The sequence below is a fragment of the Pelecanus crispus genome, chromosome Z (assembly GCF_030463565.1).
Source record: "Pelecanus crispus isolate bPelCri1 chromosome Z, bPelCri1.pri, whole genome shotgun sequence".
Lineage (NCBI taxonomy): Eukaryota > Metazoa > Chordata > Aves > Pelecaniformes > Pelecanidae > Pelecanus > Pelecanus crispus.
Genome location: NC_134676.1, coordinates 69,401,571 through 69,978,286, shown reverse-complemented (window position 1 = coordinate 69,978,286; position 576,716 = coordinate 69,401,571). Strand labels below are relative to the sequence as shown.

At 40.9% G+C, this 576,716-nt stretch overlaps 15 protein-coding genes across 48 annotated transcripts; 5 read left to right on the top strand and 10 right to left on the bottom strand.

Annotated features, from left to right (window-relative positions):
- Positions 1–9,813: 9,813 nt before the first annotated feature.
- MTAP (methylthioadenosine phosphorylase) lies at positions 9,814–46,630 on the bottom strand. Of its 3 annotated transcripts, XM_075726333.1 has the most exons (9): positions 46,595–46,626; positions 45,073–45,163; positions 41,689–41,775; positions 34,680–34,738; positions 32,111–32,278; positions 18,212–18,314; positions 13,712–13,951; positions 12,448–12,570; positions 9,814–10,720 (listed from the first exon to the last, which is right to left on the bottom strand). In XM_075726333.1, exons 2-9 carry the CDS (start codon positions 45,160–45,162, stop codon positions 10,682–10,684), a joined length of 909 nt encoding a protein of 302 aa, XP_075582448.1. In that variant the 5' UTR covers position 45,163; positions 46,595–46,626; the 3' UTR covers positions 9,814–10,681. The 3 variants fall into 3 exon arrangements, with proteins under 3 accessions (XP_075582448.1, XP_075582449.1, XP_075582450.1); XM_075726334.1 differs by lacking the exon at positions 45,073–45,163 and having other exon boundaries at positions 46,595–46,630; XM_075726335.1 differs by lacking the exons at positions 34,680–34,738; positions 45,073–45,163; positions 46,595–46,626 and having other exon boundaries at positions 9,815–10,720; positions 41,689–41,721.
- Positions 46,631–186,034: 139,404 nt separating this feature from the next.
- Positions 186,035–186,555, bottom strand: CARTPT (CART prepropeptide). Its single transcript, XM_075727011.1, has 3 exons — positions 186,391–186,555; positions 186,225–186,308; positions 186,035–186,142 (listed from the first exon to the last, which is right to left on the bottom strand). The coding sequence occupies exons 1-3, from the start codon at positions 186,553–186,555 to the stop codon at positions 186,035–186,037; spliced, it is 357 nt and encodes a 118-aa protein (XP_075583126.1).
- Positions 186,556–195,167: 8,612 nt separating this feature from the next.
- Positions 195,168–239,382, bottom strand: MCCC2 (methylcrotonyl-CoA carboxylase subunit 2). Its single transcript, XM_075725973.1, has 17 exons — positions 239,242–239,382; positions 234,604–234,670; positions 231,478–231,562; positions 231,124–231,225; positions 230,401–230,528; positions 226,432–226,544; positions 221,589–221,702; positions 211,075–211,139; positions 209,946–210,045; positions 208,908–209,003; positions 207,577–207,649; positions 207,292–207,368; positions 205,167–205,233; positions 204,738–204,894; positions 203,857–203,971; positions 202,518–202,603; positions 195,168–195,580 (listed from the first exon to the last, which is right to left on the bottom strand). The coding sequence occupies exons 1-17, from the start codon at positions 239,380–239,382 to the stop codon at positions 195,463–195,465; spliced, it is 1,704 nt and encodes a 567-aa protein (XP_075582088.1). The 3' UTR covers positions 195,168–195,462.
- A 2,295-nt stretch (positions 239,383–241,677) lies between these two features.
- BDP1 (BDP1 general transcription factor IIIB subunit) lies at positions 241,678–295,058 on the bottom strand. 6 transcript variants are annotated; one of them, XM_075725957.1, is made up of 42 exons: positions 294,886–295,058; positions 290,201–290,753; positions 289,442–289,545; positions 288,353–288,412; positions 287,829–287,972; positions 286,818–286,951; positions 285,711–285,805; positions 285,052–285,106; positions 284,224–284,367; positions 282,373–282,651; positions 281,863–282,040; positions 280,682–280,838; positions 278,176–278,252; positions 276,605–276,749; positions 276,361–276,437; positions 275,467–275,623; positions 274,947–275,029; positions 273,488–273,719; positions 272,813–273,000; positions 271,883–272,096; positions 271,208–271,395; positions 270,437–270,647; positions 268,791–268,906; positions 267,871–268,090; positions 267,150–267,331; positions 264,344–264,560; positions 263,091–263,308; positions 261,713–262,115; positions 258,581–258,679; positions 258,217–258,253; positions 256,305–256,388; positions 255,414–255,645; positions 254,260–254,417; positions 253,456–253,597; positions 252,690–252,870; positions 251,396–251,456; positions 249,637–249,823; positions 247,979–248,195; positions 247,044–247,086; positions 245,967–246,261; positions 244,404–244,644; positions 241,678–244,054 (listed from the first exon to the last, which is right to left on the bottom strand). In XM_075725957.1, exons 1-42 carry the CDS (start codon positions 295,056–295,058, stop codon positions 243,926–243,928), a joined length of 7,110 nt encoding a protein of 2,369 aa, XP_075582072.1. In that variant the 3' UTR covers positions 241,678–243,925. The 6 variants fall into 6 exon arrangements, with proteins under 6 accessions (XP_075582072.1, XP_075582074.1, XP_075582075.1 ...); XM_075725959.1 differs by lacking the exon at positions 294,886–295,058 and having other exon boundaries at positions 275,455–275,623; positions 290,201–290,729; XM_075725960.1 differs by lacking the exon at positions 294,886–295,058 and having other exon boundaries at positions 275,455–275,623; positions 281,863–282,037; positions 290,201–290,729.
- A 2,365-nt stretch (positions 295,059–297,423) lies between these two features.
- On the top strand, positions 297,424–302,623 carry SERF1B (small EDRK-rich factor 1B). Its single transcript, XM_009483256.2, is given in 4 exon segments — positions 297,424–299,044; positions 299,047–299,062; positions 301,499–301,607; positions 302,123–302,623. Coding segments are annotated over 4 exon segments (255 nt in total). The 5' UTR covers positions 297,424–298,987; the 3' UTR covers positions 302,196–302,623.
- Positions 302,624–303,592: 969 nt separating this feature from the next.
- On the top strand, positions 303,593–313,321 carry LOC104025688 (survival motor neuron protein). Of its 4 annotated transcripts, none has more exons than XM_075726075.1 (9): positions 303,593–303,639; positions 303,726–303,797; positions 303,886–304,011; positions 304,308–304,508; positions 304,906–305,049; positions 306,074–306,145; positions 306,678–306,788; positions 307,698–307,783; positions 313,189–313,321. In XM_075726075.1, the coding sequence occupies exons 1-8, from the start codon at positions 303,601–303,603 to the stop codon at positions 307,752–307,754; spliced, it is 822 nt and encodes a 273-aa protein (XP_075582190.1). In that variant the 5' UTR covers positions 303,593–303,600; the 3' UTR covers positions 307,755–307,783; positions 313,189–313,321. The 4 variants fall into 4 exon arrangements, with proteins under 4 accessions (XP_075582190.1, XP_075582189.1, XP_075582191.1 ...); XM_075726074.1 differs by lacking the exon at positions 313,189–313,321 and adding an exon at positions 308,507–308,742; XM_075726076.1 differs by lacking the exon at positions 313,189–313,321 and having other exon boundaries at positions 304,308–304,481; positions 307,698–308,742.
- On the bottom strand, positions 308,784–327,968 carry NAIP (NLR family apoptosis inhibitory protein). 2 transcript variants are annotated; one of them, XM_075726071.1, is made up of 15 exons: positions 327,715–327,968; positions 325,507–326,089; positions 323,244–323,343; positions 322,685–322,766; positions 321,748–321,799; positions 321,131–321,250; positions 319,920–320,019; positions 319,544–319,619; positions 318,227–318,284; positions 314,271–316,391; positions 313,470–313,637; positions 312,525–312,686; positions 312,327–312,413; positions 311,458–311,622; positions 308,784–310,444 (listed from the first exon to the last, which is right to left on the bottom strand). In XM_075726071.1, exons 2-15 carry the CDS (start codon positions 326,084–326,086, stop codon positions 310,080–310,082), a joined length of 4,236 nt encoding a protein of 1,411 aa, XP_075582186.1. In that variant the 5' UTR covers positions 326,087–326,089; positions 327,715–327,968; the 3' UTR covers positions 308,784–310,079. The 2 variants fall into 2 exon arrangements, with proteins under 2 accessions (XP_075582186.1, XP_075582187.1); XM_075726072.1 differs by lacking the exons at positions 312,327–312,413; positions 312,525–312,686.
- Positions 327,969–330,254: 2,286 nt separating this feature from the next.
- On the bottom strand, positions 330,255–341,815 carry GTF2H2 (general transcription factor IIH subunit 2). Of its 7 annotated transcripts, none has more exons than XM_009479783.2 (15): positions 341,647–341,815; positions 341,484–341,561; positions 340,723–340,759; positions 340,025–340,111; positions 339,126–339,176; positions 338,583–338,637; positions 337,658–337,763; positions 336,537–336,627; positions 336,284–336,371; positions 335,626–335,733; positions 334,355–334,418; positions 333,366–333,469; positions 331,389–331,491; positions 331,081–331,120; positions 330,502–330,655 (listed from the first exon to the last, which is right to left on the bottom strand). In XM_009479783.2, the coding sequence occupies exons 1-15, from the start codon at positions 341,700–341,702 to the stop codon at positions 330,536–330,538; spliced, it is 1,188 nt and encodes a 395-aa protein (XP_009478058.1). In that variant the 5' UTR covers positions 341,703–341,815; the 3' UTR covers positions 330,502–330,535. The 7 variants fall into 7 exon arrangements, with proteins under 7 accessions (XP_075582126.1, XP_009478058.1, XP_075582127.1 ...); XM_075726012.1 differs by having other exon boundaries at positions 336,287–336,371; XM_075726011.1 differs by lacking the exon at positions 331,081–331,120 and having other exon boundaries at positions 330,255–330,655.
- A 7,055-nt stretch (positions 341,816–348,870) lies between these two features.
- On the bottom strand, positions 348,871–355,421 carry MARVELD2 (MARVEL domain containing 2). Its single transcript, XM_009485218.2, has 6 exons — positions 354,297–355,421; positions 352,711–352,743; positions 351,424–351,560; positions 350,379–350,550; positions 349,913–349,963; positions 348,871–348,987 (listed from the first exon to the last, which is right to left on the bottom strand). The coding sequence occupies exons 1-6, from the start codon at positions 355,419–355,421 to the stop codon at positions 348,871–348,873; spliced, it is 1,635 nt and encodes a 544-aa protein (XP_009483493.2).
- Positions 355,422–370,794: 15,373 nt separating this feature from the next.
- Positions 370,795–379,402, bottom strand: TMED7 (transmembrane p24 trafficking protein 7). The gene is made up of 3 exons (XM_075725967.1): positions 379,223–379,402; positions 376,149–376,394; positions 370,795–373,740 (listed from the first exon to the last, which is right to left on the bottom strand). Exons 1-3 carry the CDS (start codon positions 379,400–379,402, stop codon positions 373,504–373,506), a joined length of 663 nt encoding a protein of 220 aa, XP_075582082.1. The 3' UTR covers positions 370,795–373,503.
- Positions 379,403–417,902: 38,500 nt separating this feature from the next.
- On the bottom strand, positions 417,903–428,204 carry CDO1 (cysteine dioxygenase type 1). Its single transcript, XM_075727109.1, has 6 exons — positions 428,008–428,204; positions 425,611–425,688; positions 422,895–423,052; positions 420,228–420,397; positions 418,646–418,658; positions 417,903–418,042 (listed from the first exon to the last, which is right to left on the bottom strand). The coding sequence occupies exons 1-6, from the start codon at positions 428,202–428,204 to the stop codon at positions 417,903–417,905; spliced, it is 756 nt and encodes a 251-aa protein (XP_075583224.1).
- Positions 428,205–438,561: 10,357 nt separating this feature from the next.
- ATG12 (autophagy related 12) lies at positions 438,562–442,161 on the bottom strand. The gene is made up of 4 exons (XM_075726309.1): positions 441,987–442,161; positions 441,693–441,829; positions 440,031–440,093; positions 438,562–439,661 (listed from the first exon to the last, which is right to left on the bottom strand). The coding sequence occupies exons 1-4, from the start codon at positions 442,159–442,161 to the stop codon at positions 439,602–439,604; spliced, it is 435 nt and encodes a 144-aa protein (XP_075582424.1). The 3' UTR covers positions 438,562–439,601.
- A 262-nt stretch (positions 442,162–442,423) lies between these two features.
- AP3S1 (adaptor related protein complex 3 subunit sigma 1) lies at positions 442,424–491,026 on the top strand. Of its 17 annotated transcripts, none has more exons than XM_075726088.1 (7): positions 442,424–442,531; positions 446,075–446,166; positions 449,120–449,231; positions 457,243–457,314; positions 468,889–468,996; positions 482,686–482,731; positions 490,836–491,026. In XM_075726088.1, the coding sequence occupies exons 1-7, from the start codon at positions 442,463–442,465 to the stop codon at positions 490,865–490,867; spliced, it is 531 nt and encodes a 176-aa protein (XP_075582203.1). In that variant the 5' UTR covers positions 442,424–442,462; the 3' UTR covers positions 490,868–491,026. The 17 variants fall into 17 exon arrangements, with proteins under 17 accessions (XP_075582203.1, XP_075582201.1, XP_075582194.1 ...); XM_075726086.1 differs by lacking the exon at positions 482,686–482,731 and adding an exon at positions 478,276–478,418 and having other exon boundaries at positions 490,836–490,862; XM_075726079.1 differs by lacking the exon at positions 490,836–491,026 and adding an exon at positions 487,768–488,967.
- A 24,463-nt stretch (positions 491,027–515,489) lies between these two features.
- On the top strand, positions 515,490–556,423 carry LVRN (laeverin). Its single transcript, XM_075726757.1, has 20 exons — positions 515,490–516,085; positions 523,000–523,142; positions 524,340–524,479; positions 527,225–527,351; positions 529,543–529,697; positions 531,044–531,157; positions 534,110–534,253; positions 534,584–534,649; positions 534,778–534,843; positions 535,917–536,086; positions 537,584–537,660; positions 540,934–541,073; positions 542,576–542,631; positions 543,934–544,087; positions 544,949–545,043; positions 545,666–545,773; positions 551,085–551,255; positions 553,339–553,479; positions 554,724–554,799; positions 556,277–556,423. Exons 1-20 carry the CDS (start codon positions 515,490–515,492, stop codon positions 556,421–556,423), a joined length of 2,886 nt encoding a protein of 961 aa, XP_075582872.1.
- Positions 556,424–568,570: 12,147 nt separating this feature from the next.
- On the top strand, positions 568,571–570,856 carry ARL14EPL (ARF like GTPase 14 effector protein like). The gene is made up of 3 exons (XM_009487308.1): positions 568,571–568,681; positions 570,125–570,264; positions 570,634–570,856. The coding sequence occupies exons 1-3, from the start codon at positions 568,571–568,573 to the stop codon at positions 570,854–570,856; spliced, it is 474 nt and encodes a 157-aa protein (XP_009485583.1).
- Positions 570,857–576,716: the final 5,860 nt, after the last annotated feature.

Below are 576,716 nucleotides of genomic sequence, written 5' to 3'. Positions count from 1 at the left end.
ACATTTTTTGTGTCTGGGCGTAAATAGACAGAGATAAAACACATTCACAAAGATCGAATACGCAGGGCTTATACGCAGATGTGTGTTATTCATGGACACACGTACTCCAGTCAAAAACCTCCATGAAATTCGTTAATTTCCTTATTTAAAACTATGCTTACAGAACAACAGGAGAGCTCAACTACACTTTGTACCTTTGCATGACTTTACGATCTTTTTGAAAGCGGAAGATTTTTTTTTTTTTTTCTTTTCCTACTGAAAAAACGATGGCAAGCACACATTGCAGAATAAGGCACCACAGACGCGTGCTATGCCTGAAGGCTGTTTTTTTTTCCGATTCCCGCAGACGCGCTGTTATTTTTGTTGCCCTTACTGAGGAGCCTGCGCTTTGCTCAGGGCACAGGCAAGGAGGACAGGAGCAGCACTCCAGCGGCCCCTCTTTTCGCCTCTAGTTTACCAAGGAACGGCTTTCTGCCGCTCATTTCTTTCAATTGAAGGGCGGGGGGGGGGGAATCACTCTCCCCAAATCACTCTCCCCTCAAAGAAAAAGGTTATTTCCTACCTCTTTGGGGGCCAAATCGAGAGCGACCCCCGCCCCCGAGGGCGTTTGGCGGCCGGCAGGAGAAGGGTCAGCAAGTCGGTCTGGGGCGGGGCAGGGCGGCTGGGACGAATGTCTTTTTTTTTTTTTTTCTTCCCTTTTTTTTTTTTTTTTTTTCTTTCTTTCTCTGCCCCGACCGGCCCGGCTCGCACGCCGGCAGCATCCCGGCTCCGCCTGGCCATGCCTGGGCCTGAGGGCAGGTGGCGGTCCCACCCGCCCACCCGCGACGGGGCGTCCCTGCCTCCCCGCCTGGGTCCCCGCTGCGCCCCGGCCCCGCCGCCCGCAGCCTGCCCTCGAAGGGGCCCCCCCTTCCCCGCGGGAAGGAGAGCCAGAGCCCCGGCGAGCCCCTTCAGGAACGGGGCAGGCGAGCGGCATCCTCAGCGGGATGCCCACGGGGTTTCCAGGCAGCCTCTCCCCCCCCCCCCGCCCCCGGGACAGCCGTGCCGAAAGAGCGTGACTTCCCCACGGGCCGTGGCCTGGGAGCTGTCGAAGCCCCAAACTCCCTTGGGAAGTCTCCTGAAGAGAAGAGGGCGTCGCGTTTTGGGGACGGGGTTGCGCGCGGTGGCTGGGGAGGCGGCGCTCCTCCCCTCGGCTGGGGGGAAGCGAGGAAGAGTTCGCACTGCTTGGGGGAGCACGGAAGAAGGCTTCCCCTCCGCGTGCCCAGCCCAACCTCTGCGCAAACACATTCGCAACATTTTTGTCTCTAGAAGAAGGCTTTAAAAAGATAGGTTCAGCACATGAAAGTAGCATCTTTTATGCTGCTTTCCTCTGTTGTAAATGTTCACTCTTCAGACAAGGAACCAGCAGCACTATGTGTTACAAAGCACGCTTCAATCATGTGTGATCCCAGCATCTGAATAATTTGACTAGATCTTTTCCATTGTGGTGTTCTCGGTCAAAAATTTTTTTTTTTTTTTAAATAAAAATACCTTCAGGTGTAATGGCACTTAGAAAAACAAAGTGTTTTCTATTACACCTTCTGGAAATTTACTGTTTGAGAACATGACTCCCAAGCTTTACAACAGGCATCATCCCCTTTAAATTCACCTACGTTTACCAAAGTTTATTGTGTCTAAGGGTCCATAGGCTTTGCATACTGTGTCCACAATCTTTCAAAGTGTCGCAGAAGTGAAAAACAAAAAAGCATTTTAGGAAAGAAAGTCATCACCTGACCTAGCCTGGGCCAAAGGTGTGGAAATATATTAACCTCACTGCCTACTTACATAGAAAATAAGCCTCAAGCACTGTGAGTTTCAGGAGGAAAATGGAAATGCTCACAGCCCTCATAGAAGAAAGGGAGGAATTTGAAGACGGGACAGGTAAGCCGTAGGACCTAGTGCTGGAGAGAGGACCTCTGAAGATGTTCGTATCTTGGAAGAGCTCTGGTGGGGCAATCACTTCCAGCAGTTGAGATGAAGGATGACCTACCTACTGGTTCTAGATTTTTTTTTTTAATCGCATCTCAGTCAATCTTAATCTGACACTCACCGAAGTAATTCACCATTTCTTTCTTTTATTTTTTTTTTTTCTTTCCCAAACTTGCAGGAAAAAGAAGTAGGAATACATTAATACACTGTATGAACAGAAGTTAAGACAGAACACTTTTTCTCTATGGAAAACAGACCAGAGGACAAATTTGTCCACATTTGTCTCTCTTTGTTACCATGTACTCATAAGTACCTGCATGCTTTTGGTATAAAACACTTGCTAACAAAATGTTTCTGTGCTGGAGAAAGCCCAAGAAAGGGAAGTGAAATAAGAGGTGGTCCTTAGGAGTTGAAAACCAAGAACCTTGCAACTAGAGGCTTCAGGTTGCCTCACAGAAAGGTGCACAGATGATTGCCCCCAGACCCAGCATCGCTCTTGGTAGTGAGTGTAAGCTCAGGACTGAGGGTGGGTTGTGAGAAGCCCTGTTTGCACCTACTGCTCCAGCCAGGGGCTGTGCAACCAGGGAGTGGGTTTCCACAAAGGACCAAGGGGACAAGATGGAGGTCAGCTCACACCGTCAGCAGTGGTCATGGTATCAGAAATACCCTACTTCCTACCGCCGAACTAGGTAGCTCACGCTGCCATTGATGTTGTCACTCTTCTCAGGAAGCAGCCTCCTACATGTGATTTCTGAACAGAGACATTGCTGCTTGAGGAGGTGAGAGCGGTAATCTAGAACATAAGAGTCTGATCTCCCAGATGGGGAAAGTCCCAAAGATAAGCATCTTTTTCTCTACATGGTGCTGGTGTTTGACAGCGTGGACTGGGTAAAACAGTGAGAAAACAGGCACGTTGAAAGCTGGGAGGATGGGGCAGAAGCACCGGGTGTCCCAAAGAGGGGGAAAAGAGGCAGGTCCGGCTCAGGGGAGGGGTGCCTGGAGAATAGGGAGACAAACATGGCAGAGTCTGCCTAAGCCTGAAAGGATGCACAATGGACATTTACCTCCACCCCACACCATCCCAACCCGGGTCAATAGTTTTGTGTGGTTTCTAAAATAAAGCTCATCCCTGCAGACATCCAGTGCACATGGCTGATGAGCAGTAGCACCTACAATTAGACAGGGGACCCTGTTTGGTGGAAATCATGGGACAGAGGGCATTCCTTGCCTCCAGAGATCAAGCGATTGAACACTGCTAGCTTTACTTTTTTTTTACACCTGTTTTCACCTTAGGCCCTGAGCAGCCTAAGGGCCAGAGAAGGAAACGAGAGTCAAGCTGAGGTACTAATAACACCACAGAGTGGAATATTTGTATCAAATATGGATCAGGTTCAAGGACAGAGCTGATTCCACTGTCCTCCTCACATGCACTTTAAAAGGAAAGCAACTCTTACCATCACCTTCCTCCTACTGGCTTATCTTGCTGGCTTATCTTCAGGCAGATGTGAAAGAATGATTTTAAATGTTTGACCATGGTATGAAAACAAGTAAAATGTATTTCAGAATCTTCCTACGCAGTGGATAAAAGCCCATACAAAAGATCCTTCCTATAAAGCACTAATTAATAAAACACAGATTCTAAGGCCAAATTAAAAGATTTCCATGAGATCAAATGTCTTCCTCCTTGTGCTAGAGGAACCATGTTGTAGGAAATCAAACAACTGGACAGACTTCATCTGTCCTGTAAGATACGTTTCACTTGCTACAGGAATTATCCTTGGTTCCATATATTGCTAAATCTGGGGAACAAACATTGTGCCCAAACTTCATTTTTTTCTCTTTTTGAGGTGTACATAGAAACCACTGCTTTTTTAACCCATGTTATTCCCTTAAGCAATGCTATTCAACACTCTGGACATCAAGATATTCTACAGATTTGCATCATCCATTTCTTTTCTACAGCTGTATAGAAGCACACAAGCTATTACGATATATGGATGTGCTTAATTTGCATATATGCTCCTTCTGTGGTTGTTTTCAGTAAATGTTCATACAGTTCTGTTCACTGGTAGCAAGGCAAGCTGTTTCACCACATGTCAAGCTAAATAATGTGCAGAAGAAACCTGATTCCATGAGGAATGCCTGCCCTAAGTCAGGACATTTGAAAATGCTGAGAGGTGTATGCATCCAAAAAGAACATCCTGCAAACAGACTAGTCCAGTAAGCTGGCTCACAAAAATTATATGCAGAAGTTACTGTCACATTTCATGTCAGTCAACAACAATTTCTAGAAAAATCCCAGAGTACCTCATCATGGAAGAAATAGATGATGTTAATTAAAAAATGGAGACACTGAGATTTATTCCACATGAATTTAAAACATTCTGCTTTCTGATATTGCTGGTGAGACCATAAGGCATTTGTCTCGCTCTGCCCTGAGTAGAAGACTGAGTCAGAAGATTCATAGTGTCATTCATACCTGCCTAATGTTTCTGGAAGCAGGTTATGTATTCTATGGTAATCATGAGACCAATCATGTTACTCCTTACTGCTTGGTTTCATGAGAATAAAATTGAAAGGCAATTGAAAATACAGATACATAGTTAAGTGTGGGCTTTCTTACCTACACAATCTTTTTACCGTCTTTCAGCAAAACCAGCAAACTAGTGTTATCTTCTCCCATACAGTTTAACAAAGATCAAGAGATCCAGATGGCCAGTTGTATGTTAGGAATTAGGCTATTGAACAATGACTTTATTGTTCATTTACAAGAATTAGCAGAAAACAGACAATCCAAAGTTTGATTTTTTCAGCCTGAAGTTTTCCCCATAGAAATAGGGTCAATTCCATAATCAGTTCAAGACTGCTGAAAACTAAATTGCTTTTCTTTTGGAGTACAGTTCCGGGGCAGCTGGCAGACTTCATTTTTCACAGGTGCTGTAAGGAAAAGCCCTTTCCTCCTGCCACTTGGCCATGCAGCCCCATTGTGCTGATGCTGCATTGTGCCCTTTCATGACCTGCTTTAACTCACTAATATGGTGGAAGCTGTTCCATTTGTAGAGGGGTCTGCATCTTTTTTTTTTTTTTTTTTTTTCTGGTTCTGTGACACTGATGAAACCTAAAGAGGAGTCTGATATACACAGGAGCCGGAATAAAAATAAGCAGCAGGGAGGGGTAGAAGAGGTGGGGAACAGCAGATGCACTGTAGGGAACTGAAAACCCCACCGATACCTGTGAATAATTCTAGACAGGAATCTTTGTGATCTCCTAAATTCATGCAGCTGGGCCTCCTCTATGACACCCTGATGTTCAGACAGAAAATGTATTTCCAAGTATGCCTAGTCATGCATGGCTTTGCACCACAGGTTGCCTGAGCCAATTCATAGCAAAGGTTGCGGAGAATTTGACAATTATCTAAATATACAATTGCAAACTTTTGCAAAAGAGTGATTAAAAGTTAATTTCAATTCTCTTGGACTGTCCTGCTTCAGTCAGTAATGCAATGACAGTGGGGAGAGGAAGCAGTCGTTAAAACAGTTAAGCCAGAGTTTCGGTCTTAGATGGCTGATCCCGCCCAGTGCTGAGCACCTCCTGAATTAATTTCTCCCCTTATTGACGCTCAGCTGGTTTCGATAAACAAAATACTCTCTTAACTGGTTACAGTTCTGGGAACCTCAACTGCTCTTGGGTCTGTTTTGAATACTAATATCAAAACTAAATTCTGATGTCACATGCCACCTGTGCTGATGCTGAGAGATGCTTTGGATGCTGTTAGTATGAAACAGAGTGAAGTGTTAGCTAAGTGACAATGAGATGTGAGTGGGCAATCTTACGTTAGCAAGATAGATCAATGTTAGGCTGCACAGAATGATTTAGAAGAAACAGAAAAGGGAGAAACGGGCAAATCTAATGCCCTGCCGCATGGTCTAGTTTGTACCATATTTGAACCTGCAATATTGCATTAGCATCAGTACCTTACACTGTTAACACACACACACATACACTGGAGAATGCTCTGAGCAAAATAAATGGAGATCTGCTCCAAGAGAAAAGGACTTTAAAAGCCTTGGATAGCTGGGGCAAGCAAAATATCCAAACAATCAGTGAAAAGCAGGGTAGGACACAACAGCAGCTCCACAGTCAGAGTGAGGAAATGCTCATGCTACAAGTAAGCGTGGGGTCCTAGCTTCGAATATAGACAAGGGCTGTTTGGGTCCAAACGCTACTGAGTCCAGATCCAGAACTCTCTTCAGTCAAAGTGGAAGGAGATCTGCCGTCTGTGACACGTGTGCCAAGACGAAGCAGAAGTATTAATGAATGCCACTGGGGGGACAGCTGGACAAAAGCTCCTGCGAGTGGGTGTATGTCTTCCTCTTGCGTTTGTTATTTGCATGTTCAACTTACACTGCAGTGACACTTCTGCTTGTGGTCTGCATGGATCTAGACATTTCATGTAGTTCCATGCTCTGGCATTTCCTTCGGAGACCATTGGAAAATTTTACAAGGAACCAGTTGGCTACCGATTCTGTATTTCCCTGTGCTTGGCTAATACTGGCATGCCTCCTGCTTTGTGCACCTGTGCTACTTACAATCACTCATTTCCATTCAGTCTCCCCTCCATATATGTGGGAAAGAAAATAAGGCTTTCAGCATTTATTTCTAATATACCCCGTTTCCCAGCTGCATTTGTCTATTCCCCCAAGGCAAATGCCACACAGGAGAGACTGGCCTGTTCTTCAGCAGCAACACTCCTGCTGGCTCTAGGGGTGATCTCTTTCCCCCAAAAGCCTTGAAAGCATTCAGGCCTTACAAATCAATCAGTTAGTTTAGGAAAATTCCACTGGAGAATGAGAAGTAGGCTTGAAAAATGTGAAGTTAAATTTCATTAGCTAGTACTTTAGGCTTTCCATGGTTCTAATCTGTCTTGCATGAGACATGCAATTTACTCACAGAGAAGCTGCTTCATTTGCTTCAGCACTCACTATTTAAGAACCTGTGTTGAAGTGGTTACTGTTTAAATGAGGCTTTAAAACGTGACAGTTCAGGAACACACACAAAGAAACCAGTCAAGTCCTGAAACATCCTGCTGAAAGCTTGTTAATTTTTGTAAGAGACAGTATTTGGTATAAGAGATACCAGTGTAAAACTGTAGTGGTAAGTGTGTAACAGGTTATGTTTAACAAACAGAAGACACCAGGTTTCTGTAAGAGGAGCAATGACAGCAGTCAACCTTGAGAGGCATTCATTTTGGAGTCTGAGATATTTGAAAACTAGGCAACAGCAACGATTTAGCATCCTATATCCTGGTAAGCCATTTGCCAAGCCAAGATGTGATTTTCCAAAAACCTCAAGTTAGTATTTGTTAACACTGATTCTGATGTTATGATATAGAAGCAGGGTAAATACTATGCACCAGAAGAAGGGACTCCAAATCCATCACAGCAAATGGGCTGAAAAACGGTTGTAAAAAATAAAATTGTCGTGGAGAGACAGTTAAACAGAAGAGAGGTAATTTCCATCAAGGAAGTCCTCTGCGCGTCATTGTCTCACTCTTGTCAAACCAGAGAATTTTGAGTCTAAGAATGGCCACTGTTGTCTGCTAGATTGTTTACTTGCTTTTAGTAATGCAGTACATTAAATTTGTATCTTCTTGTTCTCTATCATACCTCCAGTACTTCCTACAATAAATTTGATACCTTTTTTAGGACTGTTTAGAAAGACAATTAAAACCAGTTATTTTGGCTATCTTTATATAATTAAACATTACCTATGCTTTTCTTGCCAGTTACCATCTTCGTTGTGTAGTCTGCTGGATAAATATCTCCCAATATATTTCAAAGAGAATAAAAGGTATGCTAAACTTTGCAAAAACACACTACACACTATCACCGTGATACTGACTTTATATTAATTTTGCATTAGATGCCTTCAGATACCAAGCCTATGCTGACAGAGCAAATAGGTATCACAGAATTATAGAATGGTTTGGGTTGGAAGGGCCCTTTGAAGCTCATCTAGCCCAATCCCCCTGCCATGGACACTGACATCTTTCACTAGATCAGGTTGCTCAAAGCCTCATCCAACCTGACTTCAAACACTTCCAACGATGGGGCTTCCACAACCTCTCAGGGCAACCTGTTCCAGTGTCTCACCACCCTCATTGTAAAAAAATTTCTTATGTCCAATCTAGATCTTTCAGTTTAAAACTGTTGCCCCTTGTCCTGACACTACAGACCCTGGTGAAAAGTCTCCCTCCACCTTTCTTATTGACAATGGCTTTAAGAATTGAACGGCTGCTGTAAGGTCTCCCTGAAGCCTTCTCTTCTCCAGGCTGAACAACCCCAACTCTCTCATCTTTTCTTCACAGGAGAGGTGTTCCATCCCACTGATCATTTTTGTGGCTCTCCTCTGGACCTGCTCCAACATGTCCATGTCTTTCCTGTGCTGAGGATGCCAGAGCTGGATGCAGTGCTCCAGCAAGGGTCTCACCAGAGCAGAGTAGAGGGGCAGAATCACCTCCCTTGACCTGCTGGCCACACTTCTTTTGATGCAGCCCAGGATACGGTTGGCTTTCTGGGCTGCGAGCACATGTTGCTGGCTCATGTCCAGCTTTTTGTCCACCAGTCCCCCAAGTCCTTCTCCACAGGGCTGCTCTCAATCCCTTCATCCCCCAGCCTGTACTGATATCGGGGGTTGCCCAACCCAGGTGCAGAACCTTGCACTTGGCCTTGTTGAACCTTGTGAGGTTCACATGGGCCCACCTCTCCAGCTTGTCCAGGTCCCTCTAGATGGCATCCCATCCCTCAGGCATGTCAACCGCACCACTCAGCTTGGTGTTATCCACAAACTCAACCCCACTATCTTACATCACTGAGGAAGATATTACATAGTATTGATCCCAGTACAGATCCTTGAAGGACACCATTCCTTACTGCTGCCCACTTGGACATTGGGCTATTGACTCTGACTCTTTGGACATGGCCGTCCAGCTAATTCCTTATCCTTACCTAGCATTACTTCCTAGCCCTGCACATGAAGATGAAGAATTTATAACAGAAATGTCTAACAAAAACCACTAACTATGGGCCTGCTCTGTGCCATACTGTCCTGTGACACTGTTTATATACTGACTCAGTATATAAAACAAGAAAATTAACCTAACAATTATGTTCATACGTCACTACAGAATGTAAAAAAAACCCAAATGGAAACCCAGAAACAACCTTCCCTTAGAACATCCAAATATGAACTTTATAGCTCCAGTCCATTTCACTAAAACTGTCTAGGGGGCAAAGATAACAGCAACAAAAAACATTTTTAAGGCCAGCCATCTGATTTGGTAGTAAAGGTAGTAAAACACGTTATATCTATAGCTTTCTTCCGGTCAAGCTTCAAGTTCTGGTTCCTGCAATCTAAGTTCTTTAAAAAAACACCAGGAAATACAGAAAGTTGTTGAAGCTATTTTCCCCAGTATCTGAAAAGCACCTGTACTGTTTTTGCTAGGGAGAATATGTCCAAACCTAAAGGCTTTCACAGCAGGAGACTGGGTGTTTAACAGAGCAAGACTAGCAAGCTAAAAAGCTTATGTACCTGCCTTTATTTTCCTCTGGATTAATTTCTTCTTTTTTTTTACATTACTGTGAGAATCTGTACCTTTCATGTTTCTGATCTTCCCCTTGCCTGGCTTGGATTACATTCTGATCCACTTCTGACTCAGCAATGCCTGTTGTTTCAGGGACTTAGAACCTTAAGTTCTAAGCAGCACAGTATTTTCTAAAAGTGGTCTTTCTAAAAGTGATGTTTACAAGGTATTACCACCAACCTTTTGCATGAATGGCAAAAGTCACTGTCAGACAAAACTCTCTAATGACTAGAAGGAAATAAAAAAATCAATTTCCACACAGTTTGGAGAAGCATGGGTTTCATTTGTTTTATTTACTAGACTAGAAGCAGAGGATTATTTTATTGAAGTCAAATTCAAAGCACTTGAGCACATTCATCACTTAGAAACTAAAATCAGAGTTGTTCAGATCAATGAAGCAGCAAAAGGCCAGCAGAGAGTTCAGGACCCTAGCAGCAAAGCACTTCTCTGTACTGTTCTGTAAGTCACAGCAGTACATCTTCAGGCACAAATTTGGCTTAGGCATTACCTAAATTTATTGTTATGAAGACATTAACTTGCCTCTATGCAGACCTTAACTTGCCTCACCACAATGTTTGAGACATTAACTCTTTCAGTCTCTCACACATGGGAAGCTAAAAAGTCCCTGACTTCAATTTTACTAGGGTAAGCACTAGTTAGCAACCACTAAAACACCGGTGTTAGCATTTTTCTCATCCTAAATCTGAAACACAGCCCTATGCCAGCTGCTAGGAAGGAAATTATCCCAGCTGAAACCAGGACACCTTTCTTCCATCAACTAAAAGATATCACTGAACAGAGGACGACAACTCACTACTGACTTTTTTCTTCAGCCACTGTCTGATCCAGCTTGAGAGTAAAGCTATTCTAAGTTTAAAACATACTCAAAATCTAACTGTAGCTATGTTATACGTTATAGAGCATGATACAGATTATAAAAGCTGTCTTACACTTTCTTATTGGTCAACATTTACTCCATTCTTGTATGCTTGTAACAATCTTTGAAGATATGGAAGTTCGAAAGTGATACACTCTTCCTTGTGAGGACCCAAACTTCAACATCCATGCAGGTTGTTACTGCTTTGGCAGGACGACCGAACACTGCACTGTTGCCTGAAATACAAAGTCAAAGTAGATGAATGCTTCCTCTGCCAACGCAGAGCAGAATTACTTTTCAGTGTAAAGGCAGACTACGTAGCTTCCACTTGGATTACAAACATGTGTAACTCTTTCAAAACCTATTTAAAGGTTTAAAGGACAACTTTTTAAACCTATGTAACAGGCTTACTGGTATTTAGAACAACAATCATATTGCAGAAACACTAAATTAAGGACTTTAGGCTTAGAGGCTACAAACGAAAAATTGCGCAGCTTGCTTTTCGTCCATGACACAACTTCCCAAAGACTGCAAAGGTGAAAAGTCAGTTACCTCTCACAAATGTACAGAGGGGACATGAAAGTAGTTGTTTCAGATAACCGGGTGAGAAAGAGTCATAAACATAATCCAAGATGTCCTAATAACAAGTAGGTTTTCTAGTGAGGAATCAGCAAAAGACTAATTTCAAGGATTTGGGTTGGACCCCCATGAACCTGACCTGGTAAAGTATGCTTAGAAGTCTCTGGGGCGATTTTTGCTTAATATGTCTTTCCTTTAACACACTGACTAAACTGGAGATGACAGTCACTGACAACAGAACCATATCGGAAACAAAACTGAAAATCTGATCCCAATCAGAAGATGTGGAAGATTTTTACAGCACATACAGTTCTGTTGATAGTTGAATTTCAGGGACGCACTTTCAGGTATATGAAGACATGACTTATGTCCTTACTCATCTTTCTTACCCATTCAAATTTCAGTCAACATAGTAATTTTCAGAAGAGAAAAAAAGAACCTAAGACAGGAGAGAGTCATCAGAGACTGGACTCTCTCAAGTTCCCTCAACAAGCTTCCTCCTTTTTAGACTGCTGCTGCTTCCACTAACAGAGATCCTTGTGGCCCACTTCTGTCTGCTCTCTGTCTTTCACATTCCAGTTCTCTTTCCCTGTCTCCCACACCATCTCAGTGTAATCCTCAGTTGCTCTTGTGCTTGACGCTCTTGTACTCTTGGAAGTGGCTAGTTGTCACAAAAAGCTTGTCAAGAAGATGGATAGACATCCAAACTATTTTAACATTGTTCTTTCCCTCTATGCTATAACCAGAATCTCAAGCATGCCTATGAAATAGAGGGGATGTAAAACATGTAAGTAAACTCTTGTCTAAGAAAAATTCTGCCTAAAAATTCCCTCACCAATGTATTTTGAAATGTTTTTCTTTTCCATTTTTTTTTCATGCACTGTGGATCTGAAACCTGTGGGAGTACACAGTTCTAATAATTTCAAACTGGTTATTACCCATATCTTCTAACAGACTCCTCTCCTTCTATGTATTAAAGAGAGCACAATGTTTTTGGTTTGGTTCAGTCTTCTCTGCTTGGCTCTTGGTTGTTCTAAGATCCAAGCTACAGCTGAGTAGAGGTACAGGTTTTTCATTTGGATACTCACACAGATTTGTATCTTACCTGTGCTATGAAGGGTACCACTTAATCAACCATATAACATGTCCTTTATTTTTTCACCTTTTGTAACACTTCCTGTAAAACTGAAGCTAGATGTTTGCAATAAAGCTTGTGAGAGTCTTAACAAATTTGTTTGCCTATCTGGAATGGATTTGGTTTGTTGAAGCATCTACTCTTAGGAAGTTATAATTTAAGCAGAAACATCTTGGAATGCATAAGTGTATTATGTGTACATATGCATACACTGTCCCCAGTACTCATCAGCGTCATGGATGTACTTACCTTCAGGGTGTGCAGGGTGTCGGTCCATTCCATGGAACCTATCTGAGGTATAGCAGTAAGGAGTATGCTAGTAGCCTTATTTGCATTCCCCTTCAGCGTCTTTAAAACTTTATCCACTGAAACCTAGAAATACAATAAAACTGAGTGGTGTCTCTCAATTTTGATGGCACAGGCCTTAAATACCCAAATAAATGTATTTAACTCGTACATCTCTAAGTGAAAAGATGAAGCCTTAAAATGCCACAATCTTTTTAGCCAGTAAAAACTTCTTTCCTCTGTGGGTGTATGTCTAATTGTATTTTACACAAATAGGAGAAATAAAGCAGATACATCGTTTTGCGCAGAGCTGCAAAAGAAAAAACACCAGACCAATTATGGGAAGACAAGCTCTTACACAGAGTTGATGAGCTTCATACACACCGACCCCCTGATTCAGACAAGAGGAGACAAAAGGTTTGGTAGTAGTGAGGCAAGTTTACGAAAATGAAAGGTATCAAAAATTTATTCTGTTCTTACTTTCACAATCATTCATCCAGAATAACTCCATGATACAGATGTAAGTAAGAACAGATTTAGTTCAGTGTTGTGGTTTAACCCCAGCCAGCAACTAAGCACTGCACAGCTGCTCGCTCACTCCCCTGCTGGTGAGAAGGGGGAGAGAATCAGAAGAGTAAAAGTGAGAAAACTCCTGGGTCGAGATAAAGACAGTTTAAATAGGGAAAGCAAAAGCCATGCATGCAAGCAAAGCAAAACAAGGAATCAATTCACTACTTCCCATTGGCAGGCAGGTGTTCAGCCACCCCCAAGAAAGCAGGGGTCCATCACGTGTAATGGTTACTTGGGAAGGCAAATGCCATCACTCTGAACATCCCCCCTTCCTCCTTCTTCCCTCAGCTTTCTATGCTGAGCATGATATCATATGGTATGGAACTTCCCTTTGGTCAGTTGGGGTCAGCTGTCCCAGCTGTGTCCCCTCCCAGCTTCTTGTGCACCCCCAGCCTGCTCACTGGTGGGGTGGGGTGAGGAGCAGAAAAGGCCTTGACTGTGTGTAAGCACTGCTCAGCAGGAACTAAAACATCCCTGTGTTACCAAGGCTTGTTTCCAGCACAAATCCAAAACATAGCCCCATGCTAGCTTCTATGAAGAAAATTGACTCTACCCGAGCCAAAACCAGCACATTCTCTATGTGATCTCTTATCAAAACCTACAGGTTCTCATCCAGATCCCTCAGGACAAGACCCAGAGGAAAAAAAGTTTCACTCACTGCTTCTTCATGTTCCTTCCAGCAGTCGTAATCTGTTGCCATGGCAATACTAGCATAACTCATTCCAGCTTCTTTCGCAAGAATCACTTCAGGCACTGTGGTCATGTTGATAACATCAGCTCCCCAGCTGCGAAACATCAAGCTTTCTGCTCGAGAACTGAAACGCGGGCCTTCGATTGTGATCATTGTCCCCTTGGAATGACACTGGAGCCCAAGCTTCTTGGCAGTCTCAATAAGAACCTGCAAAACATGCCAATATCAGGAAAAGGAAATAATTCCCCTGGTGCACTGCTTTTGCATGTCATCAAAAAACTCACATACAAAAGAAATTATGTTTATACAAAGCAGTCAAGCTTCATATGGCTACAGCTGTCAAAAACCAAGGATCAGTTTCAGTTTCCTCATCCAGCAAGAGAAATTAATAGCCCTACTAACAGGAATGATCTTGAACTCATCTGATTTTGCTAGTATCACTTGGATTACTGTTTTCAATGCAGACCAAGAAGATTAGAAAACAGAAATTTTTTTCATGATATTTAGGCTGTGCTTACACTGAGAACAGAATGGTGAAAATGCTCCACTGAGCACTACATTACCACATGGTGGAGTTGAGCTGGTGAGAACAGTAACAGAAAATTTACTTTTTGAAAGTAAAACTTTACAAGCATATACTTCAAACACTATCCTGCAAATCTGTAGAGAAATTATTACCACATTTTTCCATGCCAGTGACTGAGTTGTACACTTCACTTATACCATGTACTTCACATTAGTTGTAACTGTTCCAACTAGGACCTTGCATATGGCAGAATCATTATGACTTTCCCTCTTGATAAATGGCCTGGGTAACACCAGTTGATACAGTAGGAATAAGAGCGTACCAGCATGTGTAAATGGGACTAGGACACCCATAACAGTCCTGAGTAGGAAGGGGAAAGTAACTATGATGGCATCTGTTTAAAATGACCATCAACAGAGAAGTTTGAAAAGAAGTGTAAAAGCATCATGAAAAATTGTGACAGGACAGGAGACCTTCATAACACAGCAGCAGTGAAAACCTAGTCTGACACCACTAGAAGCTGCCTTGTCAGCATTCATGACCTTCACACAGGCCAGGTGCAGCAGCCTTCCTGCAAAACGCTGTGAGAAAACTGCACTCCAGCTGGTTGGCCAACCTGCTGTACATGGGTGCCACAAGCAGCGATACTTTGAGCGTGCTATGTGACCTCGTGGGGTGCCTCATCACCGGTGTGTGGATCAGTGGATTGTGTGGAGCAGCACAAGTACACGTAAAGCTGGAGTACCCAACATCTCCCACTGCAGACGCATGTAAACAGGTAAACCTGCACTCCCAGAAAAGGGTGGGTATGCATGTAACCCACATGTACTGGGGAAGGGTATTTGTGCAGGCAACTGTGTGAATATGGATGTAGGGGTAAAGCAGAGCTTCTGGGCACTAGCCACAGAAGGACACTTAGAAATTTGTAGGTGTTTATTAACATGCTGTAAGTTAATCTAATATTAATCACACGTAATATTGTGGTTTATTGCTGATATTCATTCTGAATGTATGATGCGCTGATTGCCAGTTAATTACACGTTGTTAATAAATCAATAGACAACTTCAATTGTGATTTGACTTGAATCACAGTTGAGCAGTATTTCCCTGAAACTCTTTACAAAGTTCCAACTTTTCTCCCTGTAAGATGATGCAGTAAGCCCCAGTTTCTGAAAGCAGTAATAACCAAGGCACCCTACGGTATTCAAAAGTTTGCAGTCGGAGAAAATATAAACTCCTTTCATTTAATTTACAGTGCATAAACCAAATAAAACAGAGTATTTTCACGTATTTGCAAAAATGCAATTTAATATAAAGTTTTCAGATGTTTTAATGCAAAATTCCTTAATTAGTTTATTACATGAATAGTTTTGGCTTTATTATTATTACATTTATCTATGAAATTCCTCTGAATTAGGATAAACTGGGCTGGAATGATCCCAACAATTCTCAATAGTTCCACGAAACAAGTTTGAGTCACTTTTATCTGGTATTTTCAAATTAAGTGAAAGTATCCCTTTTCAGCCTCGCTAAGAGCTCAAACCACATGTTCTTTAAAACATCTGTTACGCTGATTAGAATGCATAGGCTAATGAGATAATGATCACATGTGAGACTGGGAAGTACCTAAATGTTTTTTCTCTGTTTGAAAAAGAGCATTTCTCTGTTGGCTTTTCAAAAAATACAATATCCAAAGAAAACTGTCTCTAGCTACTTAACAATCGAATAAAAACTAGCCTTGGCATATGCTTCCTGCAACCTCAGGAAATGGCTTATGCATATCTACTTACCTTTTTTAAAAAATGAGAAAGAGACACAGTGTGAAGTACTGCCAATCACTTCAGTAATACCACTTTTTTGATCCATTTCAGAAAGCATAGTTAGCTTTCAATAAACTCCTTGTATCTGTTGTGACATGACATCATGCTCAAACTCAGTAAGCAACTATATGCCAACTAATCTTTGGTACGAGAATGTGGCTAGGCTCTTGTTGCATGAAAAATGAAAAGTATTTTGCATAATTTGCTGCTCAATGGAAGAAGGGCAAAAGCATGCGCATGTGTAATATATAGTGGTTTGTTTCCTCATGAGATTTAAAATGTCTTTACTTCATTGCAAAACACCTTGATACCCAGGGCACTGAAGCATTGTCTGCTATAAGTGCTGTGGACCTGCTGGGGGATCTCTCAAGACCACAGTGTGTCTGGCCAATTAACAAAAATAGCCTCTAATGACACTGAAGTGAATTGGTGACAAAAGCAGAATAGTTCAGTAGTACAATAATTTGTACATGCTCTGGGTACAGATTGGGCCACCTGCTTCACAAGTCAGCTTTGTCCTGCTCAGTGTAGTAACTGACTGCACAGAGAGCAAGTCTCTTAGATGGATATGACTGATTCTGTAAGCATTCCTGTGCCCCTAGAGAATGTACCTCCTTACAGCTTCTGATCAGAACATTCCACAACAGCACCAAAAGCATAGTTTAATCGTGAACTTCCCTTTTCCTCATGTCTAAGAATATGCTAAGGTGGCATATTTAATCACAGATACATTCCTCCCAGAAGCTTATAAAAGTGTTGAAAAACAGAGCAGTGTTTTACACTGCTTAGTCTAAGTAGTTTTGAAGCCTGGAAATCTTGAAGTGACAAAACTAAGAGCAACAAAACTAAGAGCAACAGTTAAGAATAAAAGGCTACTATAATTTGTCTTGTTTCATTTAAACTAACCCTTGACTCTCCACCACAATCCACTGCTGCAACACACACAGCCCAAATGCAATATTGTAATTTCTGTGAATGTTAAAGTACTATTTATTTAATTCTTTGTATTAAGTATGTAGAGTGCCTCTACCATAAGTACAGTTTTAGTCAGAACAAAAAGGAACTAATTCCTAATTCTATCTTCCTGCTTTGTCCACTTTGTTGCTCTCTTGGCTTGTTACCTGATGTCCTGGTTTCAGCTGGGATAGAGTTAATTTTCTTCCTAGTAGCTGCCATAGTGCTGTGGTTTGGATTTAGTAGGAGAAGAATGTTGATAACACGCTGATGTTTTAGTTGTTGCTAAGTAGTGCTAATGCTAGTCAAGGACTTTTCAGCTTCCCATGCTCTGCCAGGTGCACAAGAAACTGGGAGGGGGCACAGCCAGAAGAGTTGATCCAAACTGACCAAAGCAGTATTCCATACCATATGACGTCATGCTCAGTATAGAAACTGGGGGGGGTTGGCCGGGGAGCAGCGATCGCTGCTCAGGAACTGTCTGGGTATCGGTCGGCAGGTGGTGAGCAATTGCATTGTGCATCACTTGCTTTGTATATTATTATTATCATTATTATATTGTTATTATTATCATTACTATTTTACTGTATTTCAATTATTAAACTGTTCTTATTCCAACCCAGGAGTGTTTCTCACTCTTACTCCTCCAATTCTCTCCCCCATCCCATCGGGGTAGGGGCAGTGAGCGAGCGGCTGCGTGGTGCTTAGTTGCTGGCTGGGGCTAAACCATGACACCTGATAAATAAAGATCTTTTCTCCTGTTATTAAGACCCTGGGGAAATTCAAGTTGCCAGCTGATGTCTTCTGCATACCTCCCTTAGCACGACAGCTCCTATAGACACAAAATCTTTTACTTCCCATGTCTTCCAAATGTTAAATTTTTCCTTAATACCATGACATATCTGAAAAACAGGAATAAAAAAGATGCAGATTGCCTCTGTATTCTAAGAATCCATAATTCATAGAATCATAGAATACCAGGTTGGAAGGGACCTCAAGGATCGTCTGGTCCAACCTTTCTTGGCAAAAGCATGGTCTAGACAAGATGGCCCAGCACCCTGTCCAGCTGACTCTTAAAAGTGTCCAACGCTGGGGAATTACACCACTATATCACGAATAAGTGCCATAAAAATAACATTTCTAAATACCATTACAGAATTCACTGACCTCTCTGGTTTTGGTGCAGAATGGTTCTGCCATTGGAATATGACATACTCCTGGAAGAGTGGAATGCTGCCCATCGTATAAAGTACAATGTCTTTTAGTTGTCCTAGAAAAGGAGAAAACATACTTGGTGAGAAGAACAGGGAGAAAACAGAAGAGAAAGCAAGAAATTTACACAAACCCAAATCCAACATTCCTGAGAGGGAACAAAAGTATCAGTATGATATTAATGACCAAACTGCAATCCTGTTTTGCCTCTGTACAAACCTTTCAGAATTGAGCTCAAGAGTATAAAACTGTTACTCCAGTAGTACACTGTCAATCAATCAGAGAAAATGTATTGTTAACAAGACGCTGAAATGCTGATTTGTTCCTAAACAACACAAACAGCCACATTATGCTGCGATTCTACCCAAAAGAAATCAGTTAAATTTAATGGTCAGGCAAGTAATGTCTGAAAAAAAGAGCACAGTAAGCTTACAGGAAGGGAAGGAATCAAGTCTGAATTACCACAAAGCTAGTCAAAATAGAGCTTGTTCATATCATTGCTCTCCTACGCTGAAAGGATGGGAATTTATAAGAACAGCATCCTGAACAAAAGAGGTGTGAACTGAAATAGAAAAACCCTGGAACAGGATGTCTTCATGTTCTTAGAAAGATTACACACATGCACTGGCAGCTTGCAAGTAGAAGAATCCTTTTTCTCCATTCTTTCAATTGAGAAACTGTCTCCTTATATGGAAATAGTCAAACATGCTGCAGAAACTACCATCCAGCATACCATTTTGACAACTACTGGAGCTGTTACCTGCTATCACTTTACCTTCCAATGCACTGCTTCAAGCTAATTCAGCCAACTGGATGGCAAAAACCCTCTGGAACAAAATTCTTTAAGACATTCCCTTCTTTCCCACAGTGCGTCACATATTGTACTTTACAGGAGAAAAGGCAACAACCAAATTCAATCCATAATTAAAATAAAAAATTTCTGCTGGTAATACTGCTTGTAACAGTTCCCCACCCAACTGACTGGCAAATATTTAAAAGAAGGTTTTAAATACAAGTTACATGTTACATTTGAAACAGAAGAACCGACAGGGTAGCTTTAAGGACTTCAAGGATGAGATTATAAAATAGGAAAAGAGATCAGCAAATTAAAAACGTATGCAAAATGCGATACAGCTGTTAAAATCAGCTGAAACACTAATATTAATCTTTCCTTTATGGGACACTGAAGAGCTGCAAACAGCATGTATCTGATTTTACACACTTTTTTTCAGTGTATGCTAACAAATTATTTAGAATTGGAGGAAATGGGAAAAATCATAATCTATTTCCTGCATTACAGTATTTCAGATGTTCTTAAGTCAGGTCCTTTCACTCAGAAAAGCCCTGAGGAAAGCTCACATATGCACAAATATTAATCTCTGACTTTCAGATACCCTATGTTCTTTGGAGAGAACAGCCACATCACTACTTGGTCTAATAAAGAAATCCCACTACGTTTAGCACCATACGTACAAACCGCATGGAAGTAAGTAACAATGCTAAGACCCATGACTGCTCTGAGCAATGGACCATGTGTGTTTGCACTCAGAGTGCACCAATTTCTCTTCTGCATAGGTGGCTGCAACTCTGCAAAGGCCACGGCCATTCGCTATGGGGCCAGTTGATGTGTCTGTACATTGCTAGGCTTAGGGTGCAAATAAAGGCAGATTTGAACCAATCTCTGATTCTTGCTATCTAGGAAGTAATGGCTGGCACAGAGGAATGCCTTTTAGCCTCTCCTCCTTTCCGTAGCCCTGCTACTCAAGTGAGGAGTTGGCCATCCTGATCTGTTCCACTCACCTGTCTGCACGGTACAGGGCAGCAGCATGTAATTTTCACTGCCGCAATACCGTTCCTCTGTATCCCCTGCAGAGAGAATGAAGGTTACAGAATCACAGATGCCTTCCTGCCTTACTCCCCCAGAGACCAAAGAGCCAGAGAGCAAACGACAGTATCGGCCTAAGGCTCCTCTCATTACAGGGGTTTCAAGACCTTCCCCGTGTACCCTGAGTGGCTCCTTATGGAACCATCAGGAAACAAGAAATAAAGAACTCAACAGCCACTCTTCAAAGACAATCTGCTCCTTAGATCTCACAGTTTTAAATGTGGAGCAGTCCTCACGCCCTCCAGCAGAAGGAGAGCCTGCTTAACAACAGAGCACAACTGAATGTTATACAATTGCCTGATTGTTTACATAAAACCAGGAAGAACTCATCAAGTGCCTACCTAGAAACTAGCCACACTATTTGTAGTAGAAGCGCACAATCCAGACGGAACAAGGATAGCATGAAGGGAAAGCACAGAGATGCCCCCAGTGGGGGAGATCAGAAGCAGCACCTGAAAGCATTGGACTGGCAACTACAAGCAAGCGGCTAAGAGCCAGGGCTGCCTAGCTCCTGCTAGCCATCTGACCTCTGTAGGGTTCTGTGGAGAACCCCCACCAGACCCTCATGCTGCCTCTGTGCATAACAGTGGATGGTGGTACAGGAGAAAAGAGAATTCTTTCCCTGGGAAAAGGGCATGTATGTTTTTATGCATAACTGCTTGTGTATCAAGCTCAAGGATACAGTGGTACTCGTAGTGCAAGCAAACCCTTGCACTGTTGCATAGTTTTGCTGTGCCTGCCTTGCCCTTACCGCTTTTTCAAATTCAAAGCTGTTACATACTGCAATTTTGAAGGTGTGCCCAGAGTTTGTATTCCCCACCCTGCAGCAATAGCCACACTTTTAATCAGACAGTAAGGTGGCTTTCGCTCCTTTGTTTTGATTTTATCACAGTAACACAGTATTTTCTCGCAATGCTGACTATGACTGATGCTAGGAAGCAAAATACAACTCAAGTAAGTGAACAAACCAATCATTTCCATCTGTGATGAACAGTCCTCTACCACTTGCATCATCACCTTCTCCCTACTTTCAGTAGTGTTGAATTATCAACAGGCAATTAGTAAAGAGCAAAATGAAAATTCACACTGGCATCTGCTGTATAAAAAGCAGTCTCACCATGCTCTGCCTCTTCAGGGACACTGAAAGAAAATTCTCCCATGAAAAATTTTACAGAGTGTAACAATACTGTAATAATTGCAGCGGTGTACGTGACACAAAGAATTCAAACAATAAAGTTGGCAGCTGTTACAGGATTTCTTTTATGAAGCTATTTTCTGCATCTTCCCGACTGAGCTGAGTCATCTAAGTAAGCAGTTACCTTCTTACTCTTCTTTTCCTAGCAAACCAAACAGAAAGTATTAAAAAGCTAATCAGTCTGATCCAGCCAGGTGACTAACAGCACTGTAATAAACTAACAGTAGCCAAAGGCATAAAAAAAATTCTTCCAGGTTTTTTTTTTTAGTCACTTGTTTCAAAGAAGAGAACAACTGTTGTAGCCCACAATAGTACCTGTGGTTACTTCTGGATTTAGAAGTAGGGAGAACACCATGCAAATATTTTGGTACTTATTCAACAAAATATCTTTTATTGTTTAAACACACACACTAATAGATAAGCATAAAGAAAGCAGAGACCCTATATACAAAATAAAACACTTACTAGGAGTGCTAGTGATCTGCAGAATTAAGGTCTCAAAAGCTTGGAAATGCTATATAGTTCTAATTGCACCTATTCAGTGTTCCCCACTATAAGTCAAACCTATGCGCTAAACTAGGCAGAAGTCCTACACAACTCAATATATTGAGATCCTGTCATTAATGTCACAGTATGAATGCCCAAAGGGAACAAATTACAATTGTTGCCTACAGCTTTCTGCTCAGTTCTAGCTCTTCTCTCATTCCCATTCACTATTCCTTCTTCTTGCTTGTCATGGTTTTGGCTGGGATAGAGTTAATTTTCTTCCAGTAGCTGCCATAGTGCTGTGGTTTGGATTTAGTAGGAGAAGAATGCTGATAGCACACTGATGTTTTAATTGTTGCTAAGTAGTGCTAATGCTAGTCAAGGACTTTTCAGCTTCCCATGCTCTGCCAGGTGCACAAGAAACTGGGAGGGGGCACAGCCAGAAGAGTTGATCCAAACTGACCAAAGGGCTATTCCATACCATATGACGTCATGCTCAGTATAGAAACTGGGGGGGGTTGGCCGGGGAGCAGCGATCGCTGCTCGGGAACTGTCTGGGTATCGGTCGGCGGGTGGTGAGCAATTGCATTGTGCATCACTTGCTTTGTATATTATTATTATCATTATTGTATTGTTATTATTATCATTACTATTTTACTGTATTTCAATTATTAAACTGTTTTTATCTCAACCCAGGAGTGTTTTCTCAGTCTTACTCCTCTGATTCTCTCCCCCATCCCATTGGGGTAGGGGGAGTGAGCAAGCGGCTGCATGGTGCTTAGTTGCTGGCTGGGGCTAAACCATGACAGTCATTTTTGGCACCCAACGTCAGGCACAAAGGGTTTGAGATAATAACAGATTAACCAGAGTGTATTAAGGAATCTGTTAACAGTTGCCAGTCATGATATTAGTTCATCTGATCTGTACCACGTTCTTTTCTTTGCTGTACATGTTAAAGCTTGGTGTTGTTTTGTGCGGTGTGCTATGCTCTGCAGTGATTAATGATGTTTTGCTTGGGAGGTTCCTTATCAAAACCCTGACCTTGAGCATTGTTTGGTATCTGGGTTTCATACACAAGTCATTACTGTACTTCATGTACTACCTCATGGAGAGAGTTAGCAATTATACCTTTTCCTCGGAGGTTTGTTGTGGAGGAAGTACAGAATGGCACCTTCACTACCGTCTTCTATAATGCTTCCTCCCTCATTACAAAAACTTTTCAGTATTTTGAACATCCCTGGGCAGTTAAGATACTTCTATTGATACTTCTTGGGAATATTGTTTCAGTTTTGACAAAGGTTAGTAAGCAATTTAAGAATATCATCCAGAGATCTGCCCCAAGGCTGGAGAGTTATGAGTGGCAGGGTGTGTGGGATTGTATGGGCAAGTACCTAGGACAGTGGGCACCTCCAGTGTTTTGGAACTTCACCCCTGAACAAGTGCAGAATCCTGAAGAATTAGTAAAGTATTTGAAAAAAGTATGTTGTCACCCTGGCAACTCCAAAGAGACACAAATCATTGCAACACGCTGGGGGCTGGACCATGCCTATTGAGCCCTGTTCATCGCTATTCAGAACCCTCAAGGGAAAGAGAAGGTCTCTGGATCTGATGACAAAACAACAGGCACTGCAGCTACTCCAACCACAGCCACAGGTACTGCAGCTACTCCAACCCCTGTGACAGACACCGTGGCTAAAACAGAGAACCAACCCGTGCCAGTATCAGTTGCCCCTATACAGAAGACAAAATACACAAGAAAACCAGCTTGTTTAGTAAGGGATGAAGATGAACCAGGGCCTTCATGAGAACCAGAGGAGGAAGAACCCATAAATGAGATGGTAACCACCTAATCCCTATCCCTCAGTGAGCTGCAAGATATGCGAAAAGACTTCAGTTGTCATCCAGGTGAGCACATCATCACCTGGCTGCTCCGATGCTGGGATAATAGGGCCAGTAGCCCGGATTTAGAGTGTAAGGAAGCCAAGCAGCTGGGATCCCTTTCTAGGGAAGGGGGCATTGACAAAGCAATTGGAAAAGGGGCAAAAACGCTCAGCCTCTGGAGGCGACTTCTGTCAAGCGTGAAGGAAAGGTATCCCTTCAAGGAGGATGTTATATATCACCCAGGCAAATGGACCACCACAGAGAAGGGTATTCAGTAGCTGAGGGAATTAGGTGTGTTGGAGGTGATTTATAGTGACCTGAATGGCGAGCAGTTACCTAAAGATCCAGATGAAGTCAGGTGCACACGAAACCATGTGGCGGAAGGTGGTACAGAACGCACCAACATCATATGCCAACTCGTTGGCAATGCTGGCCTGGAAAGATGACAAGACACCAACGGTGGATGAAGTGGCTGGCCGACTCCGGGAATACGAAGAAACTATCTCTTCCTCCCTACGGGCCTGTGTCTCGGCTGTGGAAAAACTGTCTGAAAAAATGTGCCAAGCGTTCCAACAACTCAGAGAGGATCTGTCCTACTCCCCACCTGTACAGACCAGTGTCTCAGCCATTAGGAGTCAACATCCTCATGCTCAAGAGAGAAGGTACAGAGGATACACAGCACGGGGCACCCTGTGGTTTTACCTGCGTGATCACGGAGAGGACACGAGGAAGTGGGATGGAAAATCCACCTCGACCCTAGAGGCACAGGTGCATGAGTTGCAAGGAAAAAATATTACAAAAGGCTGTTCTCCCAAGAAAATCGCAGCTCCAGTTTCCAGTGAGCAGTTCCCCAGACAGAGTAAGAGGGCTAATTTTACTTCTGATCTTAATCAAGGGACTTTCGATTCACATTTACAAGGAGTGAACAACGAATACTGTGACCAGTGTTAGAGGGGCCCTGCCTCCTGCCAGGTGGAGGAAAGGGACAATTGGGTTTACTGGACTGTGTGGATTCGATGGCCTGGAACATCAGACCCACAGGAGTATAAGGCTCTAGTGGACACTGGTGCACAGTGCACCCTAATGCCATCGAGCTATAAAGGGGCAGAACCCATCTGTATTTCTGGAGTGACAGGGGGATCCCAACAGCTCACTGTACTGGAAGCTGAAGTGAGCCTAACTGGGAATGAGTGGCAAAAGCACCCCATTGTGACTGGCCCAGATGCTCCGTGTATCCTTGGCATAAACTACCTCAGGAGAGGGTATTTCAAGGACCCAAAAGGGTACCGGTGGGCTTTTGGTGTAGCTGCCTTGGGGATGGAGGAAATTAAACAGCTGTCCACCTTGCCCGGTCTCTCGGAGGACCCTTCTATTGTGGGGTTGCTGAAGGCTGAAGAACAACGGGTGCCAATCGCTACCACAACAGTGCACCAGAGGCAATATCGCACCAACCGAGACTCCCTGATTCCCATCCATAACCTGATTCGTCAACTGGAGAGCCAAGGAGTGATCAGCAAGACTCGCTCACCCTTTAACAGTCCCATATGGCCAGTGTGAAAGTCTAATGGGGAGTGGAGACTAACAGTGGACTATCGTGGCCTGAATGAAGTTACACACTGAGTGCTGCTGTGCCGGACATGCTAGAACTTCAGTACGAACTGGAGTCAAAGGCAGCCAAGTGGTATGCCACAATTGACATCGCTAATGCATTTTTCTCTATTCCTTTGGCAGCACAGTGCAGGCCACAGTTTGCTTTTACCTGGAGGGGTGTCCAGTAGACCTGGAACTGACTGCCCCAGGGGTGGAAGCACAGCCCCACCATTTGCCATGGACTGATCCAGACTGCACTGGAACAGGGTGAAGCTCCAGAACATCTGCAGTATACTGATGATATCATTGTGTGGGGCAATACAGCAGAAGAAGTTTTTAACAAGGGAAAGAAAATAGTCCAAATCCTTCGGAAGGCTGGTTTTGCCATCAAACAAAGTAAGGTCAAGGGACCTGCACAGGAGATCCACTTTTTAGGAATAAAATGGCAAGATGGACATTGTCAGATCCCAATGGATGTGATCGACAAAATAACAGCTATGTCCCCACCAACTAGCAAAAAGGAAACACAAGCTTTCTTAGGCGTTGTGGGTTTTTGGAGAATGCATATTCCAAATTACAGTCTGATCGTAAGCCCTCTCTATCAAGTGACCCGGAAGAAGAACCATTTTAAATGGGGCCCTGAGCAACAACAAGCCTTGGAACAAATTAAACGGGAGATAGTTCATGCAGTAGCCCTTGGGCCAGTCTGGGCAGGGCAGGATGTTAAAAATGTGCTCTACACCACAGCCGGGGAGAATGGCCCTACCTGGAGCCTCTGGCAGAAAGCACCAGGGGAGACTCGAGGTCGACCCCTAGGGTTTTGGAGTCGGGGATACAGAGGATCCGAAGCCTGCTATACTCCAACTGAGAAAGAGATATTGGCAGCGTATGAAGAAGTTCGAGCTGCTTCAGAAGTGGTTGGTACTGAAGCACAGCTCCTGCTTGGCACCCCGACTGCTGGTGCTGGGCTGGATGTTCAAAGGCAGGGTCCCCTCTACACATCATGCAACTGATGCTATGTGGAGTAAGTGGGTGGCACTAATCACACAACGGGCTCAAATAGGAAACCCCAGTCACCCAGGAATCTTCGAAGTGATCATGGACTGGCCAGAAGGCAAAAACTTTAGACTATCACAAGAGGAAGAGGTGACACATGCTGAAGAGGCCCCACTCTACAATAAATTGCCAGAAAATGAAAAGCAATATGCCCTGTTCACTGATGGGTCCTGTCGTCTTGTGGGAAAGCATCAAAGGTGGAAAGCTGCTGTATGGAGTCCTATATGACAAGTTGCAGAAACTGCTGAAGGAGAAGGGGAGTCGAGTCAGTTCGCAGAGGTGAAAGCCATCCAGCTGGCTTCAGATACTGCTGAATGAGAAAAGTGTCCACTACTTTATCTCTATACTGACTCATGGATGGTGTCAAGTGCCCTGTGGGTGTGGTTGCAGCAATGGAAGCAGAGCAGCTGGCAGCACAGAGGCAAACCCATCTGGGCTGCCGCATTGTGGCAAGATATTGCTGCCTGGGTAGAGAACCTGGCTGTAAAAGTACGTCACATAGATGCTCATGTACCCAAGAGTCGGGCCACTGAGGAACATCAAAACAACCAGCAGGTGGATCAGGCTGCTAAGATTGAAGTGGCTCAGGTGGATCTGGACTGGCAAAATAAGGGTGAATTATTTACAGCTTGGTGGGCCCATGACACCTCAGGCCATCAAGGAAGAGATGCAACATATAGATGGGCTCGTGATCGAGGGGTGGACTTAACTATGGACAGTATTGCACAGGTTATTCATGAGTGTGAAACATGCGCTGCAATCAAGCAAGCCAAATGGTTCGAGCCCCGCTGGTATAGTGAACGATGGCTAAAATATAAATATGGGGAGGCCTGGCAGATTGATTGTATCACACTCCCACAAGCCCGCCAAGGCAAGCGCTATGTGCTCACCATGGTGCAAGCAACAACTGGATGGCTGGAAACATATCCCGTGCCCCATGCCACCACCCAGAACACCATCCTGGACCTTGAAAAGCAACTCCTGTGGCGACACAGCACCCCAGAAAGAATCGAGTCAGACAACGGGACTCATTTCTGAAACAACCTCATAGATACCTGGGCCAAAGAGCACAGCATTGAGTGGGTATATCACATCCCTTACCATGCACCAGCCTCCGGGAAAATCGAACGATACAATGAACTGTTAAAGACTACCCTGAGAGCAATAGGTGGCGGGACATTCAAACACTGGGATACACATTTGGCAAAAGCCACCTGGTTAGTCAACACCAGGGGATCTGCCAATCGAGCTGGCCCTGCCCAATCAAAACTTTTACGTACTGTAGAAGGAGATAAAGTCCCTGTAGTGCGTACAAAAAATATGCTGGGGAAGACAGTCTGGGTTACTTCCCCCTCTGGCAAAGGCAGACCCATTCGTGGGATTGCTTTTGCTCAAGGACCTGGGTGCGCTTGGAGGGTGATGCGAAAGGATGAGGAATTCCAATGTGCACCTCAAGGGAATTTGATTTTGGGTGAAAATAGTCAATGAACTGAACTGTATGATGTTAATTGCTATATAATACTGTATGTTATCTCTTTACTGTATGTTATCTCTCAACTGTATGTTAATATAATAATACAGTATAATGTTAATATAATAATATAGTATGTTAACGTTAAGTATATAATACTGTATGTTATGGTTGCTGTATGCTACATCAATGGTATTACAGTAAGAATTGCCCAGCTTAACGAAAATGAACTTTGATGAAACTGTGTTGGAATGAGAACTGGCTTCAGCATGCAACAATCCAACACCACACACCACCTCTCCTGCTCTGAAAGACTGTGATGACAGATGGAACCCAAAGTCATGGACTAAATAAACTCAGTGGACATTTTAGAGGGATGGCCCATAGACGAAGGGAATGATATCTGTGTGTATATATCAAGGTAGGGAAACTGGTGGTGATTAATTAGCATGCATTGGAAAGGAGTAGGACCTGTGCATGACATAGATGGTACAGAATAAAGGGTGGTTTCGGCTGGCATAGAATAAATTTTCTTCATAGTAGCTGGCATAGTGCTGTGTTTTGGATTTAGTAGGAGAAGAATGCTGATAACACACTGATGTTTTAGTTGTTGCTAAGTAGTGCTAATGCTAGTCAAGGACTTTGCAGCTTCCCATGCTCTGCCAGGTGCACAAGAAACTGGGAGGGGGCACAGCCAGAAGAGTTGATCCAAACTGACCAAAGCAGTATTCCATACCATATGACATCATGCTCAGTATATAAACTGGGGGGGTTGGCCGGGGAGCAGCGATCGCTGCTCGGGAACTGTCTGGGTATCAGTCAGCAGGTGGTGAGCAATTGCATTGTGCATCACTTACTTTGTATATTATTATTATTATTATTATTACTACTATCATTATTGTATTGTTATTATTATCATTACTATTTTACTGTATTTCAATTATTAAACTGTTTTTATCTCAACCCAGGAGTGTTTTCTCAGTCTTACTCCTCCGATTCACTTCCCCATCCCATCAGGGCAGGGGGACTGAGTGAGCCTGGTGCTTAGTTGCTGGCTGGGGCTAAACCACGACATTGTTTCATACCTGAAAGGAGAATCATGATGTGCTCCCTAAAGCCCAGGTAACAAAAAGTACCTGGACACCTACAAGGCACTGATTTTAATAGCAGCTTGAGTAAATCCTTCCCATCTAGACCCAAGCCTCTTTCCTATGTAGTGCTTGGCATGAGTCAATCACTATACAGAAGCCAGGGTACCTTTCAACAAAAATAACCAACTGTTTTTGCAGCTTTAACCAGTGCCGCCTTCTTTCCAAGACTGCTGACATAGTTTGTTTGCAGGACCCTGATCTTTCATTAGAAGGTATTTCAGAAAAATTGCATCTTTTCAGACTTTGGTGGACAATTAATCTATTTTGTCCCATGAAGGTTATCTTCCTGTCAGCAGCATTGTTTTCATAATGATTTATGATATATAATGGAATCACTCTTACAGATGATACAACCCTGTGAAAGGCAAAAATGCAGACCCTACCTCCAAAGAACCAGCAGTCTAACACCCACTGGCAAACACCATCAGCGAAAAAGACTTATCACAGAAATCAAATTGTCAAATGAATCAGAAAACTGACAAGTCATAATAGTCTGTATTAAAGGGCAAGCTAGTCATGAATTTAAAATTCATATTAGATATTGTTTTCCACACTGAAATATTGTCATGTGCTTTTCTGAGAAGCATCTTGGTTTCCTGAAGCCATGAAACAAGTCCCTACAAGTTCCCATTCTTCTACACCAAAATGAAAACTTACGTGCCCAAATGAAACACTGCTCATATATGGGCTATGCCATTATTACTGGTGACCATCGGAATAAACTCTAAAGGAAGACACAGATCACACAATCACAGAATGGTTGAGGTTAGAAGGGACCTCTGGAGGTCATCTGGTACAACCCCCTGCTCAAGCAGGCCACTGAGAACTGGCTGCCCAGGACCATGTCCAGGTGGCTTTTGAATATCTCCAAGCAGGGAGACTCCACCACCTCTCTAGGCAACCTGTGCCAGTGCTTGGTCACTCACACAGTGAAAAAGTGTTCCTAATATTCAGAGGGAACCTCCTGTGTTTCAGTTTGTGCCCACTGCCTCTGGCCCTGGCCCTGGGCACTAATAGAAAGAGCCTGGCTCTGTCTCTTTGCAACCTCCCTTCCAGTCTTTGTATACATTGATGAGATCCCTCTTGAATCTTCTCCAGGCTGAACAGTCCCGGCTCTCTCAGCCTTTCCTCATAGGAGAGATGCTCCAGCCCCTTCGGTATCTTCGTGGCCCTTTGCTGGACTCTCTCCAGTATGTACGTGTCTCTCTTGTATTGGGGAGCCCCAAACCAGAGACAGCACTCCAGGGGTGGCCTCACCAGTGCTGAGTGGAGAGGAAGAAGGATCACCTCCCTTGACCTGCTGGCAACACCCCTACTAATGCAGCCCAAGATACTACTTGCCTTCTTTGCTGCAATGTAAATGACCCCTGTCCTTTCACTCATCTTCGCATCACATAAATACACTGATTTGTTCTACAACCGTTTTTTTTCCCTTCTTTTCGAAAGGGATATGTTCTTAAAACCCAAACTTAACCGAGCTGATTATTTCCTTTCCAGTTCAGAAGTTATGATGCATACTGGCAAGTGCTGGGACATTTCAAGCTGTGGGAGGATATTAGCTAGCTTCAAAATGAATTGTTCATTTTGATAATGACATTTTGGATGAAGGATGGTCTCGGATTTCATATCTGGGTTCATTTCCTGTCTCTGTTAATGTCTTTCTGCCTGACCTCTGCAAGAGTTACGTTTCTCCGTACTTCCACTCCTCATCCATAGCAGACAATAACGCTACAATCATTCCAACTGTTTCTTGTTTAAAACTGCAGGCGCTCTGACCCAGAGGCTATTTCCTACCATGCACGCAATTCACAGCTTAGCACAGTTAGTCTCGCCTCACCTACCTAGGAGTCTGACAGATGATAATGCTGTACAAATAACTGGTGCTTTACTCACAGCCATCCAAACCACATATCCAAGTATGTTTAATATCTTTGCTACATAAGTCAATATTGATACTAAAATTACTCATTTCTAAGTACTACTGGCAGAATAAGGATGATTGTGATTTAATCTGTATAAATGATCAGCCTAAATACTTTTAGACTTGAAAAAAAGATGAAAAAAAAAGACCATAGTCAGCAATACAGCTGCTCTCCACCCATAAATCAACTCTAGTATAACAGGAAGCAGTTTATATGGGGCTTGCTCCTGCAGGGGACTTAGTCATTTAGATATACTGGACTTAAAATGTACTCTCTTACAAGAAAAAGCATTTCAGTTACACACACAAAACAATGTCAGTAAGTTAAAACTTGAATAGCACTGCAGAGAACAAACCCAGGTATACATGTTCAGCTGACAATGAAATATTGCCAGCAGCCTCACAAAAGCGCAAAGAGGCTACATCAACTATTCCAAACACTTAAAATTGGGTGGAATACCAATAAGACTTTCAGATATAGTACACCTATACAGATAGTACTATTAATAAATTTATCTCTTAAAAATGTGCAACTGTATTTTTTAAATACTTGGGTGTAGTTGGTGATCTTTAAATGTAGCTTTTTCCCCGCTGCCATTTGCCTGAATTTTTCTAAACGTCAGATAGTCAAGGAGGGGAGGACTGACTGGTGTACACACACTTTGGAAAAATTTTACTTCCTTTTGGTTCTTAGCAAATAAAAAATGTCAGCATCTCTCCCTGTCTTAAAACAACCTCCTCTCTCTTCCCACTGTGTTGCATTTGATCTTTCTTCTGTAGAGCCTCATTATTACTGCATGTATTTTCCTACCTGACTCCTACTATGCCTTCTTGCACCCCTTCATCTCATTTCAGATTCTTCTCAAAACTTCAAACAGCCTGTGCTCTTATCCATGTTCCTCCCCCACACCTGAGAACAGGAGATCTCTTCTCTTCAGAAGACTTCCCAAGAAGCTATACTTTAGTTCATTCGAGGCCATTCTTCAAAGCCTGGTATTTCTTCTATGTCTGTTAGAGCTGAACTTCTTGTAATCTCATTCCTGTTTCCTGTCATGACTTCTTGTATGAATCTCACTTTTTGCCATAAGAACTGAGGTTATCACCTCATTCCACAAAAACCTAATTTAACATTAACATGTTATTATATGGTTTAACCCCACTTGTCCCCTTTTGTCTCTGCGCAAACTACGAACACAATTAAAAACAAATGTTACTCACCTGTCAATGAACTGGTCAATTATGACAAGATCACCAGGTTGTACTTCCTCTCGTAATGAACCACAGGCAGTAGTCACTAATACATGCGAACAATTTTCTTCTTTTAATGCCCAGATATTGGCACGGTAATTGACATTTGATGGCATAATTGTATGATGCCTTCCATGTCTGCAAAGATACATGTTGCAAGAGAGTAAAATAAATCAGACTGAAATTGCCTTCCTTCTCCCAGATAAAGAGAATTCCAGGAAATGTAATTTCCCTAACAACCCTGGGAATGGAACTGATCATTTCAGCTACTGCCAGTGTAGCTTGTCTTCCTAACTGTATTACTGTTCCCTCAGTTTTTGATTTAAGAAGTTGTGGTGTAGTTTTCTTCTTAAATGCAAAATTTTTAAGTTCAAGACTGCAATGAAAAGAATCTTGAAAACACAATTCAAATATACTTCAGCAGCTTCAAAAGTACAAAAAGCATCTTTCTCTGAATTTTGTCAGTTCCATAGATTCTGAAAACCCAGGTGTAGCAAATGAAATCTTCCATACACTACGACAAATTTGTAAGATTTACATACACCTCTACAAATTTTCTGCCCAGAAGTGCCATTTGTATTCTCCCACCCAGAAAAGAGCAGCACATCACAGGAATTAAAACTAGAAAGAACACAGTTTTAATCTGTTGTCTTCCCAAAGAAAACAGTAGAATCATCACATTTTTCTCTTTGCTCTTAAAATTATCTGACAGCTTTCATAAATTAGAAGAATGACTTCACACTGCTGCAGCATGTTTTTTCACTAAGACAGGAAATACTTAGTCTTACAAGCACAAGCTTTCATGTTATCTCTGTCATCGCTACAGAGGTACATCACTCACATAGTGACTAAACACATTTGAAAATTATTTTCAAATACGTAAGAGGCAAGGAGGAACTTAATTTCACAACTGATTCTTTCACAGTGACCAAGAGGTCTTGAGAACTTGATCAGTTGTGAACTGGGAGTTGCACACAACATGACCAAGCACTGTCAGGCAGGATTCCCATGTTGTCATTAGCATTTCTGATAAGCTACTAGGCATGTAGTTTTATTGTTTAATGTTGCAGTTGTTGCCATAACCCTCTTCTAGAATATACATGCCTTTTTTTTTTTTTTTTTTTTTAATCTGGCAATCATAAACAACTCTGTTATTTTTCTGAAAACACGAAGTGAAGCTGCAGGTACCTCAGCCCCAAAAGTAAACTCATGGGGGTGATACGTAAATGGTCATAAATCCCAGTGAGGATGTAAACCACAGCCAAGCTGCTCAGTCATCTGTAGCCCAAGGCCTACTTTGATACAGCACGTCTATAGGACCTTGGCTTAGCATTTCATTTGAGAAAATGAGAAAAATGTTGTCCACGTGTAATCAAATACATGAGCAAAGCCCATGCAAGGTAAGAAAAGTAAAACCACAGAAAGAAGTGTAGCTGCAGAGATGGTAACAGTCAGCAGCTTAAGGGAAAAATACTGGGCATGAAAAGAATTTTGGGGCCCTGAGTGCACCACTGGGTCATAATTGCTCTGGCCAGCCTCACCCTGGGCCTCCACCCAAACACCCGGTGCCCATGAGTCCAGGTGCTCCCGCCTCCAAGCTCAGGCCCCAGCCCTCACTCCTGGCCTGAGCAAAGTCACAGGTGTGCCTGTCCCCAGCTGCGTCTCCCGGATGGCCTTCAGACCTCTGCTGTCGTTTGTCTCCAGACACGTTTTCTGGATGAACTTTGGACACACACCGCAGCCTTGTCTCCAACCCTGTCTCTGGCCCCATCTCCTACTGCTCCTGCCTGGACTCCCTGGATGATTACCGGACTTGATTCATCACCTCGACTTGTCTGGGACTGCTGATGGACCCTGTTATCAGCACCTGGCTCCACCCGTGCTGTTCAGATGCTGAGAAGTGTCAGTATTCCTATGTCTAATCTAGTAGCACATTGGTCCTAGATATCCACTGTTACGTTAGTGTGAAATTTCCATGTGCTCATCTGTAGATCCTGTTTCGAGATTCTCTTCTGAGTATGGTAAGAGATGTTTCAATAAAAACGACCCAGGGAGGAAGAACGACATGGGATGCAGCCTCCTAAGCAATAAAGGTAACAGCCAGAGGACTCAATAATCAAAGGGAATGATTTGGAAGAGTCTGCAGTGGTACCAGAGATACAGTTCATCTGGAAACAGGCAATTTCCCAGTTTCACAAAGGAAATTTGCAAACACAGGGAGCAGACAGATTACTGAGGTTATCAGGCACAACCTACCTACCACCAGAGCAGGCAACCTTGCAGGTTGCTGTTATTCCTAGGGCAACAGCCCCCACTGGATTTCTCTTTCCTAACCTAGATGGTATTTTTAATACTCTTAGTCCCTGCAGCATCAAATTTGTTCAGCAAAAAAAAACCAGACTGCTGCTGGACTTTGCTAGCAACCACACAGAGCAAGATGAAGTCAGAGTAAAAATTCAGTTCATCTAATGTAAAAAGAAAAAACTTTTCAGAAAACTTCAAGACACATAATATAAAACCCCTTAAAACGTTCATTTACCTTGCCAACAGCACACAGTCCACATTTTTTATCTTTCCCAATATCAAAGCATCCGAAGGCTGCAAAGCAAGCAAATAAGAATGAGCTACAGCCTGACAATCACATTAGAAACCTTAACTGCTATTTAAAGATAAGCATGATAGTTATGAAAGGAAATACTGGTTACCACTGTTGTCTCACATTTTCTTCAGCTCAGAGTAAGCCTGTAATTTGATACGGCAGATTAGTAAAACAGTCTGGAACAGGAAGATCAAACTTGACACTGGAAGGATTATCACAGTTTTTCTGTGCTCATACCAACATAAAATATTGCAACTCCTTACTTTAGGGTTTGAAACAGTAACACTTTCAAATACTTTGAAACACTGTTTGTGTAGCACTGTTTGAAACATGAAAAAACAAACATGTACATTTTGCCTTTAAATTGGTTAGCACATCTCACTCTCTCCTGTAAACTTTAGTTGCTTTTTGCTAAACAGGTGCCATTCCCTATTAAAAGCCCTCTCCCAGCAGAAATCACATTTAATCTGTTCCTTTCCATAACACTCCCCACTCTCTTCTCTATCCTCTTTTTACCATGGCCCCCTAGCTCACACGCATGTTCTAGACTCCTCCAACCCACCCTTCATTCCCGCTCCAGCTTCCTGATAAACTCCCTCTTCCCTGCTGCTGGGTGTCCTGCTTTTGGGGAGTGAATTGTGATATGACAGACAACTTCTGGTACACTAGCGGCAGAAGTAGTGTCGGATTTGTTCAGCCCAGGGACCAGGAGACAGCATGCACTCTCCTCTCACAGCTACAGGAGAACAGGCATTCCTCCCGACTGACCAACCAGCCAGGAAGCTACAGTATTTTGTTTTTCGCTGCCCAGCTGGGACACGTGCCCTGCCTTGGAGATGGTCATACTGTCCCCGTGGGGCAGCCCCCAAGACATCCATCACCACTACAACAAATTAACTGCTCTGTGGGCTGTTCCTGGACTATATGCAACAGGGATCTGAAATACACAATGCTTCCAGCTTCCCTTTTTGTTAAAAAAATGCAAGGCCTCTGTTTAATTAGATGCTAAACTGTATTTGTGCTGAGCAGTGGTGCAGTTGGATGTGCTGCTTCTCATACCCAAAACTGTGTGCATTTCACTCTTTTTATTGCAGTGCAGAAGAAACTGTAAATAAGCTGGAAGCCACTCTGGAAATCTCTCCTTCCATGCCCTGGGATTTAAAGCAGAAATAGCTATTAACAAAAACTGCGATTTTTTTACTAATCACAAGTTTCTAAGTGTCTAGAAGGACTCACACATTTGCATTTAGAAACGTTCTGTTGCCTGCTACTTGATATTATTTTATTTGTATTTTAATGCTAGCTGCACGATTTCAATTACCATTTAGTTTTACAGCTGTTAATTCTATTACACACATGAAAATTTGCAGAGATCTAGAATAAAGTAGTAAGTTGAGTCCCACATAGCTGCATTTTGGAGATACTAATTTCTAATAAAAACACCACTTTCTATTCCCTATTGCACAGCTCTTTTTGGTCATTTTTAATGTGAAATCTCTTCAAAGCACCATGATTTACTCAATCACCTAGGTTTAAATTCTGCCAGACACAGGTTTACCACTTTTTTTTTAATAAAGGGAATATTCCAGAATATTTATTTTTAGAACTGTATTGTATTCTGCCTTCTTTTTAAAAGTCTCCATTTAACAGTAACCTATTGACATTCAAATGTTTAATCTATTTACCTTACTTTACACATACTCTTCTGAACCAGACACGGTTTTAAAAGTGAAATTTCACACAGGGCGAAAACCTTGCTGTCTTGTTGCCAAGGCATTTTGATGTTTCAACATTCCACAACAATGACAGTTCACAATAATTAGCACTTGGGGGTTTGTTTTTTGGGTTTGTTTTGGTTTGTTTAGAGATTGCACATTTGTTGCGTGAAGTAACGAACATGCAACTTAGCTCACAGCGGGATACAAAAATACTCTTAAAAACTAAAGAGGACTTCAGCTGAAATTCCTTGCCTCCTATCAAAATGAATCGTGAAGATCAGTAAGATGAAGACTGGATCCTTTGCTTTACAAGTGAGAGATTCAAGTTTATTGCAAGCGATGGATTCAAGTTTATATCAATTTCCAAAATATTTGGGGTAGAAGGGTACAATTTAACTGCTATTTGATACTCATCCCCACCGCATAACTGCACTGAATTCTGGCATATACCGCTGATGCAGCAAGAATTCAACTCCTTTGAAATCCAACAGGCTTCAAAATCTAGTTGCAGCAGCCAGGGTTTCCTTCCCTGTCTGCTGTCATCCTAGTCACTTCAAAAGGGTTCAGGGTGGCTGTGTAACAGGACCAGTTGTCATCTCTATACAGATTTCCACAGAACACATTCAGGGCATCTTCCAGGTGACTGCCTGAATACCCTTCTTGCCTGATTGCTAGAAACATGGCAGAGAGAAAGATTTGGAACAAAGAATGCGCTGCTAAATGATGAACTGACAGTTTAAGAAAAGAATTTGCAGATACTGCATCATGGGTCATTAAAAGAGAGGAAATAAGGATAAATCAGCATGTGTAAAGTTACAAGGAAGCGCAAAATACAGACATTTCAAACTATGCATTAACCACATAACAGAGCTAGTGGGAGAAAAAGAGCAGAACGGAATCACACACAAGTTCTTTCCAGTGCCGTACCTCTCTACTATTATCTCAGTTGTAGTGAGGAGCTTTGAAATGCTGGTAAAATAATAAAAACTTCCAATGGAACAATCTGAATTTAAAGTTGTAATACAGTATTTTTAAAGCAGGATTTTATAAAAGGCCCAATAAAAAGTTCTTGAACATTAGTAATTCATATAGGTATTTAACTACTTCCCCTTCCACAAAATCCCAGTCAGATATATATTACTCAGTGTTGCAAAACAGAAAAGGAAGCAAAGAACCCTGGGCAGTTAACCCTAAATTATGACAGTAACAAACAACTGAAATAAATCCCCTTTGTCTGCAACATAAATATGCATAAAGTACTATTCATGTGCTGCTTACAGAATTAATTTTTTCCTTGGTCTCACCTCAGAAGCAAGCTGGAACAGAAGAAAAGAAAATGAACAAGCCAAATAAAAGTCTCAGGAAAACTTGAGATGGAAAAGTATCTCATAGGTTCCCCAAGTCTTTATTTAACCTGTGATCTAGTTTAGGAACCAAACGACGTACATCGTTTTGGGGAGGCGGAAGAGGAGCTTTAGTGTTATGTCACAAGGTCTGATTTTCCTGATGCAAGCATACAAAGCTCATTTGCAAGGTGGATCCCTTCCCCTCCTCCCCTGCTTCGTTTCCCACATACACCCTATGATGAAAAAAAGAGGGGGGTACCTAAATTAACTTTCTAGAACAGGAAAATATTTTGCCGATTTTGGGAAAGGTGATTCAGAACCAACTTCTGTCACCCAGAAAACAAAACAATCTAACTGAAAGTTTATTCTGAACAAAATTTTGTTAGTAGCTTCAAAATTCAATGATGAAGGTAAATGCTGCTGCAAGCAATTTTCTTATTCTATAAGAAAACAATATTTTCCATATCTGGAGATGGAATGCCATAAGTTTTTAAGGTATTTGCCACAGAATACCGAATTTTTGATGCAATGAAAATGGTGCAAGTGGACAAGGGAGAGAACAAGGCTAGCTTATTAACAGCTGTAAGGATATTTATTTTTTAAAAAAATAACGTACTGCATCTTCCCTAGTATTACTAATGCAACTTGAAAGATCATGGGAGGACCAATGCCAATAGAGAATTTCAAAAATTCTCATACTAGTTTCCTTTAAAGTTTTCTGCATTTCACCTGAAAAAAATAGCCCCACATTCCCTGATGATGTAAGTTTTGTTATTAAGTAATTCTTGTGATTCAAGAAGGCCAAAGCAGAAGACAAATCAAGGACTCTATATGAACAAAATGTAAGCTATTATTCTGCTTCTAAAGGTAAAGAAACAGCATTAAAGAAACGTCTATTTTGCTGTTGTCAAATGTCACAGGTGCTAAGCAACATCACCACCAGAAAGGTGGTCAGTTAAAAGTCTTTTGGCTATGTCCTTGCCAAGAAACTTCAGAATTAAGACCCAGAACATAAGGAAAGTAGAATCATACACTTTGCATTTTTACAGGATAGAATGAAATGGACATATATTTTTTAACTATGCCTTGCATTTTTCTTTTGGCATTCAGACATTCATTTTCATTCTTCCTAATTTTGCTTGAACTAAATAGGGTTGATGTTGCATCTGTAATTTTCCCAGCAATGAAACAACCACAAAGTTCTGAACACTTATTTAGATTAAGCCCTTTACCTCTTAAAATTTCAGGCAGAGTCTCTCTCCACTGATGTCACAGCTCTATGAAAAAGCATCTTTATGGCAGAAAAACCCCAGTCTGGTTTTATTTCAGTAACAATCAAGAACAAGACACACCTTTAGAAAAAAATACTAACATAAACCACAAACTCCTGAACTTTTCCAAGCACACTTAAAAAAACAGTTCTCTTTGCCCTTTAGCATTCGCCAATAGCTGCTTCTCTCATCTCTGTTGTTCTAAAATGAGAGAGGCAGACTCTGTAACACCTCCTTCCTGAATGCTAGAAAGTCTCAGCAGCAAAATAAGCAAACACTGATCCACCTGATGATACCAGTTAAATTTATGAGGTTTGCTTCTGCTTCAGATTGAAGTCCATCAACCTGATCCACTCAATGCACTTTATGCCACTGTAACTTGTGGTCTAAGCCCTGCACGTCTTACACTAAGGCTGATCCACCAGTTGCTTCATGAGGGCGAAAACTGCGTTCAAACACTGAAGTTAATGCGATTCCATGCAGGACTGAATCTACATGAAACAACCATCAGACCAAGGGCCTGTGTTCTTAGGAGCTCAGGTCTGCAGGCAGAGAGAAGAGATACAGTCTAGCAGGGGTTAAGGACAAAAGTTCACTGTTTGGCTGTGCTCCCCTTCACAGATACAGAAGCCCTACAAATCATAGAATCATAGAATTGTTTAGGTTGGAAAAGACCTTTAAGATCATCCAGTCCTGCAGTCTTCCAACCAGGTAAGCTTAACAGTCCCAGTTCAGCTCACCACAGTATCTAGAATCCACGCTTAGTTCCTACCATGGCATCTCAGTTATACCTCTCCCCCCTTACACAGAGATAGAATATTCACAAGCTTTTTCTTTAAGTTCAGCCTATGTTAAATGCATAACACACAAGCTCAGACAGAGCCAGTCCATTGATCAAGGCTTCTCACAAACCACAACAGGCAATGAAGATTTATTTTCCCCTATTCATGTTGCATTCTGTGAAGAACACAGAAAAAAACCCAGCAGCTAAGCTGCTTCCTAAACAAAATTAAAAAAGCCTTCCATACTGACCAAAGGTGCAAGATCAAGGAAGCTTTTTCCACTCCCTTGCAGAGAACACATCCTGCAGGTACTCCTACTCTCCTCAGTAATACTAAACCCTGCTGTAGGCCACCTTACTGCACTGCAGTATTTGGGCCACCCAAATCCTGTTGCATCCCAGTGCTGTGACAGAACAGCCCTCCAAATGCTGTGCTGCCGCTGTGCCCTTAACTCTGACAACTGAGCAGGCCCCTGTGAGGGAGGAGAAGAGTGTCTCATCCTTCCTGGATACAAAGGCTTCAGTGAATATGTGCTACCAGCATAGTGCTATTTTTGCTTTGTGAGCAGTCTGCATACACAGCCATGCTGTGACCATCCATGACTCTCAAAAAATAGGGAATGCAATGGCAAGTGGTTGGGTTTAGCCAGTCCATTCTACTTCAGACCAATGCTGGCTACCAGTTGGAAAGCAGGGTATGGAAAATGGAGGAGGCAAGTTCCCTTTATTCTCTTGTGGTTGTTAGCAGATTTTGAAGGATGGTGGAAAAGTCAAATGTATTTTTCTGATTATGTTTTCTCCTCCCTTAATCTTTACCTCCTTCCCCTTCTTGAATGGCGCACACACCAAACTCTGCTTGCTCTTTACACTCTTACTTCTCCTTTAAACCATTTTGAATGGAGGCACGGATTCAGATTTTCAATCACACACCACAGCACTGAGCTTTCTGGCAAGCTTCTACCCATAAAATGGCTCTTGCTACCACATGCCAGATGTTTTATTGTATGTATACTAGCTTACACTGGTAGATTTCATAAGATCTAATTCTGACTGCAATTATAAAGCGTCCAGACTCCTCTGGTCTTAGGACATTACAGAATATCTGAGATCCAGTTCTTCTATGAACTTCCTGTGTCAACTAGAACTTCTCTCCCACTTGATTTCCTGCCTATAAAACCCTGTCTCAACCTTTGTCTTGCCTGTTCCGACTATAAATGCTTTGGGGCAGGAATTGTCCTTCACAACACGCTCGGCACTGTGTGTAGAGCAACACCCCCAACCTCCACTCCCTTTTGCTGAGGAAAAGGGCTGAAGCAATGTGAAGGAGAGTTGGTCAAGAATACATGTGCCACAAAAACAGTTTCAGAGCTTCATTTTCAAATCAGTTTAAAATTATGTGATTATAAGCACGACTGTAAGGAGACCATTGGTATGTAAACCATAATTCAGGGAAAATGGTGGCCCATATACCTCAAAGGACAGTTTTCTGCAGTTCAGAAAGGTTCCTGGGGCGATCTGACATATACTACAGGTCACACAACAGCACCAATTTGAAAGAGATGGTTTATTTCTCTTGACTGTAAATTCAGGACTGAGTTTGTAAATTCATCCAATGGACAAATGAGAAGAGGTATAGTCTCCTTTGCACGTCATCTTTCTAACACCTTGCTTCTACAAACTAAGAATCACACAATACATAGCAACTAAAAGGAAATAGTCTTGTGACAGTACCTCCTTTATGAATTCATTTAACAGTCTGAAAATTCTTAAAGCATACAAATGTCTTTAAAACCAGCAAAAAGTCTCAGTAATAAAAAAAAAGGTTATACAGACCTTGCCATAAGGAGTATCAACATATTTTTCTGTTCTTCCTTCTAAGATATCTGGATCATCCAGGCCAGTTCCACCAATAATTCCGATCTTACACAGAAAAAGTACATATTAGTCCTCTTGAGATTACGCTCCATTTAACAGCATGTCTGAAAAACTAACTAGGCAGCTACAAAACCTATCTTCTGCTTGAGATGGGTCTAGATTACAGATCAACAGAACATAATATGCCTAGCACATATTCCCAGAAAGGAAATTTTAAATGACTGATTTTAAACAACTGTATTTAACTTGCCAGTTTCATACACTATGATTCTCCTCTGTAAAGATACCCAATTTAAAAAGCTATGGGAAATGTGCAAAGATGTCCCAATTCATCATTTATTCCCAGTACAAAAATGAAGGGTGCTATTTGGGAATGACTCTAATGAGTAAGAAATACCTATATAATGCATATTATAACAAAGACTTCTTGTTTCCATGGGGAAAACCAGTCCTATACATAATGGCCATACTGAATACCAGGCATTACTATATAGTATTACACATACAAAATAATGACAACTTTTTTCAAAAATTAGAAGGTTTTTGTGTTGGCTTGCCAGGATCTAAGAACTTCCCTGTTTCTCTAAGTTGTCTCTCTACAGCTTCTGAAAAGGGGGACAGCTCAACAGCATCTTCACAAGTGAAATAAAAAGAATCTGCTGACAATTTCACCTGCTGTGAGCACTGCTGCGTTTCTTCACATATTTACAGTTAGCTTGTCTGGTACCTAAGAAGGTGCAGACTTCGCCTGCAGCTGGGTCGCTAACGGTCTCCTCTGTAGATGCACTGGTGTCAGGTTTTATTCAACTCACAACCTTTCCCTAAGTAGAAACTTAACAGACTCTTGTTCCTCCTACTTTTTTTAATGAGGTCTTTTCAAGTACTTTTTTCCCAAATTTTTATGAAATTGACTAACAGTTTCAAAGCATAATGGGAAGGGAAAAAAAAGGGGAAAAGGGCCACGTAAATAATATGTATTTTATTTCCTTAGGAAATCAGGCTAAAAGTCCTGTGTTGTGTTTTGACACAACTTTTAGTGAAGAAGCATGAAGTGACTCACAATTACCACCTATCTGTCATGCTTCACTAATCACCGATTTCTTGTTCTTGCTCATCTGTCCTAATTCTTTTGTAAAAAAGGGGAAAGAAGGAAAAATGGTAATTTGAAACATACATGCTCACTGAGACTAGACTCACCCGTGATTTTGCACTGCAATTAAAGAAAAACGCATCTGAATTTTCTTGTTTCTAGTTCATCATTGGAAAGTACCTTGTTTTGGTCATTCCAGGGATAATCCCATTTTCAATCACGTAAAGTTTTCTCTTGAGCTCAGAACACTTCTAGCTCTTTGGATGGAATGGGTACTGTCAGACCCTTCACAACCTCAAGTTTAGTAATGGTATTTAAAAATAATGTCACCATTTATCACACACAGAGAAAATGCTACTGGTTTTTTTTTTTTTTTTTCAAATGCAACCAGTTGTTGAAAAGTTTGTCTCACTTCTAAGTTGAAGAATTCTAATCATGGCTGAGTGCTTCTCATGGGAAAAAAAAAAATTTGGAACCATTCTGGTATGACTTATTACCGCAGGGTTCCACCATTTTTTTATTATTTTTAAAGACAGCAAATTTCTCAAGTAAAACCTCCAGACTTCAATGTGCAACACCCCCCTCCACAACACACACCCAGCTGTCTCTTACTCTAGTTTTTTCTTAACTCTTACATTCATAGAGACCTCATTTGTTCAACTACTATATTAGTCAGCTCATCAAGTATTTCATTTCAACAAGCAGAGGCTCTGTGGTCTTAGTTACACACCAAATAATTCTCGGAGAAAGCTTTCCACACCAGATGGTGTAAATGCTGATACGCTGAAGTAGTTTTGACAGATCTCCTATTTCCTTTTGCTACCCCCCTGTGGAGCACGAGGAGTAGTGCAAAGTAAAAACCCACAAACTCCAACCCTGAATATACTCAAGCATTAGGGAAGACCTAGATAATTGTTTGCAGTGGTATTGATGGGTCTGTTCCCATGTTAATCATGTTGTTTATTTATCACAAACATTCAGATTGTTAGATTGAAAAATGAAAATCCTGAAAACTATATAAATTTTAGGATGAACAATTTTTTGCCTTAAGAATCATGTAAGAAGTGTGCAACAGGAACAATCATAAAACTCAAAATCAACAAAAGACCACCTTTAACATTGTTCATACATGCATTCAGTAAACAGGGACGATTACTACATTAACAGAAGCCAGGACCAAAATGGTGACTTTTTTTTTTAACCTGGGGAAAAAAAAAAGAAAAATCCTTCAGTAACTTAACTAGTTTTAGTTTGGTATAATGCTCATTTTATTAGTTCCCTATGACCTAACATTGAGAATATTCAAAAGGGAATGCTTACCTGCCTGAATTTTTATGTCTGGCAAAGTGAAAGTTGTTGGGACTGAAAAAAACCAGTGCAATGCTGGAGATACCAGCTACAGCTACAAGACATAAAAGTTATTTTGGAACCGCAATGCTTTAAGGTCCTTACGAACACGCAGAACCAGCACTGTTAACAGGCTGTTCTTGTACCAGACAGCAGCACACCTGATCTGTAGCAGCACAGAGCTCAGTCTGTTCACGGCAGCACAGGCCTGCTTTCAGATTGCTCTTGGGCTCCCTACTCCTGCCGCTGCAGTGGCATCAATACGTGCTTGTGCTGCACCGCTCAGTTCCAGAGCAGGCTTTTACACCAACAGGCATGCTGTCAGAAATGGCAGTAGTGCAACAAGCTGGCAAAATATTCACAGCTCCCAGGGTGGAGAACCCACAGCATGGAAGAAGAGCTAAGACTACCTTGAAATTGCTCTTGCCTTCTTCCTCCCTGCAAAACACCTCAGCAGCAGTTTGGTCAACCTTAAAAGCCACCTTAGGCAACACTGGCTAGGGAAATGCTGGGCTCACTATAATTCACGGGGGAGCTACTGCAGTGGAAGGAAAGTTAAGCCAGCAGAGATTTGTTGAAGCAGCCACTTCTCCAACCACGTAATGCCAACTTGGAGATAACAGCTCCAACCCTAAAATTAATTTTATTTTAGAATTATTTTAGAGTTATTTTTCCTCTAGTTTATGTAATCAGCTACGTCTAGGGGCTAGAGATCCAAATATTCTGATTCTATATTAAATTCTGCCTTACAGACCTTCTAGCGAATTCTCAAAAGGAATGCAGCTCCTCTAGGCTCAGTGGGGAGATATCCTGCCAAGGGAGCTAAGGTCTATTTCCACCTAGCAGCCCAGGCATTGAAGACAAGGAACAGCAGAGAGGAGTCAACTCAGGGAGAAAAGTCTCACCTTTCCCCAAGAGGCAGAGACTGTCACATCTAGGAGTGGCCTCAAGAATGGAAAGATGCAAGACTGTATGCTCCATTCCAGACTTTGCATCCTACAAAGGGACATGAAGGACATGACCCGTAAAAATTAATGGAGACTGTAAGCTAAGGCTATCTGGAATTAAATTTAAAGTAAAACGACATTGCAGTGGAATGAATCATTAAGTATTTTACTACGGTATAGCCCATCTCAAACATTGGGATGAAGACCAACAAAAGTGAAACAAATTGCAAAATCAAAAGCATTTCTCTATGGGAGTCCAAATAATGATCACGCTTAAGTGCGTGCCTTTCTTCACCTGCTGTTTGGTGAAATTCCTCTAATAGGTTCAAGCACAAGACACAGAAGTACCAGTGCAGTAACAGTCTACACTTGTCCACCTGAGGATCTTAAACACCGGTACATGTTAAGCGTTGTCACAATCAGCTATCAGTCTTCGGGACAACTAACAACCGATGACTACATCTGTATTCCTCTCTTCTATTTTGGGGATAATGAGAAGGGAAGATGGCACTAAAAAGACTGTCACTTAAAAGGAGATAAACAGCAAGCCGCATACAATTTGCAGTTGAAAGAATAAACTTGCTGTCTCTGTAAAATAAAGACAGATTATACCGGACTTCTACACACCGAAACAACGGGGAGAGTTACTTCACCTCAGAAAACTAATTCAAATTTCGGTCAAAACACAAACCCAGAGTTTCAGCCCAGCTGGCCTGTCGCAGGCCGTCACCTTTTGGAGCCATTTTTTTTTAAGCACAGGGGACGGACACGCCTTAGGCGAGACTTGCTGCGCCGGCTCACTTCTGCTGCAGCTTCGGGACCTGTGCACCCTGCGGCAGCTGCAAACCCTCCCCGCTGCCTCTCCCTGAGAAAATCCGACGCACGGCAGCCGCGTCGTAAACCCTGAGCAGCAGAGGACTCCGGATTTCGTTTAAAAAAAAATAAATAAATAAAAAAAAATGGTCTCTTCCGGCACAGCCGCGGGAGAGGCACCGGGGAGGGCCCGGGCCGCGGCGCACGGCCGGGGAGGATGGCAGGGCGGCCCGCGGCAGCGCCGCGGCGCCCGAGGCGCGGGGGACCGGCGGGGGCTGCCCGCCCCGCGGCGGAGAGGCCCCGCGGCGGAGAGGCAGGCGGCCGCCCGGGCACGCCGCCCGCCATGGCGGCCCCTCTCCCGCCTGGCACTGCGGAGGGCCGCCGCGCTGCCAGGCCCGCTCCCGGCGGGCGGGGCGGAGGGGAGGGGAGGCGGGAAAGGAGCAGGGAGGGAGCGGGGAGCGGGGAGGGAGCGGGGAGGGCGCGGCGGGCGGCAGCGCCATAGCGCAGCGGCGTGGCCCGCGGCGCGGCCCGCGCCCTTCCCCGCCCGCGCCGCAGGGCCCGCAGGCGGCCCCGGCAGGGAAGGCGGCGGCAGGCGGGGACAACGGCGGGGCGCGGCGCCTCGCCGCCACCTCCTCTGCAACCCACAGCGGCGCGGACCCGCGCTTACCTTCACGGCCGCCGCGGCGGCGGCCATTCTGGCCGGAAAAGGGGGGGGGGGGGGGGGGCCGGGGCGGGGCGCTTGGCAGCCGGCCAGCCCGCAGGGCCGCTCGCCAGGCGCTCGGCCCCGCCCCCCCCCCCCCCCCCCCCTTTCCGCGCTCCCCGGGGCGGCGGAGCGGGGCCGGGGAGCGGGGGCGCCGGGCGCTCCTCGCTAGGTGGCAGCGGCCGCCCGCGCTGGGGGGCCCGGGGAGGGGCGGGGGGAGGCCCGGCAGCCCCGCGGCGCGGCAGGCCCGTGCCTGCGGCCCGAGGGGGAGAGGCCGGGAGCGCCCGAGGAGTCGGCGCCCCGGGCCTGAGGGAGCGGTCGGCGGGCGTGAGGCCGCCGCCAGCCGTTGTGCCGAATGCCGGTCACGCAGCCGGAATTCCTCTGGAAACGATTACGTTCCGTACGATGCAGGAGAGCCCGTGGAGTAAAATCCGGTTTATCGTGACTTTGTGCCACAGGATGCCACATAACTGCGTTGTTTTTTTTTTTTTTTTCCTCTCTTCCCCAGAATATCTCCTGTCCAGAAGTGGATATTGCTATTCCTTTATTCCTGGGTATTTCTGTTAATTCCTACACTTCAGCGGTGGCCTCATCAGAACGCCGCCAGCGTGCTTTGGAAACATCGCTATCGTCTGGTCGGTAAGCCCTGAAATGTTACTGCATCCTTGAAATGTATCCTTAGTGGCGTTTTTAATACTTTTTTAAAGAGCTTTCATCCTGAGAGTCCTTTCATTAAGTCGAGGAGAATGCTGCTATGTTTAACTACCTCTTGAAAATGCAGCCAGGGTAACCATCCTGCTTTCTTTTTAATACTTCTGATTTCTGTGTTTATATGCGACTCTTCGGGAGTCTTCAGTGACTGCATGTAAACGGAGCAATGCTGCAGCTGGTGGTATGTAAATATTTTTCTACTTTATGCTGCAGTTCCAGAAAACAGTATTCCACGAAAGTCATGGTATAATCAAAATACTTTATCTACTTAAATGTGCAAGGATGTGCTGAAAATGCTAAGCACTGGCTCAGTCTCTCCGAAAACTAACTTTCAGGTGGTCCATATTTCAGCTGGACCACCTACCATATTGCCAGAGACACTGTGGCTTATTTGACTTCCCCAAAAAATTTCTCAATTTATCAACAGAGGGTGGAACTAAACAGCACCACAAAATGCCTGGAGCACCCTATAAAACAGTGACACGAAGCAAAAAGTGCTGATTAGTACTGGATTGCAAAGAAATGGCAAAACAAAACCAAAATTCCAGCTCTAACCTGTGTGAAAATTCCTAATTTATAGTATTTGTAACTAAGTGGAAAAGGTTTATTTTCAGTTAAAAACCCGTTCATTTAGAGGTTTAATATGGTGTAAATCAAGGGTGGTCTTTTCAACATGTCTTGGGAAAAAAAAAAGGCATTTTATTTTCTTTCTGAAGTATGCATATATAGGAAGTAGAAAGTATATTTAGCTTGGAGAGCTAAATACAGCTTCAAGTGATATAAAAAGGTAAATGTTGTATCATTATATATTAATAATTACAATTTTCCTATTTGTGGTATTTTTCTTGTTGCCACAAGTCCATATATTCAAGCAGAATATTCATTTTACCATAACATGATACTACGTTTTGAGAAGCTTTAATAGTTTTGATATGTTTATGTATTTTATTACTGTAGATAGATAAAAATATCAAATGTAGAGCTTTCAAAAATAGCCAATATCTTGTTAATTGGAAGTACTTGTTTTTAAAAATTTTTGTTGTAGATTCTTTAGAGCAACTTTATCTGTCAGAGAGACCTCAGCCATCAGACATGCCATTCTCATGTGCCACTCAGTGCTACCTGTCTGTTAAAAAATGTCACATACCTGCTAGTAAATGCAGACTCAGATTCATCACTGAACATACGTCCTGGATTTTATCGCAGCTGAGAAATCTGCTGAGATCTGTGAGGCAGTTTGTTATATACCAGAAAAAGGGTATTCCTGATAACTTAAGGCAGTAGCAGCTAGTGCTGAACTTGCGTTTCAGCTGGAATTTGCTCTCTGTGCAGCGTTAAACACTATCCTCTTGTCTTTAGTGTATGTTAGAGATCTTTGTACACAGCTGGGATGTTTGTCACAGGGTCTGAAGACTTCTTACTGCAGTTCAAAATGTGAGACTATACTGATGAGAAATGGGCTTTGGAAAATCATAGTTTAATAAAGGGAGAGGGAAGGACGTGGATAAAGTTACGTGTTAACTTTTTCAGTGCTCTGTAGTATAGGCATAATACCATATTAAGACTGGAATTTACTATTTTTCTCATTCTAGGTTGGCCTTTCTATTGAAGGTATACGTTCTACTTTCAGTGCACAGAATCTTTTAGTGAATAATTTTTGGCAATTCCTTCTGTGTAATTCTACTACAGTTTTTCTCTGTTGAATTGCTTACAAAAAGCTGTGTCAATTGTATTGCAGTATTCATCTTTTACCACAACTATGTGCAATCTGTTTGCTTTTCTGGTTCTATTTTTTGCTTCTTTTTGAATATGAGAGCTCTCTTTGTTTAAATAGTATGAAAATACTCACTATTGGAACTCTCAGGGACTGTAAGCTAGAAGAGTCCTTTCTTACTCCCAATTAAAGCTTGTGCTAGCTGTTCCTGCGCAGGCGGTTCCCATGGTAGTTTGAAACTGTAGCTGTCCAGAGAGGTACCAGCTTTCCAACTTCATACTTACGGACTCTCTGTACTGTATGTATTTTGTAGGAGTGTTACTCTGTATAAAGCTCCATTATATCCAGGGTAAATCTGAACACAGAACAGTAAGCAGAAAAGCCTGCTCATGGTGAATTGTTAATGACATAGATACTTCAAGAAACGTTGAGCTGGAAGCTCAAAAGAAGCTTCATTAGATGGGCTTTCCAAAGATGTCTAGTCCTAGGCACTGTTCTGGCACATTCCAGACAGTAGGTGGACAGCTTATCCTCAGAATCAGAAAAAGGAGCTGAAAAACTGTGTTCTTGCATACAAACTAAGTACCTTTTCAAATTTAATACCATGCTAATTTCAATTTATCAGTTAACTAGTAAGGAAAATCTGTATCAATGTGCAATTTTGCACTTCTTCAAGTGAGCTCACTGTATATCAACAGCTAGTGAATTCCCATTACTTACACCAGCTTATAACCTAGGTCGAGCCATACATGCATTTAAGCCTTCACAATGATTTAACTATTCAATAACAGGTAAGAAACAGTGCTTTGTGAGATAAACATTTTTAAATGCTTTCATTTCTGCAGATAATATGCTTTTGGTAACTCGGTTTCAAATAGCTTAAAATTAAAATCGTCTTAGAGGACTGAGGGATGAAATCCAGTTCAGTGACTGTTCATCAGTAAACTGTAATCTAGAAATTCTTAACGCAGCATTTATCATTGTGAGAGTCAGCTTTCTGCAGTAGCCATTTGAAATTGGAAGCAGGTAATCAAACACCAGCGTAATAGTCAGGAAACGTCGTGAACATGGATGTTCAGGATGAACATACACTATTAAAAAGACACTGGTTACAGGATTACTAGAGAGGTTGCAATTTCAGTTCACAATTCCATTTATGACATTACAGAAAACCTTGAAATAAAATTATAGCTTTGTATTTTCCTAGAGGGTGCACTTTGTACTTTATATTCTAAATGGTGGCATGTAAATCCATTTATCTGAATAAAAATGAGTCATTCAGTGGAGTTTCACTTTTTCAAAAATAAAATCAATGCACAATGACTTGGAGTCTCTCGGCTTTGATTTCTCAGTATTTCAGGTGGCTGTGTCTCATGGGCAATGTTTCCTTGGCTTAAGTTAAAATAGTGTGTAAAAACTAAGTCTCACTTAAACCACTCAAAAAATACAAAAGACCTTTAGATGAAAATAAGTAATTTATACACCAGATTAAGGCCCTTCAAATGTAAATGTTTGAGAGAATGGTGGTGAAAGTCCACATGTAGTCCATACCTGAAGACCCTGTCCTTCTTAGAAGTGCTGGTGGGAAGGTCTGGCAATTTAAGGTCCCCACAAATATCTAACAGTTTGGGCTGTATGCCTGACAGAGTTGTGAAATCTGGGCCAAATGAACCAAAACACTCTTTGTTTGTGTAAGAAGCCCTTTAATTACGCAAATAGTATACTATTTAGTTAAATATAGAAAACAGTCTCTGTATAAGAAGATAATTCTTGACAGTGCAAACTAAGGTTGGGAGAAGAGGGTCTAATGTTGTGGGCACATAATTAGGACATAGTGACCCTTGAGTTTTAATCCCTCTTCTGACAAATACTTCTGTGCATTTAAGTAATTTAAACTCTGTCCCTCCTGTAAAGTCATAATCATGATGATAATCAACCTTAACTACATTAAAGGGGTGTTCAGATTAGCTGCAGTGTATTTGTAAAAATGCTTTGAAGATGAAAAGGACTGTAACAAGGTAAAAGGTCTTAGTATTTTTTTATTACAGCAAAAGTTGCTGTAAAGAAATAACAGTGCTGTGTACACATAACTGAGCTTTGAATTGCTTTTGGTAATGTTACTTCAAAGAAAAAAACATTTGCATTGAAGAGAGGGGAAAATAAAGGCTCAGCCAAGTTTCACCTTCTACATTCACACAGATCTCAGCGTCAGGAGTTCCCATTGTGCTGTACTGCTTGTAGACACTGTTGTTTCTGTCCTACAAATTCACAAAATTTGTTTCAATAGTGATGGAATATTGCACACATGTTAAAAGAAGACCATCCTCTGTGTTCTTCTGTATCAGCCAACACTTGATCCAAAGAGGAAGCCCACATTTACTGTATGCTTGCTCTTACTGTGAAACTACCTTTCTCTTGCGCATTCCGTGTGTATTTTATGTTTTCTCCTGCACACTGGAAAGAATTTGTTGGACCCTGGCCCCAAAATAATAATTTAAGATTTCAACCGACTTCAAAGAAAAATGAATGTCTGTGTTTGGTGTTAGGACAAATAATTTTTAAGCATAAATAATCTTCAAGGCTACTGTATGGAAGCATCCAAGCATTATGTTCAGGAATATTTGAAAACCTGAGTTTCCAGCTGTTTATTACCATCCACTATCTAGTGTTTATTGTTTCTGCAACTCTCTTGTGGAGCAGGAAGGTCTGTAAACTCTCAAAAGCATGCCAGCAAAAGGCGACCAAGGAAGTTCAAGCAACCTTTATCAAAAGCTGAAGTGAAGATGGCTGTCTTTACATTGACTCTGCTCTGGGACTTAACACTTTACATTGGTCCATCCATCTGCAAAATGAACAGCTGGCTTTTCCCTAATTTGCAACAAGTGGAAGTATCTTCAAGGGACCATTTTAGCAACGCAGAGGCACCAGAAAATCCCTTCCCTAGCATGACTTTTTCTCAAGGAGGAACCATCAATAAGCTGACCTCATCAGCTTCAAAGCTGTGATATGCTCCCTGAGCACTAAGTAACCTTAATGAGGTGAAGATTGCACAGTCTGCAGACAGAACAACTCTGCCAATTGCAGGTGAAAGGAGGAGAATTTTTCACCTTACAGGTAATTTACTGATGTAGTGTTTCAGAAAGCTTCCATGCAAAGAAACAGACACAGTATAAGATCAGGTATATAAAATCTACTACACGATAAGATGGTCCAGAACCTTGACATTTGATGTTACTGACACAAGTTACTTCAGAAAATAAAATCCATACTGCAATTAAGCAGTCATACTTTTCTTCCTGATTGTAGTGTATGGCCCATTATCTTCAATGATGCCACAGAGAAAAGGGAACCCCAGATCATAGAGGAAATGATTACAGAAGATGAAGATTATTTCAATTGATAGCTGCAGTGGTCTGCTAAAATTAGAGGTGTGTGCTTCTCCCTAATACTGCCCCTGTACCAGTTAGTTAGTTTTTGTGCATGAAGTACATGAGAACATCTATATCACCTGTGCATAGAAGTGCTTATAAAATTAATCCAGGTAGCTATAGTATGAGCTGCCTCCTCATGTGGCTCTGCTGGAACTTGCTACCACACGCTTCTACTTCCAGCATTTTTTTTAAACATACGCATCAGCTTAGCTCTACATCCATCACACAAATATTAAAAGGGGAAGAATGAAAAAGACTGGCATAAATTTTCCATTGGTTTATGCTGAGGTGTAGTTATTTGAACCCCAGCTGGACTTTGTTTACCCGTAACTCCACTTTGACTGTGCTTTGACTTCAAGTGCCTTCCTTGGCTCTGCTCAGGCATCGCTTCTGTATGACTTTGATGACTAAAAGTTCGGTCCGGGTGATTGTAAACTGCACCCCAGGGGACAGGCTCAGAGGCACGGTGACTCAGAGGCGTCTGACGCAGACTGCCTCCCCGCTTCCTCCCGGCCACGGGCATGCAGGTACTCACTGCTGGCCTAATGCATCCTTCAGTTATTACATGCCCATCCCCACACAGCCTTGCTGTGGATGGTGAGTAACGGGAGTGGGGCCAGATCTGCACCTTGTTCATGCCTCTGCCTGCTCCTATTAAGTGGGCTCTCAGTCCCATTTCTCTATGGTTAGACCCCTGGTCAGTCAGGTGTTCTGTGGAGGTGAATAGGTACATGGGCATTTAACGCTTCATTCTGAGGTTTGCTGGTGCTTCTAGCCAACATCTGTCCATGCTATGCCAAATAAAACCCACATCACTCTTTCATGTGAGTCCATTGCAGGTACAGCAGTGTCCTTCAGCAATGCAATTTAACTCTAGTGGTGGAATAGCTCCTTTTCCTTGTAATGAGCGGCTGCTTTGTAGGCTGTGTGGCAACACCAGTTAAGCCTTGATGTATATGTCATCTTCTGGCTCATCATCCAGCTTTAAATAGCAATTAAAAATTAGGTCCATGCATGTTACCTGAAAAAAAGGAGTTTTATATGTCTTCTTTATGTTGCCATTTTCCAAAATAACTAAAGAGGCTTGAGCTAAGGTGACAACTTAAAAAAGAGTTTAATTCAGTAACAATTGTAAAATATTTGGATTGAAGCTAAAGAGGTATTTAAAAGTTTATACCTAATATTTTAGTTCATCCCATTATAGGGTGACTAACACAATGTAGTAAGAAGAGTAGAACAAAACCCCCAAATCAAAGGACATATTACTTTCCAGCTTAATAAAGGGACAATGCTTTGAATAAAGAGTTCATGTCTGCTGGTATCCATTATGTGTATGGCATTCATCTCAATTGTAGTTGAGAAACATGCAATATTTTAAAAGTATTTCTCCTAACAACACCCAAATGAGATGGGAAAACTACTTATAGATGACAGGCTAAAGGCTTGATAAAGAAAGAGGTCAAGGTATTGAAATACTGAAGACCTCAGCTGGTGCTCAGGTCTCTATGTATGTGATCAGTTAATGGGGAGAGCTGCACACCTTGTAATGAGATCCAAGTATCCCAAATGCCAAGAGAGACATCACCCAGAGCTTGCAGAGTAAATTCTGTGTTGTCCCTGCTACAGGTTGAGTCTTTTGGCAAACCTGAGCCAGAGGGCAGTGCAGTCACAGTGAGTAGTTCGGCCATGGTCATGTCTGCAAAGAGAAGAGAAAGAATTTCCCAAAAAGCCTTTTCCAGGAAAATTATCTGGGTCTGAAGTGAACACAGAGGTGCATCCTGAGACATCACTGCCCAGGCACCTGACTCTCACTTGAGCACAAGGAAAACAAATCGTTGATTGTAACAGGGAATCTCCATAAGACACTCAGGAGTTTTCAGAAACTGAAATTTTGTCTATGAAGCAAGGTCTATCTAATTTCCACTATTTGCCTTTGAGCAACATTTGAGAGATAGCTAGAAGGTAAAAATCACAGTTCTTGGGATCAACATCCTTTGCAACTGTTTTTTAGTTGCTGTAACAGGAGAACATGATTAACGAGTATTATTGTGTAGGGTGTCTCTTCTGAAACTATGCCTTGCTGTAGCCACCAGTGTACCTTTGCAAGGAAAAATCTTCAGTGTAGGCAAGCAAAACTGCTATTAATTGTGAGGGCAGTGCTTTGCAACTGCACAGTGCGTATTGAGATGGTCTCTGCTTCAAAGAGCTTACTATTTACACAGATCCAAACAGGCAGAGAGGACATGAGACATAAACAGAAAGAACTGAAGCTACTTGAGCAACAAAAATACAGAAACAGAATCCAGGTCTCCTGATTCCCAATCCCATATTTCTTCCAGTGAGCCAGACTAAGTTACAGCCACTGAGCTTCCACAAGCAATGACAAGTTGTAGGATTTGGAAATCCCAGTTCTGAGCTCATTTATATTAAGTATTCATCCTGATGCTGCTGTGTGCTCATTGTCCCTCCACCATCCTAAATAGCTCAACCATCTGCACCCCTCCCTGCTTAAGAAAGGGACTTTGCCAAAGCTTTCCCAGTTTTTCTCGGGAAAGCATAAGAACAGATTTAAATTTTAATGACCAGAGAATTCCCAAACAACTGTGGAAAGCAGAAGGAAAGCAGCAGAATGTCTCAAGAGTTAATGAGCCTGAATTAAATGAAATGGGAACAGTTTTAGGAGCCTAAACAAACACATGGATAGAATGAACTGTTTAACAGGTTTGTGAGCCCTGTGGAATCACCACTGTGCTTCTAAAAATATCTTTTTTCCTGTTTTCTGATTTAATAAGAGTAGTTTTATTTAACAAGATCATATTTTTCTAGGCAATTAGTATAAACCTTTGGATGAAGAAAGGGGAAGAGTTATGCTGGGGTAACTAATTTGTCTTGTAACTACAATGCATTATCAAAATAATTTTAGTTTAACAAGCTTCAGCACACTGTCAAAAGCTGTTAGCAGTGTAAAACCATGCAGCCATAAAGAAGCTTCTTGTGTTGATAGTCCTGCCATGAAGAAAAAGCAGAGGGCTAGAGAAAACAATGCACTGCTTAGACATACTGCAGGCCCCTGTAGGGATGTTCGCAGAGGGCCTGTGATTTGGATCTGTGCAAAATTAAGAGCTGTACAGTCTGAGATACCACATGGTTGAAGAGCATTTCTTGGCAGTCTTGAAACAGGATATACCACATTTTATAGATTTAGGTAGGAGCTAAAAGACAAAAATATTGCGGGACAATGCATTACGGAGGTGGATTACTTCAGCTGCTAAATGAAGAGGCATCTAAAGAAATAATTCTCAACGCTCTATTTAGAAAGTGCTTAAAGTCACTGCCTTCGGTGGGCTCTAAGGAAACAATTTTCAACAAGTATGTAGCAAAACTGCTTACGCCACAACAGATTGCGTGATCCCATGACTCATTTGAATTGTGGAAAGGAAGGTTGACTGGGAGAATAAAGAAAGATTGGCAGAATAACAAATTAAATATAAATTGATGTGTGAGCGGGCAAGACACAGTGCTATCCTGTGTGGGCGTACATACTGATGGTCTGAATGTGCTGCTTGCTATTGTTGTGAAAAAGTGCTGGTTTAAAAAATGGCAGGAGAGAAGTGGAAGATTTCAAAAGCTCTTGGCAAAGAGCTACTGACTCAGTAGGAACAGCACAACTTCAAGCCCATCTGAAAGCCAGCAGTAAGTGCTCCTTTACCTTCGGTATTATTAACAGCTGTGTCATAGACTTTAGAGTGAAGTTAGCCTCATGATAATACCTTTTTTTATAAGATGCAGAAAATAATGGCTATGGAAGAAAAAAACCCCAAGCAACAAACTAGTATACAGAGCTAATATGTCTAGCTACTTTGGCCTGATTATCTAATCTATTTTTCAGCTGATATTCTTGTTAGGGGAAATTTCTATTTAGTTGTCTCTCTAAGCCAATAAGGAGCCGAAAAGAAAACTAAGTATTCTTGCCATGAGTTAATGCTCTGCATTGTATATTCTCTGATGTCCTGGACCACAGCAGAAGATGACAAGTCCTATGGAAGCAGAGCTCGTGCTGGTGTCCTGTGAAAGGATCTTTGCACCATGCACAGAGGGAGAAAAGAAATCCGTCTTAGTGGATGAGGGAAAGGCTGTGGATGTTGTCTACCTAGACATTAGTAAAGTCTTTGTCACTGTTTCCCACAGTGTTCTCCTGAAGAAACTGGCTGCTCATGGCTTGGACGGGCGCACCCTTCACTGAGTAAAAAACTGGCTGGGTGGCCAGGCCCAAAGAGTTGTGGTGAATGGAGTTAAATCCAGTTGGCAGCTGGTCACAAGTGGTGTTCCCCAGGGCTCTGTTTTGGGGCCAGCCTTGTTTAATATCTTTATCGATGATCTGAATGTTGGGATTGAGTGCACCCTCAGTAAGTTTGCAGACGACACCAAACTGGGTGGGAGTGTCAATCTACTTGAGGGCCTAGAAAGGCCCTGCAGAGGGATCTGGACAGGCTGGACTGATGGGCCAAGGCCAGCTGTATGAGGTTTAACAAGGCCAAGTGCCGGGTCCTGCACTTGGGTCACAACAACCCCATGCAACGCTACAGGCTTGGGGAAGAGTGGCTGGAAAGCTGCCTGGCAGAAAAGGACCTGGGGGTGTTGGTCAACAGCCGGCTGAACATGAGCCAGCAGTGTGCCCAGGTGGCCAAGAAGGCCAACAGCATCCTGGCTTGTGTCAGGAATAGTGTGGCCAGCAGGAGCAGGGAGGTGATTGTCCCCCTGTACTCGGCACTGGTGAGGCTGCACTTGGAATACTGTGTCCAGTTTTGGGCCCCTCACTACAAGAAGGACATTGAGGTGCTGGAGCATGTTCAGAGAAGGGCAACGAAGCTGGTGAAGGGTCTGGAGCACAGGCCTTCTGAGGAGCAGCTGAGGGAACTGGGATTGTTTAGCCTAGAGAAGAGGAGGCTGAGGGGTGACCTTATTGCTCCCTAGAACTACCTGAAAGGAGGTTCTCCCCTTTCCCTCTTCTCTCAGGTAACAAGTGATAAGACAAGAGGAGACAGCCTCAAGTTGTGCCAGGGGAGGTTTAGATTAGATATTAGGAAAAATGTCTTCACCGAAACGGTAGTCAAGCATTGGAACAGGCTGCCCAGGGAAGTGGTTGAGTCCTCATCCCTGGAGGCACTGAAAAGACATGTAGATGTGGTGCTTAGGGACATGGGTTAGTGGTGGACTTGGCAGTGCTAGGTTAATGGTTGGACTTGATGATCTTAAAGGTCTTTTTCAACCTAAACAATTCTATGATTCTACAATTCTAAGCTTGTGATCCCTATAGACAAATACAGCCATTTAATAGCTTTCGGCCTTTACATTCCTCTCCAAAGAAAAGCAAAGACGGACAGGGGGATAGAAAAATTTTAAGTATGCTTAAGTGTGACATAGTTATTTCAGAGGATTTTCCTAGGGACATTGGCCATATTCAACCATTCTGCATCTGTGTGATTCTGCAACCTCTTTTCTCACCCCCTGCCATTAACTTTTGACATTACTGTCCAATGCCAATCCAATCCAAGAGGGAGAGAAGTCTGAAAGATACTGGTTCCTCTAAATATGTGAAAACATGTGGCTGGGCAGAAGAGGGAGAGCCAGTTACCAATCCCCTCTTTCCCCCCTCTTCTTCCAAAGGAAAAGGCTAAAAACCTGTCCTTTTATACTGTCAAAAAGAAAATCCTTCTGAAATACTGGAAACCAGGCTTCAGTGTTTCTGCTACTCAGGTGGCTACTTTTCATTTAGTTAGTTATATTCTGGCCAAAGAAGCAACTGGCTACCAAGACATATTTTTAAAATTCACCTATAAGTATGCAACTGAGTTAAAACACATTAAGCGGAAGACAGCAGCAGTACATGCATGCTTGTCATTAAGAATAGGGATAACTGCTTTGAGAGGGTGGGCCTGTTGGGTCAGGTTCAGTTTTAGAGAGATGCTTCCAGTCTGAATTCTCTTTACCCTTTCTCAACTGTGGTAATCTTTTTCATCTCTGCAGGATGTAATGACTGGACAACATAAAAAGAAATGGAAAGTCTGGAAATCTCATTTCTTATTGATTTAAACCACAAGCTAAGAGGCACTTGGAGAAAAAATGTAAACTTGGGCACAAGGAGTGCAGATTTACCACATTACTCTTTTTTTTTTTTTTTAATAGCACGTTTTATTCCTTTTTGTACTTTACCCCTTCTTTTTCATTGTAAAGCTTAGATCATACATTCCTATATTCTTCTCAATCTCCTTTGTTTCTAGGCTTCTGTTTTGCCCATCTCATTCTGTCTTCCCAATTTACTTGATGAATTCTTTTACCTTTATATTGAGGTTTCTGGAAAAAAAGAAAAAAAGAAGCAAGTAAAAGCCCAAGAAAATCAGAAAAAAACAAATAATCTTGTAACTGTTTGATGTCACCGTGCCTTACTCCCAGTACAGTGGCAAATACATATGTGCAGCAAGCTTTCTCCAAGAAATTACATACTGGAATAAGTTTTAGTTTGGATTGTTCACTGGAACAATTTCCTGTAACTTCGTCTTTCTGTGTTTATACAGTGCTGATATTTGGTCATATCGAGTCTGACTAAACAACTTGCTGCCTGACAAGCTTCCAGCAAACTTACCTGGCGTCATTTGACTGTCCCTTCCAGCCTGGGAAATGCTTCTTGTTATTACACAATGCCTTTTCTGACTAGGCTGAAGAAATGGAATTGACATCCCATTTAAATATACAGTCTGTCTCTCCAATCAGCTGTCAGCTGCATCACAATATCACAATATCATGTTAAACAGAATGTGTAGCTGCCATTTTGCTGATTAATTAGTATTTGCTGATAAAAGTTTGTAGAATGTAAGAAATTATTATTATTCATAAATGTGCATAACAGCATGTTACTTCGTGCGTGAGCCAAAAAACTCTTCTTAAGCAAAACTTTTTAAGGAAAACTTTTTTAAGGAAAACTGTTCCTTAAAAGGAAATTGACTCATATATTACATTTTATTATTTCAGTGGTTTTTTTTTTTTTCCTTTCACTAAGACCCAGGAAAACACTTGTTGTACTTTAAAAAAAAATCCAAAGGATAAGGTCTTTGCTTAACAGTTAAAAATGAGGCTTTCTCTAGTCAAGAGATTTGTTACAGCGGTGGTTAAAAAAAGTGTCAAATGCCTCTATGACCAATAAACTCAATCATTTTTATTTTGCTATACTAGAACAACTCTTTTAGAGAAGGGCTTATGTTAAACATGGAAGATGACAAAATTCCAGGCAAATTTGAAGGCATTTGTTGGGCAAAATGGCTGGTTATATCATAGAACAATATTAACCTAAGCAGTTAATTGGTTCATAACTTACATGTTGGCTAAATCTAAGATTTTTAAAGGCTAGTGGGTGCCAAACACTCATATCTAGCTGGTGGATAGTTGTAGGGAAGTTAGACATGTTTGGGGTTTTGTAAAATAAAACATGCAACCATCCAATATTAGCAGACCTTAAATGAATTTCACATTTAACTTAAATACTGCTTAGTAATGCCAACGTGACTGTATTCATTATGCTAGAATGATGGTTTATCAAACAGACACAAAGCCAAATCCTCCCAATAAATATAAATAATTTCTTATCTATTCAAACAAATATGGCACATAACTGCCATTCATTTATGAAGCATGGTTCAACTATTAACATCTGCAGCTCAATTCACATATGCAAAGAATCAAATGATGCATTAAGGGAAATCGGTGGTGTAAAGAACTTAAAGCAGGCTTCTGTCCCCGTAAATACAGTATAAATGCCATGGTAAAGACTTGTGGTAAAGAGGCTTCAGGCTATTTCTTTAGTACATAACTTGGTCTCATGCATATATAGCAGAGATAGAGAGTCCATTCTTAGTAATAGACTAGATTTGTGTGGGCAAAGAACAACAATATTACATGAAGCTTTATGAACACAGTCTATCAACTGCTTGTAGAAGGGAAAGCTGGTGTAAAGAAGAACCATGCTCTTTCACCTTTGAACTGAAGATATCTTACACTCAAGAAAAACTTATTACAAGAGAAATTATTAGCAAAATCATTCAGGACCTGCTTCTCCAAATCTTAATAATTTCTGTAAGGTGGAAGTACTTTGGTCCAAAGGGTCTGCCATGTTCAAAGTAGAAAACAAAGACAGAGTTGCCTTAAATTTTATTCCACAAAAAAAGAAAAATCCCAAAATATTTCACCTTCCTGATCTTTTGGCACTGAGCTCAACCCACTACATTTGCTAAGCATCCATTGGTAGTATTAATTTTGTAATGCTGTATTACTGAAAACAATCAGCATTATTTGCGAGTTCCTTTGATTTGATATCACAAGCAGTGGATGAGAATGTCATTCCTTCAAATTAGAAGCTGAATAATTCCTTCATTGACCTCTTGTGCAGCTTAAATTGCACACATATGCCTTACATTACTTTTCTTCAAGCTTAGTCACTGTAAAAATAATTCTTTTTATGAAATCTCTGAAATCATAAACACCTACAAGATTCAGATTAGATGTGTTAGCTTTTTTTCTGAAATATTTGGCACTTGTCAAGGATTTTGAAATCAAACTGGTAACAAGCATGGGAATCAAATTATTTTTTGCTTGCTTGTTCAGATGATTGTTTTATATGACTGAGTCAGCCCAAGTATTAAATCCACATCGATCTTTAAGCATGGAAGTAGTCATGTTAGCTTCAGCACTCAAAGTTATGTGCTGAATCAAACAGCCCCCATTCAAGCAATACATATTAATGCAAAATTGGAGAAAACCACCTATATAACTGCCACGCCGCCCCACTCCCAAACAGTATAAAATGCTTAAACTTAAAATAAACCCTGGTGGTTTTGGTGAATACCACTCACAGCTATTTGAGGACCAAGCATTTAATGCCCAGTTGTCAAGTAGATTAAGGATTTGGTGTGCACACTGAAGTCTGCTAGTCAGCAAACAAAATGAATGGTGCGGGAAGCACCACGGGTGGCCACCCATGGCCAAACTTTAACTAACTATGTTTGCCTCAGGAAATGGAGAGGTTCGTACTTATGTTCATTTAGCTGCTTTGCCATGGAATCAGTTTTTTTTTTATATTGGCTGATTGATCCCCATGGCAGCAGAAGTGGACCAAGGATGAAGGCATTTGAAAAATCATGTCTCACTTTACAAAAGTAGTAGCGTTCCTTACTGAAATACTGAGAAAGTGGCAGAAAGAGCCTTTCATCTCTTTATGTTGGTGGTTTGAGGTCCCGCTGGGTTAGTGGAAAAATATGGTGATGCACATGTAAAATGGTTTGGCAACAGCAGTTCGCTGCCAAGCAGACAGGGACCCCACTAAAAAGTCACCTCTCCTTTGTTAATGGCTACTTCTAGCAATGAAGCAAGTAATTTCTCATCCCAGTATAAGCTCTCCTGAAACAGCATCATGATATACTGCCATAGCAGTCAGCTGCTGACTCTGGTAAGCTTAGTGTGTGTATTAATAGGACTTTAAAGGTCTTAGGCCCATTGATATACTGCCATTCACAGGGGGAAAAAATCTCTAAAATAAAACCTGTTAAATGAATGAGTTATAACTGTGCTTGTGCTTTGAAATGTTTAAATTAACTTCCTAAATAGCTTGAAAACACTGTTCTGAATAGGGAGTGATAGAGCTTGGTAGTACTCGTGTATTACATGATGCTTTATTGGTCTGAGCATTTGCTTTGATTACCAAAGCACATGGTGAAAAACACCAACTGCTCAGGTCTAACAGTATGTGCTTGTTTTCTCTCCTTTCAGGCTGATTACAAAAAATTACTGTTGATTGCATAATTTCACAGGTTCTTTCTTTGGATTTCACTGGCAAACTCCTGATGTTTGGCTGATGCAGAGAAGGAACCTTTATACACTGCTGGGGAATCGATAACTGGCAGTACGCTTTATAATTGAAAAATATGTCTTTGAGAAACTAGTACAATGGTGTTTGTATTGTGTGGCCTCACTTGCTGCCCTATCCTGTCTTTTCCTTAAAGTAGTCTGACCCATACCTTTTTGATTTTTTACAGAATATAGTTACATTCTTTTAACAGCCCTAAAAAAATGGTATTGTATTGTATAACTGCAACCTGCAGAAAAAAGCAGCAGTATATTATGCAGGATCACCTGTTGAAATCCTGCTTACATACAGGAAGAACATAATTGTTTTACAGGCATAAAAGTCATGTCATACTACTTTTAAATATGAATAATTACCCACAGATAAACTATTCACCATGAGAAAGAACTATTATTTAACACTTCACATCAGTTAATGTTTGATCTTATGTATGTGAAAAACATTACTTAAAACATTCACCTAATAATTATCAATTGGTACACTGATCACTTTTCTGTTCAAATCTGGAAGGGCTTTTCCAGGCAGCAAATATTTCATAGCATTGTGGGAGCTTGACATCTGTGAAGGAAAATAAGAATGTCATCATAATTGAACTGCAAAACTAATACAAGAAAAATGTGCAATAAATATAAGTTACCTCTGTATTAATGCATAAAGCTCAAGAAAATGTGGAGGATTTGGAAGGCTTCATACAAGACCCAGCTATATGGTTGTTACTACTGCGATTTTTTAGCAGGAGTTACATGATGGAAGTGTTGAAATTATTGGTGGAGACCTATTTACAAATTGGTGAAAGGGGGACAGTGGTGGTATAGTGTTGATTTTATCCAATTTATTCACAGCTTGGAGGTCAGGTTATCGAGTCTGGTAAATGACTGGATAAAGCACTGGTAGAAAACTATTTAAAAAACCCCAGTCAATTCAGATTTAAAGCCAGCGCATTAAAGTGCTCATCTCTTCTCTAAGGCACCAAAAGAAAAAGGGTTGTTATCCAGGAAAAATGCAGTTATGAAGATGCATGCTAGAGAATTTGAGCTGCCACCACCACTAATATGGCTTTGGATTTTCTATAGTTCCCGGAAGGTCCACTCCCTCTACCACCAAAGTAATGCAAAAAAGTAACCAATGCTGTGTGACAGCTCATTCTGGTAATGCTGGCATAAACATAATCACTAAATTAGCAGTAAGTGCCTGCAAATGATTAATGGCCTGCTAATGTCTTCTGTGCAAATTGGACACAGACCCATCTATTAATTTATGTACTTAAGGCTATGAAATTGCCAGTGTTCCCAGGAAGAAATTATTATCGCAGGGAGACATTTCTACAAAAGTGTACATAAAACATAGTTATGTTATGATACTCTATAGCTGAAAAGAAAAGAAAAAAAGCAGCTCAAATTTCTTACTTTTGAAAAAAATTGGCTACTTCCATCAAATGCATCTTATTAAACAAATGTTTGAAGCATGTGTGCAATTCAAAATCTAATAAAGAAAATATTTCTATTTCAGGATAAGCTTAACTTTCTACTCTTCTGTATGTTAAGAGGGCTTACCTTTTTCTACTGATTTTATTTTTCATTTGATGGTTCTTTTTAACCAATTTTTTTAAAGAGTCCACTTCCCAGGGAGAAAAAAAGTTTTTATGATAAGGGGTAGAAGAGAGAATCTTACTCCAAAACCAGCTAGGCAACAGAGGGAGGCAGTCACGCAAGCTGCAGTGGCCCCAGGCAACTCAGAGGTGATGGGAGCTATAGGGCAGCTAAATTACAGGTTCTGCATGGACCAAACATACAATTTCTGGAGAAATAGGGGTAAAAAAAGTAGTTAGTTTTGGGGAAAACTTACAGTTCTTTATCTTACAGTTTCATTAGAAATACTACTGGGAAAAAAAAACCCCAAACATCTTTATATGCATACATTGAGGAAATTATGTATTAGATACCATATATGCCATATATTTTATTAGGTAACAAATATTCAGCTAGTATCCTAGAAACTGTATTTAGTTTCACACAGGGATCATTACTAACTACAACCTGGAAAAATATTAATTTCCAGAGCCTGGGAAGAACAAGAAAAATAATATGGGAATGCTGGAAGATCATGTACAGGAAACTAATTTCTCAAATGTTGTCTCCGAGTAACACCATCTGGGAGACAATTTCCATTCAGATTAGTTTATTTTTTTGTTAGAGAATGTCAATAAATGCATGCAAAACACCACCTAGAAGTAGGTGAAATCAGGCTTGAAGTCCCATGGGCCTTGCTGGGTTCAGGTAGGGTGAGGGAGAAGATACACACCAGCGAGTTCTATCAGCTGTGTCCTGAAGGGGTGATGGGGATGGGGGTCCTGCATCCTGAGCCCTCCTTCCCGCAGCCTTCAATAATAACCATCTCCTGGAATAACAAAACCAAGCTGATGAGTCATGACTCTGTTGCAGACGTTTGGCCCTGCTTAGCCACAACTCAGCAAATCCCCACTGATGGCAATTTATAGCAAATATGCTGTTAGCCTGCATAAGAACAACAGGAACAAATGAGTGGCTTGGACATGTGCCCAACTGTATAGTGCATGCATTAGGGCAGAGGCAACCTACTTAGTCATCTGTTCATGCTTCCAACCCTGGCTGGTGAATTTGCACATGCAAATATTATGGCTGATTTGAAAATCTCCCAAAGCTTTGAGTGTTTTAGAAATCAGATCACTGGGGTAACACTTTGTAACAAAATACAAACAGAATACAGCAGAAAAGTCATAAGAAAAGTTCTCTTCTTCCTTCACACCTTAAAAATAATTCTCAGCATTTGATAGGAGATGTAATGGGACAAAACCACATTGTGATGAAGAAACTAGTACAGACTACAAAATTCTGTGGCTACCACTTAGGAGGATCAGATCTGTGTCTGATTCATTATCAGTATTTACTCAGGGAAGAAGAAACTCAGCCCACTTTAAATGGTCCATGGTATGCCACATAGCACATAAAGTGATACATACCTTGCAAATTGCAAATGAAGAACCAAAGCAAAGGAACAATCCTTGTGTGAATTTGTAAGAGGAAACCCAATGGCTGTAGGGGTCTCAGACCAAAGCAGGGGAGAGGGGACAACTGAGCCATGATAAGGCCTTAATGTAACTTTGTTTATATTACGTAACAAACATAACAAATAAGCTTAGCATTGTGTGTGGTGAAAGACTAGTATACTAATGTACCATTGGCCCAGACTAACTATAAAGCCTTAGCATATTTATAAGACCACAGTAAAATTGTTGACGTGCATTGTCATGAAGAGATTTAGTGTCCTGCTCATTTAACATGATTTGTAGAACTTAGGACAAAAAGTGCAATAATGGCATGGTTAGGATGCCTAGGGCAATGATGAAAGGAGTGGTCACCTCTGAGCCAGTTTCAGGGAATGGTCTCCCTTAGGGAAGAGATGCAAGATGAAGACATGGTAATAGGAGGATGGTGTGACTGGTCACTTTTGGATCAGCTCAGCAAGTGACTCAGTCATGATGAATCTGTCCAGAAAATGGAGCAAATGAAGCCCAGAGGGCCATAGGTCATAGTGTCCTAAGCAGCTAAATGGACAGCCCAAGGATGACAAGGGTGGGGTCAGCAGAAGAGGGCCAGCATTGATGACACCAGGTCATGAGCACCTGCTGCTATGCTGGCTGACCTCTTTTCCAGATCACCCTGACCGCATACAACACCCTGAGGCCCCATGCCATCAATGTGGATGCTCAGGGACAAAAGCGAGATCTTGCAGACCTTGTAGCACCTGGAGAATCCAGGGATTTGGGAGCAGCCATCATAACCATAGCAGTGTACTGCTAACTCTTTTATGACTGCATGCTGCTAAGCTTGTTGTAGCTATCCACTGCCATCATCATAGTTACCTCATAGTTATCTTCCAGTTCAATACTGCTAAAACCATAACTGTAACCACTATTGTCGTTCTTGCATTATTATATTTATATATTATAGAAGTATAAACTATCACACTGCACATGCTACTAAACATCATTATACAGACCTGATACAGTCACAGTCTCTTTTCTTGCTGGGTAATACCTCTGCAGGCTCCTGCCTCCCTGCCACCAGAGCTCCTCTTGCTACTCCTACAACATAGTTAATTTCCAGGGCAAGGGGTGTAAAAATTTCTGCCTGTGGCTCCTCCACCCACCCCTACCTGTAAATTATATCTCCTTTACTATGTCAGCATGTGCAGTGACATTTCAACATGCCAGAGTGGGCAGATGGTTTGTAAAGAAGGCGTGCCTTTCCAAAATGCCCCAGGTGGTCTAAAAAGGAAAATATAAACCCATCAAACTTAAAGAAAAAAAAAATATTATGAAGCAAAAAGACTAATAGAAGAAGGTGTGCCGTGAATACCAGGGATGGACTTACTGTTTTGTTTCACGGCATGTTAAATTTACCAATTAATTCTAAGTAACTAGAGAAACTTGTTCTGATAGAGGAGTTGCAAATACTGACATGAACATGATGCTCAAATGCCTCTTCTCTGGACAGATGTGTTATTTGCTCTAATTTATGAAGAGAGTCTCTTGATGCATGAAGATAACTTAAAAATTTGCAATAATATGGAAAATTTTCTCTGTGCCAGGTAGAAATTTTAACAGTCCAGGTGGCTTTAAATTACTCTTTTCTGGGATAGCTATCTGGGGACTTGTAGCATAGCTCACCGAGTAGCAGACTGAGACTTTTTTACACCAATGTACAGTTCTGACTCCAGCAACAAAATTACCTTTGCTGAGTTTTCCACTTGCCTGAGAGACATTAAAACCCAAAGACATCTAGATGAAACCATTTCCATTCCAGTACTGACACAGATCAGAAGGGAAGGAATGAGTAAAGCTAACCACAGACTGTTTCATAGAGTAATGCCAACATCTGAATTGTTCCACAACCAAATCTCTGACACTTGGCATGTAATTTTGGCTCCATCTTCAACATGATAATGGAGTAGTGAGGTACTGATAATACCAGTAAACACTCATTCTCTGCCTTTCATAGAGAAGAGACAGTTTGACATTTGGGGATGCTCTCCTCTCCTCCTAATGATGAAAGAAGGGAGCAAAATTTCCTGACAGTTTGAGTGCTTGAGAAAAGTCTATCTCATGGCAAACATGGAAAACTGTTCACTGAGCAAGTGTTCCTTTGCACTTCTCCTGGATACATAAGATGTCCTACTGACAGCTAAGTAGTCTCTCCAGTTCCTCAGAGAACACTGAAGGACTCAGTTAAGCTTCATTTAGGATTCTCTGCATACTTGTGGCTTTTACTGTTCTTGTAAACTATACAAAAATTAAGGCAAAATTCATCATGCACCAGATGTTGCAATTGTAGAAATTCCTGCCTGAAGAATTCTCACCCAGAGATAAAGGAAGCCAAAAACAAATACAAAGGAGTCTAGGAAAACATAAAACAGAAAAGCACTTTGCCTACAGAAGAAAAAAAAAAGGGGGGGGGGGAGCGGGGAGGGAAGAGAGAGAGAGAAAGATTCTGAGCCATCTGGAGCTGGATATTATGTCTGTTCCTGCCAGACAGATTTAAAAAGTGAATCAAACCACAAACATTTAGGTATAATTACTGTTTCATCTTGTAAATATGTTTGCATTCTCAGAACTCATTTAGTCTTTATCATGAACCCCAGCACCCTTAAGAAAGGGCCTGGCTCCTCACCTGTATCCAGGCTGTGTCTTTCTACAGGGAGGGAAAGGAGGCTTGCCATTACTATCAGCAGCTGCAAAACAGAGGGTGGCTTCACCTCTCTGTGTCCATCCTTCCCAGGGACATCCCAGTTGCCCAGCCAAGCACTGCCACCGGGCACAGCAATACCATGGCTGTATCTGCTTCCTCCCAGCAAACCATCAACTTCAGGGGTGCTTGGCACTGCCAGAGTAGCAAAAATGGTTAGGGTATACTGTAAGGAGAAGTTAAGCCAAAGTATTTAAAGGCAGCAGTAAGGACCTTTTGATTTGTAAAAAGGTTGTTTTCAAATTGAAATGGCTGAGGGTCTATGAATTGGTGATACTGAGTTTCTCTCTTGAATATTGAAAGTATTAGACAGCCTCCTCTTACTTTACAAAACATGTCACATAAAACCCAACAATGACTGCACATTTACCAATTGTCTTGTTCCATGTGTGTTTAAATTTCTGTGATCTTTATTTATGCAGCAGTTCACTACCACTGCATATCATAAATGAAACATGTCAGCAATTGTATTTATCAGCTGGATTAGCTTTAGTAACGGGAATCGATTTAAATTCTATATCCTGCTTATCCTGGAGACATGTATTTCCAGCTCAGAGGAGGTGTTAGGGCTACTTTGGAGTGAATGATACCAATAGTATGATGACTGCAGATAAGTAGAGCAGGTGACAGGAGCAGAGCCCAAAATATACACCTTCACTTCTTTAGGAAGTTTGCTCCATAGTTCTCCTGATGGCCACATGTACACACATCAACATGTATGTGTGTCTGTGTCAATGCATACAGAATAAAACAATCATCTGTAAGTGGGGGGTCATCTTTGTATGCATGGGTTAAAAAATAATTTCATGATCAGTTGGTTTGCATATCCTACATGGCATATCAACAGCTGTTTTCTTCCTCTAAACCACCCATTCCCCAGTAACCATGTCTCTCAGCCACTGGCATAGCCTAGGGCATGAGCCAGGAACTGAAGATTATTTCTTTCCTTTTCTTGTTCTCCAGTACTGGACCTTCGTGGCATTAGCCTAACAGAGAAGGGGCTAGAAACATTTCTGTGAGCCATACATGCTACAGGGGTGCGGTTTGTTTGTGCTGTGGTTTGCTGTCTACTGGTGTCCACAGCCACAGATGTCCTCTGGCTTCTTCAGCCTGTTATATGTTCCCTCTCCGCCTTGCTGCCTGCCAGTATTTGCTGGCTCTCTTTGGAAGAAAGTCCTCCAGGGAGAAGGAAGATGAGTATTAGATTATCTGTTCTGAAGAACAATTACAGCACTTCACCTTCACAAGTTCATGCACGTGCTTAGGTTGCTTCTGCCTCTGTTTGCTTACCTGGCTCTCTCATCCACCAGGTGTATATCCATAGTGTATAACACTCCTGTGTGGCTGCTGGAAAACAGGTACAAAATGCAGTTCCATGAGTGTGCAAAGGGGCATGGCTTTGAGGATGGAGACTGGAGGTAGTCCTGACCTCTCAAATCTGTGCCAATTTGATCCATAATGATGTTTAGAATAAAAAAATGCTATTTGTTTTGCCACGGCTTTATGTGTGAGGAAGGGTGGTGAATTCTCCCTCCCCATGGAGGGTGGAGGGGTGAGCAGGAGCCAGAGGCAAACACCACCTCCTGAACCAGGTGAGTGGCAGGCAGCATGGAGCATGGCCCAGCCCTCTGAGGCAGTCACTCATGCGTTTCTGATGTCAATAATCTAGCTACATCAGATCTTCCAAAGCCACAAACATCTGTGATGTCAGCGCAGCTGCTGTGTACAGCAAAAATGTGAAGCACTACTGGGCTGAAAATTTCCTCTTTTCAAGGCTGTGTTCATAAGCCATGTGTATACGTGAAATTTATTTTGAACAGAACTTTGTACATTTTACTAGGTGCCTCTGAAAGTATTATTTCAATAGCATGATGATTGCAGATAAATGAAACTCATGACAGGAATTAAGTCTGGGACAGAGATATGGATCTGTTTAAAAAAGGAATACCTGGCAGTACATGAAGGGGTGGAAAGGGAGAGGGCAAAAGGTGGGGAGACTCATGACTGTAAGAACTGTTCCTCTTCTTTCGGAAGCCCTTGGACACCATACTGGACTATTTATAATAATGGGCTATTTATTTCTCCTGATGGCTAATCGAAGACCCCACACATGGTCACCCCACCATTCATATCAGCCCTGAAGCAGAGCCCAAGCCCCCTGGGGATCCTCACCCTTGTTGTAAAACTGCTGCTTGGGAGTAGTTGCCCTGTGAGCAGCACAGTTAATCAAGGCCAGTTTTGCATGGTACAGGGTGCTGTGTCCCCTTTGGTCCCTCCCCTCACACCCCATCCTCTCACAGGAGGGGACACCCCTCGTCCTGATGGGAGCCCCGCTCCCTCCCTGGGCAGAGGACAGTGCGTGGCCAGGAGGGCCCTAGTGTGTTACTTGCACAGCAGTGAGTGATGGCAGGCGTCTGCAATCCCCTCTCTGCAGCGTCACTGTCAGCCTCCCTCCTCTGCCTGTGTGAAAAAACTCTCTCAATCTTGCTGCATCAGCTCAGATTTGGTCAATGGGTTATTAAGGAGTGAGCAAAGAGAGGAATTAATAGAGTTATTATTAAGCAGAGTGGCTTCAGCTCTGTTTCCTGAGGGAAACCAGGCTATATATACAGAAGCAGTGCCTGCATAGCTAAAGCAAGTGAGTCTGGGGAGGGAAGGAGGTCAGAGAGCCTCTCCAGTGCAGTGCATTCATGGCCTCCTGTGAACAAGGACATGGTGCAATTCTCTGTCCCCGCTACACCTGCTTTGACCACGTCTTGTGTTAAGCAGTTTTGCTTCCAGTAGCATACAGGTTAATCTTTCCCTGGTTAAAACATCACTGAGCACCTTCCACTTGTCATCACTGGGTTCCTGTATGGGGTTACTTCACACATATGTCCTCAAATGAGTAAAAAGATGCTATGTCTGATTAGGACCACTTAGGCTGATAGTAGTCTGTAGAATTTTTTTTTTTTTAATGTTGTAAGACATATTCCTATTTAACCATCAAGGTTACACAAAGACAAGGCTACATGAGAGAGACAAGAGAGAAACCACAGACTACTCCAGGCCCATTTCACTCTCAAAAAATGAAGTCTTGTCCTGCCTCTCTCACATCTCTTTCTGTATGGCTGGCTGTTGCCTGAAGCTCAACAAGGTTTTGAGCCATCCCTCTGTCTTTGGTGGCTTTCTCCACTTTCCTTTCTTTATGCTTACCTGCCACACAGACTCTCTCTCAGTCTGTAATCTTGAATTGACAATCTCAGTGTCTGCTCTTATAAATCTTGGGCGCTTGTGCTGTGCAATGTTTTTTCTTTCTCAAGGATACGGCCATTCCAAACAACACATTTCATTTCTTCCACTCTCCAAATCCCATACCTTCATCACAACATTATCATCCCTGACTTTGGCAAGCAGGGGCTTAGATCAACCCTCTCCATTCCTTTTTGCTGCTGCAAAAGATCACTTTCTTAGATAGCAGCTTAGATATCCTCACTCTTTGTAGCATGATGCTGCTTCCCTCTTCTTCTTTCTCACCAAATACAGGTGACTTCTTGTCATTGTTAAGGTTCTTCATGTTCCAGTCTCTAGCTTTCTCTCTTTTTTTGTAGTGATAAGGTGATTGATACTGCAGAGTAGTTCACAGTGCCAGACTTTGCTCCATTTCATTTTCAGGTGAACATCTTCAGACTTTTTCTCTTATTGCTCTTTACACTCAGAGGAGGTGAGCAAACCACACCAGTGAGAAGTATTATCACCTGTCTCACACTAGTAGGATGATAGCTGCTTCTGTGTAATTGCCTTGCTTGCTTTATCAGCTCTTAAAAAGGCTGTTGTTTCATTCCATGTTTGCACAGAGTACAACGCAACTAAGCTCTCTTAGGCTCCCTGACAATAAAAATATAACTCAGAACAGAAGGAACTCAGATCTCCTGAAGTTTTAGCCACTGGTGCTCACAGCCACTGGTGCTCCTGTGTTTACCGTGGGAAGAACAAAACAGGGCATTTTCATTTCTGGGTATGAATTACTATCTTATGAATTCAGGTCTGTGCCGAGATGACATATTACTCACATTATTAACCTTAAGTCCTAAGGCACTTTTCACGAGCTTAAAGCTGAGCGTGTTTTTAAAAGGTTTCAGGAATGTGCCTGTAATCTTTAAAATTGCCACTGTACTTTAGTTTTCATGAAACTTGTCCACATGGAACAAATTCACATTTCTAGACTTAATTCCAAGAACAGATGATTTCTTTTAAAACATCACTACAAAGGTTTTATTTAAAGAGGACTTTGGGTCCAGTACAAATTGAACGAAGAGGATACATAAAAAGGAAGCAAGTTACTTTTACCAACAAGAGCAAAAAGAAGGCTTTTTTTCTTCTGGCTCAGTTTTTACATAGATTTGTTTTAATAAAAGCCTTTATGTGCACATGTTGTCTCTTCATTGTGGAAAAAAAGGTATAGGAGCTCCTATGTGTGATAGAAGGCAGGAGGGAGCTGTGAATAAAAACACTGGATCTGTCCTACATGAATTTGGGCAAGTCATTTTACTTCTCTAGGTCTCAGCCTTTCCCACCAGAAAATGTCAATGCTTGCAAGGCACTATGGTCTAGAGAGGATGAACTGCTGCAGGAGCACTAGTTAGTATTACTGTTAGTAAGTTTCTGACAAGTCAGAACTTCTAAGGCGGCAGAGAAACATGGTGAATATACCGTTACATCCACAAAAAGGCTATGACTTCATCGCACAGTCATGTGGGAGGAAAGAGAGACTATCAGATAACTGGCAAAGGGGTAAAGAAAATAAGCAAAACCAAGGCATGTGAACTTTTGCACGTGCTGCTGTTGAAACACTCAGGAACAAACTCCAACCAACCTTTCAGGTGTTTCAAAAACATTATGTCAACCTTTCCATCTGCCCCCACACAATGCGTCACGCTCCTATGTGGTCTCTGTCCTCCTCCATAGTGCATCAGAAATATCTAATCACCATTGTTATCATCTTTTGTCAACTACAACATTAGATCAGTTCAATCAGACACAGACAGTGAGGTCAGCATAAAGCATTCAAATGATGACAGAAGCAGTTTGCTATGCGTCAAGGAGTTGGTTCTTATAGCACATGTTTAAATTTATAGGTTCTGTTCATCTTTAGCTAAATATCTAGTTATTTAACAGCTGTTATGAGTCAGCTAGAGAGAGGATTAGTTTAAAAAAAAGGTGGTAAGAAATGCTTTAATCTTGAGCTACAATAGAAGAGCAAGTCTGGTCAGGTCGTGTCGAATAAAGGTGGTTCTCCACTAGTACTTAGGAGGTTATCACTGTTCATACTAAACAGGAGATGGCTTGGTAGAGTTAATCCTGCCATCTTCATATTAACCCTAGCAATTTCAGAGATAGTTGGGAGACTTTTTTTTTCAGGGCATGATACCATGCTTAAACATTTTCAGATAAGATAATTTTGCACATGGGTACTAAAGTGGTTTGTCTTATGCAGAGCCTTGTATACTCATCATTCTGTCATGACTCAAGGTTCTTGGGATTTTCCATGATGGAAATATCTTAATGACTTCTTGCTAGTGTCTTCACGTCACCTGTCTTGTAAAGGTAATGGAGCCATTGAGACCTGAAGTCGGTGTTCCAGTTTTTGCCCATGTCCTTTACTTCTAGCTAAGAAGCATAAAAAGAATGCAAAGCTGTAAAGTGGTCAGAATGGCTATTGGAAGATACCCTGGTTTTGTGGGTTTCCAGTCTCATGTCTCCACACGATGGTTAATTCAGCTTGGCAACCACAGATTTAGACTGCTAGGAGAACAGGCATGGAGGAAAGGCATATCCAGGTACTGCTAACCCATTATTCCCAAGTTTCAGGTGGTTACCAATGCCACCAAGACATGTTAGAACAGCCAGAGAAGAGGACCTAATACACCACAGAAACACAGGTATGAAAATGCTGACTTTAACTTCTCTCCAGACTAGAGAAATAGGGTTAATAACCCTGGCCTGACATAGCTGTGATGGGTAGGTGCTAAATGTCTCTGAGCTGTAAGGTGTGAAAATAAACACAGCACCCAAACAGCTGCAAGGCTCTGGATCTGTCAGCCTTGAACCCCTGCAGCCCATAGCAGTATTGCTTCTGAAACCTGGAAAATCTGCAGAAACCTCCTCACACAGAACTGAAATTTCACTGCTGGGAAAAGGTTAACTCACTCAAGTCTGCATGGAAAAGGTGGGCTCTTCAAGCATTTCAAGCACTTACTCTAGACCCTGTTTGTTTGTTTGGGTTTTTTTTTTCATTTTTTAATTCAGATTACATAATACCCCCCCAAAAAGAAGCCAACATGTCTTCACAAGTATTTGTAAAAATAAAGACTGCTTAGCCAATGTTCAGGGACTTACTGAGGCACGTGCTACCTACTGGAAGTTAAATAAATAGAACTGAATTGCTAGTCACATTTCTAAGGATGTGTTAAACTCAAACTGTGGCTGTCCTAGGCAATTTCTGAAAACCCAGAGTGAACAAGGAGTCAATCACAAATCACACACAGGAACTATGAAGACAAAGCACTAAAACAAAGAGAAAGTTTTTGGGAAAGTACTGAAACTGTATAGTCTCTGTGCCACTTGTTCTTAGCTTTTCCATTTGCTAACTGGGAAGCAGGGTGGTAGGAGCCAGCAGAGAGCAAACTCATTTGCATTTGGACGTGTAAAAAAATTTCTGTAATAAGAATTCAACTTTAGTTCAAATGTGAGCTCCATTGATTTTTTTCTCTTCTCATTAATACCCCAGTGGTGTCATAAAAGAGATGTCACATAAGATCTGTCAGAAACATTTTTTTTCTGTAAGGATAATAATGCTAGAAACCTGAAAAAAAATGCAACAGACAAACAGAAAAACAGTGAATTAAACCCAGGAAACTTACACTGTTTAAGCAAGAAATCCAGATCTGTTCTTAAGTAAACTAGAAAGCCTGAGGGAAACCCCTTAAAAACTGTTCTAAAAATAGGATTACTTTTTTTTTTTACAAGAATGTATGCATGTTTCCTGTTTATAATTTTCTTTATTATTAAGAATTATGTGCTGCATTCAGCCTGATTTGCAGCCTTGAACAGTTTAGAAGGAGTTTTGGTATTGTTTCTTATCATCCAGTCACCCCCCACATGGAAATCAGTATACTACCTGGAAATTCAGGACAGTGCTGGAAGCTGATTTAAAAGCTAACATATTCCAAAGACAAGTTCTGTATTTGTGACTGAAAAGATGTTTAATATATTCAGCATTTTTTAACCTACCAAGTTATCATCTAATCTTTTGATGATGGACCTTCTCAAAGATAGTAGCCACCTCCATTCACACCAGCACCCAATATAAAATCATCTTTCACTCTTGACAGAGTTGCAGAAGTTATCTACATCAAGAAGGAGCAAGGAAAAAGTCTACACTGAGTTTTTGCTAATTTTTAAGGCATTAATTTTGCACCTAGAAACAAGGAGGAGAGGAGAGGAAAATAAAGAAGAAATTACTTGTGCAAAATTACAGGAACACATCCTTCAAGTAGAATGTGTACTTCTGTCCTTTTATGAACAGGGACAGAAATAAGGGTGCACTTAAGTGCTTTGCCATACTTTACCTAAAGACCAACTTGCTCCTGAGAGATGCTCGCAAATGCACAACTTCAAGCACACCCAATTTCAGTATGTTCCAAATTCAAAGCCTTTCCTAGTTTTAGTCCATTTATTTTTAAGACTGTAAAGAAAAAGATGTTATCAACATCTTAACTGAAAAGACAGTTAAAAGTAATAAAAAGAAGGTACATCCTCAATTCTCATGGAAATTTCCATGATTTCTTAGAGAAGAGCACAACACTAAGCAATTAAGTGCCTGAAACATTGATTCAGATCTCATGATTTAATTAGCAAATTACACCTTTGTAGAGCTTTTCACAGAATGATAGAGGAAAAGAAAGTAGGTCTTTAATTAGTCATTCTAAATTATCTCCGTATCGGAATTGTTATTTAATGAACACCTCTGATTAAGTTTGTTTCATTAAATTATGAGATCTGAATCATACTATGAGACCTGTATAGACTTATGAATCTTAAGAGGGAAGGAAGTTAGTCCAATATGTGTCAGCTTGACATCTAAATTATTCATCTTTTTGCTAATGTGCTTATGAGCTGTTGATTTTTTATTTTAAAAATAACCATACCATTGTATGGCTGCACTCCTGTTGTCTTTGTCTTTAGCCTGGCTTTATGAAATAACAGTTAATACATAGGACCTTAATTTTTAATCCCTTAGATGTACTAACAACCCTTAAGACCAAGTGATTTTCACAAAAAAGTGTTTGTTTTTGTCCACATGTTTTTTTTCTGATTGTATCTGTTTTGATTAAGGCTGCAAGTTATAGAAAAACACAAAAATAAAATAGTTACACAGTAAGAACCTTTGCTGTGGTGACAATCATAATGAGATAAAGATGGGTTTTGCTTTTCATTAGCAGAGTAGCTGTGGCAATCTAAGCACCTTTATGTCAGTGGAATTCTGATCACAGTCATATTGCTTTATCTTTTACACTAAGTGTTTAGACACCTTAAGTGTTCTTTAAAGATCAACATTAGGCAATTTATGTCCCAGGAATTAAATAGGAAATGTTACCACACAGAAAATTCAGGAACTATTGCATAGCACTGTAAGGGTAAAGATTAGAGTCATAAAGCTGCGGTATTCACAATAAATATGTGTCTTGAAAAGCAATAAAAAAAAAAGGCCCTTGATTCATTATCATCCTGATAGTTTTTCCTTTATTCATGCTGAGTAATAGTTTATCAAACTGCTTTCAATTCAGGTACTTCCATAGTAATGCAACGTACAAAATAAGTAAGGGTAAAAGAAGGAATTCTTACTGATGAAGTTATTCAGAGAAATAAATAGGTTTTGCTTTTTCTTTCTTGGAGAGATTTAAAATTTATCTTCCATATTGTTCTTTTACTGCAATAAACATTTCTTAGAATTACTGGAATTTACACCATTGTGTCATTAGAGCTACTAGAATAACTAACATTTACTAGAATTCCTAGAATTTATAACATTGTCACTAGAATATGCTCCAATGAGAGGACAAAGAACCTCTTCATTTGCAAAATAAAATATCTACAGTATTCCAAGTTCATTTCAAGAAGTGCAAGCTCAAAAACCCTATGAATATTAGAAAAATCTTTGTGAATATTGCTTCTTTAATTTAAAAATTATTTTCCTACCCAAACAAAAATATATCCCTAAACACAAGCAAATCAGATGATTCTCCATTCATAACAACACACTGAATGGGTTTGTTCATAAGGTGAGTTTATTGTCAGTGTCGTCACTGTCAGCTACTGCGAGAACAATATCCCAAATTTTCTGTCAAGTTTGGTCCTGTATGGGTAATTAGAGTTGTGTTCTTCTAAATGCCTTTGAGTCACTCTCATGCAACATTTGATAGGGCCAGCTTTAAATGTAGACAAAGAAATTACAGTGACAAAGAAGCAATTTCTTAAACTGAAGTTACCAGAGAAAACTGCTTCCTGTTGAAATTATTAGCTTAATTCATATAGTATTTTATAGAGAAATTTTAATGGGTGGAAAGGTGAAGCGTCTCCTATCCCCCCTGAAAATAATGTCTTTCTGGTCTAAATTATATTCACAAAAGGTTTCCTGACATACTGTGTATTATATAATCCACTTGGATTTGCTAGTCACCATTCACAGCGGTTGCATTTTTTTTGCTTCTTCCTGAACATTTTGGTTTAGAAGAAAAAAAAGGAGTTTACATCTAGTTCTAGACAGAATTCATAACAAAACCAATAGGCAATGATTCAAGTTTAATATCTATTCTATTAAAGATTAATCCATAAGAAGGTTATAAATTTATAACAGAAAAAGTGAAACTAAAAATTTCTTCAGGATTATATTGCCCCACACAAATGGTTTACTAGAGTTCACTGTATCCCCCGATACCCAAACTCTGTAGTTTGCAGCAGTAACCTGCTACACCAAACACTCAGCACTGGTTTTATCCCTCGATTAAGCAGCAAAGTAAGAGGAGTTAGCTGCAGTGCTGCAGCACCTCAACACTTCAGTAGCAATCAAACTCCCCACTTCCAGGCCCAGTCCCGGTACGCTGGAGAGGGCACCATGCCGGCCTCTGCAGATCAGGCTCACAAAACCCACTGCAATCTGGAGCGGCAAAAAAGCAGTTCCATTATCCTGGTTTACATATAAGAAACCAAAAATCCAGGCAAAGAAGGAAAATTATATGACGGGTCTTTGGCAAAGAGGATCTGAACTGGGATCACCCAAATTTGGCTAGCATTCGGATACACCTGTCCACACCTCCCTTTTATTACTGAACAAAAGCAAATACCTTTTTGTGACACTGAATGAGTGTCATCTGTACTGGACTGTCGGGCAGCCCCAGGTCCAAACGTGAGTTGCCACAATCCAACATGCAGACAAAGTTTTCCTTCCGCTAATCGGAAATTTAAAACTTCTGGGTAATGCCTCCCAAACTACTCAGCACAGGATTATAATGGAAATTTCCTCCAGTTTTCACTATGGAGTTATTACTGTAGCTCCACAACGTGGAGCTGAATGACCCAAAAGCATGTTAACGCTGCTGTAGGACACATTAAAGTCATACAACAGCATTTTCCCTGAGTGGGTGTATTGAGCTCATTTAATAAAGATCGTGAGTGACTGCACCCCTTTTTTGGCTACGACACAACTCAAGGATAGAGAAGTTTAATAGCATATTAGTCATCTGCCCAGAGGTGAAGTATTTCATAATGAACTGAAAAGCCAGAAAATTGTATATATATGTGTGTGTTTTAATATTACTCTGTTCCTACTAATGAAATTTATGCAAAACATCACAAAAACTGATGAGAATACATCCCTAATGTGACTGAAAGACACTGCAGGTTGCATTAGGGTGAGGTGCTAAATTTTTTATTACATGTCAAGTTTTGGTTTTTTCTTTTAATTGCTTTCCTGGTATTTTGAAATTATTCCTGCCAGTTAGGATGAAGCTATAGCATAAAGGTCAAGAAAAGGGTCACACGTTTTTTGTTTCTGCTGTACCGTGTGCCTTGCCCAATGAAGAAGGCAAGGTTATTCAAGGAATATCCCAAAACATCGGTAGGCAGCAAACTTTGATTTTTTTTCTTCTTTTAAAAAACATCATGCAAGCTAGGTGTGTGTACAAGTGAGGGGGAAGCAGGGAAGGACATGGTGATTCAGAGGACTGGCAGTGGAATAAAGGATACATGGAAAATTAGTTTTGCTTGCAGGCATAAGGATGAGTGATGGCATGGCTGAACTGCCTGCTCACCTTTTGAGCCCTGCTTGGTACACTCATGGCCCTGCGGTTTGCCCCACGTACCTCTCAGGTGTTGGACTTGGGTGGGGTGATGTGGGGGCTCCATGACCACTGCTGACCTTGCCCTTGGCTGTCCAACTTGCCCACGGATGACCGAGGTGACATTGCTGGCAAACACCAGAAAACTGGTTTTCCCACCATCTTGGACTTAGCGTAGCTGTCTACACTGCTGTGCCGTCGACCTGAAGCTGAGGAGAAATGGGAATGTGTCTTTTAGCCCTAGCTGGGACTTGAAATCAGCTCAGGGTCCAGCAAGCCAAGGGGGGCCAGCAGACCCACAGTCCTGGTTCCTTCACCGAAGAGGAATTTCTCCCATCCTGCCTAAGCATATGTGGTACTACTGCTCCTCAAAAACCTCCAGAAGAACTGGTCTCGAGAATCCCACATGCCTGGGGAGCCCCTAATTCTTCCCATGGAAACAGCTGCCCATTTGGGGTTTTGCTTAGGGCCCCAGGGACAAGAGACAGCTCCCTTCAGCTGGAATGCGTCCCCCGCCGAAGGATTACTCACAGCGCCCGGGTGCCAGCCAGGAGCCGGATGGTAGGGTGCTGCCTCACAGGTCTAGTGCTCCTCCTGCAAGTACAGATCTGCAAAAGCTGGCATGTTCCCTGCTGTTGCAAATAGCAGTCTCCAAGTTGGGTTGCCATTTTTGCTGGAGACCAAAAATGTCCACCGCTTCACCTGGCCTTCAGCTGAAGGTGTCTGATGCACAACCAGGGACAGGCTCACAGGATGTTTCTTGTGGCCATCAGTTCCCCATGACCAGGGAGAGAGAAAAATGGGGAAAAGATAAAAAGAGTCTTCTAATTTTGACTAAAAGTTTTTTAAAACTCTTTGTGAGCACCTTGGGCACTAAACTGACCTCTTTAGATTTAATTTGTCTGGATTTGTATTGAATGGTTTTTAATAGGATTTTTACCAGTAGGTGTATTGTTGCCTGAGAACCTAGTGACTATCAAGCATTTCAAAACCTACGGTGATTATCAAGTTTTCCTCCAACCATCTTCATGGCAAACTTTGTTCTTGTTGGCAGTGTGCAACTAAGAAGAGGGTAAGACTTAGCCTGGAATAGCCTTGTGTCTGTATTAGCACACAATGCTTTGTGATGAGCAGCTGCGAATTGTTTTAAGGAAAGAACAGTAAAAGCTACAGATCCAAACGAATGTGCAAGTATGTACTGCATTTAGCTCTGCACAATGCTAAGAGCAAGAATATCCTTAAATGCATTACTGGACTGAGATATGATGGCACAAATGATCTCCCTGCTACTGAATTTGAGATTCTTAAATCAGCTCAAGTCAGATGTTTGATGTCTTAAGCACAACAGTATCTTAATTTATTCTTAAGCACAATACTATCTTAATTTATTAAAATGGATCATATACAGACAAAAAAACACCATCACTCTCAATGATCTCCACAGTATACCTATCTATTTTTTAATTGTTCAGAATGCACATTTTGGCAGAACCAGGCTTGGTAAACACAGAAAACTTTTTTTTTTAGTTGATTCTGAATTTTTTTCTAAACCAGCTCTCCTCATCTCATGCTTTTGAGTCATGCTTAACACTAATGATCTTGTAAGGTTGAATGCAAACTTCTTGCTTTTTTTCAGGTTTTGAGGTTTACATAAAACCTCTTTGCAAAGATGATAGTCTTGGTCCTGGAAATGTCTCATGCACGAAATTTCAGAGTACTCCAAGTTTTGCTGTCCCTAGTGAGGGCAAAGCAAATTCACTCATGAAGGAGAAGAGGGAATTCTTTGGCTTGTTGAAAAATCACCCTTCTGAATGCATGCCTGGGCAGAGGTATGATATAAATTGCTCTTTCCAGAAACCAGTGGAAAAATCTGTAGCAGTATAAGAAGAAATTATTTCCTTTTCATGTTAGCGTGATATTTATGGAATTCTAACCCACCTGTTGTTGTTTTAGAACAAGTATATACAGTACATCTTATCTAACTGGAGGGAAGTTTGCTGTTCTGATTTTTAATTATTGTTATGTAGAAACAGTCTCAAAGACAAATCTGTGCAGCATCAAAGCATCGTGCTACAAAGGGCCTGATCCTGTTATGTATTGACTAATATCAGAGATAAATCTTACTGACTTCAAGTAGGATTGATACTAGCCTGTGCTTCTCTAACTACTGCTTACTAATAAAGCATTGTTTATAAATTATGCACTCCTATTACATAAACCACTTTCACTTCATGTTATTGATTCTTTTGCAAATCTCTCAGTTGAAGCTAACAGGGAAGTTGGCTGGCAAGATACTAGTAGGAAGCTCAGAGACAAAGTACAAGCCTCTAAATGTTTTTCTTCAGAAGTTAAAGAGTTATTTTCCTTACATTCACTAAACCAAAATTGTGGTTCCTGGGGCTTACACTTTGCATGTCAAAACTCAGTTTTCTATAATATTCCTCCTGATTTATGGTTTTAGGACTGATTCAAATAAATCCTATTTTTTTCCAAGCAGACATACAAGTGTGTGGTTCACAATTGTTTCAATCTTGTATTTTTTAATTTGTATCGTGTTGGTTTTGTTCTGTCCCAAAGTAGGTCATAATCACAAGACAGTCAAAATACCCTCCCTCCTTTTTTAAAAAATTATTTCAATGCCTAAGAAAAAATGTAATCATTGAGAAAGAAGAATTAATCCATTGGCATAGAAGTCTTCAAAAGCCACATGAGATAACAATCATACCTGATAAAAATAATTTATTAAAGAAAGCACATTTCCATTTCAAGCTTCCATAGAATTTCACTGAAAAATGAAATAAAATGGTGATGTCACATTGGGCTATGTAAACACCATTATCTGTATAGGTCATGTTATATTCATGCACACAGAGTAATGAGAAAGTGTGAACAAACTCCCCAAGAAAGGCCAAAGATTTTGCAGAAATTTTTGCATCTTACCCCACCAACAATTTATAAACAGGAGGGAAGAAAAAGACCGAAGCAAGTTGTGTAATCCAGATCTAAGACAGCCCCAGACATTACATACCATGACTTCTTTTATAAAGGAACCTATAGCAACATAAGCTACTTCTGAAATTTCCGTTAATATTGCTTAAAATGTAGGTTAAATTTAATGTCAGGTTTTTTAAGCATTAGTAAACTCTCATGAGTCATTCTTATTCATCCAAGCAACCTGTTTTTAGTGTAAAGTGGTGGTAGACTCATGCACTGCAATTGTACCTCTTTTGATTTTTTTTTTAAATAAAATTACTAGCTCATTTACCATGTACCTACTTGTTATAGGAGAGAGAATATGCTTTAAAATGTTATAAATTAGAGCAGGAATGTGAAGTTTAATCACAGTATTGCATAGCCTTATGGACAATTATGGAAGATCTGTCAAACCAGACAATATCCAGTGATTGCTCAGCAGACCACCTTTACTCCTACAGAGGAACGCTCTCTTTCATTACAACAAAGGATGTAAAATAATAAATGCTGTACTTCCTATGATATCAGAAAATGGGGAAATAAGGGAGACCAAGTATGCAAATGAAAAAATATGCTAAGTATGTCAGGAAAGGAGAGGATGCAATTATTTTTGCAAAGCCTTTGACCGCCCCTATAAGTGCTTTTACATATCTGCATTGCTGTGTGTAAGTCTGAATAATCTACACAGACAAAGAAAGCAATAAAGAAAACAAAATCCAACAAAATACCATCTAAACAAAGTTCTTCCAGGATCCAATGTCCTGAATTTGGGATAAGAAAGGGGAAGAACAAAATCATCTGCTTCAAATATATCAGATTTATAGGACACTGACATACATGGAAGAAGCAAGAGGTTTGGCTGTGGCATTTAGGAGAAAACACAGCCAACAAATTCACAACACAACCTATTATTGGGCAAACAACACAGGCTCCATCCTACAGCTATTTGGGACACAAAATGTGGACAGAATCAGGGAAGCATCTGGGAGCAGAACTAGACTTCCAAAGACTGGCAGGAACAATTTAGTCTTGGATACCACTCCTCCAAACCCAACAGCCTGTGGTGGCTCTGAGGCATGCTGAGTTGTAACTTCACACACATGGCTGCAGGCAATGTGTAGAAGCTGGGCACAGTCATTTCTGTACCAGACACTGGTGAGGAGGGTCTGATGGAGCCACAGCCTGCCCCTGAAGAGCAACCTACACCACTCTCCTCACACTGCAGTTCCCTTTGCCACTCCAAATGATATCCATCTGTTTGAAGCTTTATATGCTGCATTTTTCTTTGCAAAGTGCCTCTGAGCACTGCATAAGACCAGAGAAGCAATGGGAAGGAAAATAAGTTAAATTAATCTTTCAGAGCTTCAGACACTACTACAGGGGAGGACTCCAAAATGGCAAAAAGTGGTTTTGCAGCGCACAAAGTCCGTAAGTCTGTCTCACTTCAAGGAAAAGACAGACTTGTTTTTCGTAGTCATCAAAATGTTATTGAGCTTTATAGGCCAGCCTTAACTTTTGCTATTTTATGTATACTTATATATAAATATATATGTTTGCATGTGACTATTTCTGTTTGGTACACACACAGAAGCACAGAAACCTATAGGCTCCCCCTCTTTCCTTTCCCTATTCACACAAATAGTGATATAATAGCTTATAAAGAAACCTCTTACCATAAATCAATTTTTAGTGCTTTATTTAAATTGTTATCTAGAAATAAGGTGGTCAGCCAGTACCATATATGCATCCTGAGAAACCTCTGCAGGGACCTCTGGCCTTAAATCAATTCTGTTCCCTCTAAAAATGGCCAGAGACTGCAGTAACAAATACACTGAAAGCAAGGTAATTGGTATGAAATTTTAATCAGTGTGAAACAGGCTCTCAGCATTACTTCAGCATTGAATTAGCATGCTAGTTTCTTAGGTTTTAAATGCTCATTGAGCATGCCCAGGGAATGTGTGAGACTTTTCACGTTAGGGAAATCTTCAAGCCTGGTTTTTCTACATTTATACTTGAGGGGCTGTATTCATCAGGTAAAACCCTATGTAATGTTAAGTAGGCGATTCTAGCATTCAAAGTATGGCTGCACAAGTGTTTCTGTCCCAGCTTTATGGTGTCTCCCTGCCTTGTCTGAATTTTGCATAACATCAATATATAATTTATACATACATATATACATACACATTCATGCATGCATGCTCGTGCTTATATAAAAGAGAGGGAACATTCTTATATTCTCATCCTTGTGATTCCCTGCTCAAGAGGAAGTTTGACCTAGGACCAATGGTCAGCACACCCATGATACTTATTTCCAGAACATTAATGTCTGTGTTATTGACTTACATGAGTCTTAGATGATCACATATTTTTACTGCACTTCTGTCCACCATAACCAACAAGCAAAGTGAAAATCTTGTGAATTATTGTGACACTGCACATGTGCAAGATACAGTTTTCAGCACTGGGTACCTCTGTCAGTTCACATCCTCCCAATTTCCTTTTCAATGTAGACAAGATGTTCAATGACACCCGGTTTCAAAGTGAGCTTTTCAGACCAATGCCTGTTCTTTTAAAAGCAACAGGAGTTTTGCCTTTGACAATGTAACTTGCTTCAAATTTATCTCTGACATTAAAAAGAACATGAAAAGTGCAGCTATTTTTCCACCACACTGAGCAATTAATATAATCAAGTGGACTGTTTCAAGTCATACCAAAAAATAATGATTCTATTGCTCTTCAACTGATTTCTTGCCTGCCAGTATTTAGGGAAAAGCTTTAATTTTCTACAGCATAGCTCATCAAAAAACAAATAAACATTCTGTTACAATTCCAAAATTAAGCTGTGAATAGAACAACTGTGCACCTTTTGTCTACTCCTGCATATTTTATAAGCACTGTAAATGCAAATATTGCAGCTGTATACAGCTAATATTTACAGTTGGAAGTTGTCATATTTGTCTTACTATAGTTTCTCCGAATAATGAGTACAGCATCAGATTGGTAAGAATGGAAAAGGAAGAAGAGTACAGGCAACAAGAATCAGCAGTTAATTTATACCAAGCCTAAACAACGAAACTGTGGTATTATCGCAATAGTTGACTTTTGTCTAATTCATAGTAATTTTTGCTGTTAACCCTTGAATTATCCCTACTCTTTCGGAAGTATCAAGTTCTGCAGGGTGAAGTTCTGTGTCCAAACAACATGTCCCTCCCAGGAAACAGAATAAAACTCTTTTCACCAGCATGCCAACTGCACAGGTAACCTTGGAGTTAAAGGGGATCATTGTAACAGTAGTGAGAATATCGCCAGTGTCTCTCTCCCTGCTCAGTTTGTTCCACTCCTCAGGGCAACACGAGTCTCAGCAGACTGGCCTAATCTATTCATATTACGGAAGAGGTTTCATACAGTAAACATAGCTTTTGGGGTGAGTAAGGAATGGTGTAAGTTAAATGTTTTGGTACAAATTTTGTAAAAGCACGGTCAAAGTAAATTCAGGCTGCTGAAAGGATGTCTGGATGTCCTCCAGGAATAAGTACAGTGAAATGAGGATACAGGAAGAATTTTTTTTGCAATTTTTTTCTTTTCTGTCCTACAGTGTACAGTAACTAACACTTCCCAGCAAGTACATCTAAATGTTGCATTTCAGTAACTCATGTAATCCCCCCCAACCTTTTTTTTTTTTTTTTTTTTGAGAGTATGTTCTGTGAAATGCAAATTGCACTTAGGAAGAGGACATAAAACTCCAGTCAGTCCAGTAGTATAATTGAAGGAAATCATATAGGGATTACAGTGGACGACAATCTGAAAATTAGCCAGCAGGTCAAAGCTTTTGTCAACAAAGAAACAAACAAACCAACCCACAAGCAAAACAAATCAAAACAAACAAAAATCCCCTTCAAATTGCTGTCAGTGGTGGAACTAATGAAATGTGAAATTGCATTTATTCTCTTCCAAACGAACAGCTGCAGCTACTGCCTCTCAAGTTTCATCTTCCTCAAAAAATACTTGCCGTACACTCTCAGGTTTTTCAAATCCCCCTCTTTATGCTCCCTTTTCTGCCTTGTATGCCTAGGCAAGAGGAAGACAGATGTGAATTGTAATGACAGAGTGGACAGGACATACATGCCAACTCCCCAACCAGTCAGGTATCTCTAGGAGAGTAGCTGAGCTCTCTGTTGTCTGCCAAACCATTGATTTTCACAAAACTCATAAGAACTATGGATCCTCATGCATTCTTCTGTCAAATTTTGTTGACAGAAGCATTAATATTAATGTTTAATTAATATATACATATTAAGCATTTGTTCAGGGAAACTGGCAGATACAGAATGAGATAGGGCACAGCATAAGCTCCTTAGAAAGAATCAGGAAAAGGAACTTATCCTACAATGTTCTTCAGAGGAGTGGTATATAGCAGACTTGGGATCTAATTACTCTAACGTTCATTAAAGTGCTGTATCCTTGCTTGGACCTGGCTTTTTAAGACAGATGAATTGCAAAGCACTCAGAAAACAAGAATGATAACAGACTGGGGAAACACGATCTATAGAGTAAAAAGTGAGATGAGTGGATATGTTTGATTTTGATATAAAAAGGCAGAGATGGAAGGTTATATAAAAAAGATTTTAATGAAGTAATCAATTGCTCTCCATGCCCAGGAAAGAAGAGATTGACCTAATTAGCAAGAAAAAAGTCTGGATGAAACATTGGGAAAAAAAATGTTCTGGTGGAAACAAACAGGCTTTCCAAGGCAGTGCACGATCACCTGCCATAGAGGTTTTTAACAGCGGTTTACACGAGCACAATCTCTTGTAGGGACTTTCAGCTTTATGTTTCTGTCACTGTATCTTACACCTTTTCTTTTGTGGAGATCATGGGGATGTACTGAGGACCACTACAGTTACAGCAGCACAACAAAAATTTACTAGATTTCTTAAATGCAAATCTGTGGTCCAGTGATAAATCTGAGGAAAATCCAGTCAAGAAAATGTGAATCTTGCCATAGGTTTCAGTTAATTTAGGGTCAGGATCTGAATGCATGAAGACAGTATACTTGTGTATTTTAGCATCTAACAGGGAGATATGCTCTTTGTTCATGCTCTTTGTTTTACCAAACCAGTGAAAAACAAAATAAATTCAAATAAACTAAAAAGGAAATATTTCTAAAGCTTTCCCCTTCTGAGGATTCCAGTCTAAGGATTAAAGCAATGAAAATTAAGCTGTGTGTCCAAAGTCATGTAATCATTTCCCAATAAAGATTAATAATAAGCTTTGTTTTGTGGTTATTTCCCTCTTCACCCTCTTCCAAAATACTTTTTTTAAAACTAGTTAATGACTGTAGAGACACCTCTTCATTTATGGAGAAGTGATTTTAGCCAGTCCTTCCATATAGGGCAAACTAGTCTCAGTTTTGTTTTGTTTTTCAGCTGGGACACACTAAAGTTTCAGTCCTACAAATCTGTACATCTGTGGACTATCCTCAGTCACCTGAGGGCTTACTAATTTCAGGTGGGACTTTTGCATGAGTAAAAACCCATGAGCAAACATTTTCAAAGATCAGGACCTAGAACCACATTCTGAATATACGAATTGAAAGCAGACTCTTTCTTGCTTGTTATACTACAAAGAGTACTTCACTACAAAGTACTTTATAAGAGTTAAAAAATGCAGAATCTGGAATACAGTTGACATTATTTAAAAAAAAATGGATTGCAATAAAAGTAATGTATAATTAGCTTATAAATACTGTATTTCATTCATGCTAATTCATCCATTCATTTTAATACATAAATGTGTATAAAACTTGGATTTTTAGGTTTTTGAAAAAAGAAAATACCAGAATTATCCCTCCTTTTACATATACACTTTGTATCTAAATAACACATAATTTTCTTGTCCTTAATATATTAGGTCTGACAATAAGTAATTTGTGACTACAGTCCTGCAAACTGAGCTACTAAACGAGCAATCATTCCAAACTTTGACATAGGAGGAACTGAAATTGCTGGATATATGGGAGAAAGACATACGCACTTGCTGAAACAGCAAAGGAATAGATAGGAGATCTTATATGTTTGTACTCAGCATAGATTTTATTTAACATGGCAATTGAAAGGTGGATCAAAGGATCAACCAGAATGCATAATATCCCAATTGTCTAGTGACATCTGCCCACATTATTCTCTTAATACTCTGTTTAATTTTCAGGGAAGAAATCTATCTAAATCCAGTGCTTTGAAAAACACAACTAATGGTGCATCAGTCACATTGCTTGGCAACTTTCAAGTTGTTCTGATTGGTAATATAATGTAGCTATCTTAGTATGAGGATTTCAGGTCTTGTGGACTCAAAGTTCTTACCACATGGATTTCTCTAAGCATGTGAGTAGTCCAACGGGACCAAATATGATAACTCCCATGCGAAATGTGTGGCTGGATCTTAGGCCAAGGATTACATGTATAAGGGAGCAAAGAGAGGAAATTCCACAATAATGACTGGAGCACAGTCAGAAGAAGGATAGAGGTGCCAAAGCAGCAGCCGGAGAGATCCACCATTTAAAGTCATTATATTTGGTCCCCAATCCATTACACATAGGATCAAGGGCTAAAGGAAAACATCCCTAAGAAGACAGTGCCCAATTTGCACCGTCACAGGAAGACAAGGCTATGTTTGTGCCCCCCAAAATTACTGCATTGCTTCCATGTTCAGAAGATTTCAAAATCAGCAAATGTCTCTCTCTGCTAAAAATTCTGGTGCCAGAAGCCATACAATTGACTCAAAGCAAAAAGCATTTCAAGTGACTCATACATCCAGGCAAGCCCAGACAGGACACTGTTAAGTATCAATTGGGCATCATAATGGTTATCTCTCTTTAGGAACTTGAGTGTCAACAAAACCCCTGGCAAACGCAGACCGATCTCACATGCCGGGCCCGGACCTGTACTCTTTCCCGTGGTAAAATTCCCACAGGTAGCAGGGGAAATGTTACCTTAAGGTCTGTGCAGCTCTGCTGTTCATGTGAAGTTCAGAGCTGAGTCTTCTGTAGGGAACAAATAGCCACACACATCATACTGCTCTGCGTGGTGTCCTAGCTAGAGAGCCTCCAACAGAGTATCTGGGGAACAGGGGGTGAAGGAAGAAGAAAAATGTGGTCTCCCTCACCTGATGCAGTTTATGCACCAGCTTATCAACCCCTGCTTCCTAACCACCCCTCTACACCCATGGCCAAGTCACTCAACAGAAGTTTTCTCCAATGTTCAACATGTACTTTCTGCCATTTTTAAATGCCAAGAGGGTAATTTACAAAAATGCATCAGGAAAAATGCACCGCTCAGCTCTTACAGTTGGAGGCAATGGTTCCATGGCCAATACGGTGGGGATGAGCTCTCTGATTTACAATAACCCAAAACTGACAGACAGCTTGGGCCAGCACTCCTAGCTTATGGGAATATATCAGATGTCCACCCCTCTCCAGTCATTAACTAAAACTCTGTCCAATTCTCCAGTGAGTCAGGCTCTTCCACTAAATTCAGCCATAGGCTCCCTTGAAATGGAAGTCAGCTGATGGGTCATTCATTGCAGAAGCTGCTGTCCAAAATCAACAGAAGGAACTCGGACTGTTAATGAAAGCAGTCCAATGTAATCAGCACATAAACTCTATTTTAATATTTATTAACATTTAAATTCAGTCATAAAATAAAAATAAAATGCATGCTAGCATTTTAAATTAATGAATAATCAATAACTAAAAGAAAAAGTCTTCCATGGCAAGAAAGTAGAGATTTAGGATGAAAAAGCCATTGCACCATAAGTGTAAACAAAGCCAAGCCCAGTCATGGCGGGTCACCAAACTATCAGAAGAACTCTCTTGCTATGATCAAGTAATGATTATGTTTCATCTTGGGTTTCAGTGATTAGCCAATATGCTGGCTTTTGTAGAGTTACTTCAGTTAGGAAGATGAGCTGATAATAGGAATAATTTTCAGTTTTCTGGATATATATTTAACAAAAATATAGATATATACAAAGTTGTTTTTCCTGGAATCTAACAGAAATGAACAACAGCAGTAAATTCCAGTCAACAGTGGGTTCAGAGAGCTCTACATTTGAGAAGACTGTAGTCACAACCACTTCCTTTGCTGGCTTAGTTGACAAACAATTCCCTCTTCCCTGTGTTTTGCAACTAGTACCAGTTAAATACCTAAAACTACACAACTTATCTCTGCTGTAACTTTATAGCCACTACTACTCAAGGCTGCCTTTAATTACTCCTTCCACTCAGCCTGGCACAAAGGAAGCCAAACATAGCTATTGGCCCAAACCAAGTTTCCAGCTGTCTCTAGTTCACCTTCTGATGGCTGGCAGGCTTTGACTCTCTACAGAGTAACAATTCCATCCCCACCACTGCCTTTTCTTCCACTGAACCTGGCAAAACATCACTAGGTCTAACACTAGAAGTGTAGACATTCAAAACAGGTTCAGGCAGCTACATTTTACAGCCTGGGATGAAAAGAAAAACAATCAGGAAGTATGGTACATTTACAGGGTAATAAAACTATAAACGTTGTTAATACATTAATTTAATATTTGGCTTTCTCATCTGGGTGTACATATCCAATTTTTTCCATTTCAGGTTGGAAAACAGTAATTTTTTTGACTGATGCCCATCAGTAGATACATAATTTTTTCATCAGTGACACAGAATAAAAGATATCAGAAATATTACCAAGTGAAGCTCATCTCTTCACGGAGTAAGCAAAAAGTATAAAATAAAACCTCCTTCCATTGTACTGTAAAGATTTAATTTGTCTGGGTGTGAAAAAACCTCTACTGGAGGAAAAATATTTATAAAAAAGTAGGGAGGGCAAAATGTTACTGCTACCATAAAAACTGTCACCAACATCCAACTTTCTGTCTTCTTTCTGAACATCTGTGCTGAAATTCTGAAACCTTTGGAAAACACATTATTTCAGATGAAGCCCATAAAAGCACGATTGTCACAATTGTGCTGGCTCAAAACTTCTTATGCTGAAAGCAAGGTCTCCATAGACAACAGAGGGAAGATCATTCTAGCCTTACTTTCCAGAGGGGTAAGAAAGTCAGCTAATGACAGTGTGGCTAGTGAGCAGAGATTTGCTTTTGTCCCTTCTGAAGAAACAATGCTTGCAGGAAGGGACAGCGTGACACAGAAGATCTGTAACTCGTGGCAGGAAAGGTTGGGTGAGAGGGAACAGAGTTGAAGGGAGAGAGTGGGTGGGATGCAGGATTTGTTCCAGGGAAGGACTGAAGATGAGGACAAGAGGGAGACTGCAGGAAGCAGGAATGGTTACGTAGTTTGGAGAGGCATCAGACGATCATTCGCCAACTTCAGAGCTGGACCAAACCCTACTGCCAATAGAAAACTTGCAGGGGTTTGCCCGTTGGTGGTTTGAATAAAGTGAACAAACATAAACCTCTGAGAATACCAGCCATTTTTATATCCAGAATGAACCTGTGAACCTTGTTTGATTTGCTTAATTTAAGCTACCTCTCCAAAGAAGCAGCTGTGAGACTACTTGGGAACTGGACGCACTATTGCTCTTCATCTACTTTTTTTTTTTTTTTACTTGAAAAAGTACAAGAAAAAAATGCTTTGGGTGAAGAAACAAACACCAATAGCATTTAAACGGCTGATCTTGTGTGTCAAAGAGAGAGCTTGTGTGTCTTTTTCTTGTTACGACAAATGCAAAGCTGCCACAAAGCACTCCACCCCTTATATAAAGTGAGAGTTTCTGAGTATGAAAATCACCCGACCAAAAGCTGTTTATGCCGCCTACAGAAGACTGAGATGTTCCAAGTATGCTCCATATCACTTATCAACAATAATATGCCTGCAATTAACTCATGGTTCTGCTGAAGTCTGAAAAGTCTGGTGCAGTTTTTCAGAAAAAAAAAAAAAAAAAACCACCAACAACAAACCTCCTGCAAAATTATATTAAAACAATTGCATACATACACAGTACTGCAGGGGATTCTGCATATGCCTATTACAAATAATTTTGAATCACTGATAGGTAGGGCAGAAGCCTCTAAATGACAGCAAGTAAGATAAGATAAAAACAAGTAAGATTAAAAAAGCTAGCCATTACAGCAATGATGTTTAGTGATTACCCTGTGAGGTTTAGAGAGTTAATCCCATTTGTCCATGTGGGATGGAATGCATGTGCCCTACTGTGGATTTCACTGTGTCCTCCGAAGTCTTCATGTTACTTTTCTGCATAATTGCTGGTGTTGTAAAAGTTGATAACAAAGCACTATATTTTTCAGATGATCAAATGCCCTTCTGCAGATTATCACTTTGAAAACTCATTATTTAAGAATGGGCCTGATCAGAGGAAACGTCCTAAATCCCTTCAACACAGGCAGTAATCTTCTCACCAGCCATTTTACCCCAGATTTCCTTTGAAGAGGACACAGTGCTTGCCTAATTTTCTAACAACAGTATAATGTCAGCTTTGGGCAATATTTGAAAAGACTAAAAAATTGGAAAAAAAATGAAACAGTTCAAAAATTGCAATTTCCTAGGTAATGGCTATAAAATTTTTTCTTGTCAGGTATACACTTCCAAGTGTAACTACGAACAGGGTCACAGTGCCCTTTGCTAAAATGAATTATCTGAAAAAAGATTGTCACAGTTACTTGTAAGGATCACAATACTTTTCTACCATCCCACCTTAAAAGAAAAAGTAAACTAATTTTAAAAAATTCTACAGAGAATTCAAGTCAACAACATATTTTTATAGAAATTTCTCTCTGTATATATATATAAAATATATATACCCATAGATATATAAATTTATGTATATAAAAATTAAACCCCAGCCTTACCTACAGTGAAAATCTGCAGTCATATAAGAATGAAGTGAGTTGAAGCCCTTACTCATAATGAGAATCAGATCGTAAGAGGAAAGAAGGTGAAATCTGGAAGCTAGTTCCTACTCGAAAAACCACAACTGTGAGGAAGGCTGTAAGTTTCTCTATGAATCAGCCAACATCTGATCTCTGGGGATAATTAACTGCTGAAAATAAATGCATATGGAATCTTTTTGTGGAATAGGAGGTAGAAAAAAAATAGAAGCAACATAAAAAACAAAGCTCAGGAGCTTTTGGTAGATAACTGCTGTAAAAGATTTCACAATTCCTTGGTAAAAATCAGTGACTATTGAACACAAAGCAAAGAAAAGAAAAATTTTAGCAGCAGCCAGTACCTTTTGATCTACACAAGTAAAGTAAAAAGAAATTGTAGAATTACTGAAATAGTAGTATCACATTTTTTTACAAACAGAAGTGCTGCAAATTAACATGTTTGTATGCTTTTTTAGCAGACATAATGACCAGCTGGAGTGCAGGTTCCTGCAATACACAAATAGCACAGATGTTTCTTCACAAACTGACAACAGGAAATACAAATCAAAGCTGAGACACTATTTCTAACTTGCACAAATGCAGCAAAAATAAAAGCCTAGTCAAATTCCCCTAGGCAAATTTGGTGGTCTTGCTCTCCATGTGCTCTGTAAATACAGTCTAAATGATGATGACTGTGACACTTATATGTAAAAACAATAGGAAATATGGTGTGATGAGATGTTTACTTTCCCCACTATGTACATTGTAATATGTGTTTATGTATTACAGCTTTATCTTCTTATAGAATATTTAAAATTGCTTTAATTAACTCAAAATATGAGAAATAGTTAGAGATGTTTAGGTATTTTAACATCTTTCTGATAAACTTGCAGGCAGAGGTTGAAAATACTCATAGAAGGAAATACCCCTTTTATTGCAAGTTATTTAATTACTTCAAACTAAATTTAAGGGCCAGAGCTGCACCATCCCAGTGATGCACTTTCATCTAAAACCAAAAGCTTAAAGAACTGGGCTGTTTTATTGGCCCACTACCACCCTACAATGTGAATATTCAAATGCTACTCTCAGACTGGACGGACATTTGCATCCTTTAGAAAAATCAGATTCCTGGCAGTGAAGTAGCTATTCTTTGACTTCAGAACTTTCAATGCTGTCTTAAGGTACCAAAACCAACTAATAGCTGCAATGGCCATATTATTATTTTTCCTTTAATCAGCAAGTCACTTTAAAAAGTGTTGAAGACATACAAAAAAGGATTAGAAGGTACTGAATTGTAAACAGTACTTTACACGGTCCTATAAAAAGAAAATGAAAATCAGTTCTGACCTGCTGAGAATGTGAATGCTATGTTCTGGGGTTTGCTTGTGCTGCTAATAGATTTTAAGGGAAAGGCAGTGCCAAACACCGAGTAGCTACATGTCCTTATCCTAGAAACATATTACAGCAGGCAACAATCACACAGAAACAGAGTATGAACTAAGTTGTCACAGTTTCCAAAAAACATTACAACAGAAAAATCTAAGAAGAAAGAATGCAAAAAGTACTATGCAGAGGGTAAAAGTACACACGAAGAAAATCAGACTCTTCCAAGAGGAGATCATGAACCTTTGTCTGGGTGGTAATATAACATTTGTTTCTCATGTCCTCTACCTTTGCATCTCCCACCAGTTTCAGCCTTGATGAATGCATGGATGGAAGTAAAGCTCTAGTTTTGTGCACAGCATTACACAAAGACTTTCCTTGGGGTGCAAGTGAACTTTAAACAATTTTCAACTCCCAGCCATAGGACATTCATAGAAGCAGTTCTGCAGGGGGACGTTTTGGTACGGCACCCCTGCAGCCTGGAGGTGTCTCTGAAATACACCGAGCGCAGAGTAGCTATGGGATGCCACAACAGGTTGCTACAACACAGGGGTGCCTGCACCATGACCAGGACAGACGTTTGAGGTTAGCATGTCCTGTGGGACAAGGAGTGTTAAGTTTCACAACCTAGCACCTCCACAACAGCGTGGAAGGAGGACAGGGCAGCACAGAGCTCTGCAGTGGGAAAAATTATTTCAACAGCAACAGGATAATAGCTAGTGCCAAGGTTTTAGTGCACAAAAAAAGTGTTTAAATTTAACCCAAGAAATCAAACTTGAGGGAAACAGACTGAGCTTGCAGACGGGCTAAAATATATTTCTTTGGCACTTTTCCCTTGGGTAGCATAGCTGGAGACTGGTCCGTCTTCAAAAGCAGCTGGCATTGGGCAGCAGTGTGGCGTGGTAAGGGCATTATGGGTTATTGCTTGTGTGGAAACAGGGCAGTCACAGCTCCTTTCCTGGCCTCCTTATGAGCAATGCCACCTCTTGAATGTGGTCCTGCCCTTGAGGCATAATCCACTCCACCTTTCATTGATGAAAAGGTGATTTTCTTTCAGCTCTTATTTAGAAACTTCTTAGATCAAGTAGTTGCTTGTTCTCTTCTTGTACTTCAATCTACAGCTAAGGTCCATTGATGTCTTTAACACGTTGATTACTAGCCTATTAGCTAGATTATAGGCCCAGTAGAGTTGTCTGTTAAGATATGAAATAAAACCTTCCAATCAACATCTCTGACTGCAGGACTTCAGTCTGAACGTGCAGAGACCCAGACTCAACTGAATGCAAATGAACTCAGAGTATAACACATTCACCTTCGCACACAGAGTCCCCAGGTAGAGCTGTCAGTTGGAGGAGGCAATCCTTAAAAGATGGGAGTGGGGAATAAGGCTTCCCTGCTACAAATGATTAAAATTAAGGCAGTCCACCAGAGCAGGGCTGCCAACCATAGACCTTTCCATTCAAATATACAGAGCAGAATTGCTGGCTATTGGGGAACGTCTTTCTGTGTTTCAGTCCCTCAGCAGCACACAACTTGAGAAAAGCCTCCCTTGACCCCTCTACCGCATACTCTGAGCAACCCACCCCTCATGTGTCACTGCCAACTCAGTGCTCTGCTGTCACAGGTCCCACAACAGTGAGGAGGTTTGCTCTAACCACACCCTATTTCAATTACGGCTAGGCTGTGTTTTTGTGTTTTTATTCCTCATCAAAATGACTGTATGTAGGTGGATTTTGAAAGGTCCTGGGTTCCTCTCTGCTTTTAACAAACTCTACTGCTGTACACCAGTGCTCAGAGGTGCTCCTGGAGCTGATCGTGAAGCCAAAGCCAGTGCACGGCAATGGGGCTCTTTACAGATGCCCCTGGCAGAAGAGCTGCCTTTATTTGTGCTTTATCAATAACTCCTTGCACGTCTTCTCACCTCTCCCTTTTTGACTGTTTATATCTTATGTGGGCTGGGATTCCTTTCTACAATGGCTGCATAGACCCTGGGACAACAAAATGGGGCTTCCACGTATTTCTACAAAAGAGAGTAACACACATTTTTCTGCTGGATTTTTTAGAGCTAACTTACCACTTTTGTACTTACTGTCTCCTAATTTACATACCATTGTATCTATTTGCTTATACAGATGCAAATATGACTGGCAGCCGGAGGCCTCCATGTAGATCAAAATTTCATCTAATTTATGAATTTTTCTCTCTTACGCTCCCTTCAGTCCTTAGTACCATGATGATTTCCTTTTCTCCCTTTAAAAAGTTTTCATTGATGTGGAGAAAAAAATGTTGTCATTCCAGTGGCAGAGACAACCAGACATCTGTTCCATTGGGCCTCCTCTTTTAATTTCCCTTAAAATTGCACAGTCTTTGCTGCCTCATATTACCTCTGCATTTTTTTTTTTTTTTTCCATAAGGGCCAGCTATTACTAAATGATGGCCAAGAGCCAAGTCTGAATATGCTTTATATTAATTTTTATTCCTCTCATCTGATAAGCAGCCGTTCTGGGAAGAAAGCAAGGAGGAAATTTTGCACATGCTGGAATTTTCAGAAGTGTATTTACTGTGTGTAATGACTTTTGGAGATTTCTGACTTAACTGAAGAGATAATTATCTCCCTACATCTGGGGCACTGGAAATACTGCCTCTCTGATCACCTGCTGTTTAAAAAGAAGTACATGTTATATATATACATATGTATGTACGTACACAAAACCACAGATGGGATAGATTCGACTCCAAAAGACTCATGGTTCAACCCAAAGAACACCATGGCACATATCCATCACTCTGGAGGTGCTCCCATGTACTCAAAGCCACATCTCATGTAAAGAGACAAGCCAGGGCACAGAAGTGACCTTAGGTGTTTCAAAGGGTCATAGTCTCAGGGATCCCTTATGTCACCAAGATTCACCAGCCTATTCTTTCTGAATCATAAGTACCAAAATCAGCCATGTGTAGCTCCCCAGCTGTGAAGGAGCAGCACAAATCTTGATTTGGACCTGGTGAATACATATGGGCTGTCTCCTCAGGAGTGCTCCAAGGCCACTCTGAGGCCCAGATCGGCTACCTATGCAGACAGCAAACCTATCAGTGCAGCCCCAAATCCAGCCAAGAACTGCTTTCCTTGAGTCTGTCTGGTATGTGACAGATGGTCTTGTGCTGTCTGGAGGCCATCAGGTTCACTTAGATTGGCTGTCCACAAATTGCCTTCAAAACTGGTATGTGGAGAGAAAGATCTGAAAGACTTGCTTGTCCCCAGGCCTCTCTCAATCACCTGAAAGTACCATAATGACAAAAACTCATCTTGGGCAGCTGAATCTTTCTGGTAGCATATATTCCGGATACTCCTTGCTCTCAGCCAGGACAGTCAGGCAATTCTATTTGTAAAAAGCCTAGCAAACCACAAATAGGCCCTGACATCCCTTAAATAGCTCTGTCAATATCCATTAGCAAACAACATTCAGTAGATTCTGGGGATTTCTATAAGATTATTTCTGTTATTCTGGGCTTTCTCTTTAACACTTTCTGGCTGCCACTTTCTGCTCTTCCTACTTCATCCCAGTACAACTCCACTGATAACTAAATTCTAGCTAGAGACAGAAATGTTTTTGACATGATTCACTTTTCAGTGGTACAGAGTTAACAAACCCATTACCTTTCCACCACTGATATGCAACTGATGGGGCAGTTATTGACTGGCAACATGTAACATATCAACTGCTCCAATGCAATCGTCTGTGTCTTCTGACAGTCTCAGAAGAGAGAAATAACATAAAAAGAAGAAACACCCCTCTCACAATGGCGATTACTAGGAATACATTAATGAGTTTGTCCACGGTGAGAGAACCAGCATGATTACCAGTCTGAAAACTAAATCTAAAGAGCTGGATGTGCTTCAAGCCGCCTTCTTCTGTCCCAGGCCATGTACTCACTGCTGACAAGTCACAGACCCAGTAACTGCAAGGTTTTCTGGTGACTCATTTCCATGAAAATTCCTGACATGTAACATCTAATCAGTAAATCCTCAAATGAGCTTGGTCATGGTGTTGCCAAGGGGGAGAGCTGAGAGTTCTGAAGTGTGTGTAAGAGACATGGTCATGGACAGCAGCATATGGACATGGGAAAGTTGGTGAGATTTTACTTGATTCCTTCCATAGGGCATAGGAAAATGACTTTTCTTGATTTTGTTAGCTAGACCAGCTGTGCAAGGAAAAACAGTCTAGTTGGAAGCCAGAATCCTGTTGGAGGGTGGGTAGGAAAACCAGCACCTTTACAAAAAAGGGGGAGGCCCATAGAAATGGTCCAGGTATGATAAGCAACAGACTTATAAGGTGTTATGGGATGGGATGAAACCATGTTATGTCCAAGGGAGAGGTATCACAATATGGATGTGATAGGTAGATGGCTATTGACTGGAGGAAGGGGAATCTGGAGTTCCAGGTGATTAAAGGATGGCTTCAAAAACATACATCTTACACATATTTGTAAGGCAGCTTGATCAGGAAGGGACCAAGCTGAGAATTTTTCAAGATTCTGCTTTTTTCATCAGAAAATGACAGTTCATTGAAAACAAATATTTGCCAGGAAAAGGGCAAGTTTGTGGACTGTCTGTTCACACAATTTTCACCCAGCTTTTCAAAACATGTGGTTTAAAAGTTTGTAACTAAAAATACTTTATTTAACTTGGGAGAAAACCTGTATTGTAAGTAAAACTAAACTAAATTGCTTTAATTTCTTTAAATTTAAAAATCTTTTATGTGTAAGTGGTCAAAACCTGTATGAAGAGTTTCAGTGCTATTAAAACATCTTGAGTGACACAAACCATTATTGGTTTTCAATGTTTATTAATAAAATAAATCTATAAGCTTCATTTTTGGGAGGAATTAATTGCTATTTAGCTCGTTTGCCAGCTCATGCTCTTGTTAGAAAATGTTAGGGGGGGGAGGTAGCTCTGTCTGTTGAAGGACAAAGACACAAATATAACCTTTGTATCATTGCAAGTGACGCTATCAGGTTGAAGATCTTCTGAAAGAGAAGTCAGGCCCAAGTAATTTAATTTAATCACAACATGTCTACCCCATCTCACAGCCAATATGCCTTTAAACACCTGCCCAGCAAAAAAGAAAGAAAAATGAAAGAAAAATGAAAGAAAAATATAAATGCGATTAAGTGGCCCTTGAAATGGCCTAATGCAGGCAATTGGGGCTTGATAAATAAATAAAAATATCGAGCATATTTTTTTTCAAGGGGATGGAGGGGCAAGGAGGAGAAAAAGCCTAACGTTAAGAAGCATTATCTGAGTCATCATGCAATTAAATTCTGTGGGCTGAGCTTGGGTCTGTTCCACCTGCTTTGCACCAGTTCCAGTGGTATTACACAGTTCAAAACCTACCTCAGCTGCTCATCAAATGATGCCTTTGGCATAAGGAAATCCCCAGGAGTCAATCTTTAAACATTCCCTCCCGGGCTTTTGTGTAAGGGGCAGGGCCAGTGAAAGGGAATGTAGTTTGGGACATCCACAGGGTCCAGCTAGTCTTTCACTTCTGGGGTGGTCCCTTGGGGCTATAGGCAGTGGGCGTTAAATTCACTAGCCCATGCTACTTTAATTTACACTGGCGGCTGTTATCAGGTAGCACCAAAATATGGCACATAAATATTATGAGCCAGAGACCAATCCCAGGAAGAAAGCAAGCTGCACTTTGTGCCTGCAGGTAAGATAAGTTCACTGTGCATGAATGCAAAACTAATAGACTGATTCTTTTAAAGCAAGTCTCTTCCTTAGATTGCAAGGAGATATACAAAAGGAGCTGAGTTTCGACTGAATCCACTTAACTCATGCCGAGTTATGCAAGTGCAACACTCAGGGAAGGGATGTGAAAGACCGGAGGAGACAGAAAACAAAACCAATGAGGTTGATTGAACAGAATCTTTCTTAAAAATAAAGTGATGGTATGTAAAGGCTGGGATGGATCTTGTTCCTGTAAAAAGTTCACAACAGCATGAGTGAACAATGGAAAGAAAGGAAACAAGGAGGGCAGTTCTGCCTGGCCACCTTGAGGACTTTCTTGCAAACCCAGATTAGCATCCTATCAAAAGCCTTGAAAGATGTGTCAGAAGCTGCACAATAGCCTGTGGTATTGTGAAGGTACCGCAAAACCCTAAAGCCCATAGGGCATCTTAGAAAGATTGCCAGTAAGCCAGAACACTCCCTTACGCCCAAATTTTGAGTAGAGAAAGACCTTGCATTGCCCTCCCCCACCCCACCAACAGGTACAGCACAAAACAGAGTGCAAAAATTCCCTAAGTGCCATGCTCCACTGACAGCAAATACTGAACCATGCCTCTAGAAGGGAAACAAAGGACCTTGCTCCTCGTATTGAAGGTTTTATCCAAATAATAACTGAGAAAGATTACCTGAAAAAAAAAAAGGAGCTCTGTAATGAAAGCTGTATTCCAGTTTGCAGCTTTTGCTGGCAGTATAACACATAGGAGCCTGCAACTTAATGATCATGACTGCAATTGGTCAGTTTTGCCCATCTCTCACCACATATCCTGATTAATTGTTAATTCCTCATTCTAAAATGTTAGTCACCACATAAACTGACATATATCAGTAATCACTCTGAAACTGCATGTATTTTTCAAGTGCTCAGTTTACCCTGTCAGTGGCATGAATATCTGCACCAGTTAGCTTAGGCAAGGAAATACTAAAAAACTTAACATATCGGAAGGATAAATGTGTGTGCATGTGTATATATAATATTTTTATGTATATATTCATACATGCACAGACACATACCTGAAAATACTTCACTGAAGTGTAGTGAGTTTTGAAGAGAACTTGGCACTACTGAGAGATTCATATAAACGAACCTGAAAAATGGTTGTCAAATAATGCAAACCAAGGCAAAGAAACCATATACTATATTAAATACTTTGAGCTTACAGAGTTGCTTGCTTGGACTTGCAGGAGAAACCTGAAAACTGAGATATATAGTCAGTATGAAACAGCACTTAGGAGTACGTGCTTTGCCTCCTACTCCTGCATATTTTATCATTTATGTTAATTATGACTTTTAATGACAGGTAATCTTCAAAGAAGTATAGGAAGATCTCCAAGAGAGAGGTTGAATACAAGGAATAGAATGGGCACAGTCACAGATCAAGGGGTGGAGTGAGGAAACAACCTTGGACCTGTGGGACAAACACTCAACAGCATGAGGGGGCTAAATGTGGCAGTGAGTCAGAAACAAGGCAGATTTTCTCCTAGGGGAAAAGGGAGGGGAAGATCAAGGACTCCGGTACAGGGAGGCAATCTGGAGAGAAGAGTTTGTCTGACATGGAGAAGAAAGATTTAGGACATCTGTGGGTGGCAGAGCAGGGACACAAAGCCATTGCTGAAATGACTGGAAATTCAGATTTTGAACCTGCAAGTCATCCTCTGGAGGCTTGTATCCCTCATTGTTGACCATACGTAGCATCTTAGACAACATCTACTTCAAAGTTTCAGTTAGAAGCCCAAAGATAACTTGGAAAAAACGAGTTTGCAGCAAATCAACAGAAAAAACATATTCAGAAAAAATGGAAGAATCATCCTGGACTTCGTTGGCACAATGTATCCTAGGCTGGACCACTACTGTTCTAAAAGGAAGAGAGAAATGCCATCATAAGTCATTACACAAAGACAAAGCCCTGACATTTTATAAACTTATACTCTCTGTAAGTAGTATAAGCACTGTCCTCTCCTAGTTTCCAGCTGACAGATGAGAACGAACTGGAGAAGTAATGGTGATCTTGTTAGCAAAAGGAAAAGCCACTGGCTGTTTACATCCATCTATAGTTTGGTTAAAGAGCAGAACAACACTGGACCCTATTAAAGAACAGATTGCAACTGGCTGTATGTCAAAATACAGGAGACAGCAAAGCAAATTCCTTGTCTGAACACGTATCAGTGTTCAGAAATTATCACGGTGTGTGATGACTATGGCACAGCCCTGCTGCATTGGCTGGTGAAGTTGCACTGCAACAGAAGGAGGGCAGAGAAAGAAATTGGAGCCCCTGCATCTCCTGTGCTCTTAGAAATGCTGCTTATAGCCTGAGCCTGTGGGAGTTCTTGTTAGGTATCGCCTCCTGCTTCTCTTGCTGAATGTATGAATACTAAGGCAGATGGATGTGAACCAGAAACACTAGGCAATTCCCTTCTCACACTTTGGAATGACAATCTGAGATAACCCCATCTCACTTTAAGGAACCTAACTCAGAGCTGAATTTTACTGAATGCTTGTGTGTGAATATTCTTCATCTGTTAAAATGAAGTATATCACTGTTTTTAATTTATGTATTCGACACTATTAGATGACTCTTTTGATAAATAATAGCATCAAATAGTTCACTTGATATTTAGTTCTTCCTGACTTTCGATGCTCTTGCTGTTTTACATCAATATCAGAAAACCTTCTATCATATGGAGAAAATGTTATCTTTCTATATCCAGGAAATTTGGGGTTCAGAGTGAGAGACACCATAAACCATCACTGCTTTGATTCACCTTTTTTAGTATAATCAAGAACCCACTCCTGCAAGTTCCTAAGTAAAGGAGTCCTTGGGGTTTTCCATGGGAAGGACAACACACCCATGAGGGTTCCCTGTGAAGGACACTGGACAACGATGATGTCCCTGCTCTGAACTGACACCACCCCTCAGTTGATTTCTGATTAATTACTGATGATTTGGAGTAGTTAGAACAATCTCTGAAATCAAGTCCTTTGAACTGATACATTCCAAAGTGCTGAAAATAATATAGTTGTGCAACAGTATGGATTATCAAATGAATACAATGCATTTAGAGGTAGCCACTTTCTGTTACATACAACCCTGCAAAAAAGAAGAATCTCTGCTTGGCTTCTTGAAGAACAAGCACACACAAAAAAATTGCACATTCACAGCCCTAGGAAGCTCCTTCATACTCAAATTTACCTCATGGAAATGTGTTAATCGTGTTATGGCTAAAAAAAATGGCTGAAGAGGACTAAGGAATTGAAGTAAAATGCATAGATGCATAGCTTTCCTTGAGCAGATTAGGCAGCATTTGGGAACAGGGATCTCTATTATGATAAGGAATGCTACTAGTACATTTACTTGGCAAGAACATGCAGCAAAATAGCATCGAAAAATTTTCTGTCTAGTCACAAAAAATTGGTTTTGTACAAAAGAAGAAATAATTCTGCTGAAGAAATAGAATAATTGAGATAGGTCTCAGTGAAAGTGACCATTTCAACCCATTTGAATTTAAGAAATCTTTTAATTGTACATTCACTTCTGAGCTGTTGTGTTTTCTTGGCACAAATATTCAATTAAAGCAAATATTAAACTCCAGTGCTGGAATAGTAACTATGAGTAAAATACAAGCCTGAGCAGGGTCCAGCATTTCATTTATGCAATATTTGCACTTCCACATACGCCTTCAACAAGTGGGGTAACATATTAAGTAGGCCTGCTCTGCACAAGGGCAAACTTCAAAGAAAACACTGAATTCTGTAGTCCATATGAATATTGTTACCTCAAGGTCTGACTCTCTCCCTCCTTTTACAATTGGCACAACAGCAGTTTACCACATAAGTCTTTGAGTCAGCAAGGAGAAATAACATCACAGCAAGACAGTGCCCGTTCTGCTTGCAGGCTGCTTGTATGGAAAAAAAAAAATTTGCCTATATTTTAGTAAAGAACACAAATGTTCTGCATAGCACAAGCAGCTTGCTTTAGGTGTTGCACTGACTAGCTAAAAAGCTAAGACTTTTTTAAGTCTTAGCTTAGCATGGGATGAATACAAACTGCTCTCAAGCAATGGATATCTGACTTGGCACTAGGTGCTTGGTACCTATTTTTATGGGAAGAGAACAGTCACAAGATGGCTTTATTGTCATCAAGTTATTAACACTATTAGGCATGGATAAGTAGCACTAAACAACAAAATCACAAGTAAACCCAATCTTATTTGTATTTTTTGGAAAGCATACTGCACAACACACAGATTAAAGCTTCATATGTGGGCCTAAGTTTAAACATAAAGGAGATACTGTTAAGGTTGTTTTATAACATTGGTTTCACTGAGATTCATCATATGCTTAAACTGAAGGGGATACATAAAATCTGTGGGCTCTCTGTTACAACCTAGTAATTTTTCCCCTCCAGAGACTAATTCCTAGGTAATGGCTCCCTATGTCGGTGAAGCCTTGAGTCCAGTTAAGCCAGTTTTGTCCTTGACTTTGGTGAGGTCATAGTTTCTTACATATGCTCTAGATTTAGAGCATGAATATAAAAGTATACACCGGCTTTCACCGTAAAAGTATATTTGTACCTCACAAGAATTATGTTCACAAATTCTACCAATTTATCCTTTTTGTATGTATTTCATATGCATTCCAGTAGAAATGTCTCCCTTCTAATCTGTTAAAAAATATTTTTTCTTCCATTCCTTTGAGACAGAAGAATAAAAAACAAACCCACAATGCTCTGTTTCTGTAATGCCTGAACTCGGACAATTGGTTAAGACTTTGTATACAACTGACAGCTTATATACACAAATGTCACAATGCCTTAGGCAAGTAAAAATCTGTTTATGGTTTAAAGCAGAATCTGATTTAAAAGCACATATTCTCTCAGAGCATTTACAATTCAAATATTGCCACAAATGCATAAAAGAATCAGGTCAATAGCCTAGAAACTGTAGATAAAAATTTAGACTGTGTGTCTAGGTAAATATCCAAGCTGAGAGAAGCAAAAAGTAAAGAATTAACTAGAAGCAGTTTTATTATTTTTAATAGTTAGAAAGGAATATTTCTAACAAAAGGTATGGGGGTGTGGGTGGGTGGGGGAAGGAATCCAAACCCAGGAACACCAATGCTCATAAAAAAGGATTAATAAAAAAAGGAAGAGAAATTACTCAGATAGGTCTAAGGCTCCTACAACATACTTGTGTATTCAGGGATGAGGAAGAGATTTCTATATTCATGCTAAGAAATAACATTTTATTTCTACTCTGAGTGGAAAAGAGAACATGTGTAAGAAGTAAGACAACATATAGACTGCCATCTAGAAAAGACTACTGCCTACTCCAAAAAATTCATGCCTGTGGTGTGGCTTATTTAACATAATCATAGTAGAGCTATTTTTCATACATTGCGTTATCAACATTAGTAGGCTGAGAGCTGAAAGAACTGAAAACGATTCTAAAATTAGGCCCTGGTCCAGCAAAGCACTTAAATGTCTGCATAAATCTGGGGACAATAGCAGTCCAATTCACCACAGCAGCAATATGCAGAGTTATAGACATGCTTAAGGGCTTTGCTGGACACATTTCAGTCACACACTGAAAAACTTACACCTGCAAAGAAAATTACTATGCCATTTATTTCTTTATGCAGTCCTCCTATGCAGAGACCCTTTGTTAAGGAAAAGTGTAACAGTCACAAATAGAAACCAAATCAACCCCTATTTAAAAAGTCAGTAGGGACCCTTTTTAAAACCCAGAGCACCGTGACTTGTCAGAGGAAACAGGGTACTACTACCTTTCTGTTTTCTCCCAACCAAGCACTACCTTTACACCCTGTCCTGAAAAAAATCTGCTCATTTTTGAGGTGGCCAGTCCTCAGTGAGGTTCTGCTGCTGCACTGCCAAGGCTGCTGGCAGCAGGACCTGCTTCGAAGAAATACTTGCCAGGAAGCCCTAAAGCCTCAGATTATTACAGAAATCCCTGTTAGTGCATAATATGGCTCTTCATTTGACCAGGAGGATCTGAGAAGGGTTAATGTGATTTCCTCTAGAGCAGGGTTAGCTACCAGATTCTTCTATAGTTATTGCCAGCTTGGGTCCCATGTCAACTAGTGATCCAGCATGGACATTCTTTCAGTCCAGTGAATGCTCCCAGACCTTCCTCACCTGCCTCTTCCCAGCATGTTAAGATAGGTCACAAACACAATTCAAAGTACAGTGATGGGATTTTGCTTTAAAAAAAAAAAAATCACTAAGTGGAGCATGTTATTTCTTTTGATCTCAACAAAGAAGTATAAAGAAAACATAAAGGTAAGCCATGTGGGTAAAAATGTGTTTTAGAGCACACACACCTATTGCTCTTGGCACTAAGCATAATATATAAAACTAAGACAAACATTTACAACTTAAATAGGAGTTAAATTTATGCTGTGTTTTCTTTTGGATGTCATCTTCAACAGCAAAATTGTATCAGTCACATAAATTCTCATCATTTTAATGATAATATGTATTTAATTTTCACTTGCTAACAATGAACAGGAGTTCTAAAGTATTTGCACTTCATTGGTATGAAAACCTATATTTGTATTATAGTAATAAATAAGAACCTACACGGCTATTTCACAGACATTCCTTTTCTCTCTTTTTTCCGCAACAGAGCACCCCAGTTCTGCTAGATATAGTCAGATGAGAAATTTTGGTTACAAAAACAATGCCAAAGATATCCATTAATAAATACAGTTTACGTTTAAAAGCACAACTACAACTCAAATGAAGACAGCCAATCAGAAAAAGCAACAATTCTACAAAACTTTGGCTTTGTATCTCTTTGGCATTGTACCTCTCAAAGGTTTGAGCTTTGGTAAATTACTTGTATTGTATATAAAATGAAAATAAACCATAAGGATGCAGAACAAACTATAAGTATAATGAAGTCTAATTTTAAAGCTTTACTGCCTTGATCTTGCAAACTTTAATTTACCAATGCAGTTCTGCAAGTTTTTTTAAACTCCTAACACATACAGACCTTTCATAGAAGCCAATGAAATTGCTGCCAGGAGGGCAACTCAGGATAATCACAGACTGCAGAACTTGCTTATATGTTAGGATTTACAAAACAGCATACATATCACCATATACACATGATCCTATATATATACTGCATTGAGCTTCTGTTCTCTTCATTATAGTTTTATAACTAACACAACCTGTTACTAAATCTCCAAACTCTGCATTTTAAGGAGACATAGAATTTCTGTTTTGTAGAGAAGTAAAGAAGAAAAAAGGAGAAGTAGGCAGTTTTTCTTAACAGGTATCCTGATCTCCTTTATCATGATGGCCCCGTGCCAGCATCTAACAGATCATAGACCAGGACAAAGAGAAGTTAATTACTGTGTGTAAACCTAGTTCTTTTTATGACTCATTTGTTCTCAATGAGGTCTTCTTTATGCCAACTTAAAACAGTACAGTCATTGCATTTTTTACAATTAATACAAATTCTGGAGCTCTGCTGCCATCAAAAATGACAACACCCATCCAATGTTAAAACTTGAATACTTTTTTCCAGTTGTCAGAAGATACAGTGACATTACATTCGATGCTCGATCCTGCATTCTCTATTCACATAAGTGTTTTATCTCATTAATTATTTTGACACAGATGCCCTTGAGTCAAAACTGTTGCAATGTAATTGCTTTCTTCAGGGTGACAGAGAGCAGGGGTTCCCAAGCATGGTCTGCACAAGTTTGGCAAGCAGCTCAGAAAGGTACTTTATAAATCTTCGCCATCCCAAGTCACATGGCAGATACATTTTGCTGCCTACTCCCTAGTGTGATGTCCCATTCCCTATCTGGCCCTCCCTGAATACAGTTTCGAAACTCTGCTTTAGGCTTGTCCCTGAAATATGAGGAAGACATTCTGAACATTGTAAACTCTTCATACAAAAGCTATGCAGTGAAATGAGTCAACACGTGAAGGACAGAAAGGAACCATTGTGCTTTCACTATAACCAGTGTCGACCTCCCAACCCCCCCCCCCCCAAACAAACCCAAAGACAACAGCACCTACAGAAAACCTGTGTACCTAGGATGGTTGGACTCATTTTAAAAAGAAACAGATCTGTGGTTTTCCAGCAGGGAGTGTTCCTGATTTCATTTTGCCATGGCATTATCTGCTGTGGGTCTCTTGGAGGAGATACCACACAGGTATCATTTGTCAGAGACTCTCTGGCACTTCTGATAGAGGAGATGTGGCATCCATTGCCAAATTTGTTTTTTCTTCATGAGACTAATGTTCTATTTACCTCTCTTTTTTTTTCCTGCTTTCATGCCATTTGCACTGAAAATATTTTAGGGAAAACAGTTTGAAGACATGGAGGAAGAATCATGAAAGTACCTGGAAATCGTTTGTTTCTCACAACTATTTATTTAGTACAAGATGACCAGCTTGCATACCTTTGCATATCCCATTACCTTACTCCTGTCCTTAAGTTATTATTAAGTTCTTCAAAGACTATAATTTACATAATTTCCATGTTGCATTCTGTCTAGCACTGATGAAAGACCACAAGGAAGGCAGCAAAAACAATGAGTTTATGAGAGCCCCTATTTGTAAGATTCTATGCTATTACTGTACAATTGTAAGATTTGTAAGATTTTCTACTACTTTTGACAGTCTAGACAGCAGCCTGTAAAGCATCTAAAGATGTAACTTGTTATTTTATATATTACTTATATATGGAGAATAAGCAATCATCAAAACAATATACAAATAATTAAAGTATTTTTCCAGAGAAGGTCAGGACACTGCAACTGTCACAGAAATTAAAGGGACTAAAAAATTCATACACAACAAGCCTTGAATCAGAGCAAGATGAAAACAAACAAAAAAAATGGTAATGGAGTTATCTTACAGCTTAGAAAACACACTCTACCACCAAGGAATCCCTTTGTGATGCGGGGCAAGTCATTCATCAAGAACGCATTACAGACTCAGTTCCAAGGTTGCCGTTCCACCTTTTAGAAGGCTATTTAACCTGGTTTATTTCATTCACTGGCATAGAGCACGCTCCCCACAGGTTACTGAAGGTGATAATCTGATGAAAATCTTTAAACCAGATTTATCAGCAAGAAACCATACTGTGGAATCTCACCCTAACGTGTGGTGCTAATGCAGCCTTTTAAGAAATGCTGCTGGACAAAAATTGACAAACATTCCCTTTGATTTTAATTTACAAAGATCTCAAACAGGGTTCATGAACTTGGATGATGATCTCATGATCCTTCATGATGAAGGAAAACCATTCCTCTTATCTTCCAAACAGGAAGGATGGATGCAAAGAGAGATCAAAAGCATTGCTCCTGTTTTCAGTGCGACCTGTGGTAAAACTAGAACATTGAAACCATGAGGAAGTTGAATATTGGAAGAGGGCCAAAGGGCTGAACAGGTCTGACTCCCCTGACAAACTACATTTGAATCAGTGGACCAAATTAAACCAAATGGGACAGAAGAACAGAGGCCTCAGAAATACTACATTCCCACAGTTTTCATAGTAAGCAGCCAAGGACAGGAGAAAAAAAGATCTATTTGTGCCTTTCAGGACTAGACCTTAATCCTTAAAAGACTCAGTTTTGAGGTACAAACTCACAGGAAAACAGGATTCCTGATTTCTGCTGTTCACACAACTGTCTGATTTTTCTGTGGCCACCATACATTTTGGTAGTGGACTCCCAAAAATCTTTATGCTTTGAAAGGACATGATCTACAGCAAAACTTGTCAGATCCAGTTCTTCCCACATCATGAGTAGCAATGGTGATGTCAAGCTCTGAGGATCACTGTATTTAGTGTTGAGCACTCATCTTGCTGAGGATGTATTATCTCTCTGCTGGTCCTGACTCCCCACATCTCACATGTCCCGTTGAAAATAACCTTTCAGGACCGTGATTTTGCTAGGACCAGAACATTGTTGCAGAAACAACAGTGTCCCAAATAGTCTTTTTATTGATGAGGCCAAAGAGAACATGACTGAAATGTAAAATCAGTGCTATAATACCTGTAATAATAAATATGGGTTCCTTCAAAATGAGAAAAAAAATATTGTAGAATGAAAAAAAGCAAAAATACCCCAATACAATGTGGAAGCTGACTGAATGTATTAATGTTTCTTCAAAACTTAGTAATGCAATTGGCCCACTAATCCATAGTGAATGGGCACAGACAGCCTCTTCCAGAGGGCAATTCAGATACCTTACAACGAGTTTCTTACAAGGAGTCAGTCACCCTCACTGTCTACATACAAATATTCTTCACACAGCAGTCCATGAATGAAAAGTCACCTGCAAGTCACAGCCATTTAACGCACTGTCTGAGCGTAGAAATAAAGAGAGTCACAAAGACATCACACCCAAAAGGGAAGCACTTCTTCCATGGAAGAAGACAGACCCCAATTATATGTCAGCCCTTGTATGGATAACGCAACTCTATTTCCACCCTAGCTGCTGAGAGACATCATCCCTTGCTGAATAACTAATTCCCTAATTCCAATTCTACATTAACCCAAAGAGTCTTTAATCCAGGCAGTGTTCAGTTTTAAGCCTTGTCTTTAACTGTTCTGTTCAGATCTAGCACTGGCACAACCAGCACACACTTACGAAGCAACACCTCCTTCGCTGAGGGCGATACCTCCTGAACACAGCTCACCTGCACCCACAGCAGCACGTCTGACTAAGGGATGATTAACACCCTTAAAAAGCAATAGGCTTCCACTTGAATGTAACAGGGGTTTAAGGCAAACACTTAAGGGCTGTGACAATATCAGAGTAACCACCTGTACTAATGCATGTTAACTAGTATATTTCACAACCCTAAATCACAGGAGATAACACTTTGCCCAGGAACAGCTGACTAAATGAGGTGTAAAGGGGTGGAAAATTAATTTCAATTCATTACCTCGAGGGGAGAAGACAAACGTTCAGTATGCAAAGTGAATCCATGCCTTTCTGGCTTTGCACCACTTCCTTTGGCAGCATTCTTGCTCCTTTCATACACTTTGATATGGAGTAACTCTGATTCAGATTAATTCCAACCCAAATTTCCTAGGAAATTCAGTGCCTTTCTACTTGTTGCATGTCTCAGTCGGTTGCCAGGCCTCTCTTTCCAGAGCCAATTTGAACCATAATCACCAAATAAGAAAAAGTGTCAAGATTGTCAGAAACAGAGCCTTGCAAATTATCTCACAGTAAAAAGGGCAAGTAAATTGGACGACTCTTTCATGATATGGTTATCGTTTTGGTTGGCTCTGGAGAGAACGACGTGCCATAGGCATAAAGACTGTGACTGAGGAAGCAAAGTCTAATTTCTCTGTTATTTCCCTACTGTTGGATATACAATTTAGAACCTTGATTTTTGCCTAAAAATATCTGGTATCTCAGATTTTGCTTGATCACTTTCTCATCTACTCTGAAGCAGTTAAAATGTCATAATTTCACCATAATTTACGATGCTTGAAGGTATTTACTTCTCAGGTGATGTTGGATGGTCGCACCCAGAGGGTAGTGGTCAACAGCTCGATGTCCAAATGGAGACCAGTGACACGTGGTGTCCCTCAGGGGTCCATACTGGGACCAGTGTTGTTTAATATCTTCATCAATGACATAGTGGGGTTGAGTGCACCCTCAGCAAGTTTGCAGATGACACCAAGCTGAGTGGTGCAGTTGACATGCCAGGAGGACGAGATGTCATCCAGAGGGACCTGGACAAGCTGGAGAGGTGGGCCTCTGTGAACCTCATGAGGTTCAACAAGGCCAAGTGCAAGGTCCTGCACCTGGGTCGGACAACCCCCAATATCAATACAAGCTGGGGGATGAAGGGATTGAGAGCAGTCCTGCGGAGAAGGACTTGGGGGACTGGTGGATGAAAAGCTGGACATGAGCCAACAATGTGCACTTGCAGCCCAGAAAGCCAGCCATATCCTGGGCTGCATCAAAAGAAGCGTGGCCAGCAGGTTGAGGGAGGTGATTCTGCTCCTCTACTCTGCTCTGGTGAGACCTCACCTGGAGCACTGCGTCCAGCTCTGGGGCCCTCAGCACAAGAAGGACATGGAGCTGTTGGAGCGGGTCCAGAGGAGGGCCACAAAAATGATCCGAGGGCTGGAGCACCTCTGCTATGAGGACAGGCTGAGGGAGTTGGGGTTGTTCAGCCTGGAGAAGAGAAGGCTGCGAGGAGATCTTAGTGCGGCCTGCCAGTACTTAAAGGGGGCCTATAGGAAGGATGAGGACAATCTTTTTAGCAAGGCCTGTTGTGACAGGACAAGGAATAATGGATTTAAACTAAAGAAGAATAGATTTAGACTGGATATAAGGAAGAAATTTTTTACAGTGAGGGTGGTGAAGCACTGGAACAGGTTGCCCAGAGAGGTAGTGGAGGCCCCATCCCTAGAAACATTGAAGATCAGGTTGGACGGGGCTCTGAGCAACCTGATCTGGTTAAAGCTGTCCCTGCTCACTGCAGGGGGTTGGGCTAGATGACCTCTAAAGGTCTCTTCCAACCCAAAGCATTCTGTGATGCTATGAAATACATTCTTTTACCTTTGCTTGCAAGGTTAGATGTATAGCTTTCTTTGTAAAGGTGTAACTAGTAAAGATATAACTAATAAAGCAGCAGAAATATTTGTCAGAAGTCTCATTGTGTCCCTTACATGACATGATAGTTTTATATTTCTGCATACAGCTATATTTAACAACATTTATATTAATTTATAAAATCAGTTCAGAGGGATGAACAACTCAGCCTCCTCTTAGACAGAAAAAGCTGTAGAGAGGCTGTCAGTACAGCTTAAAGGATAAGGTTTTGACCATCTACCAAAAAAAAAGCTCAAAATGGAAGGGCTCGGAATGATGTCTTGTTTAGTCCTGGCATCACGTTTCCCTGTTTCCCTCCTCCTGCCTCCTAGACTGATGTTCAACAACCTCATCCCAGCCATGTCATTCAACTCCCTTCCTTCATTCACTCCTGATCTGGTGACGATGCCCACACATACACCACCACATTACCTACTGGGTTTGGGAACGCTAGGTTCAAAGCCACACTCAATAATCAGTGTTTTTAGACAGAATCTTCAACCTACCTCTTGCTGAAGGGATTCTTGGTGGCACAAACAAGTTGAATGTCATACTGTTGAAGCACTGCCTGCACTTTTCTCCCGATGCAAAGGCAAAAATGATAGCAAATTTAACTTTAAGAAAATCTGTTCTTGCTCTGTTGGTTTTGGGAAGACAGAACAGCTCTGGGAGACACCTTGCTCATATTACTTTGCATTTGGAATCTACAAAATAGCATACAATCACATGAGGCACACCAGCAGATCTCAGAGTCCTTCAAAGAGCTGAAAAGCAGAAAAGGCTTTTCTTAAGTAGAAAATGCTCTTCAGCTTTAAGGAGAGTAGGTCTACTTATCTGAGATACTGGAACCCATAAAAAGTTATTTTTCAATAGAAACTAAATATTAAAAAATGTCTTCTTCTCCTTGCCCAGTTAGGACATTACCTTTAAAAACTACAGCTTTTGCTAATTTATTTCCAAAAATATTCCATTTATAGGTTGCAAAATGAGGAATTTCATAACGGAGTTATAAATACAGGAAATTACATAAAACCTTCACAGGATGCAAAAGAGCTTTTGTAACCACTATAGTAAGTCTGTAAAGTGTTCGACGACTGTGGAGGTGAACTCACTGTAAGAACTGTGATAAACTACATATCTGGTAAGCTGAAGCTTCTCTCTTTGAAAAAAACATACGCAACAGTTTCATTTAAGACTGTGGTTTTGTAAAGAAATAAATTTGCCTTTAGGGTTTCTTCTACCACATGAAAAACACTGTAGCCACATGTGGCAAAGTGCTGATCTAGTATAAAGTCATTTTGCTGGTTCAAATTAGTTCAGAAAATTTTGAAGCTTTAATTTTGTTTGAAAGGCTGCAGTCAAGATCAAGTATGGTCAATCTGCACAATTCTAGTTTTATATCGGTATCTCCCATCATGCATAAAGGTGATGTACTCACTGTATTGAGTAGCAATCCCACAGAAATGCAGTTGTGTGCCCAAGAATATTTGGATCAGCTCCAAATAATAATAATAGGATTACATCCAAAGACCTTGGAACAGGTCTCATGAGTACTTACAAAGGCATCGGGCTTGGGGTTTTTTTGATTGTATCTCAACTGGACCTAATGACACATTGACATGAAAACATCTCTGGTTCCTTAGACAGTAGGTTCAGATTTTGTCATTCTAAAGATTGCATTTAGATGTAGGTGTAAAAAAAATGCAACAGTGAGGTGTGCCTGGCAAACCCAGGATATGAGTCATTTTAGCTGATATTTGCAATATTTTCTTCCTACGTAGTAATTACATGAAAGAGAGGAAAAAAAGAAAGGGTAACGGAAAAGGGTGGAAATATATTCCCTTAAGGTTGGGTTTTCCCTTTGTCCGTAAACACTCAGACTAATCTCCCTCATCAATTAACTAGAAGAATCACAAAAAGGATTAGTGAGAAGGATCACAGTAAATCAATCAAAAATGAGAGGACAATTTGTTGACTAAGAATTACGTGTCTCCAAAGACCACAGCTCAAAAGTTCTCCCTGTGGATGGCAGGACTCATTCTGCTCAATTACAAACCTACCTGATCTATCTGTGGTTCATATTTGTCTGGTCAGCCAAAATGCGAGCACGAAAGAGAAACAAAGCTGAGGAATATGTGTATTGCATGTTTTAGGAACTACCAGCATTAATAATGACATCACCTTGAAAGACACTCAGATGCCAGGCACTAGAAGGTAAGGGCATCATTTCAGTCATGTTTTTAATTTCTTTTTTCAACTGGAGCACTGATGGGCATTTTGTGCAACTCTGAAATGTTGATATCATATGTATTTGCATGTGGGCATTACTGTTGTCTTTATGTGAGTATGCCTGGTGATGGAAAGATTCTGGGCAGTGCTAGTAAACATTCAGAGATTACAGCCATGTTAGGACAAACTGGTTTGTACTTGAGCAAAATTTAATATACATCATAGTGTCGCTTTCAAATCTTTTATGACATGGGAAAACACATATACTTTGAATTAATCTCTAATTATCCATTCATTTATCCACCCTTCCAAGCCTTCTGTGGTGGGTTTTTCTAAAACACAGTACTATAGGCCAGTCCACTCACTTTATCCTCATGTAACATCCTAGGTTACTGGCCAATGGGTCCTTATAGACTTCAAACAGGTCAACTAAACAGCAGATATTTAAAAAAATAGCAACAGCTTAATGGGAAAATTTGTATCACCTGAGGAGACAGCAAATATTCTTGGTCCTGAATATTTTTTTAAAGGATGATAGCAATTTCCTCCTCTTCCCCATCCATGCCAACTACAGGATGTAAGGTTTATCTCCTTTACCTCTTAAACTAGGTTTACATCCAGAGGCCAGGATGCCATCCAGAAAACTTCAGATGTGTAAACACATTCAGAATGATTAAATATATTTTTTCACCCATCATTTCAACCCCTCCCTTTAGTTTAAAACACACAATAGAAATATTTCCTTTTTGCGTAGGATATTAGCTTGTGTGATATGGTCTAATTATACAGTTAGCTTGTAATCTCACACAAGGCTCCTCAGATTTAGAAAACTTTCTTCAGGGATATTCTGTGGTTTGGATATAATGTGATTCTGGTTACAAATTAAGATAGGTGCTTCTAAGGTACTGTTTACTGCTGTTGGCCGCCTAGTTTAAATCCTACTGAATTTAACAATACAAATGACTTGCTTGTGCAAATAAATGCCTGTGTGTGTTGTGACGTGTACTTCATGCTCGTTCAGCTCCAGCTCCATTTGCCTTCATATCACTGATGGTGTCTTTGTATATGCACCAGCAGAGACTTTTACAATTTTACTGCTGGCTTTGGAAATTACTCTGGCATTTATCTTTGAAATAACACCAATTTGTACATTTAAACCCACTATGGATCCTTTGAATCCTTTTTCTAAAAAGAATTAAATGCCTTACATTAAGCATGAACGTTATTCCATGTCAGTTGGAGTATTCACGTGGGTGAAGTTAACACTTGCAGAAGTCCTTCCATGGTCAAAGCCTGCTTAATAAAAGGGGAAAACCCACCTTGTTTTTAAATGAAGCTTGAAAATAAACCAACATTAAGAATCCAGGAAAAACTACCTGCAACACCTGAAGAATTAAAAATTTATCTGAAAAAAAAGCCACTCTTTTTTCTGTATTGAGCAACACATGCGGTACCGAAGTTTCCAATCCAGCAGTTGATTCTTTTTCTGGAGAAAAAAGAATATGAAAAGAAAACCTGCACAACTCTTCATGTGTTGCATTTTTACAATTTTTTACCTTTAAGTTTGGAACAGACTCTTTGGTACACATAAAGGAAATAAATGTTGCAGTATGCCACATTCTGAAAAGCATAACTTCACAGCAGTCTTTAGAAAAGCTACCACCACTCTAAATATATGAAAGATTGCATTTTTTTCTACAAAAATAACACAAAGGTAATAATACAAAAGAATGCAAATATTTTTAGAAGTTGCAAAGCTGTTTTAAAAGTTCAATAAGTAAAATAGCAAAATTTCTTTCTCTGCTAATGCAGTGCTTTTACTTGAGCTAAGTTACACCCTGATTTATCAGTTTAGCAATTGGTATTTTTCAAAATACTGCAGGCAACTTGAAAAATATTTTTATTCAACGTTTGAGATGTAAGTAACCTAATTACAGTAAGTGGTACAACTGTAGACCTCTGCTTTACTGTAAACCTCTGCTTTACCTTGAATTTCAGGACTCTCACCTTCTTCTATTAAGCGTGAGTTTGTACAATTGCTCGTCCAGTGTCTGCACAATAGATCTAGGAGTATAGGCAAGTTGTGATGGATCTCTGGTAAATGGTAAAGCCAGTATGGTAAATGGTAAAACCATTGGTAAATGCCAAATGGTAAAGCCATTAGGCTTTACCAGTGGAACGGCAGACACGTTGGGTCACCGTCATTATGTTCCAGATACCAATAATCAGGAAACCAGTAGAGATGTAATAAAAGATACATTGGCCTATAGTCACCTCCAGTCTTAAGAGGACTTTTCTTATGACAGTCATGTACAGAATAACAGCAAGTCAATGCATTAAGTCTTAAGTCAGTTGGAACAGGGACACCTCATTACTCTTCATGTCTTTAAAAACACCCTGCAGATGCCTTGCTTAGACCTTAATAAATTTAGTCTTACAGAATGGGCAGATATTGGAAGTAGGTGACAGCCTACTGAATTGATTGTAATCAATTTTGCAAAAGATGTAGAGATCACAGCAGATATCTGCAATGGAAAGCCACAATGAGTAGCTGTTCAAAGCAGGCTTAAAACTGGAACTGAGCAATATATGTTAACTATGGCTTTCAGATTTTAAAAATAGGTAAATAGACCAATCTAGCCTGCATCTATCGGCAGAATATTTTTAGGACATTTTTTTTTTAGCAGTCCAGGTGCTCAACCCTAGGCTAACTCAGTGTGGTAATTGCTATTCCAGCATGTGTGTCAATCATTCTGCAGCTGAAGCTGGGACAAACCCCCCCCTTGTCTCCTACAGCCCCACCAAGAACGTGGTACTTTCCAGATTTCCTCCAAAGGCAGAATCTTAAAATACTAATAGTAAAAAAAAATCTACCTTGAGGACACCACTGCCTCTAAAGTGCCTTTCTCCTGCTGCAGGGTGAAAGCAGAAGCATCCATACCATAAAGATTATTGCCTATCTAGCACGGAGGCACTTAATCAAAGGGAAAAGAATAAAATACAAAAGAAAGAAAAGCAGGAGGAGTTGACATCTGCCTTACAGCAATAGACTTAAAGCCAGATGGGACTTTCATCAGAAGTGTCTTGAGAAAGTGTACTGGTAAATGCAGAGAGCAGACTACACCAGGAACCTTGCTTGCTCCACTGCTAAAGCAAGAAAATGTAAGTCAGATTACTTGCAGACAATAGATAGCTTAAGCCAGGACTTGCTGCTAAGAATAAGAACAAACAAAGCAGAGCCTCATATAACAGTACAAACAGCTAAAAATTTTTAAAATATTCAAGTCAGTATCACATTTGCACAACCGGCACTACAAACTGCAGTTTATTAATTGATTTTAACTCGGCTCCACCAAGCAAATTCAGGCATAGCCTGCGATCAGACTGGAAGCATTAGGAGGAACCAGAGGCAATTCAGCACCCATTTAGGATGAGGAGTCTCACTGGTCAGCAGTGTCTTCACTGATGTGATTTAACAGAAGTGTATCACTCACTGATCAGTCTCAGCAGCTCCACAGCTGTCCAAATGTTTTTGATCAGATTGCTGACAGGAGAAGTAATGTTTTTAAAGTATTTGACCACTCAAGTCACTTTCTGAAATACTTTTATATGGTAAAATACTACTTTTGTTCTCTCAGCCATTGAGAACCAACACCACTCTGATTTTGGAGGGCGGAGGAATGACAAATGTTAGTAATCTAGTATCCTAAATCGTATGACTTTGTCTCTTAAACATGCTTTCAGTCACAGGTTCATAAAAGCAAGCCATTAGAATGCCCCTTTTGTACAAAAAGGTGCTCTTCTGATAGCACAGAAATACTTGCAAAGTCAGCCAGGGTTCCCACATGATAGACGACTTTCCACACTTTTATTCCAAGTGGACAAGACCCATTTAGGAGATTGATTTTGAGAAAACCACTGGACTTTTTCCTCAAATAAAAAGTGAGCATTTCTTAGAGGAAGCCTCTCTTCAGAAGCCTAGGCTTTCTGAGGGAAAAAAAAAAAAAAATTGCCAACTACTACTCCGTGCTCAAAATAGTAAAAAATTTCCTGAGTACGGATTAATCATTAGTTAATGTCTTGGAGCAAATATTTCTCTTCAGAAGGACTGTACAAGCACTGACAGCCCTTTATTCCCTCTGTTGTTTCCTCTAAAGCTTTAAGTCTTCCATTTGACCACAAAGTTTTCTCAGAGATCTCAGAGTTCACTTATCTATGACCACATTTTCCCTAGGTTTTCTAAGCAGTGAATTTCTTAATTTGTATCTCCCAAGTCACAAGCAGCACTGTGTAGAAGTCTAACAAGTTGAGGCACTTAAATTAAATTACAAGATTAATATCAGTATTAAAATATCAGATTTGACCAACCATTTATTTGACAGCAAAACACAAAACATGTGCAAAAGACTTGGGAAAAGGTCTTTGTACAAAAGAATGCTCAGGTATAATCACAAAGACCTCTATAAATCAAATTCTGCTTTATGCATTATGCTTAGCAGTTGAAGGGAGTTTTCACAACATTAATTTGCTGTTACTTTAAGGTCCTTTTCTGTGTTTGGAGAGGTGAAAACGATTTTTGTTGTAAACAGAACAAAACCCACTTCTAACTCAAACTAAGAATGAAATAAAAAAAAAATTATGCCAAACAATTCATCAAATTTAATATGATTTTCAGGGCAATCTAGGTGGTTTAGACACAGTATCCTTAATTAAGAAACACACTGAATGACTTCATTATTTCCAGTGCAAAAGTGTGCCTAGACAGCTTTGAAAATCTCTCTGCCTAGAGTAATCTGAAAATCACTATTAAACCATTTTGTTAGGTGCTGCATAAAGGAATTTACTGTTGAGAATTATAATAGAGAGTAAAAGCTAAACCAAACAGCAAAGACAGCCTTACTATTGATCCATTAACTTCTGTTTCCAATGTAGGGGTTGTGTTGTTTCTACCGGACACACAAATGATATGGCACTGATATATCAGTTTTTGAGTTTGTGTATAACTCAAAACATTTGTTGACATGCAGCATAAATTCTAGCCACAAGTAAAAGAAACGAGTAACAGAGGAACCACTGATCTCAATTCATAGTGGCATAAAGCTGTCTTGTTTGTCATCCTTGGGTTTGTTAAAGAGAGACCAAATTGTGTCCAAGAGATATGGCTTGTATAGGTGGGTTTACGTAAGGTATTTCTTTTCTTTTAAATTAATTCAGTCTGACCTTGAAAAACATTAAGCATCTCCTGTTGTCCCTAACCCTTCTTTTGTCCTGCAAAAACTTTTAAGGATTGAAGGTGATGGTGAACATCCAGCCAAAAACCAGCTATTATCTTTCAGCATTGGACACCATTTCATGGATTGTGTGATGAAAGCATTTGCCAGGTGTACGTAATATGCTGTTAATAACCAAGAGACAGTGATGAGGACTGCATCTCTGCAGAGTATATTTTCATTTCAACTGGTGGTTAACCTTTATGCCTTTCCACAAAAACCCACAAATACCAGCTCATAACAAAAATATTTGGAAATATTTAAATTGTGGGCCTGATCCTAATTTTGAAATCTGTTGGATTTCATTATACTTGACAGCAAAGTAGCTGCAAATAAAAGCTGCTGTATCAAAGTGTCCCAAGGCAAAGCCTTTGGTTGGATAACATGCACACACAGCTGAATCAAGCACTCCATAGCAAGCCATCCAAGCTGAGCCAGGTCTTTCAGAGAAAGGAACAATTCTAGGGATTAAAATAGCATCAAGAATAAGTCCTTTCTTGTACAATTTGTGTTAGTAAGAAAATGCATTACTGTTGCACACAGGGGAACAAAATCATCCACTTTCTTCAAGCAATTTAAATCACTTAGAAGTGGTATCTACAACACTTAAAATATGTAGATGCTAATTCTGTAGTCTTGATGACAATATTCTTTATCGTGTATCAACAGCTCTAGAAACTCTATGAATAAGTCGTTACAGGGGAAAGATATGCAAGACTTGATCTGCTTCTCCAATGCAGAAATCTTTCAGACACTACCAATAACATCTTTAAGAATATTTCCTATGGGACATGATATAAACAATAACCTTAAATCTCAGAAAACCTTGACTCTAGAGAAAGCAGGAAGGAAACAGAAAACCCCAAACTAAAAGTCCCTCTAATGACAAGTTATCAAATATATGATGTTTATTATTATGAAGGGTAAACACACCAACAGATGTGCAGATAAATCTTTTCCAGAAGATTATAAGCATAAACTAGATATGTTAAAATAATCATGTCTAAACAAGCCTTTTCTCATAGCTATCATAAATGAAACAGTGATTATGTCCTTCAACAGTATTTAAACAACTTGGAACCCTATTTGTTGCCCTAAAAAGCAACAAAATTTAGTTTATAAAGGAAAAATGGCAGCAAGTTAGGGTAAGGCAAGAACTACACCACGCTTTCTATAATAAGAAAATGTGTGCTGTAACCCATATAAAATACAAATCTGAGAAGATAAATATATGTATCGCTCACTTTATATAATACAGAAGTGAGGACTTAAATACGGTAGAAGAGAGAATCTGGTCTTCCTACTAATTGCCATGTGTTATAGAAGATGAGAATTGAACTGAGAGTGGGGACAACTGATACTTGAATAAGTTGTAAATGTGTATGTAAAATATTCCACAGGAAAACCTATTCCCCTGGAAGCACAGAAGACTCTGTTCATTACCTCTAATTGTGTCTGATAGTTCAGTACCACCAGCATAAAAAGACAGTGACCTTTTTTATTAGTTACCGTCAGGAAGGGTTAACCAATAAGAGCAAAAAATTGTAAATGAGACAACCCCATTCCCCCATACAGAGGAGTACGAGAGCAGAGCCACACTGTTAAAAACATGAACCGTGCACACTGCCACCAACTGAAGTCACCCTAGAGGGCTTGGCTGTGTGTGCTGTTTGGAAGTGCAAGTAATAGCTTGCCTACATGGGGAACTTACTACAAAATAAAGTAGGGTGCATTCTGCACATATTTTTTTTCCCTACCAATTTACTCTGGAATGGGTCTCAGTAAGGTTTAGCTCTGGGCTTACAATAGGAAATTGATGGCTACCTCTGTGGGCAACTAGCAGGGCAAAGCTATTCCATAGAAGAAGGTCGAAACTAGACCACCGACCCCATTTACTCTAATTTGCAATCTCCAAGGAAAAGATTGAAGAAACTGGCTGCCTTTCTCCTACACAATATATCTGCTGTTAAATGCAAGAGTCCTCTTCAGCTCCAGACTGCCCCACTTCACTCCCTTCTCTTGCTTCTTGGCTTTGCACTCCAGAACTTGTTCAAACTTCTTTATACACCTTTACAATTGCGTAAGGAGAAAAGCTTTAAGGGTTTTCCTCCCTGGTTTTGAAGGAAATAGTTTCTGATCTTTGTCCATCTGCTCACAGAGGTTTGTAAGCAGACAACAGGCATGGTGCAAAAAAGCCAGAATGAGAGGAACCACAGGAATGCCCACTGTGGTCTTTCAGGATCACTTTTAATGAGGACGATTACAGACAATCAATCAATTTCACCACTTCTTCCCCGCTTCCATCACCGACTGTCTTCATATTGCAGAAATGCCTAGAAAACACAGGGAGAGGGCCCAGAGTAACATTGTTCAGGTCTGTAAATTGCCAAAACTACAAAAATCTAATTTTCTTGTTATATTCTGCTTTTTATAGGAAGCTGCAAGCCTAGAAATACATTAAGAAATAAATAATCAAAATTCAATAGCAGGTATCAGCAATTTATTGCAACCCCTGATCTCTCTCTCAAATGCATCCAGCAACTTCTTATCATAGCAAGTTGTTAATACATTACAATAAATTGTTAATTAATTCATTCTTTTAATTTATTTTCTCTAACCTGCAACTCCTTAGCACCTTAAGTGCTATTGATACTACAAAACTGTGTTTACTTTTCATTTTGATCTCTAATAATAGGAGATCATGGGACACTTTGAAAATAAAACTGTGAACAAAACAACATGCGGGTAGAAATTTCCAGTGGGGTTTTAAAATAATAAGCAGCAGCCAGGCAGGAGGATGCATACCTGGGTATTTAGTCATTCCAACCAAAACGAAATCATAGGGATCATGGATGAAGAAGAAAAAGTTATTTATAATTAGTGTCAGAGCTAGTGGTTGGTTAAAAAGGCAAGAAAATTAGGTAAGACAGAAAAATCAGGCTATTTGGAAACAGAGAACATGTCACATGAACCATGAGAAATTACTAGGATAACGTTAAGTGCATGTTTGTATATTAATACTGGCTTTCATGCTTTCAGATAATACTTCTGTCTCCTTTTCTTTGAAATAATTTCATCTACATTGTACAGGCTTTCTTATTAAACAATTAATGTGCTATTTCACACAGGCTTTTCTCTATTTATTAATACAAAAGAAACCCTGAGTTTGATTTGTCGTCAGAACTATGTTGCAGTTAAACAGTGCTCATGATGGATCAGTATACCTCTAATTGTCTCTGAACACCTACTGAAGCAAGAACAGCAAATAAAGCTACAATAATTCTCCAGATAAAAACCTTGCTACTTTAGTTCTGCTTATCTAAGAGAAATCTGAGACTTGGCATGGCTTCCTTTCATCTGTATTTAAATTAAAGCAGGTCAGTTGCAACAAATATATAGGATGCAGTCAGACTCCAGTGTTTTCTAGAAGGTTCACACAGATTTACTTCAACTAGAATAAACCACGAGCACCTTAACCGAGGGTCCTTTGGTTCCTAAAGGTATGACACATTGTGGAAGGATCAAGCCACCAGATGCCCCCATCTTCCAAGATTTACAAACAAAAATAATTCATAAAGGAAAAGGGTATGTTCAAGGCAATTATCTTGCATTTATATATAGCTTGTTCCAATGATCTCTGCAAATGATCTGTGAAGTCCAGCTACTCCGTTCTCATAGCTATTATGAAACAAAGGTAAACCAAAATATTTTCGAGCTTACAAAATGTGCCTATCTAAGTGTCTACAACTTACTCATATTTGAGATACATCTTCAGTACTATTGAATTAGTTTCTTTGCTGTATTCTTAGAATCTCACCCACTTTTGTGTCAGACCTGGGCCACCATTTGAAACAGGTCCTGCAAGCAAGCTGGCTGATGTTTATGCACCAGACCTTCATCCAGCATTTACCTTTGTAAATGGACTCCACAGTAAACATGTTTTTTTCATTTCTTCCATACTGCAGTTGAGAATCCAAAGGTGTATAATGACAACACAGAATACAGACAAAAGGATGTCCAAGAAGGGTATTTCAGAATAAAGTGATACCTCAATCAGGTGAAACAGATTTCAGATTTCATAAGGACTATTGATTCAGGAAGTGGATAGACTTTCCCTAAGTACCAGTGATGCAGCGGCAATCCCACTATGACAAGTGGTTCTGCTCTCCTTAAACATCTACAATGCTTTAAAAACAAACCCAAAAACATTCAAAGAATAAGAGGTGCATATGTGGCACACTAATAATTATTTCTACCACCAAACTTGGGAGTGGTTACAATCCTACCGATGTAATCTCTCCATTCAGTGATACAAGTTTTATGAATGTTTATTTTGGCACCCACCTGTGGAAGCCACACTGATAACGAAAAATCGAATTACTTGCTCCCACAATGGGTGTGGACATCATGAGATCAGCAGATGCATGTGAAAAGAGATTGCAAAATACTTTTGTCCATCTTTTAGAGTCATGTTGAAGACTATGAAAATGTGGTAGAAACTTTGATCAATTTCACTGTAAAATTTAAATCTGGTAAGTTTCATTATGATTGAAATTCTGCTTGACAAATGTTACCACTACAGAAGAGGAGCCACTTTCAAAAAGTTATAAGGGCAGCACTTTCAGGAGCACCTAGGTAGTTTGTGGCTATCCTACATAAAATTATACAGCAGCCTGTCACAGGAAGCAAGCCAGCCGGTCAGCTCAACAGTATAATTAGTCCTTGAGATTAGGCACTAACTCAGGTCTCAGAAGCCATATTATTACATTATCATTGTTATGCCCAGCTAACTGATCCCATCTCTCAGAGTAATTGTCAAAAGTACTGTGCCCCACGGAGGTAGCTGTATGCCTGACGGGTTCTGCAACGTGCTCATTCAGTGCCACGTGGAGGATCTTTGCGAGCCATTTCAAGGCACTCTTTCAACATCTCCACAGTCTCCAAAGGAGACCAAAACCAGTTGCGTTGGACAGGATTTGTGCATCCACATCTCTTAAAACATTTGCATCCCGGTGGCAGTAGTAGCATGAAACTCAGCAGACTGCAAATCCTGCTCTCCAACAGCTGTGTAAATATTCATGCAGTGGCCTGCACCGCACTCCGTGCTGCAACAGTGGCTTTGCCAGCAGCATCCAGTTAGGAAGCTTAACACAGGTGTGTCCATAGGAGCTGCAGTGACCACAGTGTAAACACACGCACCAGCCCTTCTAAAAATGCCGCTTTCACTGAACTAATTGACAAGCTCAATCTGAAGCAAACCAAACTGCATGCTGAAGCACACAACAACTGTGTTTATTATAAGCTAGGCAGCTCTCTTAAGGATGCTGGTTGCAGCTGCTTTCTGCATGTATATGCACAAAGTGTTCAGGCCCTGCCTTTTTCTTCTAGTCTTTTAAAAACAGAGACACAGTTTATTAAGGCAATATCCTTGAAACTGCTATTGACAGTTTTCCAAACATCTGCTTCCTTTAAGACTTTACAGAATAATCTAAGCAGATACAGCACCCATATTGCCTTATAAATGGAGCCCTCCTTTTCCAACAGAGTTATAGCATTGAAATAAAAAACCTTCCTTTACATATAATGGTGAAGGTTCCCCTACTAAAATAATAATAAAATATATATTCTCGTCATTCTTATTACCTTATTCTAAAGTTTTCTTAAACGCTCTAATCTGGAAAATACATATGCCTATGGCTAGCTGTATGTGTGTGTAGTCAAATTAAATGTGTGCTTAGACAATGCAATTTTGAAACACAGGATCCATAAAAAGAACTCTAGAATAGTGTGAATAGACACTACAGTACTAGTTCTGTTCTTGACCATCCAGACACTGGACATTATTAAGGCATCAAATTTTAAAAAATCAGTTTATATGAACAAGATCCTTTCCTGTCTACCTCTATCATTAGCAATTTAGTATAGTCATACTGTCTAATCTCACACCATCCTATAATTAAAAAACCTTTCTGTACCAGACAACTCTGTCCCTTACAGTGCAAAGTTATGAAGAGACTCTGGGCTGATATTATGTGCCTTTTTGCATTAAAGTCTCTCATTTAAAGTCCCATATCAGAATTTAAATGTATAATTGAACCACTGTAGAGTAATAAACTCCACAGTCTTTGGAAAAATCCTAACTCTCTGAGGAGACAGAGTAAATGCATAGAAATAAATGTATCAGAGCTAGTAAAGGTCTGCTGCCCCAGATATCATACAAGATTTTAGGACAAGAACCACAAGCACATGTAGAGGGAAAATGAAGACGAGGGAAATAATCTGTTTTCTATTTCATGAAATGAAATTTTAAAAGCTGAACATGCTTTCTAATTTCTTGCCTTTTTAAGCATCATACTTTTTATACTGTACTCTTATTGAAGTAACTAAAGATTAGAGAGTGAAAACCAAGAAGATTAAACAACCCTTCTGACTCAGTGCCTTTGTAGGGCTTTCAGAAAGTACCTCCTCATTTGGATGCCAGTTCTCCAACTCTCCGAGCAGTAAGCACAAGCAACTAACAAAGCTGATCCAACATCACCACGGCTTAGGTCTGTGAGGTTACTGCAGGGGTAAATATGGTTGTAGGGCTGATTCTGGTAGCTCAGACTGCCATGTCTGCACAACAAACTGCTACGTGAGCTTCCTCGGTCTCTGCAAGAAGTCTCAGGTTTGCCTGCACGGACCTTAAGCTGTCTCCAGCCACAGCCTTCTCCCCTTTCTGTACAAGCACAGAATACTTTGAGTTGGCAGGGATGCTTGGAGACATCTGTTACGACACCCTGCTCAAAGCAGGGCCACCTGAGAGCAGGTCATTCATGGCCAGGAAGCATGAACAAATCCGAGGAACTCCCCAGCACCAATAATAACATTCGAAACCCCCAATGCCAATCATCCAAATTAAAACCAAATCTATGACACCCAAAAATCTCATTTCAGTCAGCAGCACTCCCAAGTTTTTATTCAGCTCTGACTTAATTCAGTACCCTTATTAAAAATGTATGAGATAAGGTAGGAACCAATCACTTATAAATTCACAGCTACAAAAAGAAAACTTTAAAAGGAGTAAAGAAAAGAAAGGGAGATTCTAGCTCAAACATGCAATCCTAACTGCCCTGTCTTGTCTTTGCTTTTAATACTGGTTGGCTACAATAGTAATACAACAGGCCAAGAGTACTCTAAATGAGATGAGACAATCTGAGCTCTCAAACACCACCAACACCCTGGAGAGAAAGTAAAAGAATAATTCTAAAGCAGTGCAAATGAGGTAAAGTGATCTGACACAACACTACCTGCCCAAAGAAAGAGATTCTGCCACATTTTAAAGTGTGAGCATTTTATTCCTTGTAGCAAGAGCTTTGCCTCCATCATCCTTTGCAATACTGCTAAATCAAACAAAAAATATATATATACTTCATACATATTTTATATATACTTTACATATGGCCTTATATAATTTACAGATATATGGAGACACTATTGAGAATAATCCTGTTCATTCATGGACACCAAATTTTGGCAGTGACAAAAAGGATCTGTTTTTGGATATCACAGTGCAGGGCACTCAGACTATTTTTCTTTTGTTCATTCTTACAGACAACCCTGTCAATAGTTTGGAATGAGTATAATTTTCTCCACCAAACAAGTTCTTTATCCTTTTCATATTTCTTTGTTCAGTGCTCAGAATATGCAAGACAATAAATTGTTTCAAAATAAAAAGTATCACTTCTGTTTTAAACAACTATCCAGGAAAATCTAGTACAAACATATAGAAAGTTTTCTCCCTTTCACTTCTGTCTGATAGAGTCTGCGCAAGAAATGATGTCTAGGGACTGAACAGTTCATTATTGACAATAGGCCTGGGACCTCACAGAGCTGCTGTGTTTTCTTCATCTAGGGCCAAGACAAGATGACTCAGCTATTTGGAAATCAATCATTCCTATTAACAGCAATAAAAAAATCTTGGGGGAAAAGGGGAGCTTAACATTAATTGAAATGACAAACCGACTAGTCATTAACTGCTTTAACTCTCTGCTTCCATAAAGTCCATATTCAATTAAATTCAAATGGTGCTTTTGTACTGGCTTTACATGAAGAAAATAGAGTACAGTAAAATACCCCTCTCCTACTCTTCTCCCCAGCGCCTAGAAGTATTGTGTACTGAAGAGTCTTTCTAACTATTTTTAACTGATTTACCTCTTACAGGGTGCTGTTCTCTAACAAGTGCATTTTAACTATTCCTCAGATGCATCTGATTAGAAACTTTATGTATCTCACCATGTTTTCTCAGATGCAATACCTATATTAAGCAGACAGATACAGTTTAGACTGGCTTTTCAAAAACAGATTTATAAAGTGAATGTGCAAAGGTATAATACATTTATAAGATAGAAAACAAATTTAGCACATTCCAACTGCATACAAAATGAGGGTTTTGTTATTATAGTAGCTGGTCTTCAGACATACCTCTCTCAGACATACCTCTCTCTACGAATTTAGTTCAGTCATAGAAAGTAAATAGCAATTTCTAAACGCATTTTCATTGAATGTTTTCAGTTTGTACAACCTTTCCATGCCACAGTTAAACACTTCTGCTTCACTAGGAATGGCTAATACCGGACTAGATAGAGAAAATCCTCATCAAAAGATGAGAGTTAACTTGATGTCTTAAAGCAAGGGTTCCAAGGAAACAGACCTAAGCATAAAAACCAGTTAGGTAGAAATATACAAGACACTCATGCTGAAAGTTTTGGAGTAGTAATTTTTTCATCCCTATCTACCAGAGACAGGTAGAGAAGGAAAATTAACTTATCCTTAATTAGCTTTCATGCTCTTAATTTAAATCACACATCCTTTGCACCTCGTTCTGAAAAAAAGGAGAGCTCTAGAACACACAGCATTTACTCAAACATGGCAGAAAGGCAACAAAAATTCCCCTCCAATGCTGCAAACTATCTCACCTGCTTCTGTGCAACCCACAAAACACAGAGGCAAATGCCACTCTGCATCTTACTTCTCATGAATGTCCCCTCTCATTGCTGCTTTGAGGACAGAGTTGAGAAGGAAGGGATAAACAGTGCCAGCTTTACAAACCCTAGGGATCCCCAGAAGGAAGTACCCCTGCACCCACAGGCAACCATTTGCCAGATCCAATAGCCGTGCCATCATTCTGCTCCCTTCTTTCTACAACATGTGGATCCCATACATGACAAGCTGCCATTGCATAGCTCCACCATTCCAGCAGATCAGTAGCAGCTGTGGTGTAAAGCCTGGCTCTCTTTACTCCCTTCTGACCTTGCTGCTTCCTGTAACACCATCTGCATAAAGCCCCTAAGGAGAGTCAGCCATGAGTTGTAAAGAAAGATGAACAGCTTTTAGCCTGTCAGACATTCAGTGCAGAGGTCTGGAGGGAAAAGGGAGACCAATAAAGCACAGATACTATGCTCTGACCTTTAAAAGCAGACAAAGCCTAACATAAGCAGAGATGGTAATTTTGCTCTGTAACTGATTTGGTTGAATTTGAAGAACCAGGAGAATCTTGCACAATATATCCTTCTAGGAAGTCTTTTCCTGATTAAACAGGAACAAGACTTCCCAAATCAGTAGTGCTGACAGGCTGATGAAGCCCATGCAGTTAAACCAAGTGATTTGGCTCAAAATCTATCATTGCCTTTTTTGCTCAAATCAGAGGAATTCCTTAGACACCTCCTGTGTTACAGTTTGCCTGACACCAGCAGGGGCCTCCTAAAACTGCCTCTGTGTGCGTAACCCACACAACAAAGTCACTTAAAAGGGACATCAGCGGTCATCGAGTGCACATGCAAGTTCACAGCAGCTGTGAAAATCACATTATTCACAGCAGGGTCAAACATGACTCTCCCCATCCCAAAACTTCTGTCCCTTAAAAGAGAAAGACTGGGATTTCTGGTTTAATGCAGAAAGTAGAAAAGATCTTTTTATGACACTGTATGTCCTCACCTGCATTAACTGTGTTCTCTGACCCTAAGCTTCCTCGTTGGTAAAATGAGGCCATAATACCTACCTACTTAATGACACTTATCAAGCACTTTGTGAGTGCGAAGTACTAAGGCCAGTCAGTAATACAGGTGAAAGAGAAGCACTTTTGCTTCTCATTCCTACCTTAACACTCTGGGCATTGGAACTTACAGTAACCTAATTTTCCAAAATTGCCGAAAACTGGTATCGGAATTTTACAAAGACCTGGATAATGAAAACTTATATAGATGGAGCTGTTTGATTATCGACCCAGTACTTCACTACAATAACTATTCATGTCAAGCCCGTATGAACAGATATTTACAAACTTATACGTGTACATATACATGTATCTTTCTTTCAAGATATACTGTGCTGTAGTGTATATATCTATTCTACATGCAACGTACCAAGAATTTATCAAACTATGGGCTGAAAAAACAGAGCAAGCACAGAGCTGGGGCTCTTATAATGAAGTAAGCCTGTGGAAATGGTAACCCGTAAGTTCCTCATTGAACTGTGTGAGGAAGCTAATATATATTCTAGTCTTGCTTTGTGGGAGAATTTCCGTTTTTAGTGGTCAGCCTTATACACACTGTTATTACATCTGACACGTCTGCAGTGCCTTGCAATGCTTCTGCATGGGTACAACGAAATATGTATTTATGAGGGTTTTAAACTCTTAATGAAGAACTAGCTGGTAGCTGTGAAGGAAAAACACCTGCCACTATTAATATGAATAATAGCACAGCTTGTTTTGACCTCCCTGAAGTCCTTCACCTTTTAGTGTAAGGCAGGGTAAAACCAATGAATGCTAAACACTGCAGCCCTTAGAAGAGGCAAAGCACCTAATGGAGGGCATTAATCAATATGCATATTACCAGAGTAATACCTATAGGATTTCATCTTGACCTGAAATGACACAGGGTCTCCAGCTCCCCTCTGAACACAGAAGCAGGGGTGAAAAGAGCAGACAAACAGTCAGCCTGCCTGCTGGACTTGTATCCTGCTCCCCAGGATGACCAATACTGCCATTCCTCCCGCAAAGCCCAGCTGGAAAATGGTTATTTTTTGATGTCACAGGGCTCAAAAGTGCCAAACCAGGTGCTCCTCTCCTCCTTTGTGCCAGCCAGCAGTGCCTGCTAGCTACACTAGAGACAGAATTGCTAATCACTAAGAAAGTGCATGTCCCTCTTTGGCCATTTCTACAGAGGAGGAGCTGGCAGCTGTTCCATCCAGTGGTCTGCTCGCACCGGGGAAAACGCTGACACCTGTTCAGGGCAGCTTAGTGACCCACTTGAGGGACTAGACAGGTCCATATGAGCCATAGCCTGGGCTGAAGCCTGTCCTCTGTTTCAAGCAAGAACTCATTCAAAGCAAACATAGCATTCATTCTGCGAACACCCTAAATTCCAGAATCTGCAGGTTGCTAATTAAGTTTGGAGAGAGCTTTTTTGAGGGAATTATTTCCTATACAAAGGAAGTATTTTCATTTTAGTAACTTCTGTACTTTTATTCGCATGGCTTTCTAGGTCTTGTGATATTGTGGAGCACTAGAAATTGTCTCTATTTCAGGTATCCACTAAAAAAGAAAGGAAAAGCTTCACTGCTTTTCTTCTGCCATGCAAAATTTAGTAGTCTGAATGTTAACGGTGCTTAACTGTTGACAACTGCCTTACACACATTTAAAGAGGGGGGGGGAGAAGCAGTAGCAAACTGATCTGTGTTTATTAAGTTCGATGTGAAGCTGTTCAGTTGTGTTTTGTGTTTGAAAGAAGTAAACAGAATTTACTTTGAGCTTAGAGAAAACAGTGGAAGTGTTCTTCCACTCTAAACCTATGTGAAAAGGTATGTGCAACGTAATGAATTGCTTGCATATTAAAGAGACACTGTGGAAAATTGGTTCAATTAGGTGCTCCTCAGGTAAGAGGCTCTTTGGTTTTATTGAAAAGCAAACTTTAAGAAAGCACCTGCCACTCTGCAGGCTGGCAGCACATTCATTTCAAGTTTTTATTGTTTTCATATTGCTACTGTGATAATTAACCAACTGGAACATTGGCCATTGAGACGTAGCTGGTATGTGCTATTTGTGCCTTTATCTTACAGGTAAATTAATTAATTTCACAAAGAGTATCTCTTTTACCCAGAAACAAAGGACAAGGATTATCAAAGAGACACAGCCAAACAAATATTTTACCAATACAGATCATACAGGGTTGAGTAGCTCTTTCATGCTCTCTGTATCTCTGTGTGCATCTTCTAGATTTCCTGATGAAGCTCGGGAGTTTGAAAGTTACTCACTTTCTCTTAAATTTTATTCTCCTTTTTGGCATGTCTGCAGCCTCAGTGGTCTGTCTGAAGGTAGTGATGAAGGGAGGTGGTTTGGGGCAAAGGAATAGGGCAGGTAAGCTGGCAGACAGAATGCTTCACGCTGTTTCTTATCACTCAGAAAGACCTACTATTGCCTCAAACTGGACTAGCATTTCCACAGAACTCAGGGTTTCTGGTATAGATGTGAGCCTCTCTGCATCTTATTAATGTCCTGTCTATACTATGCTTTTTATCACTTACTACTCTTCCCAATAAACAGAAAAAAAACCCCTGAAATCTAAGAAAAAAGTTAATTTCCATAAACCAGGAACTCTAAACATACAATCTCCTACACATTTTTGCTGACCCAAGGCTTTCAAAAATCCTAAGGCAGTTTTCCTTCCCTCTCCAAATCATGGGGTTAGGTGAAAAGAGCTCATACTAGATGAAAGAAACACTGTCTTTTCATTCTGAAGAAAAGCTCTCAGTAATTTTTAGTTCCCATATATTAGTGCTCTGAAAGTCCTTTAATATAGGAGCACAGTTGGCTAGAAAAACGGTAGAATTTTCAGGTCAAAAGAAGAAGAAAGATGCTCTTAAAAGAACTGAATTAAAACTCTAAACTAATAAGAATTTTTGATTCTCTAATAAAACTAATCAAAAGTTCCAGACAAACAGATAATTTTAATGAAAAATATCATTTAATCACATACTGAATTTTCTATCAAATTTTAAGGGGAAGTCAGCCCTGACCAGAAAGGATAAAACTGGGAGAGATGGTAGTGTCTTGGAGCTGCTACACTTTTTAGAAGCTTTCTGTACCATTCTGGGCTGCCTTCTTTCTTTCAAGGGACTGCATAAAATAAAGTCAGAGTAAAAGTTCACTTTGTGTAATATGTTGGTAAAATAACTATTTACAGACTGCCAGAAAAGCGACTGGAGAAAGTTTCCCACCTCCTATATGTTTGCCTTGTGCATGGGACAACAACTAGAATTTATGAATTCTGAGTGAGATCCTTACCCGTACTCTCACATTGTAATGCTGATGGGAAGGTGCCAGAATCGCGTAAAACTCCCAGTATTGCCTGAGAAAGGAAGATAGGTATGTCTGACCGTGTGAGTGGCTTTCCCCAGACCATCTCAGATCTTGATGCAGAGGAGATGGCATGCTGCAGAGAATCCAGGGAACCAAGGGAGAGAGCTGTAATTTAAGATACCATCCCCTCTGCTGACCTCACTGCCCAGAATTTCCAGATTCTACCAGGGAATTTTTTGTCTTTGAAGGAGGTCAGCATACAGGGCATGCAGTTGTCTGAGCTGAGGTGTCCTGTCACACCCTCCCAGGCTGCTCTGCTTTGTTTCTGATGAGTGAGGACAGAATCTTCTTTTTGGAGTTCCTTGCCCAGCTGCACCCCTGACTTGTTACACGACTTCAGCCAGCAAACTGAGCCCTGTTTCCTACCTGCAAAACACAGGTAACAGGTGGCATTTCAAAGAACTGTTTTCTTCAATGCTTATGTCCTTGAGTAAAAACAGTTATATGGGTGCAAAAAAGTTGCATTAATACATACTCACCAAACCTGGAGACTGGAATTTTAGAGCTCTAATATTCAACAGAAACGGGCAGAAGGAACTATGTGCAGTACTTCAAGCCACGCTATGTATATCAAGATAAAAGTTTCTGTCAGTGGATTTGTAGGTGCTTCTAAAAATGAAGTGCTTTGGATAATTACAGTTTTAAACATTAGGTGGACATACATGGCATTCAGTTTATTGACATATGTTGAAATCAAATGCAGGTTTCCAGCATAAAAATAGTTATCTTTTTAGTATATTCCTTTTGTTCTTTCTCATTTCTTCTTCAATTTTAAGTAGTCTGAAAGCTTTCAGGTTTTGCCAGATGGAAAGACATACAGAACCTAGCGTAGTTTTAGTTTGGGGTTTCATTTAAGATACATCTTTAAAACATTTAAAAGGTGAGAAAGCTGTGCTGTCATGAGCTTCTGAAAAAAAATCCAGAACAAAAAAAAGCGCTCCTGCTCAAGAGGAATGTCAGAATAACTATTAAAAAAAAAAAAAAAAAAATTTAGCTTATATCCGCAAAGCACTTTATAGTCCCTAACACGTCATCATACCCTGTGAATCAACAAGCACGTATCACCCCAATTTTACTACAAGGTAAGGAATAAGTTTGACTGGACTAGACATTAGTATCACAGTATGCAAGGACAATATAAAGTGTTTTAACAAACAGCAGCAAAATTAATGCACACACTACTTTGTAAACTCACAGAATCTGCAGTCAGTTCCTATTGTATCCCAACTCACTAAGCATAAACAAAACCATGGAAAATTATAAGATCAACTTGATACACCCCATTTTTCAGCCTTGTATTACTCTCATTGCTTTTCTCTTCTGAAGAATCCTATTGATATCTAAAATGTATGACTACAGTTTAATCATTAAAATAATTACAGTGCCACTCCTGCTAGGGGCCTGACTCTGCAATAAGCTGAGTATACTCAACCATCTTTGCAGAAACTAACTACCCTTAAGGTTAGAAGACTGGCATCAGTAAGCACTGCAGAACAGTGCTTGGTAGTCAGCAGAGAGCTGGCAAGAAATTGGTCTGGTTTGGTGGTCCCTTTCTCCAGCTGTTTGTCTTCAGTTGTTCCTACCCTTAAAAAAAAAAAAAAAAAAAGAGATTTTGCCAAAGGACCCCACAGTTGTAGCCCTACATCCATGACCAGGATATTTCTAGAAGACTCCTGTAATGTTACTTTTAAAGCAAGCAATTGCTGTGTTTCTTACAAAGTTACACTGCACATCAGCAGTAGTCTCAAACCAGACTGAACTGAGTTCTAATGCACTGACACAGGTAAAAAGGGATTTTGCATGTGGTGGGCAGTCTATCCAAGCCTTGCTTGGTCACGGAGTAAATTGGTGAGGGACTGCTTGTTTGGCATGTATTGCTTCCCTCCCTCACTGAGCAGAAGGTGATTAAAACCGGCATAACTTTACAGTTGGTAAAAAATCTATGTCCACTTGTTTTGCAAGGCAAAAAGCAGGGAACTAATGGCTATCCTGAGTCAGTAAGCTTTCTTCTGGAAGACCATTGGGCCATCTCTTACAGAGGGCATTAAGGAAAAGCAGTCCACATGTGGCATAACTGAAAATCCTCTTACCAAGGCACCTGAAGATTTCATCTCATTAGCTGCTCTGTCAGTTTTGTGGGTTTACAATTGCCTTCTTTTAATTTCAAAAGAATGTTTCAAATTGCTGTGAGAACACTGTATAAAAGAGCATGGCAGTATGCAATTAACTGAGCATAGAAGGAAATACTGAAAATTACTATATACAAAGATTTGATAAAAGTACAAAACAGAGCTGGAATAAAGAAAAATATATTTGCCTAATCACTGCTTTATAATGGCATGTATTGGAAGTAAATGTAGTTAAATTTAGAAATTAGCATGATTTTTAATTAGCAGCACGCTCCTCTGGTGTATGCCTGTGTACTTCTTGGAAGGAAAGCTCAGAGTTGACTATCTCATATGGAAGCGTTACTTTGAAGGTCACACTTTAAATTTTTTTTTAGCTTTTCTGTTTGCAGCTACTAGCTCAAACTTTCCAACTCAGACTGTGAGTAAAACACCAACAGAGAGAAATCATCAGGGTCCCCTTTTCATGAGTAACAGGATACAAAACCCAACTGTCTCCCTGCTGTGCTCCACAGGTATTCACTACCTTTACTCTCAAACAGTGCAAAGGAATATTTACAATTGTATCTAACCTTTATTTTTAATCTTGCATTTTGCTGCTTTTTTTCAGACATGACAAGGAAACAGGTCCAAAAATTTGTCTACGTTTCCCAGCTGTACTGGCAGGTTGTGCTGGTTTTGGTTGGGATAGAGTTAATTTTCTTCATAGAAGCTAGCATGGGGCTATGTTTTGGATTTGCGCTGGAAACAAGCCTTGGTAACACAGGGATGTTTTAGTTCCTGCTGAGCAGTGCTTACACACAGTCAAGGCCTTTTCTGCTCCTCACCCCACCCCACCAGTGAGCAGGCTGGGGGTGCACAAGAAGCTGGGAGGGGACACAGCTGGGACAGCTGACCCCAACTGACCAAAGGGATGTTCCACACCATATGACGTCATGCTCAGCATATAAAGCTGGGTGAAGAAGGGGGGACGTTCAGAGTGATAGCATTTATCTTCCCAAGTAATTGTTATGCACGATGGAGCCCTGCTTTCCTGGGGATGGATGAACACCTGCCTGCCGATGCGAAGTAGTGAATGAATTCCTTGTTTTACTTTCTTTGTGTGCGTGGCTTTTGCTTTCCTTGTTAAACTGTCTTTATCTCAACCCATGAGTTTTCTCGCTTTTACCCTTCCGATTCTCTCCCCTTTCCCACTGGGGTGGAGTGAGAGACTGGCTGTGTGGCGCCTGGTTGCTGGCTGGGGTTAAACCACGACACAGGTCTGATGAGCAACGTTTTTTCTACACATACAAAAACTAAGACATTTGAGTTAAAAAAAAAAAAAAATTAAGGTGTCTTTGTCTTTACTACCATAAGAACTGTAGAAAGGAGCAGCAGTGTTGATGTTCTGCATAGGCTGCCCCATCTTGCTGGTTGCCCTAAATTAAACTGAAAGTAGCAAATGTAAGATGAAACACTCAACGTTGGAAAGATTGAGTTTGAGGTGCATCTATTTGAAATCGTACATATAGTTGACAGTATACATATTCTTGTGCTTGTGTATACCGCCGGATCCGAACAGTCCGTAAGCCCACACCAGGAAATCTGCTCTCCCTGTTGTCAGCTGCTGTCGCGACAGAGTGCAAGAGCCGGCCGCACCGCTGCTCCTGAAGCCCGAGCGCCTGTGGCGGTGGCGTTCGCCCACGCCCGCGGTCCCGAGTGCCCCGCAGGCAGGGCCGCTCCTTGCTGGCCGCCGCCGGGGGACCTGCCGAAGGGTTTGGGAGCGAGGGACGGGGCTGCGGCCGGGGTCTGCGGGAGGAGACACGCTCCCGGTGGGGAGCCGGGTGCCAGGCGGCCGCGGGCTCCCGGAGAAGGCGCTTTGGGGGCGAGGCTGCTCCGCGGGCCCCCTTTGAGCTCCGCGGGCCCCCCTTTGAGCTCCGCGGGCCCCCTTTGAGCTCCGCGGGCCCCCCTTTGAGCTCCGCGGGCCCCCTTTGAGCTCCGCGGGCCCCCCTTTGAGCTCCGCGGGAGGCTGGGCACGGCGCACGAGTGGTAAGAGCCGGGACGCAGCGCGGCTGAAGAGGAGGAAGCAGGCAAACCGGCAAGGGGGACGGAGCGGGGGGGGGGGGGGGGGGCAGGACGGGGGGCAGAAAGGGAGGCGAGCGAGGGGGAGGAGGGCGGCAAGAAGGCGCTCGGCGGCCCCTCGCCGTCGGGGCAGAGCCCCGTCCCGGCCGCGCCCCCGCCCCTTCCCGCCTGACGGCAGGGCGAGGCGTGTCCCCCCGCGGGCGCGGGCAGCGAGCGGGGCCGGTGGCGGCCGCAGGTGTGCGGCGTGCGGCGGCGGAGAGGGCCGCCTGCCGCGGCGGCAGCGGGCCCGGCTCTCCCGCCCGCCGCTGCAGGTAAGGACGCGGCCGCGCTGCGGGGCCGGGGGCGGCCCGGGGGTCCCCCGCGGGGGCCGGGGGCGGCGCGGAGCGGAGCCCGCAGCCGACGCGGGCGAGGCCGGCCCCCGCTTCCCGCGGCCGGGGGCGAGCCGCGACGGCGAGCCCCGCCGTCGGGGCGGGGGGGGCCCTGCCGGGGGCCGCTTTGGTTTGGAGGGCGAGGGGCGCGGTGTCCCCCGGAGGAGGACAGGCTGCCCGCGGGCCGGTGGCGAGCGAGGCCCGAGCGGCCCTTGCCGACGCCCGTGGCCGGGGGCGAGGCGAGTCGAAGACTCCCTGTCGCGCAGCCGGTGTGGTGGGCGCGGGAGCCGGCGGGAGGGCGGCGGCTCGACCCCCGGCGCCGCCGGCGGGGTGGAGGTGCGTGGGGAGGGGTGCGGGCCCCCCCGGGCGCTGGGCTCCCTCCCGCCGGGGTCCCCGCAGGGGCCGCGGGGGGGTCGAGCCAAAGTGCCAAAAGTCACTTTCCTGATAAAGAGTAATTGCGCTAGCGTGAAACGGGCGTCGGGTTAGCTGGAATGTGCTTAAGGAGGGAACGGTAAGGAATAAAGAATAAATTCCTCTTACCCGCGGAATGGGGAAGGGGGCAAAGCCATAGCCAGACCCTGCCGTGGTTCTCAGGCGTGGTTTAAGATAAATACTTTCATACGCCAACTACGGCGTTTTACGGCTAGCGACTTGTAAGACATACTGTTTCAGCTCACGCGTACTTATGTTTAGCTCCGTGTAGATCTCTGAAGTATCTCTTCCTATAGGTACTGTCAAACGTACTGCTTTTTACTCACGTGAGGGCTCCTCCATCATGTTTAGCCGGATCCTTTCATTCTTATGACTGGCGTTGAGGCCGTAATACCATCAATTTCTGAAGGCTATTCTCTTACTTAGCAAAAACTTATAAACGCTACAAAATTTTGTACTGCCCTGCTGTTCTTTCTCTTGTATATACACTTCTTTTTTGTCTATGAGCTACTTTATAAATGTTTTTTAATGTGCTTTTTTTTTTTTGCAAGCCGGTATTTATTCTGTGCTAGGGTGTTTGAGACATTTCTGATACAGACTGCTGCAGACATCCTCATCAGACGAGATCTCTAATTCAGCAAATGGTGGCGGAGACTATGGACCTGCAACCCATGGTTTGCTGAAATCTCTGATTTTCATTTTTTGTATTAAGAAGGAACCCCTGAAGGCTGTTGCAGCATAACCTCATCGTCCGGCTTCCCTTTGGCAGTATATCACTTTAAGTCCACTAAGCTTAGTTTTTCAGAAAACTTCGTAAAATAAAACAGTAGCATTAAGATGGAGTTAAGCGTTTGCCCTGCACGTGTACTCAAGGACGCATAGTTTTAAAAGGGGATTTATTTACAGATTATTTCAAGACAGAACTTGTACTAGCAATGAATAAAATACTTTTTCAATACATTTCTAAAAAGAAAAGATTTCCGTGACTTTTAAGACTGAGGAGCATCTGAGACTATGTGCACTAGGATTAGGTATAAACAGGGGAAAAAAATTGTACTTTTACACCACCTGACTAGCCAAAATCTGTTCTGAACAGACATAATGTTTAATTCTTCGGTATTTGACATCTTGACTCTGAACTGGATCATGGTTGTGTGTAGCCATGGATTTTTTTTAATGCTTCCTGCATCTGGTCTGGGGAGGAGTAAAGTTAGACAGGCAATTATAATTAGCCCAGTTTATGATAGAATCCTTGATTTAAATAAAACTTTGCTTCATAGGGAATGAGTTTTACACCTTTAAAAGTCAAGGGTGGATTTTCGTGATCGAGTGAAACAAGGTAGGTGGTGTTTTCAAGGCAGTAGTCCACTCCTTGTAGGCAATAGCGTAACAGTATGTAAAAACAGAGAAATCTTTAAGTATCTTTGTAGCTGTAAAGGTTGGATACAACCTTGAAGTTAAAAGGAAGTGTGTTAGTACAACTGTTAAGCTCAGATTTTGGACTTTGTGCAAGTAGTTGCAGCAGGGGACTTGTCCTTTTTTTTTTTTTTTTACATTGAAAAAGCAGACAGGCTGCTTTAAATATTTGCAGCACACTCTGCAGTTGCAGAATAACTTCTACCATGGCAATAGAATCAGGATTTTTGCTTTAAGGTGGTGTGTGTCAGTGTATTGGGATGCAAAGAACGAGCCAGTGTTGTCTTGAGCTACAGGAAGGAGCCCTGTCTGTGCTTAGTTTTAAGCAGTCCGTTGTCTTGAAGTTTCTCCTTCTGTTTGACCAAAATTATTCCAGAAACGAAGTAAGCTGTCCCTTTTGTGGAGGCTTCTTACAACTCCAAAATCTCATATACAGGAATGATGTTTGTTCTAGTATGTGCAATTTTATTTTTTTATTTCTTGGTGCAAGAGTATTGCATAAAGGAGCTATGAGCAGCAGGAGAAATTGTATTTATGAGTGAAAAAGAAATCCTTGTGTAAATCCTAATTGTTGTCTTTGTTCGGGGTTCCTTTTCTTGTGTTATTTCCATTTATCTTGGCAATCCGTGGGGCTATTGTTGTGCCTCCTCAGGAAACCACTAGTTAAGCAGTACTACTTCTTAAAAATCAATAAGGAGGACAGTCACGTTCTGGCCAGAACAACAAGGCACAGCATCCCCTCCCATGATGTAAGAAGTAACATGTCTGGAGGGTGGAAGAGTTACCGGATGGGCAGAATTAAAGAATCTAAGCAAAGTTTTATTCTTGGCATCTCGAAACCCACAATAAAAGTACAGTTCAGTGAAGAATAAGACTGTGGGTTTGGTTGTTCTTTGTGGGGTTGAGGGAAGAAGACAAAGGAATTTGCCTTTACAGTATAGGTGAATTTAATGTCAGGCTCAGCTCAGAATAGCTGTGGCTGTCTCTTCTGCGTCTTGGTCTTCCCTCACTTGTTAGTGATGCTGCACAGTTGGCAGATGAACAGATGCTGTGAGAACTTTCCATCAGGGGAAAGGTTAGTGGCAGGAGGAATGTCTTTATGGGAAGGAACTATGAAAAGTTTGAGTATAGGGCAGATGAATGAGTTCTTAAAGTTTGCCATTTGCTTTTAAGAGAGACATGATGCTAAAAGATAGGATAGTGCTGTCCGACTGTACAGTCAGTAAATCTTCTTTCTCTGCATTTTGTCTTTTGCTGCCTGTTTTCAGCGTTAGTAGATGTGTTGATACAAGTTTTAAAATACTCTAAGTCAGATGCCATTCTCTTTTAGAAGGAATTACGTTTCTCTGTTGTGACAAAAAAAAAAAAAAGAAATTTATGACTTGCAAAGGCAAGAACCCCTGTTAAGAAATACCAGCACTGGTGTCACAGGCAGACTCATTTTATTCCTGCCCTGGATCTGTGTACATGCATTATAAACCTGTATATGTGTTGGCAAGCTTGACATTGCTACAAATTGACTTTTTTTTCTCCTATTAGAGTCCCACATTCATTTGGTGAAATAATTATTCTCTACTTTTTTAGTATCTCTCACCTGACTTATTTAATCAGGATTTATTATATATATATTATAAACTGGATTTATTTAATTTTATCCATTGTGCACCTAAGACCATTTTTTAAATTTCTTTGTGAATGTGCATTTAGTACAAGCATTATGTGTGATTCCTGAGTGTCTCATAACAAACTAATTAAATTTCACAAGACCTGCAAATCTTGGGTAGATACTAGGGCAAATACAGTCAGACGCCTGCTAGTTCTGGGTATCCTAGCTGGGTTTGAAAGAATTTCAGTGACTGTTTCTGCAGCAAAGCCGAGAACTTCTCACATCTGTTGGTCAGTCTCTGTGTATTTCATCCTGGCTATTCAGCAAACAAAGTGCTAACAATTAGTAGGCATTTGCGAAAACTTTGAAAGAAGTCCCAGCTTTGCATAGGAAACCTAGACTTGAGAAGGAATTCGGTTTGCCAAGAGGGCTTTCAATGTCTGTACAAGAAGATCGCTCTTTTCCTTTCTTGCACCCTTATACTTAATTCACATATACCCTGCAACTTCTGCAACTAGCAGAGCAAAGTCTGTCCTTTCACGTACCACGCTTACTGATTTTGCAGAACACAGTCTTTTGAACAGACTGTACGAGATAATATCTTTTCAAAAGTTTTCTATCTGAGCATATAGCTAGGAACTATTGTTAATACAAATGCAAATTTCTTTCTGAAAGTCAGTGGATTAAAAAACTAAGTTCATATTTGGCAGTAAATAATCATCTGTTGAGATCTGATCTGGTGAAGTACTATACACCAGTCATTTCCACAGACTTGGTTATCAAAATGAGCCCTGACGTTCAGAGAAATTGAGGCAATACTTCATGTAAAATACAAGAAGCAGTTGTTCTTGCAAATAATATTCACAAATTTGCAAGATAACCGGGAGATGAAAATTACCGAGGGTAAAATATGTAAGGTCAGATTTGTAAAATGGAGCAAATGAGCAGCGAACTATTACTCTCTGGATGCATTTTAAATCTTATTTGCACAAGCCAACAAACATACATTGGCACTTAAAATTCGTAAAAAAGAAAAAAAAGCAAACCCGTAAGATCAGAGTCTCATGTCAATATTTATTCTACTGTAAATAGATACAGCATTGATAGTTACTACTAGTAAGATGCCTTGTTTCTTGAATGCATCAGTACAACACAAAAGGGGTGTTTAGAAATCTGTTAGTGGAGATCTTAGGACCACCAAATCCTGGTTTAATTAACTAGTATGATTTAGGAAAAAAGGGCTATTTCTTCCTGTGACTGTGTACATGTATATAACCCACTTCAATACCTGATAAAATTAATAAGAAAATGTCAGTCCATTGTAGGCTTTTTTGAAAATATAAAATATATGCCTAAAATGACTCTTTTGTAGGTTTCATTCTTTTATCGTAGAATTTAAAACATCAGATAATGGTAACTCCCTTAATTTCTGAAGAACCAAACAAGGACTAAGTCAATATGCTTTCTGTAGATTTACTGAGGTAGACCGAAAAAGAGAAGGTAGTTCCATATAAGCAATAGAACGCCATGGGATTATTTTCAAAAACCACTTAGAGGTTAACATTCCCTGGCAGTAGCTATGTAGACTTTTCTCCAATGGGATACTTTAGGCAAGTATTTAGTTTTATTTGCCTACGTTTTAGGCGAATCTTTCTGTTACTGGGTGCAACAAATAAAGCAATTAATTAACTGCACAGACTTTGTGCTAAAACATTATTCTGGCAAAATTAGTCATGCTAAGCTATCTGGAAAACACTTATTGAGCATAAAAATCTTGTCATGTTTCTGACAGGTCAGGAAAAAAAATCAGTTTTCTTCCGTTACTGTGTTGGTCTTGACATCACTTGCCTCTCAGAGACCAGTTCAGTGGGTCTTCTCGAGCAATGACTGCCCAAGGAATCCTCCAGCAGAAACAATTGTTCCCTCTGGAAATTCTTCTGTAGTGATGCCTATAGTAGTAGTGATCCATCATAGATAGGATTCAGTATATACATCCACCAGCCATACTACTTGTGTTCCCCAGAAACATATTCTTTAGAGGCTGATGGGTTTAGCCAGCTGTACAGACGGATTGGTTCTTTAATCTATTCTGCATTAAGAAGAGTAATTCCTATGTGCTATCCTAACAATTTTTATTGACTAACCATGGTAAACCTTTCCTTTTCCCTACAGTTCTGCTTCAGAGTTGCCAAGTTATTAAACTATATCTATTTCCTTTAAAAACTCCACATTACAGAAACAGAAAACACAAGAAAATGCACAATTCCTGCAACAATTTCTATGTCCCTGTAATATCATCAGTGATTCACCTAAACTTCCAATAACCAGTCGTGTCTTTACTGGTGGTGTCTGAAATTTAGGTTGTGGGATGAGTGGGGAGAAAGGCAGTGGTGCAGTAGACATTGGACAGCTTTCTATGCGGTGAACTGAAAAGGTCTGAGCCCAAAACTGAAAAGCAAAACTTCCATGGGTTGGCCTGGAGCAGGATTAAACCATACTTAAAAATCAGAAATCCAGACCAACCCCAGTTAATTTGCAAATTTCTTTCCAATAAAGATGTTCTTGAGACAGTAGGGAGCTTTACTTAATCAGTGTTTCTTAGACCTACTTAGGAACATGCTGCCCACAGCAAGCTATTTTAAGAACATTTTAAATTGCAAGAACACATTTGTAAGACACCTGCCCCTGTAAGAAGTTACCCAGGAATAGTAATTAACAACTTTCTTTAAAATGCAACAGAGAATTTCAGATAGATAGGGTCAGGAACAGTAAAACTAAACAGCAAAGAACGTAGAATAATTGATTTCATAACTAGACTAATTAAAAAAAAAAAAAGTTGGTTGCAAAATCACTAATGAATAATGATGTGTTTTGAAATCTCCAGCTCCTTGTGAGACAGATAGATGTCTGCACCATCTTTCCATTCATTTGTAACAGGGTGCAGTTCTGGAAGTCCCAGTCTGTGAACTAGAAAAGGTGACAACAATCATTTGTATGTTGGGTAATACAAACGTATTTCACGAATGTTATGGCTAATATGAACCAATCATAATGCAAAGATAACTTGATGCATATTGTATACCTGCCTGAGGACCACACTGCAGTAACGTTCCTGACAACTTCAGTGCTTTCCTATGTTCAGGAATCAGTTTCTGGTTTCTACACTGAGTGGAAAAAAGGGGCTGAATAATTTGGACAACTGACAGACTGTGAGCTGCAGAACAATTTATACCTCATGTTGATGTTCCTGATTTATATTTCCAGACTTAGTAGTTCATTTGGTAAACTGGGGAGGAGCAGAAGGTCAATAACTAATGTTACTATATGCATGCAAGTTTTTTATAAATGCCTTACGGTACAGTCCAATTGAAACCCACAAGGTAGAAATAACAAAAGGCTTAGACATTCTTAACAAATCATTGTGTTCTGCTTCTTGGCTCTATACATCTTTTGTTAGTTATCATAACTTATTGATGAGAGGGTGGTTTTGTTATAAGTTTGATTTATTGTTCAGACCCAGCTGAGCCCTTAGTTCAGCAGTGATACATCACGGTGCAGTTAAATATAATTTTACATACCAAAGCCATTGTCAAGTATCTTACCATATTCCATGGCCATTCAGCATGTGCATCCTACACCATCACATATGAAGTGGGGATTTCCTTTTTAGGACGGCAGTAGTATCAAAGTTGTTTGGATGGACAGGACAATGTGGGTAACACTTCCATGTTGCTACAGCACATCTGAAATTTTCCATTGTGCCTTGAGGACTACTTCATCTTAGTCTATTTGAACAAATAAAGGAAGTAGCCAAGGCTGTTTCTTTGCCAATAGAGAATATACAAGTGTGTAGTTGGCTGACATTTTCACAAAACAGCATTTACCCTTGTCATTCCACTTAAGAGTGCTATCTGTCATTTATATCAAACTTTGTTCCGAGCTGAAAGGAAAGATGATTATCTTGCCAAGCAATGGGCAGGGAAGCTATCCATTAGATCCTCTTCACTGTGGAAGTATATAATAGCAGTATACAAGATACTCCTGGAAAAAAAAATCACACCCATTATTTTAATTATTAAAATACTATTAAAATGAGTCTTCCAGGGACAAAGCTAAATTTAATATGAGCTTATAGAATGCCCTGTTCCTGTTTAAATATTGTAGAATTTCCCATCATCACTGACCTCAATTCTAGCAATTTATTTAAGATATGTTTTATTGCATCTGGCTACACATTAGCTAACTGACTTAATCAGTTCTCATTGGAGAAACAGAAATATTCAGAGAATCTGAGCTACTTCCTGGTTTGTGTGGGGTTTGTTTGGGGTTTGGGTTTTTTTTTTTTGTGGCAACCTGTTATTTCCCATGATATACTAATGCCTCACAGAGTGTGCTGGAAAGACAGAATTTGTACAGGGGAGTGGAATACTGTTGCCTGATTCTGGTTTCATTCACATTCTGACTTCCAAACATAAGCATTAGTGTGTCCCTGCTTCTGCCCAGTCAGTGGCAAAATACCATTTACCCAGAAGGCTGATCTGTCAGCTGCTAAATAATTTGGATGTTTGCAGTTTTCACATGCAGTAAGGAGGAGAGATGTTCATGTAACACCGATTCGGAATTCAAATATAGGGTTGAGAAATTGAAGGACCCTGTATGCCAAAATTCTTCCTACTGTATCAATTTTTTAATCAGTTAATTTTTTAAACAGGTAAGAAGTTTAACATAACTGTGATAAACATCTTTACTGGATTTACTGATGACAGTCATTACTGTGTTTGATCTTAAAAAATTAGTGATTTAATTTTTTAGAAAAATAGTTTTATGCCTACTTTCCTGCTTGGTCATGTGACTTACTTTACTGGTATCTCCTATAATTTTGTAGTTCAGTTTTGGATAACAGGTATGATGACTTTCTAGCTAAACAAAATGAAATATCTGAACATGTAGTATCACTTTTAACTTTTAAAAGTTGACATAATAAATGGACTTTATAGATAAGCTAAAAAGTTATTTGAGGAGCTCCATCCATCACCTGCAGTGAAGTTTAAAACCCATGGCTTTGGTCCAAGTATTTTTTAATGCAAGGGCTGACATTAAAATCTCAGGGATTTCTTTTATAAATGAGGACTACAGCAGTATTGGTGTGTCTAGTCATATGTGACTATCAGTTCTAGCTGATTCCATTGAAATTGTATTTCTTCCCATCTAACTCATAAGCAATGTGGTTCAAAGTTGTTCTTCATGTTGCAGACTTTACCATTGGAACATGCCAAGTGTATTGCTTAATTCAAATATGGATAAAATGTGTATTTTATTTATATCTGCATAAATATGATTGTAAGTGAATGAAGTTAAACTGGAGTTACCCTGTCTTTAAACAAACTCACAGGTCAGTATTTTTTGAAAGTGAATATTTAGACACCTCAGTGAGGGCCAGCCTACTCATTATCAGGTGAAGTCAGAGGTACTAGCCTGTCAAAATTCAGTGCTGTGTAGTTAAATGCTCAGACAAACCCATCCAACTCACACACCTCAGTTCCACCTTTAAGATTGCCAATTCTCTCAGAGGCTTAGAATTCAGCAAAATCTGAGAAACCAGGCCTCCATGGGATGCTTCAGTCTGGGATCTTCCAGATAATCTCTCATTTTGAAACTATGCATTTTTTGGTATCCAGAGAAAGACAGAAAGCACAACATTTCTCAAAAGACATAGTCTAAAATATGTATTGTTATTCCCACAGCCACCTGCAAAAAGTTAAGACATTTTTAAGGACAAAAATTGCAATTTAAAAGAGATTAGTTCAGCTCTTGAAATAATGTCCACTGCAAAGATCAAAGGAACTCACAATTTTTTTAAAAGCTATTTTAAATTTTTTTTAGCTTGAGCTAAAAAATTATCAGAGGGATGAATATATTCAGTTGTGGGGGAAGATGAGAATCAGTCAACCTTTAGCCAACAAAAATTTGCACAACCAAATTATTTTTTTTATTTCATAGACACAAAATCAAGACATACCTTAAAAAAAAAAAAAAAAAAGCACATGTAGACCTAATAGGCTCAACTTAAAACCTACAGAAATTAACTGGAATCTTTTCAGCAGGCTTTGTAATCTGGTGCATCTTTTGAGACTGTGCAGGAAAATGATGTGGATTAGGCTCTGGAGTAATCTCATATATGTTGGGAACAGAGGAGAGAAAACAGGATTTTTAAAATTTAGCCTGAATAATACCCATGGAAAACTTAGTATGAAAGAACCCTGCAATTGCAGGACGAGGACAGTTCTATTCAGTCAAATCCAATTAGAACTAACAACGTTTTATACTGCAAGAAGTGAATAAATATTTCTGGATGAATAATTTATAAAATTCTCTATGTCCAAGTAATTTGGTGTGAGGGAGGAATGTGCATGAATCTTTTTTAAAGAAATATGACAACACTCAAGTTTTTCCTCAGTGTTTTGATCAGCTGTATGTGTTTCGGTTACTAGCTGCTGCTTTTTTATTGTTGATGCATTCCTAGCTGAAGCTTTCATGTGAACTGTGATTGCAGGATCTGCCAGAATCTGCTCATTCCTTTCATCATCTTCCTGGTGCAGAATGTTTTCAGATTTTCAGAAATCTACCAAAATTCTTTGGGAACCCAGTCCACAGGAGAGCTGCCACGTCTTTGGCCTCGGTCTCCCTACAATTTGGAGCACCTCCTGATTGTTCACCAGTCCTGTAGGATTAAGAATGTGATTCTTCAGCAGTGTTGTGTGTGCATATGTTGGGTTGGTCTCCTTCAAGTAAAGTATTTCTTTCCTTCAAAAACGTGCTTATTCTGCATTTAATGGAAAAAAATACTTCAGCCAGTGCAATAAATGAAAATTAATTAAAATGCAATTAAGTCAATTTATGACAGACTCTTATCTTCAGAAATTTCAGCCTATTATTCTGAGGAAATTAGGCATAGTCTCTCTATAATTAGTGAGAAAATATACTGAAATGGATAATGCATGTCAGAGGCTGCCAAAATACTTGTTTTTAAAACAAAGATGCTTCAGGGAATGTCCCAAACTCCCAGTTTTATGAAGCTTCAGAATTTGTTTGCAGACCTTTACATTACCAGGCCTGCATAATTATAGGGATTAAACTGTACCCGTAAGGCTGCCTGCTTTCTCTTTATGCTTTCCCTCACACACACACTGCTATTGCCAGTGCAGCTACTGGTACTGATAGTGGGAGCCCTATCATGGAAGAAGCTCCAGGCAGCTGCCAGCACTTTAAATATTGGTTGTCTAAACCTGCTCAGAGCAGGTCTATACACAATAAGCAGGTGATGCTGGGGGTTGGAAGGCACCTTTACGTTCTCTACTGCAAGGTTCCCAGTGAATCAGTATCAACAATGCTTATTTCTCTCTTTCTTTCTTCCCTCCCAAAAGCTTAGCCTGCAATGTTCATGTGGAGTTTTTCCTTTGTTTCAAGATCCTTTTGTACCTATGGCTTTGCTTCTGTGAGGTGCTGATTATTCATCTGATTCAACCACTTTTGCTGTCTCTCTTCCCTGCTCCCCTGTTGCAGCATGTTTGAAAACCGTGAAGAGCAGTCAGAGAGTGGGAGAGGCTTTAATGCATCAATGAAGTCAGCTTGTAGCCTGTTTGCTTTCCCCTCTCATATTCTTATCTGGCCATATTGAAGAGAAGTTGCGTACTGCTACTGAACTTTTTAACAGAGAGAACGCATGAAGTTGACAAGTTGTTACGAAAAACACACTGTCTGCATTCCCCCATCCCACCTCTGTCTATATCAGTTACAATTAAATTTTCTACTTAATCAGAAAATGTTTCTTTCAACAAGCTGGTTTGCTTTGTGCATGTGATAGCATTTGATGGTACCAGGTGCCAGGTAGTTAACCTGTTTGTCTTGTTAGCTAGTAGGGTCTCTGGAGAGATCTACAAAATCTAAAAAAAACATTAATTATATTAGTTTATTTACAGCTTCCTTTATTCTTTCACAATAAACTTTTTCTAAAATGAGCTGTGGCAGCAACGGTACTTTATCAGCAGATTGTCAGCATTGCCCTGTCCTGCAGTCTGCTCATGGTAGGTAGTTCTGCAAGCTTTTACACAGTTCTGCTTTCAGTTTCAGCGATGGATTTTTCAAATGGGATATTAAATTCCAGAGGCAGCCCGTTACTGCTGCAGAGCATGGCCTTGCTGGTAGTTTGAACTGATTAGGTTTTGGGTTGTCAACAGCATGCCGAACCCAGACTCTTAGTGCCACAGCTAGGGTATGCAGCTGTGAAATAATGCTTCCCTTGGCCTAAGTCCAGACTAAGCTGCAGTTCATACACTGCCCTCCAAAACAACAGGCTTTGTTAGGACAGAAGTGATTGTATGAGACATCAGATTGGCAGGTCAGAGAACATCAATGTTAACACACCCTGATCTTGTCTGCTGACACTGCTGTTTAGTTTAATTCTTGTTTATTATATGTCATGTCAGAGTATAAAACCCCTCTATTGATGTGAGTACACTTAACACACATACATTCTGCAGAATCAGATCCCAAACATAGGCAGTTTTCAATTCAAAAAAGTCTTGGAAAAATTGTTAGCATAAGCAAATGCAGATATATTGCAGAAGTTTTAACATAACCATACTCATTTATAAGAGATCTATAAGGTAATGGTAAAGAAAAGTTGTATATGAACATACCTGCTTTAAATATATTTATAACCTAAATTCTAAAGGCAGAAAGGCTTAGCAAACACAAAATAGGCAAGTAAACATGTTTTTTCTGTATATCCATGTCCTGTTTTCAGCTGGGATAGAGTTAATTTTCTTCCTAGCAGGTGGCATAGTGCTGTGTTTTGGATTTAGTATGAGAATAATGCTGATAACACACTGATGTTTTAGTTGTTGATAAGTACTGTTTATGCTAGTCAAGAACTTCTCAGCTTCCCATGCTCTGCCAGGTGCACAAGAAACTGGGAGGGGGCACAGCCAAGGCAGCTGACCCAAACTGGCCAAAGGGCTATTCCATACCATATGACATCATGCTCAGTATATAAACTGGGGGGGGTTGGCCAGGGAGCAGCGATTGCTGCTCGGGAGCTGCCTGGGCATCGGTCGGCGGGTGGTGAGCAATTGCATTGTGCATCACTTGCTTTGTATATTATTATTATTATATTGTTACTATTATCATTACTATTTTACTTTATTTCAATTATTAAACTGTTCTTATCTCAAGCCAGGAGTGTTTCTCACTCTTAGTCCTCCAATTCTCTCCCCCATCCCACCGGGGCAGGGGGAGTGAGTGAGTGGCTGCGTGGTGTTTAGTTGCTGGCTGGGGCTAAACCACGACAATCCACAATTTTTATGAAACAAGCATTTTGAACTTACAAATTGCTTCCCATTTTGAAGAATTAGAACTTTTTCCCATCCTAAGATACAATAACCTGAATGTAAAATTCTAATGGAATTCACTGATAATATTTCCAAATGGTAGATTTAAGAGCTTTTCCTTAAACTGGACTTTGAAATAATTCCAAAGGGACTTTTTAAAATGTAGTGTCATTCACATGTGTGTCGTGTCAACTCTGCACTGTTTTCTTACAAGAGAATAATTGGTGGAAAAAGAGACTTTCAATTGTGTAAGACGACAGCTTGCATGCTAATTGTAATGTTAATTACAGACACAAGTGTGAACAAGGACAACAAAAGGTGCTCTCTTGTGGTATTTTGAAATGTGATAATATGCTTAGTTCTATAATGGTTTCTATTCTATTTATGTAATATGGAAAAGTGTGCCTTCCTGTCCTCACTCCTCTTTTTGGACAGTTCTGGGTTGTATATTGTTAAGTGATTTGATCACTGATAGCACAGTAACACCTGAAGGAGGCTACATTGTGCAACAACCACAGCTTTGAAAGGCTTTACTGGAACACAGCTTCTTCAAAGATTACTTACAAAATGTTGTGCTACCAGGGTGTCTGGTGACCATGAATGCATTTGTCTTTTGTTAAAGATGTTGTAGCCAGTGTGCATAAATAACATTTCCTTTGCTTTTCTCCTCATCCCCAAAAATCCAGTAGTAATCTGGGAAAAAAAAAAAAAAAAAAAGCCCCAATACTGATATAACATTAAGGTGTCAGGTTTGAATACAGAGTTTGGAAATGAAAATTAAAGGTATAGTTGACAATTCCCACAGCTGACATCATCTGTTCAGTAACACGTATGTTTGGTGTTGCGAATGACTGACCTAGTCAATGTGTTCTAGATACAGTAATCAAATGTCCTTAAGCTTATTAGACTCTTACATTTCAGTCTTGCCATTTTGGCTACTGTACGGTACCAGGCACACAGTAACAGAAATATATTCAAATACCTCCCCGCCCGGCCCCTCTTTTGTTTAAAATAAAAAACTAAACCAACCACCAAACAGCAGAATTGTGGCACTGTGGGCAAAGTAAATTGCATGAGACTGTCTCCAGTTTTGTAATGACTACCACTTCCCTCCTGAAAATCTGTCTCCTTGGCAAATATGCTGCCCAAAAAAACCCCTCTGCAAGTATTTGTGCAAATGGAAATAGATTACAAGAAGGCGGCAGTGTGATTTCTAAGTAAGCTACTGATGTATTTTTAAAACAGCAAATGTTTGTATTTTAAATCTCTTCCTTTGGCATCACTCTTTTGTTTAGGTGAATCTAGGACAAAGAGACTGATCAAATCCAGAAAATGAGTATTTAAAATGAAGTCACTTGAGAATATGCTTCTACTACGGTATATAGGATACAGCTCTAGATCGACCATCCTCCCTCTTGGATTTTGTTGATGCGTTGGTAAGGAAAGTACTGAATACATTATTACTTTATGAAAAATAGTTAAGCAAACACTGTCCCTGCTCTGCAACTGTTATAGGCACAGAATTAAAAACTGGGCACTTTGTCAGGGCTTTTTTTTCAGATCTCATAGCCTAAGGGGTAAAAAACAACACACATTAGAGTTACTGTACACCATACTGTGAGATTGATATTCAGATGTTCTACATACTTGTGAATCTTCTACCTACATTTTGGGTTTCTGTTTCAGATCAAACAAATCACAGTAAAAGATTATACAATTCCCACAGGTGCCTTTCCAAGAAGTTCCTTTATGCAGAGCTGGAGGGGAGGCAAGATGTTGGCATAGCTGTTGACCTAAAAACCTGCTATGCCAACATATTGTCATCTTTCCTGTCTGTTTGCGGCAGAGGGAAATTCTGCATTGTAATGGGCATTTGAAACAGCTTTATAGATAACTTGAAATGCCATTTCTCTGGCCCTGCTTTTGAGCCCATGTGGCAAGTGTTTATTAATTGTATAGCTACCGAAGGAGGGACAGAACTGGAAAGATTTTTTTGTTACTCGAACAACAAACAGCTTAACTTGCTCTGAATAAGTTCGTGTAGAGATGCAGTAAGAAAGGGGCTGGGGAAGCTTGGGGAGGCCGTCAGGGCACGGGATAAGGACTGAATGCTTCATTGCCTGACCTGTACATGTTTGCAGAGAGATTCTGAGTTGTCAGTTAGCAGCCTGCACAGCAGTAATTCCGTTTACGTATTTTTTCCCTAATTCTGATTATGTATTCCTTCCCTATCTACTTTTAATGTTTGTGCTTTCTGTTAAGAGCCATTTAGTAAGGGGTTTTGAGCAATGAGAGTACAGTGGTAGGCAAAAAATGAACGAGCACCCACTAAAGAAACATTGTAGCTGCATTTCACTGATCTGTTTCCAAAACTTAAATCAAAATTAAAAAAACAGTAAAACTTGAAGAAGGTCTTATGGTTGCTATACAGGGAACCTGAAGAAAAACATAAATTACATGAATGATGAAATTGCTACACATACTTATTCTACATAAGATGTTACTTCACAAAATTAGAGTTTTGCTTAGAGAATCTAAAATTAGAGTCTTGATCAGGAGTGGTAGTGCTACTTAAAAAAAAAAGTAATGAAGCAGAAATTAATTCTAGGTTGTGTACATTTGCAGTAGTCCATTTACACTCACAACTCTTCGGGTCACTTAAATACTGAGTTTGACCTGTATATGAAAAAAAAAAAAAAGATAAATCTGTTATGACTAGATTGTGTCCTTGCCAAACCTAACTTCGGGTTAGTATCTGCACCCACCATAACAAAAGGATTACAAGTTAAATGTTCCTATCACTTTCAGCTATCTAGTATTCAATTTTATATAATCTCTATACTTAAGCCATGTATCTGCAGTGGGAGGTCACACAGCTGATCTATGAACTTCTCATTTTAGTATTCTGAGGCACTCATGATCACAAACATAGAGCAGTGCACTAAATACAGTTGTAGAAAATGCTATCATTCTTGCAAACATACAGAATTCTCCTCTCCTGACCCACGCTGAAATTAATCTGGTATATAAAGAACAAGGTCTGAAGGCCAAAACACATTACATTACTTTTGTTCTTAAAGCAGGGTGCAGACGCAACTAAAAATTCAGCTCCCCTCCTGCCCCAAGCCTACTGTGGATCCACAGAGCAGCTGTCATCTTTCTTGTGGCAAGATGACTTCTTTCTTGCTGTCGTGGTTTAGCCCCAGCCAGCACTAAGCACCACGCAGCCGCTTGCTCACTCCCCCTACCCCGGTGGGATGGGGGAGAGAATCAGAGGAGTAAGAGTGAAAAAAACCACTCCTGGGTTCAGATAAGAACAGTTTAATAATTGAAATAAGGTTAATAATAATAATAATATAATGATAATAATAATAATAATATACAAAGCAAGTGATGCACAATGCAATTGCTCACCACCCGCCGACCGATACCCAGACAGTTCCCGAGCAGCGATCACTGCTCCCCGGCCAACCCCCCACAGTTTCTATACTGAGCATGACACCGTATGGTATGGAATAGGCCTTTGGGCAGTTTAGATCAGCTCTTCTGGCTGTGCCCCCTCCCAGTTTCTTGTGCACCTGGCAGAGCATGGGAAGCTGAAAAGTCCTTGACTAGCATTAGCACTACTTAGCAACAACTAAAAACATCAGCGTGTTATCAACATTCTTCTCCTACTAAATCCAAAATACAGCACTATGCCAGCTCCTAGGAGGAAAATTAACTTTATTCCAGCTGAAACCAGGACACTTGCTCTCTAACAACAAGTAGCATCCCATTATTTGAGTGCCTAGCCTGTTGTTACTGCACCTTTTATCAGTGCTACTGTTCTAATAATAAAATAATCCTACTTGGTTTTCTGAAAGGAAAAAATGGTGGGAGGCCATCTAACCTGTTAGAATGAATTAAAGAGAAATGGAGAGGTGTTTGGTATAGGAAAACAATGACAATGATCTGGTCTTCATTTTAGTGACAATCAAGTCTTAAGTAACTACTGTAGAACCAGTGTTCTCTCTAGCACCTCACAAGCAGAGATGACAAAATGCCTGTTTCAGCAAAGTAACAACTCTTCTGTCTCAAACTTAAAAGAGAACTCACGCTTTTATATTAGTGACTTTTAAATCCTGTGTTTTGGCCGGAGCTTAGTGAAATCTGCTACAGTACCATTGTCCATTACTTTCAAGGGAACAAGTTTAAAGCATGAGTACACAATATTCCAGTCCTAAGCAAATTATACCACTAGTGTGATATCCGAATGCTAGCATTGGAAGTTGTTCCGTGTTTCTCTTTCATTGCCTCAGGATCATCGTAACTCTGAAAATAACAGAACGGATCATACTTTGTACTTACTGATGCAAGTTTTACTTGCTTATCCAATATCAAAGACCTGTTGTCTGCATGTTGTCTTACTTTTTACAGAAATTCTTTCAAATTCAGCTAAAGTATACCCATTTGAAGATTGCATTATCCTAAATGTAAAAGAGGTTATTAAACAGATAGTGTACACTTTGAACTTAATAAAATGGTACTGTCTTCAATAGATTCAGTAGAATTTAGGCTTGGTTTTTATCATCAAAACCAAAAATTCTGATCTTCTCGGTAGTTTTGCTAATGTTTAAAAGCTTAAGCTTTTTAAATTTAAAACATAAATTCATTTTTCCCAGCATTCATCAAAAACAAACACTTCTCCATTTAGAAAACACTTTTTCTGTGCTTTCCACAACAGCTATGGCTTAGAAGAGTAGCATACTATTCCAGCACAGTGGTGTTGACTCCTGTCTTAAGCCAGGGTAGGACTATCTGTATGTTGATTGCATACAACATACCTACAACTGCAGATCTGCAGGAAATTTACTTCCTTTCTGGTAAGTTTCTAGGCAATACCTTTTAAGTTTTTGTTCCTAATAAGCAGTGGATATAGCACGCAATACAAGTACTAGAAAAGCCCAGTTTTTGAGTAGCCATCTAAATAACAGGCCTAGGTCTTGCAAAATAAAAGTTTGTATTTAAAGGATAGTTTGCAAGTCCTAAGACAGGTTTGGTCACAATTCTTAAGTGTGGCATATACTAACAATATTTTTCCTTTCCCTCCTCTCCTCTAAACTCCCAAGATTTTCAAAAGCTATTTGTATTTTTTTTTCAACTTATGTTCACTAAACTTGTGACATTGGAATGGTTTCTGTATTTTTTTTGTATCAATTTAGGCCCAGATAATTCTTTAAAACTCATAGCACCGTTTAAGAAAGTAGTTGGTTTTTTTCCCTTCCTTTATGTTTATTAAGAAGTTATTTTATATTTGCATACTAATATAGGTGTTCCACAGCAGCTCTTTCATTTTGAACTCTGTTTATAATTAAGTTGCTGAATTGTATAGTCTGTATTATGATAGAGTGGTGACGCTCAGAATAGTCTTGCAGTTGTGGGCAGGCAGCCTTCTTTCTTCCCAAAACTGCTTCAGAGCCTTAAGTGTGTTGTGTGTCACCTCATGAACCAAATAAATTAGAATAGGTGTCAAAAAAACCCAACCAAACCCAAAAAGCCAGAAAATCACAACTACAAATTTAAAAGGAAAAAATTAACATAATTCCACCTGAGACTCCTCAAGTGTTTAGTAACAGGCCAAAGAAAGACAGGTGAGCTTTTTCTTTTCAAATTTGGAGTTGTTTTTTTTAAAGAAACACTCCATGAATCAAATACTCTTTGTCTGACCCTCCTCCCAAATAAATGTCACTGTCATAATGCAAACATGTTACTTCTACCTCATAACTTCAAGATGTTAAAAAAGATGATTCCAGGTAAAACAACCCAGGCAAGACATATTTGGATCTGTACTGACATGCAGACTATAGTTTTCTTATGCCCTTCACTCTGAAAAATAAGGCATTTCAACAACAGATCATGAAGATGTTTTGGTGTGGGTATTGACCAAACTCACTAAAGCCTTAACCAGTTAACTAGATGGAATGTAGGAGCATTCATTACAAAAGACAGCATGTTATAGGATGCTTTTGATGATAATCTGACATTATATAATGTTATAAATTTCCAGAGTTTATCAGAAGATACAACTGTTTAGGTATATTTTAGTATGTTAGGCATTTCCTTTTGTCTGCTGTTTTAAACTGGATTTCATTCAGGTAAGAATGGATTAGAAACCAAAAGTTGCATCTTGTGAGGTATTCAGAATTTTTTGAGGTTTGCTGGACTGGGCCAAAAGGTTAAATTTTTTTAAATATTCTGAAAAGTTTTGACTCAGCATTTCTGAAAAGGTGCATTTTGGATGCACTGAAACTTTTTGTTTCAGCTCCAACTTTACACAATGCAATGTTTTAGTAATACACCTGTAGAGCCTAAACAATACTGAGCCTTATCCTTAACCAACTACAGAGAAATCAGCATATTCTGTGAAGAGAGATGAATTACAGCAAAATCATATTATTTCTGTAGGAAACAACTGCGCTGTAGAAACAGTGTGTCTACTATACTCTAGATACCGTAAATCATATCTACTATATCATAAGAAACATTCTCAATAAGTGCACTTCAAGTAAAGGATAACTGGTTTACTTGTTTTGTGTGTGTATAGATTTAAAATTTATGTTAAAGGTGGTCTGATATGTTCAGAAGAATGATAAACAGTGCAGAAAAGAGCTGAACAAGAACAAAGAAAATGATCTGTATCTTTCTTGCCAAATACAAGACTGGGCAGAATTATAAGGAAGGGGAAGGCAAGGGCCTGGGGTGAGATTCTGACCTTGCTGGTGTCAGCATAACTACTGTTCCATCCTTGTTTAGGATGAAGATACAGCCATGGAATTAAGTCTGCTGTTAATGAGGTCTGTTTTATAATTTCTCTTTTATGAACTACAATCCTTAAAAATGCTCAGCTATTGTGCTTCACTTACCATCCTAACAGATATTCCTTGTTACTAGTGCTTATATACTCTGCTGCCTCTTTGAAACAGCAGTAGAGGGAACTTGGAGGCCTCTCTGTGTTACCAGAGAAGGAGAGAATTCGTCCAGGAAGGAGCTGGAGAATGCAACACATAAGCACTCCACCAGGCAGACCAGTGTGTGACCTTCATTAGTCAGCAAGATTCAACAGCAGTTGGCAAGCTCGGCTCCTGTGATCATGGAAATATACTGTAAATATAGCACAAAGGTTGTCCAAAATAGGAAAATAGCAGTGGAGGGAAAAAAAAAAAAAAAGGAAAAGGTAATTGACAACTAGTAACACAAAGTATCTTCATAAATAAGGGGAAGAGGAAGCAAGAAAACTTTGTATCTCCAGTTATCCCATTATCCTCTGGACTGCATTTGGCACTTAGAATCTCCATCTGATTTCACGTGACTACATGTTGTATACAGCATTTTACTCTCCCCTGCTACTTGATAATTGCTGCCACAATTGAGACATGCAGTGAGGCAAGAAAAGGCACAGAGCAAAGGTTTCTGTTCTTTCATACTTTTGTGATCACAGCACAAATAAAACCAAACTGCTTGTTTCAGTCTGCTGACTTGTCTGAAGAGTAACTGTCAGAATTGTTCTGGAAGACAAAGGCCTATCCTCACCCAGATCAACTGCAAAAGGGAGATGATAACTGTTCTGTCATAGCACAAGCAGACCTACCATGTAAGTCAAAACAAGAAATGCTCCTCAAACGAAGCACTGTATTGAAAGCCGTTTGTCAACCATTGTTTGCTTCTTACCTTGCAAATTGTTTCAGTAAATGACAAAGATTTTGCTGGCCTGCCATAATGATTGCAATTGGAAGTATAGAAGATGACAAGGTCAGGTTACACCTCAATTAGATAAATCAATTTGAATCTATGTTGGCTGTTGGTAAAAGTTTCTTAAAATACTATTCTTTCATAACCAAGTCATATCTTAGATTGTTTCCAAGAGTATACACATGCTAGTATTTGAAGAATACTCGGTTTTCAATAGCTCTGTTGACAAATGTTCCCTAGTATTAGGGGAACATATGTGCTTAGAAGGAGTTTCATTCATGGCTTCTGCCAACTCTGTAGAGCATGTCTGATCTTTAATCATTCAGGGATAAATTGCATTATTTCTGATAGACGGTTTCTACACTATTAACTGATTATTAAGATTAGTTACCTATTTAAGTTGTGGGAGATCACTTTTTATATTCATTGCTGCATTTGTGTTCTTTTAGAGCTGAAAAGTTTTCCAGTGCTGAAATACATGCCTAACTGGAGAGTATGGAAAAGGAAAATTGACATAATTGAGTAGGAAATGGAATGAAGCTGTCTACTTATTGCCCTTCAAGGAGAAAAAAGTAGGCTTACTTGGGAAAGACAAGACAACGTTAATAATGGTACTAAAGAAAGTAGTTCTGTCTGCTCAAGAACAAGAAGGAACTGGAGGAAAGCTGGCATGTACAGAAGGAAAACTATTTCAAAGCTCTTCCCTCCTTTTCCATCACCTGATGAAACTTGCTTACATCTGCTGCTGACCTGTGTGCATGTGTGTATACAGAAAGGTTTACTGAATGATTCATAGGTAGGTAAGTATGTGTGTGTGTGCACAGTAGCAATTCTGAAATGTCTTGGTAAAGGTCTATTTAATGTATTTTAACACAGCCCCAAGTCATTCTTTAGTTAACTTTCCCACCTCAAAATCAGTCTTTCTTGAACCATAATAAACACAAAAAAGCACAAAGACAAATAAACATCTCTTTCATTGCCTTACACAGACAAAAAGGAGTAGCTACAATTTCTGTGAACAAAGTCAACATTTCTGTTGTGGTTTAACCCCAGTCAGCAACCAAGCACCACCCAGCTGCTTGCTCACTCACCCCTGGTGGGGAGGGGGAGAGAATTGGAAGGGTAAAAGTGAGAAAACTCATGGGTTGAGATAAAGACAGTTTAATAGGGAAAGTAAAAGCTGTGCCCACAAGGAAAGCAAAACAAGGAATTCATTCATTACTTCCCATCGGCAGGCAGGTGTTCAGCCATCCCCAGGAAAGCAGGGCTCCATCATGCGTAACGGTTACTTGGGAAGACAAACGCCATCACTCCAAACGTCCCCCCCTTCCTTCTTCCCTCAGCTTTCTATGCTGAGCATGATGTCATATGGTGTGGAACATCCCTTTGGTCAGTTGGGGTCAGCTGTCCCAGCTGTGTCCCCTCCCAGCTTCTTGTGCACCTCCAGCCTGCTCACTGGTGGGGTGGGGTGAGGAGCAGAAAAGGCCTTGACTGTGTGTAAGCACTGCTCAGCAGGAACTAAAACATCCCTGTGTTACCAAGGCTTGTTTCCAGCTCAAATCCAAAACATAGCCCCATGCTAGCTTCTATGAAGAAGATTAACTCTATCCCAACCAAAACCAGCACAATTTCTTGCATCCCTGTTTTACAGTCAGAAAGCTAGTAAAATAAATTCATGATTCATAGGAAATTATTAAGAGCACAAGAAATTGTTTATGCCTATCTCTAAATGCCTATTCTTCTCGAAGTGTGCATCTGGACTAATTTTAATTAAGGCGGTACCTCTTCAGGCAATGTACTGGGTTTACTGAAGTAACCATCAGCTGGATCGTTGCTAATCTGGGCTCCTGGCTAGTCACTTATGCAGATAGCCCATTTTCAGGCATAATATACATAATGCAAAAAATTTATGTGATCATTACTCTACCAGTTACTAAACTATAGTCCAGCAGTATCCCAACAAACACTACACACACTCCACTGCTTCCATCTTTTGCTGAGTTTAAAAATAGGATGCAAGAATTTGTCCGTATATATATATTTAACAGTGCTTGGATGAGCGTATTCTCATAATGAGGTCATAAAGCAAGTCAGAAGGAAGTAGAAAAGCTCATCCAGAATTTGGATGGCATGAAAGGTCTCCAGTGCAGTGTTACTTCTGAGCAGGGATGACTTTGCAAAAGCCTCATCTGGGAGGGTTCTGCAGCTGCTTTATCCAAAAGTCCAGATCTGCTGTAATGATGCTACAAGATTGCATCCTTTTTTAATACTATCTTTCACTTTAGAGAGGGTAAAGAAAGGATGAAGAAGGATGCAAACAGCAAAGACTTAATACCCACACTTCAGTACTGTTAAGGAAGCTTATTTGAGTAACTGTGATTTCATGCATACTGCTTACCTTGATCATGTCCCTTCAGTTCCCAGCATATAGCTCTTCAGGGCAGCACTATTTCCCTTCAGCTCTTCCATTCCAAAACGGGGACAAAGTTATTTCCCACAGCAGAACTCTCCACATAGTAACCTGCACCCTCTTGTGTTTATGGTGCGCAGAGGCCAAACCCTGCCCTGGTAACTCTGGATAACTCCAGAACCTCATTCACTGCACAGTGCACCTTCTGCTGCCCTAAACCTGATGTGACAGCAGGAACCTGAAGGCTCACGCATGTTCCTCCAATAGCTGGCTGTTGCCCAGACAGGAAAGCAGTAATTAGCACAGCTATATGTACCTCACATGTTAATTTGCACAAACAACTTCAGAAATCTTAGATCGCAACAACTTTTGCCTCAGTATCTCTTTGGAGCTACCACTATCTTTTCAGGAAGCATGGAAGTTTCTCAAAAAAGCGTTTTCACCATGTCTTCAAGAGACAGAAAGTCCTCAAAGGGCTCTTCAAATCTCCAACACTTTGTAAATTGCACAAGAAATACTGCAATAGCAATGAAATTACATAAGTAGATCCAAGGTAGAACAAATACACAGTTTGGCTAGGGCACAGCACTAGTATCTGAATAAAAGCACAACTGATGCAACTACCAGTGGATCAGTTCTGTTATTTAAAAAATGAAAAGGACTGCCAGCCCCTAAACTGTCCATAAATTAAAGACTTTTTTCTGTTCAGATTACTTACACAGAAAATCAGAACTGCATATAGTTTGTAAACAGTTCTCTGTAGAAACTACTCATCAGCTGTACAGTGTAATAGAGAACTGCATGTTTTTGCAGCTTTTCAAAATCCTCCTACATAATTATGTAGCATATACTGTTCTTACTGCACAGCAGTGATTCTCCAAGAATCCTCCAGTATGATCACCATTTTCTGTTTAATTCTGTGGGTTTCTCAATGAACAAAGAAGTCAGTCCAAGTATGTTGCACATGAATATAACCATATTTTATCAGGTTTGTATTAATGCTTAGCAACGTGGATTTTTGTCACCTTTGCTAGCTGAGTCTTGACTAACTTTTCCATATAAGGATATTAGTAAAACTAGGTAAATTTGAATCAAATTTAAATTCACAAGGTGCCAGGTATAAAAAGATGTATAAGAGTTTGTAGTAGGTGAATTGAATAACTACAAAATATATTCTGAAGAATATGAGAAGCAACAGTAGTGCTGAATGCACTCATGAAGACACATTTAAAGAAAAAACTACCTCTGGCTACAATAATTAATTCAGCACCAGGGAGAAGCTTTCAATGAAATTTCTGGGCCTGGCACTGTCTCACGATTACCATCAAAAGTCATTAAAGCATCTCAAAAAAACAGCTTTGTGTCCTGAACCACAGTGTTTCTTATGTATGTAATGAGGGTGAACTATTACATACAAAAAACTGCTAGATCAGCTTAAATGAGGGCATGACATATTTCAAATTTCTGTCATCTAACGTGCTTCAGGAATACAGCGATGTATGGGTAAGAAGGGATGAGCAGCTGGCAGACTGCTCTTGCAGCTGAGGTGGGCCACAGTGTGCGCAACTTAGGTGGTGTGCCTTCACATGCACTAGCCTCCACTGGTGCATTGTGGAGCACTACCTGTATCGCTACTGTTTACAGCATACTGTCAGGAGAAACAAAGTCCCACTTTTTTTTGGTGTCACACGTATTGCTACAAGTAAATGAGCTAATCCGTCTTTGATTCTGTGCTTTAAGAAGACTTAGAAACACCATCTTTTGCCTACAAAAAGTAGCTTGAGTAACATAACACCCAGACTGTAGTGGTCTGTTCTTCAGGTGAGTTTAGTAATACAGTTTAAAAAAAAAAAAAAAAAAAAATCTGTGCTCAACTGCAGAAAAATATCCCCCCCTGCTGGACTTTGTAAAGATGAGTGTTAATTTCATGAACACAAATGAGAAGTGAATTTATAATGAGACTACAGCTTGTACAGCATCCTGCATGGATATGGCACACACGAAGTTATAATCTCTCATTTGCCTTTATGCTTTTCATTATACTCTTAATTTTAGTTGCATTTGGTTTAATACATCAGCCCATTGTGATCATTAGTCTCATTTCAGTGATCTCTATTTGGCAAGGATGTGCACGTTCATCTGAAGTGTTACCTGTTTTATAGATAAATGCAAGCAGACAACAACTGCCAATGTTGTCTCCCACATTCACAACCACAATTCAATTATACTTTAAACAACTCTGTAGATTAAATAAGGCTTTATCTTGGCCTGGATGATACTGAAGCAGACCTTTTAATGCTTAGTTATTGCATTTCTTAATTGACTCTGTGGGGTCGTTTCTTTAATTCCTTATAGATGTCATGAAAAGGCAATAAAAAGGAAAAAAAGTGGCAAACCTGTAAAGGAGAGTTCTAAAATCTTGTTGCAATTATTCCTAAACCCACTGACTATTCTGAAGGTAAAAAAAAAAAAAGAGGTGAACAAATGCATAATTGCTCTACAGATCTTTTTGGAAAAAGCAGATACAATTTCTAGCTGATACAATGCAGAAGAGTGTACCTGAAAATTGTGTGCCATTAATTAATTCTAAATCTCCGGAAATGGGAAATGGACTTTGACCAGATCAGTGCAAACAGTCATGCCAGAATTCCAGCTCCAGAGGGGGGGAAAATCAGTCCATATAGTGTGGCCTCCGGCATGACTAAGACTGTGGTGAAGAATGGTAGGGCATAATGTATTTTCATAGAATCATAGAATCAATTGTTTGGGTTGTAAGGGACCTTTAAAGGTCATCTAGTCCAAGGGACCTTTAAAGGTCATCTAGTCCAACACCCTTGCAACGAGCAGGGACATCTTCAACTAGATCAGGTTGCTCAGAGCCACATCCAACCTGACCTCAAATGTTTCCAGGAATGGGGTATCTACCACCTCTCTCCACAACCTGTTTCAGTGTTTCACCACACTCATAAAACATTTCTTCCTTACAGCTAATCTAAATCTACCCTCCTTTAGTTTAAAACCATTGCTCCTTGCCCAATCACAACAGGCCCTACTAAAAAGATTGTCCCTATCTTTCTTATAAGCCCCCTTTAAGTATTGAAAGGCTGCTTATTGCGGTCTCCTTACAGCCTTCTCTTCTCCAGGCTGAACAACCCCAACTCCCTCAGCCTGACCTCATAGGAGAGGTGCTCCAGCCCTCGGATCATTTTTGTGGCCCTCCTCTGGACCTGCTCCAACAGGTCCATGTCCTTTTTGTGCTGAGGGCTCCAGAGCTGGATGTAGTACTCCAGGTGAGGTCTGATCAGAGAGGAGTAGAGGAGCAGAATCACCTCCCTCGACCTGCTGGCCACGCTTCTTTTGATGCAGCCCAGGATATGGCTGGCTTTCTGGGCTGCAAGTACATGTTGCCAGCTTGCGTCCAACTTTTCATTCACCAGTACCCTCAAGCCCTTCTCTGCAGGGCTGCTCTCAATCCCTTATTCCCCCACCCTGTATTGATATTGGGGGTTGCCCCGACCCAGGTGCACGATCTTGCACTTGGCCTTGTAGAACCTCATGAGGTTTACACGGGCCCACTTCTTGAGCTTGTCCAGGTCCTTCTGGATGGCATCTCATCCTTCAGGCATGTCAACCGCACCACTCAGATTTGTGTCATCTGCAAATTGCTGAGGGTGCACTTGATCCCACTGTCTGTGTCACTGATGAAGATACTAAATAGTGCTGGTCCTAATACTGAACCCTGAGGGACACCACTCATCACTGATCTCCACCTGAACATCGAGCCATTGACCACTACTCTTTAGATGCAACCATCCAGCCAATTCCTTATCCATTGAACAGTCCACCCATCAAATCCATATCTCCAATTTAGAGAGAAGGATGTTGTGGGGGACCGTGTCAAAGGCCTTACAGAAGTCCAGACAGATGATATCCATAGCTCTTCCCTTGTCCATTGATGTAGTTGCTCTGTCATGGAAGGCCGTTAGGTTGGTCAGGCAAGACTTGCCCCTGGTGAATCCGTGCTGGCTGTCTGGAATCACCTCTCTGTGCTCCATGTGCTTTAGCATAGCTTCTAGGAGGATCTGTTCCATGATCTTCCCAGGCACAGAGGTGAGGCTGACAGGTCAGTAGTTCCCAGGGTGCTCCTTTCTACCCTTTTTAAAAATGGGTGCAATGTTTCCCTTTTTCCAGTCACTGGGAACTTCACCTGACTGCCACAACCTTTGTTGTTGATATTTGTATCATGGGGAGTGGCTTGGCAACAACGTCAGCCTCAGGACTCTGGGATGCATCTCATCAGGTCCCATTGTGCTAGACCACAGGTTTGTTTGTCCACTTCAGACATTCTTGAAGTGTGGTTTACCTTAATTTGAAGATCAAGAGAGCTGATGACAGTTCAAGAAAAAGATATTCCTGAAATCTGCTAAAATACCATTTTTTGCCATTAAACCAAGCCATGGCCAAAAAACAAACCAAAGAACCTTTATGGAATCTAAGCTAACATAAACTTAGAGGAACTAAGTGGATCTCTAACAAATTTGCAACATCTAGGATTTTTTGCACAGAAGTTCTTAGCTCTGATTTATATAGCTAAAAGCAAGTTTTGTGTGTCATATCTAAGTGCCACAGTCTCTTGGTTAAAGACAGTGTTTGGTTTTTTTTTTTTTTAACTGACATGGAAAATATATGCTTGGCTATTTTAAATATACCTGAAAAAAACACCTTTGAGTTAATCTGCAATTAGGAGATGACTCCCAAAGTACCTACTTCGTGCCCCAGTCCTCTGTTATTTAGCACAACAAATTTTGCTTTCATATGACTAAAAGCAGTACAGAAAGAAAACCACAACTGGTATGTATGTTAATCTAAACTGAGTAATCAAAGGATACATTCATAATGCTGTATCTTTAGAAAGGTAGTCTAAAGAACCAAAGGAAAGAAAACAGCTTTTGAGGGCAAGAGGTGGGATCTAACAAGAAGAAGGACTCTTTGCCAGGAAGCTTGCAGAGGGATGGCTGTCAACAGCTGGCTCTGCCCAGACTCAGGAGGCCAGGATTCACAGAAACCAGCATGAGAAGAAACTGCTCCTCTGCCTTGGCCCTTCCCCAGGACTCAGGTTTGGGGCCAGCCTTGTTTAATATCTTTATCAATGATCTGGATGAGGGGATTGAGTGTGCCCTCAGTAAGTTTGCAGACGACACCAAACTGGGTGGGAGTGTCGATCTGCTGGAGGGTAGGATGGCCCTGCAGAGGGACCTGGACGGGCTGGATCGATGGGCCGAGGCCAACTGTATGAGGTTCAACAAGGCCAAGTGCCGGGTCCTGCACTTGGGTCACAACAACCCCATGCAACGCTACAGGCTTGGGGAAGAGTGGCTGGAAAGCTGCCTGGCCGAAAAGGACCTGGGGGTGCTGGTTGACAGCCGGCTGAACATGAGCCAGCAGTGTGCCCAGGTGGCCAAGAAGGCCAACAGCATCCTGGCTTGTGTCAGGAATAGTGTGGCCAGCAGGAGCAGGGAGGTGATTGTCCCCCTGTACTCGGTGCTGGTGAGGCCGCACCTGGAATACTGTGTCCAGTTTTGGGCCCCTCACTACAAGAAGGACATTGAGGTGCTGGACTGTGTCCAGAGAAGGGCAACAAAGCTGGTGAAGGGTCTGGAGCACAGGTCTAATGAGGAGCAGCTGAGGGAACTGGGGTTGTTTAGCCTGGAGAAGAGGAGGCTGAGGGGAGACCTTATCGCTCTCTACAACTACCTGAAAGGAGGGTGTAGCGAGGTGGGTGTTGGTCTCTTCTCCCAAGTAAGATAACGATAGGACAAGAGGAACTGGGCTCAAGCTGCATCAGGGGAGGTTTAGATTGGATATTAGGAAAAACTTCTTCACAGAAAGAGCAGTGAAACATTGGAAGAGGCTGCCCAGAGAGGTGGTGGAGTCCCCATCCCTGGAACTGTTAAAAAAATGGGTAGATGTGGCACTTTGGGACATGGTTTAGTGGGCATGGTGGTGTTGGGTTGATGGTTGGACTGATGATCTTAGAGGTCCTTTCCAATCTTAATGATTCCTAGTTTTACTTTCATTAAAAATAATGCAGCCACCAAGCCAGGAAACATGAATTTATTTCTCTACCCTTAATTGGTTTACTGGTGGACTTGGTAGTGTTAGGTTAATGGTTGGACTGGATGATCTTAAAGGTCTTTTCCAACCTAAACAATTCTATGATTCTATGATATCCCTCACCCAGAGGGAAACACTCCTTGTACATACATACAGGAGGCCCTATTGTGCTCTGAAATACAGTGGCAGAAATGTAGAGCCCACCGGGCTTTTAGAGCATTTAGGGCAAACATGCAGTTGGTGTCTGAGAGCAGGCTGGACCATAGTGCTGGTATGGTTGTGCGGGCAGTGTTTTTCCTGGCTGAAGCTGAGATGCTGCTTCTCAGAAGAGGAAGCCCCACTTCTACTTCTCCTGCCCAGCTCAGATGGGTGGGAGATGGTGCTGGCCTTCCAGCCATTAGTACTTAGCTCAGGCTGTCCCTGAAACACCCCCCCCCAGCAGGGTATTTACAAGCCCCCAGCTGGCACAGTGGTGATGTGCTGCACCTTTGTTCGTACCCCAGCAGACCACACGGTTTGACATGCACCTGGCCTAAGTGTCCCTTTGCATGTTCTTAGCACCTTTGTAGGTGCGCAGAGTGTGAAGTCCCTGTCCCTGAAGTAACTGGGCAGTTACAAGCAAATGCTGGTGCAAGGTGGCTGCTGATATGATGAGTGCTGTGGTCTGGATGCATGTTTTGCAGCAAGGGGTACAGACCTTCCACCCACCCTGGCAGCAGCAGGGGCGTGTAGGCACCTGGCAAAAAAGACACTGGGTTTCACACTCCTGCTGCAGAGGAGCCTTAGTTTCTGGAAACACCGGATGCTGCTGCAGGTGGGAATGCAAAGCAGATAGGGGTGAGGGAAGAGCAGGATGTCTCTGGTCCTATTCATTCTCTTTCCTTTGATCTCAGAAGCACATTTTGACTTGCCCACCTGTAAGTCCTGGCTATTGCTTTTGCAGTGGTATTTTCCTAACAATGTAGGCAGGGGTTAGGAGGTAAACCATGTAATAACATAGCAAAACTGTAATAGCAATATGTGTCCATATGTCAATCAGCGCAACATAAAGTATAAAAACTGGATAACCAATAAAAGGAACTTTTAAGAGCACAATGGACTTCTGCTGGCTTCAGCCCATATATTTTCCTACCTAGTGACTGGGGATGCTCATCTCTGGCCTTGATGGCCTTCCATGAAATCCCTCCAGTTTGTCAATGTCTTTCCTGTATGGAGGGCCCAAAGTGGACACGGTACCCAAGTCAGGTCTGGCACACACTGAGGAGAGGGGTGTCGTGGTTTAGCCCCAGCCAGCAACTAAGCACCACACAGCCGCTCGCTCACTCCCCCTGCCCCGGTGGGATGGGGGAGAGAATCGGAGGAGTAAGAGTGAGAAACACTCCTGGGTTGAGATATGAACAGTTTAATAATTGAAATAAAATAAAATAGTAATGATAATAGTAACAATTTAATAATAATAATAATAATAATATACAAAGCAAGTGATGCACAATGCAATTGCTCATCACCCGCTGACCGATACCCAGACAGTTCCCGAGCAGCGATCGCTGCTCCCTGGCCAACCCCCCCCCCCAGTTTATACACTGAGCATGATGTCACATGGTGTGGAATAGCCCTTTGGTCAGTTTGGATCAACTCTTCTGGCTGTGCCCCCTCCCAGTTTCTTGTACACCTGGCAGAGCATGGGAAGCTGAAAAGTCCTTGACTAGCATTAGCACTACTTATCAACAACTAAAAACATCAGTGTGTTATCAGCATTATTCTCCTACTAAATCCAAAACACAGCACTATGCCTGCTACTAGGAAGAAAATTAACTCTATCCCAGCCGAAACCAGGACAAGGGGGATAATCCCTCCTCTTGCTCTCTGGACTGAGCCCTATTCACACCGCCCTGAGTGTTACTGGCCCTTGTTGCTGCCTGGGCACAAGGCTGCTCCCTGCTCAGCTCACTGCCCACCAAGGTCCATGGCCCCATCCATGGCATAGTCCCATCACAGCCATGCTGGGGCCTGCCAGGGAGAGGCAGAACAATTACCCACACCCTGGGTAACTGCTCGCATCCATGCTCCCCACCTCTCTCAGGCTGCAACAGTGGAGAGTTATTTCTCAACGTCAAAATTACTAGCTGAAAGAAGGAGAATCACAGCTTACAGAGAAGCAAGCACCTACCTTCATTTCACAGTTGACCTCACAGTAAAGACTGGAGATTCATTCTCTCCTTCTTGTGAGAAGATGACCTTACACATTTTTGCCTCAGTTTTGCATCAGGACACCCCTTCACACATGACACACTTCAATGCAGTGTTTGTGGACCTCACATACCTGTCCTTTTTCCATTTCCATGACCATATCTGCCCCTGAGTCTGGGACGAGTAGGTGGTCTATCCAGAAATGCATCTGTTGTACACTCTGTATCTGCCTCTATTTTGCGGTCACTACACTCTTCTGAATGGAGCTCTAGAAAGCAAAAGCATGTGCAGTGAAGTCCACCTTAAAACCTATACGAGTTTTCTTCTAGGCCCCATTCTGATGTCCTGTTCTCTGTAATGTCTGCTGCACTGATTGGAAATACTTTGGAAAATAACATCTCAGTCAGCATATTTCAGAAGTCAGAGTCTAGACCATCAAGTTTCAGCTCACCTTGAAGAGTAAACAGTTCTGGATAGAGCTAACTGTGACAACTCAAGTGCAAAATGGGACACTGACAGCATTACCACTATCAGGTGTTACCAAAAAGCATTTTTCTTCATTGCATGTTTGTCCTGAGAGGCCATAGCAAAACACAAACTGCAGGATGAGCTGGGCTGAGCAAGCAATGTTCTGTTCCCACTAGAAATGCCCTTGAGCTAAGAGCGTTGTTCTCAGAGCCTGTGCTTAATGTGCATGTGGAGGGCAGATGGTTAACATCTGCTGTGAATTTTATTTTGTGAATTTTGTCACCAAACTTTTGAGAAGTCTTCCAGCAGGAAAACACTGCCATAGTATCTTGAGCACTCACGAACTCTTTGGCTTTTCACAGATGCAGTAACGCAGTAAGAAAAACAGATCAGTAGCCCCAGCCTGTGGTGATCCTCTGTCCAGCTCCATACCTGTACAGCTGTCTATGAGCACTGGCAACTCCTCAACTGAGGGACTTAGAAGGCAAGCGATCTCCTTTCCAAATACTCCCATGCAGCTGTTAATAAGGAACTCAGCCACTTTCACCTACACACATAAACCCACTGATTTCAGTCCAAGGGGCAGAAAACACATTGAACAGCCTTTCTGACTCCTGAGCCTTTCTTATGTGCAGAAAGCTGCAGCCATGTTGCTGCTCTTACGAAAAGCTCCTCCACAAGCATTCGAGAGGAGACAGCAAGGTACCACTCAACAGGAATGCTCTGATTGGCCCAGATTGCTGTAGCTGGTTGGTAAATTCAGTGTATCTTGTCTTTTACCTCCATCAGCACCTCCAGCGGGAGCAGGTTCTCCTTGCTCAACATATTTGGTCCAATGCAGATAGCAAGATTGCTGGAGTCCATCCTGCTTGTTGATGAGTTTTGCCTGATGTGGTGCTGCAGAGACAGCAACTGCTTGAGGATGAGGAGATTGGCTCTAGGCAATTTGTCAGCCACTCTAAGGGAACATAAACATAATGTAACACCACTTCAGTGGCTGGTACTTCTTTAAAAGTGTGTATTTCATTAAACTTGTAGAAATATTGACTTCTAAAGAGAGGAAAGCATGTGCTTTTTCCATGACTTAGCAGCACTACCATTCAAAAATCACCACCAGCAGCTCAGTAGTGAGTTCACTGTAAGATCTGCACTGATGTGCTAGCATTACTGAAGGCCATGTCTTTGAGAAGATCAACAACATTAATAAATTGTATGCTGCAAGACAAATCACTGCAGGCATTCCTAAGGCAGATGAAAGTCCATAGTTTTGTTATGTAGCTTTCAAGGTACGCTAAGCCAGCTTTCAAATCTACTTTTCAGGAAGGAAGCATGGTGGTGGTTGCCAGTTTCTGGTTTCACACAAGCCCCCTCAAAGGAAGACTTGTCTCTGCCTGGTTCACAGCAGAGGGACTACCTTCACTAAGACACTGCAACTGCTGGCCACTTCTTATGAGAGTCATTTTGTAGAGCAATCTCAAGTGCCTTAAGTAAGCGTTCTGACTAAAGAAATGCTTTTCTGTGCCACTTTCCCCCTAAATCCCACTCCACAGCAGCAATGAACAGCTGTCAGAAAGAACAGGATTTTACAGGAAACTGTCAAATTGCAGGGAAGTCCCAGGCCACTATCAGTCCCTCCATACCAGTGGCACTACTTGCAAAACTTACTCCTTCAGTTCTGGTCTCTCCTTCTTGCTCAGCTTGGCCAAGGGTCACATCCAGTCCTTGATAAAGGTCAGCCAGCAAGAGTTTCAAGGGGCTGTTTCAGAATAAGTTCTGCAATGCCAAGAGCTTCAGACAAGGCTTTGAATGATCCCTCTGATATCACAGGGAACATCCCAGTGACCCTGGCTTGGAGGAGTCAGGTTGGTTTCAGTGACGTTCTCTCAGAGCTACTCATGAACACTGACAGAGCAGGGAGCTGCCTGGGTATGGGCCAAGCAAACTCACACTAGCCTGCTAACAGGACTCCCTGCTCTTCTCTGCCCTCTACTCTCCCCTAAATCTCAGTGTGCCTCACAGAGAACACTCAGGAAGAGCAGGAAGTGAGTTTCCCATGGGTGAGCCAGAAACCAGGGGCAGAATAAGAGGAACAGAAAAGGAGACAGAGGGACACTCTCAGAAACAGAGTTTGGCTATGCTGTGGCTTTAGGATGGGCTCCCGGCTAGGTCAAAGCCAGTCACTGAAGTGGGACCTGCAGTGTAGCAGGGAGCTCTTGCAGCCCAAAATCAAAAGAATTCACCTTTGCAATCACTGCCAGCAGGTGCACAGTTTGGCTTTCCCAGTCAACATGCCCTCCTGTGTCTAGGGTCTCCTACAGCTCCTGGTATGCTTTCTTGCTGGCAGCTGGTCTGAATATCCCCTCAGCTGATGGCCTTTTCACATACAATATACCCAGGAGTTCCTGTGGGAATCATGGGCCAGGGTGGGAGAATGGGGACTTTGATGAAGATAGGCCCTGTGGCATGTAAACCTCTCTTAGAGACAGAGCAAGTTTGGATGGGGAGGCACGCTGCTTTCACTGGCTGGGATCTAGGTGTCGCTCCAGGGAGATCACACTGGGAGAAGCCTCATCTTCTGCCAGCACAGAAGTCATTTCGTGCTGGTGAACTCCCCTCACAGCCATGAAGACAGTCCTGCTTCCTTCCTAGAGGGAAACAGGGCACAGGGCAAGCCTTAATGCCCGAATCTCTCCCTGTCCCTTCCCAACCCAACCAAGCCAGGATGTGTCCCCCACAGAGTGTTAAAAGGTGAAAAAAGCCTGTCTTTTGGAAAAACTCCCCACAGGGAAACTGTACAAAAACCTTGTTAGCCCAAAGACAGTGTTCAGATACAGTTAGAGCTAGCCCATTGCTGAGCACTTTTTTTCTGGAAACACTGAACTCCCTGGAGGTTTCTGAGGCTGAGAAGAGTTCTTTGAAGGATTTCCATGAGACCACAAAGATTCATGCAGATGACCAGATCTACTTCTTATTCACAGCTCTGGGTTTTCTCCCCTGGAACTTTCTTCCAACAGAAGTGGTCTGGGCCAGACCAAGCCCAAGATGTGGCTCCTGCCATGTTTAGGCTGCAGCCTAACCTGCAGGCCGTGGCTGTCAGAAGTGTGTGTTGAGAGAAAAACACCCAAATCACCTGTCTCCTGAGGTCCATGGTATCTTTCCTCGGAATGCTGCCTCTCAGGAGAAGCCTGAGGGATGGATACTCCCTCACCAGGTTTGCTTGCCTGGATCAGCTTGGACAACGTGCCATCTTCTCCACGGCCACCAGAGGCTGGACAAAGGATGCCCTTTTGCAGCCAAATCCCAACCACCCTGGCACATCTGTAGTAGTAGAGGTCTGTCACAGAGCAAAGGAAGAAGGTAGCACCTTCCTTCTCTTTGTGGTTTCATCTGCCGCAAATGAAACCAAAAATCAGTTCAAAAAAACCAGGTGAGTGCTATCCTACCCTCCTACCCTAAGCAGTGCAGCACAAAAAGCAGGGAGCAACCAGTTCAAACTGCAGCTCAGACTCAACAGTGTTGGTGGCTCCTGAAAGGGAGCGTGCCATGACAGACTGTCCCAGATGTTGCCCTGTCCTGCTGACACTCTTCTCCAGGGTGTTGACAGCAGCAGAAGCTGCGTGTGCTCAGAGAAACAAGTTCAGCCACTGCTGCCAAGAAGGTTTCCTTGCTCTTGCAGGAAACGTCCTCACTTGGGGTGCCAGACCTCTCTTGCAACACTCCTGCGAGAAGTAAACACAGCTCCTCCTGCTGAGGAACATGGACCCACCTGGCTCTGATGACCAGAGCTGAGGGAGACACCACCTATAGCTCCCGGCACTGGTCTCCCTGCCACAGAGCGCAAGGGAGAGAGATTGGTCGGGTGGCAGGGACCCTCCAAGAGCTCAGCTCTCTCACCCTGCCGCATGCTGAGGGCTGTGACTTGCTCTGTGTGAAGGGCAGCAGGCAGCACAACTTCAGCTGAAGGGGAGGAAAGATGGCCGCTCCTCAGGTTCTTTTTTAACCCCTCCTGGCAGAAACCACCTTCACTGCCAGAGCATAGCAGCAGACGACACTGCATGGTGTCAGCCTGCAAGAAGCACGTGAGGGTTACAGAGCAGGAAGGGCCACCAGCCAGCTGCCTCGGCCAGGCAGAGGCCAGAGCCAGGCAGGGAGCGCAGAGACTTCCGGCGGCCAGCCAGAAGCCCCTCCCCTTCATAACGTCTTCTGTTGTGATTGGCTGCCAGGACCAGCCACGCCCTTCCTCTTCACCCAGTGGTACATCAGAACAGGAAGTCCCACCCCCCATGCACAGGGAGCCGCCATTTTGTTGCCACCACCATTTTATGGCAGGGAGCTGCCATTGTCTTGCCCTGCGATTGGCTGGTTGCGGTTCTACCCACGTGTGCTCTGATCTCTCTCTGATCGGCTCCTTGCTTCCTTTGGACTGGGAAATGCTCAGAAATGGAAATATATGCATTCATTTACAGTACTTGCAATATGGAAGTAGATATATGAAGAAGTGGACAAACATGCAGAAGTATATCTTATTTATTTATACACAGATACCCTAGTTTATATATATACATGCCTTCATTTATATACTTGTGTATTGGTGTATGTATATACGTATATGCCTTTATGAAGATGATACAGAAATTAAATATATATCTGTAAAAGCATAGGTATGAAGTAGGTAAAACATCTACTAACAGCTAATGGGACAAATATTAAAGTTTTAATATGAATAAAAAGTAAATAAAAGGCAGGTTTGTGTGTGTGTGTCCCCACACACACTGTGTGGCTGCAGAAGAAGCACCAACACATCAGGGGACACCAGAGGAGGGGGCATGACCCCTCCAAGGAGCCGACCAAGTGGGCCCTGTGGATCTGTAGCACCAGTGCGGTGTTGCAGAACGTTTCAGCTCAGACCATGATTATTTTGGGGCATGGAGGAGCAGCAAGCAGGATGGTGGTGATAATGGAACTGGTGTGGCTTTTACTTCTGGGGCCTTGGCTTACAAGCCAGCAAAACAGGAAAAACTGTTACAATAAAGTGCTCATTAGGAAAGCTAAATGAATTTTACATCGCTTCAAGTGTCTTGTTTTACATGGCTTCAAGCATCTTGTTGGCAAGGTGTTACGGGGACAAAAGGGCCCTTAACTGCAGACTGGCCCACGTGGTGGGCAGTGAATGTCCCACACTGGGGCAGAAGGTGACCTCAGGACTTAATACGTGCATCACTCTCAGGAGTTAATACATTCATCACCCTCTTATCCAAGGGGTAAAAGGGTTGGGGGATCTTAAAGCCAAACAACAGTCTTAGATATGCCAAGAGCAGTTTCCTCCTTTTACACAATGAACATTATTATGGTGTTAAGGATGTCAGGAAGGTATTTGGGGTAAGAAACCTTTGTGGGCTTTGTGATACACCATATTAGTATGGCCATAGCTGTAAATATTATTTACAGCTCTGTTATCGCACAACTGTGCAGTTAACCTGGGGACAAAGTAAGGTGCTCAGGCTGCAGGCTTCTGTGCAGGTCTGGGGAGTTTTTACAGAGACCCAAACGCCTGACTATTAAAAACCAACATGATTGTTTGGCTATGATTTTCTGTGAGATGTGTAAGGTCTGTAAAAAAACAAAGGGTAGTCAAGCATTAGAACAGGCTGCCCAGAGAGGTGGTGGAGTCCCCATCCCTGGAAGTGTTCAAAAAATGGGTAGATGTGGCACTTTGGGACATGGTTTAGTCTAGTCTACCCTTAATTGTTTTAGTGTGGACTTGGTAATGTTAGGTTAATGGTTGGACTGGATGATCTTAAAGGTCTTTTCTAACCTAAACAATTCTATGATTCTATGATTCTATGATCATGAATGTAAAGGCTGCAAGTGTGCAATAAGCTAGGAACAGGTCTATAACGTAAACAAGCACCAGTGATCAAAAATCATACCCATGACTGAAAATCCAGGAGCAGGGCAGGGTTATATTCATTGAATCATAGAATCATTTAGGTTGGAAAAGACCTTTGTCTATGACATGGAACATATGCAGGAAACTGGGACACATTTCCCAAACTGCGTTTTTAGATGGAGACAGCCCTGGATGACCCTTCAGCTGAAGAAGGGGCAGGAAAAAAACTGAAAGAAAATGGGAGTTTAAAGGGGACACATCTCAAGCACTTTATTCAGTTGTTTATTGACACACAGTTTGTGGCAATGCTTTTCTGTGCACAATGCCAAAGCCTTTGATGGCTACTTTATTGTTAGTCAGTTTCTGAAGGGAAAAATGGATGTACAATTAATCACCCAAGGTGCTAAACTCATGTATATACATGTACCCAGCCTGCATATATGTTTCATAGAGTCTTTAAATTTTTTACCCAAGCAGTCTCCCCCACGCTTTGGGTATTGAGAGCTGCAAAGGTTATTTACCCCATTTTTTCAAAACTGCTAAAAAGGACCACCTAAAGGGAACATGTTTTAACACATTTATGGGCACATGAGTGGGTCACTTATGACAAAATGAGCTGGGGAGCTTGCAGACTGCTTAGCCAGGACCTAACTGCCTACGCTGTTGATCCCCAGAGATGTGCTTTTTGGCAGCAGCATAAATGCCAATTGTTTGTATTTCAAAGCAGCCCCCAACGGAAAGCTATATTCCTGTCATTTTACTAGCCTCTATCCCTTCATCAACAAAGCAAAACCAATTCCCTCTTGGGCACCCAAAAGTTATTTTTGAGAATTTTGACACAAGCTACAGAGTATAGAATCCTAGCATCACAGAATGCTTTGGGTTGGAAGGGATCTTTAGAGGTCATCTAGCCCAACCCCCCTGCAGTGAGCAGGGACAGCTTTAACCAGATCAGGTTGCTCAGAGCCCCGTCCAACCTGACCTTGAATGTTTCTAGGGATGGGGCCTCCATCGAGAGGTTGCCTCTCTTGGCAACCTGTTCCAGTGCTTGACCACCCTCACTGTAAAAAATTTCTTCCTTATATCCAGTCTCAATCTATCCTCCTTTAGTTTAAAACCATTACTCCTTGTCCTGTCACAACAGGCCTTGCTAAAAAGATTCTCCCCATCTTTCCCATAGGCCCCCTTTAAGTACTGAAAGGCCACAAGAAGGTCTCCTCGCAGCCTTCTCTTCTCAAGGCTGAACAACCCCAACTCCCTCAGCCTGGCCTCGTAGGAGGGGTGCTCCAGCCCTCGGATCATTTTTGTGGCCCTTCTCTGGACCTGCTCCAACAGGTCCATGTCCTTCTTGTGCTGAGGGCTCCGGAGCTGGACACAGTGCTCCAGGTGAGGTCTCACCAGAGCAGAGCAGAGGGGCAGAATCACCTCCCTTGACCTGCTGGCCATGCTTCTTTTGATGCAGCCCAGGATACGGCTGGCTTTCTGGGCTGCAAGTGGACATTGTTGGCTCATGTCCAGCTTTTCATCTGCCAACATATACCTCCTACACCCACACCATAAGCACAAGGGATGCATTGAACACCAGGGAGACCATTGCCAGCCTGGGCTCTATAATAATCCATGTACATGGATGGGTCAAAACCTTTCTCAGATCTTGGTTTTGCTCTAGACACCCTGATGTGGTCTCGCTTTTCAAGTAGAGGCACAGATTCTTTCATTTTAAACACACCCCCCATATAGGGTTTTCCAAACCCTCACAGGGTTTGAAGGATTCACAACCACCTGTTGGGGTCTGGTAACTCTGCAGAACTTAGGACTATCCTTTATAAATGCAGACAACACATCAATGCAGCAAAAAGTGTTGCATGCTGTAAAATATCTCCATCTCTTGGTTTTGAGCACTCTGTTAAAATGCTTTGTGGCAGAGGTTTTTTACTTCATTATTTGCCAGAAAAAATGGTGAACATTACACTGCTTTAACAGCTTATTTAAAGGTTAGTTTAAAAATTCTTTTCTTGGGTCAGTCTGTAATTTCTGAGGCTAGCGCTCCCTGATAAAAATTGTTGTAAAAGCCCTGGCTATTTCAGAACCTCTTTTGCCTTGTAGACCAATGGCCAAGGCATGCTTGGATAATATGTCTGCCACCATTAATTTGCAACGCTGTTGTGTTTGGAAGATTGTTGTATGTCCACCAAGTCTGCCTGCTGCTGTGCATCCACCTCTGCCACAATCACCTTAATTCTATTAAAGTGTTTTCTTGCTGCCTTGTATAAGCTGTAAGAGTCCTGGTTTGCAAGCCAGGCTTCTCTTCAAATTGGCAATTCACCTTTTAGCAGCTTCAAAAAGAGCATTTATACCCTCACAGCTTCTCACCTCCTCAGGACCATCATAAATGCCTTTTAACAGAAGTGGTAGTGTAAACTTGTCTTCTGACATGCCACTGCTAGACGTGTGTACAAAATGTAACACTGGACTGTAACTTTAGTGCAAATACAGAGAAAATTTATTAACAGGGTGTGTGTGGAATTGATTGCCAGTCAGGATTCTCCAGGCTTTTTCCTTTTTTGCCATTGAACACCACTGTCAGCTCCATACCCATTCTTTTTCTTTGGCTGCTGCTGGCTTGGACAGGAACACCAGCAGCTCACAGCATGCTTCTGACTTCGTGCTCAGAGTGCCAGCCAGAGTTTTTTAAAATATTCAGTAGGGTCATCAGCCTTATAGGAAGCACATACAGCACCAGCCTGCACCCTCTCATGGTCTTACAGATTGCTGTAAGATCCACCAGAACCACCAGCAAGGGGAGATCCCTGCCACCATCTGCCCTCTCTGCACCACACCTTGAAATGTAATTTGTGGTTCACAGACCCACCAGCTGGTTCTCTGGGTTGGCTTTTTTGGGAATCCCGTAGGGTCCTACCAGCCAATCATGGTGGACCAGAAGAGGGGAGGGACTTCTGGGACAAAGTCTGGCTGCTGTGTGGTCCTTCTGTTGCTCCCAGTAGTGCCTGCAGGGAAGAAGGCATTCCCCCCCGCCCCTGCAAAAGGGGGATGGCAGGATCTCCAACCTCCCTTGCAGTCAATTACCACATACAAAACAGTATTTGTCATTTACTGGGGAGGAATTAAAAGGGCAATACTTGAACACTTAAACAGTATTTATGTTTTCATTTCTGATCTGGTTACAGCTGCCACTGTGGACAGACCACATGGAAGGGCTCCAGGCAGCTCCCACACCCCTTCTGCACAATCTTGCCAGAATCATGGATACAGCCACGGGCTGCAAGAGGAAGGGCATGAATGAGCAGATCCTCCAACTGGCTGTCCAGGGCTGCCAGGCTATTTCCCAGGTAAAGATACTGTGTGGGGAGCACCAAGTTCCCCTGGGCATGCATGGCTTCATCTTTTGGCTCCTCAACAAATGACCACCCCCACAGCTGTGGCAGAGCAGGGTCCCCAAGCCCCCACTTGCCACAGCATGGGGCAGCTTGTTGCTTACTCAAGAGCAAACAGGAGTGAGACTTAAGGCTGAGCAGCCTTAAGTCTTCCATGACTGCAGGACCACTTATTCATTTGCGCATAAGTGCTGTGCCCAAACATCGTTGCATCAAGGGCACCAAGGGAGGGTGAGCTGGGAGCCAAGGTGGACCCCCACACAGGCAATGCCCTCACCAACTGGGCACAGCTGGGTTCTGGTAACACGGTCCATCACCAGTCCCAGAGAAGGCAAGTGATGAGCCAGGACCAGAGCCCATCTAGGGAGTGCTGTCAGAGGAGATGGGGCTGGAAATGGGACTGGAGACAAACTAGAACACCCAGATGAGGGGTCCGTGCAGGAGGCAAGATGCCTACAGCATAGGTCTGAGCTGCCTCCAGGAGACAGGTTGGGGGACTGAAGGCCCATATGTGACCTGAAATGAGGCTCACACAGGGATTGGCAGGGGTGGGGTGGTGTGTGTGTGAAGGTCCAAGGCAAGGCTGCTCAGGTCCTTGAGTCCCTTTTTGTGCAGCCTCCCCTCCCATCAAGGGGTGTTGTGACACCTTGCAGAGACCTAGGTTTAAAGGTGACTTGCTGGGGGTTGTAGGGGGTCACAGATCCTCTAGACAGGCAAAGTATAGCTGTGTGCTCCTATTTACTTCATTAAAAAAAAACAAAACAAAACAAAACAAAAGCAAACCAACCCAACTCAGTCCCCAAAATCGAATAATCCAGCCTCCCATTCATCACAGTTAAACCACACTCATTTAGACGAGAGACAGCTGCTTGCGGAGAATTTTATTCCGTTACAACACTGCCACCTCTTGTTCATCTGCAGATTTTATTTTGCCCAGCTCCAGCCTGTGGTGGATCCACCACCAGTACAAAGGCATAAAGTCTCCACTACTTTTGTTAAAATGAAATCTTACAAGGAATAGCAACCGAGTGGATGCAACATCGTGTACTTCCATACAAGTTACAAGCAGGTAGAAAGCCTGAAAACATCCACAGACATGTTATATCAGTGTTGACTGGTACATTAACTGTTTTCTCTGGTAACTCAAAGAATGAGGTACCGAAAGAAAGGGGTGGGGAGTTGGGGGGTGGGAACAACAAAAAAAACCAGAATCCAAGCAGCCCACCCCAGCAGAAAATGTCATGGGATTTTTCCAGGGAGTGTGAAATGTACTGTGTCCACGCAATGTTACCTCCAAACTCTGAGACTTCTGCTGAGGTGAATCTGAATTGTCCTTTCAATACTTGCCACATCTGCTACCCCAGAGGCTGCCACCCAAAGGCTTACATTTTCCTGATGCTGGTTAATGAAGAGCAGCACCTATTTTGCCTCCACCAGGGACACCAAGTCTGTGAATTGTATGGAAACCTCCTGGAGAAGACTTGGCTGCAGATGAGCAATGTAAGTTGATCATCTTTGTCTTTAAGTTTCTGACTAGGTGGTTTCTGGGAAGAGGTTCAGCATGCCCTAGAAGAAGGTGGACCAGAAGATAGAGGATCACACTCTGTTCTAGCAGGTACAACATGGGGAAAGCCCACAGAAAGCAGGAAGAAGAGACAAACAGCACAATCCAGCTGGGCTGCTTTGTCCCGCTGCTTGCCATTCAACTAGCTCATTTGGTTGGGGTTATATTAGTGACAGAGATGGGTTTTCTGCATGGTTTCCTTGATTTCTAGCACTATAGTTCATTTTTATTTCCTTCAGGTGGATTTAGAGATCAGTAATAAATAGCACCACCTTGAATTAACACTTTTTTTGCTGTGTGTTTTCATGATGTCTCTTTGTGTTTCAGTCCTGGTGTGTACAGTAGTTGAGAAGGGGTGTAATGCATTTAACCAGATCCAGGTGCCTGGGAGCTGCCAGAAGCCCCAGAAGCTGATGAGGAGCCCAGGTCCACAGCAGTGATCCCCTGGGCAGTGAGGCCAGCAGAAGCTACTGGTCATCCCACCACGCAGAAAGGAAGGACCTGCCAGCCAGTCTGTCAGAAGTAGTTTTTTCTTCACAGCTCTTTCCAGCTGGAAGTTCCAATCAAAACCAAAATTATGATCTTGAAATGGAGTTGCCAGCAGGCAAGCATATTTACCATAGTTGAATCCTAATGGGCTGACACTTGAGGCATTGGGCTTTTTTTACTTCATACTCAATAAATACATTATTTCTGAACCATGGTGTTGAGTCCACACTCTTACAGCGCTCTCTGCTGCCTAAACCCTAGATGAACCCTCAAAGGCTGCGGTGCTTGTCTTGGGTGCTCAGCTAAGTGATGTGTAGGGCCCACCTTGGAAGTGTTAGCATGTTCCCTGGCCCCCTCACTGATGTCGACTAAGACAGCCTCGCTTTCTGTTCTCATAGGTGCCCCAATCCAGCCACAGGGCTCCATTAGCTTTTCTCCAGACTCTAGAGTCAGCAGAGTCACAGGATAGTCCAAGACAGGTTTATTCCTGAATAGTCTTTCCATGACAGGTCAGAACAATGGCAATAGGCATTTGGTCTCTCCACAAGCTCTCTGGGAGGCTGTCCCCCTTTCTGCTGTCTGCAAAACTGTCCTCCTGTTTCATCCAGCAGTCTGTTGAGGAATGTGTCCTTGATGTTGATCTCATCACTGACCTTGTACTCTGGATCAATGCCCACAGACAACTGGGTAGGAGCTGCTCTGCCCCCTCTCTCTTTCTTTTTGGTGGGTAAAAAAGTGATACCTGCAGAACCCAGACCCTTTGCAAAGAAGATGTGAAGCTGAGATGGCTATGAGGGCATTTTAAGTTCCTGTTGAGCTGCATGGTCCTCAGTGGTGTGGTAGGACCCAACTCTCCCACTTGGGCCAAGAGAGCCTGTCCTGGTGTGGGGGGTTATTCCTCCCCAGGGCATTTCTCTGTGTTGAACTGCATGGTTCACTTTGGACCATCATCCAGGTCATTAATGAAGACGTTAAATGGTATTGACACTGGTGTTGCCCCTGGGGTACACCACTGGCAACTGGCCTCCAGCTGCCCATCTCCCACAGCACCTCTGGGTGCACCCTGTCAGACGCTGGGGTGCGTCCTGCAGGGGCTGGTGCCGTTAGGGGCTGCCCCGAGGCTGGCAGGGCAGAGGTTCACAGCCAGACCCATCCCACCCCCCAGAGAGGGAGCAGGGCAGGCCAGGGGGCATCAGGCACCTCCCCAGGGATGGGGATGGGCCAGGCTGGCACATCAGCCCACAGGGACCATGGCTGAGCAGGACAGGGCTGTGGGCAGCTGGAGACCGGCACCCTATGGCATCAGTGGGGCGTGAGCTGAGGGGCCAGGCAGGGCTGAAATGGGGTCCTCGGTGATGGGCAGGGTGGGGAGAAGCCCTGGGGGGGCAGGAATGGCCCTGGAAGCCCATGGTTGCCCTTCAGCACATTACAGCCTCCTGTTTGAAGGACACTGGAGACTCCCAGAGGTATAGGCATTCCCCTGTTTCTAAAACACCACAACACAGCGTGCCCAAATGCCTCAGAAGGAAGGGTGAAATCAAGAGATCGTTTAAATGAAAAATGGTGTTATCTCACATCATTGATTTTTGGAGTGAAAAATAAGCAAACACCAACTCTGTCCTGACTGTTAGAGCACAGGCTTCCCTCCTCACTTGCTTTTTTCAATCTGTACAATAGAAATAACTGTAATGTAAGTGGTCATGAGCATAATCAAAGTGATAAGAGCGCTCAGGCTGGTGCACACACTCTTGCAGACAGTATTCTCATAATGACAGCATCATGCAAGTGAACCATAAATCCTGGTTTTCTCAAGTTAGGTTTTAGATTTATAATTTTGATCTTTATTTGAACCACATTTATAATTTTGAGCAGTAAGATCAGGGAAAACAAGAACTATAAAATTAACACATGAGCTGGATCATTCTTGAAATATTTTAGTCCAGTATTTCATGTTTCAGTCCAATTTTGTGTAAATAAACCTTCAGTAAAAATGTTACATGTTGAGATGATCTTCACTGGAGCTGGTTCATTGAGATGGCTGTGGTACCTGGGGCTGGACTCAGTGCTGAGGGGACCACTGAAAGCATCGAGCACCTGAATAGAAGTCCTTTTTGTTGTAGCGGTGGGAAGGGAATCAAACCCAGATGCTACAAAAATTTTCATTATTCCACAAGAAATCAACAGTAAATGCCTCTACACTGTCTCTGGGAAAGACCATAAAGACATCCAGAAGCACAGTTACCAATTTACAAAACCTAACACACGCCTCCAGCCCTGCGAATGCACTATCACACCTCTCCCCCACAGGCCAGCACCCACCCACGGGCATAAAAATTGCAGTCACAGCTGGTTGCCACCTCTGCCTGGAAAATCCCACTGCTCCATCCCTGCTCACTTCATATCCCTTTCTCTTTGTAAAGTCCTCACTGAACAGTGTTCCCACCATTTGCACCATGGCTCCTGCCCTACTTTAACACACCCCTCCTGCCCCTGCCAACATACACAGCCCCCCAGATTGCTACCCCAGCCCTGTGGCCCCATCCGCTCCACCAGCCTTCACACTCTCTCTGGATATTTCCAGCTGCCGTTTATTTTCTCTTTCTCTGGGCTAAGAAGAGCTCATCCCTGTCCTGGAAAATAACAACAACAACAACAACAAAGCCAACAATAACAATCACAGTGATAATAATAATGATAATAAAACAAACAGTGGCATATCTCTTTTTGCAGTCAGTTTTTCTGTACCTGTTTCATCCAGGCTTGCTCACATCCTCTTACTCTTCAGGGAGCAAAGCAAGTGCCTTACAGAAATCTCTTTTTTCTCACAAGTCTCTGGGTTTCTCACCTAAATTTGTGCTCTCTTCAGCACCAAATATGAAGCCTGTTTGGAGGAGTGCTTTTCCCCCACATCTGCCTCAGCCCATGTAGCCCCTCATCTCCCTGCTGGTAGAAATAAGAGCTGATTCAGGCACAGACACCCACAGATGAATTGTGACCCTGGGAGAGGCAGGAAGTTCCTTCAGTGGTCCTTCTTTTATGGGAATAAAACGCAAAACAGCAAAGATGATCCAGCCCACGGTGGTTGCCCCCCCTGCATTGTCTCCCCAGCCCAGTCCCGGCAGCTGGGATGAACCCTGCCCTCTCCCAAGGGAAAACCGGAGGTCCGAAGTGTCTTTGCTCATCACAGTCCCCCTGGGTGCCCATGGGGCAGGGAGCAGCCATCAACTGAGCCAGCGCCAGAAGACATGAACCTCATTTTCCAGCCCTGTCCTGACCCGGCTGACAGCCTGGCTTAAAGCATGCAGTAATGCAGGTGGCTGCAGTAATTTTGGAGTAACCATCAGCCTCTCTCTCTGAGTCCTAGGGATTCTCGTGTGCGAAATTAAAACTCCTTTCCAAAACACTGTCATCAGAACAGTGACTTTATTAACAGAGACAAAGGATTAAAACACGTTATGAGTTTGCTGAAACACACAGTGTACCTGTGGAGGACAGACATACTTATATACATCAGTTCATTGTAGAAATGTGAGCAATTTGGTCTAGATGACTAGGATATCCCCTGGTAGTTTGCAACGGATCCAGACAGCTTTCTCTCCGTGGTGGCTCTGGTAAAGCAACCGATTTCCCCCCAGCCCCACCCCGGCCAGGCTAGTGCCGGACCCCTGAACGCCGCCGGTACCTCACGCCGGACCCTCTCCAGCGCAGGGTGAGCCCGGCTGGACTCGGCCCGAAACTGGGGGTGTGGGTGCAACCCCGCCGCCGGCTGCGTGCCGCTCCCTCTGGGCTGTGCCGAGTTGGGCCCTCTCAGCTGCGGGGCAAGAAGAAGGGGGTCAGGGTGCTTTGAAGATGCCCCCCACCCCCAACCACCCAGGGGATCCCCTTGCCCCGGCCCCTCCGGCCAGCAGCGGGGGGACGTTCCCCGCCTGAGGGGCCGGGCACCCCGGGGCACGGCACGGGGCCAGCCCCGCTCCCGGGCACGGCTCGGCTCGGCGCTGGTACGACACTGCAGCTCCCGGTACCGGCACCGCTACTCGGCAAGGCACGGGCCGGGTTTTTCCTGGACGGACAAAATAAAACGGGGAAGGAGGGGAGGGCGGGGGGGCGGGAGGAGAGAAATAAACAGCTCCACGGATGTCGGATGTCACGGACGGCGTTACACGGGCGACGCGGGGGCTTCTCGCTGCGTTTCTCGGGCGGACGAGCCGCGGGAAGTCGCCGCCGCCGCCGCCGCCCCGGGCCGCCACGTCGGGGCGGGGGGACGTCGGTGCCTGCGCTGCCGGCGGCGCGTCCCGGGGCGCCCCGCTTACAGGCACTTGAGGAGGAAGGAATTGCACGAAGTGCCCCGGGGGCAGTCGCAGAGCTTCCCGATGCGGGCCCCCTTCCTCACGGCGCACTGCTCCCCGGCGTCGCACTGCGGGCAGCGGCAGGCGGTGAGGGGGCCGCCGCCGCCGGCCGCCCCGTCCCGTCCCGCCCCGTCCCGCCGCGGCACTCACCATGGGCACCTGCCCGAACTTCTTCTCGTAGTGCGGGACCCGCTTGCTCTTCAGCTTCTCCAGCACCTCCTGCAGCGCCTCGATCTGCCGAGAGACCCCACAGCCCCCGTCAGGCCGAGCCCGGCCGGGCGGCGCCCCCCGCCCCGGCCCCGGCCCCCCGCCCCACCAGCTCCTTCTCTCGGGAGGCGCCGCCGCCGCCGCCGCCGCCGCCGCCGCCGCCGGGGGGGCCCAGGTCGCGGGCGCGGCGCGGCGGGGTCGGCCCCTGCCCGCGGGCGCCCAGCAGCAGCGCGGCCGCCACGGCGCAGAGCGCCAGCGCCCGGCAGCTCTCCATGGTGCTGCCGCCCCGCCGCCGCCGCCCCGCCGCCGCCGCCGCCGCCTTTATAGCGCCGCGCCCGCCCCGCCGTGCGTCAGCGCCCCCCGCCGCCGCGCAGCCCCCGGCTCGGCACGGCTCGGCACGGCTGGGCTGGGCACGGCTGGGCACGGCCGGGCACTGCTGGGCACGGCTGGGCTGGGCACGGCTGGGCACGGCTGGGCACGGCTGGGCACGGCTCGGCACGGGTCGGCACGGCTGGGCTGGGCACGGCTGGGCACGGCTCGACCCGGCTCGGCACGGCTGGGCACGGCTGGGCTGGGCACGGCTGGTCACGGCTCGGCACGGCTCGGCTGGGCTCGACACGGCTGGGCACAGCTCAGCACGGCTAGGCTGGGCACGGCTCGGCACGGCTCGGCACGGCTGGGCTGGGCACGGCTGGGCACGGCCGGGCACTGCTGGGCACGGCTGGGCTGGGCACGGCTGGGCACGGCTGGGCACGGCTGGGCACGGCTCGGCACGGCTCGGCACGGGTCGGCACGGCTGGGCTGGGCACGGCTGGGCACGGCTCGACCCGGCTCGGCACGGCTGGGCACGGCTGGGCTGGGCACGGCTGGTCACGGCTCGGCACGGCTCGGCTGGGCTCGACACGGCTGGGCACAGCTCAGCACGGCTAGGCTGGGCACGGCTCGGCACGGCTCGGCACGGCTGGGCTGGGCACGGCTGGGCACGGCCGGGCACTGCTGGGCACGGCTGGGCTGGGCACGGCTGGGCACGGCTGGGCACGGCTGGGCACGGCTGGGCACGGCTCGGCACGGGTCGGCACGGCTGGGCTGGGCACGGCTGGGCACGGCTCGACCCGGCTCGGCACGGCTGGGCACGGCTGGGCTGGGCACGGCTGGTCACGGCTCGGCACGGCTCGGCTGGGCTCGACACGGCTGGGCACAGCTCAGCACGGCTAGGCTGGGCACGGCTCGGCACGGGTCGGCACGGCTGGGCTGGGCACGGCTGGGCACGGCTCGGCATGGCTCGGCAGGGCTGGGCTGGGCACAGCTGGGCACGGCTCGACCCGGCTGGGCACGGCTGGGCACGGCTGGGCACGGCTGGGCACGGCTGGGCTGGGCACGGCTGGGCACGGCTGGGCACGGCTCGGCACGGCTGGGCACGGCTGGGCAGGGCACGGCTGGGCACGGCTCAGCACGGCTGGGCTGGGCACGGCTGGGCACGGCTCAGCACGGCTCAGCACGGCTGGGCACAGCTGGGCTTGGTACAGCTGGGCACGGCTCGGCCCAGCTGGGCATGGTTCAGCCTGGCTGGGCACGGCTCGGCTCGGCATGGCTGGGCATGGCTCAGCTGGGCTCAACACGGCTGGGCACGGCTCAGCACGGCTGGGCATGGCTCGGCTGGGCTTGGCCCGGCTGGGCACGGCTGGGCACGGCTTGGCTGGGCTCGACACAGCTGGGCATGGCTCTACACAGCTGGGCACGGCTTGGCCTGGCTGGGCACGGCTCGGCTGGGCTCGGCCCGGCTGGGCATGGCTCGACACAGTTCGACACGGCTCGGCACAGCTCGACACGGCTCGGCACAGCGGGCACGGCTCGGCACGGCTCGGCTGGGCTCGACACAGCTTGGCACGGCTCGGCACGACACGGCTCGGCTGGGCTGGGCATGGCTCGGCACGGCTCGGCTGGGCTCGACACAGCTCGGCACGGCTCAGCATGACACAGCTCGGCATGACATGGCTCGGCTGGGCTTGACACGGCTCGGCATGGCACGACACGGCTCGCCTTGGCTTGACACGGCTCAGCACAGCTCGGCACGGCTCGGCTCGGCTCGGCACGGCTCGACTCGGCTTGGCGCCCCGCACCGCCCGGCTGCCAAAGTTTCTGCCCCAAAGGCAGCTGCTGCAGCAGAAGTTGCCCCCCGGCACGGCTCGCCCTCTGTCCGGCCAGGCACAGCGCAAGCAGCGGGGCCGCCTCTGAGGGCGAACGGGGGGACAGCGGCCTGCCCGCCCGCCTGCCCGCACAGCCCACGTCCACGGCGAAGGGCCGGGGGGGTCGCCCCGTGTTGTGCGAGAAGGGTGGGAGGCTCTTCCCTCGCCCGTGGGGGTCGGGAAGGAGGCGGGAGAGGGAGGCCGGAGGACGCCCGGAGAAGTGAGTGGAGGTTGGGCCATCCGGGAAAATGGAAATCAATGGGCTTGGAAATCAAGGCATCGGTCTGAGAGGAGGGGGAGTTAGCAGCCCGAGGGCTAAGGAAAAGCACGGTGTGATGGGAGGAAGAGCTGGGATGGGAGTCAGGATGGGAACCTGAAGGAGTCGGGGAGAGGGGGAACATACAGATGGCAAGCAACCAGCTGATGAGGGTGGGATGCTTGAATGAGGACAGGTGGGACTGCCAGCAGGGTGGGAAGGCTCAGGGCCACGGAGAACAAGGTAAGAAGCAGCATCGAAAGGCCCAGGATAACAGTAATTGCTGGTACTTGGAGCAGAACTGTGGAAGGACACTTGAGGCCAAATATCATATTCCTGAGCAGGTGCTCAGTGAGCATCCCCCATCCTGTGTGTGAAATGAGGCCTCCTCCTTTTGGGGAGAGAAAAAGCACAGTTGCCAAAAGGAGACCTAGCATCAGTGCACTCCTCTCCATTCAGACCTTCCCACTGATGTTTGGCTCTGCAAGCTCGGTGGCCTCATGTTCATTGACACTGTGGCCAAAAAGCTCCCTGGCAGGCCCAAATCTGCCCAAGCTTCATGGTCACACTGGGGGCAGGAGGAAGACGGAAGCAGCTTCCCGCACTAAGAAAAGCAGTGGAATGCTCAAGGGGAGTACGCAGGATGATGGGCAGTGCTCAGACCTCTCCAGGCTCACATCTCTGGTCCAAGAGTGGGGCAAAACAGGGGGGCTGAGCAGCAGCTCTGCTGGCAGGAGACATGCGGCCCTCTGGCATGATGGCTGCGGGGACAAGGAGGCAGCAAGCAGGGTCTGCCTCTGAGGAGGCTCCGCTCCCAGCTCCCGGCTCCGTGGTGGTGTGGGGATGTTCTACCCTCCAGCCATCGGGAGCAGGAGCTGGGCTGGGTCTCCCGAGGTGGAGGGAGGATCATCTGCAGAAGAAGGAATTTGGATAGCCTTGTTAACAAAACTCTCCTAGCTCGTTGTTTGTAGAGGAGGCAGGAACAGCCTGAAAAGGCAAAGCCATGTGAGCAAAAAAAAAAAAAAAAGTTGTTTAAAGAAAATTAAATAGGCCCAGGGACATACTTTTCCAAACAGGAAGGCAGTGTTGAAAAGGACCAAGAGGAGTGTGGCTTAACAAGTAATTTTCAACAGCACCATTTGGTTTTTTTGTTTGAGGCGATAAAAAGCCTCTGATCTCTCCGACTATCATGTTGCTTGCCTCCAGAGCTGCGTGTTCACCTCTTGCTGTTACCTCCTCCCACACGCTCCTATTGATCATCACATCCAGCAAAGGTCTCATTTGTAATTGCTGTTCAGAGTAGAGATCCTCTGTGTGTTTGCACGAATCCTCCAGTCTCCTTTTGCCAAAGGGAAGGCTAAGATGTCAGACATCAGGCTGGTGGTGAACCACTCATAACAAATCCCACGTCCCTGGCTGGAGCAAAAACACAGCTACGCGAAGTACTGGAAATAATGGGCTTGCTGAAGAAAAGTTTCTTAAAGCGGAGAAACAGGCTAAGAAAAATGCAACACTTCATATGGAGAGGCAGATATATGGCCTATTCAACTTTGAAAGCAGTGCCTGTGAAGCCTGACCAAAAATTCAAGCCATATTTTATGGTATGAGGATTACTCATGCAGTGTTGAAACCACCACAGAGATGCTCAGAAAACATCCCTGTTTTCTTTCCCCCTTGTACTTCCAGTAAAAAGCTGGATTTATTAGTTCCCCCAGTAAAAATATTGTTGAATGTGGAGGCAATTACAAATACCTATTCCCAAAAGTCGTTGTATCTGTCTGGCTACAGACACCCACAGAACTATGTGTTTCTGTGCCTGTTACTGTCTGTATCACACTGCCTCTGCAAATGTCACTGTACCCTGCTCCCTATTCAGCTGTTCTTGTAGTCTTTGTCTCCAGCACCAGGGGGTAAAAAAAGTCATAGGATGCAGGAGAGCTGACTATTAAATAAGAGTGTCAGAAGCTACCATGTCAAAGAGCCAAAAAGGGTCAGGGTATAAAAACATAAAATCACCGTTTACTGTTACAAAAAGGCAGGTACTTTTTGACAGCATCAGTAGCCAGTCATAAGACAACTGGCTATGAAATTAGGGGAGTCTGTGGCACTACAGAGCCCAGCTCCAGCTAATCTACATGAAATGCCATCAGACCTCAGAGACGGACAGCTCTGTTGTAGCTATGCATTAATTCAAGCTTCTTAAAGTTAACTTACTTTCTCCGTATTAATGTTATTGCAGATGAGGTACAAACAGGACACAGCCAATGTGCATTAATATCTCTATATCAAATTGATAATTTTTGAAGTTGTACATAGTATATGCTTTTCTTAATCACACTCTTCCATCATGATCAATTAATTGAATGTACTTCTAAAAGCGGGAAAATAATGGAGGTTTCTGTTGACGCTGGTGTCAAAATAAAGGAGTATCCATTGAGCAGTTCCAATGAGTTTATGTGTTCTAGTTTTGGCTTGACGTAGACACAGAGTTGGATGGATTTTATGACTACTAGATCGTAGAGATTAGTGTGAAGCATTTGTTCAAGTGCTGTACTGAATCAGAGCCATGAAAGTGGACATCTGGCTTTAAGTGGATGCTTTAAGGCTTTGCTGAAAAGCAGCAGGCTTTTCTAAGTGCTTTGTTGAATTGCCCTAATTTATAAACCTCAGTTTTTAAAAAAAAGTTAATAAAATACACCATCTTTGGTTTTCTGAATCAAGACATTTCTTTGGCTGAAATCTCAAACAGTGTGGAAAATGTAAGATAAATTAGGGTTCTGCCACATTTGAAGCAATAATAGAGTCCAGAGGCATACTTGAAAGATAACATCTGTTCCACCAGGAGATACCAATTCTTCTTGATGAGTAACAGATTGGAAAAATGCCATCTAAATAAAAGATGGGTTCTCACAAGAACAGCACATACACAAATGCCAGCACAAACACTGAGGCTACAATCTCCCCATTAAACTAACCGCAAAATGGGTGAAAGAGGGGTGGGAACAGGCACCCAGTGGCTTCTCAGAAATTACTTTTATAGCCTCTCCACTTCTGCAGGCAGGGATGTTGCAGAGGCTGTGCACTAGCCACATCTCATTTCAGCCTTGGAAGCAGGCACGCAAGCCTCACAATGATTGTGTACCAGTGGCTCTGCCCTTAACGTTTGTTATACGAACTGCTACTGATTTTGGTTGGTGACCACATTGTAGCTCCCAGTGGTTCCCAGCACCTTTGTAGTTGCCATAAGAATAAAAAAGAAAATGGCAGTGGGTAGGTTTTTATGATCCATCCTGAATTCACCACCCTGGTTAATTTGAGAAGCAACCTTGGTTACCGCAACAGTCCCTAGGGACATGAAGAGCAGCTTACCCACCTCATTCACAGCTTTCCACTTCTACAGAGGCGTTGGAAAACACGCTCAAGGTCACATTACTGGCCCTTTTGAACTCCTTGTACTCAAAGGTTGACGTCTTTTAAACAGGCCATGTCCAGCTATCAAAGAGAGCTGGGACTAGGCAACCTCTTGGCCCTGCCACTGCTCTGAGGCCAGAGGGAGGCACACGACTGATGAGAGCAATCCCCAAGGAGAGACCAGATGGGAGCAGAAAGGTCGCCTGGAAGTCTAGAGCACCGAGTTCAAGGTCCTAGTCCACCACAGCTTGTGCTCTTGATATGGCAAAGCCATTTCCCTTGCTCCTCAACTTCCATCTGAAAAATCAGTGTCATCCTAAGTATCATTCTTTCCGGTAAGTAAAGAGATTAATAATGGTTGTGAGCTGCTCAAATGCTACAGCGAATAGGTGACACATACCAGAGATGGGTAGCGCAAGTCTCAAAATAGGCACCCACAGCTCTTACGTTGCCTCTGCCATCAGGGATCTTACACCCTTGCAGTGGCAGCTACCTTTTATTTAGGTTTATTTAACATGGACTCCATTACATAGTCATTCTCACTTCCCATTGCCATTGCTCTGCCAGTGGGATCTCTTTTGGATGTTTAATGAAAGGAAATGTTAAACCTAAATAAAAGGTAGCTGCCACTGCAAGGGCGTAAGATCCCTGACGGCAGAGGCAACGTAAGAGCTGTGGGTGACTTTTGAGACAAGCACAACGGTATCTAGTAACATCACCAACTGCGGTACGAGCACGTGGTCCAACGCCTCACTCCTGGTAGGTCCACAGAGAACAAGGCTTTTCAGCAAACCAGCGGGCGCAAGAGGCCATGTCTGCCATCAGAGCGCCATCACAACGCAACGCGCATTGCCTACAGTCAGTGCCTACATACGAAGCACAGTACGTTAACCTGCAAAAAGCTTTTCCCAAATAGTCTGCTATGCAGCAGGAGAGTGATAATTGCTAGTGATTCCTTGAATCATTCGTCTGCAGTGAAGGTCCTGCTCTGTAACCTCCCCTAAACAGAACATGCTGATAGGATGCTAAGCCCGTGCTGATGAATTTCATTTAACAAGTTTCCAAAAATAAGTATTATTAAGGCAGAACGTTCTTATTCAGAGACTTGTTTTGACTTGGATTGCATTCATATTTAGAGGAAGAAATTTTGATAACCATAAACAACTGTCCTTTCAGATGTAGCAAGTGATAGGGAGTTACCATTCTCAGAAGCATGAATTGTCCCAAACCTACCTACTTCCATTATCCGTATCCGAGGATTATCTGTTGTTGTCTCCAACTCAGAATGACTGAATTACCAGTCTCATTCAAAGAATATATTCCATGCAAAAATACTATTCTGAAGTGATCAATTTTCTTAGCAGAAAAAGGCTGTACTCCTTATGGCTTTAGGAATAAAAGACTGGGGAAAGTGACCCCCATAATTTAGAGCAGAAAGACAGTGATTACTGAACTGTAGTAGGACAAAACACGGAATGTTTCTTTTTATTGGAAGCTGTTAATAGGAATCATTTCAGGGTCTGAAACCTTTGTTTTCTCTGGCTATATTCTATATATACACATTTAAAAGTAGGGTTTTTTTAAGGCATTTCAGAAGTCCAGCAACCATAAATTATGTCACTGTACTTTCAAGATAAAGAAATCCTGGGGCCACGAACATGTTTACAAATTCACATAGTGAGACAAGAACAACAATCAGTGCCACAAAAGCACAGCTCTGTGCCTAGTTGCCATTTAATGTGGTATTTTAAACTATTACTCTCTGCGAAATATGTACTTAGTATACTAAGAACATGCATGTGAGCACTACAGTGAGATTACATGTGTGCAGACCTGCAAAAATAAATCTTTCTAGTGGTGCAGAACACACCAGGTTTTGGATAGATTTCTTCTCGGTAAAATGAGAGAGAAAATTGGTCTTTTAGTACAATGTAGAGGTGTACCAAAGACCCCACAGCTCAACATACGCTGGGCTGCCTGTATTCTACATTGAAAATCTCATTCCAAAGAATTACTTTATTTTCACTTTTGCATCTGCCTGAGACACAACTGAGAGGGCTAGCAGCTAGCAGACCGTCCTTTCTCTGCCTGGGTCCAAGGGGAACTCCTCTGCCACTCAAGCCTAGGAGGACTACAGCTAGCATGTTATCCAGGATGACTACTCCTATTAGCAATCTTTCTTCTCCCCACAGGCCAGCACAGGGTAAGACCTCCATTCACGTACATTAACTCTTCCTGGATTTGATTCTCAGTCAAGAATATTTCTGCCAGTGGCTACCTGGGCACCTGTAGGGCAAAGCTAGAAAAATCACCTTCCTAGTCCCAGCTAGCACAGTATTTGCCTCCTTGTTCCAGGCACACCACATGCCAAGCACTTAGTTTCTACAAGGTGCAATATTTCTGAAGAGAACGAATGAAATGACACTGAATTCTTGAAAAACATTACATTGCAACACACTACAATAAATAAGTAAGATTAACCAAAGCACTACAGCATCTCAATAGCCCTGAAGTCGGTGGGATGGAGGCATGTGCTCTGGGTGAAGCATTGATCCATGTGGGGAGAATGCTCTGTCTTTGTGAAACTAAAATTGCCAGAAGGATCACACAGCAAGATGTTGAAACACCTTTTGCAGCCAACCCCCGTCCTCAGAAGTGCTCTCAGCAACTTGCAGCTCCCACAGGTATCAGCATACGCTCCCCAGCTCTTCTAGAAAACACTATGCATCCATCAGGTTCTCTTGTTGTTTTGACTTCAGGGAACTGTACAGAAGAGCAATGTTTTTTGGATGAAAGCCAGAGAAAGGCCAAAATGCCAACAACAGAGTGAAATCTGTTATTTCATGCTGTGTTGAACTCCCTTGCTGCCCTTACAGCACTTCTCTTTTGCAAAAATTATTTACTAGCAAATGTGGATTGTTTTTTTGTTGGACTGCAAAAATAGTTTGCATTTGTAGGAGATATACAAAGAAGAATTAAAAGAAATAAAGGAGCTGATATGCACCAAATATGTAGCTTATTTTGCAGATTTATTTACGTAAGAGAATCAGTGGGTTCTTGTCAAACATTAAACAAAACATGCAAAGTTGCAGTTTATTCATGCAATGCAGTGTTATAGAAGCACTACAAGTGACTGATCTCAAATCAATATCAAAACACTAAAGCACTGTGTGATGATTATTCAGTGAAAATAAATGATTACGACATTTCCATTAAAAGTAGCATTGTACAAATCTTTATTTTTTAACCACTTTAACATTGTAGTTAGTTTGCTCTCCAGCGCCAATTTAAATACACAGGGGTAATTCTGATGAGCGTACATTTAAGTTCACATCCTGAAAACCCCAAATTCTGTCTTCTTTGTAGGTGCATTTAACGCTGCACTGAGACTGAGGCCCAGAACAAGTCTTGTGTCAGCTGGATCAATAATTCCGTCATCCCATAATCTAGGGGGGAACCAAACAATAATAATTAAAGGAAATTAACACATACACCAAGTAGATTTTCAAGCACATGAAACTGGAAACACTTATAGTAAAGAGAGCAGACTAAAAAGCTAAATTATACTTGAAGCCATGGAGTTAATTCACCTTAACCATCGATCCAACAGACTGGTGTGTATCACTCTGTGAAGTTGTTTTCTAGAACAAAGTATAAATTTTGGATAAATAAAGAGCATAAGGTCTACAGATTTTAAATGAGATTCTGGATTTTTTTTTTTTTTTTTTACAGCTGCCAGGTGGGGATGATACAAGGCTTTATTCTTTCATCATTAAAAGAGCCAGGGGAAATGTCAAGTATTTCCAGTATTTGTTGTATTTATTTTTTCTGAAGTCTATTTCTAAACTGTAAGATAATACCCTCCTTAACCCAGCCCTGAAGGCAATTAAATTATGAATGAGCAATTACCAAATTCCCAAGTCCCCAAAATCACAAACACTTGTAAATAGTCTCTTTGATATTATCTAAAAATTGAAGTACTTGTGGCATCAGTTCTCAATCACAGCTCCATCCTACCCAGAATAAGAACTATGTCAAAATCTTTGGCAGGCCACAAAACTGTAAATATTGTATAACTGCTACCTCCCCAGCAAGATATTTAAACAAGATACCACACTGCTCATTGCAATCCAGTCTCGCTTAAATAAGCAGGCATTTTAATACGGGTCTGCAAAACCTATGCACATTATCTTTGGTTAAGTCAGTGATGCTCCTCCTCCATCCCGTCTTGCCCTAGAGACACTTATTTTGCATTCTTTTTTGAACTTACTTCAGTGTTAGCTAATTCTTTGTTTGTGGAAAATTTAAAAATACAAGAAAGGGTCATGAATAGGGAGCTAAGACTGACTCTGACACAAGAAAGCATAGCCATTCCTTTCTAACTGAAGTTTCCAGCTGCGAATTTCCTATTGTTTGAAGATTAATTGAAAAAAAAATCTATTAGACAGGAAACGATGTATTTTGTATTCTTCTCTCAATACTAAATGTGCCAACCTCACCCCCAAAAGAAAGAGGACTGCAAACTGTACATAAATACATGCTGGTAAGCTCAAGGCAGCAGCAGACACTTCTGACTGTTTTCCATCTTTGCTTTATTTCACCATTTGCTGTGAGAGCAATATTCATCAAATCAGATAACAAATATTAAGAGACTGACAACATATGCTTTTTATTTTACAACAAATACATGCATGTATCCTAGGGTGCACACAGTGGAATTGTAATAAAGGACACCTGTAACAAGATGAGGCATGAGGGTTCAGACTCAGCTTAGGAGCCTGTTCTCCAACTATCAGAGAGAGAAGAAAAAAAATACCCAACTCAGAAAGAATGTTCCGCTATAAATACATCTCATCATGGTGCAGCTCCCCATGTAGAGGAGACTTACCCTAAATGGGGCAAAAGAGCAAAGTTGACATACAAAGGGAGAAAGGGGTTTGGAGAAGGAAGACTTTGCTGTTAATTGGGCAAAACTACACTGTTTCTTTTTTGGAACTGAAAACAAAAGCTTGAGTAAAGAAATTTTACACCACAGTAGCTGTGGCACTCACTGACCTGGCTGACAGGTCCCAACCAGCATAGAAAGAAGTCTGGAAAAAAAAAGAACTTCTTTCAAGGGGAAAAAAGCCTGCTATAAACCCAAATAACAAATACAAGGAATCTGTAGCTCTGTCTAATCTGTTCTCAATTTACGATTCTCAGTGACCACCTCCTTTCTAGTGGGCTAGTAAGCTGTGCACTGGAATATTCTAACAGCCATGCTTGCGTCTTCACAGAAGTGGTTCTAACAGCAAATTCTGTTGCAAAAGACACCAAGAATTGTCTATATCATATTCCAGATAAAGTGCATGGTATAAGCTTTTGCAGCACTGGTTCCTGTGAATAACTCCTTTCCTAACTGTAGCTTTAAATTGTAAGTAATAACTCATTAAAATATTTTGGTATATTTTAACAATACTCCACTGAAAAGAGACTCAGAGTAAGTGCTTCTTACCTTACAGTAAAAACAATTATAAGCTTTTTTGTTCAAAATAACCAAAGGACTGAAACTTACTTAAAAGTGTTTGAATTCTCTTTCCCCAAGATAGTGGTTATACCTGTTCATATAATCTAGCATGACAGAATGGCCAAGATAGAGTATTTCCTATACTTTCAGCCTCGTGAAGTATGCATTACCAAAGTTTAATGCATATGTTGTTCTTATCTTCTTCTTATATCTTACATCTTGATTTAGTTTTGATGAATATAGTCAAATTAATCTGCTGAGCAGATTAATAAGATCCCTATTAACAGTGAAAAGCAAAGTAGTTTTGTGAGGTCAGATCAACGACAATACCTTTGTTTTCTTAGGACTGTGAAAAAAACAACTGTAAGAACAATCTCAAATATAGTCATTTCAATTTTTAAGCAAATTTGGGGGTTTTTGGACCGTTACAGGTTTGTTTGGTCTGGATATCAACTTTTTTTAATGAACACTTGCAATTAACTTTTTTATTTATGAAACATTTTGAAACTGAATGAAGGAATTCATACTCCTTAAAAGTGTTTAATAAATCTGCTGAGGGACTGGGGAGGGTAGGGATGAACTGCATCAAAAAAAATCACCAACTTAATGCGGTACCTTCCAAGCTGCAACTTCATAGTGACTACCACTGTAATAAACACTTCCAAACACGAAACACATTTTAATGGCAGATTTGGGGTTTTTTGTAACAACACAATTAACTTATATTGACAACCACAACGATTTTATGTTGCATGGAAGTCAAGCTGCTTTCATATGGTCACCCCTGGCTTCTGCTTCTCTTTGCTTAAAGAAAACTCTATTCTCTGCTGGGATGTAACATTAATAATTAAACTATCTATTAAAACCCCATTGCTAGTACATGAGTCACAGCTACGCTCATAAAATATTTGTAACCAAGACACTGTGAGTAAAAGAAATGAAGTCCCCAAAAGTAAAATGCTCATGTAATTTGTTAAGATGCAAACTGCTGAAATCCTTTCAGAAACCTGTAAGCAAATTAATATAACTCATTAAAAAGGGTGCTGCCTAATGACTCCTGTTAATTAAGACTGCTCACTGTGAAAGGTTCTAATCAAATAATTGATTCAAGTTTGATTAGAAAATACAACTGCAGGGAACAGTATTGACATCCTGTACATATAACAAGTTATAATTTATAAGCAAAATTATATAAGCAAAGTAAATAGGGAAATTTGCTTATATTTTAAGATCATTAGGGCATCTTCCTTCTCTCTCATTATTAGTGCTAAAAGCTTGATTCAAAGCCTAATGAAGTCAAGTGGAAGGGTCACATAAATTTCAATGGGCGTTAGGGGTGAGGCAGACTGGTCCCTGTATCTTAGCAAGAGGACAGCATGAGGGAGCCTCCAAATTGGCTGCACCCGAGCAACAATACACAGAGCCATTTTTCTGTCCATCTATCATTCTTTCCTCTCAGTAATGCAAAGCTGTTTGTTGGAGTTTTGTTGTTGGTCTTTTTGGTGGAGGAATCTAGCTGGCATCCGACAAAACCAAAGCCGGCCAGATTCAGTTTCAATACAGTACCCTGACATGTGGTTGACGGTCAACTGGTTTTCTTCCCATGCTTGGGACCAGACAGGAAGCATCCTTTAGAACAAAGGGAACAGGTTACTTCTCCCTGACCTACTGTGAATGCTTGCCAATAAGCAGCTGCTGACATTGGCTGACAAATGGGTTGGCTCCAAGGTACAGGGTGGCTCAATTCCACCCCCCCCACCCCACCCCCCCCCACCCCCCAGGTACATTGCTTTCTACAAAAACTGTAATCCTACTTCATCTCATTGTTTCTGCGTGGGCAGCCTACTCCACAGTACTGAAAACTTTCGAGCTATCAGTCTGAGATCTTGCTTAGGAATCAGCAATAAATGAAGGAACAAAGCACACAAATGGTAATACTGGCAGAAGGCATGAAATCAGGGCAGAAAACATACGAATATCTCTTATATACCCAATTATCTCTACAAGACAGCAGAGAGCAATTAAGAGCTCCTAGACAATGCAGACTGTACCTACATGGATTGAAGAGAGAGAGAAACCAGCCTGGACTGTCTTGACCTGAGCCAGTCACACACTGTTCTCACAAGCACTCCTCTGAAAACGGGCATTTCACCTTCATTGCTTTTAGCCAGATGAACCTCAGCAGGATTTCAGCTCTGACATTTCACTTCATGTCTCAGCCGGGCTTATTAGCTTGAGTGCAGCATCACATGAAGCCAACCACATGCAACCCCGACCTACGCTAGTTCCCAGTCAGCTCACATCTATGCACGTCAAAGTTTCCCTTCCAAGCTACAAGCACAAGAAAAGTATGTAACTACCCTGTTCTTTTAAATGAAGGACAGGACATCTAGCATTAAGAGCACTTCCTAACCCCTAGGCTAAGCAAACTTAGACTATTTACTGAGGTGCCTTCTGGATTTGCAACCTAACTGCACAAAATGGCCAGATATTCTGGAAACATAAACTGGTAGAAGTTGCTCAGCAGAGAGCACAAAGCTAGTGTTAAATACTCAAGTTTCATGTCTAAAAAGCACTGGACATTATTAAAAATTTAGAATCTGAGTTTTTAAAATTTTAACCTTAATCTTAGATGTAAAACTACTTTCTTGCAGATTAGTAACTTACTGTTGTAAATACTGACAATGGTCTGTTGGTTTTTGGGAGAGGACAAATTTTTATGTCACTAATAAACTGAATACATTGAATGTTAAATAAATCCAATTCTTTTCAGTCATGAGTACAAAGAGACTATGACTGTGTTTCCAATGAGCATATCAAAACAAGTAAATGTAAAAAGAAAAAAATCAAACCATTATTCTCCTCCTCCATGGTAGGGATTAATTTTAAATACAGACAGTTTGACTCTTTTTTTTAATGTTATTGTATCAGTGGAAAATTCTTCTCCTTAAAATCCAGTTATAAAAGATGTCAATATGTGTTTTCATTTTTCCTTCTTGCCCCAGGACACATGGTTTTGTGACACAGGTACGAGGCTTGCTCTTTAATGGGTACTAAAAGAGATAGCACAAAAGTTTTTAACAGTTGACACCTCTCTCAATTTGGGGAAAACTCTGTGAAATTTAGATCAATTAAAAAGATTGAAAAAAAAAAATCAAGCCCAGCGTGCCACCAGAAAGTCCATGTCAATAACAATTCAGGATTTCACAAAAGCATCCTCATTGATTACATGTAAAAACCCCAATAAACTGTAGCTTACTAGCAGTGGGGGTTGTACACATGCATAAAACCTCAAGAAGCCGAGAATATCTATGACTCTCTGCAACACAATCACATAGGCCTCTGCCAGAAGCAGAGACCAAAGACTGGCAAGACTAAAACCGTCCCTAAATCCACCACCCACAGCCTTTACGACTGCAACACTGAAATCTGCCTAGATGACACCAAAAACCCTGTGCTACATACCCTACCAAGAATACTTATCCCATCACAGCACCAGCCAGGGCAAAATGGCAAGAGCTTCCATTTGATGAAGGCACACACTTGATTAAACATTAAAATGAGTATGGATCCCCTAGGTACAATTATTTCAGTTAAGTTCATTCTGTTATCCCAACAGAAAACAGAGTAAAAGCTACCATTAATTTTATATCTTCCTTCAGATCATGATAAACAATTGATCAAGGAGCTCACTGATGCTATGCTGCTGCTGTTGCTGCTGTATCAAATTTGTCATACATGAGATTAAGCAGGTATCAAGTTAGACAAGAAGGCCCCCAAACTCCTTCTCTTATTGGCATCTCTATGACATTGACAGAGTATCTTGCACCCACCGGTTCACATTATTTCTGCCCATGATGCCCACATCAAAATTTATCATATCTAACCACTCTGTACTCAGTCTGTTTCCAGACTTCCCAGCTTGCAGGTAAGAAAACCATCAGAAATTCTAATTCAGCTACATAAAAACATACATACAGCAGGCTCCACAGTTGTATGAGACTAGTATTCTTTCTGCAAAATGAGATGCCATAGAGGCACAGTAAAGCCCCATTATTATATGCTACCCTCTACCATCATTAGCAACTGAGAGCCTGTGGAGAATTAGCTTTTGGATACCACAAGCAGAAAAATGTGCAGGAAGATTAGTACAGACAGGATGAAACTAATGTAGAGTAACAATTAGAGGCCAAGAAAGTCTCCAAGCTAGTTTCCAGTGGTAACACTCCAGGATGCCACCTTGCTTCATTAGCCTAACTAGTTCCTGGGCATTTACTAATATTCCATTAACCTGAGTACAAAATGCTGCAAAGGACTTCTCAACAAACAGGAATATGCTGCACCCATCAGCTAATGCCCTATCCAAATTGCTATCATCCAATACAGTCACCTGCCAAGATCATGACCTGGGATTTGCAAATGGCTTCAGGTCTTCCTGAAACTTCTCCTTTACCACTGGCCTCTTCTACTTGCAGCATCACACTAAAATGATTTTTTCCTAACACATATGCAGCCACTCATTACACTGTTCAATAGGCTTTAGAAAGGTGACCAGATACCACGCCGGGGAGAATGATGTAAAACTTACCCAGAATAAAATACATAGAATATAAACTCCATGCTACCATATCATTACTTACAGAACCAGCAGAATAATTCCTGCAAGTGCTTGCCTTCTTCTGAAACAGTACATACTACAAAGTCTCAGAGACAAGACAGACAAAACATTGATTTGAACCTTGTTGTGTTGTATTCCTGCCCAGCAAATACAATCTTTGTTCCAGATTGGTTCTGCTGTTCTTCAACACCAAGATTTAGATGTTATTGTTACGTCCTGTGATTGCCATTAAGTTTTGGAAAAGTCATTTATATGTTACCTTGCACTGGAATAATAAGGGTTTCCTTCCTCCTCGAACCTCCTAATGATTGGCTCCTTCAAAGCTGCTTCATCTGCCTCAGATAACTAAAAAACCAGGCAAATAAACAAACACAGATAAGATATTCTTCAATATTTTCCTCCACAATGAAAGCAGAGCTTTATATGCAGCATCAAACTTGAAGAAACTGCCTAAATGATCTCCCCGAAGTTTTTCCCCCTTTTTACACACAACTATCAATTTAACATATTTGACAATGAAATTAAAATACTACTTTTCAAAACAGGTAGGTGGGAAAAGGAGAGTAAAAATATACTTCAGTGAGTATAATAATAATTGGGGATTAGCATCTGAAAAATTACTGAAGCTACTGTACCGCATAAACCCCATTCTGAGTTGCCTTTGGCAAGATTCTTTAATAAAACAAGTCTGTGCTATTGTAACACTAGGTTTCCCTATGACCCAGAGTGGTCACCACTATAATTCGCAAAATTTTCAAGTTTCTAACACGTTTTAAAACTTCTTTCTGGGTATCACTCCGTCCATCTTAGGGATTTGGGAAATTAAGAGAGAGAGAGATGAGGGTGAATATATTCTACCCACAGAAAGCCCAAGTAAAGTGCATTAAAAAGAACTGTTGAGATAACATGTACATACCACTTCATTATTCTGAATAACTATTCATGATAAATACAAGCAATTTTAAGACATCACAATAAAATTACTTCTTATGGGACCAAGGCATCAGTATAAACATAAACCATGTAATTTAGAAAACACAGCAAAAAAGAATGTACAGAGAAATGAGAAAATATTATTAGACAAAATACCACTGATTTTCAATTAAAATGTTGAAATGTGTCAAAACCTTTTCTAAACCTCTACAGACTTCTGCTGTTACAAGTTTCATAATTCTCAGTCACTGAAAAATTTGAAGATCAACTTTCTATAAAACTGCTTACTTCAAACATAACTGGAAAGACATTTTGTTCTCACATATTCTTCCTCATAGTCCCAAACCAGGGGGGATCCCTGGCTACTCATCTGAGGCAGAACTAATAATCTGGTGCATAAAACACAAAAAGATGATGACATGAGAAATACTCCTCCTTTTAAGCAAAGACTAGAAATGTCATGAATGATCTTCACATTTAGAAGATGTAAACAATAACATTTCACAAATGCTTCATGTTTGTCAATGCACTAGGTGGCATTGGGAGAATAATACTTCATTGGTGTCTCACTCTGTAGCATCCTTTCCTAGCTCATAAAGTGAATAACTCCAGTGAAAGACTGATATGACAATGACATTACTGCAAATGAAAGAAGAAAGATGTACCTGTTTTCCCTCCCTTGCTTTTTGGTCCTTAGCTATTGTAGCTAGAACAGTTGCAGCTTGTTCCCCTCCCATCACTGATATGCGAGCATTTGGCCACACATAAAGAAATCTTGGACTGAAAAAATACATATTAAGTATTAAAATAAATTATTTCCTAGTAAAGAACTAATTCTCACTCAGCTAAGAATTCATTTTTATGCATTACCATCTTACAATGTATTGGTTTCTGAAGAATGCAACTTAATGTACTTCAATGCTTGCAGCATTATGTTTGAAAATGTGAAAATTCTGTTCATTTCTATATTCAAGCACCTTAAAAATTTATTTCTCTCTTTCTTGAGTATCTTCATCTCACACCTCTCCCCAGGAATTTTTCTTTTTAAAAAATATCACTAACAACTTCAATAGTATCAGGGACCTTGAAAAATTAAAAAAAACATTTACAGGAGTCATGTCCAAAAAGTAAATCCTTAGGGGTTCTACAAACAGTATTCATAATAACAAGCTCATTAAAGTGAGTAAGGATTTTTTTACACAAGCTGGTACTCTTCATATGAATGCAGAATAAAGGACCAGCCCATACTGCCTAGTGATTGTTTAGGATGGCACAATTTTTCCTCCAAGAGCTAAAATGGGAGAAAAGCATGTCAGCACATTTACCTGTTAGAAGATCTCCATCACCTAATTCAAAGTTAATCATGAGTCTATCAATCTCTACAGGTTTGTCAGGTTGTTATTTACTTATGACAGTATTTTCTGAAAACTTTTTTTTCCAAATAGCACAACTTCTGCAACAGCTCAGACAGTTTTTCAGAATGGTACTTCACAGTTATGTTGTCTTAACAGTCTTATCTCCTGTCATAATTGGAAGTAATGCTTACCTATATGCTCTTCCACACATCCCATAGTTTCCAGCTCCATAAGAACCACCAATAATCACTGTTATTTTAGGTACACTGGCACAAGCTACAGCAGTTACCATCTTGGCACCATCTTTTGCTATCCCTCCAGCTTCATATTCTCTACCAACCATGAAACCTGAAGAATTAGAACACGAAAAAAAGGCTCACTAACTTTATATTTTTACACTGTGCTATATGTCATACTATGTGCTTTATAGCACATGCAGAAAAAACTGAAGAACAAATCATAAGGCAAGGCCTCCACCAGCTGCTGACAGGCTGATTTTGGAACAGGCTGGAGATGCCAGTACAGCAAAGCACGCAAGATGCTGTCTAAAAGTCATAGCTTCAACAGTTAAGAGCAAAGCCTACAACATAATGAAACTTCAAAATATTGATCTTATTCACCTGTAATATTCTGCAAAAACACAATGGGAATATTTCTCTGGCAACACAACTGGATAAAATGCGTACCCTGTGGAGAGGGAAGAAAAAAAAAAAAGCAAGCCATTAAAAGCTGGATCAGTGAAGCTATCACTACCAGCACTCTGAAGTCTGTGACAAGTCTCCTTCCACTGAAGTCCATGGGAGTGTTTGCATCATGAAGTGCTGTATTACTTCTGCTTCATCCAAAGTCAACTGTAAAATATGCATTCGCTCTAGCAGAAGTAAGAAAATGCCAAAAACGTGTGAGTCAGGGTAAAGCAGAAATAATATCCTTAAAAAGCATTACTGCTGACACTGAAAAGCTCAACTGTTTTGACTCAGCCAATATGTAGCAAACCACAGACAACTTCACAGCATGGCAACTGACATCAAGTTTTGTAAGATTCTGTCATGGAAATTAAGACAGCCAGTCAAAAAAAAGTATCTCCCCATTTCCTGTACAAAAGAAAATTATTCTACGAAACTGGGAAAGGCCTACATACACTATTTGCTCATGGCGCTGCCAATTGCTGTAACACTCTTCCCTTTTTCTCAGGGCAGATGCCCTCTCTCCATTTTCTAGGAAAAGACCATTTTCCTAGCAAAGATACAAACAGTAGATTCCAAGCTTCTGTTTCAACTAGAAATGATCTAAATCAGTAAAATTTCTCAGGTTATTTACACACGGCTGGTAAAAAGGTATGTAGCATAACAACTAAAAAACCTCTAACCTCTTCACAACACAAAACCAGCAAAATTTACGAAAAGAAAACAAAAAACAGAGAAAAATCATAAAGCATAATCTTTAACTGTTTCAGAGAAGCACTCTGAAAAGCATAGATAATCATGGGAAAAAGATGTCACAACTCATTACAAAAATGGAAAAGAAAAAAAAAAAGGAATATTGTTACATTATGATGCTTACAGAAGCAACATCATTGACAAAGGTGATGTGAAGTGAAGCGAAGCAAGTGAAACTAGACCATCTCCTTTTACAGGACTCATATGCCAGCAAAAAGCTGGCAGAGGAAGATTCCTTACATTTTTTTCATTGGTAGGAAAAAAGTTGCAGCACTACATGATCAGAAAAATACTGAAAGTATTAGAAATACTGAAAGAGTTATTTTCAACTTGGAAATAAACTGTGTTAAAACAAATGCTAGCCGAAAACAATGTCACTTACTGCAGTGCTCCAAGTTGAAAGTATTGCTTCAGTACATGAAACTCAATTTTGTGTATTATGTTAGTACAGCAATAAATCAAGTTAAATTACTTCCTTTCTCCAAATCTCTTATCAAGGCTTCCTTTTTCCTATAGATCTTCAATACTGATTTCCTCACCATTAGTTTGAGGAGTCTGCTAGAACAGAACTACCATATATAATTGCTACTACCAAAAATTCAACTGACAGTAGTTTCTTGAAAAAACAAAGAACTAAACTGAACAACATAGAACAAGGTAAGTAACCACTCTGCCATACCCAGAAACTCTTTATCATCACCAATCCCCCAAGCCTAATCTGTAAAGCACTATTAACTGTAATGTAATCACAATATTCCATCAAAGATGCCCTTTACTTCACAAAACAGGTATTTTAGTTCACAGATTTTATGAGACTGCACATGTTTTTACTCATTAATCTAAGCCAAGAACTGCTGCAGCAATGAAAATTACATCTCTGGTAAACCAATGAACTGAGTCCTGGAATCCAGGTTTGAGATTTTCCAGTTATTACAAAGACAATGATGTGATTTATTGTAGTAATTCACAGTACAGGCATTTTATGCAGTCAGCATGGACTTTTCTTGTAATAGCTGTAAGTTTGAGGATATCCTATTTCAACTGTGTTGTAGTCACACAAATGCAAATGCTGTTTTTCTAACTATATTTTCCTATTGGCCTATCTACTTCATATCAGAAAAATCTACACAACTCTGCTTCTAAAATACGGTAATTATTTTTACTTCTTATTAAGCTACTTCATGTTTACATGAAAAATGTGGAGCCAGTCCACTTTCATTATTTAAAATTCCTCATTTCAAGGGCAAGTTGTCCACCAGAAGTTTTGATTCTCAATGGCAAAGCAGCTAATAATCTATTTATTTACCTTTTTTGCTGACTCTGAGAAAAGAACTCCATTGTTTCCAATAATTCCTACTGGATAACCAAATATTCTTGCAAATCCTGAAGGAGAAAGATAAATTTGTAAATTTTCACATATATTTATTGTACCGTATCATATGAAGGTAACACTTTTTCTTGGTAACAGAAACTGCTATTCTTTTGAAGAAAAATGTTATTAAAAATATCAATGGCTGAGCCAAACGGAATGAATCCAACTATAAAACCAGTGGGAACATACACAGAATAATTATAATGTATTTCTAAATACCTGTAATTAAAGTATCCCCATACAAGGCTTTGAATTCATCAAATTTACTTCCGTCTACAATTCTAGCAATGACCTTAAGAAAAACATAGAAAAATAAAATGAAATTCCTAATCCTTCATAGTTTTCAATTTGTTTAGAAAGAAAGACTATGCTGACATATAACTTAAAAATAAATGCTTTCCATTTAGAGAACATAAGAAGCCCACCATATAAATAGTCTGGATGGCAGGCAAAGCCCACTTACTTTTAAAGTGTGATTTATCTATGTTTATAAAAAAAGGAATTTCAAGTTTAAGAATATTCTAACTGAACAGTTTAAATTATACAGGAACAAAGTTTTGCTGATTAGTTACATTTCAAAGACAAACCGGTACCTCTGGTTATATTAAACATTAATCAATAGACTCACATTTAAAAAGAGAAAAACATATACAGCCATGAGTCACTTTCTTTAAGTTTATTTTCAGCTTTGCTTAAGTTTGTGATGTACAAAAATAATTAAGACCTGTTCTGAAGTTTCTCTGAGATGCAAAGGAGCCATTTCATATAAGTAAGATCCATTGCTAGCAAGACATTTGCCAGAAGATATTTATTTTGATGTTAGAAGAACATATATCCAAGCTATTCCAACTTTAGAGAGTGTAGTGTGCGACTCAATGAAAGTGTTCACTTTTTTTTTCCCTTAATGCAAAGCAAATCCTAGTAATTTCTGACAAAGTATTTTAAGGTAGGTACATACTAAGAGTCTTCCTAAAATAAATACTTGGTTGGTAGTGAAAAAGACTCTGAATATGGGATCTACGCAAAATATGAGAAACTATGTAGTGTCGGATGAAGGTAGCAAGGCAAATAATTACACTAGACCTGCAGCAGAGTACAATAGTTTCCATAAGCAATTGGGAGAGCACTGAATTGTTTGGGGTGCTTATACTCCATAAATGTTTAAATATTTGATCTTTACTTTCACAGGATTAACAGAAAAAGCAAGCTATCACATCACTCAGCAAGTGTAAAGAATGCTTTGCCAACACAAAGTTCCCTATTTTCTGGCAGCTTTTTCAGAATGTTATCCATCTCTCATCCTTGCTCAACCTTCTTAAAAATATAACCAAAAAGCATTATATTTTCAGTATGTCATTGCCATTGCAATGGATCCACTGGACAAAAATACAGAAAAATAATGTTAAAAGATTTTATGAAATTTAAATATTCACTATACACCCCAAATCACGTTTCTTTAGACAAACTATGATGATATAAAGAATGATTTCCTGCAAGAAAACTGAGTGCATGCATGTATGGGCATGCGGATCTTGCATTTATATTCATACCTCTTTGACATCAAAGTTTCTTTTTAGCTGGTCGCCAACTATTCCATATATTTCATCAGCAGGAAATAAAGGCTCTTCTGATGGTTCTATGGTCATCTGTAGCAATTTAACAAATCAATTTACACAACAAAGGCATTATTAGTCCACATTATGACTTCAAAAAAACCAAACAACAATTAATTTGCCAACTGCTTTGAGCACAGTCTTTTCTTCATCAACCACATCAAAATGCCTGTACTGTCTTGTCCTCATTTTGCATAAAGATCAAGTTTCTTAAACTGAAGGTTGGTAACACTTTCTCACTTACTGTTATCTTTGTTTCTACTCCTGCGCATACCTCCATACATGCTCCACTTCTTCCATGTTATCAAAAATTAAGCACGTCCTCCCATTTGCTTACTTTCCCCCTGTGCCCTGCTAGGCAGGTATTATTCTGAAAAAACGATGAAGATTTTTGCCATGCAGCTGAATACAGTATTTTGCCTTCCTTCAGCTGCTGAGCTTTTATCTTCAGTTCACCCTCTTGCATCTCCTCCCAAAATAAATTAAGGCAATTCTTCCCCCATATGCTAACCATCCTGTTTTCTACAAGGAATTTTTAAATCAATACAATACCATTACATGATTTAGGTCTATCCCCTCAGTTTTATACCGTTCATTAATAATCACAGAAAATGTGTATTCAAAAAGATGCTTTAGCAGTTATCTAATTTTAAGTCCATGGGAATGATCATGTGGGCTTAAAATTAAATAAAGCACCTTGCAAGACTGGGTAAATCTTAAAGCACAATTCTGCAGTTCTGAAGCACTGTTCTAGTTGCTTCACTCTTGCATGTAGTCCCAGTGATTTTACTGGGAATATTGCAGCAGGAATGTAATTGTAGAACTGAAACATTAGAGAAATCTTTAAGGACAAGAACTATAACTTCCATTTCCAAAGTGTCTACAGTCAGAGACAAAAAATGTGTTGTATAAATCAGGCGAAGAAAAGCACTCCTAATTTAAACAATGCAGTGTTTTCAGATTCTATAGACTTACATCTACTTTCTTTTGGCGATTTAAACTTCTTACAGCTTTCCTTGCTAGATGAAGTGCATGACTGTCATCCAAAGCATAATGATCTGTTACACCAGATTTTCTGTATATAAATAACAATAGCAATATGAAGACTTTAAAAAAAATCTGACAATGAAAATTTGAGGTTTTAAAAACTTTTAAGACTTTAAAAGTTTTATATTTATCTTTAAAATATAGATGCTACAATACAGCTCTCCATGTTTTGTTATGAAATTACTTTCACAATAAAACCCATGCCTGAACTTTTCTTTGAAACAGTACATTCAAGTTATCAGACATGAGATAAAATAGCAACTCTAGGAAGTAAAAAGCTAAATGACAATACAAAAGATGACAAACATTGTTCAAATGGAAATTAAAATTAACTAGAAATTATAAAGAAAACATGTTTCCAGAAAAGTTAAGAATTACCCTTAAAAATAATTCTTCACTTCAGTAAATCAAAGTAAAAATTAAGCATTTATTGTACAGTTTTAACTTTAAATTATTTTTCTATTTATATTAATCTATGTAATATATAACACAAATAATACATTTTTATAAATTTAATTATTAACAATTAACTTACTGTACAGTAATACCTAACTTCGTTTACTATTCTTTTCATTTTAGAAATAGAAAGTGCATAGAATTCCTTGTTTTGATAACAAGTATTCTCTTACAAAAACCACAAGCTATTTTCATCTTGTTTGTATTAAGTTCTAACTGACAATAAGAAAGACACAATCTGGAAAATGTATTATCTTTCTCAATGTGTATTATTCTATTAACACTCAGTATTAAACAGTATAGAAAAGTCTCCATATTGTGTGTGATGCTGCAGTACATTAGACCGTTACATATTTTAAAGTAGTAAATCAAGGAAACAAGATCCTAAACTACAGTAACATAAGGTAACTATGCTACTCTAACAATAAAATGATTCATCAGCACCAGATAATTATACAGAAAATCTTAATTTTCAAAATCTAAATACAGTTTTAAAAAGATCTAAATATCAATTTAAAGATAAAATATAATAAAATAAAATAAACCCTACTAAAGTCTAAAGGATGGAAGAAATTAACTCTGGAAAAATACTCCTTTAGACCTGCAGTGAAGATCTGCCCCTCCAAGATCCTCTGCTGATACCTCTTCACCTGTTGCTGCTTTAACCTATCACAAGAAAAGGCAAATGAGCTTTAGAGTTGATACTTGTCTTGCATGAATATTCATACTGGCTTAGTTACAGCAATAAAAGAGATCTTTGCAAAATTCTTCTTAATTAATAATATTTTCTCATTTAATCTCCCTCAGAGCATTTAAAATGTGACAACACAGAATCTGGTCAAAATGACTTAATTTCTCTGACTTTGTATCCTTATTCTAGCATTAATATGTAGTTTTTACCGAGAAAGATTCTCCACTTACTGTAGTATTTATTGCTGTCGATTATTAGTGTGAGTATACTTAAACACCCTTCAGATTTATAAACATGCATTTTCACAGAAGTTTTTTTAGCACTTTACAATTTCAAATGTGATACTTTCCTGCATTGTTTCAAACAAACAATACCTCAGTTGAAACTTCACATTCTTCGATTTTGCTTTCTCTACAAAAACTCTTCTGTGAATTTTAACTTACTTATTTTAATAGTTACCATAAAACAATCATTAGCAGTTTTTATTTCCTAAATCTTCCATCAAACACACAATAATTCAGTTAGAATAATTTTCTTAATTATTCTTAATATACTTTGTAAAAGCCTATTAATGGCATAAAACTGCTTGGATCAAGTATGATGTCTCCATAAAGATACCTGGAATGCACAATCTAAATCCTAGATCTGTCAAATCTTAAACCTGACAGGGTAATTCGAGAGTGAGTGCACTCCTCAAAACAAACCGCTATAATTTATTGCATGGTGAAAAAACAGTTCTTGATGCATTTCCACTCTACTGTAACTGCTTTGACAAGAATTCCTTGCAAGCTGGTGAAACCATTATTCATCAGACACAGAGAGTACAGAGGTAGCATAAGAGACAAGGGAAGAGAAAACTATCATCACTTCCAAAATAGATTTCAGTTTCCAAGTTTCGTGCCTAAAACTGAAGCACACTAAATATATACATATTTAATTTTAATTAATATTTAATATTTAATTTCATTAATATTAATAATAAAAATACACACACTTCCAAACTGTCAAGTTTATAAAATAAAGTGTACCTATTTCTTCACTAGTAGGATTTTTGCTTTTAAATTTGAATGGCTACCCATGTAATATGAAGGCGTGGCATTCTGATACTAATTAATGAAAAGTTTCTGTCAGAGACATAATTAACTTGAGTCTTCACTAAACAACAAACAGAAGAACATACTTTTAAGAGAAATTAGGACAAATTTATTCACCAAAAGCACTACCAAGCACTGGAACAGGCTGCCCAGGGAAGCGGTACAGTCACCATCCCTGGAGGTATTTAAGAGACATGTAGTCATGGTGCTTAGGGACATGGTTTAGTGGTGGACTTGGTAGTGTTAGGTTAATGATTGGACTCAATGATCTTAAGGGGCTATTCCAACCTAAATGATTCTATAATTCTATTCCATGATTCTATGAAATAGTTCTATACATCTCTCTTTACGCATCTGACACAGTATGCAGTCATAACATACTGTGATTCTGTGACTACTGCAGAACTTTGAACAAATCTGAATAGAGCACTGATTTCTGTTAGCACAGAAATCTAGACACTGATTTTAATCAACGTTACAAAAATGGCTTTTTTTGTCTTCCACAGAGGTGACGTTTTCCTTCTCCAAATCAGGGTTGTGGAGTCTGTCAGCCACCCTGGGAGACTGTCTAGTTTAACTCCCCTGCTCAAAGCAGGGTCAACCAGAGGAGGTTGCTCATGACCATGTACAGTTGAGTTTTGAGTATCTCCAAGGATGGAGACCGCAACCTCTCTAGATGTGGTGGGTTGACCCTGGCTGGATGCCAGGTGCCTAGCAAAGCCGTTCTACCACTCCTCAACTGGACAGGGGAGATAAAATATGATGAAAAGGTCATGGGTTGAGGTAAGGACAGGGAGAGATCACTCAGCAATTACTGTCACAGGCAAAACAGACTCGACTTGGGGAAAATCAGTTTAATTTATTACTAGTCAAATCAGAGTAGGATAACGAGAAATAAAAATGAAATCTTAAAACACCTTCCCCTCACCCCTCCCTATTTCTCAGGCTCGACTTCACTCCTGATATTCTCTACCTCTTCCCCCTGAGCAGTGCAGGGGGACGGGGAATAGGCGTTGCAGTCAGTTCATCACGTGTTGTCTCTGCTGCTCCTTCCTTCTCGGGGAGGACTCCTCACACTCTTTCCCTGCTCCAGCGTGGGGTCTCTCCCATGTGAGACAGTCCTCCATGAACTTCTCCAACGTGGGTCCTTCCCATGGGCTACAGTTCTTTATGAACTGCTCCAGTGTGGGTCCCTTCCACGGGGTGCAGTCCTTCAGGAGCAGACTGCTCCAGCATGGATCCCCCACGGGGTCACAAGTCCTGCCAGCAAACCTGCTCCAGCGTGGGCTCCTCTCTCCACAGGTCCACAGGTCCTGCCAGGAGCCTGCTCCAGCATGGGCTTCCTACGGGCTCACAGCCTCCTTCGGGCATCCACCTGCTCCAGCGTGGGGTCCTCCCCGGGCTGCAGGTGGATATCTGCTCCACCATGGACCTTCATGGGCTGTGGGGGCACAGCTGCCTCACCATGGTCTTCACTGCAGGCTGCAGGGGAATCTCTGCTCTGGTGCCTGAAGCACCTCCTGCCCTCCTTCTTCACTGACCCTGGTGTCTGCAGAGTCTGTTCCTCTCACATTTGCACTCCTTACTCCGGATGCAGTTGTGCCTTCTCTCACGTCCTTAAATATGTTATCTCAGAGGCGCTACCTCTGTTGCTCATTGGCTCGTCCTTGACCAGTGGTGGGTCTCTCTTGGAGCTGACTGGTATTGGCTCTGTTGGACATAGGGGAAGCTTCTAGCAGCTTCTCACAGAAGCCACCCCTGTAGCCCCTGACTCCCACAACCTTGCCACACAAACCCAATACACTAGACAACTTCGTTCAGCATGACCACCCTTCCAGTAAAAAAAGTGTTTTCCTACTTCTAGATAGAACTTTCTATATTTCAGTTTGTGCCCTGTAGCCTCCTGACTTGTCACTGGGCACCAGCGAGAAGTCTGGCTCTACTACCTTTACTCTCCCCTGCAAGGTATTCATACACATGGATAGATTCCCCCTGAGCTATCTCTTCACCACACTGAAAAGTCCCAGCTCTCTCAGCTTCTCCTCATATCACAGATGCACCAGTCCCTTCACCATCTTCATGGACCTTCACTGACTCACTTGAGTATGTCCATGTCTTTCTTGGTCTGGAGAGCCCAGAGCTGGACCTACCACCCCAAACGTGTCTTACGAGGGCTGAGTAGGTGGGAAGGATCATGATGCTTGACTTGCTGGAAACACTCTCCATAATGCATGCCCAGGATGTTGCTGGCTGCCTTTGCTGCAAAGCCACGTTGCTGGCTCACATTCAACTTGGTGTCCTCCAGGACCTACAGTGCCTTTTCTGCTAAGCATCTTCCGAACTGGTTGGTCCCCAGCCTGTTCTGATGCCCAGGATTATTCCTTCCAAGGAGCATTTGCCTCCTGGGTTTAACTTCAAAAGGTTCCATTCAGCCCCTTTCTCCAGCCTGCTGAGGACCCTCTGAAAGGCAGCATGATCATCTGCTCTATTAACCACTCCTCAAAGGTTTTAATCATCTGCAAATTTGCTGATGGTGAACTTTGGACCATTGTCCAGTCATCAATGAAGATGTTAAACAGTACTGGTCCCAGTACTGACCTCCGGGGTACACCACTAGTGAGTGACCTCCAGCTTGAGCCCAGCAGTTCAGCCAGTTCTCAGACCACCTCACTGCTCATTCACCTAGTCCGTACTTCATCAGTTTGTTGAGGATATTACAGAAGACAGTGTCAAAAGCCTTGTCAAAGTCAACATAAACAACATCCACTGCTGTCTCTGCTTCCACTGAGCCAGTCATCTCAGCATAGAGGGCCATCAGTTTGGTCAGGCTTGATTTCCCCATTGTAAATCCATGCTGACTACTCACAGTCACCTTCTTTTCCATAGTGTTTTTGGAAACAGCTTCCACGATTATTTGCTCCATCACCTTCCCAGGTACTGCAGTGCAATAGAGCACTCTACAAACTGATGTTCAAACAGTACTAACTTTCTTAAAGTTCATTAAAGTCTAACAGACTGCAAATAGAGCCTTGACAAGATATGTGGGGATTTTCAGTGGAATCCCTGTTCAAGCTACTTCGGCTAGCTATCATCAGGAGAAATGAACACAAACTTCAAATAAAATTTGCATTTCCCACAGCAGATCAGGCTGGCATATAGAAGAGTCAGCAGCACATAAATACACCAGACTTCTACCAGACTTTCCTTCACTGCTGAGCACAGAAAGTAGCAAATTTTCCCTGGGGAAGGAAGAATCAGAAGTTTCTGGAATAGGATGGAGAAGCATACAGGTCAACATGGCATCCTGAGCTACCAAGCAGTATTGCCAAGGGTGAGGATATAGATTCTTCAGCTTGGGCAAGTGCAGGAGAATGGCCCTAGTTATTACTACTACTGTGACACTTCTCCTCTTACTACTGACATCTATCTGTTCATGAAGTCATTACTCCTCACATTTCTAAAAAGAAGGCCAAGGAAACTTGCACTTTAGACTTTGGACTGTACCTGCAATTCACTTTTTTTAGCATACACATCCCAAGACTAATTATAACTAACATGAGAGATTTTCTTTTGCTTCCTTGGGATGTTTTGTTTTAGGCAGGTGAACGACAAAATCAAATCCAATTTTTTTCATATAGGGAAGACATTTGGGGGAACAGAGCATACACAATAATGGCTACAGTATCTGCTACAACATGGAATGGAAGTTTCTATAGAAGTCGGAAGCAATCTTGATGCTTAGAGAAAGGCAAGTGAAGTATTTTCAGTGAGAATAGAAAAGCTCTACCAAACAGAAAAGCTGACAGGTAGTGATATTAAAGTTTGATCTATATGCACAAAGATAAGGATTGTTACATCTGCAGGTTGCTAAGGAACAAATTAAATTGGGGGATAGTTGTGAAATCATCCTCTGAAAGCAGTGAAAAGTTTTCACCCTTTCTAGCTTCACAACATCCTTGCAGTCACTGACTTGCCTAACCAAGTCTTCCCTTTCAGACCTGACTCAGGCCACCCTTTTCCAGCTGCCTATCCTGGCAAAAGTCTCCTGTGCTACATCTCAGTGATACATGTGTGACGTAAATTCCCTTCCAATGTTAAACGATTACCATCCTCTTAGAACAAGACACTCCGGTTCCCTTTCTTCCAGCTTCCTAGCCAGCTTCCTGGGTAGTACTGGGTATTAGCTGTCTTATTTTGTGCCTGCTTAATGCTGGAGCTTGAAAGAAACTGGCTTTGAGTAAGCTCTCCAGGACACATTACTCAGTGCATCCAAGGGGTCTCCCAGGGTCTGATGAACTTTCCAGCTCTAACATAGCTCTAAGCAGAATCACTCAAGGTGCACAGCACTCCCCAGCACTCTTGCCAATGGAAATGCCATGTCAGAAGAGCTGAGTTTGCTCAGGTTTTTCAGATTTACTACCTGAGCTTCTGCAACAAATTACTGTGAACCTGAGCAAGCTCCAGCGGCAGTACTACCACTTTATATGCCACTGGCTCTAAGCTAATGAACTGTGCTGGACCTAGAAACGGTTTGTACTTAGACAGCTCAGGTGTTGCTGCAACCTGGGCACTTACTTGCAACACAATAACCAAGCTAGTAACAGTCTGATGTAAAAGTTCATTTCTTTCATCATACTAATTTCCTTATGTCAATAAAAAGATGTATGAATCACCCAATGTTACTCACTCAAGTATTATTATTCTCATCTAACCTTCATTCATATTTATACCACTTTTCACCACGAAACTCCTAATATCTAAATTACAGTGATAAATTGACATAAAATTGCGTCATTTTGAGGGAGGATTTGTCTTTGTTTACCTATAAACAACAAGCTGAAAGAGACTACAAGATAAAAAGGAACAGAGACCTAGGTAAGACATTTGAAACAATTACTGCCGAAGAAATTCCAACAGACAAAAATTTCCAGAATTCTAAATTCTAATGAGCAATAAATAAATGAGCGTTACATGACATAGTTGCTATTAATGACTTCCTCTGCTTTTGCTGATTACTTTGCTCTTGACGTCAACTTGGAAAGCCTCCACTGAAATAATAAAATACTCCAAGCTAAATATGTTATTTTATTATGGTAGGCAAAAAGTATTCTTGTACTTATAGGGGTGTGTGTGTGCCCCCACTGCTTTTGATATGCCTGTTACATTCTGAATTTATTTAAGATGTTCTGGAACAGTAATTAGCATTTACCAGCCATAGAAAAGTATGTCTGCATAGATTATAAGACTTTTTTTTTTTTTGAGCTACAGAAGAATTTAAAATCCATCTATACATTGAACTTTGGAAGAAAAAAGGGTATAAAATGCTAAATCCACTTTTAGCATCAAGATGACACAGTAGGGAAAAAACACCCTGAAGTAAAGGAAAAGAAATGCAAAAACATACTGTGGAAATGAGAGCAGTGCTATACAAATAAACACTAAATGACATCAAAGGTAAGTTCTTCATGCTTTTAAGGAAATTAACACAACCATGCCTTAGGAACTAGTCAACCAAAAAAAAAAAAATTCTGTCAGTGGTTGTCTTCCCATAGTTTATGGGACCTGCTACATTTTCCCAGTATTTTAAGTGGTGGAAAGAAGTGACTTCCAGCAGGCTCCCCCTCCTCCATTACTACAGGAATTGAGTGGAGCAGTATCTTCATTAACAATGCTGTTACAAAATGACTTCTCCATTTAGGCCCGTTCAGGTTGGAAGGACTTTTGAGAGACATTTGATTTGCACTTGACTGTCACAGGAAGCACACCTAGAAGTTCCCAAAAGACTATAACCAAAACAGAGCCAATGTGCTGCCTCAGACCAGTTTGTTTAATGAGACAAATATTTGACTAGTTCAAAAAAGCAAGTTTATCCTGAAGAATAGCCACGAGCAGGTCGAAAGCTTATGGGTAAGAGTCAGAGACAGAGGCAACAAAGGGAACCTTGTGGTTGGTGTCTACTACAGGCCGCCTGATCAAGGAGAGCCTGCTGACGAAGCCTTCTTCCTCCAGCTCCAGGAGGCTTCACGCTTGCAGACTCTTGTCCTGCTGGGGGACTTCAACCACCCCGACATTTGCTGGAAAAGCAACACAGCGAGCTGTAGGCAATCCAGGAGATTCCTGGAATGCATAGACAACAACTTCCTAAGCCAGGTAAGAGATACCCCTACCTGAGGGGATGCAATACTGGATCCGATGGTCACCAATGCAACTGAGCTCATCGGTGATGTCAAGACTGGAGGCAGCTTGGGCTGCCAGTGATCACGTGTTGGTGGAGTTCCCGCTCCTGAGGGACATGGGAAAAGCGAGGAGTACAGTCAGGACCCTAAATTTTAGGAAAGCAAACTTCCAGCTCTTCAAGGAGTTAGTCAGAAGGACCCCCTGGGAGACAGTCCTCAGGGACAGGGGAACGGAACAGAGTTGGCAGATCTTTAAGGACACCTTCCATAGAGCACAAGAGCTCTCAGTCCCCAAGTGTAAAAAATCAGGCAAGGAAGGGAAGAGACCAGCATGGCTGAGTCGAGACCTCCTGGTCAAACTAAAGAGTAAGAGGGAACTGCACAGGCAGTGGAAGCAGGGACAGGTGGCCTGGGGGGAATACAGGGAAACGGCCTGGTTTTGTAGGGAGGAGGTCAGGAAGGCCAAGGCGAGGATGGAGCTGAATTTGGCAAGGGTTGTAAAGAATAACAAGAAGGGCTTCTACAGGTATATCAACCAGAAAAGGAAGGTTAAAGAAAGTGTACCCCCCCGATGAACAAGAAAGGCGAACTTGTATCAATGGATGGGGAGAAGGCTGAGGTACTCAACAACTTCTTTGCCTCGGTCTTCACTGGCAACCTCTCTCCTCATCCCTCCCAAATCGATGGACCAAAAGATGGGGAGCAGGGGGGTAAAGCCCCTCCCACTGTAAGGGAAGATCAGGTTCGAGACCACCTGAAGAACCTCAATGTACACAAGTCTATGGGACCTGATGAGATGCATCCCAGAGTCTTGAGGAAATTGGCTGATGTAGTTGCCAAGCCACTCTCCATGATATTTGAAAAGTCATGGCAGTCAGGTGAAGTCCCTGCTGACTGGAAAAAGGGGAATGTTGTGCCCATTTTTAAAAAGGGAAGAAAAGAGGACCGTAGGAACTATCGACCTGTCAGCCTCACCTCTGTGCCTGGGAAGATCATGGAACAGATCCTCCTAGAAGATATGCTCAAGCACATGGAGGACAGGGAGGTGATTCGAGACAGCCAGCACGGATTCACCAAGGGCAAGTCCTGCCTGACCAACCTAGTGGCTTTCTATGAAGGAGTAACTGCATCAGTGGACAAGGGAAAAACAATGGATGTCACCTATCTAGACTTCTGTAAAGCGTTTGACACAGTCCCCCACAACATCCTTCTCTCTAAATTGGAGAGATATGGGTTTGATGGGTGAACTGTTCAGTGGATAAGGAATTGGTTGGATGGTCGCATCCAGAGGGTAGTGGTCAATGGCTCAATGTCCACATGGAGACCGGTGACAAGTGGAGTCCCTCAGGGGTCCGTACTGGGAGCAGTGCTATTTAACATCTTCATCAATGACATAGACAGTGGGATCGAGTGCACCCTCAGCAAGTTTGCAGATGACACCAAGCTGAGTGGTGCGGTTGACACACCAGGAGGATGAGATGTTATCCAGAGGGACCTGGACAAGCTGGAGAGGTGGGCCTGTGCGAACCTCATGAGGGTCAAAAAGGCCAAATGCAAGGTCCTGCACCTGGGACGGGGCAACCCCCGATATCAGTACAGGTTGGGGGATGAAGAGATTGAGAGCAGCCCTGCAGAGAAGGACTTGGGGGTACTGGTAGATGAAAAGCTGGACATGAGCCAACAATGTCCACTTGCAGCCCAGAAAGCCAGCCATTCCCTGGGCTGCATCAAAAGAAGCGTGGCCAGCAGGTCGAGGGAGGTGATTCTGCCTCTCTGCTCTGCTCTGGTCAGACCTCACCTGGAGCACTGCATCCAGCTCTGGGGCCCTCAGCACAAGAAGGACATGGACCTGTTGGAGCGGGTCCAGAAGAGGGCCACCAAAATGATCCAAGGGCTGGAGCACCTCTCCTACGAGGACAGGCTGAGGGAGTTGGGGTTTTCAGCCTGGAGAAGAGAAGGCTGCAAGGAGACCTTCTTGCGACCTTCCAGTACTTAAAGGGGGCCTACGGGAAAGATGGGGAGAACCTTTTTGCAAGGCCTGTTGTGACAGGACAAGGAATAATGGATTTAAACTAAAGAAGAATAGATTTAGACTAGACATAAGAAAGAAATTTTTTTACAATGAGGGTGGTGAAGCACTGGAACAGGTTGCCCAGAGAGCTGGTAGAAGCCCCATCCCTAGCAACATTCAAGGTCAGGTTGGACGGGGCTCTGAGCAACCTGATCTGGTTAAAGCTGTCCCTGCTCACTGCAGGGGGTTGGGCTGGATGACCCCTAAAGGTCCCTTCCAACCCAAAGCATTCTATCATTCTATGATTCTATCCAGTCAGACTTCATTGAGAATAGAATAGTTGTACTGGGTGCTGCCCTACCTGTTAGCTCTAGTACTAACATAACATTTGCTACTGGAAATTCCTTTCTTCTCATAAAGCTTGAGCTAAGTAAAATAATCTTTATTAGCAAAGATTATTGGTATTGGTATAAAACTGAACCTACACTAGAACATACACTGGTACAGCTGTTTTTAAAAAAATAAATCCCACTGAAGCACTCCTTTTCCTGTTGGAGCCAAGCTACTATAAATTTAAAGCTGTCTTATGCTGCAATATTTTGCACAGTCACAAATTCCACTGTGAGTTCCACAATAAAGCAAGTTTTAATTCACAGGAGTTCTTCAGGTCACTTGCCTTAGAAACAATCTCCTTACTAAGAAGGTAAGGAAATGATGACAAACTCCATCGTAAGTGCATCTCCTTTGTAAACTGACATAAAATATAGCAGATCAGTCCTACTTCTGAAGTTCTCTGATCTTGACTCTGAGATATAACATACATGCCTGTAATTTTTTTTATTTCAAGTCAAACCTAGAGACTGCATAATTGAATATAGAAAACATTTTTATCATTTAAAATGTGCACAGCAATCTAAAAGCAGTACTATAAAAACAACCTTAACAAAGTCTGATTTATATATACACCTCTAATGGATAGGAAAGATTCAATTTAGGATATAAATCCTCAGATATACTTAAAAAATGCAAACTAATCTACAGAATACCTGGAAATATCTTGCCAAGAAAGGTCTCAATATTTTAAGCTGTACAATTGTCAGCAGACCAGATTTTTTGGGGACTATGTTACTAGAAAATTCTTACCAGTGGTGGCCCTCCCAAGAATATTGTTCCCTGTTTGCCAACAATAATACTTTCATCAGCCATCGCAGGTACGTATGCCCCTCCTGCTGTACAGGATCCCATTACTACTGCTATCTATTGGGAAAAGAAAAAACACAAGTTAATGAATTGTCCAACCCTTAAAAACAGCAAATGCACATGCTACTATTATATATTGTACTGATTTTGATATAGGTTCTGGGACAGCACTGCATGATTATTTTTGCCTGACAGAGCAAACTTTTCATTTATGTTTTAGCTTTTCTTCAAAAAAAATAGGGATTCACTCTAGTTTTCAACAGTCTCTCAAACTATGATCTTCAGGCCACCCTGCAGGAAAATTCATATATGAAGTACCATGAGCTATGGATGTGAAATGTTTGAAGAGGCGCATGTTTTACCGTGAAATTTGTTTTTACCAATGAATGGTAAAAGGTTGAAACCTAGAGGTTGCTCCTGGTATTTCCCCTTAAGTCAGAGCTTCAGTTGTTGCTTATTGGCACAATTTCACTCATGTTAACATCCTTTGAAGAAAATTCCTCACATCTACCAGTGTATAACTTCAGTTCTTGAACGGATCAACTTATTAACTCTGCCCCTTCGAGGCGTGTTGAGTATCTCATTATAGGCTTTAGCACGAATAATCTCTGCTTCATCCTTAAGCCTAATTTTGAGATTAACATCTACCCAGTGAACGTCTTCTACCAGTAATATTTTGGTGATACTTTTGCAAAACTGACTTGACCCCAGACGTGATGAGTACTGTAGCAGTACATGATCATGAAAGTGAAGTTTCTTAGTTAACTTCTCCTTCATGGGAGCTCCTCCAAAGACCCTTTCAAAACAGCTTGTAAAGCAGAAGAAATGGAATACTCATATAGAAAAGGCAGACAATAAGAAAGTAATTGTCTAATCTAATGCTTTCTTTCACAACCACAAAATAAAAATAGAACACAAAATAATGTTATTTTGTGTTAACTTTGGAAATATCTCTAAAGCAACATCAAGTAGCATTCTGTGTTAAACGATAATTTAATATTTGCTCTTAAAAGAAAACAACACACAGAAATAAAACTTCCAAATCTCATTACCTCTATCTAAAGCAAGAGTAGATGAACTATGTCAACCTTTTCAGAAAATGGTTGTCAGTATCTTAAACTATATTCAGAGTCACATGATTAATCTGCAGTATTTCTGTTGTGCATTTAATAAACACCTCCAGGTAAATACAAAGATAACATAAGCCTCTAGAAATGGGAGAAACTTGGGGGAAAAATTAATTTGATTTTTTTTTTCCAGGATTTGTGGTTTTTTCCTACTTTCAATTTTAGCATGCTCATGCTGAAAAACATGCCTGCATTTAAACTTTAACTCAGGTGTTACTCTTTCCAATACACAAATTGGAATATGTACATATTGGAAAAACCAAAATTTACTTGTCAAATAGCACAACCTCAAATTCCCAACTAATGTGCTAGTTCCTGACTTCATTCGTTGAATTAGTGCATAGGAAATTACTTGGCACAATAAAAATCAACAGTTCTGAATGCACATACAGTATTTCATACCCACTGATCAGCTCCGCACTGCATCCATGCAGCATGAGTGTGAGAGAGCTTAGGAAGCGGCTAATGAGAAGCTAATCACAGCTTTCTGATTCACAGCCATACAGACATCAACGCAATTTACAGCTGCAGTAGGAGTATAATAAATTAGTCACAGGTAAAAGTAGAGGGGGAAATTAAAAACACCATAGGCAACTGGGAAAAAAAAAAAAAAAAGAAAAAAAGCAAGCACTTTAAGGGCAAAATTAAGCAGGGCTGATCAACTGATGAAACAGACCTTCAGGCAGGCCACAACAAAGAACACCAGGTAGAAAACTAACAACATCCAGACTCCCATGTCCCAAGAATTAACCAGCATGGAAATCAGATAGAGGATAATTTCCTAACACCATTTCCTAATGAAACATCTCTCAGACAGGGAAGATGATTCTAGCTACCACAGTTTGTTAGCACAGAATCAATAGCAGATTTACAAATGTTAATAGTGCCTTTCTGAAATGAAACAAAGCATAGAAACATCTCACAGTCAAAATACACCTGTATTACATGCTTTAAATGAAGGAAGCACTTCAGTAAAACATTTTTCCCAGTCTTCTATAAAAATTTTAAGAAATTTTCTTAACTTTCATCACTGTCATACCAACTTAACTTTCATCACTGTCATACCAACCAGAAATGTGATTTATTAAAAGGCAAATCTTTCCTACACTTAGTGTTTATTGTATAGGAGTACAATGCTACTCTTGATGCAATACTATATGCTAATCAAAATAAAAACAAATTCAACTTTATAAGGAACTTTACAAATACCTTAAAGTTGTTCCAAGACATTCAGGAACAGGCCAGCACGACTTTAGGGCCAGGCATTTCCAGAAAGGTCCTGCCTAACGTCAGTAATTTCAGCCTTGCAAAATGGGTTTACATATTCATCTTTGACATAACATCTAAAAACCATTATTCCCATACCAGACGATTGGAGTCCCTAGCAAAAATAAGGTTTACCAGAACTTCTCCTAGAAAGATAATTCAGCAAAACACCTCTGTGACCATCTCCTTTGACACCCGCTGTTCCACAAAAATGCTGGGACCAATTTTATTCACATGTATAAATCTTAAGTACAACCTAGACTTATCAGTGACTCTGCAGGATGGCCAGCTTGTAAACTGTCTTTTTTCTTAAATATCTTTGTTCTAACTAAATAGCGCTTTTCTTCTGGAAACCTAGCTAATCACTACAATTGCTCCACTTTTATTGTTGGATAGAACTGCAGAAGTTAAATTATGTCAGACTTTCTAAAAAGATTTAGTGTATTGTTGGCATCTTCAGCCTTGGATTTCTCTGGAGACAATGGATTTCAGGATTCTTTGGTAGAGGAAAAGATGGTTGAAGATTTGAAGCCTGACTTGCTTCCAAAGTGTGCCAAAAAGGTATCCAGGTAACAAATGCAGTTTCCTCAGAAATCATGTAAAGCCAATGTCTGCCATGTAAGGAGAAGTCATATGGAATACTGTATCCTTGACCAGTGCATCTGCTTCACACTGAAAGAAGTATTAGCTTCTACTTCCTCCTTTCACACTAGGAGAGTCAAACAAGCACAGCTTCTCACAGAGAATAAATAAAAATTGCTCCAGCCCAACCATGTCTCTCAATGACAGATGTTGGTAAGAACGAGGAAAATCAAGTCCTATTTCCACTTCACATTAATGACAAGTTCAATAGTCAAGCATGTCAAAACAATATGGTGGTGAAATACTTCCATGACAGTACTCAGATGAAACAGCAAGTTAGCTAAACACTTACTCTGCTTGAGGATCCAACACCTATTTGTAAGCCTAATGTTCTAAACCAATTTTTCTTCTCAGGTGGAATATCCTGAAAATTCCTTCACCTTCTTTCATCCAGACAATATAAAGTGATAGGCATTGAATTGACAACTACACCTAGGAGCAGGCTCTTGAAATTAAGATAATTCAGCGAAAACACCAGCTCACTGCTCAGCAGTCAAAAAAATCAAAGATCTTAGAAACTACTGGCAAAGGAATAGAAAAGAGAACAGTGTATATCATTATGCTATTTTATATATATATTTATATCTCCATCATTACTTGACATATTGAGTAGTGCAGTCTGGCTTCTTCATCTCTAAGAAGATATAATGAGACCTGGGAAAAGGTTTACAGAAGATAAACTAGGACCATCAAAGGTCTGGAACACTTTCTGTGGAAAGAACAGCTAAGTAAGCTTGAATTCTTTGGCCTGCAAAGGGGAGTAAGAGGCTGGTATATGAGAGGGCTACCCAACCATATGAAGAGCCTGGGAGCTGACTGACTAGACAGCAACTCTGTAGGAATGATCTGGTTGTCTGCTTTCCTGGAGCGTTCCTGTATTTGAAGGAGGTTATCTTCAAAGACCACAGGCTCCTCCACCCTCCCTGGCAGTCTCTCACAGGTCCCTGCTGACAATTCCTTAACAAGCCTGAGACTACTCTCCTGAAGTCCAAGGTCTTTATCCTGCTACCTGCCTTCCTCACCTCCATTGGGACCTTACACTCTGCCCTCCGCTTTCACTGCAGCCAAGGCTGCCATCAGCAATCACATCCTGAAACAGTTCTACATTCTTCATGAGTAATAGGTCCAGAAGAACACTTTCCCTAGCAGGCCACCTGTGTCAAAAAACTGACCCCAAGGTACTCCTGACATACCCATGACACAAAACCACTTCTAAATCCAGGAACTGTGACTAACAGTAATTCTATGCATTATTAATATATTAGAAAATAACCTCATTGTTTAGGGCAGTTTTATCATACAGCACATCAGTGTATACAATGGATATATAAATATACGCATACCCTTGTCAGTAGAAAGTATGTCTCATTTACTAGCCATCATCAAAGGGGTCCTCACCTTTATAGCACTGATGGAGAATAATCAACTGTTCCACGAGATTTCCTAGTGCTTCCTCACATGGCCCTACATACCATGTTGTCAAGTCCCTCTTTCTCCCACTCCAAGCCAGGAGCAGGTAGGTCATGTCATTAACACTAAGGCCAAGAAAGAATACAGTCTCTTCAAAACTATAATGACTTTTTGTGGACAGTTACTGTGTTTACAGTGCCTCTAATCCCCAGACTGGGCCATCAGGTCAGCACAACACAGTGCCGTCAAAACCAAAGCGTGGGTACAAGCATTGAAAACAGATAAAGGCAGCAAGCATAAAAACTAATTACTACACTTCATTCTTAAGTAAAGAAAATTACCTGTGGAATTCCTTGTGAGGACATGACTGCTTGATTATAGAAAATACGGCCGAAATGATCTCGATCTGGAAATACTTCTGCTTGCCGAGGTAGATTTGCTCCTCCTGAATCAACTAGGACGAATAAAAATATATTAACATGTCTTTGAACAGTTACATACTTAAATTGTTCGTAAATTATCTGGACATTACTTAAAACTATACAATTTATATCCAATATACAAAATATAAAATAGCAATTACTATCACTAACACTGTATGTATTTCCATGAATCTAGGTATATTAGGATACTCTTCTTGAAAAAAAAGAGGAACACCACCCCCCCCCCCCCAAATAACATCCATCCCAATTATTCTAATGGAAGATAAATTCAGATGTGCTTAGAGATGCAATCGTACCTCCCTATACAAACTTCTAAACTCATCTTACTGCAAAACATTTAAATGACGAACACTTTCAGTGTACAATTTTAACTCAATTATTCTATTGCAATTCTGTCACAGGTTCTAGAAAAGGGCGAGACTAACCACCACTGAGTTCAAGAGGTACAGCATGTGTACTTTCATACCCTGTGATTATACAGATATACCAAAGACCTCATACTCTTTAGGAACCTTCAATTATTATATGTCCTTGCCTCATGATGTGCCCTCCAGCTTACAGGTCTCCAACCACAGCCACCTCTCCATTCCCAAATAATGAAAATACATCATGTTGTAAGACTCCGAAGAAGGATAGAAGACTAGAAGGAAATGCACAGGGAGGCCAAGCATCTTTGAGAACTCTGGCTCCTGGTAATTAATTTTTACCTATGAGCAACAGTCCACATGCACACTCTCATGCTGCATGACTGCAGCCAGTAATGCCCTACATTCAGCTTTACTGTGCAACAGTTTTGATTCTTTCCCCCGCCCTTGCAGAACCACTCTTCCAAACCAGCATCAACTCTGGCAACTAGACAAACGCCAACCTGGTCAACAAACCAGTGTAGTGAAATAGGCCATCCCTGAACACAAGAGAAAATGCCCACACCAGTGACTGACTCAGTGACAAATTGTATCAGGTGTCCGCATCAGAGAATTAACACCTAAGCAGCTACCACTGAGGGAAATGGCATTTCAATGTTAGGTTAGGTTAATGGTTGGACTGGATGATCTTAAATGTCTTTTCCAACCTAAATGATTCTATGATTCTATGATTCAAATGGCATGAACGCGACATGGTCAGCAAAGTGCTGACTGACTACAAAGCACTCTCTCTTGATCACACAATTGAAATGGACTGAAACAAGCCCAAGTACAGAAACTGCAAAGGTAAAATAATTCACCAGGTTTGAGTTACAAGCAGCATATATACAGGGGCTATATATCTCAAAGATGGAATAAAAGAATTAAACTTCTGTTTCAAAGGCATATCTATGTCCCACAGTTGCTCATTCCATAAGATCTTAAAACAGTAGAATCACACCTAATTCCTCACGGATGACTCACTAAAAAAGTAAGAGTTGTCTGAACAGATAGAATTTGCTGATATTCCAGACTAAAAATTCATACAGTTGTTTTGCAAACAGCAAAGGTAGGTTTCTTCTGGTTTTTACGACTAAGAGAAAATGTAGCCCTCCCCTTGCCTCCAAGACACTTTCCCTTGCAGTATGACAATCCCACAAAGTCCCTACCCACACTGTCCCTGTATCCACCCCACCAATACTTTCAAGTTCACATTTCTCCTAATCCTCCCCTCAGTATTCTTTGCATGTTTGGCCTACCAGCAGGGTGAGAAATTACAAACACTTATGCTGGCCAGGACCTACATTTATCTTCACTATTTAACTAGTACAAGCATCCTGACTGGCAAATCAATTAACGCCTCTCAGCTGCTATGTAAGCTGCTAAGCCAGGCAGAACAGACAAGGACTAACCCACCCTATTTTTTAAATAGAGACAGTAGAAGGGTCTTTCTCCTTTGATGCTGACTTACACAAAATCCACAGGAATACACACTCTCTTAAATCTGTCAAATTTTGCTGAAATTGGCTAATGGGTTCTAAAGTTCTAACATTGGGAATTGAGACTCAAAGACAGACAATGGCAGAAAGCTCTTGTACGAAATCAGGCTAAGAAAATACTGCCTGTAATATACTGAAGACATTTGGCACTCTGATCTTAATCTTTAATAAAGGTACACATAATTAAAACTTACATAAGGTTTGGCTAAATACTGATTTAACAGACTAAACTCAAAATGCAAAATAATATACAATGAAATTTCTGCTTCAGTAAAATTCATCCCAAATGGTAAAAATCTGCTGATCCAAACTATTATTGACACTTTTGGCACTAAGACTTTTTTTATTTCTTTGGTATGTTCTCTCACACAGCTACATGCTCCATCAAAAAGCAAGGTATCTTTTTTAAAACTGTAATTTGAATTCAGGCTGGATGAGACTACAGGATTGTGGAGTAATTGCTGGAAGTGATTTAGAGATTAAACTTAGATTCACAATTTTAGGAAAGGCACAGCATTGAAGAAGCTTCCAACGTGGAGTGCGGCTGGCATGCAAGGAATCCGTTTCACGGAAGTTCCCTAGGCCTGCAATCTTAGATGTTGGCAACACCAGGGGAACTTGGTGTGTTGGCTCTAAGAGGAACTGCCCGGAGGGTGGAGCAGTGTGGAGACACCGCGGCCAGGCTCTGTGTGGCACCCCAGATGGGACTGCTGTGAAGCATTCTGCCCAGCCGGGGCAGCTCCTGTGCCCTTGGTTTCCCCAGTACACTCCAACTCCTTCAAGCCTGGAGACTCGGTCTATCTACAGACATGGAAAGACAAAGCATTCATTGCCTTATTGCTGCTGCTTTTGGTCCCTGTATAGCCCTGACCGTCCCAGAACATGGCAAATGATCTATTGTAGATGTACTTACCAAAGGAACAGAGCGCAGTACAATGGAATGCTGTGAGAACTTGGGCAAACGATGGATGAATGAAGAAGGACAATAGGAAAGGTATAATATGAGACCCTGGGCCAACAAGCTGTCATGTTTTTGACAAAATGCTGTCCTTTGGTAAACCTTCTCATTATAATATCATTATAATACCAAAACACACCTCCACCCTAAAACCTACCTGCCTCTAAGATGCGACCGCTCCTCACTGAGCTTGCGCTTTGAATTTTTCCTAGTCTATACCTCTAAAGCGAAGTGAGAAAGTTTTATACCAATCATAACAAAAGTATGTATGACTAGAGTCACTCAAGCTCCACCTGACAGGTAGAAATAGTATAAATTAGCCTAAGAGAGAGGGGATGTTAGGGAAGATACCATCGTGTACCACTCTGACTTCTGGGATCAGTCGACAGGATGAGCCTCTCTTCCCCCCCATCGGGACGCCTTTGGGTAAGATTCGAACACTTGGTTATACCAAGTGCCTCCCCAGGAAACTCAGAAACCTCTACAGTCACTTTATATCTTTTGATGCATCTGTGTTATTCATGCTTTTTGTATTTGCATGTGCCTTGCAGTCAGTGAATTTATCACCAGTAATCCAAAGAACCTGTTTGTCTGTTGCTTTAATAAACTGCTTTGATTCATTGGTCTAGCCATGATAGTTCTCACTGAACGCGACCAGACTAGCTGTGGCAGTTCATGCAACGCAACTAGATGAAAGGTGCCTACGTTATTTGTGCATCTGTAATTGTGATAGTTCAGTACACCGAATGTGACCGGACTTGTAACGATAAATTGGGTACCTTCCAAACCCCCCGTGCGCAACAAGGATGGATTGCTCAAGCATCTGTAGAGGTAACAGTACGGATGAAAACGTATTTGAATATGCACGTCTAAAATACATAACTTGTTTAGTCAAATCTGGGGACACATCAGCCTCAACAACATTTATTTAAAGACGTAGTGTCTTATCTAGAGATCCTGAGCTGCCTTAAGAAAAGTCATTTGCTATTTCTGCAATGTGACTTACCCAAATATAGGCAAGGGAGATGATTTTGCATTGCAATTTCTTGAGCACGTAAATGTTTCTTAACAGTGATGGGATAATAGGTACCACCTTTGACAGTTGCATCATTAGCAACAATCAAGCATTCCACCCTAAAAATAAAAGAAGTTTATGAGAGAGAAAAATATTTCTAATGAGTAAGTATGTTTGTTGGTTAAGAACTGCAACATGCCAAGGACCCCTGAAAGCCCGATGCTCAAAAAGAGCCCTCCTCACCTGCATTCCCTCAAAGGCACACTGTAACAGCAGTCTCAGCACTACAATGTCCTGTTTCACAGTCCCTTAACTCCCTAAAATAATGCTGTACAGCATCATATTTATTTTCAACAATAGTCTTGGAAGTACTTTTAGTGAGGAAAAGGAATTCGTAGCCTAGAATACTGCCCTATTTTTTGAGAATTGCCTTACTGATGCACTAACCTCTTTCCTTCATCAGACACCAGAAACTCTGTGTGTGTTCTACTTTAATATGGGATACGCTAACCAAAAAAAAAAACAAACCCCAGCTGACCAAAAACTATTCCCTTTTAGCTAAGACTGAATAAATTAAGATACCAACTTTGTTGATTTTTTGGGTGTCAGAAACAAAACACTAAAAATACTACTAGCTTAGTACTGGAAACTAAACAAAATTATACCTTCTTCCTTTTCATATCATCAATAATGTAGATCACTGGTATCTCTCACCCAGATACTCGTCCAATGCCTGTGATAATGCCTCCTGCTGGTACCTCTTCATTACCATACAACTGATAACCGGCAAACTGGGAGAACTCCAAGAAAGGAGACCTGAATAATGACAAATAAAACACTATTTTTAAAAGGAATTGGCCATATTTGCCATTGAATCTCACTTAAAAGGTTAAATTTTTAAAAATGAGAAAATTTTTCCTAAAAAAAAGAGATGAGTATTTCAAAGAACGCTTCTGTAAGATTTCAACTGTTACTTGCCAGTGTTTATGGAAACTAAAGAGAAAACAAGCCTGTTGCAGTACTTACCTGCAAAAGAGAACCTGAAGTGTTTTTAAAAAAAGTACCTACCCAGGATCAATAAGCCTGTCAATTCTCTCTCTGGGTAACAGCTTTCCTCTTGATGTGTGAAGCTTACGAGCTTTTTCTCCACCTCCTGTGATACAATAATAAATTGTTAGATTTACTATGGACAGAGATAGATAAATCACCACTTATATTAAAACTCAGAATGGAAGCACTAATGAGTTCCCAGTTTTTGAAGTACGGACCTTAATAATGAATTTAATAAATAACGGTTTTCACTTCAAACAGATTTAAGGTATTGATAAAAATGCTTGCTTTTCAGAATCTACTCTATTTTCCCTCTCATTTTTTATAGTTAGTCTTGAGGTAAAGACTTTAATAAACACAGTCTGAAACTTTTTCCCACTGCCTGGGAATGAACAGAAGGGTTGAAAACACAAACACACAGACAAAAGCACAGCACTAAGAACTACAAAAAATACTATTCCCCAAAATTGGTTCAAAATAGTTATACTGAATCCAATCTTGAAAGACCCAACAACAATCTGGATTCATTTCCTTAGATCACTCCAAAACCGTAAGCAGAGTTCAGACACACAGCGTTTAATATCAAGTTTACCTTTGTTTCATTTCGACCCTTTACTCAAGCTCATCCTAAATCATAACTTTTGCTCTCTAGAGCTTTATGTCATTCAACACTTAAGACATGCTGACACACCTCAGCCTCTTTATAATAACAGCTTATAGAAACATTGTCTATGTGGACGGACCACTGATCCACCTCATCACTCTAAAATTGTCTCCCCCACCCAAAATAAAGAAGGTGCTATTTTGCTAACATTTCTCCTGAGACTTCAAGATTTCTTTGTCAGCTAAGCATCACTGAAACAGATCTTTTAAGCCTATCTTTCAAGCCCTTTCTCTTACCTCCTTCTTTGATCACTATGCACACCATTTCCTACCTGGTAGGCATGCCAGAAAGCCCACAATTTATTTCTGAGTCAGCCTGTTCAGGTCTGTGAGGTCTGTATATCCACCCTAAATCTTGTAAACTCTTTCTGTACAAGTTTCTTAAGATACAAGCTCTCTTATCCACCCACAGAGCTAAAACTCTCATTGAAGATCTCAACATCCCACACCGTGATAACTACAACATTTTCTCTGACCTCCATCTTGCCTTTCTCATTTACACCCAGAGTGATGCTGCAAAAGTAATTTTCCATCCTGTGATTTTTGTCATCTCTGTGCGCTCCCCTCTTCACATGCTAATCGTAAATGCTTCTTCTCCAGGCCCTGTGGCCATTCTATTGAGCTTTTCTCTTCCAAGACCAAGACATTCGCTCTACCCTATGCTAGCCTCCATTCTGTAGACCGCAAGAAGCAGCATCCCTGACAATGAAACAAACTTGGAGGCATTTAATTTTAAATCCCTTCTTTAATTTCTCCTTTACAGTAATATCTATAAAGACGTCACTGTGACTGCTGATGTGCTCTGACTGCTGCCAGTCATGGACACTAGAAGTATCTCAGTTGCTTCTTGTTCTTGTCATCAGAAATGTACCTGTGGTAACTTATCATAGCCTGTAAATTCTTTGGGGCAGGGACCATCTTCCTGTTGCACAGCTGGGGATTACTCAGCAGAATGGGATATGGATTCACAAAAGCCCTACCCACTTAAGTAACAGATAAAGAATGAAGCATTCATTACAAAGACATCAAGCAAGAGTTCATCCTCTGAAAGACAGCTCTTACAAAGAAAAAGACATTGCACTTATCCTTCAAGCGTATTCAACGTAAATATCGAATTCTTCTCAGACACCTAAATGACAGACAAAGCAATCTCAATCGATGTCTCTCAAAATGGTGTGTTAACATCCTGGTAGAGCTCCCTGAGATGGAGAAAAGATGAGGGCCATGTTCGTGTCCTGTTACCATGTAACAGGCAGGAACAGGAAAATGTGCAGCAGTGAAGAAGGCTATGATCATTAGCTCATGAGCCACATAGGGAATTGCTGAACAGTCTCTACACCCATAAAAGACAGGGGTAGTCCATGGGTTTCAGCACCTCCTCAAGAAATCCTGGAGCTTTGTTTCACAGCAAGCAAGAAAAAACACTAAGCACAAAATCTTAACTGTGCTCTTTCCAAAGCTGTAAAAGAAATTGACTAACATAAGAAACAGTATATGAAGAGACAAACAGTATCGTGACAGACACAAGAAGGGGACAATTAAAGCTGCATGCTTAACCTCTGGCATCACAGTTAAGCATTTATAAACCATTTTCATTTTATTGTCCCCGTTAATTATAGTCAACTGCAATTAATTCAGGTAGTCTTAGAAGTCAGGAAGATGAAACACAGATTTCAATCCTTTTGACTGAAACTATTACAGACTTGCTTTTGTTTGCCAGCACAACTACAGCTAGCATCTTTGAAAATCCTCTTTGCACGTGAAGAGGTTAACATGCAACCCAGAGGCACATTTGCCAAACCAATTTGTTATAAAAGCAGGCAGTAGTGGATACAGCGAAGAAGCAGGTGAAGTGGAAAGTGTATCAGTAAAAGCCTCTTATTAATAATCCTATCTATTTTAAAAAATACTGCCATTAGAAACATACATTCCATTGACTACTAAGATCTTAACAGATTAAAAATTAACCGACTCTGACTATCTAGTTTTCACTATCTACTTGCTTACTTTTTGCCCCTCTGTCAATGAAATTTATATTGTTTGACTAAATCAGCCTTGCTTTCGTTTATGTCTGCTTCCAGTCATTTATGGATTTCCTTGCATTAGCATATTACTCTGATATTTAACTGGCAAACAAAAAAATGTGTTAACACACTATATACTGTGCTAAACAAAGAAGTGCTAATGGTATGGACATTTTTCTTAGCTAGCTTGAGTTACTCAAAAAAAACCCTGAATTTTGAACTAAGTAGTTAGCTTGGATGTAAACCTTTTAAAATTTTAAACTGACGGAAGACGGTAAATCTAGATTTAAACAGATGAGCTAAAATTTCAGCATGACTACTAAAATCCAGCAAATATGTTGTATCTGAATGAACTGATTAATGAATGTACAGCCATAGGGGAAAAAAATCCAAAGAAGAAAACTGGGTTTTGGACCAAATTAAACAACTGTTCTAAAATCTAGACTATCATTCTTACCTAGTCTGATTTTTTCTGCTTGCTCTTGGAGTTCAGTTACCAGGGCTTTCATTCGTTCATAGTTTTCCTAAGTGGGGAACAAAACAGCATTTTAACAAAGAGTGACAGTATTATTTTTAATAAACAAACACAGAAAGCACAAGATTTCTCTTCCAAACTTCATTTAACCTTATTAAATACTGGCTATGTACTGTCTTTAAAGTAGTAACATTTCTACCTTTTATTGGCTTTCCTCAAGCATCCCAAACCATTTAATAAACATGCTTCACAAAAACCCTCAAGTGCATTAGGATAGTAAAAGACTAGTTCCAAATTTAATAAACAAAAATAGAATTAGTCACTACAGAGCTGAAGTACTATTTTTCAGGTTTTGTTAATTTTTTGTTACAGGTTTGTTTGCTTTTTTAATCTAACTTTGTAAAAAACATCAGGAGGATTCAAATTAAGTGCTGCTATGTCTCTTGTATCAAAAGATGAATGATCTAGACCAAGGAGAATTTAGTAAATACTTTTTACATTCCTGTTGTTTAGGTAGAATGTAAAGATAAAACAAAGCTTTAAAAAACCAAGAAGTCTGGTCTTCTTGCCAATATCCCTCTTAAAAAAACAAGGACTCTTAATTTTGAATATGAGTGATCCAGTACTGAGCTTACCACTTCTATCAGAATTATCCAAAACTCAGTGTGCTCATTACAGCAGTTTTTTACCATTTCTTAGGAATTAAAAGGTATTGGTCAAGCTCTAATTTGTTTTTTTCCAGACATATTCAGAGCTATGTTACCTCTCTGAAAAGTGTAACTGCAATAAAGGAACATAACAACTGCTGCATCAAAAAACCCAAATCATACTGTCTTGTCTAATTCTCATTTAGAAGATACTAGAGTCTACTTTGACAGAAAAAAAACAATCTGGTGACTCTGTATTCGGACTTGAACACTCAGAATTAAGGTTTCCCCTAGAAGCAACAAGTGTTGCAGTTAAGTTTGTTCAGCTCTGTCTTAGTCACTGAAAGGGCACCAAGATGCAAAGCAGGAAGAAAATAAAAACACATATACAGGCACCTCACATCCAAACTGTTTTAGCTGCATAGTAAGACTTTCAGAAGAACACGTTTCTCCCCCTTTGTAATTGCTACAATTAGATTAAAAATACTCTTTATTGAAAGGTAAAAACATATCAGGTGACAACAGGTCTTAGCAATTTTATCAGCTCATATACACAGTTAAGGTCAGCATTTAGAAGTCGTCCAGCAAGATCACGGGGACAAACTGAAACATTAAGTCCATCTCCTGTGCCTCTGTTGGCATTTGGGAAGGATTCCCCACATTCAAATGAAGTGCCATCTACAATACAGCCCACAGCCTGCACTTGCACGAATTCTGTACCACCCAATTGCTAGCCAACACCTAACGCATCTCAAGATACCAACCTCAGGTTAACGAAATCTCTCTGATGTGTGGTACCACCCTGCAGCCCCCTGACTACTGAGGACACGGGAGGTCATCAGACTTTGGCATCTCCTCCCTCCTTTGTAAGGCTGTATCAGCGTGTCCACCACATTATTCCCCTTTCAGTCTATTCCTTTTGATACTTTAATTCTCCCTCGCCCTGCCCCACCCACAGCACAGCTCCAACATCTACCTCTACAACTGTTTCTCTTCCCCCTAACCTGTGAAATTGCTCTGCAGTGACCTACTGGCAGTTTTAGCACTGCCACAGCACCCCAAGCCCCAAGAACAAAACAAGCCACGTCTTGTTAATTTGAGTCTACCGCTCCCAGGAGAGAATATAGACAGTAACTGCAGCCACACAACCACATGCAGCACTGAAGAAAACAAAACCTGCTTTCAATCCTTTCCAAAAGACTCTGTTTACAAGTTAACTTTTTTCCCCTGTGAAAACTCTGTAAAATAGCCATTTTAATTCCATACTTTGAAAAATCTGCAGTTGTCACAATACCCAACTTTCCCGTATGCATGAGTATTCACCTTGTCCATCTGGCTCATTTCGCAGCATTACATGTAAAGTATTTTCCCCATTTCTCCTGTTTTCTCTAAATACACTCACCTTTTGCACACAGTACTGAGCTTAAAAACTCACCTTTAACATCGGGGAAAAAAGCAGCTACAAATGGCAGAGGAAATTAAAAGAGGCACAGCAATCACGATCATAGGCTTGTTTATTAGATTCTGAATGAACAACTCACTCTAGCTACTCTAGCTATTCTACAAGAAAAATTGCGTAAAGGACTTTTTAGATCACCTATAAAAACTATGGTACTCAAATATTTGATTTGCTTAAATTCACTTAGCTCCTATCCTTATCTTTCATGCCTTCAACCAGAACACATCATCATTATACCTGACAAAGGGAAAGTAAAGATGCCTTGAAATCTTACTGTAGGTTTTGAATACACACAGAAAAGGCTCCTCTCAGAACCAAATGGGCTAGTTCTGCCCCATATTTGTCGGCTCTTCATTAATTGATGACAAAAAGGCCAGTGAAGTGACGCAAGTTCTTTCTGGAAACTGGCCCTTGCACCAGCAAGTTCTATAAAACCCTGCTGTTAATATGAGGGCTTCTACAAACTTTAAAGCAAAATCAAGACGCAAACCCTACAGACTAATCCTACAGTTATTGCACGAGCTAACTGAATTACTGCTGCACAAGCAAAGCGGCTGCAAGAGCTAATCCTTGGAATCTTTACATAGATTTTCCTTTATTTTCCAGAATTTAGACTTACTCATTTTTAAATTACATTCTTACCTGTCTGGTTTGAAAGACAGTTTACATTATGAAGGCCAGCCTGTCTAGCTGAATTCACAGCCAGAAAGGCAAACATTAGCTAAAGAAGGCAAGACCTTCATTACATATTGTTATGCCTTCTTGTGTTTGCACTGTTATTCCCTGTATTACTTTTATTTCAGGCGGTTAAGTGCCTCACAGCAGGGACCTCAGCACTTCGTGTCTGTAAAGCACTACATGCATTTACAGTGCTCTATAAATTATTTCTACCAAATACTAACACTATTAGCTATTTATTGCTTGAATGGCATACCACATGGATCCACATGGGTTTGTCTAGCACAGCTAGGCACTTTTCCTGTCGTGACATCCCATTGGGAACTGCTGCCAAAAATACATGAACATTAAAAAAAAAAAGTAAAAAATGAGTTCTGTAAAAGTTACTAAGCCTTGCTTTTCAAGATCAAAACGTACACACACACAAATGCAAATCCAGTGACAGCTTAGCTAACTAAGCACATTTATTAAAATATTACTTTTTGGTATACAAACTATGAATGTACACACATATAAATATATACACACTTCATATTCACAAGCTTTGTATGTGTGTATATATATACACATACTGAAATTCCACAGAAATTTCAGTCACCTAACTTCTATCCAAAATTTAGTTTCTGCAAAACGGAACACAGAACCGACGGAAATATTTCAAAAAGAATACATGTTGGTGCTTCACCTGCTGTTTGATATTTTACTTGAGACAAATCTGAAAACAAACGCATGCCCTCCTAGCAGTTTTGATCCACACCCAAAACTATGTTTTTCTCAGCCTAAATGTAAACACGATCTTGAGTTATGATGACGTTAATAATGCCCCATTAAAAATAAAACTGTTTACACCAGATGCAAGTACTGTTCTCTTTATAAAGACAACTGGAATTCCACCTATCCCTCCTCCTCAAAAGGGGGTTCTTTTTGCTGGTATCCTGTTTTCTGGAGACACGCCTAGGCCTGTGTGAAACTATTCCACCCGTCAACTCAGGAAGCAATTTGCAAACACAAGAAAATTTCCGACTTTGAAATCATCAGACACCGCTTTCAACCGCCTACAAACTCTCTGCCTCCACTTCATTAGTACGGTATCGACCAGCTCTTCAACACCGAAAATGCTGGCACTGATTAAAAAGCGTCAAAAAACCCATCACGAGGCAGGCGGCGGTACAAACCCACGTTGTTTTTACACGGTACCTTCACACACAGCTTGAAGGAAATAAAGAGCGCCTGGCATTTAAGAGATATGCAAGGGGGAGCGGCCCTGTGGAGGCCGGCCTGCGCGCAGGGTGACCTCGGGGCGATTCAGCGGAGCGCCTTTACCGCCTCCCGGTGTGCGGGCCGGCCGCCGTAAGCGGCCACCGCTCAGGGGCCACCGCTGTGCTTTCACCCACAGCCCGCGTCCCCCCGCCTTGGTTCTGTTCTCCCGCGGGCGGCCCCGGGCGGAGCAGGCCCGGCCCACGGCCCACGGCCCCGGCCCACGGCGACCCCAGGCGCCCGCGGCCCCGGGCGGCGCTCGCAGGCCGCGCCTCACGGGCAGGTTTGTCACGGCCGAGGCGTGGGAGCAGCGGGCGGCCGAGCCGCGGGCGGGGGCAGGCCGGGAGGGTCGGCACCGGCCGCGCCCCGGCCCGCTCCCAGCCCGGCCGCCAGCGGGCAGGCGCAGGGAGGGCCCCGCCGCGGCCTGGTGCCGAACCAGCCCCTGACTCCCGCGGGGGCTCGGCACCGCTGCCCGCCCCCAGCCCGCGCCGCACGGGGAGGCGGCGGCCCCCGCCCGCCGGAGCCTTCCCTCCGCGGCCCACCGGGCGGAGGGAGCCGGGCCCGCCCGGCCCGGCCTACCTGGTAGAGCGCGGAGCCCGCGTCGGGGCGGGAGCCCACCGCCGCCACCGCCTCGCCGCGGTAGGCGCGGGCGGGCGGGGCGGCGGCCGTGCGGCGCAGCAGGCGCCAGCGGCCCAGCAGCCGCGGCGGGCCCAGCAGCATGGCGGCCGAGCCGAGCCCCGCCGAGCCGCCGTCCCGGGCCCGCCGCCGCCGCCGCCACTCCCCCCGCCGTAGCCAATGGGCAGAGCGGGGCCCCGGGGCGGCCCCGGGCGGCGGGGCAGGGCAGGGCCGGGCCGGGCCGCCGCGTCCTTGCCGGCGCTTCGCGGTGCCCGTCAGGGGGTAGGTGCGGCGCCCACGGCCCCGCCAGCCCCGCAGCCGAGCCCCGGCCACGGCCGCTCCGTCCTGCCGCTCCTGCGGTGGCTGTTGCTCTGAGAATTAAACGACAAAGGGCGAACGCCGTTCCCGTCACAGAACGGTGTCAGTACACCACAACCGCGTGCTCCGTTCCGACCCCCTGGCCCTAGGTGCAAGGTAACGCTAAAGAACTCCCTTTGAAAGAATTGTGTTTGCACGCTTCACTTTTCTGACAGGATTACGTACTTGTGCAACCCAGAAAAGCCCTTGCCCTTGGGTTCCTGAAAGGCAGGTCCTGCTTGACCAACCTGATCACCTTCTATGACCTGGTGACCCGCCTGGTGGATGAAGGAAAGGCTGTGGATGTCATCTACCTGGACTTCAGCAAAGCCTTTGACACCATCTGCCAAAGCATTCTCCTTAGGAAGCTGGCAGCTCATGGCTGGGACGGGCACAGTCTTCGCTGGGTAAAAAACTGGATGGGTGGCAGAGCCCAGAGAGTAGTGGTGAATGGAGTCAAGTCCAGTTGGCGGCTGGTCACGAGCAGTGTTCCCCAGGACTGTTTTGGGGCCAGCCTTGTTTAATATCTTTATCAACGATCTGGATGAAGGGATTGAGTACACCCTCAGTAAGTTTGCAGATGACACCAAATTGGGTGGGAGTGTCAATCTGCTGGAGGGTAGGATGGCCCTGCAGAGGGACCTGGACAGGCTGGACCAATGGGCCGAGGCCAACTGTATGAGGTTCAACAAGGCCAAGTGCCGGGTCCTGCACTTGGGTCACAACAACCCCATGCAACACTACAGGCTTGGGGAAGAGTGGCTGGAAAGCTGCCTGGACGAAAAGGACCTGGGGGTGTTGGCTGACAGCCGGCTGAACACGAGCCAGCAGTGTGCCCAGGTGGCCAAGAAGGCCAACAGCATCCTGGCTTGTATGAGGAATAGTGTGGCCAGCAGGAGCAGGGAGGTGATTGTCCCCCTGTACTCGGCGCTGGTGAGGCCGCACCTGGAATACTGTGTCCAGTTTTGGGCCCCTCACTACAAGAAAGACATTGAGGTGCTGGAGCATGTCCAGAGAAGGGCAACGAAGCTGGTGAAGGGTCTGGAGCACAGGCCTTCTGAGGAGTGGCTGGGGGAACTGGGTTGTTTAGTCTGTAGAAGAGGAGGCTGAGGGGAGACCTTATAGCTCTCTACAACTACCTGAAAGGAGGTTGTAGTGAGGTGGCTGTTGGTCTCTTCTCCCAAGTAGTTAGCGATAGGACAAGAGGAAATGGGCTCAAGCTGTGCCAGGGGAGGTTTAGTGTGGATATTAGGAAAAATTTCTTCATGGAAAGGGTGGTCAAGCATTGGAAGAGGCTGCCCAGAGAGGTGGTGGAGTCACCATCCCTGGAAGTGTTCAAAAAATGGGTAGATGTGGCACTCTGGGACATGGTTTTGTGGGCATGGTGGTGTTGGGTTGATGGTTGGACTGATGATCTTAGAGGTCCTTTCCAACCTTAATGATTCCTAGTTTTTACTTTCATTATAAATAATACAGCCACCAAGTCAGGAAACATGGAATTGCTACTCTACCCTTAATTGGTTTACTGGTGGACTTGGTAGTGTTAGGTTAATGGTTAGACTGGATGATATTAAAGGTCTTTTCCAACCTAAACGATTCTATGATTCTTAAGGTTTTGCCTTCAACTGCAGAACTGCTGAGATGTGACAGTAATAGTGGCAGGTGTGGGTTTTTTTTTTTTTTAAATTCTAAGCTCTCTGCTTGAGTTGCTTCCCCATTTGAAAGCTTTGCTGTTTTCCAGCATTCTAGTTTTATTTTGTTTTTTAAACAAGGCTGTAGTATTTACAGAGAGAGAAGATTGGGAAGTCAGACACCAAGTAAATTAAGCTCTGTTCTAAAACAAAACCAAACAAGTGTATTCAAGTCTGTTACCTACCATACAAGCAGGCCTCTGTACTTCCCAGCATTCCAGCCAGAACTTCAGCCATTCATTCAGCCCACACTTTTGTTAACTTGCTATACCTACGAGCATTTAAAAACTGCAACTCATATTCTAAGAAATGGAAACACAGGTAATATAAAATAATTTATTCACATAATTTACATACAGAATATGACTACTTTCTTTGAAACAGAAAGCTTATATGCGATTATACAGGGTGTCAGACAACTCTACGCAAGCAGTGTTATGTCACATCTTTGTAAAAATGCTAAATAGGCATTGAGATTACACCAACCTTTTCTTACATCCTTCACTATTATAAAACTTTCATACACAAAACAGAACACAAAATTGTCCTATCTCTATTCAAATTAAATTTGTTCTTTAAAAAAAAAATCCTCTAACAAAGTGCATATGATTTCCTGCAGGGGAAAAAATGTGTTGCCCCAATTAACAAGGTAGATAAGGCACCTTAAATCTTGGTAATGAAATAGTTGTGGGTTTTTTTTCCTTGTAATATGAATGCAAGCTAAAATGTACACAACTAAATGTAGAATGGTTATCGCCTCAGAAAGTACTTAGGGCAATTATTTCATAGCCAATCCCCACAAATTTATTTTTAGGCTCTATCAGTGCAAGTGATTTAAACATGCCACATGTATCAGGAGCTAAACACTTGCATACATAAAATATCTACAAGATATACAGTACATGGAGCTTTATCTATAGATTAATCTATTTCATAATGTTTACAGTAAGACAATATTTGGATAAATATTTCAAGTTAAATGGATTAGGCAGAGCACAAGATACTGTCTGAACAGAAAATGGTGGTGGTGGTGGGTTTTTTGTTTTTTGGGAGGGGCGCAGAGAGGGGTTGACAGTATGCTTTCAAGTAAGTTACTTTACATTGGGACTGTTAGTCCCTTTTCCATCACCTCAAGAAGATACTGCTGCTAGCAACATCTGATTGACGGAGGCCCAATAATGTAGCAATTTGCAGTAACAGTAGCTTTTCTGTGTTTTTCCTTATTGACAAAATTTTAAAAGCTCCTTCAGAAGCCTCCCAGTAACCCCTGAAAAGGCAAACATTCTCAAACTTCATCAAGTATTTCAAAATTAACTAGATGCTTACATGAAAATATTTGCCAGTAAATGATTATCCAGTCCAAAGCTGAAGGCAGATTTCTTGAAAGCATAACAATACCATTTAAACATCAGTTTCACTTTCATAACAAATCATTTGTTTTGCAAAAGTACCTGCTGGTATTAAATTACAGGAGAAAAATTTAGACTACTTAAATCTACACACTCATTTTTGTGTAATAAGGAATTTCAGAATAAATATTGACTCTTTGAGTGACCACCTGACTTTGAGACTGTGTGAGCCTTGTTACCTCATCAAGACAACCTTTCTGATGAGGGACGTAAAAAGTTAGACTAAAATCTAAAGCTACACCAGCATTTTATAGCAAGTTACAGTACACGTAGACATGCAACATGAGGAAAACAATTCAAATTCAGCTGCTTCAAAGTAGCAAATCCTCAAAGAAACCACATTATATAATGATGGTTTAAATCCAATGTCTTTGTGCTACTTTGCGCAAGGGAAATGAAGTCAGCAGAGATACAAACACCAAGGAAAAGAAATGGTATCTATCCCCTTGTTTTCAATTTTAGAAGGAAATTAGCATTTATACTAGTAAACATTAACCTCTTCCTCCCACTCCAATAGGACAGTTGCAAAGATTAACATTGTGTAGCATCTTTTAGTAAATTGTGTTTTTCCCGTTGTTCTTGATACATTTTGAAGGAACTAAACTCATTTGGCTTTTCAGGTTAGGATCTTTTAGTTTATGTAATTAAAAACTCTTACAAAAATACATCATTTGGAGATGGTAATAAAAATACCTGCAGTGCTGAACGTATCTATATATTTACTACACTTCCAGTATTTGCACCCTGATCTACAGAGATTACACATAAAACTTTCATTCCTCCTTCTAACACACTAACATAACATACTTCACAAAAAGAAGTAGAGAACTTGTATAACCAGTACCACAAGCTTTAGCATTAAAATTCAAAGGGATATTTGTCACAAGATTAAGCATTTTTTCATTGCACTTTTCTGGAAGATAGTCATGCACCCATTATCAGCGCCTAAACAAGTGAAACTATAAGCCAGCAGCCGCTGGTCTGGTCCAATGACATCGACGTAGTGGTTCAGATGTCAAGATTTAAAAAGTATCCAGGTTACTTCAGAAGGAATCCGTTTCATCTCAATGGAATTTATTAACAACAGCTTGGCTGACAGTAAGTGTGGCATAATGAACATCACAACAAATCAGATACTCTTTTCCTGTTGCATTAAACCCTCAGATCCCAGGTTTTTATAAAGCCAATTTGCTATTCTGAATCATCCACTTCCATAAAGATATCACTGAAAAAATACTCAGAGATTCTGGTTGGTTCTTCTTCCTTCTCTTGATGTTTAGCACAAAGGGGTGGCTTTTCAGATGGCTCATTACTTGGAACCTAACAGAAAAAGAAAAGGCTGCTTTTAACAGTCTTAATCTCTGTGTGTGTGTATATATATATAAAAAAATATATATATATGCACTTGAGCTTCCAATTTAGATAAGAAGTTTAGACAAAAAATTCAGAGTTTACTGAAAAGGGGAAACAAGAATATACATGTGCAGAGAAAACACAACTTAGCTCCCTTAGAAGTTTCCTACGCATGCACAAGTCAGGATTTATTCACTGGAGTAAATATCTCTCTCAAAACATGAACACTGCATACCCACCTGCCCACTCCTGAAACAACCAATTCACTGTTCTTCATATCTCAGAAATGCAACGGCATTCAAAAGTAAACACATACCGTAACTGCAGCATCAGCAGCTACATTCTCATGCTCCACAGATGACGATGTGCTTGTAGAGAGAACGGAACAAGATTCCCTATCATCCTTAGTGGATGGAATGGGTTTTTTTAGACTTCGCTTTGGAGTCACAATCCGAGGCTTTTGGATCTTCCCTCTGTTCCCTTTGGTATCTTCTGCAGATTCAGAACTACTTTTTTTACAAATTAAAGATAAAAATCCCAATGGTTTTCGTCCACCCCTGTTCAAGACAAATACAGTCAGGATGTCATAGGATTGCTCCATAAAAGGAAGATAAACAGTATTACAGGAGTCCAATTCATTACAAAGGAAACAAATACGCACCTCTGAGATCTATGAAAATTCCAAGAAAAACACCCAGAAAGTCATTCTGAGACAGGTTTTTGTATTACTGAATATTCTGGCACAAGAGTTTTTCTAAGAGTTACAGAGACTCTTGACAATCTCCAACCCTGAGAACAGGAACCTACTATTTGCTACTAAACCGGAGCCTGTAACAAGCTACCAGATCTTCAGAAAGAGATTCCAAGAGGAATGGAGACATACTCCTAAAGAACAAACTGAAGAGAGCATCCTTCATGTAATCAACAGAAACAGAAACCTGATTCCCAAGGACAGGGCCACAGCAGACTCTCTTGAACACCAGAAAGAAGACTATTTGCTGCAGGGTTTCAGCCTATTAACAGCATCATACCTAGTACCAGTGAACTTACAGAAGTCACAGTGATGAGGGAGGTACAGAGAGTATATACTTTTCATGTTGTTAAGAATTTGCAATTTAGAAAGTAAACTTTAAGGCAAGGATTCTGATGTTAATGCATTACTACCCAATTGCTGTGGATGTCCCAGGTACAAATAACCAGTTTTAGTACTCACACAAGCATAATGAAAGAATAAACAACAGGATCAGAAGAGACCAGTGGAGCACCACAATCAAAATCAGTGAGTGCAAAAGCAATAGAAAGCAGGAACTCAAACACTTAGAACATTATAGAAAGGTATATTAAAAAAAAACCCCACAGTTAGATGGATAGATAAGAGGAATATCCTCTGACCTTTCAAGATTGAAACTCCTTTGGGGAAGTGACACATCTTAAGTTAGTCCTAAAAATGCAGGGTGCTGAGTACTACACCAGTAACAAATCTTACTGGCAGAAGGATAAAAATCAAAACAAGTGGATGGGTGTAAATATCACAGACTGAGCTGAGGAAAACAATAATTATCGTAAATCCGTACCATAGCCAACGGATGTTTGCCTCACAAGAGGCATCTGTCAGTGTCTAAATAGACACACCATAGGTCACTAGTGTCCCTTAGTCAATCTGCTCATTTAATGAATAAAGTAATTCAAATTTCAAAGCAGACAGTTTGATCCTTTCTAATTTGCTGAAGAGGATAGATACTGTAACTCTTAGCCATGTAGGTCAAACAATGGTACTGCCCTTCTTGTAATACTAAGTGGGAAAAGGATATAAAACCGTCAATACAGAAACAAGGTCTTTTTTACAGAAAAGGCTGACAAAATGTTATTGTATAAATACCTGAGTAATGGAGTTTTTGAAGATGATGCTAGGCTTCCAGTATGTTCCAACTGTCCAGATTCATGCACATCCCCCTGCTTTCCTTGTCCACTTATTTCTGCTTTTCTGTTAGAGGTTAATCTGGACATCACCTCCTCTTCCCGTTTGGATGCTGAATTCTCAAGTGGTGCTTTCCCTAAGTTCTCCAAAGTCTCAAGCTGGCTTCTCTCAGCTGGTGGTGACATAGACTCAGACACTAACACAGAGGTAAGTACTTTTTCCTTTGCTGAAGCCTCTGTTCTTTGAAAAGGATTCCCTGTAGAAAGAGTTGACAGTCATTCAAGGACTTCAGTGATAACACAACAGCCCAAAAGACATGTGTGATGTTAAGATGGCTTGCACCATTACAAGAGTAATTTTTTTTCTTTTTTTTTGTCATTTTCTTTTTTTAAGTCACCACTAAGAATTAAAAGTTCACAGTCTACTGTTGAAGTCTGTAAGATCTTACAGGTGTTATGGGGGAAAGCTCGAAAAGCTAGTAGAAGCGTGGTTTTACAGCATAACCCCTCCCCCCTCCTTTACAGCACACCACAGAACTTAGCCAAGTCATCTAGCTGTTTAAGCTTCCACAATTTCCCTTTAATGTCTTTTTCAGGGCCAAAAAATAGTTCTCCAAACCCTTCACAGGCTCAGATCACTGAAGACTGCATTGTCAGCAATTCTGCTTTCCCTCTAATTCTTCAAAGGCAGATTAAGCTTTCAAACAATTACATTGTGCATATATTTTTTTAAAAGACAAATACAACATAAAATAAAAATAAATTATTTTGGCATAGCATGGTTAAAATACCAGCTAATATGTTTGGTTATTAGCGCTCTCCAACAGGTAGAAATATTTGCTTAAGAGAAGATTCAAAGGTCCAAAAAATCCTCTGAAGTTTAGACTAGCTACAGAAATGTTTTTAGAACCATTATTAAATTAACAGCCAGTTATGTAATCCAACACACCTAGTTTATAGCAGGAAACACGGAATGGTGGTAGTAGGGTATTACTGGGAAAATTTTATTATACTTTGTTTTGAGTTTAAGTTTACCTACCAGAAACTATCATTGGAGCATTTGTGGATTTAATTGAATAACCCTGTATTTAAAAAAGAAAAAAAAAAAGAAGTTATTTCTCTACTTCTTTCAATATAGAAGAGAGAATAAAAGTTGATGAAGTCCTATCACACATGTACAGTTCTAAGAACAGGAGTGATACAGAAGACGACATCTTCAGTACAGTATCATTCATCACTTAACTCATTTCCTGAGCTGGCTTTTCAAGGTGTTCTTATGACAAATGACTCAAGACAAGTATGTCAAGATGAGAAGTCAAAGAAGGAAGAGGACTGTCATCCAGTCCTTCCTAGAAAAGCTCTCTGAATCATGTGGGGAATTATCACCCATTCCCTCACCCAGACACACTACACAATCTTAGCCTACTCACAAAAGTCAGCAGTAGTCACTGCCACAAGCTTTGGCATATTCTAAAAGCACAGAGCTGAAAACATGCTGGCCAGTTTTTATTTGCAGCTTGTTCGCTATGTTGAAAAACGGTAGGAATGTATCTACCACCTTCTTCATGTAACAGACACCATAAGGAATCATAACATTGTTCAGTGAACCTAGCCAGTCTGCCAGTCATCCAATATACATCCAGAGTTTCCCCTCCTACAATGTCATTGTAGGAAAAGCTGCGGTGAATGAACCAAGTACAACATATTGCCAGTCTGCCTACTAGGAAGCCTAATAAAAAAAATGGAGAGCCTACAGATTCTCCAAAAAATTAAAACTAAATCAACAGCCCAAAAACTGTTGTAAAGTTCAAAATAAAAAGCAATCTATGGGTGTTGATCTTCCTTTTCAGTTGTACAGGCAGTACATTTTTATTGTTTAACGATGTCACCTGCTTAAACATAATTAAAATGATCTACTGTGTGTTATGCATCTACACTATGCATAAAGACTCACTTACCAAATTACCACCTTACCTTATAAGCAGTTTCCAAGTTACCTTCCACTGCAACAGTAGACAGAGTTTTCTTGGCAGGAGGAAAATCATTCGCTTCAAGCTCAGCAGCTGACCTTTTTTGAGTTGTCCATAAATTTGGAATGGGCCCTGCTGATGCACTCTCTAGTTGTTTCGTTTCCATACTGCTGTTTGAAGGTGCAGCAAATTCATCAGCTGTAGTTGTCATGGATCCAATGCTGTTTATACATAAAGTCATTATTGTGACTGTACAAGAAGCCAAAGTTTACCTTGTATAACATTTCTGTATGGAAATTACACATGGATCTACAGTGATACTCTTTCTTGCTTAATGTCAATATTAACTTCAAATGTGCTACATATTACCAAGAAACATTTTGCTGCGCTATCTTGAGTTAGAAGATTGAGGTTTTCTAGTCATAATTGGATCTAGTTACTTTAGAAGCTGTTCTATTTGAACTCCATTTGATATTTTCATAAAATGTGAAAATTTGACAACTGATTAACTGCCCTAGAAAATCCTAAAATACAATATTATTTATATGCACAGTTGAATCTTCATCCCCATGCCCCCACAGCCTTCCACCACCCCCCACCAGGCATGACCTCAAAAGACAGCAAGACATCTAGGGAAGCAGCAGACACGAGGGAAATAGGGTAAAGAAGTAAGGGACAGTGAGACAGAAGATGTACCCTAACTCTGCCCGTCAGCAATTCTGTCTATCATCAGTAGTTCCACAGGAATTAGAATTCTTACATCGTGTAGCCAAAATTCACTCAAAGACCTATCCTTTCAATAACTAGGGAATGACATTAACATCTGATGTCACAGGGCAAGGTCCTCCATAATGATGTGGAATTGCATCACACCTCTAGTTATGATCTGAGGACTTACGTTAATATGGTAATACTTTTTTAACAACTTTGCAACACTTCCTATTCTTCAGAATGGTCTTTTTCCTTTGATGTTGGGTTTTTTCCTCCCAAACTGACCACGAGAATTAGTTCAACTGTAATGTTGAAACAACAATTTTGTTACATTGTATTGAGGAGTACTCCTTGTAAAAGAAACTCAAACCCTTTGTACTGCAGTACTGCAAGCCAATTATTATTCTGTTGAGTAATTAATTTGCTTGCTTTTTCAGCTCTTCTGCCTTTTGAACATGGCACAAACTCAAGAGAATGATATCTGAATTTATGTTGACTGTTTATCATGTTCTCCAGAAGACCATCTACACTAAAAATTTGGAAGAGCAATTAATAAACAGCTACTTTACAAAACTGTTAAATTACTGTAAAAATGCAAACATGCTTAGATTTTTCATTTCAATTACTTTTCATTCTAAGTATCCATGGCAGAATAGACTCAGGCTGGACAAATGACTTCTACTAAAAAGGAAGACTTGCTCTAAAGGATAAATCAGAATTAAGGTTCACACGAAAATCCCAGCTAACTAACAGTAACTTTAAACCACCGATGAGATCTTTCTCAAATCTGATTAGAGCCCTTTTCCCTTTCTTAATTCTCTGACCAGTCTGCCAAAATTATTTCCTCTTGCATTTCTTCTTTTGAGAAGTTCTAATCTGTAATGCACAAGGTTCCTAAAAAGGGTTTCACTTTGCTAAAAAAAAAAAATAAAATAAAAAAAAAAAAATTACCTCTTCACTTCAGTCACACTTGTTTCACTTGCATGTATTGGGCTGATAAGTATTGGGGCTGGTAGTAATGGTTCTGAAGTTTGTTCCAGCAAAGCAGATGCATCAAACTCTTTTGAGTCAGCTGGGATTTCCACCAATGTTAAAATGAATGTCTGTTCCTCCTCTGGACATCTATGATCATCATTCACTATGATAATTTTTTCAGGGAAATAAAGAAATAACAAAAATCTATTATTCAAGTTTGAAATTACACTGTTCTCTTCATGCCCTCCCTACCTTGAGTAATTCAATTTTTTAGGCACTCATTTCTCCATGGAAAAAAACACTGGGGATATTCTTGAGACAGTATGCTTCCTTTCTTCCTAGATAAGATATGCATCTTCACCCCCTGGAGCCTATTCATTGCAGTGGAGTCCTGATTACCATTCAGAATGAAGAATATTAAAAATGCCTGGTAGGGATGGAACTTTTAAAATGGGTGTTCTAGCATTAAAGAACAATTCACAGTTTAATTAAACTTGTGTAACGGTGGTCAAATGGCCCTCTCTCTTTAATTGCAACTGTCAGGTATTAAGAGTTACTTCTTTAAATGGCAGGAGTCTGCTGTTTTGCTGGTAAACACAAGGATTTTTTTCCCCTCACTGCGGACATGCAGAAGAGGACCCAAGAAGTATAGTCTTGAATTTAATAAATGAAAAATATAAATAATTTAATCAACAGATGGACATTAACAGATAACTGCCAACTGCCATCCATTAGAATGAATTTAAGGAGAGAACATTTGTAAAGTTTTCAAAAGATGGAAAACAGCAGTGCTGCTCCATTACTTAAGACAGCTCTCATTCCTGATGATATAAAGCTGCTGTTATTCCAACCTCAATTCACTTTGGTTCTTTATCCAATTAAAAATGATTTAAGATGCGCCATCCCAAGATCCTTGCAATAACACAGGCGTAACAACAGATGTCCAAGAAAAAGTATTAGCCCTATCTTTTTCACATGCTCAGGAGTTACAACTTTGGACCACAGCTTTCATGTAAAGTAAGTATTCTGGGCTTCTGACACAGTGATTTTTGCATACCTTAGACAAGTATTTGTTCCAAACCAGCTCCATTCCAATTAGGTTTAGGGAAAAGCAGCCATCACCTTCATACCTTTCATCACATCTAATCACTTAGGAGTTAATCTGCTGACTCACTACAGCTACAGAGGGAAGTCTGGTTGTTTTCTTCTTTTTTCTTCCCCTCTTCTCCTTTCTCCTCTGCTCCACACTTGCACAGTCCAGCCCTCCTACTCACACAACTCTTGACACTGGTATTCACTCGACAACTTCATGAGCCACTATAGTTCACTAAGCAGTGGAAAACTACACAGGTTCTCTCCCTCTGTCACATTCAATTTTTGATGGATAAGTGAGTCAGAGACTCATAAAAGGCTCTAACAACTGCTAAACCTAGCACAAGGTAAGCAGCAAGAGCTCACAGCAGGGTGGAGAGAGCAAGAAGCTTCCCTTCCACTGATATTTAAACTTAATGAAGTGCCATTCAAAAAGCTCCCAAGTCTAGTTTGTGTTAATGAAATGATGATAAGAGGCTAGGGAGGGGAATGGCACAGTGCTGTGGGTCATTATTTTTATTAATGAAATAGACTGATAATTCATGTCAATGAAAACATTTTAAATTTTTTTTATTCATCTTTGTGTAACTGCAAGATACACAAGTGTGGGCTTTTACTAACTTAGAATATTAGCACGTTATACCTGAAGTCTCTTCTGTGCTGCTTACACATTGTTGTCGAGCATCCTGAGCACAAGCTTCCTTCTAGAAATAACACATTTGAAAGTTAATAAACAAGTTAATAACAAGTTAATAAATCTGAGAAATAACTCTAGCAAACAGGAAAGAAACAAAGCATGTCAAACGCTGAAGAGCCAAAAAAAAAAAAAATCTAATGACATCATTATAATTGCATTTTGTCAGCTTTTACTTCTAGCTCTTCTAGGTTGAAGGATATTAGCCTGACAAGGACCAGAAACACTTGGGCAATATAAAATTCATATGCAGCTCATTGTCTGTATTGATTGTTTGTCAAAATAAATTTATATTTCCTACAGCACACCTCTGTCAGAGATGACTCACATAATAAATTGCTCAGTGACACTAAGAACACAAATTCCCCCAACCATTACAAAACCACTGAGTGCCAAAGAAAAACACCAAGCTCTGCAACTGATCTATCCTTTCCCTTTTATGGCATGTACCTTTGCTAAAACCAGGAATACTCCACTGCAGGTTGCCTCTTCTCACACTCTCTGCCAATCCTGTAAGACCCAAATCATTCTTGTACCTTGTTCTAACAAGAGATCAGCCTTGACACATCAACAGGTTGTACTGGGAAAACAAGCTACTACCCATCAGCTGTTCCACTGTAACTATATGTACAGTGATCTCAGGCAACACTAGAAAACCTGAGGGTACTGAGAATGAACCTTTCTCTCATGAAGAAATAAGATACTTCTTGTTTATACTGGAACAGGGATACACAAACCACTGCATAGAAATGGATGTAAAAGACATACTGTTTGTCCATGATAATACGCATGTAAAACTCTTCATTGAGTTTTGAAATAAATGGGAAAGAGTATAGCAAAGGATGAACTTTGTTCTAAGCAAAGCAAATGAAGGTGAAAATGAAAATGCTGCGTCCAACAGTGACATTTTAACTTAATTTTAATTTAAACAAATGTAACAGTAAGAGGTCAGACTGAATGAAATCGTAGGTAACTTCTATCAAAACTCTTCAAAGAAATTGCTCAAAGTTTTGCTAATATATTGATCACTTATTGCTGAAATGCTATAAACTGAGGCTTGCAAAGATTAAGTTTGTCTGAAAGATTAAGATTGGTTATGCCTTTGCAAAAAAAGAAAGTTTCATTCACCAGCTGAAGTACCAGGTCTTTAAAATGGGTGAGTACATTTGCACTGAAAACCTCCTCCTTTACAGAATTTCAGAAACTGGGCAATTCTAGACTGTAATTAAATTAAGTTCTTTACCTGAGTAAAGTTGATTGTGCATATATTGTGTTCAGGGGGACAAGGATTTTGCTCAGGAAGTCCATCCACAGAACTTTGATTTGGATGATCCTCTAGTACAAGGTGACATTTTTCAGGTTTTGGTGATGCAGTTACAGGTCTTAAATCTCCTGAATTTCCACAAGCATCTCTCATCTCTGTTCTGCAAAGTATATAGTTAATCTAGTTAATTTGAAACCAACTGAAGATATCGTGCACATGGGGTAAATTCTGTATAATTTTTTAATCTGAAGCTTATGTAGTTACAGGAAACAGGTCACCTGTTTAAAAACTACATCTTTCTACTAAGCAAAATGCATAATCTTTGAATAAGTCTACATTAAGTATTTCAAGAAAAAGCCTCCCTAACACCACTAATTGAGACTTTACTACTAAAAGCATGACAAAGCAAGAAGCCATACAAGCTCATTAACATTTCCAAACTGATCAACTTCTTAGCACTTCCTTTCAGACACAGTTTCATAGGAGACAATTAAGCAGCAAAGTGAGTACTAAGTTCCGAAACAGCAAACATAGGTTAATATTTTACCTCCAAAAGCTGTAGGACAACATGCAAGAGAGAAAAGCCTTAAAAATAAGTCTAAACTGTACACTTAACATGCATAAGCATGCACAATATTGGTAACCACACTGTTTCTATCACAGACGCATGCTACACGTGCATTTCAGCTGCATATTTTAAGAGACTTTAGGAATAAAGTTAATATTAACTGATGATTCTTCCTACCTCTCAGTTTTGTCTACTTGCTTGGTAAGTTCCACACTTCTAGTTGCAAAATCATGAAGAACTGAGGAATCATCTGCAGTTGGTCTGACCTGTTCTAGTTCTACCTTCTGCATTTCTGCAGTACCTCTCAGGGTTGTAGACTCTAGGGTATGTAAGAGTAAAAATTAAAACAGTTTTTTGTGTGTGTGCATGTGTGTATATATATGCACATTATTTTTTACACATAAGCTTTTGTATATTGAAATGTGTATATATGTAGATGTGTACATATAAACACACTACAAAATTATTAACAATTTTGCTGTATATGTACACGTGTCTTATATAAATGAGACATATACACATATCTCACCTTGCCTTTGGCGTGTTGTGCATTTTGCCAGTGATAGGAAGATAATTAAGAGTCTGAAGACCACCTTTTTTTGTAATTACTTTAAGAATACCAAAACAGTATATCTCGCCTTCTGGATTTAATAGAAGGGAAAAACAGTAATACTAGAAAAAAGTACACTGTATTGTACTGCATTTCTGTAATCGGCAGTCCAGTAATTTAAAGGCTTTCCAGGTAATTTAAGACCTGCACAGAAAAACTGCTATTCAGATTTCATTTAATTTTATATTGAAAGGTATACTCATGTGTAAGACTATACCATAAATGGATGCCCTACATTACAGTGGTGATGCACCACCTGTGAACATGAACAGAAAGTGAAGACTATGTTCAGATTAGTTTCATTTCATAAAGAGATGTGAATCCATCAGAAGAAACCATTTTCAGAAACCTAGGATAAGAAACATGCTTACCACTTTGCACTTGCTCTAGTTCTTCCACAAATACATTTGTATTAAGTGACTTCTGAGTTACGTTTTCATTGGACCTCAATACTCCAAAGTCTGGTTCAGGCTTCAGGAGTCCACCTCTTGTCAATCTCACACTATTCACCGCAGGTAAAGAGCTATCACTGCAAGTAAATAGGAAAAAATGCCATCAATATAGTACTTGATTTTTGACAGTTAGTTGTGAGATGAAATTAGTATTTCCAGCAAAGATCACTGTGCAGAGATAATAGAGATGGAATAGATGAGACAATGAAGATCTGAAATACAGGCTGGAGCTGGGAGAGGAGACAGAAGACTATTTGGCAGAACAAAAACCAAAAATCATCTGGGAATCAGAACAGGCAGGTATACTGCAAACTAGGATGTTCCCTACCTACAGAAAAAAATGAAAAATTGAAATATTTAAAAAACATGAGAAGATCAGAAATCTAACACTGATCACATGGTAGTAAGTTCTGGTTAACAATGTAATAAAAGAACTGCTGGACTTAAAGTATCTTTGATTATAATTTTTCTGGAGTACAATCTGATAGTTTGTTCAAGCAATCAACAAGTTAAAATAGTCCTTCAAATAATACAACATGATCACCAGCAGATTTTTTCTGAAAAGGTGTTCCATCAAGCTGTTTCAACATTCACAAATGCTTGAACAAAATTAAAAACCATGAAGCATTAAAAACCATAATGATAGAAGATCAACTGGTTCCTTGCCATCCGTTTGCTCTAAGTCTTTGATCTACATCCCACAGCAGCAATGACACTTAAGCAATTTCCTTGGCCTGACTAGCTGTAAAGTACTTTGGAAAAATGAGCTTGGTAATTAACAGTGATCCAAACTAAGTTTGAATATTCTTTTCTCCCTCACCAGAGTAAACTTAACTTCAGGAGTGAAGAACAAGTTTTACATCCCCCAAATTATACACCAACATCTCATAAAAGTCATAAGAAAGAGACAAGAGGGGGTTTCCAGATTACGTACCAAATTACATAAACTGAGAAACCTGTGCTAAAGCAAGACTGCTTGCAATTCAATAAAAATGGCAGAAAGAACCTAGCAAAAGTAACCAGTGTCAGAGGATCTCTCTCCCTAAAGAAAATGAAGTAGTAATTAATTTAACCTGGTATCTGTAGCATTTTTCTCAAAATATTCTTCGACACCTATTCTTGTGCCAGTCCTTTGATCCTCTACATCAATGTTGTTTCCATCCTCAGAAGGGACCAGCTCCTTGGTAGCAGTGTCTGAAGAAAGTAAATACTGACTAGGACTTCTGTTTTGTTTGGAGTAGGTGTGGGTTACAAGGCTATTGGCCATTTCCAACTCATCTTGAGCAGGTAACATATGTGTCCATTCTGATTAAAAGAACAGAGTAGAAAAGCATAATTTAAGACTCATGTTTGGCATGTACATAAAGCTGTTTTACAGGTGTTCAACTTCAAACCTCATTTAACAAAGGCTGCACTCTCCAAAGATGCAAATTCAAATCCCAGGTGAATGCAGTCCTAAGATAACACTTTTGATAGTAAGAATGCAGAAACTAACATTCAACCAATGAAAGCAGATAATAAATTCCAAATAAAAGTATATAAAAAACTCCACTAGAGCTAGGTAATCTCAGGCTGTAGCTAGTTAGGTGGAAAAAGCTATGCTTCAGGCTAAAGGCCTGAAAAGACCTCTAATAGTTACGGTCATTTAAGCCCGATTCCTTTCTTTTGTCCAATTCATGGGACCAGATAATTCAAACATATCCTTCCCCAAACAGGTCTAAGAAACATCTTTCTAGCACAGTGACACAGCTAGCAGTATCCAGTAAGGTGCCTTACTTTTTCCAGCCAAACTGCATTGCCTAGTCTCCCTATGCATTACAATTCATCAGGACTAAAAGCATAAAAGACTCTTGACCTCCTGCTATGCAGCAGTGTGTGGAAGAGCTTTGCTGCCACTGCTCCATCCCTCCTTTGGTGGACCCAGAAAGTACAAGCAAGGCTTTGTCCCATGAATCAGATCATACCTTCATTGCTTGTTTTTAACTGGAACATTGGATCACCCATTGCAAGTAAAGTCATGGCAGCTTCAGCACTTCCATCATTAATTCCTGCAAAGTCGTTAAAAGTGATGTTAAGTCACAAGCACATTACCCAGAAATCCAATTATCCTTATTCAAAAAGCATTTGACGCTATCATCAATATAGTGAAGGACGTATTTTTTTAAATTGTTGCCATTCGTGGATCACGATGGTTGCAGACAGACAGTGATTCTCATCCGCTAAATTCAAACTATTGTAAAAACACTGAGCAGCAACATTATTCCATTTAATGGTGTACTGGGTACAGGCAGCAAGGTGTTGGCAGCAGAGAGGGCTGCCCTGGACACAGCTGGTTCCAACTGACCCCCGCAGGACACAGGTGAGCCTGTCAGCCAAGATGGTGGCACCTTTGGGAAACATATTTACGAAAGAGGAAAATGTTGCACAGCAGTGAAGAGTGAGGGGAAAACTATCAGAAACAACCCTGAAAACACCAAGGTTGGTAAGGAACGAGCAGGAGGAGGTACTCCATGTGTGGGAGCAGAGATTCCCCTGTAACCTATGGAGGAAAAGTAGATATTCCCTGAAGAAATTGCACCCTGTAGAGGACCCGCAGTGGAGCAGACTTATCCTGAAGGACTGTACCACACAGGAAAGACCCCACGCTGGAGCAGTTTGTGAAGGACTGTATCCCATGGGAAGGACTCCCCACTGGAGCAGGGGAAGAGCATGATGAGGAAGAAGCAGCAGAGATGAAGTATTAGGAACTGACTGCAACCCCCATTCCCTGTCCCCCTGAGCTGCTTAGGGAGAGGAGGCAGAGGAGTGGGAAATGAAGGTGTGAAGTTGAGCCTAAGAAGGTGGGGAGGGGAAGGTGGTTTAGTTTTTGTCTTTGTTTCTCACCATCCTACTCTATTTTATTTGGCAATAGATTAAATTAGTTTTCCCCAAGTTGAGTCTGTTTTGGTAGGTGATCTCCTTATCTCTATCTCAACCCAGGACCTTTTCCTTTTTATTTTCTCCCCTCAGCCTGTTGGGGAGGAGTGGGTGAGCAGCTGGGTGGGCATCTCTCAGCTGGCCAAGGTCAACCCACCACAAATGGAAAAGAAAGAGGTAACAGTTTAATCACAGAAATCCACAACCTATAGTGTTGATCCATATCCCAGTTTAGACTCCCAATTCCTAATCTCTACCCAGAATACATCCCTTTGCCTGTCACTAGCTGGTCATATCAGACAAAACATTTCCATCCTTCAAAGCTATTGTAATGAAATAAATTGAAAGAACAAAGTAGGCTTCCCCTCCTTCAACTAAGACAGTAGCCCACTCGTTTCCAGTGCTTCCTAGGAATATGTATTGAGAATGTATTTAAAAGTGAAAGCTACTCTAAACATTAATAGATCCATAACAGTTGGTAAGATATCTCACATGGAAAGAATATCTGCTTCTGGAAGACTGGGATCACAGTCTGTCACACATGCTATTTTGCCAGTTTAGAATGTTAAAGTTGGAGACCGTAGAGATGACCAAGCTATGAATCTGCCCTATGAATCTTTGCATCACTCAGCCACACATCAAGCAAGCTGCCAAGTAAGCACTTGCAAAGCTTCCTCTTCTCCCAGTACAACTAACCACAACATAGGAAAGTGATAGACAGGACACACAAAGGGCACATTCTGACCCTGGGAAACAGAATCTTGCAATGCTTGTTCCCCCTACCTGATAGAGAACAGTAAGAAAGAAAATGGTTTAAATCTTCTCCAAAACATAAACGTCCAGTACCTCATTAGCAGGCTTTTTTATAAGATACATAAACCTCCAAACTTCCAGCAAGAATAACTACATATTAGTAGCAAGTTAACGGGAAAGATATGAACAAGATTGTTTCGTATCTACCTTTGTCCACCTCTGGGTTTTCATGTATGGTTGTTTCCTTAAATAAAAAGAAAAACAATATCAAAGTTCTATATAAAACGAGTCCACAATTTTAATTTAATGCTTACGGGTAAAGTCTCTGCCCAAAGGTTACCCTGCCTTTGAAAGGGTATTTTAAAGGCTGACAATATTTACTTACATAGTTTTGCCACAGCTGTGTCCCTCATATATATGTGGGACGGGTAAGAATCTATTAAGCTATACTGTTACAAGCAGAAATGGCAAACAGACACTGCCCACATAGTTTTGTATGTACTATGAAACGAACAAACAAAAACCCCAAACAAACAAAAAAGGACATTCTTACAGTTGTTGAGGTGCTTACCTTTTCCTCCTTCTGCACCACTGGCTGGACAGATGCATGAGAAAGACTTTCAACATCAGCAGCCACCTGCACATCCGGTATATTCACAGATATTTCCAGCTGTAAAAATAAAATTTTAAAAGTATTTCAGTTCATCAGCCCCAAAAGAAAATCTGTCAAATGCAAATTTTTATAAACCACATACTTAACCGCATCTTGAACATTTAGTGGGATCCTTCCCAAAAATCATGTCTTATACTACATACCTTCTGATTTCATCCTGTATGAAGAGGAGGCAGAACTAGTGGTGCTCCTTGTAACTAACTTGAAGCATCCAACAACCCAAGACCTTGTTTCTAATTGCTTATTACTCCAAACTAAGTTATGCAGCTAAGATCTTTCATGGTGGCTGTTTAACTAACAAAACCTATTTCAGGTTTCACACTTTTCCTGCTTTTTAAGTCTTCAGAAAAGAAAAAGAGTTCAGCCTTTTTCCAAAATAAGACTAGGGAATACACACAGACCCCCACACACAGACAGACACCCACCCACCATTCTACCTATAATTTTTTTTTTCTTCTTCCTTAACACTGTCTTTTCACAGAGAACTTCAAATTTTTAACATTTTCAGAAATGAGGACTTGAAATTTGGCAGAAAAGGTTACAATATTTCCACTGAAGTTCTTATGAAAAACACTGCTCAATCTGGGTAGCTTTCAAAGGCTTGCATTTTTACAGATACTTTCCACTGATCTATTTAAATTTGACAACAGCTGAGTCCTCAGGTATCTAACCACATCCCTTACTAGTACTTATGGCTCCTGTGTGTTAAACCAGGAAACATGGTCTTCATCCCCACACGTAATATGTTCCACATCTTTGAAATGAAGGAATTCAGCAAAAATTTCCATGCAACAACTTTCCTGTCCATTATTGTTCTAGAGAGTCTCCCTTGGTGTTTTGACTGAGCTTTAAGTTCTCTTGCTGTTTCACTCAGAGAAAGAAAGCGTGATTAATTCAGGAGACAAAAAAAGCAGGATTTCAATGGGAGAAGAGAGGAAGATGACTAGTAGTAGTAGTAAGCAAAAAGAACTGAAGTGAATGGAAAGAAGTAGTGATGAAGATCTGAGGCATGAATGGAACAGGTTGGATAAACAGATTTGGAACAAAGTGAAAAGAAAGAAAGAAAAAAAAAAGACTGTGAAGACACATCACTAAGATAAGACAGGCTAGAAAGGACGAAAAAAAAGCAGAGAAGTCATGTTGAATGATAGGGCAAAAAAAATAGCAAAATGTCTAAACCTTTGAGGACAATCTCCTTCAAGACTTTAAACAGAGTCCACTGTTCCCAAACGTCAGTTTTGTGAAGTTCCCCCATGACAAAAAAGTATGCCATTTCCTCTCTAGTGACTGGTCTTAGTAGATATGATACCAAGTCTTGCTACAGTCTTACAGTCTCAAGTTTTATTCTGGTCTAAGAATACAATTAAAACATAGGCCTGCACTCTAGGCTTAAAGTTTCCACTCTACAGATGGTCCATGGAAGAATTAAAACTTACAGCTTTTGAAAAAAAAATTGACAAAGATGCAGATGGTCTCTCATTGACAGTAGCAGGGACTGAGGCCCATGGATCTGCCCATGCCAGACAGAGCAGGAACATCCCTGAATGGACTGCAGCCCATGGAGGACCCATGCTGGAGCACAGGCAAGGAGCAGAGTCCATTGCAACATCAAACTCTACAGCCTGAACCAAAGGGACAAGGGCTGGAGATTTTAATGGATATATGATTAAACTTTTTTTAGCCCATTACTTGAGTTGCATGCTATAGTAAGTACTATAGCAAGAACAACATGAAACAAGGGAAGACAAGCCTCACAAGAAACCAGGCAAGTGCAGTAGTGACCAACCTGAGCTGGCTTTGGCACCCACAACACGCTGCCTCTCCTGAGCAACATGTAATACATGGAGCCCAAGGCATGGACCAAATAACTCACAGGACATTTGATGGACATTTTAAGGGGGTGACCCACAGACCAAGGAATGTATCTTATGTATATATCAAAGGACAGGAAGAGAAGTTGTGGGTAATAAGGATGTACTGGATAGTGTAGGCCCTAAGCATGATACAGATGGTATGGAATAAAGGGTGAAGATTGTACTGGGTGTAGCTGGGATTAAGTTAATTTTCTTCATAGCAGCCCACATAGTGCTGTGTTTTGGATTTATGACTACAGTGTTGATAACACACCAGCATTTTTGCTATTGCTGAACAGTTCTTGCACAATGTGAAAGCTTTTGTTTTCCCACTCTTTGCCCCAGCAAGTAGGCTGGGGGTGGGTAAGAGGTCAGGAGAGCACACAACTGTGATAGCTGACCCAAACTGAACAAAGGGATGTTCCATACCATATGATGTCGTGCTCAGCAATGAAAGCTCAGGGAAAGGAGGAGAAAGAGGAAGGCGTTTGTGGTTATGGCATTTGCCTTCCAGAGTAACTCTTATGCAGGCTGAGGACCTGCTTTCCAGGAAGTGCCCTGACAATGGAAAGTAGTAAATAAATTCCTTATTTTGCTTTGCTTTCACATGCAGCTTTTGCTTCACCCATTGAACTGTCTTTATATCAATCCATAAGTCTTCTTACCTTCTTTCTATTTTCTCCTTGACCCACAGGAATGGGGAGTGAGAAATCAGCCCTGTGTGTGCCTGGCTGCTGGTCAGGGTCAGCCCACCTCAGAGTTAAAAGTTTCTTGGTGAGGGGGCCACCTCATACAGAAACATCTCCCTCATTTCCTAACATTGTATGTAATGTAATACAGTAATGTAAAATTGAAAGGCTCCATTTGTTCCATCTTGGGCCTCAAAATACGTAGTAAGTGTGGTACTCTGCACCTACATTCAATCCCAATAAATAAACTGGTGAGCACCCTCCAGACCTATATACAGTTTGTAAACACAGCTGGACCTTAGACCGATGTAGTATTTTGTTCAAAATCAAGTACATGTGCCAAGTAACATTCCGGCTACTCTCAACACTGTTCTTAATGAATTAAACTGAACTGCAGTAAAATCCAAGTACTCAGAGATGCAGTTAGAGTAAAAGCTGTTTAAACAATCAAAACAAAAGTACATATGCAGAACCCAGCTACATGATACCTCCTCCATGGTTTCCTCTATCTGAACAGGAATAGGTTTTGGAGATCGAAGACCTATAGGAACAAACACTGGAGCTTTGTTTACTTCTTCTGGTGCAAAGCTTTCATCTTCATCATCAGGCTCAAAGTCATCTGCCTCCTCCTCCTCCTCCTCCTCCTCCTCCTCTTGAGAAGCCCGAAGGGTCACCAAGGTTGTCTTTGAACTTCTGTACTCCTTCCCAGATTTCTTTCTATGTGTAGTTTTCAAACTTTTGCCTCTAGCAACACTCAGTTTAACTTCTTGCCTTTGATTGCCCTTCTCGCTGCAATCAGCCCCACATTCAGAGGTAGAAGCAGCCGCAGTTCTTAGCTCCAAGACACGTTTTGTCAGCGCTATCCGTTTTGATGACCTTCTGGACTGCCTTCTAAAATACAGAACAAAAGCATGTTTAAAAAAAATGAAGTCCAAGGCATTCCAAAAAAAAAGGGATATCAAATCAAAACAAACTCAATGAATAAAAAAGGATCATTGTGACCAACAATACAATCTACTTACTTCCTAACATATAGTGACAAAAAAGCATCTGCACACCATTTAATCAGAAATTCTAATTTCTTCATGTATGCACAAAGTACTGATTGTAAATGTCTATTAAGCAATTTCAGTGTTGGAAAGCTGCACAATTAAATTTACAAGATACAGAATTCTTTGATTAGAAAAGGATGAATTAATTTTAATTCTGAGGGACATGGAAGTCACATGCTTTTTACGTCATGGGATATTTCCAGTTCTCTTTTGCTAAAGCTGTACTAGGAGCCTCAAACTATGACACTTTAGTAAGACTAATGTCTAGAAACTAGAACTGTTAGATGATAACTAATTATCTGCTCCAGTTTCTCAGACAGCAATCTCTTCAATAATCAGCTGCTTACTGTTTCCCTCCTCAAAGTGATGGGCACTACTACTTTGGGTACCAAAAGTAATTCCAAACATCCTCCAAGAAACATCCTCCTTGGTAAACTGGTGGGGAGGGGAAACAAAGAGCAGCACAGCACACTTCCAGCATGGAGTTTCTGTTTAGGTTAATCCCACAATCCCTGTAGCCCCAATATGGGTACTTAGTCGTCCACCCCCCTTTAAAATCAGGAATTCCTGTTGAAACCAAACGTGGGATGGGTTGGTGGGAGTGCTGGCTGTGTTCATTTTACGAGAGTGCAGGCACGGTAAGAGACATAGGGGTATCTGCATGCATCTGGTGGAGTTCAGATGGAAGACAGAAGGACTGACACCCTGCATGTGCTCACATAACACACTGCAGAACTACGGCTAATAATTAAATTTTAAAAACAAAAGCCAAAACCAATCAGTTGAGCTTACAAGCCAGAATTAGTTGTTTTACCTTGTGAGATTATCTGATTTTTTTTCCTGACAGGTAGAAAGCTGAGAATCATCATCTTGTTCTACTTGACTCTCACTCTCTGATGATATCTCTGGAGACTGAAGTCTAGTATCCTGCCTGATTCTTTTACAAGATGGTTCTTCAGCAGAGTCTGTAAAATTGTGTTTTCTTCTAGCCTCTGAGAAGGATGCAGCTTCCACTGTATTACTGGAGTTTTGCTGAACAGAGGAGACAATTACTACCATATTAACTGGTTTTGGTGACAAAAAGATTTAAAGAGCTAAGTTTGAGGTTCTTGAAAACATGTCCAGCTGTCATCTCTATTAGCTTAGGACATTTTTGCCCATTTTCTTTAATTTTGGGCTCTATAGCAGAACGGTCATTAGACGGTATTATCTACGATGCCTGAGTTCCCAGAGCTGCGGCTAGTTAATAGACCAAGGCCATGCTCAACTTATTAAGAGCAGCAACTCTTCAGAAGCTGGAAAGATGAATAATTTTCTAAAACTACCTATTAATTTGAAGAACAATTTGAAGGAAGGAAAAAAATTTTTTTTTCTGCCCTGGAAACAAACTAGGAAGAAAAAACTGCCACAGTTTACAAAACAGCATTTAAATATTATTCAAAACACACACACAGAGAAACATATTCCAGAACATAAAAAACATCAGTAAGCACAGTTCTGTCAACTATGAATGCTTGGCTAAAACAATATGTTAACTGAAAGACTGCAGTGATCCATCTAGAAAATAAGGAACACCAGATAAACTTGATTCAGGTATCACAACTTCAGACAGAGAAGGAACTAGTCTGGGCTAGGCCAGGCCCGTTCAGCAAATTTAAGTAGAGGAAGGTCTGAACTTTGTTCACATACATTTCAACTTATAAGTATACTTACATGGATTTTAGGTAGTATCTGATGTTAGACCACTGCTTTAATTTCCACTGTTCAATGAGCAACAGACACTAAATTAATTGGTAACAGTGTCAGCATGTTTTTATGATAATGCAGACTTCTGACCATATAAACTGTAAAACTTAAGACAACAGTGTACATTAAATATTTCCAGTTTTTAGATTCTAAATCCATCTATTCAGCATGATTTCCAGTAGTGAATTAAAAAAAAAAGAAAGAAAGAATCACATTAACCTTTCACAGCCATATACTGGATTCTGTGTCATCTATGGTTCTAAGAATTTAAACACAAGAATTGAGGTATAAATTGGCTCAAAACATATGATCAGCACCTACCATCGATACACTTGTTTTTTCTAACACCAAACACACTTCTGCATTTCTACTTTCAGTGTTGTCCTCTTCTCTGTTTTCACCTTCTTCAGGATAATCTCTTTTTCTAGTAACTCTCATCAGGTTTGGCCTTTGGTTCCAGAGGGGTTCCCTCGCTTGATGCAAAGGTTTTGTATCACTCCTTGTACTTTCTTCTCCAGAACTTAATTTATCATTGGACCTATAAAAATATTTTTCAACTTTTACTTCTCGGGAAAATTCACTCTACAAGCTTGGTTTACTATCAAATATTTAGTACTTCCAGCTAGAAATGAACTGCATTTTTATTTAGTTAGTTGGTGAAGTTTAAAAAAAAAAATAAAGGAAGTAAAAAACAATGCAAAAAGGAGGTAATTGGCTTTTCTGCTGTAGTGGACCTTTCCAATTACTTTTGGAAAAATCTTTTGGAAGGAGAACAACATTAAAAAGTCAGGTAGAGCAGAAAGTTTCAGCTATACCACCATAGGTCCCAAAAATTAAGCAACCACAGGAACATTATATTCATTAATTCCAGTGCTCAAGGTACTACTGCTTTTAAACAGGATGAAGTTATTACATCTGTTCACACACATTCAGATCAGTAAGACAGAAATCTTGGGCTTTTAAAGGCACGTCTTGGGAAAGGGCAAGAAAGAGGATCCAGGGAACTACAGGCCAGTCAGCTTCACCTCAGTACCTGGCAAAGTGATGAAACAACTAATCCTGGAAACCACTTCTAGACACATGAAAAACAAGAAGGTGACTTGGAGTAGTCAGCATGGATTCACAATGGGGAAGCCACGCTTAACCAACTTGATAACCTTTTACAATGAAATGACTGGCTTGATAGACAAAGGGAGAGCAGTAGATAGTGTCTACCTTGACTTCAGGAAGGCTTCTAACGTTATCTCTCTTAACATCCTCATAGAGGAGCTGATGAAATATGGGCTGGATGAGCAGACAAGGAAGTGCACTAAAAACTCACTGAATGACCAGGCTCAGAGCTTGGTGATTAGTGGCACAAAGTCTAGTTGGAGGCCAGGAACTAGGAGTGTACCCTGTGGGTCAATACTGTGTCCAATCCTGTTGACATCATCATTAATGATCCAGATGATGGGGCAGGGTGTACCCTCAGCAAGTTTACAGATGACTGAGAGGAGTGGCTGATACACCAGAGGGTCATGTGGCCAACCAGAGGGACCTGAACAGGCTGGATAAATGGGCTGACGGGAACCTCTTGAAGTTCAACAGTGGGAAGTGCAAAGTCCTGCACCTAGGGAGGAACCACCCCAGGCACCAGTATATGCTGGGGGCCACCCAGATGGAAAGCAGCTTGGCAGAAAAGGACCCGGGCACCCTGGTGGACAGAAAGATGAACATGAGCCAGAAATGTGGCCTGTCAGCAAAGAAAGCTAATGGTACCCTGAGCTGCATTAGAAGAAGCGTTGCCAGCAGGTTGAGGGAGGTGATCCTTCCCCCTCTTATTCAGCACTGGTGAGGCCACACCCAGACTACTCTACTGGAGTGCCCAGAACTGGTCACAAGAGACACATGGACATAGTGGATAGAGTCCAGCAAAGGGCTATCAAAGGTGAGCAGACAGAAGCATCTCTCCTACGATGAACAGCTGAAAAGACCAGGGACAGTTCAGCCTGGAGAAAGAGAAGGCTTGCTGGGAGAGAATAGGGAAATATCATCAATGTGTATAAACACCTGAAGGGAACGTGTAAAGATAGACAGAGCAGTGCCCAGTGACAAGACAAGAGGCAATGGGCACAAAATGAAACACAAGAGGTTCCTTCTGAACATCAGGAAACACTTTTCCACCGTGAGGGTGATGGAGCACCAGCACAGGTTACCCAGAGAGACTGTGGAGTCTCCATCCTTGGCAATATTCAAAAACTGTCTGGACATGGCATTGGGCAACCAGCTCTAGGTGTGCCTGCTTGAGTAGAGGGGTTGGACCAGACAACCTCCAGAGGACCCTTCCAACCTCAACAATTCTGTGATTCTGCAAAATTCCACCATCACAGAAGCCATGATGACTGTAAGGTAAGGCCCTTGTCTTGTTAGCACAAAGACCGGGGATATGATTTCAACATCAGTTATGGAAGAGATTTTAAGCAGAGGCTCAGAGACAGACAGGAACCACAAGCTGATTTTAGAAAACAGCAAAAGTAAATTGATTTGAGGCTGCTCTGTATCAGTTAAGATTGAGCAAAAGGTAGCTTATAACATAACCCAGAACCGTTACATGTAAATGCACTATCTGCCTCATATTGCATATACATAAAAAGTATCCCCTCCACCAAAGAACCTGGACACTGCACATTGTTCCATGAACTTCTCCTGCTGGAAAGAAGTGAAGAGACTCAGAATAGAACTTAGACACCAAGCTCATTTTATGTTACTCTACCTACCACTTCTCAATTATAAGTGAGTGCAAATGGCACTGCTCAGTCTTCCTTTCAACAGTCCACATTCATAGTGCACTGTACCCTAAGAATGTATTACTGAGAAATTCAGACAGCTACACTCTGATTACTTGCTTCTACTCTCACCTGCAAAATGCCTTCTAAAAAGGAAAACAGCCTGGAAAAAAATTCCGTTAAAAACTCTTACATTACCTAAGGATGCCACCTAGTGACCCTTACAGCGTGTAGCATATAACAACTAGTACAGTTCAGAGCCTACACTTCAAAAAGCAAGTGCTGTATGAAAACAACCGGACAAATACACAAAGTTTTCAGAGCTTTTTTTTTTTTTTTACTTTGTCAACAGGGAACTCTACCTTTCTATGGTATCCTGAATGCTTCCTATAGCATCTGTAGATAGACGTTCTTCTCCCTTGCTGTGGCAGCTAGGTGATTTTTTAGAGGAACAGAGTGTTTCTGACTTGATACTTTCTGGATTTATGTCTAGATTGTCATTCTTGGCCAAATTCCCCACAAACAACACCACTTCCATGTCATCCTTAGATTTGAGGAAAAAAAAAAAAAAAACAACAGTATTAGCACAAAATACATCACCTGTAAAGCACTGCAAGTTATGATCAAGATGTTAACCTGAGACAAAACTTTCCTTAAAAACTTTCAAGTACTTTATGGCACCCATCACTATTCCTTGTTCCTTTAGAGAAGATATTTATCTAATAAAAATAGATACCATAACAAATGCAGTCTTTCATGAGCAACAACCAAGGAGTTCAGAAGAAACCCAGCAACAGAAATGGCATGCAGGTAACTAATCATGTATCATGAACATGACCAAAATTTCAAAGTTTAAATTAAGTCTTTAGATTTATTAACAGAATTCTATATATTAACAATGTGTCAATAACAGAATTTTAGAAGACCTCATATTAGGGTGCAAATATTACATAAGAATGTAATTCTCACTAGTCCAAAATTAATTTATGCATTTAAAACAGCTTATTTAGATGTCTTAAAAACAGCTGGTGTGGAACCAAGGATCAGAAAGGAGAGTCAGAAATATCTGAACAGAATTCTCACTTTTGAGGAAAGAGGTTCCTCAGATTCTTCTGCCACAGGAAGATTCTCTCCTTTATTTGCTTCTTCCTCAACTGGAGCAGCAAGTTTTTGTGTCACTGGAGATTCTTTTTCGCTACATGCTCTTTCTAGGTTTGGTCTACTTCTCTGAGATCCATTCCTTATGAATTGTCCTGGTTTCAGAGCAACCACCATGCCTTCTTGGGAAGTGGATTTGTCAGCACTAGTGAATTTAAAGCAAACAAACAAAACCCAAAATTATGTCACTTGACTTTGGTTGAGAGGGAAAAAAGCAATTCTGCATTTATGAAGTTTTGAATCAACAGTTATACAAGAGGGTTAGAGACTGATACACTGTTTTGTTTAAAATCAAGAAAATTACCTTTTCAAATATGTATTTCTCATTTTGGGCATTTATGGTTAACACGTGAGAAGGAATAACAAGACTTCTTTATCAAGGCATTTTTAACATCAAGAAAAAAGTCGTGTTGCTAACCATACCAACATCAAAGTAGCTGCAGTCTAATACATACTTAAGATCTTATTTTAACAAGAGCAGCAGTAAAATAGAAGAGCACACTGGGATCAATGAAAGACAGATCTCTGACATTTTGCAAAGTTTGTATCTGTTACATGTATGATCACTGTATATGCAAACACAAACCCAATAAAAGAAAAGCTTGGTCAAAAAGAGCTATGAGCTCATACAGATCAAGTATGTACGACATAAACAGTGACAAGTAATTCATCTCAACTAAAAATGTGCTCTGAAAACGTGGGAAGAACCTGCCTGTAGGCATTCAAAATGAAACACTGGGGAAACACAGGTAACAAGGAACAAAAGAATGGACACTTGCAAAGGTATCTCATTATGCACCAGATGAAAGCTTTTCATATGCAATTTTGCTAAACTCTAACCTCACCTGCTTTGTTCACACAATATGTTTTCAGAAATACAGGGCACCTGAGGTGCCTCTTGCTGTTCCTGTTCCTCATTGCTCAATACATCTGCTTGACACAATACAGCTTCATTTTCATCCTTTAATTTGCGATTAAAAAAAAAAAAAACATGAAGAAAAAGAGAATCAAGCAAGTTTTTAAAACAGAAGTGTATTTTATAGCAAAAATATCAACTACAGATCTCTCTGCTATTTTCCCAATCTGAATCAAGAAAAGAATCATGTTATACTTATTAAGAGTAATCTGCCTGAGCACGTAATTCAATTTATAGGCAAGCAGGAACAGTCCTGGGCTACCTGGCGTTAGGCTCTTAAATACTATATGCACACAAGCATTACGGGTTAACACTTTAGCATTCCATCAACACTCTATTATATGGAGCACTACGGAAACAAAGTATTTTGGCAAATGGAAAAAACCTTTGAAAACTGGACTCTGCAGAGCACAGCAGACACAGGGAAGCCACTATAACATAACCTCAGCTTCAGAAGGGCTTATTAGTTTTACTTCTGTATTTGCCACACTGGTTCCACAGAAAAATGGTTCCACAAAGAAGCCACTCAAACACATCCCTCAGCGCTCCAGGTCTGTGACAGCTTTATTAGTACAGAGGAGCATCAGATCTGCTGTGGTTCTACAGATTTGCACAGCACAGGGCAGATGTACGTACACGGTCCACAGGCCACAGGTCTAGAGCAGGGAAAGCTGAACCGCAAGCAGCTATCTCAGTTAGGGGTGAGCTGACACTGTGGCGCTGAGAGGGAGACTACAGATGCAGTGCACTCATGCTCCTCTCTGGGAACACAGCACACAGGCACTCAGACCTAGCTCTACACAGGTTCAAGAACAAAACCAGCTATAACCACTCCAAAAAATGAGTCACTCTTACAAAGCTTAACTATGTTTGAGATCTAAGGCAAGTCTAGGCAGAGACAATTCATGCCCACATCCATGACATGATTCATCAGCATCCCACAAAATGGTTAACAGAGCATTCATAATACTGTAATGGCTTTTGAGGATTTCAATACCTTTTACAGTGCCTAGTAAAGTCTCTGTGGGGATACACAATGTAGGTGAATGACTAAGTTTTCCTATGTACAGTAGAGGAGTGTCAGGCACTGTAGTGGTCAAGCCAGTCAAAGCTATGCAAATTAGTAAGACTTTTTTTTTTTTCTTTCCCCAGAAAAATAGCTATCCCTCTGCCTTCTTTTGATACTCTATACTAGATTCCTCAACACAGATTTGATTCATCCAAACAGGAAAGATAAAATGAGCACAAAAGCTAGTTTTTATGTATTGCCATATAAAACACATTTTTATTCTAGAGTTTACCTTAAATGTGCATAATCCTTTTTTCTATCACGCAATCCAATCAAAATCAGATCCTCATTTTGCAGAAGACATTAATAGTACAAGTTGTAGACCTCACTGATTTCATACCCACAAGACCTCAACATGCCCGGGCTTTGGGGATTTTTTTCATCTAGTATGGTGTCTCAGCTTCAGGGAATGCAATTTCAATGTTCTAATTTAACTTCATAAAAATAGAACTTACAACTTGGAACCATACTTTTGAAGCCAAAGCGCTTATTCTTATTGGGCTTACCATGACGGTATTGGCAGACTCATCCTTTTGCAATAACAACTGTTCTGCTTCCAGCTTTTTCTCCCTCTCATTTTCTGATATTTGTAATTCCTTCTTTCCAACAGCTCTTCCCAAGTTCGGCTTGTACCTCTGGAATCTGCTACGCGCTAACTGGACAGGTTGAAGTGGTGCTTGTTTACTTACTTCTTCAGTGGTAGTTTTGCTATCAATGCTAAGTCAGACAGAAAAAAAAAAAATCCAAAACATAATACAAAAGCATGTCATTAACAAACACAGGTTCATTATATCTACTTATAAAAGCCAGCTGAATTTTTAAAAGAAACCATGTAAAGTTCTGCCAAGTTTAAGTTACAAACACAAAACTTTGTTTCAGCAAAAATTTCAAAGCACTGGTCTCCTAACTACTTCCACAACAGAATTAATTAACTCACTGGAGGCATTAACTTATTGTCTGCTTATTACTATAAAACCAAAGCAATTTTCACATGGTTTCTCTGCTAAGCACACTAGTATTCCTCTGCTTACATGAAAGGAATCTAGTGTTTCAGATGATGAAACTGTTGTAAAATGAATGCTCATTAATTTAATGCTTAGCATAGAAGTAACAGGATTTTTAGTATAAACTAGTGTCAAAACTATAAGAACTGAGATTTCGTTCAATATTTTTATTAGATTTTTTTTTTTGCCAGTTAGCAATCCATGAGCACAATGACTTCCTTTTAAAATACCTTCATTGTTGCAGCCAAGAAACAAAAGCAGCTAAGCCCTTACCCTGCATTAGTCATTGAGGCATCATCCTGGTTAATTTCAGGTAGACAAAACTTGAGTTCACCATCCTCTGATCTTGAAAGTGTCTGTGGAGACTTACAACTTGGCCTCTCGGAAACCTCCTGAGAGCCAAATGACTTCTCCTTTCCCAAGGATTCCAATGGTTGCAGGACTTGATCTTTTCCCACTTTCTGAAAAATGTAAACACCAGAAAAAGTCACGATACTAAACCAAAAGGAGACATTATGATGTCCACGAAGTTCAGTACTAGTCACTCTCTGAAGTGTTTCCTGCAAAAACCCATCTGTAGCTGCTTGCTAATAATTTCCCAGTCTTTCCAGAACAAACACACATTTGTTTCTTTTAAACAAAATAGCTTGAAATCTAGATTTCTTCTTTGCCATCTTTGCTATTAATACTTTTATTTTTTCACTGTCAACCCTACAAGGCCACCTCAGGTCAGAAGGACATCTGGACACATATCAAGAGATATAGAATGGATGTAATCTTTTTCTCCTGACATACAACCAAGTGGAAAGTACAGGAGTTTTCACATAGAAGATTTTAGCTTTTGAAAAAACTGTTTCAAAAAAGCTTAGCTTATATTTTTTTAAGTCATCAGTAGTTCATTTCACAAATCCAAAATCTCAAATATAACTAAAGAAAAAAAAGCCTTACATCTGTATCAGGAAGGACGCTACATTCACTGTCACACTGTGTCAAGCTTTCTTCCTGATTGGTATCTTTCTGTGATACACCTTTACTATTTACATCCAGCACCTCTTTTCTACTAGTTGTTCTTAAATTTGGCTTTGGTCTCTGGAATCGACTCCTCAGTAGCCGAGCTGATGATACAACAGTTTTCTCCTCTTTCTTCCGAGGACCATATTCCCTACAAAACCAAATGAACAGTTGAAGGCATGGGACAACAGTGGTTATTGAAGTCATGCATGACACACTTGTATGTAGCTCTCTTCAGTAGAGTAGCCAAGTATAAAAATCCCTAGATTTTTTAAAGCAGTAACAAAGTTACTGACATTGTGAAAAAAGATCCAATAAAAGCACAATGAACATCACCAAAACCCTGTGTACATTACAAATAGGTGAGCAAAGATCAGTTAAAAAAATACACCATTTCAGAACAACTGCAACTTCCAGTCACACGCTGAGAGGAATATAAACATTTTACAAATGTCTTTCCTTGTCTAATCGTGCTTAAAACTACCCAGTAGATTTACAGCAGTTTTTTTCTTTTTAAAGGACACTTTAATAGGAAACCAAACCCTGTACTCAAGGATTTACATAAGCATATAGGGATATACTGTTAAAACCAACATGGAGAAGATAACCACAGAAACTGAAAAAAACCTATTTATTTGAAAACCAGGCTCATAGTCTAAAGATCAAATTAACATCCAACAGAATACAAACTTAGTGCTTTTGAGCTCTTAGGGTTTTGTTTGTTTAAGTCTAGTATTGTCTTGATTAAACATCTCACTATAGAAATCAAACTTTTTAATGCTGGAGTTGAATGTACAAGCATAGAATACCTAGAGAGATCAATGGTTTTGAACCATCCCTTCTTTCCATTTAAAAAAATAACCTTACCCTGTATTGACATCTGAAACCTGTTTCGAGACATCTGATAATCCCTTTTCACTTTCACAGCTTTCTGCTTCTGAGGACTTTTCGTGCAAACACTGCCTTGTATGTACCAAGTTCACCTCGGAATCTGTAGAAACATCCCCTTCTAACATCACATTGCATGGCTGAGTGTCTTCATAAACCATCACATCCTAAAAGGAATAAAAGTTTCCCTCTATTAAGATGAAATATTTGTTCAACCTCTCTTCTAGAAGAGCAGGGGGAAAAGAAAAAGTTTACTTTAGTATCTCTTAGAAAAATACTCAAAAAGATCTTTCTTGCATCCTATACGTTCAACTAATATCAGTAGATACTTTAAAAGTAAAAATGTGTTATTTTTCTATATACTTTCTATCTGAAGTGGTCTCTCTTCCAAGAGAGACTGCACTTCTCTCTTCAGATTTGATATCACAAATAACACAACAAAGTGAGATATAATCCACCTGTCCATGGAAAACAGAACCCAAGTGCAAGCACGAGGAAATTCTATGACAAATTCAGTTTATTCTGAAGAATAAACAAAGCATGCAAAGGCTATCCTTACAAATTATGTGGTATGTACCTTGATCTTGTTTACTAAAGGTTTCTACTTAGGCCCCAGCAAAACAGTGTGCCTAAGTAACTGTGCAAGAAACTTACATTTTTGAGGCATAGATCATTGTTTTCATCCCTATGGTGTATCACACATTCTTCTACTTCTCCACCTCCAGTTTTCTCCTCTTCAGGATCTTTTTCATCTGTCAGGTCCTTTTGCCTTGCAATAGTTCTTCCTAGATTTGGTTTTGGTCTCTGCACTCTGCCTCTCTTTAGTGGTGTTTGTTTTAGCACACTCTGTTTGCTGTCTTCTTGTAAACCAGCTGTTTCATTAGGTCTGGAAAAATACATAAGATCCATAAGTACTTACCACATCTGAAAATGGGAGGAGTCTTGGAGAAGTGATATTTTTTCCTTATCCTTCTTTTAAACAGTTCTTAACATATACTTATCTAAAATGGAGCTATGCATTACTAACTTTATGAAACAATAATAGCCTGCTAGAGACTGAAAAAGTACCTGACAAATTTAAACTTATGTTTGCCCTGTTCTTTTTCTTTCCCACTGGAGACAGGATATCACACTAGACAGACCTTTTTCTGACCTGTAATGGCTCTTCTTGTATTCCTATCTGGTCTAGAGGCAGATGGACCTAATTTAATGAAGGGTTAAAAATCATAAACATTCAGAAAACACACAAATACTTCATAGTCTTACTAATGTAAAAATATCAGATGCATGTTATTACAACTATCAGATACTTCTAAGCCTTTTTACACTGAGCACCAAGTTACATAGCATGTTAATGAAATAAATAACCGCTAAAGCATTTTTCTGCCAGATTGTCAAACCCAGTTTACCTCTCCCCATCCTCTTCAACTATCCCCATTTAAAAACAAAATGTTGGGGTTTTTTTTCTGTTGTTGCTGTTGCTTTGGGTTTGGGGTTTTTTTTTTTTGGGGGGGGGGGGGGGGGGGGGGGCAGCTTTTTTGTTGTTTTGTGGTGGTTTTTTCTTTTCTTCTTTTTTTTTTTTTAAATAATCTCTCCTGTAAAATATATTCTTCCTCATACACTACAGCTGCCATTTCTCCGCTGAAGAGAAATACAAGACACTTAATTAATACATGCATTAAATTGCCCACACATTAGAATTTTTCCCCCTAACACCAGACACCTAACACTTAACTACACCTGAAGAACAAACACTTACTCCTATTGTTTAAATACTTAACACTTTCCACCACTGAAACAGACGCATTTCAGTATTAAAGCCAGTGGAGAAGGCTTGTTTGAATTTTCAAGGGACGAACTTTTCAGGTTTTTTGGGGTTTTTTTTGTATTTATCATGCCTGACATCTCATGTAAAAGCACTGCTTTAAAACCAAAAATGTTTAATGTGTTTCATGCATTAGAAAGATTCTTATTCTTCCCTCAATTTCTGCCTCATTGCAGAAGTTTCTGAAAAAACTTCTAGAATTACCACACTAGGTAGTACTACCAGAAGTGAGAAGAATGGCAAATTGCTGGAGAGCAGCACATGTCTTCTCATTTTTCACATACTTACTGAGACACTGGCTCCAGGACTTTATCATCTTTTTCTGCAGCTTCTTCACTGGTAGCATCAGACCTATTACTTTGGTCAGTATTCTGAATAGAAATAGAACATTGTAAATGTAAGAGACTTAACATCTTAAAGTACAGCATTACCTAACAGACCAGGTAACTGTCCATAACCGCATACAAAATGGATTGCTTATGAGAGACACAGGCAATTACAGGGTACATTTCATATAGTCAGAAAGGTGCAGTAAAATCTAGATCAAACAACTAAAGCTATATTCACTGCAGGACATGAAAGATTATTAGCATCTACTGTTTATGTGACAAGCTTCCAGCTTAGCTGAGGCCTCTAAGCAGTATCACACTGTCGCTGCAGGTTAAGTAAGTGGCTGAGCCCTGGTCATACTCAGGGGAAAAAAAGAAAAGGAAAAAAAAAAAAAGGAAAAAGAAAAAGAACATTGCTGTTGCATCCAGCAGCTTTTTAGCTAACACATTATCTCCAGTTACCTTACCCTATTAAATACCTTTTCGGTTTCTCCTTTAGGCTGTGGATGGGACATTTTATCATTTCCTGCATCTTTTCCAGGCTCCTTCCTTCCAGATGCTTTTGTAACATTAGGCTTAAATCTCTGTCGACATCCTCTAACGATTGCCTTTGCAATTCCAGTTTTTTCAGGTTCTCTGCACAAAGTATCCACAACAGTGACATGTACTCCATAATATTCAAACCTATGTAATATTCAATGACTTGCACAGCTTTCTTTACTGGAACTGGGTTGTCTTTGGAATGATTTGCATAAACTTATGCAAGTTTCTTCACATGAGAACCAAACTTTGTTTAGTCTTACAAAGTGTGAAAACTCTATTTACCTACCTATTAAAAAGATATGAAGTTATCACACAGGGAAGGAACCTAACTAGACTACATACCATAGCTGCTTCTGCAAGTGTCAGAAGCAGAGCCATCATTGGCTGGCAACTGAGGGTGGGAAGAAGGCGAAGCCATAGTTATCACTTCCCTCCTTTCCCCCTCCCAAATTCCAAGCACAGAATCACAGAATCATAGAATCATTTAGGTTGGAAAAGACCTTTAAGATCATCCAGTCCAACCATTAACCTAACATTACCAAGTCCACACTAAACCAATTAAGGGTGGACTACACTTAACCATGTCCCAAAGTGCCACGTCTAGATGGTACTTCATAAAGTAATGCCTTCCTCAACTTCCCCGAAAGGAAGTACGTACCTCCTACCATAGTACCACTTGGTATCATCCAAGAAAATGCCAAAGTCAAATTTAAGATTTATGTTAAAACTTCACAATTACTGTTGTCTTTTTATAACAGCACAATATAGAATAAATTCACAATTATAATCAGTTAATTCCAGGAGACTGGAAAAGCCATCTCAATACTTACTCTGATTTAGTATCCAAATCCATGTTCTCTACTTCTGTGGCTTCATTTCTGTTTCTTCTACTGTCTTCCTCAGAACACTGGAATTGAGGCAATAAATATTACTCTTGGACAAGTGTACAGATACCTCAGGGGCAGTCCTCAGAATACTACTTGTTAGACCATAGCTGGTCCACAGTATCAGCATTGTTCAGAATGGATACAGCATCAAGAGCATAGCATATTAAGCAACATTCCTCCTTCTGACCTTTTCATCTGCATTCACAAGGTTTGGAGAAGAAGTCTCAGCCTCCATTTTTTCTTGGGTTGCTGCTCCTCTCCTTCCAGATGATCTCACTAAATTGGGTTTCGGTCTTTGCAAGCACCCTCTGTCCGCTGGCTTTTCAGTGTTCCTTAAGATATAAAAAAAGGTGGTATATATTACTAACAAAGAGAAACTTAAAGTCTTATATGGTCCAAGATGTACTTCAAGAGCACCACAGACTGCATGGGTAACGCAGCAAAACAATAAACTGAAAAAAATTATATTACATCTTTTTGATATGAGAAGGTATGCTACTACTTAATGCAAAGAATGTCAAATAAACCTTAACAACTTTGCTGGCTTTCAGTGGAGTCTACTTAAAAATAACTGAAGGAAGTGTTTCTTGCTGTTAAATAAATAGGAATACCTCTTCTCCTAGAGATTCACAACTGATGTCAGTTCACAATCAGTGAACAGGCCTACTGACTTCATCAGAAACAGCACCAATCTGCTCCAAAGTAGAGCAGATTTACTTTATATACAAAATTTTGCATCCACCTCTCCTGTCCCTCCATCCCCTTTCAAAGCTATCCCACTCACAGAACTATGAACTGCTGTTTTCAAACACCTTGTCCTACTGCCAACATCCATACATTATTGAAGAATGGGGTACATACATCAATCTGTGTCCTTAACCACTGCAATGCAGTGTCCTGGGATTCACACACTGTTTGACAGAGCCCTATAGCTTATCAATAATATTCAGATTAGGAACTACTGCCTTTTCTTGTATTCTTCCTAGGACAAGACAAATAAAGCTTTGACAGTCTTTACTGTAAGAGTGAGCTGCTCTTCAGTAAGGGAAAGACAAAAGCACGAAAAACAATTTAGCATTAACTAGTAGCCCATCCCTAAATCACCTTTAAAAAATTGTATCATGGAATAGAAAGTTGCTAATCACACAAAAATGAAAACTTTAGGCACAAACTTGTTTAAACACCACAGCTCAGTTACAGCAATAAGTGTAAGAAACAGTCACAAAGATTAACTTCATAAAGGAGCACAGGTAAGACACGACAGCTTGGAGTATCTTCTAGAGATGTGTGTCTCAACTTAGACTCTTGCACTGAGTTCCAAAGCACAAGTTTCCAATTAGGAAGATATGAATACACCATACACATGATGCGTGCAGCTAATAAGCTCTGATGGGCAACTGCAAATTTCAAAGAATACAGTGAGGCCCTTTTAAAAAAAAAAATTAACAAAAAAAAAATCAACTTTCACAACCAAGGTTCACCCACAGAATGGCAGAGCTTCTTCAGAGAAATCTCTTGTTCTTGCTGACTATACCTTTCTCCTAAGCTTCCTCCTCGTTCCCATGTAACATTTTAAATCTGAGTCAATGCGTTGCTCCTCAGTGATCAAAATTTCTACCAAAAAACGTCCTTGATGAAAAAAAGTTATCATGATCTACCATCTAGTCCAACCTACTGTGGTCAATCACAATTATATCCAAATTAAGTAAATGCAAGTTTAGCTCAAATACCACTGCAAAGTAAAATAATTCTACTTACATGATTTCAGACTGAGAATCACTTTCTGATGAACTCTGCTTTTCACCTGGTCTATGTAAGTCATGTACATCTTTGTTCTGAGTAAGGAAAAAAAAAGTTGTAGAAATGAAATGATAAATGTAGAACTCTTTGCTGTAATATAAAGAAAAGCAGAAACAAGAACAAGATTCACAGAATGGCTGAGGTTGAAAGGGACCTTCAGAAGTCATCTGGTCCAACCCCCCTGCTCAAGCAGGGCCACCTAGAGCTGGTTGCCCAATACCATGTCCAGGCAGCTTTTGAATATTGCCAAGGATAGAGACACCATGGTGTCTTTGGGTAACCTGTGCCAGTGCTCCGTTGCTGTCACAGTGAAAAAGTATTTCCTGATATTCAGTAAGTCCATGTCTCTCATACCAGGGAGCCCAGAACTGATCACAGTACTCCAGGTGCAACCTCACTAGTGCTGAATAAGGGGGGGAAAGATCACCTCCCTCAACTTGGTGGCAACACTTTTCCTAATGCGGCCCAAGACACCATTAGCCTGTTTTTTTACAGCAAGGGCACATTGCTGGCTCATGTTCAACACGGTGTCCACCAGAAGACCCAGGTTCTTTTCTGCAAAGATGCTCTCCACCTGGGTGGCCCCCAGCATATACTGGTGCCTGAGGTGGTTCTTCCCCAGGTGCAGGACTTTACACTTCCCATTGCTGAACTTCAAGAGGTTCCTGTCATCCCATTTCTTTGTCTTTCAATTGGATTAAGTTGATAACAGACTCAGGCAGTACCAGCTATCACTACTTTCCAGTTCTAGTATTTAAATCGTATTCCTAGAGAGCACTGACTATCACTCTGAAAATGCAAAAAAAATTTTGACAACATAGCAAACTAATCACAATCACAGCAAAGATTTTATGGAATCTATTCAGTGAATTAAGGTAAAAGCCTACTGCATAAAAACATTATTTCTCTACTTTATTTACCTCTTCAATAATATTAATAGAACCATGTTTCACATCACTGGTGGCCCGAGTATTTCTAGTTTTAGGTCAGTGATTATGTTCACATACTTTTAAAGTAAACTAACCACAGCAGGCCAAGAGAATTAGAACTGACATAAAAGGTCTTTTGAAATTGTCAGTTTTAGAGATTATGATGCCTTTTTCTCATGTCAAACAGCCATAATTAATCAGCCAGAGAGCTTAGCTACTCAGACTACTGACACCATTGTAACAGGCTGGTGTATATAGCACATAGCCCTGTTCAGTTCATTGATTTTTTTTATAAATACTATTCCAACTAATATCAGGAGATTGTATTGTTATAACATTTCCAACTATAGGCATTTAGTATTTGCGAAGGTCCTAAGTAGCTGATTTTCTATTAAGATGAAGATGTTATTTTAGTTAATGGAATCTAAAATAAAAAGGCCAAAGGACAAATAATTTGCCCATCACATTCGGGAAACACTAACACTTAGAATTTCCTAATCTCTCACCACAAAATTTACATCATTCTTCATCTTAGAAAGCACAAGAGAAAGTAATTCATTCCGCCTTAGCGTAAGTCTTTAAACAGTATGTTATTAAGTTCCAAAAATAAAAAATTATGTAAGAATAAAAGGATGATCTCTATATGAGGAGAAATGTAAGATTCGGACTCTTCAACTTGAAAACAATATTGCTGGAGAGAGGATAAAGTGGCATTATAAACAAGAATAGCTTGGAGAAGATGAACAGGCACATCATAAAGGTGAACAGGAACATAACAATGGAAGTACAGTGCATGTTAAACTACCAGGCAACAGGCTTAAAACAATCCAAAGAATACACTTTTTTTATTAAGTGAATAATTAAAGGAATGAACTCTCAGCTGCAGTATGCAATTCATGACAAAGGTACAGATGGATGCAAAAAAGCAGTTACACAAACAAACTCATGAGTAAGAGGTGCATCAAAGGCTTCAAAAGAAGCAGACACAATCTCAGGAAGTTTCTAAACTGCTGGACCTGATTAGAACATACCTGAAGAAAGACCATTCAATCTTGGTCCAGATTCTTATACCTTTCCTGAAACACCACATGGCAGCCAGTACCAGCAGACAAGAGTTTACACAGGTTTCCACTCTGAGGCAGCACAAACAACCCAATGCTCATCCTGCTCAAATCAGTTTCTAACATCGCACTAGTAATAGTATGCCAGCAAAATCTTGCTCCAAGGTTTTACTCTTGATATTGTACTGCTTCACCTTTGAATAATTAAACTCTTCAGCTGTTTGAATTGTCTATGAGGTAAGCCACGCATGCACAATATACTCTCTGAATAAATTTAGTATAACAAGCCATTAAGGCCAGCCAAATTGATAGTATTTAAATTTTGGTGATGTTCTCAGGCTTGTTGCCTTTTTTCAACCTAGTGGTAAAAACATCACAAAAAAACCCCAAAAGTGGCTTTGATTTACAAAAATACTTCTAGTGGTGAAGAGGAAGATCTTAAAGTAGTAAGAATTACATAAAAAATAAAAATACCTTTGCTTCCCTAGTTTCTTCAGATTGTCCTTCTTTGCTTCTAATCTTTGAAACAGGTAACTCTGAAATCCGGCTTTCCTGTGATGTATCATCTCTAATATCTAGGGTTCTCAGTTTAGCTGATGCCGTTTCTAGTATATCATTGCTATCTTCAAAGCTGAAATCAATAAAAGCACACAAAAACATTTTTATTAGTGTATTTTAATAAAAAAAGCTAGTATCGTTTACAGGTAGATCAAGTTGCACAGAAAAATTAAGCAATTTTGATATTAAATAACTACATGTGTTTCAGAGAATCTGACAAGTTTTAGTATATTTGCAGGATATGAGCTTTAAAACAACTTTTGTACTTTTGCAATGCTTTTACAAGAAGATGTTAAAAACCCATCTGAATATTCTAGACTAGATACATTGTTACAGAAGATCAGGGGAAAAAAGCTTCTGTATACAGTGTTTATATTAGTAAAGTCTGTTTTAAAAAACTATGTTGAGTTCAAAGACAAGTACTGTTCCTTCATATGCTTCCAATGAGCTATTAAAGCACACAAAAGTTCTGGGAATCTGTATGAAATAACAATTACAGTACAGCAAATTCAACAATGAACATGCAAAATTCGTAAGTAGCACTAACAGCTTCATAATTACTTTTTAGATTTACCACTTTCTTGTAAAGAAGTTTAATAAAACAAACATTCACTTTGTAGTAAAAGAATGCCCAAAATTGAAACTAAAAGCTTGCCTCCCACCTAGGTTCTGCACAAATAAAGTCCAAGCAACTTTCCTTTCCCACAAGAACCATCTTATTAAAAACAGATATAAATTCCAAGTCTATAGCAACACTACTTAGCAACATTACCAAGCAGTGCTTTGAGAGAAATATTAGGAGTTAGGATAAGCCAATAGCCTTCATTAACACCCTAAAAAAAAAAAAAAGTGAAACAGTTTTGGATGGGATTTTAGTATTAACATATATTAACTTTGCAAGGGCAGCCCATCTGGGCAGAGAATATATTGAGAGTTTAAACTAAAACCAGCTTACTAAAACCCAGGACAGTCCTCAGAAACAAAAAATCTGCCCGTTCTGTGCCAGTAAACATGATGGTAAGTAGCAATAAATAAAACCAATATTAAAACTTCAAACTATTTTCTATTTTGCCTAAGCCGTCCATTGTAAACATTACCGGCATAAATTGATGTCACTTTCTCTCTCCATTCGGTCATCCACTGATAAACAGGACTCTGATCTCTCTTCTGCTGTAACAGCACTCTCATCTTGTTTTCCTTCAATCCCACTATCCAGTTCTTCTCTACAGGTAGTATGACCATCATTGTTTGCATCACATACCATTTTTTTTCCTGCTAATGAATAAGAATTAAATTAATTTGGACATTCAGGGCAACATCTTAGAATTCCAATACTCACATCCTAGCAACACTGAAGCAAGAGTTAATTTAAAACAAAAAAATCCCAGTAGAAAATGCCTAAGTATTAAGATTTAAGAGAACTGTTCTCAGCAAAAATAAAATGTTTAGATTTAGTATGAAAGCTGATTTTGAAAGGCATTGTTCCACAACCTCGCAAGGCAGATCAGTGATATAAATCAAAGCGCAAGTTGCCATTTTTAAGTTTGCAATGTCTCTATATAAACTTTATATTTGAACATTTGAAAGTGAGTATATTTGCCTCTTACTTTTCTCAGAGGATTTCCCTTCTTCAGCAATTTCTGAAGAGACAGCCATTTCTTCTGGAAGATTCTCCACTTCCTGTTCAAGATCATCTTTTCTCTTCTTCTTTCTCTTCTTTTTTGCTAACACTGGCTCTAACGCAACCTGTTCTTCTGCCTGTTCAGAAATGCCCAAAGATTCCTCATTTTCTTTCTCAGCCATCACAGCATCTGCTTCTGCATCAGAAATTCTGGCTTCCTGAAGATCATCTTGATCGTTAGCAGCTTCTGTGCTGGCAGCTTTTGCTATTAAGACAACATGGTTCCTGGTTAATAGACTGGTGGGGTATTGGGAACCCTAAATTGCAAAGGTATTTCCACTAGCAACATCTTGTTAATTGATACATCGCTGCAAATATACTGCCAGGAATATGAGCAGACCATGAGAAGTCAGTCACTGACTTAACAGAAAAGCTTTAGCATAGATTAACTTCAACACTAAATGCAAACCACATTCTGTACATGGGACAACACTTCACCAGGGTAAAGTCAATATAGGATGTAAAGCCAATTGAGTAAATTTTCTTATTTCTATACCTTTTATCAGGTTACAGAGTCACAAAAACAGGCATTGTTATTCCTGAAAAGAATTATCATACCTCTGCAGAAAGAGGTAACGATGGCTACAAAAAGCATGCCATGAAAAAGTATTGTAATTAATCATTCTTATTTACTTCAGAAGGCTGAATTATTACCTAGCGAATAATTCACAAGTTCTTTTCTGGGTTTAACAAATTTCTAAAAACCTCTTCCCTCCCCTTTTAGGACATTTTGTCTTAATCTTGTATTTATGCAGAACATCAACTACCAAGAACCTTTCCCTGTCCTTTTTATTATTCTTAAAAAAACTTGTTCCCCTGTAATTAAGAAATCCAATATGCAAGAGAAGTAGAAAAGCATACCGATGTTGCTTTACACATAAAGTACCTTTAATCTACCATTAAAGTCCATGAAAAGAATTTCTATGTGTAGCTGTAAGCCCTAATAGGTGGGACATTTTACTTAATCAAATCTGAAATCAAGGCTATAGAAAAGCAGCAACTATGTCAATTTTAAGTATTAAACAGCAATGTTGCTTCCCATATAGCATCCCCTTTAAAAAGGTTGTTCACTTGTGGAACAAACAAGTCAACAACCCAACAGAATTAATGGGGAATTTATGACATGGTATCAGTATAACTGTTTTTAATTTAAGCACATCTATGAAAGGTCCTTTCACAGGTACTGAGGTAGTAAGACACTATACGGTGATCAATAATAATTAAACTTAATCTTTATCCTTTATTTTGAACAGACCAGAAACTAAACCAACTTACAAGACTCTCTGAAAAGAATCACACCCTTCAGACTTAGCGAGTCAGACTACAATTAAAGGAGAAACAGAACCCTTAAAAGAAAAGGGTTTAAAATGTAAGAAAAATTTAAATTAGAAGTCACAGAAGAGCTTGCCAAAAATATGGGTTTGGCCCAAGGCTTCTAAAATGAATTTGTTAGCAACTTATGGAGATACTTACCAACTGCTAAATTAGAATATCCCATTTAGAATATCAGTGCTTCTGACTGTGGAAGCGCACTAATGTCAGTGCGGTCTCACATTCCTGCCCAGAGAAAACGAACCTCAGGAAACTGGCTGCTACCACTTATTACCACGCTGCACATCAGTAAACTACATCTGAAAAAGTTACGCTATGAAGCCAGGATCCTCTTGTGCTGTCTGGAACAGGGAAGGAAAAGATTCCCTATATGATCTTTCCTCCACTAGCAACACATTACTGACCGCTGCTCTGTAATGATCTCTGAAGCTTTCTTTTGAAGTACCTTTTGGCTTCTTCCGAGGCCTTGATGGCTTCTTTTCCTTTGGCTTCTGGCTTTTAACAGTCTTTTGCTTCCTCTTTTCCTCATCTGCTAAGACCTTCTCAAGCAGCTGGGCAAAGAATTCAAAATCAAAGGGCCGCTTTTCTTCTATCAGATTACAGCAAAGAAATAGAAAAGGTTTCCAAGTTGATAATTTTCCCAAGTTTCTGCTTTGTTAAATAATATGGTACATGTTATGATATTAAAAAGCAAAAGTTATATAAATTTAAACATAGAATTGTTTTTGAAAATATTTTCAGTATCACTTGAGCAGGGACTAGAGTTGACACATACATGGATTATGGTAGTTCGGGTTTAAAAAACAAGTAGTAAAAAGGATACAGTACTCAGTCATTTAGAAAATTTAGGAAGTGACAAATACACAAATTGTACCATAGTATCAAATAATGTATTAACATGTTGCTCTAGGACTTACGTAGCTCATTCAAATAACAAACAAAGCCTTTAAGGATTCTCAAAGTGGTTTATAACAAGTATCTATGCTAGAAATTCCCATGAATCAACATGAATCTTCAACTGAATATATACAAGAAAGTTTATATTAATCTCATTTATCAGACATACAGAAAAGCCAGAAATTAAACCTAAGATCTTTACTGTGAACCATGCTTGCTATAAAACCCAAAGATTACTCACCTTCTGAACTCACCTATGAGCAAAAACTTTTTCTTATAATTAATTCAAGCACGGCAAAGTGCAAAAATTACCATGGAAAAAGATGACTACCATTTAATGACTCATTGTAGGGTGGGGTACCTTTACTTTACTTACTGAAAGCTTTGTCTATCCTCCATCCATTAGCTTTTTCCTCACGTTTGAACTTGTTCTATAAGCAAAGGTACATTTGTCTTTTTCAGTAAGCAAGAAATGCAACAGTATATTGTACAAAATGGCAGATCAAGATAAGCCTTCTTCAATACAACGAAACTTTCTACCAACTAAAGCCGTTAAAACTTACAAGCACACCCACAGAACACAAGTTTGTAATTTTTTAAATATAAAAATCGACTGTCACCAACAGATACCACCAGTCACAATTTTTTATTATTTTCAGTGTCTTTGTCCTTACTTCCAATCTAAGCAGGGTTTGAAATATTGAAGATTTTCACAGCTGGACACCACGAAAGAGGCAACACAGAAGACCCTCACCAAACATCCACTTACATTTAGCAGCATTCTTCAATTAAAATAAAATCAAGACAAATTGTGTCTAGATATTCTAGATTTACTAGATATGTTGATCAGAATTTAACCCAGCATATTAATGTTTCAGATACTACCTCTTGGAAACACGTATTAAAAGAGCATTGCTACAAAGCCAGTTAGCATCAAAATTATCAATACTAATAGAGGAAGCATAGGAATAACAAATGAGAACAGAAAAGTGAAAACAGACATTTAATTGCTTTATTGAGGGCTTTAATTTTTACCTTAATTTCTGCTCTGGCTCTATGAGGAAACAGCCGTCCAATCAAGGAGAAGTCTGTTCCTACCATACTGATAGCTAAAAAGAACATGTCTGTTTCTAGAGGAGGTATCGGGGAAGGAAAAAAAAAGAAGACACACACACTTAAGTATTTAGTTAACCATCCTTCTTGCTATCTAAAATAAAAACACCTTTCAAACTTAATGCAACAAGATAGATAACTAAGGTTATCTACTGCAGCTGCAAGTTTAGCTGGGCTGGAATATGTGTGTTATTTTACCTAAGTACCTCTAATAACATTTGCTGAATGAACTACTAACAGAAAGAACCGTCTAATTTATTATAAAGCTGCAGAATGCGAAGTACATTTTGTAAAGCTAGTAAATCAAAGCTAACCAACTCCTAATTGCCAATGTTCATGTTTATTATGAACACAACCACAAACAGAAATCAGAAGAAAATGTGTAAAAATACCACCTCCATTAGTATCCGTTAAGAGGAAAAGAGTGCATTCCAAAAGCAGCATAGTAAATTCTGAAGTTCATTTTTCCATCTACAGTTGTACAAAAACATTTCCAATTGTAAAAAGTCTTGCACAGTGTTGTCAGCCTAGAGACAACAATCAGTTCACAACAGGCCTAATAAAAAAACCAACCCACCCACTCATAAAAACACAGCCATCCATGTGCACTGAAGTCAGCCCACATAGAGATGGCTTATAGAATTTATTGCTGCCTATGCTGAAAGAAGCAAGTAAAGAAGCTGTTAAAAAGTGCTAGCTGTTCCACATAGAGCTCAAATATCTGGACACCAGAATCCAAATTTATGCTTTTGATAAGGCAGACTAGCATTTCCACAGCATCTAAACGTCCATGACAGAAAAAATTCACAGGTAGCCTACATATCATAAGGCACTGGATTTTTTCAACATGCTGATTTTAAAAATAAATATCAGAGCTCTACTTGTTGTAAGAGTTTGGAGACTTGAGACTATGTCACACATAAGTAGATCCATTTACTCCACTGGAAATAAAATTTGTGGGTACAAAGCATAGATGGAAAACTAAGATTTTTCTGCAGACTCAGAACTTGAAACAAAAAATACGCTCACCTTTATTTGACCACGGTTTCGTGTAAAAACTTTTCCTGAAGCTGGAATATGTAGTTGTAGAGCCACGCTCAAAGATGGGATCATTTTCTTCTACAACACATGGACCTTTTGTTCTTAGAACTTCTACAGTTAAACTGGAAAAGCATACACACAGAGAGACTCACCTGAAAATATTGCTAACAAGACACACAGTAGGTGTTTATAAGCCAGCTATTCAGATTTTTCCTGCCATAAGTCAGAATTTGTACTGTAATCAGGTGTAATAATTACACTAATGGGAGAATGCAGCAAGAATTCATTAACTTACTCAGCCTATGCAAATAAATTTGCTTTTCCCTTTTTATAAGATATAGTACTGACAGACATAATTAAATATCTGGAAAAAAAAAAAGATTGTCTTTTTAACATTCAAGAAAATTATTTTGCAAAACCACAAGAGCCACTTCACATCCTTTTAGAATACTTTCAAATTCCTTTACCCAGACTGCTCTAGCCTTACACCTTGGCCTAAATCTCATGCTAAGAATACATTTGGGGAACTCAATAATTTGGTATTCTAATACTTCTAAAAAGTCATATTCTAAGCAAAGTTACTGAAAACACTGACAGCTGAATAAAGCAGCAACATGCAAAACTGGAGCAAATCATACTGACAACTGAATAACAGTAAGCAGACACATGCAACTGTGAGAAACGAAGTTCACTAAACAGAAGACATTCAGAAGCCTGACAAACATTCAGCATTCATTCACTGTAATAAAATATGACATCTTCCTCTCTATCTCCTTCTCCAAAAAACATTTCTCATAGCGAAAGTTTGCCACTGCTGAGATGCAGATAACTGCTGTGCATATTTTGCCACATATTCGCGCTGTTTCCTGAGGTAGGATAGCTCAATTCTCAATACAAATACACTCATGTTTCTCCCTGCCCAAAGTAACTGTTCTTTATTCACAAACTAAGCAGCAGTGCAGTATATATTGTCCTTGAGCCAGGCACAGAATTTGCTACCTTTCTTCATCCAGAATAATTGAGCCATCTTCTGCTACTTTCACACGAGGAACAAGAAGCGGACCGTCCTGACTCTCCTCCCCATTCTCTGCTTCTTCCTCCTCATCTTCTTCTTCATGATCAGGAGTACTTTTCTCTTCCTGTCTACAATTTTAAGAGACCAAGCAAAAAATATTAATTTTGTTAGTGTTTCGAATTGCTGGTCTGTATGCCAGGTGTTCAACAATTTAATGAACCACCCAGTAATGCAACCCACCAGCAAGTTAGTCAATACATAAACTCTGGAATCTGCTTTTCATTCTGTTGTAAAATGGACAAATCCAAAACCGTAATATTGAAAACAAAATGCTCTTTAACCACCCTCACCTCCCAAATTACAATTTGTTATAAATAAGGGCTGTGACATTGAAACAGTAAAAAAAAAAAACCAAAACCATACACCGTTAGTATTACCACAGAAACATGTTTTTTTTCCAACATGAGAAAACTTTTTGACGATAAGTACTTCTATCATGACAACTTACTCTTTCATCTGACCCAGTGTGGAATTTTTTTCTGCCCTCTTTTCTTCTGCCAGTGAAGACCTAGAATTTTATAAAAAGCTACAGATGAACGTTTGTACAGACACATTTCTGCTTCCTTCCACAAAACCTGCTTGTAGTGGATAATGAACAAAGAAATACAAAGCTTTTTTCCAATTCTTTGTACCACATCTAGACTTGAGTCTAACTGAACAACCATCACTGCTTAATGAGTTTTACACTTTTTTTGTATAAGCAAGGACAAAAAAAGATATTTCAAGCTGTAACCCATTGCAAGCATACAGGGAATACGAGAACATCTGGTTCATTACCTGTTTAAGGACTACTCAGTGTGAAAGAAAAAAATAACAAGGAAAGTGATAAATAAAACACACAAGCACACAATCATTAACAAGCACGTGATAACAGGCCGTAACCCAAAACTCATGTGCTACTGAGAGGAAGAACAGACTTGCACAGCTGTACTTATGGTCATGTAATTGGTTTTGGTAGTTGCAGGAAAAAGGCCCTGCTTTGCCTGTGGTAGCCTGTGCAGCCAGCTGCATTAGTGTTCCCTGTGTATGCGCACCTCTGGGATGCTCACTCAGCCCTGCTACTGGTGAAATCTGCAAAAGGAACAGTAGCAGCTACACCCATCCAGCTGCAAGGGAGAGACCTCCTGGGTCTTGCAGTGCATTTTGCACTTCAGCACCCAGGAAGGAGAAATGCTTAGCTTCCTGTAGTCCACCAAAGTTGGCAGGCAGTCATAACATCCCTAGCAGCCACCACTAAAAATTTAAGAGCAGCAAGTTTAAAAAAAAAAAAAAAAAAAATCTATTATTCTGTATTTGTACAGAGATAAATCAATACTAGAGACAGGTTCATGTTTTTATATTTCAACAAGTACACTAATCTCCATTCTCATTTCTGTATGAAGATTGAGTAGATGTGAAAATGTCTAGAAGCTTTTATTACCATTACAACAACACTACAACTGTGCTATACTGCAGATGTAAGAATTTTCCTTTTCACAATTATTAAATTGGTAGAAAATCATTGAACCTAAGGATAGAGAAAAAGAGTCATACTTACTTCATAGGATTGTTTTCTGGCAGATAGTATATCAAGTCTCTCATAGTCATTTTAGAACGATCTGGTGGAGAACGTCCTTCAATTACTGGAGGCCTGTGTTTCAACTGTTTCCATACCAAAAAAAAACAAACAAACAAAAAAAACCCCTTAAATTCACCTTGAAAGTACTTTATATTTCACAAAGAAGTATTTTTCTCTTTTAAAAAGTACCCCATGCGGAGACTTCTGTTGTTCCCCTGCCCCCAACAACAGAAATAAGTTTATCTTAAAAGTGCCCCTTTGTCAGAGAGGACACCACAGACCCTTAAGTGACTTACCCTCTCAGAGAAATTCAATACTTGGCACAAGTAAAAGTGAGAAGTTATTCAAAATTACAGAACTCGGGCAACAATCAAGTTGAAAAGATAGGAGAAACTCCAAATCCCAAGCTTCTTACAGCACACTTTCCTATTGTATTACCAACTGTGAAACTTTTAAAATTGGAATGTTGACTATAATAGAAGGTGTCATATTAAAAAGGCTTGTGGGTCTAATAAAATGAAAAGATACACAATTTCTCATGAAATCTGCATTTTGAGGGAAGACAGTGCTACTACTGCTTATAAACAGACTAAACCCATACTGAATTATAAGATATCACAGACTATTAGCAGTAAGCAGCTGATGATCATCAGAAATCACTACTGCAAAGAGATAACATGTCAGGTGAATCACGTCTTTGTCCTTCACAGATCAGTACTGCTCAACACAGAGGCCTACCATCCGCTCTTTCTTCAGCTCTTCTTTAAGCATTTCTCTTAACTTCCGAGCTTTGAGGATCCTTTCACGGTCAGAACATATTCGTTTCTCTTTTACAGGAACAGGTTTTGTAGGTAGCTTTTCCTCTTGTGTTCCTGATCTTTCCTGTGTTGGTCTCTCCTTGAGTGGGGAGGGTACATTCTTCTGCAAGGTATCATCATTTTTTTGAGCACTTACACATCCCGTTTGCTCCTTGTTCACCGATTTTTTTAGTGGGGAAAACTGTGGCACTTGTGGCACAGGTGTTTTCTTTTCAGGCAGCATGGGAGACTTTAAGGAGCTTTCAACATTACTCTTTTCTGATGGAGAGGAATCTTTCTGAAGTGAAGCACTGCCATCAGGAGCCTGTGATGCTCGCCTCTGCGGTTTTAATGCAGAACGCTGAGCAGATGAAGGTCCAGCTCTGGGTTTGACAAGATTGGGCATGGTGGAGATCCGCTTTCTTCTCTGCGTAGGCATCTCTGCAGGTTTACTAGCTTCTCCAGCATCATTTGAGCTATCAGCCTTGTCATCACTGGAAAATTTAAAAGAGTATTCTGAAATACTTTACAGCGACAGATTTGTAACTCTTACTTTCAAGGTACGTCTACGTGCCAATCAGTATAAATGTAGTGCTACAGAAAAATACAGTTATATACAAGCCACACTAGAACCAACCTGTAGCTGGTACTTCCTCATAAACAAATCCACTATAAGAACTGATATATTATTTTCTAGTATTAATTACTATTAATTAACATTACTGTTGTAAGCTAGCTGACCAATAATGTTCCTTTCCCCAGCCCCCGTCCCTTTTTTGGAAGGCTCTCTACTTCCAGCTGAGAATACCAAACATCATAATACAATAAAGCTTTATTAAAAAAAATCACCCACATAACATAGGTGACATATTAAAAACATTTTAATAAAGCTATATGCAACAAGTAGTTCAACGATTTTTATTACAATCGATCTGGACATTCCTCTTCCACATTTACAAGTAGATGATATGTAAACTGTGAATTGCAGAAAAACCTCAGCAGCAAAACTGGCTGTGGTTATTCTACTGCTCACACTTAACACGTCAAAAGTCACCTTTTAGAGGCTACAACTTTTAGCTTCCCTAGAAAGCTATTTAGGTATTTTTTCCAACCCTTACGCAGAAATAATTTTCAAAGTGCAAGCAAAATTGCCAACCATTACAAACTTCCTAAATCTGCAGACTCCTCCAGTTATTGGCTCCTTGGCTGTTGTTCACAGTAGGACTGCAGCAGAATTACAACTGAGTCATAGTTTTTTAAATTTTGCATTGGAACTATGCCTTGTTTCTGTACATAAGGACAACTGCACCCATGGTTCACTGAGCCATCTTCAAAAACAGTCAGAAGCAAATGCCTTTGAAGGAATATAAGAAAAGCATAAGCACACAGCAAAACTTTTCCAAATCCTAGTCAGCTACTACCTGTGACTCAGGCAAATGCTGCAGATGATGTTTTTGTATTTAACAGCCACAGCAGACTTTTCTGAATCCATTTGTCCCACACTATGAGTTCACATACATTTTTAGTACACAGAACATCCCTCAGCAAGGAGTTCAGCAGCCTTACTACATGGTGCCCATCTGTGTGTTTTGAATGAGATCCCTGCAAGTTCCATTCAACACCCTCTGTTTTGGTCCAGCAAGAGACAGTGGAAAGTAACTCTTTGTTCATCAACTCCATACCACCTGTGTTTTGTGGAGTTTTTAATCAGAATGCCACACCAGATTTCCGAACAGTTAAATACAATTTAGCATAAACTGTATTAAAAAAAAAAAAAATCTTATGCTCAGAGAATTTTCACTTCTCTGATAATCAACAAAACCCATTCAGCATTTAGAAAACAAAACAAAGGAAAGTAACTAACACTACAGATACAGGTTTGAGCAGCTGTGAAGGAACACTTTAGGTTGGAAGGATAAATATGCAGGGTATTTTCACATTTGCATTTACTTTTCTCCCAGACCACAAAACAAACACATTATACAATTGCTGTATGTCAGCAATTACCACACTCAGGAAATCAAATTGTGTGACTTCCCTCAAATCTGCTCTTCCTGAATCTTCAGAGACACCCAGGTGGCAAATCTTTAAAAACGCATCACCTAGAGAGACAGCTCTCCAGGAAGCTAATACTTCCTACACTGCAGTAAATCCCTAGGCCTGCTCTCTCCTATTGCATTGCTATATGCTTTTCAAAAACAACCAGAAACTTTAAGAACCAGCTGTTCAGTGGAATTTAGGGTGACCAAACGGGGGCAAGAAGGGAGCAGCTCTCACCTGCGCCTTTTCTACTTCCTCCCAGGACTAAAAGTCCCCCCGAAAGCTTCCCAACAGTTTCACATTGGATACTACCTTCTCCCTCCAGCTGAGCTGTGAAAACCACCACAGCACTCCAGTGGTCCACAGGTCTCTTCCAATCAGTGCATCATCTTCCAAAGCTCTACTTCTCCAAAGAAGCTCTGGCCTAGCCACACCCCACACATTTCACTGCATTGGCAAACTGAAGAGGTTTGTATGCTACATTCAACATGAACAACTTGCATCACAAACAGTCTTAAATTTCTTACAACTGCTCTACTTTTTCTTTAAAACAGCAGGATGTAGGTTTGTGGATTTGTTCACTTGCATATTTTCCACATTTACTCAGGAAAATATTTGATGAGCCTATTACTTAGATGGCAAAGGTCTATTTTTCAAGCCACATGAATAGATTCCTTGGAATATTCTCCCTTTCAGAACAGCATTGGTGTCTAGTTTTGAAACTTGCGATTAGATTACACTGACACACCCATTAAATTACAAACACAAAATCCTTAATAAATCTGCTAAATCAGCAACAGTATCACATAATTGAAAAACAGCAACTACATCTTCATTTAAGAAAAAAGTTCTGGATAACAAAAGATCCAGTAACCTGATCTCTGTAACACATAAATTTTATAAATAAAATTTGCAAGAAAAATATCCTTACAGCACATTGTAAAACAAGTTCAAGTATAAAAGATGGAAGATACAAGTTGAATAAAAGGCAGCATGGGTTTACCAAAGACATTTCATGCCAACTAGTCCGATACCTGTATTTCTAGTCACAGGAAACAGAAGACTGTAAGAAGACCTTGTATTATGTCATAAAGGACAAGTTTCAACTAAAAGAACAGAGGTATTCATACAAGATGTAAAATCAACTAGTTAAAAGAAGTGAGAAGGCTGTTCTGAAGAGCAATTATCAGACCAGGGAAATGTTGTGAAGAACTGGTCTGTACTGCTTTTGGCAGGGACAGAGTTAATTTTCTTCACAGTAGCTCACGTGGTGCTATGTTTCACATTTGTGACCAAAAGAGGGTAGACAGCACACATGTTTTAACTACTGCTGAGCAGTGCTTACGAAGCGTCAGGGCCTTTTCTCATACTGCCCTGTCAGTGAGCAGGCTGGGGGTGCATAAGACATTGGGAGGGGACACAGCTGGAGCAGCCGACCCCATCTAACCAAAGGGATATTCCATACCATATGATGTCATGCTCAGCAGTAAAGGCTGGGGGAAAAAGGAAGAAAGGAGGACATTCAGAGTGGTGGCATTTGCCTTCCCAAGTAACCACTACATGCATGAAGCCCTGCTTTCCTGGGGGTGGCTGAACACCTGCCTTCCGATGGGAAGTAGTGAATGAATTCTTGGTTTTGCTTAGTTTGCATGTGTGGCTTTTGCTTTACCTGTTACATCATCTTTATCTCAACCCATGAATTTTTGCACCTTTGCCCTTCCAATTCTCTGCCCATCCCACCAGGCGGGGTGGGAGGCGCTGTAGGGGGAGGGGGGGAGCGAGCAAGCAGCTGTGTGGGGCTTAGCGGCCAGCCAGGGTTAACCCACAACAGGGAGGTCCTGAAGGACTGGTCCTAGGACCAACCTTACCACGTATTTCCATTGCAATTAAAAGCACTTAAAGAAATAAACAATCAAAAAGGAAAAAGCCAGAAAGTTCTCCCTCGCTAATGCATGAAGTGAATACAAAACAGGAAGCGCTGTAAGAATGCAAAATCAAAGTCATTCAGTTATGGAGTGCAAAGAATTTTTGCTGTACACAGCAAACTGGAGCTCCCTGCCGCTGCAGTGCCAGAAAAACCGAGTATTGGACCACACTAGGCCTCTCAGTTTGCAGTCTTAACTTATATATTATTTCAGGGATCTGTACTTCAACTGCAGTAACGAAACGCGGGTTTTGCTTAGGTTGCAAATGCATCAAACACCCAGAAATCGTTGTCCAGTTACCGCAGACACAGCTGCCACTAGGCACCAACTGGAGGGCAGTGCAGCACCCCTATTTCAAGAGGTCTTCAAGACGAGACAACTCCAAACCAAAGCAGGGACACCCAGGAGGTGACAGGCTGTGAGAAGAAGCATTACTGGCGTGCCTGACAGCGCCACATCCCCAGCGGCTTCTGAAGGGCGGGGTGGGGGGGGAGGGGGCGGGTCCCCGCACCTCCCCAGGCCCGTCGCCCTCCCGGGGATCCACGGCCGGGCGGTGGCAGCGGCCCAGGCGAGACCCCCCCCCCCCCCCGGGGAAGCCCCGCGGCACGGCCCGCACCCCTCCCCGCGCCCTGGGCTCCCGCGGGGCCTCGGCGGGACTCACCTCTGGGCCCGCGGCGCGGCCGGCGGGGGCTCGGCCGCCGGTCCCGCCTCAGCCTCTGCTCTGGCAGCCGCCGGGGATCCCGAGCCCTGAGGCTCCGGGTCCGCCGCGCCGCCGGCGCCCCTGCCCGCGGGCCGCACGTTGGGCCGCACGTTGAGGCGGGCGCGGCGGAACATGGCGCCGGCGGGTGGCTCCGGGCGCTCGGCGCAGGCAGGCAGGCAGGCAGGCACGCGCCCGCCAGCCCGCGAGCTCGGCGTCAGCGGCGCGCGTCCCGGCAACGCCGCGAGCTCGCCTGCCTCACGGCATGTCACCCTCCTCCGCGCCCGGCGCGCCCCGCAGCGTCATCAGCGCGCGCCGGCAGGAAGGGGTGGGGCCAGAGGGGGCCGAGCCTGCGCGGGAAAAACTAACAGCGAGGACGAGTGCGGCGTCAAATCTGCTTTTAATGCCCCAGCAGCTCAAAAGCACGGGGTTTTTTGTTTTTTTTTTCCTTAATTCAGGCGCCCCGCAGACGGCTCCCCAGGCCTTAGTTGTGCCCACGGTGGTCAGTGATAACCAAACAAGGGAGGTTCCGGCGGCTGGGAAAGCGCCTTCCCGTGGGAGGGCTCGGGCAGCGTCAAAAATAAAGCACGCTCGGGCGGGAGGAGCGCGCTGTCGCCCTCTGTGCGCAGCCGGAGAAGGCAAGCAGCGCCCAGAGAAAGCGGCAGGCTGGGCCTGCTGCGCTCCTCCGCACTCCCCTTGGCGGCGGCAGCCGGCAGCGGCCCGCAGGCGGCTTCTTTTCCCACTCGTTCGTCGGCCCGCCGCCACGCACCCCCGCGCAAGCGCGCTTCGAAAACTACTGTCGTGCTTCCATGGCGTAAAGAGAGCCTCCTCCGCAGCCCGCTGCTCCCGGCCGCAGCCCAGCCCGCCGGCCGCCGCCTCCCGCCGCCGCCGCCGCCGGGCGCGGGGCTCCCCCACGGCCGCGCCCGCAGCGCCGCGCGGCGGCAGCGCGCAGCCCGCTGATTGGGCGAGGCCCGCGCGCCGCAGTGACGTTTGAGGCCGGTGAGGCTTTATAAGCGGCGCCAGCGGGGGGCGCTGAGGGAGAAGGTTCCGGCAGGCGGAGGGCGGAGGTAGCGGCAGCGGCGCTGTGCGGCCGGAGGCTCTCGCCATGACCCGTGAGTGCCGGCGGGTCTCACGGGGGCTGCGCTGGGGCCCCGCCGAGGAGCGGAGCGGGCGGCGGGCCTTCGGCCGCTCCCCCGGCAGGGCGGCGGGCCGCCCGGCTCCAGGCCAGCGGAGGAGCGCGGCCTGGGCGCCGCGGCGAGGGCAGCCCGACGGTCGGTGCGGGGGCGGGGGTCGGCCGCGGTGCGAGTGCCGCTGTCGGGTCTTGGTCCTTGCGGACTTGGCGTCCCCGTGGCGAAATCCCGCGGCGAGTGCGTGGGCCGCTGAGGCTGCCCACCTCCTGCCGCTGTCCGAGGCTGGAAGCAAAACCATCCTCGCCCCGTCCCCCGGCGTAGCTGTCTTTTGGGGCGGGGGGCAGGAGGAGGGGTGGTGATCTGCTAGAACAACGGCAACGCTCGGTTGCGGTCCTGGCCACCGCCCACTCTGTAAGCAGAGGGCTTTTATATCGCTGCCCAATACTTAATATTGCGTTGCTTAAATGGTGGTTGTTAAGGCTGTTGTTGAAAGGGCAACAGGACTTCCTAATCATCACCTTACTCAAAAGCAATGTTGGTATATTTGCTCTAACATGGCAGAGAACTGTGAACCAAACCTAGAATATTCTGGCTCACCTAACTGGTGGGGTTGCTGGGTTTTTTGGCTTCTGTGTATTATACTTTGCAATACAGCAACTGCCTGTGTTTAGCTGAGGAGGTGCTTTTACATTCACGCTTAAAATATGTACCGTCCAAGGCACTGTACTGCTGGAAGTGCAGATGAAGACCTGGATCATAAACAATTTGTGCACAGATCAGATGTCGAACGTGAGAAAGAGGTAGTTTTATGCCTTTTGTAGATATTTTTTCCCCATTCTGCATGATGCTACAATAAACATAGCTTAAGCTTAAAAAGAGGTACAGCATCCCATATCTGAGCGTGCCAGAATCACAACACTTCTTTTTAGGAGGACCTAGTTTAATACAGTGTTGTGGTTTAACCCCAGCCAGCAACTAACACCATGCAGCCGCTCGCTCACTCCCGTTGCCCCAGTGGGATGGGGGAGAGAATCGGAAGAGTGGGAAACACTCCTGGGTTGAGGTAAGAACAGTTTAATAATTGAAATAAAATAAAGTAAAATAGTAGTAGTAATAATAACAACATCATAATAACAGTAATAATAATATACAAAGGAAGTGGTGCACAATACAATTGCTTACCACCTGCCAAACGATACCCAGACGGTCCCCAAGCAGCGATTGCTGCCCCCCAGCCAACTCCCTGCAGCTTATATACTGAATGTGATGTCATATGGTATGGAATAGCCCTTTGGTCAGTTTGGATCAACTGTCCTGGCTGTGCCCCCTCCCAGTTTCTTGTGCACCTGGCAGAGCATGGGAAGCTGAAAAGTCCTTGACTAGCATAAGCAGTACTTAGTAACAACTAAAACATCAATGTGTTATTGGCATTCTTCTCATCCTAAATCCAAACCATGGCACTGTGGCAGCTACTAGGAAGTAAATGTAACTCTATGCCAGCTGAAACCAGGACATAAACTATCTGAAATACTAGAGGTGTGGAAGTTGTGGTGTGCTACCATATGGTCTAGTCTTAACTTGAGTACATGTTTTGGGAGTTCAGCGCTTCGTTATCAGACCCGGACTAGACATAGATTTCAAATGGACGTACAGTAAAATAGAATAAGAATGGACTGCTTATCAACAACTACTTACTGTGCTTCTGAGTTCATAAATTCATGGTACTTGTTGCACTGCTAAATTTCAGGGTACCTGAAAACTGAATGAATTTGTGAAGATGGTGATGGCTAGATGACTTGGAAGGGTATTTTGTCATCTGTCTTCCATTATTGTTTTATGCTTGCATCAGACTGCTCTGTTTACTTTTGCATTCTATTTTTGGGACATGGTGGCAGGCACTTTTCTTCTGCTTTAAGTTCTGATGTGTAATTAGATCCTTTGCTGCTCAGAAAGAACTCCAGGGATGATGACCTCAGTAGCCAATCCTTACTGCCATTCTCTTTCACCCCCTTACAGTAGAGATGATTACTGCTTGTTCCAGTGCTCTTCAGAGGTCTTTTGCTTATCTTTCCCTTCAAGAATACCTGGAACTTGGAGTTGGAAGAGCAGGGACAGGTTGAACTAAGGCATATGCCTTGCAGAGGCAGGCAAGGATGGGGATGCTCAAGCACAGGTATAAGCAGGAAGGGCGTATGGGCCTTTATGTGGCAGGTCATGCTTCAGTTTCACAATACAGGAAGGCGAATTGTCTTCTGTCAGGACTGGACCACATTTCATGGAAGATTTAGGTTGGTGTTCCAGAATGTAGAAAACAGCACCATCTCCCTTGGAGTGAGGGATACTTATTCAGCATCCCAGGTGAAGTACTGAGGCCAGACAGTCCTTGGCAATGTTTACTTGGAAGCAGGGTTGGTCCAAGTAAGTTACTTTTCAAATAGCTGTTTGGCTCTGTATGCTGTGTGTGCATGCTGTACGGCTCTACTTTTCTACCTGCTCTGCTTTGCTGTGTGGAGGTGGCAGCCAAGCTCTTCAGTGATACCATTCAGTTTGGTTCTTAAGCTTACAATCTTACTGTGTGTATGGAATGACTCTGCAGACACTGCACAATGTTTGCTTGGAAAGGAAGGAAGTGCATAAAGTTAAGGGTGGAGGATAACTGCTATATGAATTTGACTGGAGCAGTGTGTTTTGACTTTCTGCCTCTTTTTCTTCTTGGTAAAAGAAGATACTTCGTTTCTTTAAGCACCACAGAAGAGCTGTTTCATTGTTGCTGACTTGTTCATACAACATTCATGCCTCCTGAGCACCACAAAACTCAAGAACCATTTATAGCCTGGAATGTATCATCTGCTCATGAGTCATCGAGTTCTAATCAACACCAGAGATAGACAGCTGTTTTACTTCTGTTTCTGAACAAATAGCGGCCCTTCTTCTACATGGACTTTGGGGACAGGATCTTGCTGAATGCCAGTGAGGAGGATGGAGCAGGGGTTCTCTTAGCTTTGCAAAAGGTAGTACTTGATGTCCTGTCACAGATGAAGTGTATCTTCCAAGGCAGCGGGAGCCCTCAGGAAGGAGCACTCATAATATGCTGTTTTCATTTGGGCCTCTGGCATCTCTTGCCAGGCAGTACGTGTACTGGTGTGAAGAATGCACAGAACCCCTGCTTCTGCAGGGTTGCTCTTGCCTACTTGTTGACATGGCAACTCAGAAATGGGTGAGTACAAAGCTGTGGATTGTACCAACAGGTTGCTGTCTAAAATCAACCTAGTCCTAAACTGCTTCCATATACCTGAAATTACAGGCGCTTGCAGATTGGAGAGATCTTTGTCTTTGAGATTGAAAGACAGCTTAGGTAGTCTTAAGACTGGAGGAGGCACAACAGAAATTTTGGGGAAGTGGAGCTTTCATTTTTGAGCATAGAAAAATGTGATCATGTTTGTTCAACAGCACAAGTGATTATTCCTGGTGTATCTGGAACACTTGGAGTCCAAAAGAAGCAGGGCAAGAAGTAATACCAAGCAAGTGAACCAGCTCTGGCAGGTTAGAGCAGACTAGGAGTGCTGTAAGGAGGTGGATACTAAGGCAAGATTGTCAGCTAATGCAGAAGAGTTTGTAATTTGTGATGGCTGTGGCCATTGCCTGGAAGACCCTGAGTATTTAGGTGGAGAGTTGCATCTGCTCTGAGCAGCAGTTCTGTCGTGCTGGTTTTGATGTCATGCCTTCAGGAATGTTGTGTGATCAAAAAGATTGCATGCCTAACTTGACAGCAGTTCAGGAGGTGGTAGTCCAGGGGGAAAGCTGGCTGTCCCCTGAAGAGGTGTCCTCTCTACTGGCAACAGTGAAGTGGTTTTGTGTCTTTTATAGATGTATATAATGTTACTCTTCTTCTGTTGAAAGTGAGGCTAAGCACTTGCTAAGGCCATGCTTAAGGGCTGCGCTTGATTTCAAATAACAAATCTTTAGAGTTCACCTCTTTAATAGTATTTGAGTGTAATTAATTGAATGGACTAAAAGTCCATCACAAGCAAAGTATGTAGAACAACTATAACTGTGCCCTTGCTGCCATGTGAAGGGAACACCTATGTAGAGAAACTAATAAAATGAGGAAGACTGAAAAATACAGATGTTGGTTTACAATGAAATCTAAAAAGCATGCATGGGAAAGAAAGCTATGAACACAAGTCCATAATAGTGCGTGGAAGGAACCTTCCTGAATTCTTGTTTGCTAATTCCTTCAATAGCATGAAAATACTCTCGCATGTGAACAGCATTAGCGTTGTCCACCCTGTGCAGGGACATATGCATGCATGCACCTGTTTTGGGAAATGTAAGTTGTTTTATTCTGAACAAGGTGTCTTGATGAGGAACTAGAGTTTTGGTTGTGTGTTGACTTCAGCTTTGTTGGCCCCACTTCTTTTGCAGGGGGCTCTGTGGTATATGGTAGGTAAACAAAATCTTGGGCTGAAGCTCCATAGCTGCTGTAGCCTCATACTGCATACATGTCCGCTGCCTTGGAGGAAAAAATTAATTAAACCTACATATAGCTGCATGTGTTCTAGTGGTGTTCTCTGCTTTCATGGTTCCCAGAGTAAGGCAATTTTAGCATTTGATAGTGCTAGCTGAGTTTCTGGGGTATGAGTGCCCAATAATACATTATGAATCCTATGTTAAGTAGTTTTGGGGACTTTATCCAGTAAAAAGTAAAGCCAGAGTTCCTGTATGTATTAACTATACTGGTCATCTTCTAAGTGGCATCTGCAGAAGTGTATTCTTTCTGCAAATAAATGTGAGGGCCCTAACTGCTATTACTAAGTATGAGCAACACTTAGAAAGTTCATGATGCTTGACCATGGGATGTGATGAAATCTGTCAGTGATTTTGTATGACAGCACTACAGACTGAAAGCAGGTGGATGTTTCTGGATTCCAAATACTTACAGCCATTTGCTTTTTGATTTCTTAAAGGGCCTTGGGAAGATTTTGAGGAAGTCTATAAAATCCCTCAGGCTGCCCTCATTTTAGTGATGTTCTTTTGGTCTAAAATTAATTTCTAAGCTATATTGGATGCTGGAATCTGAGATAGAGAGGATGGCTCCTCTCTGCATGAGTTACTGTCATCATTTTGCCTGGGATATTGGTGGAATGGTCTGCCTTCAGTCTCTTACAGGAAAATGCATTGTGTTTCTGGAAGGAATGTTGGAATGGATTTTGGTGATCTCTTGGATGCGACTTGCAGAAATGTAAATGTGAGAACTAACAGGCTTTCATGCCTCCCATTGTGCACTGGAGGGGAGACTGTGATGGAAGACACTGCCAGCTACAGAAGACACTGCCATACCAACTCTACAGATCGAGCCAAACCTTATCACCTTTATAATAGACTTCTACACAGACAAACTGTGTAAAAAGTGGTAGTACCTGTATAAACTGTATATTATCTTACAGGTGGGAACCAGCGGGAACTTGCCCGCCAAAAGAACCTGAAGAAGACTCAGGAGATCCACAAAGGGAAAAGGAAAGAGGATAGCTTGTCTGCTTCTCAGAGGAAACAGAGGTAAGATCTAGTACAGTCAAGTGAAATGGTTGGGCAAAACAGGAGAGGAAAATGGGTTAGAAAGAATCCAGTGTCTCAGCTGAAATGGCATTTAAGTACTTCGCCTTGATTCACGTGCCAGAGCATAAACTGTGGATGTAGGTTTACTGTATCTGCTGTTAAACAGTGAGACCTGTAAAACTTTTTATTTCTTTTGAAATGTTTTTTGCCTGGTACAAACAGGAAAAGATAGTGTAATACTTTCTTGAAGATTCTTGATCCATTTTGTCCTTTACTTCTAAAACTAAAAGAATTATGTAAGGTCTACTAATCAAGTAACTTGTCTACCTCATGGGGTACTGTACTGAAAAAAACAGGGTAATAAAAACAGTGTGCTCGTGGCTGACTGAAGTTTTATACAAATCTTTTTTTCCTTCTTAAAATGGGGGTTGCTAAAGGGCAAAAACAATCTGGAGGAGACTCTATTTAGAAAAACAGTGAGCCAGTATCTGAAATCCAACTTTTTTTCTTCACAGAGACTCTGAAATTATGCAGCAAAAGCAAAAAGCAGCTAATGAAAGGAAGTCTCTGCAGGCAGGCGCAAAATGAGCTGCCTGTGTGGAGAAGATGAGCGCACCGATGAAGAGAAGGGCCTAGAAGATCATTCATAACAACGTCCATCTGTTAAATGATTAAACATCTGTCTTGCAGAGTTGTTCAACCAGCATTAGTTTAGAGTATCTTCCAGTTAGCATAGGCTTAGTTGTCTGGAGTGCGATTTCAAAACTGACTACACTCTTCTGCATGCATATGAATAGAAGTACCAAGCAATAGCTTTACTCCAGCTTTTGCTGCATTTGTTGGTTTCACTTAACGGTTCCAGTAACAGTGGATTTTTGAATCTACCACATTTTGTCTTAATTCTTGAAGTACAGCTTCATTCAGAATGGAACACGTGTAAAGTGTGCTTAACTTTGCAGAGGTCTGAACTGTAAATCTCATCTTAAATGTATTTTTACAACAAAATGTTGCATGAATACTGTTGAATCTGAAATGGTTATGCTTGATAATCAGTTGATTTCTAAGAAGTTACCAAGAACACAAAGAATAGATAGAATTGTGGAGAAATGCAATGTAAGTATGCAAGTGTAATAACACAAGTATAAATAAAATTTGTAACAAATGCATATTATAAGCAATAGAATATGTAGTGCTATGTCTGTGCTATAGAAAAAGATGCCTGTTGAGTTGCAGGCTTCATTGGTGTACGTAACGGACTGTGAATCTGCTACTGATACTAACTTCAGAGAAGCTGCACTTGAAGTTGATGGGTTGCAGATGTGAGCAGATCTTGAAATTGCTGCATCACCAAAATGCTGCTTAAACTAACCTCAAGAATAAAACTTAGTGTGAGAAAACACAGCGCTGGCTTTATGGACACGCTTGAGCGTGTTGAGTACTGACCGAGGTGACACTGGTTTTAACCTCTGGAAGGAGAGAACTTTGAAGCCTTCACTTGCATAAGCTCCAAAGGATCTAAGTGCATTTGCTGTTAATGGGCCCGGCACAGCTTGAGGAGAGCCTGAAGGACAAGGTGGCTGTCTTTGGCAATGTAATGCCTGTGGCTGGTGAGAAATAAGGCAGGGGGGTTTTTTTTGTTTTTTTTTTTTGCTTGCCCTGGTTCCTGCTCTCACGTTTGCCAGGCTTTCCAGGGCGGGTTTCAGGGGTGTGAGTCCGGGGCACCTACGCGGCGACGACGTTCGGCCGAACGCCTGCAGGAAGGGGCAGCGCCTCCCCGTCGACGCCCACTGTTAAAGCTGAAGTCAGGCGCGTTCTGCGCGGCGCCTCGGGACCGGCGGGGCAGGGAAGCCCCGGCCCACAGGCCGGAGCGCGGGGCCCAGCGGCGACCGGCCCTTCCCGGCGACGGGGCGGGGCCGCGGCGCGCCGGAAGTGACGATTGTGCGCCTGCGCAGCAGGCGGCCGCGCGGGGCCGGGGCCGGGGCCGGGGCCGGCCATGTCGGAGCGGGTGCTGTTCCGGCGTGGGACCGGGCAGGTGGGCGCCGGCCGGGGTCGGGGCTGGGGGGCGGGAGCGGGAGCGGGGCTGTGGAGCGGCGGTAAAGGGGTCTGTGGCCTCCGCAGAGCGACGATTCGGACGTGTGGGACGACACGGCCCTCATCAAGGCGTACGACAAGGCGGTGGCCTCCTTCAAGGTAAGGGGGGCGGCCCGGGCGTAGCTGGACCCTGGGCTGAGGCCGCTGGATTGCCTTTTATTGTTTTTCCTCCTTTCTTTTCCCGCAGAACGCTTTAAAGAATGGAGAGTGTTCGGAGCCTTCGGACAAACAGGAGCAGCGCCTGGGGATGAAGAGAAAAAACAATAAAAAAAACAGAAATAGAAAGAAAACCAACACGGTGCCTTTGAAACAGGTCGCCTGGCCTGTAAATGCTAGCGAGGCTCGTAGGGCATGTTGCACTTTTCTGTGGTACTCAAAAGTAGCTTTTTCATCACCTTCAGAGTAGCATTCTGGGGGTGGGGGGATGATGACGACGTTATAAACCTTATTTATAGGTTGCACTGAACAATTTCACTAAATACAAAAGAAAAATGTTCTGGGCGGGAGTCATCTTTCTCGTGGTCGGGACAAAAAGTAGCTTAGGAAAAGGCATCTTTCTCTCTGGTCATTGGTGTAGGTATTTACTAGCCTCTCTTGCTTCTGTTGCAGTGGAAAGTTGGTGACAGCTGTAATGCTGTTTGGTCTGAGGATGGTAATGTGTACCTAGCAACTATTGCCTCCATCAATCAGAAGAGAGGCACATGTGTTGTTACTTACACGGGATATGGAAATCAGGAGGAGCAGAACCTGTCTGATCTACTTCCTCCAGCCAGCGATGAAACAGTAAATGTGATGGGGGATTCTGGGGAGGTGAGGGACACTTTTTCATCCTGCTGAAAAGGAAAGAGGAAGTGGGAGAATCAACTCTTTCAGTATTTCTGGTACCACTGTGGTGGTCAGAGTGAGAATCGATACCTGATTCCATTGTGAACGGACACAAGCTGGTGGAGGGAATGGAAGTGTCCCCTTACTTATTGAACTCAGCATGGAAGAAAGGGAGGGGACAAAAGAAATTCACGAGTGAAAGATAAGGTAGCTAAAATGGTGAGCAGATAAGATGATGAGGTTATAAGATCTTTCCTGAGTGGCAGTGGGAGGGCTGTGAGAGGGTAGGATGTGGATGGGGCTTTCCAGGCTTTTTTTCACTAAATTTGCTTGCTGTGAACTCCTGTTTAGTGCATCTCATAAAAATGTCATGGTCTTCTAGAATGAAAATGAGACTCCATATTCAACAGATGAAAGTGAAAAATCTTCCCAGTCACCTCGAAACAAAAACAACTGCACGAAAGCAAGATTCTCCCCTCAAAACCTACGTTTTCCTGCACCATCAGCAGCCCCAGGCCTGGGAAGGGTAAGCTCAGCCTTATCCAAAATAATTCATATATCACTGTTAAGCCTGGTATTATAAATTCTGAGACAATAAGATGATATTTATCATTGTCTAGAAACCAAATAACAGCATTTTGAGAATGGATATACAGATACACGTTAGAACCTGTTGGTATGTCATTTTACAACAATCGGGCCACAATGTAGCCCTTTCGCAGTGCTGCTGCCTGGTGAGGAAAGCCTTCTCCCTAGCTAACACTTGCTTTGCAATTCCCTGTAACTTAAAAGAGGGATGTTGTTCCCTGGACTGTGATAGTGCTGTTAATGATAGCACTGCTGATGTTTTAATATTGCGCTTTTTCTAGCCAATTGATATGTTTCACTACACAGGACAGTGAAGGCAGCAAAAGTCGTGTCTAGATGTCATAGAAGCTCTCAGCTGTAGCTTCTCTATTGAATTATAAGGGCTGGGGTATTGATATACTCTTCAGTTTTCCTGTTGTGAAGGAGTCTAAATAATAGCTCAGGTGAATGCAGCATTATGTTTTCTAAATATTACTGTTCGGGCAAGATTTCTTTGTAACGTTTTCTTTTATCTTTTTTTCCTTCATATCAATAGACTCGTATCTAAACTTACTTTAAAGACATTCACAAGCGTAATGGAATTTAGTCAGCATGTGCCCCCAGCCACACAGGAGCAGAGAAATTATCTGTTTGCCTGTGGGTAATATTAGATGTGTTTCTTCATGTGAGGGCGCAACCACTGATTTCTATTTAGAAAAAACTTTTTTAAATGCTTGTTTTAACTAGAACCCTGTTTCAGCACTGTTCACCTCAGTGGCATGTGTAATACAAGCTTTACTTTTCCAGTCATGGAGTGCTCCACAGAAATAGCTACTGTGTGTTGTTTTTGCAGTTTGGTTAAATTGCTGGGATGTGTTGTCTTTAGTGTAAGGTTTGTGAATTGCTTCAAATAATTCTCTTAAATAAAATCCTAATGCCTGAAAGTTCTTTTTAATTTGTACTATTCCATGTTTTCACTGTAGCCTGGATCAAAATTCAGGGCACCTCCATCATTTTTATCTTGCTGGCCCCCACCCTTCCCGGCAGGACCACCGGTAAGTGATAGGAAAATGAGAAAGAGAGTGTCAGAGATGAGTATTGCTGATCTCAAGTTTTCTAACTCAATGTGCTCGCCGCCTGCGTTTTTAGAACATGTTTCTGTGTTAGAGTCTGTGTTTTCCAGGTATTTGATAATGCTTTCAGTTACAGATGTTACAAGAATCTAATGCACAAGGTCTGATCTGCACTCATTTTTATGACAGTGAAGCTGTTGGAAAGCATATCAAGAGAAAAATTATTTGAAGAAACTGCACCGTGCATTTGATTAACAGCATTTTACTGTTGTGGATAAATGTTTTCCCTTAATAAAACTCTTTGTGTACAGTCAAGCTACAGGAATCCTATTTCTCCTAGGCTTTGGAAATTACATGTTTTCAGAAATGCCATCTTTTTTGACTCCTTTTCAGAGAATGCGTTGAGAATATTTTTGGATTTTTCAGTTTTATATTTTGATCTTTTAGAATTGGTTGCTATGTAACCTGGGATATGCCCTATTGAAACACAGACATTTCCTTTGTGATTTCGTAGTTGATTCCTCCTCCACCACCTATGAGGCCAGACTCTGCTGAGGACGATGAAGCGTTGGGGAGCATGTTAATAGCCTGGTACATGAGTGGTTATCACACTGGGTATTACCTGGTACGTGCCATTTTTGTCTGAAAATGTCTTTGTAATTTTGCTTTTGTGTTGCTGCTGCTGTTTTCAGCAAGACGTTAGACAGGAAGGACTGCCTTTTAGATCTGTCATTCTAATTTACGATAGCTAAATTCAAGGCTATTTTGTATTGTATAAATATTCTTGTCCTTGAGTAGGAGTCACGTGAGCCAGTATAGTCCATGTTGTTTTAGTTCTTTGTTCCACCGGAGGGGTCCCATTAGGTACTTTTATAGCCGGTGTTTTATAGCCAGTGTGAAACAACCAGTTCTGTCTTTGAGGACAGGTGGGGTAAATCTGAATATTTTTATTATTTAGTAGTCTTCTGTGTATTTTCTTTGAGCATGAGTGGTAGTATCACACTTAGGATCAGATCTGGCATTTCTACAGAGACTATTCATCAGTAATTGTTTCAGGTGATTGTGAAGGTCCAGCAGGAGCTGTCGTCATAGTTGTGAAAAATCTGTGACATGGAATATTGATTTCTGTTTTCCTTTGTACGCTTAGGAAGAAAGAAAATTACAGGAGGGATTAAACTCTTGCATTGGGGAAGCTGGAAAGGGGGGATTTGGTGCCATAGGGTATCTTCAGAAGACTAGTTTTGGAAATTCTCTCTTCACATTACATATAATTGTGGATTGCTTTCATTTACTTTTAATTGAACAAGAAATATATATTTAAGATTATTCTGTAAAGCCACTGATTATAAAGAAGACATGTAGTTTGGCTTTTGTCCTGTTTAAACCGCCCATTCTGATTTCCCCAAAGAGTTAAAAGCTATTGCTGATTTGTGAAGGACTGAAAAAAAATTGTCCAAAAATGTTTTTGTTCTGCAACTAAAGCTTTTATTTCCATGTTAGTAAAAACAAGATTTTACTAAATTGTATCCTGTAGGGTTTAAAACAAAGTCGAATGGAAGCAGCACTGGAGAGAGAAACACATGCAAAATAACTGAATATCCATCATTGTTTTGAAGGATTGTAAGTATCATAATTTTGTGCTAAATGAAGATACAGTGTCGCTTGACGAATTTGTTTGAAACGACAGTTCATTTTACAAGCTCTCAACAAGTTTTGAATTCTGTGCAAAAACTGAGCTTCGGGACTTCGATCCACTCTTATAGCTTTCTACAAAGACCACTTCTGCCAGTATTAATCCCTTCATTGCTTAGCAGCTGTGGAATATAGTATTTTCTTGACTAGAATGAAGAAAAGTATTCTGTTGCTCTGATGAGAGGTTTAACTACAGCATCGCTCTACATCAGGATTAACAGCGCAGCTTACTTGAATTATTAAGAGTTTTCTTATTTGTTTAGGGGCTGTTTCGAAAATGAAAGGTTGTTATGTGAAATGCAGTTTTTGCATGTATGTACACGTCTTCAGAAGTAACTGCTTCTTTAGACAGACTGGATATCAGGATGTATAGCTAAACTTTGTTTTCAGGACAGGATCAACATTTCAGTTTGATATTGTTGAGCAATTCTGTTCTCATTGCTTCAGTGCCTGTGCTTTTATTTTAAATCCTTTGTTTAGAATTCTGCAGTGTATTGTTCAGTTCCTTATAGGACAAAACTATATTCTCTTGGGGACTTGTTTTTCTGATTTTCTGTGATGATATGTAATTTCTGTGCAGCTGAGTAATTCTTGTTTGTTTGTTTAAAACCAAAAAGCTCTTGTATACTAATTTTTGCTTCTTTTTTAAAGCCAGGTACAAATCTTTCCCACTGAGAGGTGTATATCGCTATGCACTGATGGTTGATGGTGAAGATCAGTATTTTATCAAGACAGTTAATATTAACATTTTCTTAACATTGAACTGCCCCTGATAACAAGTAACTTGAGACTAGTAATTATATGTACATTGAAGTGAGTGATTTTTTAAAGACCTCTAGTCCAATGTATTTAGAAAGCACTGCAGCAATAAAATATTTTTTACTTCACTGAAACAATTTGAAGTCTTTTTACCACATGATAGATTTAAGTCTTTCAACCCCACATGATAGATTTCATTTATTTCTCATTTTAACACCTCTTGTATTCCTCAGTCGTCTTATCTGAGTGACAACACAAGGACTAGCAATTACAGTATATTCTTTTAAGAGACAGTTATGGCAGCAGTGTATGTTACAGTGGCCACTGGTGGCAATGGCCTGGAAAAGGGTATACCGTGATATTAAAAGAGGTATCTTATGGGTCTGATTAGAATCCTCAATCTGACAGCTGCATTTTTGTTTCAGATGCTTGTTAATAAACTTCTACTTCTCAACCTTCCAATTTAGGGGTGTGGTTTGTTTTGGGGTGTTTTTTATTTTTAGCTTCTGTAGGCATCTGTCTCTTGGATGAATGGCTAAAATACACCAGAAAGTTTTGCTGTGTGGCCTTTTTCTGAGTACCATTACTAAAAGCAAATGAGAAGCAGCAGACTGTGGAAAGGTTATGGTCAGAATGGACTTAGATTTCGGCCCTTACAGTCTTAACTCTTGTACAATAGAGGCTGCAGCCGTAAAACTCAACTGATTTAGTTAATGCCAGTGGCTTGCTTTTCGGGGAAACTAGCCAAATACAGACCTGAACTTTGCTGCGTTCAGTTCCTTTATCTGTGAGCGAGCATCAGAAAATCAGTTTTCCCACAAATAATTGAGCAAAAAGAGAAAGACAGAATCTCAACTTCCCTAAACGACTTTGAAGGCTTTTTCTTAATTGTCTAGCTGAAGTAAATTAAGATTGCTTGCAGTGATGCAAAGCTTCTAAATCAGCTGTTCAGCAACTGTTCATTGCTAAAGAGGCACAACTGCTGTCAGGTAGTCCTGTGTTAGTATCTGGTATTACATTACAAAAGTGGCCTTTATCAGGTTTTAACACTAGTAAAATCTAGCATCCCATATTACTTTTAGTGCAGTCCTGACCATAAAGGGGTCTATTGTTTTTATTTCATAAGTGATTAATGTAATTGATTTCATTGCAAGCAAAAGAACTGAATTGAAATAATTTATTTTAAATAGGCTTTAAGCAAAATTTTACGTTTTTCTTTGGAGGATATCACTTAGGTACAATCTTTAACCATGTTTGCAAAGCAAGTCAGGTTTTCGGAGTTACATTAATCCTGTCTTCTGTTCCTTGATCCTTTTACATTAACCTAACCTTGCTGTAGAAGAGTGCCTTGTTTCATCCTGGTAAAAATTTTACAATATATGTTTGTTTGCAATGCAGGTGTGTAATGCATAATACAAGAAGGAAGAAAAAAAAAAAACCCAAGCCCTAACACTTTCAAACTTTTCTAGTCTTGAAGAATTGGTGAAAATGGCAAGAGCCATTGCCAAAATAATTTTAAACTCCTAGACTGGGGATGTTGCTCCTTCATGATATCAAACATTTTAAGGTCCTCTGCATCAAGGAGCCAGCCCAGCATTGCTATTGTCACAAGACCAGGCAGTCGAGAAACACACTGGACAAATGCTGTCACTGTTGATGCACTGGCTTTGATCTGATGTGTGAACATACGGTTAATGTTCAGCTCTTTTAAAGCAGGCATGTTATCAAGTGTTCTAAAGAAGTTTCTCCAAGCAGTTTCTGTAATGTTATGATTTCCTGACAGTGAGAGCATTTCAAGCTTCTGGAAAGCTCCACAGTTTGCAACCTTAGCTGCAAAAATAAACAGACATCAGTAAGGATTTAAAGATGCTCTAAACCCACATGAAACATGCAGTGACACTGAGGTATTGTACATTGAAAATAAAACAAAGTTGTTGCTATTAGGTTGAAAAAAGTAGAACTTTGAACTCAACTCATTGAAGCATATCACTTGACTGATAAAATAGAGGATACTTCAGCAGGCACATTAATACCTAGTAGAATAAGATACCAGTGTGTTTACAAGTGTTCAGATACCACTCTTGCAGAGCAAAGTAAATATACAGCACTGGCTTATGCAACCACTTGAGGTCAGACACCGTATCAGCTTTGCACAGATGCGAGATACTGAGTTTAACAATCTCTTCCATGCCTGTGTACCATCACATATGTTCTTCAGTCTTGCCTTACAGTCAGCCTACTTACAAGATGGGACTCATCATCAAGTCACTATATATACTAAAATGTGTGTCAAAAATAAAGGAAGTTGATATGACAGACTTAGCATTTGCTTACAAAAGAAGATATTTTCCCTAGCCTATATACGAGATGGTGGTTTTAAGATTATACTAAATAAGTATTAAATTCAAGACATATTTTGGGTTTTTTTTTTAATATACATACTATATATATATATAAACACCACAGTTTTAACAGCTAGGGCATGTCAGCTAATATAACTAGGAATTAAGTTATGAATTTCTATTTTAAGTCAGTCTTTTTTCCCACTGATTATTTTTCTTGTAATTTACATTGCTTTGTAGAAGACAAGGGGGACAAAGGAGGCATTTCAAAAGCGGTTTCAGCAAAGTCTAGTGTGTAAGCAGTCTGGATACACTTTGACGAGCAAGAAATGCTTTGGACTGTGTATAGAACAAACAGGAAGAAATTATACCCATTAAAAATGACAAGTAATTTGAAATTGTTGTAATGTATTCAAAGAGAAGATTAATTTATCCTGAAGCAGTATCTTCTCTACTCAGAAATGTTATTTCATGTTTGAAGTTCCTCCTTTAAAAACTTACCTATCTCTAATAGGCTGTCATCATCCAGACATAGGCTAAATGAGAAGTATCTGAGGTGCAGCAGGTGTAGGCACTGCTGAACAATCAGTTTGGCTGCAGACTTTATTCCCTTCCCTGCAGGAAGGATGAGCTCCTCCAGGTTAAGAACACCACCTAAACTGTATGCTGCAGAGAGAAGATGACATTTCCTGTTAAGATTAAATAAGTATGCATTACCTAATTCTTGTAATGTCAATGAGTGACAGCAGCAGAGCCAGGTTAAAAAAAAAAAATTAAATTTAGATTCTGGGAAATAGGTTACTATCAGCTTTCTTTCCTCAGGTTCGCCGCTGCCATTGTTGCAAAGGTCACTTCACTCTGTAGCTCAATAGTTTGAAAAGGACATCAGCAGAAAAGGCAGAACTACTTCTCCAGAAAGGGTCTAAGAGGTCTCATGAGTCCTCTAGAGGTAAAAGGAATCTTCAATGTTGCCAAATGCAAGGGACCCACAGGAATGAAAAAGAAATGAGGGTAATCCTCCCTTCCCAAAATGCAAGCCATTTCAACCTTTCTCTGTTCCCTATAGACGTGATTTTTGCAGGAGGACCATCTTGGCTTTCAGAGGTGATGAACACCTCTGATTCCACAGTTTAGGACAACCATCCATCTCACTTGGCTCATCCCTCTCAGAAGGACATGAACACATGCCCTTCATCACAAACTGCTTTGTGAGACCTGATTTAACATTCTAGTTCTAGATACTCTCCAGTATCTCAAATGGCATTTAAGCTGTTCAAGTTATTTCTTAAGATCTCCAGAAGAACCTGAAGCAAGATAACTCTGTGAAATGCAACAAGTGAGATCAGCTGAAATGAAAGATATGTACAAACCAAAGATTTCACAAGCTTCCTTGTCATCAAAAGCCTGGTTTTCAAGATTCAACACTTTGAGAGAGACAAAATTGGGCAGAGCAGCAGCTAGGAGGAAAGAAAAAAAAAGTATACATTGTCATTCTTGCAACTGAAAATTAGCAGTTTCAACTATTAAGTTTTAAAAAGTGAGTTTTCTGTATTGAAAAAAGTTCCTACCTAGCAAAAGCAAATGTTGATCTCTCAAAAACAACCCAGTTAACTTGATTTCTGTTAATTTCTTGCATGAAGAAATTGCTTCCAGAAGGGATGCAGAATTGAAGCAGCTGGAGCAGTGCAGGTGAAAAACAGAGAGGTCTTGGAAGCTTTTAATAAATTCAACTACAAAACAAAGTGTTACAACACTGAAGATGCATTGTATAGTGAGCAAAGGTCAAAAATCCAGAAGGTTCTCCTAGCTCCACCTGCGAACTTTACTGCAAGCAAGTTTTGCTGTAGATTCATTTCTGGTTTCTTTCATGTGAAAAATAGTCTAGTTTTTCAACATTTAGTGGGACTGGAACTCTTTAGATGCCTTCCCCCTAGAGTTACTAGTTTTAGGTATGTTGTAAAACCCTATCCCATGGCCAGATATTGAGGGTACAGTTCACTGAATGTTGTTTGTACTGCATGTTTATATTGAAGTACAGCTGGGTAATTGTTATCATAGTGTACAAAAAAAAAAAAAATGGTTAATCTAGGGTTGCTGGACTGAAAAGTAAGCTTCTTCCTGGAATAAGGCAGCTGAAACAGAAGTCATGATCCACTCATCAGCCTGTCAGAACAGCTGTGCACATGATCTGGACTCAGTTGCCAACTGTGCTCCCTCTCTTCTTCCTCCCAGGGGACTGTGAGCAGTGAGAAGGGAAAACACTCACTCCAGGAAAACAGAGCACAGTCCTGATCATTCCTCTGTACTAACTTACGGAGGTCAACAAAGTTACAGCACTGAAAGGTTGAGCTACTCTTTTTTGTTGCAGTCATAAACTCAAGAGTAGAAGCTGTGGGGCAGAAGCAATGGGAAGAGAGATGCTACATGCCTGTTAAAGAAGAAATTAAAATTGCTACTCAGTATTAACAAATCATAGTGGAATACAGTACCTAAAGTTTTAAAGTGCACCTTACCCAGTCTAGAGCTGTTTTCAAGCTTGTTTCTGCTCACCAACAATTTCTTCATCTTACAGAGATTTTTGAAGCCATCAGGTATTGTATCAAATACATCGCAGTTCTCACATTGCCTCACTGACAATTCCTCCAGGCAGATGAATTTGTCCAAATTTGAAAAAAGTAGTTCTGTGATGAAGCCAGACAAATGTACAATGAAACTGGGTTGATCTGTTTAATCCCTCCCCTCTTTTCTTCTGAAAATTTGCCAAGGTTTTTGTAGCTGAACTTCGTTATCTCACATCCTTACATCTTTGGCTCCCCCCTTCTCTTGACTGCTGCTTCCTGTCCTCCTTGTACCACTGCCCTTCCCTGCCAACCCATCCTCTGCTGAGGCTTCTGCTGCTTGCAGCCTGAACATATGCCTGGCAGGATCCCATGAATTCACCTGCACTGGCCCATATGCTTCTATTTTGAAAGCCCGGTGCAGACCCACTCAGATTGCCCCAAGCAGAAAACGCACATCTGTTGGTGCCTGCTAGTGTGTCCTCCGTACTGCACTATCCTCTCCCGAAGTGCACTTCTGCCTCTGTAGTGACATACACCTCTTAGATCAAAAATCAGTATCGAGGTTGTGGTCTGAAATCAGGGGCCAGGATGGAAATCTGTTAATGTAGAATGGCTGCCTATCCCCTGAAATGCATATGGTAGAAAGGCAGCTTTATTATTTACGGATATGGAGCTGTTCAGTTGTCAGGCACCAAGGGGAGGGGAAGAAAATGAGAGAAAAATTACATCCTGCCAAAATTCAGTATGCTGTACCTGGCACTTCTTTTTCTTCTATCTCAAGACATTCCACAAAAGACATCGAGAGAAGTAATTCTTGCTCTGTTTTGCTCAAGTTAAGATGATGTAGACTACATTTTTTAAAATGTTCCTTGTACTCTTCAATAGCGGGTCGGATAACTTCTATGAATCCAGGACTGTTATTCAGCTGAAGTTCAATATAATCCGAAATGGAAAACAGTGTTGTCAAATTTCTGAGGTCAGCTTCCTGAAAAGAACTGATGTTGCTGAATGTACATTTTAAAAGCCGCATCTTCCCTGTTGTAAATAGGAAAGGACGCACAATGGAGTCTGGTAGATGTCTTTGTATCAGCGAACGAAATGTGTTAATTTGTTTTAATTCTTCTTCCATTTTTTGTGCCCTGTCATTACAATGTGTAAATGCAGGAGCATAATCTCGGTCGATTGTTGGAATCTCCAGTGAAGAATAGCAAGCACCTATTTCACGTATATCAGGATCTTGTTTGTGTTCACTTCCTTGTACTGAAACCTGAAAACTACTAGGTAGAGACAGCGATTCTGGGTAATCCTGAAAAAAACGCAACTTAGATTTTTGTGGTGAGAAAAATGAACTTAACGAAATATCTTTGCCTCTTAGGAAATTAAAAATGATTGGGGCACACGCAGAGACAGTATTAGTCTCATAAACTACAGAAGTTGCAAAGTTCAGTAAATACTGCATGAAAACTGGAAGAAGCAGTTTTGGATCAAAAAAACTTAAGTGATCAATTAATGACATTCTCATTGGAAGGTCTGAATGGTGCTCCAGGTGTTCATCATTTTCTGACTGGCTTTCCAATGACCCCTTGCAGTCAGTCAGTTTAAATAAATAGGATATAATTTGGGGGACTGCTTTGGAAGACAAGCTGCAAGTGTAATGCAATAAAAAATTATAGCGCCCAGCAACTTTTCTAAATGTGTTGATTTGCTGCAAGTACTGCAGCCCTCGCTCCAATTTTTCTTTTTCATCAGAAACCAGGAGCTCACTCAGTCTTCTCCCTGCAAGAAACTCCTGGAACAAGGGGTGAAAGAATTTGTAAATTGGATGAAGCCTTTGAGCAGTAAATTTGCTCAGTAAACCCAGCCTAACAGCTTCATCTCCATCAACTCCCGCTTCAGCTAGATCACGCTCAGTGAAATCAAAGGATGGCTTGAAAACACCGGTTAAGGCAAGCTCACCACATGAGGAAAACATAGCCAGTACATGTTCTCTGTTTTCACTGTATTTTAGTAAGTGATAGAGCAGATAGGCTTTAAAAATAGCCTTATCACTGATTATGTTACCCTTTGGGTGCTGTACCCAATACGCAGCGAGAGACACCATAAGAAGTGGTGTCTTTAGAATGGTCTCCATAGACTTTTCAAATGCCACCTGACGCAGAAGTTGCTCCACAAGGACAATATTGTAGGAGAACAATTTCTTTAGTACATACAGAGTGCTGGACAGAGGGAACTCTGCAATGCTTAAAGTGGTGGTTGCATACTTGCGAATTTCTCTCGTCCTGTTAGTACGGACAGCAACAACCAAACAGTGCTGGTAGAGATGGTTCCTTTGTATAAGTTCTTCTACAGTTTGGGGCACTGAATCCATCTCACTATAGTCATCCAAAAGAAATAAGACCTGGTTTTTCAGTGGCTGAATTACATCTCTTAGAGTTGTTTCTGTTAATGGTCCCACAAATCCTACTGGTTGATTGCATATAATATCAGCCATGCTCTGATCTGATTGTGCATTAGTCAGGGAGAGATAAAATACAAACTTAAACCTTCTCAGGATGGGGCAGCAGCCTGAGGCCCAAAGAAGAGCTATTTTCCTGAGCAATGCTGTTTTTCCACTTCCTGCTTCACCTTCCAGCACAATAGTGGAGTCAAGGTTCGCAAGGATTTCATGAAGAAAGAGATGCTGTATTGGCTGATCATTAATATCCTTTGAGACAACTGACAGGTCCCCATAGAGTAATTTCAAGTCAATAGCCAAGTGGTTTGAGTTCCCAAAGGAAAACAATTTGCTGAAGCTCTTATTGTTGTAAGCTTTTGCAAGTTGTTCAGTCAAGTTCTTTGCTTCTTCAAGACACTGACTTTCAACAAGTGTTGTGTCTGCAAAAAGGATGACATTAAATCCTAAAACGTAGTGAACAGTTGATTCTGTACACAAAAGTCAAATATAGTCAGCTGTCCATTAAACTGGAGTAATAAGAACCTGAGATTTTCTAAATAATGGAAAAAACTGGTATTGCTTCTGGATAAACCAAGTTCCCACAGTTTCTCCTTGTCCTACTCAGCTGGCGTTGCATCCATCTGGTTTAATGTGGGGTTACTTTGTGTGTAGCGAGTAATCAAGTGATAAACTTGAGCTAAAAAACTTTGCTGGACCTGACCTAGCTCTGTGCAGAGATACGCTGGTATCTCGGTGCAATGATCCCAAGCCTTCCGTGGTCTGGAAAGAATAATGAGCTTAGATGCAGCACTGTGTCGGTAAACAACTCACTTGCCAGCCTCGCAAGCACGCTCAGAGAGTGGTAAAGACACATTCAGTCGGCACCATCCAGACAAAGTAGTGTTAAGCTTGACTTAAACATCCTTTCTGGACCCACATTAGCTTCCTACAGAACCGCTGAGTCTCTGCACCATGCTCTCTAAAGCTGTTGATTTGCTAGGGTTTCTAAGTTCTGGTACAGAGCATCGATTCTGGATAGAGCCAGCTATGTTGTCTGTGCCCATAGTACAGTTTATCCACAAAATAGATAAACTGCCTCTAAATAGGTGTGTGGAGGCTGTACTTTGGTATTTCCAAACAGCTGAAATAAGGTAAATGTACTTTTACATTGATGTAATTATACAGATATGCAGTGTATGTATTGCCAAAAAAGCCCACAGTCATCTGTTATATCAAATGAAGCAGTACCATTTTATTCTTTGCATATTCAGCAAAAGTACAATGAACCCCAGAAATGCTCACTGGCTCTTCCTGCACTTCACTAGGAGATGACACCAGAGAGCTCCTTTTCTGAAGAATTTGAGACAAGGTAGGGTATATTTATGCCATAGCCTGGGGAACTAGGACTTCATACCAGAAGCATCCCCAGTCACTTTCAGTAAAATGGAGATGTACATGTTGGTGAATACAAAGAATGAACAAACATCTTCATTAATAAACCAGCAACTATGTCTTTTATTGCTCCCTCCACCATTTCAGTATCATGACACTTTCAGGGCTGTAAAATGTGCTTTCAGTGCCTTCAAAAATTACAAAACAGCTCATCTGATACATATATCCCAAATAATTTTGGCATTTCTGGGAGGCAGTAATAGCCATTTTTGGATTAACAGAGGGCTGCTAAAGAAAGCATCTGGGCAGTACCACTATAGCAAATTTACTTTTGAGTTATCAACTCTGTGCTGGCACATCGGTACTTTTCTGCAGCAACTCAGTGCAAACTCATTGTGTATGAACTCTTCCCTCAGAAATCCACACACATGTATCAACAAAACCACTCCCTTGAAATGGCCATAGTGTTTGGAAAAAGGAAGCATGAGAAGCAGAAGATAGTGGAAGGTTATCCCAACTTAGTTTCTTTTGTATCTAAAAGCGTGTACATGTAATATGTAGTAGACAGCTGACACATGTGTGCAATTTTCCAAAACATGAATGAAAAATATCATACCATATTGTGACAGAATAATTTAGCTTGCTTATATGCCTCATCTGCACAGAAGTGACTCTCGCCTGCTAAGGGATTGGTTTATATTCATAATTACAAAAGCAAGCAGTAGCTGATAGATTCTCTACTGTTTGTTTGTTTTGTCCCTATATATGGACAATCCATAAACCTTAACTCAGTCCTTACTTCAATGCCCCCTAAGTAAGGGGCAAATCCAGAAAACCATTAACAATCCTCTCAAACTAAAATATGGGGCAGCACAGTACTTACCAGCTCCTACAGGATGTAGCGTTGCTTTCTCTTCAAGATCTGCTTTACAGGGAGTTTGCTAGAAAAACAATAAATCCAGTTATACTCCCTTAAATATTTATTATTTAGTTCAAACTGAGTTGCTTAGGTACCAGCAAGCACCAGCAGCTACAAGGGCAATTTACAACAGATGCAGTACCAGCTCTGTATTTTTCAACACTAGCAAAATTCTTTCACTCCTCCCAGAAGCAGGACATCGGATGTAATGCCCCTCTATCGTTATCTCCCTCTCTCTCCCCTGTAAGCTTCTTCCATCCCAGGGTTTTGCTGCCTGCCTACCAAGGATACGAGGCCCAGCTCTGATACGACGCATGCATAACCTTGACACAGACCGCCGAGAGAAAGCGGTGAGACAGGCTGCAGAGATGCAGGGGAGGTACCGCCACAGGCAGAGGGAGCAGGGTGAGGCAGGGTGGCTGACGGCCGGAGCGTGGCTGATGGCCGGAGGACTCCACCGAGTGCCTGCCCAGCAGAGACCCTTTGCCTGGGCGCGGTGGTGAGCACGCTAATGCTCAGCCTCAGAGCTGGTGACACCCCAGCTCTCTCTAGCACGAGTTAGCGAATAAATAATCGCTTTGTACTTCTCAGTTGTGTACATCCTCAAGGTGCCTGAACAAACCGACCCAAGAGAGGAGCTGTGAGATCTCCCACAATAACACATCCTGCACAAGACCTCTCCACTAGCTTCCCCCAGTGCCAAACTGGGACTCAGCTTTACCCCTCCCACCAGCCTCTCTGCGCTGGCCCCTCGACAGCCCTGCGGCTCCCGTGGCTGTGCCTGGCACCCCGGGCTGGGGTACTTTGCTGCCAACAGAGCAGCCCAGGGGCCCGGGCGCTGTTGCAATTGCACACGTTACAATTTGCCAGCAAAGGATGATTGCTGTTAATTACCAAAAAGCTGATTGCTAGTAGCTGCCCTGTAGAGAGTTGGGTCGATGCCTGCAGGCAGACAGCTGCTGTTTAAGAGTGCGTGTTTGAACACCGCAGGTACCTGAGGCACAGGGCTCACACCTTTAAAGGTGTTTATAGGGCTCTGTAAACACCCCTACAGAGGCAGAGGGGAGCTGGTGCTGCCTGCACCACACCGGTGCAGGTCTCATACCCCCTATTCATTCAGCACCCTCCGAAATACGTTGCATTCAAAAGGTTGTCCAGGATGAAGAACTGCAACAAGCTGCCGATGCTGCTCATTCTGCGCACACACATGTGCAGAGACTCCCCGTAACTGGAACTATAATTTAAAATGGCAAAGCATAAAAACTGCAGACTGGTGCAAACCTGTGCAGACTGTAATGTTGATGGGCTCTCTGGTTGTTCTTCCAGTGACTTTCCAAGTACTTCCAAGCAGTTGGAACTAGAATGAAGTTTTCAAAAGACACAACAGTTAGTGCAATGCATTGCTTCAATTGCTTGCATTTGGCAGAAAGATGGAACTTTTTCACAAACATTCCTTCTGTTTGGAAACTTTTACTGTATTTCTACATTTAAACATTAATTTTAAAAAGGGTTTTCACAGAGGCACAACATCCTATACGCTCAAGAAACATATAGTTATTTATATACATTTAAAGTAGTATTAAAAAAAGAACAGCAAAAGTATATGGCAACGTTCATCACACAGCAGGAAATTGTCTTAAGATACTCTGTCACTCACTCAGGGAACCATTTTGCATGCTCTTCCATTGGATCATCACCTTCGTCCCATTCACGTAAGCAACCTGCACAGTTGAAGCACTGTACGCTATCACCTTCTCCTGCAAGCAAGAAATTATGCACCTTAAAAATGGTCACGTACATGATTTTTTTCCTTACTAACATGCCAGCAGCATAAAAATGGCAACAAATCAGTGGTTTCATGAGGTTACTTTGGTGATCTCTATCTGTTACTGGAATTACACGCTTTTATAAATCACAAATAATAAAGATTAAATCAAGGACAAGAAAATGCCACAGAATTGAGAGATGTGCCATTATTGCTCTTTTAGTGACACCAGACAAATGAATACACGAGTGCCCAGATAAATGTTTTCTCCTTTCTAAAAACATATCTTCCTCGCAACTCTTTGCTCTGGCTTTCACCTCAGACAGGGTCACTCCATTTCGATTCCCTTGCTCCAGCTTTTGTAAAAGGCATTCTGATTTTGCAGCTGCATTTCTCTCCTTAATGAGAGTGTCGTGGTTTAGCCCAGCCAGCAACTCAGCACCACGCAGCTGCTCGCTCACTCCCCCTACCCCGATGGGATGTGGGAGAGAATCGGAGGAGTAAGAGTGAGAAACACTCCTGGGGTGAGATAAGAACAGTTTAATAATTGAAATAAAGTAAAGTAGTGATGATTATAATAACAACAACAACAATAATAACAATAATAATAGTAATATACAAAGCAAGTGATGCACAATGCAATTGCTCACCACCCGCCGACCGATACCCAGACAGTTCCCGAGCAGCGATCGCTGCTCCCCAGCCAACCCCCCCCAGTTTCTATACCAAGCATGATGCCATATGGTATGGAATAGCCCTTTGGGCAGTTTGGATCAACTGTCCTGGCTGTGCCCCCTCCCAGTTTCTTGTGCACCTGGCAGAGCACGGGAAGCTGAAAAGTCCTTGACTAGCATAAGCAGTACTCAGCAACAACTAAACCATCAGCGTGTTATCAACATTCTTCTCCTACTAAATCCAAAACACAGCACTGTGCCTGCTACTAGGAAGAAAATTAACTCTATCCCAGCCGAAACCAGGACAGAAAGCTAAAGCAAGATTTCAATTACATACCAGGACTATCTTGAACCCCTCTCCTACCTGCATTGGAAAGTGTATCTTTTTACTTGTCTTGTGTTTATATAGCTAATAAACTTGGTTCAAACCTCTATAGAAAAACCCAGCTTTAGCAAGGGCGGTGGCTTCAACACGGGCTTCTGCTGGCCAAGTTTTAAAAGAGTCCAGTCGAACTCCTTCATCCTCAAAGATGTTCAAGACGAGATCACCTTTGCAACCAAAGATATTTGATTAGTTAGGAAAGCTTTAGCCTGCTATCAGATTCTCTGAAGCAGGAACAGAACTAGATTGCAAATATCTCAGGCTTACAGCAAAGCAAAAGCATAACTACAGAATCAGATCTTTCAGACAATTGTAAGTGTATATTCTTGATTTGTATAGATGAAAATCTCTGTTTTTCCTTTCAAAGCCTTCAGGTTTCATTTATTTTTCACCTCTCTCTTACACAGGCAAATGCAAGTGAGATTGATCTACTTAAGCAGCATGTTCTATATTTAGCTTCTATAGTGAACGAATTTTTATTTGCGGCAAAAATTTGAGAAATACAGGACCAATACTTTTTCACACATGTAATCTTCCTTAAAAAAAAAAAAAAGGCAACAAAAAAGCAACAGTCTGGAGCAGCTTTCGTTGTTAATGATGATGTACAATAAAAATATGAAGGCATTATTTTCTAATGAAACAGTCAATATATCTTATTTTTTACCTGTTGAAGTAGATAAATTCTCCTTGATAAAGGAAGCTGTGAAATGCCTCCCCTAAGTGGAAAATTAAAAATTAATACTTATTTCTATTATGCATTCTATTTTCATTTAACTTTTCAGCTAAATAAAAGAAATAACTATAATATATAAACAGGGTTAGTACGAAGTATCAACATTTAAAATGTTTTCAGTTTGAGAGAATTTTCTGAAGAAGAACTGATTAATGACAGGTTACTATCAGTGAGAAGAAATGTGTCTCCTCAAACAGTAGCAGCAATAAAGAAAGAAAAATAGCACTGCTGTTTTTAAGGTATCCAAGATGGTGTTTTCCAAGTGATACTTGCAGTCCTCTCATCTTACATCAGCTAATGGGTTTAGCTTCCAAATTTTTTTGAGATTTTTGTGGCATAGGCGTTTTAATCATGAAAGATCTTACACATATTATATTTTTTCTGATGAAAGCAAGCCCCCCAAAGAAAGATGAAGTCTTACAAGAAGAGCTAGCAGGGTAGAGTTCACCTAACCTGACTTCAGCCATGCAGAAGTGCTTAGTTTAGCATACTCACCTACAATCTTCCTAATAATCAATATATATGTATAGGTGCCATGAGGAGTTAATTAAACTGTCTGTCTTTGAGTAGGATAAATGCCAATTAGAGGTATGTTGCTTTTAATCAATGGACTTCCTAGGTACTGCCTAGGCAAGGAGCTTGGATGCACACATCAAAATAAACTTAGATGAAACAAATTCCACCTAGAGTGCATAGTGTTAATTTCATATGCAATTATATCTAGCTTTTGGGTTGTTGGGCTTTCTTTTAGGAGGAAGAAGGTGGAAATCAGGATCAAGGCCTAATTTGCCTATCTTCAAGTCCCAGATAGTGCCTCCTTGGGGTGTATTCCACAACAAAGGAAGATCGAAATAGATTACAAGATTACCACCACTCCAACAAATCCACTGTAGGTTTCAATGTAATTTTTAATTTCCTTGCTTGATTTCTTACTTTTAAGGAATTCACACCTATAAAAAAAAAACCAAAACATTATTCTTAAGCATTAATTCCAGTTAAAATTCTGGAAGCAGTGTTTCAGTCATTAAGAGGTGCATACTCAGGATTTTTCACAACAGAAAGACAACGAAACAAAGGCAAACTTTTTGGTGCCATCAGCATTGTTCACATGACATAGTGACTATCTGAGAGAACAATCAGCTGGCTTTTGCTCAATGAAAAGCCCATGGGAGATCTCTAGAAAGTACAGAAAACAATATATATAGAATAATTATAAGGTTAGGGATAGCAGACTTATACTGTTCAGTTCTCAGAAATAAAGATCTGCTGAAATCAATTGTCTGAATATAACAACCCTGAAGACAAAAGTTGGGGGGGAGGGGGTGGTGTTACTTTCCAGCATCATTGCTGAGGAAAAAAAGAGATATCTACACAAATCAACCTTTTTGTACATATAGAAATATTTCTAGAACAGTCAGTCAACTTACTCAGGAAACCATTTAGCATGTTCTCTCCAAGGATCATCACCATCTTCCCAATTTCCCAGACATCCACCACAAGCAAAACACTGCACTGTATCTTTCTTGCCTGCATGTAGAGAGTTACAGATCTCAGAGATAATTACACATTTGTGTGTTTTACTTGTTCACACTCTAGCCACGTGACCACAAGTAAACTGGTATATATCATTGGTCCAAAATTTGTAGCTAACGGAAGCCTTTTTCTTAGATTATAGCAAATGAAACTAAAAAGGTTGACAAAACTGCTTAGATTTCCATTTAATTTCAGTTGGGTCAGTCTGGGTCTAAACTTAGTGCAGATCCAAAGGTGAAAATATAAGGTAGATCTTTCCATCAAAACAAAACTTCAGAAATATCTGAGAAATTGTACAAGCTTGATACAATCGAGTTGTCTTTTTTGTTGGCTACTTTTTAAAATTTTGCATTCTAGCTAGTCAGTTTATTTGTAAAAGCTAAGTAAATTAATAATTCTAGAAACCAAGGGAATAGGGTGGGAGAACTAGAATTTACGTCCCGAAGTTAACATATTGATAAGTCAGCATAAACGTGATGGAAGAAAGACAGGTCAGTCAAATGGTGAAATGCCAGTATATAAAATATTCAAGGATAATTGAGTAAACAGTGCTAGAAAGAAAAGGAATATCAGATCTTAATGATATCTTAGAACAAAATCGAACTAACCAACAAAGAGCAAAGATTTTCTACAGTCTGGAATCTCAGGCCTCTATTGGAATAGTACAGTTCTTGGTCCATATTACCAGCCAACCAACCAGGATGACAAAACTGAGTATGTAATGCTCAAAGAAATGAGAGAGGCACTGTGGGCAAGAAATAGAATTGTACCCAGTGACTCCAGTTATACCCCAAGCAGACTGCACAAATACTGCCTTGAGATGCAAATTAGAGATGACTTTTTTTTAGAGGCTATCAGGCATAATCTCATGGGGCAGCTGGTTAGCAAGCCTAAAAGATGATGTGACTTGGTATTGAGAAATGCACCGGGAGGAGCTCGAAGTCTCATAGTGGACGTGTCACTGTGTAACCATGATTGCAATTTACTTATATGCAACATCCTCCACAGAAACAGGGAACCTACCAAGGCTGTGTTAAACTTCAAAACCAGGAACCATGTAAAAGTAAGGAAGCAGAAATAGCTGACTAAAAAACCACCAACAAAAAAAACCCCAAACCAAAACCCAAAACAAAACCCCCCAACAACTCTCTTACAGGCATTTGAGAGTTTCCTGAAAGATGATTTGCTGGAAGTGCAACACCAGCATTTTTTAAATTTATTTATTTATTAGAAAAGACTTATGAAAAGTTACGGGAAAGGAGTGACTGATAGGAAAATAAATCAGATTACAAGAATTAAGAAGGGATCATTCAAAAAGCTGAAGCTTTTGAGCACAGAAAACAGAAGGCTCAAAAGCTCTGAAGGATGAAGTGTGAAAATAAAATCAGACAGGCTGGGGGGGAGGGGGGCAGAGAGGGAAGTTCAAGAGTAACAAGCTAAAGGAATCTAAACCTTCTTCCAGATTGCAAGAACAAAAAGCCAGTGAAGAGAGGTGGTTAGCCAACTGCTAACCAGGCTGTAAAAGAACCATTCAAAAGGGACAATGCAATTGCAGAGGACTTGAAGTGACATTCTCTGCAACATTTGCATTAATGTTCACTGCAGAAGAAATCAGGCAGATACCCATTGTCTAAACCAGGGTGGGCCATGCAGCAGAAGGTGGATCCAAAATCAAAGCAATTATGCAGTATTTTATGGCTGAGTGCGGAAATCATAATGCCAATATTTAAAAAGCAGTCTGCACTTTTGGGGGAGAGGAAGAGACATCAGGTCTGTAAGCGTGGCATCTGTTACAGACAACTAAGCAGAAAAAAGTATAATTATCCCACTGTACAAACCCGTGATTAATCCACATCTTAAACAGCGCATGTGATTGAGGTCCCCTCAACTCAAAAAATACTGTATTAGAACTGGAAAAGGTGCAGGGAACAGCAGCAAGGATGATAAAAAAATGTGGAACACTTTCTGCATGAGGAATGGTTGATTTGCCTATGTTCTTCAGCCTGGGAAAGAAAACATTTATGGGGGACACAATACATCACAAAATGATGAGTGGCACGATAAAAAAAAAACGTTATACCCGTTCTAGTATTGTAAGAAGACTTGTACTGTTTTATAATCAAAACAGAAATCCCTCCAGGCATCGCTTCCAATTACCTGTAAAGAAAAACCCAGCTCTGGCAAGGGAATCAGGCTTTGTTCCTCTGGCATAGAATGGCCATCCGTCGAAGGACTGCAGCCTCGTGTCCTCTGCGCTGTACCTGCAGGCATGGCCTGCTGCGTTCTTTTCCAACTTCTGAACACGTACGTCATACTTTGAAATATTACCCACCTCTTTGCCCAGGACAAATTCACAAGTGGGACTAAATTTCTTGTGCTGTTCGTATGGGGTGTATCTAACCTTCATGGTAAATAAAACTAACCCACAGCAAAAACACTGCACACTGGATTTAACAAGCGTGTGATAAAATCCAGCAGCTGCCATTTCTGTGAAAGCCCATGATGAGTAAGACTTATAGGACAAGAAAGACTTTAATCTATTGTGTTCATTTCTCATGGCAGGGTTGTAACTCTTCTGCATCTGTTTGCGGACTTCTTGGAATTCTGCCTCTCTCTCTTCAACAAACTTGTGAATATCAAAGGGTGTATCCAGGAAATACGCTTGCAATGCAGAAGGATTCAGCTCACGTATTTCATTGTCATTCGTCTCCACTGTAAGCTCCTCTTTGGCAGACATTTTCTGAAAAAACCAGGAAGACTACCAAATTATATTACCTGCATCTTTTAGAAAACATTCAGTCATCTCCTCTGTTACCTTAGTAACGTATTTTCTACAGGTTATAAACATTTGATTTCACCTTACTAAGAAGAGATAAGGTAACTGCAGAGTTGATATAAACAGGTGTATTATTAAATCTGACTAGCCAAATTGAGACTTCTGCAAACTCTGACCACTGCCCTTATAATGACAGTAACAATTATCCTGAAGCCTTTACAACCAAAATGGAGGGAAAGAAGAGACATAAACAGGTGACATTTGAGCAAGATGACACAGGTGATTGGCAGATCCTAAGAGCTTCATCCTGCAGCTTAAAAACCTAGAATGGCCTCAGTAAACCAATATGCCTCTATCATCTCAATTCTTCCATCTCAAAGGCATGACTGAATGTCGCTAGCACATTTTAAATTTCTCCTTAAATTAGGAAAAAAAACAGGTGGCAAAACATACAATGCCAAATGGAAGGTGGAAGCAGAAATGAAAAATAGGGGAAAAAAATCAGAGAAAGCAATTGTTTTATTGCAGTATTTTTAAATTTTAGCTGTTTTCAATATAAGTAGTGACTAGCAGGAATTGCATAATCCTTCACAAACAGGAACTGTGATTTCATCATCACAAAATTAAATTAATTTGGCAATGAAATTTATTGCCAAACTCATAATGTCAATACTTTCCTCCAATGGAGTGGTTTTATTAAATGTTTGGTATTTACACTAGTCTTCTCAAATATAGCTTATCTTGTAGAAGTAATAACTTTTTGTTGTTATTAGTACTATGGTAAGACAACCGTAGGAAACATTTTGCTATGTGATGGTTCAGAACGCAGCAAACATGTCTACAGTTCAGCTCTATATAGTCAAATTCTGCTCCCCCCACCTCCAAAGAGCTTTGCTTTGTATTCTCAAATAATTGAGGGATCTTAAGAGATTTACAAAACATATCAAAACAAATTAATCCTTAAGAAAATGATTCTAAATCCAGAATCTCCAACCTGTTGTTTTTACTCTTCTTCACTGGTTATAAAAATCACATTCTCCTCTCATAGGAAAATTTGTGCTAAATAATTTAAGTGCTTTGAAATCCCAAGGCAAAAGGTGCTGAAAAAGTTGCAAGACTTTTTCTTCTTCAAGTTCTATTCTTTTTCAAGTTCTATTATATTTTGAAAAATTACTTTCGTGAATTGCACTATAGGCACCACATTTATTTTTCCTAAGTGTGGAAACATGATTCGTATTCAAATTTGATGACTTTTAAAATAAAATTAATTTACTCTCATTCCTTCAGCCAGGAGTCTGCACAATCCAGTAATGCTTCAGTTAGTACTTCATGGCATTTTTCATCCATAAACTACATCACAATCTAGAATTAAAACTGTTCCTCATATTGCATGAGACAGATCAGGATGCCATGCAAATTCTTCAGGAGTTGCAGTTGTTATGCAAAACTAAAACCAGACATTTCTTTTACTCATGCTTTCTATTTTCAGCAATTCCAGTCTTGTAAATTAGTTACAACCGTGAATAGATGGTAACTTTTATTCCTGCAAAGAAAGTACATAAAAGGGAGAGTACAGCAAGGGCACTCACCTTTCCAAAATTGCCTTCACTCCACAGGGTAGTGTGCTCTCTACTCTCGCTGTGCCTTCCAGCCTCAACCTTCTTGCCACAGTTGCATCCTCAGCCCCACCACAGCATGTTTTTGTCTTTTTGTCTCTTCCCTCAACACTTTCAGTCCGAAGCGTATTATGCAACATCTTCAGGAAGCATAAGAATTTCTCACAGGCCTGCTAATAACCTCACTGATTGCCTAATCTTGTGGCAGATCCGGTAAGTGAGAAAATACAAGAACAAGAATGAAACAGGTTGTATCTTCCCACAAGCAAAGGAGACTTGAGATCCAGTGAATCCCAATCAGAGTACAGATGAAGGAAGCATTTCCTCCATGCTGCTTTAAATATAAAGGCCACAGCTCAAATTACAGCAGAGAAATGTTGCCCCAACAGCGATTTTTCAGGACTTAGTTTGAACTGTTCTTTCTATCCAATGAGAAGGGTGGAAAAGTACGAGCCAGATTATTTCTCAGACCACAAGCACATAATGGAGTATATGGGCACAACTTCTACTTCCGAGTATGTTATTTTGGTATCTAGCAAGAGACAAAGCTATAACAGATTTAAAGTGTTTTGACAAAACCTTTTTTTGCATTAGTAAATGCTGATGGTGAAGGTGAAAGTATTATCAGGAAACATTGTATAAAGATGCTGTCACCAGTATCAGAATTCCCAAGAGCCAGATGCTTAGGGCATTCCTTTGGCTTGGAATGGCCTACTAGACTACACCAAAACCCATGAATATGTAATTTTTCTGCTAGCTTTTAGGACACCCTTACAGTAACAGGCACTGCAATCACCTGATTGCACAAAGGATTTATAGGGATTGACTCAGCACAAAATAAAACACAGATGCCAAAACAGTCATTTTTCTGCCACCACAGTAGAATTACTGCATTCCAGCCAGGCTGCAGGCATAAATAGTAGAAAAAGCACAGAAGGAGCTATGTTAACAATTGAGAATTTGCATATTTAAAGGACTTGAAACGAAAACTGCCTGTGAAAACTGAGAAGTAGCATGTATTATCTGTATGTGGTGAGCATGAAAAACAGGGAGCTAACTTAAGATGGGGGTTTGCTTTTTTTTTTTTGTTTGCACTTTTAAGATTCAGTGGTTAGGTTAGATTATTGCTGTTCCTAACCTGACAACAAAGCTCACAATTTTAAAAACTAAGTTGGATACATCAGTGACTGAGTTACTCTGTCATAAGGTGACTTCAGAAAACCAGATGTGACATACAGCCTTAGGCAGTGCACCATCACAACCTCCTCTTACTGAGGTGTAGCATGTTATATTCTCACAAGTTCAAACTGCAATCGCACTTTGAACAGACACTGTAAAAACATAGATCATAGAATCGTTTAGGTTGGAAAAGACCTTTAAGATCATCCAGTCCAACCATTAACCTAACACTACCAAGTCAATCGCTAAACCAATTAAGGGTAGAGTAATAATTAATTTCATGTTTCCTGGCTTGGTGGCTGGATTATTTATAATGGAAGTAAAAACTAGGCATCATTAAGATTGGAAAGGACCTCTAAGATCATCAGTCCAACCATCAACCCAACACCACCATGCCCACTAAACCATGTCCCCAAGTGCCACGTCTACACGTTTTCTGAACACCTCCAGGGACAGTGACTCCACCACCTCTCTGGGCAGCCTGTTCCAATGCTTGACTACCCTTTCCGTGAAGAAATTTTTCCTAATATCCAACCTAAACCTCCCCTGGCACAGCTTGAGCCCATTTTCTCTGGTCTTATCACTTGTTACTTGGGAGAAGAGACTGACATCCACCTCACTACACCCTCCTTTCAGGTAAGGTCTCCCCTCAGCCTCCTCTTCTCCAGACTAAACAACCCCAGTTCCCTCAGCCGCTCCTCATAAGGCCTGTGCTCCAGACCCTTCACCAGCTTCATTGCCCTTCCCTGGAGCTTCCCTTTCTCACCCCATGATACTGTCTGTTGCTCTGGGTGTTCAGCCAAGGAGAGAAGATGCCTTGCAGTTCTGGCAAGTCATTCTAGCCTCAGAATCAAAATAGCATCACTGTCTTCAATACCGTGACCATCAAACAATAGTTTGTAAAAACTCAGGTCTTACACCTTTGCAAATTCATTGCCTTTCAGTAACCTTAGACTCCTGCAAGAAAGTGAAACTTAAACCACACAACTACAGACACAGCAGTAATAAAATTCAGTTAGTTTTGAGCTGTACCATTAAAATGCGAAACAGGTTTTCAGCACATTTATAAACAGCTGTATTTGAGTTGCCTTACTGAAGGCCAAGGCGAACAGCCACAATACTTGAAATTATTTGAAATGTCCCCCAACTAATTGCTCAAAACCACCTTTGTTGAATTCTTACAAAGAATATTTTGATCTGTAGAACCCCACCATCCACCAAAAACAAGAGCTTATAACAATCGATATATAAAATATATTTTCAGGACTTCTTTTTTGAACAACTAATGAAACAAAGATGAATCGCCACATTATCATACAAACCAGTTTTATCACTTTCACATTTACAAATGTACATGTTACAATAAAATTCAGAAAAAGCCAGAGCTTTACAGATAAAAGCAAATAAAATAAAAGATACAGATAATTCAAGAATATATTAACAGTAATGAAGTCATTAATACATTAGATAAAAATTAAAGTTTGCTCCCAAGCCAGTGTTCATCCTTCTGTAATTATGTAGGTCCTCTTGTTTTGAGTGAAAGCTGTGGCTGAATAAGCAAAATAGATTTATGAAAGAATGACATAGATATGACAATTTCCAAAAAGAGATGACATCATACAGATATGGGAGCAGGATGCTCGTGAATACAGCCAGGACAGCAGTGCAGAGAATCATGAACAAACAAATCGCATTCCACACAAAATGCATTCTGACACACTTTACATACGTAAACCTGTGTGGAAAAGACAGAAAAACAGGTCAAATTAGGAAAAAATTATCACCATCATAGCACTACAGTAGGGCAACTGTTGTGTCAGCAAGACAGTGTAAACAGACTATATTACTAACATCACAGAAACCCAACTGAATTAAAGTTTCTAACAGCAAGTACATCCAAAGGGCTGAGCTCGAGTCACTGCAGATGCTTCCAGATGCCTAAGAGTGGAAGCTTATTTACGTAATTCTCTAGGAAACCCCTTCCCACACTTTTATAGACTTTGCAGTCTAAAAGGAGTGACTCTATAACAGCGAACTCTAGTTAACCATGAAATAAAAATTCCACAAATATTTTTCCAGTATTTAGAAGACTATGCTAAAGGATCATCTCTCTTTCTGACACCCTTCAATGCAAATTCCAATGCAGTTCAACATACTTACATTTTGATCTTTCATTTCTCCCTGGCAGCCTTGACAATACCTGAAAGCAAAATTGTGTATTTTAACTGAAAAAAAGTCAAGATTGTGTAACAATTTATGGCAATTATTTCAGTTATTCAGCTGAACACACAGGATAACTGTTAACGGAAACTGCAAATATTTCTTATTGTCAGAGGTGCCCCAAAATGCCCAAACATTCAACAGTGCCTCCAGCAGCAGAGAAGCTGCTGCCAGCTATTCTTACTTCTGTGACAAAAAAAATACAGGGTCGACAAGTACACTCATCATCACAAATATGATTTGCATACCGTTCCCCCTGGTATTCTTCCAGGGCAACTTCCTGAAAGGCATCCAATGGAAACAAATGATGGTAAGACCGAGCCAGATGAGGTGCAGACACTAACGTAAGACCTGCAAATAGAGAGACATCAAGATTATTACAAGAGAGAACTTACTGCAAAGCTTTTCTGTATTAAACAAAGCAAAAAGGAAAAAAGACTTTTCCATTAGTGTTTCAGAGCTTTTAAAAATTAAAAAGCATAAAATTATTTGTTAGCTCCCATAATCCAAACCTGTAATCCTTTCCAGAATTAAATCTAAGTATAAATTAAAGAACAAGCAATGCCTGAATTTCTAATTAAAAGGCTTAAGTCAGTCTTTAGAAGTACATTTGCAATGCAGAATTGTAAAGTTAGAAGTTTTTTATCCTCATGCCATAAGCAAAAAGCAACCATAGAAGAGTCATCCGATTAAATCTAAATGCACAACTTGTCTTTATCTCAACCCACAAGTTTTCTCACTTTTACGCTTCCAATTCTCTCTCCCATCCCACCAGGGGGGAGGGAGTGAACTGTGACAACAGGCTAGTGTTAGCTGGTGCATGGGCTAGCACAAACTCATCACTCACTCACATGCAGTGTAAACTTCCAAGCTCTTTTTCTGGTGACAGCTGCAGCTGTGGAGAATCTATTGCTGATACATAGGATTCTTCCAGCTACACTATTACTTTGCTGAAACGAAACTGATGCTGATATGAAAACCTTCCCGTGCAACTAGGACAAGGTGACCCAAAACTAGAATTATCTGATCCTCTTGCCAAATACATGCATCTTGGTAATACTTACCATGTTTCAGTCTGCAGAAGCTAACAGGAGGACAGCTGTTGCTCACACAATAGTAATACTATAAAAAAACGTTAATCCTCCCTCCCGCCCTCATTCAGGGCAGAGGGGGGACAGGCATCATTGGTTCCACAGTCCATTAACATTTGCAAAAGCGAAGGACTTTGTTTACAACTCTAAAGCAACATGTGTCGCTGCAGCCTGCCCTTGGGTTCAACCTTGAAACCTTTCATCCACATACTCCTGGAGGTGAGGGTGTACTTCTGTCCTTTTACTCCAAAGCACTATTTATCTTCATGACCTTGCACTGAGGAGTCTGAAACATTGGTGTGTCTGTTAAATCAGGGTTCTTGAGGAAATTATTACCATTCATATGTGTTGTGGTTTAACCTGGCACGCAGCTAAACACCACACAGCCATTTGCTCACTCTCCCCCTCCCAAGTGAGATGGGTGAGAGAATTGGAAAAAAAAAGTAAAATTCATGGGTTGAGATAGAGACAGTTTAATAGGTCAGAAAAGGAAGGGGAAATAATAATAATAATATACAAAGTAAGTGATGCCCAATGCAATTGCTCACCACCCGCTGACCGATGCCCAGACAGTTCCCGAGCAGCAATTGCTGCCCCCTGGCCAACCCCCCCCAGTTTCTATACTGAGCGTGACGTCATATGGTATGGAATAGCCCTTTGGCCAGTTTGGATCAACCATCCTGGCTGTGCCCTCTCCCAGTTTCTTGCTGGCAGGGCAGGAGAAACTGAAAAGTCCTTGACTAGCATAAACACTACCTAGCAACAATGAAAACATCAGTGTGTTATCAGCATTATTCTCATGCTAAATCCAAAACACAGCACTATGCCAGCTACTAGGAAGAAAATCAACTCTATCCGAGCTGAAACCAGGACAATATGTGATTCATCCTTCTTCCCCACTTTGATTTAGGGCTTTCAGTTTGTAACATTATACTGGTGAATATAATACAGCTTCACTGTTACAGGTATAGTCCTGAAAGTACCTTGTATGAAGCTGACACCCCAGGACACAGGAATGCAGGCTTCTTAAAGCAGAGCTGGCTTTCAATTCCTAAGTATAGTTGAATTTTTCTACCCCTTAACTCTCCTACCACTACCTCATAACTCATCTGCTCACCTTTTCTTGCTACTCACCACAGATTTTGCATTCCACAGGAAGTTCACAGTATTTGGCTCTGCACTGGGGACAGAAATAGCCACCCAGTGTAAGACCCGGCTCACTGTTGTTTTCCAGTTGCCTAGAGTAGAGAGAGATAATTTGATACCTAAGAGATAACACCATAATACTACATAACTACAAATATTACATAGCTCCCACACCAAATAGTTTAAAAAGATTCAGCAGCTTCCATGCAACAGTTCCATGTGTATGGAAGTATCAGAAAGCAATTGATAGGGTGAGGTATCAGTAACCACATTTCCCCACAGAAACAGAAGAAAGACCAAATTTTCCCACATAAAGGAGCCAATATATCTTTAAAAAATAAAGTTATGAAAGATAACAACATTAGTATTTCTACTTACACACACACAAATACGCTGTATTGACTTTAAGATGCATGTTAGTACTATTTCAAACAGCAGACACTGTTTCCTTCTGCAAATACAGACTCCCATATCACCCCTGAAAACTATGATTCCTTTCACTGAGAAGAGCACCAGTACACTAATCAAATGAAGCCTCTATTTTAAACTTCCCTTTAAAGTCACCTTAGTAAATAAGATACAAAATACTTTATTCCAGGTAATACCTTTCATCCTCATCATCTTTATAGCGATAAAAATACTTGAATCAAGAAATGCAAGTAAAATTGGTAGTAATTACTTTAATACCTTGTAGCACCCCTGAGTTCTAATCACTGTGCAACACAACTAAAAGCCATTTACTACCTTCAAAAAAAATTTAAATGTATTTTTTAAAAGGTATATTTAACAGAGGTAACTATGGCCACATACTGGATGTACAAATGGAAATAAAATTTCTACTGAGAATTTGCAAGTCATTACTCACTATTTTTTTTATGTTATTTTGCAATATTTTCACTGGCAAGCAGATTTTCTAAATATGACTAATTATTACTGAATTCTAATCAGCTCATCGAATTTTAATCAACTCTACTCACGCCATGCTAAAGGACGGCTTCGCATCTTGATCAGATAAAGAAGCAATAGTATGCTGAGGAAAACCTGAAGAGATAAACATCCCATATTACCAATTTCAAACATGCAATTAATCTTTCCATTTCTTACTTCAATGGAGAAGTTCAAAGATCATTCTAAACATTAAGGCCCATCTCTTTGTTTGTTTGTCTATTACAGGAGAAGTAATACACTCTTACTGGGTATCAAGTTCTTCCTAAAGGTCTCTACCTACATCCATCAACAAATCCCTCACTGTAGTTCCCCCAACTGAAAAAAAAACTTTTCACAGACTTCGTATTAACTGAAGCTCACTTGAAACCCCATTTTTTGAAGAACAGCTAAAAAGAAAAAGATGTGCAATGGCAGGAAAGCACAAAGAGCACTACGTGAATGCTCACTTGAACAACAGTTCCTAATTAAGGGGAAAATACTTTTATATGCAGACACCAAGCGTACAGTCACCTTCCAAGTGCAGTATATGACAGATGAAACTACAGCACTTTACGGAGGCTGTAACAAATACCATTCTTTCTACCACTTATTTTTAACAGCTCATGTCAAGTGGGCAGTTAATTTTTCTGACTGCTGCTCAGGCTTTACCTATAACAAGTAAATCTCCTCACTATTTAAATCTACACATAAAAATACATACATTCTTATCTGTGAGAACAGGTGGATGAAAGTGAGAAGTCAACGCTCTAATTTGTGGCCTTGGAGTTCCTATTCTGGTTTAACTCCAGGCTTAAATTTATTGAGAAATACATCAGGAGAAGAAAAGGTACCCAATCCATTTGTTGAAAGAACACCACAACAGTGCTCCTAATAAACATGCACTACACGGACAAACAGATGGCTCTTACAGTCAATTAAGCTTATCATAGTTGCCTTCTGCAGGAAAAAAAAAAAACAGAGGGAGAAACAAAATAGTTTTTCATCCTTCATTTCTAAGTATTGCATTTATACCAGTTACTGTACAAGCAAAATCATTCCACTTCATTGATTCCAACTGCAGTTGAGTAATTTGTCTTACTTGTTTTAATTCTTAAATTTGTTTAAAAGCTGACAACTTTGCAGGAACAATGTCAAGAAAACTGGTATTTAGCAAAATAAAAGTTAAAATAAAAAACCCAATTGTGCAATGTCTTTATTATGCTTCGAACTACTTGTATGGCTTTAACACAGAAGATGCAAAGAAAGATAAAGACAAGATTCACAAATCTTGTGCTAGGACTTTAACAAAACCATATCCTACCCATTCGAATAAGGGAGCACTCAGAACTTGAACTGGCAGGTGGAGGACTAACATGATGCATCAGCAGTTCCTTATAATGACTTTCATCTAAAATAACGTGGTATGTGCCTGTCATAAAGAAAGAAATGCTTTACTCTCAGATTATGAGCAGATAAGAATACAAACATTCTCCAAATGACAGAAAACAACTTGAGTAAAAAGAGTAATTTAGCCAACCCTGTTCCTAAAAAAGTCCTGTTAATGCTACTGAAAATGACAAGTTTTAAAATTAGTAACACCAGAATGTTTAATTAGATATGAAGGCCTACCTTTTTCTCCAACATTACACTGTAGTAATGATATTGTAAGAGTTACCACTGTAGTAACTGATATTAACATGTTACATTAAGTTCCACATCACATAGCTTTATATGTGGAACACTAGGTTTTAAAATGTACATATATATTGCTCCTCTCTAGATATGCAGCTACCAGCTGATAATAATTTCACTAAATACTGTGTATTTTGGAGATTTGGGAAACCCTTAAATTTTCTGCCAGCACAACAGTATATTCATCCTTAAATATCAAAATGCATTGATAAATATGACATATTTGTTGCTTAATTTAAATTTTAAACTTTAATTAGTAGTATAACTACTGAACTTCAGATACATACCACCAGTTTCTCGGGCAAGCACTGTACAAACTCGAACTTCAGCACTTAGGCCGATGACAGATACTCTGATCTTAACTGCTTTTAAACACTTCAAATGGAAAAAGAAAGCATACTCAAATTCATACGCAGAACAGCAAACAGCAAAAAGGTTCAAAGTTTTAAATGAAAATTAATTGACGATGTCACTGCAACTGTCTGGTTTTAGTCTAATAGCTTGGATGTTCAATGTAATAGTCAAACTTGACTTCTGTACCTTAATTAGATCATAGATGTTGGCTGGATCACATGTCGTCAGACTGCTGAAGACTACCAAAACCTCTCTGCTTGTATGTCCTGGCATGTGCCTAAAGAAAGTATATAGTTAATTTACTTCTGTACACTACACTACTTGTACGCTCAAGTTTCCAAGGACTTTAATGTACTAAAGTCAGAAGACAACATGATAGGAAGTCCCCTACAAATTATAAAAGACTGGTAAGATCCTTCTCTGAGCACCAGAATTTCACCTTACAAAAGCCAAACCTTTCCAGTGTCTAAAATACAGTATTTGATCATGTAGTTGTAATCTGATTGTTTGCTCTAATGCTTAAGTAATCCCTGTACCTCATCTGTACTCTCACAGGTAAAATTCACCTTCAAACTAGCAACACTGCAGTAAGTTTTCCTGACTTCTTAAAATAAAACTCTCTAATCAGTTTGTAGGTGTAAATCCATTAACTACCATGTTTTAGTTCTTAATGGAAAACTCTCTTCCAAATAGTCATTCAAGTAATTTTTTACGACATTGACTACTAGCTTTGTTCTGTCAGTGTCTCTAGCTATAATTGTTAAAACAGTCCTCCATAAACATTTATCCATTTATCCCATCTCAATACCTCACATAGCAAAAAAGGCTTTTTAATCTATCCTACCTGAAAATATATCTTTCTAAAGTATGCCAAAACTCCCACCAGATTGTTGCGATTCAATGCTACTTCTTTTCCTGTTCTCTTACCATTACCAAACCCTAACTCTGCCCTCTCTCATGCCTTAGTCCTCTAGTAAAAAATAATTGAAGGGTCTTTCATCACCATATTCATACACAACACAAAATCATCTACTTCATTTTAAAATATTGTTGCTTTTTATCAGCAGCACACCTCTGAATAGAAGCATCTTGTGTTAGAAAATTAACTTCTGCACTACTAGCATATTTAAATTCTTAACAGCTTGTATGCTAAGACGCCATAAAGCTGCCTTTTAGAGACTCAGGTCAGCACGATGCAAGATGCTACTTGTAAAAAATACTGTCTCTGCCCCTCCAAAAATTCACAATCAGCACTGTACTCATTATGGAAAACAAGAAAAACAAAAAACCGCCATGTATATACTAACTTTAAAGTCTGCATGGCCAAATTTAGGGAATTATATAGAGACGGCTCTCCACTGCAGTTCATATCCACTGCTTTCTTCAGAGCAGTTACATGCTTTTTTGAGTTACCTGTAAATGGAAAAAACAGTTCATCTGAAAAAACAAGTTAAAGGAATTGAAATATCTAAATTATATAATGAAGTGTACTTGTACAACAACAGTTTTCAGACTATGACTTGTAACTCTCTGTTTCTCCTTAGAAACTGACCTCTTGATCAGAACGTAGAAAACAATAAAACAACATATTAACAGAAGGACATCTACTCTACAGGCACTCAACTGTTAGAAACTTTAAGAAGTAAAAAAGAGTAAAATCACTGTTGTGTATTATTAAGCGCTTAACATGAGTGTGAAGTGTCTCACAAAGTGTTTGAGCAGAAACAAGAGTTTAGCTTCCTCTGTTATCCTCAAAGTACTGTTCAAGGATTGACTGATCCTCAAATTCCTCAACAAAGTTACCCCAGTTTTACAGGTAATAAAGAGAAAAAATTAAGACTTTATCTCCGAAGCCACACAGATTCCTAGTGACAGAAGGCAGGAACCAAAGAAACCTTGCTGCTTAACATCTGATCAGATTTCACAGAACACACAGGTGTCATAAAATACAAAATTAACAAACAGGATGAGAAATTAACTATAAGGGAAACAAAATATATTTTAGTTGCAATGTGGATAAGACTTGATCACCAACAAGCACACGATGCCAATTCTAGATCAAAACAGATCAAAATAAAGACTCTGGTTTCAGAAAACTTGCAGTGACTTCTCTTTTAAATTAAAAATATTATGTTAATGCTACTTCACTTTCAGTGGTGTCATCAAGTAGAACTTCATCAATGCAAGAGGTGAAAACATCTCCAATTTAAAAAAAATATACTACCTCCCTACCTGAAAGTTCTGTCATTTTTTCAGCTCTTTTACTCTTGGTTACAATTAAGCCAATCTGGAGAAGGAAAAAAAAAAAAAAAAAAAAAAACACAGACAAAACTTTTCTTAGTAAGTTTAAAAGTATTTGATTTACATTTTTGCTATATTTTGCCTCATACTTCTTTATGGATCAGAATTACTTAACTATACAATTTTTCTTATAAGTGTAACAACAGCAGCAGAACACTATGCATCAGTTAACATACATTCCTCTATTTCCTGTACTTCTGCCACAAGGTACAAAAAGTAATCTTCTATAATTCTAAATGACTGAAAAAAAAAAAAATCATCAGGTCTTCTGTGTTAGAATCTATATTTAGGAAAAAGGGAATAGATGGGTTCTTATTTTCATTAGTTCAGGCAGAAACAAGAATTTCACCAGACTGATGAGGAAGGGATGGGAAGGAACACAACAACTGAAAACAGTTTACTAGATATTGTTAAAACTAAAACTAACTTTTAAAATAGTTTTTGGTTACTTGTTTCTTGCATGGTTGTACATACCTGGCTAATAGGATTTTGGTCAAAGTACTCTTCAACAAAATATTCCAGTAACTATAAAGAGAAGTTAAGACAGTTAAAAACTAGAGACAGTTTTATTCCACATGCATTAAGTGGGTGGTACTTGCAAAACATCCAGTATCACTTAAAAAAAAAAAAAAAGTTGGGGAAAAAGAAGGGGGAAATGAGCCCTTCCTTTCCATTCTTTCACCCTAGCCCTTCCATCCCTCTTCTTCCTTCCATGTTACCAATGCAATGTAAATTTCAGAAACCACCCACCCCTTATTTTATTCACTTCATATGTTAACGTTCTAGATTACTGTTGGTTCAAATGGAGGTTTACAATACACCAAAAAGCACTAATCTGTACAAAAGCATCAAAACCCAGGATTTAAATTCTTAGTGTTGTTAGAGAAGACCATATAGTGTAAGATTTACAGTTCAAGTCCTCCACAGTCTGAACCAGCAATCCAGTTCAACTCCTGTCTAGCATCCATTCAAACCAGAATTCATGAAAACACAACTGTAAGAAAAGAAAAATTCTAAGTATGTAATAAAAGCATATTTGTTCCTTCATCCCTTATTACAGGCAACACTTTAGTGTAATTTCCACATACTTTTCATAATGTGTCTTTCCATAATATGTCCTCACAAAGTGTTTTTACTGTATAGAAGTACTCATGCCAAGGCAAACTAACGTCACACAGATTTTACTATTCAAAAACCGGGAAAGTTACAGACTAGCAACAGAAACAAGGGGAAAAGAAGTAGGGATGAGAGGAGAGATGACGCTATGCATGTAATCTAGTCAGAGGAGACTGCTATTCTTTTAAATGCAAAATGGAACTGGTTTACAGAGAAACAGTGGATTAATAAGAGAAAACTTTTGACTACAGAAATACCTTCAAAGTGCAAGTAAGTCTGTTCGGTTTTAAATCTTGGTCTTCCATAGTTCTTGATCCATCAACAACCACATAAAGGTGACGCATCTGCATTTTCACCATAAGCGATAATCACTCACAGAACATAGATATTTAAATGAATTGCTCATTACTCCACTTACTTAAAAAAAGCAACTACTTCCTCCCTCAAACAGGGAAAATTCAGTGTACTGACCTATGCAATCAACAGCAACTGAAAAAGTAATGCATTTTTTCCACTCTTCCTTCAAAATGAAAAAAAGACTATTGTGAAAAATGCAGTTCTTTTCCTTCCACAATAAGCTACAAAACATGCATAGTACGCACCTTCACCTCTTCACCTGAAGAGCTCAGCATTGCATAGTTATTACTTACAACTCATTTAAATGATGCCCATTTTTCACATGAAGAAAAGTCAACAGTGCAAGCGTGTGATCTGACTGCTCTTGCAAAACACACCCTGATGCAGCAAACATGCCAAACCTTCCCCTCTGAATGCTCATGTTTCATACCCCATATTGCCGATGAACAAAGAATATTTTAAAAAAAAGTCTGGTGGAAAACACAAGCTTTGGTCTCAAGCACATTAAGTCAGCACAAGTATATTTCCGATTAGGCATAGTACCTCTATACAAGTAGTTTTGGACTCAGGACAGACAAGGGTTAAGACATTAACATACCATTCCAAGTCGAACTTGTCCATGGTGTTCATAGAGTCTAACAAAACACAAAAGGATTTAAATAAGATGCAAATGAATAAGTGGTTCCTAGAACAAAAGTCCAGAACAAATCCAGTACTAGAATTCTGGCAAACATAAAGCAATAACAAACCACAGACACTTATTTACACTGAAAAAAAGGCAATTCAATTACAAACAGATTTCATGCCTCGCAGAAGACAAACAAACAAAACCTATTTCTTACTAGGTTTAACAGAACTTTGAAATTTTATCCAAATTTTAATATTTTAACATAATTTGAAATAAAACAAATCTAGATTTTATCTAGCAATTTTTCTGACAATTTGAAACACAAATCCGGTGCCATGATACCAAAACCCAGCTTGAGGCATGATCTGTGTATTAAAAAAAGGTTGAAGGATTTTGTCTAAGCAGTGCAAAGTGCAACTGCAGTGCTTTGCACTGTGTTTCACCAGATCAAGACCTCACCTCTTTAGCTAGCACACATCTGGGGTATCTAGCCTGTACATGGTCAGCGTTAAGACTAAAGATAAAAATAAATTTTAGTATTTTTTCTGGCACAACTAATAAGTAGCAGGCAAGAAGCATGCATCTGGAGCTCTGAAGGGGTGAGCACACAAAAGTATATTGCAGGTGTGCCAATACGCTTACTCAACCTAGAGGACCCAGCTTCAGAACGATTAAGTCCTTACAGCCGACCAAACCAGTATTATTAGCAGACTCGTGGCAACACATAATACCTTTTCCTCTTTGCCTTGAAAAGAATGTCCTCGATGGTGGCTTTCAGTGATCCGGATTCATCTTCCTTAAGAATTTCCCTACGCAAAACAGATTATTGAGCAGAAGAGAGATTTTTCTCCTCGTTCACCAACAAGGAGGTGAGCAGGGAAAAGGAAAGTCTACCATGTTCTTTCGTAGCCTCCTTCCCAGCGCTTGGTCCGCTCGGGTTCGTCATCCATCTCCGCGGCTTCGCTCTGCCGCTGCGGAGGGCAACGAGGGCCCCGCTGCGGCCTGCACCCAAAGCACCTGCCCCGGCCGGGGAGGCGCAACTCCCGCCTGAAGGGAAGCCCCGTTACGGTGCGGCACGGCGGGTGAGGGGGCTCAGAGGAGGCACCGGCCCCAGGTGGGCCGCCGGCGACCGGGAAGGGCGAAGGGAACGAGAATGGAAACGGGAAGGGAAAGCGGACCAGCGCCCTGCCAGCTCCTGCCGTCAGGCCCAGCCGTCCCTCTGCGCCGAGCCGGAAACAGCAGCGCCCCCCCACCTTCCGCCTCGGTGCGCCGCCAGCCCCTCCCGGCTGCCGCCCGGGCCGCGGAGCGATCGTTCCGGGGAGGAGGGGCGGCACTCACCGGCAGCCCGGGGCCTGGCAGCCCCTCGCCGGAGGGAGCGAGGCGAGGCCCGGTGGCTGGCACCGGTAATGCCGGTTTAGCTTGCCCCGAGCTTCGAATGCTCTGAGGCCTCCCCCTCCCAGCCCGGTCTCACCGCCGGGCGGGAAGCGGAGCCTCGAGGGAGGCGGGGGCCAAGCTCCCCGGCCTTCAGCGGCTCCTGCCAACGGGCGACCCTCGGCACCTCAAACCGAGGGAAATATTGCTGCTGCTACAATTAAATACAGGATATTTTTCACAACAGCATCAAAATAGTCAAATTATTAAAAGGATGGTGGCGTAGTGAAGACGCGTCGCGGGTGCACCACTAGTGTGGGCATGGAGCCCGCGGCAATTTCTGTCAGCTCAAACCGGGCCTCGCTCATCATCGCTCAGGGATGGGTTCACGGGATCTAGGCACTGCCTGGGTTTACGTGGTATTTCTGTAATTAACTGCAATAATTTCAATAATTAACCGAAGAATCCAGGAGCCTGGAAAAAACATTGTTTACATATACTGTAGCACTGAATTTTAATGCACAATTACGCTTATCACTTACTTTACTGAAAGTAACTGCCTGTTATCCTGGCAGCAAAAGCACTGCTTTAACTCTGTTCTAAAATACAGAACTTGGAATTCATTCATTGCTGCAAAGTTTAAGGTATATCGTCTGTGATTTTAATGTGCTCACGAGAGCAAACTGAGTAGCGGAGGAATGCAAGTTTTTGCAAACGCACAGAATAATCTCACCGTATTCAGAATCACCCCTTTCAGGCTGGATTCTTGTTTCGCTGCGATAGCTTTCTTTAGGGATTTCTTTTAATAAACTGTCACTACAAAGCTGTGAAGAGTTAACTGGCAATTGCATTTAAAAAGCGGGTCCGGTGCTTTGTATTCCATTGAGTGTGTTAATTGCTCTGTCTGAAAGAAATGTTTTTTTTCATGAAATGTTGTGTACCTTCCATTTTTCGGATATCTTTAACTTTACTGTTTTGTCTCCTTTGCAAGCATACAATTTATTTTTAAAGGTGGCCAGAAAGATATAAGAAGGACTGTAGTTCATATCCAGCAGCTCTTGGTATTACAGATTACAGCAGAGAGATTTTGAAACAGTAATGCAGTAGAGCAGTGCCTGGTCAAGATACTGGCCTGGATGAGTTCTAACCATACATGCCAATGCAACTTTGAAAAAGTTTATTTTTAGTCTATAAAATAGCACAAGTCTAGACTAGAAGATGTTGTTGCTGTAATGTAGGGATTTCTTAGAGATAAAAACTTCCTGAAGCTACAGCTTTTCCTTTTCACTTGCTTTGCAAAATAGGGCAACAGGCTATTTCGTTTGCACACACAAAACTCTTTGACTAGACACTAAAAGAAAGCATCAAGAAGAAAATCAGTCACAGTTTTAACACCCAGTAGCAAAACTGGGTTTTCGGCTGATACGTAAGTCTGGGAGGGGCTTTTATTGTTCTCTCCAAAGAAGAAATCCAAAGCACTTGTGATAGTGATTATCTTCATATGCAGGAAGAAAACAGGTTGTGCATCTCACACTGAAAATGCAATGTTATATTTATAGATGTTAATTAAACACCTTTCACAACTGCTGTAGTAAAGATTATAAAACTACGTTTAACTATGTAACAGTAACTTTCTTCTATTACCCATATTTTGCTATGCCCAGAAACTGACAAACAGTTCTGCAGTAATACCATACCAGTACATGCCAAATGAAGAACATGGTCCCTACATCCAGGAGTTTACAACAGCAGCTAGCTCACATTGTTAAACCTAGAGAATGATTTGTTTAAACAGAAGAAAAGCATCTTCAGTTGTACGAATTAATGTTAGGGTACTTGACAAGGAGACATGGTGACAAAATGTTGCCATAGGATGGATTGGCCTTTGTCAGAATGAGGCAGTAGGGAAAAAAGACAAGAGTACAAGGGAACAGAGGGACAGATTTGTTAGCGGAACAAACTCACTGATAGAAAAACAGGATCAGAACTGTGAAACATTCAAAACTACCAAGATCTGAAATCTGCTGTGAAAAAGAAAAAGATGATTTACATATCATTTACACAAGCCTATATATAATTTTTATGCATCTCCAGAACAGACTACTACACACAGTGTAGAAAAGGAAAATTACTGTAACTGCTCAATTATAGGTAGACAGGAATAAACCCAATGACATCTACAGAGTGCACATATTTTAGGAACAGTAGGGAATAAGCAGTCTTTCAGGATGAAAGAATACATCATAGCTGTTTTACATGTTCTGGTAATTCCACAAGGGCTTTAGCTATATTTAAACAGAATTACAGTGCAGATTCTAGAACTGTAAGAATGTATCAAATTACTTATTTTGTTAGAGTGAAAACTACATGGTGTTTTAAAAGCTTGCAAATGTTTGCTTTCCCACAACACAAGCAAGAAGAAAATGCAGTTACGCAGAAGTGTACTCTCTCATGCGCAGAAAGCGTTTGAGATCTTTTCAGATTAACATCAAAATACAAAAAGAGGTAACAGATTAGTTTCAGGTACTTTGATGTTATGTGATTACGTTCTGCCTAAAATAATTCCAAGCAGCACTGATCCATCTCATGTCACCAAAGTTTCTATTTCCTAAGCATCACAGTGAGGATTAGCTCAATAAAGCTAGCAATAGTTGTAGCCAATTTCTCTGCACAGCAATCATACCGTAACTTTACTGGACATAGTGGAAGTGTGCCAAGGCTGGGTTTGACCCCTTGAATTACAGGAAAGTTGCCGAGCATCCGTTTCTAAGGGGTGTCACTCTGCATCCAAGTAAGACAATAAATGAGGAAGAAAACATTTAAATAGTAGTAACATTTCCTTAAATAGGAGCAGGGGAAAGCTCATTGCTTCTGTATCCTTCAGCCTGTTGCATTTACCAAGAGCAATTTATAAATATAGGGGAAACAGAGGAGAAATTAATTAGCTTTCAGTTAAACCATACCTGGGAAAAATCCAAGATGTTTTGAAGGAAAGCAATGAAAACTACTGAAGATGGAAAAAGGGGAATTCTTTAGTTTAAGAAGTCAAGTTTTGCTTCTAGGAACCAAAATAAAGTTGTAGTTTGATCACCTCCATTAGATCACATGCCATCCTTTCTTAAGAAGGAAAAAGTCCAATTTATAAAACATTATAAAACAATTTTAATAGAAGAAGAGAGAAATGAGACCTCTCAGAAAAAGGATATTTTTTATTGTCAAGGCCAAGAATTTCAATACTGGACAGGAACGCAGGTTATACAATCATTTTGTAGATTAGATTGTCCAAATGCTTCAAATCCCACCACAATTTTGAGCTTAATAAACTAAATACTGGATAGCTTTTTGTACAATTTCAAATCAATTAGGTTTTTCATTGCCAGGAGTATTTTTAGTTGATAAGCTGTGATGAAAGCTAGTCCACCCCGCTATGCGATACAAACTTTTGGTTACATTGGTTTTATGCTGCTTTACCTGTAAAAATGTACACATTAATAAAGAGTATGCAGATACTGCCACAGTTATCTTGATCAAGGATATCCAGCTGTTTATCAAGACAAAAAAAAAAAGCCCTTTTATTGATTTATTCAAGTCCAGTTTGAAAACTATTACATTCCTGGAAACTGTAAGTCTCTTGGACATTTCCCTTTGTAGATCTGTGGAGCCAGGCAGGCATTTTCCAAGAGGAAGACTGAAGGGTAAAAGTTCTTGTTACAGGCTGTAACTGAAAGTGGACCCTGTATGCCCATTGATGTAGGGCAATATGACTTGGTAACATCCAAATGTTAACTACCTTCTGCAAAAACCCAGTCACACAAGTAAGACCACATAGCAGACTGTTTACACGTATGTGCAAAAATGTAGATTCACAGAGTTGAGACCAGAGAGACTGCATAGAGAGACTGAGGTTATAATCATCTAATCGCTAGTTCTACCTGAAGCATACCTTCTATTCTTTAAGGATAAGAGACCACTTTCCCTGATACTGCTGGGCGTAACTAGCTCTCACTCAATTTTCTCCTAACTTCTGTCTTGCATTTGACTGGCTTCAACTCCTAGCCATTAATTCTTATTTCATTAATTTCAGTTTCTCTGAAAAATGAAAATGCTTCGTAAACTAGCATTTTTTCTTTGGCATGCTCAGAGCACTGTTGACAAGACCCTTTTCAGCTGTCCATTAAAAAGCTAGAGCAAAACCAGCTCATCAATTGCATGCGCCAAAAGTGCCTGCTTAGCAGAGTTGAGGTCCGTAACAGATCCGGGACTGAGCAAGTAATGTACTGTAATGGTCGCAGTGCGTTGCCCTGCTGGACTTCCCAAGCTGTGAAAGTAAATGCCTTCTCCTGGGGCTCCATGCTCTGTGCGCCCCACTGCCATGCACTGCACTAATCCCATCTGAAAGCCAAAAGGCTGGCAGAAGGGAGTATTCCTACATATCTTCTACACACACTGTCTCTGCTTGATTTATTTCCTCATTCCAACCACAGGCATGGTGTCCCCTTTTCCCAACCCATTTGTTGGAAACTTTGCAGGAAAGGAGAAGCACAATGGTTCTGCAGAGGCTATGCAGGCACTGTCTGAGGGGCCAGGAGCCAGCTCCTCAGGCTGAAACCCAGACCACTGTCAAAGGGAGCCTGGAGCTGGGTCTCAGTGTCCTACGGGAAGATGACCTATTAAGGGTGCAGACTGTGAATCTTCCAAAGAAAACGTCAGAGTCAGCTTCTTTTTAGCACTTTATAAACATCAGTTGATCCTTAAACTTGGATTAATCTTCTTCTCCTGGTACTGATGCAATGCCCAGAACTCCCACTGGGAACAAATGAGAAACAGCTGTACAGTGAGAGGTCATTTAGATTGCAGGGATTTGGACAAGGACCTCTTCTACAAAGAAAAGTTTAACAAGTAGACAGCACAATAGATATAAAACACTTGGCCCAGCTGCTTTATAAGGTAGAGCAGTTTCCTCTTTGAAAAGAATAGACACCTGAACCAGAGAGCAAGGCACCTGAAAAGAGAGGGAAAACAAGGGGTAGCACTGACTGTTGTCTGATTTCAGACTGATTAAAATACTCAGACACCTTCCAGGTAGATGAGACTGAAGGCTTTCAAATGAAGAGGTACCAAGTTTTCAAATTCTCTTCAGCATTCCTATAGTGTCTTGTGTTATTTACTTCATCCACTAACACTCTTGGAATTAAGTGGCTGATAAAACTGGAATGTCAACTTTGTAAGTATGAAAGTGGGTTTGTAGCCATCAGGATTGCAGCGTGAATGATAAGGGCTCAGAAATCAGAAGGGGTATAACTGCTAGAGCAAGGTATATTAATGCATTTCCAGTACTGAAGAACAGAGGTGGTACTAACATCAGTGTTCTGAACTGGAAATGGATTTCCTGATGTCTTGCCTTTACATTAAGGCAAAAGTTAAAAACTTTCTTTTAAAGAAAAAATGATTGCTAACAAAAATTTGAAATAACCTTAATCAGAGCACCTTCTTCTAGCAAAGTGCCTTTGTAAGCAACAGAACAACATGGCTACGCTGGTGGGTTTCTTTTTTCAAATTAAAATATATTTCAGAACAGACAAATTGCAGCTGTAGAAAACTGTACAAAGAAACTATCAATGCTTCTAACACTTAGGAAGTAAAAAAAGTAAACAAAGATGTGAAAAAGGAAACAAAGAGAAAATTTACTGGCTTATGAAAACATTTGCATATACAAAGTTATCCCCAAGATAAAATATAAAAATGCATATTGAATTTATGCAGATGTGCTCTGGAAAGCATGTCTATTAAAATATTTTACCTGGCCTTATAAAGGATACTAATAATTTATACTTTGAATGAGAATTAATTTTGCTGTACTTACTCTCTGAATGGTAAGTTCACAAACAGCTGCTGCCTAGACAAAAAGTCCTGTTACTTGCTGATGAAGAGTAAAGTGTTTTGCCTTTAAACCCATGGATTCCTACTAAGATGACCCAGAAAAGGTATGCAGAGCATACTGGCCTATAGCAACACTAATGGAACACTAACATGAGTCTGATCCCATACCTCTATTCCTTTAAGGCCATGTATAAATCTGTTGCATCACCTCTGAAGAAAGGAATACCCCCCCCCCCCCCCAAACCAAAACTCCACAACCACCCCCCCACACCACAGTTGCTTAAATAGGAAGTTATTTTGCACCTATTGTTGGGTGAAATTCCGGATTATTTCTCACATACAGCAAACCATTTGGAAATACAATACAGGAAGTCTTATTGAACTAATTTTTGACTTGCCAAAATTATTCAATATGATTAAGCACTCCACCAAAACCCAGCCAGAAAGAACAGCTCAATGCTTTCTAATATCATTAAATGTCACCTATAAATAAAATCTGAAATTGTTAATGTCATTTCTGTGCAAACTTTTGACATGGTATTTAGAACTGCTTTCTCTGGTGGGCTTTGCAAGTTTGCAAATACAGAATTTTCAAATAAAGTGTTCATATTTAAGAGGCCAGGTTGTGTATTGTCTAATAAAAGCAGAACGTTAGCACATGTTTTCTAAACTTATCCAGTAACTTCACTACATTGATTTAAAATTGGATCTGCATACAAAACCTAACGGTAATGTACAACATCTAAATAAGTGACAAAGTGATTAAGCAATCCCCATAGGTGTATTGTTCTGAGAGTAAATAAATAGTTTAAAATAAGCATATTGATTTAAAAAATAGAAAATAATATCCACAAAGTGAAGGCATAGCTAAGTTTCTACATTCCAATTCATAACTTTATCATAGTCCTGAATTCGCTGTTTTATATGAGAAAGCTTATTCTTTAGGTATTCACAACGCTCCTTTTTCTCCAGAAATGCAGGATCCTGCCAAAAATACAAAAACCTTTACATTAATATATTACACTTTCAGACTCTTCCAAGAGTAGTCTATGATCAGTTATGTTCTTGATTAAGGACAGTAGATAAATATTCTCCAAAATCACGTTCTTTTTCCCTGGCCACAATTTCTTATTTCCTGCTTCCCCTTCCTTCATGGAAAGCTGGAAAAAGAGGTTCTGCTTTTATGTCCTGTAGTTACTTAGTAAACAGAGTGGTTTTTCAACAGAAATCTGCAAATACGAATTACATTGTACTACATGATTTACATTTTATCCGTGTGCTGTGGTATGTCTAATAAATCCCTCCCTGCAAAAAAGCAATGAAGTTTAACATGGACACAAAATTTGAATCCCATGGTGGGGGGGAGGTATTTGTAATGTATTATGTTTTTAATGGAACACATGTACATATTTACTGCCCGCATTTAAAAATGACAAAGTGAAACCTCTTGGGTTACACGGAAAATTACTTTTTGAGAGTCTACGTTCCATGCAAAGAAAATACAAAACTTCTTTTCAGGGGTAAGACTATGTTTTCTGTTGTTAATTTATCTGTTGGCTGTGTCAGTCAGTGAATATAAATGAACTGGACCCCAGAAAGAACCAGTCGTCTGAATGCAGAATGCTAAGAGATGAGACATACTCTCAGAAGATTAAAATGCTTAACTGTTGGGGTTTCCCCCCCTATCTGGCTAATGGAATTATTATTCTCAAAAGAGGCTATTGACATGAGTGGAGTGGGTTGTGCCCTAACTTTGCCAAAGTTTTAAAAGACAAAATATACAAAGCCCTGTAGCAGCTACGGATACCCTGAGCTAGGAGCATTGCACCTAGTGTCAGACATGTTGGCTATTTACACTCTTTTTGCTATTCATTAGATTCACTAGCAATGTAAAGCTGAAAACACTCACATTTTTCTTCTTCTTATATTCTTGCAGAACTTTTGATATCCTTTCCTGTTCCTAATGAGAGAGACCACACATTTTAAAACATTTTGAGCGTGCTCCACATCTGCTGTAAATTCTACAAAATACTTGTCAGAAGTAAAATTCTCATTTGATCAATCCATTCTAGCTGTAACATTTCAGTTGTAAATCTCGTACTTGAGAAATAGTGAAAGTACCTGAATTGTGACTTACTCAAACTTCAAAGCTACTTGCATGAAAAAAGAAAACCCAATCCAGAAAAACAGGTATACAACTTAATTGCAACTTGGTATCCCTGACTGATGACCAAACAAGAAATAACATATTGGGGAAACCTTCTCTCCCACCAAGTCACCACCAGCATTACAAGACATTGTGCTCTAACTAAAGACAGTCAGAAATCACCTAATACCACACCTGTCTTCCATGAACCCATTTCACAGGTACTTACATATATGCTTTCAGGATGGTGAGGAAGCTGTCTCATCAATGCATCCAGCTCATCAAACTTTTTTAATACAGCATGAACTTCCACAGACAGTTCCTTATACTCAGCAAACTGATCATTGAATACTGCTTTGTACCGGTCTCGCATTTCATTTGTTTGAATTGCTGGGTATTTCCTTTAAAAAAAAAAAAGTTTTCAAGGACTAGTTTTAGAGATCGGACTTCAACAAACACATGGACCCTTCACCTTGATAGTGTATTTCTCTATAGTTTGCTAATCTCATAACCTGCTGAAATTTGCATGTATGTAAAGCATTGAAATCACAGAATGACAGAACGGTTGAGGTTGGAAGGGACATCTGGAGGTCACCTAGTCCAACCCCCCTGCTCAAGCAGGGCCACCTATAGCTGGCTGCCCAGGACTGTGTCCAGACAGCTTTTGAATATCTCCAAGGATGGAGACTCCATAATCTCTCTGGGCAACCTGTGCTAACCCTCACAGTGGAAAAGATTTTCCTAATATTCATCTGGAACCTCCTGTGTTTCAGTTTGTGCCCCAGGCCATGGCAAATAGTATAAAAATTAATTTATGATCTTATACTTCACCATGGAAAGGACTAGCCTTTAAAAGGGAACATGTTCTAGATTTAGCACTTAGAAAATACAAGAGCAGTCAAATCTCAGGGGCTAAAAAGACAAGTAATTTCCCACGTATTTTATTTTTTTCTAAATTGTCTGAGTGGTGGTCTTCTGTTCCTTTGGCAGTTGCAAGTAATCTAGTTGCTAGATTAAAACATTCTGCTTTAACATTTGAGGTTTGGGTGGTTTTTTTTTTTAAATTTAAGATTCTTTATTTATATTACTGTTTCTATGCCATTGATACCAGCCCCCGTTCTCTCTATTTTTAACATTAACTTCATAAAGAATTATGAGTTCCCATAGCACATGCATGGCAGAGAAACCATGAGTGTATATATGAGAAATGCTGAGCACAAAACATCATTCAAGTATTCTCCATGAAGTTTGTTCATCAAAGTCAAATCACTTACGCTAAATAGTCTGGCATCACTATAGGTTTAGGAATGTGGCCTGCAGGTATATGACCATTAAGTAGTTCTGGTTTTCTTTCCACTGATTTAAGCTGCCTGTAAGTGACCTCTTCTCTTGGTCTGTCATCACTTTCATACTGTTTTAAAAGAAAAAAAAAAAGTAGTTCTTAATGAAGTGAGTTTTACTTCAAATGCAATATACATAAACCACAAAATACCCAACTCATTTGAAGACCGATACACAAGTATTGAGCAGCAGTAGAAGCAAATCATACATATTTTACAGCCCTTATTATAAATTGGAAAATTAATAAAAAGTTACAGTAATGTTTCTCACACAGTATCCATCTTCAGTTTGTCCTAACAGTGGTACAATGACAGATAAATACTTCCAGGGGCTTAGAAAGATTTGTCTTGTATGTCTTAAAAAAATAATTTAAGGAAGTTTTCCTTGGATATCCATCTAATTTGTGAAAGAACAGGAATCACTCAGTTCTCTGGAGTTCCCTTTTCCCCTGGTGTTCTACTGCACAATTTATCCCATGATCCAGAAATAAGAGCACATGGAGTCTTGTTGGAACACATAAAAAAGGATCCCGATCCTGTACTGAAGCAACAGAGAAAAACAGTGGCAGGAAATTCACAGTATGTTAACAGGAGACATTTAAGACTGAAATAAATACACCATAAATTCTCTGGGAATCATCAATGTCTGCTGTTAAGATCCTATACAATCTTTGTAGCATATGCAACCGCATCTTTGAGCGGCAAAAGCACTAAAATTGCTGATACTTCAAAACTGGCAAGGAGGTCTTTGGAGCAGTCTGAGACACACCGGAATAAGCTCAACTCACAGGGCACCTACCACTGCACTTCTGCTGGCTCTCCTGCAGATGAAGCAGACAGCCAGGAGGAAAGAGTCTCCGAAACCTACAGCACATCAGATGTCCTACTGCTCTAGCCATGTCTGCCAAACTCTGTGGTAACTGCTACAGAACTTGTCACTTCATAAAAGAGGGTAAGAGCACATACGGAGGCAGTCATCGCATTTGCTATTTACAGTAAATTTTGTAACCTAACCTAACCTAACTAGTAGTAACTTTTTTACAAGCTTCTTCTGCGTCTTGTAGGTAGGAGAATGCTGTCCGGACTACATTAAAGAATTAAACCTAATCTCTTCCAAGCCAAATAAGTAAATAAATAGACAGGTCAATCAAAACAGTCACAAGAAAAAGGACAACCATTTGGAAATACCAGTAAACAGAAAAATAAATTCCTATTTCCTACCTTCTTTTCTGGAAAAGAGGACTGTGTTTTCATCTATCAAAAAATGAAAATAATTGTAAGTTTTATTTTCAGTAAAAACAGTATGCAAAAGCACAGACTCTTAAAATCCAAACTTTTTCAAAATCTTGCTGTACAGATAATTACATTTATATTTAGATATGAAGAAATTTAGCATGAGGAATGTTTTCAGATCAATTGATTTAAAGACTGTTTAAGAACAGTGGAACGAAAACAAACACCCAAATTTATGACAGGATCTCCCAGAGCATAGCTGTAAGGAACAGCTTGCAGGAAATACTCTGTCCACTTCCCAGTCTCCTTTATTATTTCACATTCCAGCCCATATTAACTCACTGACGCTCTGCAGCTGAATTCATTGCCTGGAAAACACAACAGTGCACTAACCGGTAGCTCAACCAGCAGCCTTTTTGCACAGCACTCTCCAGAGCCTAGCCTATATTACAAAAGTATTCCCTTTAGAAATATTAAGTAACTGGAATAAATGAACATGGATAGTAACAGGGAAGAGTGATTGAACACTTTCCGTATAATTCCAGCAATCACCTCATTCTTGCAGGACATGTTAAGAGTTAGTTAAAAACCTTTTATTAAAGGAGCTGCAATGTACTTTTCAAAAGGGGAGCCTCAAGTTTCATGGAAGATGGTGGAATGGAAACCAATGCTAAATGAAAATGCTGCAAATCAGACTGCAGTCACAGAGCAGAAGAAATATAAACTCACTCTCTCCTACTAAATCACTTAAATGGTGGCCCCTCCTTAAGTTAGGCTTATGTAGGCTTCACATGTTACATTTTTAATTTTTTTTTTTTTAATTCACATAGTAATTTTTAAAGGGTTTTTTTGGTGGTGCTTTCATGTGAAAGAGGTGTTCTACAAACGATTTTGATTTCTCTAGTTGATAGTGTTGTCTACTATGACAGTTTATCATTAATCAGGCAAGCATTGAATGCTTCTAGTAAGGACAAGGTCAGCAGCAATCTGAAATACTTGATGTGAAAAAGATGAAGTTGATTAAAATGTCACCAACTCTGTTATTTTCCGATACCTAATGTAAGGAAAACTGAAAAGACATAAAGAAGTAGCTTAGCGTTTTGCTTGCAAAGGAAAAATAAGTATTTCACATTTGTATGGTCATTTGCACTAGCACTTAATGTGCTGAAAGCAGAGTCTTCAAATACATGCTAGGTGGCTTTAAGCCTAACCCTACTGAACAGCTGAACAAGCACACTATTCATTTCTTCCTTTGTTTGGAAAATACACACTAGGAAGTAGTTCATCAGCTGACGCAGGAAGAGCTGAGTATTACAAAGAGAACTGAGCCAGCTCCTTACCAAAGTGAATTAAAATAAAAAAAAAGTCCAAGAATTTGGATCAGACATCTTAAAAGCGCCTTTCATTTGGTGATCTCAAATACTGTTAAGACTTGTGAACGTTCACCCTCAAAGGCTACGGAGCTGCTGCAGAGAAGACACCTGACACGACTCCGTCTACGGCATGGGAAGATCTTACAGCTGCTCCCCATCACTCCATAGTCAGTAGGTGCAAAATGGTAACTAATGACTTACCTCTCGCTCCATTAATTCCCGGTGCCTCCTAGCTCCTTCATGCCTCCATAACTTCAGAGCAACCACTGCGCTAATTAGATACATGACCACCGTGACAAACAGGAAGATGATTGCCGCCGTCTGACCTCCCTCTACACGGCAGAAAGATGCATTTATCGGCGTCTTAAACAACTGGTAATAGCAGAGCCCACCTCGGTTGGTATCATTGACGTACACTATGGCAGCCGACATGTACAGAAAGAAGAGGGCCACGTTAATTCCAAACTCGGTCAGAGGCCACCAGTTGGAGTCGAGGAGGATAGTCCGGTAGTACATCGACATGCCTAGCACCAGCAGCACTATCGTGACTATCCACGCCATTCCCGCCACCACCAGGATGAAGGGCGTTTTGGGTCCGCTGTAGGAGTAGCCTCCGTAGGCGCTGCCGGCCCCGTAGCCGTAGGGCTGCGAGTACCCGAACATGTTGTACCACTCGTTATCCTTGTGCACGTAAGCCGTGACGCAGGCAAAGACGGCGGCACCCAGCAGCAGCTCCGCCACGCAGAGGATCCTGAGCAGGCCGGCCCAGGACTTCATGTAGGCGTAGCGCTGGGTGTAGGCCTCCAGCCGCTCGCTGTACGCCTGGCCGGGGGCAGCGCGGCGCTCCAGCGACCCGAAGGGGTCCCCGGGCAGCATGGCTTCCGCCTCCTTCCGCGAGTTGTAGCTCCCGCCCGAGCCTCCGTAAGGATCCCTGTAGGAGCCGGGCACCGATCTGGGCTCCGGCTGCCGAGGGGCCGGCGAGGACGGCGGCGAGCATTCGACCCCGTCCGCGACGTACCTGATGTCGGAGGCCGTGCTGGCCCAGCTGGAGCCGCCGGCGCGTCTCCCTTTGAAGAAGTTCTTCCACGAGTCCGGGATGAACCGCCGGACCGGCTTCAGCTCGGCCGGCCCGCTCGGGCCGGGGCTGCGCTCCCCGGGCTGGGCGTCGGGCCCGAAGGGGGGCTGCAGGGGGAGCGGGGGCGGCGGGAAGGGGGCGGCGGCGGCCCCCAGCTCCGCGTCGCTGGGGAGCGGGGAGCTCTGGCCGGCCCCGCGAGGCAGCAGGGACCTGCCGGGCCGCCCGCCCTGCGAGCCGGCGCTCCTCGACATGGCTGGCGCTCGGCCCGGCGGCAGGCGCTCGCCAGCCCCGCTCGGCCCCTCAGCGTTCACCCGACGGGAGGAAGCTGCCGCGGGCTCCGAAGGGCGGCTGGCGCCGGGCGGGGCAAAGGGGGCGATCCCTCTGGAGAGTGCGTGAGGGGCCCGGCCCGGGAGCCCCCGGCGCTGCGGCTCGGCTCGGCTCCGCTCCGCTCCGCTCCCCGCCCGGCCGCCCTCGGCACCTGCGCCGCCCCGCCCAGGCGGCCGCACCTGCGGCGGCCGAGCGGCCTGCGCCCGGGAGGCGGCAGCTTCCGGCCGGCGGGGCGGTGGCGAGCGGGGAGGGGGCGGTGGCGAGCGGGGAGGGGGCGGTGGCGCCCCGCGGTATCGGTGAGCGGGGAGGGGGCGGCGGCGATGGGGCCCCGCGGTATCGCTGAGCGCGGTGGCTCACGAGAGGGACCGGCCTGGAGCCGTCGCGGTTACAGGGAAACTCCGAAATATTGAGCAGCCCCGCTGGGATAAATGACGGCCGCTTTTCGCCTGTCAGTCAGCAAACTGGGGATTACTCGTTCCCCCGGCACAGCTGAGGAAGAAAAGCGGCGTGCTGCGCTGTTAGCTTCCGCAGAACGCGAAGGGCGCGAGCACCGCTGCTTAATTGTCGCATTTCCCCCCCATAAATTAGGGAAGCGTTTTCAAAAACGGAGCCCATAATAATCTGTCATGCAACATGTATCCAGTTTGCGTTTTTTTAGTACATACTAGTACATACATTTATGTATCTTACTTATTTACTTTTATATTTCGTGTTCACATAAAGTATTCGCGGCAGAGTACAGAACAGCATTTATATGGCAGGAGTTTTATTTGCATCGTCAGTACGGGATATCAAACTTTTTACATATATGCGACAGTCTCTTCTTTCAGAAGGTTCAAACTTGCAAAGAGCAATTTTTTTTTAAGGTATAAATTTTAGTGAAACCTTCAAATGCTGACAGCTTACCAAATGCAGACTCCAGAAACTTGCTGTAGAAATGCAGATAAAAATGTGTGAAATAGAAAAATCATGGCAGAAGATCTCGAGTTAGAAGGGACCCGTAATGATCATCGAGTCCAACTCCCCGCTCTTTGCAGGACTGCCTAACACTGAACCAAATGTCAGCATGCTCCTTGCCATCCTCAGGCTCAGGGGCTTTGGGCTACAGTTGCCATGTACTGGGATGGGGCCAGGGGGATCATCCAGTTTGTACAAGTGGCACTACCTACCCACAGTCTAACTCTGTTAGTCTTAATTTATTGGTACCTCTTTTCATAAATATAGATAACTTTCATGGCTCAGAACAGGCAGGGAATGGCTTGTATTCAGCTCAGGTCTGATCCTGCAAAGCTAAGGGGAAGCTGAGGAAACTTGTCTTGATGCTGACTTGGCCTGCTAGCCTGCCTACATAGCTAAAGGAGTACTTTTGTGCAGACGATGCCCTCTTTAGCAAAGGTCTTTGCAGGGTATTAATTTGTTCTGCTGAGTTAGTGGTGGATATTCTGTTACATGCAGTCACTATCCTATTCCACTATTTTTAATTCATCTTCCTCCATGTTTGCCTGAGTTGCAGCAGGCAGGGGCTGACTGCAAGGCAGTTCATTTCCACTGCATTGTCTGGAAGTAAGAAGGAATCCATCCCATTTGTTCTCATTCATTCTGTTTTTCTGCATCTGTACAGCCATCTCCACGGCATTCATATCAGCAGGGTCCCCCTTGTAACTAATGAATAATTCTGGCATGCCATGGTCTTTATCAGTAAGTGTTTCAGACTTTAACCTGTAAAATTATCATACCAATGGTAAGTTACTGTGGAAAAAAAACTTCCCTGCTCTCTCAGCACAGAAACGGCAGTATAAAGGACTGCCCACACACTACGCAAGTCTCTGCCCTTCACTGATGCTGAACTTTTCTAGCGGTAATATCGTCTTTCAAATTTTCTGGCCATAATAACCTCTATTCAGCACCACTAATTCAAGCCTTACGCATTCTTGTCTTACATCACTACCGTCAGTGTTACATTTTATGGCTCTCTGCACATCTTCCAATTCAGGTATTTGTGCCCAGAACTCAATGGTATGTAACTTAGATGAGAACCCACAGAACATGTTGAAGTTCCTCTCGGATAAAGCTTGAAATGGTACACACCCAACTTATTAATGCAGATACAAAAGGTTTACCAGTATTTACATGTATGCTGCAGACAAAATTAAGGGCATAAGGAAGTCTACGATTAATTTGTGAAGTTATAAACATTTTGGCTTAGACTAGGGAGATTGCAAAGAAACACCACACTTTGGCATACCTTCCTTTCTTCCTGACTAGCAACCAAACCGGCATTTACTACACCTACTGGGGAACAGGGTGGTTCTTGGGTAATACAGCCTTAATCTTACAGGCCAGTATTTCATAGCTAAACTCAGACGGCAGTAGTACAGTGATAAATAGGAAACACTTTGTCAGATGCCCTGACAAACTCTCTCTTGTCTAAGAAAAATTAGTCTCATTTCAGTTAACTGTGATCACAATCCTTTATTAGAAAAGACCATCACAATTAAGTCACTTTTTTGATTTCAGAGATAGCAAGGTTATAGAAATGTAGCTGAGGCTCTACTTGTAGAAATGATCCCTACAGTTCAGAAGGCTCGCAAGAGTGACAATATAGCATGTCGTGCTGTGTCACCCCATTAGCACTATACAGTCTACAAGTAGAGCACTACAGTCTCAAAACTGAACAAAATTAGTATTTTTTCAGCATTCTAACATCTAAAACAGAGGCATTTCAGTAGCTGTAGTTTTATAAAAAACTTCATTCTAAACAAAGTTGTACTCTAAGTAGTCTGACAAGCAAAAATTACACAAAATAAAAATCAGTGCTGCTCTCTGATTTCCCAAGAAGCGCTCGTTAAAATATTTTTGTAGTTCCATAGGTGTACAACTGCTTCAAAGGAAAGAAGAACAATTTCCCACTATACCTTCTTTATTACACCTCTCACTGACACCACATGTAAATAGAGAACGTTCTATCACAGTTCCAGATGAATGTTTTGTGTCATGATAAACAATGGGCAAAGCACACCACACCATTTGTATCAGTTCAATTTTATTCTCACTTAAATATTTTTCTTTGCAGAATCAAACATTTTATCCAGATTGTGCACTGGACAAACGGACCTATGCCTAGGTCGGAGAACTAATATTTGATACAATGGAAGAGAAAGTTAAACGAGGATTAAAACCAAGATTATAGTTAAAATGTTGCTACTAACATTGTAATTCTAAGTAGATTTGAACTGAAAAAAGTTTTAAGAGCCAAAATATTAAATTATAAGGCTGCGAGTGAGGGAAAGTCTCACATTACAGATGTACACTAAAGATGTTTTTGTATGAAGGGATTCTTTTCCTTAATTTGTTAAGAAAGAAGGTGTTCTTAAAGAAAGTACATGTCAGGTTTACTTCCCAAAATATCTTTTCAGTGGTAGCTTCCCAGCATCTTGGATAAAAGCAATCTGAGCTGAGAAAAATAATCACCAGTATCATATTGGGTAGATCACAATCCACGTAGAATTAAAGACACTGGAAAATAAATAATTCATACATTTAGTTAAGTGGTCCTGCATATATTTGCATTATTTTGGATACCAAAACAGTTTATATATATTTGAAATGTTTATCACGTTACCATAACATATTTACAGATCGCCTCCACAGAAAAATAAATCCCTGCTGTCAACTGTGTATTTATTATGTAGCGTTATTATTACATAGCCTGCAAAATTAATTAATCCAGATCATAAAGCCTTAGGTAAGTCATAAAGCCTTTTACTAGAAGTAATTAACACAGCGTGGGTGACCAAGCTGTCTGAACAGTGATTTTTATATTACATACCATACACAGTAACCACCTGCTACTGGATTGCCTCGTGTTACACAAACCTTTTAAATGCACTAAAAAAAAAAAAAAAAGCATTGGTTTTGTTTACTTTATCTGTGAAAGGCTTTTTGAAGCCTTTTGAGTCTGTTGATGTTACTTTAAAGGGATCAGTAAGCAATGAAGATCTAGTTAATATATTCTATGGAATTTCCTAAAGGCTTCTCACCAAGTCCTCTAAAGGCTTTTAAAAGAAACCTTAAGCCTTAAAAGAAGCCTTAAGCCTAAAAGAACAACTTAATAGTAAAGTCTGATAAATAATTAACAGATAGGAAATGGGGGAGGGGAGTATGAGTTAATAACTAACTCCTGCAATGGAGGAAAGTTGCCCATACAGTTCTGCAGAGATCAGTGCTAGGACCTGGGCTATCCAGTACATTCCTAAATGTAACCTGTGAAAATAGGGGGTGAAGAGTGAGACTAGCAGCTTTGCTGATGACGCAATGTAGACAGCCTAGTAATGATGTGGGCTGTTGGAAGAACTGTGCCAGGACTTTATGAGACTGAATGACAGGGCAATAACATGATGAAATTCAACATGCACAGATACCTGAAATCCATGCAGTAAAAAAAAGGGAAGAAGGATTTAAAATACTGCAACATGAGGACCCTGACTTACGTATTTGTAGAGCATCACATATGCCTCACTTCTGGCAAGACAGATACTTGTTTAATTCTTTCACTTAAATAAGCTTTAAAGATGTTCTTGGTGGTGTTTCAAACCTACAGGAGAGCTTGAATCTTGGCTATGTGACTAGAAACATATTTATGTACCAGCTATATGCGTATACCATGTGTGTTTTTCTTTAGTTAGGCAAAGGGGTAGATAATATTGACATTTTGGGTTACAAAAATGTATCATTATGCTTACTGATTAAAAAAAAATCTAAGTGCAAGACTTACACTGATGTTACCTTGGTTTCTCTTTGGGTTCGCTAACAGCAACATAAGGCAATAGCTCCCTCTGAAGACACTGTGGTGGTAAACAGAAGTTGAAAAGAGATTTTGCAGCAAGACAGTTTTCTTGACATTGTAAGAGTTGGGGGGGGGAATAAATACATGAGTAAAAAAACATGCTAAACCATAATTAATGTATATATTCTATAACATAAAAAGCAGCATGATGAGTGTAATGATGACTGCGAACAAGCTGCTGAAGAATGAGTCCAGAAAAGAGATAAGCAGTTGGAATTAACACATACAGATCATAAAATGGTGAATTCCTTCATTTTTGCCTTCACTGGATATTAAAGTTTCCTGACAATTTTTATCCTTTGATTATAGATTTCACCACCAATGCAGGCCAACTTTTTTTTTTTTTTTTTTTTTTTGTTAGACTCTGCAAGAGTATTGATTCAAATGTAAAAAATTGCCAAGAGCTTTGGTATCTCATGAATGAGCTATTTCTGACAAACACATAAAACACAACAGCAGTAATTTGTTAAACTCGCACAACAGTTAAACTGCACAAACTTAAACTTACTTTTAGGAATATTTTGTATCCATGAATGTGGGATTAAGACTCTCCCAGAAGTATGGAGAGAGACTATCTTGGACATAGACAGCAGACTTCGTCAGAGGCTCGCAATTTCTTTTTCCAGTAAAGAAACAATAAAAATATATCTCTTCAAGCAAGCATTTTTTTAGAAGTAGCTTATAGTAAAATAAGATATTTTACAAGTTTAGCACTGCATGCAAATCTCATCTGTACCACTCACTTAGAATCACAGAAGCATGGAATCATAGAATGCTTTGGGTTGGAAGGGACCTTTAGAGGTCATCTAGCCCAAGCCCCCTGCAGTGAGCAGGGACAGCTTTAACCAGATCAGGTTGCTCAGAGCCCCGTCCAACCTGACCTCGAATGTTTCTAGGGATGGGGCCTCCACTACCTCTCTGGGCAACCCCTTCCAGTGCTTCACCACCCTCATCGTACAAAATTTCTTCTTTATATCCAGTCTAAATCTATTCTTCTTTAGTTTAAATCCATTACTCCTTGTCCTGTCACAACAGGCCTTGCTAAAAAGATTGTCCCCATCTTTCCTGTAGGCCCCCTTTAAGTAATGGAAGGTCGCAATAAGGTCTCCCTGCAGCCTTCTCTTCTCAAGGCTGAACAACCCCAACTCCCTCAGCCTGCCCTCATAGGAGAGGTGCTCCAGCCCTCGGATCATTTTTGCGGCCCTCCTCTGGACCTGCTCCAACAGCTCCATGTCCTTCTTGTGCTGAGGGCCCCAGAGCTGGACACAGTGCTCCAGGTGAGGTCTGACCAGAGCAGAGCAGAGGGGCAGAATCACCTCCCTCGACCTGCTGGCCACCCTTCTTTGGATGCAGCCCAGGATTCAGTTGGCTTTCTGGGCTGCAAGCGCACATTGCCGGCTCATGTCCAGCTTTTCATGCACCAGTATCCCCAAGTCCTTCTCCGCAGGGCTGCTCTCAATCCCTTCATCCCCCAGCCTGTATTGATATTGGGGGTTGCCCCGTCCTAGGTGCAGGACCTTGCACTTGGCCTTGTTGAACCTCATGAGGTTCACACAGGCCCACCTCTCCAGCTTGTCCAGGTCCCTTTGGATGACATCTCATCCTTCTGGCATGTCAGCCACACCACGCAGCTTGGTGTTATCTGGAAACTTGCTGAGGGTGCACTTGATCCCTCTATGTCATTGATGAAGATATTAAACAGTGCTGGTCCCAATACAGACCCCTGAGGGGCTCCACCCAGCACTGATCTCCGTCCAGACATTGAGCTGCTGACCACAACCCTCTGGATCCAACCACTTCCTTATCCACCGAACAGTCCACCCATCAAATCTGTATCTCCCCAGTTTAGAGAGGAGGATGTTGTGGGGTACCGTGTCAAAGGCCTTACAGAAGTCCAGACAGATGATATCCATAGCTCTTCCCTTGTCCATTGATGTAGTTGCTCCATCATGGAAGGACATTAGGTTGGTCAGGCAGGACTTGCCCTTGGTGAAGCCGTGCTGGCTGTCTTGAATCACCTCCCTGTCCTCCATGTGCCTTAGCATAGCTTCTAGGAGGATCTGTTCCATGATCTTCCCAGGCACAGAGGTGAGGCTGACAGGTCAGTAGTTCCCAGGGTGCTCCTTTTTACCCTTTTTAAAAATGGGTGCAATGTTTCCCTTTTTCCAGTCACTGGGGACTTAACCTGACTGCCACAACCTTTCAAATATCATGGAGAGTGGCTTGGCAACTACGTCAGCCAATTCCCTCAGGACTCTGGGGTGCATTTCGTTGGGTCCCATATTAAATGTACGTAAATTAAATATACATAAATTAAATATATGTAAAACTCATACTACATTCTGATGGCACTTAGGAAATCAACATCAAGGTGAGGTCTCTCCACAGTTTACAAAACATCACTGACTACCCATCTGTTATCTAACTGAAACACCTGAACCGCTGAACAATTTCTATTAGACATGGTCACCTCTTCTCATTAATATTTCTTAAATAAAATGTGAGATGGGAGTGTTCGGTGCAGTAGGATTTGAGTATCTGATTCTGAGATGTCATGTGTAGAAGCTGTCAGACTGTTGCCTTTGTTTTCTCCCAGGTTCTCTTTGTAACTCTCACGTTTTTATAGTTCAAGGTAGTTTATTTAAAATTTATGTTCTTTTAAGACTATTTAGAATTTCTACAGTATGAACAAGCTCTTTACCATCTACTAGTGAGCTACAGTGAACTTTTCTTGGGTATTCTGAACTGTTTACCCACTTAATGGATTAACATCATGCTTTTACTGAGAGAAACTTTGTATTCTTCTTCTGATGCACACAAAACAACACAAACTTATTATGCTAGAAGACACGACCAGAAGAATGTCATTTCCATGTTTACAAGTTAAACCTAGAAACATGACTCTCTCCCCTATGAAATACAGCAAACACAGCTAATAGATCCCAAGTATAATCCCAGCTCTTCAATTTATCAGCAGCTGTGGCCACTCCAAAGCAAAATCAGTAATTTCAGAAGTGCCATACACAAAGTCAATGGGCTATTTCAGAAATGATGGAAGTTTAGAGATAAGGATACAGAGAAGTATACAGAACTGAGCAAAGAAAATATCTCCTCCAAATTAAGGTTACATCATAAAAGCTTTGATCAGTAAAGACATACTGATAAGAAAGCTATCAAGAATAGAGGGCATCACATTACATTACATCAACACTTACATAACATATCTAATATTGGATTGGTATTAGCTAATTTTGAGGTTATATATAACAGACATAACCCCTCTACATATTCACCTTCAAAAAATATTATTCCTGCTCCAGAGCAATATATTAAAAATGTTTTTGAACAGCTCACTTCACTGAGCTTTGACAGTGAACAGAATACCTTTACAGCAGAACTGGTCAAAATGTCATTTAACTTTCACCAAAACCATAGGCATTTACCTTCCATAGAAGAAAATCGCAGACTGTTTATTGCACTTTGTATATTACCTGAAAAACCTCACAAATCACCTCCAGAGAGGTTTCTTCAGGAGTATAATTCTTATCTTCATTGTACAAGGAAAAGCAATACTTTACAACATCCAAAGTAATAAGAAAAATTAGGAAAAGGAGAATTTGGAAATTATTCTGCACTTTAATCACAGAATGACAGAATGGCTGAGAGACCTTTGGAAGTTGTCTGGTCCAACCCCCCTGCTCAAGCAGGCCACCTAGAGCTGGTTGCCCAGGACCATGTCCAGGTGGCTTTTGAACATCTCCAAGCAGGGAAACTCCACCACCTCTCTGGGCAACCTGTGCCAGTGCTTGGTCACCCTCATAGTAAAAAAGTGTTTCCTGATGTTCAGAGGAAACCTCCTGTGTTTCAGTTTGTGCCCACTGCCTCTGGTTCTGTCATTGGGCACCGCTGGAAAGACCCTGGCTCTGTCTTCTCTACAGCCTCCCTTCAAGTGTAGGGAAGATTGCCCCAAGCCATCTCTTCTCCAGGGCTGAACAGCCCCAGCTCTCTCAGCCTTTCCTCATGTGTGAGATGCTTCAGCCCTTTCAGCATCTTCACGGCCCTTTTTTGGACTCTCTCCAGTATATCCGTGTCTCTCTTGTACTGGGGAGCCCAGAACTGGACCAATACTCCAGATGTGGCCTCACCAGTGCTGAGTAGAGGGTAATCTTTCGCCCATCTTCTTCAATCTGCTCGCAACACCCCTTCTAATACATTCCAGGATACCCATCAGTAAGTTGTTCACCCAGTGTATTATGGACTTGTCTAGCTGTGTGCTGGACAGGTTATCCAGAAGGATACTGTGAGAGACAGGATCAAAAGCTTTGCTAAAATCCAAACCCACCACATCCACTGGGTTCCCTTGGTTGACTAGATGGGCGACCTTGTCATAAAAGGAAATTAATTTGGTTAAGCAAGACTTTCCCCTCAAGAACCTGTGCTGGCTACGACCAATGACCATGTTGTTTCTCAAGTGTTTTTCAGTAACTCCCAGAATAACCTTCTCCATAATTTTACCAGGCACTGCAGTGAGACTGACAGGCCTGTAATTACCAGGGTCTTCCTTTGTGCCCTTCTTGAGAAGTAGGATAACACTTGCCAGCTTCCAGTCAACTGTGACCTCTCCAGACTCCCAAGACTGTTGCAGAATAACGGAGAGAAGTCCCGCAATGACATTGGCCAGCTCTTTCAGTGCCCTGGGATGAATGCCATTGGGCCCCATAGATTTATGTGCATCCAAGTGGAGCAGCAGGTCTCAAACGAGTTCAGGGTCAGCTGGGAGTTGATCATCCTTCCAGTCACGGTCCTCCAACACGGGTCTGCAGGGATCCCAGGGCCCATCATAGGTATTGAAGACAGACGCAAAGAAGGCATTAAACGTCTCTGCGTTGTCTGCATCCCTATCTGTAAGGTGACCAACCTTGTCAAGCAACAGACCGTTATCTCGGATTCTGCTTTTGCTATTAACATATTTTAAAAAGCCCTTTTTTTTGTCCTTTACAGTACTGACCAACTTGAACTCTAATCAAGCTTTGGCCACACAAATTTTCTCCCTGCAGTGGCAAACGGTATCTCTGTAGTCCTCCTGTGGCACCTGTCCTTGCTTCCAATGTCCATACACTTTCTTTTTGCACTGAAGTTCTAGAAGAAGATCCCTGCTCAGCCAAGCCAGCCTTCTGCCCCATACTTCAGAAGTACTTTTAGCCTGAGCTTATTGGGAATTTGGGCGATATCAGTATGCGCCGTGGGTACCACAAGGATGGAGGGGTTTATCATTATCGCTATCTGAATATGGCAAAAGCTCTTCTGGGCTTCCTCTACCTAAACATCCTGAGTCAGTGAGGGCGTCCAGTGACAGTTTGTATTCACCAAGCATGGATCTCCTTACTGCAATTCAGTGTTTGGTTTGTCGGTAAATGGAAATGACAGGAAGAAACACAGTTCCTGCCGTGATTTCAGGCTGTTGAAATCCTCACGTTACAGCAAGGCATCCTGATTTCAGCATTTCCGAATAGCTTCCAACACAGAACCTGGCTCCTGCCACCCGTGGGCATTGGTTTTCATTTACCCATTAGTAAACAAGGTGTGTTACCAATGCATTCATTAGCACTCCTTGTTCTGAATGTGCCATCCTCACCTGTGTTTTGAAATGCAAGTGGATTTCTTTCTAAGGTGGAAGTGGTGAGAGGGTGGAAGTTCCCCTTGGTGCACAGCTCCACTTAATGAGGTGTAGCCCACTAAGAGCTTGACCCAGGGATTTGTACAAGTCATGAAACACAGCCTCCTTTTCTGCCCTGTGAATCTTCAGGGTTTGGGGGCTTTTGTCCTACAGAAGAGCAAGTGGGGTGTGGTACTGAGTGAGGCCTTTAATGTCTTATGCATCTTTGACTGTGAGTGAAAGGCATGTGCAGAATTGGTGGGCACCTGACCATCTTAGAATCATAGAATTGTTTAGGTTGGAAAAGACCTTTAAGATCATCCAGTCCAACCATTAACCTAACACTACCAAGTCCACCACTGAAGTGTAGTGTTAAAATTCTCTACAAGAATGCTGTGGGAGACAGTGTCAAAGGCTTTGCTGAATTCCAGGTAGATGACATCCACAGCCTTTCCCTCATCCACCAGGCGGGTCACCAGGTCATAGAAGGAGATCAGGTTGGTCAAGCAGGACCTGCCTTTCATGAACCCATGCTGGCTGGGCCCGATCCCCTGGTTGACCTGCACTTGCCTGTTGAGCGTACTCAAGATGAACTGCTCCATAATCTTCCCTGGTACCGAGGTCAGGCTGACAGGTCTGTAGTTCCCTGGATCCTCCTTCCAGCCCTTCTTGTAGATGGGCATCACACTGGCAAGCCTCCAGACGTCTGGGATCTCCCCTGTTAAGCAGGACTGCTGACAGATGATGAAGAGTGGCATGGCAAGCTCCTCTGCCAGCTCCCTCAGTACTCTCAGGTGGATCCCATCTGGCCCCATAGACTTGTGAGCATCCACATTGCGTAGCAGGTCATTAACTGCTTCCTCCTGGACTATGAGGGCTCCATTCTGCTCCCCATCCCTGTCTTCCAGCTCAGGGGGCTGAATACCCTGGGGATAACTGGTCTGGCTATAAAAGACTGAGGCAAAGAAGGCATTAAGTACCTCAGCCTTCTCATCCTTGGTGACAAATGTTCCCCCCCACATCCAACAAAGGATGAAGATTCTCCTTGGCTCTTTTTTTATTGTTAATGTATCGGTAAAAACATTTTTTATTATCTCTTAAAAGTGGCCAGATTTGAGTTCTAGCTGGGCTTTTGCCTTTCTAATTTCCTCTCTGCATGACCTAACGAGATCCCTGTAGTCTTCCTGAGTTGCCTGCCCCTTCTTCCAAAGGTGGTAGACTCTCCTTCCCCCCTCCCCCTGCCCCGAGTCGCAGCAAAAGCTCCCTATTCAGCCAGTCCGGTCACCTTTCCTGCTGGCTCGTCTTACAGCACATGGGGACAGCCTGCTCCTGTGCCCTTAAGACTTCCTTCTCGAAGAAGGCCCAGCCTTCCTGGACCCCTTTGCCCTTCAGGACTGCCTCCCAAGGGACTTTCCCAACCAGTGTCCTAAGAGGCCAGTCTGCCCCCCAGAAGTCCAGTGTAGTGGTTTTGCTGACCCTCCTCCTTACTTCACCAAGAATCAAAAACTCCATCATATCATGGTTGCTAAGCCCAAGATGGCCTCCAACCATGACATCTCCCATGAGTCCTTCTCTGTCAGTAAACAGCAGGTCAAGTGAGGTACCTCCCCTGGTAGGTCACTTACCAGCAGCATCAGGAAGTTATCCTCCACACACTCCAGGAACCTCCAAGACTGTTTCCTCTCTGCTGTGTTGTATTTCCAGCAGATGTCTGGCAAGTTGAAGTCCCCCATGAGAACAAGGGCTAGCGATTGTGAGACTTCTGCCAGCCACTTACAGAATGCTTCATCTATCTCTACATCCTGGCTGGGTGGTCTGTAGCAGACTCCCAGCAGGACATCTGCCTTGTTGGCCTTCCCCATAAGCACTCGACCTTATCACCACCACTGTTGAGCTCTATACAATCGAAATACTTTGCTTTTTGGCAATTTATTAAGAATAGTCATTTGCAGTAAGGAATAAATCTCCTGTCCCTGGCATCAGAAAAATCTGCATAAATAAATTCAGGAAAGAATACCCAAGACACGGATAGGAACTGACCACATCTCTAACAAGAAGGTTCTTGCTTAAACCAGGAATACTTGCCCAACCGGAGACCTCTCAGATACACAGCTGATCACTGACCATGCCTCATCACACATGGCCGGCAGGAGGTCATGACAACCTTCCTGTGGAAGCACACCAACATAATGCATTCAGCTACAAAACATGTACCTGAACAATGCAGGCTGTAGAAGGGATGGCATCCTGCTGTACCACGTCTCATTTGCTGCACTCTGAGCTGGCCAGTGTCTCACAATGAGAGATACAGGCTATGAAAATATTTAGAAAGTCATGTTCAATGGCCTCTATTGATAACCAGACACAAAATTAACACTGGTGAAATTGAGGAACGTGGTGTTCCTATCAAGACTAGTTTCTGCGCTCTGGTAAAATCATAGCTAAGGTGACTCATCAGCAGAGGACTCTGCATCTTGAAAACAAGAGGATGGCAACAAGGCTACAGCATAACCCGTGTCACTCCTTTTCCTGTTAGCCCAGCAGCAAAAACAGCCTGTAATGCTAAGAAACGCAAGACACAGATGCAGAAGGCAGTTGAATAGCTTAAAATCACTGTGTTGCACACCAGCGATGCTGACCAGAACACTTGCACATGTCTCCGGATTCATGTCAGCAGGTGGGGGAGAAGGCATCAGGGGGTCAAATCAATCTGCTTAGAAGAATCACAAAGTAAAACTACATTATGTTTACGTAAGACCTTGTCCTGAGGTTTGTAACATGGACTTTTTAATACAAATAATGAACCTTTTGAGAGCTGCTACTGTTTGGTAACCAGAGTATTTCCTAAGCCGAGATGAGTTGCTGCTTCCCCTCGTGTCTCACAACACTTACTCAGACAGAATCAGTAGCATCCTCCATATGCACACACCATAACCTCGCTTTTCTGGAACTTTACAACTGTAGAAGTCAAGGGGAGGAACGTGAGAGAAAGACTTTGCATCTGCCTCATTTAGTTTAGGGCCCATGTTAAACTCTTGGCTTAACCATGTCACCCTGGCGGACAGCTCCTCCACTGAGCTATACAGGAAAAGGAGTTTAATCTGGTTTTAACAAGAAGAAATCAGGCGATGTTGGAAGATTTCCATCACTTCAAGGAACACGTCCGTTGTCTTACTGACAAGTAGAATTAGCACTCATCAGCTGTAAATGCATAGAGACTCAGCGGCTGAGGGGAATAGCTCAGTAACGGTAATGAGGATTGCTAAGACTTAGTTTTAAATAACCATTGACATTAGATGATACCCTTACTGGTGGGTTCCTCCATGAGTATGAGTACGGCTTCTTCCTGTGAAGAGCCCAATTAGGCAGAAAGTAAAGGCATGGGACACTTGCACATCAAGAATAATGATTAGGAGACACACTTTCACGTGACCTGAAGGTAAATCTACACTGTAAATCTGAGTTCCTGATAATACGCAATAAGCTTGCTTTCCTTTAGACACGTAGAATATAACTGTAAGCTGTAAAAACCCACACTACTTAGGAAACTGGATCCTTATCACACAATGAACTTCACTCACACACCAAACACAGAACCTGTCCTAGAGTAACCTGGTGCGGGACACCAGCTTTCTGCACGCTGATGTGTTACACTGCAACTCCCCATTGAACTGCAGGGTCAGGCTTTAAAAAATGTCTTTCAGTAATTGTTGCCATGGCGTGTAAGTCATACAAAATCCAGGTTGCAGTGCCGCTGCTGCAGTTGTGCCCTCAGGCAGTCTGACAAACTGTTTAAAATGGGTTGCAGTGGTCCAGAGCACATTTCTACTTCCTCCTTGATAACATCATCATACAAATTAGCTGTTCTGCTGACTCATCTTTTGTCTAATTTTTTTTAAAGTTTTTTTTTTGTAAGATCATCAACTTTCAGTGGAAAAAAGTGCTTCAGACCACAACTTAACCTAAGCTACCTTCAAATCCTGGGTGCCAGGCACCTAAAAAATTAACTTCAGATGACTACTAGACCGTAACAATAACACATCACTGAAAGATTAGAACTTACCCATACTTCTAGACAAAAGCTTTTTTTAATCCAAGTACTGTAAATATTCTTGAAAATTTTTGAATGTACAGCAACCAACATAGGATAAAACACAAATAGGAAGAAAAAGCCATCTTGGAGGGTGCCCACACAAAGCAATGATGCCTACTCTATCTGTTTTTTAAAACTTAACTGGTACGTGCTAAGATTCAGAAAGAAGCTACACTATATAAAATATTTCCAATCACACATTTAGTTACTACATAACATTTGAAGTTTTTATCCCATCATTAGACACCATTAATTGGATGCACTTGTCTACCTCATCCCGTATTAACCTTGTATCTACAGAATTAATGTGAAAACATGCAGTAGGTCCCAAATAATTCCTGGCATCTGTAGTCAAATACTTTGAATTCCATTCCAATGGGAACAGATTTATGACTATTACTGCCTGCGCTGCTAACATGCTGAGCAAAGAGCCAGTAACCACACTATTTTGCTGAAACCTGAGTTTTTCCAATGACCTGAAAGCACAGCTAATTATGAACAGCAGTGAACCGGTACACTTCTTGATGTACAGAAATAGAAGTAATGTTCAAGTGTTAGGTGGTAGATTAACTGTGATGTGTTAAAATACAAGTTCACTACTCAAATTGTTATTCAAAGCTTTTTTGAAGAATAATGCTCCCCACTCCCACATGCAAACAAAACAAATCAGACCACATTCATATATTAATTTTTATTTTCCCATACAATATTCACAGGGTCTGCTTTTTGTCTTACTCAAACTAAAACTCCCTGCCCCCCTCCCCACCCCCCCAAACTAAAACAAGAACTGACATTTCAGGACATGAAAAGAAGTTCTGTAAACATAAAACATCCAAGTAATAGCTGAAACCCAAGGCCTTTAGCAATTAAAAACAGTTATATCCCCTTTAATGCAGGGTGTTTACTTGTGTATCACACCATTAATCAACTTATTCTCTTCATATATTAAAAAGATGCATCTTTAACCAAAAGTCACAACGCATTTCTTCACCCACTGCATGTTAGCATGTTTTTTATTATATCCTATTCAGTCACATATTTTAAAAACTATATACAGCTGTGTTTACACATGTGTATTTGTGCCATGTTTTTAATAACACAAAAATAAAGGCATTTTTAAGCTATGGCTGCATATTATGCAGCAGGACACCAGAGGATTGGTTCAGATACCTAACTTCAATGCAAAAGTCAAGTCCACTAAACCCCTGCAGTGGGAGTAATATTGAGCTGAACAGTCCCACTTCACACATTAAACTTTATGAAAGAATAAAGAGACATGTATGTGATGGCCAACCATTATCTGTTTTATCCCATTGTCTACCAATTTTGACAGCACACAGAACAACTCAGTGGAAAAAAAACCCAACATGTTTCAATCTTTAAAACAAATGCTTTTGTTATGATTAAAGGTACACAAGTGATATTCAAACTCTAGAAGATAATAGTGGACATTATCAAAACTAAATCATATTTTCATCCAACACTTGCACCCAAAATGTACCACTTGCTTCATTATTGTGTGCAATGCAGCACAAGCACTGAACATCAGTTGCTAAAACACAAGAATAAAGCATATAGGTACAATCAAGAACATTGTGTGCAGGCACAGATTTGTATCTTAAGAAGAAAGCACTCATTTTTTTGTTTTCTGATCTTTGTGAGTCTAACTATTTCTGGGAAGCTTGCATCCCAAAACGGAACTGCAGTATTTAAAATTCAGTACAGGGCAGAAAAACATTAGATATAATCCTGCATTTTACAGACATTAAGCTTTTTAATACACCCGACCTTTTAAATAATTGAGATGTTTGAGGTTTTTCTTCAGTTTCCAAAAGAGCAGTCATTCAGTTCACAACAGTAGGTGCACTTCTGTTTACCTTTTTCAGCCATCACCAAGATTTTAAAATCAAGTCATTTTAGATCAATTATTCAGACTGCTCAAGTGTCACCTGTACATGTAATTTCAAATTGTTGCTAGAAATAATACAGGCAATTAATAAGGGCTTAGCATTCTTTCTCGCTTGCTGAGAACTTGTTTAAGAAGCATCTTTTGAATTAGCATGTAACATATGACAAATTTTTTCACTTTAGTTTATTTTGTGTGCACTTAAGAATTGGTCAGTCTACTTACTCCTCCAGAGTTATTTGAAGTTTAGCCTTATTATCACCAGCTCAATTCAAGCTATTTGTAGGTACATATATTTACTACCTTCCACATCCAAATAAAACAAGACTTTACAGTACATAAGCTACTAAAGACATGAGCAGTGGAAACAATGTAACTATAACTCTACCAAAAAGATAACCTGAAATATTTAAAACATTTCCTGACCACTAGCAAAAAAGAGTGGCAATTAGATGCACAAGGCCATCAAGTATCAGTGCACCACACACAGGAAAGTAAAATTTACAGCACTCGTGCAATGCAGTATCAGTATCGAATTGGCCTCTTAACAGGAAAACGATTTAGTAAAAAGCTTTGTATGTGCCCAACACATAATATAACCTTGTCCAGTGCTGGTGCTGTGCTGCTTAACAAACCAAGCTACTTCTGGTCTTAAATCCAAAAAGCAGCAGCAGCATATATGTGTACAGAAACTGTACAGTTTCAGTGACAAAGTTACAAGTTTCCCTATTTTATTGCATGTTTTTTTAACTAAAGTTGGAGATTTGGATTTTTGAATAAAGAAAGTGGATTTCCTGAGTAGTCTCAGCTCACCATTTGTTCAGTAAAACAAACATTGTAAAAGAGGAAATGCATTTATTTTATTTATAGAAGAATGTATATTTAGGCAAACATACTGAAGTACAAAATTTAGCAAGTTTTGAAAGCGGAGACTTACCAGGCTGATGGAGAATTTGCACCACTGATGTAGTGTCAAGCTTGCAGCTATTTAACAAATAAGCAAGGGGCATCACTGGATTATTTTTTTAACAGCAAATCAAGACACACTACAGTGCGCTACAGTTAATCACATTTGCCTTTTTATAATCCAATACATTCAGCCTGCAAATTAAAATAAAATAAAATTTTCATATATATTGGCTCTCACATCAGACACTAGACTGGTGGGTCATTTTAAAGTGTTATATTGTAGATAGCTAATCTTACTGGTGAAAATCAAACTCAGTTTGGATTAAAATCAGTAGAAATGAAAAGAGGCTGGTCACTGCCAGATATTTAAAACAGGAATCAGAAAAACCTTAGAAGTTCCAAAGTATTTTTAAAATACTTCAAATCATATGTCCCTTTCATAACATTTTGGGTCTGTTTTGTGATTTTTAAGGGAAGAGGGGTAGACACATTTGAATGTTGCATATATTCAGATCCTTTGTACCTGCAATTAATTGGAGAACAGTAATTTTTACAGATGAGTAGCACACAATGACCTGAAGCATTACCACTACCAGTTATGATCCAACACGGGTTGTTGTGGTTCTTTTATCCGAGAAGAAGCTTTTGAGGAGAAATACCTGCCCGACACTAACGACAAGAAGAATGATTGCTTCCCCTATGGACCAGTAGGCGACCCTTGTGTTTAAATCCTCTGCTCTGCTGCGGCCCTGCGCTTCCCTTAAGCGGAAGTGAGTCTGATAATCGATGACAGACTTCAAAGCTTCATGAATTGAAACACACGCAGACTCCATCTAGAGAAGCAAACAAATAGATACCACTGAATTAAGAACCCTTCAGGTGCTTCTTCTGCAAAGTCTTCTGGTTTGATTTCTAAAATTAGGATTCATATAACTTTGCAAGCTAAGGATTAACTCAGTCAGACCGAATCGTCAGACCGAAATACTGTAAATGCAGTAAAATTTAATTTATGTTTATCAAACTCTATACACAGGAATGTGGCAGACTATTAAATACAGAAGCATGTAAAAGTACAGATCTAATAAAAGGCAATGGGCTCTGCGAACGACTATACAAATATTAAATTCATGTATATTTTGGTTCAAAGTGAACATTAGAAACACTTTTAAATGTCAGTGATCTCCCAGTTGTTAATTCCACACATACCGGGAAAAAAACCTAGTTGCTTATAACATTAAGACGCACACAGTATATATTAAATGCTTCCATGTTTCACAAGTATGACATTCTTCATTGCATAATTCTCACTCATGTAGTACAACATCCTAAAACTCTACGTTACTGAACTCAACATGTTCTTTTGGCAAGAGACCCTTATCTCTTATCTATCTTTATCAACGATCTGGATGAAGGGATTGAGTGCACCCTCAGTTAAGTTTGCAGATGACACCAAACTGGGTGGGAGTGTTGATCTGCTGGAGGGTAGGATGGCCCTGCAGAGGGACCTGGACGGGCTGGACCGATGGGCCGAGGCCAGCTGTATGAGGTTTAACAAGACCAAGTGCCGGGTCCTGCACTTGGGTCACAACAACCCCATGCAACGCTACAGGCTTGGGGAGGAGTGGCTGGAAAGCTGCCTGGCAGAAAAGGACCTGGGGGTGTTGGTCGACAGCCCGCTGAACATGAGCCAGCAGTGTGCCCAGGTGGCCAAGAAGGCCAACAGCATCCTGGCTTGTATCAGGAATAGTGTGGCCAGCAGGAGCAGGGAAGTGATCGTCCCCCTGTACTCGGCACTGGTGAGGCTGCACCTGGAATACTGTGTCCAGTTTTGGGCCCCTCACTACAAGAAGGACATGGAGTTGCTGGAGCACGTCCAGAGAAGGGCAACAAAGCTGGTGAAGGGTCTAGAGAGTGAGCCTTATGAGGAGTGGCTGAGGGAACTGTGGTTGTCTAGCCTGCAGAAGAGGAGGCTGAGGGGAGACCTCAGCACTCTCTGCAACTACCTGAAAGGAGGGTGTAGTGAGGTGGGTGTTGGACTCTTCTCCTAAGTAAGAAGTGGTGAGACCAGAGGAAATGGGCTCAAGCTGCGCCAGGGGAGGTTTAGATTGGATATTAGGAAAAATTTCTTCATGGAAAGGGTAGTCAAGCATTGGAACAGACTGCCCAGAGGAGGTGGTGGAGTCCCCAACTCTGGAAGTGTTCAGAAAACGTGTAGACGTGGCACTCTGGGTCATGGTTTAGTGGGCATGGTGGTGTTGGGTTGATGACTGGACTGATGACCTTAGAGGTCCTTTCCAACCTTAATGATTCATAGTTTTTACTTTCATTATAAATAATCCAGCCACCAAGCCAGGAAACATGAAATTGCTACTCTACCCTTAATTGGTTTAGCGATGGACTTGGTAGTGTTAAGTTAATGGTTGGACTGGATGATCTTAAAGGTCTTTTCCAACCTAAACAATTCTATGATTCTATGATTCTCAGTCATGTACACAAAAAAGTGGTTAGAGAAAGGACAATTCTGTCACATTTTGGTATTCCTGAATGGTCCATAACATAATCATACAATAAATACTTAACAAATTGTGCAACTTCATTGTAATTTTTCATTAAAAAAAGTATTACCGGTTTTCCAACTCCTAGATCATTTTTCACATAAACTTGTTCCACTTTCAGCTTCTCTTCCTTAAGTAAAAGTCAGTACCCCTTCACTGTGCTTTGATCACCAAGAGAGTAATCAACAGACCTTCAAAATACTTGATTTCTACTCACAGTTTGTTTTTCTGTTTTATGGCTTAAAATTAGTATTTCCAAGATCAAACAGCACAACCTATTACAAAAGCAAACATTTAACATCCTGATAGGACCACTCTCAGTTACTTATATCTGCGTCTAACCACCTTTTCAAGTTGATGGCTTTCAAGACAAGTGCCTGAACAAGTCTAAAATATTCTTCTCAACAAAATTCAGGAAGAGGTTTTCCAAACTAAGTTCTGCCACTAGTCTCGCTGATAAATTATAGAGGTCTCCTACTCTGCACAAGGGATTTAAACACAAAGTCACTCTGGTTTTACGGATTTACCTTCTACTGTCCCTGTGAAAGGCTGCACATTACTATTCAGAATATTGTAAAACCTCAAATCCACTGATTTTCAAAAGTGATGTAGTTATCTAATGTAGCTGAACTTGGAAAAACATTGCCTCCACCTAACAGCTGCTGTCAAACACAACAGCATTTTACCTGGGTAAGTGCAGTTACTCTGTTCTCACTAGGAAACAGTGGTGGATCTTCTCCAACCTGGAAATCAAAGTACACAGTTTTGTGTGTGAAAGTAGAGAATTCGTTGCTGAAGCAGAATTTGTATGTTCCATTTCTGGATGCAGTAAATGTGAAGCTATCGTATTGTTTCTTCATCTCTTTGTACAATACAGTGCCATCAGGATCTTCCAATCGACAGTCAACATCATAATGACCTCCAGTGATCACCTGAAAACAAAACACAAGAAATTGTCTTTTTAACAAAACAGACATTTATACATTTCTTCTGGGAAGTATGACTTGTCAAGTGGCACTGCAAATTTTTTTGCTTTAATAAATGTTTTAAAATATAATGCATTAATTTGAAAAACTTTGAAAGCAAGTCTGCAAAACTCTCTTCTTACAGAAGACATTCAAAATACTTTAGGTTCAGGATATATGTCAACTAATTTTTCAAACAGTTTACGAGAGCAATTTTAGTTACTTTGTTATAAATAATTGTACAACAGAACAGGCTACAGAAGATGAAATTCGATGGGGCAGCAAAGAGATTACTGCAACAAATCAACCATTTGCTGTATTCACAAGTCCTCTGTGGAATTGATACAGTCAGAGGATATTGCTAACATGCAGTAAGATGGCTCCTTCCTGTACGGCCAAGAGTGTAACTACCCTATTCGCTCAAGCTGCTTTAGGCTGCAGGAATGGCATTCGACCAGTAGAACAGGTATTTCAACCTGGCTGTCTTCACGTGTGCTTTTGAACAGAGCAATGTTCTGGGGAGGTCTACTGCCTCCCTCCTGCACAGTTAGGCACAGCATTTCTTCCCGAAACCAGCATATCCAGAGAATGCCTACAAGTGACTCAGAACTTCCTGATCGTCTCAAGGGGTTTTTTCACGCTGTGATTTTTGTTGGTCTACAGCACATTGTTCTGTAGACTAGCTGTCCCATCTCTACAGAACGACCAATCGGTAGCTTAGGTATTCATAACTTGGGTGTTCTGATGACTCTTAGGCCAGTAGTTTTACGCTTAATCCTTGCTCCAAGCTTTTTGCTTTTAAGATAAAGCATGCTGAAGGAGGAAGAGATTTTTATCTAAAGGCATGTCCCTTTTATATGTGTGCAGAAATCACTGAAGTATTTTAGTATCTGAGTATCTGCACTTCACATAGTACTATTTAAACTTACATTGGTTTATTTAGGTATCAAGTTATTAAAACGATAACCTTAATGGTACAACTGAAATAACAAGAGATCTGAGGAGCTGCTGCTCTGTAAACAGGAATTTTTAAAAGTACTCAGTTGGCAAACAGATCTTCACAGTTTTTCCAAAAATGACATGACAGGATACAAAGAACACAAATATTTTTGGGTGTCTGGATCTCTGGATATCTCTCCCTAGATGTCTGCATCTACTTGGGATTTTCATATACAAATGCTTACCTGGTTGGAAGGGAAAAAAAAAAAATTCTATAATGAAACGATGGCTCATTTTTGAAGTATGATCTCAAATTCGACAGGTGCGTGCTTTTTACCAGTTACATGAAAGCCACTCTGAGTTATATCACACACCCTGAAAGGGCCAGTTTACATATACATGATAAAGATTTGCCAGAGCTTTAAAGTTCCCCTAGGATTCCTTCCCACAGAGCTTGCTTGAGTCTCCTCTCAGCTCTTGAGACATACAGCCAAAAGACTTGCACACAGCATTCAGTCTACCAGAGGATGGTCAAATCCAGACTTTACTTTTAGCAGTACTACTCCTGTCCTGATCACCAACAAAAGTGACAACAGCAGACTTCTTTGTCCAGCAACATCCAGTGACACCCACTTCAAAACAGGGGGAAAAGTACTGCACAGAAAAGCCTTTATGAAACTAACAGGCAGGGACAAGAAACATTTGGGTTGGGAAAAAGATGTATCTAAGAAAGAACTAGAATATGTAGGACAGAGTAACAAGGACCAATATGTGGCAGCAACACTCCCCAAAATACAAAAGGCATGCCAGCAGCGGGGAAAGAAAAAACCACAGGACTTCAACAAGAAAAGTTGGACCATAAAAGCACACAGTCCCTTCAAAAGCCCCCAAAGGTAACTGTGACTCCCATCATCAAGGACAATTTCCCTCTCATGCTGCTGCTGTACTGTCAGTGACTTCACCAGCTGAAGTGACAGACTGAAAGGTTCAAACTCTGCTGATACAGTCAAAGGCATCAAAACTGTCAGGGCTGTTTGCTCGCTACATCTCAAAGCTGCACAGCGTACTCTACTCGTATCATGACAACTGCATGTTCAAACTGTTAGAAACTAGAAGAAATAAGAAAACTGTGCAGCCTCACTTAATATGTGCAATGTTAACCACAGTCTTCAATAAAATGTCAGTTGCCTACATTTTTTTTTTTTTGTAAGACTTCTGTCTGGCTATAGGAGAGGACACAAAGCCCAGGACGCTTTGCTAGTACTGCATACCTATTCCATCACTTTCTTACTGTTTGCTGTGTGACCCCCCATTTGAACCACACTCTGAAATAACCAGCGTTAGCTCCTTAAGTTGTATTGTGCTCATCGTGCAAACACTTCACAAACCGCAAGGAAACTACTTTCACGGCATCCTGTTGGGCGAGGGCGCTTTAGGTATTCTCCGCGCTGTTCAGATGGGACGCTGCATGACGGTGATGAGGGCAAGAGACACGGCCAATTTTCCGGGCCGGCTTTCTACGTCTTACTTAGCTCTGCAGGGGACTCAGGCCTGCCCGCCGCTCCCGCAGAGCGCTCGGCAGCGCCCAGCACTTCCGCAGCGGGGCTGCAAACGCCGCGTCGGCCTGCGCTGCTGCTCCCGCGCCGGGCGCTTCCCCTGCCCACTCAGAGCAGCCGAGCAGCGCAGCAGCAAGGGAGCGAAGCTGAGAGGCTGCGCCGCCAGCACAGGCCCCTCGGCCGCCGCTCCCCGGCGGCGCGCCGGCCTCCGGGATGGGGCCCAGCTCCGCCAGCGCGGCGCGGCGCGCCCAGGCCCAGGGCGGCGCTTCCCCGTCAGCCCGCCCCCGGCCGCCCGGCTACCTGGAACTCCAGGGTGCACTTGGTGCCCTGGGCGATCTCTTCGTAGAAGCACTGCTTGGCGTTGTCGGGCAGCTCGAAGGTGATCTCGGAGGCCCGCGCGGCGCAGGCCGCCAGCGCCACCAGAAGCAACGGCGGCAGCCGCCCCCAGGGCCCCGCGGCCCGGGAGGCCCGCAGCGGCATCGCCCGGCGCAGGGAGAGGCGAGGGGGGACGCAGAGCCAGCCGGGGGCGGGGGCGGCGGGCGGGCGGGCGGCGGCGTGGCGGAGGGGCCGAACGGGGCAGCGCGCGGCCGGCCGGAAGCACCCGCGCTGGGCGGTGCCGCCCTCCGGGAGCACTTCCGGGTGAGCGCCCCCTCCCGCCGGCGGCGGTGCCGACGTGGAGAGGGGCGGGCCCGAGGGGCGGGGCCTGCGCCCCCTCAGTGCCCCCGGCCCGGGTGTGGGGCGGGGCCGTAGGTGCCCGCTCTGGAGCGGAAATGGCGGGCGCTGGCCGCTGGGCGCCAGTGAAAAGCCAGCGCGGTACTCTTCGCCTTCCAGAAACCGAACGCACAGGAGCGAGCCTGGAGAGTTCTGCCTCACAGGCCGTTAAACATGCGTTGCTCCAGGGAGGTAAAATACCCCTCAAAGCGCTCGCGCTGACTGCAGGAACGTCGGCTTTGCGTTCTACTCCAGTAAACAGTTATTTTTACAAAGTAAGACATATTCCAGAGAAGAAATAAAAGATAACCTCAGTCCTTATATTCGTTTTATTGTGTTAGGCATAGTAGGAAAAAGAAAGCTCGGCTCCAGTCTCCCAGGCAGGAGAGTGAAGTTGCGGCGGGGTGGGTCTGACCTCCCGCTTTGCCCCTCTGAAGAAGGGGCTAGCCTGCACGAAGCGCCTAATGCCAGAAGGGGCACCGCACCGGGGTGCTGCTTCACCATCCTCCGGCCTCGGCCAGGCGACTGCAGTTAGCTTGTGGAGCCGGTGGACTTCGTGCTCGGCACTGTATGAGAAGCCTGGGCGTCTCTTTGAGGGCTGTGGATTTCACAGGACAGAGGTACCCACAATTCCTATGTTGAAGGCTCTGACAGATTTGCAGGTATAGATTAAAGGGAAATGGCAGATGCTTTACCAAATATCCACCCCACCAATGAGGCAGACATTATCCACCTCAAACATTAACCCTCAGATCTCCGCTGTTTTCATTTAAACACACTGGTTTTATTTCGGATAGCGTTTAAGTGTTGGCTGATAGTTGAGATAGCCTAAAAGCATACTATATATCTGTGCCATAGGAGGCAGCTTCAGCCATTTTGCTTAAGTTGGTGACTACAGGCTTGTAGGACGTGTATGCCTGTGCAAAGTGTTCCCAATTACTTTCTCCTTCATATGGCAAGAAATACATTTCAGGAAGACTCATTTTGTGATTTTTCACAGCAACTGAAGTGACCCTGTACAGCTTACAGTTTCCAAGTTCACTCTTCCAGCAATTTTCTTAAAGCCTCACTAAATAGGCAAAATCAAGCTTACCTAAGAAATGACAATTGGAAACTTGTCACCAAATAACCGAACAACAAAGGAGAAGGGGAAAGATGCCTGGTAAAACCAAGATAATCCTGCAGAGCAGGCAAGACAGGTCTCTGGTGGCACCTGCAGAATAAGCAAAACCCAGAACGTGTCCCGGTCCCCAAAGTCAGTCATCAAAAGCAGATGAGATCACTTCCTTTTTTTTTTTTGAATCGCCTTGGCTCTGGTAATTAAGGACCACCAAGGAACATAGCCATCAGCACTAACGACATAGCATCAGCTCCAGTGTTGTGTGCTCACAGCTCACCTGGGATAGATTTGTTAAGGACTAATTGTTTTGTGTATGTAGTAGTAACGATTGATAGTAATTAAGAACTATTGGCAAAATGAACTGCTTGTGAGCATCAGTACTTCTTTGGAAGCTTGAAACTGGCTTGTTTTGCCCATTTCCTGAACACCCCACTCACCGTAATATTCAATTCCTTAAATGATATATGGAACTGTATATTAATTTGTAACAGCAAGGATCTGAGCTTTCCACTTTTAGAAGAACATTACATATGCCTTTGTACTTGTCCATTTCATTACAATTTTCCTTGAGTTAGCCAGTTAAGAACTGGTAATCCTTACAAGGAATAAAAAAATTAATCAGGTTGCTGTTTTTCCAGGTTGCTGGTGCTGCTGTTACTGTTAGCAGATTCTTCCCAGTTTCTGTTGTTCTATCTCCATGTGTAACCATTCTGTTGGTGAAATACTAACATTTTGCATGTTGTCTTTATTATCTTACTGTACAAACAATATTTGAATGTTAAACCTAAAATAAGTTCAATAAATATATTTTGGAGGAAGTCATAACAAGAGTTTTCCTTTCCTACTAGAAAGCTTGTGATTTAGCCCCTGTTGGCAACCAAGCACCACAGAGCTGCTTGCTCACACTCCTCCCCAGTGGGATGGGGGGAAGAATTGGAAGGGCAAAAGTAAGAAAACTCATGGGTTGAGATAAGAACAATTTAATAATTGAAATACAATAATAATAAAAATTGTAATGAAAAGGAGGACAAGAGAGAGAAACAAAGCTCAGGAAAAAACAAGTCATGCAACTGCTTACCACCCACCAACCAATACCCAGCCAGTCCCCAAGCAGTGATTGCTGCCCCCCAGCCAACTCCCCCCAGTTTATACCCTGAGCATGATGCCATATGGTATGGAATAGCCCTTTGGGCAGTTTGGGCCAGCTGCCCTGGCTGTGCCCCCTCCCAGCTTCTTGTGCACCTGGCAGAGCATGGGAAGCTGAAAAGTCCTTGACTAGTATCAGCACTACTTCGCAACAACTAAGACATCAGTGTGTTATCAGCATTCTTCTCATCCTAAATACAAAACACAGCACTGTATCAGCTACTAGGAAGAAGATTAACTCTATCCCAGTCAAAACCAGGACAATTTATTTAGGGTGAGACTCAGTTTCAGATACTCTTCTGCATAGTTCTTGCTTGAGAAAAATCTTTATCATTTTTTCTCTCACGACACAATATTTGCAAGCAGACTTCTGAAGTACAGCCTTCCCCAAACATACATGCATAGCTAGATAACTTTATCAATGTGCTTTTTTACCTTATGTGTAAAATTAGAACATAGTTCTCAGTCAAAGACTAGGAAAAACAAGGATCCATTTTACTGTTAGTTTGACTTTGAGTTTGGAAAAGTATGGTGTCACTTTCTGTATGTGGGAAATTAAAATTGTCGAAGAGCAAGTGTTTCTTGTGCAGGCATTAATTAAAACATGGTCTCCTGAAGAATGCTAATGAACCATAGTGGTACAGGCAGTTAATTTCCTCAAAAACACACATGGAAGCAGCTGCAAAAAGACTGAAGAAACCTTCAAAGCAGAGGAATTTCAGGCATCTGTATTTCTTCTTCTCTGCTTAGTAGCAGAGGCAAGTTTCAAGTCTTTTCTCCTAAGGTAGTTAAAGACCTTTTGCCCGTGTTAGGGGCTGTACATATGGATGTAATTTCAGGCAGATAAAATGAGATCTTATGACTGAAATAACATTTCCTGTTATTTGAGTAGTAAAACAGAAAAACCTGTTCTTCACCTTTACAGTCCTTCAATATGCAATCCTTCCCACTGGAGGTTTTGAAAGGTGTTTTCATGAAATTCTTTAGTCTGCATGGCCATCGTGCCTTTCTAGAAATCTAGTTATGTGTAACAGTTAAAAAAATTCACTTCATTGTTGTCATTTAATTTTCAAAGTACATTCCACGGTATGCTTTATCTGGCTGTTCAAAGTCACCTAACATGGTAAAGCTTCACCATTTCAAGTCCCTCAGCTTTAAAAAAATCCCTCCTTTGGGCTTACTTTGACAGATTTTACATAAATAGTAGACACTATATTATCACTATAAATAGTGATATCCAGATATTAATTCCTGCTTACTTGCCAGTAAAGTGCTCAATTTTTGATAGATTAAAATGACTCAAATAAGCTGGTCAGGCTATAATACAAATTAGTGTTCATTTTTACTGACCTTCATACTTGAAGAACAAGCCCTGAACAACTTTGGCACCTGCAGAACACTGGAAAGGCAGTCAAGTATGCTAACTAATAACACAGTTTCAGCCCACAGTTTCAGTGTGATTTGTGCAAAGTCATGCTGTGGAGGAAAAAATCACTAGACCTTAAAACTGCTTGAATTTATCCTTTCTTTTAAGGTTCAGTGCATCTTCTAACATCTGTTCTCATGTTTTCAAAACTGCAGTGACCAAGAAATCAGTTTGTGTCTAGTAAGTCAGTGCACTACTGTCTATGCTTGTGATAGTTGATTATGTAAAAGCCAAAACACATCCAGACAGGGCACCCCAAGAAAACACCACTTTTAAATAAATGTTTTGGATGAAAAACAAATTCATCTGCACCCAAAATTAAGCATTTACTGTATTTCCACATGTACAGTTTCACAGAGGAAGAGGTTGAGAGCTGCTGCAGTACAAGGAATTGGCCATCATGGAATCAGAAGAAGGGAGATTACTGGGAAAGTTGTGACCCTTGTTACCTTCTGAAATACCCCACGTGCACTCTTGCACAGTCTCAAGTCTTATTGACGGGAAGAATTTGTGAACCTGTTTCACGAAAATACAGTACTTTGATTTTCAACATTGTTTTTTAAGACATATTTTTAAGTAAGAAGTTGAAATGGCTAAGAATTTGTTTCAAAATGTCAGGTCCGTTGTTGGTTTTTGGTGGTTGGTTTTTTTTTTTTTGACAAAATAATGAAATAAACAGGATTGCAAATGTTGCAAAAAGTTTTTTACATTACAGAAATGTACTTCCACGCTGCCACGGCAAAGCTCGGGGCATCCCCGGCACGGAGCTAAGCCGTGAGCTGGGGAAGCGTCTGCCGGGGGATCCTGGTCCCTCGTCCCGGTTCGGGGGCTCCCCCGGTTCGGGGGCCCCCGCGGCCTCACAGGTCCTGCCCGTGGGGCACGGCCCCGAGCGGACACGGCGGCGGGCATGGCCCTCTGCTCTGTCGGTAGCACACGAGAGGGAGCTCTTGTTCACAGCAGCTTCCTTCCCTCGTCTCCACTGCTGTCGAAAGCATATTCCGTGCCTAAGCTTTTCTTACTTTCAGCTGGGCTCTTTCAATTCGGTGATAAATCACAGAATCATAGAATGCTTTGGGTTGGAAGGGACCTTTGAGGCATCATCGAGCCCAACCCCCTGCAGTGAGCAGGGATTGAACCTGTGACCTTGGCTATATAGACTAAAAAAACAACAGAAAAATAGTGACAATCTCGGCCATACATTTTGTAGGCATAGCTCTAAGGAATGGGTTAGCGCACCCGAGGCTCACACATCAGTCAGGCTTCCAGTTCAGCAGTGAAAGCCACGTGTCGCTTTAGGTACCAGGACTCCCTATATGTAAGATACACAGATCTCCAGCAGCGAGGCTTACCAGCACCCACCCCCTGAGCAGGGAGCTGCAAAAGCTGCTCCGTAGGAGATGAAGAAATGTTGTCCCATGGGAAATGTCACTGTGTTCTGACATCCATGGCAAACATGGCCTGCTCTCAGCCATAGGCAGGAATTCACCTGTGATTAACATTCACAGCTCCCAGTCCTCTCCAGGGACAGGTGCCTGCACCAGCCCTGTTACGCAGCACGTAGCGCTGGGGTGAGGCAGTAGGGACCATCCCAATTAATTCAATTTCTTTAGCACTTGGAGTGCTCAGGATGTGCAAAAGGCCGGTTCCCACCTGTTCTCTTGCTGAACCCGGACTTCAGTGGACTGTGTGAAGGGGAGAGAGCTGAGGAAAGGCTGAAAAACCTCAGAAAGAAACAGTCAATGAAAGGTTGGCTGCACTGAAGTAGATGGGAACCCCAGACAATGCCCTGGCCACATTTTAAGTGAAGATTCTGAAGAATTCAGGCATCCTTCCCACAGCACTCCTCTCAGTGTCTCACTTTGTGTTTTGTTTTGTTTTTTCTACCAGTCATGGCTGAATTTTGATAATGCTGTTACACTTACCTAGTGAAAGAAAGACCTGTTCTTTCATATGTGCACTTTTATCCACTCAGATTTAAGGTATTTACAATATGCTGCAAAACACTTAATAAAAATAGTCCACTCTATACCTATAGGTAATCAGCTGAAAAAAAGATACCATTCTCTCTACAGAAATTTTTTTAATGAAAGCATTTTAAGCAATATGGTGGCTTCACAAGTAATGGACAGGTTTTAAAAGACCAAGAATACCTTTATGCAAAAATAATTCTATATATTTTTCTTTTCTGTTATATACCTAAATGGTTCTTCCCCATTTGTAGTAATCCCAGCTATTCATGCTCATGCTGTAGTTATGCACTGAAAAATGAATATGTTGGTCTGTTAACCTTCTGTCATGTTGTAATTATTGCTTATAAGCAGCAGTCAATTGAACAAATAGAGACTTTAGCGTGACTGGCTCTCTAATAAGTATGCTACTCTTAATATTTCCCAAGGGAAGTAATACAGAATTTCATGTAAGTAAATAAGAATGCCCATCTGGTACACTATCTGGCTACCCAAGTGTAGTCTGTTGACTCAAAAAACACCTGTCTTAATCTTGGGTAAAAGAACACAAGATATTGAATATTTAAAACATACCAGATAAGCATTAGTATCTCAAGTGTCATTAGTCTAAGCAAAAGGGAGTTTCCACATTTCATCTTAGACATAGCCAACACAACAACAGCATTGTTAACATCTTGGAAAGAAAAATTATCAGGTACGCTGTGAATCAGCTGGTGTTTTGTTTTGTGGCTTTTCTCATTTGTTCTGTGTGCTTTGTTGCTTTTAAGATATGGGATGTATTGGTACATTCAGATATTCTTTCAGAAAACAGCACCATCTGGAAAAACAGTATGTTTTCAAGGTGTTTAAAAATAGGAGTCCGAGCCTGGATGTGGGAACTTGTAACAGATTAAGTCTAGGCAGAGATCATCCATTAAATAAATCCAAGGACAAAAACATGTAACAGTGTTATGTGTAGATAACAGAGAAGAAAGAATCAAATGTGTTGCTTGAGGTGGAATAAGAATGGGGAAAAGCAAGCATCTTAGGTGGGATTGAAAATAAGAACAACAAAGCTGCCGCCCAGGAGATCATAGCTGTTGTAAAATTGCCTTGCCATTCTGCAGAACAGGATACAGACACATGGATGTGCATTTGGGGACTTACAGTTAAATGAAGAAACATGGGAACTCTTTATAGTCCTCATTCTTCTCTTTTTAGCTGCAAAAGAAGAGAAGGGTCTGTAAAGCGTGTATTGCAGCAGAAGTCATGCTTATACAATTTTTATACGATTCTCCAAAGCATTCAATAAAAATAGCTGGCAGGTGAAGGCTGGCTAGGAATGCTCAGAACTTGGGTGACAGGTGAAGACAACTTCTAACTGATAGACAGGAGGGGTTATCTACCACTAAGAAAATGATAGAGGAATGCTCCTTGAACATTACATAAAATGCTTCACAAACGTTACACTGATAGGAGTGTGTCCAAAGAATTTTGGTTATACAAAGTGGCCCCAGTCTGTAGACTTGTGCAAAGACATTACAGTAACCATCTTCTGGAACTGGTAACAAGAGAAGTGGAAAAGGAGCAGGAAAACCCACAAAATCATTTGTCCTCCTGCATGTCCGCAAAAAGAAGAGTAACATGCTGACTATTTTAGAGCACAGAGCAACCTTGGATTTCATGTGATGAAATCATGGTTGTGACAGAAAATAAGCTGTTGAATCATGCATTTGTTTTTCAGAAAGAAAAATCTATGTGCACACCATTTCTTTCACCCATTTATGTAGAAATAGCAAAGGATTAATTAATTAATAGAAAAGAGGTACAAGAATACAGTGTGCCTCTGTGATTTGTTCTGTAACTAGTCTGCATAAAGAAATACATAGAAACCTAAGAATGATCTTATCTGCATCTAAATCCAAAGCCTAATTTGATGGAAATCTCAGAGAATATGCTAGTACAAGACTGATACTGAAGACCTTCTGCCCAGAGCACAGTCTTTCAGAAAATGGTTCTCTTTACTACAAATTGGCTCAGACTAGAAGCCTCTAAAAAAGAGCCTTACCACAGACACACAGAGTTTTCTCAGTGCAGATTGCTCAAGACTTTGGGCTGGGAGCCTGAAGTCAAAACTGAACAAAAGCCTGTCTGCCTAAGAAGAATTTATTTCCAGTAACCTCTGTTCCACAATGGCAAAGCTCTGCCAGCCACATGAGGCACAGCAAGAGGAAGAAGAGAATGTAAGAGGGAACTTGGCTTTATACCTATTGCAGCCTTAGTCATCCTTTTTGAACAGAATTCAGCTGTCAGCCATGTGGAAGACAAACACCTGCAAGGAATTACGGAAACAGCTGGTATTAGAGGTGATACTGCAATGAGCATCTGCTGCACTCTTTACCAAGTCCTGCTGTTCTGCTAGATGACAACAGTAGTGCAAGTCCTGTTATAAAAACTAATGCATTGGGATGAATGAGGACATCCAACAGGCAACTGGAGGAAAATTTTGTTTGAAAGAAAGAAAGAATGAAAGAACAAGGATGCCATATTTTTATGGATTGATTATTGTTGTTGCAGTTCTTTACTGTTTCTTGGGCACAGGGAAACAGTAACATTGATGGATAATAAAACTTGCTCACTTTCTTCCTCTTAAGGAAGTTTCAGACTCGTCGTTTCTGTTTCAACATCTTGTAATTTCTCTGGTAATCATCTCATCTAGCCCTTGAAAAAATATTTTCAAAGTATTTGCTTAGATAATCAGCCTAAACTCAAATTGTTTATTGTTTGTCTTTATAAGGGATACTATAAAGTCCATGGGACCTATCACAATGATGTAAAACAGGTAGCTATCACTAGGTTAATAGATAACCAGGGTTTATACCAGTAGCAACTATGAAACCAGAGAGATCTCCCTGCTTCTGTTTTGAATTACATGTCGAAAGCTTTGATGGTGGCTGGTACTTAATCACAGACTTGCAAAGATCATATGCTTGTGCCAATCTGCAAAATTAAATGCACACGCATGGCTGCCTTCAAAAGATCCTTCCAGTGATTTCTGTTGGCAGTTTTGTGACATACTTTGTGTCCCAGGAGCTCACAGTTTTTTTCAGTGCAAAGAGTTAATCTGTTTTGTCAGAGAAAGTGACAAATAGAGAATCTGACAAACCTGGTCTGGTGTGATACAGGTGTTTTAAAGCAGATAGGAGAGAATTTTAAAGTGGCTGTGGGAGGGAAGCAAGACTGAGAATGTAAGGGTTTGCCTCAACAGTTAGGTTTGCTTATGGGTAGAAGAAGAAGAAAGGTTAAGACACTGCTGAAGGTGAGTGAGAGGCTGTAGCAAAAGTCAGTCTGCTAGGACAGGTATTTATTCTACATTCTTAAGTGCCTGTAGATAGTCTTGCTGCCAGGAACTGCAGCTGTTAATTTCTCAACTTCTTTTTACAACTTACGATACTGTTACACATTTTCAGTACAGAAAGATAGACTGAAAGCTGCTGACGGTGTAGAAGTATGTAATAATTAAAGTTGTATATAGAAATTAAAAAAACAAGATTCTAGCTTAATGTTATAATATGTTTTTAATTTGCTTAACAATTTACCAAGGTACAGACAGGATTTTGACAAGGGCTTTTTCTACATTAGGTGAAACAGAAAGCTGACATGAAGAAACATTGCAGAGAAAATAAACTATTTCAAGGGATTCAGGGGCTTAATTTAGAATATGGATTCCACTTTTGAAAGCCACATGAGCCTGCATTTTAATTCCAGAGAACTTTAAAAATTGTACCTGTTATTACATTGCAAAATATTGATGTTGATATTGACAAACTTTGTAGAATGAGTCTGTATGGAGGTTGCAATGAGTTCATGATTTTTTCTGGAATTTAAATGCTCAAGAGTATACATTCTGCTCATTTGTCTAAGTTAGAACTTATGTCTCTGGGTTGACATTATTACTAACTAGTGAGGACTTTAAATTGTAGGGCTGCATCTGCAAAAAATACAGTAATCATCACTACTGCAGAAAGTCTGGACACAAATACATGTGGTTCTGGTGACAAAGAGAGTAGGTAGTTTCTTCCATTCACAGATACCTTTTGTGTTTGTGTACTTTTATTATACTAGAGGTTGCAAAAAGTGGGAGAACATGAGAAAATAAAAACACTCTGTTTCCTTCCTGGAATAGTAGGCATGTCATGTGTTTGCGTTCTTGAAGCAACTTTGGGCTTGGATAAGTGATAAAAATAAAACTGAGACTATGAGGAATACTTTTCATAGCACTAAGTTTACAAATTGGAGAGGGAACCTTTATAAAATTACTGTATTTTTTTTCCCCCAATATTTACGTCCTTTTCCTTTTTAAATATATCGCTATATCTCTGCAGATTATCACTAGTTGTTGATCATTCTTAACTTTCTGTGTGGGTCAAAGGATGTGTATGCATTTCTTCCTTGTGTTCGTCTATTCAGAATATTAGCTGTAACTTCAGGAGAAGAGGAATCCGGCATAGCTGTCTTCAACAAGACTTTTCTATTTTATCAGTGTTACATACAGAGTAGAGGAAACTCTTTAGTCCTGAACTCATCTATCTAAGAAAATAAAGGAATATAAGGAGGGAAGATAAACATACTCTTTTTTTCTTTCTCTAGAAATAGCTAATTTTTTCATTATGAGATCAGTTCTCCCCAGTCTGAAAGGATCATCTACTTGAGTGCGGCGATATCCAAAGTTTACCATGGGTCAATACATAGTACCTCTAATGGAGCTGCCTGATCATCTGTGCACCTACACCTACAGGTCACCCAGCTGAGGGCATCACATTCTGTCCTCTGTTACTTCTACAGTAGCACACAAATGTTACAACTCAGCACATTTCTTGGAGAGTAAAAAGCTGAACCAGCTAATTGGGCAGAGTGTCATTACAGACAAGAGCTATAGCACTGAGCACGATATATTCAGCTGCAGGGCACTGGTGTCTCAGAAATAAAGGTCTCTATCTTGTTTTCACATTAGTAGGTTTTTAAGTTGCACGTTCATGTGTATATTTGCCACAGTGATTAATATAGGAAGTATATGCAGTTATGTAATGGGATGTATGTGGTTGCAATTGCCAAATCATTTGCACCTGTGCAAAATGGACCAGGTTTATATAATAAATAAAAGACTGGGAAATGGATGTAATCAGAAATGGTGAGTTTGGGCAAAGGAGGATCCTGTAATGCTCATTTCCTGTAAAACTAAGTGGCTGGGAGCTGCCATTTTATAGACTGATGTGCCTAAAGAAGGTGTCTCTCTTAATTTGTGTTACAATATACTAATATGTAGGCTTCTAATGTTAAGAAAGTATTCCCTCCCATCTTCCCCCCCCCCCCCCCCCCCAAAAAAAAAAGAGAGAAAGAACTACTGCCTTTTTGGACAACAGAAATCATTAGTACAGCTAGAAAAGGGGATAATTATTTACTTTAATGGAAAACCACAGAAGATCGCTTCTTCCAAGGCTCACTTAAGCAAAACAGTTTCCTCTGTAAAGAGATGCATTTCAAAGGAAGATATATTTGAATATGTAAAATACATTCATCCCTTACATTCATATATATACACATACCTGTTCATATATAATATTTCCTCTACAGCTTAGCTATATCATTCATCTAGTCTTCCAGTGTATCAGGTGTCAGGCCTCTGAGTGTTAGTGGCTTATTTTCTGAAATGATGCTCTTCCATCCTGTTGATATATTTTTTGCAATTGTTGCTCCATACTAGAAAAGAAGTACAAAGCTTTCTTTCAAAACTCTAAAAACCTTGTTCTCCCCTCCACACATTTTTAGGCCTGTTTAGGCAGATCAACAGAGATGTTTGATTCAAAAAAAGCAATAGTGCTGAAAATAGAGTATGAAGGCTGTCTGGTACCATACAGTTTGGAAAGCTCAGTAAAAAAGACCCCAGTGATTCAAGAAGCTATGGGTGAGATCCAGGCTGTAGATTAAATCAGTGGCAAAATTTCCACTGACACCCTTAGGCCAGATTTTCTCCCTAAATACTCAGTAGGTAACCTGAGACATAATGCCTTCAGGTATTCATTGCTGTAACAGAGCAGTAGTTACAGCATTGCAGGGACAGATCGGAGCACAGCACTGAGACTCAGGTTGGTTAAGAGCCTTAACTCAAACTTTGATTTTAACTGCTTGTCAAACAAAAGATCACCTGTACTATAGCTGCACCTGTGCCAGCCAATTAAGGTCAAAGAAAAGGGTTTTGTAGTGGTTTAGATTAGATTGCTTACCTTCTATTTAAGGAAATACACAAATAATATGTATGTAAAATTAAAGAGAGTTTTTCCTTTCTTCTCATTCCTGCTTCTTGATCCTGTAAGTGAAGAAGAACACTAGGTTCTTGCATTCTGCAGCACCAGGCTCGAGGGAAGCCACAAAGTTTGTTTGTAAATTAGCCTATCATCTGCATTATTTCACTTCAGAAATTAAGATCCTCTTTACTGTGTGAGTTCTGAGCATGAAGAATAAAGGAAATAATGACTCCACAACGGAGAAGGGCAAAAACTGATTTAGTAAGACAAACATAACCTTTGTTAGGTTATTCCAAATGTTGGGGGTGGGGAGATGTTAGTCGTGGTTTAGTTGTTTTTTTTTTTTTTTACTAATTGCCATTTGTCTTCAATAATAAATTATTTTAATGAAAATTTTAGGGGGGGACTTATCAACATTGTGTCTGTACTTTGAAACTCGTGGTGATACCCTTTTTTCTTCTAAGTAATTGTTGAGCAAGCTCCCAAGTCCAGTGTTTGTATCTTACGCTTTTCAGGGTGGAATAACAAACATCCTTTCATTCCCATTTAAAACCTCTATAACAGTTAATTTTCTGAGCCTCTCTGCAGCCATATGGATGCAATATGATCCAACAGTCATTGCCTTCTAGTGCTCCATTGTACCTAATGCATCCACAGAATAACAACCTTCCAAATTGTTGGTGATCTGGACAACAGTCATTTTGCTCCAGTCTGTTTCCAATGAAACACTGTGCTCTTGCACACAAAGCATGCGTTTATGCTGATTAAGCACCGGTTTTTATCAGCAGGGTGTGCACAATCAGGCATATTTGACTCAAATACAGAAGCATAGATTGGTTTACTCAGTTAAAAGCTTGATCTGGCAGCTGCAAATATTAGGTAGAGCTAAAGGAATCCATAGTGCTTGTAGATCCCAGTTTGCTTTTGGCCTCTAAAGCAGTATGCTAAGGCTAGACAGGAATTTCTTCACTGACACTAACAGAGCACTTAGTTCCTGAGAGTGAGAGATGTGTTCTTCCTCCTAATAACTTTGCTTCGTCATACTACCTTCCCTTGCTAGTCTGACACAAATATGCTTTGGAATTATGATTATGCGACATGTAACTACAAAATTGACAAGCGTCCCTGTCTGCCTCACCTCAAGATTAAATACTAGCTGCAAGCTGCAGGATCTTTAGTGAGTCAGAAAAGGAATCCTACCCTTATTCAAGGGCATAAAATTTACTTTCAGATTTCATTCATTTCTTTGGGTGAGTGAAGCCAAAGAGGTAGTCATCAAAAAGGGTACATGTATTTTTAAAATATTCCTTTAGGATGTGCCTGCCATCCTGAGAATTGGAAATAGTCAAAATATTGTATTCTGTCCAAAGAACTGCTACAAAGGTAATATGAATTTTTTATGATCATTAACTTGAAAACAGTGCCATGATTTAGCTATAATCCTCAAAATTACTGATCAACCTTTTTCACCTAGTCAGCTATTTGCTGTGATGTGAAATGAGGAAACAGTTGCCTGGATGAGATAAACAAGCAACTTCTTATCACTGCAAAATTGAAGTGTGCAACTGCACAGGCAAAATAGCTTTTTACATTCTGTTTTTAGCAGTTACCACTTGTCTTATTGTTAAATTCCATCTTACCATTTCTGTATTTCTGCTGTGTGTTACCTTAAAAAAACAAACCAATTATCATCCCCCCCCCTTTTCTTTTTTTGAAGCATTTGCCACATTCCCAGCTGTTACAAGAAATTTAAGCATACAGATTGGTTTACTCAGGTGTTTTGGCTAACAAAGGTCAAGAGGATTGGGTTATAAATATGTAAATCATTAATTGTAGTGTGTGTTCCTTTTACTGTGTTGCTGAGAATTGCACAGGAGAACAGAGATTAAATACTTTCCTATAAGTTGTGGTTGTTTTCCCTCCATGCCAGAGTTAATTGTGCCCTGGTGCAAGGTTGAGTCTGCTCAATTGTACTGGTTCCTTCTGCCAGCCACTTGATCATTCACAAAGGAATAACATTATATAGGGTTTTATGTGATTGGAGTCCTTGCTTTTCCAGGGCAACAGAGCCTTTGTTTGAAGTTCTATAATATCAAATATTATAAGGGTGTCAATCTGCCATTTTGTCAGATGCTTTGATACACACAGGTTTATAACAGCCAGGTACTTTAAGCAGATCTGGGAGCTCACAGCCTCAGGTGACTGATCGCAGAGCGTTTAACATGTGACTACTCCCACTGAGTTCAGTGGGAAGATTTCTGAGCTTAAAGTGAAGTTTGTGATTCATTAGTTGCATATTGGTATCTATCTGAGTACGTGGTAAATAAAAGCCTATGTCCCAAAAATATGCTTGCAAATTATGGGTCAAACCTACTGCTGTTCCAGTGTGGTACTCTCTGAGGGTAGACATCAGCTGTGGGGTAAAGACCAGCAATCTAGGGCAGATCCCACCTGGCGCAGCCTGTGACTTTTCAAATTGCGGTGGTTAGTCACCGAGTGCATTCATACAGTGTGAACAAGGGTCAGGCTTTGGATAGCACAGACAGGGCAGTGTTACACTCAAACTTAACGTGCTCCATTTCTGAGTGGAAGTTCGGACATATTTTGGGGCTCTAAAAAAGGGCAGGCTGGGCCACCTGTCCCACTCCAAACATGCCTGTGGAGCATGGGCTGAGGCAGCCTCTCAGTGGGGCTTTGCAGGTTGCTGTGTGGCTGACTGGCAAATCCGGACCAAAGAGCAGGCTGGAACTGCGGATGTAGCCAGGGCATGCAACACTTGATGCATGTGCTTCCCGTTGCAGAAGAGGGACCTCCATCAACAGCTGCTACTGAAGAGGAAACTTTTAGTATGCAAGATGCTTTCTTACCAGCAGCAAGATTAGTGCTCAAGGAAAACTTGGAAAAGCAAGCAATGAAAGCTTACAGAAAAGGCAAAAATTGCAGAGTATCTAGCTTTGAAAAAAGATGTGTAAGAGCCAGTGGTGAGAGCTGTGCTAATGTTTTGGTATCCAAATGCAACTAACAACCTTTGACTTTATGCCAGTTCAGCACTGGGTGTGAAATTCTTGGCAGTTTGCCTCGACTTCACAGCATTTTTAGGTATGGAGACATAGAGAGAGAGCAGAGACCTGAATATTCAGAAGATTTTACAAGTCCTGTTTCTGTTTTTGTTTTCTACTTACAAGAAAGTATTCATGCCTTTTGTGACTGTGGAGGATCTAGCTTGCAAGCATCAGGTTAGGGAAAGAAAATACATGCCCCATTTCTTTAAAAGTGATATTTAGAAGTATTAAACTGTATTTTGTGCCCCCTTTACACAATAAATATTTCTTGTTAGGGAAAGATGTTATCAGATGTGATTTTCAGGAAGCAAGCTATCTTTCTAGCTTGAAACACCAAACTTGCTTGTTAAGAGACAGGAATTTTAACACCTTCCCCTCTCCCAGAAATATCAGAACTGCTTACAGGAAACAAATGGTCACAGCTCCTAAACATTAGAAAAAGCAAAAATATAAGGAAGTTTGTTCAATTATTTAACTTGTGTTTGCACAACAAATACACTACATCATGATGCTTAATCTGATGCTTCAACCAAAGTAATTTTAGATTCAAAGGGTGCTTTTCCAATTCAGTGGAATAATTTTCCTTGTGCTTGCAGGTGTGAGTTTACCCAAGTCAGATGAAAATATTATATATATATATAATGTGTGGTATAAAATCAGAAGTCTTTTCACTAAGCAAATAATGCTGTTTCTAGAAGTTAGTTATCAGGAGCAAAAGTGATAATTACGCATTTTGCTCAGAGGTCTTTTGCCTGTCTGCTGTTGAAGGCAGCAGTCCTCCTCTAACTCAGAACTGTGCATGGAAGGAGAGAGAGCGCAGCTGTGCTTCCCAGCATCACTGCCACAGACCTTTGCTGCAGAAAGCCTTGTCAGGCAGAGAGGGTGACCTAGAAGCAGCAGGGTTAGCAGAGGCAAAGCCTGCTAACCTCAGGTCACCGGCACGTGAAAGGATTCCACTGGCCCTTTCCTTCTTTGCCTGTATTACCATACAGTCATATACATTCATTTTGGTGCCTGTAGTACCAGCTTTATTGTCATCATCTTCTCCTATGGGCACAGCACAGCTCATGAATTTGTTACTTTGGTTATTCCAGCATCACTTTGAGAACTTCAATGCCAAGCATGACCATACTACTTCAAAGCTGTGATCCTGCAGGAAGATATTGTGGCAACTTTTACAGGCATTACGGAGAGCAGTAGTGTATCCCACAGTCTGCGAATACACATGCCTGTTTTTTCCCACGCTGCCTTGGAGAAGGAGGCAGAGCAGCAGGGACGTTCATTTCTCCACATTGGCAAATCCTATATACCCTGCTTTGTACTATTCATACTGTTTTGTTCCCCTGCATGTCTTGAATAGGATTAACAAATAGAGTTTTTCCTTTAAGCTCCGGTGAACTTTACTAAGATACTCAGAAACTGCGTCAGAAGTTTTAAAAGAGTCTTTCTCACTGGTGGTTCTCTTGGCACCATAATTTCTTGTCTTAATAGAGGCACTGACACTTTGTCAGTGACAGTTCTTGTTCTATATCACCGTCGGAGTGTGTGACATATTAACTTTCAAGCAACCTAGAGGTTTTATTTGCTGTCACAGATCTCTTTAAATATTGACCTCTTTAAATATTAAACATTACAGACAAACACCCCAGAATTGATGATGCAGAGATTGCAAAATAAATTACTGTTTAAACTGTGGAATGTGCAACATGACAATTCAGAGCAGCTGTCAGGGCCACGTCTGGCTACCCTCTGGAAAGAGCTCTCACCAGCTGCAATATTGGTGCTAATAGTGGTTTCAGACTTCTTTCAGGAAGCATTGTCATCAAATACACATACTGATTAATTGCTTTAATGACTTCAAATCAATGTCTTATTGTCTGTCCTCTGATCTGTGGAGTTGTTACTTTGTGAAAGATAAAGTGTCGTTGGTTGTTTGGGCACACCAAAAAAGAAAGTATATGACTCAAGAGGTTTAAAACTTCAGTAGTGAGGCTTATATCCCAGTAATTTCCTCTCCAGGTAAAAAATTATTGATCAGATCTTTGGTTGTTGAAATCACTTTGGCATTTGTGTCTGTATTGCCTCAGGGAGCTTGCCCAGGTCCAGTTTCAAGTTCTGTGAGTCAAACACCTCGCCTGAAAAAAGGAGCGCAAATTCTAAGCCATTACATGCTAAGCCTGTCTGAGTTTCCTGCCGGACTTGTCCCCTTTTCACTATACTTGAAAAATAAGAAACAGCTGTTCTCTGGCAAGCCTCAGAAGAGTGTAAACAATGCAGTGGTTATATGCTATACACCAGATATGTTTTACTTCAGCTCAGAAATAATCCTTTTGCAAGCTTACCTCTAATCCAGTAGGAAGACTTTTAACAAGGGAAGCACTCACAAGACTATACCCAGACTGTGCATTTATTGCAGGATGTACAACTGATGACCTGTCTTCAGGACAAAGTGAAAAACCATGCTTCTACATTGCATTTTAGGTGAGACCAAAGGCACAACTTTGAAGCAAACCTCCTGATTTTTCCCACGTACCACCCTGCAGAGAGGTCTTGAAGCATATTATCTGGAATACCTGTAGATAACATGAACACAGAAGATGTGCCCCTGGAGTGCTCCAACCACTAATGAGTTTTCTGTTCACAGGTCAGACCAGAACCAGTCTGAAATAAAACCTACTGAAATTAATAAATTGTGGAATATCCAGTCCTCAGCAGCAACTGTTTTGCTCTACAGATTCACTCCTACTGTGTTATCCTACTTGCCAATATATGCATAGCGCAAGTGATCTTCTGATACTCAGTTACCATCCATTAGGTTTTCCACTGGAGTATCACCTTTGGTAGGTGTTCACTAATTCATAAATAAACTAACAAATTAAAAAATAAACCAAAGCAAAACAAAAGAAATGGCCTCTGGTTCAAAACAGAAATGTCACTTCCCTCTAATGCTTTTTCTTCTGCTACTGCACAGCATGCAAGGGAAACACCAAGAGCCAGGGCTTCCAGCCACAGGCAGGATTAAGGCTCAGATTGTTTATGTCGGTGTTACTTCATTGACTTCAGTGGACAAAATAACTACACACCCCACATGAAGATCTAGACAAAACATATTTTGTGATAAGCACTGACTGCAAAGTCAAAATTCAAGGATAGATTTTAATGACTACAATAAGGATACTATGCCAGAACAAATAACAAGATCCACCCAGCTATTTTCTGCTCTTCATTCCAAGCCTCCCATTTTACTCTGTTACTGAGGACCAGGTGCCAAGGTCAGAGCCGTGGGAAACAACAGCTCCATCCCACACAGCTCCACAGAACATGAGCCAAAACCCTACACTGTACGCTTCCCTTTGGGTGCATGATGTTTCCGTATGTATCCCTCCATCTATCCACATACATATATTCTCAGCTCAGGCAGTATTTAGAAATTATTTCTGCCTCAGAAGTTTACGTTTGTTTCCTCCTGTTTGCGGAATCTTGTGTTGATCTGCTTTAAATTAAGAACAGGGGTTATGCCATTAGGTTTTCAACTGGAGTATCACCTTTGGTAGGTGTTGACTAATTCATAAATAAACTAACAAATGAAAAAATAAACCAAAGCAAAACAAAAGAAATGGCCTCTGGTTCAAAACAGAAATGTCACTTCCCCCTAATGCTTTTTCTTCTGCTGCTGCACAGCATGCAAGTGAAACACCAAGAGCCAGGGCTTCCAGCCACAGGCAGGATTAAGGCTCAGATGGTTTATGTCAGTGTTACTTCATTGACTTCAGTGGACAAAATAACTACGCATCCCAGATGAAGATCTAGACAAAAAGTACTTTGCTATAAGCACTGACTTATAACAATGACTTCCCCATTCACCATTTTTCCAAGATATTGGGGTTCCATTCATCTCCTGCATTTCCAGTGCTGCTAGGCCTTGGCATTTCCGATAATTTCTTTCTTTTCCCAGTGACCAAAGAATTGCAGACCTTCCTACCAAGTGCACCTGGAGGTAGGCAACATGACTGCTGTAAAGGGAATGTTGTTGAGTATACATAAACTGGAATTTTACTGGGGTTAGTTGAATTTTGAAATCTAAGTGGAAGGTTACAGTCAGCCAAACTGACCTTAGAGGACCTACAGATAAAAGACACAGGTGAATTCAGCTGTAAATCTGTGCAGAATGCCATAGCAATGGGATGACTGTCCAAAGGGGAACTGTTGATGTAACTTCAGGTAACTGCTGAGAATTATTTTCATGAAAACAGAACAATTCTAGAATAGACTTATACCCTTCCCAAGGAGGTTCACTGGTATGCAAAAGATGCCAGATGACCAAAAAAAACCCAACCAACACCAAACCAAATTTTTGTGTATGAGCACGAAGCAGTTTATCCTGTAAAAAAACCCCAACTTTCCCATAAACACAGGGCCTAGGACACAAAGCCTTGGGTTTAATTTTCTTGAGAGAATTTGGACTCCCAGACACCTCTGAACAGACTGACAGCAGTGGTGCTACTCTTGACTCTGCTAGATATTGGATGAGGTACTAACAATTCTCCTGACATCTCTGGCAGAAGTTAAAATCCAAGACAAGTTACAATAAAACCAGCAGATAAATTGGCAGCTTTAGCCAATGTGCCCTTTAATCCAAACAAGTCTGAATATTCAATTTTGCAAGTGTGATTGTGCAACTCAAGATAATCATTCCACTTCTGTCCCACTGCTTTTTAGTTAGCCACCACCTGCAACGTTTTCTGCAATACACGTCATTGGGACTATCGTATACAGATGATTATAAACTTATATGTATGAAAAATACATTCTTTGTGTAAATGAGGCTCTTCTTTTCCTACTGCCTCTTAAAAAAACCTGCTTCTCTTTCTTTGCCTCCATCACTGCTATCTGCACTTCATGTTCAGAAAGACTTTACTGCAGGAGTAACAGCCTCAGTGAAGCCGCTTATGGAGGACAAGCAAAACATCTCAGAAGCTGGCCATCAGTTCAGCAATTTGTCTTTCTCTCTTTAAACCTATGAATAGTTCCAGTCATCCCTGTATTTAAAGTTGGAGAAATGCTTACATTACTTAACTGAACTGGGACATTACACAGAAAAAGACTTTAAGCCTGGCTTACCTACTGCTTTCTGCTGGTAGTACCAAAGAGTCAGGCTGAGCCTGTGACACCAAGTGCAATCAGCATTTAAAAAAGAAAACAACACAAACTCAAATTCTGATTCTTCCAGGTAAGGATATCACTCATCTTGGGGATTTATTTGGCAGAACTTATAGAATCATAGAATCACTTAGGTTGGAAAAGACCTTTAAGATCATCCAGTCCAACCATTAACCTAACACTATTAAGTCCACCACTAAACCAGTTAAGAGTAGAGTAATAATTAATTTCATGTTTCCTGTTTTGGTGGTTGGATTATTTTTTAATATTTTTTAATATTGTTTAAATTTTTTAACTTACAATATATCAGATCTGACCGAAGATCTGGAAACTGCTCAGTGTCTTGCTAATGCCTTTGAAAGGGAAACTCACTCAAGATGAATACAATGACGACTGCAAATGCTTCATGAATGTGAATAAAAACGCAACCAACCAACTCACACTGCTAAGAAACGCTTTTCTAAGGCACACAGCTGCACTGTTGGGCTGCCTGATGGTCAAATCTCAGAACACAAGCTTTCCTCTGCCTGACAAAGAGCATTCAATTTTAAAGAGTTTATATGGCCAGCTTTCTAGCTGCGAAAGGCTGTTGAAGCATTTCAGTTTTGTTTTTCACACACTGTCAAAAGATTTTTTGTTTTGGCTTGTGTGCTTTGAAAGGCACAACAGAAATATCTACAAAGGCACTATTCATGTCAGTATTTAACTGTTGATTGACAACTCTCCTGCACGCTGGTGAAGGCTTGGTGAATTGTAGCTTTGGCTGGAAGGAGCTGACAGTGAAATTGAACACCTCTTCCTCAATCCCAAATATGTGCAAATCTAAAGGGCCTTTTGTTGAAAGAGTCCTGAGTTTCAGAAAGCCAGGCAAGAAAGGAAAATAATTCTTTTTTCAGTTCTTTCCTTGTGCTTATTGCTTCAGAGTCCAACTCTGACCCCTGAACTCAGGGTAGATATTTCTACTGTCCTCATCAGCACGCCATCTGACAAGAAGTTGTTAGCTTCTGTCAGGTGTTTTGTTTCCTGCCACATCAGTTCAATGAAAAAAGGACAAATTTAAAAATGTTGGCTGTTCTTATGTTTGAAATACCTATGGTAGAAAAAAAGTTGAAGAAACAGACCTTGTTAAGTAATGAGACCTTGTTTTCTGTATGTGTCACTGGAAACTTTGCCTTTTCAAGGCATGAGTTAAAAACTGAAGAAGCAGACGTGTATTTTTGGTTTCACATCTTTTAACACAAAAGTGATTTCAATGTTTTTAAGCAGTATTTACGCACAATTGTCTACTAAAAGAAATTCAGCAAAGTTTCCATAAATCAGCTGCCACTTTTAATTTTTTCTAATATTTTGAGCTTTCATTTTTAAATCCCCCCCTTTAAAATACTCAGTTGAGTGTTGCAGGACAAACATGTTGGACTTTGTCTTTCAAATACATGGAAAGAGCTTGGCATTTGAATGGGCCAAGATACTTATAAGAGTTTCCATTTCAGGAGTGGACTTTTTGAATGCTCATACAGCAAGTGAGAAAGAATCAGCCCTAATATTCTGCTGTATAAGAATATACCAGGAATAAGTGGTCTACATATACATTTGCATTTGAATTGTCTCTCTGGGATGACAAAGATTTATGAAATTTAATGTTTCAGAATATTCTGACATGTCAAACAGATGTGAAATAACTGAATCAACAGAAATATCAAGATGATTATTTTTAAAAAGAGATAAAGACAGTAAAAAGAGGAGAATAGCAGCAAAAAGATAATAGCAAGCTATTCATAAATGCATCTTTCCTTATCCAGCATTTTGACAAAATTTTGGGTGAGATTTTGTTCTTTCTGTGCCCAATACTTTTTCCACACTCGTAAGTGTGTAAACACTGAAAGAGAGTCACCTTTGTCTCAAGAATTTTCACCTATTCAGGTATTCCTCCGTTACTTGACACAGAACAGACTTTCTTGCTCTGCACATTCTTTTAAACTTCAAAACACATTATAGAGAAGATGACTGTGGCAGTCAGGCAGAGGAACTTTATGACAGCTTTTCACACAATCTATCCTAATATAAGAAGGTGTTTTCTCCCATTACTTTAGAAAAACTGCTTGTGTCATCAGCCTCTCAACACTCAGCATGTTTATGGATCTGTTTGCAACCTTACCATCAAGCTTGCATTTGCAAGTGCTATTTTATATTGTTCTATCAGCCTTTTATCATGACCTTAAAGACTACATTTCTCCAATTATTGATTTAAATCTTGAAAAAAAATCGATGACCATTTGCAGACATCTTACAGACAAGATTTTGGGAGCACAATGGTAGAAGAGAACTTTGAGTAGAAGGAATAGATTTAAATACCAATGATGTCTTCCACTTTTAAACTTTTTCTTACATAAACTTAAACCAGCAAATCTTATAAAGGAGAATTATTTTAAATGCTTTCAGAGGAAAGTCAGGAAAATGATCCTGCCAAATAAAATAAGAACTTTGCCTGAAGCTATCAAGCCATCACTTTGGTAGGGCCTGTGTACATGAAGGACCCCAAGACTAAAAAAAAAAAAAAAAAAGCAACCCAACAAAACTTCTTAAGAATTCAGAAAGGAAATTCTTTTCCTGTATATAAAAGGAAGCCTCTTCCAGCCCTGCCTCGTTAGATGGATATTGCGTTACAATCCTTTCTTTCTACTTTATATGCATCTAAGTCTTGTGCATACATTTCTAAATACTTAGGTGTGTGTATAGGCATCAACATTCTTTAAAATTCAATTTTCTCTAAGTTTTTTTGAAATTCAGCCTATTCCAAAGTTGACTCCCATGTTGCTGCAGGAAAGGACTACTCTAACGTCAGAAGCACACTTCCAAATTCAGTACAAGAGCCTTAAAAATTTATAATAAACTGCACAAAATGGCTTCTGAAATGCATACCTGTTTTATCAGCATAACGTGGGCTCTGTCACAAGCATTAGAGTATTTTAAATAGGCCTGTTCTGTGGTGCTTTCACTCCAGCATAGCTGTGGTCAGGTGAGCAAGGCTGTCTTAGAACTTCATCTAAACCCTCATAGTCTCTTTTTGCCAGCAAAATTGATTCCCCTCTTCCCCATGTCTGTACCAGTTCTGCTTCTGGAATTACCTAAAAGTTTGATCCAGGTTGTCCTTTTGGACAGCTTTTTTCACCTGCATTATTTGAGACATAGACACGCTATGTGTAGACATAAACCATCAGCTGATCTAAACTACTTCAATTTGTTATTATGTGTATTTATACTCTGCCATGCATCATGTTAAATATTAGCCCAAAGAGCAAAACACAGTGGAAAAATACTCCGGTGCCTTGTCCAGGAGCAGTGAGTGCAGTTCCTCAGAACGCCACAACCTCTGGTATCTTTGAGCAATTGTTCTTCTTTCTTTGCCTAAGGTTTTTGTCTCAGGAACTGTGTAGTAATACTTCCTTTCTCCCAAAACTTTTCCTATTTTTATCTTCAGACACTGTAAGCTCCTGGTGCAGGAAAACCCTTGCTGTGTGTTTGACTGGAACCAGAATGAGAAAACTCTGTCTCACCTTCAACTTTTTGTGCACTCTGTTGGAATGACACTAACATAAGTGCTAAAAATACTTGGACAGTTCTGTTGAGGCCATTCAAACTAACATTACTTTTGGCTGTTTTCAGCTTTTTCTCATTGTGCAAGACAGTGGTTTTAAATATGTTATTGCTAAATTAGTGTAACAGTTCCTGTATAAACATAACTAGTTACCATCTAAACAGCTAAAACACCTTTTTTCACGAGGTGCCTGGCTGGGGGGAATTTCCAGTAAGAACTGACATAATACTTCTGCTTGTGAAACAGACTGGCAGGGTCACCTGTGTCATCCCCAGGCTGCACTGCAAAGGCATATCTTTGTGTCAACAGGTCGGTATGACCTGTCCTCATCATTGATGCAAAAGTACTGGCAAGTTTGGAGAACTATAGCTGGCAAACTTAGAAGTTAGCTTTGTGACTTTCACTTGGTGTCGAATGACGGCAACAGACACCTCACTTTAGACAAGCAAAAGAAAAGAAAAACAAGTTTAAAATGGGCAATGTTTTTGACATAGCCTCTACATTTAGAGAAAAGCAAAAACTTATACATATCCTGACCGAAGGCCAAATGCTGAGCCTTGGCTGCATATGCTTGGCTCTCATTGTAATCAGCAGGAACTCTATGTGAGTATATCGAAGGTCAGAACTGAATCTTGATTTGAGCTCAAATCAATATAACCACATGATTTCACCAGCTCCACCTAAGTGTAATAAAGTAGAAATTAAGCCATCATATCACTGATTAATGCATTTCATGTTTAAGTAAAGATACAGAACTTCATTTAAATAAATGGCAGTCCAAGGAAATGAAAGTCGGTGTAAACCAAATTAATACCTTGCTGTACAAAATGTAAAAAACCTAGCCATTTATCAGAATGTAGTTTAATTATTCTGAATGCAAGACAGTAAATCTGTAGGAATAAGAGATGTGCTAAGAAACCAGACATTAAAACTGCAGAAGGAGAAGCAACTGATGGGTGCATTTAAATCAAACATGTCACCTCAACTACAGTGCACAAGTTTAAAGTATAACAAGCAATCTTTAACTGCTGGTGAGAACTGGACAATTCCAGATGCATCCAAAGGAAAGTGCACAGACTGTTCTCCAGTCCTTCTGCAACTGAAGAGAGCAGTATTTTCCCTTCTGAGACTCTTACTGCCTTGAATTAGCTTTGCATCGCCTGTTTCATCTCTGCCCACCATGGCGTCAGACTACAATGAATCTTCTTCTTCCAGAATATCATAGTTTTCATTCCACCTTCTGTCTTGGCTGTCCCTTAGGAAGACAACTGCATGAAGTGTAGGCTCTGACATACAGCATGAGTTAAATTGCCAGGCTGTCTGTTCTTAGCAAGGCAGGGTCTGACGTACAGGGCAGTTTCTAACTCCATTCCAGCAGAAGGCATGTGGGACACCTGCTCTAGCTCTGGTCACTCTTCCGTGCATCCTATGAAGGCAGCCAGGCAGGAATTGCTATTTAAATTTAGTTCATGAATAAATAATTCCTATTTCCTTGTTTATAAACAGGCATATATACAAGTCATGCGTACAGATATAGATACAGTTGTTTAGAGTTGTTTGGTTATATACACATAGATACAGTTGGTTGCGTATAACAACCTGTCCTAAACTGGCACATCTCTCATTGTAATTATTTTTATTAAAAAAGAAAAAACTTTTGGCAAAGAATCTTCCTCATCCATTTGGGATGCACTATTCAATTTACATTCTTAGAACAGGAAAAATTACCCCCCAGAACCTTCCCTTTTCTTTTTTGTGAATATTCAGTTTAGCTGAGTTTATATATTTAGAAAGCAGATTATATTTAGAAAGTAGAAAACTAGTACAGCCAAGGAAAGTATAAAATATTAAATAAATCTGAAGCATTTGCATATTATGAAACAGTTTTTAAATTTCGGTGATCCCAAGTGAGAATGCAGGTTGTGTATTATGGTGTGACACAATACGTGCTCTATTTTAAACTGTATTATGATTTTAAATATTTTACTACTAAAGGAGAAGCACTCAGATCTTAAACAAGCCAGGCTTAGAGTAAGAGCCAGAAGCAATAAAACTGCCTTCCAGCTGCTACTGTGCAACATACCAGCAGAGCCTTTCCTGTTAGCTGCTAGGGTTTATGTTACATTTAACCTTGAGCTGTTCTTGTAATGTGGGGCGTGGCTCCACTTCCCGACTCCATCATGGTCACACTAGTGTGATGATACTTCATCAACATGGCACAGCAATGAAGATGTCTATCGGGGCTCCCCCCAAGAAGGTACTGAGCATTTTGTTTGCACAGACAGCAGACCTGGCTCTTGAATTCTCTCTTCTTGTTTCCCTTAGCCATATACAACCTTTGAGAGTTTGGTCTCAAGCATTAAAAGTACTCCCAAGAACAGGTCTTGCACGTTATGGTGACTCTTCACTCTGAAGCGACAGTTGCTTTGTTATTTCAATAACCTCCTCCTTCAATGTCCCAATTGTGACCACAGCATCCTATCTGTTTGACTTAAAGCAGGAAGTCTTAATGCTAGCAAATATGAAGTCCCTAAGGAAACAGATACCTCTAATGTGCAGAGGCCTGTTAGCTTTGATATAACCACCACAGGCTAGAAGGGAGAGAGGCAAGACAGAGAATTGTGTCAATTTGGTATGTTTTTTTAGCAGGTTCAAGCCCTGAGGTAACATATAGTTTGAAGATGTTTGAAAAGAATATGGTCAAAGAGTGGAAGAAAAATCTAAACATATTCCACACTAGATGTGTCGCTTTGCCTGTCCATTTAAACAGTCCACTCTGCTTTGTCAGAGTTTCTCCATATAATCAAATTCCCCATCCTGGCTGTAGCCCATGATGTGTACAAAATAAGATGGGAGCGATGGAGGAATAAACAAGGATAGAAAGTCAGGAGGAAAAAGGAGAGAAAACAAGATGGAAAGAGGAAAAAATGAGGAAATAAAACCAGATTGTGAGCTAATACTACATTCCCACAGACCCAAACTAGTGAAAAATGAGGTACAAACCACATCAAGACTGTGCTTCAAAATGCCTGGCTTATTCTCACTGCTTTTACTCCAGTGAGATATTACTGGTCAGCATCCAGCAAAGACAACACCCTCTTAACTTGAGAAAACCTTCATCCATACTGAAAAATACAGCTGCAGACCAACAAATGTTCTCCAGTGAGTATGATGCTGCTTACTTAAGGCAAAAAGTGGAAAAAAGAAAGTATCTAATTGGAACTGTAGAGGGAAAAAAAGTGTCTGTGTGGAAAAAGGTAATTTCCGACTTGAAAACTAATCAGGAAAGAGGCTTGAAATAGTGGAACACAGTAAACAAATTCCTCTGAGATGAACTAACATTGTGCCCTGCAATGAAAAGTAATTGGAAAGTAAAGAAAACAAGGGGGTTTGTGCCAGGACATGACAAAAACCATCATGAAGTCTTGGATCACAGCTAGCCCAGGCACTTCTGGTGCTAGGCACCTCTTGGAAGAACAGTCTATCTCCTGTTTGACCCAGGAGAGTTCACAGGAGTTTAAGTGATGGCTGCGTCTGCCGACGGGGACCTAGCATGTATGAAGAACATTACTGCATTGGTGCTGCCCTTTCCAACCCCACAACTGCAAAAACTCACCATTACAATCATTAGGATAGAGATCAACACCCCTGAATCCAGTTCTACTTCTGTGGGAGACAATGGTAAAACTCAAGATTTATTACAAAAACACTTGTCTGAAAAGCTTTTGTGAACTTAGCCTTTGTTTTTTGGGGGTTGATATTACCCTTCTATGAAAGAATCCCAACTCCATCAGGAGCCTTCCTGTAAACCAGCAGGTTGCCATCTTAGACATAAATTTCTTCTGAGATGAAATCAATCGTATGTTCTCATTGTCTCCATGCAGGAAAAGGTTGTATGTGCCTGAAACTTGTCCATCTTTCCTATTTGTACTAGCTGGTCTAATGACGCTTATGGAAAGAAGTAATGTTTTGTTTTGTATAGGTCTCTGGGGCATTCTTCTTACTAATTTATGAATTATAAAACTAAGTTACAAGGCCCACCTTATCACAAAGCCCCCCCACCATTATCGTCTCTAAGTCAATTACCTTCTTTGTGCCTCTTCCAGAAATGTGATGCCAAAGGATGAGTGCATGGAAACTACTGACAAATCTGGAAGAGCCAGTGGTAAACTGAGAAGTTAGCTGAGAAGGAACCTGAGAAGGAACCTAGGAAGGCAGCTGGCAGTGGAAGTCCTGTGTCAACAGACAGGTACTTGGTAAAGAATCTGTGCTTAGGAGACATACCAACAGAGCTGCAGCATCCCAAAAGCATTTAAGAGCCCAGTGTGTACCCCACAACGGTGGTCCAGTGAGAGTGGTGCAGCAGACCTCTATCAATCAGCAAAAAAGAACAGGTCCAGATATACCCATGATTCATTCAAATAAGATGGCGATACTGGCTCCTGTAACCCATGATGTCCCCACCCTTGTAGACAAGGCCATGTACTTTGGCCCCTAATAGGAACTTCATGTACTTACTAAACAAAAATAAATCTCTTCTCAGCACTCTCAGTGTTTGGTATAAGCTATTTGCATCACAATAACATGAGTAGCAATAACATTGAATAATCAGCACTGCTTTTAACTGCTAAGTCATTGCCCTTTCACCAGGCAATAATTTCAGATCTTTTCTAAGGGAACGTTTTCCCCAGAGTCCTCAAGGGAATCTTACATGGGGAGATCTTACGTGATCTTAGGAAGCAAAGACTATGAGTTGATTGAAGACTTCTATAAAAAAATCATGTGATACCTGGTTTGTGTAGGCAACTCTGGTCTTAGAGCCTCATGATTACTGCCAGTAGGACTTCTTGGTTCAAAGTCATCATCTGTTCCTCTTTGCTTCATGGTTCCTCATGCATGGCTCTTTAAATTCTGTTTATTTGAACATGGGATTTCTTCCATGAACCCAGAGTGTGGGGTAGTATGCAGGTGTATCTGTGTGCTAACATAATGTGCTGCTGCTTTTCCATAGTGCCATGTGAAAGAGCAAGCTGAAGGTGCTTCAGGCCACTGTATTTCTTTAAAAAGGTTAGAGCATCTGTGTAGAGGGTTAAAGCAACCACTAGTAGTTCCAAGTTCTCATGTCAGGGAGTAGACCTGGTACAACACCAAAATGTTTTCTTTCTTCCCATCCTAAATCTGAAGGAGGTAGCTGACAGTTGAAGTGGTTGCTGCTTCACTGGATGTGACCTGACCACTACACCTTCCTTTCCACCTTGCACCAAGGACAGCCGAAAGTATGTGTAGGTCCTTATGAACTCTGGTGATTTACTACTGCGCATGTAATAAACCTGGCACCAATTTCAGTGTGTCTTAATACGCAAAGCTGGAGACTGTGGTGGCTCAGAAGCAGCTTCAGCCTGCTATGAGGCTCCAGCCTTGGGAAAATAGATGGGCAGATAGATAGCTGGAGGTAGCAACTGCTTGGCCTGTGCATTTTAAATCACTGGTGAGTCTCGGTCCTGAGTGCTCTTCACTGAACTGTACAAATATCTTCACACAGTTAATCCCAGGGAGTCTGCAGCCCATGGCAAAGCCTGAGCTTTGGAATCTCTCTGTCATATGTTATAGCTGGGTCTCAACAGGGTTTGCAAGCCCAAGCTAGTAGCACTGTGAACATGCAGTCATTTGCAGTCACTTCGTTTTTCTCAAGTGGCAGTCAGATATCCCTTATGGCTATTCAAATAATAGAGAGAAGCAACGGTTTCAAAGAAATGCTTATAATTAAGGTAAGCATTTAATGTTGCAATGACTGCGTGACTCACTCATTTAGTTGGGATCCTCTTACTAGCGGCTCCACAGGTGCAAATAAGGAAATTCGAAAGGCAAGTCAGTATTTGGGTCTTGTTTTGTTTAGAACTAACTGGTTTCCAAACCCCCACCTTTATTTTAGTATGAGTCTATGGAAAGAATTTTCCATTTGTTTTGAATCATTTTCAGCTCTGTGGAAAACACCTGCACAAGTGGTTGAGACTTTTTGATTATGAAAGATGCTTTTATTGAATGTTATGATTGTGACTTCAGAGTCAAAAAGACTACTACAAAATATCTAGTGTTACTTCCTTTGGGAGTGGACTTTCCCTGTAAAGGAGCATTTGATATTTCTAGTTCTTAGTTCAACTTTTTAGTCTTACAATAGAAGTGCAAGGTAACTGAATCATAGATGTTCTATAAGAACATTTTCTCTTCTTATATTTTAGCTGTCCATGGAAGATGATATTTTGAAGATGATAGGCAGCAACAGAAATACAGACTAGCTAAATGGACTGGAAACTGGCATGGGGTTTCCAACACCTTTGTAGAGCTATCTGCCCTGTCTGACAGAAGGTCACCAATTTCACTGTGCCTCAATTCCCTTATTATTAAAGAACTTAGTATTCCTCATCTGCCACAGGCTTGATACAGTAAGAATAAATATTCTTAGGAGCTCAGATGCTGCAGCAGTTGAGGCTATACAAGTTACTTAGGCATAATTTAGCTCCTTTAGTGTATCAGAGTCTAATTCTCTAATACCTATAACATACTTCCATGATCCATGGAGGAATGGCACTAGTGATGTCACATTGCATATATGAAGGCAACAATAATTTACATTCTTGCACCTTATGTATTTCATTTTCATTGAGAACCCTGAGTACTTTTCCTGCCTGGTTTAAGAAAGTTTACAATTGGAATATTGCACTGCTTCGCACAGTGAGCTAACCACTCTGTTAACAAAAATTCTGAGTTTGGAGAGTCGCCAGATGACTTAGGCTGATTTTTCAAGTGCTTTGTGCCAACAGAGCAGGGACCAGAATTCAAACCATAAACCTTAACCCAAGGGTTTTATTTTTCCAAGATATCAGAATCATTTGTAGGTACTGCAAATGAAAGGACTTCCTTAATCTGAATTTATGTTGCAATGAAGCAATGAAGTGAAGTGCAAAAGCAGAGAGGTGTGCTATTTGTTTTAACTAATCATAGAACCATAGAATCATTTAGGTTGGAAAAGACCTTTAATATCATCCAGTCCAACCATTAACCTAACACTACCAAGTCCACCGCTAAACCAATTACGGGTAGAGTATAATTAATTTCATGTTTCTTGGTTTGGTGGCTGGATTATTTTTTAATGAAAGTAAAACTAGAATAGAAACATTAAGGTTGGAAAGGACCTCTAAGATCATCAGTCCAACCATCAACCCAACACCACTATGCCCACTAAACCATGTCCCAAAGTGCCACATCTACCCATTTTTGGAACACTTCCAGGGATGGGGACTCCACCACCTCTCTGGGCAGCCTCTTCCAATGCTTGAACACTCTTTCAGTAAAGAAATTTTTCCTAATATCCAATCTAAACCTCCCCTGATGCAACTTGAGGCCGTTTCCTCTCGTCTTATCACTAACTACATGGGAGAAGAGACCAACACCCACCTCACTACAACCTCCTTTCAGGTAGTTGTAGAGAGCTATAAGGTCTCCCCTCAGCCTCCTCTTCTCTAGACTAAACAACCGCAGTTCCCTCAGCTGCTCCTCCTAAGACTTGCTCTCTAGACCCTTCACCAGCTTCATTGCCCTTCTCTGGATGTGCTCCAGCACCTCAATGCCTTTCTTGTAGTGAGGGGCCCAAAACTGGACACAGTATTCCAAGTGCAGCCTCACCAGCGCCGAGTACAGGGGGACAATCACCTCCCTGCTCCTGCTGGCCACACTATTCCTGATACAAGCCAGGATGCTGTTGGCCTTCTTGGCCACCTGGGCACACTGCTGGCTCATGTTCAGCCGGCTGTCGACCAACACCCCCAGGTCCTTTTCTGCCAGGCAGCTTTCCAGCCACTCTTCCCCAATCCTGTAGTGTTGCATGGGGTTGTTGTGACCCAAGTGCAGGACCCGGCACTTGGTCTTGTTAAACCTCATACAGTTGGCCTCGGCCCATCGGTCCAGCCTGTCCAGGTCCCTCTGCAGGGCCATCCTACCCTCCAGCAGATCGACACTGCCACCCAGTTTGGTGTCATCTGCAAACTTACTGAAGGCGCACTCAATCCCTTCATCCAGATCGTTGATAAAGATATTAAACAAGGCTGGCCCCAAAACTGAGCCCTGAGAACATCGCCTGTGACCAGTCGCCAACTGGATTTAACTCCATTCACCACAACTCTCTGGGCTTGGCCACCCATCCAGTTTTTTACCCAGCGAAGAGTACACCTGCCTAGGCCATGAGCCGCCGGCTTCCCTAGGAGAATGCTGTGGGAGATGGTGTCAAAGGCTTTACTGAAGTCCAGGTAGATGACATCCACAGCCTTTCCCTCATCCACTAGGTGGGTCACCAGGTCATAGAAGGAGATCAGGTTGGTCAAGCAGGACCTGCCTTTCATGAATCCAAATGATCAGGCTGGCCCTGGTTGACCTGCACATGCCTGTTGAGCGCACTCAAGATGAACTGCTCCATAATCTTCCCTGGTACTGAGGTCAGGCTGATAGGCCTGTAGTTCACCAGATCCTCCTTCCGGCCCTTCTTGTAGATGAGCATCGCATCGGCAATCCTCCAGTCATCTGGGACCTCCCCCGTTCACCAGGACTGCTGATAGATGGTGGAGAGTGGCATGGCAAGCTCCTCCTGATGCAATGATGTGGGAAGAAGTTTTCCCTCTCACACTTGTCTTTTGTCCAGAGACTCTAATTCTGAATACTTCTGGCCAACATGAAACACTGGATGGCAAAGCTTTTCTCAAGCAGTGAGAGAGTACCTTTTCACTCATAAATAACCGTGTTCAGGGATGGCCACAGTTCGAAGTCTCAGGTAATAAATGTAAACAGAATTAAGCACTCAGTCCCAGTAAAGGCTTAAAATAAAACCCATTGTTTCAACCAATGTAAAACATTATAAGTCAGTTGACGACAGCATTGGTATTCTAACCTATGTTGAATAAAGATCTAGCCCAAAAAGGTGATAAGTCTTCCTCTAGCCCCAGAGTTTAAACAGGACTATTTTGCACATTTCCTTTGAAGCAAGCTTTTACAAATGTTGTGTTCTTCCCTATGAATACGCTTGGTAAGTATTCTCATACCAGCAATCCCAGGCCCTTTCAGAGCCCTAGTTATGACAAAGGAATAGCTATATGCCACAGTTCTGAGTGCCTCCCAGCAGGTTTTTCAGTATTTCAGTGTTAGGTTCAGCCAGGGCTTTTATAACCGTATGTAACCAGACCTCAAATGAACTTGGTCTTTGCAGTAGCAACAGACCCTCAGCATTTACAGAGTAGTTCTCTAAATTCTGGAGCTATTACTGCTCCTCCTCAAGATTGCCTGTTCTTATGCTTAGGACACGCACTTTCAGGGCCATCGTCTAAGTGAGCAATTGACAGGAGGTCTCTGCACCTAGCACCCAGCCCTCACACAGCTGTTTTGCAGCTCTCTTAAGGGCAAAGTTTTGTGCCTGCCTGCACATAGAAACAATGGAAGAAACATTTTTCATGCTTATTTGATCAGAGTGCTGATTGCAAACAGGTGATGTGTTGCAGGGGCATCTTTTTCAGCTACAGCAAGAAGAGGAGGTTCATCTTTCTGGCTGCTGCTCTCAGAGCTTCCTGAGACAGTGACTTACAAAGAAAATCAAACACTTTGCATTCACGATGTGCTTTAAAAAACAAACAAAAATTAAAAACAGAGATACTGAGGGTCTGAGTCTGAATACTGAGTGGGAGCAGAGAGCAGGATATATCTGTTTTTTGGAGCAGATATTTTGCTTTCTGGTCATTGAACACGTTTTGCTCATGGTAGCTTTGTGATTCATGTGGATCCTGGGGACACTGGCCAGATCAGAGTAGCATGTGCCACACAATCCTCTTATGTCATTTCTCTAATTATTATGAATAAAGGAAGCAGGCTAATGAAGTTTCATCCCCTAAGAAATACATTAATCACATTTAATCATCATGTTTTAAAATGTTCTTCACCACCATTGGCCATAAGTCAGCCAGCTAGCTAAACTAAACCTGCGACAGCACAGGGCCCTGAAAGAATATAAATCTAAAACCACAGCAGGATGGGGATGAAAAATAAACCGAAGCATGGGCCAGTGAACAGCATATATGCTTTGTGGTTCAGAAAAGGATTTTTTTTCCTACTGAGAAATGAAGTGCAAATAGAGTTGATTTTAACATTATGTGTTCCTCTGAACCTACAATGAGACAGAAAGGAAGCACACCTCAGATGTCAAGAAGTTAGGCTTTAAGAGAAAATAATGTACTCATCTGTCTTTACCAAGGTTTTTAGTGAATTGGAGAGTAAAAGCAAAGAGGAAACAGGTCTGGAAAAGCCATGTTTCATTATTTGTTAAAAAAAGCCAAACATTTCTTGTATAGCGTGCAGGAATGATCAATTAGGTCAGAAGAGTTTGTGTGTTGCTATTTTGGGGGTCATTCATCCCTGAAGAAATACAATGTCATGTAAAGTACCCCCGGGATTCAAAGATTTGAGATCTAATTATTGAATAAAGCTTCCTATGAGCTACAAGGGTCAGAACTAGTCTTGAAGGCCTGCACAATTAGCCTGTGGTGATTTTGTTTCCTTTACTAGCCAGAGAGGTTGGAGCTACTCTCCATGCCTGGAACAATAAGACTCCCTGACATTTAAGGACAGCAAAGTCTTTCATGAGCTAAACCAGCAGGAGCAGAATATATAGTATGATTGAAAAGTACTGAGCTTCACGTCATCCTGCTTGTCTCTGCAAACAGTGTCACTGTAGGCAGGTCATGTCTTTTAACCTTGGGAAGGCTATATTCTTGCAATACAGCTTTCTCTTGGCCATGAGAGGAGTGTGAAAAAATAACTATAAGGATTAGCTAGTGAATAGCTCATCTCGTATCTTCGTGGTTTAGGGAAAAAACTTTGTAGTGGAAGCAGGGTTACATATAGGGTGAGTTTTGATTCTGCTGTGTTGCTCTGTACATCAACAACATAAGAAGATGAATAATGCTCAAACATCAAGAGACTTAACTGTCACCCAGGTTTAAATAACAGATTGAACTAATTCGTGTATGCTAAGATTTTGTAGTGAGTTAGACAGAAAGTAACTCTAGGCTTGATTATCCACAAGAACGTTAAGAAACTGTGCTTACGCAGCAAGGGACCCTCTCCCAGCAACAATTCCTGTTAGAGGCTTCAGAGCTCCCACACCTCAGCATGGGAAGAAAAAGAGCTGCTCACCTGCTGGTTATACATAGGTGGAAATCCCCAGAACACGTCCTGAGCTTCTGTGAATCTTGTCCTCATCAGCCATAGCCACACAGACAGGGATAGCATTTCCATTCTTGGAAGAGTCCCTGTTGTCAGCTTTTCCCTTTCATATGGCATATGCCCTCCCAGGCATTCTTTGTGGCAGAACCTTCCCGTGTAATACATGTGTTTGATAAACAACTTCTCTTCTTGCAAAATTTCTAATAATGACTCTCCAAAACAACAACAAAGCCACCAAACCCTTGCAATTTCCTGAATTCATGTAAATATTGCACTTCATTCCACTCTTGGCATTACTTTGCCTCCCTATGCCTTTGTGTTGAAGCTCCTTCACTGAAATCTTTGTTAACACACCAAACCATACTTAGACTGAGTTCCTCCTGCTGTTGCCAGCCTGAATGATTTCATAGTATTAATGGTTTAGGGCAGCACCTCTTACCACTTAAGGATCTTAGCTGTAACCCAGGTAAATGTTAAAGTCTCTTCAATTTACAGTGACACTGCTCAATAGCACCTTCCCAGAAGAAAGCATATGAAATGCTAAACATCTGCTCATTGCCCAATGAAAGGTAATTGTCAGCCTACAGCATATTGCTACCTCATCAACTGGCCGGTTAGCACTACTCCAAAGCTCAAGTACTTGCATATGCTAGAAGGTTTAATACATTGGCTGTTCAGCCATAATAATGTGCAAATACTGTTTGGTTGTTACTGGTTGCTATATTTTAAGCCAGCAAAGGTTATGTGAACATGTTTGTCTAAGTGAAAAAGTGACTCTATTTCTCATTATATTGCTTGATATTTATTGATGAAATATTGCTTTCGGTAGGTATTAGCTTTATGCTTGTGCCATACAGAGCACACGATGCACAGCTAGTGCTTAGGAAGTAGCAAAGGTGGCAGCTATGGTATGTGTTCTAAGAATCCTGGACTCAATTAATAATTTCTCTTGAGATTTCCTGTATTAGTGACCTTTATGTAGGATAGGCCACCCCTTTATGTTTCTGGTATGGCAGGCATAAGTACCTGGTAAGTACTTTGTTCTGAAACACTAAAATTCCTGTATTATTCTATGCAATGTTTGATACCATGTTTACTGTAGCTAAAAAGTGTTTGGGACAACTTGGGTAGATGTTATCTTTTCTGCTTATATTCCCTCTGCCTTAGTTGCTTGGCATGCGTGTGTCTAGCTGGAGCACTGCCTAAGTTTCTATATCAATGGATCGTGGTACAGCTAGCTGCTGCCATCACTGCTGTGCTTCTTGGCTGTCTCTCTGATCTTTCCAGTTCCCCTGACGCGACTGAACTTGTGATCTACAAGCTGTTGGGTTTGTCCTTTAATTTTACCTGTAAGGAAAAGCATGATGAATATGCTACATTTGAAGTTAGTTACGTGAAACTGCTCATGTCCTGTGAGAAGGGGGAGAGGGACAAGAGGCAGTGGGTGCAAACTGAAATACAAGGTATTTTGCCTAAACATAAGGCTTTTTTACTGTGAGGGTGGCTAAACACTGGAAGAATTTGCCCAGAGAGGCTGTGGTGCTTCCATCCTCAGAGATACCCCAAACCCAACGGCACACAGTCCTGAACCACCTGCTCTAGGTGACCCTGCCTGAGCATCTCTGGTGCTGTGACACTCTCACAACAACTTGAGCCATGCCAAATCAAGACGCTCAAGCCCAACATCTGGCTTGACAGGATTTTTCAGGAATTGGTTCATAGTGAATACGAAAGAAACATGCTAAACTCTGGGAGCCCAGGGAAAGCACAGGGGGTTCTTTACTCCTGTGGTGTCATTGGTCCTAATGATTCCTCCAGTTTTGGCCTGGACATTCCCTTAACTCCTTTTTGGCACAGCCTCCAGGTCCACCTCATGCAGACAGTCCCCACTTACTGCTGATGCTTATCCCTGTTCTTTTGCCTACAGGTCTGCTCTGTCTTTTCATTTTTTTCTTCTCCTTTCACGTGCCCTTTCTTCCTCCTCCCCACCTTCCACCCCCCCCCCCAAAAAAAAAAAAAGAATATTGCAAAGCATCTACTGCTTTCCCACTGGCCCTCAAGGAGTAATTGCAGCCCAAGGGCATATGTTCATTTAAAAACTGTTACACAGCTCAAACATTTTTTGAACATTTGACACAGCCTCCCTGGAAACAGGATCTCATAAAGTAAATATTTTCTGGGCTTGTCAGTATGGAGGGAAATATGTGACTGTTAAAAAAAAGGATATTGTTAAAACTTAAACTGCTGCCTGAGTAGCCAGCAGTCACCTACAAGACTAGCAGACTTGCTATACATTCTTTACTTGTCTTATGTACTAGCTGCATTAAATGAATGGGATAGCCTCAGTGTGGGCAGCTTTGCTGATTTTGGTATGTTTAGAGTTAACTTTTTTCAAGGTGGTTCTTTCCTTGTAACTGAATCTGGAGGATAAAACTAAGCATCAGTGAACTCAATGGCAGAACTCCCACCAACTTAATTGGGATCAGGATTATTCGCATGTTTGAAATACTTTCAACTTTTTAAAGCCTTTTCTAATAGTGTATTGCTTGGAAAAGGCTTAAATGTACAGGAGGAATGTGGATTTTGGTAAAGTGTGATGAATATTTTAGTTAGGAGAAAAAGGCTGAAAACTTTGAAATCTGTGCCCAAATCCAGTTTTATTTCAGTCACCGCCTTCAGTAGCTATACAGAATACTTTGGAAACTGGACATTAGGTGAATTAAGTGTGATTAGTCTAATTAAAAATACAGGTTTACCTAGAAATTTTTTAAATTTTTTTTAGCTCTTTGCTTTAAAACAACATCCGACAAATAAAATCGTAAAAAATAAAAAGTAAAAAATGCATAAAACTATTAAAATGGTCCAGAACATTAAAACCTAAGAGACTTAATTAAAAAAAAAAAAATAAAAGAGTTGCTGTTAGTTTTATCTAGTGTACTACCCATAGGGACATGTGACTGGAAGCGTAGAAGTTTATATAGTTATTAATTACATCAAGAGCATACATACATGTAGGCCTATTAAGTAGTGTCAGATGATATTTAAAAACCCTATTTCTGATATTCTCAGTGTGGTATCGGAAGTGAAATTAAATGGAGGCTAGAATCAGAAAACAAACTACTTAATTCTGACGGGAGCCTAAGAAAAGGCATCTAACCTCAAAGTAGTTTATGGCACTAGTTAGCTTACTGTCCCACAATCGGCATTCACTTGGGGGAATGGCAGGTGTCCTGGAAGCTGCCCTACTGTACTACCATCTACAAGGTATAGAAATATAGCTGGCTGTTGGCCTTAGCCAGGCAAGTCTTCTGTCCCCGGTTAAACATTCATCAGGTCTTATGCAAACACGTGCTGTGCTTCTCAGTTGTTTTCCTGCGGCACTCCTGTTACCTAAAAGGAAAGAGGAGAGGTTGCTGTTTTAAAGAAAGAGACAGTCACCACCTACTTCATGTTCTCAGCATGGGCCTTTGTTCCCATAGTAGCTCAGCACCTTAAAATACTTAGTGTATTTATTTTCAGTACTCCTTTCCAGAGTTGTATAGAGGGCACAGCGCACCTGACAAAATCACCCTGTCCATTGGCTCTGTGTGACCACAAGCAAGCCCACAGCAGAAGGCACAGCTGAGAAGTGCTTCCTCCTTCAGGCTGCCTTTTCTCCCCGATACTCTGTTCTACTTCATTTTGACAGAAACTGCTTGAAAGTCCAGCTTGGAAGACAGGCAGCAAAGAGAAACCACCTCCCACAGCAAAATTCCTGGCAGCAGAAACTGGTGTGCTGTGACACCCGAGACAAAATCAGTGTTCTCTCAGTGAACTTTCACTTTGGTATTCCCATGGTTTGTACCTGAACTGTGTAAACAGTTACTTCCACTGGCAAGTCCTTGCACATACTATATACTATTTTAATTATTAGGCACATATAACTTATTATGTATTTACTGGAGATTTAGTTAGACAAGACTTCATCATGGCCAGAAGCCACTGGGGGTTTACCTGTGTGTTTTACCTGCAGAAAAATTTAAGACAAAGAGGAAGCACTAAATGTGCTGTAGCTAGGCAGATCTCACTCATAAAAGATGCACAAGTGCACTTTACATTACTCTCTTGGTGTTTTTAACCTAACAACTCTCTGTCTTCCTATGTCCTTTTGAGATCTGGTAAACAGAAGAAAGTTTGATTTGCCAGTCAGGTTTCCAGAAACCCTCACTGAGACCGGAAGGTTTTTGTAGTGTGAAGTCATTTCAGGCAGCTGGATGGCCCAAACTTGCTACCACTTTCCCCTTTACTGGAGTTCCATTTACAGGAATTTCTGAGAGAGACACAATGATTAAGATTTATCTCTATCCTGTAAGCCAGATCCAGTTTCCCACAAAAGGTACAAACACTGCCAGATGGTTACACATCAAGGGCAGGAAAACAGTCCGAGTCAAAACATCTAGTGTCGCTTGTTATCTTATGTACTTCATATTCAATACTTAAAACAAAAATGAAAGCAAGCAAACACTGAATTCTTGCATGAATTTTGTTTAACATTTTTCCATGTTTATTTCCCTTTAAAATCTCAACTACAAAATTTGAGTTTACTTTCTCAAGGACCTTTCAAACTCGTGCAGGTCAAAGTTTGTGTTTCAGCTGTTTGGTAAATTTGTAATCACGTAATGTGACAAACTTCAAAGAAATAATTTACATGGTACTTTTCAATTATATAAAACTTTAACTGGATCTTACTAAGGGCTCACTCCAGGAAACTCCTGAGCACTGAATTTCTGGCTTCAGTGAAAGGTGAAAGTGTTCTGTATCTAACAAAACCAAATAGTCTTTGAACCTCTGTGGCTGAACATCAAGAATCTGTCTTTTCTCCCTGTATTAGTAGTTATGTTGCCCAATGCATGGAAGAGCACTAAAAGGAACCCTATTAAACTCTCCCAGATGTCCTAGCTTGGTTCCCCAAAGCTGATCTTACGATTTCTTTTCTATCCAAATAAAATCTCATGCCATTGCTCAAGAACACAGACAACAGCCAAGCAGCCTACTCTCACTCTCAGAGCAAGTCTTGCTGTGTCAAAGTTTTGATTTCAAAGAATTAAGTTAACTTTATTAAAGAATTCTGTACTTTGCAGTAAGCTACAAGGTTTAAAACAACTGGCTTGAAATGTGATCCTTTTTGGCAGAGCAGTTTAGGCAGGAAATGTTACACATGACTTAAGCTGGCCAAAACAATGTCACTGCTTCACAGGTTTCCATTGACTAGGTTGCATTTATCATCATTTGCTGCCTGAAGAGGCTTAGCTAGTAGCAAAACTCTCATTATTCCTCCTCTCTGCTCAGAAGTGATCTCCTGCTGATGAAGGGGAGGCAAGCTACAAAGCAGGGAACTCCACACGAGGGAAGTACAAATCGACAAATTGAGCGGTGTTTGGAAACGGGTTTTGTGCTGATGCTAGACGGGGATGCCCTGGGAAAGGTGGGGCTGCTGGACAAGGCAGGCAAGAGGGCAGCCCCTCGTGCCCGTCCCTGCAGGGGCTGAGGGCTCAGAGACCAGGGCCGGGTGGGGAGTGCATTATCTCATACTTACGCAGACAGTCCTTTCTCCAAACTGGCTATAGAAGGTCATCTTGACTTTGTGCTTGTGCCCAGTCCTCTGGTCAAAGGTGTTACAGCTGTCGAAAGGCGGGCTGTACAAATGAAGGCTGACGGCAGATTCTGTGTGGCTGATGTTCTCCACACGGTGCAGGCCAATGGAGTCTACACCAGAGAGGGCATGAAATGAGAGTTTGCGTTAGTGCGATGATTTAACGAGATCTCGGATGCCTGGAAAAATGCTTTCTGAACCGAAACTCATAAGCAAGCCCGTTAGGCATGCCCACACTTTCATGGGCAACAAGTTAATTTGGTACAGGGAATTTGACTGCTGTTCTCTAGCACACATTCATAAATACACTGGCAATTCAAAATTGCCTTCCACATTTCATGTAACTTCTGGATTACCTGCTACAGCATAAAGGCCAACAGAAATCCAGATAGACTTAAGGAAGGCCATGTTGTCAGTAATTTTCTAGCTATCACTCCCAAAGGACTTCAAGGTTATTTGCTTTCCTAGGAGATGCTGTTGTTACAGACGCTCCAGAAGCAGGAAGGTTTGTGTTTCTAAAAATTAGCAAGACATTTTACAGGGAAAAAGTTTTGTATTGCTAATTCTTAAGCAAGGATTAAGAGTCACATTAAAGGTCAGCTACATATATTTGGGGCATGGACTTATAGACAGAGCTATAGTTGTCTTCTACTGCAAGCATCTGTTTCCTAACAAATCCTTCCAATTTATTAGTTTGGAGAACGGGCTTTTCTGTCTGCTCTTTTGACTAAGGTGACAAATTAGTAGTGACTGGCACACTTCCAACCTTAACTGAATAGTAAGCGTAATTAAACAAGTAATAAAACAAGGCACTGTCGTGTGGTCACTGATGAAGTAATGGCACTTTCTGTGGCAGTGGAGTAGAATCAAGCTATTACATAAAAATGTAAGGTATGAAGAATCACATCGACAAAACAAACCGTTGCCATTTACACTAAAGTGAAGTTTTTGAGTTACTGAGACCTTGATTTTAAATGTATGACCCTGTTGTAAAAACAACTCAGGCCTTTGTACTTGATTAATGTTATGTAATACCTAGACCTGTACTGTGCAACATAGGCATGATACCCTGAGAATCACAAGTACACTCCTAACTCTGATACATTTGAAGTGTAAGCCCTAAGTACTGTTAGCATAGTTTCTCTAAAGAGAGAACGTGAGGGGAAAAAGTCTTAACTCTGTGCTCGTCTAATGGGAGACTCAAACAAACTCTGTTTAGCGGGTTCTAACCTTAAAAACAGAGTACAAGAGCAACCAAGAAGCATGCAATGGAAATATGAAGGTCACTCACTATTGAAGTAGTTAGGACAATCAACACACTGTCAGTGTTTTCCTTCTACTTGTTTTACCTGTTTCTTTTAAACCAAAACATCTGTTATGAAACATGGCAGAGATCCAAACCGCCTCAGAGAACTGGACACCAAATTTGTTTAAAACAACCAAGGAAGCTTTGGATCAGATGCACACAGGGTGCAATTGTTTGCATTGGAAAGAACGACATAGGTAGGAAAGCCTGACTGGGTCTGAGAACCCACGTGCCTGACATGGGAGCATCAGCAGACGTGTCAAGCTCCTTCTTGCATTTCCTGTCCTATGGATTTTGTGTTTTTACTTAATGTGGTATACCTTCAACAGAGGGCTGCAGAGCACTAATCTTTCTCCCCCAATGCCCTCACCCTGGCTTAGTCCATAAGCCAACATGACGCTCCCTTCACCTGGGGAGTTCTCAAGCTCAGCCCCACAAGGTGTGTGCTCCAGTTTTTAACTCATCACATAAAAGCCAGATGGCCCCCTTCTCTGATGCTTTGCCTTTCTTCTGAACTCACTGCTGTTCGGAATGATGTGCAATGCATCAGAATATACTACACCCAGTTGGCCACTCCAGGATGGCCTCCAGCGTAGCACAAGATGGTGATAGTTACAGATATGTGTAATGGCATGGATTTAGGTACCTAGGGAGATTTAGGTACCTACTGTTGGAGACTTAGTCGTCTCTCAGCATCTGTGTAGCCAGGCAATTTTTTTTTTGTAGATCGGGTAGACTTGAGCATTTGAATTCTGCTGACGCTGCAGTTCAGCACTACAGTCTTTTGTCAACTTGGGCAAGAAGTAGCACTGAGGATCGGGGCCTCTGCTCCTGGCTGATCAATTTACTCCATAGATAGCTTTTACATTTTTGACCTAGGATGCCCATGACTGATCAAAAGGATTATTTATTTGAAAAAAATCAAGGTGATTAAGCTGTCTAAACTTTGGTTCCCTTATTTCTCACAAAATACTGTTTAAGGTCTATGTTTACAAGCAATTTCAGACAGTCATTAGGGACACAGTGCTGAAGGTTGCTTGCTCTAGAGGAGATACCCAGCATATTTAAGTATCAAGCAATTGCTGCAATGTCTTCAGAGTGAGTTAAAAGGACTTTTTTTTGTTGTTTGTTTTACTGAATCTAAATAGAGGTTTGTGCAGAATCTAGAGAGCCACATTCTTAAACTGTGCATAAAGCCATTAGTATTACACTCTTAAAGGTAGGAGACTGGAGAGCAGATGAACTCCTGTGTTAGGAATAATACTCATGGATGGGTAGTTGTCAAAACAAGCTTAATAGCTTACCGTTGATGTAGGCGCATTGATTTTCCCTCAAAACTCGTTCTGATTTCTTTGTCATTTCACCATTCCCTTTTTTCTCAGGCCATTCAAACAGAGTCTCCTTGAGATTTCCCTGAAGGATCTTCATAAAGCAGTGTGAATCTGTGTGATCATGGATGCTGCTATATATGTAAAAAGAATAAACAAACTCAGTGTGATATACATATTTAATTTCAGTACAGCAAATAGGACAGATGGCATAGCATAGTCTGGACATAGCCCTAGAATGAAATGCACAAAAGTCTTAGGAAAAAAAGATTCACAGTGACTGTCCTGGTTTCAGCTGGGATAGAGTTAATCTTCTTCCTAGTAGCTGGCATAGTGCTGTGTTTTGGATTTAGGATGAGAATAATGTTGATAATACACTGATGTTTCAGTTGTTGCTAAGTCCTGCTTATGCTAGTCAAGGACTTTTCAGCTTCCCATGCTCTGCCAGGTGCACAAGAAACTGGGAGGGGGCACAGCCAGAAGAGTTGATCCAAACTGACCAAAGGGCTATTCCACACCATATAATATCATGCTCAGTATAGAAACTGGGGGGAGTTGGCCGGGGAGCAGCAATCACTGCTTGGGGGCTGTCTGGGCATCAGTCAGCGGGTGATGAGCAATTGCATTGTGCATCACTTGCTTTGTATATTTTTGTATCATTATTATTATTACTTTCTCTTCTTCTGCTGTCCTATTAAACTGCCTTTATCTCAACCCGTGGGTTTTACTTTTTTTTTTTCCAATTCTCTCCCCCATCCCAGCAGGGCGGGGGTGGGGAGGGTGTGCGAGCAGCTGTGTGGTGCTTAGTTGCTGACTGGGGTTAAACCACGACAGCGACTAAGGTATGCCTACTTAAAACTGCTACTTTAGAAGTGTATTGGGATAAGCTCACATGCGGCAGGACTTGGAGAAAATTCAGATATTGATCAACCTATGACTTTGCCACAGAAAAATACAAAGGAAGCCTGGAGGAGGGAGGACGACAGAAAAATTCTTCAGAACACAAAAACTGTCGTGGGCCAAGAAACAAAATGACACTTTCCACCGTGACCCCAGGCAGAGGCTGGTACAAACTTGCAAGTATACCTGCTATTTGCAGATCGCTCCTGAAACATGGGAGAAATGAGCTACTTCTGCTTAATTTCTATGATCTCTACTGCTAGGGTGCACAGGCATTTGTTGAAGCAAAAATGCTGTACCTCTCACTCTGATAGTTCAACCAGCTACAGTAAACTGTTAACTTCACTAGTTTGGCAAAACATGAACAAAACAGCAGGATCTGGTATGATTTATCTGCTTGCTAGATCTGTCTCCTTGCTCCGAAGTATGTTTTAATTGCTACATTTGGAGACATATGGGCTAGATAGGCAGTTTGGTGGTTTTGGGTTTTTTTTTGTTTGTTTGTTTGCATTTTGGGGGGTTTTTGTTTGTTTGTTTGTTTTTAAATAGAGGACTAACTGTTACAGAAGTCAATGGGATTAGGACAAAGGAAGAGTTCTCCACTCATCAGGTGTGAGGGAGAAGGGGGAATTCGACCCTCCCGGAAGTACAGTCCTAATGAGTTTCAATCAAAAAGTTGGTACTTGTAAGTTACTGTTTTCAGTAAACAAATGTCAGGGTTTCTTACTAACTGAGATGCCAAGCGAGCAGAGCTTGCTTCAGGCACAGAACAGTTCACAAATGCCACGTTGTCACGCTCCTTCCACAAGCCATGAGAACAATCTGATCCTCCTCATGTAGGAAGCAAAAACAACTTGTGGTCTCAGTCTAGCTCTAGCAAATGTTCGTCCAACTCAAACACAGTTTGACATAAATTACAGGCTTTGTGGGAATAGCCTGGAAGGACTAGAGGTGGTGGGCTTGGTTCCTACATCCCTCTGAGTACAACATTATGGCATCCCCTAGGGAATACTGTAAATGTTCAATTGCACGCTCAGTTAAAACAAACAAAATACAGCTCTGACATCGCCTTAGGTTTTCTATTTTTATGGAAGAATAATCAGTCAAAACCTGCAAGTTTTGTAATTCCGTATTTTGTTTTACCCAACATTTTGTGGAAGATCCTCCAAGGGACAGATCCTGCCCTCACGTTTGTAGGACTACACAACCCGGTGTGCAGTCTGTCTACTCAACTCCAGAGGCCACACCAGCAGTGTGGTCCATTTTGAGGAAGGAGATGGGATGCATGAACCTAAAGAAAGCCAAGTGCTCCTGGAAAGGGGCTCCCTCCTCACAGCCTGCAGTCCTAACCCAAACCTGCAGAGGTGGGATTTAAGCACCATGAGAGAACAAAGACTATTTAAACTGCACCAAGTCCTGCTTCTGCAACTAAGTGTCGTATGGGTCTGTTGCATGGGACAGGTTGAGGAGGGCCTCTTCAACCTATCCTGCCCACAGGACCTGCTATATCTCTGGGACTAAAAACTTCCTCTGGCAGAAAGGAAGCTTAGATTTTGTACAAAACCAGAGCATTTTAAAAAACAGTGCTCTAAAAATGTCCATGAGCTACAAACTTGCAAAAGATACAGGAAACATTCAGGACTGCTTCACCAACAGAAGTTCTGCACTGCTTAGTTTCCAGGCACTTTCTGATAGCTCACAGAGGGCTGATTATTTGTCTCTTTTTGTATGACAGTGAGAGATACAGTGGCTTTATCTCTGTTTGCTAAAACCATAGTCTTTGGATACAAACCTGCCATGCCCTTCACCCCAGCACAAGATCATCAAGTTGAACTTTCCATTTCCATTGTCCACAAGATTTCTTGTATACCTGAAATACAAAGTGTTTGCTTGTTAGTGTACTGATATGCCTATAAAAGACAAAATTATACAAACATGTTTATGAAGGGAGGTTGTGACACATAAAAATCCTTTCTTGAAAGCCAAGTTTTACTTGGAAAAAAAATGAAATTGTATTTTTAAGCTTTTTTTGGTAGGAGTTCTTTTTCTTCCCAGAAAAAGAATCGACATATTCAATATTTTATAATCATATTGTTTTTGAATTACATAGATGATTGAAGTTTGGGAACTGTGAGTTTGAGACTAACGTGGTAGACAGGATCAAATCAAAATAGTTATTGAATGAAGTCACTTCAGCAGCTGGCTTATAATTAGAAACAGGACTGCAATGAAACAAGAAAAATACATGGTTACATTCTTCTGCAGCTCCTTTTAAGATATTCTTGGCTTTCCTTCTGTTACGCAGCACTCATTTGCACATAGCCAAAGAAATAAGATGTCAGGTTTTCCGTACATGGTCCTCCTACTCTGTTCCCGAAAGTTCTACATCTTGTACTGTAGCATTCATATGTGGATAAAACACCTGTGGGGTAATTTCTGCCAGCATCTACTTCTAAACAAAGTTTATGAGAGCAAGATTTCTTAAAAAGATTTTTCACGTGCTAACTTACAGGTGGCACAGAATAAGCTTGCTCCTAAAGACATTTTATCGATACATGTGTTCTAGACTGTGATTTGCTCTCAGGGCTTGAAAACATCTTTAATAGCAGCATGTTATGTTTGTTTCTTTGTACTCTCCTGCAAGCCTCCCCAGAGCTGCTGTTCCTCTCATCCTATTGAGAAGTTCACTAGGCAAGTGGGATTTTCCTGTATACATTACTTTCCCTAGTGGGGCTCTTCCGATCTGGGGCTGGTGCTTGTAGACAGCTACGAGCAGTCTACAAGTTGTGGTGCAAGTAACCCAGTGGGACCTTCAGGTTTCATTTTAGCTTTAGTCGTGACTATTTGCACTTTGCCAAGTAAAGCAAATATTTATGCCGATGACAGAATGTCTGACTCTCACCTAAAAGGTGCAAGCAGTGGCACACAGAAAGTGCACTGATGTCAACTGAATGTTTTTTAATTAGTTTCTCCATAAGACCACTCTATTTTAATCAAGACAGGATGCTCATGATGAATTACTTGCAAAGCACAACATGCATATCTATATGCAGCCTCTCACTGCATCCACAATTTGTGCATATATTAGGTGGACATATTTTTCCTGTGATGTCAGAACATAAGCAATCAATGCTGGCTTTCGACTGAACTTTTCAAGTGCTCTTATTTCTGTACAGCAGGTCCGGCTGGCCAAAAAAAAAAAAAAAAAAAAAAAAAAGCTGCCATGCATACTTCTAATGTTAGCACACTTTGTTTTTCTGATGCTTAGTTTCCTATGTTCTCTTGCAAATTTTGTCATTTGTTCTGAATGGAGGATAGTCAATGCGAGGCGAAAGGAGGCTAAAATCAGCGAAGCCAGAGTGATGCTTTCGTGATAGCCAGGTTAAAAGGAAAAGGTTTGGGTTGAGGGTTTTTTTTTGTGTGTGTGGTGGTTTGTTTTTCTTTTTAAGGAATTGCTCAGATAAAACGCATTTATCTTGAAATTTAAGACGGGGAAGGCACTGGATGGCAGGAAAAAGTTAGTTGTTAGCAAAGTAGCAGCGACTCAAAACCCCAACAGGTATTTTCCTTCCATCTTGGCAAGCAGCAAAAAAACCCCTCGACCTGCACTAGCCCGGAGGAGGAAGGGACCCAAGCGTGGGGAGCAGCCGGCTCCCGACCCACCGGGAAAGCAGGGAATACCCGCACCGGCTCCTCTAGAGAAACAGAAGACCCATTTTGGCGCGGTCTGCTCCCCCACCCCCGGCGCGCTGGTGCCTGCTGCCGGGATGCTTTTCGGGGGCGTGGTTTTTTGGATGGTTTTTCTTTGGTTTTCTGTCTCCTCCGCTGGTTATCCCCGCGGGTCGGAGCGGCACCACGCAGGGGGGGGGTCCAGCCGCCCTCCCGTACCCACCGGTGCCATTGGCCGCCGCCGCCCCGCCCGCTCCCCGCCCCTGCCCGGCCCCGCTGCGGGACACCGCGATCCCCCCGCTCCCCTCACCGGGGGTCCTTTGCCCTTCTCCCCGCCCCCCCCCCTCGACGGGCTGCCGGAGGGGCTGTCGGTGGGGTCGAGGGGGTGGTGTCTGCTCTGCGTCCCGGCGGTCCCCGCTCCCCGTGGCCGGGTCTGCCCCGCTTGCACGGTGAGGGGCGCGGCGCCGGGGGCTCGCTTACCCTTTCTCTGTGTGTGTGTGTGTGTGTGGAGGGGTCGTACCTGTACTGGTCGAATTTGGCATACTGCAGCCACTCCTCGGCGTTGCTTTCGTACGACTCCATCAGCGCCTGCACTTCTTCCACGCTGACTTTGTCCTCAGCGAATATCCCATGGAGGATGCGGACCAGCTCCTCCAGGCTCCGCGCCTTCCACGTCTCCGTCTGCACCGGCAGCTCCATCCCTGCCGGGTGTTCCATCCTTGGAGGCTGCACCGGGCCGGCCCCCGCCGCCTCCCTTTATCCCGGAGGGGCCGGGCGGCGGCGGCGGGCGGGCCCGTGGCCAGCAGCGCCCGTCCCCGGGAGCGGGGCCACCGCCAGCCCGGCCGGCGAGCCGGGGCGGTGCCGCGCAGGTCGCGCTTCAACCCCCCGGGGGTGGTGGGGGGGTGGGGGTGAGGGGGGGGCGCATCCCCATCCCCTCCCGGCGCGGCCTGCGGCCCGCAGAGCCTGGCCCCCGGCGCCTCCGTTGCTCTCAAGGCAAGAGGACGAAGCTTCCAGGCGGATAAACTGCAGCGATGACACGCCAACTTGAAGCTGGCCCCGCCAGAGCGCACCTAGAAGCTCTGTTTAAAACGCAAAACAAACCACGCCGGTATCTAATTCACGCAGAAAATCGCTGCTGGAGGTTACGTTAACGCAGCCCGCCTGTGGAAAGTGCTGTTCCTCGAAAACCATGCACTCTGTAGTCACATTTCGGGCTGCTGCGAACCCGGCGTGACGCCCAGAAATGCAATGAATGGGACAAAGGAGGCCAGGCTAAGACGACAGACCACCCTCGCGCTCCTCAGCCTGTCAAACCTACATACTGGCTGCAGAGCGAGCAGATGCCACGCCAGCCATCTTCATTTCCAGTTCAGCTGTTAACAGGATGTTTATCAGTCATGAACTCTGGCAATGGAATTCGCTATGCATCATGTGTTTTAAAAAATCCATCTTTTCTTTCTAAAAAAAGTGAGTTCAGCTATTTAGGTCTGCCTGATGATTGTCAGGCTGGAAGTGAGCAGGTTGGTGTTGTGCTTTGCTGTAGCTCTGAGGCTTAAAAGCGGTCACAATACTGGCAGCTTGTGATTTCCCTTAGAGGCAGCTACACTGAGGGATTTCTAGCATGCCTGCTTTCCCTTCTGTCTTCCTGACCTGTGCATCGAGTAGGCATGAGAAAAAGCAGCACAATTCATACACTAGCTACAACTTGAGAGGCTGGATGATTTTCTGGCTCCACTGCAGTCAGGAATACATTCCCATAGATTTAAATGGGGCTGGGATCTAGTGCATTGGAGTGAAATACAAATGAATGTACTGAATAGATACATTGTCAGGCATCAGTCCAGAACCTCTCCTAGCACACAGAAAACAGACCCAACCTTTTGCTACTTTTTCAACAAGTTGCGTTTGTGTGTGTGTGAGAGAGAGAACAGCAAGGACTTCAAGCAGACTTTTAAAGGTCTGAAAGAACCCGAGACCATCCTGAATCTCTGAAACGCAACCAGGACACCCCAGCACTGATATTAACAGCCATGGTGTGGTTTTAAAGAAGAAAACATCCAGTCTTCCTGGGAGAACCGCAGGTAATGAACAAACACGTCACTTCCCTTGGTAACTTGTCCAAACTCATGGTTAAGAATGAGTGCCTTATTTCTTAATGAAATTTGCCTCCTGTCCATTTTAGATATTGGCTGGTGTCAAAAAATTGCAAGTAGCACCTCTTCTCAGTACTTGCTTGAGTGTTCCCATATAGGCACCATTAAAACTGCTGTAGGTTGGAAAGAGGTAGAACTGGTGTGAAACACCCTGTGCCATTTATTTCAAAGGCAGAATTCACATAATTTTAGAGGTTGTCGGAAACACTGCCCAAAGGAATAAGATATCTTACAAGAATAAGCTCCTGTCAGGATCACCAAAATGGGTGGTGAAATGAACAGTGAGATAAGCTTTCAAACATCTTTTTGTTTTGTTCTGATATTCCCAGAATCTGATTTAAATTATTTTCCAGCAGTTATAACACCTTTCTGCTTATTTGTCCACCTATGTGTTTGGTGATGTTCTGGTATTTAAATCCAGAAACAAAACAAAACAAAAAAGCTTCTGCTGTTAATCCCAGAAACCTCAGAACTTTGATTCCTTGGCCACACTGTTGAAGGGATCATTAGTGATGCCTTTGAATACTGCTAGCAAAAGCATAAGGAGATTTTATACTTTCCTCTGTCACAACTAAGGGATCAGGGTGGATCTACCCATTGCAGTTTCAAACTGCTGTTGTTTCTTATAGCTCACCTATATTGCTGTACCAATTTCTCATATTTTGTTCCTTGATTACCAAAAAATTAAATTCCTTAAATTTCTCAAATTTCTCAAATTTCTCCAGTAGTGATAAAAAATGTTATACTTTTATTTGCTCCTATTCAAAAGTGTTTACACAGGTTTTCATTTTGAATCTTTCAACATTACTTGTTGATCCTTAAAACTTCTACAGGAGTTGATTACTTGGTTGCATGAAAATCACTAGGAACCATATTTATGGCTCTTCAGCTTGTGTTTTCGCTAACACCCCACTGACAGAAATGGCACAAGGATCTGGGCACATACAGCAGTTAACAGATTCCAGCCTCAGTCACTGAGGGTATCTGTCACTGAAAATGTGAAAAAAAAGAAAGGAGAGCATTGTAATCCACACAGCATGGGAATTGTCTTCACATTCTCAGTTGTGTTTCTTATAGTGTACAGCATTTTACCCATTTATTTTTCTTTCTGAAAATCATATATTCATACACCTGTAGAAATTAACTATTGTGCATATTTCTCAACTGTTCTATAATTACAGAATAATACTCAGCCTGTGGGAGGCTTTATTCCAACAAGTGTAAGTAATGTTGTAACTTTCAATTTTATAGGAAAAAGCTTAGGTCCCTTTCAAGACCAATTACTTAAAGCTTATTTGAAAAATAAGTCCAGAGTTGAGGCAAACGGCACACTGAGTCACATCTAGGTATCTTACAATGCAAGATGCAACACTGCAGCTGGTGCTCAGTTCCTCAGGACCTGGACTGCACATCGGTAATGGTATCATGGATAGTCACACATCAATGAAGGTTAAAAAACTACAGAAACAATCATTTTTGATCAGAACTCTACTATACCAACATGCCTCATAAATTAGGTCTCTCACCCTGTCTTTGGGTAGCACTAGTTCTCTCAGTCCTTGGCTTTTCATGATTAGCAGGTACTGAGTACTATATTCCTATTAAATAATGCTGCAAGAATTACATTTGCTAGTTCCTGTCATCAGGGTCTCGTGTCTTGTTTCTCTGACAAACGAGCTATTGCGCTTTGCTTAACAATGGCACACCCTGGTGTTTCTTGGAGGAAATACATAATCACATTTGGTCCTCCCGACTCTGGATGATGCTATGACACCTACAGGACGACACACAGGTACCTCCTACCCATGTGTTCAAATACCACAGTCCCTGAATTGGATATACATTCTTTGGGCTACAGAGAAAGAGCATGCATGTAGCTTCAGGGAAGCAGCATAAAGCTCTAAGGCTTTTTCCTGTATTTCACATTATGCAGCCCTTGTGAAAAGCACAGAACTTCACAGGGTTGACACAGAAAGTCAATAATTCTTGCATTCTTCATGACATAACTTTATCGAGAGGCAGAGAGGAAACCAGTAAACCACTCCTGCTGATACCCTGACAGTTAAAACCTTGTCTTGGAAAACAGGAGTTTGGGCTTTAACCACAGAAAGTCTGCTTTACGGACAAATGCCCAACCACTCAACTATTATCCAAAACACAGGTGCAAGCACTTCCAGGAATTGTTAGACATGACATCTAATTCCAAGAGAGACGTACCAGCTGAAGTGCCCAAGCATTTATTAGCACCTCATATCCTATTGGGGAGCAGCTCACAGGGTTTTCCTCCTGACTTATTGAGGAAAATCTTCAATTAAGATTGATGGAATTAATGAACTCCAGTGTTAGACACTTTGCACCATGCATTGGGCCTGAGTACGTAGCCTGGGATTGAAGATTTTATAATGCAACTTGTCTTTCCAAATAAGAATGGTGGGCAAGTCAAGAGTGGGATCCAGGTGTCTGAATCCTCAAGACTGTTGTGGCAAACAACTATACTGGGTCTCTTTCGTCTGTTAGCCTGAACAGATAATAGTCTCTGTTCACCTAAGTTTCTTTATGTTTGTAGAGAGGGCTTTTTTTAAGAGAAAATCTGGATCTGCAGCTTTAGTGCAAGTTTGGGGGCTATGTGACTGAATGGCAATACCTCTCCGAGGAGGCTTAAGAGAAGAGAACATTTTGTCACACAGATCATAATACAGATAAAAGGTTAATAACCTGCACCAAGGAAACTTGCCTTACTGAAACACAACATTGTGTTGTGTAGTCCCAAAGCATCACAAAAGCGTTACTGCCTTTTCCTTTAAGCTTTGTGTGATTTAAGAAGGACTGCACCCTGCATCTGAAAACCTGAAGTGCCTCAGCCTATGACACCTAGAGTTCCATCCCTTTTATTTCACATGAAGCTCTTTGAACTCTTGGAAGGATACCAATCGCACAGAAGAGACCTTTTGGGTTATAATCAGGAGGAAACATAAGCAAATGTTTGTCGCAGATGTCACTCAGATTGCTATTTGGAAACAATGCACATCTAAAGCAGCAGTTCCCAAACTCTGATCTGGAAGACCAAGCTAAATGATTATGGAGCCCTGCATCCAAGTGAGATGACTCCTTCTGGGGCTGTGGAACAGCACTGCAGCTGTTCCTCAATCATACAAGCTGGAAAGTGAGATTGATCCCTCAGTATGCAACAGATTTTGCATGAGAACATGCTGCTTGCAGTGATTCACAAAAAAAGCCTGAGAACACATTGTATCAAACGTAGATCATGCAGTGAAACGTCACTGGACTACAAAATGCAGTAATCAATGAGTGAAATGAGGGCACCGCATACTAAGTTATGCCATACACTGAAAATGCTAACAGCTACTAAATAGCATGTGTACTGCTGAAGAAAAGAAATAAACCACACTGAAGAGCTGTGAGGCATTAAACCACATAGCACAGAAAGGACTTTTGGAAGAAATTGGTTTGATCCACTTTTCGTGGGACATTAGTACACTATGCATGTGTTACAAATAAAATATTGACATTTCCGTCTGTGAGAAAAACACTTTAAAGTAAGTTTCTGTTTCTTTCAATTTGTGCTATTTATATGAAAAAGCTAAAGTGCTGGCTAGTCTTCTCTGCACTGACAATATTTGCTGTGTAGTTTTCTGTTTGGAGCCCTTCTCTTCTTCGAGGTTTCCTGTTTCAGAGCTGAAGAGCTCTTAATACATTTTAGTTCCCAAGAGTTGCTAGGGTTATTAGTTCTGTTACCAAACTGGGTTTGAGGTAAAGACATTTTTGTCTGCTTTAATGTCATATACTGATTTTTGCAAATGGAACATGTAACTTGAACCTCTTTTTTTACGCTTAAGCCCTCCATGCAATTGTATTTTAACACTATATTCACTCAGTCCAATTGATCTATATTTTTTTATATACATATTATATACATAGGTAATTTTCACGTGGAATTATTCCGTAAGAAGATACAGAGCAAGGACACTGAGACTCCTGTACTTTTTCCTAAGCCTTACTAATTAATGTTCATCAGCTACTTCTAATAAGGAAAGGTATGAGTGAATTGAGATGTAGAAGTAGTACTTCTTCACCATCTATAATCTGCATCCTTAACAAAAAATGTTGCAGAATCTAGCTCTCAGTAGGCATATAAAGCAAGCAGGTATGTAATGATTACGTGGAGAGAAGCCTGGACAACCATTTAAAAAAAGTTCTGAGATTGCTCCTGAAGTTCAAAGAGGCATAATGTTTTTCTCCCCAGAGTTTAATCCTTCTCAATGTGCATACAAGGGATCAAATCACACCTGAAATTGGGACTGTGTATCCACTAACATATATCCCAAGGACTGCCCTCTGGCACAGAGGCCAACTTGCAAAGAACAGTTTGCATCCACATTATTTACCTTTTAACCTCCAGAACAGGCTGGTCATGTCCAAAGTGCCCACGAGAAATGGTGCCTTGCCAACTCCTGAATTGTCCACAGGCCAAAATCTGTGCCAGCAACTGTTCTACCAGCTAACCTTACAGATGACTGAACTACAGTGCCCCAGAAAATTTCCTGGCCGTACTGAGTCTATGGACATAGATGTAGTGTGACTGGCTTAATGTTAAGCTTTTAAAGTACTTATTTTGTTCTCTTTGGTCAGTAACGGGATGCATTCAGTCTTTCTTAACCACCTACTTTAAGATGAAACAACCTCTAAATGAGTTTTTGTCTCTAGATACTTTGGCATCAAGTCAAAAGTTTTCTGTCCAAAATACAGCAAGATGCACCTGACATCTCATGGCATTATGGCTACTGAAGCAAGCACAAAGCATGGACAAGAAAAATATATAGAATTTTATGATGTTTATTTAGCTTTGGGGGCATATTAAGTATGATGCTACCAAAGCTGAAGCATGGTCTCTGCAAATAAAAACAAATACATTTAACATGCTTTCTTGTCAAATCTTTTTGGTCTCTTGATGATACAACACAAGACAAGGTTGAAAACACTTTTTTTAAAATGCACATGGCATTTTATACAAGCTTGTAATAAAGTCATAATCATAACAAAAAATCCAGAGTTAAAGGCATTTTTCCCCCCTTTTTTGTCTCATCTCCAAGTATGAAGATGTTGTAGCACAACAATGCTTTGAGTAACCTTTGTACAACATCCCTGAAGAGTAATTAAGATTTCAGGATAGTCAAGAACAGTGTAAGCAAAAAGCTTGTGCAACTAAAACCAGAATTTGATCTGCAAAATGAGCATGAACAGCAGCAGTGGGATAAAGAGAAGCTGGTTTAGAGTTGAGAAGGAGTTTGCAGAATGGATGTGTGAATTTCCAACCCCCACCTTGACTTTACTGTAGATCAGTACACTCAAGATTATATTGTGGGGATAATTAACACAGACACATCTTCTGTTAATACCTTAGCAGTAATTTTTCAAGACTTAAAAGTAAAGATGACATTTGCTCAATACGCACGTAGGCAATATGACTATGTATTTTATCATTTCACTCTCAGGGTAACTTTGGTTTCACTTAGCTCCTTCATGCTTTCCATGTGCTTTTAAGACTAGTATAAGCTACAGATTAGAAATTTATAATTAATGCTAGTCTCTAAATCATTATCTGAATAATAATTCATATAAATAATGCCTCCCAGTTTAGAGGGTTTGAACTTGGTGATTGTTACCTTGGAAACAGGGCAACTGAATTTTGCATAGTGCTATTTTTTAGTCTCAGGATGTTGTGAAGTACTAAGCCTTTCATAAAACCAGTATAATTTTCCTTTCCAACACTTATCTTTATTTCTCAATCTTTAAAAATCAGTTTATTTACTGAATTTTTCCAATTTGCCTATTTTGTTAATTCAATTAGATAAAACCAAGTGAATTAAATTATATGATAAATATTGGTAGCTCAGTACTGTAGCATCTTTGGATGGAACACAATACTCTTCTGAGTCTACACCTTTTTTCCTTGTCTTATACCACTCTTGCAGGCTTTACTGAAAAGGTCAACCCTTACTTTCGTATCCTTTTCTCCTCCCACTGTAGCAACTGAAGTCACTTAAACTATTCAGTCAACACTTTTGCTCAAGACACACTGAATACAGAGAACATATTCCATGTTCTACTTAAGCTTCTGATGTTTCCAGTTTACTGGAATTACTCTTTTTAAGAAGATAAGTACACACATTTTAAAGCATTTCACAATCATCTATGATTTTAGATGCTGTAACTGTCACATTTTAAAATATGACATTTAACATGTCTTTTGCAAGCTTTGTCATTTGCAAATTTTGCAAGCAACATGCTGCTAATCATTTATTTGTTCACCCGACACATTATCTACTTGACTTATTTGCAGTCTAGTCTGTTATTTAAGAATATGCACATGGAAAAGTTTCTGCCACTTAAAACAGTCACACCCTGACGCCAGACAGAGAGAGCCCATGGTCCTTAAGGAGTTACCAGAGATAAACAAGCACTGACTACCTCCTTGATGCTAGAAGGTAGAAAACTACAGGGAAAAGTGTCAAAAAGAAGTCTCTCCATAAAGAAGGTACAGAAGCTATGGGGGGAATTAGTAGAATTGGAGCTGGCAGTCATTAAAAGGAAAGGAACAGAATAAAGGCAGCCACTTAGAGCATTCAGGAAACAGAAAGCAGCAGCTGGATCAGGTGAGTAGTCACTGTACACTGCTAAACGAGGGGCCAAGAAATAATTAGTTGGGGTTGGAAAAAAATTAAGAGCAGAAAAATGCTGGAGCAAACAGTAATAAATAAATATTGTTCAAGGAACAAGCTGAATCTTAAATAAATGATTCATTCAAATCTGCATGAGTGAGTTATCCAAGTTCAAAAATGCCTGTGGTGAATAAAAGAAATCCAAACCATTACCCATGTGGGTTTTATTACCTTAGAAGGGATCAAGGCAATTGGGTTTTTTTTTTTTTCCAACTCCAGAGGATAAAAATTATCTATAGATTCAACATGAAGGACAATCTGCTACCATTAGCCGGCAAGGTATAATGACCTACAGTCCTCCTTCACCTCGAGATCCTAGTGGGTTTTATTTGTTTTTTTTTTTAAAAAAAACCCCAACCAAACAAACCAAAACACAACTCCCCCCAAAAACCACACACACACACACACACACCCCAATCAACCTTCTTGCATCACTTCTGAAGAGCACATTTGCAGTAGTTTCATTTGTCAAGATCAAATGAGGTGAAAGGCACCAACAGAACATTCTTTAAAGAGATCCAGACTAGTAGCTTATCTTAGGTAAATGTACTGCCACACAGGAGAACAAACTACTTATATTTGTAAGGCCAGCAAGTGGACATACTACGAAAAAGAATGAAAAAAAAAATCTTGGAAAAACTACGCAAATACCTTTGTCCTTGTGTACCCTCTAGTGGCTGTGCAAGGTTATGCTGGCCTCACAGTAACCGAGCAGGCAATTTCCTCAAGACGACAGAATCAGAGTGCTTACCTCTGCAATAGTTCTCGTAAACAGAGAAAGATTCATGAGATCAGGGTTCTGAGCAGGCACAAGTATGGATTATTTGAAGCGTTGAAGTTTACAATCAATTCTGCCTTGTTAGCTTAATCCAACAAATCCAGGTTTTCCACTTAAAAAGTGGTAAAATATATCAAGCTATTCACATAGCAAGCGTTCTTCATCAATTCATTATCTTCATCAATAACATAGACAGTGGGATCGAGTGCACCCTCAGCAAGTGTGCGGACAACACCAAGCTGAGTGGTGCAGTTGACACGCCAGGAGGATGAGATGTCATCCAAAGGGACCTGGACAAGCTGGAGAGGTGGGCCTGTGTGAACCTCATGAGGTTCAACAAGGCCAAGTGCAAGGTCCTGCACCTGGGACGGGGCAACCCCTGATATCAATACAGGCTGGGGATGAAGGGATTGAAAGCAGCCCTGCGGAGAAGGAGTTTGGGGACTGGTGGGTGAAAAGCTGAACATGAGCCAACAATGTGCACTTGCAGCCCAGAAAGCCAACTGAATCCTGGGCTGCATCAAAAGAAGCGTGGCCAGCAGGTCGAGGGAGGTGATTCTGCCCCTCTGCTCTGCTCTGGTGAGACCTCACCTGGAGCACTGCATCCAGCTCTGGGGCCCTCAGCACAAGAAGGACATGGACCTGCTGGAGCGGGTCCAGAGGAGGGCCACCAAAATGATCCGAGGGCTGGAGCACCTCTCCTACGAGGACAGGCTGAGAGAGTTGGGGTTGTTCAGCCTGGAGAAGAGAAGGCTGCAGGGAGACCTTCTTGTGGCCTTTCAGTAGTTAAAGGGGGCCTATAGGAAAGATGGGGACAATCTTTTTAGCAAGGCCTGTTGTGACAGAACAAGGAATAATGGTTTTAAACTAAAGAAGAATAGATTTAGACTAGATATAAAGAAGAAATTTTTTGCAGTGAGGGTGGTGAAGCACTGGAACAGGGTGCCCAGAGAGGTGGTGGAGGCCCCATCCCTAGAAACATTCCAGGTCAGGTCGGACGGGGCTCTGAGCAACCTGATCTGGTTAAAGCTGTCCCTGCTCACTGCAGGGGGCTTGGGCTAGATGACCTCTAAAGGTCTCTTCCAACCCAAAGCATTCTATGATTCTACGATTCTGTGATTCATGGCATGTGCCTGTATTACCATGCCATATATGCAGGCTGCATGCAAACTGCAGTGACATCAGTAAGCTGAGTATTAGTTCTCCCGAAGCCCTCTAAGACTGGAAACAATCTGATACACAGGTTGCAGAGAGCACATAAGAACCACTTATACATGAAACAGCAACGAATGGCTCAAAAGTATTGTACAAGCATGCTTTAAACTAGAATAGGCTGTTTTGCCTGTATGTGCTGAAGTGGATTACATCAGGGACCAAAACTGTCATCCGGCATAAGAACACTCTGGAAGCAAAGAGCTAACATTTAATTTAGCACAGCTTAAACAAACATAAAAGATTGTACAACAGACATTTAAAATAAACCCACAAAAAACACTCCCCACCCCCAAACCCTCCAATAAATAAAAGCAAAGGTCAGTAGCCCAGTCAAGGTACCAAGTCCTCTCCAGGACGAAAAAAAAAAAATCCTTATTATGTTATGACTTAGCAAAGGGATATAAAGTGCATCTTATTTTGTTGATGGAACATGCAGCTGCTGAAACAGCCAAATAACAGCAGCAAAAAGAAGATATAGAGTAGGTTTTTAGCACCTCATCTCTATTTCTTCATCAACTGAAAGATGCAACAGCTAGTCACATCATTCAACTAATGATGCTAGTCATTAAACAGTGCCAGAAGAAATACCTTGGCAAATACTGAAGCATTCAGCCTTCAACAAATACTTACACTACCAACATGATGAAGGCACATGGTGAAGTAATGAGATTATATACCAATACCTACATATTAATTATAAGAAAAAAAAAACCAAAATACCGTCTTGAAATGACATGAGATACTGCATGTTCAAGATGAAGCCTTCACAAAGAACAGAGAGCACGTAACAGATGTACAACATGTCAGAAGTAAACTGAATCCCAGGCTATATGTACAATAGACATCCCTTTTAATAAAAAGGAACTTTTATCTTCCGTACAGCATATAGAGTGACAGAGCTGCCCAGTCCTCCAGACAACTATGAAATAGTTTCCCTTCAGATACAGCAACTGAGAACTAAGCAGCAGGAGAGGTGGCTCTACTCTGTAGATGTCAGATGCAGATTTTTTTTTCTGTACCCCAGATGTACATGAGAAAAAAGCTACATGATCAGATAGCCTAGATAGCTCTTCTTTTATGCTATTCATCTGCACTGTTTTTATAAATGTACAGTCATAAGCAGAAATGCAAAAAATCCTTCTTTCTGTGTGTTTACAGGTTGAGTTGAAGAAGGTTAGTCCCTTTTCCATTTTGAAGACAACACCTAAATAACTGTATTGCTTGTCATTCATCCCCATGCCTGAGTTTTGCAGTAATGCAGCACAAGCTTGCCATCACTTCCAAAGCACTGCAAGAAAAAAAAAAAGAAGAGCCATTAGATTATTCATGGGCTAGCAATGAAGCATGAACATGAAGCAAAACAAACAACCCCCCCTCACCAGATAACTGTCACAGGATACTGTTACCGCCAACAAAGCTCTCCATCATAATGGGAGGCATGACAACATACCGCATGTGAAGGAATGCATTTCCAGAGATTGTATGAAGTCATGTCTCTTTAAATCATATTCATACAGATCTGTGAATATCAACTACATAACATTAAATGCAAGATATTATCAGCATAGCTAGGGACAGTAACAGATTTCAAGTGCCAGAAGTGTACTGACAAATTCTTCTAAGCACATTTGGAAAGGGTATTTAAGATGAAAATCACCTCATAGAGGGTCCCAACTTCTTGGTCTGGAGATGGAGCAAAAGACTGGTTTACATATATGAACTGCAAAAAAAAAAAAAAAAACCACAAACCAGAAGATGGAGATCTCCCATAGATCTCATAGATCGTAGATCACATAGAAGAAACATTCTTCAGCTAGAGGTGGGTAAATCTGTCCTCTCTTCACCATTTATTTTATAACCTTTACAGCCCACAACAAAATACCATGAATTAGTATTTTCACTTCAGTGTGGAGGGGCCTTGTGACTTCCAGGAGTGACCTCTGACTGGCCAACCAGAGCAAGCCAAAGCAAGCGTGCCAGCTGCCTTCTCCTGCAAGTTGACCCATTAGTGTCCCACACAGCAGCACAAAGTGAACTCGCTGGTTTAGTTCTTGCTCTTATTTCAAGTACCCAAACCATTCCCGCTATTCCAAATTTGCTCAATTAGAACAGCAGTCACAGAAATTAGAATTATTTTGTCCTTTTTTAAAGTCATCCTTCTCACTTCCTGCTCCAAACATATATCTGCATATAGTAGTTAGTCCCTAACGTCAAAGAGGACCTCAGGATCTGCAGTGCAAGATGGCAATGTGTAGTAGGGTATCATGTGCTATTTCCAAAGAAGAGTCATAAAATTCCTAGGGCTTTATTCCCAAAGCCCTTAAGCCTTAAGCTTAAACCACATTGGAATATTCCATGCTCTTGTATTTTTTTCCGAGACAATGAGATGGCAGTTAATGAATTAAACTGTTGAGAACATTCATGAACAGTAAATAACTGAACTATTACTCTTCTTTGAGATATTAAGCCTTGGGAAAGAGAAACCTGTCATGATTTCCAGGTGAAAGAGAAGGCTAGTGAAACCGTTCATGCGTATATGCTTAAATAACAGCCTCCAGACCAAGAACAGAGTTATGTCATCTATACTTTAGCTACGCATTTGACTGTTTTATGAGTCGAGCTTTAATTTTCTATCTTAAATGAAAATTTTGAAGTGTGTGGATGCTAAAGAGTTCACTGCTAATCGCAAAATTAGTACAATCATATTTCTGATTCTGTTCCAGCTCTTGCCACTTGGGCTTCACAGGCAGCAACACAGAAACAGTACTGGTAATGTGCTGCCAAACTGCAAACATTTCCAAACTACCCACTTTAAAAGAGAAATCAGTCCTATGACAGTAATTAAACTGTTTGAGAATTAAGTTCTGAAGGAAACAGATGCTAAGATTCAGAAAGCCAACCCCAAACACTTTAGACTTTTTTCCCAAATACTCCTTCTGCATACCCGAATTCTACAGTTACAGTGTGCATGTGAACCTTTCACTGAAATACATCGCCGCACAACATGTGCACAGCTCTGTGTGCCAGCATCAGACAAGAAGACACAAAGACACCACAAAAAGCCCAAAGGCTGCAGCTGAGCACCCGAGCACATCCAAACCGCAGCGCTACGGGGTCATCGCAACGTTGCACTGCTGTGCGTCCTTTGAAGACTTTTTCTGGCGCCCCTAGGCCAAGCTCCCTGCTAAAAGCCTAGCCTCAAAGAGTCCCCCTGCAAGGTGTGACAGCTCGGACCCGGGGCGAGGCGAGCTCCCCGCCGCGGCTGGCTGCCGGCCTCCCCCGTGACGCGCCGGGCCAGGCCGGGCACGCCTGCCCCTACCAGCTGCTCGGAGGCCATCAGCTTGAGGAACTTCTTGATGAAGTCGACGAGGCCCTGGATGGTCCGGGTCCGCTCCACGGCCCACTTCTTGGTCTTCATGATGGGGGTGTCGCCCACGGCCTTCAGCAGGACGTCAACTGCGGGGAGGGGCGCTCGTCAACGCCGCCGGCCGCGGGCCCGCCCCCCACCCCCTCATTGGCCGGAAGCACCCGCTCCCGCCGCCGACTGGCCAGCGCACCTGCCCGTCACCGCACAAGCCCGCCCACCCCCGACAGCGACTTCTCGCCCCATTACTTTTCTTTTTCGTGTCGCCGGCAGGCTCCTCGGTGCCCGGGGAGCCGGCCGGAGGCGGGGCCGGGTCGGCAGCCCCCGCTGCAGCTCCACCTTCCGGGGCTTCCTCCCCACCCTCGCTTCGGCCCTCGCTCTGAGGCGAGGCGGGTGGCGGCTGCTGCTCCTCCGCTTCCGCCATGCTGCTCCCCGGGGGCGGCGGAAGTGACGCGACTCGAGGCGGCTCCGCCAGGGCCGCCTGTGCCTTGCGGCGCGCTGCCTTTCCGTCACGTGACGGGGCGGGGCGCGTCACGTGCGGCAGGAGCCGTTCAGCTGCTAACGGCTGCCCGTCGCCGGCGACGTGGTGCGCGCGACCTGCTTGCCGTCGCCGCCCCGAGAGAGGGGGGGAAGGGCGGGGGGGGGAGGAGGAGGGGAAGGAGGAAGAAGAAGAAGAGGGGCGCAGCGCAGGGAGGCCGGCGGCCGCTGCCGCCCCCCGCCCCACCATGATCAAAGCCATCCTCATCTTCAACAACCACGGCAAGCCGCGGCTCTCCAAGTTCTACCAGCGCTATGTACGGGCGGGCCGGGGCTGCGCCGGGCCTGGGGCCTGGGGGCTGGGGCCTGGGGCCTGGGGGCTGGGGCCTGGGGGCTGGGGGCTGGGGCCTGGGGGCTGGGGGCTGGGGGCTGGGGCCTGGGGGCTGGGCTGGGGCGGGGGGGGCGGCGGCGGCCGGGGAAGGGCAAGGGCAAGGGCGGCCGTCCTCCCGAGATGGCGCTGTTTCCGCCGTACAGCTCCGCCCCCGCTCCCCGGTTTCCTCAGGGCCGGCGGTTCCGAGGCGCGGCTGTGGGGGGTTCGTAGACGGGGACCCGCCGGCCGGGTCCTGCCCCGGCGCCTTCGGCCGTGCCGCCGGCTGCTCTGCGCTGGAGGTGCGGCGTGGGCCGAGGGCCTGGGAGAGTGGAGGGTGCTGAGAGCTGGCAAGAGCCGTCAGTAAGGAAAATGCGATTTCGAAGAAAGCGTTTTGCCCAGCCGGTGTTCTTTTCCCTGGAAATTGTCCTGTAGTAGTACCGAAGGTGAAGGAAGGGAGTCTTGTTCAACGGCAGACTCTGTTCGCTGAGCTTTTCATGGAAGCACTACTCTAAACTCCGCCATGCTTTTTAGCCTGACTTTTGGGGTCTCTGATGTAGTGCTGCGTGTCTCCATGCAGTGGCAGAGGTGTCAGAATTGGGAACATGACTTTATGGGACTCTTAGGTTCAATAAGCAGAGCCTTTTCCTTTGGAAACGTTCAGAGTACTGTAAAAATACCGTTGATGTGAAAAAGGAATGTAATGGAATAGAAAAGTGTATTCTCTTACATTGGAGAAGGCAAGTAGCAAAGCAGCTCTGAAAATGCAGCATGAGCACTTGATCTGAATGAAGAGAAAGTGCAGCCACAGGGAATTAAGAAACAATGTGGAAACAATTGATTTAATTCAAGGATAAGAGATTTTAAGGTAATGGTTTGATGAGGTACTGTTATTTCCTAGCAAATGGGCTAAGCTCTGCTGGGGCTGACCTTGGACATTAAAACACAAGAAAACAACTGATGTTTCCCAGAATTGTGTAACCAAAATGTTCTTTTTCGGTAGTGCTATTACATACTTGGATTTATGGCCACTTACCTGCAATTCCAGCTTTTACAGAAGTCATATTTAACTTTATTGAAAGGCATGTATCTTCTGCATCTTGGAGCAGAAATGATGACTGTGGCACTTCAGTTTGCACTGCCAGGCTTCTAATTAAAGAAGCGTAACTGATACAGATTATTGCTATGGATGACTGAGTTTGATCCCTTCTCCTTAGAAGAGCAATCTGGGGAAATTCTAATCTATGTTTGTGAACCCATTTTCTTCTTTCTCATCAATTCTGGGTTGCCAAGCAGATGTCTTTTGTTTATCATTTATAATTTAAAAATTAAAATGGAATATTCTCACATACACTTATTGATAAGCATTCCTTTTGTGTACATTCCCACTCCCCCATTGATAACTTGCATTGCAGAGGGGTTTTTTGTTTCTTTTCTTTTTTTTTCTGTCAATGTGGAGGTAACAATTAAATAGGTAGATGAAGGACTTTGGAAAAGTATGCAAAACTTGGGTCGATTGGAAACAGTTAACTTCCATTCTCATCTTCCATTCAAATGTAATTATCTTTTTGTGTCTTCTGTTACTGTTGTGTAATCAAAGTCCTGGGAGGGAGAAGAAGCAGGGGAAGGAGAGGAGTGAAAAGTAGGAGGATACCAGATTTTTCTTGTCAGCTCCACTCTGCTCTATTACTTTCATAACTGGGATTAGAATAAATCCTCAAGGATTAAAGTAGGGTAATGTGTCTGTATAAACAGAACACCTTGGAATTTTGAAAGCGTGCATAGCAAGTGAAACTAAGAAATTATGTGATGAGGCGATTTCCCTAAAGCTTTGTGGTGTGTGGAAACAGGTGCAATTGTCTTGATTATCTTTTCGTGGGTGACTGCAATAAGACAGGTTTATTTTATGGAATTTTTTAAACCCATGCATACTTTAATATCGATTGAACCACTACTGGAGGCAAGTCTCAGGTTTTTTCCTACAATCTCTCTAGAAAGCTCTGCTTCATTTGGTCAGGTCTGTGAAAGAGGTATTTGTTTGCTTCATGATACTAAAACTTGTAAAATGCGTGTTACTTTTTTCCCTGATATGTATCAGAATGGAATGAGTTTCTACTGCATAAAGTGGAGTTAATAATCTTTTGCATTAGGTAGCAAAATAGTAATTCATGGCAATTAAATAGGAAGACAGGTGTGCCATGGTTTTATGTTTCAGAATATAGACCTGTGGCCATAATTTCAAAGTTAAAAATAAATTTCTGAACAACTTTGTGAATAAGGGCAGATTCTGAAAACAAAAGTTATTTTAAATACTCAGTATATCAGTTTAAGGGAAAAAAAAAAGACATGTTGTCTTTTTCCTGCTACCACAGAAAAATACAGGGGAAGTAACTGAGATGACTGCAGCAGAGCAAGGCAGACAAAATTTAAGGAACACAAAGTATAGAAGCAGAGGAACCTGCATTTTCTTGTTCTGTGTTTTATGGAGCAACTTACTTCTGCTGGAGCTTTTTGCTGATATCTTTGTGGATTCTAGAGGTTGTTTTGTAAAACAACACATGAATTTAAGGTGATGAACACGAGCCACACCGATGCCAGGCTTTGTTTGCTTAGCAGTCATGCAGCATACTGCACTGTTCTGGCTGAAATCACTTTTGCTTGATGCAAAATGCACCAGTTTTGCTTAGAGTGTGTGTTCATATAATGGTTTAAAATGCTGACTTCCATGCTTGGGCAGGGATGGGGGCTATCTATGCTTGATAACTTTAGGGTTCTGTGCTGTAAAACAAATGCAGACTTTTAGGAATTGTATCTGAATTTTTTGGCTATGGAAGTAGAGACTTGTTAAAAATGAATTCACGCTTACAGAAGGGTAGCAAAAGCAACTGTGCAGGAATGATGAGTCGCAGTGGGGACTCAGGAAGAGTCAAATGAATTCAGACTTGGAAGTGATGTTTCTGATCTGCTAGAGGGAAAGTTAATGGCTTAGGAGAAGCTGTTGCTCATGATGCCATTGTATTTTAAGCTCTTTCTGAAAGAGTTCTGTGTTGTGGGATTTTTAGCTTCCCCACCCCTTCAAGGTTTTGAGACTTTGTTTTCCCCCCTGTTCATGGGTGAAAGTAGTTTCAAATCATGTCTGTAGCTGTTCAGGCTACGGTGGAGATACAGAAAATTCAGAATACTTGAGAAGACTTGCTGTTTACTTGATGAAACTATTTTTAGGTGGCGTCTTTTTAGAAGTTTCTTAAAAACAATCACGCTATTCACAGCTGTTTCTCAGTAATTTATTCTTCTGCAACTTGTAAAAATGTCTTTTTGTGCTGAAATGACAAAAACAATATGCCACATGTTAATTGGCAGATTTAAGGCAGATTTCAGAAGTAGATAGTCTGAGGGTGCTGATATACTTTGTGTTCTATTTCTTAGCAGTGTGTGCTGTGCATTGTTAATTAATCCTTTTTAGCTTGATAGCAAAATATGTTTTCTTTCATAGAGTGAAGATACGCAGCAACAAATTATCAGAGAAACTTTCCATTTAGTATCGAAACGTGACGAAAATGTCTGTAATTTCCTAGAAGGAGGATTGTAAGTATCAAGTTTGAAATAAATGCCCAATACTTATTGGCAAGCAAATATTATTACTGCTGCTTGTAATATAACTGTTTCTACAGTTGTAATGTAAATGCCACGTCGCTTGAGATGTTTTAATACACAATGAATAATACCGTATTGCACCAGGTATACATATTCTTTACTAACTGAAGCATACACATATATATATATGCATATGCATATTGATATATATATGCATGCATATGTATATATAGGGTCAGGTTACAAAATATTTTCATTTCTATTTGAGCAGGCCTCCTACTGCTCAAAGTGAGTTAGGCAATAAAACTAATTTTTTCTAGTGCTTTAACTGACACAGTGCCATATCTAGTGCTATAATTGTTTCATACAGAAGGTGGAGAAGAAGCAGGCAGATGATACCTACCGGTTTTCGTATAATTAAGCTAAAGATTTCTGGTCTCATTTGAACAGGCATTGGCATTTGCCATACCCATTGAGAAAATGAAAATATTTTGTAGCTGGTGCTTTGGCTTGAGCTCCTAAAATTTGAGTGGACAGCCTCTGATAGTAGGATTCCTCAGCCTTTTTATTAGGGTTCACGCTTGCTATATAAACTAGGAAGAAAAAAAAAAAGTAGGTTTCAAATGTGCTAACTAATGCAGTTTCAACGAAGATTTTTTTTATTAATATAGGTAGAGCAAGGTAGGAGGAAAGACAGACTTCTGTCTCTAGAAGACACGCACAAAATAGTCTTTCTTGAATCATCTTCGTTGTTTTTTTAATGTGGTCTTGCTTTAGTTGAAGAGAAGAAATTCTGAAATGGAAAACTGTTTTATTTTGAGCTATTGGTCATCAAGAGTAAATAGTTACAAAGCCACCTTCTAGGAAAAAGGGTCATAATTGATGGAGTAAACTCATGATCTTCAGTCTAAGCATAGAGATTCTCATAGCATGTTAAATATTGTAATTATGGAAATTTCTGGTTACTAACAGTTAGTATGTTAATGCCTAAATTTTCTGTGTGCAGAGTCAATTAAATGCTTAGCTGTACCATGTCAGTGATGATGTCTTTTTCCTGTTAAAGACAATTCCTGATTTTTTTAAAATTTTATTATTTTTTTTAAACTAAAATCATTCTCTTCCAACTACTGATCTGGTGATTCTGTTGTTAGGTTCTTGGAGATGATTTCAAGCTGAAAACATGCTGGCTTGAATTCTGTAAGTGAAAGACAGAAACCATTTGAGCCTTTAAAAAACAAATCACAGCTGTGCAACAAAAAACCCCCAAGAGAACACAATTCTGGCTTTCCTCCTACTGCTCAATTCTGAGTTACCATTTCAATATTTTTTTTCAGTATTTTTTTTTTCAGGACGAGGATCATTTCATAGTTTGTAGTTTACCTAAAGGCCTCAACAGTTTACATATACTAACTCTGTGTCCTGAAGTATTTGAAAGAATTGGGTAAATAAAGCACAAAAGAGGAAACTTTGCCATTTCTTTCCACTTTCACGTTTGTAATATTTTTGTTTGATACTTCTTAAAAGTAGTTCCTGCTCTTTAGGAACAAAAGGTTTCCCCTCCCCCCACCCAAGCATTAATGCAAAGCAATGTGCTTAAACAAAAGTGATCTAAAAGATTTCTTGTTCTTTTTATTTATTCATGTGTTCCTTCTCTATGATGAAGGCAGAAACTAAAGGGATGAGTTACAATACACCAAACAGGTGATCATCAAACAGGTGTAGGGAGACCTTATTGTGGCCTTTCAGTACTTAAAGGGGGCCTATAGGAAAGATGGGGACAATCTTTTTAGCAAGGCCTGTTGTGACAGGACAAGGAATAATGGATTTAAACTAAAGAAGAATAGATTTAGACTAGATATAAGGAAGAAATTTTTTACAGTGAGGGTGGTGAAGCACTGGAACAGGTTGCCCAGAGAGGCAGTGGAGGCCCCATCCCTAGAAACATTCCAGGTCAGGTTGGACGGGGCTCTGAGCAACCTGATCTGGTTAAAGCTGTCCCTGCTCACTGCAGGGGGTTGGGCTAGATGACCTCTAAAGGTCCCTTCCAACCCAAAGCATTCTATGATTCTATGATTCAGTTCTGGTACAGAATTAAGGGAGAATTATGATGTTCATAGCCATGTAAGTTCAGGCTACAAAATATTTTCCTTTCTATTGGAGCGGGCCTCCTACTGCTCAAAGCGAATGTCAGTGATCTGGAGAACATCTTTTCTTATGATTTATGTACCTTCTTTGGGAAGGCTTTAGCAGAAGAGTGGAAGGAAATAGGTGTTTAGATCTCTTCCCTTCTTGTTCAGTAACTTGATGATTAGTGAGTCCATAAAAATTTAATTGCTTCTGTGACTTTAACATTGCATCACAAACTATTGGTAGTACTACGGTCTTACTTCTCAAGTTATCAAACATTTTGTAGCACAAAAGTGTTACATGTTCTTGGTTATTAAGTGGACCATAAACCCAATTTAAGGCTTTTTCTGTAACCCAAATGCCACTCTGCATTATAGTTTTATTTTTCTGTTGACGCTGCTCTGAGAGGGGCAGGGAAGGATTCATAGGCATACAGTCTGTTAATCTATAAAGGAGATTAATCCTTGTACAGTGCCCACTAGTGTGTCATGGAAGTACATTTAATGCCCATTTTTTGGTGAGACTGCGTTATCTGTTTGAATTGATTTTAATAAAAAGGTGCATATGTTGATATAGTTACTATCCATATGGATAGCAATAACTGTGCTTGTGTGGTAAGCGTAACTTGGGCTGTCTGGGTACTTGGTATTCTTCCGTTGTAATTGTGTCACAAAATAAAAGTTGTGATATAGTTGGATTTGGGAAAGCTCCATCCAGCCATTAACAATAGTCCTCCTGTTAACTGAAATAACTGTAAGGATTTGCCCAGCTTATCCTGAGATGCTAACTAAGCTTTCCTGTTTTATTTTCTGTCTAGATTAATAGGTGGATCTGATAACAAACTAATTTACCGACACTATGCCACCTTGTATTTTGTCTTCTGTGTGGATTCTTCAGAAAGTGAGCTTGGCATTTTAGACCTCATACAAGTAAGTATTTTTGCTGCTTTCGTTTTTTAATGAGTGGAATTCTACTTCTAAGTACCTTAGAACTTCAATATTTAGCTTTGTCTTTTTCTGTAATACTTGGAAGTGAAGGTGGCTTTCATACTGGGAACACGCCCAAAGTGCTGAGTGGTACTTCTAGATTACTTGCAGTTTTCTGGACTGTCTTTGAAAAAGTTGTTTCCAAAGTTGATGAGAAAGGAAACTGTTTGGAACCTACTGAACACTCAGCAGGTATTTTTTGCTGCAGCTTTTCAAGGCCTTGTTTTGGCTGCAGGTAAAAATGGTGCAGTTCAAACATTCACTAGACTAGATTATGAGAACCTTGATACATAAAACTCTGTGTATGTGTGTATATACACCCACAGGCACACACATGTGTGTGTATATATATATGTATTCATTACGAATATATAATGGATTAATGCATCCAGAATCTCTTTGGATGAAATTTACCTTGTGGCTTAGCTTTTGGTCATATCTACCTTAGAAAATGAATGCAAATGCTGCCCTAGGCATGTGTTCTGCACTGGGAGTGGTGGAGGGGGAGAGGTGAGGAGAAAGAGAGCTGCTACAGGTTCTTTCTGGATCTCAATAAGAAAGGCTCAATGACAAAATGGCTTAAGACAACTGGTTTAATAAAACAGAATAAGAGGAGGAGTGTAGATAGTAAATCTTACATCCCTTCAAATGCTGGGCATCCCATGTTCATGCAGCTTCCAGTGGAGCCCAGGTGGATTTTCCCGTGGTGTGCTGTGCAGAGCAGATCCTGTCCATGGATAGAAGCTCTCCCTTTTTTGGACCTTGGAGCTATTATATAATTTCCTCACAAGAAAACAGCTCTATTCCTAATGTATGTTCTCATGAGAACTTCTTGCTGCACTTCAAGGTACAGGCAAGGCCATGCAGGTGGTGTAATCACCGGCACCAAGTGGGAGCTGGCTGCATGCTTCTCTGTTACAGTGAGCTGGCTGATTTTATCCTGCAGCCAAGGAATTTGTGCAGCACAGCACAGGCCTATGCCTATTGAGGCTAAGTGTTACATGGATCACTGACTCCTAAACATGCAGTGGTCTCTTGCTCAGGATCAATACAGTCCACTTCTTGATCTACCTACAGTTTACCTTTCCCAAAGACATTATAAGTTACAGATTACATTAATAAGATACAGGCTGCTTAAGCCAAATAGAGCAGACATGGCCTGTTCAAGATCACTTAACTCTTCAAATACAATGTCTTCTGCAAGGCTCCCAATACAGCATGTATAATTTAAACTCTTAAATATGTCTTTGTCAACTCAGCAACAAAAATCATGTCTGCTAATACGAACACTCTTATGTCAAAAGAACTCTGACTGTACCAGTGATTTTTTCAATTTAAAATTTGCACATAAACAATTTCACTGATGATTGTTAGTGTAAAGGCCAAAAGTAGTTTCACACACCGTGAATTGATGTATGTCATTACGTAAAATGGGTCTTGGAGATATATATATATATATATATGTATGATTCACTTGCTGTTAAGCCTCTCAAAAGCTTGCATATCAAGAGAATTGATTTATTACTTAAGTAAAATCGGTGGTATCCTGAGACATGGGCCTGTATCTATTGATTATTTCATTGCAGAAAGCACTGTGAGCATAAAGGCCTCACAATTACCTGCAGACCTTTCTTGGAACTGAATTGCTTCTTGTAGTTGCTTATTAGTGTCCAGAGCAGCTCTTCTGTGCTTAGTGCTCTTCTGGACAGCAGATCCAAATTGTCTTGCTGAGTGGCTGTGTGGGTAGCAGGGAAGGAGACTCTTCTTCTAGAATCTTCTATTGTCTTTGGTCATAGAAACATTCTGCTGTATCTGAACAGTGCAAGTTACTGAGTGAGGTGTACAATGACCTTACTTGTTCTTAGCAGTTTGCTGTACAGAGTTGCTTAGCTGCTCATTGCATAGTGTGTCTTCTTACTTGGAAGTGCTAAAATATTTACGAACCGAGAAAAGAAGCATGTCAATATTTCATGTGACTTAGAGATGTTTTTCAGATAAAGTGGATAATATAAATATCTTATGTTTAACCAGATAATCAGGATAGGAAAGACTATCTAGGTCAATCAGTCTGACCTGTTATGTTTTGCAGGGCCACTATGCAAGTTCAACTAAGATTTAATTCATTATGGTATGTTAAAAATGTCACATCAGTAGCTTCCAGTTATTTCCATTTTTTTCCTGTTACACTGTGTAGCCTAAATTTTACTTTAAGGTGTTGAAGCAATGGTTGAGCTTACTACTACCTGTATTTGTGTAGCCCTCAATCTCTCTGAATCAGGGAGATCTTAAACTTTTCTTTAAATTGTGTTGCTTCTTGTGTCAGAAGTACTTTCATGGATTTCAATCTCTCAGTCTTTATATTTCACACCTTTTCCATTACGCCCTGGTGTTTAATTACATGCCAGTATAATTATTTGAAGGAAGCAGAAATCATAGAAATGCTATTTCTATTTATAGAAATACTTTACTTTTTTCTGAACTGTATGAATTTGTTTATAAATACAGTCTCACCACAATACCTGCAGCTGTTCAGTATTCCCATTTCTCTAGATCATTCTAATTCAACCATTTGATTATAGTAAAAAATATACAGAGATTAATTAAACATTTTTGATTTCCGGTCTGGCTCACAAGAAGGATCTGTTTAATCTTCTTAGCAATAGCAATCAGAATTAAATGTATCTCACAACTGGAAAAGCGCCCTCAGAAACTTCTATTATTACACCTCAGCCCCACTGCAATGCAGACTGGCAGCATATACACATCTACTCAAGCAAATAAGCTTTGTCTGGTTTTTGTTGACAAGTATTGAACCATTTTTGTACATCTTTGTTTACTATAGTTCAGAGACAACACAGGTAAGAGTAAGCCATCAGGAGTTTGTTATGAATCGTACATATACCGAATTGTTTAAATAAGTAGTTACATAGAGGGCCAGTTTATGATCTCATAAAAATAAACTGGTTTAATGAACCTAGAACTCAGTCTAGCACTTAGAAGTTTTCTGTCTTGTAAACTGAATAAATCTATACTAGATTAGATTACACATGGCAGTCTGCAGTTCTTTTCAGCATAAAGTTTTTATTGTAATACTTAAGATACTTCTATGAAGGCCACTTATATCACCATTAGCTCAGAGCTGTTTCACAGGTAAGTCATCTTCGCTCGGGCTTAATGAATGGACTGTATGCGTTACAAATCGTAGACTGTGTCAGATTTTATACTGTGTCCAAACTAGATGTGTTTGAACGCCTCAGGCAAATTCATACTGTTAATTTTTGTCCATTTTCTCTCTCTTTTTTTTAATACAAACACAAGATTCTGTTCATTGGTTTTGATTAATTGGATGGGAGATAGGTCAGCATCTGCGCTATGCTTGGTAGGTTTTGCAGTCTTTTGGATTCAGTGTAAATGATGTCACAGGTTGTAGCTATTTTGGACTTTTCTTGTTAGCCTGTGAAGTGTAAGGTTATAGCGCATGGAAATAAAGTACATAAGAAAATATAACTAGCTGTAGACTGCCATGAGGAAAAATTGAGTGACATTTACAATGGTACCTAACTATCTTATGGACCTAGAAGCCTATGTCAGCTCTAAGCATTTTTGAGGATTTTAGCCCATTGCTGTACTTCCAAGACATGTTGACTCAGTAGGCAGCTAAATCTGTGACACCAGTCTTCCATGAAAAGTTGTATATACCTTGCAAGATAATATTGTTCAGTAAGATGTGTATGGGGAATGTAGTGCAGTTCATGAAAGATGTTTTTCTCAGTTCTTAAAGATAAATCATCCTGACCAGAGATGCTTTTATGCTAATTAAATAAAAAAGGGAGAGACATAAAACTGGGATACCTATTTTGGCAGAAAAATATCTAACTAGTTCTGAGTTATCTCTATTAGTTTATTTTAAGGTTGGGTGGAAACTAAAGGGCAGGAATTAAGGACAGAAAGAACATTTTGACGTAAAAAGCCTTGTTGGTAGGTCTGCTTGAAAGACGTAACACACTTCTGTTTTGACTAATCAGCAGGACTTGTACAGTCTTTACACTGTAATCTTGGCATTGTCTGTATGATCTATGAGTAGTTTTTAAAAAAAATTATTGAAAAAAAACTGGGATGTCAGTATAAGTGTGGGAAAATGCAGCGGCTGCTCCAAGGGTTTCCCAGTTAGAAGGCTGTGGAAACACTGTAGTTGATTTCCTGTGCTTGTAATGATAACGTGAACAATGACTTACTAAAGGTCAGTCTTAAAACAGAGGAGAAACCAGTCTTGTGTGTGGAGAGCTGGCTGTATGATCAGACTATTACATTCTAAACTAGTTGGAGTCTCAAGTAGCATTTGAACAGTCAAAAGCAGTAAAGGAGAGGACTCTCCATGGGCAGGTTGAATTAATTCTGTCTTAAGGTTTAGCACTGCTGTTTAGCCTAGGAAGAAGGATGGGATATTCTTGATATGAGTTACTCCTGTTGTTTATACTTCACTTTTTGTACCTGATTTTGTTAGTACTTGACATTATCTAGCATCAGATGCCTTTAATTGATTAGATATTCTGATTTTTCTGCTAGCTTTGTTATCTTCCCAATATTAATGTATGTTTTAATTCCTTTGTTGTCTTATTTGCCTAATTAAAAATGAGCCCTTCATGGTAAAGGTGGTGTTTTATATTTTGGCGTATTGCTGAGTATAGGGAGCTCCTGGCCTCCTGGCCTGTATATATCCAATAATACTTTGGTATTTTGATTTATATACTTTACTCTCCAGATGTGTATCTGGCTTTATTAAAGCATATTTACTACAAAAGAAAGGTGTGGTGTTTTTCCCTTTTTTTTGTTTTCCTTTTTTCTGTTTACTTGCATGGAGATGTACATGGGTTTTTCTTTGAACTGTAAAAGATTATGATTTCAAAAATGAAGCACAAGGGGGAGCTAGTAATTCATTGTGCATGCATCCTTATTTTCCTGCTATTTGACTCATTTATGTCTGTTTCTTTTCCAATAACATCACAAGGTACATTTGAACTGATGTGTAGTGTGTGTGTGTCCTGAAACAACTGGTGTGTTTTCTCTTCTGGTTATTTTGATCTACAAGTCTGCAGCATCTGAAGTAATTACTGAAGTACTTATATTCTAGCACTGCTTGCCATAGTGTGCAATTCATTTGACTCTCAGCTAAAATTACCATGAAAGTGGCTCTAATTTTATTTACCATATTGATTATTTGAAGACATCTTAAAATAGGTCAAGGAATGTTAGTGTAAAAAATCTAGTTTACCTTGTAGACCAGTTATTCATAATAAATGTGTGCCTTGTCAGTGCTGGTGTTACTCTGAGTGAACTCTCCATCATGAATGGAAGATTGGGGAAGTTGCTAAAGGTTCCATGAGAAATCCTTAGCCAGAGAACAGTGTCCCTGAAGAATACTCGGTGCCAGCTGATTTTCCTCAGATTAAAAAATATTTGGTATGCATTATCGGTCACACATTGCAAGCAGGGATCTGCGAGTTCATTTGGTGTGCGGTGTTGTCACTATGTAATGGGTAGATATTTAAAAGTAACCATTGTAACTATGTGTCAAGTGTTGTTACAAGAGAAGACCTAGTTACTGGAAGAAGGTCACAAAAATAAAACTTCTGTGTTGTCAGTGTGCAGGCATACATACTGCTACTAAATACATGTATGTATGGGGGACTTTTTGAGGATTTTTGCGTTGAGGATTCAAAAGAAAAATTATTTTTCACATGCTCCTTTGTTTCCCAAGGAACTAGATGGATGTCAAAGTCAGAAAATGTAAATTCATGTGTGAACTTGGTGATGTATATGAGGAATATTTTCTTTCTTTCAAAAATAGTGTCAAACTGTTAGCCTTTGTAACTAAAACCTTTGGATAAAGGTTTCGTTTACACTCTTCTTTCCAATCTTCTTCCTGCAGCTAATACCAAACAGCACTGTCCTTGTAACCACATTCTCCTAAGGTACAAGGAAAGTAAGAGAACATCTCTGGTCATTTGTCTTGCTGCACATAGTTGTGAACTGTGTAGTTTGTTCTGCTTAACATACAAGGTTTTTTTTGTTTGCTTGCATCCCTTCTTTATAGAAGACTGTTACTATCACAACAAATTAACAACTACTTGAAGAAAAAAAAATCTGCTTTGCTTAGCTTGAGTATAATTTAACAGAAGCATATTCATTTACTTCGTTAACTGTTTTCAGTGGACCTTACTGTTTTGAGTCTGCCTGTGAAAATGCTCTGTTCTAGTTTAAGTTGTGAATTGGTATTTTGGTGTTAAAGAATAATCCTTGTTCTAAATGCATGGAACATCAGTTAGATGTAGTTTGACTTTAAAATGCAGATGGATAATAGTAGTAATAGCAACAGCAGAGTGTGATCCTCTTCTCTTTCACAGTATAAGCAGGATCTGAGACCGGGGATTCAGATGTAAAAGTAATCTTTCTTGATATGCAAGGTAGACAACTGGAAATGGCTGATGTCAAGTAGACCTGTTGCACTGGCTCTGTAGGCATAAATACGTGTCTGTAGAAGCAGGCCTTTTATCCACTCTATTTTTGACAGCAGAACATGGCTTCTCATTCCTATTTCTCTGGGCCTAGGCAGTTTGAAGTCTGATTCAAAGACTAAGATGGGATTTATAAACCATATTGAAAAGAGAGGTCATCAAAACCAGGTGTTTAACTTCTTCCATATTGCTGCTTTGGGGTTTGAGTTTAGAATTTAAAAAAAAAAAAAATTACATATAGTGACACCTTAATAAATAATATTAATTGTATATTGTGGCAAAATGGCCTTGAAACATATAAAACTGAGATTAAATTTTCCTACAAGTTGCAGCTTATTTACTAGTCACTAATGATCTGTAAATTCTTACAGAAATTCTTTTAAATTTTGAGGACCCTAAGCTCTCAAACTCAAGCCTATGTTTAGCTTAGAGGTCTTGACACATCTCATCAGTCAGTAGGAGTTACCCTTGCGTAAAGGGAACTGTGCTTATACCTCTGTAAGACTGGGGTCTTTGTCAGCACTCACCGCAAGCACATGGTGATTGGCATTCAGGAGCTTTGGGAGTACAAGTACAGTCCTCTTTTCATTATCTGGCCTAACTGGGGACTGGGATGCTCTTAATGTGCCAAAACTGGCTAACATGAGTACCAAGGAATCTGTTACAGAAGTACCCAGAGCAGGGTAACGTACAGTCCGTATCTGGCAGAGATCATCAGTGGCTGGACTTCAGCAGCTGCTTGGATTTTTCTGCTTTGTGCACTTACATTCTAGATTCAGGGAGGGGTTATTTGCCTGGCTACAAACTGCTGGGCTTTTCTAAATTTATGTGGTGGTATGCCTGACAAGATCAGCAGGTGTGACATTAAGACATCTACCTTTTTCCTTGGTCAGTCCTCAGTTCGGCAGGTCTAAAGCAGGTGAAAGTTGCGGTACTGTTGCTGGAAGCTGTAATGCTGACAAACTTGCATGATGCTGACAGTTTGCATTGCACATGTATCTGTGTGGCAAAGTTAACAGTAATCTGGTTAACTGGGAGATGCCTGCAATGTAGTAATTGTTAAAAATAATAATAATGAAAAAACTAGCTGGTTTTTGCTTAATAATTGGGTTCTAATGAAATGGAAAGGAGCACTTTGAATCACAGCTGAGAAAACTGCAGTATAGATGATGTTACTATTTTTTTAAGATGAAACTATTGTCTAAAACTGTGACTTTCAGCACAGTTATAAACTGACTTGTGCATACAGTTTTGCCCTCTGCAGATAACATACTGTTGACATAATAATGTTAACCGTGTAATTTCTATAGATGCTTTCAATGCCTTAAAATCTGCCCCAGTGTTTATTTTCTGTATTTGCTTTTGTTAAATCTCACACCTAATGAAACTATTGAGTTTCTGTTAAAACTTGACCTCTGGCTTTTTTTTCCTCTTTGCAGGTATTTGTGGAGACACTAGACAAATGTTTTGAAAATGTCTGTGAACTGGATTTAATTTTCCATGTAGACAAGGTACTGTGATGAGCTCCTGTAATATTTCTTGTCAAGTAAAATGTTTGGTTCAATGGATACTTGGTATTAAACTCTGCAGTGATTCTACTTTTATTGTCAGTGAAGCCTAGACAGTTTCTATCAACATACTGTTTTTAGGACTTGAAAGCTATGGTGGAACATGTCTTTTTGAGGAAAAATAAAATGTGGGAGATTTACATAGTGGTGTTGCACATATAATTGTCAAATTGGAGACATCTGAATATTCTCAGAGTAAGACTTAGTTTCGAGAAATAATTTGTTCTGTTTTGCTTATAGCTAGGTGTTATATTACTCAAAACTGAAATTGTTATGGGTTTTTCCAGTTAAGGCTGCCAGCTGCCTTTCAAATGCTATGGTTATGTAATTTAAATGCTGTGTGGATCTTTCTTTTCTAAATCTCAGACATTATGTCTTTTTTCCAACATTTAGAAACAATCTTGTTTGACTATTCCCAGCTATCAGGAACAACTGTTTTATTTACTAATCTAGTTTTGAGAAGTGCTATTACTATAGTAATCTTTCATTTAAAAGGACTTTGGCACCTCTTGGTCTAATACCTAAAATGGTAACAATTGAATGTACAGAATTTATCTCTTCAGTTGCATTTTGTGCCTGCCGTTGCTTACTATGCAGTCACCTTTCTCCCATCAGTGAATTTTGCATCAACAGCAAAAGATGCAAAAGGAAAATAAGACAAAAATCACTAAAAGTGGACTAAAAATAGTAACAAGTTAAATAAATTAAATAACCATTTGGAACTGACTCTGTTTGTTTCAAAATCAGGAAGTTCTTTTGGAAGAAACACTTGTACCTTGACCAGACAGTGAAATGCAAAAGACCTTGAGTAGATGTTTGAACTGATACCATGATCATGACAAGTCATTAAGATCTCTAGCCTGGCTGGAACACACAGCTGTTTCCAGAGTGGCAGATTAAAGTACAAAAAAATTTGAGTGGTTTATATATTGGCTTCTGAGCTTAAACAACCCAAATACTGCAATCTTTTTGTGGCAAGGAGTTTGATCTTTATCTTTAGCTGCAGAATACTTTGGCTGCTATGCAGTCTAAGCTGTTGCTCTGAAGCCTGGTGGATGATGGAAAGGCTGTGGATGTCATTTACCTGGACTTTAGCAAAGCCTTTGACACAGTCTCCCATAATATTCTCCTTGGGAAGCTGGCAGCTCATGGCTTGGATGCGCGTAGCCTTTGCTGGCTAAAAAAACTGGATGGGTGGCAGAGCCCAGAGAGTAGTGGTGAATGGAGTCAAGTCCAGTTGGCGGCTGGTCACGAGTGGTGTTCCCCAGGGCTCTGTTTTGGGGCCAGCCTTGTTTAATATCTTTATCAATGATCTGGATGAAGGGATTGAGTACACCCTCAGTAAGTTTGCAGATGACACCAAACTGTGTGGGAGTGTCGATCTGCTGGAGGGTAGGATGGCCCTGCAGAGGGACCTGGACAGGCTGGATCAATGGGCCGAGGCCAACTGTATGAGGTTTAACAAGACCAAGTGCCGGGTCCTGCACTTGGGTCACAACAACCCCATGCAATGCTACAGGCTTGGGGAAGAGTGGCTGGAAAGCTGCCTGGCTGAAAAGGACGTGGGGGTGCTGGTTGACAGCCGGCTGAACATGAGCCAGCAGTGTGCCCAGGTGGCCAAGAAGGCCAACAGCATCCTGGCTTGTATCAGAAATAGTGTGGCCAGCAGGAGCAGGGAGGTGATTGTCCCCCTGTACTCGGCGCTGGTGAAGCCGCAGCTTGAATACTGTGTCCAGTTTTGGGCCCCTCACTACAAGAAGGACATTGAGGTGCTGGAGCATGTCCAGAGAAGAGCAACAAAGCTGGTGAAGGGTCTGGAGCACAGGTCTTATGAGGAGTGGCTGAGGGAACTGGGACTGTTTAGCCTAGAGAAGAGGAGGCTGAGGGGAGACCTTATAGCTCTCTACAACTCCCTGAAAGGAGGTTGTAGTGAGGTGGGTGTTGGTCTCTTCTCCCAAGTAGTTAGTGATAAGACGAGAGGAAATGGGCTCAAGCTGCGCCAGAGGAGGTTTAGGTTGTATACTAGGAAAAATTTCTTTACGGAAAGGGTGGTCAAGAATTGGAACAGGCTGCCCAGAGAGGTGGTGGAGTCACCATCCCTGGAAGTGTTCAGAAAGTGGGTAGATGTGGCACTCTGGGACATGGTTTAGTCTAGTCTACCCTTGATTGGTTTAGCGGTGGACTTGGTAGTGTAGGTTAATGGTTGGACTGGATGATCTTAAAGGTCTTTTCCAACCTAAACAATTGTGTGATTCTGTGTTTAATTCAGTAGCATTCCTTAACATAAGTATTCTTTTGCACTTTATAGGAGAAACATCTTTCTCATAAAATGTAGAGAGCTTAGGTGCTTCAAAATGTTAAATTTCTTGAAGAATATTTTCCTTTTTATTGGATATGAGATGATATTTTCTTCTTGAAATCTATTTGTCAAAGGGAAGCTAAAATTCAAGTGTTTCATTTGATTTACTAAAAAACTGCATGAGAATCCCATTAAATGTTTAGGCTAGAATTTTCAAACTCTGAGGAAGATGTGAACCCTAAATACTAATTAGATATTTTAGCAAAAGTAACCCATTTCCAAAATAAAAGATCAGTGAAACCTTGAGTTAAAAATTTTTTGAACATGGCATTAACCAGTGCAGTGATTTTTTTACTTGAGCATAAGTTGACAAAAGAATAGAATATAGAAAGCTGAACTTTTGCAGTAATGCAAGGCTACTACCAGCTGTACAGTAGCTTTAGTTGTGCAGTTGACACTAATCTGATGTCATCTCCATTCTTTTTTTTTTTTTTTTTCCCTCCAGTGGAATTGGTTTGTAAGACTTACTTTATACCATAACATAGGATCAAAACATTTGATTCAGTACATTTTAAGTTCATTAGTATTCTTGTAGATCTGTAAGAAAAAACCGGGAAGATGTATCTGTGAGAATGGAATTACAGCATTAAATTATCTTTAAACTGCTGATAAGGTCACCTTGTCAAGAAGCAAAATGCATTGGGTCTCCTGAGTTACAACACATTAACTTTCTGTTGTCAGATATTTGTGGTCTGGCTTGTTAATAGATTTCCAGTGTGCAGTAGGGAAAAACAGCAACTGCTGCTGGATGTTTGGTCTAGACAGAGCCTTAGTTATAGTGGATACCTGACCTGTGGGAGCTGTTTGGGGTGAAACATTTCAAATATTTGTATTTTGAGTGGTCTGGTGTTGAGAAAAGTGAGGACTGACTAAGTGATTTGGATGAGAGTTGATCTGTGTCTTCAGTTCTTGATGGAGTTGTGGAAGGTGATTTTCTTCCAATCCTCTTGCTAGAACTGCCTAAAAGACCAAGAAATACCTTTCTCGTAAAAGATGATGGAGCATGGAAAAGAGTTAAACTATGTAATCTCAACAGCTGTTGCTTCTTTAGTAGCATTTTTTGTGTCATTTCTATAAACATTTATCTTCATCAGGCAGCATCATTATACAGGACCTTGTGATGGCTTATAGTAACCAGGAGCCAAGAGAGATGCTTACTCAAGAAGGATATTGGTATAGTACCAGAAATTAATCTGGAGAATGGAATATAGGTGAGAATGAGATAGTGTTTCTTATGTGCTGTAGCAGATGAGGACTTGGGGTGTCGGGGAGTATAGTTTGTACAGGAGAGAATTGGGCTTCTTGTTTACAGATCAGCTGTATTAAAAACAAAAAACCAAACAAACTTGCTATAGCTGGAGCAAAATGTTTTCCAGAGGAGCAGGTTTATTTCAGTCCTGTACAGATTCCTACTCCGAGTCCAGGAGTGTAGTGCTTTCTGATGAAAAAGATGTCACAGAAACCTATCATAAGCATCTTTTACAACTAAAATAGTAGAACACATTCAGTTAGGCATGTAAGGAAATACTTTTATTTTTCCACAAGTTTTTGGCACCTATTGAAATATCCCTGGGAGTATCATGATCTCTTCCAAGAGTTTATTATCTGACCAGAACAGTGAACCCTCCAGAATTAGACTGCAGCTTGATGACAAGAAAATGTGTTTGCCAGATTTTACTGGGAGAGTTTTTTCTTGATGCCTTCCTTCTCCACATTTGTTAAAGCATGCATTCATGCTTGTCGACACAGCATGAAACAGAAGCAGGAAGCACTCTTAATTTTTATAAAAACACCTCAAAATTATTATTACAGCATGGCAGTTTCAGCTTTTGAAAAGTTGATGCTCTCAACAGTCTGATTTCTTCTAGAATACAAATGTAAGAGGTGTATTCCATGAAGGTGCCTTCAGTCTTTCACTTAAACACTATTTTGAATACACTGTTGAAGTGTATTTTGCACTTCATTGCCATTTAATGCTTTTTCAATTCAGAAAATGTTTTGTTTCTGTAGGAAAATAATTAGTGAAATTTTTAATTAGAAAAAGTAGAGAAAATAACATGTATTTGTTAATTTAATATGTAATTGCAATGAAAAAGAAGGAAAAAATAGTTAATATTAAAAATCTATGTCTTGCTGCTGCTCATATCTGGGCCCTTTAGAAGAAAAACGGGGCAAGCCAAAAAAAAAATAGTTAAGCTACTGTGTCAATCCATGCTTCATGAATGAACGTTTTTAAATACTGTGTGTTAGACTTGCATATTGGGTACTAAAAGTAGGAAAAAAGTACAGAGAAAGGTGAGAAGCATGATCCAAGGTATGGAACAGCTTGCATGGAAGAAATAGTTAAATATTCAAGCTGGACACAGAAGTAAGAAGTATATAAAAACAGGTGTTGAAGGGCCTGAAGAAAATTAACAACTGTGTTTCTCAGAAATAAAGAACAGTGGAATATCAGATAAAATTTCAGGAAGTAAGTTTGAAACAAAGAAAACATTTTTCATGATTGATAATTAAATTATGGAATGCCATTGTCCCATTTTATCATAGATACCAAGAATATTATAAATAGGTTCAAAAGTGATTAGACATATTAACCAAAGGAAAATCAGACAGCGACTATAAAATACAATAATATAGCAAGAAACAGCAAAGAGTCTGTGTTTCAGGAATCCTTAAGTTGGAGATACTTGGAAGCAGAGAATTTATATCAGGATAAATAGTACTCATAAGATTTCTTGTGTATTTTTTTTTTCAGTGTCAACTGGTGAATTTTTGAAACCAGATAATGAACTAGGTGGATTTTGCCTCTGACTTAATATTAAGCATGCTTAAGCATAAGTAGAAATTTTAACTTTCATGTTTTTTAAAGCAACTTGTATGATAGAAAGGTAAATGTTACGATGTACATCTTATGTAACGTGAAACACTGAACAGGAAACACTAAAAGAACTTCTCAGCAGTAATTCCTGGTGCTTTTATTTGTACTGTATACTTACTAGAGGACTTCCTGAGAACAAAATGATAATAATACAACCCTTTAAAACACCAACAGCTAGAGTACATGAAATAGTTTCTTTACAACCAAAAAGATTAAGGAAGGTATTTTCTTAATGTTTTGATGTAGAATACTAAGACTTCCTCTGTCGACTAGTGTGCTTTAGAAAGGAAAATACATCCCCGTTGTTCTTTCTGTCTGTAAAGCTTATTATAATATTTGTAAATCTGCATATGCAGTCTCAACTATGAGCAATTTTTTTTGTGAGAAGCTGTATTCAGAATTGTATTCATTCTCCTCCTTCACTGCATCCATCATAGTAAGGATAATGGCAATAACTGCCAAAGGCTCGATATTAATGCCAGTCATATAAGTATACTGCTGTTCTGTACAGTTATGGCATCAGTGCTACAGCTGGTCAGAAACCTGAAATTTGCCTTCTGCCCTTTTTTATCTGCAGATGGTGCTCCCTTGTCAATTACTTCTTAATCTGTAGCTTGCTGGCATGTTGCAGACTTCTTTCAGAACTTAGACCAAGGGGGAACTGATGCCTTGGTGAGATGCATTCTTTGAACCTGTAAATCAAATTCTTTCTCTTGGTATCATGCAGTGCTTGCCTTGTTTCATTGTTGCAGTTGGGCTACAACCTTACTTTTGTAATCAGCGGTCTGTGTGCTCAAGAGGCCTTTTCTTTTTTTTCTTTTCAATTTATAAAATAGTAAAACAGTTCAGCTTCTTTGTTCTTGGAATCATAGAATAATTTACACTGGAAGGGACCTCTGGAAGCCATGCGATCTAGTTCCTCTGCTCAACCTTGGCCGCTTCTTGAATTTATGTCTGTCTTCATATTATACAAAATGCATCAGATGGGTCATCTCATAGAGTTGTTCCCTGAAATGTCATACATAATGTGCACTTATTGTAGAGACCTTGCACCACTACTGTTTTAAGGTGATGTTACCAACTGGGCCTCTTACTGGCATCAATTAAGCAGTATCTCTGCATCTTCTACCAGGTTGGAAACAAAAAAAACCCAAACCAAAACCAACCAACCAACCAAAACCCCCCAAAACCAAACCCAGTCCACAGGCATTTGTTCATGCTTTCAGTATTTTAAAACCAGATGCTACTGCATGTGCTATGAATTCATAGTTGAAGGCATGTATCATTAAGTAATATGTTCCATAATGTCTAGTATCTCTTTCAATCCAAGTGATGATAGAGAATACTAGTATTAATGATACTGTTTTCTAAAACCTTTGGAGATTTGTTTGGCTATCTGTATAACTGTCTGTGATCCTTCCACAGTTATTCTTTAAAGCATTTACTACCCTTGAGAAGTAGTAAGTGTTAGTATGTTCCTGAGCAATTTCACAATCTGGCTTTTATGAGATTGGCTGACACAAAACCATTGTATTTAGAAATGCAACGAATTGGTCTTTCCTAATTTCTTATATATGTATGCATGATTTTTTTTTCTTTCCTACTCATATATATATATATATGTATAAGTACAGGCACTTTTCGTACAATTAATATTGCTGACATATGCATTACACTTGAATTGTCCCTAATTCTCTGCATCTAGCTTTTTCCAGAAATTTGGATTTCCTGCCTGTAATGGATAGAGCAAGTTTCTGGCTCTGAAGCATTTGTTTTTACAAGTGAAACTCTCCACATCATGAAGTACCATGTTTTTCCCCTAAAATCGTAAGATAATTCAGTTACAGACCTTGGGAGGTGCCTGGTGCAAGGCTCTGCTCCCAGTGGGGTCAGCCGTGGGGTCAGAGCAGGCTGCTCAGGGAGGGAGGGAGGCTGCACAGCCCCTGGGTGGCCTGTGCCACTGCTCACCTGTCCTCCTGGGGAAAGGTTTCCTTACGGCTGCTCCCAGCCTCACCTGTCCCTTGCTGTCGTGGTTTAGCCCCAGCCAGCAACTAAGCACCACGCAGCCACTCGCTCACTCCCCCTGCCCCGATGGAATGGGGGAGAGAATCGGAGGAGTAAGAGTGAGAAACACTCCTGGGTTGGAATAAGAACAGTTTAATAATTGAAATAAAATAAAGTAAAATAATAACAATAACAATATAATAATAATAGTAATAACAATATACAAAGCAAGTGATGCACAATGCAATTGCTCACCACCCGCTGACCGATGCCCCGACAGTTCCCGAGCAGCGATTGCTGCTCCCCGGCCAACCCCCCCCAGTTTCTATACTGAGCATGACGCCATATGGTATGGAATAGCCCTTTGGTCAGTTTGGATCAACTCTTCTGGCTGTGCCCCCTCCCAGTTTCTTGTGCACCTGGCAGAGCATGGGAAGCTGAAAAGTCCTTGACTAGCATAAGCAGTACTTAGCAACAACTAAACCATCAGCGTGTTATCAACATTCTTCTCCTACTAAATCCAAAACGCAGCACTATGCCTGCTACTAGGAAGAAAATTAACTCTATCCTAGCTGAAACCAGGACACTTGCCTTCCTGCCATGCCCTGCTGAGAAGACCCTGGCTCCCTGACAGCCCCTCATAGGCACTGTGGCTGTTGTTTGGTGCCGCCAAGCCCCTCCTTGTCCAAACAGAACCAGCCCTTGTGCTCCAGCCTCTCTGCCCAGGACGAATGCGCTAACCCCAATCATTTTGGTGGTCCTCTGCTGAACTCAGTCCAATTTACTGATGTCTTTCTTGCACTTGTAGGCCCCGTACGGGACATAGTGTTCTAGATGTAGTCTAATACATTATATATTTACCGTGTCAGTAGCACTCTAGAGGAAAAAATGATCTCTTTAGGTTAGGAGTGGTGTTGACAAGACTGTAACTGCTTACCTTTACCTATCGGGGGAAAAATACCTGCCAAAACTGGCATAATTTAACTACCTTTCTTCTTAAATGCACCTTGTAACCTATTTCAGAGAAACCAGAACACTTAAGAAGACATAATCAAATGCTCAATCTCTTCAGCCATTTTGGTGTAGGTTTCATATGGAGTTCAGCCTGTTATCTTAGAGCTTTAGTGTCTCTGTATTTCATATCAGTAAGCTGTTAGAAAGAGATTACCTGAGAAAAGAGGTTTTTTTTGGTTTTTTTTTTACTTTTTTGTAAAAACATCACTCATTATTTTTTGTTCTATTTTAAACCAGAAATGAATAATCTGTAAGGATCAAGACCTGCTCTTTTATGTTCTTTTGTTGTGTCATACTAGACTGCCACAGCTTGTTCTGTGAAGTTCTCTACTGAATAAGAGTGAAGTAAGCAGGAACTTACTGAGACGTCATTTCTTGCCTCTTCAGTCAGAAACGCATATGAGTTATTCCTGTGCTGTAAAAGAAAGGCCAAGTTCTAGAACTTACCAAAGTTTTCAAGAATGTTAAGAGAAAACTGAATTAAATTTCTTTTTCCTCTCCAGGAAGTAGGCTGGAATTCAGTCTCTTGTACTTATAAATGCACTTTCAGGTATCCTCCACTGTGTGTTCTTCAACAATGGAAATATTGTTTTGACTTTAAAGTGAATAGTTTCTGAATTATGGGGCTATTAGTTGAGGCTAAAGTTGCAGCTGGAGTTTCTTCCTTGACATCACCAGCTCTGCAAAAAAGAGCAAAGTGAGAAATGCTCCCTTAACATCTGGAGGTGATGACTGCAGGTGCTGTTTTGGAGCCAGGTGCATTTTTTAAAAGAAAATAAAATCCAAACCTATAATCTGCAGTAGCAAGTGATGGTATTTGCACTGTTATGCTGTATTTTTATTGAGAGATGGAAAAGAACCACTCAGATTAGATAAGACTAGCCAGAAGATTTTCCACTTGTGTAGGGAGACATGAATTATTTATTAGTCCTTCTGTAAGTCTGTTTAATTCCCATTCAGAAACTAGAAAAGAAAAAAACCCTAAATTTCACAGCATGGGAAAAATACTTGCTTAGTAAATTCTTGATAAAATAAAGTATAACCAAAACCGCCAGATAAATATGGTCTTATGAAGACCTTTGTAGTTCTTATGTTTAGTTTTTGGTGGCTATGCATATTGTAATAGCTAGTCTTTCTATATGCTCAGGATAATCCCACATGGCTTAAAAGTTGTGGAGTAGTCAAGAAGGCCAGATAAACCTGTGCAGAGGCTTAAAAACATTGCTGATCTTGGAAGGGAGTGTGATTGTGATTGAAGCTGCAAATCTGTCTACTTCTAAAACACGTCTCTTGTACCATCTCCTCACTAAGGAATTATCAAACCTAATATTGTGTTGATTGGCTTAAATGCTGGTTCTTTAGCCAGACCTTTTTAAAGTGGCAATCTTTATGCCCATCACCAGTGGTAGAGATGTGTTGTCTTTTAAATGACGTTACTGGTTATTGCTAACTTTTTGGTTAAGGGAAAAAAAAAATTGTCTCTATTTTAATATTCTTTCTTTATAATAGTTTCCATACTACCATCTTTGATATTTTCTTTTTGATACTAACAACATCTTAAGTCAACTTTTTGCCTTATCAACTTATGTTATCAAGCCTTCCATGTAAGTAAAATTGAGAATTGCCTTAAAGATCAGTATTTTTTCAGTTGATTTTGTTGAATACACTGTATCTTTCATGAGGTGTCTGTGAAATAATACTTTGCAAATTTGTAACCAAATGCAAATTTATGTAGGTTTTTTGGTTTTTAGTATTTCAGGTAGCCCATACAATGTATTTACTAACTCCTATTTTTGTGCAGCTGTAAATTGTTTCCTTATGCTATGACTGAAAGTAAGTTTTCAGTAAAAAGAAGTAAATATGGGTGAAATCTTTCAATGCATTTGGATTGTCAGTGTAGAGTAAATTAGTGTTAGATTACTATGTTTTTATCTTTTTTTCTGATTGTCGTGCTAAAAAGCTTTTAAATTCACCTACTGACAAGTCAGGAGAATTAATTTTTTGGCACCACTTTTTTATTAAGCCTTTTAGCTTGGTGTGTTATGAGGGACATGTATATGCCACGAGTAAGAGGGTGGCTCAGTAAGGAATGTTAATCTTTCTCATAAGCATTTTGATTGTTAAAGCTCTACTCAGCAGCAATAGGCAGAGAGGAAGAGCTATTGTCAGCCTCTCTAAACACATTCATCCTAAGTTTCTATTGCAGTATACTAATGATTTATCAGGGAAACAACTCTTCAATTTTGTTTTTGATGTGGGGCCCAAAAATGGAAAGTGTGGTGGTTTTTGATACACTACTTGCAACTCATCTTTAGAATTGTTTGATTTAGAGATTTACTTCTACCCTTGATATACAGGGGAATTGCAAGAATATCCAAAATAGTAGCAGAATTATGCTTTGAAGTATCAGTTTGCACAGTGTGTTTATTTCAGAAAACTAGTAAAATGTTCCTTGTCTCCAGAATTATAATGGGATTAAAATATTACACATTACCTATTAACTCTAAATTTTTACTAGAAAGTATGTGGAAGCATGCCTTTTTAAAAAAAAAAAAAAAAACAAACCCAAAAAGTCTTCAGATAAAGTGCAAATACGGACTCTGAAGCAGAGTTTTGTGAAGCAGGGCTTGCGTACCCAAATCAGGGTTGCAGGAAAGAAGGATGTTTAGACGTACCAATTTCATTAATGTCTCCAGCTGGCTTATGTAGTCCTTCAGTTTGAGTCCTAGCTGTCAGTCTTGGTCCTAGATGACTCCATGTTTATGGTGTAGCTCGGGTATGGGTCAGCTCAGGTATGTTAATTCTACTTCTAAGCCTAGTCTTGGCACCCATGGTGGGTGAGCATCACTGTGTCTCTCCTTCTTCATAGATGTAGCCCAAAGTAGTTTTTACACAATTTGTTTAATCTTGTAGAACCTGCCCATTAGAGGTATTACTACTGTTGATGCTAACTAGAACTTTTGTCCATAGTCCTTGGATAGAAAACAGGTACTGGAAGAAAGATGAATGTGCAAGTTTCTTTTAGCATTGATAAGCAAGGTGGAATAGCTGATCAGTTTGTAACAGAACTATGAGCAAAGAAGATGCTGGAGAAATGAACACCACGTTACCAGCTTTGTTCCCAAATGGTTTTAAATAAATTGCTGACATTAATTAATTGATATACAGAATATGTGTTCCTGTTTTGAGGAATCTAGATATCATCTGTCCAGATGAGTGTAGGACATTTTGCATTTTTAAATTTTCTTTTGGTCTTTTTTAGGTCCATAATATATTGGCCGAAATGGTCATGGGTGGAATGGTTTTGGAGACCAACATGAATGAAATTGTCACTCAGATTGATGCTCAAAATAAACTGGAGAAATCTGAGGTAAGAGGGATGCACTGTGTAGTTTCTAAACTAAAAACATGGTTGTAGTAAATGCATGCTATATAAAGCTGTTTGTCCGTCACTAGCAAACTATATACAGCTGCTTGCTTATAATGCTAAAATTGACAATGTATTGTTAGGTTAGGATGTCATACCTTTCATCATAAGTAATAATTGCTTAGAGTTGCTGCTGATTTAGTTTTTACTATTTGTATCTAATAGCATTGTGCGCCATTGCTATTGAGATACATCTGTAGTTCTCTAAGTTTCTCTTGCAGAAAGCATTTTATTTCCAATGTGTTTGTTACGCTGGACTAGTGACTATGACACTTAAATGAAGTTAGTTAAAGAACAAAGTGTGTATACAAAGACTACAGATTCCTGTCTGCTAGTATGTTTCTAGCACCTGAAATAAATGGCAGCATATTTAGTGTTACAATAATACTGCAACACAAAATAATAAATTGGACTGAAATGGACTAGATAGAATTCTAAGCCCAGTTTTTGACCCTTTAAAGTAAATATCAATTCTGCCATTTTGCTAATCTGAACATTTGGTCTTCAGTTGAGTAGATTTGAGTGGGGAAAATTATATTCTGTATATGCCAGTAACAGTCTGAGTGAGGGATACTCGCATAAGTTGTGGGAATCCCTTTTCAATTCAACAGTTGTTGAATTTGTGTTTAGGAAAGAAACTTAGACTAAGATAAGATTTTAGAATTACTTTAACTATGACACAGAATATGACTGTTCCTTTAACATCACCAGACATGCCTTGTAAGCCAAAATACTACTAATACATCTTAGCTAAATCTGTGATTGATTCTTATTGGTGAGAGTAATTCCACAGAAGAACACATCATCTGATTTTTCAAAGCATAATGCTCAAATTTCTAACCAAACCTTTGCTTGAATTGGAGACTGTTTCTAAGGTTGAAGTCAGCTGAGTAGATTGAAATACTGCAGGTGGCATAAATGTGAACTAAGTGACATTTTAAGAGAAGATGGAGGGAACTTCCTAGTTTTAACTTAAGCTCAACAAAGAAAGAAATTAATTCTTCAGCTTTTTTGTGGTACAATGTACACTGTTCTCCAAATTCTGCAATCTCACACTGCACCACTTCAAGTCTTTAAATACATTTAATTGTTTTGCACAACTTCCAAACTGTATGCAAGAACAAGACAACACTGTGAAAAACAGGAAGAAGCTAGGTATGCTATGGTACAATGCATGGCAGCCAGAAGGATTGTATTGTAGATCATGATGTCCAAAATGCGCATTTTAACATTTTTCTCAAACTCAGAGTGGGCCATTGATCACAGAGATGAATATTTGGAATTATTCTCATAATTTTTTTCTATATTTGAATAACTTCTGTGAACACATATTTTTCTTCATTTGATGAAAAAGTGTCCCAAAAGCTGAACTTGTTGAGCAGCTATGTTCTACCATGTATTATGTGCATCAGTTTTTAACTAAAAGCATTTCATTAAGGCATTTATTCTTAATTATGTGAATTCTGTTGCCAAATCAACTGTAGACCAGTCTCTGACTAGTCATCTGAAACACATTGATTTAATGCAGCCAGCTGCAATACTTCCTGTTTTCCATTATTCATCAGTAAGTCATTCTTCTAAGATGCTTTTAGTATAAAAATAGGTGGTAGAAGATATAAAAAAATCCATGTGGAGCTCAGAGCATATGCAAGGCAAATAGCAAATTGTTCCTTTACATTCAGCAATGAATTATAGAAGGTAAAGAAGTAGCAGTAATAAATTAAAATGCTTGGTGACTGGGATGGAGTGGAACATTTCACAGTCTGCTGAACACAAATTTTTTTTTTTTTGTTAGTTCAGTGACTGTTTCTTTTCAAATTTAACAGTTACTGTAATGCTGAGATACTTCACAATACCTGGTAACTACTTCCTCAGTTCATTAATCATTTGTTTCATGTATATCCACAGAAATTTCCTGATTGCTATTTCTTTTCCTTTTGTCTATTTGGTCAAGATTGTAAATCTTTCAACATGTCTTTCCTGAACATGTATTTTCAAGATACAAGCAAATCCAGTTCATGTAAATCAAAATCAGTAATAACTTAGTAATATTTCTGAATGCTGGTCACTAAGAAATCAAAACTAGTGGATCTTCTTAGTTTTCTTTATTTAAAAAAAATAGATTATTTTTAAAGTTTAGAAATTATTGATATGGTCTGCAGTTCATAGGACTGCCATCTATGCCACAGCACTCTCGCTTTAGTCTGTTTGGCTTGTTAGACCTCTGTCATCGTTCTTGCATCCATAAAATAGCTGCTTTAAGGTTAAATTGGCTTTTCTTTTAGAGCCAAAATGATGAAGCTAATAAAGTTGTAACTAAGCTACATTTTCAGAAATATTTTAAATTTTGTATTGTGCCCACCTGGCTTCCCTTAATATAAAAAATTTAGCCATTTGACATCAGGTATTTGTTTAGTTATGTATTAGGTTTCTAAACAGGTTTGCAGTTAGAATTTAATGAAGACAATCGAATCTATTAAATTCAAAAATATTTGAGCAAAGTTACTAACTCAAAGAATTTGTCAGTGCTTTCAACAGAGATTAATTATTTAAACCACTGTGAGGGAGTCCCTAGCTTTGATTTCTGATTCAGCTCTTATGTTGCTTGGATGGGCTACAAAGGAAATTCTATTTCTACCCTGAGAAATGTTGTCTTAAATGCATTTCCCTACCTTTCAGTTTAGTGTTTATCTGTGAATGGATTTCTGGTCAATCCTTCTAAAGCCAAAGGATCATTGTGATTAAGGGAGGGAGTTACTGGGAGAGGGGTCATTGGGATTTTATCCAGAGCCTCTGGAAGTATTGTAGGTAAACCTGGGCTACCTCTTCTCTATTTGGAGTGTTCAACTGCGTGTGATTTAGACTTTTAAGTTGGACCTCATTTTTTCCGAACCTCCTGATCTGTTCTAGCTCTTTCCATTCTTCTCTCTTACAGACCTTTATCTTTCAGTCTCCCAGACAGGACAGGTAGACAAAGGTATTGCTGATTTTTAGAAAAAATGTACTTTTAACAAAAAGGGAAAGCAAAATGATGTCAAAGGCAACAAATTATGTAGGCCAGACTCAAAAATTATGTGTAAAAATACCCATACTAGTCCTTGTAGCCTACTTTTTGTGCTAGTTCCTTCTTGTAGTTCCCTCATCTTTTTATTGGCTACAGTGTATTTTACTAGCTTTCCATTGACATCATATTTTTATTTCATTTCTCTTCCTGCATTTTAGAATTTAACTTTTCTTTGTATCATTGTTTAAGAAACAAAGGAATATGAACTCTTATGAATATTAAAAAACTGCAGAACTAATCTGAAAAAAAATTGAACACACAGATAACAAAATATGATCTGATGATGTAATAGAAATAGCTTCCTTATTGGGAGAAGTTTGTATCTGATAATCTAAAATAGGTAATTTTTTTTTTTTTTACTCTCTTGCTTCACCATTTAGTATTTCCAAATGAAAACAAAGAACTTTTACCTGCTTGCAAAGAGAAGTTTCAGAATAAGTTTCAGGTGAACAAAACTTTGGAAAAAACCCCAAAAAAACCCCAAAACCAAACCAAAACCAACAAACTCAAATAGTTTTATACATACAGAATACAATTATCAGTGCAATTTGTAAAGATGATGTAGAAATACCTCAGTTGATCTTTCAACCTTAAGCATATCAAACATAAAATGAGAAGGGCTGTCAGCATGTACTCAACTTCAGATGTACATTTGCTGCCCTTGCAGTCTGAATCACTGGATTTTGCTTTAAGATATCTTGGTAACTGCAGTCACTGAACATGAATATTAACAAGGAACTTAAAAAGGAGGAGGAAAATGTATGTTTGAAGTTTGGTTTATGGTCATTGTCCCCCATCATTTGCTGTTTGAAACATTTAGTTCAGCTCAACAGTTTGAATGTCAGTCAATGTTAATTGCAGTACTTCAAAATTCATTTCCACTCATTTTAAGTATCTGTGTATTCAAACTGCAGGTATTTTAAATAGCTGGAATCTTAAGCAGATGAAGTTTATTTAATTTATGAATAGTTTTGCTCTTTTTACATGAGCTTTCTAGGTAAAGTAATGTAATACCTTTAAGACTTAACAAGTATAATTCTGTAATTGGATTTAGTAGCATGAAGTTGTAAAGCATTAGCTAAAAATATTTTTGGGTAGTATGAAACATTTTACCTAAATTTGAAGTATGCTATAGCACATGAAGAAAATCAAGCAAATGACCTTCCTCTGCCTAATATGTCAACACTTGTAACATATAACCTGTATTTCATTGTAACAGTAGGGAGCTTGATTTCAGGTTCGTTGTGTTGTGGTTTTTTTTTCTTTTTATTTGTGCAAAGCTACTTTTCTTTTTCTCTGTTCTGCTCACACATATTCTGTTTTCATTTTTGGGTCTGGCAATGAAAAACAAACAAATAATTAATCATTCCCATCCATTACTCTCTTTGTGATTCAAGTGCTTAAAATTTCTAAGAGTATGTCTTAAGTCTTCTTATCTGTTTGGCCTCATTTTGATATACTTGCAGACTTCATTTTGTTTTTTCTCTAATTATGTTCATTTATTTAACTTCATAAGCAGGGGACATGATCATTCCTTTATATTATGTATTGCATCCTGTCATGATTTCATAACCCTGCTGCTTTGAAGTCATACTTGTTCTGGAAAGAAGCACTGGTATGAAACACCAGCAGCAGAGAGGTCCTAGTACCTCCGAAATATCTGGAAAAGGGTGGCTTATTTTGCAAAGCGTTAGCCTTCATTATTTTGTTTTCCAGTAGGCTGTATATTTTTATATGTTTATTTTAGTGATAGCTAGTTCTGTGTAGAGTTGTTTGGGATGGTGGTTTGAATCTTTTTTTTATTTGTATATGCATATTAACTACATTTGTGATGTGCAGTACTTTTTCCAAATGATCTGAATTTCTTCTTAAAGAGTAAAACAGTGTTTCTGAGATCACTTTCTTATAAGGTTATCGGTGGGGCATTATGAGAAAGGGTGACGATAAGAATGAAAATTGATTCCTATAGTGATAAATAATGACCTCAGTAAACTAACCACATCTCATATTTCTCACTTGATAGACTAGGACAAGTAGAATAAAAGTTGTGTTATTAAATGTGTCTGTTTCAATCTTTAAAATAGCATTATTGTTTTGCACATGTGGCATTGCTCTTTCACTCTAAAAGTATATGAATATGTTTACAAGTAATTTTTACAGTAACTGAACCTAAAATTTTAATATACAGTGTTTCAACATTAAAGTACAACCTTCAATAACAAATGAAATTGAGAATACAAAGCAGCTGTGGCAAAAATGTGGTGTATGGGCTTATTGTAATACTAGCTGTACGCAATTCGTACTGTATTTCTGAAATTTCATTAATACGTCTTAAGAAGTTTCATTTTCACTTGCTTAAGTCATTTGCTCGCTGTGACAGACAATTCATCATTCACTGCATGTTTAAAGCTTGCTACGTGTTTTGGTTTTTTTTTTTCCAAGTGGAACAGTTTTTTCTTTGCACCTCACCAACTTACCTGCTGAATTATTTGATAGAAAAGGCAGTTGAAACTTGTCCAGTTCAATGTTACAGTGATGGCTCTTTTAATCAGGTACCTCTATAAAACTCCTTAAAAGCACACTGGGCTGGAAGTACTTTTTGTAGTACCTTTGTGTTTGTAAATACAGTTCACTTTCTGTAAAATAAATTATAAATAAACAGAAGGACTGTTCACTGTTTGACATGCTAAAAAAGGAATGCTAAGGCATTCGGATATAATAACAACATTTGAAATAATGTATTAGTTATCCAGTTTGGGAGTTTAAGTACTTTTCAGTCATTTTATCCATTAGACATTTTTTATGAACTGTTTGCTCTCTCTTAGAAATACTGTATGACTGTATTGTGGTTGTTAGGGTTGACTTTACTTGTAATAAATAGCATTCTGCTATGCATATTATGTATACATTGAATTACAAACCCACTTAATATAGAGAATTCCAGGAGAAGAGAATGTAATAGTTTGAAAATCTCTACTCCAGCATATGATAGTGAAAGACAATCTCGCTGGCAAAAAAAAAGGTAATCTGAAATTCTTAGTACTTTTATCGGGGATCTTCGCTGATCCTGATGCAGAATGGTCCTCATGAAATGTGACTGTATAGGGGGGTGGAAGGGCAATGGTCATGTCAACTGTGGTATTTTAAATAATTCTCAATTGTGTCTCCATTGTATCCTATGCCATTGGGGCGGGAGGCAGGGACTGTAAGTCTGTGTAAAGAGGATAGCTGCAGGTAGGTAAAAGTAATGACCAGTTATACTAAAACTTTTATTTGTCCATTAAGAATAATTAACTTCCATTAAATTAGGGTAAGGAATCTCCATCCTAGTCACCTAGAAGGCATCTCTCTTTTGAATTGCCAGCCATGCCTGTTTGTGTGGACCATGTCCATCACTTACGATATTTTTCTGGTTTCCCATTGTTTCAGTTACAAATTGTATAATTCATTGCTTTTGTTACTGCTTTATTAGTACTTTCATCTTCTCTATAGAAAACAGTTTACATTGTCCCACTTCTGGTTTTGCTTAAAGAATTTTTCTCTAGTTACTGAATACAGAATTTAAAGGATAGAACCAAATAAAAAGGAAATGCATTTATTGTTTTATCTGATAAAACTTTACTGGTAGTTACCTTTTGATTTCAAATTAGTATTTCCAAGTTCTCAAATAAACTGAAAGGACAGTGTTGAGCAGTTTCGTATCTTCTGCACTGTTTTTTAATAAATAGCAAGAAATTGCAGTGTCTAATACTGCTCCTTTAAGATACTGCAGATTCAGGAATGCAAATTTGGGATACTTGCATTTCTTAATACTACTAGTGTTAGGTCCAGATTTTCCCCTTCATGAAGGTGTTCCAATTGAAACAGCCTCTGAAGTGAATGACCTGATAGACTTGGTGATGTTAAGGGAGACTAAGGAAAAAGAGGCCTTAAAAATACTTTTTTGCACCTGCTTAGTTTTACTTAGTCTGTACTTCTGAGAAATAATAATTTGGATTGTGTCAGGACCAAAGTGAGAGCAAATTATTTGGTTACATTAGAGACTTAAGATTTCCTGAGCTTTCTCTTCTACCCCCACATGCCTTTCCTAACTTCGGCATGTCTCATATGTGAGTGTTTGGTGGGGTGGATAACAGATGACTCATGGCTTTCTGGCTCTGTTCCTGGTACTGGGAATCCTCCTTTGACTAAAATCTAGGGATTTATGATGCTTTAGCCTTTGCACATGATATAAAAGGGTTAGTTCACAATCGGAAACTTTAACTGGTTTTATTTTGAGTATGGGTTGTTTTTGAAGAGAGAACAGTAAGTAGGATTTTAAGTGGAAATCCTATGTTAATTGAGCTTACATTTATTTCTTAAGAGTAGTAAAAGGGACAAATTTTTTTTTTTTTTGACAGCCTTCAAAAAGTAGAGTTGTTATCTGAGAAGCATATGGGGTATCTGTCTCCTTTTGAACAGTAATGCAGGTGGACACCATGGAAGTCAGGTTTACTCCTTAGTGATTATAACCTGTAATTGCAATGAATTTCAGTGAAAATCAAGAATCTGAAAAGGGTATACTTTGAGCAGTAGTCACCTACCAACGCTATTGAATAATCAAATATGACACAAACTTTTCCAGAAGCTTTTCTTCTTCTGTTTTGCTGTATTTCTTGCTGAGAATTATTTTATCTGCAAATGCACTGGTTTCTTTGGTCTTTGACACTCTTATAATGAAAGACCTTCCATTTCTACAAGTTTAGTCTTGTTTAACCAGTTCTTAGCATGTTGCTTTGTTTCTTGTGGATTGTTCCTTTTCACTGGGCCTGCAAGATGCTACATGCTAAAACTATAGTAGTTGCTGAAAATCACTTTGTGATTTGTACAGGTTTTTATTCTTTTTGAATATTTTTAATCCTACTTTTAAAACATAAGTTATTTTTTTACATATTCACAGAATTTGGAATATGATGTCTTTTTCTGCAAATAAGAGCTCTGTTTTTAAAATGTTCCAGGCTTCCCCCGCTCCCCACCCCAGCAAGAAAAAAATTATGGCAAGCCTGAAGTAAAACCACACAGCTAATTCTAAATACACATAGAGAACCTGAACATTTAGGAGAAAGACTTCCATACTTAAAATGAATAGTACCTTTTCTACACAGCATCAAACACAGTAACAACTTAATTATTAGCCTTTTTTTAATAGTCCTTAAAATAACAACGTTTTAAAGAGGTGTTCTTCAGAAGCAGTAGGGAAGGACCATGTTCTGATATCTTCAGACCTCTGAGCTGTAAATCATCTTTATTAGCATTTCAGTAGCATACCCTAGTGTGTAAGCTTGGCAGTTATTTTATCTAAAAGGCAGAACTGAATGGAAGTCAGTAATGAACTTACTTCTGTATTGTAAAACTTGCGTACAGAAAGGCTCTGGCTTTAAATGAAGAGAGACTACATACAGTAGAGAACTTCAATACAAAATAGGTACTTCAATGTTTAATTTGGCATAACCAGGTTATTATGTAATGTTCCAGTGTGCCTGGGGGCTGCAGATATGTTAGCATATAATTAGATACTGTGGGACAACAGATTACTCCAGTTGGTCTATAGAAATTATCTCTCTGCATGCTCTTTATCACCCACAAATACAAGGTGTTTATCCTTTTCATTTTAGGCTAAGCCACCTTGAAATACCTTTTTTTTTTTTAATATATATATATTCATTTAGATAAGTAACATGGTTAAACTGGCATTCAGTAGCTTGTTACTTTGAGGTTACATATTCTGAACCTGTAACCAATGTTAGTCAATTGTGAACCATGCGAACTTCTAGAGTAGGTAAGAGACAAAGCACATTGGACTTCAAATACCTCAAGATTGTCTTTCTATAACCTATACATTACACATGCTTGGATAAGCCTCCTATTCCTCCCTGCATACTTTTCCATCAAGTTGACATTACATGTTTTACCATATAAAAAGGAATGTGTGAACTGTTTTCTCTTTCTGCTTTAATATTTCCAAATAACCCATTTCATTCCAAACACAATTACCATCTGGTCTTTCTAATTGTGTAACCATGGAAATACTTGAAAAGTTAGTTGTCTGTGTATATTGCTAGTGAATCTTCTTGTGACCAACTTTGCCTGACTTGCATTTTTCCTCACTTTATACACAGGCTGGTTTAGCAGGAGCTCCAGCCCGGGCTGTTTCAGCTGTAAAGAATATGAATCTGCCAGAGATCCCAAGAAATATTAATATTGGTGACATCAGTATAAAAGTGCCAAACCTGCCCTCTTTTAAATAACATGGCTACTCCAGGTAAAACCAAGGAATAAATGTAATAGAGATTTACCGCATAATTGTTTACTAAATAAACAACTTGTCTAACTTTTACTGTTTGGATAAAACTCAAGGTACTGTATAGACATAATTTGAAAAATCTGTGTGTGGAGTTGAATGTTGCTTTTGTCTTGTTTGTGAAATTAAAGAAAATGGGTAGTTCCCGTGTGATTTCTAAATTACATTCCTATGCCCTTGTAAGGCATATCACTGTGTCTTGGCTGCTGCAGTATTTTGGGAAAGTATTTAACATGTTCTTTACTTTGTATAACCTATAATGCTGGTTTTTTTGTATATTCACTAAGGTCTATAATTAATGCATTCCTTAAGTACTTCTGCTGTTTGTCATGATTATTTAAGACTTAAGTGCAAATGTTGCATGAAAACATTAAACTCTTGTTTTGTTTAAATAAAATCATAACAAACTGGACTTCTAAATACCTGTTTGTCTGAAATCTACTCTTTGCAATAAATCACATTATTTCCTATTCATGGAGCCAACTGACTATATATAAATACTGTTGTAGCAAGCATTAATGTTGTAGTTTAATCTCTGAAGGAATTACATGGGGGTATTTTGTTGAACATACTGGCTCTTTACATTTCTCACAAAAGCTGTTCATTATTATTCTGAAGGAAAAACTGCCTTTACTGAAGATCCCATGACTTCTGTTTACATATAGATGCTGAGAAGATACTTACACAATCTGATAGACTTTCCCTGATGGTCTGACTTCGTTTTGGGAAAAAGGGTCTCTGCAGTTGCTGTGTGCGTTGTGAGCTGAGGAGATTGGGCAGCTCAGAACTGTAAATGTGAGTGTATCAAGCAATGTGATAAAGAAAGGCACTCTGGAAAGATAAGTGAGGATACTTTAATAGGGTCTCTGTGCCTGGTGACATCTGTGATTCTTGTGAGATCTGTGATACGTGGAGAATCAGATTTATGAGACAGTATTGTCAAGACCTCAGAAAAACGTAAGTGCTATCACCTCTGTGTAAGTTGCTCAGCTCTTAAACTCTTCCGTGATTAAAAAAACCCCACCTCTTCTGTGATTTAAAATAAATAAAGGGGGGTAGTGGTTGGTTTTTATAATCATGCTCCTAAGCTCTGTGTGATGTACAAGTCTGTTTAAATGAATAATAAAAATATCATTGGGCTATTTAAGAATGCCTGTAAAGTTTTCTTCTCCAAAAAAGTATGCAGTTAATACTGTATATGGAACATAAAATAATATTGTATCAAGGACAGCACATTTCAGGACTAGTCTGAGAGGTCCTGTGTTACTGTCCTGGTTTTGGCTGGGACAGAGTTAATTTTCTTCCTAGTAGCGGGCATAGTGCTGTGTTTTGGATTTAGTAGAAGAATGCTGATAACACACTGATGTTTGAGTCGTTACTAAGTACTGCTTATGCTAGTCAAGGACTTTTCAGCTTCCCGTGCTCTGCTAGGTGCACAAGAAGCTGGGAGGGGGCACAGCCAGGACAGCTGACCCAAACTGACCAAAGGGCTATTCCATACCATATGACATCATGCTCAGGGTATAAACTGGGGGGGGGTTGGCTGGGGGGCAGCAATCACTGCTCGGGAAGTGGCTGGGCGTTGGTCGGTGAGTGGTGAGCTGTTGCATCACTTGGTGGTTTTTGCCTGGGTTTTGTTTCTCTCTCTCGTCGTTCTCCTTTTTAATACAACTTTTATTACCATTATTATTATTTTGTTATTATTATTTCAGTTATTAAACTGTTCTTATCTCAACGCATGAGTTTTCTTACTTTTGCCCTTCCAATTCTCTCCCCCATCCCACGGGGCGGGGAGGGTGAGCGAGTGGCTGCGTGGTGCTTGGTTGCCAGCTAGGGTTAAACTGACAGTTGCTTCCAAAATTTGGATTTGATGTAAACCAAGCATACTTTCCCTTTGAGCTGAATGTTAAGACATACTCCATAGGATAAACTGGGAATCACATCACATTCTGTTTGATCTATAGTAACTACAATTGTTGCCTTTTGAGAGCATTTGAGAGTGAAAAAGAGAAAGATAATTTATTTTTGAAGTAGAAAATCTGATACAATCCAAGGAACTTCAATTTATTTCTTAAGGGGGGGAGGCGGAAACTTCATGTATATTGTTCAAGTGACATGTAATAAGCATCAAGTAACACTATTTTAAAAATGTTTTTGAAAACAGAATTGCCCTCTCCATACATCTTGAAAAGAATATTTATTCTTCCAAATTAACTTCCTTAGTTTGAGGCTTCAGGAAATTTCCGGTGCGGTTTAACTAGAACACTGCCACTTTGTCATTTCCACTGAAGAAACTGAGAGAATAAAATGTGCAGCATTTTTTTTTTCCCCTATGAAGTGGAGTATTCTTTAGTATTCCCAAGTTAGACAGCTTGGCTAGTACAAGTCTGTAACTGTTATGATTTCATCTGCTTTTGCCAACTTTTGTTTTTCTGCTTAATGCATAGACCATGTGACATTCAAAGTAAAGATGTTGACAATTTTCTGTGTTGTTCCCCCATTGAGGATTTAGCTAGTGCTGCTGCCGCTGGATAAATAGGAAATTTTGAAACATTTGGTGCTCTGACCTACAGACAGTTCTTCTGGCTGTTTGTGAAATGAGCTCACAATTTCAGAAATTCTTCCAAGTCCTCTATCTTTTTTGTCACTTTTTTCCCTCTGGTTCATTTTCAGATTTGTAAGCTTATGTAGTTAAAACATTTTTCATTCCTCGCAGAGAAACCTTTTCTGGGTTTATTTGAATAAAACATTTTCCGAAATCCTCAGAGAAAGTATGTCTGACATATGTCTTGATATTTCAGATTAATTTCTCACCTCTTCTCTGTCAATAGCCAGGCTTTCATTCATTTTAGTGGCTAGATCTTAGCTCTTAACAATTATAAAGCTTTTTTTTTTTTAGGCTTTGTGTTTTTCATTACTGTTGCTTATACTACCTTTCTCCTGCCTGACAACATGGCTTCTGCCAGAAAGGATTCTTCTCTGGACAGCTCATAGATAGCAGACTTTTCAAGAGACTTCTCTGTTTGTGACTGGCCAGCAAATATTTAATGCAAGGCTGTGACTAACAACTGGAGCTTCCTACTCAGAAAATCCTTGGATGGGAAGAAATTAATTATCAGATTTTCACAGTAAAATTGCACTTCTTTCAAAGAGAAATTTGCTCGCCCACAGAAGAGTTACCATACAGAGAGCCTGAATGGTAGTGTTTTTTTCTTAAATAAAAACAGATTGTATGACAATGTGGGCTTCCTCAGGGTAGCTGAACCTGTCTGTTTGCCACCCCTTTGCCAGAAGAGTGTCTTTAGCTTGCCAGGGGAGATATCCTCTTACCATGTCATTTGACACTGCCAGGGCTTAAACTAAAACCAGTCAGAGGAAGATGGGATACTTGATTGTTAGAAATGATGGAAGTGGTATTTTTACTCTTGACCTTCTAGGGCTTGCCTTGTGTTGCAGATATTCACGTTTTCCATGATGCTGATGCGGTTGTATTCATCACCTTCATGAGAACGATGTGCCTTTTCAATTCCTTCTCCTGTTTTCACCAGTGTCCTCTCAACTACTGCGTAGGATTTAAAATGGAAATAAGCTGTGGGCTGTAAAGGATTAAGCTCTTGCTTATAAATATAAATGTTTTTAATGCTTTTGTAACAACAAGAAGAAAAACCCTTAACATATATATATGTGTGCGCCTGTGTGTGTGTATATATATATAACATCAGTCTTTTGCATTAGCTGTTGCTAAAAAGGAGAAGTCATCTTGAGTCATCCTTTAGCTGCAGAAGCCAGGCAACTAATTTGCCATAGTCCATGTCCATACAGCCTGCCTTTTAAGTGAGGTTCATCAGGGTGCCAGCATATGTAAATGAATCACTGAAAGCCATTTTTCCTAACTCTGGGCATTTCTTAGAATTACAAATGAAACATTATTAAACAATCGCTGATACTATTTGGTACTTACGGTATCTGAGACAACACCTCGTGTTCATTTCCCACATTAGGTTTTCTTCCCTATTCAGTTCAGTTTCTCTGCTAGGGAAATTCCCTGGGGAGAAACCTTTCATGTGATCACAGCAATTTAAATGTAGTAGGTATTATCTGTACTACTTTTTGATAGTCCTGGATAAATAATGCACAGAGATAATTTTAAGGAGACTGTAGCATTAATAATACAAAGTAGTAAATAAGCCTTCAGGGTGTCTTAACTAATCTGTTTTTCTATTGTCAGAAGGTTCCTGTATCACAGGTGATTACTTGTCTCAATATTCCACAAGGTAAGTATTTTCCACGTTTGTTTGTGTTCTGGGGATGCAGGGTGAAGTGCCCTGAGAAAGCAAGTTTGAGGGTTGGGTGTAGTGGCTGTTCAGATTGCTTGTCTCCAAAATGTGACTGTCTCTCTCATTATGAATTATGCCTTTCAAATTCAGAGATTTTTACTGTGAAATTTAGTAATGGGGAGAAGATTAAGTCTGATTAGCCCATGAGAGCAACTGCTAGTTCTGGCAAGTAATTTTTTTGTCTTTGAGAAGAAAAATTATTTTCAGGGGTACAGATGCCCTCTCAGGTATTGAGAGGAAAGGTGTTGGAAGCATTTTCCTTTCAGAAGCCAAACACTTTCTCTGAAGGCCCATGTAGAGCAAGCAGACAGATGATTTTCTTCCTTCTTGCAAGATGGATTCTTCTAAACAAATGGAGAAAGGGCAGAAAGGATAAAAGTTCCACAGAGTGAGTGGATATTCCCAGCTGCCTCCATAGACTTGAAACAGCAGACAATTTTCCCACTGGGGCAGGGGCAGTGAATACTGCTGAGAAAATCTTTTGACTCTTTTTCACTAAAAGAGAAGTATCTCATGTTAGAATCAGCTGAGAATGCTGCTGCAGTATTGACAGCACAGACAGTCCAGGTACTGTGTCAATGCACTCCCTTCTCCTCCCTGAACAGTGAAGTACTATTTTGAATATATTTTGAGCAGAGGGAATATTTTGCCACATTACAAGTGTATACAGAATTCCTCCTCTTAAACAGATGTTGTTGCTCTGATTTATTCTGCCTGACAAGAATGGGTGGAGGAAAATGTCACTTGTTGCAAGGGAGGAACAGGTTCAAGCCAGAAACTCAAACTGGCACTCCCTTCCTGTGAGCACATTTGACCTTTTCTTTCTAGTAGCACATTCCAATAAATGCTAAAATTGGTCTTGAGTTTTACTTAGGCCTATGCTGACAGCCAAATGGGAACTTGCTAATGTTCTAAGGGTTACCTCATAAAGCTCCTTGATACTGAATTCTAGCGTATGCAGGGCATAAAATACTGAAGGAACTGGAAATTAAAATGCCTTAAATCAAATCATTGTCTGTTTATAACTGTTAAAGAAAAACAGAGCCTAAGTCTTGCACAAAATATATTTCTCAACATCTGCACAGAGCAGTCATAATTTTACCTGGAGGAAGGAAAGCAGCCAAGTACTGCCAAAACTGACTAAAAGTGAACAGTTGATTTCACAAAAAAATAAATCTTTTGTTATTTACTTTTATGATTATCATAACAAATCGTAAGTCTCTTCCTCTTTCATTTTATGAAATTATCTGTCCTTGCAATTTTGGTGTTCGGTTTTTACCCCAAAATGCTCAATGAGCTCGGGTACTCTTATTACCTCTGTTCCATGGGTGGAAACTCAAAGGCAGTCGTACTACTATGTCAGCTTAGCAGCCAGATTTCTTGTCTGCAGAAGTTTTGGCCTTGTGGTGCATTAGGAGTGCTGTGACAGTGTGGTCTGACCGGGTAGGAACTGCAGGTCAAGACATACCCTCTTTGTGCACACTGACCATGCCTGTGGCTGGAGTGCTAGAGGCGTTTGAGTTGATCTGTCATCCATCCTATGACGCAGAGTGACAGGCACACCTGTGCTATATTCCACTGCTTTCCTGCCCAGTTTGGCTCTTCTGAAACTCAGCAGCACGCACAGGCTCCAAGTGTCCCTTTCTGGACTGACTCTGCTGTCCGGCCAGCCAACAGCACTGCACCAGGAGTGGAGCAAATCCCCCTCCGGATTCTCTCTGAACAGGACTATAAACATGTCACCAGAGCTGGAGCTAAAAGCAGACCTGTAATGATGACTGTGAGCTGCTTGGATAGACAAGTGCATGGACTCCATGTTTTCTTTTGGCTTTCACAGTCCAGTCTGGACTGTCTTTGATATGATTTTCAGCACTCAGCCAGCAGAGTTGCTGTGGGACACAAGTTGAATTTCACAGCTTTAGATGTTTGCAGGGTACCTGCATGACCCATGTGTATGGCAGGATACCTGCATGATCAGTGCTCTCTGTGTGCATCTAAGAAAGTTTTGCCTTTGGTGTAGCCATGGTAAGTGGCACCCACATCTTCTCCACCAAAGGCCCATCCCAACAAATTTGACCAAGCAATCTGCAAAGGTGCATAGAAAGAAGCAAAACTGGAATGGACTCTGCATTCAAAATAGTCTTTACAATAATTTGTTGTGCTGATGTGTGTCAGGACAGCAGAGATCTTTCATGATTCAGCCAGCCATCTTGTTCCCAAGTGAGGTGCTGTTTTACTTGACATCAGAAATTGTTTGGGTCACCCTAGGACAGAACTCATGGCTCTGTGCCTCTCTGAGACACCCTGGCATCTGTGTCTCATAGACTAGCCTGCCTGCGTCTCTGTACAAAGTCGTCTTCAGCAGGGAGTGCTGGCTGGCTGTCATTCTTCTATGTCTTTCCAGGACAGGTATCATCACAGATACTTCCAGCAAAGGCCAGTAGGGCACATCCTGGCTGCCATCCCTCTGCAAGGTGTTGTGCACTGGTTCAAGAGGTGATTGCCCTGGCAATATATAAATACACTGCTATACAGAAATATGTTAATACAGGCATCTGCATCCTGGCTCAGGTTTCCCCTGCTCGTTTAAAAACAAGGACAGATAAGTGTTGGTTATGGACAAGCCCTTATGTAGACCTGCATACTGGAGTTGTGGTGCAGGCAAAGGAGGGAGAAAGTTAATATGAGAGCCTCTTGTCAGAGGGTGACGTGAGTTTGTAGTATGGGACTGGTTGTCTGAGGAAGCCTCATGAGGTGTTACAGTTCTCCCAGGTGGTACAAGGCTACACAGAAGGCCTGATTTGCAGCTCTCCAGCAAGAGAAGCTATTGCTGAGATGATCTTCAGGAAAAAAACAAGAGCAGGTAGGAACATCCAGAGCATTTTACAATTTAGAGTCACCCAGGAAATCTGTAGCAAGGTAAGAAATAGTACTCATCCTTTTCCTGCTGGCATCAGTGCAACAGATTCCAAAAGCTTAGAAATATCACCCCATTAAATGAGCCCCCTTGGCCCTGGAAATACCAGTTCTTAGGAATCTGTTACAGCCCATTTAAGTAGTTTAATGCCACTATAGGATCTTTTTGGTTTAAGTTAGATTGCGGTTTGCTAAAATACTCATATCCAAGCATTGTGGGTTAGCACAACACAAATCACAGCTGTCCTGGCTGTGTCCCCTCCCAGCTTCTTGTGGACCCGCAGCCAACTCACTGATGCAGCAGTGTGAGAAAAGTGCTTACGGTGCATGAGCACTGCTCAGCAATAACTGAAGCATGGGTGTGCTATCTACACTGTTTTGGTCACAAATCCAAAGCATAGTACCATATGAGCTACTTTGAAGAAAATTAACTCTATCCCAACCAAAACCAAGAAAATAGCAACACAAGTAGTAGGATGAGGGAAGAGAAGGTAGTAAGGTAGTAACTCAATAAGGCTTTGCATTATGCATGAAGTCATTATTTTAAATTAATTTTTTCATAAGTATGTATGTGAAGGGCTTCCTGCTAAATCTCACTTGGGTTTCCCTGGAGGGAAGTATTCAGGAAAGGGCTTGGGTGAAATGAAATTGGTAGTTTACAGAGCAGCTTAAAAACAATGCTGCCCAAAAGAAAAGCCAGAAGGAAAACAAGGGGTAAGGAAGGTTGTAAAAGAAGTTGCTAAACAGGTTATTTTATAATCTAGGGATAAAACTGTGACAGAGTTGTGAAATAATTTATTAGGTTAACTGAGATATATAGGAAAATGGACAAGCTTTTGCAAACCCAGATCTTTTTCAGGTAAAGACGAAGGCAGCAAGATTTAAACTGAACTACTTCTAAAATATGTGTGTGTTTTCCTGACCGTTGCTGGTTGGTCTAATTTTAATTTTCTGACAAACATTTATCTAAAGCTGACATGAGCGATAAGGAAGCAGTAACACAAAAAGACACAAGAAGGAAGCAAATGGATTTGAATATGAGAAAAGAGAAAACTTGCTGTTTCTTAGTAAGTGCTACATAGTATTAAAAGTGTTTGCAAACATAAGAAATTACTTTCACCATATTTATGTGCTTTCTGACACAAAACAGGTAATAGGGCTGCTGGTGGGATGAATATTCAAGGTGTGTAGTGGTAACAGATGAGTTCCCTAGCCTCCCCTTTCCCCTAGCCCCCTCCTAGCAGTACTACCTAATAAGTTAATGACAGGCTAAAAGGAGAGGAGGGTTGGATTCCTTCAGCATGTATGTTAATTTCACTGCTAAGAGTCTGAGATTCCCAAGTGATATTTCCATTTAAGAAAATTTCTCTCCTGTCCACCCAAAGGATGAACAGTATTCCAAAGTCACTAGGTTTCCTTGGTTTCCAGTTTTTCAAGTTTTTAGATATTATTTAGATTTCTAAGAACTGAAATATAAAAGCATATAAAGCAACACGAAGTCTTTTGATCAAAAACAAGAGTGAAAATAACAGGTTGTTTCATCCTTTAAAGGTGTATTTAGCAATTCAGCTGTTAGGTCTTCCTCTCCGAGTTTGCCTGTAACGGTGTATAACACCCACTCACTGTTTGATGTGCACTGTGGCAGCCATACCTGTTCTTAGGAGGACACACTTGTGGAATTTCAAATGCCTCTCCTGGTTGTTCCCACTGGCCTTCCTCATCATTTTTTAGCAATGAAATTCCCAATAGCAGTTCAAATATATTCAAAAATAATGTTGGGAAGGTGGCACCATTTGAAAGGGCTAGAATCACTGCTGGAGATGAGAAGGGTTATAAGTGAGTTTTCAAAGTGAAGGCACACACTTCCTCCCAAAGCTGATCCCGTGGATTGTAACTCTGTTAGCTGGAGATGGCACCATTAGCGCCAAGCCAGGATTCATTAGCAGAACTAAGGAAACTGCAGCCTCTGATGAGCCCTACAATGCATAGCATGTGCGTGTGTGTCTGCTTTGTGTCGTTCAGTCATGCAATTGCCGTTCCTTCCCCGTTCCTTCCAGTTTGGATGGGGACTGCGTGCAGCCCCGCGTTGCTGAAAGCCCTGCAACGGCTGCGGACGTGCTACCGTGGCGTCGGGCTGCAGACCCACCCTGTGGTGGATGGCAAAAGCAGAGCTGTGTCTGGACAGCAGTGGGGAGGCTGAATGTGGGATGTTTCAAGTTAGAACAGTAAAGAAAAGAGAGACAGTCCATCGCCAGAAGATGTGCTGCCAGTGGCTTTCCACTTTTTTAGTCTTTTTATTACATTTAAACCTTATGCTGAAGGTTTGGGAGTTTCAGTGACTAATGACCAAACACAGACCTGTTTAGCACACAGAGTTTCAGCACAGGGCCAGTGCAAATATATTATAATACGATTTTATGTTGTCCCCAAGTTAAATATTACACCATGTGTTTCCTTTGCCTTAAAAAAATTGTTCTCTTTTCTCCTCCCTAAGAGTTTCTGGGTTTCAGTATAAAAAAAACCCTCTATCCCTTCCTTCAGAGTTTTCACAGAGATTGTATTCTTGGTAAAGATTTAGCAGGTGAGAGTTTTAGGGAGGCAGTTCAAGCAGAGCGTTTTTTTATAGGTGGTCTGATGGACAGCTAGGGTTCACAGCCTCATGTTTAGACAGATCCTCTAATCCGCTGGCTCACAGCGCACATGGGGAGCTGCAGATCCCCCATTTAGCTGGACAGGAAACTGTAACTCCAGTTTTTCTGCATGAGGTGCTATTTAGCTTCCTTGCTTGGAATCAGGCAAGAGTCTGTTTGTGACAAAATCCATTAACTTAATGGATCAAAAAGAAAGAAATACGAAACTTGGGGATGGGAGTAGAAACTGAAAAAGGGAGTTTCTTGGCAAGGAGAGACTGGGAGTTGAGGACAGTTTGGGAAAAACAATTTGAGAGAGAATTGGTGGAGAAAGTCATGGGAAGGAGGACAGGCACACAGAGGGCATATGAAGAAATTTCTGAAGAAAAAACAGAAAGATGACTCACAAGTGTAGGATGGGAGAGTAAGAATCAAGATGCTACTGGGAGGTTCTGCTGCACAGGGTGAAGTTCGCTGGAGGACTGCCAGATGAGAAAATCAGGAAGGGCTGTGACTTTGCTGCGGAGCCGTTTGACTGGATAAACAATATGGATCCTATCAAGCCACTGGGGAGGTCTATGGGGGAAATTTTCAGACTGCTCTGCAATGTAATCTCCAGGTGGACAGACTTTTCTACCATAAATAGAATATTAATACCAAACCTGCATCTATTCTATTTTGTGAACAGAGTAGTTGCTCCAGAATAAAATCAATTTTATTCATGCTAGAGAATTTGCATGCGTTATGCTAGCATATTTGTCAAAGTATACAGGCCCAAGTGAGAGCTATAAAACTTCTTGGTCTTGGAGTGAATACATAAAAGTTGTGTTGTTTTTATTAGTGCATTGGTTTAGTATAAACTTACAGTTAAATGGTATTGCATGTGCCTTTCTTGTTATGAAATTGTTTGGGTGGAGGGACTAGTAGAGAGAGGAATGTGAATCAAGGAAGGGCTCTAGGGGTTATTGCTGATGCTTATGGAGGAAAATGGGAACAGAGATCTACTAGAAATTCATTAACTTGTGAAATTTCTAAGCTAGTGTGCACAAGTAGCCTCAGGAGGGAGATTAGATAGATAGATAGATAGATAAAAGTACAATAATTTATTTTCCTACTACTTCTCTAAACTCTTTTTCTAACCATGAAAAGGTACTTTGTCCAAGCAGAATAAACCATAGCCTTACTTACATGACAGTTTTGCCAAGATGACTCTGCAGCATACACCTGGTCTACCATTACATGGTGATTGAGGAATAATCACAATTGTCATAATTAAATGTAATTTATCATGCTGTCTCTGCAGTTTAAAACAACAATGCCCATCCCCCAACACAGATACCCACACAAAACTTCTGATTTAGGTAACCTCTGTTCTCTTTCCTGTGTTTTCCTAATGAACGCAATCTTACAAAAGTTAAGCAATCAGGAAGTTAGAGTTGTAGCTGTCTAAACTGCACTTCTAATCTGAAAAATCATATGCCCCTGGTCAAGAAGTAGTAGCCTGCAAAATGTTGATCCATAAGAGGTTTTGAAGACCATCATACTTGAATCCCTGTTTTAAAGCTTGGGGTTTGTTTAAATGTGTTCTCTTTTCTGTCCCTTTTATTATGACAATAGCCTTGAAAAGTAGATTTTTAAATGTTTTTGAGCTTGAGGTGGTTTGAGTAGGTGTGACTGGGATGTTTTCAGATCTATTTATGTAGTAATAAACTTACTAAGCTCCACCACACACAGCACTCATACCACTTCACACAACCAGCAAAGAGGCAGTGTTACTTCCTTGTGTAGCGCTTACGTAGTGACAGTATAAATGTCCCCGTATAAAGGAGATTAAGGATTGTGACCTTGGCTGTGATGATGCACTAATGCTGCTTAGTGATCGGCTGTGCTTGTGGAAAGGAAAAGGGACAAGCACACTGTTTTTTGAAGAGGTTGACGGGCTTCAGGCACATGGAAGTATCCTATTAATTCGCACTCTACTGTGACTCACTGCTATAATTAGAAACACACTGTGTTTTTTCATATCCATAAAACTAATGAGCTTAACTTACTCCTCCTTTAGGAATATGGAGACCCATCTTGTGTTTCAGGGGATCACAAACAAGGCTGGCATTTTCATAGTCAACATCATTGTTTATTTAGAAATGTCATAATTTCCTACCACATAGTATTCCCCAAATGCAACCACTCATAAATCAATACAGAGCAACTTATTTATCTTGGGAGAGAGGCATCAATTCAGCAGGTTAGGAATTTTGCAAAATAAGAGTTTTAGAAAATGGTGATTAGTTATGACCACAGCTGTTAATGAGTGAATCAGAGTTGATAGGAATTTTTGCTGAGGGTGTTTACTGCATGCAATTTTTGCTTAAAACCAAAGGAGCTTCCAAAGTAGCACTTGTGCGTGGACTGCTGATGCCCTGCAGTCAAACAGTAGTTCCAATAGCAAAATGTTATTCTCTACTCTGAGCTTCTCATTCTCTGTTTCTTTGCAGGAAGTCTTGAAGGATCTTGGTTTTCTCCCTGAATGGAACAGGATGAATTTTCAAAGTTTGAAAAGTTTCCAGACACTCCTAACTGCTTCTGAACTGTAACTGTCTTAAGATGCAATCTTTTTTAATTTTACTAGTAAAACTTACAAAATACCTGCTAAGTCATATTCAATAAAGGTGACGTACAATGTTTATTTTTATTGTATGTTTTCCTAGCGAAACACAAGTATGGGAATTAAGGTAAAACACTGCATCATGAAGACCTGGATTGTGAGGATGTTAGTCGGGTTTAGCACGACAGGATGTTTCAAATGTAGTCATTTGGAATGACCAGTCTGAATTAGACTCATGTAAGAAAGTCATGTATGATAAACAGATTTTCACTATTAGATCCTAGTGATATGAAGGTTTACATCAGAATTCAGTGCAGGTTTTTTTTCCACCTTTGTATTTTATAATTTAGAAGAAAAAGGTGTGTTTTTTCAAGTTTTCACTTTACAGAATTGTTTCCAGTTTTTGTGATTGAGACTGATTTTGTTGGATGTCAGTACATTCCATATTTTATAAATATATGATTCTGAAAGGCAATACATCACAGTGCTTGCTGTAGAGTAATATGACTACTCCACCATAAAAACAGTGTGTTCCCCCAAGATCCAAGCAAACAAAACGTGTTCTGTATTTACTTCATGGGTTCAACCACAAGAAATTTGACCTTCACTTAATTTGCATGTTTTTTCGCCGTTTGAAAACATCCAACATCCAACACATTCATCTATCTTGTATTAAAACCACTATAAAAGATTATTGTTTCAGTATGTAACATCTCAAACTAATACAAGTGGAGCATTTTTATTTTCTGTATAATGCAACAGCAAAAATCCAGTCTTCAAAAGATAGAGAAGATTCTTAGTTTCAGGTGGCAGTTAATGCTTTACAGGAAGAAAGGTGCCTGTGTTTATGATTACCATTATTTGTTTATATAAAACATCATAGCTTTATATCATTCTTCATATCCCTCCAACTTAATTTACATTATGAAGGTTGTAGGGTGAGGTTACAAGCCAGATTATTGATTTTGCTAGTTTATACCACCTGCAGATTTTTCCTCTTTAGTCTTTGGTACAAGGAAATGGTGGGATCAGGAAATATAGAGCACTGACCACAGAGAATGTAGGTTTCAAAAAAATCATGCTAGTTTTAACAAAATACAAAGTTGAACTTTTCAGCAGTGCCAGCCATTCAGGACTTCATCAGTGGGAGCCATTAGTCTGTATAGCTGCACATTGGGAAGGAAACCAACAAACCTGCAATTTACATTTCTGAGAGTGAGCAGTACTGATCAAACCAGCTTCCTTGACATCCTTGCACCTCAGTACATAGGACTGTGACAGGAACAATGGAAACTGAAAGCTATATCTTGCTGTGAAGCCAGACTAGCTTTATTTAACTGAGTATTTATTTAACTGGGCTAAGGGGTTATGCAACTTTCATAAAGCGTCTTGAAAGTAGGATGGGGGGGAGCTGAACACCGTGATCAAATTTGCCAGTGTTGCTCCATGCATTTTTGTACTCTTTTGTATTCTTTTGGGATCTCTGTAATTCTAGAAGCTTCTTAGATGTTACAGTTTGCACAAACTCCTCTAAAGAGTGCAAAGATTAGCAAAGACTGGCAAAGAATGATCTAAACAAATCCGTCTGTCTCTCCAGGGTAACCTCAGTGACAAGCTCAGCATCATTTTGAAACCACAGGCCATATCAAACCACAAATCACAACATTCCTAAGTGGTTCAAAATACAGCTGTGTGTGCAAAGACAAGAAGGTCCATGTTTAGAAGGCATTTGAACACCTAGCTACTGTTGCCATAAGCCTAGGTTCATAAGGTAGCTTTGAGCCTCTGCTTTTGGTGTTCTTTTTTCTAGGTAGCAGTTTCTGTTTCCAAACAGTAAAGTCCTCAGAGAAGCAGTCTAAATTAAAGTTCTGTCTTCACACAGCAAAAATCCCTGCCTATAATCTGCCCATCTGTAGATAAATGTACTAACAAGAGGGTCTGCCTTAATATAAGGAATTGCAGGTCTCCGTCTACCTACTTACGTGAATTGGCTTCCAGAGTTCAGAAAAACCAAAATGTGGAACAAGATTTAAAATAAGAAAAAAGGATTGGAGTGCCTTCCTGCTGCCTAGATTTCACAGCCCAGCTTCTTCTCCAGTGGATTTGGAGAGCTAGGCTTGTGAAAGTCTATCCACCAAAGCATGGTAATGCGTAGAAAGATAATCACTAGACGTGCTGAGGAAAGAAACGAAGGTTAAGTGTTAAAAAAAGGCCAAGAACCGATGCCTAGGTGGATGTGTCTTCCTGAGCATAGCACATGGTCAAGCGTACCCTTATTACCCACTTAGTGACAAGATGCCAGCATCTGTGACACCAAAACAGGTGATTCTGGAAGGTTCTGTATGCCCTGAAGCTCCCACTGACCTGGTGCTTTTCAGGGTTCACTAAGGACCAGAGCATCCTGACTTGGGATTTGGTCCATCGCCAAGCTGATTGGCGGTTGTGAAGGCAAACAAATCATAGGTTGGTTGGAGTGTCAAATGAGTACCTTGGATTCTGAGAAGGGTAAAGGTGTACTAATGTTTCTAGTCCTAAATTAATCTGAATAAATCTAAATTTATTCCAGCTGCAAGGGGAATGCAGACAGCTGCATGGTATTCTCAGATTTCCTGTTAAATAGAGGTAAACAAATGACTGCAAAAGGGAGAAATTATCTGTCCGGGGTTTTTTAAGGGTGGGCAGGCAGTTACATGTTGCAACAGGGACATTTTTCCAGTTGAAGCCTTCCTTATTTGGAATTTGTAAATGCATTTGTCTCCTCCTTTCCACACAGCTGGACATGTGTGTTGTCTCCTGGAACTGGAACGATCACCCATTCTTATCCAGCTTTAGCTGAGCATTACTTTTGAGTGGCAATATCCCATGACACCTTCATCTAATGCATAACAACTAGAAAAAGGGAACCTTTAGAGGTTAGAGTGCAGTTCCCAAGTATTTGCCCAGCTCAGAAGATGCTAATAGTTATGTTCCATATGCTTGCTGAAACATGAGAAGTAAACCAGAAGGGAGGACAAGTTACTCCACGAACAGCAGAACTAATGAAGCCTGATTTCCTCCAAATCTGTATGCTCTGTCACCCAACACCTCTCCCTGCAACAAGCCAGTTTCCCTTCCAGTATCCCGTGAGATCTGCATCTCAGTAACTTGAGATCTTCCTGTGCTGGCAGCGTTTCCAGTTCAGCACTTGCCTCTGTGTTCTTGTCTTTTCCCCACCACCCCCACCTCTGTGTTTCCGAGGTGAGGAAAGAAACGCAAGCTAGACTTAGGAATGAGCTAATGAGCTAGGCAGTGCCACGTGCCGGGGGGGTCAGCCAGTGCAAGTGGGATGAATGGCCTGCCACCCCATGCCAAACGGACTGGGGAACAGCTGTTCCCCAAGCTTTGCCCTCTGTAAGACTACCAGATTTTGTTTTCTCTTTCTGTAGATACATAACATCCGGGTAATTAAATATATTTGAGATGTCTGGTTTTGCCACACAGGCTGAAATGGATCAACAGGTTCAAAAGTGAGAAGAAGGGGAGACTGAAAAAGCTTTCTTCCTTGGACAGGTATGCTGATAATACTAGTAAGAATGTCTGCCTTTTAGCAGTGATAGGCATAGCATAAGCTATTTGAGACACTTGAATGGCTTGTAATGATTGTAGCATAGAAACGCCAATAAATAAAAAAAAAGAGTAATCTACTGGAGTTGCGTAATTCAGTGGGTATGAAGTTTAGCATTAAAACCAACAGGCTGCCCTCCCATGCCATTGAGCTGGAGGGTTCATTTGTAAATCAGTAAATGGACTCAATGTCTGCTCTTAGTTCCTTAGCCTTAATTACATGATGTATAAAGAACAAAATTCAAGCTCTACAGATCCTTTTCTTGAAGTTTTCACCCTCTTTAATAGAGTAACCAAAACTATCTCTGACTTCCCAGATGAGTAATTGTTTAGGACTGGATAAATATATTTAGGGTTTGGAAAGGTTTTTTTTGTTTTCCATCACCCCTGCCAACAGTATTCTAATAAACAAACAGTGGTATATGCAGTCATTTAAAAAAATTCTAATAGATTGTGTTTATTGGAGTTGTGATATCATAACCACATTGTGTATGTTGCTATCATGAGATCTTCATCTACAGAGGAAAAAGAGAAGAGTACTTTAACCCTCACATGAATACTAACTTTGGTTCTTCTTGTGTGAATTTATTTCCTCCCATTCTCTGTAATTTTTGCAGTCTCTATGGATCCTCACACAAGAAAATGGTTTATGTGAAGTCCTTTCTACTATTTCTTGCTAGGATTTAAAATTTTACTCCTATGCTTTATATAATCGACATCACTGTAAGTGATGCAACTGGATTAACTCTCAAGAGGTCTTTTCATGCTGATCACATTGGGAGAGCTTTCTTCATGCGGCTAGGGCAATTATATTCAAGTCTCAAGGAACAAGACTGTCCGCTTAAAAAGGTGACTATTTTAGCTGGATCCAAAAGTATAAGCTATTCAGTACAAGTAAATACCATGTAATAGAAACATAAAAACAACTAACTTGAAAAACTCAAAATTATATATGTATTTCTTACAACTCACAAAATAACTTTTAATAATTGCTGTTTACAGAAGTTACAGATAAAATGTATTTCTGATTCAGTCACTTGTTAATGCAAAGTTACTTAATAGACAGCCCTTTGCCATCAAAGGAGTTAAAAATTATGGACAATTAAATATCTATGTATCTGTCTATCTATCTGTCTGTCTATCTATCTATCTATTTATTGTGGAAAGCACTGAGTATCTATCTATTTCAACTAAGATACTCAGTTCATCAGAATAAGACTACAGCAAAACCTACTACTTTGTGCAGGTGAAGAATTCTGATTGCTTTTTCTAATGCTCAAAACCCCTATTTTCTGCCCTTCTCTTTCCTTTTGTAGCAGGCATTTTCTGTTTGGCAAATGAATGGACCATCCATATCCATTGTGCCATTTTACTAGCCTTTAGTAGTTGTTGCCTCTACTTGTTATTACCTTGACATACCTGCCTGGAGAGGAGCAGCTGCTTACTCTGTCCATGTCATAAAATGCTCTTCAAAATCAGATAGATTTTGCCATAACACATGACATTATTCCTTTGTAAGGGCTCCTTCTACGTTTTGTCATTCGTGCATGACAGATTGCCAGATTACTCATCAGTCTGAGGATCTATGAGGCCTGGTTGTGCCAGAGTGTCTCCTGCCTCTTTTCTCCAGTCTTGGGAGGATTCAGCTTTAGCAATCCATTAAAAAGCACGAGGGTAAGGCAGATAAGCTGCAAGAAAAAGTGGAAATGAAAAGGGGGTCCTGAGAGGAGATGCAGAGGGAGGTGCAGTATAGAAAGTGTGAAAGGGTAATTCAAGACAGCCACCTTGTGCTGCTCCTCAGTTTTTTATAGGACCTGGAGCACACTGATACACCCTCAAACAGTTTCTCTGCTTTTCCATGACCCTAGAGCATAGAAAAGTGTTGCTGGCCTGGGAAAGACAGTGTGCCTTGTAACTGTATGGCTTAGGTATGTTTTGAGGGGTTTGGCTTTATTGGTTACTGAATAACAATAACAGAATGTAAATCTTGGACTCAACTTTCTCCCCAAGACTCTCTATCCCCATGATTTCCTGTCTGCAAAACCTCCTGCTGCATCTGACCACTGTCTTACTCTCACCTGTCAAACCCAGATGAATTAACTGTAGCATCGCTGAGCCCAAAGGGTCCTCTTGTCTTTCCTGGTATTACAACTGAAGGGGTCTGGTGATTACATTAGCCATTTCACCAGAGCAATTTTTAGGCGTTTTTCTGAATCTTCACATCTGCCCTGTGACGTCCATTTTAAGCAACACCAAGTTAACACGTAGAGAGCCAAATGGCGGGCTGCCTTCTGATGCTCCTATGGCAGTATATGATGTATAATCTTTCTAAGAAGTTTGGGCATGCAGCTGGTTTATTTAAATATAACTAAGACTAGGTAAAGTGCTCTCTGTTAAACAGCCTGAGATGATAAATGCTAAAGTGAGTAAAACACTGAAGTGAATAGGTCTGGGACCAAGGGTCTCCAAACACATGGTAAAGTCAGAATTGTGTCTCCACCGACTGCTGTGTTTTTCTTACCATGTGCTGGCAAAGAGTCTGTGGCTGTTTCAGCATAGCCTGTCTCGTGATCAAAAGCAAATCTTTCTATGGCCTATGCATTGTGCAGAAGTCCTCCCAATCATTCCATAAATCCTTTACATTTTTTCACAGGCAGATGGTTTACATTTTCCATTCTCTGTTATATCTGCATCGGGATAAAGTCTTTTATCTTACAGTGACTTCAACTGAAAAATAAACACCCATCCATTACACCATGTTTCTTCAGTTGGGAAAGATTCTGCAAAATGCTCTTCAGGCTTATTACCTTTGCCTTAGAAATCTTAGGACTATATAAACCTCTTTGACATGAAGTATTAATTGTAGGCTTCATAACAGCATACAATAAGTTAAGAATCAATGATAATTTATGTGGGATTCTTACAGTGCTTCCCAGCCAAAGACCTCAAAGGTGGAGAGCAGCGTTTTTTCTTGACTTTTCTGGGCTGAGGAGAAATAGCAATATTGATGTGGCTGAGAAAAATCTGATTCGGTTCCTTTCCCATCTGCTCCTCTGAGAATGCTTTCTTTGTTTTAATGTTATTATAACTGACAACTGTCTTCTTCAGCCAATGCTGCCTAGAAGTGGGTGTAACCCCCATGCAAGTCATCCATTTGTTAATTCAACAGAGTCTAAACACAAAGTTTAGGACGCAAAGTCATATCACTGTCACTGATTTGGCTTTATCCTGGTACTCTTGATAAGAATCCAGTTTTGTTACGCTAACCCAGGGTTCACTCTGGCTTGTCAGCCCTTGGATGTCTAGATTTTAAGTAGGAAGAGTACCATGCCATATGGTCACTCAGAGAGTGATACTGTACAGGATTGACAATATTTACATGGACTTTAGAGAAGCAAATAATTAATTAAATATGAGTGGAGCGGGCACAATCAACACTCTATTATTGCTTCCCTTCTTCCTCTCTCTATATTTTCTCTTTAAGGGGATGTGTGGGGGGGTTCATATTCTTTCCCATTGCTCTCACAGACCATAACATTGGCTCAGCACAGGAGGGGGTGAACAGCTGCATGGGGGAGGGAATAAATAGTTAAGACTGAAGGAGGACAGGAAACTTTAAAACCAGTGATGCCACTAGAGACGTGTAAGTTGAAATTGCACCCTGCTTGATAACTCAGAGCTGATGATTTGCTAATGTACCAAAAGTCATGTGGTGACATTCTTGCCTGTATGTATCACATCCCCAGAAAACATAGAGCTAGCTGCAGCAATAAATCCAGTTGGTGAAAAATTCCAGCATTTCTACATATTTTTCGTTTCATTTTAGTTGAAGTGTTTTTGCTGAACTTCAAATGCTTCACTTTGAATTTAGAGCTTTGTAGATGTTTTTATTCCTTATTTTTTAGTATTTATTTTTAAGTTATCATTTTATTATATACCTGTTCATAATTACTTTTGTTATTACAATTAGTGTAGGTATATTGGTATTAAGTATATTAAATTTTGCTCAGTAAGTTATGGAGTTTAGGAATTTATATTCAGGTATTTCATTGTTCACTGTTTTGTAACATATTAAAAAAAGATAATACAAAGGAAATGACTGTATAAAATTAAAATTAGAATAATTTTGAAATTATACAGTCCAATACTTCTGAAATGTTTTACTTCATATTAACCCAAAGTGTCATTTTTGTATTTTTCACTGAAATTAATGTTTCCTGTTTGCTACTGAAGATATACACATATTCCACCACTGCTATGTAGCAAGATTTATCTCAGTAGGTGTGCTGATAGCTGTACCTATGAACTTCTGTCTACAGTTGGCAAGAGTAAAGCTAAGAATTCAATCTTGAGCATGCCATCTGAGTTGTGAGAGTCTCTTGAAGAGTAAGCAAAGAAACAATGGAATAAAAATAAATAAATAAACAATAGAAGAAAAAGCTGCAATACCAGCATGCCAGATACAAGCCCCTAGTATTATTTTGTTACTTACAGCCTGAGCTATTTTGTACTTACTTATTTTGCTGGAACCTAGCAAGCTCTCCACTTGCACAGCTTTTCTTCATTTCACCAGATGGTCCCAGTGGATTGCATGGTCAAGATCTGATTTCTGAGGCTATTGGAGGGGGTGGTCCCTTCTGTAGGATAGGATGCTTAGTTAGCTCTATGTGTGCATTTTCTGGTACTGCATTTTGTTGTGTTAATCAATTTTACACAAAAGACAAAAAGTAAGATAGTTTTGGAAGCAACCATAAAGACTTTCAAGGTTAACTAGAAAGGAGTGTGTTGGCATGGAGTTTTTAGCATAAAAGATGTAACATTAGACCTTTACTAATTTCTTCTTTGGTTTTGAGGCAACAATCTTTCCACACATATTAAAACATGTAATGTAAATCAGTGAGCAGAATTTTCTCTCTTTTTTTTTTTTACCCCTCCTGTTGGAAATCTATTGTCTCAGTTCTCTGATTGTTTGGACCATTCCTGGAATACTTGTTTTTAACTTAAAAATTCCAGAAATGTTGTCTTGCTGTTTGTCTGACTCTTTCTTTTGCAATTGCAAACAGAAGTGCTTTGCTGACAGTATTTACAATACAGAACAAGAGACTCTTTAAATGCCTGTAACCAACGATGTATGTTCACATTCAATGTTTTTCTTTTAAATAATCAAGTGTGTGCAAAAGATGTGGCATTTTGTCAAGGTATCCTGAGATCTATTTCAGGATCAGCCAGCAGAAATGTGATAATGGATATATACTTAGAGCAGTGCAATGATAAACTTTTAAAAAGGGGTTCTCAGAAAGTTGTGCTGTCTCAACTAGCAATATCTATGACATTCCTTGATTAGAGATAAATGGACACCTTCCTTTTACCTATAAAATTCATACTTTGCAGCGCCTTCATCCCACACTTCTTTCCAAATCCAAATTTGTCACACAATTCCCACTACGGTACCTCTTTCCCCTTCTGCTAATTTTGGGAAAGCTGCTTTGTTTGGCACAACAGTCATGGCAATAGCAAGTGTTGGTGTGGCAAACAACTATACCAACCACACTGGACACCCTCAGATTTCTGCATGTGAGATGTTTATGTGTGATTAGATACCATTTCTGTGGCAGGTTTGATGGTAGGTGAAGCAATAGGCTCGTTTTGGTTCCTGACTCCTGCCGGTTGCTTTGGACTGCTAGTGGGTATCGTTATTTCACAACTGCTAGACAGATGATAAAGATTTTGAGATGCTTTTTGGTACTGGATATATAAGCAACACTCTAATGAGAGTTCAAGCAAGGAAAACTGATGGCTGTGCAAGTGGAAGATATCTCCTAGATGAACTTTCAGCTTGGCCCTATCTTCCCTGTACTGTGGTAGCAACTGCTCCATTGAGGTGTTGGGGTAGTGGGGAACCTGTATCTGAGACAACCCTCTCTGATGGTGGTAAGGGATACAGCATGGCAACAGAGATGGCAATAACAATAAACACAGTTGTGGGGCAAGTCAGCTTGGTTGCAGTTTCAGAAGGACAGTCATAATGTTAAAATGAAGTCACCATCCCCCATGGTGAAGTTTTAGTTCTTGCCTATTATGATCACATCACTTTGTTTAGGGGTGACACAATGAATTTGGGGAGAGTACCATGATAATTTTTGGGATGCACTCCAAGCTTCATTATTTCTGCTACATACTACCCACAACAAGGAACCGTTAAGATATTTGAAGCAATCCGGATCGTCATTTTATGGTACAATAAAATACAATTATGCAACTGAAGTATCTATTATGTGAGTGAAGGAGAAGAATGATTAAGTAGTATAACAAAAATGGCATGCTGGCAGGGATTTGGCTTACTTTTTTTTTAAAAAAAATACAATTGTGTTTACTAAACTTTGAAAATATTTCCAGTTTGAGAAATAAAACCCCTCAAAGTGAATATATGCAGTTGTTCTATCCAAAGGTAGAGTCCTGTATAGCTGCATTTGGTCCAGCAAGTTTGTTTGGAATATTTCCCCTAACATTCTTTTGAAAAATTGCTCATTGTCTGAGAAGCTTCTCTAGCAATGGGATTGATCCCATAATGTACAGAATGTGAACAGAGGGAAGTAAAGAAACTGAGAATGGAGTAAAACACTGTAAGTTGTTGTGCATTACCATTCAAACAGAATTATTTAAGGGAACCTGAATTACCAAGGGGAAAGAAAGTGGCCTATGTCAGGAGAGGTAGCTCCTGAAGGGGTAATGGAGGGAGTAAGATGAGGGCAGATCTTTCTTTGGAAGGTGTATTGTCCACTGTGCTCTATGTTGCTTTTTCCATTTGACAACATCTTTCTGGCCCAGAGAAGCAGTGGTTAAATACTGTATACCCATATAATGTTGTATTAATTGCACTGCTGTCTATTCTTGTTTCCTGACTAGTTTGCACCCACTCTCTATCTTATGACAACATTGGCCAGAGATTACGATCCAGAGACTTGTGGGAAGAACTCTGTTGATGTGAGGTCTGTGTTTTGCCCTTTCTGCTTCCCAATCCAAATGGAGACAAGATGTTAGGGTTCAACATTTGAGATTTCTCTGTCTTTTGAAATGAGATTGGAAAGATTGTTGTAAAGGGTTAGGTTCTAATGTACTCTTGATGGTATCCAACTTTAAGAAAGAAAACACTCACAGCCCTAACAACAAAAATACAAAAGTGGAATAAGGATGAAGGAGAATAGAGCCAAATTTGGCAGAAGGGTCAAAGGTTGCACCTGGGCTTATTAATGTTTTGCAAATTCAGCTATCCTGGGAGTTGAAGAAACATCTGTAATGGCTAATCCACACTATATGATGCCAGTAAACAAACCCAGGGAAAAGAAACTGGAGGTTTTCAGATCGTGGCTTACGGACCATGTTATCATGATTCTTCAGCTCCACCTATGAGTTCTGTGAATCCCAAGATGTCCTCCAACAAACATGGGCAAATGGTGCCTTTGAAGAGTTCATAACGAGCTCTCTGCCTAAACAAGTTCTCAGGGCCTAACCCCTCAGTTAGCAACACACTAAAGTGAACAGCGTGAAAAGAGTGGTGGAGAAAGGGGATGAATAAACTGGAAAGTGATTATTTTTGACGAGTGCTTTTTCATCCTTTACAGAATCCATACTGTTCTTGCACATCAGTATAGAGCAGAAATTAATCTGATGGAGTAAATGGGATACATATGTCTAAATGAATATAAGACAAGAAAAGTAATACTCTGTGGTCAATGTAGGTGTTGCGGTTTAATCCAGCAGGCAGCTAAGCACCACACAGCCGTGTGCTCACTCTCCCCCTCCTCAGTGCAATGGGGGAGAGAATCAGGAAAAAAAAAAAAAGGTAAAATTCGTGGGTTATGATAAAGACAGTTTAATAAGACAGAAAAGGAAAATAATAACAACAACAACAACAACAACAACCACAATAATATACAAAGCGAGTGATGCACAATGCAATTGCTCGCCACCCGCTGACTGATGCCCACCATGTCCCTGAGCAGCGATCGCTGCTCCCCGGCCAACCCCCACCCAGTTTCTGAGCATGATGTCACATGGTATGGAATAGCCCTTTGGTCAGTTTGGATCAACTATTCTGGCTGTGCCCCCTCCCAGCTTCTTGTGCCCCTGGCAGAGCATGGGAAGCTGAAAAAGTCCTTGGCTAGCATAAGCAGTACTTAGCAACAACTAAAAACATCAGCGTGTTATCAACATTCTTCTCCTCCTAAATCCAAAACACAGCACTATGCCCACTACTAGGAAGAAAATTAATTCTATCCCAGCTGAAACCAGGACAGTAGGTGAGAAATCTCAGCCTTTGCCTGTGCAATATTTGGGGGAAATATTTGCTGAACATGCTTTTATGTTATCCGTGCAGAATAGGGGTGTCCCAACTACGTGTTGTGCATCATCTTTACTTTGAAATATGTTACCTCTGGTTTGATCAAGATGCAGAGAAAACAAGGGGAGTATCAGCAAAATATGAGTGATATTACTCTACACAGTGGTATCCAAAAATTTGCTGCAGTAGAAAACCAGTGCTGGTGTCACTTTTTGTCAGCCCTGGAATGACTTTCTTGCCTTCCACAATTCATGCCAAAATCATTCTGTGTTTTTATACTTTTGCTTTCCTTGTTACTCATTCCTCTGCATTTTGAAATGTCTTGATCTATGGAAAAATACCCTATCGAGGCTCAAGGTAGCTATAAAGTCAAGATGTTGCTGAGATGTGAAGCCATGTACTGTCTATGCTGAGATTCATCTTTGTGTATCAACCACAGCAGGAAAAAAGCCTTTGCTGTGACGTGTCTGTTTATAACCTCTGAGATGCCATCAGCTGAAGTAGAGCATGGAACAGTAGCCATCTGAAAGGGAAAGAGAACACTTTGCTATATTACAGAAATAAACCCTTCAGAGTTCACATTTTATTAGCACAGGCATCATTTTGAGGGAAGAAATCATGCAATGAGGGACTGAGGGAATATTAAATGAGTAGGTGGATTGAGAGGGTGCTTGAAAGGGGTAAGCAAAACTAGGAGGGTTTGATACTTCCGAAAAGGAAACACTACAAAGCGTAGACTGTTCATCCTGGACTTCAGTTGGAGCATCCATAAAATGGGTGTGGGGTTGGTAATAAAAACTGAGCTTGCTTGAAAAGCTTCCAATAGCTTCCCAGGAGGTCCCCAGAACAAAAGTTATTTAAAAATTCCTTTTTGTAAGTGAGCCTGGTATAGTTATGTTGGACATCTTTTTGGGCATTGAGGTTTATCTCCTCCTCAGGGTCAGCTTCAGGGGGTAGGACATGGATCTTGTGGGATCCAGGTTTTAAATTCCAGTTAAAATTGCAGTTGTGATCATAGAGTTACTTCATTCCCATCAGGAGTGACCCCGGCAAGGAAAATAATGTTGGGGGCAGGAACTGAAAATGTGCGCATATATCTGATTGCTGTCCATTATTGTTCTTATGCAAGAGCCCTTTCTTTTGTCACAGCACTGGACCCTCCTCTGGAAAGGCCTCTGTCCATTTTCTTCATTTTGCCATGTACTTCTCTAGATCTAGGCATTACATTGATGCTGTTAAGTCAGGATGTGATCCCCTCCTTTCCCCAAACCATAAGGAAATATATGATCTGTGCAGTGGTCCTTCCAGAAACACGTGTGACTGATGTAAGGCCAAGAGTGGTGTGTGATGCTAGCAATAAAACCTTGAAAAAGAGGGAGATCTAGTTGCATGCTGGTATTTATAGATGTGATACTGAGTCAGTATGTTACCAGAGCAGTGAAGGAAGTATAGTGAACGAAAGAGGTCCTTCAAGATATGAATGAAACCAGTTTGGGATAGCTGTGGGAAAAGTGCCTTAAGGGCTAAAGTTCATAAAAAATACACCAACCATTTTTCTCTCCAAGTAACCGGGTAGATTATACAATTTCCCAGAAGTCACTAGCTGGGAATTTAAGAAATAATACTGGTATGTGATGTAGACAAGCCACAAGAGAAGGACAGGTGGCTTATGCAGTTTGTCGTTGAACAGTTTCTCTTTCTCCACATCAACTCCAAGAATGCAATTTGCTAAAACCTGTCTGACTGGCTCACTGTGTGAGGTCCAGTCACCACAGCAGAGCATCCCAAAGGCTTGCCAGGCAGTGGGGTGGGAAGAATCCTGGGGACACCCTTCTTCCGAGTGGCTAGCACTACAAAACTCTGCTCTTCCCCAATGTCAACATCGAGCTCCTCATAGCCTGAAGCTTTGAATGCTTTCCCAGAATGTACTTGCTTTGTCCTTTGTATTTGTTTTGGTTTATCTGCCTGCTAGGCTTCCCTCTCTTCCTGCCTCACAGCTAGATTTGCTAATTTCAGAGTGAAGAGTGTGGCTAGCAGTCCATTTCTGTACTTTACTGATATAATTCTTTCTGTTTTCAGAACAAACTAATCACATATGTTGTATGCACTCAAACTTTCTCAGGTGGAACTTGCCTTAGTCTTCAGTCGCTTCTCTCTCTTTTTCTCTTTTTTTTTTTTTTTTTTTTTTGAGAGAGGGTGGGGCTGTGCTTCTGTCACCCCTGTAGCAGACATGAAGACTTTGGGATCCTCCTTTTTGTGACATGTCTCTCTGTCCCTCATAGAGATTTGATAATTTGATGGTGTAGATTGATTATAAATGGCACAAGTTCCCCATCTTGACTTTCTAGTAAAACTGTAGCATTCCTGCAGCTAGAATCTAATCAATCAGAAACTATCCCTGGAATAAACTAGTAATACAGCCTGCTGCCTTCTAAACCCTGTGGCTTCCTACTATTTCTCCTCACCTTGCCATCAGCTGGGAGTTGTCTTCTCACTGATCTTCATATCACCATCTCCATCTTCCTCAGAAGTGCATCTTGACTGTGTTCTCCTAACACCTTTCCAGCGTAATCTCAGAAACCACCACAGCATGCTTAGGAGCTGGTGGCATGGATCAGCCTGCAGTGCCAGCTCTGCAAAAAAGAAAGATCAGAAATATTTCCCCAACTCTATTATTGTCACTGAGCTATCCTCAGAGGCGCCTACTGTATCATTAGTCCTGCAACAAGCTCTGGCTTTTGTAACTATAGTTTTTAAAACACAGACAAATGCACTGAAGTGGGTTTTTTTTTATTAATGGAAGGAGCCATTCAGAGGCTGATCCACATCCTTTATTCTGCTATGATCTTTTCTGCACCACAGACAGGGTGCAGTAGCCAGCAGCATTATTGTTTTACCCACATTAATTTAAGGTGAAAACCTTATTCTTACCCTATCGTGAGTAGGGATGTCCCATTTCCGTATCCTATTCTATGTCACATTCTCTGTAGGAAACCAATTTGTTCAACAGCACAGGGTACATCCCCTCCCCAGGTCTAGCCACACAAAAGATTTATGAATTATATTTTGTAATTCATGCATTTTGAAACACTTCCATGACTTCTGTCACATATAGGTTTTCTTGTGCCATGTTGCATGCCAAGTACAGAGATTTGCCAAAAATATTGAAACTATTTGCCAGCCAATCACACAGGCCTCAGCAGAGATCTTCCTCTGTTTTGTCTGAATGGATCAGAGCATTTAGGGATCAGATGAGATCAGATTTAGGGTTTGTGAGAGCAAACCTGGCCAGCAGGAACACAGACCTGCAATGGGATTGCAGGCTGCACCAAGACAAGAATGCTAAACAGTCACTGTACTCTGAGACTCAAGAAGAACATCCTAAAAGGTTAAACTGGAGACCTGTTTTATTCCATTTATAAATCAGGCTCAAGCCAAAGATCTGCCAGAAAGAGGCCCTGGAAAACAGGCTCTCTAGAGTCTGTAGGGATACACAGAGCTCTGGCCAATTTGATCACAAGTTGACACGTAGCCACATTCTCCAATGAAGCACAGGTTTGTCTGGCTGATAAAGATTCAGGGAGTGTTTTGTGTTCTTCAAGAAATGTATCTTGCAAAATACAATACCCGGATGCTGGGAATAGGGACTACCAGTAAGCTTTAAAACTGTTGAAGTCTTGGGTGTTTAATTATCTGCCAGTATGTGAATTCACACCAGTAATTTTCAGGTGTTCTGTAGTCTGACTGGTTTAATGAAGATTTTAATATGAAAAAAAGAAAACCAAACCTGTGAGGAAGCAATTGTCCTAATTTGTCAGTAATTCTGGAAAATTTGGCACATCACAAAATGTAGCAAAAATCTTGGTTTATAAGCTAAGAGGACAGATTTAGAAACAATCTTTCAGTACCTGAAGTGTATTTTTTTTATGATGATGAGCCAGTGGTTCTTGCTGTAGATGTGCAGTAATAATGCTCTGTTGCAGAGCTAACTCTCAGCACAGAAAAAAAAAGCAGGCAGTTTCCTAGGACAATTGGGTAAGAAAGGTTAAGCTGAGATAAACAGATAGAGTGGGCCAAAAGGAGTGGATCTGCAGAGCAAAGCAGTTGGTACAGAGGACCCAGTCCTCAAAGTGTATGGATTTCCAGGGAGTTAGCTTCAGATTATCTGTGGTGTCCTGGACTTCTCTCTTCTGATGTCCTGGACTGAATGCCCATCAGTGGTTGGAGCACATGAGGTGCACCAGGGCCCTGACAAAGACTGAGCATTGCTCACTGTTCTGGACAGCCACACTGGCTGGCACCTGCCTAGTGTGGGAAAAGAGGTTATTTCCAGCAGGAACAGCCATTGCTCTCTCTTCTGCTATCCTCCTCATAGTAACAGGAGAGCAAGCGGGACACTCTAAGCTTCTGATTATTTCCCTTTCAGCTCTCTGTGCAGCTCTAGGGCTGAAGTAAGCTTCATGAAGCATTACCTGTACTTGGCTATTGCAATCTCAGGCTTGCATACTATCCAAGAACCCTACTTGCAACAAAAGTAGATGAAACGAGAGGAGACACATGTGCCCTTGGTCCAACTCCGTTGGTCCAGCTCCATGGGTGAGAAATAGGTTACAGTATCTCAATATGTCAGTCCTTCAAACTCTAACTTGTTATTCTTCCTAGAGAGCTGATAAATCTCAGTATGACTAGCACTAAAAAGACAAATACCACATTTGTTTCAGTGAAGCTGCCAGAAAAATACCAGGTGTCTGAAAGCTTGTAAAACACTTAATAAAAAGGGCCAACAACTCTAAAACCGCCACCATTCATCATATTAAACAATACCAATCTACTGACATTCAGTGCCATTTAAAAAAAAATCCACTTGCAAGTTATTTTTGGTCAAATGTTTGCCCACTTTCATACAGTGTCACCAGGCACAAGCCTGAAAATGTTGGCATACTTGGAGAAAAGCTGATACCTATTCAAGTCGTTTTTAAGTGCACTCACAATCAGAAAACATTGAACTTTGCAAGAGAAAAAGTTAAATTCCATCTGGAACAAAGCTTCACATGCTGCAAATGATTCATGCATTCACTCATCCTTTTCTTATTAAATCCTTAAAAATTTCTTTTCAAAACTTCATTCCAATTAAGAGTGCATTGTTACAGTTTTTTTTCTTGGTAAGAAAACTGGTGAAAACATGATACACTTCCTTCCAACATATCCTCAGTGGCAAGACTTTATCAGTCCTATTGATTGCCTGCCACAGCTTAGAAGCCAACTGACAGAGTCACCAACTGACAGAGTTACTAACTATAGAAAAAAATTACTGATAAAACTTCAGCTTCCTTAATTACAGCTATGGTGTAATTTTCATCTCCTGCTCATATTCTGGATAGTGGTTTTTACATCTGCTGTGGTTACTTCTTGGTTACTTTCCATACTGTTCTGTGGATCTCGCCCTGCTCCCTGGAGATGCTTTCCTGACCCTCCCCCCCGAGGAGGCGGCTCTCCCAAGTATTGTACCTTCAAACAGGGCTGCAGGCCTCTCTTGCTTCTCTGAGCACCCAGAGCTGTTTAGAGGGAGTCTTCTCCAGCTCTGCGTGCAACTCTGATCACTGGACACATTGACCATTTTGTTAACGCCCAGTTCTATGGTTCATCACTACCTCATTCTACCCATACCATTTAGGGATTACTCTGTTGTCCTCCAACAAGCAGAAGTACCCAAAGAAATTGCTGGGGCTTGGTTTTGCCGCAGTTGCTGTCTTTTCTCCACTGGTGAGAACTGTTGCTCCTACCCACTGTTTGCTGTGTAGATCCAAACCGCCGCATTGGTACACAGCTCCACAGAGGCAGTCAGCGAGGCCCCGGTAAAAAGTCCACAGCTTGTACATCGAACAAGAACAGAATTTAAAACCAAATTTTTCTGTGGTTTGGTAGTCTGTGAGACAGAGAATTATCAGTGGCTGTTGGTCTGAAACATCAAGGAACATCTTTTGATTAAAGCACAAGTGAAAAATTACTTCAATTACAGTAACAGACATCATTACCAATAATGGCAACATTTCAAGCATGATTTCCTACATGCAATTTTTTAATTAGATGCATGATACTCTATGGTGAAGGCGCCTTCCTTGCTTGCACAGTGGCTACCATGCAATGACACCTCACTCCAAACCGTTAATCTGAGTTTTCAATATCATGTTTTTTGATGATACTCCAATGCTTGGTCAAATTTGACCCTTTAAAATTGGAGTTCTTCTCCACATCACGTTTCTATACTGGCCAGTTAAGACAGTCTTGTCAACACAAATACAGATCCATGCTCAGTTGCTACTGTGCCAGCTTGTAAACCTTATATCCACTGACAGGTCTATACAGGGAGTGTACAAAACCTCTTTGGGACAGAAACATTGAAACAGAGGTTTTGGTGGTGTGGTGGTTTTCTTTATCATTAGGGAAAGGAAACCTTTTTCTTTCAAGTCTAATTCTAGTTACTTGGTAACTACTATCACCTGTTGAAGATACCAGAGTCAACACAGACTTGATCAAAGAGAACATAAAGTATTCATCCTGAGCCTGTAGAAAAACTGTGTACTTCTTTGACATGTCCAGTAAAAAGTGGTCCTCAACTGCTCATACTTAGCTCATGTGTATTGCACTTATTTGCAGCTATGCTAACTACGTATGTCCAACTATAGCTCACACTTCTTATTTCAGACGGCTGGGAAACGTAAAATATCCACTAAACCAGATCTTCAAAGCAATAGTAAAAGTCTGCAACTTCAGCATCTCCTATGGAATAGCTCCTGCTACAGATACTTCCAGGCATTACAACATTTTCAGGTCTGATACATTATTGGCTCTGTTAAAGAAGGAGAATAAATGATGCAGACCAAATTACAGTGCATAAAATGAGCAGACAAAGTTAAAAAAAAAAACAAACCAACAGGGATTTCATGGACATAGGTGGTGCACATGGATCCCTCATTCTTAGAAGGAGCATTGGTCTGACTTTGTAAATACAGAAAAAATCAGGCACCTCCCCAACACCTGAAGAAGAAACAAGATCTACAGTTCCGTTAAAAATGTTTCAGCAGTGCTGATCACCCCCAACTCCCACTGCTGGAATTGCCATACATACAATCACTCAGAACTTCTCAAATTAGGTTGAGCAAATCACTAATAATATGATTTAGGGAATCATCTTTCAGCTTAACAATTATTTCACATTACTTAACCATGTGATTATCCTTTTTCTTAGCATCTAGTATATGTGATTTATGACAACATCAAAGTATTTTTTATAAAAACAATACTATTAACCTGAAAATCTTGATGAACTTTAAGGATGGGTCATAGTAATATTTTGCTAATTGAAATTTCTTGTCAAATTTCCTGGCCAGCTGCCACAAGAAATGCCGTTTACTTTACTGCACCTTAATAGTGGGATAGTAGATCCCATGCTGTCATATCCGACCTTTTTCTGTTGTTTAAAATTCAGTGGACACCAATGGGACTTTGAACAGCTAGTGAACATGGCACAGACCCCTTTGTCTGGAACAAGATAGTAAAGTTTGTCAGATGCTTTGGCGTCCTTCAGAGTGGCAGAGCTGTCTGACTCCTTTTATAGCAGGTGATTTGTTTCTACCTTCAGATGTGTACTAGAGGCTTCTGCTAACTTAAATACAAGCCTCCTGTTTCCATCCAAGGTCAGGATTTGGGCTGAGCTATGGCTTGAAAAAAAGACTGTGCCTCACAAGTTGTGGCCAGAGTGCCTGTCCTGGCCCAGGACCTCCTGCAGCTTCGGCTTCAGAAACATGTCGTTCAGACATCTTAACTCCGCAAATAAGTTCAGCAGGATGGCGATCTGTAGTATTTGCAACAGAAGCTACTCACACATTTTATACTGCATGCAGAGTATTTTCCCATTTTAAATGCATCAGTGTGTGTGTTCCCACCAGGAGGGGAATCCACAGTTGTGGGTTGGTAAAAGCCTTCACCCATCAGTTGCTTTATAAGGTAACAGTTATAAATTATTTGGGAGGAAAAAGTAGTTAAACAACGTTTCTTAAAATATTTATTGTAAGTTGTAACGATTGTGTTTTTATTACGTGTTAATTGAGGAAAGGAGCAGGTTTGAATTCTTCACTGCTAACGAGAAAAAAAAAGTATGTTTTATGGATATGAACTATAAACTTTAAAACTTGTCCTGCACCATGGGGGGTCGGCACTACTTGCAGGCTTATTACTGAGCTGTTCTCCTTGTTTTCACAGACAGAGAATGAAATGCCTCTCAGTTTTGATTTTGCCTGTGCCTTGTTTTGAGGGGTTGAGTGGACAAGTATGGTTTTACCGAACAATGTGTTGAGGGTGTATAAAAAACATTTGGAAAGCAGGGCACTGAAATCCTCCATAATTTTCTACAATGTCTGGGCTCTTGCCTTAGAAATAGTGGTGCAATTCTGTGATTTCTTCTTCCTGTCACCTCGTTCTTTGCAGCACTGTCTTTTCTTTCCTGATCTTTCTGGAAGCTCCTGATCATTCATCCTACCCAGCCTCTGTAATGCGTCAGTGCTCCCATGGGATAGAGCAACTCTGTGGACTAGCACAACAAACTTCTTCCCAAACTCACAGTGACAATAAGAGAGGAAAGATACTTTCCTAAACACACACACGCAGCAGGTCATACTTCTTTGAGGGCAGTTAGTTCAGGGCTGCTGTGTGGCTGCAAGTCCAGCGACCTCCAAGAAGTACGTTGGAGATTGTTGTGAAGTCTTAATATGAAAGCAATATAATGGATGTTGCAAAACATGCTAGGAGAAAAGGGAGAAGCTGCTGATGTGCAAGATGAAGAGTAAAGGCATGTGAGGCATGTGAAAGGACAGAAGGGTGAAAGGATGGGTTGAGTGGAAAGGGTACAGAGGCCTGAAATGGAGAAAAAGAAACAGGTCCCAGGGCGTGGGTGGGGAAGGCTGAGGTAAATGAGAACAAAATGAGAAAAGAAGCACAGAAACAAACATGCAAGTCAAACTGTGTGAAAGAAAACAGCAGAAGATGGGCAAGTGCCAGAAGACAGCCTGTTGGGAAGCTAATGGGTAACAGCAGCAAAGGCATTGGGGCAGGCAGCAGATGAGAAGAGTGGGAGAGCCCACAACAGCAGGACAGGCTGGCAAAGGGGAGCCCCTCCGTTCCTCAAGCAACAGGCAAACAACAGATTATGGTCTTCTGCTGGAACTAGAAACTTCCTTTGTTCAGTGGCTCAGAGCTGTTCCCTAGACCTGTATGTAGCAGCCAGCCCTGCTGTGCCCAGTGTGAGGAAAGCAATAGCTGTATTCTGTACAGGATGACAGAAAAGGCATCTCTCTCAATTAACAAATAAATTAGCAGGACCTACCCTTTAGTGCTAGGTCATTGAGGTGAATTTACTTTAGCTGGCTTAGCTTTAACTCTGGCAACAAAACAGACTGCAATACCTCATCCAGTGCCTTGATTTTGCAAACAGAGCTATTCAGTGTTGAGGGTGGCTGTTGTGTGAACTACAAGCCCAAGAGAATTGACTTGGGGCGGGGGGAGTGAATTAAAAAAAAATGGAGGGGGAAAACCTGCTTGTAATCCAGATTAAAACGTGTCCGAGGCAATGGCACGCAAGGGCCACTGTTCCCAGCTACAGCTCTTGTGAATGCATGGCTCATCGTGATTTAAAAGAGGAGCTGCAACTGAGCAAAACCAACAGGCAAGTTTTACAAGGTGACAAAGGTTTAATTTTGCACTCTCACTGGCCTCACCTTGGCAAACCTTTTAAGTATGTATTTAACTGGGAACATGGGATTAATCCTACTGATTGTAATGGGGTTAACTATGTATGTACAGTGTGGTGGTGTTTATAGCTCCAACTCAACCATGCAGGGAAGTGAGGCTCTGAACGAGGACCGTTTATCAGAAACTCACCTTTTTTTTTTTTTTTTTTTTTTTGTACGAAGCTTGTCGTGCTTTTTTTATGTACGAAGATTTTTTGCATTCGGTGTCTTTCTCCCAAGTTTTGTAATGTGTAGATTTCACTCGAGAGCTGATCTGCGCTACCCTAACGCTGCACACTTCAAGCAGTGAATCCCCATTTTCTCATCTTTAGTCTAGTCTTTTCTCATCTTTAGTATAGACTTTTCTCATCTTTAGTCTAGTCTTTCCTCATCTTTAGTCTTTCCTCATCTGATCCAGGGGATCAGGCCCAGCCAGCATGGGTTCACAAAAGGCAGGTCCTGCTTGACCAACCTGATCTCCTTCTATGACCTGGTGACCCGCCTGGTAGATGATGGAAAGGCTGTGGATGTCATCTACCTCGACTTTAGCAAAGCTTTTGACACCGTCTCGCATAATATCCTCCTCGGGAAGCTGGCAGCTCACGGCTTAGACAGGCATACTCTTCGCTGGGTAAAGAACTGGTTGGGTGGCCGAGCCCAGAGAGTAGTGATAAATGGTGTTAAGTCCAGTTGGCGGCCGGTCACGAGCGGTGTTCCCCAGGGCTCTGTTTTAGGGCCAGTCTTGTTCAATATCTTTATCAATGATCTGGATGAGGGGATCGAGTGCACCCTCAGTAGGTTTGCAGACGACACCAAACTGGGTGGGAGTGTCGATCTGCTCGAGGGTAGGATGGCCCTGCAGAGGGACCTGGACAGACTGGATCGATGGGCCGTGGCCAACTGTATGAGGTTCAACAAGGCCAAGTGCCGGGTCCTGCACTTGGGTCACAACAACCCCATGCAACGCTACAGGCTTGGGGAGGAGTGGCTGGAAAGCTGCCTGGCCGAAAAGGACCTGGGGGTGTTAGTAGATAGCCGGCTGAACATGAGCCAGCAGTGTGCCCAGGTGGCCAAGAAGGCCAACAGCATCCTGGCTTGTATCAGGAATGCTGTGGCCAGCAGGAGCAGGGAGGTGATTGTCCCCCTGTACTCGGCGCTGGTGAGGCCGCACCTGGAATACTGTGTCCAGTTTTGGGCCCCTCACTACAAGAAAGACATTGAGGTGCTGGAGCGTGTTCAGAGGCGGGCAACGAAGCTGGTGAAGGGTCTGGAGAACAAGTCTTATGAGGAGCGGCTGAGGGAACTGGGGTTGTTTAGCCTGGAAAAGAGGAGGCTGAGGGGAGACCTTATTGCTCTCTACAACTACCTGAAAGGAGGTTGTAGTGAGGTGGGTGTTGGTCTCTTCTCCCAAGTAGCTAGCGATAGGACAAGAGGAAATGGGCTTAAGCTGCGCCAGGGGAGGTTTAGACTGGAAATTAGGAAAAATTTCTTTACGGAAAGGGTGGTCAGGCATTGGAACAGGCTGCCCAGAGGGGTGGTGGAGTCACCATCCCTGGAGGCGTTTAAAAAACGGGTAGATGTGGCACTTCGGGATATGGTTTAGTCTGGTCTACCCTTGATTAGTCTAGAGTGGGCTTGGTAGTGTAGGTTAATGGTTGGACTGGATGATCTTAAAGGTCTTTTCCAACCTAGATGATTCTATGATTCTATGATTCTATGATCTTTAGTCTAGTCTTTTCTCATCTTTAGTCTAGACTTTTCTCATCTTTAGTCTAGACTTTTCTCATCTTTAGTCTAGTCTTTCCTCATCTTTAGTCTTTCCTCATCTTTAGTCTAGTCTTTTCTCATCTTTAGTCTAGACTTTTCTCATCTTTAGTCTAGTCTTTTCTCATCTTTAGTCTAGACTTTTCTCATCTTTAGTCTAGTCTTTCCTCATCTTTAGTCTTTCCTCATCTTTAGTCTAGTCTTTTCTCATCTTTAGTCTAGACTTTTCTCATCTTTAGTCTAGTCTTTTCTCATCTTTAGTCTAGACTTTTCTCATCTTTAGTCTAGTCTTTTCTCATCTTTAGTCTAGTCTACCCTTGACTGGCTTAGAGTAGACTTGGTAGTGTGGGTTAATGGTTGGACTGGATGATCTTAAAGGTCTTTTCCAACCTAAACGATTCTATGATTCTATGATTCTATCCTTTCCCTTCCCATTCCTTACGGTGGTGAATAAGTACGAATGTTTGCGTGCTTGGGTCTTTTTTTTTTTCTTTTTTTTTTCTTTTTTTTTTTCTTTTTTTCCGGCCGCCCCCCCCGCCCCGCCGGGGCGCGGGGAGCCCCCACCTCCGTCCCGACGGCAGCCCCGGCGTTACCGGGGCTTTGGGCAGCCCCGAGCCGCCGCCCTGCGCCCAGCCCCGGCCAGGGCGTGCTGGGGGCGGCCCGGGCCCGTCCCCTGTGTGCAACGCCGTCCGTCCGGGCGGTGCCGTTATCACTCACCCGCGGGGGTCCAGGGGCACGGACCGCCATCCGGCATCACCGCCCTTTAAAGCCATCGGGCTTCAGCAGCCGCGGCTCGCCGGGCCGTCGCAAGCGCCGGCCGCTCGCTTAGCGGCGGGGAAGGGGGCGGCCGGCGGGCGGCCCCCGGCCCAGGCCGCTGCCCCGCCGCGCCCCGCGAGGGGGCCGGGGTCCCCGGGCTGCCCGCCCGGCCGGAGCCGCCCTCCCGGCAGCGGCCTCCCCGCCGGGGGGGACCCCTCTCCCCTCTCCCCTCGCCCGCCCGCCGCGGCCCGGCGCCTCCCCTCCCCCGAGCCCCCTGGGGCGCAGCGCGGCGGCCATGGGCGCCCGCGGGCTGTACGTGGGCCGGCGGGCCGCCGCGCTGCTGGCCGCGCTGCTGCTGGCGCTGCTGGCCGCGCTGCTGGCGCTCGCCGCCCTCTACGGGCGCTGCCGGCAGGAGGCGCCGCCGCCGCCGCCGCCGCCCCCCTCGCCCGCCGGCCCCGGCCCCGCCGCCACGCCGGGGCCCGCTCCCGCCGGCGGCTCCGGCCGCCGCCTGCCGCGGCACCTCCTGCCGCTCCACTACGACCTGGAGCTGTGGCCGCGGGTGCGGCCGGGCCAGGCGGGGCCCTTCGCCTTCAGCGGGCAGGTGAACATCACGGTGCGCTGCCGGCGGGACACGGACGCGGCGGTGCTGCACAGCTCCGGGCTGCGGAGCCGCGGGGCGGCCGCCGTGCGCGGCCCCTTGCCCGAGGCGGGCGCGGCCGTGGAGGTGGCGGGGCTGCGGCAGGAGGCGGCGGGCGAGGTGGCGGTGCTGGAGCTGCGCGGCCGGCTGCGGGCCGGGCGCCGCTACGTGCTGCAGCTGGGCTTCCAGGGACGGCTGGAGGAGGACCTCGACGGGCTCTTCCTCACCCGCTACACCGACCAGGGGCGGAGCAGGTAGGGGACCCCGCGCCCCTCCGACGGCCGCCGGCGGTCCCCCCGGGCGCCGCGGCGGGGTCGCCCGTGGCGTGGGGGGGCGCCGGCCGCAGCCCCGGGAGCCGCCGCGTCCCCGCAGGCAGCGTTCGGGGCGGTGGCGGGGCTGGGCGGCGCACCAGGCGCTCGTCGGGCTCCGCACCTGTCCCCAGGTGCGCGCCAGCGGCCGCGGAGGCCGCTCGCCCGGAGCGCAGGTTTGGGCTGCGCGGTGGCCGCGCTCCTCTCCGGAGAGCCCCGGCTCGGTCGCCCGGGCTTCCCTCCGCAGCTGGCTCGCAGGCCGGCCCGTGGTGGCTTGCAAACGCGGCGCTGATGCGGTTTGCGGAGACCTCCGCGTTTGCAGAGGCTGGCGAGGGGCTGCTGCTCCGGAGTCAGTCTGGGAGGGCTTACTGAGGGTCTGTCAGGCACAGATCTGTCTTTGGCAGAGGAAGGAGGTCCAGCAGCTCTCAGCTGGCGCAAGCAACGTTTTCTGGACAATTTCAAGCCTCTTTCTGCGCCTTCGACTGAGAGCGAGGGGTCAGGCAATACCTACGCCCAGTTCCTGGGAGCCACAGTCCAGCTCATAGCCTTCACCCTGGCCCCGCAGATGTCTGTGTAGCACTGACAGCTCCTCACCTCCTCTGTCTGCGTCTGTGGGGAGCATGTCTTTATCTCGAACCCGGGATCTTGGATGTGTATTCAGGCATGAGTTTAGAGACCTTGACCACGTGCAGTTTCAGAAGAATGGTGGAGTAGGGTGGGTGGCCGCTTTAGACAGCACTTTGTAGGTGCTATTGCACATGAAGTTGTTCGGCTGTCATCAAACAACCAGTGATTTCCTCAGTGAGTGCTATTAGGATGCTTTCCTCTTTATTTTCTTCTGCACTGCAAAATCAGTGCTGGGGCAGTGTGAGCTTAGCAAGCAGTCAGTCATCTAAAACATATTTTCACCCTCAAAATAAATGCTTGCTTATTTATTTTTTTATTGGGAATCTTCTCAAGGTGAATTGCATTATACACTTCTGGATGTGAAACTTGCTAAAGAAAAGTGAAACTTAAGATTATGATTTAAATAGTTCCAGTGGAAGACAAGTTTCTCAAAACAGGTGCTTAAAGGAGAGTCAGACAAATTGCTGATTTTAAAGTTACTTCGTTTTTAATAATTAAAGATGTAGTGAATTGCTGCGGATCAGCAATCAGTGAGCCAAAAGGAAACCTAGAGTTAAAATTCAAGTGTTCTTGGCTCCCAGCCTATCGATGAGTCCACTAAAATAAACTGTATCTCAGCAGTTCATAGACTTCTTGTTCAAGAAGGTGATACTCAGTTACCTGCAAGATTCATACATGCAAGTCCCTATATGAGTAGTAATAATAAGAAACCGCAAAATGAAGTTAATAGCTTTTATTGAAATGGAGGAGGACATTGGTCTTTTGCTATGAGTTGGTTTTTCAGCTGCCAGCTCTTGTGTAAATCTTTACAGATACCATTGTCTGCCACATCTGGAAAATTTAACTTATGCAGACTTTTTTTTTTTTAAGAAAAAGGAGATAAGTTGGCTAGCCTTAGAGAAAAATGCAGTATGGTAATAAATATTTAGGAAATATATTCTGTTTTTCTTCAGTTACTATTTCTTCATTCACTAATTGTCATTCATAGGATTATTTGTGCAACTTTCGAGTTAAGGAAGATCTAGAACACTTTGCTTCATTTACATAATTTTAAAAAATCCAAATAAGTAAGAAAGGAACAAGCATTTAGTTACTTAATACTGTATCAGTGTGCTTTCTGATGCTGTATTAATTAAGTCAAGTCCTATCTAAGAAACACTGAATTAGACTATGACATGTTTTGATTCAGACTGTGTAAAATTCAGAGTATCTGGAAAAAAGCTATTGTCAGCTGTGCTGCCACAGTAGAAAATAGGGGGAAAAAAAAGGTTTTTAAATTATTAAAAGAATGTGTACAGGTCAATTTCCAATTGTTCAGAAGATTTATGACAGGTGTTCCATTTCATTCTTAGATCCTCACGGATCACTAATGAAATGTGAGACTGCAGTCTGATTAAAGGGATGCCAGTGGTGTTCAGAGACAGAAATAAATCAAAGAAAATCCCCTGATTGCAGATATAACGTATTGTTTTGGTTACTTGTTCCTGCCCACGTTCCTGATATTCTTGAATGGATCTTGCATATCTTTTCTGCTTTAAAAAGGCTTTCTCTGAATCAAGAGTATGCAATAGTATCTTGTTATTTTTTCCTTCACTAAGAATAAAGTCATCACTTTACCAGCTGTTTGCCATCTGATGAGGTCCAGGTACACTGAAGGGGTTTTGCCCTCCTCTTTTTTTGAAGGAGAAGGCGTGTTTTGAGGGATATAGTCTGTAAGCTCTAGCGAGCTGTTAATGATGGAAAAAGTTGAATTCTAATGGATTGTATAGATCAGGAGCAATTTAAAAACGTTCAGTGCCCTTCGTCTGTCAGTACAAAACCCATTACTATGCTGTGAGGAGACCACGATCTCCAGCAGACTGTCCTGTTGCGCTTCTAAAGTGACTTGTACCTTGCTCCAGCAGACCTTCAGGGTCTGATTCCTGCATGGGCTTCTGACTTCAGCACCTAACTTAAACCACCAGCTGGAACAGACCATTTATCTGTGGTCATTCATTTATCTGTGCCATTTATCTGTGGTCATGCAGGCTCCTGTATTTCTTGCATGCACTACAAGTCTTAGTGGTTTTTGTAATTTGTGCTTGTGGAACCACTAGAGATGTCTCCTTTCAGAACAGTTTAAGCAGAAAAGGGCAAGCTTTCAGTAGACCCCTAGATCCTAAAGAGAAGCAAAGTCCTTGAAATGTTTGTTCTGGCTGGGCTTTGGCACCACCTCTTTTTGTGGTCAGCTATCCACATTGCTCTTGGCAGGTTGGCAGAATTAGCTAGTTGACACAACTATCGTTCCCTGTCCTCTCTCCAAGTTGGAGCTGGAGCACACTGGCAAGGTGGTGAGGGAAAGCTGTTCACAGACACAGCTATTTTCAGAAGCGCCAACCTCACTTCTGTGGAAAACAGAGTAAGCCAAGGCCCAAACTTCACTGGATTTCCAACACGGAAATTGTTTGTTGTCAGTTTGATCAGTGAAGACTGTTTTTACTGTTGTTGACAATTTGTACTACCCACCTGATCCAGTCTTAAAAAGAAAACCCTGAAAAATGGGAGCAATTTGTACTACCCACCTGATCCAGTCTTAAAAAGAAAACCCTGAAAAATGGATAGCACACAGCCCATGTCTGCAGTGCTTGCAGGAGCAAAGGAAGTAAAAAAGGACGATGCTCCCATTTCACCAGCGCTAAGTATCTGAAGGCTTCCCTGTTGAAATGGGGAATCTGTATTCTGCATACAACTGGGAGAGCCCGTGCCAGGATCTGGGTAGGCAGAAAAATACAGAAACTACATTTGCCTTTCTTCTGTAGCAGCGCTGGCTCAAACATACACGATGCAGGAGGCTTGTTATAGCATCGTTCTGTGCATAGGTCTTGCACTGCTGTGAATGAGCTCATGTATACTACTCCAGGGTTAGAGGATCCCCATGGAGTGTGCCGTAAAGTGCAGGCTGTACGTCACTCTTCACGTCAGTGTTTCAAAATCCTTTCAGAATTTTGCTTGGTAGCCACTCTGCATATGTCCTATGCAAATTCTGTAAAGTACTTGACTGCATAAGGCTTGTATTAACAGGCATCCCAAAATGTAATTGAACACAATATTTGTGCTGATTTTTATCAGTTGCTTCTGCTCCGGTTACTTAGAACGAGGGCAAAGGGGATTAGAACAGCACTGGTGCAGTTAATTGTACCTCAGAGCAGGGGATCTTAACTTCTTCTTAGCTCTGTTTTGTATGAATCTGTGGGTAAGACCATCAAAGGGCACGGGACAGAAATCAGCAAATAACGGAGTTGGTGTTTTCTTGGGCTGCATTTTAGTATTGAGCAACATTCACCTGAAGGAGGGACCGGGTGTTGGGGACAGCTGCTGCACAGAACAGGGTTCTGCTTACTGTAAAACTCCCTTACTTCAAGCCACTGCAGGGTTTGTTTTACAGTTTAATTCTCATATATTTTTCAAGTGGAAGAAATCAGATATAAAAAGTGTTAACACAAAACCCCATTATTCTATCAATATTACAAATAACATTTTAATGAGAAGGCATTTTTAGAAGAATAACCTTTTTTGTATCAACATAAAACATTTCTTCCACAATGATGCTGTTTTTTTATCAGGTGAAACAGAGTCCACTAGGCATTCATGTGCTATACAGGATGCATTCTTCATTTTCCTTTTCTTGTTTTCAGACACTTGTGTAGTTTAAATTGCCAAAGATTTAGGCTAAGAGATCCTGTTATCTATTTGTTTCTCACTATTTAAAAGTATTGTGGCTTTGATTTTGTTTCACTAGAGGAAGGAGGCATTACATGATACTTATGAAAAAAGAAAATGAAACCTATGCACAAAACTGTAGGCTTAAGAGAGAAATTGATTTGTCTGCTTAGGTAATGTTAGGCTTTTTTAAAACCTAATTTCCTTTTGGGTAATTTGTTTTGTGATAATGTTGCAGTGTGGAAAAAAGTTTGCTACTAATTCAGTTCATGCTAATGCCTTCACCTTTTTAAAAATAAAAAACCAAGAAAAAAGCCCCAACAATGACTCATTCTGACAAATGATATGAGGTAATGTGTGTTTGAAACACCAGTTATTTGTGTAACATGCATGAAACATTCCCATTTTTCTTTTTTATTTGGCAACCTGCAGAAAAATAACAATCCATCTTCATATTTCTTTTTTATCATGATGCTTTTGCCCAATATATGCTATTTTGTATTCCTGAGCTACACTTTCTTGTGGGCAAATTTGCTAAGAGTCTGCATCAGTTTCTGCTGGTGCAGAGCCTCCTGAGGCAGTAATTGCCCTGGTGTGCAGGAATTTGGGGTTGCTCAGTGTTTCCTAGAACCAACCTGTGACTGATTGCACAACTGAATGCACAAAAGCATACTTTGCTGCATGGGAAGAAGGTGATAAGAGTATTTTCAGTGATTGATTCCCTTGATGAAATGGCCTGTCACTTTTGTTGCTCCTGTGCAACCCTTGCAGAGGGTTAAGTCACTTTCTGTCACTGGACAGGTTAAAGGAGGGGAGGAGGTGATAACTTGTCTCAGGCGCAGCTTCAGCTGTGTTCAGCAAGGCAGCTGATGGCTGGCACAGCACACACTTGACTTCACAGTGAATCAGGTCCATGAAGAAAATACGTTGTGCTGCTTTCTCTTGAGCCAACCCTCACTTCAAAATAGATGTCATGGTCCCAATAGTCACCATGCATCAGCATGGGTTCTTTTAAATGTCATAAGTTGTGTTATGGTACAGCATCAGATATGTCTGTTAAATGCCAAATGTACAATGTTTTGAGAGTACAGTGCTTTTACCCAGTTGTCCTGTTCATATTAACTCAGTTCCCCAGCATCAGCAATGAGGATGACATAGTGTAGGTGAGCTGCTGATGCTTTCAGCACCCGGTTGATTAGATCTGCCTTGAGTGGGGTTAGGTAGCACAGCTATTCAATTGGCAATAGCCAAACATCTTTCAAAAGACAAGGACTCCTGGAAAGCTGGCCTTGAGAACTGGGTGGAAAGCATTGCTGAGTTTTGTCAGTGGAAGCAGGAAGCTAATGACTCTGTTCCTTGGGTCGAAATGCACACAATGTAGTACGTCTTCTGCAAAGTGACATAAATATCAATGGAAAGCTAAACCATTCATTTCAGGTACCAGGAAAAGGGAATCTGGAAACATGCAACCTTAGGTTTCAGACATGGTTCAGTCCTACAGTCACGATGTGCTTGTACAGTAGATCTGACTCGTTACATAGTGTTACTCAATGTATAGATACTGTCCTGATAGCTCCTGGCTTGTTTGGGATGTCTCTGTGCTAAGCGTATGCCTTTTTGAACCTGGTATGAATACACTGTTAGGGAACACCCCAACTACAGCTGAAAAATATGAGCCCTGTCATAGCATCAAGGTCGCTGACACAAGAGATCGTGCCATTCTTGTATGCCCAGCTGCTGGCAACTACTTGGCTGACAGGTATGGAGCTTTGAGAACCATTGCATGTGTATTTTTTCTAATTCCTGGTAAAGATGCCCTAACGTGAACAGCTCAGATGTACAGCTCTTTCTCAAAACTTTGGCCACGGGACATAGTGATTTATCTTTTGATTCCAGCCAGTGTGTCAGAGAGATCTGCCACAGGTGAGGCAAGGCTCTATAGCGTAAGGTAGAAAAGGATCCTCTTGACGGGCTTGGCAATGCACTGGGAGAGCACTGGTGCTGCTTTCGCTGGACTTCTTCTCTGTGTGGTTTGATGGAAGTGTGCGAGTGCATGTATGCATGGTCACCTAATGGTTACTACAATTTTTTATTAAAATGTGCTGTTAAAATAAGAGTGCATGCATTAGAGAGATATAACGGGTGAACAGAGAGATTCTAATTATGAAACTAAAGTTGGGCATTGTATCATTTTTGAGCACTGGCCTGCCATGTGCAAAACTTAAATCAACTGTCTTAATAAACAAACTAGAAAAGCTCAAATATTTAAAATACGATATCTGGAAAAGGCCTGTGAGGAAAAAAACCCCCAACCTAATTAAGAAAATCTGCTTTTCTCTGGGAGCATCCAAACTGAGCAGTCTGTTGGGCATGGGGATTTAATCATGGCTTTAAATAATAACCAAACCTTTTCCAAATCCGCATATCTATGTGATTAATTTCTTGATTTTTCTGATTTGATATTTTTATGCACTATATATTGATTTTGATCAGCTGTAGCACTGGATTAATCTGAACTTGTATTTTTAATACAGTATGCTGATTGCCTCCCAGCTGGAACCAACGTATGCCAGGACAGTGTATCCATGTTTTGATGAACCTGCCATGAAGGCCACATTTAATATCAGAATTGTCCATGATCCAAGCTATGTGGCTCTTTCCAACATGCCTGCTATTGGTAGGTGAACAACAAGTAGACTTATAGGCTTTTTCCCCCCTAAATTACTTTAAAAAAGGGTGTAATTTATCTGAACAGACTATTATCAACAGTGTTCTGTTGTCCGTGTGCTAATGCCTTGAAAATGCACAGCAAATCTGTGCCTATGAACTTAAAAATTTGGAAAGAGTTATTCATAATTAATGCCTCTGATGGCAATAATTCCATAGTTTTGTCAGATACGATGTCCTCTCCTCTGGTTGCTGGAGGCTGGACAGGTTTGATTGCTGGCATTTATCGCTTAGTCAGTGTGTCTGTTGTACTGCGTGACATCTGCTTAAAACAAAACGGCAGCTCCAGTATGCAAAGCCTGTAATTGTGTTATTAAGGGATTCCTTTCATTTTAAGTAAATTTTAGGATGTATTTACCACACACAAAAAATTGCTTTACCAGACAGAGACACTATAGCCTCCTGTGTATGTGCAGAATAAGAACAAGAGGACTATAATTCTCTGGAGATGCTCTTCCTGTTCCTTGCTGGGATCTCGTATGGGATGCATATGGGATATAAGATTCCAAACAAATTCTGAAGATGATTAGTTCTACAGGAATCTGTTGGACCTCTTGCCTCCTTCTTAATGTCTTTTTTCTGCAGTTCAGTGCCATGAATCTTTATTTTTCAGCTAAATAGTTTTCAGCCATAAAAAGGAAGGTTTATGAGATGGAAGCTAAGTAACTTAGGAATTATAATAGATGGGACCTCTGTGAGAGTCGCTTGAAGCATTTTTTTTTCCCCTGAGAATCATGTCCATGTCTCTCTTATTTAGAAGGAAGGTATCTGATTAAGTATTTCATAATTCTCGGGCACACATGACCTATATTTGAATCATAATAGATTGTCCATTTTAGAGATATGCAGCATGGAATAAATTGTCCACAGTTTGCCCACATCCTAAATCTGATGCAGTTTGATATCCTTCCAAGACTCCAGTTAAGAAGCTCAAGAGTGGATTTTTGGTGTTTGCATGGAAGGTCACGACTCTGATACGTGGCAGTGGCAAGGAGTCTGGCTGCTTGCCTTCTACCAGAAACATAGGAAGTTAGCGCAGAAATACAGCATATTGAAGAGAGGTGTAAAGAAACATGCAGAAAATACAAAATTCCTTGTTTGTTATGAAAAAGCAAAGGTTTGAATATTTCTGTAATATTTTTTCTAGATGTATCTGAAATGAAAGATGAAAATGGAAGCCTGTGGACTGTTACCACATTTAACACTTCGCTGAAAATGTCAACTTACTTGACTGCTTTTGTGATTTGTGATTTCGATTATGTCACCAGAACCGAGCGGGGAAACGAGGTAAATATGAGGCTGCATAACACATTATAGGAGTTTACCACAGAATTTGGCTCTGTGGTACATCATGTGCTTTAGAAGATATCACAGACATTAACTGTGCTTTCCATTCCAAAACTATTTGCTTATGTGGCAAAACTGCAAACATTCATCCTGCAGATTTTTCTGCAGAAAGCTTTACTTTAGGACAATTAGTTTATTGTCCTGTCCTGATCATTTCATACAATTCCACAAGTAGGTATGGGCTCTGTATGTTAAAACTTTAGAGGCAGCTACTCTGCAGAAAGTACTGGTCATAATTCAGGGTCTTCTTATCTTCTTAGCTCTCTTAGTTGGAAAAAATATCCATTTCCACTCCTGTGACAAACCACTGAAGTTCAGTGCCTTGTTAGTCAAGGCCCTTTGAGGAGCAGCGTCATGACATTCATTAGTAGGTGCAATACTGTGCTCTGAGCATTTTGTATACTCTAGTATGTTAACATTTTATTCTGCAGTGGACACATTTTTTAGCCTCCAAAAGTGACTGCTTTGTGTTTGAAGCTTCTTCATCAGTGAGTATTCAGTTTTGCTCTTACACTACAATGGGCAAAGCTTCTTGAGGGAAGCTGTAAAAAAACATACTCCGTTGGCACCAGTCATTTCACTTTCCTTCTTTTGTTGAAAGTCAACAGAGAAAAGACCTAACAAGTTGTTCCAAAATAAATAGTAAACTCAAGCATAAAGCCTTAATACTTGCTACCCTTAATAAATGAGAGCACCATGTTAGCTTCATGGTCAGTTTGCTGTCATCCTACTGGGGAAGGGTGAGGCGAGGTGAGAAGACAGTGCAGAGGTGACCTAGGACGCAACAGCAGTAGCTCCTTTTTAAAGTGAAGATTGGACTTGGTATGTCGTACCTGCATATATACCCTGTATAAAACATGTTGGATGCTTATGGCTTTGACTGTGGTGCCTTTTTCTTGGGCTGACATGTACTGACAGCAGTGAGCAAAGCAAACATTCAAACTGGTGTTTTTCAGAGGGAAAAGCCACCACCACCCATCTTCTGTGAGACAGAGGGGCAAGGGTTTTTCACCCCTTGGTTTCAGACAGAGATGCTCAATTTATGCCTCCACAGTATTTGTGTGAGCATGTTTGTTCTGTCTGTTTTGTCATTTCTGGTAAGTATTTTACAACCCAAAACACCAGTATGATAACTCAAAGCTCATACTAGGATTAGGATTTTAAGTCTGCCCATTATGTTTAGATTTTGCAAAATGAAGTGATCTGATCTTTGAATCTCCTCTGAAGCCCGAGCTGAAAAGAGGGGCTCAGAGGCTGAGGGTAGTCTGCTGACTGAATATGATTTCTTTTTTCCCTTTTAAATTAAATCCTGATGTTTCCCCAACTTTGCTATTAGGGTTTGGCTGTGCAGCTTCTTGTGAGATGCAAGAATTGTGGGAATTTTGAGCTGCTAGGCACCCGGGGGGTCTTGCATCCAGAGATACCTGATGGAGACATAAACCTTTCCTCAGTCTACTCCATCACCTTGGGCAAGCAGCTGCCCTCTGCCGTACCATGACAAAGAAAATTGGCATGGGAAGGAAAAGCTTTGCTTGCTGCTGCCGTCTCTGTTACTCAGAGGTACAGATGTCATCTGCTCAGATGTCATCTGCTCTCTTTAGCAGCGGTGGGAGGCCAGTGGTCTGTTTCAGCCTGTGATAAAGTTCAAGAGGAGAGATATGTATGTTTGCACAGCAAATGATCTCTAAACATCCATTTCTCTCTCTTCAGGGAAAGAGTGGTGGGCTGAAGGAAAGTTTGTGTCCTGGTATCAGCTGGGATAGAGTTAATTTTCTTCCTAGTAGCTGGCATAGTGCTGTTTTGGATTTAGTATGAGAATAATGTTGATAACACACTGATGTTTTAGTTGTTGCTAAGTAGTGCTTATGCTAGTCAAAGACTTTTCAGCTTCCCATGCTCTGCCAGGTGCACAAGAAGCCGGGAGGAAGTATAGCCAGGACAGCTGACCCAAACTGCCCAAAGGGCTATTCCATACCATATGATGTCATGCTCAGGGTATAAACTGGGGGAGTTGGCTGGGGGACAGCGATCACTGCTCGGGGACTGGCTGGGCGTTGGTTAGCAGGTGGTGAGCTGTTGCATCACTTGTTGTTTTCTGCTGGGTTTTGTTTCTCTCTCTCTTGTTGTTCTCCTTTTCATTACAACTTTTATTACTGTTATTATTTTATAATTATTATTTCAGTTATTAAACTGTTTTTATCTCAACCCACGAGTTTTCTTACTTTTGCCCTTCCAATTCTCTCCCCCATCCCACGGGGCAGGGGAGGGTGAGCAAGCAGCTGTGTGGTGCCTGGTTGCTGACAGGGGCTAAACTACAACAGTTTGTCACCCAGACTCACTGTCTGGAATATATTGGCTGAAGATGTGTGGATCTAAATAGTTTTACAGCATTTCCTGTTTAATAAAAGAAAAATTACAAGTCCATTTGTTCCAGCAATGTATAGTTGGATTCAAGTCTTGGCCCTTTTGAAGTGCTGGAACTCTCCTAGGTTTTAGCAGGATTAGGCTCTGTGCCACATTTTGTTAGGTCCAGCAAGACTTGGGCTGGGATTTTTTTCATTAAAAGCTTCACTGCATGATCTAGTGTGGACAGACAGCATTTTCAAACAATGATTCACGGAAGAGAAGCAAAGAAAATGAAAATATGAGGGTTCTCTAAAATAACACTTCCTTGTTTTACTGCAGATACGTATTTGGGCTCGGAAAGAGGCAGTTAAAAATGGGTATGTTGACTATGCTTTAAATATCACAGGCCCAATATTTTCATTTCTGGAAGACTTACTTAACATCAGCTACCCTCTGCCAAAGACAGGTGAGATTGCTCATTTTCTTAAATGGACCAGAAATGGCTGCTGATAATGTAACATTCACAGAAGCAATGGGTTCTTTCACAGTATTCTCTTTTTACATCTTGCCACATTCATGGAATAAAACCCCTAAGCTTTAACTCACTGAATTCTCCTTTCTGCATCTTGGTTCTTATTAACCAGTAACTCAGCACTCCTACCTTCACATCACACTCATTCTCTTAAAGCATCATTTCCTAATGAAGGGGCAGATGGGGCTACAAAGTGGATAGAAAGAAGTTGTTCAATCGCATGGCCATTTCTGGGATGCATAGACCTGGTATAGGCAAGTCCCTACGTCCTCCTAGTAAATCCATGCTTGCTATAACCCACGTCTCCCCAAAGCATTCCTTGCTTTCTTCAATATGTCCCTGTCTTACCTGTGAGTTGGCTATATATATACCTCCCCAGAAAAGGATTCCTGCAGGAAAACATTGCTTCTGCTTAAAATGGACATCAGGTAAGTTAGTTAAGTCAAGCTTCAGCCAAGAAAGAAGGGTGCTGTGGTTCACTGTACAGTTTGTCCGCTACTTGTACTTGGATTCCTAAGGGTTTCAGCATTAATATTAAGGGGTAACGTGCTCTTTTATACAAATTGGTAGAATACTGAGAGCACAGAAGGCAGTTCTTAAAACTAATTTTGACCTGCCCATGATCTTAGCAGATTGCAGGATTGTGGAGGAAGAGTTTCCCTCCTTTCTTGGTAATTTGTTGATTTGCCAATTCTGTAGTTTGGCACTTGAAAGAAACAAATTTTCATCAGTGTAAATGTGTTATCTCCCAGTGTATTTAGAATAACACTACACTTAGGGAAAATGTAATATATGCAATTGTCACTTTTAAAATTTTGTTATCTTAGTAATCATACGAGCTACTCAAGGGCTGTAGACAATGCTGCTTCATGCTTGTGTTCTGCTTAGCAGCACTGTCAATATGTTAATTAATTAGTATAAGAATATTACAAAATTGAAGTAGATGAATGGTATTGCAGGCTTCCTGTTAGGTAAGATTTGTTTCACTGAATGCTGTAATACCATTACAATCCCTGCTGTAATGTCATCCAATACCAACTGCATTTCCCAGTGATTTTCTTTGATGTTTTGCTTAAAAATCAGTAGGATTAGATCAACCAAGAACGGCTTCTTGTAAATGCTAGAGATTTCTATTGTGAACTCAAAATGTGAAATTAGGAATAAAAACACATTTAAAATTAGAGGTATTTAAAGGTTTGTCTTCACCTGATTTTAATGCAGTTATAAGGGACCTCTCTTGCCCCAGGCTGGCTAGATGAGGGCTGCCTCACCAGAAGTGAAATACCTTTGCTGTAAGCCTGAGGCGGTAAGTCCCACTGAGATGCAGTCTAGCTTTGCTTGGGTTCAGCACCACACTTAGGCTAAACGTGTTGCTTTTGGACTGGAACCGGCTCATGGTCAGCTGGTTTGGAGTACAAGCTTGTGTCTGCTTCCAAAATGCTCCATATACCTTTTGCGAATTTTGCACTTTGCTGCTGAGTTTAAACAGTATTATCTTTGATACCCTTGATGTTCATCCAAGGCCCATCTCTCTTTCGTCCTACTCTCACATTTGAACTGGAAAACTGCTCCCTGTGCATAAAGCAGAAGGGGAGTACAGAGGTAACAGCCCTGCTGTAGAAACAAAGAGATGATATTTTTAAGGCATCTTTCAGATAAGAGTGGAAAGGATCACTCCACTCACAGAGCTGAAAGAGCAAGGGGTTTTTTTTTAATCAGTGGCTAGGCTGAAGAAAGAGGTAAGTATGATCCTTTGCAAACACATGAGAAACTCATACAGAGAGAGATTTCTGAGAGCCAGAAGTGAATATATTCTCTCCTAGCATTGGTAGAATACAGCCTTCATTTTTGTTCAAAACATTTATATGTACAAGATGCAGTACAGATTCAGGAGAATTTATTATGTGGCTTCTGGAAAGAGTGGCAATCATAGAGGAGGAGTATGACAAGAAGAAACCTCACAGACCATTTGCAAGAGTGTTGCCATAATACAGCAAAGAACCACTAACAGGTAGTGTCCTTTAATCGCACACTGAACCAGTGTGAGCATTAAAATCATGTGAGCATTTTAATTCCAAAAATTTTAAAGTTACCTTTTTTTTTTTCTCTGTTTGAATCAATTTAGATCTGGTTGCACTGCCTGATTTTGGAGCAGGTGCTATGGAAAACTGGGGGCTAATGACTTTCCAAGAATCATCATTGATGTACCTCCCGAGTGATAAATTCACAAGCAGAAAGGCAATGATTGCCATAATTGTGTCACATGAGCTAGGACACCAGGCATGTGGTAAAAAATTCTGTACATTTATTTGTCTATGAAGCTGTTTCCTTCCAGTTGCTGATGATGCAGTCACTGATTAGTAGAAGAAAAATAGTGACTTGACAGTAGGTGTGAGCACTAGAGGACTGAAAGATTATTTGATCATATGTTCAGCTGATAAATCAATATTAAAAGCAGATTCCATCATATTACATACTGGATATTGACTGCACAGGGCTCATTGATACAAAACTGTTAATGAGCTCCTTACTTTTTTTCTTACACAGTACCTGAATGCCATACTAGAAAATACTGTAGCGATGACACAATTCTCTCTGTATGCAGTATACTTAGTACTTCAGTGGGAGAATTAATGGACTTTATAAGCATTATTTTGTAGTGGGAGTGCATGTACATATTGCAAAAGGTATTTGTTTTTCTGTAAGACACAGCCTTTAGTATGATAGAACAAACTTAACATGAAGACATTTTACACGGTAGCTGGACATTTGTCCAGTTTTCATAGAGATTTTAAATTTTTTTCTTACTTGATTTGGAATGATAATATAGTTTCACTTTTTTATTGACTATGTTTAATTTACTGTTGCTTGCCAGAGCAACAAGTGTTTGCACTTAGTCAACAAAATTAGCGAAAGAGTTTAACTTGGCTAGTGCACTTGTAGGCCTTTCTGACAAGGTCTGTAACTTTTCAGACCTTTAGATGAGCGGAGTGTTTTTACTGCAGGCCAATAAAACAAATGTCAGTACTTTATTTTAAAACAAAGTTGTAGTTCAAGTTTTTAAGCATTAACAAATAAAATAGAAATCCACAAGTGATCAGTTTTTTGTTAAATGTGAACTGCCAAATATGAGTACATAGCAGCTGTTGTGGAAGTTTTATTGCTTGCCAGGATAAGGATTTGCTGATTTTGGAAATGGCTATTTCCCCTGTTCTGTTTATCATTCCCCTGACAATTTCCTTTTGTTAAGAACATGGAAAAATGTTTTTGCAATTATTTGATAAATGCCCTACTTTTAATCATAGCCTGATCTTTTAGATCATTACATTTTTTGGGGAAGTGTTTAAATTGAATAGAGTAAAAGAAGACATAAAGCACTGACATCCATAATCATGGTATGAAATTGTATGTGAAACAATTAAAAAATAACTGCCCTGAACCTCTGACTTTTTCCAAGATGCATCTTTTTCTACTGAATTTTCACTATTTGAAAGAATATCCAGCATTTTATTCAACTGACATGTACATATTAAAGTTACTTCAGCATAGGGATGTGTGTGTTGAACCTGCAAAAATGAACCCAGCAGTCCAAAGAGATGTTGAGACATTTTTTCTTTCTATTCAAGTGGTTTGGAAATCTGGTTACAATGAACTGGTGGAATGATCTGTGGCTTAATGAAGGACTGGCATCTTACTTTGAGTACCTGGGAGCTGCCTTTGTCGAACCCAAGCTTTCACTGGTAAGTACTAAAGCTTACTGAAGTAAGTAAGTTAAAGTGGCAAAGTTCCAGCATGTAGAAAGACAAGGAAGGTGCAGGAGATGGGATTTAATCAAACCATGGCATTAGTAACTTAACTGCCCTGGGAAAGACCAGCAGGTCTTGATTCTTCCCTGGAGGGTTTCCATCTGCTGGGGGCTGTCATCAAACCCAGCTCTTCCACAGCTGGCGCAGAGGACAGCTGGACAGCTGTGATTCTGCAGTAACAAGGAGTTGGTATTTTGCCCTAGATCTGTCATTTAACAAACCAAGCTTTCTCTCCTGGGTTCTGCAGCTGATGGTTTGCCACCCTGCCTGTCCAAGCACTTTTCCAAGCACCCCGTACCCAGGTACCTTTACTGAGCAATGAGTAAGTTGGGCCATTTTGAGTCTGTTTACCTCACTGGGTCCATGGATGCCTGGTTGTGGATAGGGCAAATATAATGCACATAGCTAATCTGAGAGCAGCGTAAAACTCCTTCCCGTTCCACCCAAATGGGAATAAGCATAAGTTCCACAGCATATTAGAAAACTCCATCCATCATTAAACTCTGAGACAGGAAGACGGTTGCTGCTAATTGTAGCCATGGGATGAGATGCACTTGCCTGTGCAATCATAAATGTCTGTGCACAGTGCCCTTGGCTTCTGAAGAAAGGAGAAGCCTTTAGCCTGGGCAGGCCCGAGACTGCAGTCAATCCAGTCTGCTTTTTATTTGGCTCAGATGAAATACCATTTGTCACTTTCCTTCTCTAATTCACCAAGTACTTAATTACATGCTTAATTGGAAACTAAGGCATGTCAAACAAATTCTCTCAGAAGGATTTTTAGGTCATGGGATATGCTAACCTCCTGCTTTGAACTTAACAACAGCTCACTTTATTCTCTGTAAAGCAGAGTTTTAATATCATTGAAAAGTATAAAGGCCACCAAATTTTAAATTGGAAAAAAGACTTTGTCTCCTTTCTAATTTTAATCTGTTTGTTTAGAAGCTTGTCTTTCTAAAAATCAACAATTGCGATTTTATTTATGTCCATAAAGTAAATTTTAATACTGGGCAGCAATTCCATTTGATAAATTACAGTTATATGATTTGCCTTGGAAATCCAGAGTAAGTTACACAGGTGCAAGAATACAGTGCAGTTTTATGGACCATACACATTCACAGACTGGCTGAGGTTGGAAGAGACCACTGGAGATCTTCTGGTGCAGCCATCCTGCTCAAGCGGGGCCACATAAGTCAGCTGCCCAGGACCGTGACCAGATGGCTTTTGAACATCTCCAAGGTTGGAGACTCCACAACCTCTCTGGGCAATGTGTGCCAGTGCTGGGTCATCCTTACAGTGACAGAGTGTTTCCTGATGTTCAGAGGGAGCCTCCTGTGTTGGGCAGTGTGTGCCCATTGTGTCTTGTCCTGGCCACCACTGAAAAGAACCTGGCTCCATCCTCTTTGCAACCTCCCTTCAGATATTTATATACATTGATGAGATCCCACCCCTGAGCCTGCTGTTCTCCAGGCTGAACAGTCTCCGGTCTCTCAGCCTTTCCTCCTGTGTGAGATGCTCCAGTCCCTTCAGCATCTTCATGGCCCTTCACTGGACTATCTCCAGTAGCTCTGTATCTTTTCTCTACTGGGGAGCCCAACACTGAACTCCACACTCCAGGTGTGACCTCACTAGTGCTGAGTAGAGGGGAAGGATCACTTCCCTCAGCCTGCTGGCAACACTTCTCCTAGCGCAGCCCTAGATACCATTGGCCTTCTTTGCTGCAAGGACCCATTGCTGGCTTATGTTCAACTTGGTGTCATTCGTGTCCCCAGTTCCTTTTTTGCAAATCTGCTTTCCATCTGGGTGGCCCCCAGCATGTACTGGTGCCTGGGGTGGTTCCTTCTCAGGCGGAGGAGTTTGCACTTCCCCTTGTTGAACTTTATGAGGTTCCTGTCAGCCCATTTCTCCAGCCTGTCCAGGTCCCTCTGGGTGGCAGCAGGACCCTCTGGTGTATCAACCACTCCTTCCAGTTTTGTGTCATCTGCAAATCTGCTGAGGGTACACTCTGTCCCATCATCCAGATCGTTAATGGTGTTGAACAGGACTGGACCCAGTATTTGCCCCTGGGGTATACTGCTAGTTACTGGCCTCCAAGTAGACTTTGTGCCACTTGACCACCTAATTACAAATTGAACCCTGATAATTAAATTTACTGGCTGTTTACAAAAAGAAAAAATCAGTCAACAGATTTGATCTCATTAGTTGGAAGCCTGTGTTCTTCTCCTTGAGAAGTGTTCAAAGGGGCCTGCAGTGTTTTAAAAAATTTAGGTTTTTTTCTTTATCTTTGTAATTATGTCATTTTCCATCTAGTCTTAGGAGAGATACTCAGCTGGAGGAATGAATCATCATTTGATAAAAAGAGAACTTCACTGATTTGCACCAAAGGAGCCATTTTCCCTCCATATTTCTCACTGGATGACAGCAAAAATGCTGTATAGTTAAGCCTTGCTACCCTTAATACCTTAGTTTTTAGGTTTATTACTCAGGGTTGCAGCAGGAGAAACAGAGAACTTAGGAAGAAAATGCTGCCATATTAATGACATATATGTAAATGAGATACAAGTTTTCAGTATTTGTTCGTTTGCTGTTTAATATAGTTGACTTCTTTTTCCCCTGAGGATTACACTGTAATTGCCTTTGTCAGGCCCAAGCCCACAGTCTTCTCAGATGTAAAATTTTCACTGCCCTGATTAGTAATGTTGCATGTGGAAAATGTTAGGATCGGGTGTAAGGTCCCTTTTACTTTATGGGAAAGTCAGGGAGTGGGAAAAAGGATCATTCCTTGTTTATTGACAGACTATTTCTATTAGTGCTAATACCATAATTACATTCTTTGCTAAGAATAAGTATTTTCTCTTCAGCTTACTTAAATTTGTCTTCTTCTTGCAGGATAAAATCTTTTATGATCACGTTGTACAACCTGTCTTAAGGGAAGACAATGAAATAGGAGTTCGATCACTGTCAGAGAGTGAAGACAAGATCAAAGGATCATTTTCTTTAATGTCTCTGTTTGACAGCATCACGTACAACAAGGTTAAAAAATATAAAATTCTTCCTGTTCCTTGCATATTCTAAACTAATGGCAGGTTAAACTAAGTAGGTTTGAGAGGAACAGTGGAATATTCTGTTGAATTACAATGCTTTTTGTAGGTAGTTTTGTCAGTATTTGTTTCTGCTGCACACACAAATATATTGGATGTTGCAAATCTATTTGGCTATGAAAGAAACAGTGAAAACATTTCTAACCTCCATGAAATATGAAGCATAGCCTGACTAACTTCTCTGGAATATAGTTTGAAAAAATACCACAACAATAATCGCAATAATAATTCATGTTTTCTCATAGCTTTTTTTCTACTTCAGGGGGCTTCTATTACTTGGATGCTTTCTGGTTTCCTGACTGAGAAGTTGTTTATCAGAGCACTCACTGTAAGTCTGAAAAATTAACATTTTCATCTTGATTTGGAAGCTTGAAAATTACAGTTGCACAAATTACTGTTTGTCTGTTTTTCATTGAGCCCTCATGAATTCTGATGCTTCTGTTTGTTTCTGTACAGTCGTATCTGAAAGAATTTTCCTTCTCAAATGCTAACCAAGATGATCTCTGGACCCACATACAGATGGTACTCATTTTACCTGTAGTATTCTTGCTCTGGTGTTTGGCACAGTCCAAATTTAGGGTATATACTGTTTGTAGAAGACTGCACTGGAATTTGGCTATCCCTAGTGCAGTCTTTCCCCTGCATAAAATTTGCTTTGCTGGCTCTTCCCACTAATGTCTTCACAAGTGTTTATTTGGCTGCTTTACTGCCCCTGAGGTCAGTGGAGCTAAGTACAAGGAGTAGAGAGATGAGATGCGAAATCAGGGCCATGGAGTTTTGGGTTTTATGGAGATAGCCTAAGCCTGCATGAAATTGCATAGCCTATTCTTCTGGAGCTTAAGTTTCACCAGATCAGTGCGTGTGATGCTCTGCGCTTGATGATCCAAGATGCTGATATGTCACAGATTCAGCAAAGTCTATACCCAGGGTGGTAGCTCAGCAACTCACCCTTGGCTGGTGTTGGCAGAAATCCGAATAAGAAAACAGGTGCTAGTAATAGGTTTACTTTTGAAAATTCCACTTTCCTGTTCCTCTAAAGAAGGCTTCCATTGTGTTGCAGACTCAGTCTTAGGTTAAGAACAGGAGTGCCACAATTTCAGATATACAGGGCTGTCACATCTTTTAAGCCAACAGAGACTGTACCAGTTCATACTAGTTGGGACTCTACCTTAGTTTCTTTCTCAATTTGTCTTTACTATTCAGTTTGTTCATTAGGTAGTCTAAAATTAAAAATCTTTGTGTTCTGGCAGCTTTATTTGAGTGAAATTAACAAGTTCGGTCAGTCATAGCCATACAGGGGTGTAAGTATATTAACACTAAAAAGAGAAAGGTTAGCAGTCAGGTTATAAGAATGAGAAATGTCATCTCAGTATTTCGTAATTCCTAAAAAGGCTTATGCTGTCTTTGTAATAACGTCAACAATATCCTTTTCACTTTGTTACATAGATTTTTTTGCATGAATCAAAGACCAGAAAACTGCTTCTAAGCAGTTACATTTTCTCTAACATGTTAGAACAACCCCTGGAGTGTTGCTGAAGCAATATCAGTAAGTACCTGTTTATCATAAAAAATTGTAATTCCTGTTTCTCTTGCAGGTTGTAGATGCACAGGATGAAGTTCAGTTGCCAGCATCTGTAAAGCAAATAATGGATTCCTGGACATGCCAAACTGGGTTTCCAGTTTTAACATTAAATCTAACCACTGGCACAATCAGTCAGGAGCAATTTCTTAATAAAAAGAATGAAAACCGTACTGATTCTTACAAGTATGTTTAGCTTGTGTTTTTATTATATGTTTATACCTTCTTTTTTTTTTTTTTCAGAAAACCCTTCAGTTAGGACATTATGTTTTGACCATCTGATTATTTAAATTTATGTTTTTTCATGTCATGAGCTGCCAAGTAAAATCTGTTTGAGACTAGATTTTGCAATAGTTGGGCAAGCCACCTGTTTTGCCAAAAGGTTGCTTTCTTCTGGTGTAGTGACTTTTCCAGCCACGTAATGGCTTTGTAAGGACAGACATAGGCCATGAATATATTGCAGGGCAGGGTTTTGCCTGGAAATTTCTTCTTTCCCCATCCCTCAGTTGTACAGACTGGGGACCTGGGTGAACCATACTGTAGCTTCTTTCCAGTGCACATATTCTCAGTCTCTTCTGCTTGGCAAGGGCAAACAGATTGCATTTAAGTACTTACATAAATGACACCTTTCTCAGAAAATGCTAAGTATCTGACATGCAGCTCTAAAGTTCCTGTCAGCGAGCATTGCCAAGCTCTAAAGTTCCTGTCAGTGAGCATTGCCAAGTCCCTGGTGCTTTTGCAAGCTGTGCTGCTTATTTAGATGCCTAAAAACAGTGATAAAAGGAGCTGCCTTTGGTCACCCACTTCGGAAACTCATGGCTAGAGTTTGAAATGTCATGAAATTCAGCAGCTGTCATGAGTGTTGGAATGCATGGACAGGGCCCATGGGATGCGTTCTTACCCAGGGAAAAAGTATAAAGGATGGCAAAGCCCAAAGCAGTTTTTCCCTGGCTGCTATTGCTGGTCATACAGCCAGAAGAGAAATTTTGACAAGTACCACAGAGTTTCCTTTGCTTCCAAGCTCCAGGAAGTGCAGAAGATTAGTCCATTCAGCATCTTTGGTTAGCTAATATAAGGAGTTCCAAATTACAAATGTTAAGTCCTTTACTGTAGTCTCAGCAAGAGGCAATAGCACGTGAATTTAAGCAAATCCAGGACAAATATTACAGAATTTTTCATTTTTGTGAGCAACTTCAGGGTTTTGTAGCTTTCATCTGTTTTCACAGAGAGGTTTACATTCCCTCAGAAAGGAAATTACAGTTGTCAGAATGACAGTTGTATTGCTTGCCTGGAGCATTTTTTAGTAGATACCCTTCTGAAAAGGAGCTTTATGTTCTCCAGAAATAGCGTGAAGTGTAATAAGTGAGGAGAATAAAATTCTCCTTCCTGAAGAAGGAAAGCCAGATTACAGAGATACAGTCGTATTCAAACACCTAGCATCGAACAGTAGTCTAGATATGCGCGCCTATTTAAATCCATGCTAAAACTCCCTTATCTTTGCTGAACCTAAGTGCTGATCCAGCAAAAGTAGCACCATCTGTTGAGGTTTTGTGTATCAGAGAGGAGAGAAGGTAGATGGGAGATTCTTGTAAGAAGGAACTCATCTGCAGTCTAGTTTAACATCAGCTGAGAGGGTTTTTTTTTAAGAGGAAGAACTAACTATATTATATCTTTTTTGTTAAGTAACACGTGGATTATTCCTATTTCTTGGATGAGAAATGGATCATCACAACCTTTAATGTGGCTAGATAAAAGCAGCAGTAAGTAATGTATTTGTTCACACATGCTAAAACCATCTGATAAAAACACACCTAACACGTCTAAGAACAGAACTTGAATTGAATAAGGAGATAAAACTTTATTACAGAAATGTCTGTGTTTATCTATTGTGCTAATTTTATGTTAAAATAGCAATAGATTTTCAAATATGTTAATATATTGGGTTTTTCTATGTTGCATCAAACTTCAGCGTGTGTTTTTAATAATATGGTAGAATGCGTATTATGAATAGAGATTTCCACAACAATTTTGATTTTGTCATTTTGTGCACAAATCCAAACTTCTAGCTCTTCATGCTTCTGTACTACTCTTTCCCCAGCAGATCCCATTGGTGTTAATGACAGCTTTTGAGTATAGGTGGGATCTCAGCTGTGATGTATCATAAAATGATCAAGCTCAAGTAGTAGATATGAAGACTGAAAAAGATTAATACCAGCTGTGTGAAGTGACCCAACATTGTCACACATGGATATCTGTAAAAATAGAAAATTAATGTTTTCAATGCTGTGTGATTTCATTTCTTTATGCAAATTAAATGAAAAAATACTTTTATCAAAAGAGTACAATTTAAAAAGTTTTAAAGGCTTGTAATAGAAAAATGAGTTTATGGCCATCTCCAAGCAAATAAAAAATTCAGTTCTTTCTCATCTCAGTGCTTTCCAATAAACAGCTATATTTTTTGAGAAAGATGAAATGTAATCATTAGAATGGGGTAATTATTTTTCTTTGGCAAGTCAGCCCTGAACTCTATCAGGTTTGAATCAGTTACAAGGAGATGCAGAGGCTGATGTGTTTGTGGAATGCTTAAAAGCAAAAATACAGTATGTTGTGTGCATATCCCACCTCTCCATCCTCTGTTTGTAGTGGTTAAAAGCTACTTTCCCTCTTTTTGAGGCAATAAGATAGCTTGAGTGATCATTTCACAGTATATGGACAAGTAAACAAGCAAGCAGTGGATGTTTATTCCTCTGAATGCTTTAGATTTCAAGTTAAAGAAACCAGTGATTGCTAAGTTGAAAAATTAGAAAATTTGCAGAAAAGAATTGTTAGGCAGCACTTTCTTGGAAGGACTAATGTCATGTGCTAATTTTTTATTACTGAAGTGATAACAGTTCCATTTCCTCACCCATCATGTCACTTAAGAGCTACAGAAATGATGTAAAAAACTCATCATGTTGCATCTGCCTGAAGGGACTATGATAAAGTAGTAATTCAGGATTAAAACATGTTTCACTTGTATGTGAAAGCAAAGTATCAAACTTACCAGAGACTATTCAGTCAAGGAACTTGCATTCACATTTTAAGATTTAAAAAAAAAAAAAAAAATCCTTTTTGACTTTCTGAAGCATAAATAAACCAAATGATTTCTTACAAAGGTAGAAATGTTAAGGGTAATTTTAAATTCAGTTACCATTTTGTTCCTGTGAGGTTGAAATGGCTTCTGGTGGAGAACTGTTAATGTAGTCATTCAGAGGTATTAATGAGAATGGTTTTGGTAAATGAAAATGAGCGATTTGGTGCAAAGCACAATTTCAGCTTGAATTTTGGAATAGTTGATGCAGTGGCATAACAATGCATAACGAGGAAAAATCTCAAAAACGATTTTGTGTGTGTGTATTTTCACTGCAAATAGCTCTGCAGGACCTAATTTATCTTACTTCTGAACAGATTAAATTAGAGTCCAAGCTACAAGCTGGACTGCTACCGGTAGCCAAGCATGTTCATTCAGCACTGCACTGTGCAGTGTTAAAAGCCTGTCCTGTTCATTTAGGGCTCCTCAGGCAATGTCTACGTACTTAGCCCCTGCCCATACAATTGTCCCTGAGTGACACATGTCTGTGCAGCAAAAGAAGACACAGTAGGAAAAGGGTGCTGTTATGGCAGAACATTTCACTCAGCCTGGGGAGTGGAGCAGCATAGTTTTTGTTATTTTAGCTGGATCCGAAAGTGCTCTTAATGTTGAGCAGAGTGTTGAATCAATATGCCATTATAGGGGGAAGTACTGCTAGTCCATATTCTAGCCACCCATGCTGTTTTTAAATGGTTAAGCCAGTATCTGTCATGTGCCACTTTTGCCTCTCACTTAACTTGTGAAGATGACTGAGGATGAACCCTGTAGTACTTGCTCTGTCAAAACACATTGAAGTTTCAGTCTTCTGTTCAGAGTAGAGCAGTGCTGGGTCTAGACTACTCACCAATATTGATTTATTGTCTTAAGAGGATTTACTGCCTTCTTAAATCAGGATGAGCATAGCCAGTTAAAGCAGCATTTGAATCCTCTTCTGATGAGGCTGCATAGAGCCTTCAAGGCTGCACTGGCTCCTTCAGTTGTACTGTAGGATATCAGGAGCAAGTAATCGGACAAGCACACATGAAGTAGGTAGTAGTGAGATGAAATGGGACTACAGAAGGAGGGCTTTAGTGAGTGATGGAACTCAAAAGGACTACAGGATTTTTATTTAAAATAAAATTTTTGATTACTTGTTTCTTGCATGAACTTAGCTGTTTTGCTTTCCTTGATTTGTGTTTATGTGAATACTGGTAAGCAGTCAGTTCTTCTGTAAGGTACTGTTGGCTCTGGGTTTTTTTTTTTGGTTTGGGGTTTGTTTTTTTTTTTTAATTGTTTAGGTTGGAAAAGACCTTTAAGATCATCCAGTCCAACCATTAACCTACACTACCAAGTCCACACTAAACTAAACCATGTCCCCAAGTGCCACATCTACCCGTTTTTTGAACATTTCCAGGGATGGGGACTCCACCACCTCTCTGGGCAGCCTGTTCCAATTCTTGACCACCCTTTCCGTAAAGAAATTTTTCCTAATTTCCAACCTAAACCTCCCCTGGCGCAGCTTAAGCCCATTTGGAGCAGCACTGGGAGTGGCAGGCATGCTGGGGATGCATGCCCTGCAGCAGGCATGTAAGGGTATTCCTCCTCATGTAGACTGTTTATTCTTGGGTAACATCTCTGAACTCTTCCAGCTGCCTATGCGCTAAAGGGTAGGAAAAAAGTGGGTCTTCAGACTCCCCTTTGCCATCTCAAGGTGCCCAGTACCTGAGGGGTCAGTTGCCTGTTGAAGTTCTGCTGTGCAGAGCAGAGATCACAAGTGCACTGAGCTTTTGGGGGATTCTCTTTGAGTCCAGCCTGAAACTTGTGTCTCAGATCTCAGAGGAGCACTGAGTCCAGTGTTGATAAATGCAGGAGAATTTAGCAGTGCACAGAAAATAAAATGATACATTTTAATATCACTTTACAGAAGTGTTTCCTGAAATGCAAGTATCGGAGTCTGAATATGACTGGATCCTGCTAAATGTAAATTTAAGTGGATACTACAGAGTGAACTATGATCAATTAAACTTAAAAAGATTAGCACACTTGCTTGAAAATGATCCAAAGGTAAGATCGTATTTGTTTTCTGAAGCTTATAAACAGATTCTTTCCACGTATTTCTTCTTGCAGTTCGTACCACTAATCACATTGATGAAAACCTGGAATAATGAGAAACTCATGTATAACATAAGAAGAAATGATCCACCATTGCATCACTAAAGTCACTGGCAGCCTTCCATAGTGGAGGAGGAACAGGCCCAAATAGTTTCACATAAGCACGAAAAATAACTACATGAGATGGCATTCTGTCTTCAAAGTTGTCTTAACAGCTTATGGTTCTTCCAATCCCTTAAATTTGGCTCAAAGGGTTATTGGTATGGATGTGTGACTTTATCTGCTGTTAGGTAACCTTGGAGAAGGAAAGCTGGGAGAAAGCTTTTTATTTCCACATTTCCTCAAAGCACAATATTTCTGCCAGTGCAATTTCAAAAAAAATCATCTGACTTGGGTTTTTTGGTTGGTTTGGTTTTTCTTTTTGGTGGAGATTTTTCTTAGAAGTTCCAATCAGTTCTACTCGGGCTCTTTCAGTCCTCTGTAGAAAGTATAACTCAGACTAGATTTCATCCCACGTCTGACTTGCCACACCTTGGGCTGTGAAAGCGGTACAGAACAGCCTAAACATGTGGCTGGATATGGGGTTGCATAGTATTTAATGTTGCCTAACCCTAGAGTGAGTCAGAGGCTCCAGTAGTAATGTCAGCTCATTGGTTTTGGTAACAACAGTGAGGAAGTTTAAGCTTTCAGCATAATAGTAATCAGTGCAGTCAGACAACTTCTCCAGAAGGTCTGGACACGAGGCTGATCAGAGCACGCAGTGTAGTTAAACCTTTCTATGGCACACTGGATTCCTTTCTTCTAGGCTTTTTTCTTTCACAGCAAATCTAAGTCAGCAGGAAATTAGGTGTGTGCTGGCTTGGGGCCGTTTTTTGGCACCGGCCAGTGGGAAGATTTGCTCAAGTAGTGGCCGAGCTGAAGGGGCGTGGAAGCAGGGAGGAGACAAGGAGGGACCAACAGTCCTTGCGAGAGCATGAGCTGTAGGCAGGCGTTCACCCATGGCTCTGCCTTGGTCATATAATTCATGATAGTGCCACGCACTCTGCTCTGGACTAATCTGAGTACGTACTCTGAACTGAAGCCTCAAAAGGAAAAAATGTACCAAAATGATATAACCAGGATATTTTTAGGAAATGCAGCATTTCCATATTTTAATTTTCATTACAGCACACAAGTAAGAGGGGTCTTGAAATTCCGTGCTTAATGTATTGTAGCTGTATATTTATATATATAAATATATTATGTAGCTGTATATTTGTATATATAAACATCCATAAAAGCACATACGCAATTTCAGCTTAAAATGCAGGATCCATTTTGTGATGTTTTGTGGAAGATTTTGGCTTAGAAAAAGTGTTAGGGACTTGCCTTATCTGTCTGAAGCATAGTAAAGCTTTTTTAAACTCTTAACGACATGTTTAGATCTATTAATGCCACATGAACGCTTTCTGCAGGCTATTCCCGCTGTCAGCAGGTTCCAGCTGATAGATGATGTTTTTGCACTGACACAGTAAGTAAGTTTCAAATATGTCATAGAAAATTACTAAACTACATGGCTGCATTCAACATTGCTACTCCTGCTTTTTCATTCCTACCCATATGTGCCTCAAAAGAACAGCAGCTGTTTTAACAAAATGGTGGGGGAGTTAAGTATTTAATCCATTCTTCCGTCAGTGCTGAGTGATTTCTTTCAAAATTTCTTTTAACTTTTGTTCCAACTCTTAGGAAATATTTTAAATAATGGCACTGTCCTGAGTTTTTTAGGGACTAACCTATATTTGTTGTAACAGAAAAAAAGATTCTGCATGAACATGCTGAATTTTCCTTAATTTATTCTCCGCTATCTCAGCTATGCTGTCCTGCATCACTCTTAATACCTCTTTCATTTCCCTTGCTGATGGATGACTCAGTTGTTCATGTCGGTGGTGCTAGAGAGGTCAGCAGTACTGTAGGGAGCTGAAGAAGCAATAAATATGTCTGTGCCTCAAACATACCAGAGATCCCCAAAACATCAGACACCTATGATGTGGGAGCTCAGGGAGAAGGTGGCCAAAGCATACCGTCCCCCCTCCGCCAAGCCTGTGGAAGTAGCTCTGAGAGGAGGAAGTAGTAATTCCCATTCCTCCTCTCATACAAGTGTCCTTTCTCATAAAAGAGCTCAAACCTAGTACGTAATAAGGAATGTAACAGTAAGTATAGAGCTGTGCTCCTGTGTAAGTACACTAGAAATGGTTCGGAGGAGAGGGGCTTGAATTGGAATTTTATTGGGAAAGAATGAATTCCTTGCTAATTCCACACTAAGGCACAGAAATTCCATGCTGAAGCTGTTAATTCCAAGAATAGTGTGTATGTAAATTAACTGGTTTGGTTTTTACAATAATGAATATTCCACAAAAGAACCTGTAATGAAAATACATTGTTTAGTAATAAAAATACAAATGTATTATTATAACTCAAAACAGTGCTCTTTTCCTTCATTTTGTTCTAGTGAGACTGGTGCATGCTGTAAGTATGCCTATAGTGTATCCTGCAGACACAAGCAGAATACAGTCTGCATATTGCCACACTTAGTGCCGTGATTGTCCTATTACTTTGATAGTGGCACTGTGCTCTGTAATAAATGTTTTCAGAGTTCAGCCCTTAAAGGCACCATTGGTTTATATTTATTTTATTTTTCCAATGTCTTTTCTAGGTCACTCTCCATGCAGTATCCTGATGTTTTATTGTCAGTTTCATAAATAAACAGAAATTCATGGTAGGTAATTAATGTGAAGAGGTATGCTCAAGTATGAGGTTTTTTATCTTCAAATAGGTTTGGATACATTCAGATTGAAACAGCACTTGAACTAACAAAGTACCTTGCCAGAGAAGATGAACTCTTCATATGGAATGTGGTATTGTTAAACCTAGTACCCGAGAATTTGGAAAGTACTCTGAAGAACTATGAAGTATATCCACTTTTAAAGGTATCACCTTTTTTTTTAGTTAGCAAAGATATTAGACCATTTAAATAAATCAGACTAAAATGACTGTAATGATGACTGTGATGAATCAAAGTTCTTGTCATTCCCTTTGCATGATTGTCAACTTTTTTTTTAGATAGGAGGTACTTATATACATTAGTCAATGATAAATATCATTGAATCATAAGCAATTCTTATTGTAAAGCAGAAATCTATTCACATTCTTTATATTAAGCTTGATCCTAGGTTTTTGTAAAACTGAGTATCTGGAAAATACAGCTATCAGTCAGTAGTGAATAGTCAGTAGTAAGTAACGGGAGTAACACTGCTATGTATAAAGGCGATATAGAATGTACATGCTCTGTGGTTTGTACGGCTTTCCAGTTCATCTTCATGGAGAGAAAGAAGGAACTGGGTTTGGATACTAAATGAGATGATTCTCTCCTATATTTGAGCTACCTGAGATAATATTGTCTTACTTATTTCCCTGACTTCTATTTGAAGATTTCACTTTTGTTTAAAGTGCAAGCCCACAATAGTAGTTCTCTTAAGTTGTAAAAGTAAAGGTATGTTTAAAATATGTGAGAACTTTCTGTCTTTTTGTCTGAGAATGAGCATTTTTTTTTTCTTTCACATTGAATTCAAAGGTCCTAGTGATGTGAAATGGTAACGTCCCAGTTTGAATAGATGTACAGGTGTATTGTATTTTAGACACAATTTATATAGTTTATTTTAATGTGCTGTGTTGTCAAGAAATTGATAGTGGTAAATTTTTAGGATAAATCTGAGTAAGTAAAGAAAAATACAGTAAAATAAAAACTTGCATCTAAATTAAAGTATTTTTTCTTTCCCTTCTTCTAAAAGAAATACCTTTTAAAGAGAATGTTGCCAGTATACCATTATTATGCAGGTTTTATTCGTCAAAATGTCAATGCTTTGGAAGATGACTATTTTGCTCAGTAAGTATTCTGCTTTAATTTGAATGTAACTGTATTCTTATTTTTACTGTCCTATAAGTGTGTGTTATTTATGATGACACCTCCAATGAAACTGCAGTATCGGGATAGTTTGGGATATTTTCAGTCTATTCAGTGCACATAAAAGATGATACTTTAATGATCTGAGTGGTAGCTTTTGTTTATGGGAGAACAGGCTCAACAGGCTGCTGCTCATTGGGGAAAAACTGACAAAAAAATGATCTTCAGATATAATTTATGGATCAATCACTAGAACTTTAAAATAGTTCATTTTGCAAGGCTACTGAAGCCACAGTCTTGCATGTCAGAATGATTGGAACTAGATGCAACTAGTCTCTTAAAACTACCAAGAGCGATATAAAACAAACAAAAAACTAAGAAAAATTGTAATACATTGGTAGCCTCACTAATTTCCATGAGTACTGATGCAGGAACCTGTTATTGGTAGTTTAATTTTTTATTTTTATTAAACCTCAACTGTTTCTAGTAGAGGTTCTCCTGGGTTAATGGCATCATGCTGAAACTGTGCTGGTCAAGCATAGTTCAAGTACTCTTGATGTAGAATACATATCTTTTATTCTTGCTATTTTGGCTTCCCTTCAAGAGTGTATTTGGAAAAACTTTTTACAACAGCATGCTGGCTGGGCCTCGAAGACTGTTTGAACCTGTCATCTGAACTGTATGCGAAGTGGATGGACAACCCTGAGCACAAGTAAGAATGTGGCCTTAGAGGTGTGCATGCGTAAGTGAGGTGGAAAGTTAAAGGGCTCTTAATGGGGGAGGCAGAATGAGAAACACTTCTATACGCTGCTCTTCTTTCTCGACAGAGTGACAGAATTTAAGCCTAACTACGCCCCTCCAACCCCTCCTCTTCCCCAAATCCCAACTTTGTGATGATTTTATAATTATTGCTTTTTACATAGACTTTACAGGCTGGAGGATGCAGATTTTGGCCATGAAGACCAAAATCTGTTTAGCCACATAGCAGGTGAACCTCAGATTAGGGTTAATATCCCATATTGTCCAGTCCCTTTGTTGCAGTACAGCCTTAGGGCTGTCATGTATGCCATCTCAGTTTCTAAGCTTCTCTTAGCAATACTGAGTGAAACAATGTTTGTGTGATAGAGGCATCTGCCCATGATGAGCCCATCAAATTGCCTTGCACATTCTGTATTCACGTAAAGAGGGGCTGGGAACAGCTGTCAGTTCTTACGCTGATATTGGAGCCCAGTGGTCAAGTTTCTGGTCTGTGAGGATGGAGTCTGGGCTCTGCCAGGATCAGACTTTCTATATTCGAGTATTGCATTGTTAAAGAAAATTTATGATGTATTGAAATTCTTATTCTCTTTTCCTCCCTCTTTCTTTTGGTGTTTTTCTATGCAATAGTCAAATAGCATTGGCACTGGTGAGTGAATATTTAAAGTTTACTGTTATTATTATTTGTTGTAATTGTAATAAATCTTTTGTTCTTACTTGTATCTCTGTTGATATATGTAGTTGGCTAAGTACACTGAACTTGTACTTTTATGTTTGTGGTTTTTTAAATAGTTTCATAGTGATCATCCTCATAAAAACCAAACTGTGCTTTGCAGTTAAACGGAAAAGTTTAAATAGCCTAAATACATTTTGTTATGTTCCAGAGAGAATATTCTTACTATACCACACTAAAAGCAACAATGCTATGCTGAATTCACAGGCTGTTTTCAAAATAGTCACCTATCTTTCCCTATTAATAATATTTGAAATACTTTTTTTTTCCTGGTGGAATATTACGTGCCTTATATGAGTTGAAGAGCTGTGTTGTGGTTTAGCCCCAGCCAGCAACTAAGCACCGCACAGCCACTTGCTCACTCCCCCTGCCCTGGTGGCATGGGGGAGACAATCGGAGGAGTAAGAGTGAGAAACACTCCTGGGTTGATATAAGAACAGTTTAATAATTGAAATAAAGTAAAATAGTAATGATAATAATAACAATATTATAATAATAATAATAACAACAACAACAACAACAACAATAATAATAATAATATACAAAGCAAGTGATGCACAATGCAATTGCTCATCACCCGCTGACTGATGCCCAGACAGCCCCCAAGCAGTGATTGCTGCTCCCCGGCCATCTCCCCCCAGTTTCTATACTGGGCATGATATTATATGGTATGGAATAGCCCTTTGGTCAGTTTGGGTCAGCTGTCCTGGCTGTGCCCCCTCCCAGTTTCTTATGCACCTGGCAGAGCATGGGAAGCTGAAAAGTCCTTGACTAGCATAAGCAGTACGTAGCAACAACTAAACCATCAGTGTGTTATCAGCATTATTCTCCTTCTAAATCCAAAACACAGCACTATGGCAGCTACTAGGAGGAAAATTAACTCTATCCCAGCCAAAACCAGGACAAGCTGAAAAGTCTGTGAAATATATTAGCTGATCTGGTTTTGAATTAGGTGGAGAAGATTAATTTCACTGTCCTTCCCAGCACTGAGATAAGTTCAAAAGGACTTTACAGCCTCGCACTTCACATGAATCATAGAATGCTTTGGGTTGGAAGGGACCTTGAGAGGTCATCTAGCCCAACCCCCTGCAGTGAGCAGGGACTGAACCCGTGAACTTTGGTGTTACTAGCGCCACACTCTATCCAACTGAGCTAACTGGTCTGGTCATGGCTATAAGTGTGGAAAAAAATGCAACTATGAATTTCATTAAGTGAAGAAAAAGATCACATTTTAGGGAAAAAAAAACATAGGAGATAGGACACTTCTTAGGTTTCAGATGAACAGTTCCTGTTCAGTTAAAAAGAAGGCTTTTCATATGCTGGATAGAAGAGGAAAAGGGCACAATAAACTTTTGACTCATATTGCACAGACAGATCCCTTTAGATGCTCTTGTGTTCTCCACTCTGAGAGCACACTATAGCTTTCTGCCACAGGTGGAACCCAGTAGGATTCTGCCATCTGTGGAAGGGTGTAATGCTCTTCCCTTTCAGGTAAGGTGATCAACTTTTAGCTGAACATTTCCAAACAGTTCCTGGCAGAACTTAACTGGGCTTGATACGGTGCATTTTCATCTGTTCCATGGAGATAACAAGCCAAGAGCCGTGATTCCCAGCCAGTTTCTCAGTTTTACTCTTTTTTGCTTATAGGAGTGAAGCTGAGCTAGCTAAATTAATGTATTCTCTGTGGTGCTATTACTGGCTTGTCTTCTTTTAAAAGAAGGAGATGAGTCTGGAGGAGGGACAATGTGGCTATATATTTTAATTATTTGCTAAATGTAACCATATACTGCTGTTGTCCTCAAAACTTAAGAAATCACTATGTCGCTTCTGCATTGGCTCCAGGAAAACATGAAACAATCTACCCTTCTTCCCAGCAGTTTTTTGCACCTTCCCGAAGATCCAGAAATGAGAGAATCCTGGCAGGCCAGTAATATTAAATCACACAACCACTCCCAGAAAAAAAAAATCAAGATTAATAAGCCCCACCCTTCATCTAATATAACCTCAAGCTCCTTCTGGACCACAGTGGACTTCCTCTGTGAACTATACAACATAAACCACTTCAGGGACACCATAGATGTCAACGGCGAGTAGACCATTGTCCCATAGTAGGCTGCCCATACAGCTTGCCTTGAATGCTGAACATCAGAGCTGCACCCAAACGATACACAGAGCTTGTCTATTTACTCTTCACCCACAACAACTTTACACTCAGTAACCAACATTTTCTTGAAGCTGTTGGAACACCTGCAGTAGTGAAATAAATAGCTGTATTTTAGCCAAAGCAGCCTTACCCTGTTATCACCCTACCATGGCCTCTTTCTGCAATGTTATGAAATGTTTATGAAACATATTACTAGACCCTTAACTCAAATAAGATCTGTCATAAAAAGATTCCTCGCAGGACTATTCTTTACCTTGACATAACCACTCAATCTCAGTAAGCGTCATTCTCAGTGGCAAATCCCTCATGTTCCAGCACATATCCAGGTAAAAATTAATCCAAACTAGTTTTCGCAGTAAATACAAAAGATGCCCACACTTTCTGTTATTATGCCAGTGAAATCCCCCACCCACAACAGGACTATCAAAATCCCTGCATCTGGCATTTTCACTTCTTAACAAGTGATGTCTGTCATGCAAAACACCCGACTCTCTCCCTCATTCCCACTAGTTCTTGTTAGTTTCCACAGTTTATAACTTACTTGTCTCTACCTTTTGCTTTGAAGATTGCTGTCATACAGCCTTCTGTCTGACTAATACTGTCTCTCTTTCTGCTGGTATCATCCCTGTTTTCTCTAGGACGGTCTACTAAAACTCAGAGGAATTTTTCTCAAATTATATTTAAATTTGAATTTGCTGCTTCCGTTTTGGGCCTGTGACCCAGTGTTGGCTTTTGTGACCAGAAACTTGTCTGTTTTTCCAAGTCTATCTCCTGATCTAATGGGAGATGGTTTTTACACCTCTACTTACAATCTTGGTCTTACGTAATGCTAAGCAGATTAATAGTATGCCATTGGGAAGTTAAACATTTCATTTGTAGCAATGGGACCCATTCTCCTACAGAGAATTAGTCCAAAATACCACGAATTTAAACTGTTTTCAGATAGCCTGCATAGTAGAATACATTGCTATTACTGGAAAGCATTGACAATGTCTTAATGTCAGGGACACATCATTGCCACAGGAGAAATTTTCTGTTTGGCCTTTGTACATGGAGTATTACACTGATAATGTTTACATTTAGTTTCTGCTATGAAATTCATCACCATGTCGAGGACTCTTCCCTGGCGTGGGAGTAATAGGAGGGTGCCTGTTGCATGGAGAAATGTCCCTTCTGTTTCCATTTGTGCTGCACCTGGCTCTTCCTACTGGATGCATTCACTGAAGAAACTTTGAAAAGGCTTGTCTGGAATGATCATAGAATCATAGAATCATTTAGGTTGGAAAAGACCTTTAAGATCATCCAGTCCAACCATTAACCTAACACTACCAACTTCACCACTAAACCAGTTAAGGGTAGAGTAATAATTTTATGTTTCCTGGCTTGGTGGCTGGATTAGCCTCCTCTTCTCTAGGCTAAACGATCCCAGTTCTCTCAGTCGTTGCTCATAAGGCCTGTGCTCCAGACCCTTCACCAGCTTCGTTGCCCTTCTCTGGACACGCTTCAGCACCTCAATGTCTTTCTTGTAGTGAGGGGCCCAAAACTGGACACAGTATTCCAGGTGCTGCCTCACCAGTGCCAAGTACAGGGGGACAATCACCTCCCTGCTCCTGCTGGCCACACTATTCCTGATACAAGCCAGGATGTTGTTGGCCTTCTTGGCCACCTGGGCACACTGCTGGCTTGTGTTCAGCCGGCTGTCGACCAACACCCCCAGGTCCTTTTCGTCCAGGCAGCTTTCCAGCCACTCTTCCCCAATCCTGTAGCGTTGCATGGGGTTGTTGTGACCCAAGTGCAGGAGCCGGCACTTGGCCTTGTTAAACCATCTACAGTTGTCCTCGGCCCATCGATCCAGCCTGTCCAAGTCCCTCTGCAGAGCCATCCTACCTTCAAGCAGATTGACACTCCCACCCAATTAAAAAAAAAAAAGAAGCTTATATGCAGTATTAGATGCTTATATGCAGCCGTACACTCTTTAATGGTGTGATCGATGTCGTGGGCTGTGATGTGAAAGTGGCTTTGACACTGTATGTACATAAGATAGCTTGATCCAACTGTTCTAAAAAACATTTTTGGTTTGCCTTTAAACTGCATGCTTTTTAAATGTTTAAATCATGAACAAAGCAAACAAATTTCCTAGCTTTATTTAGATTGCTATTTTGTATTTCCTTTCTTGTGCATCTTTTAACTGTAAATAAACATTTGTTTTCAGTTATGCATTAACTGCTGGTTTTGACTTTACAACAATACAGTACCTTTTAATAATATTTTATATGATTAATATAAATTTTAATATAAAGTATTTTTAATAAATAATAACCATATAAGAATTTTACATTATTAATATAAATTTTCAATATTGCTTTGCAGAATTCCCTTTTTAATTAGGAGAACTGTCTGCTGCTATGGTGTTGCAGTGGGAAGTGATAAAGAATGGAGTTTTGCATGGGAAATGTATAACCATACCGACTCCACAAAGGAAGACAAAGACATCCTGCTCTCTGCCATGAGCTGTGCCAAAGAGTCATGGTTACTTTACAGGTGACCTTGATCAAAGTACATCTTTGTGTATATAGAAGTAAATCAAAAGAACACAAATACTGTACTGTGCAAAGCTGATGGAGGTTTGCTTGCCCCAGAAGCATGTGTCTTATAGACCACTGGAAAAATCTTAAGAGTTTTCTTATGGAGAAAGTGTGATAAACAGGGCAAACACAAATGATCCTTCTGCTGGTATAACATCCCAGATGCTAGTAATCACTGACAAAGGGATTTCCTGAGCTGGTAACTAGTATGTCATGTCTAACACTGGGCCTGTCTTCTGTCAATATATCTAGTGACCTTTTTGAATGAAAATTATACCTTCAGGCTTTATAGCAGACTATGGCAACACATCCCATAACATAATTGCATGTTGTCTGAAAACAAGCTTCCTTTTGGTTTGTTTTAAACCTGTTTTGTTTGTTAACTTGGAACTCATTGGCTGCCCTTACCTTCTGCACTGAAAGAAACAGTAATAGTCATAATTTGCTTCAACATTTTTCCCTACCATTTACAATTTTATATAATTTCCTCATACTCCTTCTCCCCTGCTTATTTTGTTTCCAAACCAAAGTGTCATAGTCTATTTAGCCTCTGTGTGGAAGCCAAACCACCCAGGTTAAGGGTGAGAACAAAAATAGACTTACTAGCAACCTGTTCATCATTTGAAATGCAGACTTACATTGAAAAGTATTTTTTTTCAAATTTCCAGCTTCATAGAATCATAGAATATCCTGAGTTAGAAGGGATCCACGAGATCATCAAGTCTAACTCCTGACTCCATGTGGGGCAACCTAAAAGTTAAGCCATATATCTAAGAGTGTTGTCCAAATGCTTCCTGAACACAGCCTGGAATACTGTATTTAATTGTCTTGCACTGGCATTCATATAAAATCTTTTCACTTTATCAGCAGAAAGATGTTGAAGCTGAATTCTCTAATCTGTCATGTCCACATTACCGAAAGGATTCGTCAAAGGACAGAAATTTGCCAGTGATGGCCTAAAGGATGATAACTGGCATAAACTCAATGGGTCTAAAGCTCTGAAAGTAGCAGAGATGTTTCTCCTGCCAGCCATCTGCTCTTCTGATGGTGGTCATTTGAGAAGACAGAACAAATACACCTGAGAAGAAGGCAAGATAGGTTGCGAAGAGATGTCCAATCAGCTATGCTGATTTTCTGCCTAACCTTTATTGGTCCTTTATTGACTTTGTCATTGGCACAGGCTAGCACTGGTCCCTGAAAAGCTCAGGGAGTTGTGATGACCTCCTTCCTCCCTGTGTCTTAGTAGTTGATAAGCCAATATTTTTTTTCTGAATGCCACCCTGAAAGTCTTTTGGGATGAGGAATGTTAAGCGGGGCTTTTCCTGGCCCACAGTATTTTTTTCTCTTCTATTAAGCATGGTGGTGGCATGCAAATGGGAGAAACCCAGCTCATCTACTCTAGCCATAAAGCAGCTGCCTGCAAGACCCTATGAGAATATAACTCTTTAACAGTGCTCCTTGAAAGGAGGAGCATGCAAGGTGATGCAAGATATTCAGGCAGTCACTGCCGCTGACATCACTGGCAGGTAGTTCCTTAGATATTTCTGAAATCATGCCTTAGCCCCCATGGAAGCATCCAAGGCCCCTTGTTATTGGGTCTTGTTATAGGGAACCCTATAAACAGGTCCCGTTTGCATAACAGAGCTATGTTCTTGCTGCTGGCTCACTCTCTGGGGCTTCATCTATGTCACAGCAAAGTGAGTCTCCAGAAACTGGGAAGCGGTTTGCCCTTCCACAGGATTGTCTGGTAGGAGTGGTTGTCTTTCTGTTACACAGATAAGAAAAGCACATATATCCACCTGATGTGCTACACCCTCATTTTACTGAGAAGTGGAAAGTCAGTATACAAGAACAGGGGATTTCACCAACATAAGGGCAAACACTAAGCTGAACACACAGCTCAGAGTGACACCAATTTTGGTATAAACTTCCACATTCTGGTATTTGTTGAGACAGGAATTTTCCTGAACTGGGTATTTCCAGATCATCACTGTTAAAGAGCAAGTGATAGGTACAATTATTACCTTCTTTTCTAACAGATACTTGCAATATGGACTCAGTGATACATTATTTACTTCCAATTGTACTTCAATCATCATCTTATATGTGATGACTAAGGATATTGGGCACCGTATAGCCTGGGAATTTGTTACAGAAAATTGGCCACTTTTAAGTCAAAGGTATGGTAAGCAACGAGCTTTGGGTTCCCTTTATTTTTGTGGCTCTTTGGTTTCTTCCTCCATCTTTATGTTTTAACTGTAAAATCCAGGTGCGGATTTTCCTTCCAGAGATGGCTTTTTTGTAATGATTGATGCAATTCCTTAAGTATGCAGAACAGGGTTTTCAGAGGATTCAACTCTGATCAGGGCTTGATGTCAAAGAAGACCTCATGTCAGACACAAAAGGCTTTAAAAATTAATCTGTTCATGACTGTTTCAGTGCCCTTAAGTGTTGAATTTCCTGGAAAGTCTGACTCTAGAAATGGGTTTATCCACTAGCATTTCACAAGCGTGGGTGTAAAATGCTGGAGTAAGATTGTAACCTCTTTTCCAAAGAGACTGTGGAGAGATGGGGGATTGGAGCATACAGGTTTACAAGCACTGCAAGGACCAACTACAGTATTATTCCTGACTTAAGTCCTAACCCATCTCCAGCCTACCGGCACTGATGTAGGTAAACTGCAGGTGAGCTTGGGCTATCTGGCTTGAGCAAAGCAAGTATTTTGATGTCTGTTTGACAACTTCCTCTCCACTTGGCAATGGTGAAAAGCAGCAGGGCTGTGACAGAGTACATTCCTGCTGCCTTTGGTGGCAGAGGAGTCCATTGGGAGCCATTAGTGACAGCATAACCAAGACCAGCTATCTGGGACTGTTCGAATGTGCATCTGTATTGCTAACGCTAGAAAAGGCAAGTTGTAGCAGGTTTGTGTCACACCAGTTTGTTCCCTTACAGACCGTTTCTGTGTTCCATACTGATGAGAAATCTGCTGGGAAAATGACCCATTATTTTCGAACTAAAAGAATAGTATGGGCGTTAATTTATACGCCATCCTCAGGATACCAACAGATACATCCAAGTTAGAATCATTATTGGTTAGCCTTTCTAGCTCAGTTTGGCTGTATGGGCTCACAAAGATTATCTGTTTTAAGCAAAGGATTCATGTTACTGAAGTAGAAATACCAGATCTTAGTGGGAAGTGAAAATGAAGGGTAATTAGTGTGCTTCATCCTGCTCAAATGTCTAAATTGAATGTTAATGATATTTCTTTAAAAGGGGAAAAAGAGTACACAATTGCAAACTTCAGCTTAGTTGGTATTTTCAACATGGTAAATAATAACTAAATAGCGGAAGTATTTTCAAATAAGATGCAATTTAGTATATTTGCTAACATGCTGTTTGAAGGACCTTTATCTCAATTTTACAGGTATGGAAAGGAATTGTTACATGATGTATTAAAAGTCATGGGAAGATTTGTGAATACAGATGTACAGATCCAAGAGGTAAATCAGAGAAGCAGTTAGTTTTAACTTTATTGCCAGTTTTTAAACACAGGTTTTTAAATCTCTTGTTTTTAAAGAAATCATAGAAGGTATTGTATAATGTTGCTATGTTGAGACATTGAGAAGAATGATACTTCCTCCTCTGTGAAATAAACATATGAACATGCACCCACAGCTCTGCAGTCCGTGTGTGCAGTTGGTTGTTAAGCATGGCATGAAAGTGAGCTTTTCTTTAGGGATGGATGTTGTCCTGCTCTGTGTGGTTGCAGCATAGGAGGTTGTCTGCCCATGTGCTGAACAGATGGCCTGCACGTCTGATACAGTTCTTTCCTTTTGATTGCATGGCAGCCCAGAGGAGCCCATGAACAATACTTTCTAATTGGGCTGCTGTACATCTGGAAAAAGGGAATGGGTTTTGGGAAACCTGCTGAAGGGTGGGAATCTGTGGGAGGTGGCTGTAGGCTGTCTTATTTTATTCCCCACAATAATCCATATGTTAACGCCTGGGACAAGTTAATAACTATGACTGCTTGTTTCATTCTCTTTTCTTGTTCTTTCACCTCCAGTCTGAGTCTCCCTAGATTATTTCCCAAAATACTATTTTCTTTTCTCAACAGCTCAGCTTTTGTGCTGTCTGCATGTGATCCACATCTCTCTGTCAGCCCCGAACTGCTACTATCTATCATTACAAGAAAAAATTGACTTTTCTTTTTTGCTGTTGTTTGATGCATACGTACAACAAGTAAACTGAGAAGGGGTGCTTAATGAAGAGAGCAATTCAGAGAGTCAGATCCTAAAATCAAAGAAATCTCTCTTGAACATTCATGAACTATAAGTTTTTCACCTTTTGTTCTTTAGGGACAAGTTGACTCACTGGGATGGCACAAGCAATAGCCCAGTGCCAGCCTATAAATTAACCTTCAGGTTTGGAACTGAGTCCCAATAAATATTACCAAAGATGTCTCATTTTCCTCTTTAAACTCTGTCTGTAGAGATCACCTTTGCTGTGATGTCTACAGGAAATGTACCAAAAGGTGGGCTGCTGGCATGTTAGGTTGCTGGTTGTCATGCTGACTTCTATCTCATTTCTCTTCTTGCTCATTTCCTGCTCCCCCGTGTATTTCCTTGCTATTTTTCAGTCCTCTCTTGTGTTCTGCTCATTAGACTGATAGGAAAGACTTCTGTGATTGTAGAACAGGCAGCACAAGAGGATTCTGCTACCCAACTAGTCCTAGACACTGTGTGGTATCACCAGCACTAGTGAAGTTGGCTACATTTGAAAGGATTTTCAGAGGGATGGCAAGAGGGCACATTCCTGACATGCAAGGAGCTTTCCCATCTTAGTGTTAATCAGTAAGCTGGCCCCGTTCCCTCCTTACTCCCTGCCATCTCCCCCTTTTCTATGCAGTTGTCAGAGGGACAGTTACTTGCTGCAAATGAAGTTATGTGAACTAAGCTCATGTGTTTATTTCTTCAGCTGCAGGTTTTTTATAATACTACACTGGAAGAGGATGAGAGAGTGGCTACTACTCTACTGCTGGAGTTTACAAAATTTGAAAATACGGAAAGGAAAGAGCTGCTAACCAAAGTTGCCAACTGGTTACAGAAAAATGTAGATGATTGACTTGGAAAACAGTTTCCAGTGTATTTTAGAGTGTGATTCACTAGCGTTTTGGTATTCAATTTAAGATACAATTAAAGATAAAGCACATTTTTATGAGTCCTGTGGTTGTCTTCCCAACTGGAAATTCAGGCTAAAATAATTCACAAAGAAAAGAAAGATTCAGCAAGAAAAGTAAGAGATATATTTTCATATTAGATCTAAGTTAATTTCCTACAGGATGAGTTGTTAGGAGGGATGCATTGCTAATAATAATCTAACATATAGATACAGTCCTAAATCCTTTGTTTTTTCTGAATATCAGAATGAAAGGTGTAGTACAAGTTTGTGGCAAAAACACATGAGGAAGCTGGAAAAGTTTTATGTTCTGTTTTGCTTATGATTTGTACTGTGACCTTGGGCAAGTCATTTAATCTGTCTCTTTCCACTTCCATGCTTGTAAATTGCAAAGAGGATAATAATTTAGAACAGTGCTGTGAAACATGAACTTGGGAATGGCTTCAGAGCTGTAGGGAGGAAGGGACTAAAGAAACCTCAAATTTTAATTGTCATAAATGAATGTCTTGTCATTCAAACTTTAATTTTCCTTAGCAGATCTATACTTAATGTGTCTACATTCACATCTGTGTTTGATTAGGAATGTGCTTTGGAAGAGACCCTCCCAGTTGTCTCTGTTAAGTATGATTCAACCCCCAGGACAGTCTTGGAGTGTGTGAACTGGGTTCATTTTGGATGAAATTTATCTAGGAGATTATGAGCTCCTGGTATGCAACTGGTAGACACCACCATCCGATGGTCATTTTGTCCATCTAGTCTAAACTAACGCCTCTGGAACATCCCCAAGTGTTGCCATTCTTACTGCACTGAACTGCTTGCTGATGTAGACATAGGGTTACATAAGGTTACGTCTTGCTTACACAGCATTTTGGAGGTGACAAACAGAATTCAGTCCATTAGTATTAGCAAACCATAGTAGCTTGTGGTTGCAGAAGTATGGGATCCTCAGTCACTGCAATTTATTTATTTGTAGGGTAACAATATTAACTCAGGTTAACTTAGAAAACAATGTTATGTGGGAATTCAGGTAACCCAAGAAGTTAGAGTACTGCACTATAAGGAGACAAGGTATAAAAGCTAGAGTTGTTAATACAAAGAATTTTTCACTGGCACCTTCTAAATACACTTAAGGAAAACATTGCCATGTTGGCTTCAGTGAATCTCCTCTGGTCCCCATGGCTGCAAAGAAAAATTGTAACTATTTTGGGACTACCTGAGGATCCCTTTAGTGTTTGGGAATTACCAACTGGTGCAGCCAGGTTTGTGCTGGAATCATCTGACCTCTTTAGCATTTGAACCAGTTAAGGGTAGTGCCAAAGAAAATTGTGTGCCTTCTTGACAGTCTTCATCAGGCTGATTCAGAAAGCAGAGGAAGTCATCGAGGCTATGATGAGTTAGAGGGGTTTTGTTTCAGTGTTTCCTGTGACTCTCACTAGTTAGTCACTGGCTCTGCATACCTCATCGGATGGGCTAAGCAAAGCTCGAGAAAGTAGTTGTTGCAGGAGTTATGGACTAAACTTCCTGCAACGACATTTTACCCCTAAGCCCAGTAGGTCCAAACCATTTCCTTCCAACCATGAGTAACCACTCTTCCTTTCTAACCGCTCTTCCTTATTATTCTTTTGTTATCCTTTTCTTCTTTCTACTGAACAAAAATCTTAATTAGAAATGCCAATATATAAAAATTACTAACACAATTTTTAATAAGAAGTTATTTTCAAATAATGGCTCCTGACTAATGTGTGCCTCTTGGCTAACATTCTGTATTGCAGGATAGCAGCACAGTTTTCATGGCAGAGGCAAATGGTGAAGGTGATTGCTAGGCAATCTGCCTAAATAGAAGCAGATCTGAATCACACTTGCTTCCAGTGTCCACACATTTGCACTTGGTGGCATGTAACATTGACAGCTGTACAATGGCAGTTCTTGCTGCTGTTGAGTACAAGTTGAGCACAGAGGTTTGGAGAGTGGCAAATCGGAGATGCAGCACAGGAAGGAGAGGTGGATGGGAGGAATTCAGGGCAAGCTAGGAAAGCTGCTTTATTGCAAAGGGAGTTGGCGTTAAAGGAAGTTCATTGAAAATGAGGATGAGGACATGGATGGACTTTAGAAAATGAGCTTTTACAGTACTTACAAAGACTGTGTAGGTGTTATGTGGCATGTAATTGTGAAGTTGGGGGGGGCAATTTCCAGTGAAAGGACATGTCATTGATAGACAGGACGCATTTAGTAGGCCCTGAGAGGAAAAAAAATGTAGATATGACAGGAAAGACCAGCTTTTTGCCTTAAGTCCTGCTCTCTGCCTTGAGAGTGTGGAAGTCAAAAAGTTACACTTGTTCTGCCTTTACAGCATGCATGCGTGACAGGGCAGGAGACTCAGGAGCTGGCATGGATGGGGAAGAGATTGTGCAGTGGAGGGAGTGAGGGAGAATTAGGACCTGCCAGAATAGTTGGGAGGGGAGGATGAAAAGAGGTGAGTGGACCAGGGGTCCAAAGACTGAATGAGAAAGCAAGCAAGGAAAGCTGCAGGAGCAAGGGAAGATCCAAAGGGAATGAGGAGATGGGCTAAAAAGGGACAAGTTCTGGCTCCTGTTGACTGCATTGCTTGCCCTGCTTCCTTTCCCCAAAGAAACTTGACCTGAGGTGTTTTGAAGGATTATGTTGTATTCTTTTGGATCCTGTGTTATTCATCTAGAACAGGGCCGACATCCCCTCACGTGTGTCCCTGCCTCAGTGTTGGTCATGTGCAGTTCGTCACCAGTGTCCCTGCCCTGGCATAAGCTGCCCACAGGCCACAGTCACCTTGGGGGTGTCGTTCCTCTGGCATCAAGCACCTTCTCCCAAGTGTGCATCTCCAGCTGTGTCCCCACATCTTCCATGTGTCTTCTCCAGTTTGTTTCTTTTGTTTTCTCCTGCCGCTCTACTGCTCTTTCTTGAATATGTTTGAGCAGTGGTGCCATGTGTTCCCCTGACTGCAACAGTCCTCCCTTTGTTTTTTTTTTTTTTTTTACTAAGCATTCCTGCTTAATATGTCAGACAAAGGTCACACAAAGGTTGCAAAGTCTTTCAAGATGAACAATGAACCTCCATGTTCTTATATAGAGGATAATCAGAAGTACCAAACACAATAACGCTAAGCATAATACTATTATCATGGGATGTAACGTGTGGCTATGTATTCCAGTGGCTGTAGGGGACCATCCAAAAAGGGACTCCCACTGATGGTGGTCACCATCCTTTTTCACCCTTTCAAGGACACTGGATTTCTTCTGCATCATGATGGAAAGTGATAAGGGTCTTTTGTCCATTGTCTTTTACTCTTTTTAACACCTGCTTCAGTTCTCTATGGTGTAACAATTTTCTTACCACCATTAGATTTGTTCTGATGGAAGTGGGTGACAAGTCCTGATATAAGGAATATGCTGATTGTAGTAATTGATGGGATGTAATGGGAGCTGAATAATGAAAGTCACATCCGATGATCATGGTAAAGTTGCAAATACAAATATTTGAATAGTTATTTGTACGCACAAAATTATCATCTACAAGTATAAAATTACAGAGAGTTCTTACACAGACACGTCCTCTCCTGATATATACAAGTTTAGTTTTTGTGGTTTCACTGGGATATATTTCAAGCTGACAGACATTTTGCTCAGTATCCAAACATATATCTTAGGCTTCAATGGTATTGCTTTCACAGATAAACTCTTGTTGTTCTTGCCCTATACATGCGTCTACATTGATCGTTTGCCATATATTCTCTTTTTGTTGGGCCCATACTCTATGTTCTATTGGATAAAGTACAGTTCCTCCATGATTCAACCCTAATGCTATGATGGGATATATAGTAAGTACTGATGCATTATATATTGTTAGAACAAAAGCCATGGCTGATGGGGTTATAGGTGAAATTAACTAAATACCACCACGACTGGAACTCTTTTTCAAATTCAGTTGGATGCAGCTTCTGCTGATGGTTGTGGCTACCTTATCTCTCTGATTTGCACCAGTTTCAGGGCCTTCATTCATGTAGTTAAGTAGAAGTTCAGCACAAGGTCAGCCTATCTAGGTGCAAGTTCGCAGTTTGCAGCCCAAGGCTTTAACAGGCCTTGCTACTAACGCTGTGTATGACTGTTTGACCTAGGTAGTGCCTACTGCAACAACGTGGCCTCACTACATTCCCGTTGTGCAGTGCCTCACAGCACTGTCATGTCCGCATCCCCTGGCCCGGAGGTGCAGAGCCTCCTCCAGAGCTGGGTGTGATGGACGGACCCGACTCCTTGACCAAACTAGTGGCAGTTTGGTTCAGGCTCCGAAGGCAGTAAAGGCCTAGGCCATAACTGGGCCAAGAACTTCTCTAGGTCCAGCCTGTTCTCTGAAAGCCCACGCAGGAACAGGGTGACATGGTGAGCATTGATGCACATGAGCTTGGAAACTGGAACACCGACCATGTGATTAACACAAGAATAGCAGGTGGTGCTTCCAAGACTCATTTGTCAAGGAACAAAGGACGTTGTGGGTACAAGGAGTCTCGTGCTTACCTTTTCCATCACATGTAATTTGACTGCAAGCCAACAACTTTATTCCATAAATGCGACAGCCTAAGCGAGCCACCTTTGAGCTCTCTCTGCTAAGCAGCTGGCTGCGCGGCAGTGATCTCCCCTTGAGCTGACGCACCTCTCAGGGTTACTCCTCGAGGCTGAGAGGCCACTTACCAACTGCAGATCTTTGGTGAGCGACCAATATTATGTATAACCTTGTATCATAGGGCACTAAGATTTTGTATTGGTAACTTTGAATCGTTATTATACCCTCCGTGCAGTAAGTAAGAGTGAACCTTGCCATCTGTTAAGTCTCACTTTTACAATATCTCACTTCAACAGAACCAGTCGCTGCTGCCTTTGGTGGTGGTTCTTTAAGCAGTCAAAATCTACCCCGCAACAGAGGGACAATGGGCTCTGTCATTCTTTGTGATGGGATGTTCTCTGAGGCAAGAACCTGAGCAGGGATGGTGAGCTGACCTCAGCCAGCTGCGGGATGCCCATCCCAAAGCTCCCCCCGCTCCTCAAGGGTATGCAGGGAGAAAATGAGGTGAAAAAGCCTGTGGGTTGAGATAGACAGGGACATCACTGACCAGCTACCATCATGGTCAAAACAGACTTGACTTGGGGAAATTAATTTGATTTACTGCCAATTAAACCAGACTTGGATAGGGAGAAACAAAAATTAGAACACCACCTTCCCGCCGCCCTCCCTCTTCCCCAGGCTCATCTTCACTCCCGACCCTTCCACACACCCCCGTACCCCGCTCAGCCCAGCGGGAAGGGGGAGCGGGGGCTGGGGTCGCCCCAAACCCGCTCCTCTCTGCCGCTCCCTCCTCCTCACGCTGCGTCTCTGCCCCAGCGTGGGCTCCCTCCCACGGGGGCCGCAGTTCCGCCGGGGAACATCCACCTGCTCCGCCCTGGTCCTCCCCGGGCGGCGGGGGAGCCGCTGCCCCCGCCGCCCGCCGCACCTCCTCCCCCGCCGGCCTCGCTGACCGTGGCGCTCGCCCTGCTCTCCCTCCCGTTGCGCGGAGTTTCTTTCCCGTCACCCCTCTGCTCGCCTGGCATTTTTGCCCGTTCTTAAGCAGGATTTCCCAGAGGTGCCGCCACCTCGGCTTGGCGGAGGGGCTCAGCCGCCTCCGGCCGCTGGCCGGGGCCGTCGCGGGAGGCACAGGGCCGCCCCCGGCCTCGCCCGCAGAGCTGCCCGCGGCCCGCGCTGCCAGCGCCCGGACACAGCCGGTACCGGCGGAGAGGACGTTTGAAGAGGGAACGTTGTCGTAACGTTGTTGTAGCCTGTGTGCGACAGCCGGGGCAGAGGGAGGAAGGGCGCGGGAGGCGAGGGTGGGGTAGCGGGGCGAGCAGCCACCCGCAACTGCAAGAGGAGCGGGGGGGGCCCGGCTCCCGCCGCGAACACCGAGCCCGTGGGGGTGCGGGGAGGTGGGATCAGACCCCGCGGCCGCCGCAGCCCTCCTCAAAGCGCTCCGGGACACGGTGAAGCCGCACCTCCGGCCTCGGGCTCGCTAACAAAGCGGCGGGCGGGCGGGAGCGGCAGCGGCAGCTCCGGCGGCCGCTCTGTCGCCGCTGTGGGCGGGGCGGCGGCCGCGGCCTCCTCTGGAGAAAGGGTCTGCCCTCCCCTGGTGCCCCGCACAGGCCTTCCCCAGCCGCTCCCCCTGGCACCTCAGCCGCTGAGATGATCTCTGCCTTTCCTGTGCGTTCTCCCTGCCAGTTCCGCCCCGCCCCCGCTGCTGCTGAACATCCAGAAAGGAGAAAACAAAAGGGCAGAAACACCTGATAAACCTGGCAGTTTTGAAAAAAACGGGAGGGCGGGGGGCGGGGAGGGGGAAATGGCTTATAAAATGGGAGGAGCACCACTAAGACCTCACTCTGTGTTAACTTTTTAACAATGAAATCATAGACCCCCCCCCCCCCCAAGGAACTGTTTCCCAATGGGATAAGAACATTACAGATTAATTTTTAACATTGAAAGATGAACTTTTTTTTTCTCTTCAGCTGCCCTGTTTGTACTGGCTGCGGGATGATACTGGGCACACTGTGCGGTGGAGTGCGCTAAGGTGTACAAGAAGCAACCAGCTTGACATTGGATGATGGCCAGGAAGCTTAAAAGAAGTTTAATGAATCTGTAACCATTTATTTCCTTTTCTTACCACCACCACCCCCCCCCCCCCCCTACAAATAGTAGGGACATTTGTATCATATTTCCCGAGGCGTATTTGCAGTCACATGCTCATGGTGGGGAAGAATTGGAAGAGGCTGCCCAGAGAGGTGGTGGAGTCCCCATCCCTGGAAGTGTTCAAAAAACGGGTAGATGTGGCACTTGGGGACATGGTTTAGTCTAGTCTACCCTTGATTGGTTTAGAGTAGACTTGGTAGTGTAGGTGAATGGTTGGACTGGAAGATCTTAAAGGTCTTTTCCAACCTAAACGATTCTATGATTCTATGACTTGTCCCTGTAGGAACCACTAGGAGTTTCACCACCAGAATCAGTCTTTCTAAAAGTCACCTAAGATTTTCATTGACATGTACATCCTCACTTACTTGTAGCCTAACACGCACTCAGTAAAAACTATTCTGAGTAGATTGCAGGCTGCATGTTATCATGTATGCCATGATAAAAAAAATCATAACTTGTGCACAAACAATTCAGAAAAAGTTCAGATACATGTACATAAGTATTAGCAAAATAGAAGAAAAGGAGATATTAAGCATAAGGTGGTTTAATTATAGATTCTGTATTTACAGAGTTAATAATTCCTGTTTTCTCCATTATGTAGAACATGAAGAAATCAAAAGAACATTGGAAAAAATATAGGAGAGTAAGCCAGGTTGTAGGTTTTTGTTTGTGGCTTGCGGTTGTATGAGTACCTTGGAGATTGTGAATTTTTTTCCCTTGAGGGATTTCTGTTTTATTTTTCATGACAAGGAAAACAGTCTGTGGAAGAAAATGAAGGTGCTTTTAACTCACCTAGCTAAGGTCTGCTGCTAGAATGTTACACAGCTTTTGGTTTTAAAAGTGTTTGGAAGGAAAGAAAATAGTATAGTAAATAATAAATTTACTTGCACTCTGACAACGGTTGTGAAATACCTCAGAGAATAGATGGATACAGCTGATGAAGATAAAAAGACACATTGGACTCTTTGTGTAAGCACAACAGGAGAATTTATAAGACTTGACAGTTTTGGATGTTTATTAGGATTTAGCTGCATTCTAAGGAAGAGTAATGAAAGCCATAAGTGATCGCAGCATACTGGAAATTGGCATCTGGAGGTATCAGGAGGAGCCTGAGTTGTTTCCACTAGTGTAACAAACAATCCTGAAAGGCAGCAAGCTGAACCATGAGGTTGCATTGTCACTTTAGCTATTGGGGAGCATATTTGTTAGATGACTTGACTGTTGGAGATGGTGAACAGAATCCAGAATATTTTGTCTAAAGTGGTAAAATATTCCTTTACTACATCCATGTCCTAAAAAACCTCAATTTTTGTACAGTGCGGTAGTTATTACTTTTTTTTTGTTTACTTACCTTTAAGGAAAAAAAGCTCTAAGAAATACATTTGCTCTGTGAACGATCCACGGATGCAAGTAATAAGTAAGGACTCTCATCCCAGTTTATATCATTTCTCTATTTCCACTCTTTGTGCTTAGTACTGTTTAATAGCCATAATTAATGAGACAGAAAAGTGTGAGGTCCTTTAAGACAGTTACCTGGCACTGTCTTCAGCCTGCTTCTCTGGGGAGCACTATTTTGATTATTTGTCTTCTGTTTCAGTCACCCCAGGGCTGATGTCATACTTCCACTATCAGAGGAATTGTGCAGCAGTAAACCTATGCTGCGCCAGCCCTTTCCTTTGGTAAGTACAATTTAAAATTCTGGAGAACCTCCTTTCTGTCTTGCCATCTGCTCTGAACTGAACACACACCCTTCAGAACTGCAGGTTTTCAAAAGGTAAGTCTGGCAGATCTCTTCTGCCTATTGCATGACAACCAGAAGATGCACATGATTTTATAATTATCTCTTAGAGTTCAGCTAAATGATCCCTCACTACCAGATACGGCAGAAAGGCTCTGGGTTTGGGAGGGAAAACTCATGAGGATTTGTTTTATTTTACTGGGAGAGGGCGGGATTTGCTTCTCCAGACTCCTGTCACAGAATGGGCCATTGCTCTGTTACCATGTTTATCAGTTTTCTGGGAAACCAGCTGAGTTACAAGAGATAAGACCTATTTCTGGTCTGTGTTTCCCAGGTGGCTTCAAGGCCACCTTCTGAACATAAATGTACATTTGGGGCTATGAGAGAAGGCATGGACTGGTTGGTAAGTGGTCTTTCCACATCTTTACAGCTCAGCCCATAGCTGATCCTGAGGAAGATTAATATATTCTCTTTCTTAATTTGGCTGGCACCAGCTGTCTTCTAGAGATTTCAGGATGCATACTTGAATGTGCCACAAACCTGACTGCTGGCTTCTGAGCCCACAGCCATCTCTGCAGAACTAGGCCATAAGGAAAATGGGATTATTGCAATGGGTCAGTCTAATCCATGTGGCATAAGGGGATTAAAGCCATAGGGACGGCATCTTGTCATGCCCTGGGGAAGGTGATGAACATGCTTACAGATCTCAGCCAGAAAGTCTCCAATGGCAGGAACAAATACAATCTGAAAACAATGTGTATTCACCCTGGCAAGCCCTGCAGAGATACCAGCTTTAAGCTGCTGAGATCAAGCAGCCTGAAGTATCTGGAATGCTGGTCCCCACATTTCACACCAGCTGAAATATTTAGCAGTGCAATCTACAAGGATCATATATAGGAATATTAAATTCTTAAAAGAGCAGATACAGGAAAATATTTCTCTTATGAAAATCATAAACAAGTGCAGTTCCTTCCAAATCCCAACATCTTCTGAAATTGTTCTCTGAGCAGAAACATCTGTCTCTTGGATAAGACCAAGTCTCTTTTAATATAACACAGCCTCTGATTTTCTTCCTCCCTTAATCTGCTTTTAGCCTTGTCATCTGTGCCAAAGGTCTGTGCTGAAATTGCCAGCTCTCAGCCATATGCTACGGCCACAGTGGGATGTTGAGATGTGGAAGATCACCTTCAGGAAGTTCTTGCTGTATTCAAAAGGTGTGGGAGAAAACAAGTTTTGGTGGAGGAAGAGTGCAATTGATGGTTGTCCTCAGAGATACAGTTTTTATGGAAGAGACTGGTGTCCAATGCATTACCCCTGGATTATCCCTACAGCCAGACCAAAAAGAGTAGATGAAAAAACTCTGCTTCAGGACCAAGAATACTTTCCTTTGGATAATTAGGTTCTGCAGGCCTGAGAGTGGATGTCTGAGTCTCACAGTCTCCCTTGTTCCCCTATCCCCCTTCAGAACATGCTGTGGATGATAGTCAGTCCTGTGAGTCTCACCAATGTCTGAATCTTGCAGTTTCCTAATCACACTCTGCCTCATTTTTTAGTATCTTTCCTGGAGATTAAAATTTAACACTTTATCTTCACAATACATATGGAGAAAGAAATGTGCTACATTTTCTATGCAGGATATTTTCACTGAGGTGCAAGGGCATTTGAAACACATGTTTGGAACAAGATGCTTATTCTTATTATATACAAGATGCTTATACTTATTATACAAGAAGTATTTAAGAAGTGGCTTCTGATTTTGGGTGTTTGGCTCCAGATAACTGCTAGGACCTAGTTTCCAAAGGAGTCAAGTATTTACACCACCAGAAGACACATGGGAATTCTTCATGCTTACATTGGTAGCTGCTGATGGCTGTTCTGCTCCTGAACCCTGCACGCTGTAATAAAACAGGCACAGATGATGGTCATACATACTCATAAAGTGTTTTAACAATGCTGGATGCATGGTTGGACACAAGAGGAGATGTAGGAAGCAAATCCTTATCAAGAGTCCAACTGGAGGGCAAATGAAGAGCAATACTCACTTTTTCTGGAGCAGTGGCCTTCATTCTTATTTTATTTGTAGGTCCCTAGTGAATTTCCAGTAGGAAAGCAGGATCCTCCATACAGCAAATATTAATTGCCTGGTAATAGATTTCCTTTTCTAAGCCTGAAAAGGTGCTCAAGTCTCAGGACTAAAATTGTTGCTGTAGAGCATCCTGTTGTGAGCAGTGTCACAATCCCAGTCATTCTTTAGGTCACTGAAGAGGAGAAAGGAAAACCCTCTCTAAAACAGGCTGAAAGCTCTTCTTTTCACCTCTTAAAAAAGTGTCCCCTCCAGTTACTACAAGGTCTCTTCCTTCTCATTGCTATTTGCACTTTGACTGTCACTCTGTAGGGAGGAGCTGCAACAGAGGGAGCGAAAGGCTTGGACCCCTCTCCTGCTTGTCTCAGAGAGGTGCTGGCCCTTGGGCAGTGGTGAAATGAAGATCTTCTCTGGGACAGGGTTTGGGCAACAATACTAAAGTGCAGGGTAACCTGGCAGAGACCACTGCACTACCTTTCAGAGGCAATGGGAGAGACTGTGCAGCACCTGGCGAAAGGCTGGAAGAACTCCAAAAAAGCTTAAATATTTCTGGTGGTGTTTGGGGTTAAAGTCTGAGGCACTGGAACTGCAGGTATTGCATAAAAACTTTTAACTAAGTAGCTTCACATGATGGATAAGAAGTAGCTAACACCCATCCTGAACAGTTGCCACTGCCATTTCTGTGTGATGGGGGAGAGATGCGGGATGGCATTTGTAGGACAGACTTGCAGAACCCATAGTCCTCCCTGGGTGCTTTGTTAGCAGAGTGAGTGATGCACTTTTTTTCCTATTAAACCTAAATGTTACACATTCTAGCTATACACAAAATCTTTCGCAAAGCTAAGGGCTGAGATTTAAAAGCCAAGAAGTTTACTTTTAGTCCATTGGTCGAAGTCTTCAGGAGGAAAATTGTGAATCTGCAGGGAACAGCCTAGTTGTGATGGACACAGCTCTGACACGCTTTTGGTGTCTGTGAGTAACGTCAGGGAATATGCCCAGGCCCCTCCTGCGCACCCCCCACCCAACGAGGCCGCTGTTTTTTGGAGCCTTGCAAAAAGAAGCGCAGCTGGGACAACAGTGTCACCTGCTGGTACGCGAAATGACTGCTCCTGCGTGCTGTTGCCTTCATTTCCAGTGCTGATCGATGACTGCTTTTATGTGTTCCGGGAGAATACCGCTTCTCACCTTTACGTTAAAGGCGACAATGCAGTGAAGTGGTGTCTGTAACAGATGACAACATTTCTTTCAATTTCTGTGTTATTTAAACACTATAGAGATTTTCCGAGGTTTGCTTAACGAATAATAGTGGCTTTGGTGATACAGCTTGTTTTTATGTTAGTTATATTATTTTAATACTGTTTTAAAATCGAGGCTCATACTGAGCCACATTTTGTTCTGCATTTGCTGTTGGTTAGGAATACATAAAAGTCTAGTATGGATATCGCCTGCTAACCTTAAAATCTTCACTAAACATCTGTGGTTCTCACAATTCTGTGTATGTCTAACACATATGTATGTATTTCACAAGAGTGGTCAAATGAGTGATCGTGTGGAAGAAAACTGCAGGAAAAGCGATTCTGCCCAGGAAACATCTGCAGAAGGAAATGTCTCTCCTGATAAGGACTGCTCAATAACACAAAAACAATTGGTATGACTTCTCCAGTACCATTTTATTGTCAGGATACTTACCATTGCCTTCAATTTCTTTCATAATTACAAAAATAAAAACCTGGATTCAATAGGGAGCTATCAGTAATAACAGTGAAATGAGTCAAGTTTGCACTGCAGTGATTTAGAGGGCTAAGAGCACTTTCGAGCGCAAATGAAATAGTTAGTAGGGAAATAGGAGAGCACTCTTAGAGGGAGGACTATCTCCATAGCTTATTATTTGTTTCCAACTTGAGGTTGCATAATTTGTGATCATGGACAATGATGATGATGAAGCATTATTTTCTGCACTGAAAATCCACCCCAGGCTCAAAAGCAGAAATGTCTGAATAAAGCAGGTGCATGAGATTGCCCTATAGGTTTTCAGGAGGATGCAGCTGAAGATGCACAGCATCAACCACCCTGTAAATAAGTGCACTCAAGTGCACGGATATTTCTAAATCACTCTGTCAGCAGATTGGACTGAACTGCCACTTCTTTCCCCATGAGAAGCAATGAAGGCACTTACTTGTTTGTGAAAAATCCCTGTAGACTTTGAAAGGAATGACACCCTCCAGGGAAGTTGGGGGGTGGCAAGTCAGCTCCATTTACCTAAGAGCAGAAGATAAATTTGTACGTATGTTTGTGCCTTTGCATAACGAATGACATGTATGTTCAATGTCCACAGTCATTGTCCAAAGAGAAATTGTTTGACACAATGCCCATGTTTGTTTGCATTGACTTTAGATGTGACTGTCAACATACATGGACTATGTGGAATGGCAATACACAGAGCTGATGTTTTAGCCTCCAAAACTATTCAGCAGGTTTAGCTAATTGCAAACATGAATTCTGTAAAACAGGCAAGAAAATGCTCCCTCCTATTTCTCAAAAACTGTGCTCATTTTAGCTTCATTATGTCTGTGCTTTTTTCATGCTCCTCGCTTGTGCAAATGTTTCCTTCCTGCACTAGTTGCTCCTCCAGACATTTGTCTTGCCCTCAGACTGTTTGGACAAAGACGGGTTTTAGGCATCTGAGGGAACAATGAAGATAAGGGTGAATCCAGTTGAGATGCTTATAATCATAGTACTTGTTTTTACGTTATGGATAATGTTGAAGAAAAAAATACACGATTCCACCTCCCACAAGACAACTTTCAAACTCCGTACCACTGTACCAGAGTCATGTATTCAGAGTCACACTTCCCTCTCTTGTCAGGATGCATGGTTAGTCAAAGGAATACTCAACTGTTAGACAAGCAAACATTTTAAACAATGTGATCTTAATTTATGTTGAGTTTTGTTTCGTTTTCCTACCTGTGTGGTTTTAAGTTATCAAGAATGTTAACTTTAATGTCATTTGAAAGCCAGTGAGGACATTTGGCAGCTAATAAATATTTGTTCCAATTGTACTAATTATAAACTTTATGTTGTTTATTTATAGCAACAACTTGAGAAACAATTAAAATGCTTAGCCTTTCAAAATCCAGGACCTCAGGTAGCTGACTTCAATCCTGAAACTAGAGAGCAGAAAAAGAAAGCGCGCATGTCACAGATGAAACAAGATTTTTTTTATAAGCCCAAGTAAGATGTGCTAATTTATTACACATTTTACTGTTAAAAATGGCTGGTATGCTGTTTACTGACTATAAATGAAATGAATAAAAGCATTAATATTTTGCAGAGAGATTTCTTATTACACATGAAAGCCATGCTGGGAAAACAAGCTTTTTCTGTGTGACTTAAGAGAATTCTGATTTACTTCTTTGGCACAATTTCATTTTTAGTAACAGTGGCTTTGCAATTAGTTTATAATGCTGGTACTTCGTAATGCTGTGAGGCTGTTAAAGAGGAAATACTTGTTCCTGTGCAGATGTTTTCCACATTTGTTTAGTTTAGTCTTTGAACATGTTGAAGCATTCTCTGAGAATCACTTTCTCTTCTCTTTCACAGAATTAAAAGGAAGTACGACAAACATGGCAGGCTGCTTTGTAATAACATCGATTTGTGTGATTGCCTGGAAAAGAACTGCCTGGGTTGCTTCTATCCTTGCCCCAAATGCAATTCAAACAAATGTGGACCAGAATGTCGCTGCAATAGGAAATGGGTTTATGATACAATTGAGACTGAAGCTGGGAATGTAATCAGCGTGTTGCCATTTTTTGTCCCTGACTGATTTTGTTGTGGAAGTTTTTGTACCTGAGCAAAGTTCTTCTTACTTCACATTTTATTAAAGTAAATCCTGGCTTTATGAATTGTCTCTAGTGAAGTGCCTGGCAGTGGTGCTTGTGCTTCTTTATTGCTGCCTACCTAGCAGACTTTCACCTTCCCCATTAAGTAAAAGTATGTATTTCATTTTTCCTCATCCTTGCGAGCTTTGCTGAGGCATCTAGTCAGTCCTCTCTAAATCCTGACATTCTAAAACTGAAGGTGTCTGGACTGCTGTAGGAAGACAATTTTCTTACCCTGGGAAGCTGAACTGCATTACTTGTCAATGAGTTTTTTTCTTGCTGATTTCTCTGCTTGTTCATTTACTCAGATGTGTGACATAGCTTGCTCTTTTGTGAATGCTTGTCCAAGTGTCTTTTCCTTCTGATGCATTCATGTCTTGTATAAATGAGGCAGGAGTCATTTGAGATAACACTATTCTTTGAAACTAGGTCACCACTTTCCACATCCTTTCGTATATAAAGCAGAGGAGAATGGAAAAGACTGCAATTCTTTCTTGCTGCTCAGGCTGCAAGACTGAAACCGACATGTTCAGTCAGCATTTTTTTTTTTTTTTTAACAGCATATAGTGCACTCAACCTTGATCACTCATTAATTATATAGCTAGAGGTAAATGGATTGGATATTTTTGCCTCTGGACAGAAAAGTCTCTTCAGTTCCAGGAGTTTCCTTTTCATGCAAGACATGACAGATTTCAAATACCATAACTTACACCCAGTCTTCTTACAAGGTAGGTGTTCTCATTCATGATGGGCACTCACACCCTTTTTGAGTAGTGAGGTTCCCTCTGGATCTTGAAGGGGGGAAGGCTGCAGATTGCCACAGGCGATCTCTAGGAGTGTCCTCCTATTGGGGAATCATTCCCTGGGCCCAGTGCTTGTTGTTTTTGAGGAGACTCTCCCAACTTTCAATGTGGCACCACTTTTCTTCCCTACAAGAGACCATTCTTTGTGGACAAAGACCTCCTGCTCCAACGCAGAGATATCTCCCAGTAGAATAAACTTCCTGGAATAGATCCCAGGAATCCCTTAACACCACAATCTCCTTCTGACTTTATACCTTGGAAACATTTGTTGCTCCTCTCAACTGATGATAATTCAGTACTTAAGCTTGTAGCATAAAAACACCCAGTACCAGAAAACTTCATAGGAATATTTGCTATGGTGGTTAAAACACTCTCTGTTTGGCAGTTGGATCTGGTGCTGTTCTTTTATATACCTCACTGGTCCCAAAGTATCCTTTGACTTCTGCCAGGAGTCCAAATAGCCCACATCATCTTGGAGTTATATTTCTTAAGGTAGGTGGAAATCCTGCCAATGTAGTCAGGGATTGGTTTCTTGTTCCAGGTGTGCCACAGACTCATTCTGGACTTGATTGAATAAGCAGCTCTTCAAAAAGATAAAGCTGATTTACATGGACAGGAAGATGGCAGTTTTCCTTTGTAATAACCTCAAGATCTGAAATGGACAGGTTTGAATTAGCTTCACTTTCTTTCCACTTAAAGGCAAAAATCCAAATAGTTTCTCAAGTGGATTCCTGTGGTAAGGCTACACGTTAAACTTTTTGAGTAATGTGATTAAACCCAGATTGGTGTAAATCTTTAGAACCCCATTATTGAATTCATTGGTGTTACTTTGTGGTTTTTAACATGGACTGTGCTTCTGTCACAATCATAGCTAAATGCAAAGTGTAAGAGAACTCCATCACAAACACACTCAGTGCAACCTTGGAAATATAGCACAAAACTGGAAAAAACAGAAGTCAGAGCCAAGATAAGGATAATGAAATAAGAGGATGTTGCAGAGGCAGTTCTGTTGTGGTTCGAGAATGACTCTCTATCATTGCAATGATCCTGCTAACTTCTCCCCCAATTCCAAATAAGCCCTATTAGGGCAGTTGTACATGGGGACAAAAAAAAAAAAAAAAGACCAGTGTCACACATTTGTTTATACTGATTGTGAAACTTAGTGGTAGATATGTGTATATAAAAACAACAACAAAAAGCCCATATCTGATAGTTTTTGTTAGGCAATCACATAAATGCCACACTGCATGACATTATGGTTTTAAATAAAATCTCTTACCAGAAAAGACAGAGAACATTTCTTAGTCTCTTACAAAATTGGCCACTCTCCAGATGACACTAGATCATCTTTTTACCTTATTTCAGTCTAAACAGAATACATTTTTCCCTGTGAAGTAAGTTTGCTTTAGAAAGCTAATGTTTAAAATAAGGGGAAGCAGATCAATGAATTGTTCCATAAGGTCTGTGAGTCTTTCTTAGCCCTGGGAGAAGTCAGATTTGTGGTTCCAGAAAGTCTAGATATTTCGGTCACAACCTGAGACCACTAAACTGTTCCTCCTGGCTTAAAATGAACTTCTGCATGTGGCAAGGTGCCATTCAATCCCGCCGCATCATTTAGAGAGAAATAGGTCCATGCTGTTATTGAACTTATACTAGTATGTGCCAGCATTTGTCGATTTAAGAACTCTGCAGTTAGTATTTGTCCAGCCCCTGTGATTCATACAAACACAGAAAGGCATTAAAAAAGGGAGAAATAATACACTTTGAACTCTTTTCCAGACAATTTTCATGATCCTTGTAACACCTCCTATTACAGCACAACTGAACTTCCTCTATATACACCCATGCCAGAGTAGAATACAGATTTGATTCACTTCAGTGGGAAAACCAGAAGAGTTTGACTAACAAAATACAGATGGATACATTGGATAAATATTCAAATATGCCTTAGGTAAATATTTGCACCAAAAGCATTACAGTTGCTACAGCTCTATTGAGTTTCTTAGCTAGTGACAGCAATATTGATTGTAGCTTCTCCTTTGACATATTGTTAAAGGAGATATTAAAATGTGTTAAAACATTTTAAAACAAATTATGCATGCTTCAGTGGATTATTTTGTTTGATCCCATTCTATTTGGAAAAAAGATATATCAAATCTGAGCTAACTGCAACTTTGAACATTAGTTAGAGCATGATACTTGCATTTCATTAACCCTAATTTGTAATCTTGGCATGCACCATAGAAAGATTTCCTGTCCTATCATTGCAGAGGGCAATGCATTTTTTCTCCATTGGCCTGGCCCTGCAACGTACTGACCTGCTCCCACCTCCACTCAGGTGCAAATGTATGAATGCTGGTCCCTTATAGGATCATTATCCATTTGTGTTGTAATAGAATAAATTAAGGCTTACTGTCCACAGCTGAATGTCCTGTATGCTCACAGATGCCTTTGATTAAAGGAGTAGGCTATGCAGCCCTGATTTCCATTGTGAAGCACCGTGTCACTCAAATACTGTGGCTCCCTTCACATGACTAGACGTAAATAGCGAGTGTTTACATATAAGCACAAAAATAGCAAACAATAAACCAGCATACAGAACCAATAAACTAAGAGTCCCCTGCCCTTACTCTCTCTGAGCATGAATGCAAGTAGTCCTGGTGATTTTAATGAGATTACCCATTCAGTGGAACGCAAATAACGACACAGAAAGAATGCCAGATTGTTTCATAATGGTAAGTCACAGACAGCAACAGAGGAGTATTTATTTCTGATAGATGTAATTTAACTGAAACACTTAGAACACACTTTAAAAAAAACAATTATTTTTTCAAAAAGATTTCAAAAGTTGAGCTATTTAATACTAGGTAAAAGGCACAATTCAATCCCTGCAACACAAATCTATAGTTTGCTAACTTCAATTGCTTGGGCCACTTGCAAGTTGCAAGTGAAACACTATTGGTTTATTTTCATTGAATTGTAGGACAATTATTTAGTCAATAAATATTGTCAGGGATATTGTATAAGTCAGATCTTGAATAAGTTCAACATGTCCTTTTCTGTGTACCTTCAGAAGTAAGGAAAAATAACGGATGAAGATGACAGAAAAAGGAAAGGTTTGAGTGTAGACAGAATGGCATTGCAAATAAGAGGCTACAGAATAAAAAGTGGATCAAAAGGAGCCAAGAAAAAAAGAGAAAATAATACATTCAGAGAAAACAGGTCCTGGTGGGATCTTGAGAGCCTGTAGTCCTCAATGCTGCATCAGCTTTACTCACTTTCTCCATATTTACTACCCATTTTTCATGTCAGATATGTCTCTCTGTGCTTTAAAACATCTAATGAAAGAGATTCTTCAACTTACTCATGCAATTTATTACAGTGCTTAACTAACCTTGTGTAGAAAGTATTCTGTAATTCCTAACTTTACATCTTTTTCATGCTCTATATAATCAGTTTCACCTGATAATGGTAGAAGTATTTTAAAAAGCAGAGCCTAAATGAATTCTAACTGAAGGGCTGGGTGATGAGAAAAGTCTGTAAAACAAAGCATAATCAAATAACATGAAGGCTTGTTTGGTCTTTGTGACAGAACAGAATATATAGTTCCATTTCTGAAAATGAAAAGTAGGGGAGACTGAGCTTTTCAAGACTGTTGTAAGGCAGTAAGATTCCTAACTTTCATTAGCAGCTAAATGATCTAAAGTTGCAGTCACTGATGCCTCAGATTTTGTCATAGGATGTGAGCAGATTAATCCAAAAGCACATACGACATCCATTTGCATGCCTAAGTGGAATATTTTTATTCAAAATATGGGTAACAATTTCACTCAAAATATGTCTTAACTAGATGGATAGTTAAGACAACTGATAGAGCATGTTAAATTGTGTAATATCATTAGGCCAGTGAAAAAAGCTATTATTCACATGGGAAAAATGGATCACGAATGCAAGTACAAAACAGTAAGAAATGAATGGATGTATGAGAAGTCACAACATTTTATAATTCTTTTTTAGGAACCGAAAAAGTATTAGGAAAAAAATTATTTAATTGTGCACTTGACAGCACCTTGTCAGGTTAGCTTCATTATTTATTCAGGTGCTCTCTCCCCTGTCTTTCTTCAGTGAGGTTTTGATGACAGAATAATACGGGGTGGAAGAAAGCTCCAAAAGTCTGAAGTCAAACCTCCTGTGTGAAGGAGGTCCAGCTGGAGCAGGTTGCTCAGGATCCTGCCCAGCTGAGTTTCTCATGTTCATTGTTTTGGCTATTAATTTTGCATATTCATTTGATAAAGCAAAGTGTGAAAGAAAACACTATAAAATAGGTCCGCATGATTATAAAACCAGAGAATTGGCAGGGAACCTGAGTGGGAGTGGTGCATCCAATACCTATATCAGCTGGAACTTTTTAAAATAAGTAAGCAATTGTCTAGACTTCCAGTCGCCCTTGCTCATTCGACTGAACAAGCTTTATAAAATTCTGCTCTCCAGGGAGATATTTCCTAGAACAAGAAGTTACATTATTTCAGCATGGAGTGAAACACTCATTTTTCTTCCCCAGCCAAATAAATTTCTTGCAAGAATGTCATCTTTTCATGTTTTATAAGCGTACAGAAAGGCAGATGAAATAGTTGAATGTAATTATATTTCACTCCCGAACAATAGCTTGAAAAATGTAGCTGCCTTTCATAACAGTGACTGTGGGTCCAACTTCTGGTAAGACGTATAGTACAAATGTTGTTAAAGTCTCAGCCAGGAATTCTCTGCTTTACAATTCCTTTTGGGGTACGGCCAGGTTTGTCACTCTTTTTTCCTGAAGTTGGTTCTTAAGGCTGACTCTATTTAAGCAGACATTATCTTTTCAAATGTCCTGGCTGAAATCCTGGCCCTACTGCAGTTAATGACTGAATTCCCCTCACTCCAAGAGGCAAGATGTCAGCATCTGTGTTTGTAAAACATTTCTTTACAGTACCTCAAAAATTCCAGCCTTTTCCCACCTGCC

Bases quoted from the DNA above. Each gene is read 5' to 3' on its own strand.
- MTAP (XM_075726333.1), bottom strand. From the start codon at position 45,162: ATGCAAAGTCTGGAATGGAGCATACAGTCTTGCATCTTTCCATTCTTG. The intron at 13,952-18,211 runs GTCAGTGAATTC...CATGTTTTGCAG, and splicing joins TCTGCACCAAAACCAGAGAG to GTTCTTATTGAGACTGCCAA. The intron at 12,571-13,711 runs GTGAGTGAAACT...TTGTATTTCTAG, and splicing joins GGAAGGAACATGAAGAAGCA to GTTTCAGTGGATAAAGTTTT.
- CARTPT (XM_075727011.1), bottom strand. From the start codon at position 186,555: ATGGAGAGCTGCCGGGCGCTGGCGCTCTGCGCCGTGGCGGCCGCGCTG. The intron at 186,309-186,390 runs GTGGGGCGGGGG...GTCTCTCGGCAG, and splicing joins CCTCCCGAGAGAAGGAGCTG to ATCGAGGCGCTGCAGGAGGT. The intron at 186,143-186,224 runs GTGAGTGCCGCG...CGCTGCCCGCAG, and splicing joins AGTTCGGGCAGGTGCCCATG to TGCGACGCCGGGGAGCAGTG.
- MCCC2 (XM_075725973.1), bottom strand. From the start codon at position 239,382: ATGCTGCTGGGCCCGCCGCGGCTGCTGGGCCGCTGGCGCCTGCTGCGC. The intron at 221,703-226,431 runs GTAATTTTCTTT...TTTTCCCAATAG, and splicing joins CCTCACAAGGAATTCCACAG to ATAGCAGTAGTAATGGGATC. The intron at 203,972-204,737 runs GTAAGCATTACT...GTATTTTTTCAG, and splicing joins ATGTGTGGAAGAGCATATAG to TCCAAGATTTCTTTATGTGT.
- BDP1 (XM_075725957.1), bottom strand. From the start codon at position 295,058: ATGTTCCGCCGCGCCCGCCTCAACGTGCGGCCCAACGTGCGGCCCGCG. The intron at 290,754-294,885 runs GTGAGTCCCGCC...TAAATTTTCCAG, and splicing joins GCCGCGCCGCGGGCCCAGAG to TGATGACAAGGCTGATAGCT. The intron at 244,055-244,403 runs GTATGTGTTTAC...TTTTTCTGTTAG, and splicing joins CTGCTGATGCTGCAGTTACG to GTTCCAAGTAATGAGCCATC.
- LOC104025688 (XM_075726075.1), top strand. From the start codon at position 303,601: ATGTCGGAGCGGGTGCTGTTCCGGCGTGGGACCGGGCAG. The intron at 304,012-304,307 runs GTCGCCTGGCCT...CTTCTGTTGCAG, and splicing joins ACACGGTGCCTTTGAAACAG to TGGAAAGTTGGTGACAGCTG. The intron at 305,050-306,073 runs GTAAGCTCAGCC...TTTTCACTGTAG, and splicing joins CAGCCCCAGGCCTGGGAAGG to CCTGGATCAAAATTCAGGGC.
- NAIP (XM_075726071.1), bottom strand. From the start codon at position 326,086: ATGTCTGCCAAAGAGGAGCTTACAGTGGAGACGAATGACAATGAAATA. The intron at 316,392-318,226 runs GTAAGTACTGTG...TCCTTTTTGCAG, and splicing joins GCTACATCCTGTAGGAGCTG to ACACAACACTTGTTGAAAGT. The intron at 311,623-312,326 runs GTTTGTACATAT...TTCTCTCTGCAG, and splicing joins GGAAGCTTGTGAAATCTTTG to CATACAGTTTAGGTGGTGTT.
- GTF2H2 (XM_075726011.1), bottom strand. From the start codon at position 341,702: ATGGATGACGAACCCGAGCGGACCAAGCGCTGGGAAGGAGGCTACGAA. The intron at 341,562-341,646 runs GTAGACTTTCCT...TGTTTTGCGTAG, and splicing joins GGAGGCTACGAAAGAACATG to GGAAATTCTTAAGGAAGATG. The intron at 330,656-331,388 runs GTATGCAAATCA...TTTTCCACACAG, and splicing joins GAAGAATACCAGGGGGAACG to GTTTACGTATGTAAAGTGTG.
- MARVELD2 (XM_009485218.2), bottom strand. From the start codon at position 355,421: ATGTCGAGGAGCGCCGGCTCGCAGGGCGGGCGGCCCGGCAGGTCCCTG. The intron at 351,561-352,710 runs GTAGGAAATAGG...CTTTTAAAACAG, and splicing joins CCTCTTTTCCAGAAAAGAAG to TATGAAAGTGATGACAGACC. The intron at 349,964-350,378 runs GTAAGTACCTGT...CTCTCTCATTAG, and splicing joins ACCATCCTGAAAGCATATAT to GAACAGGAAAGGATATCAAA.
- TMED7 (XM_075725967.1), bottom strand. From the start codon at position 379,402: ATGCCGCTGCGGGCCTCCCGGGCCGCGGGGCCCTGGGGGCGGCTGCCG. The intron at 376,395-379,222 runs GTAGCCGGGCGG...TTTTGTTTTCAG, and splicing joins AGTGCACCCTGGAGTTCCAG to GTGATCACTGGAGGTCATTA. The intron at 373,741-376,148 runs GTAAAATGCTGT...TTGCTTCTCTAG, and splicing joins GAGTAACTGCACTTACCCAG to ATGGAGTCTGCGTGTGTTTC.
- CDO1 (XM_075727109.1), bottom strand. From the start codon at position 428,204: ATGGAACACCCGGCAGGGATGGAGCTGCCGGTGCAGACGGAGACGTGG. The intron at 423,053-425,610 runs GTTTGTATCCAA...TTACATATATAG, and splicing joins TGGGGTGAAGGGCATGGCAG to CAGCATCCATGATCACACAG. The intron at 420,398-422,894 runs GTAAGCTATTAA...TCTCTGGTGTAG, and splicing joins TCAATGCGCCTACATCAACG to ACTCCATTGGCCTGCACCGT.
- ATG12 (XM_075726309.1), bottom strand. From the start codon at position 442,161: ATGGCGGAAGCGGAGGAGCAGCAGCCGCCACCCGCCTCGCCTCAGAGC. The intron at 441,830-441,986 runs GTAATGGGGCGA...CCCTCCCCGCAG, and splicing joins CGGCGACACGAAAAAGAAAA to TTGACGTCCTGCTGAAGGCC. The intron at 439,662-440,030 runs GTGATTTTCATC...TTTTTCTTGCAG, and splicing joins AAGTTGGGACCCTCTATGAG to TGCTTTGGAAGTGATGGCAA.
- AP3S1 (XM_075726077.1), top strand. From the start codon at position 442,463: ATGATCAAAGCCATCCTCATCTTCAACAACCACGGCAAGCCGCGGCTC. The intron at 449,232-457,242 runs GTAAGTATTTTT...TCCTCTTTGCAG, and splicing joins GCATTTTAGACCTCATACAA to GTATTTGTGGAGACACTAGA. The intron at 457,315-468,888 runs GTACTGTGATGA...GGTCTTTTTTAG, and splicing joins TAATTTTCCATGTAGACAAG to GTCCATAATATATTGGCCGA.
- LVRN (XM_075726757.1), top strand. From the start codon at position 515,490: ATGGGCGCCCGCGGGCTGTACGTGGGCCGGCGGGCCGCCGCGCTGCTG. The intron at 524,480-527,224 runs GTAAATATGAGG...GTTTTACTGCAG, and splicing joins GAACCGAGCGGGGAAACGAG to ATACGTATTTGGGCTCGGAA. The intron at 531,158-534,109 runs GTAAGTACTAAA...TTCTTCTTGCAG, and splicing joins TCGAACCCAAGCTTTCACTG to GATAAAATCTTTTATGATCA.
- ARL14EPL (XM_009487308.1), top strand. From the start codon at position 568,571: ATGAGTGATCGTGTGGAAGAAAACTGCAGGAAAAGCGATTCTGCCCAG. The intron at 568,682-570,124 runs GTATGACTTCTC...GTTTATTTATAG, and splicing joins CAATAACACAAAAACAATTG to CAACAACTTGAGAAACAATT. The intron at 570,265-570,633 runs GTAAGATGTGCT...TCTCTTTCACAG, and splicing joins GATTTTTTTTATAAGCCCAA to AATTAAAAGGAAGTACGACA.